The 576,716-nt window shown below is 39.5% G+C and overlaps 3 protein-coding genes, 2 long non-coding RNA genes and 22 other non-coding genes across 40 annotated transcripts; 23 read left to right on the top strand and 4 right to left on the bottom strand.

Annotated features, from left to right (window-relative positions):
* Positions 1 to 1,578: 1,578 nt before the first annotated feature.
* Positions 1,579 to 2,075, bottom strand: LOC115017037 (uncharacterized). Its single transcript, XR_003833209.1, has 2 exons — positions 1,956 to 2,075; positions 1,579 to 1,817 (listed from the first exon to the last, which is right to left on the bottom strand). It is a non-coding gene; the product is annotated as an uncharacterized LOC115017037 (long non-coding RNA).
* An 8,825-nt stretch (positions 2,076 to 10,900) lies between these two features.
* Positions 10,901 to 65,257, top strand: il11ra (interleukin 11 receptor subunit alpha). Of its 2 annotated transcripts, XM_029445030.1 has the most exons (12): positions 10,901 to 11,038; positions 46,594 to 46,690; positions 51,335 to 51,401; positions 52,309 to 52,475; positions 53,203 to 53,317; positions 53,701 to 53,864; positions 54,977 to 55,140; positions 57,991 to 58,135; positions 58,499 to 58,591; positions 60,271 to 60,376; positions 60,595 to 60,674; positions 61,839 to 65,257. In XM_029445030.1, exons 2-11 carry the CDS (start codon positions 46,594 to 46,596, stop codon positions 60,671 to 60,673), a joined length of 1,197 nt encoding a protein of 398 aa, XP_029300890.1. In that variant the 5' UTR covers positions 10,901 to 11,038; the 3' UTR covers position 60,674; positions 61,839 to 65,257. The 2 variants fall into 2 exon arrangements, with proteins under 2 accessions (XP_029300890.1, XP_029300891.1); XM_029445031.1 differs by lacking the exon at positions 46,594 to 46,690.
* A 2,516-nt stretch (positions 65,258 to 67,773) lies between these two features.
* Positions 67,774 to 67,845, top strand: trnae-uuc (transfer RNA glutamic acid (anticodon UUC)). Its single transcript has one exon. It is a non-coding gene; the product is annotated as a tRNA-Glu (tRNA).
* A 452-nt stretch (positions 67,846 to 68,297) lies between these two features.
* trnae-uuc (transfer RNA glutamic acid (anticodon UUC)) lies at positions 68,298 to 68,369 on the top strand. Its single transcript has one exon. It is a non-coding gene; the product is annotated as a tRNA-Glu (tRNA).
* Positions 68,370 to 68,824: 455 nt separating this feature from the next.
* Positions 68,825 to 68,896, top strand: trnae-uuc (transfer RNA glutamic acid (anticodon UUC)). The gene has a single exon. It is a non-coding gene; the product is annotated as a tRNA-Glu (tRNA).
* A 455-nt stretch (positions 68,897 to 69,351) lies between these two features.
* trnae-uuc (transfer RNA glutamic acid (anticodon UUC)) lies at positions 69,352 to 69,423 on the top strand. Its single transcript has one exon. It is a non-coding gene; the product is annotated as a tRNA-Glu (tRNA).
* A 454-nt stretch (positions 69,424 to 69,877) lies between these two features.
* Positions 69,878 to 69,949, top strand: trnae-uuc (transfer RNA glutamic acid (anticodon UUC)). Its single transcript has one exon. It is a non-coding gene; the product is annotated as a tRNA-Glu (tRNA).
* A 455-nt stretch (positions 69,950 to 70,404) lies between these two features.
* Positions 70,405 to 70,476, top strand: trnae-uuc (transfer RNA glutamic acid (anticodon UUC)). Its single transcript has one exon. It is a non-coding gene; the product is annotated as a tRNA-Glu (tRNA).
* Positions 70,477 to 70,928: 452 nt separating this feature from the next.
* On the top strand, positions 70,929 to 71,000 carry trnae-uuc (transfer RNA glutamic acid (anticodon UUC)). The gene has a single exon. It is a non-coding gene; the product is annotated as a tRNA-Glu (tRNA).
* A 455-nt stretch (positions 71,001 to 71,455) lies between these two features.
* trnae-uuc (transfer RNA glutamic acid (anticodon UUC)) lies at positions 71,456 to 71,527 on the top strand. Its single transcript has one exon. It is a non-coding gene; the product is annotated as a tRNA-Glu (tRNA).
* A 456-nt stretch (positions 71,528 to 71,983) lies between these two features.
* Positions 71,984 to 72,055, top strand: trnae-uuc (transfer RNA glutamic acid (anticodon UUC)). The gene has a single exon. It is a non-coding gene; the product is annotated as a tRNA-Glu (tRNA).
* Positions 72,056 to 72,509: 454 nt separating this feature from the next.
* On the top strand, positions 72,510 to 72,581 carry trnae-uuc (transfer RNA glutamic acid (anticodon UUC)). The gene has a single exon. It is a non-coding gene; the product is annotated as a tRNA-Glu (tRNA).
* Positions 72,582 to 73,038: 457 nt separating this feature from the next.
* Positions 73,039 to 73,110, top strand: trnae-uuc (transfer RNA glutamic acid (anticodon UUC)). Its single transcript has one exon. It is a non-coding gene; the product is annotated as a tRNA-Glu (tRNA).
* A 455-nt stretch (positions 73,111 to 73,565) lies between these two features.
* Positions 73,566 to 73,637, top strand: trnae-uuc (transfer RNA glutamic acid (anticodon UUC)). The gene has a single exon. It is a non-coding gene; the product is annotated as a tRNA-Glu (tRNA).
* A 459-nt stretch (positions 73,638 to 74,096) lies between these two features.
* trnae-uuc (transfer RNA glutamic acid (anticodon UUC)) lies at positions 74,097 to 74,168 on the top strand. The gene has a single exon. It is a non-coding gene; the product is annotated as a tRNA-Glu (tRNA).
* A 454-nt stretch (positions 74,169 to 74,622) lies between these two features.
* Positions 74,623 to 74,694, top strand: trnae-uuc (transfer RNA glutamic acid (anticodon UUC)). The gene has a single exon. It is a non-coding gene; the product is annotated as a tRNA-Glu (tRNA).
* Positions 74,695 to 75,132: 438 nt separating this feature from the next.
* trnae-uuc (transfer RNA glutamic acid (anticodon UUC)) lies at positions 75,133 to 75,204 on the top strand. The gene has a single exon. It is a non-coding gene; the product is annotated as a tRNA-Glu (tRNA).
* Positions 75,205 to 75,659: 455 nt separating this feature from the next.
* Positions 75,660 to 75,731, top strand: trnae-uuc (transfer RNA glutamic acid (anticodon UUC)). Its single transcript has one exon. It is a non-coding gene; the product is annotated as a tRNA-Glu (tRNA).
* A 458-nt stretch (positions 75,732 to 76,189) lies between these two features.
* Positions 76,190 to 76,261, top strand: trnae-uuc (transfer RNA glutamic acid (anticodon UUC)). The gene has a single exon. It is a non-coding gene; the product is annotated as a tRNA-Glu (tRNA).
* Positions 76,262 to 76,710: 449 nt separating this feature from the next.
* On the top strand, positions 76,711 to 76,782 carry trnae-uuc (transfer RNA glutamic acid (anticodon UUC)). The gene has a single exon. It is a non-coding gene; the product is annotated as a tRNA-Glu (tRNA).
* A 436-nt stretch (positions 76,783 to 77,218) lies between these two features.
* Positions 77,219 to 77,290, top strand: trnae-uuc (transfer RNA glutamic acid (anticodon UUC)). The gene has a single exon. It is a non-coding gene; the product is annotated as a tRNA-Glu (tRNA).
* Positions 77,291 to 77,731: 441 nt separating this feature from the next.
* Positions 77,732 to 77,803, top strand: trnae-uuc (transfer RNA glutamic acid (anticodon UUC)). Its single transcript has one exon. It is a non-coding gene; the product is annotated as a tRNA-Glu (tRNA).
* A 458-nt stretch (positions 77,804 to 78,261) lies between these two features.
* Positions 78,262 to 78,333, top strand: trnae-uuc (transfer RNA glutamic acid (anticodon UUC)). Its single transcript has one exon. It is a non-coding gene; the product is annotated as a tRNA-Glu (tRNA).
* A 455-nt stretch (positions 78,334 to 78,788) lies between these two features.
* Positions 78,789 to 78,860, top strand: trnae-uuc (transfer RNA glutamic acid (anticodon UUC)). The gene has a single exon. It is a non-coding gene; the product is annotated as a tRNA-Glu (tRNA).
* A 5,871-nt stretch (positions 78,861 to 84,731) lies between these two features.
* On the bottom strand, positions 84,732 to 90,241 carry tmem267 (transmembrane protein 267). 10 transcript variants are annotated; one of them, XR_003833214.1, is made up of 5 exons: positions 90,120 to 90,241; positions 88,166 to 88,618; positions 86,912 to 87,284; positions 86,350 to 86,448; positions 84,732 to 85,742 (listed from the first exon to the last, which is right to left on the bottom strand). XR_003833214.1 is itself a non-coding variant. In XM_029445257.1 (4 exons), exons 2-3 carry the CDS (start codon positions 88,559 to 88,561, stop codon positions 86,949 to 86,951), a joined length of 732 nt encoding a protein of 243 aa, XP_029301117.1. In that variant the 5' UTR covers positions 88,562 to 88,618; positions 90,120 to 90,241; the 3' UTR covers positions 84,732 to 86,448; positions 86,912 to 86,948. The 10 variants fall into 10 exon arrangements, 5 of the variants coding, with proteins under 5 accessions (XP_029301117.1, XP_029301116.1, XP_029301115.1 ...); XR_003833213.1 differs by having other exon boundaries at positions 86,644 to 87,284; XR_003833212.1 differs by having other exon boundaries at positions 84,732 to 86,448; positions 86,644 to 87,284.
* A 6,973-nt stretch (positions 90,242 to 97,214) lies between these two features.
* On the bottom strand, positions 97,215 to 319,778 carry cntfr (ciliary neurotrophic factor receptor). Of its 4 annotated transcripts, none has more exons than XM_029445313.1 (11): positions 319,345 to 319,778; positions 274,974 to 275,014; positions 224,641 to 224,722; positions 189,188 to 189,421; positions 129,990 to 130,107; positions 128,670 to 128,836; positions 121,521 to 121,684; positions 106,784 to 106,852; positions 106,547 to 106,667; positions 100,440 to 100,566; positions 97,215 to 98,790 (listed from the first exon to the last, which is right to left on the bottom strand). In XM_029445313.1, coding segments are annotated over exons 3-11 (1,083 nt in total). In that variant the 5' UTR covers positions 274,974 to 275,014; positions 319,345 to 319,778; the 3' UTR covers positions 97,215 to 98,789. The 4 variants fall into 4 exon arrangements, with proteins under 4 accessions (XP_029301173.1, XP_029301172.1, XP_029301175.1 ...); XM_029445312.1 differs by lacking the exon at positions 319,345 to 319,778 and adding an exon at positions 316,592 to 316,854; XM_029445315.1 differs by lacking the exon at positions 319,345 to 319,778 and adding an exon at positions 313,062 to 313,178.
* A 190,410-nt stretch (positions 319,779 to 510,188) lies between these two features.
* LOC115017098 (uncharacterized) lies at positions 510,189 to 513,154 on the bottom strand. Its single transcript, XR_003833220.1, has 2 exons — positions 513,069 to 513,154; positions 510,189 to 510,735 (listed from the first exon to the last, which is right to left on the bottom strand). It is a non-coding gene; the product is annotated as an uncharacterized LOC115017098 (long non-coding RNA).
* Between the last annotated feature and the right edge of the window lie 63,562 nt (positions 513,155 to 576,716).

Genomic DNA, 576,716 nt, shown 5'->3' on the forward strand with positions numbered 1-576,716 from the left:
GATTTCTCAATTCTTATTTTAGTCATTCTGCATTTATTTTTTTAATGTTTTTCAGCATTTTCATGTAATTGAGTGCTAATTAACAAAGGTTAGCATGCTAACATTCTAAACTTTGTTTGATCCTGTTGAGCATTACAGTAAACACCATGTAGGAATCTGAACTAACCAGAATATTTCTCTGCTCAGAAAAGCACTTTCACTAACAGAAGCCACTGATACTGGACATTTTTTATATATTATATTTATTTTTATATTCATATATTTTATTTTTTTAACTGTTTGATTGTGTTTCTTTTAAATGCACTGTAAGGCTACCTGTGTGTCCTGAAAATAAAATGTATGAATTAATATTAATATTTGGTGAAATGGTGCTGAGTGATCCTGATAGATTATTTTTCATTCCCACACTCTCCCAAACCAAACTCCATTCTGGCAAATTAAATAGCATTCGACCAATGACGACTGTCTGTGACCGCGGGCTAAGCCAAACCTTCTGACTCACTGTACCCGACCAGACAGAGTCACTGTCTGAGTAGATGAATGCACAACTTACTTTGCCATTATGTCATACAGGCACACACATTTTCTGAAATAATTATGGGTTGAATCACTTTATTACTGAACTTGACACTATTAATAGCATAGGCAATCTTGTCATTACCTTGAGTTGTTGCCTACATTATATATGTTGCCTCTATTTTCTGTCTTTTGTATAAATAGTGTACTATCGATTTCTATATTCAATTTTATGGTTTCTCTGTAAAGCGCTGCACACATTGGTTATTTGTGTCATTTCATTGTATTAGAAATGGCATATGAGCACACAAAGTTAAATCAGCAGGGTCTACAGATGTTTTGTTTGGCTGGTTTCTAGATTTTTGCTCATGATTCTGACTCAGATGATGCCCACGCTGCTGTCATTGTTACATGGTTGTATCGTCAACCTATCCTTTGTGTCTTGCAAATTCAGTTTTGTTCCTATTTCCTCATACAAAAAAGTGTGTAAACAGTGCAAAATTCATCTCTGTTGTATTATTATTCTCTAACTGTATTAACTGTCAATGTTATATAACAATACGGCACTATGATAAATATTATAATGTCAATGATACTTGGTTATATTCATGCTTCACTTGATTTGACTAGACGTAAACTATTTTTAATTAACGTAATTTATATAAGACTTATATAGAGAATAGAGGTTTGATTTGTAGTGTTAACCAGGAGCGTAATGATATCACGACAATATTACAAGTACTTGTAACTGGTGGAACTTTAAAGATACCTTCCTTTCAATCTTCAAAGAAACAACATTGTGTGTGTCTGCCCACTCGATTAACCACATACTATTAATGTCTTTGAAGCTTAGAAGAGTCTGCTCCCTGCTGTTGTTTCATGTAATTACTCAATTTTGTTACCACTTTTTGAAAGCGATATCAAGCTACAAAGTCTAACCTCCCAAATAAATAAATCAGATACACAGAGTAGGTCAGTTTATTCTGTATGTTATCATATTCTTTTATCTCTCTGTAACTCCCCATGTCTATACTCATATTTCTTATCCATATCAGTACTTACTTGTTGTGACGACTTCCTCCACAGGCTGATCTCCCAGACACAGCTGGATAGCTGACAGACATATGAGCACTACCAACGGGAGAGACATCTTCACTTAACAGCCACCACCAAACTGTTCTGGGCTCTTCACAAGGCTGGTGGAAGATCCACAAAAAGGCTTCAGATGAGCAGGACACTTTACTTGAGCTGAATCACTTGCCAACTGACTCGCAGACGTCCTACAGGGTCCACAGAGAAAGCTGTAAAACAAAGAAAAAAGGGAGAGACAATGAAGATGGTTATTGAAAAAACATTGCAATAGAGCCAGAAAGTACAAAAAATGAATTCAATGAAAATGAAACAGTAACAAAGAGAGAAACAGCATCAGAACTATTTACCTTTCTGATTTTGAAAAGTAGGACTTCACCTAGTGAATGCTGGAGCAACAGTGAGGGGAAAATAACGGCAACGGCTGTTCAGCATTTAAGCTCTGGTATGTTTAACAAGCCATTGAAAACCACACCCACTCACTGCCTGGCAATGACGTCATGCAGGGATTTAACCACCATCAGCGGCTTTGGTGTGTGTGTGTCAGAAACTGTGTGTGAGACTGGGTATCGGTGTGGATGGGTGTCAGATGTGCGCCATTGTTGTGATTGTTTCTTTGCTCTTTATGTTTTTGCATTCATGTGTGTTATGTGGATGTGTAGCCTGAACACGTGATGTGTCTATATGTGAATGTGAGCATGTACATTTTGTCAGTTCTTTATTGAATGAACAAGGAGATTTCAACTGGTTTCAACCTGTTTGCTGGCAGTGAGTCACCGCACCGCACGCAGCAGAAGCACATTATACATCATTGTAGGTACATCAACATCCTGTCCAGAACATTTGTTATCATGTGATCGAGGGTTTAACTGTTCTAAGAGCAGCGAATAAATGCACAAACATCAGCAAGTGGAACTGAGTAGAATTAATCAACTGGGTGTCCTCATTTATAAAGATGTGGCTGACAGACAGGATCTTTCTCAGCTTTAAAGGTTCAGTGAGTAAGATATGGCAGAATTTAAACTTAAACCATTGAAACAACTAACTAACATTATCAACAGCATATGAAGAGGTAACAGTGTTGAGAATGTGTCAAAGACTTCTATGTGTTGCAGAGATATCTACTAAAGTTAGCACGCTAACTGACTAGTTCCACTCCGTCCAGTCTGTAATACCACTTGTTCCTCTAGAGGTGATAGTGAATCACTGTAGCTGCAGTCTGCCTCAGTACAGAGGGAGAAGATGTACAGCTGCCTGACTCACTCTTAACATTACAGCCATGTTCTGTGTCTGTTTTTATAGTTTGTTTATTGGATTACATTCAAAGTGGCAGAAAGGATAAAAACCACCCACACAGACTACAGTCCCCGGTTAACATCAGTGCCCAGTAAACACAGATGGATCAGCTCCATGTGAAGATTATAAGACAGCAGTGTTGTTTGGTTCTCAGAATTTTAGCAGTTTGGTTGAATTTTGGTATTCTTGCCCACTGACTGACTGAAAGGCATTACACAGGAGTAAATGCAACACACAATACAAAGAATACATTAGAATACAATAAATATGCCAAACTACTACAACTAAAATATGAACATTAGAGATTGTAAATACCCAGTTTGGACGTGAAATACTGCCTAAATAGAGCTACATCAGCATTCATTTGGAGATGTGATTCTGAATGTAAGTCCAATATTCAGTCTTCTTTGTTATGGTGTCCACCAACCACTGAGAAACATATATGGCAGCGTTTCCCTCTCTCCCACTTATTTCCTGTCACATTTCTACTATCGCTATTTAATAGAAAAGGCATAAGACGGACAAAATATATATGATAAAGAGAGATAATTATATTCAGCTCTTTACCTTGATGCTCCACTTTCTTCAACTGGCTAGTTGCTAACTTTGTCTGTCTGCTGTTTGGTGCTTGCAGTGTACATCTTGCTTATTGGAACTACTTTCTGAAAACAGCTTCCTCCCCCTACAGGACATGAAGCGGATGAGAGTGGTGAGACTGAACCAAACCAAGACAATGAGCTAAACAAGGCTGAAAAGCTCCAGAGTTGAGTGGAAATCCTGTGTGGGTCTATTACTGTAAGCAACTCCTTTATCATCACAAGACTCTGATAAATACAGTATAAAATAAGTAATAGAATAAGGCATATAATACCAACAACCTTGTGTGTATCAATTTACACTGTGATTGTGTATGGGCTACATGAGGGGGAAGTAGTCATGCTTACTTTTATAAGGAAAAGTCACAGTACCTTTTTTTGTAAATGGTATTGGTTTTTAATGTTCATGAAACTTTCCACTCTCTCAGCTCTCAGTTTTTAGTTGTGACTGTGTGTATTGTAAGTAGCATGAATAGTTTGTTTGTTGGTCTGTTAGTTGGCAGGGTCAAATAGCTGTCAACAGATTTTTATGAAACACTGTCTAAGGAATAAGTGATTATTCTGTTTAGGCTGTAGTAGGAATTATCTATGAAAATAATAGTTTGGGCTGCTTGTTTATCAGCATAGTATGGAAGCCTATTTCCTTCAGTAAAAAAAAATCTCAATGGAAAGTCATAATTATGAGATAAAAAAGTCAAAATTATGAGATAAGAAGTGCGCATGCGTTACAGTGGCGCTGTCTTCTAAGGTCCCTTCATCACCTCGCTGCTCCCACCATGCAAACGACATGCAGTGCTAAATAAGGTAACTATTACAGGTGACTTTTGTAAACGTTAGATAGTACATATAGCCTAATTGTAACGTTAATCAGCAGTCTTTGCAGCTAAACTACAGTTTGTACAACAATGCAGCTCATGAAGCTCCGAAAATACCTGTTATAAACTATAATATGCCTTTTCTAAAAATAAACAGTTTAGATTAGAATTATTTAAGTTTATATTTAAGCTTTCATTTTGTTCAACAGAGGTACAGAGGATGTTTGAACCGTCACAAGATGGATGAGCTATGTAACTATTTAAGGTCACGACATGTGCCTGAGGAAGACAGACAGCGGATGGAGCAGGAGAAGGTAGTTTATATAGGAAATGCTTCATTTTCACATTTTACAGATAAGCAGATTAAAAAACCCTAAACTTTGGAAGAGCTTTGTAAATAATATCCGATGCTGTATATGCAGGTTTTTCATTGTTGTCATTTTTTCACTTGACCTAAAAATTCTTGAAATATTTCTTAATTTTAGATTGATTCCAGTGTCATACATCTCATGACAGATGACCAGCTGAGAGAGAATCTGCCATCCTATGGTGATCGACTGGCTGTTTTTGGATACTGCAGACGGAAGGAAAGAGAACCCAGCAGTCGCAAGACAAAGTTTTTTGAGCGACTTAGAGGAAGGCTCTCAAGAAACAAACATGATCATGTGTCTGAAAGAGAGCATCAAACTCCTCCAAAGAATAATAGAGGATAATATCACAATCAGGGAACTGTATAAAAATATAAAATTACAACCAAGAAGAGAAACATTGCCTGTGATGACAATAGTGATGCAACTGCTCAAGAAGGTGAAAAGACACATGACGGACCAGACATGTATCACTTCTCTGCAGACACATCTGCAACAGACCATGTGGAGATAAATACTTCAGATGTCATTTTTGTTGGAAACAGCACCATTTCTGCAAATGCAAGCAGTGCCAGTGTTTCCATTTACACCACAGTCAACTCCACTGATGCGTCTAGTTTGCCAGAGCATGAAACATTGCTTCATGTTGGTGCTTTAGAGGATAGTGGCATCGTGACGTTCCACACAGGAAGCATCTCTCAGATGGAGTACTCCAGTCTTAATGACACCTTGCCTCTTTCTCTGGAGCTGTCTTTGGAATTATCCATACCTCGCTCCATGGATGTGTGGCAGGAACACGCCAATCAGAGAGAAAGAGTGAAGAAGATTATTGTTCTTCATTGTGGACTGATTCTGAGAGAACTTATTCAAGTTTTTCGGAAGAAAATATCATGGAGAATGACTTTCACTTCCAAGTTATTCTTCCTGATGGAACGTTTGAAAAGGCTGTGGATGATGGAGGTGTTATGAGAGATATACTGTCAGAATTTTGGAATGACTTTATGAACAGTGCACTATGCTACTGCTTATGCTTACTGCTGATACTGCTTTTGTGATTGAACTGTGGAACAACACACTTGCACCAGTTAGATCAGAGCTCAAAGGGCTTGCAGCAGTCTATGAAGAGCTACAACCAACATCAAGAAAGATCATGAGATCAATAACTTACCCCAGTACACAGAATGCCCAGGAGAAACAAATGGTTAAGTATGTAAGTGCATATCTTAGAGAGTCAGACACCCGGCACCTCTCCTTTTTCCTCAGATTTTGCACAGGATCAGATTTGTTCACAGGAAAGAGCATCACTGTCAGCTTCACACAAGTTCAAGGATTTCAAAGACAACCCGTTGCTCATGCATGTGGCTGTTACTTGGAGTTGCCAGTCAGTTACGACAGCTACCCAGATGTTCGACATGAAATGAACAAGGTGTTAGAAAGCAACGTGTGGGTGATGGATATTGTCTAAGACACAAAGATTTCAGCTGACATGAACCTGACTGCAGTCAGAGGATCACAGCTCGTGAAAGAAGAACTACAGTTACAGTTGTTTGACCTTACGGAGTGTCACAGCAGCAACATCTTGTCAACATGTTTTAATGCTTTTAGCCACTTTAGTTTTTTTGAACATTGTTTTCAGTTTAAGAACATGTTACTTTAAGTTTCGATGCAGAGCACTTTCTGTGAATACCTCTAAATGTTGATGCTGTAGCAAGTTCAATTCAAATGAAGTTAAAATGAGCAGTTTTTTTATGCTGTGATTGTTTAAATGTTTGAATAAATAATTCAGTTAATACATGTGTGGATTTTTCATTTTTACCCAGTGCTTACACATCTAACACATTACTTTGTTTGTGTGTCAATTTATTTAGTTAGACTGGTATCTGAAAATATTTGGTACATATTTGATGTGTCTCAAACAGCCACACTTATATTTTCATTCATCACAGGTTAAAGCATATTATAATTCTGACAATTGCAATCAGTATATATATTTCAATTTGTCCTGGAATTAAACAGGAAACAAATATAATAATATAATATGAAATATAAATTGTGACACTAGCCCAGGAAAGTTAATGATCTAGATCTAGTTCATTGTTCATCAGCTGTCTGAGTTGGATGTACAGGTCAATGGTTTCAAACACATCATTTGTTAATGTCAGGTTATACTCTGACATGAGGTCCACACAGATATGGAACACATCTTCATCACATGGGAAGTCCTTGAACACACACTCGTCAAGGCAGACGTGAACCTTCTCCAGGTCCACAGACTGCAAACGCTCTCTGCCGCCGTACAGATGAGGGACTGCATGTCATATGGAGGGACGTCCATTGGGTGATCGTGAGTTCTGGACTAGACGGTGGTTGTTCCAAGTCAATACAACCTCATTAAGTTCTTCCTAGGAGGCCAATAATATTCAGTCAGTCAGAATGTGTTAAATATTGAGCATTCGTGATTATTGCCTTAGTCAACTCGTTTGTTATATTTGAGAGTTTTATTGTTTAGTTGTAATATGGTAGGTTGGCACAATAATATTAATACCTATAATGTACTGCAGTCATGCAACTAATGTTATATCTTCACAGCTTTAAAGATGTGGTGGATAAACCCCGTAAATAAGAATGGGCGTTTAGATTGTTATGCATGCAAATTATTACACTGGACAATTCTTAAAGCCCTACTTTGTTGACAGAGCTACACTGAATACCCACATTATTGTTTTTGCTAGAAAAATAACGTATTATTCATTCTCTGCACGGGAACACAGGAAATTACTTTTTACACATTCATTTGTGGCTTTAAAAAAATATTCAACACATTCAACAGTTCTTCATTTCATAATGTGTCATCTACCTGTACTGTTTGAAGAAAGCAGAACTGGATCAGGGACTTGTCCAAGAAGTTGTCTGAGAAGTAGCCATCTTCTCTCAGTTTGTCAAATAGGTCTATCCAAAACTGGACACACTCACTTCGCAAGGTCAGCCACCATCTTTCAATACGCTGGTTTCCATTGCTTGGACCAAAGGTGACACTGTCGGTTTGTGCTTGATTCCTAGGAAAATGCAAAAACTGCTGTATTTCAGCCATATGGCTGTTCCTAAATCAAGTCTGATTCTGGCAGGGCACCCACCAGCATTGATAACAGCATCAATGAAGTAGCCAGTGATGATCTATGGGTCATTGTTTGTTTTGTAAGCTTCAAACCATATCATCTTTCTGGAAAACCCATCAATGCATCCACTGATTGCAATTCCAAATGGCTTAAGCTTGTCGTAGCCATCAATGTGCCATACATAGTTTGGACCACAGCTGTGGTAAACGCGCCTTCGCAGTCTGTTTCTTGACCTCAGATCAACACCTTCACCATCCAATAACTGCAGCAGTATTCACACTGTTTCTCTGTCAGTCACAATTCCATGTAACCAACATTTTTGGTGCATCCATCTGTAACCATGACACTGACCAGATGTTTCCAGTTGCTGTTCAATGAAAGTTGCCACCTCAGCTACATCAGTTTTATTTTTTCGACGCCACAGCTGCTTCCTGCTCAAAATTCTTTCAAGGGTACGCTTGCTTAGTTCAACCCCATGTGAATCAACAAGCAAATAGAATATTTCATCTGTTGTAAATCCACGTCCTCAATGTGCTCACAATCCATTTCCGTGTCAAGATAAATAGGAGAACTTACGTCAAAAAGCTGCTAGCTTGTCTGTTGTGTAAAATATCTCATAATTATGACTTAGTATCTCATAATTTCGACTTTTGTATCTCATAATTATGACTTTCCATTGAGATTTTTTTCTTTTACTGGCGGAAATAGGCTTCAATAGCATAGTGCAAAAATAAAAAAAACACACAGGTACAAGAAAATTAGATTGAGGTAATAAGATTCTTCTAGTTAGCAGATGAAAACTAAAATATTTTTCCTGAGGTTTCTGGTGTGCATGTACTGATATGGTGTATGCAAACGCCACTTTTCTGCCGATAGTTTCGACTCCTGTATGTAATGAGTGAGAATTCCCAGTAGAGGGAAGCAACACCGTATCACATAATGCAACAGGTGGTTGAGAGAGAAGCTTGAATAGAAAAGGAACACATTATGAGCAGTCAATTTAAATATAAAAAATAATGTCCTATACAAAGCAACAAGTATGTGCAACATAAATAGAGATAGCTAAATTATATACAAAAAATACCTGACAGCTCTGAGAGAGGAAGCATCGATAAAGTCAGCGGAGACAAAGGACAGGCAGATGGGATCAGACTGACAGTATTGACTCATACAGTGAGGCAGACAAAAAGAAAGATGAAAGAGAAACCATGAAAACAAGGCGCGGATGCAGTTCAGTCTAACAACACCACAAACTCCAGCTTAGAAAAGTGAATTAATGCCACTTTGACACAGCCAAAGAAAGAAAAAGTCTCACTTTAAACTTTAAACTAAATTTCATATGTATTCTAATCCAAAAAAGAAGAAAGAATGTACAACACAAATATGTAAATGACAAATTACAAAATTATTTTATAGGCCTGGTTTGTGATCACTGTTCCTAATGAGACGTACTGTAATTATTCCAAGCTGCAACTTTCAGGTTCGGATCAGTAAGGCGGTGGCTGGATTTGCTCAAATAGAAAATCCCCCTTTTCAACAGAATAATTGATGTCAGTGTTGTTTGCCTGATGAATGGGCTGAACCAGTTTTACTGTACAGCACACCACAGCTGCCAGTTTCATACCGTAGTATTTTTTACAATGTGTGCTATTGTAACTGTTATACAAAAAAATTTTTTAGAGTCATATATGTTGTTAAATGTACAGTTTATAAATAATAATTAGAATATAATATAATTGTATAGCATTTTTCACAGCATCACATTGTACTGTTTATTTGTATGAAAAACAAGTAGGCCTCAGTATTTATTACTGAACCTATAAAGAATATGTCAAATATTGAATGAAATCTGAATTAAATGTGCATTTATCATGCACGACTAAAGACTAAAGTATAGACTGGGTTACCAGTTTATCAGGCACACGTGTACAATTGAATATGACACCACTGCAATACATTTTACCTTTGTTAAACCTAAACGCCTGTCTGTTGATGCTGCATCAGAGAGGTGTGAGGCAGTGTTGTTACATCTGTCTATTACAATGACAGATGTGTTTTTCCAACACATTCAGGAGGGAGGATAAAAGGTCACTGCTTTGGATAATGAGATGTTACCGTCATCCAATTTATTGTCTGCTAAAGCATAGATCACTGAAACCATTAATGGATTTAATGTGTTTCTGTACTCATCTCATAACAGGTAAGCTACATAATAAATAAATAAATAAATCAGGGTCCAGCCACATCAAGTAGGGTTAACAATTTAGCTGGATAAATATAGCTGAGTAAAACCTGTAAAAGCTTTTTTTTTGTGAAAATAGCAAGCTATTTGACAGGCAACCGTGATCTGTTTGATTGTAATGAGCTTGTAGAGGAAAACAGCATTTGTGGACTATAGTTTCATTATTCAGTGCCTTTGGTCACATACAGTATGTATGGACAACACATTTTACACAAACTGTCCCTCGTGTGCTACTTGTTCTTACAAGGAAAAGGCCGACATTAATGTTTTTTCCTCAATTAGCAGTACATATTAACGATATATTTTATCTTTATCTCCATGTATTTGTCTTGGCACTTGTTTTTTACAACTTTTTTACTCTCCTCCCTTTAAACTGAAGCAAAAACTCATCATAAAAACAAGAAGTTACTTTTAGTTGGAGTATTTGAAAATTAGTTGGATCCAAATCAAATAATTCATAATTAAAAAACAATTATTAATGTAATTCAAGATGAAGATCAATAGTCAAGTAATAGTTAAATCAGCAGTAAACCCACTGCCTCCATCGTTTGGTCAGTGTGTTACATTACATTAATGTCACCATAAACTAAAACTGCATTATTGCATTAAGCCTGCAAAACTACCAACCAATACCACCTTGCAAATGTCTGTTTGCTGACAGTTCCCATGAGAAGTGATGCTGCAGGAGACCTGTATCTGTTTTTCCATGCCACATTCCTTAGACCTGAGACCTGGGATCAGTGCTGACAGCTCAGCCTCTATAATCCCTTTACAGTTATGACCCGCCCACTAAAGTGGATGATTGACAGCCTGCTCCTCCAACGAGGCGGCGGCCGACATGTCTGGCCTCCTTCCTCCCCTCCTCCTCCTGCTTGTGCGACTTTGTTGCTCTCGTGCCCCGCTAGTCCGTCCGGGGTAGCCGAAGAACAACTCGACAAAGTCCCAACTATGGAAGGCGACAACATAATAATGCCTGTTTGACTCGGGGAAATTTTCCAAGGTAAGTTTGGTGTTTTTTTAAAGTGTTTAAACCTGGGAGGAGGGAATAAGCGGATCGGAAGCTGCGTGTGTGGGGGGCGAAAAGTTTATCCGCCTCACTACACGGGACAGGAGGGAACAGAGCGACATTTACTCCAATGTTATTCACAGTAGGGATCTGTCAGGCTGCTAGCTTGCATGTCGGTCCCTCTTTAGCCTGTGTGCCACTTGATATATTACATGTTTTTTTAAAGATATTCTTTTTTTTATAATGCCTCCCACGATGTAAAAAAAATTAATAGCATTATTCTATCATGTATTGTAATTCTATGTCTGATTAATTATGATATATGAGTGTGTTTTCTTCGCTGTTGATTGAACAGCTGTGTTTTGGGTTCAAATTGATTTGATAGTGAACATTGTTGGATAAAATGGCAGCACACAAACAAGGTTTTAAATATTATTGATGGAATTTGGCTAGATTTAAAATGTATTATATTGTTAGAATTAAGTATCCTATGTGTTACTTTGTTGGCAAGTATGGTTCGTTAGCTGTATTTTTATGTGCATTCCACTCTGTATATTTGGTAAAGTAAGATAGATAGGTAAATACATCAGAGCACTGTTGCATTGGCTTTCATCCACTTGTTTTGCTTCCAGCTCTCAAACACAAGCACAGAAACACACATGACAGTGTGTAGACCAAGCGTTGAAATTATGAGTCACTCATAAGCACTTGTTGATGTGATAAACAACATTAGTCTTCATCCTGCTCTTTTTTTTTTTTTTGTATATTTATATACACAATTATAGTTCAGGAAAGCAGTAAAGGTTAATGCTTCTAGCCCGAAAGAAATACTACACACGCATAAAGAGAGAGACACACAGAGAGCGAGACAGTGGGACGGGGTCTCACTGCAGATGTGCATTCCTCCAGCCAGTGGAGTGATCAAGCCTTTAAATAGAGCTCAACAGGAATGCAAACAGACCAAGCAGAAAGATGAAGCCTGAGGGCATCTGAAGAGTGGGAGAGGGAAGGTAGTTGGTAGAAGGAAGCAGAGAGACGATGGTTGCAAGCCCCTTTTTCTCCAAATGAGTCCATTTTGTTTCTCTTTCTCAATTGTCTCCAAATTTTAAGCACAATGTGGGTCGAAGTTCATTTTATAAAGAGAGATGCAATCCTTCTAAAGTTTAAAGCCACTAAGAAGGTCAAAGTTAAAGGAATATTTCATCCACTAAATGAGCATTTGTATTTCAATTATTCACCCCGTGTTTCCTTGAATTGAACTTTGTTTTGTTTTTCTCACATGCCCCCACGGTGAACGAACAATCAAAAAACAACAGAAAAAAAATCTTGATGAATTGAAGTAAATGTGTTAGACAACAGCAGCACATGCATTTTCGCTAAAACAGTACTATATAAAACACTTCCGCATAAACAGCCTCACGCTTGCGCAAGTGCGCTACTCGTGTTGTACAGAGCATATGTTGGCACAAAAGGAGATTGTCATTCTCATGCATTGAATCTTGTAATTCTGTTTTGAGTCATCATTTGGTTGGTTTGTTATATTGGTTGGTGGTAGTTTTGTTGTTTTTATAGAGAAATTACGCATTTGATATGAATCTTTTATATGTATTTTATGTCTTATCTGGCTTTGTAAAGTGTGTCCTTGGGTGGCTTGGATTTAGATTAAATGTAAATAATTAATTATTTAAGCATGTACTTAAAATATTTAACATATTTGTCAGGGAATTGTAGCTGTTAAACTCTTGCTTCTTGCTGCTTTAAATGTTCACAACAGAGTGGATTTCTGGATTAATTAGGATTTAAGTATGTGGCATTAAGCTCAGAAGTTGCTCAAGGTGTTATTTGTTTGTTCATTGCAAAGGAGTCTCCCAGTCACATTTGACTGTTTGACTGTGATTGGCCCATTCACAAAAGACTATTGACCAATTTTGACTTTCCCACTTTTGTAGGCAAGTGGCATGCCACTGTCTGTTGTTTGAGAGATAAAAGGGAAGAGTTCACACTCGGAGACTGTAGTTTGTTGACTGTCTGTTAACCAATTGTAGCCAATTTCCCTCCGACACTCCCATGTGGAAGAAAAACAAAGACAGAAGTGCTTTAGCAAGTCTTGCCATGTTAATATGTCCCATGTTTTCAGTGGTCCCCAGTTTGATCACTGTTTATTCCTTTTGTTTTAAAATCCATTCCGCTGATTAAACTTTCTCAGCTGAGTCTAAGCAGAGAGGAGTCAAACACCTGGCCACTCCCTGCAGTATCTTTGTCAATTACAACAGTGTTTCACCGACTGGGTGGCCTGAGCAGGAAGATGCTTCTTAGTATTAATCTCTAGCTTGTCAAGTTCACATTACATTAAAGAACTTGCTTTGAAACGGTGTAGCAGAACATCAGCTCTCCCACTCGTTTGACCACTTTACCACTGTGAAAGGAAATGTACACAGTGAGTAAAACGAGAGACACCAGGCACCTTGTTGTTTCTGGGAAGTTATTCTACCCATGGATTCCCAAGTCTTCTGTTTCTATAAAAGGAAAACTGGAGTGTATTTTTGCTTTATAAACACGGTGACCAAAAAAACCTGTCAAAAGATTATTATACATGCAGTGAACAAATGTGCTCTTTGGACTCCAGGGATATCCAAAAAAGAAAGGGAAATCCAAGGTGTTTAGATTTCTGAGAATATTAGAATACATCAATTGGCTGACATTTACCCATGTTGGAGCATTTGGAGCCTGTCAAGGTGTAAACAAGATTAAATGTATAATGTTGCTTTGTAATTCAAATAAATTCCTTTAAGTATTTAAGGCAACATGTGCTATACATTTGGTTAAGTTTGGCTTTGTGTAGTCAGAGGGAAGACTCATACTTACATCTATGAGATTAGCACTTACTGTAAAGTGACTGTAGAGAGTCAGCTTTTGACTAAAAACATTAATCTGTAGAATGCATTTATTTTACCTGTAGTTCCATTTCAGTGAGGGAGTCATTTTTAACAGTGTCTTTCAAGTAATTACACAATCATTCACACGAATGCTGTGAGAAATAACCAATCAGAGAAGGGGATTTGACCTCTACCAAATCCTTACATTAGTCACTTCTGTAGTGACCCTTTTTTTTATTTGATGAATACAGACCTACAACCATTTACTTGTCTATACTTCAGTTCATTATTTAGTAAGTCTCACTTCAGTCAAACGTGCCTCCTAACACCTCATTCTGATTAGAGAAAGGTACTGTTATTCAGTTTGCCTTCGGCTTTGCCTGATTCCCTGCAGACAGCTCTCACTGGCAGTCCGATCTCTGTACTAGCTCGGGCCAAAAACCACATACACACAAGTATGCACGGGCTCCACTTAGACCTTCACACAGACTCATGCATGCACATATACATGCATACATAGGCACAATTTCAGACGATCCAATATCCTTTTGTGCTGTACACGCTCCCATAATCACATGCACACAGAGCCAAACTCAGGCCAAGCCTCCATACTCTCTACGCCACACTCATATTTCACTAGTCACACACAGAGGGCCCACGGCAATCAACTTTAAATTAGAGAGAAAGCTGCTCCAAGAACTTGAACGCTGCTTGCCAGGTCTGAGGCTATACTGTTCTGTCTGTGTCTGTGTGTGTGTGTGTGTGTGTGTGTGTGTGTGTGTGTGTGTGTGTGTGTGTGTGTGTGTGTGTGTGTGTGTGTGTGTGTGTGTGTGTGTGTGTGTGTGTGTGTGTGTGTGTGTGTGTGTGTGTGTGTGTGTGTGTGTGTGTGTGTGTGTGTGTGTGTGTGTGTGTGTGTGTGTGAGAGAGAGAGAGAGAGCCAGCTCTTGATATTAAACCAACTCTGAGGGGCCAAAATTGGGGTATTTCTTCTCCTCTGTGCTGCTGTTCATGCACTTTATCCCCACTCGTACTTACCAGGAGTTCTTCTGCGAGAAAGAGTTGCAAGTTATATAATCCCAACCTGGTTTGTTAATTTCTTGTTCTATGATTATCTAATTTGCTACAGTTAAAACAGATCCAAGCCACAAGGTCAAGCCACTTAAGTGGGGCTTGACCTTGTTGCTTGGAAATGTGGCTTCTTTTGAGATCAGGTTAGACAGTGATAGTGTAATATATTTGCTGGAAAAAAAGGTTTTTCCATCTAAGGTATGCTCCTTGCCCAGCTAAAACTTATGCCAGTGCTAACTCTGCCTATTGTACAAAAAACTCCCCGTATGATGGGTGAATGATGGTTGAATATAATGGCAGCTCTGCAAAGAAACCCTGTACTCGCTCCTTGATGTATGGGGACTGATGCCAAACATCTGAAGTTTGCTGCATCTGTTTTAAATTGAATAACTCTGTTTGCCAGAAGACTCCATTTTTTTTTACTCTGGAAATAATCGCAACATCATCGTCATTTGGCCTGATAGCTGAGATTATAAAGGATAACCACTTTGTATAAGACGGTTAAAGGACATTGGCTATCTAAGAAATTCAAGATAAATTTAAAAAAAAGTGTGACGTTTTATTTTTAAATACACAAAATGACAACCAAAAGTACAAGCTATGTCACATTAATATTGAAAACAAAACTGTTTCAGAGCATGATCAAGCTCTATTGCGAGCATGTTACTGAACAGAAAACAGCTCAAGATGTATGTATGAATTTGATTTCTATAAGCAGTTGAGTCAACCCCTTTCTCTTTTTATATTACTCTTATAACAGCAATTTTACTACCCATTGGCACTAGATTTTAAGGCCAAAGGAATGCATCGTATTTGTTACTGATTAGCCTAGGTATCATTGTAAGTGATGGTGTATTTGCGTTGCCTTGTTTTACATTTGATTTGTGTAGTGAACTCGAGGGCCCATCGCAGCCGCGCTAAGGGAAGGAGCTGCAGGAGTATGAAGTTTCAAACTGCCCTTACGTAATGGATCCCTTTCTAAACAAGATGAGATCAAAGTTGTCTTTAGTTTACTCTGCCCACTAATAGCCTTCATCCACTTCTTCAGTAGTAGTTTAGTTGAACTTCATATTGGTATTATATCCTACTTTATCCAATATTGGCATTATGTCTTGCACACATCTCAGGTAATAAATGTGGCGTTATAGAAGTTGGCCTTTCATAGCTCCTGCAAGGTTGGTATTAGTTTACATTTACAAGAGAGAAGACATTAGATTAAGGCGATATGGAGAAAATCCAATATTATTACATTATTATTATTACTTAATACAATATCACAATATTTTTGACCAAATACCTCAATATTGCGACGATATTGGAGGGTTGACCTTTGGTGCTTTTACTAAAGATTTACACAATGAGAGTTTTGATAAATAAAAATCAGTAATGTAGATATGATGAGAAAGAGGGTAAATGTAATGCAGCCTTTAAAACAAAGACGACACATGCCGTATTACAACATCTGAAATCTAAGACGTTATAGTATCGTATCACGATATGGATATAATCTCGACATATTGCCCAACCCTACATTAGATACAGTTTAACAGAAGTGAAGAAGAGATGATTAGAAGTCAGACCAGTTCACTAAGTGTATAAATTGTGCTTTAACCTCTTACCGTGTGGACGGTCTGCCGGCGGGCCCAGCAGGAGTTTTATTTTGCCGTGTGTTGTGTACAGTCCATCATGCTGGATGTGGTGCCCGTGCCACATCTTTTTAGAAAGCTTAGAATCCCATCTATTTAGATTTTGAGATCACAATCATAACAGCAGCTCCTCAAAATAGCAATCAAACTCAAAAATCAAAATCATAACATTGAGCCAACTCACCTATGAAGCCTCATAATAATCCTGTAATCAGTAATAATCCAAAAAAAGATGTTGCAATCTTTGAAATCAGCTGATCGATGTGTGAGATATTTTGTTTATACACGGTATACTGGTGTTACTCTTAGAAAACCTGTCTAATATGTTAAGTTTTTATCCCTTTTATCTGACATTTGAAGGTGAACTTTGTAACACTTGGTTCTATGTTTCTATTGTGTTTTCAAGCTCACCACTACCAGCTATACCCATCTTCAGGCATCTGTTTCAACAAAAGAACAGGCAGAGTGTATTTTCTTCAAATTCAGTATATTCAGACCACTATTACTCAATGCCAGAAGCACTTTGAGTGATTATTCACTGTTTTGCAAGAACAATAAGAGAGTTATCTTTTGAATGAGACCAAAAGCATGCATTCTGGTGCAAATGGTTGAAGAGCAGCTTCTAATTTACTTTGGGTCATTTGTAGGTATTTTCGTGTAAATTCTCCCACACTGTAAGAGGTTAAGGCTCATTTACTTGTGTACTTCTACAGTGGCTAATGGCATCTGCAGTAAGCTTATCACTGATTGGTGTGAATAACCGTTGGAATAAAGCTACTCTGAGAAACATCAGATGCATTCTCAGAACACTCCAGGAAAGATACGTAAAATAATGTTCTTCCTTCCCATGCAAATATGCTTTATGATCCTCTGGACCTCTACAGGCTTCCACTGCAAGAAAATATAAAAAAATGTATATTTTGATCACAGAGGAAGGTACTTTTGACATATCGCTGCAATATTGCCAGTGAAAACAACATCTCTTAGGTTAGCTGTATATTCTGTAGCTACTCTGTCCAGTGCAGTATTGACTGTGAAAATACAGCGAACTGGCAAGATTATTAGAGCTTGGCAGAATATTAGTCTGTGCTGGAAAAACACTCTATTGATTGCTTTAGTGTAAAATTCTACCTCCAAATCACGAGTGGGTACCTGCCAAACCATAATGGAGAATACTGTGGATTGATTTACAAGCTGATGGGGCAAAAAAGAAAAAACCCAACATTTTGGCTGCTCGGTGTTGACTCCCACCCTGCAGGTGTTCATAATTACCGTCACTGCCCAATCTGAAACAGTTCTGTTTGTGAACCAGATGTCTGACATGAAATGTAAAGCAGTTCTTCAGCTGAGTACATAGATCCACCTCCATCTTGTTATTTGAAGAGGATCATTAATGCAGCCTCGTTTTACCGTCTCAATGGGGTTTATTTTCGGGTGCAGTGATGAGATCGGTCTGTCTCCCTTACAAGTTATGGTGACGGGGAACTTTGTGACTTGAAATGGAACTGCACTTTGTATCTAGTGTCCGCATTTAGTAGAGAAGTGCTAATCAGTACAAAACATGTACTTCTACAATACTAAAGACGCATTGTGTTGGAAACTACAAGCAGTAATCCCTGAAGTGTGGCTCGTAGGCAGCTGTTGCCAGGTTCCGACAGACTGAATCACGTCTGTCCAGGCTCTAAAGACATTAGCAGTGCTGGCTTTGAGCCAGAAAGACGACAGTATGGTTAAACCTTAGACAGTGTGGATACTTCTGTCACTAAGGCAGAGAAGAGATCGTGCCCCAATTGTGGCACAAGTGGTTGAAAGGGACATTTCCTGGTGTGAATAATGTATGCGTGTCATTGTATATGGCCATCTAAAATTACACTCCTTGGCTGTGTGTGTGTGTGTGTGTGCAAGCGTTTTCCATGATTACAAAAGCCTTTGCCACCACTTTGCACAAGGGAAAGAATCAGTTCTGTATATGCAGGCCTATGCAGACCATATTATTTATTTATTTTCATTATAATTTGCATGGGTTGGAAATTGTAGTGATGCGTGTTTCTTTTGTAGACAAACGTTTGTCCCTACAATAAAGCTCAAACAATTAATTGATTAATTGATCAACATACAATTATTTAGCAACTATTTTGATGATAGATTCATTGTTTTAGAATTTTCAAGCAAACATTTCTAAATTGTACTGGTTCCATTTCATTCTTGTGACAATTTGATACTTTTGTTTGTCGCATATGATAATACATTTTTGAGTTTTGGACAGTCTAGTCGGATGAAAGAACACATTTGAATGTGTGAACTGAGGTTTTAGAAAGTTGTATTGGCCGTTATTTAGTTTTTTGTTTTAGTAGAAAATGATCGCCAGATTAATGAATAATGAAAATAATTGTTAGTTGCAGCCCTTCTGTAGAAGACATGACTTATGGATATTACATTTTATTAATTATTTTTATATTTTAAGATACATTATCAGTGTTTGTAAGAGTTGTCCCCCTCTACTCTAGCTTGTACAAAATTATAATTTTACAGTGTATGGCAAATTTAAAGTCCCCTTCACTCAAAAATGTCTTTTGCTTATTGTTACTTGACTTGGATGTCTGCGCTTCGCTGTGCAGAATGATTTATGTCCAGTGTGTTTGTTTTCACATTCATCTGCTGAAGGAGGAAAGTTTCTCTGTGCTCACCTTAAAGCTTCGTTTAACACCCGACATACCATCACAACTACTTTGGAAGCCAATCACAGTCCATAGCATGCAATTTACACAAGTGTGTGATATGGAAACTTTAATCCCGAGTGCACATGGGCTGAGAATGGACTTCAGTAAAGCAGGAGACGTCTTGTATCCACAAGGGAAACTTTTTAAATGAGGATGATTTGATATTCATAGATTCTGGATCTTTAAATGAGGGAAAACGAGGAGTTGGAATTTTAAGATTTTTTAACTGGTTGATTTAACTTTCTTGTGGGTAAACCATATAAGACACACATTGTTCAAAGCAGAGTATTTATAAATGTCTTAAAGCATGTTTTCTTTTCTTTCCAATTGTGCTGACTGAGTGCTAACACTAAAACGAAAGAATCTAAAGGGGAGGAGAGAGGATTAAAGATGGTTGGCACAAACTAAAAGCGCTCCTATTAACTCTTTTATTTCGTAAAAGTGTTTCAGATAAATAAGTAAAACGTAACGGTGGGTGGTCTAGCTTTTAAAGGCAGCCCTTTGTTTGAAAATGTCATCACTCACCACTTTGGGTAAAACGCACCATCTAAATACCTAAAAGTGTGAGATGCATCAAAGACCGAGAAGTATGTGATGTAGTTTAGTAGATTGAGTGTTTTAGTCGACCTTGTTTTATTTCTGCTGCAATACGGCGACTATTTTTACCAGACTCCTACTTAATTAATAGACTTGTCTGTTTAGATTATGTGTCAGTTATGATGTAGAAAAGTGTGTGTGTGTGTGTGTGTGTGTGTGTGTGTGTGTGTGTGTGTGTGTGTGTGTGTGTGTGTGTGTGTGTGTGTGTGTGTGTGTGTGTGTGTGTGTGTGTGTGTGTGTGTGTGTGATGACATAATTATGTTGGAATGTCTTTGAAAAATAAGTATGAACCTGCTTCTACCTTCCTTTTTAAAAAGTTAGTTTCCCCCTTCTTAACCTTTCCTCCTATTCCTCCTTGTTTCGACCTCTTCATTATTTTATTTGCTGTCTGTCTCACTCTATATGTCTGCCCCCCTTTCCTCCCTCCTCGCGTCTGCCGTGTTTGTTGTCTTCATGGAGTGTTAACAGTCCCAAACGAGGATAAATGGGTGTTATCGAGCATGGTGATCATATCTGATTTGGCAGGCAGGTGACAGAAACAAATGAGAACGAAGCCAAGACTACACTAGCAATGTTTTTTAGATGAGTGCAGCTTAAAGTGTCCAAATTTGGAGGCTGGCGCAAGCTTGAAAGATAATAATATGTGAGGAGCAGACATACATGGTGATCAATTGTTTTGTGAGAGAATGACAAACCTGAAAACATTTAAATGATGAGTGAAAAATGTTTAAATATGAAGGTACAAACTATATGGTTAGACAGTCCATGTACTGTAGACGCATTCATAGATCCACTTTATATAATTCTTCTTAAAAAAAATGTTAAGCTTGTTAGTTCTTTTTTTGTATTCTCCAAACTACTCATAAGAAAATAGTCATTTTCATAGAACTATGTACATTTCAAGTTCATTGTTTGTTGTTGGAAATGGACATATTTGGACTTGTTTGCATGTTTGTAGGCTAAATTAAGTACTTTTGTATTTTTCTAATAAAGTAATGCAGAAAGACATGTCACATGTCTAAATAAGAGTAGATATATTGGTAAAAATGCTGATCACAATTGGTTCTGAGCTATCAAATTAGCTTTGAGTAAATGGTCGATCAGAGTTGGCTAAATATGGCAATGTCTGCCTACAGCAGTTTGTTGGAATTTTTCTGCTAAACTGAATGTTCTTTTGAAGAGAGATTTATTGGCGGTGTTAAGGTTGGTTGCAATGAGTCAAGCAGGCAGTGTTGACATCAGTGCATTTCAAAAACACTGCTCGGTGCTAAGGGAATAGATTGATATATGTGACAAATGATCCTCAGCCTTTGTTTTGTTTTGCCAAATGCATGGTACACATTAGATTTAAATTGTTAGTAGATGTCAGTCAAGATCTATTGCAGCATGAAAATACTCAGCATGCACCTATTCTTAATTTTTTATAGACGCAATTACTTAATTGACCACTGAAGGTAAAATACAAGCAGACTGTTCTTAACCAGTTAACCTTGCAACTTTCAGATGCAGCTGCTACGTGTTAAAACTGAATTTAAAGGACCAATCAATCATCCATGTGCAAACTGTGCTGAAAGAATATAACAATACATTTGATGGAGAAATTGATGAAATACTGTGAATGAGACAAAACATTAAATCAAAGGCCTCATTAGAAAACAGGTGAGGAGAAACAGCCTGTGTGTCCTGTGTTTGATAAGCATATTTGGTGACCATATGATTACCCTGTCATTAGGCCAATATGTTAGATAGCCAAACACTTCAAGGCTAGACGTGCCTGTTGCTATCTCCCTTTGAATATCTGTAAGTGCGTTTTCATCCACCTGTTTTTTATCCACATTTTCAATTTTTGCATAAAAAATCCTCAGTAGAGACTCAGAGGAAACACTTTTTACACTAGACTGAGGTGGAGAAGTTGGTGTATCGATTTAAAAAGAAGACATGACAAAGTGACCTCCACTTCACTGACGGGAGGAAAAATTGCAGCAGATTAACCAGATCTGCGTGGAGCGATAAAGAGACTGTAACCTTCCTCAACCTTCTACCAATTTGGAAATATATTTGTGTTCTTCATGTTATCGTTGATGGCTGATTAGTGAACAAAACTCCACTTTGACTCAAGATGAACTGATTAGAATTTGGTCGACAAAGGTCAAAGTCATTGTGACCTCACAAAACACTATAAACCACCTTGGCCATAACTCAAGAATTCATACACTAATTGTCTTTTTGGAAAGTTTAGTTTTTTGATTACTTGTGGACATTTATTTGTTTGAGTTTCTTTACAATAAGTGCACTGCAGACAGAGTGCAGACCTACTTAAGCAAACAGAGACAAGGCAGACAATAACAATGTTACATAAATGTTCATTTAGTAATCAATTGGCAATTTTGTGTCTCACTTGTTATTATTCAATTGTTGTATTTTATCAGATGCCAAAAAACAACAACAATATATCTACATTTATATATCGCCGATCGGCCGCTCTGATCTCTAAATATCGGCCATTGAAAAACCCTTATCGGTCGTCCACTATTTCATGTCAAACTGTCAAAAGATCAACATCAACACCTAATGCCTAATTAATAATGACTTGATTTTACTGTCCAATAAATCCCTTTTTAAAGGTGAACAGCTACTCATCCTCTCGGTCAACTAAAGTTGCAAAGCATACACAGTGTGTATTCTATCAACACATTGAATGTGTCTGTCATGGAGTAAAACTATTGCTTAAACTGTTGAGAACCTTTACGGCTTTTTCTGGTTTGACAGATTTGAACTCTGAAAAGCCCCCCCCCCCCCCCCCCTCTGATTCTGCCTTTGATCTCAAACCAGCTTTTTAATCCGTTTCCTGCATCACTCAAGCGATACACCAACACACACAAGAAACGTACACAAGAACACATTATCTCAAAGTCAACAAACTTTGAAACCAAATCATGGTGGTGCACTGTAAATCAGCCCCCCTATCTGCCTTACGATATCAAGCAAACTGGTTGGGTAGCCTGCTGCTTGTGAGCCAGGTCTGTGCAGCTGAGCCAGACAGCCTGATGAGGGCTCTCTCTTTTATCTGTCACTCATTTATTCTGAAATAAACTTTGTTATAGTTTGTGTTGCATCCTGCTTCCAGCAAATAATTCCCACAGTAATGAGGTTGTTGATGATTATTTCTTGCGGAGGCCGCCCTTCTGTCGATTTAAAGTCTAACTTGCTGTATTCGTTCACGTGAAATCTGTTTTCTCGGCTGTCTGGTTTTGTCTGAATAGTCACACATGAGCGAGTGTTGGCTTCAGCCTGAGATGTAAAGGGTCTGTTTGCCCCACTGTTTGCCTTGACTGAATAGTCCTACTGTAGATCCTACAGTGTACGCGGCTGCTCCACTCCATGTGTGTGTTTTGCCTAAGCCTGGCGTCAATGTATGCGGGCTGTTTACTTTACTACCTGAGTTTATTGCCTGATCCAGTCCTAGATATAACATAAAAACCAAGCCACTAAAAGTTTTCATTCTTTTCTACCGTTTTTAAGTGCACAGTTCTACATCTGAGTTGCTTTATGATTTGTGTGTGCCGCAAAAATGTTGAAAGCAATGAAAGTAAGGTGTGCACATTACACATTTATAAAGAATACAGAGTAATCCAGATGTTAATTGCTTAATCCAGTTGTGACCCTACTCGTCTGTCCAGTATTTATCCATATTTCAGCCCATTTAAAAGGAGATCTTTCCAAAGGTTTTTCTTTCTTTTTTTCACTTTTTCTTTTTTCACTTTTTCAATTACATTGCTCAATCTGCGATGAATTAAACATACGCAAATCCCAAAAGTCTAGGGTTTAGATAGAACAACTCACTTGGAGCAAATAACTCTCTGAGGTCAAAAGATGCAAGTTCATCATGCTTACAATTTATTTCTACATTTAAACAGTGGAAAAAGTACATGTGACTATCCTAACTATGAACATAACAGCACAAGATGTCCTAAAGGGGGAAATCCATTTCTTCTTTTGCTTGTTCGCTTCGATTTTGTCGGAAGAGCTCATTAGTTGGGTTTTGTCTCTATTGTTGGTGTGGAAGCTCATTGTTATGGTGTTTTTCCAACATACTTACTAGTAAGTGATGGTAGTGAATCTCTGGTGGCATAATGTTTAATTACTCTTCGATCAGATAGCTCTTAATTTAATCACAATTTTAAGGTTTGTTTTGGTAATGGTCTTGTACAGCTGCTTGTGTTTAGAGAAAATTGATAATTTGCAAACTTTGGCTTCTTTTGTTAAATAATAGAAGGTTTAAGAAGGATTTGTTACTATATCTAAGGTATTAATGTTCACTCTGCAGTGGACATATACAATGCATCTCTTCCTGTCTGCCATCTGTCTATGAAAGACCTACCAAGTGTTTAGTTAGAACAACCTAATGTAAATGATTTTATGAACTGTATATACATTCAGGTAATGTGGTAATTTGTGTAAGTGTGTGACTAGCAGGACAGGCATTTAATTATATTAAAATGTGCATTACATTACCATTATTCAGTATCTCTGTTTCTTTCTTTCTTCTTTGTCTTGTATCCAGCTGCATTTTTGAACAAACAGTCACACAGTAGTAATCAAGAAAGCATGGCTTTCCGGTTTTTATGCTCTCATTGGACTGTTTTTCCTCTGGTTTGGAGTGTGCTATGACTGGAAGTTAAACTTACTGTCTTACGCTCCCTTGTGTATAGTTGAAGTACCATTGAGATACATGAAAAACTATATTTTTCACTATGTCTGCGTCACCTTTCTCTCAACATTTCACACACGTTCTCTCACTTTTTTAATTTATTTTTTATCTTAGAGGTCTATTTCAATTTTTTCTCCTTTACCCCTTTCTCTAATCTCCATTTTGTTAACCTACTACCCTCTCTATCTCTCTCGGCATGTTGGGACACTCAGTCAGCCAGTCGGTAGTAATGGGGAAAGCATGGAGTTCCCAGCAGAGTGACTCATCGTTCAAGCGAACAGGGGTCGTGTGTGTGTGGGTGGAATTGGGTGGTAGGGGGGCGGGCTTTCTGTGTGAGTGTGTGTCTGTGTGTGTGTGTGTGTGTGTGTGTAATTTATGTATATATGTTTCCCATGTTTCCCTCCTGCTAAACACATGGGGGAAGCTCTTTGCCAGCTGTGTTAAAGGTCATCTGTCGGTGAAAGTCAAACAAACATAAACATGTGCACAAACAAACACACTCTAATCCAATATGGTGCCCTGAAAAAAAGATTTTGACTTTACTACCACACTGTAATATTACTTGTTTTTTCAATATTTCCCACATCACATGAACGTGATTTGATTTGTATTCCTTTTATTACCAAGTTCATGGCATAGTCACTACGTGTTTTAGCAAGACGTGATTGACAAGGCATTGATACTATACATACTCAAGGACAGTTTTTGTGAAGAAATAGTAGTAATTTGGCTTCTCTGCATGTATGTCTACAAATATATGAATAGATGGGACAATTTCAGTGTTACAGCGATAAGAACGGAGACATGCATTGATGGTAAGGCTGTACCGAATGCCATTTCAATACATACAAGCTTCCTTTGAGGTTTACAAATGAAGCTTCAAATGTCTGTCGTCATATTTTATGACATCCTAAAAAAAAAATGTATAATCCTCAAACAAAATCCTTAATTTGACTCAAGGGATTCATCAAAGTTAAATTAATTAATTTTCTATTATTTCAACTTCCTTTAAAGAAGTATAACCCGTTTGTGCGTGCCTCTCTTTGCGGGAGAGTTTTTTGACCGCGGTGAAAATTATGTTTTTGAAAAGCTAAATGCGAACAAATATGCATTAAAGCAGACATTTTGAATGTTTGACTTGACTTGACGCTCTGGAGTCATTGTGCATGTTTGGATCACACGAGAGGGACACAATGTTACCCAACCACAACTGGAATCTAATTTTACAAATACTATAGTACTTATCTGAAATACCTAGAAATCCAGAGTTTAAACCGAATAGATAAGCAAAAAAAAAGGCTTTTATATGGATATTTATTTGTGTGACATCTGTGTGTTCTAATTTGACTGAGTTATGACTCAATAAAAGTGATTATTTTTTTGTTGCATAAATCAGGGTTCAAAGCATAATATGTTTTGGATTATGTTAGTTTAGTTTGTTGGAGTACAACGAGCCCTCCAGGATGCTTTGTTGGAATTAATATATGTTATTGTAATGACATAGTGTTGATGTAAACAAATGACAATATTCCCAAAGGCAACTCAGTGTATCATATTTGTGTGTGTATATTCATGCACATGCATGTGTGTTTCGCAGTGTTGCATAAAACAGCAATCTTCAACTATCTGCTTCATGTCTTTATAATTGCTCCCAGCAGTAGCGTGGCGCCAGTCAAATGTACATGGACGTGCACACACACACACACACACACACACTCACACACAGATAGAGTAGGTCATCAGAGGAGTATGGCAAAGCAGAACTGTGCGGAGTTGGCTATTGACTTGGACCGAGTTTGTTATTGCTATCATCAGAAGCAATTTTGTGTGTGTGTGTGTGTGTGTGTGTGTGTGTGTGTGTGTGTGTGTGTGTGTGTGTGTGTGTGTGTGTGTGTGTGTGTGTGTGTGTGTGTGTGTGTGTGTGTGTGTGTGTGTGTGTGTGTGTGTTGATGCATTTTCTATACTTTTTTTCCTAGCTCTGACACCAAGCCATCAACTGACATGTGGCTCATCTATGGTGGTTATAATTGAGCTATTTGTTTGGTTAGCACAGAAATCAAATGCAGCTGTTTTAGTAACAAGAAGATCCATATTACTAACCAAGATATCAAGAATTTTATTTTATTTTCACAAAAAACATATTTTCCATGTCTTTCCTCTCCAAATGTCTTTCCAGACTTTTTATTTAGTTTCTCTTTTCTGTTTTTTCATGATTGGTTGGTTGTGCAGAGTTAGTAATTGATCATCAGCAAAGATTTGTGTATGTGTGTCTGTGTGCGCCTGTAGCTGTGTCTGTCTCTGTGTAAGGCCTTGTTGGATAACAGAGAGCAGATGTGGGTGGGTAGGTGGGTGTATGTTTAAAGAGCCTGTCATTGGCTCATACAGAACAGATGTTTGTTGGACCATCATCTTTCTCTGGCTACCAGAAGTACTGGTTCAGACTGTTCTGCTACATTTCAGTTACTGAACCAAACAGTATGAAGGAGACTCACAATATAAGAGCACATACATGCGATCACACACTCTTAGGCTGTGTGATTCGTCAGAGCACAGTGCTAGATGCATTGACAGATGTTTTGGTCAGTATAAAGATGACTGGGAGTCTTAACTAGGACATTATTGCTTTGGAATTTTCCAAACCACAGTTATAAAGTGCTGTGGTTTACGGTAATATTCTGGTCCTGCCAGCTGACTCCAGTTGAATATAGTCCAAACAGTTAAGCGTAGTTAAACACAGCCAAACATGTTGAGAGGTGAGATCACATGTTCCAGTTCATTTTGTTTGTGGAAAAGTTTGCTTTGTCACCTTTTTGTACTTGGTTCATTAAGGTTCACTTAACAAGAAAACCATCTTGTAAACAAATGTCACAAGAACTTTTACTTTCTGTTGCTGGTTTGGTTAACACTCGTATTGCTAATGAACTGCACCTCAGTAAACAACTGCTCCTCATGCTCTTTCGAAAAGACTTCCAGCCAACCCATGCTAGTCAAATGAATGCCATTGTATCGGTAGAATCTTCTGCTTGGTGAATGCCAATGAGAAACCAGAGCTGGAAGAGCCCACCATATCATTTACATCTTCTATTTGGAAACATTATGGCAGGGATACTCCACTTGCTTTGCCCGGGGGCACATTTAGCAAAATGCCAGGGGCCAGTTAATTTAGCCCGGACCGTCGGGGGGGGTCATAGTGCATTCATAGTGTTGCATTCGGTTACATGTGCCATAAAAGTCTAGAAGACGACCTGATACGTAAGCATGTATAGCAATATGGAACAGAGAATATCATTTAAAGCATGAGAGTATGATCCATCCCCATAATGATTGTATTTATTGTTATCGCCTCACAGAACTCCCAAGAATTCCGAGATGCAATACAACACTCTACATTATATTATTATTATAATTATAGCCTGGCTCTACACAATGTTTTGCGTTTGTGTGTTTGGTGTGAAAGGTTGAGGCGTAAGTCATTAATCGCATTGATACCTACAGAACCATATATTTTGCATACTGCTACACCCCTCGACGAGGGTTTGCCATGGCTTAGTTTGGCAGCCAATGAGTTGTCCAGTAAAACATCTGCTTGGCTACTCTGTTTGCGGCACTTAGGCTCTCTTGCAGGAGTGCTTGAGAGCCACCAAGCTGGAACAAAATGTCTCAGCTCATAGAAGTTATTTTAAATGCAGACTTTATGAAGCTGTATACCAAGCAAAAGAAAAGTTGGAAAAAGTCACTGGAAAAAATATAAAACTTCTCTTAAGGTCATAGAAATGACTTCAGTTCTGGAGATCAAACCTTGTTCTACAATCTGTGAAAAAAGACCAATTCAGATCTCTAATACCTTCTATGAAAAACATGTCAACTCTGCTTACTGTGCCTTTTCATATGCCTTACTTTATACTGTATATCTCGTAGACATACCCAAGCCTCTTCAGCTAATTGATGAACTGTATATATACATTTTGAATTGCTAATTAAAAGTGAATTTAAGAAGTCAGTTGAAGGGTTATAGTTCCTTGATCATTTGGATTTGGAGATGTCTGATGAAAATGGTTAGAAATAGGTTTCTTTGGATATAAACGTTCCTTTGTGCTTAGTGTAGCTCAAGCACTTCATTCAGTAGCAATTTTGCTATTTTCTCAGGGGATTTATTTACTGATCCTGTGTGGTTAGCTGTGTCACTTTACCAGTTTGAAACAGTTTTTGAGCCCCCAGAGCTTCTCCATATCTTCCCTTTTCAGTACCACTGTAGTTCTTTATACAAGAGACAGAAGATTACATTCCTGGCTGTGGTTTGCATTAGCTCATGGTGGTGTTTACTATGGCACTGTCTGCCAGCATAGAGGGCTATTTTGTTTTCTTCAAAGATCCCTACTAGGCAGTGTTGTATAAAAACCTGACACCTGCTGCATGCAGGCAATTGAAGGTTGTATGTCTGTGGTTGTGGTCAGGCAGTACAGCTCTCACTTTTTCTTTAACTCTTCCTGCTCATCACATGCACTATATTTTAGTTAGGGATAACTCTTTAATAAGTCACCAGGTTTTCTACAAAGGAAAGAGGAAGTGCCAAATAAATTTGGCTGATGCATGATCATCAAGCTTGGCTTAGAACATTCACCATCAGCTAAAGCTTTGTTGGTCAGTTATTAACGGCCAGTTGGATTTCCGTACTTCCTTGATTCCTTGCCAAAACAGTAACTCGGCCTGGTAAGTTACGGATTCATATATTTTTGAGGGCTTCAATTTATTATTATTATGTAGTAAAATGTTGTAAAAGAGTGAAGCTTTTCCTTAACAATTTCCTTGAGCCCAAAGTCCCATTTTTATTTCTATTATTATTGTGACCAACTGTTTTATTTAAATGTGGTAGATAAAAAGAAAGGAATAGTAAAAGAGTTGGCAGATATAAGATGATTACTAAATGTTTGTGTTTGCTATTGATCTGTGACCAAACTTGAAAAGCCTGTGTGAACCCTGCAGGGTATCCATTTCATAACAGAACTGTCAAAATGGGACAAAATCAGAAATGTGCATGATGTGTGTTGTGTGCCTGTGGCCCTTGTTGCTCTGCGTAGTATGTTTACAGTCTTCACAAGTTCTGTCCAATTTATGCACATGCATTTCTACGATCAAAAACATAAATGAACCCGTACGCATCCATGTGGGTTTAACTTACAGTCCAAAGGACATGTGTGTGAATACGAGTGCAAATGTGTGCTTTTAGTTCAGTCTCCACCCCATTATGCATTTCAGCGTGTTTATATGCGAGGTTGGCTTCAGTATTACAAACTTTGTGTGTGTGTGTGTGTGTGTGTGTGTGTGTGTGTGTGTGTGTGTGTGTGTGTGTGTGTGTGTGTGTGTGTGTGTGTGTGTGTGTGTGTGTGTGTGTGTGTGTGTGTGTGTGTGTGTGAATAGCTGGCATATGCTAGCCATCTTGCCCTGGCGGCAAAGCTGGAGGAAATTCCTTGTAGCCTTGTAGAGCTAAAGGCCAAGATACCTACGCACACGCACACACTTGCATATAGTACAGGTTTTTGAATATTTAATTTTTTGAAAGGTACTAACAAGTTGATGGAAAATGTTGCTTTCGTTAACGTGAAAAGCTGTTTTGCCTTTTCTGATTGCATAACATATAATTACCGAAATAATATTGTCACTCTTTTTCTCTAATTCTCTCACTGTCTCACAAACATGCACGGACACACGCACAAATGTGCACTCTGGACTTGGTCTGTGGATTGGCTGGGTGCTATCTCTGTACACACATGGCAGCCATTACTCCTTGTGTATTTAGGCTTGGGCAAAAGTTGGAAGTAAGCCTAGCAGCTCGATCAGCCGCTCCACCGCTAGATTGTACTGGCAGGGTTTAGATTCTGTCTGTTTCTCTGTTTTCAGTGTTAACCATGGCTTGAGGTATTTATATACGTCTGTCTATCTTCCATTTATCATGGTTGGAACCATTGCAGAGGTCAAACTTAAACAAATGTGTCCAGTTTTAAGGTACAATTTGATCAGACCTTATAATTTTGAAAGCATAATTCTGTATAATGATAACACAATATTACCATATTATTATTATTATTATTATTACTATTATTATTGTAGGAGATTACAAAAAGCTGTTTAACAAAAGTAATTATTGCCAAATTATTGTATATAGAATGTATATGTCCAGGCTACACATAAGCGTGCTGAATTTATTTAAATTTTAAAAAGCCTTCAATTTGGCACACAAAAAAGTACTATTTAGAAATGCTTTACAAAGCTCTGCAAGTATGTATAACGTGTGTCTGATTTGGCTGCTTTGGCTTCCTTGGAAACGGATGTCATTTACTTGTCATCTTTTCTTATCCTCAGGAAAACTGCGTCTCACTTTTCCTAATTCAACTTTCCTTTCCTTATCTCGTGTGCACTCGAGACATGTCCACATTAGATGATTTTGATTTCAGAGCCTTTCTCTGCCTCTGCCGCCTGTGTGCTAATAACATTTATCTTTCTCTCTGTATGCTTCTGTTATCTCTGTCTTATGTGGCTTTCTTCCCACTTTGATTTAAACTCTCATTAGCTGTTGCTAGGATCTCTCTTGGATCCATCTTGGTGAATTTTATGTTGCTGTACACTGCATGTACCTGGCCGACCTGGACCAACCAAATATAAGAATTTGTAAAAGAAACTAAAATCTTATGGGACTTCAATTGGTCCTCTGCGCCAGATACTGCCTTACAAGACTTTCTTCATGTCTGATTCTTCCACTGGGACATATGTAGCTTAGTGGGGAAATATAGATAATGAAAAAAAGAAGTTGATTTTACCCCCCAAAATATTTGACATTAATAAATATTTGACATTGATCAAATAAAATGAAAGGAAATTGATAATGTGAATTCTCCCAGACAAACAGATATTGTGTAATATCTTGTTTTCATGTGTGTGGCCACACACATCTTTCTCAGGTGCTTAGGTTTATTGCTGCAAAGTAAAATATCTCAATAAGACACAAAGAGGGAAAGGGACAAAGGGCAAACAGATTAAAAAAGCAGACTCTAAAAAACGGATATTGGTGTTCAGTATCATCAGGGAAACAGGCTGTGAAAGAGATAGAAAGATAGAGAAAGACAGTAGAAGCAGAAAGAAAGACCATCTACCACCATGTCTGTGGTTTATACTAAAGGCTTATCACTTTAAACACACCCATATTTTTGTGTTCTCATACAGCATGATTCAAGTAATAGAAAGTAAAAATAAGGAGAAAACTAAAGTGAAAGAGCAAAAATCTAATCGGTGTTCCATATTTATATTAAACCTCAATAAATTCCTGAATAGTGAGATGCCATCAGGGGGGTTTGTTATCCTTTTGGGGATGGCATCCAGTTTAATCCTCACACAAACTTGTGACTATACATCATGTGAAAGAAAGCGGATGTATCTGGTTTACACAGACAGGAGATCTCAATACCACTGCCACAACAGTTGTTAGTGAAATTAGAACAATGTATTTAATGGACAAGCACATATTTGTGCCTCGGAATCAAAAGATTCTCTACATATGGAGAAAGACATGCATCTACTATATGTCCACAAACACGCAAGGATCCAAGCTTGTACTGAGGACTTTCACAAATGGAGATACAACACAAACACTGGCACATATGTCAGTCAGCAGTGTTGTTATCGCCTGGAAAGGTCAGACGAACGGTGTGTGCAGTGGTTGCCATAGTGACCTGGCTAAACAACTAGAGCCATTGTAATTTGTACCCACCATCCCGGCTCCCTATGTTGTTGGTTTAGTGCTCATATGCACACACACACACACACACACACACACACACACACACACACACACACGCACTGAGTCAATGCTGTCACACTCACACACATGTACTTGTATCACTTAGGTTAGCTAATCCCTCAACTTGTCATCATTACTTGAGCACCGGTACCCACAACAACGCACACACACACACACACACACACACACACACACACACACACACACACACACGTGCGTGCGCATAACCAAATTGTCCAGGCAGCAGGCAAATTTATAGATCAGTCTTTGTTAATTTTTAATTTATGACATGACTTCTAATGACCTGTCCTCATGAACAGGACATCCTGTAATAATGTCACCGGACAGGAAAATAGTGAGAGTGTGTAAGTGTGTGTGTGCAGAAAACGTTAAAGACACAGACTGAATAGACTTTAAATCTGACTTCAGAGATGTTTTTGTCTATTTTTATTAGTCTGTTTTTCTGCATTTTTTAACTCTAAACTACATTTCTGCCTATTTGTTTTACCCTGTATTTAAGCCCCCTGTCTTCTGCACCCCCCCCCCCCCCCCCCCCCCCCCACATTCCCTTTTTTTATTTTTCCTTTTTCTCCCCTCTCATTGTCTCGCTTCTACTCTAGTAAAGCTGAATGTGCAGTGGCATGCCAGAGTGTGAGTGACTCATGTGGGATTATGCTGCCACAGAGAGGACTGGTTAAAAGGGAGCCTTTTGAATTGAATTACTCAGTGGGCGCACACCTCATTTTACTATGAAGTCCTTTTCAAATCAGCTCTTGCTCATGGAAAAAAATATATCCCTGCTTTTCCTGAGCAGTCCTGTTTCCGGTTGTTCCTTTTCCAGTGCTTCTAGGCACAGCTATTGTTTGACTTTTGTCAGGATACCTTTGCTTTCACCCTTGACCTTGATATTGACTTGAAAGGAGTTTTTAACCCAGGAATTTCAGCTAATTGTGTTTCTGCAATTATTTTTAATCACTCTGCTTGTGGTTCTGGTGCAAAGTCTACAAAAACAAGAGCACATTTATTTTCAAGAACAAATTGTGTATTTGGGTCTTCACTGTTGTTTTGCATCTCCGTGCATGTGGGAACACTTCCATTATGGGTGCATCCTGGTGACAATATCCATGGCTACATTCCCCTGTCTATTCTGGTTCTTGCTGCAAGAGTTGCAGTAGGAAGGTGACTGGTGGGGGTGAGTCACAGAATAGGCTTGGGATTACACACCCTCACTGACACACAACCTATGGAAATAAAGAGTGTTGAAATTTGGGACGTTCATAGTGCTCCTTGACATTGTTAGTCTACTATTGGCAGCATTTATAATGCGTAACATGGCGGCTATTTTGCACTGAGCCTTATTTTTCTAACTGGCAGGCTAAATGAAGATAAGAATTTTGCTCCTAACCACCATACGGGTGCCTTGGTACTTTGGGCATGTTTTCACATTTAGCTTCAGAAAGACCTCCTCCAGCTGCTGAGGAAAGTGGTTTGTGGTAATATCAGGCTCGTACAGATCCCAGTAGCCGTGTGGCTTCCAGAGGGAGTTTCGGTACACATTGATAGGCTGAGTGAGCTCAACTGTTCCTTTACTGCTTTTACTGAATGTTATGGGTTTGTTTCTTTTGCATCAGATGAAAAAACATCACATTTTTGAGTCTGGCTTTCTCTGACCCGATCACTTCATTGAGAAGACGGTTCAGATTCATTCAATGTTGAGTGGAAACGTGACCATCTCTGATACTAGAATTTCATTTTTTAAATTATTATTATTTACCCTCTGTGATTATTACTAAAACAAATGTATTTTTATAGGAGCTTGCAACAGCTTTAAGAGTTTATTCTAAGGAATTGGATAAAATGGGCACAGCAAAAACTTTGTTCTTGTTTGTGATTTTCTTTTTCTCCTCAGTCGTGTCTCAAAAAGTCCAGGTGGTTTAGCCTGATAGCTCAGACCAAAGGAGTAGCCTTCCCACGGCCTGCTGCACAAACCTTTGATTTGTGACCGAGAGTCAGAAAAAATAGCTAATTTTCACCAAAACACAAGGGGGATGAATGCCATATTCTTAAATCACAAGAGTGAAGCATAGAGGTAGTGTTGGGAATTTGTATGAGCAGGACTGTTTTTTTTCTTTAAACAATGAAATTATTTATATTAATACAATTATAAGGGATTGATAATAATGTGGCACCAAACAATGTAGGTGCAGTAACTTTAAAGGCATTACAATGGCTATCACAATTATTAAAAAATAATCTGAGCCATCCGATGTATAGAGCTTGCCGTAGGCAGCAGAGTAAAGAGTTGCGGTGGTCTGCTCCATGATGGTCAGAGATCCACCGGTTGTGTAGATCAAAGCCGTGGCAACGAGAAAAGAGAGCGTGCAGCCGTGTTGCGGTTTTGTTGACCCAGTGACGTCATAGGTCGCAGGCTACAGTAACCAACAGCTATTGTATATTTAGTCCACGAGCAGAGTTGGGGCACTTGTAGGGTTTTGACACCTGTCGGGGATCCTGTGAAATTGAGTCCCATGGCTTAACTGCCATGATGGTGAATATCCCACAATAGCATTTACTGGATCTGACCAAAGATCCCTGTTATGGTCTTTTTTTTGGCTGAGGAAGCACATTTTGGTATAAAATATGATGTTTAGATGATGAAGGTCATCTGCCAGGAATAACTCTATTTGTGTAGAACCTGAGATAGTGAATCTAGACATGCCCATCATACATACTAAGAACTGACCTACCAAACAAACACAGGAAAACTATTATTATAAAAAACACTTATGCAAAAGGACAACTGACACTCGAGTATGAGCAAGAACATGTTGCTTAGTTTTGAAAGGACAGATTAGCACTTTGCTCTCAAGGAACAGCATTGTTCTCAAGTGTTAGGGGAAGCAGAATTGGAAACCTTTTGTGTAAATATGTTTACTGGACCTTGTACTGTGTGGCATTAGTGATGGAAAATAAAGAAGGCTTGTGCAGGAAACCGCAGGGAGGGAGAAAACAGACCTTTAAAGATGGTGAGGGGGCGGTAGAGATAAGACGGAGCAAATGGTAATTGATGGAATGGAAAGATTACATGGGAGTGAAGGACAGGTGCAGTGAGCTGCAGCCTACATTTTCTGATCTCTAGTTATGCTTAGGGGCACCAGGAAAGGGAAGAGGGTAAGCCATTATAAAGGATGACATAAATATGTTGACTGAACCTTGAATGTTCTGGCCTTAGAGGGATGGAAACCGTAGCCAGGGACTGACTGCAAAAAGAGTTTTCTAAAAAGGTAAGTGACACAGACTGAAAGTGGTAGACGGCACAGAAAAGTGTCCTTGGGGTTAACCATGAGGCTAGACTTCACAGACAAGTATGTAAATCAATATTCCCGTAACCCATTTAAAAGCCCATAAACAAATATGTATTGCTTATTCATTTAAGAAATTTCTAGAGGAGGCAAAAAATAACTTTTTTCTTATTTATTTATTTATTTCTATGCACAAGGTCCATTCTCTATCGCAGTAAATACAAAGGTCCCAGCAATCAAGATATAATTGCTGTTGAGGACTTTACATTCCACAGGTCTTTTTCATGCAAATAATTTGCACGTCAATATATTTTTTCTAACTCTTGTTTTTGTCATGAAAACTTTACGTGCGAAAAAGCAGCATCATTTTTTCCCTTAGAACTTTCACGCCATCAACCAATCACATTGTGGAAAAAAACAGCAACAAACAACAACACGTAGGATCCGTAGTCGGAAACCAAGATGACAAAGTTTATTATTTATTTCATCCCTGACAAAGGCAGCCCAATCCAGATCCACTTCTTCCCTTCTGACTTTTCACAATATAAGCCCTAGACATATTCACTGCATAGCTTTTAACCAGTGGAAACTCTTAGAGCCTTACGCTAAAAGGATATTCAATAACATAGGTTACGGTACCTCAAGCTATACAACCATTTACCTCAGACAGATTGCCAGACGCTGATCTGGGTCAATATGAGCCCGGTAGTTGGTCCTCTGCCTGCACAGATCTATTAGCATTTTTTATTGAACTGGCGCAAGTTTTGCATTGCTACCGGTATGAATAATTTTGATACAACAATTCCGCATTCGGGCGGTGTGTAGAGGCCTTTAGACTGCCATTTTAGTTGGACTCACTGAGGTATGTTAATGCAGTTTTTTTACAAGGTAAATTTCCCCATTGTGGGACTAATAAAGGATTTCTGTTTGTTCCTATTAAAGGAATCACCTCCTGTAGGCCTAAAAGCTGACGGGGTGAGTTCTCGACACTCAAAAGATAGCGTACTCCTTAAGTGATGTGCACAATACAGCACAAGGTATGTTTTGCATTTATAGCCTACTGTTACATTAGAGCGTGAGGGATTGTTCAAAGTTCGCGTAAATAAAAAGAAATTGACCAGTGTACCAACCTGAGTTAAAGGTACGGAATGTACTGAATGTGAAGAAGCTTAAGAAAGCATGAAGGGAGGGATGGACAGAGGAAGAGGAATGCAAGTGAAGGAAACAGGAGTCAGTGAGATTTTAATTTGCTGAGTGCGCTGTGTGAAGTTACAGTGCCGTAGTGGTGAATGTAACACGGTCCTGCTACATCATAAGACACTAGTCGAAATAGTGGTCATCTCTGCTCCTCTATAAAGCTCTCAAGATCTTGGTGTAGGCTTCTGGGTTTTGTAAGCGGCCGAATGTCTTAGTCTCAACTGCACAGTTCGCTTCATCTGATTTTTTGGCAGATGCACATGCACCACTTAAATGGATAATGAATTTCATCACTTCTTTTCCATCGATCAATCTGTAGTATTGTGCTACTTGTCCACTTTGCTCTTAAAATGCTAAGATATGTTGTAAAAGCCAGGCCAAGGTGACAAGATTGACAAATGGTGTGTTAATAAATGGGCCATGATACTTTTTCCACAGTTTTTAAGTTGTTAATGGTGTGTTTTATTGAGTGAGATCAAACTTTTTAGCCTTCAACTGAGCTAGTGTGAGAAGTAATAGAAAACATAGCTGAGCAAATAATGTTAGGGCATGAAAAAGAATGAAAATAAATTGGTTTAAGTAATTCGATGGAAATATTTTGCACAAAGGTAGATGGATTTATTAAACTGTGTTTGGCTGTGTTCGATCTGTCATGAATTTTAGAATACCTGTGTCTCTAGTTCAAGTTCATATCTGTATGTTGGGTTTCTTCTAGAACATGTTTAGATGCTTTAATGTTCAAAATACTCTTTATTTTTCAAATCAAATCAAATTTGTTTATATAGCACAATATCAAAAATTATACATTTGTCTCAGTGTGCTTTACAGATTGTACAGCAGGGGTGTCAAACATACGGCCCGCGGGCCTTTCATTTTTCAATGAAAGTAACTGTTATTTCAAATGTGTCCACTGGGGGGTCGCACACAACACTGTCAAGCAAGCAAACTGTTGATGCTGGAGCTGCCGGTAAAGAACTTCTGGAGCTGGCGGGTTCTGTCAACATTACACTTTGTGGCACCATCATTACACAAAATATCTTTGTCAAAAAAGGAGAAAAGTGGACACGGAGTGTAGAGTTTTCCCAGAAAAATGGACCGTTTCCTATTTATTCACAGAGGTGAGTGGGAAAGCTGTGTGCTCGGTGTGTTCGCAGCAGGTTTCAGGGCTCAAAGAATATACTATTCGGCGCCACTATGAGACTCATCATGGAAAAATACAACAGCTTGCAAGGACAACTGAGAAGAGAGAAGATAAATGAATTGTTAGCGGGTCTGAAGAAGCAGCAGTCTGTTATTTACCCGTAGCTGAGATATCGGCGATGCAGCAGTGAAAGCTAGCTACCTTATTGCTAGCGAAATAGCATTAGCGTCAAAGCCAGACTGAGGGTGAGTTCGTGAAAACATGCATGCTGAAGGCTGCAGAACTCGTGTGCCCTGAGAAGCGACAGGGACATGAGACTTTGACCGTAACCGAGGAGTTCCTTGAGTTGGTGCCTATGACGGACACCACAACAGCAAATTACATTTTCAACGCTCTCGTTGGAGCGCTGGACCGGGTCGGAATGGACTGGGCCCGTGCTGTTAGCGTGGCTACAGATGGCGCGCCATCAATGATCGGGGAAAAAGCAGGTGTTGTGACACAATTCAGAGAGAATGTACAGGCTGCAAATGGAGGACATGGTTTTTGGACATTTCACTGTATTTTGCACCAGGAAGCATTGTGTTGCAAGTCGTTAAAAATGGATCACGTCATGGCAGTGGTTGTCCGAACTGTTAATTTCATCCGAGCCAGAGGTCTGAATCACCGTCAGTTTGACAGCCTCCTCAGTGATAAAGACGTTACCTATAGCCTGCCATACTACACTTATTGCAAATGCTGCTTCAGACACTTTTGCACCATGAACAATATATTTCTGTGAAAATGAATACTTACTTTGGAAATATTTTAAGACATTGAACATTGTGACATATAATGTCAGTCAGCAGCTTCAGTACAAAGAGCCAAAACTTTTATGTATTTTTTATGTATACATTTTATACATTTGCAAGGCAGGCGGATAACTTAACCTTCTTTCTTAATAGTTCCCACTTTAGTTTGTGTGGTTTCAGTTCAGGTGATCAGGATTACTACACAGATGTAGAAATGAATGTACATTTAAAAATAATTTCTATAGCTTGACGAGTTGTTTTGATCATAAAATAAAATACTATATTGTTCAGTTCCAGATACCTGTGACTAAATGTGATTTTTTAGACACACTGTGATGTGTATGTTGTACACATGTATAAATGATAAACTCAGGCATAATGTTGTTGAATTTGCACTTATTTTTCTTAAGAATTTTCAGGTTCATAATGTTTTGTAAAAATATAGTAGAATATTTTCAGAATGTACAAAAAAAGTACTAAAACAAAGGGGAACATTTGGAGTTGTCGTTATTTACAGGTTATTATGGTATGATTTTACTGGTCCGGCCCACTTGAGATCAAATTGGGCTGCATGTGGCCCTGAACTAAAATGAGTTTGACACCCCTGCTGTACAGGATATGACACCCTCTGTCCTTAGACCCTCGCATCGCACAAGGAAAAACTTCCACAAAAGAAACTCCACAATTAAAAATGGAAAAAACCTCAGGGAGAGCAACTGAGGAGGGATCCCTCTCCTAGGACGAACAGACGTGCAATAGATGTCGTGTGTACAGGATAAACATAGTACAAATACAACATGTGACAGAAATTATGTTGTGTTGAAAAAATGTATGGATGAATCCAGAAAAATGTCAAAAAGGCTTCCCGGTGTCCAGCAGGACCAGGGCAGCAGGCGCAGCCACGATTCCTGGTCCTGACGTAAACGTTATCAGTGGCAACCTGCCACATGAGAGACAAAGAAACTCCCGGGGCATCATCCGGATGCTGTGATTACATAAATGCATACAGATAGAGAGGGAGAGGAGAGAGGAAGAGAAGGATGAGAGCAGGGAGGTGTCCCCCGGCAGTCTAAGCCTATAGCAGCATAACTAGGGGCTGATGCAAGGCAAACCTGAGCCAGCCCTAACTATAAGCTTTATCAAAAAGGAAAGTCTTTAGCCTGCTCTTAAATGTGGAGAGGGTGTCTGCCTCCCGAAAAAAAACTGGAAGCTGGTTCCACTGGAGAGGAGCTTGATGGCTGAATGCTCTGGCTCCCGTTGTACTCTTAGAGACTCTAGGAACTACAAGTAACCCTGCAGTATGGGAGCGCAATGCTCTAGTTGGTTTATAAGGTACTATGAGATCTTTAAGATATGCTGGAACCTGACCATTAATTGCTTTGTAAGTCAGGAGAAGGATTTTGAATTATATTCTGTATTTTACCGGGAGCCAGTGCAGTGCAGCTAATACAGGAGTAATATGATCCCGTTTCCTAGTTCTTGTCAATACACGTGCTGCTGCATTTTGGATCAACTGAAGAGTCTTAAGTGACTTTTTTGGGGACAACCTGATAACAATGAGTTGCAGTAATCCAGCCTTGAAGTAACAAATGCATGGACTAGTTTTTCTGCATCATTTTGAGACAAGATGTGTCTTATTTTTGCAATGTTATGTAGATGAAAGAAGGCAGTCCTTGAGATTTGTTTTATGTGGGAGTTAAAAGACAGATCCTGATCAAAGATAACGCCAAGATTCCTTACGGTGGTGCTGGAGGCCAAATTGTGTCATCAGAAAATGCGTTTTGGAGGCGTTTAGGGCCAAGCATAATAACTTCAGTTTTGTCTGTATTTAACATCAAAAAGTTGCTAGACATCCAAGTTTTTATGTCCTTAAGGCTTGAAGTTTAGCCAGTTGATTGGTTTCGTCTGGTTTAATTGATAGATATAATTGGGTATCATCCGCATAACAATGAAAGTTTATAGAGTGGTTCCTTATAATATTGCCCAAAGGAAGCATATATAAGGTGAATAGAATCGGTCCAAGTACAGAACCCTGCGGAACTCCAAGACTGACTTTGGCTGTCATGGCGGATTTATCGTTAACAAGTACAAATTGAGATCGCTCAGATAAATAGGACTTGAACCAGCTTAGTGCGGTTCCATTTATGCCAACACAATGTTCCAGTCTCTGTAGTAGAATGTCATGATCAACAGTGTCGAAAGCAGCACTGAGGTCTAACAAGACAAGAACAGAGACAAGTCCTTTGTCTGATGCCAATAGAAGGTCATTGGTAACTTTCACCAGTGCCGTCTCTGTGCTATGATGAACTCTAAATTCAGATTGAAAAACCTCAAATAAACTATTATTATGTAAAAATATCACACATCTGTTTTGCGACTGCTTTCTCAAGGATCTTAGCGAGAAAGGGTAGGTTAGATATCGGCCTATAGTTGGCTAAAACCTCTGGATCAAGACTAGGCTTTTTAAGAAGTGGTTTTATTACAGCTACTTTAAAGGATTTTGGTACGTAGCCAGATAATAGAAACAGGTTGATCATATTTAATAACGAGGTGTTAATTAAGGGTAAAACTTCTTTAAACAGTTTGGTTGGAATCGGGTCTTAAAGAAAGGTCGATGGCTTAGACAATGAGATTGTTGAAGTTAGTTGGTTAAGGTTGATTGGAGTAAAACAGTCTAGATATATTTCAGGAGTTACAGATGTTTTTAAAATTCCGGAGGTTGAAGTTAAGTCATTACCAATTGAGGGCAGGAGGAGATAATATAATTTTATCGTTAAAGAAGCTCATGAAGTCGTCACTACTGAGAGATATTGGAATAGAAGGCTCTGTAGAGCTGTGACTCTCTGTCAGCCTGGCTACAGTGCTGAAAAGAAACCTGGGGTTGTTCTTATTTTCTTCTATTGAGGAACAGTAATAAGCTGCTCTGGCATTACGGAGAGCCTTCTTATACGCTTTAAGATGATCTAACCAGACTAAACGAGATTCTTCCAATTTAGTGGAACGCCATTTACTTTCAAGATTTCTCGACTTTTGTTTAATTTGCAGATTTGTAAATTAAGCCATGGAGCTTTCTTTTTCTGTTTTATGATCTTCTTCTTTAGAGGAGCGACAGAGTCGAGTGTTATTCGCAGTGAGGCTGCAGCGCTATCAACAAAATGATTCATTTGGGAGGGACTAAAGTTAGCATTGGATTCCTCCGTTATATTGATATTGAGTCCTGGTATTGAATTAAGTGCTGATGGAATCACTTCCTTAAATTTAGTCACAGCACTTTCAGATAGACATCGAGCGTAGGATATTTTGCCTACTGGCTTGTAGTCCAGTAATTATTATTATAGTATTAAAACTCACTGTCTGAATATACCTGTATATCTGTTTTAGCGAGTTTCAACGGAAAGCGTTGGTAGGCAACAGCTTGGGTCCATGTTACTTCATGTTAGCTGATGTTATATAAAACTGTGAAATGGTCTAAATATTGTTGTGACATCACAACTTTACAGAAGTCCTGACGGGAAAATCTAAATTTTTACAGTCTGCACATCTTGGTTAATCCACATTTTAAAACTTTGTTGATTTCTCTTAATTCCAATCACAAATCTGTCTCTTTAAGGTACACACACATATTATCAAAGGCAATATTGCAGCTAAATAATACTGTGCTAGAGATTGATAGGTTTGCCTGCGTCACATTGTGCTAATTGGCACAAAGACAGAAGAAGTAGTCAGGGTACAGTTATCAGGATGTGCCGATATGTTGAGTAAATGTGATTAAAATTGCAGCTTCTATGGGGAGTTGACATGTGTTGACACTGATCCTGACACCACCCGTGTGTGAGGTTACATAGAAAACAATAGAAGCACCACTGGTGTGTGTTGCCCATCACTCGGAGTGTGATTTGCTTATGTTTTCCTAACTCTCTTATGTTTGATACATGTTTGATCTGAAGCCAAAAGTTATCATCCTATTCAACTTCCACAACTGTCACATAATCACCCTTATTATTGCAACACTTATTATTAACAACACTGTTAATCAGAATCTGAAATGTACCATCAACACTGTTAATCCGGGTCTATAATTCACCAAACATGTTGACACCATTCTTCAGACATTGGCAGCCTTACATGACTTGTATGAGCCAAATGTAACGCCTTGTTCTCCTGATGAAAAGTTATTATACAGGTTATATTTATTTTACGGTTTAAACAAAGGTGCTCTGTTTGGCAGCAGGACGGTACCTCAAGTGTACAGAGAGGCCAAGAACCAGAGGTTACAGGTTTAATTTCACAGCAACAGACAACGTTTTAAAATGCTTTTTTAGCAAATCTCTGAAGACCAGTTTATTTGTGCAGCCCAGCATCACACACGACTGTCAAGGAAGCAATCTGTCGTGTTTGTCAAAATCTGCCATGGAAACGCAGAACTATGTGCCCCAGTATTCAGGAAGTAAGGTGTTAGACTTCATGTATTTTGTGAGTTATCTGTTTAAAGTAAGTACAATTTAGTAAGCATCTTCACTTAAGAAGCGATCTCACTGTTTATTTGCCCATCATATTGTGGTACAACACCTTGTTTCCAACCTTCTCTTTCTAGCTTTCCTTCACTTTTTATGACGTATCATATTTCTGAGGTCCAGTTGCAGTCTCAGCTAATGATACTCACAGCCAACCTTTCTTTGTGAGCTCCCTGTGACCACCGGAGAAGGTATAAAGCCTCAAAGTGCAGTAAAATGCTGCATGACTTGCTGTCAGTCTTTTGGAATAAACTTTGTTTTCTCTGCTGCTCCATATAGCGCTGGTGATGTAGGATGACTCCAAGAAGTCTCCAAAACTGTCTATTAATGAGTTTCCTGTTAGAGCATGTGCATTTTGCCTACAAATCTTACTTCATCTGTAAAATGTCAATGTGAAGCAACATGGGCTAGAACTTAAATATAAAAGCAGATCTTTTCCTTTTTTGGTCTGGACTAAGACTAAGCTCACATTGCCTGCATCTTTGGCAAAACGTCACATTTGGACACACTGCAAAGACTACAGCCAACAGCAAACTAGCACGCACCTTCTGCACCTGCGTGAGAGGAAACAACTCACTAACAGCAGGCGGCGGTAGTCTGTATTCGTCATTAGAAGAAGTAAACCGGAAGACCTATGACTGTAAATATACAAGGCGGAGTTATGATGCACACATTAAAACAAAGCAGCCAAACTCACTTTATTGCAGGCGACCATGTCGTTGTGAAAATATCTGTGTATATGAATGTAAAGATGAAATGAAGATGAAAAATGAAAAGAGCCTCTTACACTTCAGTCGTTTGTTAGTTTTCCTCACGTCTGTTTCTCTTCTCGTGCACTGATTTGGTCAAACTGAACAGTCTCGATAATGTGCTTGGTGTGTCACGGCTTCTATGTGTTTATGTTTTGTTTGTTGTAAGACTCCACACCACAATCACTCAATATATACAAAGAAGATTATGTAAGTTACTGTCACTATGATTCACAACCTCCAAACTCATCACTAACTCCACATTTTGCTCTTTGTGAAGCAGTTTGACATTGAGAAAGAAATCTTGTTTCAGTACTGAAAGTAGCGAGCACTCACTGCTTTGTGCTGACTTCATCAGACTCTTTGTCCACCCACAGAACATGTCTCTCTTCTACTTTCTGTAGAAACGCAGCATAAAGCAGTTCAACAGGTGAAGCAGGCGGATGAACCGTCTCAGAGAAATGAACACACTTTAAAACTTTTCTTTGACATGCGTAATGGCCTTGCTTTCAGCTTAACCATCACACACGTTCGAATGCAGTATTGAAATGATATAACAAAAAACACTTTCTCATCCCTTATTTTCTTATATTTCTAAGGTATCTTTTTTCCATTCTTTTCTGTCTTTCTGATTTTCACTTTCTATGTTTTACTGTCTTTTTAAAACCCTGATCCACCTTCGCTATACTTATACTTTGTCTTTCTATGAGGTGCGGAGTCTCTGAAGATATTTATATACTTATTTAAACATTTTTAAAGTTCTTTGATATTTGTACCATGTGATTGATATGTTGTCGCACTGCACAATAATGTATGTGGTGTGCAGCAAACAACTTCTTAATTTTTCTTTTGTATTGCTTGTGTCTCTATAGATGAGTCACTGTATTATGACATTACATCCTATTTGAACCGGAAATGTATCTCACTAAAGAGCTAACAAGACCATTTTTATGGGCCTTTAATCTCCCTCCTACTGCGGAGGTACTATTAAAAGAGGTGATGTGTTTATCACTAGCAGCTCTATAAAGAAAAAAGGGCACCAGAGAATAAGATAAGAGTGTTTGTTTGTGTGACTTTGGGCTTATCATCTCCCAGACACACACACTACACACTACACACAGTGTCTAGTTGTAAATGTCCCCTGAGGATGCAAATATCAGCAGCATTGCATCACACTCATAACTTTATGGGACTGTTCACGATAGAGAGTGAAAGTGAAGTTCATTTCTTCTATATTTTTATATGCTGTAATGTTCAGGATAGTGCTTCCATTCAGTGTATTGTATGTGTTTTCTGCTACAGGATACACTCTTATTTACATGTCCTGCACTCAGGATAGTTATATTCTTTTGATTGTTTCATGGCGTCTTCCTGTCTGCGCATACCGTGGAACGGTCAAAATGTCATTGTTTCTCTAAACTGCTTATATATATATAGATATAGAAATACATACAGCCAATCAAATAATTTATTTTTAATGCATTTGCATAAAGCAGTTGTTTGACCTGTTCATGCTGTTTTTAAGAATGTACCGTAAACGTAGTAGATCAGCCTCAGCTGTATGTACTAAATCTAAGCATGCTAATGAGCTAAACAAAGTAAACATATACTTATACCATTAGCATGTTAGCGTTGTCACTGTGATGACATTAGTTTACTGATGTGACCGTTTAGCTCAAAGCACCGCTGTGCACGAAACCGCCTCACAGAGCGTATTCAATCGAACTGAAATGAGATTAAGTCTGTTACATGTATGATGACACATGTCCTGCTTCTGACCATAGTATAATTCTAATTCTAAATACACTTGTATCTATTCTACTGGCATCTACTTTTTCCACTGTGTACATCTTGGTTAAATTATAAAGAAAACGTGCTGAGAGTTGATTTACGATACAAAACTAAAACTAGATCTGTTCTCCAGCACAAGTGGAGCTAAAACTTTACATTTCCCAGAATTTCTGGGTAAAGTAAAGCCAGTGGAAAGAAAAAAATAATCATTTCCAACATAGTTTCTATGGGAAATGTGTTCTTAATTTTGACAAAGTCTTGTACTAACAATTCCAGTAGCGAGAGATAAAGGCGACCAGCTGTCTAGACCAGGGGTCTTTGCATTTGTTGGACTTAATGTGACATAGAATTTGCAATAATAAGGGCAAAGCAGACAGCCTGGTGATGAACTGCAACCTGTTGTTACCAAACAATTTGGTATGTAGTTGCTATAGTGAGGAAAATTGACCAAAGAGAAATGTCTTTCTATTCCCAAACCTTTTTTATTTTCATCCCAATTTACTTGTACAAAATGGACTCTAAATGAGGATAATGCTGTTGCTGATGTTGTTAATGCTTACTGCCAAACCTTTTAGGCTTGAAAAATATCTCCTAATCATTATGCCTCCTCCTTTCCTCCCTCTCTCTCTCGCTCTCTCTCTCTCTCTGTCTTTCTAGATGCCAGGCCTTTTGTCCAGTCCTGTGTGTCTGACAGTCATCTGGTTTTTATCTTGGTCGCTGCGTCCCAGTCATGCTCAGATTCAGACTGATGAAGGTACGCATGCACACGATTTTCCCAAGGACGTATTTAAAACAAACGCATAGAAACACACCGTCTGTATCAGGCACGGATTCCTTTGTGAACTATTTTGGGCACTCTTGACTTATCTTGACTCAAAGTACGTGTGGGATCTAAAGCTGCTGTAGAAGAAAGAAGGGGGGGAAGCACATCCTAAATGTAGGGATGCAGTGCAGTTTACCATAAAACACTGACACATTTTTCCAAGCTGCTTTTTTTGTTTGTTAAAACATATCATTGTTAATTTTCGTGGTTCTCTCTCTGTCTAACTTTCGAAGTGCAACTTTGCATTCTGCAAACAAGAATTCTATTGTAAGTATTTTTTTGTTGCCTCACACAGTGAGGGATCTGTTTGGCATTAAGACATTGGCTCTTATTTCTTTTCTTCTTTAAAAGATTGTGTTCCCACTTTGTATCTGTCTACTTTGACTCTCACTATTACTGCATCTATTTCTAAGATTGGCCAAATGAATCATTCCAACAATAAGAAAACTCACCCTTGGCCCCTCAGGTGAAAGTGTCAACATTTTCCCTTCCCATTAATTTTACCCTACGGCAGTTCCAGAGTCCTTTTTCTTTATTGTTTGGAAAGTACTGAGTTTCCTCCAGCTTGCAATTTCTGTGTCCACCCTGCCATCTGATTTCAATGTCAGAAGAAACTTGCAGCCTTCCTGTGTGAATAAGTGTGTGTGGTTTTGTGCGTGTGTGTGTGTGTGTGTGTGTGTGTGTGTGTGTGTGTGTGTGTGTGTGTGTGTGTGTGTGTGTGTGTGTGTGTGTGTGTGTGTGTGTGTGTGTGTGTGTGTGTGTGTGTGTGTGAGTGAGATAGAGAGTGTGAGTGTATGCATGTGTCTGGGCCCTCTTGCCAGAGGCAGAATCAGATATGAGTGGAACGCTGCGGGTTTGGGGAATAATGTACTTCTCTGCCAATAAAACATGAATACACACATTCAGACCAGCCAACTCTTTGCACTGCACCAAGGCCCCAGGTAACACACACTCACAGAAACAGAGGTTTGTGTGTGTGTGTTATTTTTGGTGGTTAAAGGGAAAAAGAAAATCTGGTTAAAATTGTCGAGAGAGGCATCGATTAAAAAGATTGAGATAGAGTTAAAGATTGACACAGGGAGAAATAATAAGAAAAGAGACAGAGGAAGATTTAAATAGTATGATTAATAATAAATAATCAAATTTAAGGAGTAATTCCTTTTTTACGAACTTTGAGCCTGTTTGTGTGGACACAAGTTAGGTCTCAATGAATTATTGTTTTTATATTGAAGTTTGAAAGAGTCACAATTTTAACTTCTGTTTAACTGTGAATTATATAATTAACAGTGTCTTGTAAACAAACTATAGAAAATGAAAGTTTTGCTAGCAAATGTTGATTCCCCCTGAGGGTAATGACATCTGTTGCTTGTAACATTTACATCATTTTGTGAGTTGGTGAAAAGACCATGCAGTGGAAACGCAGCTTTAAAGAGCAGTCAACAGTTTACATGTAGTCAGATTGATATCTAAACGTTGTCAGATGTGACTCACCAGCAGTTTCTTATTATTGCCATAACTGGCCAACTACTCAGTTGTTATCAGCAGTTATAATGTCACTTTTGAATGCCATGATTATATTTCAATATTACTTATGTTAGACTTTACACTAGAAGTTTACACTAGAGGTTTTCTCCTATTGACCATTTAAAATGGTGATACGGTATACTTGGCACAATCATATCTTGTTAAATACTATTCAAACCACAAATACACGCCTGTCGTGTAATTTGTAGAACAAAATCGTAAAATAAATTCCAATCACAATATTGATCAGAAGAATCTCAATTTGATTTATAACTGAAATCGTTCAACCCTTCTATAACTATTAGTTTCACCTTCAAATAAGTAGTTTGACTAAAGCTGGAGTGTGTGTGAGTCTGTCTTCTCTTATTCTCTCTCCTGTTGCACTATTTCCATGATTTCAAAGCCATTAACTTTCTGGTTAAAATGTCATCATGATTGATAACAACAGTGGGCAGAAATCTGAAAATACTAAATAAAAAGAATTTGCTTTTACATAGAAAACAATCATGAAGAACAAGGTGTTTGTAGATGTGATATCTACAGGTATCTTGTGTATTTCTAATGTCACACAGCGTTGTTAATAGTGGCCCTTATATAACCGCAGTCTTTGTAGCTCAGATTTATTAACCATGCCTTGTGTTGCATACATTGTTTACACACTGCAGCAGAATGAACAGGCTTTTATTTGCTTATTTAAATTAAAAAAAAGAAACTCTCAGTAGGTTTCATTGTCCTCCTTTCTGCGGGTCTCCTCCACTTAAACACATAAATGTAGCCACAAAATCACTGTGGAGCAGTTTGCTGCTCTTTTCTCCAGCTGTTTCATTTTGCTCAGCCACTAAAACAACAGCAGAAAGGCCAGAAAAGCAAGCTGTAGGTGTGAGTGAAAAGTATTGAAAAGGCCCTCAGTAAAGCCTCCAACCTGAGTATGTGTAAAATTGAATTTAAGATTAACTTAGTTGGTCCCTGAAGGGCACATGAGGTTATTGCAGCAGGGAAAGCTAACATACATATACCAATATAGCAAATTAAATGACAACATCCCCGAAAGGCTTCCCCCTCCTTCACCAAGCCATGCAGATGTAAAAGACTTTTTCAACATCCAACTAAATGTTTTAGGTTGTTATTCTTTGGGATTTAATGCCAGTCGAACTTGTGACATATAAAGAGAGGTTTGTATCAAAGAATTAATAAGAAAAACAAAATCTGCAACAAATTGTTTGTTACTACGAGAGGAGAGGCCTGCAGGGAGCGTGCATGCCTGAGTGATTGAGGTTAAGAATTAATGAAGGTGTGTGCGTGGCAGATTGGCAGTCAAAGTGATGTTTTTCCACTTCAGATCTACTGCAAATGCCAGCTTTCATATTATGAAGCCAAGCTAAACATGCGCACACACACACACACACACACACACACACACACACACACACACACACACACACACACACACACACTGCAGATAGAGGATCAACCTGGCAAATTACTACAGTCACCGCAAATATTTGCTCAGGTATACACTGCACTTAGTATTGCTGCAAATCTTCACTCTCTTCCAATTTGCATGTTGGCGAGCAAGTGTTTAGCAGCTTCTATATCATCTTTTATGTCATTTATACTTATGGTCGTTCTATCCTATAAAGCGCTCCCCACAACAAACTGACCATACTTGACCTGTAAACCTTTTAAACATTTGTTGGATACTTATGGACTGATTTGGGTTATGAAATGCTAACAATCTACTTGGCAGTTATGATAAATTGTTAGTTCACCATGCATATAGCTTTGGTTGTATGTGCACAGGTTCAGAGATATCATGTCTGAAACATGTGCATGTGTATGCTTATGGTGTGTAATCAGGACAGTGTTCCTGTTGAGCTGTTCAAATGTTCTATTGTAATGATAAGAACACAACGAACAAAATTCCATTCACCCCTCTTGTGGGGGTTGGATCGATGGATATCTCAAAACCGCAGCAGATAAAACTGAAGCTATTTGCATGGCAGAAATAAATCAAAAAAAGAAACGTGTATGCTGTGTCCAAAAATAGCCACCTCTTTCTAGATCCACATGACAAAGCTGTTAATTTCTAAAATTGTAAGCAAATATTGATACAATATTGTATCGCAAAATTATGTTTTGTGATACTGTATCGATTCTCAAAACAAACTTAGCGATTAATTAATAATTTATACGCAAAGAGTAATTAAGTCAATACTTTATTTAATGTGTTCTTTATTAATATTACCTACAATTAGATTTCAAAGAGTTGCAATATATATCACCTTGCTTACAGTATCACAATACATCGCAATATATTGAATCTTAACTCTTGTATCATGATATGTATCGTAACAATACACAGCCTTATCAATTTCAAAGGTTGCTCCATATGTGGGTGAGAAATGTGTCCCGCTTATGCCTGAATATTGATATTTTGGAACACTGAGGACTGTGTCCGTGTATCTTGTTCAGTCCTCCAAAATCCATAGCACACTAGTCCCTTGTTCAGTTTGGGTCTTTGTGAAGTGAAGGCTGTGAGCACAGGATGATGTTGAATCTTCTGTAGTCACTGAATCCATCTTATGAACCAGCAAATGAAGACAATGAGTAGAAAGCAGCTCAAATGTGTCCCAATCGACAGATTCTGGTGTAGTTTCTCAGTGGGATCAGCACTGGTAACTTTTAGAGCCTGTATCTGTATTTTTGATATTTTCTTAAAATGCTTAAATGTTATCTGTCTATTATTGAAGAGATCCTAAAGTGGATTTGCTGATACACAGTAATATTATTTTAATTGTGATAAAGTAGTAAAATAAAATACTGGAGCAGCTTTATACTGTGTGCCAAAGTCTTCTCGGCCTGCAGAATCCCAAACCTTGTATGGTTATGTTATTGTGCTACTGTGACTTTACTGTAAATGGTGGCTCTTAGTGTAAATCACATTGATACAGTCAATGCGGACACATGGTATGTCAGATTGTGCAATGTGATACTTGCTGTATACCAGACAACAGTGTGCTTTAATATTTTATGTGATGTCTTTGTTTACAGCGTCAGGCGTGCAGTATGCGCACTTGGAGTCAAATGTGACAATGGCATGCGGGAAGTCACAAATAAGGTGAGGAAAGAAAACTATTTCCTGTGCTCATTAAAGTTCAGTTTCTTTGTCTTTTAACGACAAAGTGATATTTCCAGCACACTCATATGGGAGTTTTTTATTATCAAAAAGAAATCAGTATTGCCACGCCTTTCATGATAACTCATTTGTTGGACGATAGCGGCTACATTAATTACATCCAAGAGTCGTAAAGGAATAAATAAATCATAAAAAGTTGCAGTAATATCCATCGGTATACCAATAGAAGCAGACAATGGACTATAATGCATTCATCAGCTATCTTGCTGTATTCATATAATCAATTATGCATATTTATTTTTTAGCTTTGATTTAAAGGTAAATGACAAAATAACAAAAAACCTTCCAGTTAACTGGTGGTCTGACATATTGTGACAGAAAGGGTTAAACAGTGCCTGTATCGCTAAAGCTGAAAGGCTAAATTATCTGATTTGAGAGAGAGCCAATGGATGCAATCTTTTCAAAAGAAAAGAAAAGTCAGTAAACTACAAACCCAAATAAGATGTTATACGTAAACTTGAAGTGTATTTTCAGCAAATCCCGACAGCTAATGGATCCTAACAGGTATTGCCTGTGTAGCCAAAGCCTGATATACCGTATTCCTTTGTGCTGTAGACCTGTGTTGTTGTCCTGAACGTCCTAGATGGACTAATGCACTGCTAGTTGCAGTTGTAGTCTCATCATTGTATTTGTTACGTAGAATAATACCAGCTGTATCGCTTAAATGAAAGCTGTGATATGCAGACGGAGGTATTTCATACGATAATGTCCCTAAAGAGTTTAGTTCTTGTTTGAGTCTTGGCTTGAGCTGAAGGTTTACAGGTTAGTGAGTGAAGTCCTCACAAGCGCAGTAACTAAATCTAAATAACTGTAACGTGTTCCCGCCCAGGACACCGGTAGTGTGGCACCTCAACAGCAGCTCAGTGTTGCCATGGCACAAAGTGACATCAGATGGAACCTTAGTCCTGCTGTACGTCGACCACTCGGCGCAGGGCAACTACAGCTGCCATGACGACCGCGGGCTCCTCCTCCACTCTGTCAAACTCAGACTGGGCCGTAAGTGTTGTTGTGTTGTGACTTGTCCAGGCTCACAGCTCCTCATTTAGAAGTTGTTACACTTTTAATAGCTCTGCCATACTTTTAGTTTCTCACCATGGGACTGCAGCTTTATAAAAACAGAAACTCTTTACACCAGGAATGTTTCTAGGTCCCTCAGGCTTTAGACAGCATCCCAGTCCCTCACAGCTCACTTCAGTCTTTGGCTAATTCAGTATAAAAGCATGAAAATAAGTTTCCGTTTCTCCTGCTCACGCATTCTCATCTCCCTCTTGAGTTTGCCTCAACATATTTTCCTCTAGGTTTCTCTCTCATCTTTCTATTTCTGTTTCTCTCTCTCTCGTTTTTTAATGAATGAGTTTATTTTCGCCGGCCCTCCTATTAATACAAGACATCCTATTACAACAATGATGATCAGAACAGTGCTACTGGTCCTCAGAGGAAACGGCTCTTATCGGCCGTCACATAGACAATGCCTTCCACTTCCTGTAACTGTCTCAAACAGGAAGCGTTTTCCTAAGTGGGCTTCCTTTTTAGGGACAGGGAGTTTTCCATGGTACTGTCAAAGCCTCTCCTGAAATATTTAGGTTCATGATGGGAACACCAGAGCACAGAGCTGTTCATTTAAGACCCGAGGACAAGACAGAAACATTTAAAATATTACATCTGAAAAAACAAACTCCCTCTCTGTCCTGAAATTAAACTCTGTTTGACTCCTGTTTCCCAGACCCCCCTGGGCTGCTGAGCATTTCCTGTCAAGTGCCCAATCATACGCATGTTCGCTGCTCCTGGGTGGAATCAGTAAAGACCTTCCTGCCAGCCAAGTACAGTGCCTCCTTCAGGTAAGAGTGAGTTACTGCAAGTCAAACAGCAACGCCCCAAGGTCATTTGCAGAATGGGCTATGAAGAAACTAAATATAGTGCATGTGCCACAGAGTTACATTTTGAATGAAGTGCGTATGGTGTGAGTCGTGGCACTCAGTGGAAACGTTTAACCACAACACATTACAGCAGTGTTTCTCAAGCTATCTTTTTTTTTTTTATGTGTCAACTGAAGAAACTCGAGCATTCAGCTTCAGCTGTGGTGACTTCTTAGTTATCATTTTTTTCCAGTTTAAAGGAATACTCAACCAAAAAATGACCATTTATATATCAATTGCTAACCCTGTGTTACCTTTTACCCAACAGAATGCAACACACTCACAATTTCTGTTTTGTTTTCTAGGGGGAATGGTAAAGAGTGGAGGCCATGTGTTGTGGATGTCATCCGCAAGCACTGTGATGTAGATCATCCTTTCTTCTGGACAACCATCCATACCCTGAGAGTCACAGAGACCAACGCTCTTGGATCTGAAACAACATCCGTCCGGATAAGGTTAAACGAGCTATGTAAGATCACATAAAACACACACATAGAAAGGGGGTGCTTGAAATTCTTAATTCAACAACACATTTATATGACGATTGTATGTCTATGAAGCACTTAATGGAATTTATTTTCCTTCATGCTTCAACAGGGTTCATGTCTTTATAGAAGATAAAAGAGTCTATAATGTGAATCCCTCGATTTCAAATGCACATCTGCAATTCTCTTTAGTGGTCCCGGTAATACTGGCCTCTACAGTTTACTGAAGTAGAATATCACATGGTTGAGTTGTGTTTTGAGATTGAAAACATAAACTGATATACTAAATATCTTGTAAAACTATTTGATTCTACTGGCAGAATATTATTCATACAAAGCGTAGATCTCCTGTTTTTAAAGCATGTTCTCAGATATATTACAATGAACTAATACCATGTCAAACAGATGCCTTTTTGAACTTTTGTTTAAAGTGGGGGAAAAAAGTGGATTTAGAAAAAGCAGAACTACTTTATTTCCTTACATTTCACGGGTGTAAACAGACGGACACTGGCAGTGCAGTCGCAGTACAAAACGCTATTCAGGCACACGAGTAGAGTAACGTCCATCACGAGCGGGCCATATAAAACATTTATTAAACGCACACACCCTCAGACATGCACACAAAACTGACACTGCACATACTGCTATTGTGACCATACCCTTTTGGCCGTCTTATAATGACCTCAGTTATCTTGTTTTTCCGCTTCTCTGCGTGCATGACATTCTTGTCGCTCTTAAAGCCATTCACAGAGTCCCCAAGTCTTTTTAAAGAGGCTGCTGAACATATTGCCCCCTGCTTTTCACAACCTCTGCACACTTTTTATCAAAGTGGTGTGCATATGCTTTAAAACGTAAATAAAGAAATAAGAGAGTTTATGGATAGCTCTAGTATAAGCAAGGTGATATATTCATAGATAAAAGTGTTTTTCTGGTTAGATTAACTTGATATTCCTCAAAGCTACAAAGATGGATCATTCAGCAGATACCTTTCAGTGCTTTGGTTTGTTACATTCTGCCCTCTTGTGTATGTAAGTTTTTGCTTGATGTCTTTTAAATAACCACAGAGGCCACACTTTCTTTCTGTCTTTCTTTGCAGTGAAACCAGACCCTCCAGAGTCCCTGTTGGTGGAGACGCTAGAAGGCTATCCAAAGAGGCTGGTGGTCTCATGGAACATTCCCTCTTCCTGGCCGCTGCATGATGCGTTCCCTCTGATGTTTCAGATCAGATACAGGCCACAGGGCTCCATATACTGGTCAGAGGTTAGTAAGCAATCATTTCAGTGTTGATCTGGATTTAACTCGTGCAGCCCGTCAAACTGATACACTGCATACAGGTTGTATTGAAGAAAATACAACTAGAGTTTCCCACATTATACCAGCAATTAAAACATAACTCATACACATTTATTTACTTTCTGTGATTAGTCAAAAACAACCTTGTGAAACCCAAGGCAATCACAGATCATACTGATAAAAACAGGAAAGAACATATTGAAATATGGGGTTAAGGTAAAACATCATGTGGCAAAAATTTAATTTAATTAAATTAAAGGCCCTGTCACACATATCCGTATGGCAGAAATGTATGCTGGTGTATATGAAAATTTGTCAAAGTCCAAATACGTCCATCTTTTCATCGGATTGGATCGGAAAAGTGACCATATACAGATACGCATGTCTAACCTATTGATAGAGTATCACTTACTTATACAAAATGTATCAGACGAATAGCCAAATGCATAACGTATACAAAAATATAGCGTATACAAAATATCGGAAATATGCTGGTTTACGTTGATATAAGGTAAGGTATAAGTAGTATTCGTTAAGAGCAGGCGAGTGGTGATAACGAGTGGATAACCTATTCCTACCCTATGTTAAGATTATCCCTGACGACGGAGTAACTTATTAAACGTGTTTCTACAGTACAGCTAGCGTTCAGTATTCTAGCCGTTCTCCAGCATCAGCATGACATGAACCAAATGGCACTTTTCCAGCTCTGTTGGCCAGACGCTCTGATACGTTTTAAATAGGTAAGTGATACGCTATCAATATGTTTCACATACGTATAATAATTTGTTATGTTTTCGTTATGTATACGTCAGCTACAACACCGCTGTGGAAAAGTTAGACGTATTTGCACTCTGACAAATTTTGAGCTACTTTTCATATACTCCGGCATATATTTCTGCCATACGGAACTGTGTGACAGGGCCGTATGTCTGGCGTGTTCGGCAAATCGTCTGCGTCATTCAAACGATCACAACCTACCCTTAATTTATATCAACCTATTGCCGATATTTCGTATGCGCCAGCATACATTTCTGTCATACGGATATGTGTGACAGGGCCTTTATATTGAAGGAGACATATCATGTCTCCATCAGAAAGCAGGACTTTCAAGTAGTAGTTCAGTTTAAAATGTGGTTTCAATTCAATTCTAGATCAATAGATTAAATATGTCCGGTTGATTTTCTTTCTTTTTGTGCCAAAAGACAAAAAGGCAGATAGTAGATTAACTTCCATCCATCCATCGTTTACCGCTTATCCGGGGTCGGGTCGCCCACTCAGGTTCAATGCCCCCAACCTCCACAGGGATGTCTGAAAAGCTCTGCCAGAGGTGAAGATCTCCAGGACAGGGGCTTTCTCCAGGAGAGGGGCTTGCTCCAGACGTTCCCAGTTCCCCCACCCCTTGATCCAACTCACCACCAGATGGTAATCAGTTAACAGCTCCACCCCTCTCTTCACCCGAGTGTCCAAGACATGCGGCCTCAGATCAGATGATACGATCACAAAATCGATCATTGACCTTTGGCCTAGGGTGCTCTGGTACCACGTACCAGATGTTCAAACATGGTGTTTGTTATGGCCATTCCATGACTAGCACAGAAGTCCAACAACAAACAAACATTCAGGTTTAGATCAGGGAGGCCGTTCCTCCCAATCACGCCTCTCCAGCAAGACTACGGAGTCCCCTACTGGAGCTCCCTGCAGGGCTCCATTCAGGGTCTCCAAGAAGGCCGAATAGTCCGAACTTCTGTTTGGGGCACAGGCACAAACAACAGAGTTTTACCCCCCATAACCCTAAGGCGTAGGGAGGCGACCCTCTCGTCTACTGGGGTGAACTCCAACGTAGCGGCGCTCAGCCGGGGACTTGTGAGTATCCCCACACCCGCCCGACGCCTCACACCTTCGGCAACTCCGGAGAAGAATAGAGTCCAACCCCTATCCAGGAGTACGGTTTCAGAGCCAAGACTGTGCGTAGAGGTAAGCCCCAGCAGATCCAACTGGTAGCGCTCCACCTCCCGCACTAGTTCCGGCTCCTTCCCCCACAGAGAGGTGACGTTCCACGTCCCCAGAGTCAGCTTCTGCTGCCCGGGTCTGGTCCGTCTAGGTCCCTGACCATCACTGTCACCCGTGTGACAGCGCACCCGACCCCAACGGTTTTTCCCATGAGTGGTGGGCCCACAGGACGGATGGATTGGAGGCACCACGTAGCTTCTTCGGGCTGTGCCCGACCGGGCTCCGTGGCAAACCCGGCCACCAGGCGCTCGCTTTCGGGCACTCCCTCTGGGCCGGGCTCCAGACGGGGGCCCCGGGCTTCCTCTGGGCAGAGTCTCTCCTTTCCTTTCCCTCTTTTTCATGAAGTCGTTTTGAACCAATCTTAGTCCGGCCCCTCGCCTGAGACCAATTTGCCTTGGGAGACCCTACCAGGAGCACTAGGCTCCAGACAACACAGCTCTCAGGTTCATAGGGATGCACAAACCTCTCCACCACGGTAAGGTGATGGTTCCCGGAGAGGTTACAATTAACGTGTAACAAGATATTTGTAATCATCATATTCAAACCAAAATACTCTTTGTATACATATGTTTTATTATGAAGGGGTCCCTTTTACAACAAAGGAATTAAAAAAATAATTACAAGGTGAAAAAACAAAACAATAATACTTAATTTTTGTATTCAAATGTGGCATGTATCAGTTGAGTGAGAGGTCATCTAATGTCTTCTTTCAACATGTTTTTAGGGACTTCTTGCTTGTCTTGTCACTCAGAACCCACAATAACTCCCAAAACAATTTGCCGTCCTGTCTCTTTCTCCATCAATCAGGTTTACTCCGAGCACAGTCCAGTCGTGATATTTGACGCCCTGGCCGGTCACCTCCACCAATTTCAGATTCGAGTCCGTGACGAGGTGAATTCTGAGAGCCAATGGAGTGACTGGACGCCCGTGTTTCTCATCAGGCCTTGGGAAGGTCAGAAAGAAAATTCTCAAAATGTTAATTTCTAAGTCGTTTTTAGAGCACATTTAAAAGCAACACACGTGGACAAAAGTGTTTGTACAGAAAGATGACATATTACAATCACAACTACTAACATAATAATGTAGCTCAATACATTTGTTAACAACAATTGGATTAATGGTAAATTAACCGTTTTGCTAATTTATTAAAAAACTGATTTATTTATCATGGCTCATGCATGTACTGTGTCTAGTGCTATTGCCTTAGATTAGCAGTAGTTTTTGAACAACAGATTTTGTATTATGTGCATATTCATTGTTAGTCACTAGAATAAATCGTGTGTGTGTGTGTGCGCATATTATGTTTGTACTACAGTCTCATCTACCCCAGAATCTACAGAGGACAGATTTGCTGACTATTTTTTTCCCTTCAACACAAAACCTGAAACCTCCACTGCAAAGTCACACAGTAAGTCATCTCAAATCATAATTGCAATGTAATATCTGTATTCAGGAGAAATACCAATACTGTATGTTGTTCAGGGCTGCACAATATATTGGTGTTTCTTTTTGTCGTCATCGCAATGTCAACTTGTGCGATAAACAAAATAAACTCGCCCATTAAAACTTGTAACAGTATATTAAAAACCAAAAACATCCGTTATCTAATTTTGATGTGAAATTATTAACAGAGTCGAGTTGGTTAAAGGTATGAATGGTTTTGAAACAAGACTGAAAAGTTTATTTTTGTGAATCACAGCTAGTCAAACAGCAGGACGAGTGAATGTTTTTCCCCCTTTTTTGGCACCAATAAGAAGCCGCATCAATCATTAATAAGGCAATGAGGCACTATTTACTGTTATTATACTCTAGATAGAGCAGTACAAGTACATTGTGCCCGGCTTTATCACCAAATTACATATAACCGCAGTAAATTGTACCTGCAGGGTGTTATGTTCCCTTCAGTTTGTGCGCTGGATGAAAAGTTAAGTACATAGCAGCTCACATATACATGAGCAAAAACACACGAGCATGCACATTTGAAATACGCACGTGCAGGGAATACACAGCAAGTATGTACAAGGATGCAAATAGACACAGTTTTGACAGTAGAGGCTGAAAGTTGCTGTGATGCTGGTGTCAGATTTAAGATGGTCTGCTGTGAACCAGATGTCTTCTTCATTTGCAGATGTGCTCATAAATCCTGATGTGTTTTTTTCCACATTTTATTTTGAATGTGTGTGTGTGTGTGTGTGTGTGTGTGTGTGTTGGTGCTGTGTTTTGTTTTTTTTGCTTGTTTGTGTGTGAACGAGAATAGTTTACTCCTCTGAGTACGATAAATGCATGTTTGTGTGAACGCGATAATGGCATATTTTAAAATTAACTTCTCACCAGAGAGTAATTAAATCCAAGATCACACGCATTCCACTTTTTTTTCTGTCTTTATTTTTTTTTCTTAGTGACACACAAACACAGAAGATGAAAAGAAATAAATGAATAAAATCTGTAATTTCACAGGCTTTGTTTTTGATTAATTATGACAAGAAAACAATCCAGCTGTATCTTATTAAATTAGGTATTTTTGTCCATCCTATTCCTTACAGAGTTTGTAGAAAGTCTTAAAACGTTTAGAAAATGCTTAATTTGAACCATTATGTCTTCAAAATTAGGGATATGTTGGACCGGCACTAGATTGACATACATGGGCGCCAAAATAAAAAGTGATCTCTTTTCTGTTCCACTTTGCAGACAATCAAAGTTAATATTAACAGCTGGTAAAATAAACATAGTGACAATATATACATCGAGGTCTATGAGTGTAAAGGGATTCTGTAAACTTTATTTTTCACTTAAGCATTTATAGTGACAGCTTGGATGTGATGATAAAGGCTTCGAGAGTCTGGAAAGTTTTTATTTAGGTCCCTAAAAGTGCTTGAATTTTGCTCTTAAAAAGCTGAACGGACCTTATCCTTAACTATATTTGTTTTCCAACTTTTTCTTGATATGTTTTCCTCTCGATCTTACACCTTTCATCTTTGAGTCAGCTCTGCTCTCTGTTTAACGTTAACTCTCTCTTTCTCTGTATCTCCCACCCTGCTTGTTTGGTTGACCTCCCCTGTGGTTTGTTCCCTCTCTCTTCCCATTCAGACTCTGTACATCCTGAGGATGAAGGTAATTTGGGTTTGGTGATTCTGTTGGTTTTGTTCTCCGTGGTCATCCTCACCACCGTCCTTTCCCTCATCTTTGTCCTGTGGTAAGACACACACACATACACATACACGTATATATACATACACACACACACACACACACACACACACACACACACACACACACACACGTATCCCAAATCCACAGGCCACAGCTGTGTGGTCTGTGTCTCTTCCTCTGTATTTCAGTGAGATTTTGTTATTTTTTTCAAAGCATGGCATTTTTAAGGTTTTCTGTTTACTAGTTGTTTTATATTTGCAGGGTGAGACAGAGGCGGCGCAATCATGTGACCAAACAGGAACTCACCTCTATGGTCAAGATGAAGTCCATGCCAATCTAATGTAAGAAACATACACTCACATTGATCATTAGATTTTTCTTTGTGTCAATGTCTTCTCTTTATCTGTCCGAGTACATTTTCCTCTCACATCTGTGTTGTTGCACATGTGTTGTGAATGAGTTCTCACCGACGGCCACACATGGTGGTTTATGTTCTTAGTTTAGCTTGTTTGGCAGATAGTTTTAGACCTCTGGATGGGGAGCAGCCTCTGTAACGAACCTAATTAAAATCCTAATTAAGTGTCACTTTCAAATGTATAAGAGTGCCACAAGACGCCCTCAAATGGGAGTTACACCAGTGAGAAGAGCAAAGCAAAGCTCTCCCTCAGTAAGAACTGAAAATGGTTCAAAGTGCTGCTATAAACAACATTCAGACAACCCTACAAATATCTAGCCAACATGTGATTATAACCCTCACACACACACACACACACACACACACACACACACACACACACACACACACACACACACACACTCCGATTATAACCCTATATGTATGCCTCCATATCTCTCATTCAGCTCTGTTATTTAAATCTGTACTGTCAAGGCAGTGCTTAATTACATTATGATTTATACATGTTTTTTAAAGTTCCTTTTTTCCCCCTTCTATTTTCCTCCTCCTTCATGTCCTCTCTTCTTTTCTCCAACCTCTCATCCTGCTTTTTCCATTAACTTTTTTCCATTTTTCCTTTCCTCTGTTTTCTTCTCGTCTCTTCTCCTCTACTCTCTTCTCCTCTACTCTCTTCTCTTCTCCTCTACTCTCTTCTCTTCTCCTCTACTCTCTTCTCGTCTCTTCTCCTCTACTCTCTTCTCCTCTACTCTCTTCTCTTCTACTCTCTTCTCTTCTCCTCTACTCTCTTCTCGTCTCTTCTCCTCTTCTCCTCTACTCTCTTCTCTTCTCCTCTACTCTCTTCTCGTCTCTTCTCCTCTACTCTCTTCTCTCTCTTCTCTTCTCTCTCTCTCTCTCTTCTCTTCTCCTCTACTCTCTTCTCTCTACTCTCCTCTACTCTCTTCTCCTCTACTCTCTCTCTTCTCTCTACTCTCTTCTCGTCTCTTCTCCTCTACTCTCTTCTCCTCTACTCTCTTCTTCCTCTACTCTCTTCTCTTCTTCTCGTCTCTTCTCCTCTTCTCCTCTACTCTCTTCTCCTCTCCTCACCTCTCAGGTTAATTTCAAGCATCTTCTCCGTGTCAGCCCGTTCTAGGGCTCCTCTCAAGAGTCAGCCTCTGCCTTTACCACTGTAACAAGCTGGTGTTCCGTATTAAACTACATTAACCAGAATGCATCAGCCAGGGTCCAACCAGGATCCAGGACAGGGATGAACCCATACAAGGAACTTTGCGAAGTGAAAGCTGATTGAAGGGTATGTTTTGCAAGATTTCCATGGACATATTCAGTGGTCACATCTAACTGCACTACCCATAATGCATCAGGAGAATCCACCTACTGTCCATGAGGACAGGGGAAACAGACCCTACTCTGTTTCTTTATGGTCACTGCAGTTCACTCAGGAAAGGACTGTAGGAGCTACACTGTGTCAGGACATTTGAGTTCACTCACACACAATGCTGCTTCAAGTGGACTGACTCCTCACCCGTTTTGGAGAGGAGCGACATTTTTCAATCTTTCAAGCAACAAGTAAGGACAGGAAGTGCAGCTACCAAACAGGAGAACATACACTTTTCTTTTGTGGGAAGGGGAAGATTTCTTTCTCACAGATCTCCTCACGTTCTTACATTTTCTTTGAGATTCATCGTGAGAAGTAACAGATTATTGTGCGTCCGTTATTACATCGACCGACTCAATGCTGTGAAGGAAGCATAACTGCCAGTCTCTGTGTGTGCATCTGATGCCAAAGCATTAACTCCGGGCATTAATGGTCTCAGCTGAGGGTCAGGAGGCTCCTGACCTGAGGGGGGGACATAGAGAATAAGGTCTATTTCATTTATGACAAGTGATTTTATGTTGCATGATATGTTTGTTTTGTTGCCTGATGTCTTTAGCAAGGTGTTCTTTTGTTATACCTGTCTATCCATCCATCCACTGTTACTGAATGTGTGTGAATGAAAGACACACATCTGGGTGAGAGAGATAAGAAAATACATTCTGGCCTTTCACAAAGCACCAGCATTTCTTACAGTGCGTAGATACTTGGTTAGAATTTACAATACAACCCCGTATAACTTCTTTCTCAATGTATGTTACGAAAAGGTTATCGATTTAAAGGTAGAAACACATGATAACAAGCCGGTTCATTTATACGACGGGAAACTAGTATTAAGCACTTTGTTTCGTGTCAAAGTAATTTGAGTAATAATCATCTTACCTAAAAGTCCTTTGGGAAACTGCTGAAGAGGTTGTGAAGATAGTGTGTCTCCTGGAGACTGTAGGTGTACATCAAATGGGAATGAAAATGGAGGCAGAAAGCTTACTAGTGCAAAACTCACAGCTAACTTTTTCTTTCTTTTCTTTTCACATGGTGAGTGGGCTCTCACAGTCACTGCTACCATCTCCACTTAAAATAAATAGTGTGGTCAGTTAATATGAAAACATTGAGTAGCAATTGTTATTGTACACCACATTAAATAACAGAGACACAGTGTGCACCAGTAAGCTTACAGAAGTGAATTAGAATTGCCGGCTTCAACAACTGGTCAGTTGTGTCATGAAAGCTGAGTTTACATAGCCGAGTCAGAGCGTGTTGGTCGGTGGGTGTGAGCATGAGATGATGAACTGACAAGAGCGTCTCTCGCTCACTGTACTCGTGTGTCACGTCCCACCAACTCCAGGTAAATTAAGGATCTCTGGGTGGCCAGCGCTCACCGCATGAAAAGACCCCAATACCTCTAGTACAGTAAACCTGGTTTAATCTTGCATTTGAAATCTACAAGCCTTGTGTTCTGTCTGCAGCAGATGGAGGTGACGGCTTTACCGCTCGCATCCAAAAACATTTTCTTGCATTGTCTTTATGTTGGTCTGGTGGTGATCCAAAGCTGTGCAGTTATTAAACTTTTGATTAATTGACTGACAGAAACACAAGGTGCATCTGAGTCAAACTTTTTCCAGTTTGACAACTGCAAGCTAGCTCCACATATTATGCATGGATCCAGTTGAAGCTTTTCTTTTTGTATATTATTGTATATCACACATTTCATATATGTCATTATAAATGATGTTTATATGTAGAAAAATAAAAAAATATTATCAGGGAATGTTTCACAGACATGGTTTAACTCAGTCTTGTGTTCATTTGTAACAGACTAATTAGCCGTTAATCGACTCTCAGTCAACCGGTTTAAACCCGTTAGTCAAAATAAGCATTTTATTTAATTGGAAAATAATCTAAAATAAAATGATTTTTCTTACAAGAAATATAATCGGAACAAATGGCAATAAATATCTAGTCAATACTCAAATTATATCACTTTTGAGGTTGGAATAGCAAAACATCATGTAAAAATCCCAAAAGTGACTGAAGGGAGATTCCCACAGGAAACTATTACCAGTGAGTGACTGAGGATAGTCCATGTCTGCAGAACCTTCCCAACATTGTGCTTTTGTGTCTTTCTCCCCAGTTATATGAAGCTGTGTTACTGTACGATTACTGTATGGACAATGTGTTTACTCAACTCGTCTTCATCCGACTCGCTTTACTTTCATTAATTTCTTTGCAGTTGGATGAAGAAAATAATTTTCTTTTTGTTCAGACTTTTCCTGTGGCAGCGTTAACAAATAAGGTCAACTGTTTCATTTTTAAATTATTCAAATTGTATTTGACAGAGAACTGATTTTTCACTTTCTGTTTAAATCGGAGTAAGTGTAGATATCAGAGGTGTGCGCTACAAAAGGATAAAGTATATGGACTTTAAGAGCTTGTGAAAACAAAAAAGAAATCTCTTAATGAAATGTGAAATCTAAATTACATCCGTAATTCATTCTTTTCAACTGGATTTGGAAATTGTTCCCTTGCAATGGCAGTGTTAAAAAACAAAAATCATAATGTTACCTCCAAATATTAAGTTGACAATCATTTCCTTCAATTTCTTTTCTCAGTTCTAATACCTGAATATTGAATTCAATGTTAATGTGACCTTAATCAAGACATAATTTCTCGGTTTCATGGATAAAAATAATAATAATTATAATCTGAACAGCAAAATAAAAGTCAGAAATAAAAATGTTCAAAGATTTTTGTATGATACATTTTTCAAAGACACTTTATAAACACTCCATCAGACTGAATTGTATGTGGGCCATGTGCAGTACTCTGTCCATCCTGTAGTTGCGGTTCAAAATGATCTCTGTGGATTGTAACGTTGGATTGCCACCTTTCTGTTTTCTCTGATTTTATGGACACGTTTGTGGTTTTCTCAGTACTTCTATGTTTCTCTGCCGTATGTGATGGCAGATGGAGCCTGTTGGTTTTAGTTATGAAACCTCAATTACACTCAGGCATCCATTCTCAGATGTACAGTCTATTTTTTTTTTTTGCTTTATGTGTTCTACAGATATCACCATAAGCTGTTTATTTTTTTTTCTTCCTGTCCTTGTATATGTCTGTGAAATAAATACTATTTTATCACACTTTTAGCTTGGGGCTATTTTATTTTATTTTGTGTTTTCATCAGAAACAAGTTTGCAAATATGTGAAAACATTTCAAATTTAGTAAAAAAAAAAAAAAAAAAAAAGGATTATAGTGAACAGATGAGCGAGCAGCGGAGAGGATCGGTTGTCACTGTCTCATGTTATTGGTATTGTTTGTTCTTATATTTCTAAACCAAATTTCCCCTGAAGCCTGTTGCTTCTTGTCTATTTTTAGAAAGCTTCCATTATCTGATTGTGACAGTGTCTGATGAATCCCAAATGCTCAAGCAGACATGTGTTGCCTTTTATGAAAGGATCTTTTAAGATGTAGAGCTGGAGGGAGATTTCCTTGGTATTATGGCTTCACTTCACATATCACAAACATGTCATACATTATATATTGTGCCGGTGTGGTTATGGAGAACACATTCAGATTCATGGAAGCACAGTGGATGGGGAAAGCCGTCATTGTATGTAACTTCATGCAGTGGAATGGCAACTCTGACTCAGGCCAAATGTTTCCTTCCTGCTGTATTCAGGATATTCCCAATTAGCAGCAACAGCTCAGCACAATAGCTTGGATAGGAAACACTCAAATCAAATCAAATTTATGTATATAGCCCAATATCACAAATTATACATTTGTCTCAGTGTGATTTACAGACTGTACAGGATACGACACCCTCTGTCCTTAGACCCTCGCATCACACAAGGAAAAACTTCCTAAAAGAAACCCCACAATTAAAGGGGGGGAAATGGAAGAAACCTCAGGGAGAGCAACTGAGGAGGGATCCCTCTCCCAGGACGGACAGACTTGCAATAGATGTCGTGTGTACAGAATAAACAACATAGTACAAATACAACATTTGACAGAAATTATGTTGTGTTGAAAAAAAGAGAAAGTTTGGATGAATCCAGGAAAATGTCAAAAAGGCTTCCAGCAGGACCAGGGCAGCAGGCGCAGCCACGATTCATGATCCTGACGTAAACTTTATCTGTGGCAACCTGCCACATGAGACACAGAAGCTCTGGGGATGATGGCCCGGATGCTGTGTTAGTAACATACATTTACATAATGCATATAGATAGAGAGGGAGAAGAAGAGAGGGAGGGGAGGAGAGAGGAAGAGAAGGAAGAGAGCAAGGAGGTGTCCCCCGGCAGTCTAAGCCTATAGCAGCATAACTAGGGGCTGATCCAAGGCAAACCTGAAGTGCAGCAGCAGAACCTCATACTCGTCTGAAGTCCTGATAATTGACGATATGTAACTTGTACTTGTAGTTATTAAAGGATATATGGTGCATTAATTTTTCTCTCAATTTAAGATGTCATCTTAAGCGACGTGATTGAGAGCACGATGAATGGAAGAAGCAGAAGACCTGTCGGCTAAGATATGTTTCTTTATCTTTTTACTTTTGGAATATTTTAATCAGAATTAGAAATCCTTTACGAGTCCCACAACGGGGAAATTTACATCGTTACAGCAAAATAATATTTGAGGTAAAGTGCCAAGCGCACGATAATTAAATAAAAATAATATAAGTACAAGCGGTTGAATAGTTTATAAAGATGAATATTGCACATGGCAGTGATAATTACACAACATTGGTGGAATTGTCTGTATTGTGCGGTGGTCTACCAGGGGCCTTGGTGATTGTACAGTCTGACCGCTGCAGGAAGAAAGGACCTACGGTATCTCCGTGAGACACCGCAGGTGAAGCAGCCTGTCGCTGAAGGAGCTGCACAGCGCGGACAAAGTGTCCTGGAGGGGGTGGGACATGTTGTCCAATAGAGAGGACAGCTTGGCCGTCATTTTCCTGTCTCCCACCACCTCCACAGTGTCCAGAGGATATCTGACCAGTCCAGTTTATTGTTCAGGTGAACACCCAGGTACTTGTAAGGTTTTACAATCTCAATGTCCGTTCCCAGGACGTTCACTGGTGTTGGGGGAGAATGATGGCGCCTCCTAAAGTACACCACCAGCTCCCTGGTCTTCCCTGCGTTGAGCAGGAGGTGGTTCCTCTGACACCAGAGGGGAAAGTCCTGTGTCAGCTCTCTGTACTCCTCGTCATCCCCATCAGAGAACTTCTGCAGGTGACACTTTGCTGTGTTGTGGGTGAAATCTGGAGTGTAGAGGGTGAAGAGCAACTGCACCAGAACCGTTCCCTGGGGGTCCCCCTGCTGCGTGTCCAAGTGACAATATAGTATGTTGAAAAAATTATTTTAAAATGTGCAAAGCAAAAAAATTAATGGTATGGTATGCCATGAACTTTTCATAAAAGATCTGATAGAATAATATTAAACAAAAGTTTTTTAGTGTATGTAAAACCCATACAAATGTCTAGCGGTAAGGATTCCTGGTTTTCAACCAGGCGGCCAGGCTTCGACTCCCGGTATGGAAATTAACTTTTGGGGCAGCAATACCTTAGTGGAGAAAAACAAATAGAATACATGCTGAGTGTGAGATAGAATAATATAAAACAAAAGTTTTTTAGCGCATATAAAACCCACACAAATGTCCCATATGGTCTAGCAGTTAGGATTCTTGGTTTTCACCCAGGCGGCCCGGGTTCGACTCCCGGTATGGGAACTGAATTTTGGGGCGGCAATACCTTAGTTTGTGGGGAAAACCAAAGGCCTGAAGGGGCACGCCCCCAAATAGAATACATGCTGAGTGTGTACTGGTATTATGGAGGCACTTGATTACAGAAAAGTCATATCATATGTTGAACAAAGTAAATGTGCAGTATGTCATAGTAGAAAATGCCATAAGAAATGTGTTAAAATGTCATCGTTTGTACATCATAAAAGATTCATAGTATATTATGTCATTTTATAGTATGTCTTCGAAAATGGAAAACGTCATAGTAGCCTAGTATGTCATAAGAATAAGGTAAAGAATTCATAGTATATAAAGATAAATGTCATAGTTTAGTATTCACAAAAAATGTAATAGTATGGTATGCCATGAACATTTCATAAAAGTTCTGATAGAATAATATTAAACAAAAGTTTTCAGTGCATATAAAACCCATACAAATGTCCCATATGGTCTAGCGGTTAGGATTCCTGGTTTTCACCCAGGCGGCCCGGGTCCGACTCCCGGTATGGGAACTGACTTTTGGGGCAGCAATATCTTAGTTGGGGGGAAAACCAAAGGCCTGATGGGTCAGGCCCCCAAATAGACTACATACTGAGTGTGTACTGGTATCATGGAGGCACTTGATTACAGAAAAGTCATATCATATGTTGAACAAAGTAAATGTGCAGTATGTCATAGTAGAGAATGCCATAAGAAATGTGTTAAAATGTTATAATTTGTACATCATAAAAGATTCATAGTATAATATGGCATTTTATAGTATGTCTTCGAAAATGGAAAACGTCATAGTAGCCTATAGTATGTCGTAAAAAATAAGGTAAAGAATTCATAGTATATAAAGATAAATGTCATAGTTTAGTATTCGCAAAAAAAGTAATAGCATTGCATTCTATGAACTTTTCATAAAAGATCTGATAGAATAATATAAAACAAACGTTTTTTAGCGCATATAAAACCCACACAAATGTCCCATATGGTCTAGCGGTTAGGATTCCTGATTTTCACCCAGGTGGCCCGTGTTTGACTCCCGGTATGGGAACTGACTTTTGAGGCAGCAATACCTTAGTTTGTGGGGAAAACCAAAGGCCTGAAGGGGCACGCCCCCAAATAGAATACATGCTGAGTGTGTACTGGTATCATGGAGGCACTTGATTACAGAAAAGTCATGTCATATGTTGAACAAAGTAAATGTGCAGTATGTCATAGTAGAGAATGCCATAAGAAATGTGTTAAAATTTCATCATTTGGACATCATAAAAGATTCATAGTATATTATGTCATTTTATAGTATGTCTTCGAAAATGGAAAACGTCATAGTAGCCTATAGTATGTCGTAAAAAATAAAGTAAAGAATTCATAGTATATAAAGATAAATGTCTTAGTTTAGTATTCGCAAAAAATGTAATAGTATGGTATGCCATGAACATTTCAGAAAAGTTCTGATAGAATAATATTAAACAAAAGTTTTCAGTGCATATAAAACCCATACAAATGTCCCATATGGTCTAGCGGTTAGGATTCCTGGTTTTCACCCAGGCGGCCCGGGTCCGACTCCCGGTATGGGAACTGACTTTTGGGGCAGCAATACTTTAGTTGTGGGGAAAACCAAAGGCCTGATGGGTCAGGCCCCCAAATAGACTACATACTGAGTGTGTACTGGTATCATGGAGGCACTTGATTACAGCAAAGTCATATCATATGTTGAAAAAAGTCATTGTGCAGTATGTCATAGTAGAGAATGCCATAAGAAATGTGTAAAAATGTCATCATTTGTACATCATAAAAGATTCATAGTATATTATGTCATTTTATAGTATGTCTTCGAAAATGGAAAACGTCATAGTAGCCTATAGTATGTCGTAAAAAATAAAGTAAAGAATTCATAGTATATAAAGATAAATGTCATAGTTTAGTATTCGCAAAAAATGTAATAGTATGGTATGCCATGAAAATTTCATAAAAGTTCTGATAGAATAATATTAAACAAAAGTTTTCAGTGCATATAAAACCCATACAAATGTCCCATATGGTCTAGCGGTTAGGATTCCTGGTTTTCACCCAGGCGGCCCGGGTCCGACTCCCGGTATGGGAACTGACTTTTGAGGCAGCAATACCTTAGTTGTGGGGAAAACCAAAGGCCTGATGGGTCAGGCTCCCAAATAGAATACATACTGAGTGTGTACTGGTATCATGGAGGCACTTGATTACAGCAAAGTCATATCAAATAGTTGAAAAAAGTCATTGTGCAGTATTTCATAGTAGAGAATGCCATAAGAAATGTGTTAAAATTTCATCATTTGGACATCATAAAAGATTCATAGTATATTATGTCATTTTATAGTATGTCTTCGAAAATGGAAAACGTCATAGTAGCCTATAATATGTCGTAAAAAATAAAGTAAAGAATTCATAGTATATAAAGATAAATGTCATAGTTTAGTATTCGCAAAAAATGTAATAGTATGGTATGCCATGAACATTTCAGAAAAGTTCTGATAGAATAATATTAAACAAAAGTTTTCAGTGCATATAAAACCCATACAAATGTCCCATATGGTCTAGCGGTTAGGATTCCTGGTTTTCACCCAGGCGGCCCGGGTCCGACTCCCGGTATGGGAACTGACTTTTGAGGCAGCAATACCTTAGTTGTGGGGAAAACCAAAGGCCTGATGGGTCAGGCTCCCAAATAGAATACATACTGAGTGTGTACTGGTATCATGGAGGCACTTGATTACAGCAAAGTCATATCAAATAGTTGAAAAAAGTCATTGTGCAGTATTTCATAGTAGAAAATGCCATAAGAAATGTGTTAAAATGTCATCGTTTGTACATCATAAAAGATTCATAGTATATTATGTCATTTTATAGTATGTCTTCGAAAATGGAAAACGTCATAGTAGCCTAGTATGTCATAAGAATAAGGTAAAGAATTCATAGTATATAAAGATAAATGTCATAGTTTAGTATTCACAAAAAATGTAATAGTATGGTATGCCATGAACATTTCATAAAAGTTCTGATAGAATAATATTAAACAAAAGTTTTCAGTGCATATAAAACCCATACAAATGTCCCATATGGTCTAGCGGTTAGGATTCCTGGTTTTCACCCAGGCGGCCCGTGTTCGACTCCCGGTATGGGAACTGACTTTTGAGGCAGCAATACCTTAGTTTGTGGGGAAAACCAAAGGCCTGAAGGGGCACGCCCCCAAATAGAATACATGCTGAGTGTGTACTGGTATCATGGAGGCACTTGATTACAGCAAAGTCATATCATATGTTGAAAAAAGTCATTGTGCAGTATGTCATAGTAGAGAATGCCATAAGAAATGTGTAAAAATTTCATCATTTGTACATCATAAAAGATTCATAGTATATTATGTCATTTTATAGTATGTCTTCGAAAATGGAAAACGTCATAGTAGCCTATAGTATGTCGTAAAAAATAAGGTAAAGAATTCATAGAATATAAAGATAAATGTCATAGTTTAGTATTCGCAAAAAATTTAATAGTATGGTATACCATGAACATTTCATAAAAGTTCTGATAGAATAATATTAAACAAAAGTTTTCAGTGCATATAAAACCCATACAAATGTCCCATATGGTCTAGCGGTTAGGATTCCTGGTTTTCACCCAGGCGGCCCGGGTCCGACTCCCGGTATGGGAACTGACTTTTGAGGCAGCAATACCTTAGTTGTTGGGAAAACCAAAGGCCTGATGGGCCAGGCTCCCAAATAGAATACATACTGAGTGTGTACTGGTATCATGGAGGCACTTGATTACAGCAAAGTCATATCATATGTTGAACAAAGTAAATGTGCAGTATGTCATAGTAGAGAATGCCATAAGAAATGTGTTAAAATGTCATCGTTTGTACATCATAAAAGATTCATAGTATATTATGTCATTTTATAGTATGTCTTCGAAAATGGAAAATGTCATAGTAGCCTATAGTATGTCGTAAAAAATAAGGTAAAGATTTCATAGTATATAAAGATAAATGTCATAGTTTAGTATTCGCAAAAAAAGTAATCAGCATTGCATTCTATGAACTTTTCATAAAAGATCTGATAGAATAATATTAAACAAAAGTTTTTTAGCACATATAAAACCAACACAAATGTCCCATATGTTCTAGCGGTTAGGATTCCTGGTTTTCACCCAGGCGTCCCGGGTTCGACTCCCGGTATGGGAACTGACTTTTGAGGCAGCAATACCTTAGTTGTTGGGAAAACCAAAGGCCTGATGGGTCAGGCTCCCAAATAGAATACATACTGAGTGTGTACTGGTATCATGGAGGCACTTGATTACAGCAAAGTCATATCATATGTTGAACAAAGTAATTGTGCAGTATGTCATAGTAGAGAATGCCATAAGAAATGTGTTAAAATTTCATCATTTGTACATCATAAAAGATTCATAGTATATTATGTCATTTTATAGTATGTCTTCGAAAATGGAAAACGTCATAGTAGCCTATAGTATGTCGTAAAAAATAAGGTAAAGAATTCATAGTATATAAAGATAAATGTCATAGTTTAGTATTCGCAAAAAATGTAATAGTATGGTATGCCATGAACATTTCATAAAAGTTCTGATAGAATAATATTAAACAAAAGTTTTCAGTGCATATAAAACCCATACAAATGTCCCATATGGTCTAGCGGTTAGGATTCCTGGTTTTCACCCAGGCGGCCGGGGTCCGACTCCCGGTATGGGAACTGACTTTTGAGGCAGCAATACCTTAGTTGTTGGGAAAACCAAAGGCCTGATGGGCCAGGCTCCCAAATAGAATACATACTGAGTGTGTACTGGTATCATGGAGGCACTTGATTACAGCAAAGTCATATCATATGTTGAACAAAGTAAATGTGCAGTATGTCATAGTAGAGAATGCCATAAGAAATGTGTTAAAATGTCATCGTTTGTACATCATAAACGAATTAATAGTATATTATGTCATTTTATAGTATGTCTTCGAAAATGGAAAATGTCATAGTAGCCTATAGTATGTCGTAAAAAATAAGGTAAAGAATTCATAGTATATAAAGATAAATGTCATAGTTTAGTATTCGCAAAAAAAGTAATCGCATTGCATTCTATGAACCTTTCATGAAAGATCTGATAGAATAATATTAAACAAAAGTTTTTTAGCACATATAAAACCATACACAAATGTCCCATATGTTCTAGCGGTTAGGATTCCTGGTTTTCACCCAGGCGGCCCGGGTTCGACTCCCGGTATGGGAACTGACTTTTGAGGCAGCAATACCTTAGTTTGTGGGGAAAACCAAAGGCCTGAAGGGGCACGCCCCCAAATAGAATACATACTGAGTGTGTACTGGTATCATGGAGGCACTTGATTACAGCAAAGTCATATCATATGTTGAACAAAGTAAATGTGCAGTATGTCATAGTAGAGAATGCCATAAGAAATGTGTTAAAATTTCATCATTTGTACATCATAAAAGATTCATAGTATATTATGTCATTTTATAGTATGTCTTCGAAAATGGAAAACGTCATAGTAGCCTATAGTATGTCGTAAAAAATAAGGTAAAGAATTCATAGTATATAAAGATAAATGTCATAGTTTAGTATTCGCAAAAAATGTAATAGTATGGTATGCCATGAACATTTCATAAAAGTTCTGATAGAATAATATTAAACAAAAGTTTTCAGTGCATATAAAACCCATACAAATGTCCCATATGGTCTAGCGGTTAGGATTCCTGGTTTTCACCCAGGCGGCCCGGGTTCGACTCCCGGTATGGGAACTGACTTTTGAGGCAGCAATACCTTAGTTGTGGGGAAAACCAAAGGCCTGAATGGGTCACGGCCCCCAAATAGAATACATACTGAGTGTGTACTGGTATCATGGAGGCACTTGATTACAGAAAAGTCATATCATATGTTGAACAAAGTCAAATGTGCAGTATGTCATAGTAGAGAATGCCATAAGAAATGTGTTAAAATTTCATCATTTGTACATCATAAAAGATTCATAGTATATTATGTCATTTTATAGTATGTCTTCGAAAATGGAAAACGTCATAGTAGCCTATAGTATGTCGTAAAAAATAAGGTAAAGAATTCATAGTATATAAAGATAAATGTCATAGTTTAGTATTCGCAAAAAAATGTAATAGCATTGCATTCTATGAACTTTTCATAAAAGATCTGATAGAATAATATTAAACAAAAGTTTTTTAGTGCATATAAAACCCATACAAATGTCCCATATGGTCTAGCGGTTAGGATTCCTGGTTTTCACCCAGGCGGCCCGGGTTCGACTCCCGGTATGGGAACTGACTTTTGAGGGCAGCAATACCTTAGTTGTGGGGAAAACCAAAGGCCTGATGGGTCAGGCCCCCAAATAGAATACATACTGAGTGTGTACTGGTATCATGGAGGCACTTGATTACAGCAAAGTCATATCATATGTTGAACAAAGTAAATGTGCAGTATGTCATAGTAGAGAATGCCATAAGAAATGTGTTAAAATTTCATCATTTGTACATCATAAAAGATTCATAGTATATTATGTCATTTTATAGTATGTCTTCGAAAATGGAAAACGTCATAGTAGCCTATAGTATGTCGTAAAAAATAAGGTAAAGAATTCATAGTATATAAAGATAAATGTCATAGTTTAGTATTCGCAAAAAAAGTAATAGCATTGCATTCTATGAACTTTTCATAAAAGATCTGATAGAATAATATTAAACAAAAGTTTTTAGTGCATATAAAACCCATAAAATGTCCCATATGGTCTAGCGGTTAGGATTCCTGGTTTTCACCCAGGCGGCCCGGGTTCGACTCCCGGTATGGGAACTGGCTTTTGGGTCGGCAGTACCTTAGTATGTGGGGAAAGCCAAAGGCCTGCCGGGTCAGGCCCCCAAATAGAATGCATACTGAGTGTGTACTGGTATCATGTAGGCACTTGAGTACATCAAAGTCATATCACATGTTGAAAAAAGTCATTGTGCACTATGTCATAGTAGAGTACACCATAAGAAATGTGTTAAAATGTCATAGTTTGTACGTCATAAAAGATTCATAGTATACTATGTCATTTGTCTTAAAAAGAACGTCATAGTAGCCTATAGTATGTCATAAAAAATAAGCTAAAGAATGCATAGTATGTCAAAATAAATGTCATAGTATTGTCAAAAAATGTAATAGCTCTGTATGCCATGAACATTTCATAAAAGATCTGATAGAATAATATTAAACAAAAGTTTTTTAGTGCATATAAAACCCATACAAATGTCCCATATGGTCTAGCGGTTAGGATTCCTGGTTTTCACCCAGGCGGCCCGGGTTCGACTCCCGGTATGGGAACTGACTTTTGAGGCAGCAATACCTTAGTTGTGGGGAAAACCAAAGGCCTGAAGGGGCACGCCCCCAAATAGAATACATGCTGAGTGTGTAATGGTATCATGGAGGCACTTGATTACAGAAAAGTCATATCATATGTTGAACAAAGTAAATGTGCAGTATGTCATAGTAGAGAATGCCATAAGAAATGCTGTTAAAATTTCATCATTTGTACATCATAAAAGATTCATAGTATATTATGTCATTTTATAGTATGTCTTCGAAAATGGAAAACGTCATAGTAGCCTATAGTATGTCGTAAAAAATAAGGTAAAGAATTCATAGTATATAAAGATAAATGTCATAGTTTAGTATTCGCAAAAAATGTAATAGTATAGTATACTATGAACTTTTCATAAAAGATCTGATAGAATAATATTAAACAAAAGTTTTTAGTGCATATAAAACCTATACAAATGTCCCATATGGTCTAGCGGTTAGGATTCCTGGTTTTCACCCAGGCGGCCCGGGTCCGACTCCCGGTATGGGAACTGACTTTTGAGGCAGCAATACCTTAGTTTGTGGGGAAAACCAAAGGCCTGAAGGGGCACGCCCCCAAATAGAATACATGCTGAGTGTGTAATGGTATCATGGAGGCACTTGATTACAGAAAAGTCATATCATATGTTGAACAAAGTAAATGTGCAGTATGTCATAGTAGAGAATGCCATAAGAAATGTGTTAAAATTTCATCATTTGTACATCATAAAAGATTCATAGTATATTATGTCATTTTATAGTATGTCTTCGAAAATGGAAAACGTCATAGTAGCCTATAGTATGTCGTAAAAAATAAGGTAAAGAATTCATAGTATATAAAGATAAATGTCATAGTTTAGTATTCGCAAAAAATGTAATAGTATGGTATGCCTATGAACATTTCATAAAAGATTCTGATAGAATAATATTAAACAAAAGTTTTTCAGTGCATATAAAACCCATACAAATGTCCCATATGGTCTAGCGGTTAGGATTCCTGGTTTTCACCCAGGCGGCCCGGGTTCGACTCCCGGTATGGGAACTGACTTTTGAGGCAGCAATACCTTAGTTGTGGGGAAAACCAAAGGCCTGAAGGGGCACGCCCCCAAATAGAATACATGCTGAGTGTGTAATGGTATCATGGAGGCACTTGATTACAGAAAAGTCATATCATATGTTGAACAAAGTAAATGTGCAGTATGTCATAGTAGAGAATGCCATAAGAAATCTGTTAAAATTTCATCATTTGTACATCATAAAAGATTCATAGTATATTATGTCATTTTATAGTATGTCTTCGAAAATGGAAAACGTCATAGTAGCCTATAGTATGTCGTAAAAAATAAGGTAAAGAATTCATAGTATATAAAGATAAATGTCATAGTATTGTCAAAAAATGTAATAGCTCTGTATGCCATGAACATTTCATAAAAGATCTGATAGAATAATATTAAACAAAAGTATTTAGTACATGTAAAACATGTAAAAATGTCCCATATGGTCTAGCGGTTAGGATTCCTGGTTTTCACCCAGGCGGCCCGGGTTCGACTCCCGGTATGGGAACTGGCTTTTGGGTCGGCAGTACCTTAGTATGTGGGGAAAGCCAAAGGCCTGCCGGGTCAGGCCCCCAAATAGAATGCATACTGAGTGTGTACTGGTATCATGTAGGCACTTGAGTACATCAAAGTCATATCACATGTTGAAAAAAGTCATTGTGCACTATGTCATAGTAGAGTACACCATAAGAAATGTGTTAAAATGTCATAGTTTGTACGTCATAAAAGATTCATAGTATACTATGTAATTTGTCTTAAAAAGAACGTCATAGTAGCCTATAGTATGTCATAAAAAATAAGCTAAAGAATTCATAGTATAAATAAATGTCATAGTAGTATTGGCAAAAAATGTAATAGTATTGTATGCCATGAACATTTCATAAAAGATCTGATAGAATAATATTAAACAAAAGTTTTTAGTACATGTAAAACATGTAAAAATGTCCCATATGGTCTAGCGGTTAGGATTCCTGGTTTTCACCCAGGCGGCCCGGGTTCGACTCCCGGTATGGGAACTGGCTTTTGGGTCGGCAGTACCTTAGTATGTGGGGAAAGCCAAAGGCCTGCCGGGTCAGGCCCCCAAATAGAATACATACTGAGTGTGTACTGGTATCATGGAGGCACTTGAGTACATCAAAGTCATATCACATGTTGAAAAAAGTCATTGTGCACTATGTCATAGTAGAGTACACCATAAGAAATGTGTTAAAATGTCATAGTTTGTACGTCATAAAAGATTCATAGTATACTATGTCATTTGTCTTAAAAAGAACGTCATAGTAGCCTATAGTATGTCGTAAAAAATAAGGTAAAGAATTCATAGTATATAAAGATAAATGTCATAGTTTAGTATTCGCAAAAAATGTAATAGTATAGTATACTATGAACTTTCATAAAAGATCTGATAGAATAATATTAAACAAAAGTTTTTAGTGCATATAAAACCTATACAAATGTCCCATATGGTCTAGCGGTTAGGATTCCTGGTTTTCACCCAGGCGGCCCGGGTCCGACTCCCGGTATGGGAACTGACTTTTGAGGCAGCAATACCTTAGTTTGTGGGGAAAACCAAAGGCCTGAAGGGGCACGCCCCCAAATAGAATACATGCTGAGTGTGTAATGGTATCATGGAGGCACTTGATTACAGAAAAGTCATATCATATGTTGAACAAAGTAAATGTGCAGTATGTCATAGTAGAGAATGCCATAAGAAATGTGTTAAAATTTCATCATTTGTACATCATAAAAGATTCATAGTATATTATGTCATTTTATAGTATGTCTTCGAAAATGGAAAACGTCATAGTAGCCTATAGTATGTCGTAAAAAATAAGGTAAAGAATTCATAGTATATAAAGATAAATGTCATAGTTTAGTATTCGCAAAAAATGTAATAGTATGGTATGCCTATGAACATTTCATAAAAGATTCTGATAGAATAATATTAAACAAAAGTTTTTCAGTGCATATAAAACCCATACAAATGTCCCATATGGTCTAGCGGTTAGGATTCCTGGTTTTCACCCAGGCGGCCCGGGTTCGACTCCCGGTATGGGAACTGACTTTTGAGGCAGCAATACCTTAGTTGTGGGGAAAACCAAAGGCCTGAAGGGGCACGCCCCCAAATAGAATACATGCTGAGTGTGTACTGGTATCATGGAGGCACTTGATTACAGCAAAGTCATATCATATGTTGAACAAAGTAAATGTGCAGTATGTCATAGTAGAGAATGCCATAAGAAATGTGTTAAAATTTCATCATTTGTACATCATAAAAGATTCATAGTATATTATGTCATTTTATAGTATGTCTTCGAAAATGGAAAACGTCATAGTAGCCTATAGTATGTCGTAAAAAATAAGGTAAAGAATTCATAGTATATAAAGATAAATGTCATAGTTTAGTATTCGCAAAAAATGTAATAGTATTGTATTCTATGAACTTTTCATAAAAGATCTGATAGAATAATATTAAACAAAAGTTTTTTAGTGCATATAAAACCCATACAAATGTCCCATATGGTCTAGCGGTTAGGATTCCTGGTTTTCACCCAGGCGGCCCGGGTTCGACTCCCGGTATGGGAACTGACTTTTGAGGCAGCAATACCTTAGTTTGTGGGGAAAACCAAAGGCCTGAAGGGGCACGCCCCCAAATAGAATACATGCTGAGTGTGTAATGGTATCATGGAGGCACTTGATTACAGAAAAGTCATATCATATGTTGAACAAAGTAAATGTGCAGTATGTCATAGTAGAGAATGCCATAAGAAATGTGTTAAAATTTCATCATTTGTACATCATAAAAGATTCATAGTATATTATGTCATTTTATAGTATGTCTTCGAAAATGGAAAACGTCATAGTAGCCTATAGTATGTCGTAAAAAATAAGGTAAAGAATTCATAGTATATAAAGATAAATGTCATAGTTTAGTATTCGCAAAAAATGTAATAGTATAGTATTCCATGAACTTTTCATAAAAGATCTGATAGAATAATATTAAACAAAAGTTTTTTAGTGCATATAAAACCTATACAAATGTCCCATATGGTCTAGCGGTTAGGATTCCTGGTTTTAAGTAGTTTTAATAAGTTTTAATAAGGTGAAGAATTCATAGTATATAATAGTATATAAAAATAAATGTCATAGTTTAGTATTCGCAAAAAAAATATTAAAAGAAATGTAATAGTATGGTATGCCATTTCATAAAAGATCTGATAGAATAATATTAAACAAAAGTTTTTTAGTACATATAAAACTCATACAAATGTCCCATTATCTCAAATATAAACGTCAACAAAGAATTGTTAATTCCCCACAAACCTGCTGAACAGAAAGCATCAGAAAGCCAACAGAGAAACAGTTTAAACCATGAACGTAAAGATGATTGCAAGCCAACACCTCCTTGCTGAAATGGAGCTGGCTAAAAGCATAAAAAAAATTGTCCCTGGAGGAGAGAAGAGTGGAGGTCAGAATACAAATGTATGTTGAGCTGAAAGCAATGGAGATGAAGCGCAGACAAGCAGTCACTCTGGAGACCCTGCAGAAGTGCAAGAGGGACAGAGAGGAGAGAAAACAAGTGACAGAAAGGACACTGAAAGAAAACTTGGAGAAGACGAGGAGGCAGGAGTTCCTGGAGGAAAAACAGCAGAGCCAACTGAAAACAGAAAGGCTTCAGTGGCAACAGGTGATGCTCACAAGCCCCACTTGTAGTTTGAGTAAGCCAAGCTCTGCTGAGCTCTGCCCTTTTATGGGAGCCAAAGTCTACCCAGAGAGCCTGTCCTCTGACCCCATGTCAGCTGATATTAAAAAGGAAACTGCACAACAACTGGGTTGGAGAGAAAACAATGGACAGTGTGCCTACCAAAGATAACGACTCCATTTATCTCCTCTGCTGCAAAATCAAGCCCCAAATGTGAAGGTGTGTATCATAATCCTTCCATTCCTTTGCACTGACCTTGTATCTAACTAGTTAGTTTGTATTTAATTGTAAGTAAATTATAAGAAAGTCAAAATAAAGTTAACTTTTATCTTCTTTTGTCTCAAGAAAAACAAAAAAAAGTTCCAGCACCACACAGAGAAGAAGAAGGAAAAGCGCAGGCTCAAAGCAGAGGAGCGATATGCAAACTTGTTTGCCTCAAAGAACAGCCAGGCCAGCCACTATCCCATGCTGTATGACCGTTATGCTGGAGGATTTGCTCCATACTGAAACAGCATCCTGAAAGCCACTTTCTAATTCACTTCATTTTTTTGTTTTATTATTTACTGTGGAACCGTGCTAGTGGTGTCGCCTGTTCGGGAGAGTCAGCAGTGGCTCAGGACACTATATAAGCATGATGGCTACCTGCTTCTGTTCTCTTGCAGTAGACTCAGTCCTGGAGGGCCAATGAGAGAGGCTCACTGTCACACCTCCCTGAAAACACCCGAGCTCCTCCCGTCTGTCATTTTGACCTAGCTATGGACAGGAGTCTTCCACAACCAGCCACTTGTGGAAGACTCCTGTGGCTGTGGACAGGACTCTTGCCACACTTGTGGAAGAGTCCTGTCCACTGCCAGGTAAGCGGAACAGTTTACTACAAAAATGAATAACAATTCTCCACACGGGAGGAGCCCAATTTCTTTTTTTTAAGGATGGTGCGGCTGTGAGCCTCTCTCATCGGCCCTCCAGGACTCCTGCAAGAGAATAGTACCAGGTTACAATCATGCTTGTATTGTGTTGCTGATGACCTGATTCTGTCCAGCTTTCTGAGCCCTTGCTGAGCCACTCCCGACTCTCCCCAGCAGGAGGCGCCATGACCACAGTCCACGCCACACTGCGTTTCTTTGTTTGTGTGATGTATAAGCCATAACAAAAGTGTTGAAGTGAAAACCTCAAGTTGTCCTGATTACTGTCTTACATAAATAGTGGTTAAGATGTGTTGGAATATATTGATACTCAGATCACAAATGTTGGCATTGTGTGGTGAAGGAAAAAAGTAATCCATCAAAAAGTTGTCAAGTTCCTGGCAATGCTGCGAGCCAAGAAACCTAAATTATGTAAAATAACTTTTTGTACGAATTGAGTATAATTAACGGAAAGAGATATTTGTTAATGTGTTGATTTTGTTGGCCAGTTAATATTGTCCTGGTTTAACCTTTACAAATAATAATTAACCAAAGAATTGAAGTTAAAACACACAATTTATTTTGCATGTTTAAAATAACCTGCAGACATTTGAACAGGCTCCGTGGGAGTCATCTTCACTTTTAAAAACTCTTTCGAAAACAAAACGGTAATGACCGACCAACACAAAACTAGAATATAAATAAGACAAATAAAAATAAGCTTGGTAATACTGGTGATGGACGGGACTGATGAAGAAGTGTTAGACAGAAGAAAAGGGGAATAATGTTTATACAAAAGGTTCAGCATGTTACAAGTCCACATGCAACCACGGTAGTGGTAATAATACACAACCCAACACAGCTTCAAACTCGTAGTGTTCTCAGGTCAAATGTTTTGCATGTATAAAAGTTACTCTACATATAAAGGTGTTTATTTAAAGTGCAGTTGTTTTTTATCCATTCCTTGTTTAAGAGGCAGGAATATGTGGCAAACCGAACTCATCCACCAAAACGCCATCCTAAAAACAAAAAGAAGAATGATAATAAAACAGATAAATGACTGCATTACATTTCAAGTGTTATTACTTTCAGATGGCTCATGTTAAACAATACGGATTCAGTCAGAGGGCACACACACACACACACACACACACACACAAGTTGAACCAGAATACATTTTTGGAGAAACACAAACCGGATCACTCTGCGGAGGCCAATCACTTAACCGGTGATCAATGCGCCATTCACTATAAGTCAGTGTTTCTCAAACTTTTTCAGACCAAGGACCACTTAACCAATAAAGAAACACTGACTGACCACCTAACTCCCCAAATATCCAAAAACAATAGGCCTGCTTACCACTCCAACAATATATTACAAATGACAGCCTAATAATGAGCTTTATGTGACCTTCTCTATATCGCCCCTTCACACATTAAATCAACAATACAAATACAACTACGGATTCTACAAGCGTTTCGTTCATATGCGATTTAACTCCAGATAAGAAGACCATCTGTCTCTCCTGCAAACCACCATGTTGTGTAAACAAAAGAGGGACTGACCTGTATTGCTGCTGCTCTTTCTTGCAAGAATAATGATTAAAACTCTTATTTGATTTTTATCCTGACTTCGTGGGTTTATTTAAGTATATTTTACCAACAACGGTAAATGCTGATAGATTGTACACATCAAATGAAACATAGTCTACATTTATTACTGAGTTTATTACTGAGTGTCAGAGTGAATTTACCCTCAGCAAGATACACAAACTGCACCACATTTAGTACGACACAAACTTCCGCTGTGGATTTTCAAAAATAAAATACAGTAACACTATGGTTGCAGGTCCAAGTTTAACAGGGATTTAACAATAAACACAAGTTAATTATTAAATGTAGCATAAATGTACCTTACAAAACACAGCAGATTTGCCTCATTCCCGATATCAGTCGACTCGTCCAGTTGTAGTGTGAAAAACTGGCTTTGGCGTAAACGTGTGATCAGCTGATCGTTCACATGTTCAGCCATGGCTGTTATTCACCGCTGGACAGTGTCATTGGAGAGGGGGACCCTGTTCATTTCGTTGTTTGCTTTCTCCCCAAACAATAAATCAGTCATGATCTTGGCAGCTGGTTTGACTAAATTCTCACCTATCGAATGAGGTTTACCTGTTTTTGCGATGAGAAGGGATACCCTGTATGATGCCTCTGTAGCCTTCGCATTTCCCCCGGTGAAAAAAAACTGTGATGCCACTTCGTCATTTGTTTCTTGAGTTCATCACGTTTTCTCTCAAAAACACTTAAAGGTTTCCCAAAGTAATCTTTGTGTTTGCTCTCAAAATGTCGCTTGAGCTTGGCGGGATTCATAGCCTCGTTCGTCAACGACTCGTAGCACAAAACACAGTGTGGATTGGGATCCTCTTCATCTCCAGTCCAAACAAATCCAAATCGTATGTAGTCGCTGTGATATTTTCTTTTCACTTTAGCGTTGGACTTTCCAAGTTCAAGCTGAGTGTCACAGCTTTCAGCCGGGTGGTGGTTACACTGCAAAGCGCTCTCCTGGGACTCAGTAACGCACAAAATGACTTGTTGCTGCGGCTGAAGCACTTGAAGATGCTGAATCACCTGCATCAGGACGATGCACCTTGCCTGTCGCGTCAGATTGTTCATTTACTTTTCTTTTAACTGACCCTGTCTTTAGCCATCGATCCAACTTGTCAGTGGACCGCTCAAATTGACCGCTCAGATCATTTATGACGTAAGAATGTAAAACAAACTAGGCTACATCTATGCTACACTCTACACTAGTAATTTTTTAACAGTTTGAACTTATAATTAATTTCAAACGTATTGTCAGAAACATCAGTGGACTCCTCTACAGCTAAGCCTCCACATGGTGCCTTATGAAGGGCTTCATCCAGCTGGGCGAGCACATCCTGGGTGAATATTTCACTTTTCTTTGTGGCTGATGATGCTGACATATGTATTTGCTTTATTTTAATCACAAAGTTCTTCTTTTTGTTTTCCCTCAAGTTAAGTTTCAGCTCCTGCACTCATGCACTCCCCGACAGCCCCTCCATCAGTGAATGTTTTTTTGTGTAGACCCAAAATCCAAGCAACTCTGAGGGAACATTCATGAGCACGTTGTTGGGCAGTGAATGAATGGGTCAGGATCCTGCTGGATTGATCATATTGGGCTCTGTGACCTCAGTTCAGACTTGAGTGGGTATGTTTGGTCAAACATTTTGTGCTTTGTCTCCATGGCGTTTCACATTGCCACTTTTAATGGATGGCTTAACTCGCATGCAATTGGTCTGCGAGTTTCCTGAACCTAAGCCAGTGCTGTAAAAACGAGAAAAGCTGCGTATAGTAGTATAGTATGTCGTAAAAAATACCATTAAAAAATTAATAGAAAATTATGTTGTATAAATGTCAGTAGTGTATGCCATGAAAAGTAGTATAGTAAGGATTTCACAATACCAAAATTAATAATAAATCCAATGTATTTCAACCTACACTCCTTTATCACCGTTTCACCTTCAATATTCCCTCTAATATCTCCTTTATATTGCTGTAAAGAAATCTCCTTCAAAACAACTGGATTTATTCAGATTTCTCACCAAAAAAACTACATTTTACAAGAATACATTTGAACACATCATGATAATGTTATAATTTACCCTCGCCCAATAGTCATTTTAACTGAAAAGAGATTGGACACACGATTATGCTACTATATGAAACATTTCACAAAAAGGATAGTTTAGTTATAAAAGTGTGCCATAAAAATTGTCAAAAGAAATTCAAAAATCATAACACAGTATTAAGCATATATTGATGGACAAACACAGAATGTATACATATATATTTTATTGAGATAAAAACACTACATTAAAACGGTCTAAATCTGTCCTTTACTAATATTGAAATCAAAACATGGTCATAGAAACAGTCAACAAATACAAAACATAATTTAAACTTAATGTGCAAAATTCAACGTAATATTGCATAATGAAGATCACGTTGTAAACATAAGCAGCAGTAAAATAGATGTTTTACTCAAAATGACACTGGCAACTAAAAATGTGACGTAACCACTGTGAAACCTCTTTCTGAAATTCATCTACAAACACATTTTTGAATGTAAGTCACATAAAACTGTTTTCAATTCTGTCCCAATTTAAAAAGATAAAAGCAGACTATTAGAAAGCTCGAGGAGTCCACCATCCCTTTTATATTTAAAGTAATTACATTCAAATAACAACATAATAAGTTCCTAAAACCCACTATATTACAACATATAATGCATCATGTATGAGAGTAAACAATGCTGTTCAGGAATGAATATGTGAGTCTACATCTAAAACAGTGTAATGACGTCCTACCTCTAAATGTTCTGTTCATGATTATAATAATAGGAATGTGCGATAAATAGTTTGAACAAACAGTCCATGTCCTTCTACAGGTCATGGGTTCACTCGCTGAAAAGCCAGCTGGGACTTTCAGTTTGTAGTATGTACTGTATTAATCATTTAATTACAGTAGCATAACAACTGCAGCGGAACAATATACAACAAGTAAATGCAATTTTCTTTTTCATTTTATATTTCCTAAATCAACAAGTTATATGAATATATTACTAGCAATGGACACACTAGTGAACAATCCATTCCCTTGAATGTTAACTTCAAATATAATGATCCAGCATCTCTCTTATCCTTTCTGTGATTGATGTACAATAGAGAGGTCGCATGGGACACCACATACACCTATCACACTGACATTAAAGTACAAAATAATAATTTCATCCTTTGCTTTTGCTGCAACAGCTGAGCCAGATCCGTCAAACAATAGTTTGAAACTGTAAAAATAAAATCAGTTTGTCATTGGTGCAGTGGGAAGCCAGAAAACTAGCCAACAATCTGAATTGTACAGCATCTTGAACACAGCATATCTTAAAAGTGGAATACTTCTCATTCCCCAGGTTGATTTATGCACACAGTGTAAGAGCCTTTTCACATTTTAAAAAGTACAGAACTTGGAAGAAGGTGTTTCTTCCCCCCCCCCATGGTAAATCCAACAAAGCCAGAGGCTGCACATCTTTAGCAACACGGGAACTAACACCAGGTAACACAGCCACAACATCCTGATCCATAACCACGGCCGACGTGGTTGGCACTGAAACCTCTGATTTGCAAAAAGTGTCTCCTCTAGGAAAAGTTAGATTTGAGTGGACAATAAGACTCATCCAAGCAGCAAAGGCAGAGCAGTGACAGTAACAGCCAAAGATTAAAGGTGGATTTGTCATTTAAAACTCACTCTACAGATGACCTGACACACAATACATTCAATTTCACTACAATGGGAGATGATTCATTTTAAATGCACAATTGAATAACATACTGTTGTACTGAGGGTGAAAGTGACACTGACAACAACATGTCAGTGTCACACAGCCTGTGGTTTACCTTTGGTTGACTTTTCCTTGAGTGTTTCTTAGGACGATGACGGATGGTGACAGTACAGGTGAAGGTTGGTTACAGAGAAATGAGAGGAAGTCTCGGGTCCTGTGTCGGGGATTAAGTAGATGAACAAAAAGCAGGCACGCCTCTGCAAAACGATATGTCAAAGTTTTAAAGGGTCACTACATAAATATTAAACACAGTTAGAGATAAGCATCAGATAAGTGAACAGGTTTCTGATACATTTCCATAATACCAGAAAAGAAATCTCAAAGTAAGAAAACCATGATTGACACTCACACTGGACGTTTTCCAAAAGCTAATTTATTATTTTACAGATTTCTTCATCCATGGAAACTCAAATGTTTAAGTTTTTTTGTTTTCCGTTATCATAGTGACAGTTTTCTCATCCTTGTGGCTGGAGAAAAAAACAACATTTCTCTTCACCTAAACTGAAAAAAAACATGTTTTCAGTTAATCGGTCACATGTTTTCTCCAGTAATTTCAAGTATCTAAAAGTGGTTTCAAACAGCTAAGGACATTTTGTAGCCCGCAGGCGATCCCGTACCAGATCAGAACTAGGCGTCGTCGTCACTACGGCGACTTTAAACATCGATGGCCACCCCGTGTTTGGTGGAGATCACGTCCCTGGTTCCAGTCAGATACATGAGCACTGAACACAGGTGAGGCAGCGTCGCCGTGGTGCTGACGTACAGCCAGTAAGGGAGCGGTGCCGTGTTCCCAAACGGGCACACCCACAGGCCGTGGCGCACGGCGTCCCGGACGTGATGCGTCGCCATGGAAATTAAAAGCATCCACGGCAAGGAACACCACGAATCTTTGAGGCGTCCGATCCACATGAAGAAGCGGAGGGAGAGACAGAGGACGGGGATGAGAGAGGAACAGTGGAGAGGAGGACGCTGAGGGAGCGAGACAGCAGCCTGGAAGAAAGTGGGAGAGGGAATTACCCCGGAGACTTTTTGTAAGATGTTCCTCAGCTAAATAATCTCCTTCCACAATCTCCAAATGTGTTCAGCAGAATGATTGTTCTTCCAAAAATGTATTCAGTACTTAAAGTTTTGTGCAAAGTTGAAAAACACATTATTGTTGCTCCGTCAAACTTTGAGTTGAAACCTATTGTCTGCACCATGTGCAGGTTTTCTTTGATTTGAAACAAAAGGAGGTCAAAAGGTCAATTCAAATGTTTCAAATGAACCCAGAATGTAAAAGTGTTCCAAACTGCCTTTTGGTGACACTGAAGAGAGCCCAACTGATACCTGACATTTGATTTACAGTTCATCTCCACTCCCTGGTATTGTTTTCTTATCCTGTGGAAGCTGCTTTCAGTAGAAATGATATCTAAAGCAAAGACACACAAGTGCCCTGAACTGGATGAAGGATAAGGATCAGTGTTCGGAACCTTGGTTTAATCATCTCAAAAATAATCTGAATATTGCTACAGACTAAAGATGGCTGGTGCCAAACAAACACATCATTACGCAAACACCTACGAACTCTGACAATTGGCAAACGCTGACAGAATCATGCACTCATTGCATCATGGACTGACGACATTGATCCGCATGACAGAGCAGAAAGTCAGGATTTACTTTGCATTACATTTTTTCTTCTTTGTTTTCATGTTTAATCTGCTTCAGCCTTGCACAAATCTGACCACACAGAAAGAAGAAGAAAAGTAGCCTGACCCATTCACCAAAATCCACATGAATTATTTACGCACTTTTGGAAATTTGTTATGTTTGGTAAATTTTTAGTCTTATCAAATATGCAGAAGAACCCTGAGTAGGGGTGCAGGTCTTACCTTGAGTGACAGGGATCCAGCCATATAGAAGTGGTCCAGGTCTATGATTGATGCCAGGAGACCGGCAAGCAGCACCTCATAGAAATCACTCTTTTTCCTCAGTCCAATAACAACCGCCCATGACCAAAGCCCCACCAATCCATGCGTGGCGTTGTCCAAGGCAGCGCGCAGCCACAGGTGGTTCTGGATGACGGACAGCTGGAGGGCGTGGTCCGCCACCACACAGAACATACCGAGTCCTGCCGACGCCAGCAGAGAGGCGGAGCTGAATGTCTGTAGGAGGGCCTGAGCTTTCTCCGTCTCTACAGCCAGGCTGAGAGGGACGGGAGCACCTTCTCCCCTGAGGCCCACCCCCAGTAACGGGGACGAGTCCAGCTTGGAGTAGAATCCTTGCATGTTGACGGATGGCTGTGGGGGCCAATCGTCACTGAAGGTCAGCAAGAGTCAGCTGGACTGGAGAAGGAAGGAAGGAGAGAGTTTAATGAGGGAAAATGAAAGGAGAATAAAAGTGGAGCATGACTGCTGGAGATAAGTCTGGGTTGGGAAAAATCATAAAAAGGCTCTAGAGAGGGAGGCAACAAATAGAAAAGATTATTGTATGCAGTAGCTGAGACATCATGCATGAGTCACTTGCATGAAGTAATCCGAGCGCTCTCTGGGCCTGTTGTGTTAACACAAAACATGCATATAGTACATTCCATGTAGAAAAAATAAATGGCTGTGAAGATGTGTACCTTTGAGTTTGTACAATATTCTCTTTGGATCTACTAGCGTTCTAGTAAACCTTGAAACACCTCCTCTTTTCAAAAAAAGAAATACGGATTGTTTTGCGATCATTCAATACATGAGGTTTTACAATGTGCCTTTGACACTGTGCATCAAGAAAAGAAAACTATAAAGAAATTAAATATAAATGTTCTTGTTATTCAGCCCAGGTTTGAATCCGACCTCCGAGCTGCATGTCATCCCCTCTCTCTTACCCCCTGTCCTGTCTATCTACGGCTGTTCTATAGAATAAAAGAAAAAGCCCAACAACTAATCTTAAAAAATATAAAGTTGCTGTCAACACACACTGAGATGTGTGCTGTCTTTATTTGTGAGACACTAATACAGATTATATGAATAAAACATCCCAGTAAAATGCTTTTTCTGTGTGCTGCTTCTTCACTGAAGCGTTGCAGCACCGCAATTGGCAAAAGAAGACACTTACACACATTTAAAAACACACTGTCACAGAAGTCTTAGTGTGAAGGTTAGCCCTGTAACTCTACAGCTTCAAGAACAATGAAGGCAAAAAGCCTGAGACAACATTTCCATATTCTAGTTCCGCACTTCCTATCCAAACCCGGCGTGTTCATCTGAGAGACTGCCTTTTAAACCCGGAGGGAACATAAAATAGGTCTCTGTCTCTCATGCAACTGAGTGAAATGTAGGACAGATTCAACTAGCAGTCTATCTGAATGCATCTCATCGTTACCAGATGCTGATGTAACAGCAAACATAATCCTCTAACGTTATGCCCCGAAGTATGAAATTTTAATTAGCTAGCTAGTTATTTTTGTCACCTGCTGTTAGCTCGCCGTGATGTGTTGTAACGTCAGCATGGCTAACTAAGCTACGGTTAACTTCACTTTTATTCGTCTGACATTCACAAGTCAACGGTAGAGCGGTTACAAAGAAAGACATGTTACATAATCTTATCTTACCGAGCTACAATAACATCCTTGACGATAACAGTTGGTCGGAGCTAACTGGCTAACAATGACAGAGAAAGATGCCGTTTTGTGTAGGCGGACAGCAGCTGTCACGATTAGCTCTGCTATAGCTTTAGTGAATTACACAACATGACACGCTTTGCTTGCTATTAAAACGTGTTATTCAATTGTATATTGGCTAATTTAAATGTTGTTCAGGTCATTTTTATCAACCGGTTGATAAATATAGCGACACTCACCCCATGCCCTGCATTGGTTATCAGACCGGTCCGCTAGGCTTGACACTTCTTCTGTTGTCTGTAGTTGTAGGCTACTGATGGTCGGCGGCGCCTTGCTGCCACCCACAGGTCATGGATGGAACAGCAAAGGGGAAAATGATGTGTAGTTTTATTTCTTATTAAGACATTTCATGAAGAATGATGCATTTAACACACATATGAAAGAACACCAACTCTGGTATTTTTTAATTTATCCAACACTTTCTCAGAAGGGATGAGAAAAAAGGACACAAAAAGGTGTAAAAAAGGGTTTTGTATCAGCCTTTTTAGTGTTAACTCTTTAATATGATGCAATTTAAATAGTTGTTCCTCTTTATTATGATGTAATTTAATTTAAAGTAAATGCTATATTGAACACATAACACTATAGGTTATTATGATGTGTTATTATCAAAATAAAATTCAGTAGTGGTCTTTTTAAGCTTCAACCAATTTTAGATTAAATATGAACATTAAATTATAAGGATTTAGTCAAACATGTCAATATTCTTATACATTTTGAAAGAGACTAGCTAATGAAATTAATCATGTATTTCTCCACTGTGGTTGGTATTCAGGTAATCTATGGGATAATGGACTACTGAAGGATTAAACATTATAAACACAAACTAAGACCAAACATTACTGAATGTTCATTATTTAACTCTGGAAGTGTTATTTACTGATCAGTCTTAAATGTTGTAGTTAAGCATGAAGTGATAGCTAAATGAAAGGTCAGTGCAGCGGTGATATAAACCTCCAGTAAAAAGGGATATTGGAAACATTGAAGTGTGTGAATAATCCTCTCTTTCAGAGACTGTACCTTGCACAGGATGGACTACATAGTGACACAAGAGAACTACGACTCTATCCTGCAAAAACATGCCATGATTTCTGGTCAATCATAACCAAAGGTGGAAAAGCGACTACAAAAATTCCTCTACAAAGAAACATTGATCATGGTCGAGGGAAGTAACATTACAAATGTCAGAATTTCTAGAGGGACAGAAAAAAGTAACATAAATACAGTACATATAATTATTAATGAGGTCATTGATAGTCCCCCGTATATGTTATTAAGAGTAATACTTTTTTATTAGAGAACTGTAGCATGTATTAGCTACAGCAGAGTCATTTCATCAAGGCGTTTACAGAACAAAAACATTTAATTTGAGGAGCTGCAGTCTTTCTGGGCACCACTCGAGGGTGATAGAGACCACACAATGAAAACAAATATCTGGGCACTAAACCTTGTAGCTCACTACATACTGTAACCGGAGAAGTCACTTTCTGAGGAAATTGAGGTGAGAATGCTGAATATTAAAAAACAAACATTTTTTAAGGTAAAAACAATTCTCTTACAAAAGTATAAACTGTTTCAGGATCCAAAATGTGCTTGAGACTAATATAATAAAAGTTCAGTATATACAGGTTTTCTTAAAATAGTATTTTTATTGTATGAATATGGCAGACTAATCCCAATATTGCACCTCGACTGTCGGATAATCTTGGCTCCTATATTTAAAATTAGGCAAACCTGCAGAGAGAAGGTTTTGTTAAACAGGTGTGCTAGTTCAAATAATAATTAACACGCAATGAGTTTCAATTTCACCATTCATGTAAAAATCCAAGTTTTATAATGTCTCTATTAAAGATCCAAGATTGTAACTGTTTAATCTCTTTTAATGGGGTGTCTTTCATGAGCCTGGTTGTCTTTATTGTAAATGTAAAGTCATTTAGACATTCAAATACAATTCTGTGGTTTGCTTTCTGTCCATTCAAGCTCCGTCTGTCCTATGACAGTGTATTTAGGGATTTCTTTTGCAAGCTTGCTCCTCATTGTCCCATTGAGCACCACATTTCCTGATTTATTTATTTTTTCTATTTCTGTGTTTTGAATGGTGTCTACAGTTGTTTTGTAATTTGAAAGATGTGTCTGCTTCTGTTTCAGAGAAACCTGGAGATAAAGTGCCTGACGATGTGCTGAAATGTTTTTTTCAGATCCAGAAAAGCAATAACACAACATGACTCACCAAACATATTTGGCATTTTGGTCCGTTCTTTGCGAGAGTGAGAAGATCAATGCAATCATGAGAATGACAATTTGGATAATTAGTCTGCAGTGAGTAACGTCTCAGACACCGATGGTGTAGCATCAATTGTTGTGAATGGCAACAATGACTCACAACATCGACTCTCATTTCGTGGCACTGACTTCAATTTCCAAAGACTGTGTTGTGTTTAATGCTGACAAACAATTGGTGAACCGGTTCTGTGATTGGTTGATTTGAGAGACAAATATCATCAGTATTCTAAGAGCTCACTACAAAATGCCTGCCAAAATGTTTTTTTTGGTTTTTTTTATGAGCAGTCCTTTCAGGTCATAATTTGAATGAGAGGTGATGGAAACAAAGGTTCATATAAATAAAAGAAGAGACCAACATTTTGGGTTTGCCTCTAATATACTTAAACAGTAGCAAATGGTTGCTAATGCAATGTGACATACTGCTATTGTGCTCCACTCCCTTTAGCACAAAGCAAAGGAACTGTGCACCGTCCATCAGGATGGGGGATTTAATTGATTTGCGGGTCACATGAGGACAGAGCAGATATGAAATCAGAGAAGTGGGATATACCATTCGTCTAAATTATTCAGCACCATGGAGACAGGAGCACAGAGAGAGAGACTACGAGTGTGTCAGCACCACAGACAGCGCACAGTGAAGGAGGGTGCCTCTGCAGCCCTCCTGTGGTCAAATGCAGGATCAAAAATCAATCAAAAAATCTATTTATAGTTTTTCCTTTTGTCAGTTTAAAGTTATGAAAAAAGATAACTGTACACACATTCATTTTTCCTTTTCATTTCTTTAAAATTAGTATTTTTTCATACACAAATGAATAAACGTTATTTAACTGTATCTAACATATTAAGATTGCTCTGTAAATTAGGCATAATCTGTTTTTCAATAAAATCTTTACATAAAAGTTATGAAAAACATTGCTATCTTAGACTATGCACCACTGCAAACTACAACCTCAATAATAAACTTAGAGACAAATTAATACCTCTCTGAGTGTCAATCAAAACTAAACATTAACACCTTTGTAAAGGTAGTTTAATAGCACAGCCGTTGTACTGGGTTGCATTACAGGTGCACGTAATAAAGTGGCCGCTGAGTATATTCAAATTCTAACAGAGATATCAGAGTATTGGAAGTATTGGAAGAATTGGAACACTTCCTTATTAGTGTGTACGGCACCAACACAACTATGTTGGAACAGGTTTTGGGAAAACTAAACCACACACTGCTGCCAAAAGCACAAGTGTACATAACGTGCTTTGATGTATTTAATACAGAACTCTTTGACGTTTTTCAGGCCAAGTTCCCCTTAGCTGAAAGAGAGATAACATTGAGTTGCATATTTAACTTGCGAACTGGGCCAACAAATAATGCCATAAACATACTTATTTTATGGAACGTGCAATAATAAGCAATTCAAATAATAAAACCTAGCCGTAGCTAACTAGCTCACCGTTATGGATAGGTGGTGCACAATGATTTAACAAAGCTGCCTCACGTGATTGCACGAGAATTCATGTTGTGTAAATTAAATGACTTGGGTTTTTTTTTTTTAACAAATAGACCGTTTTATCTTTGCTACTAATAAGTTGGATTCATGTTTCTGTAATGTGTTTTTTCAGACATATTGAAGTTTTTGAAATCATTTATATAAAAAAAAGAAACATTATCAAGAGTCCCCCTGCAGTAACTCTGAAGACCTACATACAAACATACCTTTTTATGTTGCATGCAATAATAAGTTATTAATAATTACAGTTACTAAGCAGTAGCTACCTGGCTCGCTGTTATATATATATATATATATATATATATATAGATATGTGCCACACAGGGATGTAGCTCAGGTTAGCTCGCTCACGTGGTTGCACGAGGATTCATGAGTAACAGTCACACGATCATCAATGCTGTGTTAATTAAATCACAAATAGACTGAGTTTATCTTTGCTAATAATATGTTATAATAATGTGTATTTTCAGACATATAAAAAAAAAAATAGTTAAGAGGCCCCGCTGCAGTAACCCCCCCCCCCTAGGGATCAACCCCTGTTAAAAACCCATGACTTAATGTATATGTGGCTTCACAAATGTGTGAAATAATGCCCGGAAGAAGGAAGAATCATAAGAAGATGACGTTTGTAAGAAAGATATGTGCGTTGAGGTAGTGGGAATGGAAGTTCAAACACTGAGAAACAGAGTAAACAGTGATGGAGCAAAGATAGACAGGCGGGCAGAACTGAGAGGGAAGGAGAGATCGTGTCATTCATCCAGTTATCAGTGAAAGGTCAAGCTAGTCATTAGAGCAGAGGAAGGCTGATGGAACTGACAGGCTCAGGATGGCAAATCAACACACACACACACACACACACACACACACACACGCACAAACACACTAATGCGCACACACTCCTGCCTATATAGAGGTTAATGTGGATCACATCCTGGGTGCAGAGGGTTCGGTGGAAATATCAGGTGAAAGGTTCATTGATGCTATTTATTAACTTTAAGAGCAAAAATACATTTTCTCTGACTATTTACAACACAGCTAAGAAGAAGAAGAAGAAGAAGAAGAAGAAGAAGAAGAAGAAGAAGAAGAAGAAGAAGAAGGACGATGTAAGACTTGTCCTCTCCAGTATTACAACGTGTTCTCTTTACCCTCCTTGTTTATGTCATGCCCTGTCATTGTAAATATTAATTTGGTCCTCATTGACACCGGACGGGCCAGTATAAGCAATCATACGTGCACGCACGCCTGCACGCACACACATAGAGGTCTCCAGCTGGCAGCTATTAGATGGTGTATTGATTTGTCCTCGGTCTCCAGGTCGGCCTGCCAGAACTTGTCAGAATATTGAAAGAAAGAGAGCTTGAGAGAGACAGTGAGGCAGATTAAAGAGAGAGGGAGGCACAGAGAGCGAGAGCTAAAGGTCAACAGGAGAATTTTGACCAACCGTACATCTTTTGTTCTCATTTTCTTGTTGAATAGATCAGGCTGAATGTTAATATTGCATTCATTTGAGAAAGTCAACTGTGGAGATTTGATCATTTGAAATAGACGATCATCCAAGTTTTAAAATCAGGATAAAATTATAAATTTTTGTGTGTCTTGTGGCACCGGTCAGATTTCAATGCAGCAATGTGCCAGTGTTCCCAGATACCAGCAATTACTTGTGTGGTAACATGTTATCATAACTAATAGAAATGATGGCCAAAACTACACAAATACGACATAACAAAGTGGAATTATTCTTTGAGGTTAGGGAAAGATCAAAACATTTCCAAGAGGCACACACAGGTGTTTTGCAGGTATTTGACAACAAACATGTACAAGAGTTCTCTCTTGCTGCTTTCAGATCGGCTCCATAAGAATCTCTTGAGCAACTCTGAACAATAAACCAGAACAATGAGGAGAACGTTGCAAAGCTGCAGAATGGGTTGATCTTTGGGAGCGGGAGCATCAGGACTTATAATAACATGTTGGCAATCAAATCCCTTTTTCCTCCGGCAGTAAATGGCCGTTATCAGCGTCCGAGATGTGGGATAAAAGGGGCATGTTACGACTACGAGTAGGTTCAAAATGCTGTAATCATTTATTCACATGGTTGCTCACCGATACGAATACAAGAAGGCGGTGACCTCCAGCGGCAGTGGTCATTAAGTGACGCAGTATAAAGAGTGCTTAGGGTGGAAGGGAGGGGAGGACAGACACTTTCACCCCGGAGACCAGTCAATGTTGACTTATCTTAAGTGACGCAGCTTAGGTAATCAAAGTGATGTAAGATACGGGATTTACGCAATGTTGCATTACGTAACAAACGTAGGCATACTTTTTTTTTTTTTAACACAAACCATAATCTTTTTCCTAAACCTGACCAAGTATTTATTCATTCTAGCGGCACGGCTCTCGGGATGGTAATGTTGGTCTGTTCATCGCTAACACTTTGGTCCGGACTAACTCATCAACTATGACTTTTGTACAGATATTAATGTCCCCCTGATAATAACTGCAGCTCATCCTCTGACTTTTCATCGAGCTGGTTGACATTTTTGGTTTTTAGTGTTTTTTGAAGAGCTCAATTATTCGATGGATTGCCGTGAAATTTGTTACAGAGATTCATGTTCCTTTAGAATAATTACTTCCGTCCCAGGACTTTTCCTTTTGCACTATCATCAGGTCATAAACTTTAAATATGTCAAATACATTGGAATTATGACTATATACCTGCAAAACTAATGACATTCCCATCACAGCCTCAGCTGCACATTCACCTGTGTTAAATGCTAATCATGCTTACATGCTAAACATTATACCTGCTAAACATCAGCATTGTGAGCAGGCTGATGTAAGCATTGAGACTTCATTGAGTGGGATGCATTCTAATACCCATAATAGCATACTATTTACTATGCCAGAAAAAGATTTATGGCAAAAATACCAGAATGTCCTATTGCAAAGTTCAAGGCACAATGTTATGATGAAGTAGTATGTCCCAATTGTTTGCATACTGCGTGTAACAGTACACACTTTGTACGCACTAAAGTAAAAGCATGCGATTCTGAAGGCAGTGTAACCTGTAACATTGCATTTTATAAAAGCACTTCTACTCTACACTACATGAGACATAATTATGCACACAGATCAGTGTTGAGGTTAGAGGTGTAGACAGAACGATGCATCACACCCAAACAGTCCATGCAATGCCAATAGAACTCATCTGAGTCTGTACAAGTGTACATCTGTACGCTTCTCATCGTGCCAAAGTGAGAAAAAGACTCTCTGCAAGGTCACAAGTATTGATTTGAAAAACTTGAAGCAGTGTTTGTCTAAGGCAGCATGTGGGAAGTAAGAAAAGCATCATTCATTGAAAAGATAGTGCCTTTCTGCCCCTCCATTGACAGCTCACCTTCATCCTGCTCTCTCAGGAGAAAACTATGGGATTACCCGGTCAAAGAAGAGCAGCTCTGACATGTTGCGTAAATGATTATGAGGCCAGTGTGTCATCATTCATTGTGAAATGGTCACATTTAATGGTTGATACCTGTCATTGTATATACATCTATAAAAAAGACCCCAGGTACAGGTTACGACATTCTACTGCTAATACATACATTATTATTATTATTATTAAATAATAAACTTTTTGTTCAATGTTAAAGTTACATATCATAGTTTACAAAATAGGATCAAGGAGAATTAAGCCATTATGAATGTCTGAGAAAAAAAAAACTAAAATCCTATATGTGTCTTGGTATTATTTGTCTCTTAAAGATAAAAAAAAAATACAATAAAACACAACAATATTCCTTTGAATAATATAATATTAACTGCTGATATTGGCTACTTAACTGGAAATGTAAACTGCGAAAAGATTCTTTCATGTTTGAAAAGACGTGAAATTTGGAAAGCAAACTGTTTTGTGTTATTGTATTTTACAGCACGGAGCAGAATGGAAAACCAACAAAGCATATCAATGTTTCAACAACCAACTCCGTCGTCGAACCGAAACATATGGGTGGGCAAAGAATTGTTCAGTCTCAAATCCACTTTATTTATTTTTTTTACAATCCAGGTCCTCTTTGCCAGTCGCTGAAAGCAGAGTGTAAAGCTAATCGTCTAAATAAGCCAGACTACCGTTTACTGAATTCTTTAAAGTGTTAGTCCTTGTAATCGAAAAAACGACTCGCTCCGTCAATTGGATTCAGTCTTGGGAGTTGGCAGATTCAGAGTCTGATTGAGTATTTGTGTGTCTTCTTTGTTGAATGGTAGGTTTACACAAACAGGAGCTGCGGGGTTACCTCACACTCGTGTACCACGCGAGTCAGCATCAATCAGGTGTTGTGCACACACGCAGATAACTTGCTCACGACGAAGGCAGACACAGGGCTTCAGGAAGCTCAGTGAATTGTTTGGGAACCATTTTGTCGGGGGGGGGGGGGGGGGGGGGGGGGTGTGAGTGGGGCGGGGGGGGAGAGTCTTTGGCATGATGATTTAGCTGTATGGGGACTGCTACCGGGCTGTACACACAAACACACGCACGAATGCTTTATATATGTGTGTGTTTGTCTGTACGGTGCTGCAATTTTAGAAGAAAGTGGAAATAAATTCATGATCAATAAAAACAAAATAAAAAGAACAAAAAGGTAATGAGAAGATTTTTTTTTTGTTGCCATCTGAGGAGTCGATTTTCTTGCTCTGAAGAGGAGATTCCCAAACAAAGTCTGCTGTGGCCCGTCAAAGCCACCAGGGGGTGATATAAGACTGTTTAGGCTGATGTCACTGCTGCTGTCGTGGTCGTTGCTGCTGCTGCTGCTGCTGTTGATGAAGCCGCTCCTCTGAAGAATTTCTTTGTCACCATTAATCAAAAATGCTGAATTGCATTATCATCGTCTGGTTTCATGTCTAAGTAATCTCGGTGAGTAACTGCGTGATGGACAGAAAATGATCAATGCACTATATCCTTGAAACATGTGCAAAATAGAAAAAAGACCAGCCACCTCCGCCTCCTCCTCCTCCTCCTCTTCTTCCTCCTCCTCTTCTTCCTCCTACTACTCCCGTCAGGAATAAGACACATCTGAAGAAGAGACACAAGATGAAATTAGGCATCACAAAGTAGCACCTTTGCTTTGGTGTATTATGGTGCATACATACACACAGGCAGAGAGGGCAAACTCCCAAAGTGTATCACTTATTATTTAGCACTTATACTGGTTGTATAAGTTTGAGTCTTAGTAGTTTTTACTCAAGTAAAAGTACCGAGCCCTAACCCTAGGGGTCGGACCCTAAAATCAAAAGATGAATCTGAAAAAGAAAAGTTCCAGCTGCACAAATTTGGATACATTTTTTGGAATTCTCTCTAATGTTGGATTATTTTAACGTTTCACCTCTTTGGGCCGAACAGTTTAAAAAATAAAGTGTTTTGCTTTAACTTAACATTATGAAGTGAATGTTGTGATGGCTGTATAACAATGACATCATCGGTGTGTAGATGTGTTCCCTATTAGCGTCACTTTTACTATTTAATTCTGTCTGCTTGTCTTGTTACACCTCTCGGGAAACCGAAGGCTGGATTTACGGCCCAGTTACCAAAGAGTTTCAATATAAGGTCTTTGCAGTTGTTATGCCGAGTCGCGGAAAATGTCGACACCATGGAACAACCGAAATAACTGTAGAAAACAAAATGCAGTGCGTCCTGTGTTGTTGGTGGTTGCTAGGCTCTGAGGAGAATGGAAAGCGACCTGGCTGTTTTTGCGTTGACAGAAATACCACTTGGAAACACTAGAGGGGGAAAAGTTGTCTGGTCCACTTTAAACTAAATCATGTAAGAAGTTTAGCGGACATACAATATGTCTCGTTAATCTTTAACTACACATTGTGTTTCAGAAACTTTATGTTTCATTGTTTTTGTTGCTAAATCTGAATCTGTAAAGCAGATGTTAACTGTCACTGTCGGAAAACTGTAGTGGAGCAGAAACAAGAACATTTCCCTCTGAACTGCAGTAGAAATATAAGCGAGCATTGGCCCGTATTACAGAAACAATAATACTGTGTGTAAACAGCACCTAACACATTCCCAGTTGGACTCTGTAGTAGAGGGTATGCTGGGGAACTTGGCATGAATTATCCTTTAGCATATTCATCCAACTAAACCTGGCTCGCCTCATCCTCCCTGGCTAAAAGGAGCAGCAGGTGTTCAGGTGGAGATGTTAATGTCATTTGGTGAAAGTGTTATTTTAGGGGTGCTGTTTGGCAATAGGGTGAAAAATCCATTTCCTGTTTGCACACCTTTTCCAGCGAGCTTTGTTGTGATGCAGGATATTGAGCTTTTCAGCGTTCATTGTTCAACATCTACATCTTTGACAGCAGACGTACCGTTAGCGAATGATTTAAGGAGTAAAACCTGCAAAATTAATGAAATGGGACAGCTTTGGATTGGAATTTTACCTCAGTCCCTTCAGGGGGTTCTGCAGAGAAATATGAAGAACGACGCCCCGCTGGGTCATAAAACAAACTCACCCAATCGTTGTTGCTCTTGTTCTATTAAACTCTCCGCACTTAACATCAATAGACACGCATCGACTGGCCAATATGTGACTGAATGACTGAGTTCATGATCAATTCAAGGATGAGGGGTTGTAGACATTGCACAAAGTGTGAGTGTGTGTGTGTGTGTGTGTGTGTGTGTGTGTGTGTGTGTGTGTGTGTGTGTGTGTGTTTGCTCACCACATTAAGAGCAGCAGTATTCCTAACAGCAAAGGGGAGAAGTATGTGAGGAGCCTGGCAGCACTGCCCACTGAATTTTCAGCCTTTTGTGGTGCGTTGGAGGACGGTATGGGGGAGGTCTTAGCCCCTGGAAAAAACAATCAGAAAACACAATAAACCTTAGTGAGCATATTTCTTTTTAATGAACTCCTCAAAATCCCTACTTTCATGTTTCCTTTCTCTCCTCGGTACAGTGTTACACGATCATTTCATTCCTAAGGGGTAAAACAGGCCAACCGTCGCTTTGATGAATGGACACAAAAGGCGCTCATCAAACCAGGAAGAACCAAACAGAAAGGAAAATACAGTGCAGACTGGAATCAATTCTAATCTGCAAGCCCAATCAATAAGGGACTTGTCAAGGCAGTTATGAACAAAAAAGAATCTCATTCATACTAAAGCCGTGGGGAAATGGAGAGAGAGAGAGGGACAGAGACAGTGCAACACAGATGAATAGAGCAGGAGGTTAATAAAGTTAAAAAAGAGAGGATGTGCATTGTGGCAGTTAATATAGTACTGATAACAAATGGTCTAATAAAGACTTTGAACATAGAGTCATTTACACACCCGTAATACGCTGTAGAGTTTAATGTTACAGCACATAACCAGAGCTGCAGACCAACTCACTCTCATCTAAGTTACAACATTGAGGACTGGTCACACATTCCAGAACAATAAATCAATTAAAGAAAAGAGAAAGATAGTTACTCGTGTACATTTCTAGCCAATACGGGTTATGTTCAAGAACGTGAGGCCGGTACATAAAAGCTTGTGGCCAACATAAATAAGCTGTTCTTAGTGCTTCAGTTTGGTTTAACATAGCTAGACAAATAAAAATATCACAGAGTTTAATGCTTTATAAAACTACAGCTACAGGCAGCACAGCAGATATTAACTCATGCACACTGTTTGCAGATCAGTCTAGAACCCCTCAGCATTTTTGTTACTGGAGAGAAAATATGATTTCCCTCTCCTTCTAATTAATGACTCTTGTGTTGTACGGTGTTGGGAGTCGAAGGAGAAGCAGCCAGGTGTGAAATAGCCACACAGAGAGAGAGAGAGAGAGAGAGAGAGAGAGAGAGAGAGAGAGAGAGAGAGAGAGAGAGAGAGAGAGAGAGAGAGAGAGAGAGACAGACACATTTAACATGTTCAGCAGATCACTGCAATACTATCCTGCCTGCAGCAAAAACGTTTTGCTCTGGAGTGGATGGAGGAAATAAGAATTATGCAGATATAATGTGATGGCGATGAGGAGAGACAGTGATGGGGTGGACGCTGATGTAACAAGGTAGTTGGGCATAGGGAGACAAGACTGGTGTGAGGAGGAGAGAAGATTGATGAACAACAGTGGGGAAGAAAAACAGGTGAAGGAGGAGAGAAAGAGCGGAGCAGACGGGAGGCAGAGATCTAGGGGAAAAAATAAAGAGGAAAACAAGGAGGATGGGTAAATAATGCACACGGGGAAGTGAAAACCAGCATCTGCGATCATCAATACTGTAGCTTCATGATAAACCAGAGATGCCAAAGGATCAAACATAGTACTCCGAGAGCGAGCGGATTCAACATGCATTTATATTCAGCTTTCTACTAAGTCTAAACTTAACTAAACCCTTAGCGATGCACATAAACGTGAAGATCAGTGATTAAATGTTTTGTATCAAAATGCATCTTGGGAGTTGTAGTTAACTTCAGGCCTAACGTTGTTTATGCACACAGGCTTGCCCCTTTGACTTTTTACAGAAAAACTAAAACTGATATTTACTAGTTCAAATACTAAAGGTTTATACTGCGGGGACATTGTTGTTTCCATCCAAACCTTGGAAGTGCTCCAACTATTATCTCCTAACATTAGCCAGGTTTCCATCTATATTTCAAACAAATTTCGAGAAAAGCTTGCAAAAGAAGATGCTTGTTTCCATCCACTAGCGTTATGAGAGTATTAGGAGTTGGTTCATTGAGGTAATGGCATACTAAGTAGTGGTTATCCTATGAATTGGAGCCAGCATGCAGCAGCAGAGGACCTTAAGGCACCTCAGCATTTGCTTCAACATTTAGTTGTGGCGCTTTGTGCTTATTAAGCAGAAACTAAGCATCTATAAATAGATCTAGACATGAAGGATATAAGAAGTGATATGTAGTGTTGCCTGTTTGGTGCTAGACCGTGTCCAGTTTCTGTCTCACAGAGTGGGCGAGGCAGAACCCTATATCTTAGATGGTTGCAACCTTTTAAAGCCTCAACTGTACTTGGTTGCTAAGCGATGGTCTAATCACTGAGGATGGGATTTCTAAACGTTGTGCGTCTGTCACCGGGCTATCCTTTTGATGTGAAATGAGGCCGTTGATGCCAGGAAACAGAACAGGCCCGTAAGTGCAACTCCCCATGAGGTGTGGGCGACCTGTTCTTTCTGATGCACCAACAGAGAAAAACTGTAACAAACTAAAAGAAAAAGGAGGAAGAGGAAAAGTGGCAAGACGGGAGAGAGACCAAGAGGAAATGAAGAAAGTGTAACCGTGTTAAGACTGTGAGCTACACAACCAATAAGTCACAGGAAGTGCGTTCATTTCCTGTTCGACTGAGCAGTAAAGAGATATTAATCAGTGTGTAGATGTTAACAAGCCGGTCAGCTGCAAAAAAGTTGGAATGAACTTGGTGTTTATCGGACAGGAAATAAGAAAAGGTTTCCCTGTTGATGTGATTCATGTACAATAGTTCCAATTAGAGAGAGCAAACTGAATAATTACTCGATTGATTTTTCTTGCAAAATATGGCCCCTGTCTGGACCTGAACAAATGATGTTGTGGTTAAGTACATCCTTCATTTCATGCACATATTAAAACATTTGCATAAAAACAGGCATTTTAAAGACCAGCGGGACATAATGCCGTAGCCATCAATGGGAACGACGACCAACCCTGAAGTCCCTTCATTGATAATAATAAAGCAGCTGTAACCAGCCGTCCAGCAAGTAACATCTGTACAGAAGGTGGCAGGGGGCCAAGAAAAGAGATGGTATGAAGGGTGAGGTGACAACAAGTAAAGCGTAAGATAAACAGAGAAGTGAGAGGAAAAGAGACATAAAAAGAAAGAGAGACCCAAAAAATAGAGAAGAAGAGAACAGAACAAGGAGAGAGGGAAGAGAAGCAGAGAAGCCCCAGCTAGATCGAGAAGAGGCATGAGGAGAATCCCAATAACCTCCTGTTCTTTCCTGGAAAACGAGAATAATACACTGTGCACTGAGTCAGACGTTTATGTGTGTGAAGTGCATGCTATCAGAGGGAGGTGTGTATGTAGCACGGTTTGTATGTGTGTGTGTGTGAGGGAGTGTGAACAAGCTGCATGTTCTGTGTGTGCTGCTTTGCATGCGTTTGTGTGTTTCTAGGCATGCGTAAACACATTCAGTGTAAATTGTGTGTGATGTCCATGTGCAGTGCTGCTAATGACCAACAGGAGTCACTGTTGGACTGTAAAGCTGCTGAGAAATGTCACTGGATTGGCAGCGAGAGGGAGAGAAAGGCAGGTAGACAGACAGGTTTTTTTTTTCAAAATATTTCAAATTGGGTTCATAATGTCAGCTTTATGAGGTCTCTTCTCTTCTTTCTCATATTAACCTGCCTGATGTAAAAGTCATGTTGCACAGCTGATATATAAACAGCTTACTCGAGTGACTTCATCAATACGTTGACATGCAATGGTGGACGTGTAGGTTTGGTGTGAAGTCAGGTGTTAGTCCACCCAAACGCTTTCCAATGATAACAGAAGGGAATGCTGTGTTAGTGTGTGCAGTGTTATTCATTCACAAAAACACTTTGATAGAGACCTGATATTAGGAGAATACTATAAATACATGTTGCAAAAACATACAGAGGAGGTGGAAGTGGTTTGCTGATCACTGTATATAACCCTTAGTTAGCTCAGCCTGTATGTTTAAGGCAAAATCCAGGTCACAAAAAAGTCAGTTTAGTTTGTAAAGCCTAAAAGTAAGTACCCGTGGAGACGTTAAGTGGTACAATATAGTTAAAGTTGGTGGTTAGATCCGGGTAATAACCTTTTTTTTATAAAAAAGGTTTCTCCTCAGCTTCCAGTGGTTGAAGGCTTTGCTTTGTTGCGATGATGTAGGAGTGTACCTAGGGTGTGGTTAAGTACACTGTGACATCACTATAGGGTGTGGTTACAGGTGCACAAGCACACCTCGCACCGTTTTGTAGTGAAGTTCTGTTATAAATTCTATAATAAAGTGTTTGATAGTCTGCAACTGCCGGTGGTGTAGATAAACACTTTTACTAAATGTGTCTTTCCATTTGTACTTTGCTATTCCACTGTGGTCGGAGAGACGAGTACAATAGACCTGGAATGGATGTCTTGTTGTTCAGGGATCACTGGTGCGATGACACATTTCGATTTGTCAAGAGAGCCATCCTTGATCTCTGCCTCATGCTGAAAAGGTGCCAGCTAGATAATTCCCAGAGATAGTTTCTTGTCCTTGTGTGTACGTGAGCATGTGCGTGCGTCAAGGGACACACAGAATACAATAATCTGGTATTAATTTAACGTTAAATTATCCTTTCTCGTGCACAATTCAAATCTAGAAAGTGTAGCGCTGTGATACTTTGAAAGTGAGCTGTCTGAGGCAGCAGTAGGGACGTGAGTATTTTTTAAAAGATGGCACAGTTTCCCTGAGGCCGTGTACAGGCGCTCAGGTTGATGTGTGTCTGGAGGCTGCTGGATCTTGTAGCTTAAGCTGCGATAAAGGTTCAAGGCGATCATACGCTTATAGTCTACTCAATTTAATGATAAAGAAAGTTATTAACAAAACTTAATTTCATACCTAACTGATTCAGGAAATATACTGCGTGACAGCCGTGGGCACAGAGAAAAATGTTTAAAAACATTATAGGAATTTTAGCATAATTATTTCTTCACCTGATGAACGACAAGAGAACCAAAATCCCAAACAGCATTAGAGGAATAGTGTTGTAATATTTCTACATACATACAGTGTAAGATATCTATCTTTCTCTCTTTGAGCTGGTCAACTTGCAGATTTGGGGAATTATATAGTTAACTATTCATGACAAGACATCTTAATACATCAAACAGTAGCCTACTCCTTAGATACTAATTTGCATTTAGCCTTTTTCTTATCTTAATTATGTCCTTCTAACGTGAACCTTTTAGCCACATTAGCAGTCAGCAGCAGTCCACCACTTTTATCCAGGGCAAAATATCTCAACAACTATTGGATGGGTTGCCACAGACATTTATACAGACGTTGATGTTGCCCAGAGGATGAATCCTACTGACTTTGTTTATTACTTTTCTCACCAGCAGGTCCAAGTTTTCACTTGTCCAGTGAAATATCTTAATATCTGCTAAATGGATCAGAACGCAATTTTGCACAAACATTCGATGGTTCCTGAGACAACGTATCCTAATCATTTTATAATCCTTTGACTTTCTCCTCAAGCGCCACCGTGACATTGACGTTTGTAGTTTTGAGACAAACACACATTCATGTCGCCCACAGGAATTGTAATCACTTTGTGATCCTCTGACTAGCACCATCAGCAGTTCATTTCCCTTTGTCCAATGATTTGGTTAATAACCAAATCCCTGCAAAACTAATGAATCCCCATTAGCCTCAGTTGAACTTTGTGTTTAGCGCTAATTAGCTAAAGAATGCTAACATGCTCAATTACGATGGTGAACGTTATACCTGCTTAGCATCAGCTAACACGTCGTTTCATTATATTTTATGCTATCATGACATTTATTTTAATTTATCTTTTAGGTATTTAAACAGAGCATTTTATACATAAATTGAAATCTTATCTATCGGTGAAGTCAGTCAAAGTGTTTTTTGACTGAGGGAGAGAGGGAAAAGAAAATGGAGAAATGGATATGCTATATGCTCAACACAAGAACTGGATTAGAAATCGTATGTTCAGCTCAGACAGTACAGTGCGAACACTGGCCACTTACCCATGTAGCTGTCTGAAGTCACCAACTCTGAAAGAGACCCATAGGTAAGAATAATATGTAGAGGCTTTAACTGAGGCCTGCAACCTACCGGTAGTTAATTCCACTTCAGTTGTCGAAGTGATGGGCAGAGGATCTTCAATCCAGGGTGTAGCATGGACAGCAACACTCCAGTCGCTCCATGTTCCAATCTCTGTGTCCTTGGCAGCCACCTGTTGAACACGAGGTCATTGATAAATGAGAAGCATTCATCGATAAGCGTGAATAAAATGTGAAAAGTCAGTAGAATGTGTCAGTCAGGTAGAAATGGCAAGACAGGACATGTTACCTGGATGATGTATTCCTTCCCAGCGTAGGCATCGGTGATGGTGTGGGAGGTGCTGTCAGATAGCTCCACCTAAACAGCCAACAGAACACAGCAGCTGTGTCAGTTTGCTTTAGGGAACAGCACACTTGGGTTATGTTCATTGAGTTAAAATAACGTCTATTTTATTCTTGAAATCTAATCGTATACTAGTTTAAAAAACAACCTTTTTACTGTACACCCAATGTCTGAATTGATTCTATGGCCATAGGGATATGAAATGTTCCAACATGGTCTGTAAGTCATACGCTTCTATAGGTCTCCCTATAAATTATGTCCTCAGTATAACAATCCTAGCCTGTGCCTTTAAAGTTTTATGGTGGGTAGATTCAGCTATGCCCTACCGTGTACAATTTTTATTCAGTGCTTATTTATTTACAACACACCTTTCATCATAATTCTGTGCACAGGTCAATTCTGTTGCTTTATCCGTTTATCCTTGCAGTGTTTTACATTTCGCTGTTGAATTGATTGAACCTTTATGCCCCGCAGCCTCCACACTATACGCATACCAACACTCAGACAGGCATGCAAAATACCGGTGGCATAATTGATGATTATCCCAGAAAGCTTTGGCATCAATGTCGCGTCATTTTATAACACAATGTAATGCATGCCAACATTTGAAAGCCTTTTGTGCACACTTTAATTTGCAGAGCGCAACAGTGAATGAACTAAATGTTTGAGTCACGGGAGTGCATGAGAGAATGATTTGCTGCCTCTCTGTAATTTATGGTTGGTTGTGTGTGTGCTTGTTTGCCTTCGGCCTGTGTCTGAAGGAAAAATAGGGAGAATGAGGGTGCTGCTTTCTTTACTCCTGAAGTCGACTTAAATGATTTAGTGACATGCCTGTTGTCTTTTGCAGTCCAACAGTGAAACAAGACACATGTACACACACACACACACACACACCGAGTCTCCAATTGGCGTTTCCCTTTTAGTTCTTCAGGATGTGCAAATCAGCTGATCTGACATATAACCACTTCGTACATCCCTAGCATCCTCTGTCTTCCTGTAATATGTCTCTCATCGCTCACCCACCCTCTCTGTAAAGTTGACCCTTTTGTTTTCAACTTTGCCTGCACAGCCTCTCTCTATCTGCTCTAACTCTTTGTCCCCCCCCTCCCTCCTCCCTCCCTCTGTTTGGCCAGAAGTTCAGACTTTATCAGCCTAACCGACCGCAACATTTATAGGCTTAATTTCATTAGTGGAATGCAATGACAATGTCATCCGAGCATGTGTGTGCGTTACATATTGAGTGCCGTGTGTATGTGTATATACTATGTGTAGTTATGTGCGTTAAAACATGCATGTGCAGCCTTTGAGTCTAAAACTGTTATGTAGCATAGCGTATCCAACCATAGCTTCTATCAGCATTCCTTCCTGACTTTAATGTGTTTGTGTGAGCGCTTGCATACTAATGTCTATGATGTGAAATCTTGTGAAAGTTCAGCCACACACGTACATATATATCGGTGCATGTGCCTTCATATGCATGTGTTTCTGTGTGTGTCCCTGCATTTGAAATAAATGCTAAAAAAGAAAACACACGTACACCAGTGTGGGGAAATATTCCTTGTATGCATACGTTTACACTCATGTCAGTACATGTCTGTTGCATTGTTTATGTTTGCATGGCGAAACCAGAACAGGTACTTGTGCGTGCGTGTGCACATGTATGTGCATATATACGTAATATGTTTATATGTGGAAGAGTATAAAGAGCAAACAGCTTGCAGATAAACACTTCGAGAGAGATGAATGTGTTGCTGCATTGCCAAGTGGCTAAACATGGAAAAGTGTGAGCAGTACTTAATATCACGTACTAGAGGGAGGGGGTAGGGGAGAGGCACTGAGAATGCGGGAGGGAAGAGGGGAGATAGATGGGAGGAGGAGATGCATTTTGGAGAGGCTTTTGCTGCCAAAAAACGCTGTCAGATCATTCACACTGCAAGACCGAGCCTGTGTATTGTGGCAGTGGTGGTGAAGTGATGTATATGTACTTGTTGCTCAGTGTGTGTGTGTGTGTGTGTGTGTTTATGCTTGACATGTGTCCGTAGGCCTTATGTATTGTATACTAAGCAGTTTAGAGCTATAAAGAAAAAAGTGTGTGCAATTTTGAGCATACATTTGTGTGACTCATCAACACACACTGACACAAAGGAATTGGCATACACATACACAAAACACATTGCCACTCCTAACGTCCAAATATTTACCTAACCATAATCATGTCCCATTGACTCAGTATAAATATACTTTATTCATTTTCCCCAAGATATGATATGATAATGATAATAATTAAGATTCTACCCAAATGGAATGACCACAAATTGGACTATTTTGAAAGTAATGAACCCTTAATGTCATCACTCTGGAGAAATGTCTTCATTTCATGAATAAACACCATATGTCTGTTCATTGTAAACAGCATATGTGAGCATGAATGTTTGACGATGAACTGGAGAACACAGAGATGTCGTCCTGGTAGCCTATTATTGCAGGAAATCCACATGAGAGGAGCACACGTAGATTTTCTAACCCTTTGAACATGCATACAAATGCTAATTTATTGTTGCCTCCTCCCTAAGCTAAGTTCAACAGTTTTACAACAAAACAAAAACAAAAAACTAAGAAGCACATAAGCAGAAGTTTTAAGACTCATCTTGAGTGCTGAACAAACATTTTACTTGGCTCAAGACTCAACAACTGCTATCAAATTTAGCCAGCTAGCTCATTTTAGCAAGAGAAACAACATTTCAAAAGTAACCAATCAACCAACTTAATAAACTATAATATACACACAGGGCACCGACACAGAAACCAAAACTCTGCCTTTACTTAGCTTAACAAGGCTGAACATGCTACCGAGCTAGGCAGCTAACTAGCTAGGCTAGGTTGCGAGTTTGGATTTCTTCTCAGATAGTTATTTCAGAGTTATCTCAACAGCATTTAAATTATAAAGAAGTTCCACAGAGAGAGACACACAACTAGAGCAAAAAGTCTCTGAGGTTACTCAAATAACCAACATGAGTGAGCTAACATCGCTAACACTGGCCCTCACTTTGAGTCTGAGAAATAAGCTCACAACGCGCCTAGCTACTGTAGTTAGCCAGCTTGGTAAGTGGTATCAGCAGCCTTGACAGCCAGATAGGTAAATCATTTTGTTTTTACTTTCTGTGTCGGTGCATTATCGATGCATTGTTGATCTCATGCTTTCAAAATATGGCTCTGATAGTTTAAAACATTTATAAGAATGGTGTGATGAATGTAGTTTCAGGAGGGTCGTTAAATACGGCACAGATAGGGAAACTAGGCATGATTTCCAATGTTATTTTATACTATTTTAATTCTGCTATTTTATACTATTTTAATTCTGCAATTCTATCAGCTATTTTATCTGCTATTTTAATTCTGCTATTTTTATAATGGTACTTCAGACTCATTTACATCTACACTGTGATTATTGTACTGTAAATGCTCTTATTCTGTCTAATCTTGTACTAATTGTTATGTTTTTGCTGTGAAGCACTTTGGGCTGCAATTCTTGTATGAAAGGTGCTATACAAATAAAGCTTATTATTATTATGTTTATTTACAACAACAACTACAATTACGACATTGTTGTTACTCTAGCTAACAGGTGCTAGCTGGCTAAATGGATAACAATTGTTGAACTTTCTTGCTTGAGAGGCAGGAAAAGTGACATTATTAAATAAAAAGTGACATTATTAAATAAAATGTGGCATGTAAATAAAAGAGTTAGCCTACTGGGAAAATGTCAAAAACACAGTTTTGAATAGTAAATTTTGGAATTAAAATATTTTTTTAAATGATAATAATTTAAAAAGCATTTAATTTAAATGAGTTTTGTTTGACAAATTTCTTGAATTATTCACACACACACACACACACACACACACACACACACACCTCAAGAGCCTCTACACAAACCCAGACAATAAAGGGGCAGAGAGAAGATGTGAACATTCCTTAGGGTTTGCAGGCATCGCAGCGCCCCGCCAACAGAGCCCCGCCAACAGAGCCCCGCCAACAGAGCCCCGCCAACAGAGCCCCGCGCCCTGCCTGAAATTCAAGGTTTTTTTCTTTTCTCGAATTTAAAAATTATGCTATTGATCTAATTTATATGCACGTTTCAGTGTTTACTGTCTACTTTGCTCATTCACATTCTCTCCTTTGCTCCGTTTTGCGAAGGGCGGGGCTTCGCAGCTGACACACACACACACACACACACACACACACACACACACACACACACCTAAAGAGCGGAAGAAGGGAGAGGGGAGAACTAAATAGAAACCGCGCCGCGCACGCAATCTCCCCGCGTGCACGCAATCCCCCCCCCCCCCCAGTCGCATGGTGAGCGCCCCTCCAAAGCAGTAAACCTAGGGGAAACACTGGTGACCCTTTACTTTTCACACACCCTTTTTATTTCCCTCCTCTCTTCTCCTTTTTTGTGTCATGCCCCCTCATAACTCCTACATTATAACCCTCTTTCTTGTGCCTTCTTTAATTGCTATTCTATCTTGTACTTGTGTTTACTGTTATAAAAACCTCAAATAACTTTTTCCATTTGGATCAATAAAGTTTAATCTCATCTTATCTCCTTCAAATAAACATTTACTGCGGGGTCGTGGGAATAAAAAAAGGAAGGACGGAAGGAACTCCAGCTGGTTATACTAGGGCACCAATAAATCCAATAAAAAGACATGAATTATTTTAACTATAACTTGCATCAAGGGGATTATACTTGCTATCATCTATACCATCTATAGACACATATGCTATTGGATAAAGCACCATACATGTAGGTCAGAGATGGAAAGGACAATGAGATAAGCAGAACATTAGGAAGAAAAGAGAAAAAAACAGAGATGCGAAAAAGAGACAGTTGGAGAAAGCAAAAGAAAGAAGGAAAAGCAGAGAGAAGGAGACATGGAGAGAATTGGCGTCGGTGGTCAGATCTAATCCAGTGAGCATGTCTGTTGTCCTGGAAAGGAAACCCAATTATATGGCACTTCCACGGGCCCGATGGCGCTGTGTGTGTATGTGTGTGCACTGAGAAGGTTGGTCTCATTAAGTTGACTGACAGCTCCCATTTTTCCGCCGCACACTCCTCCCATTTAACCACACACACACACACACACACACACACACACACACACACACACACACACACACACACACACACACACACACACACACACACACACACACACACACACACACACACACACACGTCCAGGGGTAATTTCTTGGACAGTATTTCTCTCTTTGAAGCCCCAATCGCCATAGCAGCAATTACTGTAAAAGGAAGCTAAACCCCCCCCCCTAGCCAATCGAAAATCCCGAACTAGACCTTGCACCCTTAAAAAGCATGTGGCAGTTTCGACAACACGGCGGTGGAAGTGCCTAAACATTAACTCTGGTTTATGCTGTTATGCCATGTCAAACATGTCAAGAATATAACATTTGAATCAGAATTCTTTTCTCGGCTTATAGTTCTTTAAGAGATCTTTTCTGGAGATGGATACATAAACAAATGAATCTTATTGAGTAAATGAGAAAATACAAAATGATATGCACATTTTATTGGCAGACCTGCGCAGCCTGTACCCTGCTTACAGGATACTGCCTACTTAGGATAAGCCTCAATCCCACGTGACCCAGGATAAGGATAAGTTGGTATATATCAGGCGTATTAAAATACAATTCAAAGCGAACCAGTTAGTAAATATCCTTCAAGCTAAGACGTCATAATGTCTAAATAAATAAAAAAATACCGACCTCTACGTCTATCTAATAAAATCAACAACATGCATTTCCATATCATTTCAACAATATGTATTGTCAATTTTCAAAGTAGGATTCTATAAACAACATGTATGGGAGACATATAGCTTTCTTTACCATAAATAAAACGCACATTGAACTTAAGTCCTATATTTCATGTAAAAGAAAAAACAACAACCTTCTGAATGAAATAAATAAAAAGTCTCTCTTGAACCTGGACCTGTACTTGGCTCTAATAATGTTCAGAGCGGAGGAAGCTGACCCTCAGCTGTAAATCTGCCCAAACCCGGTCAAGGTGTGTGGTGCTACTTTGGTTGGAGCAGGGAGGACAGTCTCAGGAGCCGGGTCTCTCACGTCTCTCTGTTGTTCTCTCTAGCGAACTGTACGCACGGTAAACAATTCATTTGATTAGCTCAATTGAATGACGCTATTGCCGTATTAATTGGATTAGCTGCGTCTGCAGTCTATAGCCATTTCCGACGGGGGAAAAAAACAACTCTCTGTGAAGATTAATATTTATTCTTTACAAACTCACACATTCATACACAACCAACTGGAAGCAGACGTGAGGTTCTTTTTATGATAATTTAGTTCTGGCAATTTTGAAATTGAAATGAAGTGTTTACTTGGCCGGCTGTATGATAAATGTATATTATAATACATTATCTGAAATTAGATGGAGAGATCGTCGTCGGATCAATTGATTAGACTTGGACTGGAAGTTGCTTAGATTTGTGATTTTTGCCAACTACTAATGAGCTTTGGCTGTTAAATAAAGGGCTGTGTTGTCAAATAATGAAACCCATGAGACAAATGACAAACGGCATTAATTGTTATATGTGTTGCAGTGTAATAGGTTGTCGAATGTGACAAAGAAAAAGCATAATTAAAGAGAATGAAATGCAATGAAAACAGCTTCAGCTCAGGGAGCATTGCATGATATACTGCTGCTGAGCCAGCGCTCAATGATTACTTCTGCTCAACACTCTCTCAGGCTGCCTTCGTATTTAAATCATTTGTCAGAGAGCCTCAAATTGAATCATCAGTCTCTCACTCAAATCAGCAGATGGACACTCGTGTTGCTGCCCGACGCATCATAAAATCTGAAGCTGAAACTGCTGTACGCAAGCTGAACCGCAGTCCTCCGATGTGAGCGGCGCTGCTCGATGGCAGCTGGCACAGCTCATCACAAGTTGTAGCCTTTGGGCAAAGGAAAAACATTCTACACATTTTTCAAAAATGCCTCATAAAGTGGAACACTTTGAGCATGTTAAAGAGATCCAGTTTTTCCTATGCTGACAATTCTTTAGAATGACCAACAGGCAGCCACTGCTTTCTTTTTGTTCAAGTGCAGCAGTAACTTGTAGATGATTGAAACTTGCTTAAATTCAACACAATAAAAACATGCTACATGCTACATGGTTTAGCTTGCGGGGACTGTTTTAAAATATCTTCCTTGCTGTGTTTCTCTGGGAAAAATCTGATAAAACGGTCAGAACTTAACAAGCTTTGGTGACTTCCATGTTTCATTTGGTGACTGCAGTGTTCATTCTACCCAAACTTTATTGACCATGAGACATGAGCCCTCCAGTGTATATGTGTGCGTCCTGTCCTGAGTGTGTGTATGACAGCCCGAGGATTGACATGGTGATACAGAAATCAATAGAGGCAGAGGAGCGGGCAGAGGCCCCATTCATCTTCATTCACCTTTACAAAGCACATAGATAACACGGAGATATCCCAACTGCAATCTGGGAAACACACACTGGATAAGAGGACTCTTTCTTTGATGGGTGACATGGATGACGTCTCTTTATATAGAAGTGTTTAAATAAAAAATAAAAGCAACTCCATCCACGTTGGTTTTGCTTTCTGTCTCTGTTTTTCGTTTTATATCTTCTTCTGCTATCTTAGCCCCCTACTCATATGAGTTTTTTTTTTGTTTATACCTTTCCTTTCGGCTAATACAATGAGAACAAAAATCTAATTTATATAAATGGATGTACAGTGTATTTTATTATTAGATTCTGTCAAGGCAACAGACTGCACTGCCCATTACAGATCTACAGAATGTATCTGTGTGCACGTAATGTAAAGAATACTAACTTAATGTATTTTGACAGCAGAGCTAAATTATGATAACTTTCACATTTTAGAGGACTGAAACTGAAACTGAAACTGTGTGTGTGTGTGTGTGTGTGTGTGTGTGTGTGTGTGTGTGTGTGATGGCTTGAAGGATGGATGGTTACATAACTGGCTTAATGCATCGAAGGAAGGATGGATGAATGAGTGGGTGGGTGATGGTGAAACTGTGGATTGCTGAGAGAGGTAGTTACTAGCTAGTGGTAGAAAGGAGAAAGGGTGAGAGGCTGTGGGAGAAAAAAGGAACAGGACAGGAAGGAATCAGAGCCGTTGTTTAGCTTTAATGATGTTCAATATGAAAGTTAAAGTGTACAGAAAAGTACACATGCCCAATTACATACATTATAGCTATATGAATCTACTTACAGGCACACACACTCACACACGCACGCAGACCTACCTACCTCGGGGCTCACTATTGATTCATCTAAGTGCTTGCAGGATGAGAGTGACTTTTGGCAAACATACAAAGACCATTATTACATGGATGAGAAAGAAAGTGAGGAGAAGAGTAGCTGGGAAAGTGAAGCAATATTGACAAAGACATCGAGAGAGACGAGAACGAAGGAAAACGGAGAGAAGGAAAATGATAGAGGGAGAAAAAGCGTCAAAAAGTGAGGTGGGAGGGGGAGGAGAGGGGCAATGCAGCATGTCAGACAGAAGGACAAAAGGAGAAAAAATGTGGGATGAATAAATGAATAAACTGTGTTGACCAAGCAGACACCGATTAAAGGAAGATTCCACCTCCCTTCATTTATGGTGCCTCTCTGAAGATTGAGGTATCTTACATTATAAACATTCATATAACAATACACATGTATGTACTTTTCGGCCCTGTGCCTACAGTATGTGTGGGTGCGACCTCTGAACAGACATTGCAGATAAACATTGTAGGTCAAAATCATTTCTAGCCCTTTAAACTCTCTTAAAACAACGGAAAGATCTTCCAGCATAGCAAGATTGTTTCACTACACTTCCAAATGAAATGTCTAAACTTTTCCAGGAATCATAAAAACAAGAGAAATTAAGGTTGACAGCTGCATTACAATTTTAAAAAAAAGGACACTGATTGTACAAAATTCTTGAAACAAGTTCATAGGCATTTGAAATATTGAATTTATCTTCCTGCACAGGCAGACTGTTTCACTTTTTGGCAGACTTTTAGGACTCAGTAATGACTTGCAGTGTGCTATTTGTGCATGTGTTGAATGTCTGTTAACTTAATACGGATAATTTGTGACCGTGTGTGTTCTTTGTTTCCACATGTACACTCATGCGTGTTACAGCGCTTGGATAGCGTTTGCATGCATATTAATCTTTGTAATTAGAAGAACAAGAACATGTGTGTGTGTGTGTGTGCCCATGTGTATTTATCTATATGCAATCCTGGCAGTGTATATTCATCTGTGTGTGCATTTCTGTCTGCATATGGGTGTTCCATGCAGATAGTCTCATGCACAGAAAGGTCTGAGTTTTCAGTGGAGTTCAGCATCATCCCCAAAGGACAATTACATCGCAGCAGATGCAGTTTCTTACCCGGAGAGAATATTGAGCAATCTGAAATGGTTCTTATCAAAGTTACTGGACCATTGCTTTAATTGCACTGAGAGTTTGAGTTCACGTCTCAGTGAAGGGAGCATGAGGGTGGGATGGAAGCAACACGAGGCCATGGGAAACGGAACAATTCACTGAACACTTACAAGCGTACAGATGTATTTTCATGTTGGGATTCTCCGTGTCTCAATTACAGATTATGATACTGACATAATGTGACGTTTTCTTTTTACAGGAGCCAGGCCCGCCGTGTTTTGTTTAAGAGTCTTTGAAGCCGCAGCCTAAAGGAAAGAAATCATCATCTGTATGGAGAAGATGATCAACGTATTCCAACGACCAAATTAGCCTTTTTTGATTACTCACTGCAAAACAGAGGCAGTAGCATGTAGTGCTGCATAATTTGCTTCATTTGAAGCCGGAAGGACACACAGGACTAAAAGACAGAAGTAGTCGGGGTGTAGTAGTTGGGTAGCGATAGCCTAGTTGTCTGGTGGTACGCTTTCCAAACCAGAAGGTTGTGAGTTCAATAGCAGGCCTGCCATCATTGTACCCCTGAGCATGGTACTTAACCCTGAGTTGCTCCAGGGGGACTGTCCCTGTAGTGAGCGTCTGCTAATGACCTGTAATGTAATAGTAATCAAAGTATGGTGGATGGGATGTGCCTATCTGGGAAGCAAATGGGATGGATTTTTGGATGCACGTAAGGAAATGAGACTGTGGCGTATCACGATACGTATGTCGACGAGCAAACTCAACACAAGTTAAAGTAGAGATGCACCGACTTTACTTGTCTGTTTCCGATTTTTTAAGTCTGCCAAGCCGGTTGTTATTTTCTTTCTTTCTAAGAACTTTAATTTACTGTTTTTGTAACTTTTCTTTCACGAAAAATTTCAATTCAATTGTATGTTCATAATAAAACATTGATTAAATCACTTACATTGTCTCCAAAACCGCACCAAGTTACAGGACCCTTCCTCCACAGCTTATTGTGGATTTATAGGTGTTACAATTTGCAAGCTTTAGAAATGATGTGTGTGTCCGTGTGTGGCTTTAATGTTACCGTCTGTGCTGCTGCGTGTGCGATGTAAAACCATCAGGCGGATATATGATGCTCATTGACTTCGACCGGTGGCAGATCGATTGGTTCATCTCTAACGTCAAGATGCCAGAATCATACCTTTATGTCCTGAAACTGAGCTTCTTATTGCACTCCAGCCGCTTTTATGACTATCATAACATTGTTGGTCAATATGTTTGCGTACTAGACTAAGCAGATCATACCAGGGACCAATACAAACAGTAAGAACCAAATGAATATACAGGAAGTGTCAGTAAAAGTCCATAACGTGCTTTTCTTACGGTCGTATATCAGTGAAGTCTGAAGTCTATCTATTCCTCTGTTTTACCTACGATTTTATGGCTTAACATATTCCAGAAGTGTTTGTCATTCCTCTCTCTTTTCTCCCCTTGAACCATTCATCTATCTTCCTTTAACTTGAAACACCTTGAAACTGATAGCTTATAAACTTCACTTTCAAAGTAGCCCTTAGTGCTCCCTTTTTTCTCCTCGTCTCCCATGTTTTCAACCATTGATCGTGCTATTTGAGGCCGACGTCGCTCCAAACTTTAATCATTCTCCTCTCCATATGAGAATTTCTCTTCTTCTCTCCATACCTCATGCACCATCCAATCTTCTTTCAAATTGTATAATCAAATAATGTAGTCTCACGCGTACATGCTTTATTTAACATTACATCTTAGTTTCCTCTTCTCAATCCCATTCTTTGTCACTTATCCGGGGATATGTACGAGTCTACATTTCATCCACCTTTGTCACTCCATAACTTGGGTCTAAATGCTATTTAATAATATCTATCTCACTTATATATACTAACCCTCTTTACTGTGTCTACCACAGTCTACTATCCATTCACGTTTTCTATTATGCACTTCATTCATCTCTCCCTCTTCAAAACATTTCCACACTTTTCCTCCTTCTGTCTGAATCTCCATCACTCTAAGCATCCTGGCCTGTCGTCCCTTCATTCCTCAGGAGGATGGATGGTTTTCTCTGAGGATCAATCTGATCACGCCACCGCTTTCATTTCTGACTCGAAACACATTTTGAAATGTTACACATGAGAGCCATTCTCACCCAGTTCCACTGTCTCACCACATTATAAGGTAAATTCCTAAGCAACGCTAACTACTTCAATTAGTATTCAACCTCCGAGGCTTTAATAATGAAGTTTATATGGCGCCAATAAACAGCGTATCTTATTTTGGCAACCTCATTTAACTTCGCTTAATGATTGATGTCACGGCTCGATGGCTTTAAACTTAAATGTTTTCTAAAAGATTGAGCTAGCTAGCTAGATAGATAGATAGATAGATAGATAGATAGATAGATAGATACTTTATTTATCCCGAGGGAAATTCAGGCATCCAGTAGCTTAACACATGACATACAACAATTTACATTATATATATATTATACATATATATATATTATACATATTATACATATATATATATTATACATATTATACATATTATACATATACATATTATACATATATATATTATACATATATATATTATACATATTATACATATATATATTATACATATTATACATATATATATTATACATATTATACATATATAAATTATACATATTATACATATATAAATTATACATATTATACATATATATTATACATATTATACATATATATATTATACATATTATACATATTATACATATTATACATATTATACATATATATATTATACATATATATATATATATATATATGTATAATATATATAATATATATATATATATATACATATACATATATATATATATATATAAAATATATATATGTAATATATTATATATACATATACAGTATATATATAGATATATTATACATATACAGTATATATGAAAATTGTCATTTTGTTCAAACAGTCTGACATTGTGTTCATGTTAGAAAAGTATTAATCTATAAACAAGATTGCACACTTTCTGTGGGATTGCAAACACCGCCTACACTCTTAACCAACTCTTAGTAAAAGGTGAAGAAGTGCTAGCATAAAATGTTCACAAGTCCAGAGGTGCCTCAGAATCCCCCCCCCCCCCCCCCACGTCTGAAAACCACACTTACTGCAACAAAAATTACAACCATGACCGTTGAGACATTCATCAAAGAACGCTGCAAAAACCCTGCGGTCCTTCAGCTGTCATCAGCTGTATTTATGTAATTTCCAAATGATGTGTTCTTACCCAATCCAAATATTGACTTAAGGTTTCCCTACCTTTCACGTTATGCCCCACTTCACACATTGATTGATTAGCGGCGAGGGCGAGGAGGAGAACTGAGAGTGTGTGTCACGTTTAATCATCAATTCATACCACAAAGATCTGAGGCGTTATTATAAATGTCTTCATTCCCACTGCTGTGTGAGTGTGTGACAGAGAGACATAGGGAGAGAGAGAGAGAGAGAGATTGTGTGTAGATCATAAAAGTAACTAAATGTACTTATATCTAACATGTAGCTGTAGATAACTGTGGTGTATATACATGTTTGTGAGCGATGTTTGGATAACTACATTTAGTTTCATTGTGACGTATTGTTCCATTTCTTTTATGTCCATTAATCATTTAGTCTTTAAAATGTCAGAAATCGAAATAGTATTCAGTTTGAACACTTAAAAACCCTAAAAGCTATTCAGTGGTCAATAATATATAACTGGGCAAATCTTTTTGAGCACATTTGTGAAGCAGGAACGAGCTAAAACCTCTACTTGAAAAAAAATCTTGAAACATAAAAATCAATCCTTTTAATCGCTGTAATTATTATTCTGTTGATCAAACAGTAAAATTCCCAGTTCGTCGCTGTGAAGGGCCTGAAAGCAGCCTAATGAGAGGGAGAACATTAAATCAAGGATAGCTCCAGGGTTTACTCATCTCGGATGGATTCACAACTTTTAGTTTGGGCTGCCAAATAATCACATCATCGGAGGTGTCTGAACAAACAAACTTGTACTGAAACAAATGACACACACAATCATAGAAATACCTCCACATAAACTTCTCTACAATGTCTCAATCCAGAAAAAGTGAGCTTGAGAGTGAAGGGAAAGATTGGAGGGATATAACCAATATGGAAATGTTGACATAGTGGGGTAATGACAGAGACACTTGTTGAAGGACAAATACAGGGATGGAAAAAGTGAGAGAAAGACACAAAGAAAACGTGTATTCATATGTGTGTGTTTCCATGTGAGAGTCCGTAACCCAAGTTCTTGGAACAACACATTCGCGGACCATTGACGGGCATGATAATAACGGTGCAATGTTAGACCTTAGCAGAGGAGCTTTCATCCCAGGAATCCTATAGTGGACACATATGCTTTTACTATAGGAAGCCCTGAGGGAACTGAACCCACAAGAAAGAGTCAGATACAGTAACATACACCAAAGAAGCTGAGCGATTATGTCTGTCTGACTAGGGATCAAACTCAAACGGCTACAGGTTGGAACATTTCACTCCTAACCGTAACTCAAAGGCATCTCTCTGGACAAAGACTTTCTTCATCTCAAATAACATCCCTATAGTTCTATAGTTGACCCAAAAATTAGAGCTTAGAAAAAAAAGATGATCATTGTTAAAAGACAATCAATCCCGCTTTTATAAAATTTGCCATTTCCCTTTGAGAAATATTTTTGCAATGAGGTGAAACTCAATCTGCAAAAGTGGAGGAAGGCCAGACTCTTTCTTCAGAGCTCCACTTCCAGAAAAGAAATAAGACGTGCTCACCAGAGGTTTTCGAAATACCAAATAATGAATCATAATCTAAGGGGTGTTTTACAATGTTGACTTACAGTGTTTGGTAATAGAGCTGTATCTGGACAAACACTCTTGACCCTTTATATTTGGCTGATGGCGTAGTCGTTACATGTGTCGGCCAGATTTCTTTGACAGGACGAGCTATGCTACTCATGAGTGAGGAGTTTGCTTTTAACAATGTGTGATTAATGTCCATGTGTTCAATGTGTTAAATCATGACCTCAAAAAACAACTGTGGGGTTGTGTGAACAGTCCTGTTTCTCACACACACACGCACCCCCCCCACACACACACACACACACACACACACACACACACCAGAGCTACTCACATGCTGCCACTGCTCGCGGATGAGTGGCCGGTATCGAAGGAAGTATTTCAGAGGGAAGTTGTCGATATCAGGCCAGGTGGCTGGGCTGTGCCAGGACACCTCAAGCCTCCGGGCGTTTAAACGGATCGGGGTCGCCGTCACTCGCTCTGGGGGGTCTGGTTTAACTGTGGGGTGGGATAAGAACACTTGGTTAAGAGGGTACCCCAAAGATTTAACACATTTAACAATAAGTTCTGGATTCTTGGAGCAGTGTTGGAATGCGTACTATTCTACAAGGTTAATGCTGCTCACACAGTTTTTTGTAACAAACACGGTGGCTGCAACGGCATGCCGATGCTTTCATTTAGTCTGGTCTCGATATGAGGACAATTTATTATTGTACAGTTCTGGAAACTCGTGTCCATCTTTCAGTTCAAGCTGTGGTTAGTGCGGTTCGGGTCAAAGTTCCAACCACTTAACATTTTTGCCGCACCCCGTCTCTACTCGGTATCCAATTTTTCTGCGATAATGTGAATACGCCTTTAGCCTTGAGAATTAAAATATTTGAGAGAAAACCTGCATTATTAACCGGGGACATGGAGTTTGAAACATGAGGGAAGAGGAGGCCAAATGAAAAACGAAAGACAGGGAAGGTTTGATTAAAGATGCTATTGAGTTACATGATGCAGAGTTGATGAACCTCGACTCACACTAGGAACTGACAGTCAGGATATCCCGACCTCTAAAGCAGTGATTTTGACATTCTTTTTTTAACCTTTACCGGTTAAAAACGGCATATATAAAAAGGGTTATCTCTATTTCCAACTCTAAAGACTAAGGACTACTATTATCATTATTATTATCATTGTAGTATTTTCCTAAGGTCACCATATACTCTCATGGAAGATAGATTGTCAGAGGGAGGATGAGGGTGACGTGTGTTAATTATCAGTGAAAGAAAGCAGTGAGGACAAAGGCAGAAGCTGAGAATGTTTGAAGTGAACTGTTGAAAGTCAGAAGATGAGAAGCCATCAGTCCCTGATGAAAAGGCATGTATAAATATTTCTGAATACCTGTCAACTGAGAAAGACGCACAGACATAGAGATGGAGAGAATTCAATGCAAAGCCTTTCAGAAGATATTGAATGACCCAGTCTTTGTTGGATCACGCTCACTATGGGAACACACTGGCCTGCCTCTTCAGCTACATGAAACCTTTTCTCAGACAGATACACATATGACATTACAATAGTGAATGGAGAGGGGGGAGGGGTTACAACCTGAATGACTGATAACACACATAAAGACACAACACCAGAGGATGAAATCAAGCAGCAAACTCTCGGTATGACCTTCATAGAATGGATGATTAAAAATATGAAAGAGTGATAGAGATGAGACAAATCAAATAAGACAGACAGCCTTCTCCCTTGAGAAAGAGTAGTCAATCTCATTGTGACTTTCTTCGAGCAAATGTGTAAAAAGATGAAATAGGGAAGGGAAGAAAGCAAGAGAAGACAAGTGCATACAGGCGGAGTGAAATCGAAGCGAAGTCAGCAGAGACATCTTTGTCCACATCCGCTTTGTCCAACAGTACATAACGGAAGGAAACATGTGTAAGGACAGAACAAAACTAACAGAAATGTGTACGGGTGGGGAATCCCAAAGGCTTTTAAAGTATTCATCCGACTTGAACCATAGAGTATGAGCTTTGTGTTGCATGAGTAATGAACACCTCCTTCGTTTAATGACCAAGCACTACTGGTAATACCAAACCGAAAGACGGAAAAGGACTTAAGTGACAACTTCTGAGAGTCTGGGACTTCAAAACATATTTCAACAAAATAATCAACATGCACAACTGGCGAGGAATAGGTTAAGGCTGCATTCACATAAAATCAGGCGTTGCGGCGGTGTGGGAGTGTCACTTTAATGGCCCATTTAACGCCGAGCGACTGCACGACGATGAACCACTTTGTACTCCCTCATGCCAGGGTTGTACCGCTCTGAATCGGCGGTTACTTGACTTGCCACTGCAGCGTGACGTCGGGTTGCTTTTCTCCGAAAGTTGATTCAGTTTCAACTTTTCACCGCTGCATTTCTTTCCGGTAAGGCCTGATTTGGTGTGAATGCAGCCTAAGGGGCTCAAAGACTTCCACGGAGTCCACTAAACTTAAAGTAATGTTTACGGTATATAAGCTATCTTTTTCCATTTTGTTGAAAACATTATAGAAAAGAAATAAGGTAGTGTAATGAGGGGACACTAATCAAAAATTATTTAATAATCACCCTGCCATACATACAGTAAATGGCCAGACTTAGTCTAAAGTACACAGAGTAATTACTCTTAATGTGGGGGCAGATGTTACGTAGGATTGGTTCAAACAAAGAAAGAAAAAAGAAAAGGAATAAAGTTGATGTGTGATCATAAGGGTATAATCTCCATCGTTGTGCCTGTCTTTGCTTGGCCTCAAAACGCCTGTCATACCTCCCTCGACTCTGAAATTAGCGCCCACATTACCATTCCTCTTTCTTCCTCTCAGTCTCGTGTTGCAACAGTCACTGCAGATATTCTTTCTCTTTGCTGGTGATGCAAGTGAACAGGTATACGGTACCATTAAAGTCTAAGTCTTGTAACAGCTTCTCGCGGGACCATTATCTTCACTGTGTGCTGAAAATGGAACGTGGGAGCGGGAGGGAGAGTGGCTAATCTTTCATTCTAAAACGAAAAAAATAGTTGCCCAAAGGCTGTCCTGGTGACTTTTGCAGCAATCAGGCAGTACAATTTGCATGTAGATGTACCAATGTATGTCTGAGTACATTCTTAGACCATCTGATTGTCGTCTAAAGTCTATGTGTCATCCAGTTCCTTCACTTAACGCATCCAGGTGTGACTGCACAATCTCCTTCAAATAAATGGGCTTTTCAAAAAGAAACAAGACAAAAAGGAAAAGTGGAATCTATGAATCGTTTTACAACAGAACAGGTGTTAGACGACAGCGTCTAACAGTACACTTGAACAAATGGGAGAAAACTAGTAGTAGAGTGCTTCCATCTGCAGTGAAATATTAGAAAAAGAAGTTAGAAACAGGAAAATACAAAATAATACAAAATGCCTAAAGAGTTAAATCCTTCAAGTGAACACTGAATCTGATGTTGCAGGATTAGTAACAGCTGGTTAGTAGTGGTGAAAGACACATCAAAGTCCAAGATTAAAGCCTCATTGTTGGAAGTAGACTGTATTTTAATTTCAAAGGAGATAAATTCTACATGAAGTGTGTAAAAAGTGCTATTCTGTGTGTACAAGCACATGTGGATGTATAGAAAATGGGATATACACGTTTAGCGCATTCTTACTGATCAATATGTAAAGCATGGCAGTGGTAGAGCACGGACACTCCATGACTGAATTGGATTCCTTATCGTCTCACTAAACCAAAGTATTACACAAAATCTCCCGCACAGATAATTAAAAGACTGCAAGTTGAATGTTCTAAACTCACATGGCTGCTGTCTTATTTGTTCAAAGCTACACAGGCAAAGAGAATACTTATGAATTTTAAAAAGCACATCAGAAAGTTCGGTGTCAGGTTTTCTCTTTCAAAATAAATTATAGATTACAGTCATACTACTGCATGTATTATCATATCTTGAAAAGTCACACTACAGGGAGTCATTCCATTCCTGCAATGAGTATACGTGCCAACCCTTCATCTCCCGAATCCACTACAATGGGGGATACAGCAATCTGATCTCTAGCCTTTGGTGTTTATTAATTAATCATGCATGTCTATTTGTAGGTGTTTTGGTCTTTTTGTAATTATCTCTGTCTGTGGTTGTTTTGCCCCTTTTTGCAGTGATTCTGTGTCTCTTTGTTTTATGTTTCTTTGTAGTCATTTTGTGACTTTTTGTAGTCATTTTGTGTCTCTGAAGTCATTTTGTGTCTTTTTGTAGATGTTTTATGTTTCTTTGTTGTCATTTTGTGTCTTTTTGTAGTAATTTTGTCTCTCTTTGTAGTCATTTGTGTCTTTTCTGTCTCTTGTAGTCATTGTGTCTCTTTGAAGTAATTTTGTGTCTTTTTGTAGATGTATTGTTTTTTTGTAGTCAATTTGTGTGTCTTTGTAGTCATTCGTGTGTCTCTTTGTAGTCATTTTGTGTCTCTTTGAAGTAATTTTGTGTCTTTTGTAGTCATTTTGTGTCTCTTTGAAGTAATTTTGTGTCTTTTGTAGATGTTTTTTGTTTCTTTGTAGTCATTTTGTGTCTCTTTGTAGTCATTTTGTATCTTTTTGTAGTCATTTTTTTACTTTTTGTAGTCATTTTGTGTCTCTTTGAAGTCATTTTGTGTCTTTTGTAGTCATTTTGTGTCTCTTTGTAGTCATTTTGAATTTTTTTCTAGTCATTTTGTGTCTCTTTGTAGATGTTTTATGTTTCTTTGTAGTCATTTTGTGTCTCTTCCTGCTAACTCTCTTTGAGTTACATTTTGCAGGTGAATTGCAGGAGGCCTCATGGCCTGTGCCCAGTTGGCCCGTTCTGCAATCCATCCATATCTGGACTATTCATTTAGTAAATCTCAGAGAAAATACAAATGAGACAGCTACTGTAAATAGCACAAGAGTGTTATTATCAAGTTTCAAAGTATTTTCAATTGGCTGTCAATGAACCTGAACATGAGCATTTAATTTTTAAATTATAAATTGAAAGGATGAAAGTGACAGATGATTTAATGATGATGTTGAAAAGCCACTGCAGCTTCATTCCCTCTTTGAAATTAGGTTAGAGTATATTCATTTTAATCACAATGAATGAATAATGTAGTACTTAATCATGCTTAGGTGGGCTAACGTCAGAGTTGACCAAAAAAAAATCTGTGTAAGAAAGGCTTTAAGAAGCAGTTACACTTAGAGATCATTTATCGTTTGATCATCTTGACACAAGAAAGCTTTAAGTTATCATTTGATGAGTATTGCGCTTCCTTGAGGGTTCTCTTTGTAACTGTAGCCACAGCATGCACATGTAAGAAACACACACACAATCTCATCTCATCTAATTTCGTCCCAGCTTTGGTCGGATGAACAAGGACAGTTGAGAATCGTCTTACTCCCCACTCAGAATTCAGAAGTGCACCAGGAAGCATGAAATTGTTTTATTTATTTACGATCTGCCTCGTTGTCCCTTATAATGAATGTGGCTTACAACTTAGAATGGCGTGAGAAAGACTTTTAACAATGCAGGAACAAGGAGGAGATGAGGGGAGGAGAGAGAGGAGGGGTGAGAGAAGGCAAACAATGTGAGAAAGTTTTGAAAAAAAGAGAAAAGAAAAGGAACACAACAAGGAAGAGGGCAAGAGTACATCCGCACTAATTTCTATTATTTAAAAAAATGTTGCGTTAAGCTTGTTAAGACTAGAGTACATAAAGTCTACCTATATAACGTGGTGGTAATACACCATTTTAATGTTTGCTAGCTGCAGTTTAAAGCTGTTAAATGGAGTCTAAAATGCCCCAAAACGATCAAAACAGAAATGTGATATTTGCACATTTCAGTTTTAGGCTTAAAAGCAAACCTAAAGAAATCATTCAGAAAATAACAGCGTGGACGGAAGACATTTGTCACACAAATGGCATTTTTACATTCATCTGAGAAGCTTTGGCTGATGAGCTAGAGAGAGAGAGAGAGAGAGAGAGAGAGAGAGAGAGAGAGAGAGAGAGAGAGAGAGAGAGAGAGAGGAGGGGGACAGAGGAAAAAGAAGTACAAAGTCACAAAAAGGGCATGCGGGAATAAAAGAGAAAGCAGAGGGAAAGAAAGGAGCAGTGGGGTGTTTTGCTATCACCGATATTTCCTCAGCCAAGGCGCTAATCCGGCTAGCATTAGCATTTTCATGAGTCCTGTGTCCGGGGCTTGGCAGAGCATGTCACTGCCTCATTTGGTTACTTGTGTACACGCACACACACACACACACACACACACACACACACACACACACACACACACACACACACACACACACACACACACACACACACACACACACACACACACACACACACACACTTTCTCAATACCTCACCCTGTCAACCGACACACTCCACACAATTGCTCGAGGCACTGTTGGTGTCTGTGTGTGTTTATGCGCCATGCACACCCATATCGCGCTCTGAGCAATACAACAGAGCTGGGGACTGCTGGCAGCACTTCCCTTTATCTATCAAAGTACTTCTCATTCCTTCTTTAAAATGAATTTCTCCTCTTCACTGCTTTCCAGCCTGAGTCGCTTATGAATTCTAAGTCTTGCTGTTATTATGTAGCCTTCTGCAGCCTAAGTGAACAAAACTTCATAATCCAAACTGTATTTTTTTTTTTTAAACTACTTACCACATGGCTGTGAAGACTGTAATTTAAAAAATAGCCCATGAAGGAACAAACTTTAATGGTTAATTCTTCCATTTAATATGACTAAAATGTGCTTATATGGCAGCTGGTGTATGGGTTATCTGGCACTTTAGGGGAGAAACTAGACCTTTGATTTGTGGCTGTCAAATCCTGTCCAAGCCTCAATTAAATAGTGTTTGCTGCAGAAAAGGTTCAGAGGTAGCGTGTTTATTATCTAGTGCCTTTGGTAATGACAGGGGTGCACAGTCAGTGGGTTTTTTCGCTAATGGACTATGCTGTTCGTTAAAGCAAAAAGCAAAAAAAAAAGGCTGTGCACTCTCCTTTCAGCTGAGTGACATTTATTTGGCTATTGGAATTTCTATTTTCTTTCTGGCACCAAGCACAACTGTGTGTGCAACAAACCTCCTAAGGGAACCAGAAGTCAATGAAATCAGTCATCTGTGGTCAAACGAACGCCAATTACTATTGCTCAAGGGTTGGCATCCTCCGAGAGACGCCTTGACACTCTGGATTTTAGTCCTTATTTTTCGTTGCCAAATATTTGTCAATCTGTGTGAGAAAAGGGTCTCAGATTTGTCCTTGAACTTAGTTCAAAACAAGCATTGTTTGCTAACCTTCATGAAAAGTCTTAATATTCTGCAGCCTGAATAAGTAAAGAGGATATATTTTATTACATTTTCCTAAATGTAAATGGGTCTCTTTTGTTCCGTTCAGGAACAACATTAAAGCATTTACAACCCCGTCAGGAAGCACATGTGCATCACACGACACTTATCTTACCTATACTGGACTCTTCAAAAGAAATGGTGGAGGAGGCTTTCCCTAAGGCGTTGACTGCCGTCACGTTCACTTTGTAGGGGAAGCTGGAGAAGACCTCAGGGAAACGCACACGACAGCGATTCTTGTGGTCCGGATCTTGCTGCACCTCCAGTGAACGCTGGTTGTGTCTGTTGAGGAGATGAACGTCGAGAAGAGGTGAAGAGAAACAAGGACAGATGTGAGAGAGACATGGTTTACTTTTAACTTTTAGAAGCGTGTGCGTTGTGCTTGAAAGAAGCTTCATACACATTGGTGCGAACGTGCAGAAGAAAAGCAGTTTGGGTGTTAAACATCAGAGCTGTGAACATCATTTTATTCTAACACTAAAATATGCTGACTGCTACACAACCCAGGACAGGACTTGGGTTTGGGACATAGCTAGATAATACTCTACTTTTTGTATTTTTTTTAGTTTTGGTTTTTAGGCCTCAATATGCCTAGGTCTGTCCTTGACTAAAGAAATCCTAAGTAGACTATCACTCTCTCCTTTATGTATTTTTTAAGAGCTTTAGACCACTTCATTTTTGAAACAGGGTTACAGCTAAATGGATTGTTTCCTAAAGTTCTCTGTGCTACGTACACGCGACGCACATCACCCGCTGCACTTTTACTGTTAACCTCCCTTTTGTCCTCTTTATCTACACTTCACTCCATCCCACTGCTCATTAATATTCAAACATAATAATATTGGTGTTACAATATTACAGAGTCCACCTGCTGCGGCGTGAGCTGAGGGACTCTGATCTGTGAATTAAAGAGAACCAGAAAGGAGACAGACTCACTGGGCCTCCATCCACACAGTTTCTCTCTGAGGTCTACCTACTGTTATAACTTGCCTGGATGTAGGAGAGAGTTTAACTATAGAGTGAAACCAAAATGATATTCTTTTTATTATAAAACCTTCCATTTTGGTGTTTCCATCAATGGAGTATCTTTCTGTGTGGTTTTGAAAGGAAATGGCTCCAAAGACTTCTCCAAAGAAATATCAGAAATAAAACTGTGTCGCAGTTTTGGCCACCCTTGCTATTGCTAACTATAGGGTCGCATCTTGTCCAGTCAGATTTAGATGCTGTGTTCCTACATCACAGCACTTTGGTGAGTACAACGTTACTGAAACTGCCACAATTACAAAAAATACACACGTTGTAATAAACTGGAATTATCCTTTAAATCAAGTCACTTAAAGTAAGCTAGGTCTTTGCATGTCGTACCAATATATCAAGATGACTTAAACATGTACATTCTCAAGTTGCAGCCAGTCACAAAACCAAAAGCACTTACTGTACGTCCACTTCAAAAGTAGTGGGGATGTACGTCGGGTGCAGCTGGTGCCAGCTGCAGTAGAAGCCTTTCGGGTAGGTGTTGGACCGACAGGTGACTGTGGGTTCCCGAGGGGGAACTGCAGAGAGACAAAACAAGACAGGGAAAGACAGTTAACTAACATGTACAGTGCAGCACATAATTGAGAGCTATGCAGAGCGTGAGAAAGAGACCTATCGGAGTAATACAGATCACATTAATCAAATGCAAAGCAGCTGTGCCTAATTACACATTTCCTTATTGAATAATTCATTCTTGATCAAATGTTTCATCACGAACGTCATTTCAATTCAAAATACTCACTTAAATTAAGTTCTGGTTATTTTTAATCTGTTTATGTTGTGATTGCTTGTGTTTTTTTCTTTTATCTTAATAACACAAATTGAAATTAGATTTAGAGAGGGGGAGTCATTGAGATTGTGTTTATACGTGCAGACTGAAACAACTTCTCTCAGGTTATACAGAATCACTTCTATTACTGAGAAAGCTCAAGCAGTGTAACGCGCTGTGATTGAGGGGAAACATTTTTAAAATGCTCTGGTTTTTACCCCCTAGGCTGTCTTGAGTTTTGGTCAGATAAGAAAAAGTAAACTGAACACGTTGTAGTGGAATATTTGCAACCCAGGGACAAAGTAATCTTTGTAACAATTCAACCTAATTTAAATGATTTGGGAAAATGAATATGAATAAAGCAGAAGGTGATGGATAACAGAGAAAATTGGAGCAACAGAGAAATAAAAAAAAAAGTAAAGAAGCTGGGAGGGAGGGGGAGAAGATGGTGTGTGGAGAAAGGAAGGATATTGGAGTGGTAGAGCAAAAGAAGAATAAAAGACGTTGGCCCGAAAAAGTGATGTTACGCCAACTCTGGCCTCCTCCAAGATTAGGGTCTTTTCTTCATGGCTAGTCAACCGCACAGCCGTCTACCCCTCCCTCTTTCTCCCCACAGCGTCTTACCCTTTTACCCTCGTTATCTCTACTGCATGTAACAGACAGTGAGTGTATGGTGTGGCATCCCAAAAAAACCCCAATTTGTACACGTCATTTTTTTTTTACTTACAAGTCATTGTCAGTTCCCAAATTCAGCTCTTTTTTCTTTATCTTTTCTTAATCTAAATTGCAGCTGTTTCATTTCACACATGGCGCTTCATTGGTTGCTGCAGTATATCGCTTTGATAATATATGAAGGGCTGGCATTGGACTTCCATGATTAAATATTGGATATCAGCCAGTCAGCAATATATACTCCTGATATGATAGGTTGACTGATAACAGCTACATTCACATAATTAAAGTATTCATTTAAAGTCAGTAATGTACACCACAGTTGAATAGGTGGGATGGGTCATCCCGTCTTTAAGAGCCACTAACCCATTCAACGTGGACATGGGAAACACTGCATGAGCTGCTCTGTCGAGCAGGACTTCTCTCCCTGGTGGGAAAAATGATAGCTCCCAATGTTTTTGCAGAACAGAACATCCAGGGTGGCCAGAAAAAATTTGAATAGTAAAATTGTATAAAACAATGTTAAAAAAAAGAGACGTTTTTACGTGCCTTGGGCAGGAATATTTCAAATAACCTTTCCAGCTATTGCTGGGACATTGGGACAATGGAGATTTCTAGAGTGAGGCTGATGAAGTAATGTTTGAACTTGTTTTGTGAATGTACTTTCCACAATGGCCTGAATGTTGAATAATAATTATGTTGGGATGGTGTAACCCCAACTTGAAAGTTGGTCACAAAGAGAAGTCAAAGTACACAAAATGTGTACAGGAAGTTATTGGCCCCAAATTGGAAACAAACTGATAAAGATAAAGGCTAAGAAATACGATGCCGAATAAGGGTCATTGTATGTAAACACTCTTTTATTATTGTTTTTTAAATACAGAGCTGGAGGAGCGGTGTAATATTCAGAGAAAAGTTGTACATTTTTTGAGAAGAAAACATGGATATTTCTGAAGGTGAGTAAAGCTAAGAGAACATCCAAGTTTTTTCTCCTAAATTCAGATTGTAAATATTACCCCGCTAATCTGCCTCCATCATTTCTTTATTTAACCTACAATGGCCCAAGTGCACCATTATAAAGAACTGTACGTCCCTGTAAGTATTTTATTTCCACACGTTAGAGCATGTATTCAGAGTGCATAATGCCTTTCTGAATACTACTTCTACCACTACTATACTATCTATTTGTTGAACAATTAAAGTTCATTCATTTAAAAAGACATCATTTACTTTAAACGTTGGCTAACAAGAGGAGTACCTTTGGTTTCACCATCATTTAGCTTAGAATACACAGTAAGTGAGCTAATGAGTGAACCATTAATGTTGGAAAAAGCACAAGTAATGCTGCTACAATTACCCAGCGTCTTATAAAGGCTCGATCACCATGAGCACCGATTTTGAACAGAGATGTGAAAAGCAAAGTGTCTCAGTGTAGGAACAAATGAACGGTGGAGGACAACAGCACGAATGGAAAAGCAATCCGTCAGAAGGGAGTGAGTTACAAAAAGCAGATGGAGAATGCACTGTTTCATCACATTTAAATGCTGCTATTGCTTCTGCAAGGCTTTATTCTGTAATGTTTAGTAGTTTCAGCACTTAGTAAGTTTGGTTCCTTCTCTTTCTTTTAAATATCTCTGTCAGCTTACTGTTCCCTCTTGGCTCAATAATCCTCTTCTTGATGAAAACATAATTATAAGTACTTTTTTTGTTTACAATGGCCTAAATGAGATTAATTTGCAATAAGAAAACATTGTTTCTCATATTGTCGCAGCATCCTGTCTAATTATTTTGTCACTGTGATATCAAAGCATCTTTTGGAACACCCCTCAAGGTGTGTTTGTCCAAACACACCTTGAGGGGTGTTTGTCCAAACACACACACACACGAGGTAGACTTGATTGGCTGCTATGGGGTCAATTCAGAGTCACACACAATCCAGCTGTGTTTAAGCGGTCACCAAGGCAACTAATTAGCCTGTCAATATCGTCAACGATGAGGTGCCAGGAACGACATCCAATCACACTCAATTAATCAAAGAGACTAATTGGGGCCATCTCAATCAATCGGCTCCTCATCTGAGAGCTTCAGTCAAAGTCACACACTCACACACACACACACACACACACACACACACACACACACACACACACACAGCTGCAGGTATTCCCATCGACTTATAGAATTAGACATAATCAATCAAACCAGCTTATTAAGAAGTTGGAGAAATTCAATGATAACAACTAAAGCTCACGGTTTTAGAGAGAAAAAGACCGTCAAAGACTAAAAAGAGGAAAAAAAAGCAGAATGGTGAGGGAATAGAGACGTGAAGAGGATGAGCACAAGTGTGTGTTCATGACAGCCATGTTTGGAGTGCTTTATTTGCACTCTGGAGTGTCTACTCATTTAACTTAGTTCATTTCGCCAGGTGTGAGCGGTGTCAATCAAACAGCCGCTGAGACACCAAGAAGGGCAGTTCAGTGTAGGGCTGCTCCAAAGGGACGGAGGTGTGTAGCTTGTTAGGAGGGAGAACGTGATCTGAAACGTCAATAGTAAATGACCCCCATAACGTAGGGGTTTATGTGCGCAGGGAGACAGGTGTTGACATCTAAATGCCAGCTGTATATCATGGTTTAAAAGCCAAACATAAAAGATATAAGTTACTAAAGCTTTGCCTAATAAAAGTTACTTGTATGTCCCTGTCATTTAAAAGGCCAAGGACTGCTTGTATTAAGTGAGTATTTGCTGAGTTTTAACCTTGAACGTTTAAACTGTATGTTTAGAGATGTTTTTCTTCTGGAATGTTCTTAGATTTAATGATTTAAATGAAGTGTAACTTGTACATGATTTCCAAAGTTAAGCGCTACTTTGAACCTGAACGGACTCAATAATAAAACACAATACATTTAACATTTTGACAATAGTTTACAGGAAATTATGTTGTTGGTTCAATGACAATGTATGACATGCCAGAGGAAAGAGAGGAGGGAAGGGAAGAGAAGAGATAATATCTGACAAGAGTCAGGGGAATGCATGAAACGAGAGAGAGGAGAGGAGACAGCCTTCATCAAACTAATAATGTGCCCTTGAAGAACTTAGGGACACGTGTGCCGGCACATGCTCGGAGAGCGGCCGCACAGTTGCTTCAATTCAACAATTAAATATCAAAAGAAATTTAATGAATATAGAGGTTGAAACAGGACAAGAGATAATGCACCTGTAGACAAAACAGAGAACAAAGAGCGTATGATTATTAAAGGAGCTGAAACAATAATTCTAATTGAAATGACATTGTGCGTGTTGTTCTTCATTGGTGAACCACCCCACCTGAATCAGCGGTATACTCAGGACACCGCTCATGAATAAATGTCATTTGAATTAGTGTGCTTTCATCGTCTGGTTTGAATTGCTAACCACCGAATGTGATTTTGAAGATGCTCTTTGTTAGCCTCATGAAACACACACCTGCCTGCATGCATGCCCAAGTGGTTAGTAAGGTTACTTTTAAATGTAATAGGTCAGAGACTCGACCTACTGTTGACTGCGGCTCATAAATCATAATGAGGCCGACAAAGAAGAAAAGTTATGTTGAGATTTATTCACATTTTCTCTTCCAGTCTTGCATTTGAAAAAAGACCACAATGGAAAACCAAAGATCCCAAAACCAAATCCATACCAGCGCTGTTCGGTACCTGGCTTTAAAGTAGACATTTTATTAAGTACTGTTTATTTCTTTAAAGTTCCTAGTCATAGATAAAACAAATCGGAATTTCCAAGATTTAAGTGGTACATTTCCGGTAAATAAATGTTTATATTCTCTGAGTTTAAAGTGGTACATTTCGGATTTAATAATCTCAGAGAATATTTAAGTATTTTTTTATCGTACATTTGTGACTGTTTCTTTGCTCGTAAATCATTAAATACTTTCAATTGTGTGTTTAATATGATAGGAAAGATCAGCTTATCTATCACATTTAAATCATACAGAAAGAGAAAATTGACAGATTTTAGTGTAAAGGTTATAATAAAAAGGTTTAGTGTTTTTTTTTTTACATAAAACTAGAACAGAGCCATAAAACAATATATGCTCTCAGTTATAAATCCATTAGATTACATGATAAAAGGCAGGATGTAGTCTTAGAGCGCCGAGTTTTGCTCTAAATTAATCGACATTACTTCTTTCTCTCTCTCATCCCCCCCATAATCCACACTCTCTCTTCTCCTGCCCCACTATTCTAAACCTGTCACACAAATATTCTGGGTCTCGCAGAAGAGGATCTCACACACACACACACACACACACACACACACACACACACACACACACACACACACACACACACACACACACACACACACACGATGAGGGACAATGACATCCAGTGGCCTTGGTTGCTAGGCTGCAGATGCTGTAGTAATTGCTATTTGGTTGTTTTAGCAGCCTCCCTGTTGCTTTGTGTGTGTTTGTCCGTATGCATCCCTGTGTGTGTGCTCACGTTCACGTGTTTGTCGGGGATTCTCTTGCTATGACAACAAGGATGAATTCCTTTTCTTCCTATTTCTCCATTCATTCACTGTCTTTTTTTTTTATATAAATACAAAAAACTTCGGCTTATGATGTTCAAACAGTCTGGAGCGACTTTGGCCTTGAGAAGAAACACACAATTGCAAACGTCCCTGGGTCAGAATCCCTTTTCATGCTGCCATTCATTCTGTACTTTCATGGAATCACTTTGACAAACCACAATCTGTGCTGAACACAGTTAAGTGTCAAAAACAAACCAAGGTACCGACATCAGCCAGCAAACCCATCCATGTATCAGTCTGTCTATCTATTATGCTCATCTCATTTGGTTTAAAAAAAAAAAAAAAAAGGAAAATCACGTTTTTCATATTAGAAATCCTACTGGGAAGATCTGGATCCTCTTGGAGTCTGTGCCGCGCTGAATGGCATAACTCGTTTAGGCAGATGGCTTTGGTCTCTGCTTGACTCAGCCTGCCAATCCTGGGCCCACTGCATTTTAGATTAGCTTAGTCGTGTGTCATGGGAGAAAGAGGAATGTAAATAAAACTGTAGGACAAAGTCAAAGAGAGACAGAGACGGAGACACTGTGGTGCCTTTTTGTCCAGACCAGCTGACGTGGCTAACGGTAATGTAATTGTGGTGTAATATTTTTACCCGCCCCTCTGAAGCTATCCACCAAGCATGAACTCACATGTCAGTGTGTGTGTGTGTGCCACTGTGAATATGCAATTTTATGTATATGTAATTGAATTGTAAAGTGCATACATTTACATCTGCACAGAATGTGCTCATGTAAAAGTATGTGTATGTCTGAGAGCCAAGTTATGATCTGAAGAGTGCCTCTAATCCATTAGCATACACTTTTCTTTCCTTTGAGGTAGTTTAGCTTTGGTTTAACATCATTTTATATACATCTTTGCAAACTTTTAGATCCTTAGATTTGTCTCTGAGACATGACAAACCGGACGCGTGTTTTCTCCCGCAGTCTTAAACACGTGATTAACGTTGTACATTGAAAAACAACTAAATAGAAATTCAACAAAACTAATAGGTTCAGGAAACAACATGACTTATGTTATGTTTAGTAAAAACAAAATTTGAAGTTATGGATGTACAATTGAAAAGACGGACCCCTACACGGACTTCTGTGGATTAGAAACGTATTTGTGATTTGTCAAAAACAAACGTAATCTGGGATAAAATAAGTTTCTCTCGAATTGTGATTGACAACGCAGTTTAGTTAGTTTTTATTTTTTCGAAGACCAGGCTGATTTGTGAGCGGGTGTGCCCTTTATTGCATCGCTATTTGATTAAAGAGAGTTTCTGAGATAAAATGACTCATGGCATAAGAACTGGAACACATGCACATGGAAAGGACTTTCTGTTTTCTGTACCTATCTTCTTCTAAACCCTCCATCCTCTCCCTCTCCTTCTTAAAGTTCAGCATGAGGGAGTGAACGGGGGAGCAGCGAGAGTGCACACACACACACACACACGCACACACACACCAATGATGCCCTGGCATTCCAGGAATGTCTCTGGGCCAATTGGAAACAGCCGTGTGTGAGAGATGAATGAATTAAAGGAGGATGAAGAAGAGCATCAGGAGTTGATAAGTGAGAGTCAGAGACGGAGACAAAGGTGAAGAGAGCCACAAAAAGGAAAAAAAGGTATATTGGTTATACCCGTTAAAAACTATTTCATCATAACCGTAATAAATTATGGCCGAATAAGATTAAAGGTGAAAAGAAGAAGTAACCTTTGAAAAGGACTGCAGAGAGGTACGGAGGGAAGGAGGTGTTGAAAGGGTTGCATTGACTTCCGCAGCTCTGGAGGTCAGACACAGGAAGACGGCCATTATACCTGGACACTTAGATCCCCAGGCCTGTCGTTCACTCTCTCTCATGCACACAGGCTCACTTAGCCACCTGACATCACAGAGCTCGGGACTAACAGCTCATGTTTCACAGGAAATAAACTAAGATTGACCACGCGGCTTCACACCTCTAAACACCATCTCACCTCATGTGTGTGTATAGAAATCTTTTGACGTGATGACAAAACTTTAAAAATGGAAGGTTTTTTAATTCCCAAAAGCTTCTTTGGTACTGTTGCTTAATATCGTATCAAAACACGAGCTGCAAAGTCCAAACTGCAGCATGGGAATCTGAATTTGTTTGTTTTTTTGAGAGACGGCTATTATCTCTTAGCAGGAGAGCAAATTATTTCACTGCCCCAGTGCTCCCTTCCTACTCGTCTCTTTCCTTCCCCCTCTCAATCCCTGCCGTTTAAAAAAAAAACTAAACAAATTCCATTTATTCTCTTTCTCTTTATGTATACTCATTCAATATTCATGGTAATGGCTGTTTCACATCCTAATGCAGGTGGAGAGGTGCTCTAAATGGAATGAGGAGGAACAAAAATCCCATCCCTAAGCCAAAACTCCTTTGACAAAGACGTATGCATTTACTGTATTGTCATATTCTTATTTCATATCCATATTTAATAATGAAACATTTTATTTTATAGGCGCCTTTCATGGCATATTTCTATGCAATCTGGTCGTCCTTGGTGTACTTAACTTGCCCCAGACCTCTGCACAAACTAGTAGCATTGAATCCAGAAGCTTATGAGAGGCCATGCATTCCTTTCATGCTACTTAATTCTTACCATATTTCAGTATTATTTGTGTCGACAGCCCTGGTGAAGATTGCCAGGAAAGTTGAGAAACAGCGCAGTGCCACTCACGAGTGATTCATTCATTTAAAAGTAATCTTCTTAGTGAAACCTTTCTTTACACTTAGTTACAATTCCCTTTTTAGTCGCATGCGTTATGGCCACAAGAGAGATCTGGTGTCATCACGAGGAGAAATAAATGCATAACAATCATGCAAGAGGATTCAGCTTTATGTTGTTCGCATACATAACTGATGGTCACTTTAGGGATCCAATGGTTTTGGCCTTTGTCAGCAGCTCTGCAGCGGGTCAAACACTAGCACCTTGTCACACTGCTCCCTCTGCTCCTCCTGACTTTTTGTGTCAGGTGTCAATTCCTCAAAACTTTCCACGTCGCCCTTTGTTCTACTTAACAGAAGGAACTACGGAAGCCCTGAGAAGCAAAGCAAATCATCCATCCCTTTTCTAATACTGATCTAAATAGTTTTCTCTCCTGTGTATATGAATAAAGAACAGGTGAAAAATATCTTCCGGTGAACTTTTTTTATTTATACGTTTTTTGGCCAGGATTATTTTTTTAAGTGACTTTTTGTTTTCATCTACGGAAAAAGGATCAGCAGGTGAATTTGTATTTTGTCAGGCAGGAAAATGATGTGTATGATAAAGCATTTTTTCTGATACTCATTTTGGCTACATAAAACAATGTAACATGTTCACAGACTTTTTCCTCACCTGTTCTTAAGCCATAAACACAGGAGAGAACTATTTACATCAGATTTAGAAAATGAATCACAAACCTGTCTTTGGACTTTTATTGTCTGCCTCAGTACTACCTCAATAAAAACTTCAGCCACACATTTTACTGAAACAAAGTAAAGGTAAAGTACTGGTACATTACACTGATGTTGGACGAGACACTTGGAGAAAGCTGTCGGTGAAGCGAAGGAGCAAGGAGGAAAGCTATTGAGGCGACCATAAAGCTAGTTCACTAATGACACTAGAAATTGCCATTTTATCAGAGAAACTCCCGTCAGTACTACTGAGCAGTAGGCAGCCTTTTCCCGTGCAAAATTGAAATTTAAGTGTGTTAAAGCTGCTGAGTTGGGAAGCCTCTCGGCTCCCTAAGAGGTAAAGCTCTGTGTCACCTTGGCAATAATAGCTCGAGGCTCACTCAATGCCATGACAATTGCTTCTCAGCTGCGGTGTCCATGATGTTGAAATGAGTGACAGGCTGGGATTGACCAATCAGAGATGTCAGTCTGCCACATGCACCAGCAGCTAACTGCCATCACTCACAGAGAGCGAGCGAGAGATGACACACGCAGGTACCACCCGAATCCCAAACGTCTGAATCCAAACAGCTGACTCCTTTTAAATTTAGCTGTCAGATTCAAAAGCCAGACAGACAGACGGAGAGACAGGAAGACGGAGAGACGGAGAGAAATCAAAAGTGTCTGGCCTGTAAAGCTCGAGGCAGTTATTGTGAATTCAGCCAGCTGCTTTGTGCTGTCTTTTTTACATACACCCTGTCCTCTGCATGGAGTTATGAATGGTGTCACGTTACTGTGGAGGCACAAAGGCTCCTTCTGCACAATCTGAAACCTTCAGATTCACATTTCTACTGATAGAGAAAGGGCACGCTGTCACTGCCTGAAAGCACTCATACAGTACACAACCAAACAAACAAACAAACAAACAACAGAAAGAGAAACAGTATTTTGTGCAGTTCTGTGCATCTTGGGGCTATAATAACAATCATCCCTGGCGATACTGTAATGTTATTTTAGTCCTCCACACAGCAGCTGTGCACTGGGCGATTTAACCCAGGCCTCCCGTCAGCCATGCTGGAAGATCTCAACTCTTTGTGACATGAGACAGCAACATGTAACTCTCACCTCAGCAGTGTCCACAAGAAATGGCTAACACACGTGCTGTTTGTTTAATGAATGCGTTAGCTAGCTTATGATACTGTAGATGTGGAAATAACTCATTATCGTGTTAGGGAAAATGCTGCATGCTTTGAGAGATTAGAGCCGAGTACAAATTCATTTTAGATTTGGCATGCTGGTTCATTTGGACAGACTCAGCGTGGATCTCCAGAGGAAGCTGACATGTGCATCGTAACCCTGTTCAAAGAATGTTACAGCTGTGAACAGGCAATTTCCTAGAAAGGGGGAGGCAGTCAACATCAACTTTTAGTTGCATTGTATCATGGTGCGACAAAACAACACTTGTCCATGACTTCTAAAAGCCTTTTCTGATCATTTACGGAATTTTGTTAACCAAAAATATGTTTGTGACTAACACGATGACGAGATGGCACCGAGGTCATAGAACACTAACTGTAACTATAGCAACATGCAATATTGTGGACAAAAAGAGACGAGACCAAAGTTTTTATATTCTAATTTACACTTTGGTCTCGTCTCTTTTTGTCCACAATATTGCTATATTCGTTGACAAAAAAGAGGAGACTAAATATTATGGACCCTTTTTTTCCCCCAATGGTTTCCTGAATGGCAACTGTCTCCAATTGTAACTCCCTGAACTTCTCTCAAGTCATTTCCGTCTGGTATGTTCCCTTTTTTTTATGGTTTAATTGATTTCTTTGTTTTTTAAACTCGGTGGAGAGGATTTGTTGGATGTATCATAGCGTGCAAGATGAGAAACATCAAGACAAAACTTTTCATTGTTTATCTGTTTCCAGTTTAGTAGTTGGCAGGTCCTAGTGACATCCTTAACAAATGCACCATATCAGGACTACAAAAGGAGCAGTCAGGAGGATTTAGAGCAACAAACTTACTCAAGTTAAAGTTAACAAGGACTACAAGAGGGCTTAGAAACAAGGGGATGTTTTGACAATTTATTCTGATGATTTAAAATGACTAAACTTTCAACAGTTTTCATTGACTAAGACTAAAATAGTTACGGTTTCCTTTGACTAGGAAAAGACTAAAATGTACTTTTAGTCAACTAAAAACTAACAAGGACATTTGACTGAATAAAAAATAGCTGAGAACACGAACAGTGTTTCTGATGGACATTTGTAAGCGGCTTCCAAAGCTGCTCTGTACCTGTACAAACTAAACAACTCCTATATAAAGTTAACTGACCATACTGAATCCCCATTTTCACCGACAGAATCCGTATCTGTTAGCAGTAAAGCGGTCCTCCCTGTTGGCCGTTGTCAGCAACAAAGAAAGAACATGTAATTTACGTCACGTACAAGACGTTTTTGATGCAGGTGCTGAAAACTTTCCCGTCACAGTTGTTATATTCCCCTCAGCTGCAGCAGAATGACCTGGTCACCGTGCATCAAAGATGTGATTTATTTCTCGTCAACAAGGAGCAAAGCTTCACAGCAAGGAAACGACAGCGAGAAAGAATAAAGGATCCTTCGACCTTGAGAGTAAAATGTCCTAAACTTCCCCGTCCTGGAGGCAAGAAGGGGCCGGGAGCAGAGCTAAATTGAAGCAATAAAGCGAGGAGTCAAACGGAGATCTCATTCCCTCAGCAGCAGTTTGGCACGGTAACAACCACAACGGGCTTATCACACCTATCCTCATTTATCCCAGTCCTGTTTGGATTCAACAGCAAAGAGAAGCAAATACACAATCTGATGCCTCAGTTTGGAGATTATCTTTTGAAAATTCCCCCCCGGAAACTTATTTTATTTCACTCTGACTTCAGCCAACTCCAACCCCTGAAGTTGATTTTGTGATATAACAAAATTGGGAAGAGATATAAGCAGAAAAAACAAACATTAGACATTAAACTATGAGCCCTTTTGCTTTCCTTCTCCCCTGAAAGAAAGTTGTTTCTTCTTTGCTGATACATTGTCAGATTGTATTGTTCTCAGTATAAATAAGCAAAGATTAGAAAAAGTATGAACATAATATATTTTCCTGACTTTTTTTTCCAAGTTAGTTGTAACGGCTTGTCTGTGTCTGACTTTATACTTGACAAAAATTGATTAATTTATTTCGATACTGTCGATTCCCTTTGACAAGATATGGCAACAGACTTTCATACAGAGGTTGCAGAATGTATCTGCAGCTCATCGTTGGATGCCAATTTCAACCTCAACCCTCATGACCTATCATTAGTTGAGTACAAACCTCTCTACTGGCGCATGGTGCCTCAACTATATTACAGGGCTTTGAGATGGTAACCTGTCATTATATTTTATCAGCCAAGCTGTTTTTAATAGTGTTGGAATTCATGTGTGATTGTAAATGTGTGTGTTTTATAAATGTGGAAATAGAAAGTGTTTTTGTCGGGAAAATTCTATTCTATTCATTTCTATTTTATGGAGCAAACTCTACTCCGCATGGGAATAAAAACATTAAGCGAGAGGCAGGCAGACGGGGAGGGAGACATGGGGGGGAGTGAGGGGTTAGGGTGGGTCAGAGATTAAAAGCAAGGAACAGAGCTAAAAAAGAAAGTGAGTGGGCAAGAGAGAGAAAAGGAGGATAAATGACACTCATTGTTCCTTCCTCTTGCCGTCAGTTCTCAGTAATGCTAATCATTAGGGCTAATCTGACAGGATGGTACACACACACACACACACACACACACACACACACACACACACACACACACACACACACACACACACACACACACACACACACACACACACACACACACACACACACACACACACACACAATGTCCCCTAGCCCCCCCTGTGTTGCATTCCAGTGCCCAGTGTCAATGAGAGGGAACCGCTACATTACATGGGTGTTTGTTCTCTTTGTACACTCGCCTGCAATGCTATTAGGAGCAGGGGGAGTGTGTGTGTTTGTGTGTGTCTGTGTGTGTGTGTGTGTGTATGTGTGTGTGTGTGTGTGTGTGTGTGTGAACGCGCACATTTGGATTAAGTATTGTCTTTTTCTTTCCTTTTTTTTTTTAAGATTAATTTTAACTAAAAGCAAACTTACGATGAAGTCACATGTTGGTGTTTTTGAAACAGTTTTTTGTGGACTGATATGGACATTTTCCAACTTTACTGAAACTGTGTACTTCTGTTGCCATGCAGAGACAGCAGCTGCATTTACTCCATCATGAGAATTTGATTAAAAGCAGACTGAAAAGAAAAATGTTGCTTTGTTTTAATGAAAGATTCTTAGATTTAAAACATGTTTTTCATTCTGAGAAATGTATTGTCAAACTTATTTATATCTATTCTGACAGTGTGCCATTTGAGGTTTTTCTTTGTGGTTTGTAATAATAAAGTGGACTTTTAATTTGAATTATATTGGCCTATGCTCTTTTTCCTGGAATATCAGCAGATTTGACTCTGGCCTTAAAGGGGCGCTCTTGGTGCACTGAGCAAAGAAGTTAAGGAAGGATTTGGAGCATTTTCTGTGCTGAAATAAATGTTGGGGGGGTCAGTGCATTCTTTACCTTATAATTTAATTAAATGAACAATTGTTCTTCAAGATTTATTCTACAAACAGTAACAGTGCAAATTCATACTATCCAGCCTCCTTAAGGCTAAGCGTCCTCTTTTCTACAAAGAGTAAACAAAACTTCTTAAAAGTCTCCACAGTACCAGATGATTCTCACTTTTAGTAAAAGTTGAGGAGGCCACACAATCTTGGGCTTAAGTGGGATGCAGTACCGTTAAATACGTATGTGCGAGTGTGTGTGTGTCCTGCGGGAAGAGAGGGATCTCGGTTTAGAATAGGTAACAGTGGAATGTAATTGTGCTGAAAATTGAAAAGCGGAGCCGTAGCAAAGCCAAGCTGGTGTGCGCATACTTGTGTGTGTGTGTGTGTATGTAACAGTGTGTGTTGCGCAGGTATGCTTTGGAATGTGTGTCTACGTGTGTGTTACTGTGCGTGTGTGTACCTGTGTTTGTTTGTGTTTTAAAACCAGAGTGGGATGCCAGTGTAATCCTTGCACAGCCGGACCCCCAAGGATAACAGAATTTACGCCTGTGTGGGTGAGCCACACAGGCATGCATACGAGAGTAAACCCACACACACAGGCACACACGCACACACACACACACACACACGCACACACATATATATAGCCCAATGCCAACTACCAGAGAGTGTAGAGGATGAGAGCATGCTGAGTCTCGCTCCCCTTCTCCCAAGAAACAGTCGCTTGGAAAATTGGAAAGAGCTTTTCCGTCTCCTCTGGGCATCACTCATGATGCTTCCTTTTACACAGTAAATACATAAAACACTATTTATAGAAATAGATGATATATGCTGGTACTTTATAGTATAAAGTCAGTCTTTGGTTTTTAACCATGTGTTCAAGCTATTAAACTCTTCTTGAATAAATATGTGGCGTATTTTTAAAAACTACAACCCAGAGTCAACGATTACCTCTAAACAAGGTGTAAACAAGGTGAAGCTTCCCGCAGTGTTGCAGAATTGAGGTCATCGGTGCTTAATGTGTCATCAATTAAAAAGAAAGTGCCATGACGACTACTGGCCACCAGGTGATGAGAGTGAGGTGTGTTACGCAAGAGAGAGTCAATTTGTAAATGAATTGGAGCTCAAGCTCATTTGAATCAAAAGACGACACCTGCTATCTCTCTCTTCAGATAATCTGATCCTAAAAATGCAGGCGCTCGCTTCTTTCAGTACTCTTCCCTGGAAGTACAGAGTAGGTGTAATTGGTGTGCATTGCTGTCTGCACCAGTGTCTTTGATATCGAGGAGTATCTGAAGGCAGAAATGTACCAATCCTACACATGTAGGTGCTTTAAATGATGATACGATTGAATTATTTTTGTGATCAAACATGGCACGGTAGAAATAAAATGGAGCATTGATATGCAACAGCATAGCCTCAAATGTATGCTTTAAGACAAGAAAATAGTTGCGTAAACCGTTTAACTTTAATGACTATTAGAAAAGCACGACACATCCCGGGTAGCCGGCATTCATTTTCCCGTTTGATGATTGGAAACTAACATCTCTTTGTATTAAGATGTTTAATCTACCTGATACACACTATGAAACACCCTGTGCTATAGCAGTACATGACGTGCTATACGAATACAATTTACCTTGCTAATAAGGAAAATGTGCATTCTGTACCGATAAACAGGTGCTACACTAACTGTAAGGTTACATTATACTCAATGAACAAGTAATGACATGACTCAACAGCTAAACTAATTAGTTATATCCCTTTAGGCCTCTTCCATAAGTGATAAATGATGCGTGAATCTGCCCCGTGATTCCGATCCAGCTCCAAAATTGAATGGGTTCTTCCTTGACTCATGCTTCACCCTTCCACCAAGTGTCGTGAAAATCGGGCCAGTCATTTTTCCATAATCCCGCTAACAAACTGACAGACAAACAGACTGAACGGAAAACATAACCTCCTTGGCAGAGATAGGATAACTTTGGTAGCTAGCTAGGAAGTCATGTCCCCGTCCCTGTAGCAAGCTAACACATCTCACCGCAGTCTGTCCTCTTTACACACAGACGAGAAACTGACATCAATCAAATCAATCAAACTCCACCCCCAAATGTTCTCAGTGATGGAGGATTACTGGGATTAGCAACTGTAATGTCATTAACTAAACTCCTGAAAAAGAAATGAAATGACTGTAACGTGTCACTAAGTAAACCCCCGCTATCCTTTAGCGCATCATATTCTGTCTGTGCCTTCGTGCTTTAGCAAATGATGTCACTTTGTTGACAGTAGCAACGCCTGAAACTGATGCGGTTGGTCGGTTTGGTATCAGTGCACATTTCAGTCTAGCAGCCCAGAGCCTTCACCACTTCTGTCATTCTCTTTTTGATCAACATGAAACAGAATCAATGAGGCTGTTTGACAATGGTGGCAGGTGGTCGGCTCAGAAAGTGCTTTTCTCCCCATCTCTCACATTTTCTCCTCTCTCCAGCCTACCAATTTCTTCAACTCTCACCTTCTATTTGTTCTGCTTTTCCCTCCTCTCTGCAAGTGTCTCGGTGTGTGCGTGTATGTGTGTAAGTTCATGCCTGTGTGTGTGTGGTCTACAGAGAGGGGTATTTGACTGCCCGATAAGCGAGACACACAGGCACTGACAGCTTCATCCATCAGCGTGTCTGTCTGACGGACAGGCCTCTGTAGAGAGGTCACACTCCACACGCATAAATGTGTGTGTGGTCAGACATAAAAATTCCTCTATTGGGACACACAAAGTGGCTCTGCCATAGTCGGAATATTAATGTGATTCTCTGCCCTCCCCTGATGTTACATTTTCTTTCTCTTCCTGTTTTTTTTTCTTCGTTGTCTATCCTCTATTTCCTCTCTTTACCTGCCCTCTGGCTCTTCTTTGTTCTCTCATTTGTCACTTCCCATCCTGCCTTTTATCTTCCTCTTTGGAAAGTTTTTCCACCTTGTATCCTTAACTCTTACTTTCTCACCTTGACATCAGCGGAAGTGAGGATTGAGCAAAACATGCAGAAACATTTAAATGTCGCTCACTGGCACCGCTGGCGTGCGTATTCATTTATTTATTCAGCGAACTGACAACCTTGGGAACTTTGCTGTATTCCTTTATTTCCATGCCTTCACAGGAGCACACAAATGACAACATCGGTATGTAAGAACACGCATACCAGCGCGGTGTAGGAAGAAAGACCGCTGTCACTCATTTCCCCGGAGGATCAAAATAGTTCCCAATCAGCCAACGGGAGAAGTGCTCCCTGGCAACAGGAGCAGCTAAAGGAAGTGAAGAGGAAAATGACCCCTAATTTCTGGACAAATTGACCTCCACATTTTTAAAGATCTGTGAATGCATTTTTCTTATTCACGGACAACTTTGTTATGGGGACGTGATGCATTCATGGCAGTTACGTCATTGTCAATGTGAGATAATGCCTTCGAGGAGAGCTGGCAGGTGGCTGTCTGCTCCCATAATAACTCAACTGAGGCCTGAGCGAACTAACAATCACGAATACGTCTTAAGTCATTAACTACGTCAACTACTTCTACCTACATATTTGTATTTGTGCCATGTGGCAACAAATTGCCACTACCCTTGTTTGGTTATGTTTTGGCTCATGTATTGGAGTTATGTTATATAATATCGTTTTTCTTTGGGTGACACTATTCAGGGAAATTAAGTAAGTTAAGGATGCCAGACAGGCTGAGTGAGTACTATCACTTACAAAACCCCACCTTTATCTAACAGTTTAGATGTCTATTTACTTCTTTTATGTGATTTTGTTGAGCTCATTTTATTCTAATTCATATTTTATATTAAATACTTTTCCATTTCCTTGTATTGTGTCATCATGTTCATTCTGTCACCTTGAGGGAAGCGCTCTGCAAGCAGGGTGTTGAAAAGTGATTTGCAAATAGCGGTGATTATTAAATTATATTTAGAATATCTTTGAATCCACGCCGCTGACACTTTTTTTATACGTGTCAGACAAAAAAGTAATTTTGTAGGACTAAGTGTGGATTCTGTTGTTTGATTAGCAATGATTAAAGTGCAGCTGCTGCACTGTTAATAGAAACAAGTCAAAGAAAAGACAGAAGCACAGACAGAAAGAAACCAACTTTAAAGCTCTTATTGATTCTGTTCAATGACAATTTAGATTAGTTATAATTGAAATCAAGCTGTCTGTGGTAATGTGTTATTTTGCACAGTCATTCTGTTACTCCTAAAAAATCATCTGACAATAATGTATTATTCTAAACCAGAGGTATTTAAAGTCTGACACTGTGGCGCCCTGTCCTATATAAGCATTTATTATAACTGATGTTAGGTTTTTAAACTACACTTGGCATGATGCTTTGTTGGACGCAAACAGGAAGTAAAATTGTTGCCATGGAGTCGGTGAGTTAGCCGTGGGCTACAACTTGCGCTACGGTTTTTTTTTTTTTTTTTGGGCAAATTGGTACCATTAGAAGTACGCCGCTATTAGCACTCAAATTTAAAATTGACCAACTTCCCATTGTTTGTGGAACATCACGCACCTGTCCCTTTTCGTCTCCCCCTCCGCACCTCCCTCCTGCAACTTCCTCGCCCCTTTTGAAAACCTCTGTTCGAAACAATGTGCAGAAACAGATATTTATAGAATTCATTTTCTCCTCTTCATGAAACCAAAGACGACAAAACTTTCTGACATAAATTCTGTCCGTCTCATGTGATTCACATTTTCATCTTTTTTACTTTTTCTCACCCATTCTCTGCTTCTCCCTCCCCCCCTTCTCCTCCCCTCACCGTCTCACTCTCTCAGTCAGTCTCACATTCCAGGCAAGCTTGGCTTCTTTGTCCTGAATGACATCACAGACATAAGGCCGTGACAGGCAAGACAGGAGGAATGCGGGCTGAGAGAGGGATAGAAACTATAAGAGAGAGGGAGAGAGAGAGAGGGGGAAAGAGAGAGAGAGAGAGAGAGACAGAGAGAATAACCAGATGATGGAGAGAGAGTCTGTGAGGGAATGAGAAAATGTGAAAGAAAAAGAGAAAACCAGAGAGAGCGGGAGAAAGAATTCCATTGATTCAGCAGGGCATGAATGGACTTCACAGAGGAGTCCCCGACCAACACACACACACGCACACGCACACACACACACACACACACCTCCCACCAGTCCAATGCCCTCCCTCGCGGCCTCTCTCTCATCCCTCCGTCTGTCCCCTTCTTCTCTGTTTGTACTCTTTTCATTAATCTCCTTTAGAGGAATCAGACAACAGCACACCCCCCCCTCCCCCCTTCACAAACCCAGAGGGGAGAAAGTTTTCATACAGCGGTTTAGGACAAGTCTCACTTTGTCACACAGTTTAGGAGAACAACATTTCACCTTTGTAAGCCTAATACTAAGGGATTTAATAACAAATACACCCGTGTTATAGATCCTAATCATATAGTTGGACTGCAACCAAACATCCAGCCGTTGTAAGTCAAACATGAAGACTGAGGAGCGCAATTCAGCTCGTCCTGAATTGATGAGTAGCTCACTAACATGACATTACATATGATGTGCAGCCAAAGCTATCAGAATGTGATCATTTGTAACTTTTCTTTTGTTTTTTTATCATTGTTAAGTAAAATACCTTTGGGTTTTGGACAATAATAAAAAAATAGAAAATAATTATAAGGGCACTCGTAGTGCGTAGACCTCACAAGGCCATTTCCATAATAATAATAATAATAATAATAATAATAAGCTTTATTTGTATAGCACCTTTCATACAAGAATTGCAGCTTCACAACAAAAACAACCAAATGATGTGTTAAAGTGAAAAATAATGTGTGTATCCACAGATTCAGATCCTCTCCAAAAATGTAAATGGCTTGTAAATGTAAATTCCTTGACCCATGCTTCACCCTTCCACCAAGCTTCATGAAAATGGGAGCAGCAGTTTTTCTGTAATACTGCTGACAGAACAGAATAACGAACCAACAAGCCGTACTGAAGACATAACCTCCTTGGTGGAGGTAATGATAATCAGCAAAGTAATTGATAGTAAAAAATAATAATAGCTGTAGCCCTAAATGCAACCTGTTAATAATAAAAACCAAGCTTCTTGTCAAGATAAATAAACTATTTTTGTAAAAACGTGTCACATGTATTCCAGTCATCTCTGGCCTTCCACACAAAACAGATTTGGTTGGTTGGACATCAGATTATACTTCATGTGTTGTATAAAGTAAAGAAAATAATTTTGTCTCAAATAGTTGCTCTTAGTGTGCAGGGATGCTGTAGAACTCACACAATGCTGCTCAAGTATTTATAGTTTACTACAATGCTGTCGACGTGACGCTGAGCTACTGCGGCTTTTACAAGAGACGATGTGTGAAAACATTAGCATGAATCATAGCAAACCTAATAAATACTTCATACACAAAAAAAGGTGCAAGTCCAAGGTGGGTACTTGCATTCAAAAGGTCACATCCACTTATTTATGTAGTGCTTTCGACATGCACAACTTTGTTAGAAAGCACTTCAAGTTATTAAAAGAAAAGATACAAGGTGATACGATCACACATACAAGAAAACGCACATAAAAAAAAAAAATGCAGAAAGCCAACAAAGTGAAATGATTTAAGCGAATCTTAAAATGGGAATTGCCTTAATTTTATCAAAGTGTTTCATTTTAATGCAATCCCGCTACCTCCTTTCTTCGCCGTCATGAGGAATCATTTGGAAACAGCTGCGGTTATCATGGAGGATAGCTGCAGGATAGGGTGGCCTTCCACAGCGGTTACATGGCGGGGAGCAGAAAAGTGGGATAGACGCAGGATGTGGGGACTTCTACAATGGCTAACGCTGTATGAAACTTTAACTTCTGACCACAAAATCACACAAGACAGATTGCTTTCCCTCGGATATCACAGCACAGCCACATCAAGGCGAAGTCTGTCATTCGGACGGAGGGAAAGAGAGGGAGAATTACAGAGAGAGAGAAAGGCAGTCAGAGGAATGACAAGTGAAACCGGAGCCTGGAGGAGCGGCAGAGAGTTAAGAGTTAGGTGAAGTGAACGAAAGAAAGAAACGCATCACGCACTAAACATCAGGCAGACTTCTATGGTGACAAATTAATTTGCCGTCAGATCAATAAGTCATTATCATGTTCAAAACAGAAGTGCACACACACACACACACACACACACACACAAAGTTTGGAGTTTGAGATATCGAGTGGCTGGATGAACTTTTCCAAACCTCTGTGCTGATGCGGTGAAATCATTTCACCCCATTAAAAACAGCAGAGCAGCCTTGGCCAAACTAATTATGGAGAATTCTGTCAAATGCAAGTGAAGGGGAGAGTGGTAAATAAGAGTGTGTGTGTGTGTAACCACAGATGAGGTCGAGGTACACAAACCCATAGCTGGTGCACCATCTGCGCATGAAATTAAGAGCCAATACCGTCCATTAAATACAGAATCAGCTGGAATAATCTAAACCAGACCCCCTTCATTTTCCAATCAATAGCACTTCCAGTCCATAATAATCTCAATGAAGGGCCTTGGGTGACAGAAAACAATAGACCTGCAGGCGCAGCTGTCAGATGGCGTATCGATGACTGTTAATGTAATGCATAAAGACGACAATAATCACGTAGGAAACAAGAATGACAATAGCAATCTGTCAATCTGTTATTACATTAGACGTGCTAAACATACCCATTGAATCAATGTTAACCATATAGCGTCATGGACAGCAGCCTCAGGAGTATTTTAGAAGGTTAATATGAGCATTTATAAATAAATTAACATTGTAAAATATTCTGGGTTTCGGGCGGATGAAGCGCAAAAATTTGTCCAGATATACTATGAGCGATGTTGCAGGAGGGGATGAGATTAGTTTTTTGTTGTTATTTATTCAGAAATAATGTCATTTCCTATCATTTCCTCAGCTACTTGTTTCTCAGCTCAGCAACAGCTGACTGGAGGAAAACGAAAAACACGTCAAGGACACTCGGGTTAGGGTTAGAAGATGGAGTTGCGGTTGAAAATAAGATGGAGTTGCACCAAGAGCACGAAACATTGCAGAAATAGAGCCACAAGGAGAAAGTTAGGACATCCTCATTTGGAAAAACTGAAACAATCTGATGTTCGTATCATGTCTAGTTCGGAAGACATGTAACACACGCTGCCACGAACACAGGGCCTGGAAATGTGATCTATCTTTTATTAATAATAATAATCATATTTATAAAGCACTTTTCAAAGTTAAGCACACAATCTTAATGTACAGAATACATTTTTGTTTTTATCAGAACCCCATGTGAGCCCCCCTGTATTGTTTTTTTCCTCGATGAAACTGATACATTTCTACCAAATGTTGGGCTTTCTAAGTAGAAACACACACACACACACACACACACACACACACACACACACACACACACACACACACACACACACACACACACGGTGGATGCAATAACAGCAACAAGAACTGATCACCTCGACAATCACGAACAGCCTCTTTTATTTCCGCTTGGCTGCCGGGTCTCTATATATATATATACAAAAAAAAGATTCAGCAGTTTCTCTGCTTTTCTATCATTCCTTCCAAAATGCCATATGCACGTATTATTTCTGACTCACTTATTGCCTCTCTATTTGTTAATTGCTTTGCTGCTCCCTCTCCGTCCCTGTGCTTTATAAATGGTTTGAACAGACTCGCTCTCGCTCTCATCCTCTCTCTGCAATCTGCCGTCCTCTCCTTTTCTCCTACATTCTCTTTCTGCCTCGTTCCCTTGTCTCGGACTCTCTCATTCTCTTTTCCCGTTTTGTCTTCACCGTAGACGGACAGCTGTTCCCTTTTCAAATTTGATTAATTTGAAAACCCAAAACACTCCACTAAAAAAATGCACAAACACATACTGTACACAAATGATCCATGGAAGACGACACAAAGTGGGGGAAGAAGAAGAGTAAAGAAAGAGAGGAGAGGATGGATGGCACTCTGGCCGGACAAAGAGCTTGTCTGTTTGTTTTAGTTTATGGTTTGAAATATTAAATATTTGGTTTACAATAACGTTAAGTGGCCTGGGCCTGAGTTATGGTGCCGTGGTGGCTTCTCTGTTTGTTCTGATGTTTATGGTTTTGAAATATTAATCTTTTCTTGTAGACTAATAAGACTAAGTGGTCTGGGTGAATGAATTAGGGTCTGTGCATCAGCTGGTTTTCAAAGCTTTGAGAGCATGTACATGCTTACAAGCTCATGTCCTACTCGAGGTCATATGTGGGATGTGCTGACTGTGTGTGTTGTCATGTGTCAATCCGTGCAAAGATAGGAAGAGATAATAACAATGTTTAAAAAGTGACACCCAATCCTATGGCCTCAATTATACTGAGCAAGGTTGTTTAATACAGTACCTCGTTAGACACAAAGAAATGGATGCAGCTACATTGTGTAGTGTGTTTCTTTTATCATTTGAAGTGTTAAATAAATCGCTTTTTACTTAATTACCCACTCCGCAGAGATATTTACGAGGCGTTTACAACTTTACTTCCCTCCTCCTGTGATAATTTAGAGAACGGCTTCCATAGTGAGCAGAAGGCTACCACTGATATTATTCCACCGGTTGAACATGCAACCAAAAAACCACCTCGGGGAAGGAAATGCTGAAGAAAAACTGCAGGGTGTCAAATGGTCAGAAACTGCTTGTGTGCTTTGACATTTGAGCAAAGAGCATCTTCAGTTTCAACAAGAACTCAGTGTGAAACGGTCCAAACATGTCTAAAAGATCACACTTTACGAACATAAATTAATACAAAAGCCAGATTTTCTGCCAGAATATTAAAAAGGTAGTCCATTTTTTATTATTTTATTATTTTATTATTTGTTGACGCTTCAGCATTTCTATGTGAATCAATATGAATTTTGTTTAAATTTGCTTTCATAATTACGTTTGTGACGGCCTGCATTGGTTCCTGTCTCTGTGTGTGTGTGTGTGTGTGTGTGTGTGTGTGTGTGTGTGTGTGTGTGTGTGTGTGTGTGTGGAGGTCTCTGGGGGGGATTATGACTGGGTAGAATAATGGCTGTGTGCTAATTAATGGGATTAATAGATTAGACAGGAGATTACGCCATGGCTGTCTCCATCACTGCTCCATGTTGAGACAGAGAGATGAAAAAGAGCAGAAAGAAAAGATGACATCGAATGAGTAAAACAACTGAATAAAAGACAAATGTCTTGAACTAAGACGAAAGGTTCAAATTATACACACTTTGAATGTATTTTGGTCGATTGCAAAAGTGTTTCATTACCAGCCATAGCACGGATAGTGAACGCTGTCGAGCACATTTGTCTCATCAATTCAGAGTCTTATTCACATTTTCTTCGATCAGATAGTTCCCAATTTTGGAAACTATTAGTGTGTTAACGATAATACTTCTTGGGCGAAATCTTTGGTGTTCCGGTGTAGCCAGCAGATATCTGGATAATGGTCTCCCTCTTCCGTGCACTGGTCATTGTTTGTGTTGAGAGACGACGTCTACGACCGGATTGTTTCACAAGTAGCCAGTTAACACAACAGTCAACGGTTTATTTTTTTAGCTAACAAATAGCAAAATTGTCCTCAGATAATAGATAAAGGATTGCGAGACTGCATTACGTCAAATAAGTACCAACATCTTGTGTTGTTGCCTCGAGATTCTGCATTCATGTGTGCAGATATCTGTTTATAGAGATTAGCTCCTGATTTGATGCATTATTTTGCCAGTTTTACACTATTTTGAAAGGGTGAAGTTATTGTTATGGCTGCTTGTTCTTAGACAACATCTAACACTTTGGCTTCTTCTGTTAAATAAAACCCAAAAAACATGATCGTAATTAGAAGGTAAGGCATGAAATACAGCCTTGTAACGATGAACGATTGGAACGCTCACTATGGGCCTTTTTTCTTCTTAACCATTCAAATTGTGCAACTGTATACATCCATGATACAAGCCAGTTTGGTAAATGACAGAATACATAATGGTTCTGCATCACCTTCCTGCTGTCACATTGTAAAAAGTGATGGACAGATCTACTGTAACACCTTCACTTAGCTTCAAACATGTGCAGTTAGTTTCACATCTGGTGTGAACCCCGGGGACTTCATTGCAGTTATGATTGAAGTGAAGCCCAGATCAGTGTTTGGACGTGGACATGAGACAGCTTTTCTGCACTGCACCTGGATTTAACAACACCTGTCACACTCCACCAAATGTACCGAACCCTCAACGAAAACAGCAAAGGTCTGTGGAAAGAAAAATCTACCTTCCCAGTGGAGAAGAAGAAGAAGAAGTGTGGGTCTTTGTGTAACATATTCAATCCTGTATTTAAAATTCTCCTAATCTGTATCTCCTCCCTTGCCGGCATGCTTGTTTATAACGGCAAATATTATGTTGACGCAATAACATCCTGCAGGAAATGTCCTTGCGTGTATTTTAATCACGCTAACCCTTCATTAGATTTGAAGTGGAAACAACAATATAAAAACAGCGTCCTAAAGTCTGCACTGGATTTGGAATACATTGAGGTTTCTGGTTTCTGTGCCCCTGTGGCTAAACACTACCTGCTACCATTAACTACCACTGGACGTGCACACACATACTATATGTTCAATCATTTACCCACACAGTGGCAGGCTGGACAAGGCCATGGGCAGACCCAGCCAAGGCCACAGGTCTGCAGAGATTGCTTGTCATAATAACACAACCTCCCTCTCTGGCTTCACACAGGATATCTTTGGTCAGAAGTTTTATTCCTGACAAAACAAATGATAGGCTGTGGTCGAGAAAAAACATTTATTCCCTTTCCACTTAACCCCAAGTTCCTAAGAGCATCTCAGCAAATGCAGAGAATCCAGTCTTTGGTGGTTATATATATAAAATAAATGACATTAGTGGCTTCAAATAGATTTTTCTTTTACATAAACACACTACACCATTCACACAGTGTTCAGTTATTCCGCCTTTAGTTTCTTTTTTTTGGAGCAGAATTAAAACTTTGAGATGGGATAAAATGACGGAGCCCTCATTCTAGGTGAAATGTTTCATACACTTCATTATAAAGGCTGCTTTGCAAAATGTCGTACATGGGAGCAAAAGAAAAACAGTGCATTAAGAGCGCCGACACATGGAATGTTCCCTTTGAAATCATTGGTTGTGACATTAGTCATAATGCACTTGTTCCTCATTACAAACACATTAGTGTTCGTCTGGCAGGTAGAGAGCAGGTCTGTGTCTGCTCTCCATTACACTCAAACTACTGAGAAGAGAAAAGCTCATTGTTCCCAAGTCCACTAAAATACAGAGAGAGAATATTCTCAGAGGTTTTGATGCTTGCAATGCACTTTTGCAAAGCTTTAATCTGACAGTGAAAAAATACGTTTTCAAAAAGGAAACTTTGACAGGAAAGCTACAGGGACAGCAGACGGAAAAGAGAAAGTATGGAAGCAATTTTCTACATATTTTTGTTACCGGCATTATCTAATTCCATGTTTATATTGTCCTCACATTTTGCTGCCACTTCGCTGCATTAGGGTAACCTGTTGAGTGCCGCCACCAGTAGATTAGTGGAACATCATGCCTCGCACACACTCAGTGGATAGAGATGTGTACTACCTGCTTGTGTGTTGTACATGTGCATCCTTGTACGTGGGCTGCTCGAGCAAAGCCTCCTGAACATGACCGCATTGTTTCCTCGTCTCTCGTGAAATGACACGTTATTTTACAAGGTTTAGTGTTGTCTAACATGTCCTTCACTGCCTCGTGTGTTACAGGGTCCTGAGTTTTTTAATGCGTACGTGCAATCAAATTCAAGACCATCTTTAAACCACATCACTTACTTAGGGAGACGGCAATTTTGCATGCTGACGGCAAACGAAAAACCAATGTGTTGTTGGTTTCAACATCGTAATCTGTGAGACGTGAGAGGAATTCGGTAAATTATTAAAGAAATAGATACCAATTGTTTTGAGTTTTTAAAGTCAGAAAAAAAACGAATACATCTCAATACAGGACAGTTGAAAGATAAGGTAGCTAAATGATATAAAGGGTTAATGGGCTTCAAAGACAAATTACATTACATAATAACAACAATTCCATACAAATTTATCTTCTTTTTATGTCTCCTGAAAGAGGTGAAAAAAGTGACCAAGTCAAGCCGTTTAAATCCAGCAAACTTTCTTACCATCTATGTGTACCATGTGTGTGTGTGTGTGTTTCAGCGTATCAAAGGGCAGGCTACGGTGTTAGCTGGATGTGGATGGAATGTGACACGACTAACCGCTGCGTGCTGTGGCACACAAATACCACCAACGTCACCAGCGAAAGGACCTTTTCTCTCCAGTCGGCAGACCCACACTGAAAACACACACACACACACACACACACACACACACACACACACACACCGCAATAAGATCACGCAGGAACAATCTGAGAAGCTGTGGAGAGCCCTCGTCAGAACTGTGCAGCTGTTGATTGTGCGGTTACTTTGAAGGGCAATTTCATCTGGCAGTCGGAAGCGCGTGTGTGTATGCGTGTGTGAGCAGGTGAGGGGAGCGTGTATTTTTTCAACACCAGGGGGTCAGTCACCTGGTGTGTCAGGGAATTCTCTATCAAAATATGCCTGTGTAATAGTAGAACTCTGCACACAGAGCTGTCCGTGTGTATGTGTGCGCATTCTTTATATCTGCATATCCTGCAAGTGCTAGTCTGTAAGGCTGTCTGGGTTCAGTGTGAGTGTGCATGTGTGTGTGTGTGTGATTATATGTGTGTCGCAGGTTGGCATGAGGCCAAAGTGAACAGAGGCCTTGTTAGTATTTTAAATGCCTTCTTGGATCTGACGGGACATGTGCAGGCATATAGGCATGCCAATGAGATGTGTGTGAGAGAGTGTTTGCATTTACTGCAGAGAGATGAAGGAAGACAGTCCATCATCTACAAGTCCTATTGTCCTCTCTCTGTGTGGGTGTGGGTGTGGGTGTGTGTGTGTGTGTGTGTGTGTGTGTGTGTGTGTGTGTGTGTGAGATATACATTTCCAAGAAGACATTTAATGTTTCAGTTCAGAGAAACAAGCTTTATATATTTCCATATTCTTTACCAAAGTAGCGAACTATAACAAAGTGAACAAAATGATGTTCTTTGACGTGCCGCTCACAAATATGTGAGGTAATAGACATCACGAAACTCCGAGAGAGAGACGACTGTACACCTTTAAAAAAAATTAATTACATTTCAACCAGGTAAATGCCTTTCAAGATTCCTCTCCGACCAGAGAGTTAAATGAATTCTATAAAACTTGCAAGACTCATTCATTTTCTCCTTTGTTTAATGTTTTAATAGTTTCCGTCAGGATTGAATTATATTTCAGTTTGAATAGTCGGGGTTCTGAAGGGAGTTTTGTGATGTAGATGAAGAAAGAAAACGTGGCCGTAAAAAGAGTATTTCAGTCAGTGCAAATAAAAAGATAGGGAATTGTATTATCGGAAAAACATTTTTAACTCCGCCTGCTCAGAGTCAGATTCATTTTATATAATCTTGGCACAGATGCAGGTGTCTACTAGAATTACCGTGTCTCCTAATCACATAGTGTTTCAATTTAATATGAATTCTTCAACCACAGGAAATGTTTGCATGCAACGGCGGGAACGCAATTTAATTGGAAATAAGGTAATAAATTGAGTACGACACAGTCTGTAGTCACGGAGGTTAAGAGGGTAATGTTTCCAATATCCGTCATCCAAAACTAGTTGTGGAATATGTAAAAGCTTTCCCTTTTCCTTGATTGCATCCCCGTGGTCGTGCGACTGCAGCAGAAATGGTACCCTCCATCTGCAACATGTAATTTAATAGATGGGGTCCATACACTCCTGCACATGGCTCGTTCAGTGTTTGTTCCTCGGTTAAACTCTGTGCAACTAGCACTCGGATTTTGCAAAATAGGTACGGGAGTCGGTGTTATTTATGCACTGCAAACTGGTTAGCCATTAAATAAGGTATTCCATGAAGTTCACCAGCTGAAATACACCAAATCATAAGAAGTAGTTCCTTCATTATGAAACAGGCTCAGGTTACCGCTTCATTTGATTGGCCGTGCTTAAAATGCAATCTCAGTTATAAATGGGCTGCACTGACCCTTTTGGTCACTAACTTAAAGATAATGATAATTCAATGGTCATACTCAAGTGAGCCACTAAATGCTGTCCACCATTTGACCCGTGATTAGTTCCAGCAGGGTCTTGGTATCACAGCATGGTCTAAGATAGTAAAGCTAAAAAATAATATTATATATATATATATATATATATATATATATATATATATATATATATTGACATTCTGTACTGTTTTTTCACTGTGTAATAAATAAGTTACAATAACACTTTCATCCTTCACCAACAGCGTGTGCTTGTGCGTGCTTGCGAGTACGGATACATGGGTGAGTGCGTGGCTGTGTGTGTTTATTTCCGCACATCTATATATGGATGACACGGTGGTTTTAAATTTTTCTATTAAAAGGTTCGATTCATGCCTCTGCATCACTTTACAGAAAGAGAGACGGAGAGAGAAAAAGGGACGGAGATCGAAAAGAAAAAAACCAAAGCATTTGGACACAGGAGTCGAGAGCAAGAGGAAAAAGTTGGAGAACGGATAAAAGAAAGAAATCCAGGAGGAGATAAGGGCAAAAGTGGAGTAAATCCACAGATGAGAGAAGGAAGAACGAGGGAGAGAGCATTGAGGACCGGAGAATTGCAAAATAGCAGCGAGGGCAGAGAAAATGCAGTGTGAAGAAAGCTGCAGGAAAGACGTGAAAAAAGAAAGGGAGCATGGGAAAGAAGCAAAGAGGGGTCGAGAGAAAAGGAGGAGTGTTTGAGAGAGCTGTATGTAGTGCTTGGGTGATGAAATCATGAATGACCCCCTGCCGTGGACTGCTCTTTGAGGGTGCGTCGCCACTCGCACGCAAAACACACTCACTCACACACACGAAAAAAGATTTACAGACAAATAAATACAAAGACTCAAAAGTAAGCTCAAACACACAGCATTCACACACTGCATGCATTTCATCTTTGTGTGCGTATTGTCCAGAAACAGACACACACACAAAACTTTAAATACCAAATCCCATCTCAACCGCCATGCCGAGCTCCCATACTGTTCTCATGTTTTTTTTTTCCCTCCCCACATGCTTAGCTTCCTCCTCTGCCCTGCTTCCCCTTCACTTTTCTCTCCATCGCTCTTCACACTAAACACAAGGTGACAGTCCGTGGCCAGAGAGGGCTGGATCCCCACAGAAGGAAAGAAAGAGGGTGACAGAAAGAGCAGAGGGTAAGCAACCTCTCGACAAGAGGAGAGGGAATGGGATAAAGATTAAATAGGTTTTAGTTGGAGAAACACGGCGACCAATGTGGGAGACTCTTGCAAAGCTCTAGCTATATTTCTTGTCTCAGAATTTCAATTGTTTATAAATATTCCCTTTTGGCATTTAGTTTATTTATACTCTGATAAATAAATGGAATGACAAATGTCCAAATGCTTCTGCAGATACAATACATGTCCAAAAATATGTCGACGCCCAAAACCATGTAAGAAGGCTAACCACAGGATTTTTGGAACCTGTTTACAGGGATTTTCTCCCATTCAGCCACACTAGTGATGTTGGCGGACAAGGCCTGGGTTACAATCAGTGTTTCAGTTCACTCTAAAAGGTGTTGGGATGGGGTTCAGGTCCAGGCTGTGAGCAGGCCAGTCAAGTTGTTGTACAATAAACTGGAAAAAAGCATTTCTCCATGGACATGGAAGCATTGTCAATTTGAAATCAGGCGGCAACCTCTTGTTCCAAAAGGGGAAGACAATGCAGACTGCATTAAACCGGCATTCGCATGTACGGCCAGCAGGGGGAGACTAACTCTGGTTGCAAATAGAATTCCGATTGTATAGAAGTCTATGAGAAAATGACCCCACTTCTCACTTGATTCATTACCTCTTTAAACATTTTCCTGACAAGTTCATGGTCTTAATCGCTAGTTTCAAGTCTTCAATACAGCATAATGTTAATTTTGTAAATAATGGTCCAATTTAGAGTAAAATAGACAATAAAGCAGGGTATGCTTTAGGTCGAGGCTACCTTCTGGTCGCTATACCACGATGTTGTCAAGTCTGGGTGCAGTCCGTGTTTTTGTTTTAGAACTTTAACCCTTTAACAGTGTGTTTTCAGTTCATGAAAAATTATTGTAAAATCATATTTGCCAAAAAAAAATATTTTCAGCGTTTGTTGTGCTCCACCCTCTCGTGTCACTGCTGGTTCCAAAAAAACATGATGCCAATGGCCAACAACCAAGATGGCGACAGTCAAAAGGGTTTTCCCCAAACTGTTACCAAAAAGTTAGAAGCTCACTACTGTCTAAAATATCTTTCTACAATGTAGCATTAGGATATCCCTTAATTGGAACCTATAGCAAACAGCAAGGACGAGACTAGGGCTGGGTATGCGTACACGATACCTTTAAGATACCGATGGAAATAACCCAGTACACTGTAGTATCGAAACTCCTCCAATCAAACGATACCTGCATTCAATCCTTTTTGCACCCAGAAAAAAATAATTCTTGGATTTATTGCGACTTGTGAGTGGCCCACACCCACAGCAGCTACAACAAGAGAATAAGCAGAAGCAACCAACTGCAGATGAGGTGACATCAAGATAAATCCACAGAAGCAATGATGGAGTTTATAATTTTACACTGACTTTCAACAAAAATACAGAGAGAAATCCATCATCACAGAGAAAGAGAAACCAATTTCTCCACTGACAATGCAGCTTCTGCCACATCTCACTTTTTGAATAAGAGACTCGCTTTTTTCTCTGTAGTGGGAAAACAGTTTTATTGCTCGCCCTGCTTAAATTTCAAATCCTCAGCGGAATGGAATAAATGTGCACCTTTTCAGTGGGTTGTGGAGAGGCATTCTGGGAAACGTAGGAAAGCAGTAAACTAAAAGTATATGGAGCATGTTGAGGACGAGTGTGTGTGCAGAAAAGTCTTCCCCTTTCTGATAATGGGCCAGAACATTACCTCACTGCCACGTGGATTTGGGTCCATGTAACATATGGTATAATAAAGTACAGACTGAATCAGGGGGTAAAATTAGAGAGGAGCGAGGGAGGAGAAGGAGGAGCAGGAGAGTGATGCGCTGTCAGAGGACGAAGAGAGAGAGAGAAATGTCTGATGCATCGTGGGAGACCACATGCAAAAGCCAATAAATACAGTGTTTTCTCAGACAGCAGCGTCTGACTTCAAGTTATATTTTCCAGCGTGGATATTAGGATATGTGATTACTTGACGGGCGCTATCATCTATGAAAGCTTTCTGCAGCTGTGTGATGTTAACACAGGGACCCTTTTGATGTTGCGGAAATTGACAGTTTTGAGGGTTTTTAAAAGAGACTTGACATAAATCAAAACACTATCCGTTAATCTTGTATGAGCTCGGGGGCTGACATGTTGACAGCAACGTGTTTACTGTTAAATTAAGAAGTATACATCCAACATTTCGGGCTTTTAACAGTAAGTTAAGTTCAGTTAAACATGCATGGAGGATCGGGATGACTGGAGGCACCGATGGAGGGCCCGTCTGAGGACGACCTAGTAGTAGTAAGTAGGTAATGAATATTTACAAGTGAAAAAGTTCATAGTTTTGTCATCCCTAAACATCTAAGTTTCCATTTTTAAGCACTCAATATTATTTTTATGTTTAATATGTAGCCATAATGTGTCTCCTGTTGGTGGAACAGCTATTTCACTTAATAAAAAACCAAACCAATTGAAAGCAGCAGATATATGACATTGCACTATAAAAACAATACCTGAACCACGTTTTATGCTCTATCTTCCACTTGCACAGTTGTTTTATGAAAAACAACAACAGTGTTTGTCTAATTTAAATCCAGCTAATTATTTCTGTGTAACAGAGGGGAAGTAAATGAATGAATAAATGAAAAGTGACAAGTCAAACTGGGATGAAGGTAAAAAAAGAAAAGAAAAAGTGAACATTAAATGTGGGGCTTATAGTATGTACAAAGTATTGTTGCCTTAAACCTCTCAAATCCTCTTATCAGACACACGCAGAGGACAAAACGGCTCTTTATGATGCATAAACAGTCCGGCAGGTTAAAAAACTGCTATAATACACTGTCGTCGCTGTGAAGTTTAGTGAGCGTTTTTATCTTGTTCTCAGGCTTACTTGAGATATTTCAGTGTATTTATACTCAGCTTAGTTTCCTGTGGGGTCAAATGTCTAAGAGACTCTAAGAATCTGAAGATTTGATCTAAAAAAGTGTTCATAGAACAAATTAAACTAAGCATCCAGTGTAGAGAGGCAGCCAACGTCAACTCCCCAAGAATACACTATTACTTACTTAATTAACTTAATTATAAAGGTCAAGGAAATCCACCTTGTCTAAATGTCTGCTGGAAAATTTAATGGCAGTTCAGGTGAGAAATTTCTTACCGTCAATACGAAAGGAAACCTAAATAAAGTCAGCCACCATTAAACACATTTAACACAACTGCCAGGTTTCCTTTATTGTGCCGTTATTGCTTGTCTGCCATTAAACGGAAACAAGTGGATAATTCCGTTGTCGTAAGTGTATTTGAGGCCATGTTATTTCAGGAATTCAAAGGATATGTTTTGTGCTTTGCTCATTATTTGTAGATCATGACGGTAAACAAATTACTGTGCTGCCATTTCAAGGTGTCTGAACCTTAATTACATTTTTAATAAACTCCCTGACATGCATGCGTATATCCGTATGTGTGTGTGTGGGTTTATGTGCACAAATTACCCACTAGGAAATACATTTTTTGCGTGCTTCTCTGCTTCCGCTAAAGGGTAATTTGTGGACACAAACCCACAGCAACACAGATGCAGTACGCGCACATACACACAAACGGATGGCCAGATGCTACATGGGCCGTATCTGGTGAACTCTAAGACACGTTGATATTGAAGCTTCTAATGGCCATCATTAATCACATGGTACTAAATCACTTTAGAGATAGAGTGGGTGGGGGAGAGGGAAATAAAATGGGGGGAAATATGATAGAAGACCATAGAGAGAGAAAATGAATCTAAGAAAAAAGCAAATTCAAAGTAAGAGACACGAGAGGTAATAGATAAATAGATTAGGAGATCAATACCTGACTATAATAACATTGATTTTACAGATCACGCACACATCTACACACACATCACCCCTTTATTTATTTACTGTTCCTCAGCTTGTGTACCAACATGTCTGTGACACCAGCTCACAGCAGCACCGGTGGTGATAACCGAGTGTGTGGTCCCCATGTGTTGTTACCTTCTTCTTAACATAGTGTGTTGTACAGCTCCACTGCTCTACACTACCGAGGTTGCTATTTGAAGCTAACTCGTCCACAGCGGAGACTGCTACATGGTCGGCTTTGCTGTCAGTCATGCTTGTTGCTGCGTTACATAATCATGATGTAAACAACCCAATAAGACACAATATTGTAAATATCTCATTAACAATTTTACTGCTATTGAGATGACCTACAGTGTGTGATATTACACACTCCTCACTAACATAATGAAATACAACAGACTTGGGAAGAATAGAATAGAACAAAATAGAACAGAACAGAACAAAATAGTATAGAACAGAATAGAAGAGACAAATAACAGTATAGAACAGAACAGTATAGAATAGAACAGTATAGAGGAGAACAGAACAGTATAGAACAGAACAGTATAGAACAGAACAGTATAGAGGAGAACAGAACAGTATAGAACAGAACAGTATAGAACAGAACAGTATAGAGGAGAACAGAACAGTATAGAGAACATAACAGTATAGAAGAGAACAGTATAGAAGAGAACAGAACAGTATAGAAGAGAACAGAACAGTATAGAACAGAATAGAACAGAACAGTATAGAACAGAACAGTATAGAGAACAGAACAGTATAGAAGAGAACAGTATAGAACAGAACAGTATAGAGAACAGAACAGTATAGAAGATAACAGTATAGAAGAGAACAGAACAGTATAGAACATAACAGAACAGTATAGAACAGAACAGTATAGAACAGAACAGTATAGAGAACAGAACAGTATAGAAGATAACAGTATAGAAGAGAACAGAACAGTATAGAACATAACAGAACAGTATAGAACAGAACAGTATAGAGAACAGAACAGTATAGAACAGAACAGTATAGAACAGAACAGTATAGAGAACAGAACAGTATAGAAGAGAACAGTATAGAACAGAACAGTATAGAGAACAGAACAGTATAGAAGATAACAGTATAGAAGAGAACAGAACAGTATAGAACATAACAGAACAGTATAGAACAGAACAGTATAGAACAGAACAGTATAGAGAACAGAACAGTATAGAAGATAACAGTATAGAAGAGAACAGAACAGTATAGAACATAACAGAACAGTATAGAACAGAACAGTATAGAGAACAGAACAGTATAGAACAGAACAGTATAGAACAGAACAGTATAGAATAGAACAGTATAGAAAACAGTATAGAAGAGAACAGTATAGAACATAACAGTATAGAAGAGAACAGAACAGTATAGAAGAGAACAGAACAGTATAGAACAGAACAGTATAGAGGAGAACATAACAGTATAGAGAACATAACAGTATAGAAGAGAACAGTATAGAGGAGAACAGAACAAAATAGTATAGAACAGAATAGAAGAGAACAAAATAGAACAGAACAGTATAGAACAGAACAGAACAAAATAGTATAGAACAGAATAGAAGAGAACAAAATAGAACAGAACAGTATAGAACAGAACAGAACAAAATAGTATAGAACAGAATAGAAGAGAACAAAATAGAACAGAACAGTATAGAACAGAACAGAACAAAATAGTATAGAACAGAATAGAAGAGAACAAAATAGAACAGAACAGTATAGAACAGAACAGAACAGTATATAATAGAACAGTATAGAGGAGAACAGAACAGTATAGAACAGAACAGAACAGTATAGAACAGAACAGTATAGAGGAGAACAGAACAGTATAGAACAGAACAGAACAGTATAGAAGAGAACAGTATAGAAGAGAACAGAACAGTATAGAAGAGAACATAACAGTATAGAATAGAACAACATATAACAGAACAGTATAGAAGAGAACAGAACAGTATAGAACAGAACAGTATATAACAGAACAGTATAGAATAGAACAAAATAGAACAGAACAGTATAGAACAGTATAGAAGAGAACAGTATAGAAGAGAACATAAAAGTATAGAAGAGAACAGAACAGTATAGAACAGAACAGTATAGAAGAGAAGTGAATAGCACATAATATGAAAAAAAAAAAGAAGAGAAGTGAACAAAATAGATTAGAACAAAACAGTATATAATGGAAGAAATTTGAATAGAATAGAAGAAAATAGAATGGAAAGGAACATAAAAATATAGAATAAAGCAGTATAGAACAGAACAGAACAGAATAGAACAGATAAACAAGTGTGAGACTCGCCGTCTTTCCTTCCTCTGGCTTGTGGTTGGCCGTTTGTGTGGCAAGACCCATATCATTAGTTGTGCGGATGTACGAACACATCCCGTTTATAAACGGTCAACAACATCGAGGCAAAACACTTCAGCCTTGAACGTGACCCAAAAACCAAAAAGCACACTTCAGCGACGCTACCATCAGAATGATTGTGTGTGTGTACGTGTGTGTGAGCACATCACATAACCACTGTGTGAAGGGTAAATGACTGGCTTTGATACTGCCAAGGGAAATTCCCCAGTCAGATTATACACAGATCAATTTTCATGTGGGTTTAGGGGTATTCAGACGTTGCTATGCATTTATCATTGCTTGTGCCTAGGAACACACACAAGTATGCACATAACCACTTATACAACACCCCGAATATGAACACAGACACCGATACACACAACAAATTAAATGGATTACTTTCACCATGACAGTCCCTGCACGTTATTTTGTTGTGTCGTTGAAAACTCTTATCTATTTAACCTCTTTTTCTAAAGGAAGTCAATAAGCTAGCTAAACATGATTATCAAAAACACACCCTGTATCTGCGATGGCTTAAAGACGTACAGAGATGCTTGCATATGGTACACAGGAGATACTGTATAACATTTGTTAAGTGCAAGTAAAGATTATTCCTTTGAGTTGGCAGTCACCTGCTTTACATTTTGCATTAGCATTTCCCACATTAAGCAGGCGCTCATACACACAGTGAACTACACTGAGTGTGCTGTAACTTAATGGCCAGGTAGGGAAAACAAAGTTTGTTCTTCTAAAGAGAAAAGCAAGGTCAGGCGCAGTGAGAAGTAGATGGTATGGGAGAAGAACGTGAAGTGATTCTTCAAGAGCTGCGATTCACTTTCATGAGCGAGGACAGGGAGTGTCTGTTAGTCTGACTGGAGCAGGAGGGCCGTTCCCCCACTGGAGAGCAGAAGATGAGAAGACGTGGAGCAATGACACAATCACGACAAGGACTGGCGCGACACAAGTGTTCACGGTACAGCTTTGAAACACTACACTGGTGCAACTCAGAAAGCTTGCATGCCTCAACCAGGGCTTTCAGTTTGACACTAGAGGGCCAGAAGCAGCTATTGTGGGGAGGTTAAAACAAGGCAGCATTTGGAAAAGTTAAAGAAAAGGTAGGGTACAAACATGGTGTCATCATGAGATGAAATTTAACTTAATTTGGACACTTCATCAGGCATTCAAGCATTACATTCAAACTATTTCTTTAAGGTCCTGTGTTGTTGTGCTCAATGCGATTGTTTTAAATCAATGACGTGCCGAGTTTAGACAAAACGATTGTGGCCCTGATCTTCCACTAGCCGCCATTTTTTGGTGGTCACTGAAACCCCCCCCCGATCAGCTGGAAATCGCCGCTTGTTCCTGGAAGCGATCATTGCCATGTGTGAATTTTCTTAAGATGCGATCTGAGAGATTTTCCGTTGCTTTGCAGACGGCACGAAAAATACCTAGCAGGTTAAATATTCGGACCTGTGTACGAGTCAACGATCCTATAGTTTTAACAGGCAATGACAGCAGCGCAAGCTAAATTGTAAATGTGCAAAGCACAACAACTTTAGGATACCCCATTATAAGACAGACAGTCGTGTAATGTGATCATTCCAGCAATCTGACGGATTTGAAAGTCGTATATTGTAGTGTGTAGGTGCAATTATGCAATTACGTGATGCCTACCTTAGGCTGCCATTTTGGCCAGGTCTCCTTTGTAATATATCTATTTCAAGAGACTACCTGGTTAAATGGAAGTTGAATAAATAAAGGGTTTTACTGTAAGAGAGCTGGATGTATTGTGGCAAATTTGTCACAGTGTCCAACTGCTTTACTGTACCAAAAATATCCCTTGGGGCCCAAAAGCATTTTTCAAATAGCTCATTTTATTTAAACTGCATCTGTGAAAGGGTTGAAAGGAAACCTCAAGAGGCAGACAAGGTCAACTGTTCATCCGTATTGGGAATTTCTTTTTAAAGATTTAATATTTGGGGGCCAAGGGCTACCTGTAGTGGGCTGCACAGCGACGAAGGAGTTCACCCTGGGGGAGCAAGCTTCTTGAGAAGTATAGGAATTTGCAATATTGGAAAATAGAATGCAGTTCTCAAAATGTATCCATGGAAGCAGCAAAGAAAAGGCTCGTCTGTCTTACAAACATGTTTTTTCCCCACAAAAGGTGAAAAGTAAACAAATCCACGTTCTTGGTTCAACTAAGCACCCCCAAAATGAAGAGTTGGTCTAAACATCACCACTAAAGTAAAATACATCTGCGGCTCAGTTAATGCAAAGCTGTTTTGATAATGCCTTAGCTAATGAAAGCTACGTTCAAAGTAAAATACAATGAGACTGAACAATCGCTATGATCCATAAAAGTCTGAATAACCATTAAACCAGAGATCAAATGAATGATGACATCCTGCACCACATTACGCTGGTGCCTTCAGTCTATGACACCAGTATGTAATCGAATGAATTGTGTTCCATTTACCCACAAGGCCATTAATCCCAATTTATCTCTGCATCTGAATGCCCTTTCAATAGCCTGTAATACCTTCCACCTCTAAGGACAGAAGGGTAAGTGATGTTCTACGAAAGCTTGATCCTCACATGTGTTTCAGGAGCCGTACACATTGCCCTTGACGTTGTTACAGCCTGCATTATGAATTTTATAATAGTCAAGTGCTTCCTATATCCAAAAGGATTTTTGAAGATATGAAAAATTGTTGTCATGTAGAAAGCAAGAATGAATAATTCATCTTTTTCAAAACTGCAATGGACAGCAGACGTTGTCTCCCAGGAAATGTGTCTCGAGTCTGGAAACGAGTTAGACGGTCGAGATTGAATTCTGTAATGACACTAAAGGCAAGATCTTATAAGCTGCTCTAATACCTTTTCTAAAAGGGTGTTTGGCGCTAAAGGTGTTTGACGTTAACAGCGCAATTAACCTGGAGGTCACAGGATCGAGACAGTGAGGACAAAGTAGGAATTTTCTGCACACGGCAGGCCTTTAGTTAACATGTTCTAGAGACGAGAGATTTTCATCCCCACTGTATAGTCACTATATCAGTTTCCAGATTACAATTTGACACACACACACACACACACACACACACACACACACACACACACACACACACACACACACACACACATTCTCAAAACGACTTTTAGGACTATCTGAGGTGTATCTATCTTCAAAAGAAGGATAACATTTCAAAGTCAAATATTAAGATCCTTTCATTTAGTTTCAAATGACACCTATAATTAGCTTTGATATCATAACTGCTATGGAGAGCTGCGATAACACACGCGGCTGAATGCTTGAGTGTGTACACAGGGATCTTGGCTTTGAATGGATTAATTCAAACATGAGTGCCTACATATGCCTAAAACAATCCTTATAACTCTTTGCAAAAAGTGTGTACCTTGTGTTCATGTATTTTACATACTGTCTGTGACAATCCTCTGTGTGTGTGTGTGTGTGTGTGTGTGTGTGTGTGTGTGTGTGTATAAGAGTGCGGGAGTGTATGCCTCCCTGTGAGTGTTATGTATCTAATTGCTGTATGCTTTAATAATTTACATTCCCTACTCTCTGATGCCCATCATTAAGAAATGAGGGAATTACCCTCAGCTGCATGTGCACGACGCGGGCGGGCGGGTGCGTGTGTGTGTCTGCTTCTGTGTACTCACACGTCCTTGAGAAAGTGTGTGCGTATTGTTTGCATTTGTGTACCTTTTTGATATGTGTAAATGTCTGAGCACTGCATGCCTCTGTGTGTGCACGCTCATCAATGTGTGGGTGCACATATGGCCCTTGTGTGTGCATGTGTGTGTGTTCTCTGAACCTCTTTCGACCATTACGGTAAGTGTACATTATTCATTGTGGCCTGCCAAGATCATTATCAACAGAGAGCAAAGATGGACAGAAGGAAATGAAAGGCTGGTTGGAGGAAGCAGCGGGAGCACGTTTTGTGCCATTAGATAAATTATACAACATTTCACCTTTAGTCACCAACTCCAGCTTAATCCTAATCTATTTTATATCATTTCTTTTTTTATTTTATTTTTTAATCTACCCACTTGACACTATGACCTTGTGTGTACTGTGCATTGTGTATTGTTTTACAGATTAAATAAAGCCAAACTATATCATTCTCAAAAGAAATTTCATTAAAAACTAAAAAAAAAACGAATCGCTAGAATTTTGCATTTTTCATGCAAAACTTGTGAAGCAAAATTATTTTTTCAGCCTCTCAAATATGAAGATGTCCTGCTTTTCTCTGTTTTATATCATATTAAACTGAATATATTTTGGACTGACAAGACAAGACCTTAAAGACGTCACCTCGGACTTTAAGAAACTGGGAAAAACCTTTTGTATAATGTGTGATTGTGATGCTGCATCTGGACCTTGTGACGGTGGAAGAGGCTAATCCAGGTGTTCATGAAAGGCAAGCATGTTCTAATCTATTGTCTTCTTGTATATGAAGACTTACACTATTATTATTGTTATTAGTACAGTAACAAGCCAACAGAGAAATGGGTAGTACTGTATCAATAATCGTGGAATCACTTTCCTGGAAAGAACTCTGTAATTTGGTACTTTTTCTAGGCAAGTGCAGATAGTGTTCAATAGATACACGTCCATAATAACTCCTTGTGTAACCATGACCCGTAAAATAAAGTGTTGCAATAGCGGGAAATGTAGCAAGTCAGTTAACACGGAACTGTTATCGACTAGTCATGGTTAGCAATGGTTAGCTGTCAACAACAGAATGTTTATTGCATGTGGATGATACTGCAGAACTCACAGCCCCTGCTGTCCAAAACCAAAGGAGCTACAAGGTCAAAGGTTGTGTTGAGTCAAATATACAGTTTATATTGCTCACATTATTTTTCACACTAAATAAACTGAAGGTTATATAAAAGTGTACACGCCTGTTCTTTGGCTACCCATTTCATTTGTTCCTTTCAGTTAAGCAATATTCTTGAATCATGCCATAGTAATGGCTTGCGTTGCCCAGTGCAACAGTGCAATGTTATTAATAATTCCGTCTTCATTTCCCAAAAGCACTTCCACGCCGTCAACCATCTCTCTTTTCAGTGTAAGTCAGTACTATAAAATACCAGTGGGATACTCTGCCTAAAGCAAAAGTGAATTAGGTTAATTATTTCTTAATAAGCTTTACGCAGATAACGCAACAGGACCGCAGAGGCAGGACAGCGGTTTTCAATTTAATGCTTCAGCTAAAAATGAAAAAGAAAACATACAATATGATTGTAATTATGGGACGGAGAAGACGGAGTGAGATAAAGATGCTGTTAGTTAGGTAAGAGGGGACCCATATAGAGAGGTACATAAAGAGCTTAAGGGCCAACAAAGCCAATGTGTGTTTCCAACCAAATCTTAGACGATGAGTCCACATTGTATTTGGGAAATGAACATTGGATTTGTGTGATTACACAGAGTAAACATCAGCTGCCATTATGATAGAACAGAAATAGCTCCGGCGTGAACATGCTGAGTAAGGGCACGTTTCCTACCCAGCAGCACCTGGTTAGCATGGACGTTCAATACCATGTGCGTTTTATTTTCTCCTCCTGCCTTTTTTTTTTTTCTGTAGCATCTAGCAGCAGGAATACAACAACAATGTCAACAACACACTAAACTATTTATTTGTCTAGACTGTGTTGTTCTCTGGTTGGCCGCATCTTCATAAATTATGAAATGTAGAAGTCTGATCTGAAACTGATTTTAGTTTCGCCGCTCTACAGAGGACTTTACACTCGGAGAATGAGTGCGTAAAAGACTTGAGGCTTGAAGAAAGAAGAAGAAAATGGGAGTTAACAGAAGGAGGGAGAAGACCGAGAGAAAGCAGAGGGAGGGTGAAACAGAAATGAGAAAGCAGAGGGAGGGTGAAACAGAAATGAGAAAGCAGAGGGAGTGCGGAGATGCAGGCGGACTCAGTAGACTGTAATATTGCTTTGATGATTTCATCTTTCTCTCTGATTAGCACACAATAACTTTTCCCCTCCAGAGATGCTGAAAGAACTCTCAAATTATTTATTTTTCTGATAGTTAATCTCGCCTTATCGGACAAATGCATGTGTGTATACACATACACACATGCTCGAGTGTTGTTCGCCTCTTAACGTTTTCATGACTTATTTTTTTAATTGTCTTTTTTAACAAGGGAATTGAAGCAATGGTTGTTTATTCTAACATTATGCCTGACTTTTAGCAGATTTACCAAGTAACCAAGTACATTTACTCAAGTACCGTACTTATGTACAATTTTGAGGTACGTGTACTCTACTTGAGTATTTCCATGTTATGCTACTTTATACTTCTGTTCCAGTACAATGTGGATTTATTTGACACCATTAGTTACTAGTTATCTTGCAGGTTCATCATTTTGATGCAGAGCATAAATCAACTAATGACTTATGATGCACTATTATTGATTAAGATAACTGGCAGTATAACAATATATTAAAGTTATCTCCACCTTCACCAGCTGCAAAAATAAAATGATGTACACAGTAATGAACCACTAATTATAATCCAGTGATATAATATACAATATTCCGAAGAAATTAGTATTTACTACTATTTTAATGCAAATACTTTTGTACTTTTAAGTAAAAAGAAAAGAATGCAGGAATTTGACTTGTAAGAGTATTTCTGTATTACTACTTTTACTTAAGTAAAAGACTTGAGTACTTCTTCCACCTCTGAGGTTAAGTAACACACGTCACTTGCCTCTGACGAGAATTCAGAATTAGCCATGTTATGGAAGATCATTTCACGGTGGATGGAGGCAAACTAAAATAACATCAGAACTAGAAAGCACTTTCAGGACTGTACGGTCTGCGGAGCCCGCACAGTTCTCTAAATGTATTATTTTGAATATGGAGCATTATAGTGATGGACAATTGCCGCTAGAAGTATTGAGGCATTGTACAAGGATGAATAAAAGCATAATGTAAAGTGATTCCGGTAGAAGGCCATGACATTTTGTCGAGTTGATGTGTGTATGTGTTATCCAAGTGTGTTCAGGAATAATGGCGGCGGTAGTTTCCCATTAGTTAACATCACTCATGTGTTGTCGAGTGTGAATGTTTTTTCCTCCTGAACTGAACAATGAGATGCAGGCACTTATTCTAACAGACACAAGGAGAAAGTTTCACACCTTTGAATAGTGACAAAGTCTTTGAGAGAGAGAGAGAGAAAGGATGCTCTCCAAATTCAAGCTGAAAAGCGTACTTGTAATTATTGAGTATGCTTCATCGTAAAACAACGTGCTGTTTCTTGACACATATTGTTCATAATTAACGTATGATTCCACACAATGTGAAAAATCACTTGAATGTCAAGTACTCTTCGTTTGAGTTCAATTTTCACATTCTTTATTTGAATCTGTGTTCAGGATGAAGAATGCATCTGTATCTACAACTTAAATCTCTATTGATGGTAACAGAAACTGCACCTGAGAGCTTATATAACCCACACTGAACGATAACCAATTCAAGGGTAACTGAATGCTTTTCACATTCAAATCAAAAGACAAAAAGAAAAATGGCTGATTGTTTTCACAGTTCCTGAAGGGTTGAGTCAGTCAAAGCTACAAAGATGTCACCTCACAGCAGCGCTGCATTTGATCGGATTCTGTGTGATTTGCCCTCCATAAAAGTTGAAAGCTAACGAGGCAAATTTGGGCGGATGAGATGAACAGGTACGCTACGTAATGTGTGAATAAAACACTAAGGGGATGAATGACATTGGCTGCTGATGCCTGGATGATATAAAAAAGATAAAAAATAGTGTCTGAAGTTGAAAGAGAGAGAAACGCAGTGTGAGAAGGAGCAGAGTGAAGGGGATGAGGGAAAGAGGAAGTAAGCGGCTATGCACACACGCACACACACACCCTTAGATGTACAACTCAAAATGTGCCAAAAACAGCCGGGTTCACACTTTCCCAAACTGTAAAATAGATAATTAGATTTGTTATGAGCGTGTTTAACGTGAATGTGTGTTTTTCTGTGGATGTCTGTGTGTGTGCGTGCGTGCTGACAGTTTGAAGCAAAAGCCTGAAAAAAAATCTCAAGCTTCAGCAATCATTGTTGTATCACACACACACACACACACACACACACACACACACACACACACACACACACACACACACACACACACGTTGTTGGTCCGGCCAAGACCAACATCTCTGTGTTTTTCCACAATAAGAGCGGCTCATTCGACACAGGAGCTATGTTTGTGCGAGACTCCTTTCATCCGCCCACCGCAACATGTGTGTGTTCGGGTGTGTGTCCGTGTGTGTGCGTGAGCATGCGTGTTTCTGCACATCCAGAAGGCAGTGTTTGTTTATCCTAAAATGCAAGCAGAGTTTGTACTTCCCATATCCCCCCATCTTTCACATCAAGCCTCTCAGGCCTTTTTTCTTTTTTCATTAAAAAAATGAACCATTTGTAGTAGGGTTATTTCTATAGAGCTTCAAAAAGTAATTGTTTTCATTGAAATGTCAGTGCCAACCCATTATTATAATTGTTTTAAACCTCATGGGCTTGTAAACATATCTATACATTGCAGCTGTCACATTCTCTCCTACTGTATCTTTTCTTTTCTCTTCTCTTCTCTCCTCCCCCCCCCCCCCATCTCTGTATCCCAGTCCTGGCTTTTCTTTTCCCATGCTGTGGTGTTCTGTGGGTATATCAGTCCTTTGGGACCGTCATATTTAGCCACAGTCCAGGCTCACAGCTGCCTGGTCCCCAGAGAGTGGACCAACAAGCTGCTGAAATTGAGACATCTCCAGGAGGACAGCAGTGCCGCAGCTATGTCCTAGTGCTTGGGTTCTTAAAAAACACAATAATCCTATATTAATCGGAGACTACTACTGCTGGTACAGCTACTGTACCAGGGAAACTACTTCAGATGCCACTAATACTTCTACTTCTATCGCAACAATTACCGTAACGACAGCTTCCAGTTTTACTTGCCCACTTATAGCAGTGAGATATATACGACTATAGAGCTGCTATACATTTACTACAGCGTCTATTGATTCTGTTACTTCTATTATGCTTCATTCTGGGGCTGCACAATATATCGTTTCAGCATCAACATCGTGATTTGGTTGCAAAAACAAATGTGGAAATATTTCGTCTGCAGAAAGGACGAGACTGGTAATTCGTCGCCTTCTGATGAAAGTTCCTTTATTTATTCATATTGAAATATCGCAATGTCATTTTTTTCCAATATCATGTAGCCTTACTTAATTCATACGCTAATAATAAGTAAAGTACACTGTGCATGAAGAAAGGACAGTGTGCATTGGGTACATTCACTCATTAGGTGCTCCTAGCTTAAACTAATGCATTCTAATAAAACAGCCCTGCAATAAATCCTGCCTTCGTGAAAATAGTCTTGGACTTAAAAATGTCAACATAGATGTCTTTCTTTAGAGGCCAGGAGCAGCAGAATACATTTCTGGAAGCAAAACTTAAGGGGCTAGCAGTCTGCCTGCATATTATCATCAGTTTAATAAATCAGTGAGTGAGTGAAAAACAATCTCTTTTAGTTTGCAGCATCAAATGGAAAAGCATGAAAAGACTAAGTGGAGAAGTCACTTTTATCCTGAAGCGTGAAATTATGTTAGGGCTTAGTCCATTACACACACATGTAACGATATACAGGGGGGTAAAAAATATAGTGGGCATACACACACTTATGGAAGATGTATGTCTACAAATACACCCACACATGCACAGTAATTTCTCTGCTCTCTAACAAACAACAATACGTTTCATTTACTTCATCTCGCTCTCATTTTGCTTCTCTTCATTTCTTTTTATACATACACACACATTGCCTCTCTTTGTCGCGCACACGCGCACACACACACACACAGACACGCACACGCGCGCACACCACAGGTTTGTTACACTCCCTCTATCTGAGCTGCTTCTTAGTTGAGAGGAAAGAGATGCTCACAGATTTGCTGTAAAGCAGTGATCTAAAGAATACAGATAACTTTAATTCAAATGTACAGTGCTTCTGAGACTGTCATTTATGAAATACAGGGAAAAAAAACTACGATTTTGTATATCTTTGTAAAATAAAAACCTCTCTGTATGAGTATGAGACTTTATATTTTATGTAATACTTGCCAAAGGGCTGCGGCGGAATTTAAATACGTGACATCTATTTTTGATGAGTTCCCCTGCAAAGTGACACGTTCATATCGGAGACATTTCAGGAGACGAGGTCATTAAAAGTCGTACTTCCACCGTGTCAGGCATGAACCCCATTTCCACTTTATTTGACATAATACTGATGGACTTTAATGCCTTAACACTGAGTTATTTGTTTACTTTGTATATAGCTTTACTCAAGTCAGTGTCTCCTGCATGTCTCAGCAGCTGTGTGTATAATGTTTTATGGGATGATAAATGCAACATGTTCAAGCAGGTGGCTGTAGAAGATTATAAAGAAGTTGAAGCAAAGGAAGTGGAACATATAATATTATTATTTAAACAAATGAATCAGGTAAGAAACTGTATTGTTGACATGTCTGCTGAACTAGTACTGGAATATGATCAGGGACACATCTTCCTTTTGATTACTGGTCATTACAAATATTTCCATTTTTCATATATTGGGAGGGAAGTGAATCCATGTCCCCATTAGTGATTAGTGTGTGTGGCCTTACAGTACAGTAGAAGTTGAGTTACAGTATTCTCCATCCCCTCGTTTAGACTGCAAAAGTGTCAGATGCGTTTTTTACTCGCACATAAATGCAATGTTGATGCCCTACTTTTCTACTTTAAAACAATTAACTACATATTTAAGGGTTTTATTATTATTGTCATTATTAAACTTTTACCTTCTTATAATCTGACCTTGTTCTTCTTTGTCTCTGATGGTGTATTTATTAAACCCATGTGTTCTTAAAAGCCAGAAAGATGAGGATAATGTTTCCACGTCTTTGCTTTTGTAGAGATTTGGTTTGTAGTTTGACATTAAACTGAATGGATGTGACAGGGCTGGCTGAGAGGGTCAGCAAGAGTGGACAGTTTTAACCTCTTAAAGCATTTGACATTTGAATCTTTTTGCTGGCACATACACAAATATGTGCACACAAATGTCTGATGAACGAGTTTTCATGGATATCTGACCGGTCTGTGGTTGTTGACGTCAATGGAGCAAACTGCTCAACCTCACTGCTGGACACTGAGCCAGGGGAATACTTTCTGGTCAAAGTCCCCATTTCCCCCCGTCTCTCCCTTTGTCTTTGTCTCTCTCACACACACTCACACTCACTCACACACACACACACACACACACACACACACACCCACACCAGAAATGTCTATTTCACTGGACACTAATCAAGAGGGAACAGGCCTTTACCTTCTTGGCACAAAAACAAAACACACAGTGACAGGCAGCCACTGACACACAAAGACATACACTCGCACACATAAACACACACAAAAATGCCGCTGCAAATCTTGGCATAAACAAAGATGCTTGACAAATTAATATGCAGCATACCAGTAGAAAAGGCACCCACAAGCAGCAGCACCTACACACACACAACCCATACACACACAGACACACACACAACCCATACACACACACAACCCATACACACCCATACACACACAGAGCACAGACATTTCTGCTTTGCTGCATATCAACTGTAGGAAAGCGGAGACACGATAATAATACAGTCAGTTTATTCCACGACCTCTGGATGGGTACTTAGAGTGAGAAAGAGAGACACGGGGAAAACGAAGGCAGAGAGAGAGAAAAACCTCACAATGAATCTTGGCTCACTTCAATTTACACATAATCCTTTTTTATTAATTTTTTTTTTTTTTAATCAAGAGTTTGATCAAAATGCACTTTTTGAATCAAAGACAACCAACATCATTTATTGACCCAAAGGACCGATTTGAACCTTTCACTCGACAACAAACAAGACAGAGGAGAGCAACATGATGGGGCTCTGATGCTGGCAGAGAGGGGAGAGGATAATAATGTAAAGGGAGAATAAGGAAGGTTTAAGGGACGGGTCAACTGTGATTGGATAGAGGGGGAGGAGGAAGAGGGGGAGGAGGAAGAGGGGGAGGAAGAGGAGGAAAAGGAAAAGGTGTTGGATTAGTAAAAGCAAAGAAGGTTTAGGACAGCAAAAGCACACCCATCTTATACTGCCAATTACCAGATATGCTTCCCTGGTTTTGTTTCATGCAGAGCATTTGAGTGGAACGGAGCTGGAGCATTGCAAATTTAATTGGGGCAGGGAGCAGCATTTTAGAAGACTAGAAGTGATGCTCCAGCTGCTCAAGTTCAGCAACTAAAGTTTGCTCCAATTGGCTTTGAAGCCACCGAAAAAACAAAACCTTAAGCCTCATGTTTTTGACACGGATGTGTGCCCTTCCCAGAATGCTCCAGTTTGATCAAGTCTCAACTTCGGTGCTGTGCGGCAAACACTTTAGCACAGATTACTCCATTTTACCATTTCTATTTAACCCGGGTGCCAATTAACTGTGTTGGCGTTGTCTCGTCTTCTTTTGGTTGCAACTAAAGCCATCGCTTCTCCATGGTCATATTTTCAAAAATATAATAGGGGTTCATATATTTATAACACAGGAAGTACGGCACCTATTTTATCTTTTCTCATCTCTGCATGCACAATTTCATTTTTTTGCTAAATCCTCTCAAAGATCCTGAATCCTGCTTTCTACCTGCACTATTTCCTGTGTTAGGCTCCCGTTGCTTAAGCTAAGCTCCTCTGTCTCTAGCTGTGCTTTATGTAACTTAGTCTCTCTCCACTTCAGCTTTCTTCTAGGGGAGACTTCCACTACACCTAGCCAACTGTGGGAAGTGTTATGAACTTTAGCTTCACACTTTTTTGCATTTGAAACATTCTCTTTCTTCTCTAACCTCCCCGTGTTTTTACACAGAAGCTTAAACTCGCTCTGTTTTAACTCTATAATCAATCAACAGCCAGTCTTTACTGCGACATTAAGTGCTTCTGTTAAATGAAACACACTTTTCTTTTTGATTGTTATTGTGCTTTTGGTGCATTCACATGCTACTCGGTTGCATTTCAGTCTTCAGACTTTGATGTGTTCATGAGCTTTGAGTGGTGATGTGGAAACAACATGGACGCTATAACAAAAAAAGAGTTGTTGTTGTTACCACTTGAGGAGGCGCTCACATGAATATTCCCAGATTATTTCGAAACCACGGGAACGCAGCACAAATATCGCAATGTTAAGAAAAGTGAAAAACAATGCGTGTATCCGCTCCGTGTGTCAGATCTGCTGTAAAGAAATGTGGGTTTTTCCTTGGCCGATGCTACAACCTTCCACCAAGTTTCATAAAAAAAAGGGGGAACGTAATTTTACGTAATCCTGTTGATAAACAAATAAACCAAACCCATATCATAATGACAACAGCTTTCTATACTCTAGCATCATAGCTTTTCTTGTACAATAAAATGTGCTGAGATGTGCCTCTGAGCAATTCCTTCATCCTCCCTGAACAGAAGGGAACACAGCCATAAGACAACACAGGTTGATTAGTATTGAGCAGGTTGTGTTTATCTGCACTGTCGATTCAAGCCACACAATGCATACTAATGTACATGATATCCAGCGAGGACAGCAGTACACTACAGTGCAACATCACAATGGGAGACTTTCAATAGAAGCATATACACTTAAGTAAAGAGGGAAAGACAACAACGATACATGGACGAGGGAGGTGGGGGAGAGTGATGGATGAACAAAGTTCTTGAGGGATAGAATGAAAGAAAAGAAAAGAAGATAAGAAAGAAAGAAAATACTGGACCCAAGACTCCCTCGGCTGAGCTTCAAAGCCTTTGCAATTCTACTTTGGACTGACGTTAATGTGTGTGTGTGTGTACAGGTGCTCCTTGCTCCTTTACACTGAATCCACAGATATTTTTGGAGGCCTTAACGCTGCTAAGGATTTTTGCCACACCATCTCCTCTTTGACACAGAGAGGAAAAGGGAAAACAATCTGTCTTGCCAGATTACTCCTGATACCCCACGGATACAAAGAGGCCAAAGCACACAATGACTCTTTTTATAATATATATATATATATATATATATATATATATATATATTTATATTGTGTGTGTGTGTGTGTGTGTGTGTGTGTGTGTGTGTGTTAGAGTTTCCCACATGGCTTCCCATTGACTTCTTAAAGCGGGCCCATTTTCTCATTTGTTATGGTTGTCTGCTACAATAAAGTGATGGGAGTTGCTGTTGTCTGGCAAATAGAGCAAAAAATGGAGAGGGAAGAAATTGGACGATATGGAGCGGAAAAGAGCAAAAAGAGAGAAATGCAGTGACAATGATGCTAAGGATGAATATTCAGATTCAGAGGACAGTGCAGACACACGGAGGTGGAAATTCAATTGACATTTCATTTTTACTGGACTGAGCTGTAAATGAACATAAAACTGGACCAACAAGATGTATTGCGGCTCAATTCTCATCCGGTCTTCCAGGCGATTTATGTTTCATTGATTCCTGAAGGACAGTCTCTATTTTCTCTTGAGGAGTCAGGGGTCAATGACGGTACGATTTCACTGAAGCGGTAGAAAGTCCAGGTCTTGCTAAAGGACACTGAGAACAGTTTTGGCAGGCCTTGCCTTCCTCTTGAGTCAAGATATGAGTTCATTTTCCCTCAATTCTTTTATAAATCAGAAATGTGGCAAAAGCAAAACATTGAGACATCATTTCTACCAGGTTGTCATTAAAATGAACTTTCATGACTCCATTACATTTCAGATTAAAACTGTTTGCGTGTGTCAGCCCTCCCAGTCTTACCTTCCAAACATGCATTAGAGTTTGTGAGACTTTAAAATACTAATGTCCCAATGTTTCAGCAGACCAGGCTGCTTCTCTTTCTGACAGCAAGAAAACCCGAGAGAACAGCTGAGGTTGGCAAACTGTTGACTTAAAATTCTAAGGCCGTATAAATCCTCCATACAGGTATTTTCTATTTATCATGATTGACCGAGTACTGGGACTAGCAAGGAGAGTAATTAAAATGGAAGCTGAGTAGTTTTAGCGGTGCCCTTACATATGGGGGCCAAATAGTTCCTGGTTTAAACAGGAAGTCCCAGAGGAGATGGTGCTCTACGTGTTCACCCTCCTCCATAGCGTTCTGTCTGCAAGGAGACAAGACAATTCCATTACCCAGCAATGTAGCACGGGTCCCCTGAGTGTGTGTGTGTGGGGATACACACAAAAACAAGCTGCCCACGGAAAGGAAATAGATACCAATTTGTGAGTGTGTGTGAGTGTGAGTGTCTGTGTGTGTGTGTGAGTGGAAATAAGTTGCCTGAGGGTAAGAGCTGCACATCAATCTAACAAGAGAACTCACTCCACCTTCAACTCATCCTGTCGAGGCTGAAGGCGGTCATTCAGTGCGTGTGGTCTTTATAGGCTACATTTGGGGTAAACATTCGATTTAACCAACTGAACAGAGCATTGATTATCTAACTTTTGTGTGCCCACTTTAATTTGACTTACATTTTACCCTCGGATTAAGATAAGGGTGAGGGCTAGAGCTCCAGAGAGTGAACTGCAATTTCCCCAAACGGACAATATCCTAATGCCTTTGTGTTTCCATCTTTCAGTTGACGCATAGGGCAAATTTCTTTTTGATACTAGTGCCAATGCAATACCTGATTTTGGGAACAATCATAGATTTTACTTTAAATCATGGACATGGTCTCCATCATGTCACCAATAGGTTTCTGAAGAGCCAAAGGGAAGCTCAATGTGGGTGGCTTTGGCCGTCGCCATCTTGGCAGTGCAGACTCTGTGTTCCAGGCTAATCCAAAAATGGGTAAAGAGATGGAGCATCGGTGGAGGCCCGGTTGACGCAGACCCCATCAGTCAAATTGCCAAACCCTTAATTATGCATAATTTTAAGCTCCGTGTACAGTTGTCATGAACGGGGAAATTAGCTATAGAGACCAAAACCAATTATTTTGTACGAGACTGTCTTCATGTTTATTTCTGCTGTAAAGTTTGGCGTTACATGGGGGTCATTGATGAGTGTCAAATGGCCATTCGAGGAACTGCAGTTTATGGCACTTCCACGCTGGTTTTATTTTTCAGCTGCTTCGTACTAAAACCTAAAGGGTATTTAAAACAAAAAGTCTTTACCTTACTTTGAGAAGTTAACATTTGGTTTCTATAAATCCTGAGAAGTAAAATATCTAAAATGTTGTCTTTACACTTACACAAACACAAACTAGTCTAAAACATTTGGATTTAAATCCATAACTATCTGCTTAAAGATTAAGTTACTAAAATAACAAAGCTTTAGGTACTAAACATCAAATGTTTCCAATAAACCTGTTGATTTGAAAATGTTGCCAACTTGGCACCGAGATACTAATCGACACATCTCTGAGGGTAGAACAATGTATGTCCTCTCATGCTGTATACGGTGTCTCTATGCTGGTCATTAATAATGTATTCTGCAGTTCCAACACTTGGCCTTCCTTATTTGTTAGGTTGAGAGAGAAATACAGAGAATGAAAGATTGAAGAATTCTTTAGGAGAAAGAAAAGTAGATTGTGTTGCATTTGTGACCTTCTGAGTGAGCGTTCTCTTTTTCTAAGGCTTGTCAGTGCGAACCACATGCATGCAAACACCTTAACAAAAGCCAAATGGACTTGGACTCATAGCCAAGGCCACAACACTGGTGATTAAAACTTCTGTTATCATTTGTAGCGTTAAGAAAAAAAGTCTACGCACAGCTGTGATCTGAGAGCAGCTCAGACTGGCTTTGTTTACAAGAATGAATTGATGCCAAACCTAGAGGAAGAAGCCCTCTCTTGTGTGATGATTTATGGTATAAATTCATTACTCAGCAGACGCCACTATTGCTTACAATATAAATGTTTTTCTTCATTATAGATGTTGAAAATCTTGTCATTACAGTGATGGGAGTGCTCTGTGTAGAGTGCCCTATTTATCCCATCAGTTATCTGTCAAGAATTGTGGGGGGAAAAACAGGGTATTCTTCTTGACTAGTGTCAGCTTGCAGGCTTAGTGACCGGTTTATGGGCAATTAGGATTGAGAGTGTATGAATATCATTTAAATAGAGAAAGTCATTTATGCTATCCCATGCAAACTAGATACCATATGATCAAACTTCAAATGTGATGACAAAGAATAAGAAATTACTTTTGTGAAGGTGTGAATTGTGAAAGGAATAACTGCAATTTTTTAATTTTTTTATAAATGACTCACCTTGTGTTACCTTGAATTCTTAAAGAGAAAGAATAAAACAAAGAATCCATAAAATCGGACAAAAGGTCTCGATGAATTGAAGTAAATGGGGTCTGGGGGAGCAGCAAAACTTTATCAAAGCACAAAAAGCGTGCGGAAGTGTTCTAAATTAAGTTTAGTTTTTATGGCTTAAAAAGAAGGCTTAATGTGTTAAATAAATAAATAAAATATGGTTTATATAGCCCTTTTCCAATCTTTGCAACCACACAAAGTGCTTTACAACTCATGTCATTCACCAATTCACACATTCACACAGGCAGAGGATACCATACGATGTGCCACATGCTCATCAGGAGTGAAAAACATTCACACGACAATTTGGGGTTGAGTATCTCGCTCAAGACCACTTCAACATGGTGACGGCAGGGGGGCCACAGCCGCCGCAAAATGGGACTTGGATTATACTGCACGAATTGTGTGAGAGTTTGTAAACAAATGTTTTGTTTTGTCGTTGAATTCTTCAAGAATATTCCACATTTATGGATTTTTCTGTTCATCTTGGCATGCGAGAAACCTTCCAGGTAACACGGGTTGAGTAATTCATATACAAATGGTCATTTCGCGGGTAAAGTGTTCCCTAAATGATGTCCTAACTCCGTGTTTACACTATCTTGTACTTGTACTGGTGCAACAGCTTCAGGTCTGACTGTGTGTCTTGCAGACTGACTGTGTGACAGGTCAACAGGGTGACTGGCTGGATATATGACCCGCTACAAGTTGCTGTTGTGTTAGCTGGGAGGCTGAATAACTGGCCGGGCGCAGTCCATGTTGTGATGCTATAAATTGTTTCGCTGACGGCCATTGAAGACAGCAATACACAGAAGACTGGACAAAGCAAGAAAAAGGGCAGGGCAGCAATAAATTCCCCGTTTGTGACAGGAAAGGAAAAGGATGTTATATTTCACCCACCGAAGAGCTTTTTCAGTTTTATGACTTCTCACCTACTACATTATAATACACTTTTACTGTCCGTGCTATTTCATTTTTCTGTATCAGTCTGTCACTTTCTATCTCTCTATCGTTGTACATCACTTCTGCTTTAGAAGATAGTGTCGAAAGATGCCATCCAGTGTTCTGGTGCTGGTGTGTGTCTGTGTTTAATGTGCGTGTCCCCGAGTGTTTGCTTACAGATGAGAATTGACCTTCTTTGAAACACCATAGGGCAATAACATCCTGCCATGTGTGCATCAGCAGATGCAAGTTGTTGCTTCTATGCATCAGCAAATACACAATTCGATATTGCATGCAGATTTATTTTCCTTCTTATTTAAGTAATTGTAGCTTTGCATGTATCCAAAGTGAAAGACAGAATATAAACACCCTACATCTATGGTGAAGTTAAAAAAAAAGCTAAACCGTCACATAGAAATACAAGTCAACGCGCAGGCGACTGTGGACATTATGTTGACAGACGCCTGGAAAAAGATCACAAAGGGTCCATAAAACTGGTGTGAAGGTGGAGCGAGCGCACATGCACACATTCGGGTTTGGGGGTCATAGCATGACGTCCTCGGCCCTAATGCAAACCAGTGTAAACACACAGCTAACAGATGCCGCCACAAATTACAAGCCAAAACACACAGAGACGCAGAGAGAGGTGGAGGGGGAGAGGACGTAAGGGAGGATCTGGAGGACGACTTTGAGGGAGTGAGACGGAGAGATGATAGAGACAGACAAGTAAAGGGAGGGAAAGAAATAATGGATGTAGGGAAGAATTAGAAATAGGCTTTATATAGAGGCAGCAAAGAGCAAGAAAGATGAAAGGTTCACAAAGTTTGAGGTAAAAAGACAAAAGGCGTGGACAGATGGCTCTTTGCTGTTCTCCTGATAACACTTCTATCCGTGTAAAACATAACAAGCCCCCGGTGTACGTAATAAATACTGCATAAAATCAAACTATCATCATGATGGTAATCACAACAAGTGTAGCCTGTCATAATGTCATTATCACTGTATCTGCACGACACTTTAACGTTTTGTGGGTGACAGTTAACATAATAAGGAAGCAGATAAAAATAGAGAGAGAAGACAAAAGAACAAAATAGAACAGTACAGCAAACAGTGGGAAGCAGTGGAGAAGTGATGACGGATAAAAAGAAAAGCAGATTGTAAAAAAAGAGGGAGAGACAAAGAGGGAGACATGTGTAGTTTAAATGCAGAATTAAAGTCGATGTTGCCCAAGTGTGTGCTGTGGACATGTCATAAAATCATCAAGACAATTATATGCAATGTCAGGCAAGACCACTAAGGTGTCGTTCTCACAAACGTGTGATTGACCCCTGATGAATGGTCACACAGTGCAGCTATCTGTCTCACACACACACACACACACACACACACACACACACACACACACACACACACACACACACACACACACACACACACACACACACACACAGAGAGAGAGAGAGAGAGAGAGACACACACACACATACAGAGACAGACACAGACACACACACACACACACACACACACACACACACACACACACACACACACACAGACACAGACAGAGAGAGAGAGACACACACACACACACACACACACACACAGAGACAGACACACACACACAGAGACAGACAGACATACGGACAGACACACACACACAGACAGACACACACACACACACACACACAACACACACACACACAGAGAGAGAGAGACACACACACACACAGAGACAGACATACACACACACACACACACACACACATACAGACAGACAGACAGACACACACAGACAGACACACACACACAGCAGCCTGGTCTCCTAAAAGTGATATTCCCATAAAATTAAACTGCATTGTCAATTATGTTACGTACACTTCCGATCAAATCTGAAAAAAGATTAACATAATAACGTCACACATACTCATTTTTGAGCCAAACCATGATCTTTTTTCTAAACATAACCAATTAGTTTTGTCACGTTTTGTTTTCCGTTTCAATTTCAAACCACGTGTTTAAAACTGCGACCGCGATGCTGAGAAAATACGTTTCCCCTCAAAATGTGTAATTGAGATGCAATTTAGTTGAATGGGAACGTTATTTTGTAGGAGACGGGGTCGGTTTGATGCAGAAAATGACCATCTCTCCACACACACACACACACACACACACACACACACACTACACACACACACACACACACACACACACACACACACACACACCTCTGTTTATGCATTGCATCATTCACCCTGCTGACATAATCTAGCATAACATAAAACTCTCATTAATTCAGTATTATTTCAGCATTCAGTAATTCATCATTGCCGATTTATGATTAACCAAACTGTCACACTCCCATACAGTCTCATTCATCAAACATTTGCATGAGAACGTTACGTTTAACTTGGGCCTGGAAGAAAACCTTGATGGGTGGTGTGTGCTTGGCTTTAAATCTTTTCTGTTGACAAGTGGATGGAGTCATACAGGCGTGACTTCCTGTTTAGTGGATGGGAACCTTTTCACTTTGTCCTTACACTGCTATGTTTTATTTCCTACATTGAATTGGCTTTCCATTTAACATTTTGACTCATGTCAGGCAGCATTGCCAGTCCACCTTTCTTTCGGTACACCTTCCTCTGATTTAGACCTGAGGTGGATGTTATAGTACAACAGTGTCAAAAATAAAATATCTGATATGGGCTCTGGTTTTCCAATGCCATGAGAGGGAAGTGTCACTTTTGGCAGCGTTCTGAAGTGGCCTGCCATGACTGATGCCAGAGATCTAATTCCACCTGCTAGTCTGCTAGCAGCTGCAGCATGATTGCCTTGGAAATGGAATTTAAAAATGTTATCTATTCCTTATATTAGCGACAGACAGAAATGGAGGGAGATGGAGAGTGAACACTTATATGTAAGGAAACGCTGGCAGGCAGAGATAATAGTGGAGTGCACTCCAGGTTTTTCTCTGCTACAATAAGGGAACATTAATTCACTGTTGACGAGAATATGTTTTTCAAATCCGTTATTTAAGAATAGACAGGCAAACATCAATGATGGAGCATTAGTGCAGTGACAAATGTCTTCAAACAGACAAACTGAAGAAGAAAGGAGGAGGGAGTTGTCACAATAAATCTGAGGTATTAATGGATGTAATATGAATATACAGGCGGGCTTTGTCTTTGATAAAGATATACGGTTTAATCATTTTAAGAACAAGTCGTACATCTAAGTATTATTCATGATATTGATAATATACAGTGATGTGGCATTCCCCTATGTTACAAATAGCCATTCATAATCAAGTGTTAACTTAATAACATCCGAGAGAAAAGGGATTGTACTCCCCGTTAAAAGTGTGCAGTTTAAAATAAATAAATCCCTCCATGAATAAAGGTTTAAATCTAAATACTATACTTAACAAAAGTGTTTTCATTCCAATTATGCTCAGGGCTGCTCGTCATATGCAACTCTATTGTATCTTAACACAATTATTATGCACAGGCCAAGTGTTTAAAACCTTCACCATCAGAATAATGGATTTCGAAGGAGGCCATTGCCAACTAACACAACCCACCGTGACATGCCGTTAAATTGACACTCATTTAGCTTTTGTTTGATTATTAACCATAACCGCAAAATGACCAAACGCCATCTTAACAATTAATCATTAGAGGCTGGCAGCGGCTCGTACTGTAAGGACTGCCATCATCACAAGTCGAGTTTTACATTCAGCCATTCAAATATTCTAAAATACTATTCAAATTGTCATTTAGCAAAAGGGTTTTTATTTTCAAAAATATGTAAACTTATATGGATTTATATGAAATCTCCAAAAGAGTTCAATATTACATAAATAAATAAATAATCATGAATCAATTGTGAAAAATATATAATGGAAAATGAATTTGTGAAATAATTTAGAAATGATTGGAACTCAAATCATCATCATAAAATGTTATTTCATCCTTCCTATTGTCATGAATATTTTATAGGGCTTTATAACTATATGACATTATATATAAATCATATTTTATTTCAAAAGTCACTTTTTATTTAATAAAAGGAATTTATTCCCAATAACAATTTTTATATCATAATGTCACTTTTTTATTTCATAATGTCACTTTACATGGCAGTGAAAAAGTCATCTTCCTTTCAACTTTCAGCCAATCACAAGCCCCCTGCCTCTTAAGCAAGCAAGCTCAACAACTAGGACCAGATTTAACCAGTTAGCACCGGTTTGATTGACACAAAGACATTCTCGAACCACAGTTCAGTGAGCAGCAGCCTGATGCTCGACAGCTTTGATCGGAAGAGAGCAGCCACAACATAATCATGGACATCACATTTCCATGGGGCAGTTAAATACAGCTGCAAGTTGAGTTTTCTATTTTTGTATATTATTTTTGTTTTTTCTTCTGCACATACACACAAGATAACATTTCTAAACATTTTCTTATTATTAATTCACATATTTCTTCTGAAGTAACTGCATCGTGGTCACTTGCACCACGTTTGTTTTTTTCTTTCCCATTTATATTCTGCTGCAATAACCCAGTTTGCCCTTTGGGATGATTAAAGATTCATCTCGCCTTATTTGAAATGATATTTGTCAGACGATTGTCTGGCTACTTACTGCCGATGTGGAGGTAGATGGTGTCACGTCTCTCTCCGTGCGGGTTCTGAAAGCAGCTGTAGAGTCCGTTGTGGCCCAGGTCCACTTCGTTCAGCATCAGTCTGGGACCCTCTAGGTGGTGCTGGGCCTTCACATCTGTCCCGTTCACCTTCCATGACACTGACGCGTCGTTGTCCAGGGAGCCGCACTGCATGGTGACATCACTGCCCATTCGCTCATACTGGTTCCTCGCAACTGGAAACAGACAGAGGCGGTGTTGTAGTGTTAGTAATATCAACAGAAGAATCAGAGCCTATATCATAATATATTTATATACAAGAAAGATATTCTGTGTGGTCATACTAGTCCCTAGCAACAAGAAACAGACAAAAGCAAAAGGTAGAAAGTATTATTAACAGATTCCAACTGATAGAACACACTGAGAATGGATCAATTCAATTATTAGTATTACACATATGAATTCAATTTGGCAATTCAACCAAATTTGGTTTGGTAATTTGTTTACTATCCACCTGTGTGTATTGCTTAGCTGACTGATTTGAAGGACAGGAGAGGATTTTATTTGACCATTTTTGTCCAATTCATAAAACAATGCATCTTTATACAACGGTTACGAAACATTCATTCTCATTTTTAGTACTACAAATATCCACCAACGTGTGTTAATGTAGGCTGGTTACATGCATACAGTCTTTTCTCAATAAACTTCCATCTTCACAGGAAGCAACTCATTCAGGTTTAGGCAACAAAACTACTTGGTTAAGTTTGGGAAAAGTTTGTGGTTTGGGTTCATTAAAAAAACTACGTAAATCCATTCTAGTTTCGCACGGGACACGGCCGTCGGTCTGCAGGTTCACAAATACATGGAATATATACAAATTCATTATATGGGATCAACACGTATTACAAGTGCGTTACTCTTCATCACAAGAGTTTTTGCAAAAGTCTCTCTTCTTCTCTGACTTGTGTTACCCCCGTGTTGCTTTTATCTTTCTATGAGCGACCTCGCTGGCGACACAGACACCGCTTTTGTCCACGGGGTCAGAAACGTTTGTAGGGACCGTGACCCCGGGGGTTAAGGGATATATGCGAGCCTGATGGGAGTTTTAGCCAGAACACTGGGGTTAGTAGCCCTGCTCTGTTTACAAGTCCCAAGGGCCCTGTCGTGAACACACAAAGTGAAGACCACGGATTAACACTTAAACACTGAGGATCAACAGCACAACAAGAAACAACAATAACGTATCGATCCCCATCTTAGGAAAAGCCCTCGTCAATGAAGAAAGTCCCCCCCCCCCCACTGGCCTGGCATCAGATGCTTGTCAAGATCCTTGTCTTACTATGATGTCTCTCTCCCCGTCTTTCCCTTTGTCCCTCCTCCTTTCTGTCTCACTCCAATGTTTTTCACTTGAGCTGGCTTCTTTCTCTGGATCTAACGCAGCTGGTACAGATGTCAAACGTAGTGTTTCATGTATATTTCATGTCCCATAACAGAGCCATCTATTATTAATAGGACAAGATCCCTGTCCCCATTAACATTAACATGACACTGTTTGTTCTCTCTCGGTCTTCCTCTCTATCTGTCGTTCATGCAGCCCCTTCCCCAGCCCTTACTCTCCGTCTCTAATTCATGCCATCTCTCTCTTTCTTTCTGTCATCACTCATTCTTTTCTTCCGTCCATCCCAGTTTTCTCCACGCTTGCCGTCCCCATTTTCCCCGGGTCAAAATAATGTGCATGCATATGCATGGTAGTGGCAACAAATGCCAATTTCCTTTGATCTCCTCTTCTGTCAAGTCACTTTGAACGGATGTGTGACTTTATTTACATAAAAAGTTATTTGCATCTCAGTTAAAAAAGAAAAAAGAAAACAGCATAAAGTTTCTACTTTGATGTTAGCTTTGATGATGATGCTGGTGCCCTTGCTTTATGTGACAAGTAAGAAGAGATGAGAAGAGAAACTTTTCCGCATTACACTCTGAGAAAATCTTTATTCTACAGGGCATGCTGTAGTTATTAAATCTACTATATTGTCAAAGTGAGAGACCATATTATTAAAAACTTTATCGACTAAGAAGAGGTCCCTGACTAAACATTCTTTTGACGGCATAAAGGTGTCATTGAGCTGTTTCAGGAGAGTGAAACCATAATCCTCTTCCAAAAGGAAGGAGTACGTACTGTAGCTTCTTTGACGATTACAATACTTTGCTGAAATGACCCTTTTTGCAGCTTTTTTCCCCCCGTGAATGTCTTTGAGAGTCTCAACACAGTGCTGAGTCTTTGACCTCCTCTCTTGCCCAACCTCCACTGTCACACCCCATCCTCCTTATCTTCTCAGGTTGCATCCCTCTTCCTGCACCCCTGTCCTTTCCAATATCCATTCTTCTCTCTAGACTTTGCTCCTTCTCCCACTCTCTGTTTCAATTCTGTCCTCTATCTTTAACTTCTTCTTCTTCTTCTTGTCTTTCTCCCGTTAAAGTTCACCCTCCCCGTCTCCATCTTTATCTCTCGTCCTCCGACCCACTCCCCTCACCCATACCCTGCTTTCAATTGTAAGTTGTTTTTGTCGCACTATTTCTCTTATTTAGTACAGTCTGCCTCTTTGTGCTTATTTTTATTGTGCCTGGCAGGTGTCCATTAAAAATAATCAATGCATTATAAACTGCTGGTTACCACAGCAACACTATTGCTGCGAGATGGACCCAAACTAGGCTACAAACAAACAAAAATGAAATTTGAACACAGCTATTTGTTTATTATTTTGCACCCATAGCATATGCATTATGATACGGAAACATCCATCTGCATGTTTTATCACCGACTTTAATTATTTATTTTCTTATTGTAAACCGATCCCATGAAAAGCCAAGAAACAACCAACGCATTAGTTCATCTCTCTGTACTTTCTGACTTCCCTGCTCTGTCAGAACCACCTACCTCATCCCAAAAACCAAAAAATATGGTGTGGATTGATTCAATGCGACTCATTAGCACATATGCATGAGCTTTATCAGCCAATACCAGACAGTGGGATCCATCCAATATTTCCAACCTTGTCTTTTACACGCTTTGGTTTGGTTCATGTGTGACTGCACACTCAGCTGTTACCGTCTCTGCTGTAGCGATCACTTGACGATACCTTCCATCTTTGCCTTGGTCTATCCTGCTGCAAGTTATTCTCACTGCCAGTTTCCCTCATCTAGTTCTCCATCTCTCCGCTCACCTTTCCCTCTCACTTCCCTTGCCTCTCGCCACACTCCTCCCTCTGAAACTTCAGCATTCATCTGTGGTTTATCGCAGATCATGAGTATTCTGCGCACGCATGCAATAATACACCTTAAAGCAACAGTAGACAACACAAGCAGATATGGTTATGAGGACACTTGTGTACTCACTCACACGTATGCACAGGCTCTCGCACCAGCCTGCATAATGTCCTCATGCCTCATCACCATACAGACGAGCAGGCCTAATAACCATAATGACATTCAGCTCAAGTGCTATCGATCTCTTGGTAATAGACAGGGCATTTTAAGCAGCGCACAAACACTGTTATTCACTACCAAATGAGAATGAAAATCATCTATGTCCTTCACAAAGCTTACATTTTACTAGTTGTACCTATTATTCTACTTATTTATGTTGATGCCAACTGACGGGGGCCTCTCATGATGAAACCGGCTCTAACCCTGCTAGAGGCAAAGCAGATCAGATATCCAAAGTTATTTTCATAAAGAAGTCAAGTGAGTTAAACCAGTGGTAAAATAACGATTAAATACAAAAGATGAAAACTAAAACGGAGAACTGAATAGAGGACAGCACATACCGCTACCACTAAAATAACACTGTTGTGTTTCTCTTTTTTCAACACAACATAATTTCTGTCAAATGTTGTATTTGTACTATGTTGTTTATCCTGTACACACGGCATCTATTGCACGTCTGTCCGTCCTGGGAGAGGGATCCCTCCTCAGTTGCTCTCCCTGAGGTTTCCTCTATTTCCCCCCCTTTAATTGTGGGGTTTCTTTTAGGAGGTTTTTCCTTGTGCGATGCGAGGGTCTAAGGACAGAGGGTGTCGTAACCTGTACAGTCTGTAAAGCACACTGAGACAAATGTATAATTTGTGATATTGGGCTGTATAAATAAATTTGAAATCCAATATTTCACGGTTTTGGAGAAATATCTCTATGTTGTGTATGAAAATCACAAGCCCCGTTTATGTTATTTAGGTTTTTGAGGCAGTTATTTTTAAAGCATTTTCAGCATCCTCTATCGGACAAGTTTTCACAACAGGTGCATCCCTTGTCCTGAGTGAAAACAAAGCATTTAGATTGAAGGCCTACACAAAGGTAGCCTAAATAAAACAAAGCAAATGATTTAAACTTGTGCACGCCAGCAGAGCCAGTAGTAAATCCATCAGGCAAATGTGTGTTGCACAAGCTGTTCATACACACCATACTTGTATTTAAATTCAAGTCTGTTATCAGGTTTAGAAAAATATCAAATATATCATATAAATGTTAAGATGTTGGCGACTAAATGTCTTGGTTGGGAAATATTTTTATAGTTGTTTAATGGTGTAGAAAAATAATAGGGAACAATGTGGCTTAAGGGTTTACCAGGAAGACGGGACAAGTTTATTTTTTGCTATGACAGGGAGGTTGAACGTTTTATTCATAGTAGGATTCTGCAGGGCACTGAGGGTGTTGTAGTTCTCATGCAGCCCTGTGGTGTTTTCCCAGAGCAGAACATTAGCATAAAGAGCCAACATAATGTCATGTTGTGAGGTCACTGGTGTTATGACCTGCAGTGCATTACAAGCACAATTCACATATTCACACACACCCACGGGGCAGTTAGCTGCATGTACGGGTCCGTGGGCTGCTTACTAAACTGACACAAGTGATAAACATGCAACACACAGGTGCCTCTGCACATACATGTCAAAGCCTAGCATTACAAATGTGCACATTAACACACAAATGAACACACACACGGACCAACTCGTGGGGATAAACGAACTTCATTATATATATATATATATATATATATATATATATATATGAAGTTCATGCATGTATCAGGAAGTCGAGGGAGATGGAGACAGAGGAGAGTCAGTGCGTTGTTCGCTTTAAGTGACAAAAGTACACACGTTAATGTACATCCTTATTCTTTGCGCCTTAACCTTAATTCAACCGGAAAAGGTCAATTAAGGTCAAATTATCATGAGTCAAATGTGAGAGAAGATATTTGTGAGAACAAGTGTCTCCACCGTTTGATCACCTGATTAAACACAGCTGGAAGCACTTGTTCAAACATCGATTGCCATGACACCGTTACACCTTTCCACTGCAGCAGCATCAAACGCCGACTCTTGAAGTGCGGACATTGACTTGGAGATGTTAGTTTTGGCTTACGCGAAAATTGAAGTATTGAAATACAAATTTTACAGCATAATTGATCGAAGTCAGGACAGACTTATCTGCCATTAACCTGAGACCATTGAGAACATATTGACAGTGTGCAATTGGCAGATTAGCAGCTAAGACACTTGTGAGGAAATGCTTGAGGCAATTTGACAGAGCACCTAGATATAGGGTCAACAAGCTAAACAGCATCAACGTAAGCATGAGGACACAGAAGAGAACGTTTAACATCCTATGTGATCTTTTTTGTATGTTTGCCTTTAATCGGTGGTGATTCAGGGACACCCAGTCATCTTTGCGCTCTCGACATCAATGACTGCAATGTAAAAAAGACCTTGGAATTGTTAGTCATCCCTGACATGTTTGAAGTTTGGTGTGATTAAATGTCCTCCTCCTCAAAATGTCAAATAAGCCAAAGAAAACAATAGCTTAAACTCCAGAGATAGCAGTTTAGAAAACTGACATGGTAAATCGTTTATGTAATGGCCATGTGGATTGTTTTGTAAGGCACTAACAAATGATATTGTCAAGCTAATAGGGGTGTTCAGAAAACACGCATATGGAGACTTTTGGGAATCAATAGCAAATGGCTTTTTTAGTTGTAGATATGAGGACTTGACATCAAAAAAGTTCATAGTGGCAGACTGATTAATGACATTTTGAGATTATCATCATCGACCGATGCTCGAGAGAATGATTATTTTTTTCATTACAGTATTTCACTGAGCCAACACTACACTAAGATCGAGTTTACTTTTATTTATGTGAGAAACAGAAACATGCCAGAAACAAAGAGATGCTGCTGATAGATGATGAAACTATTTATTTTTTATTCATTAGTTGTTTTTTATTTTATTTCAAGCTCTCTAGATATCGGCTATTGAAAAAGAAACACAGCCTGACGCTATTTTAGTGTATACAGATTTTCAGACCAATATCCCCTGTACGAATAAAAGTTGTTAAATAACATTTACAATCACATGTGCTCCCTGCAGAGACCGGGACTTTAAACTGTTAACATCAGTGCCCACAAAACTCAAACACAGTCTCCCACTGCTGAACAGGATGACATTCACACAGTCTCAGGTATATGCAGAGACATATCTAACAACCACACAATCCATCAAGCACACACGCACAAAGGCCATCTCGACTACGTCTGAAAACTGATGAATTTTGATTAGGGCCAACCACCTGTGTGAGCCTGTGTGTGAGCCTGTGTGTGTGTGCATGTGTTCATTTTCAAGAAGATCTGCCCTCTCACATGTACGAGTGAGTGGGGCTCTATCATTCTGCATCTATGACTTCACTTGTCTGTGTGTGTTTAAAGTGTGTGCTTGTGCGAGTAACCAGCTGTAAGTCACGATCCCGACTCCACAACCGTGCCGTGAAATGAAATTGAAGTTCAACGTGGGAATCCTGATTTACCATCTCCAAAGTGTTATAGTCCCTGTGTGTCTGTGACAGTGCACGCTTGCATGTGTGTTTGCGTCTGTACGTTTGTCTGTCACAATGTGTAGTTCTCCTGTGTCTGTGTGTGTGTGTGTGTGTGCGTGTGTGTGTCTCCCCTATTGGATTCATTGGCATGTGCATATCAGACCGTGTCGCTTTCCAGCCGGGCTGTAGCTCACTCGCACACTTATCAGCGAATGGCATTTGTATGCCTAAGGGGAGCCGTACCTTTTGAAAGTCCAACAGCAAAATATTGGATTGGCTGACACACAGAGATAGAGCCTAGGATAATTATAAGTTTAGCTTCAGAAGATCACATTTCTTTCTCTTTGGTGGCTGCACATGCCGATTCTGGCCGGGCCACCTATACTGGCAAAGCGAAATAAAATGCACACAGCTGAACAGTGATTGGCAGAACAGTGGTTATCAATCTTATTTTCTTCAGAGAGATACTTTTCTTTTCTTTTCTTCACTTTAATTAAAATTAGAAAGCTCAATTTAAGGGATTATTCTTATCATAAAATACTGAAACTCTCCGTATGTTAATGAACTTAAAGAGACAGTTTGGATTTCTTTTAAATGGAGTTAAATGAGATACTTATCCATAGTGAATACCTACACTAGGTGGCAGTCGGCATGCCCCGAGTTAGAAAGGACAGGAGTACGGGCACAGGAGCAAAGCTTATATTAGCCATCTACCGCTGCGGTTACTTTGTTTGTGTTATTGTTTTATTTAGTTGATTGCAAACTAGGTGTCACTTTAAACACAAATCTGTCCATATTTAGTTCCTAACCCTAACATAGTCCAAACACAAACTGCTGTTTTTGTTGTAAATATTGTATTAGTAACATTACCACAATTAGTAAACAAAAACGTAAAATACATAATCAAATCAGTTAATACATTAGCAAGTTTATAGGACAATAAATAATGCATTATTGTATTGAGTCAGGATAGGTCGAGTAAGCAGAGTGAACCAATTATTTATGGGATCACATATGGGTTATTCACGCCTGATTGTTGCTCAGGGCCTCTGATCCACCACCTCTCATCCAGCTTCGGCCTTCACTCGTCTTTTCATTGCCTCGCGAGCGCTGACACTCGGCTACCGAGATCATTCCACAATCATTCCAAATCATTATGCAGCCTCAAGCCACACATATTTATTATTTCTATATATATATATATATATATATATATATATATTCTACATTATAAATAATGTAATATAATAATGGCAAAAGTTAGAAGGTTACGCTTTAATGATGGGAGTATAAAATGCTGACGAGAGAAAGTCAATACGATCGTTGCATAAAGAACGTTAACTTATATACTAATTTCCTACGAGTCAGCAGATTTCTTTTTATGACAGACTGCTTTGTGAATGAAAAATATTTTTTCACTGAGGGCAAGGCACATGAAAGGTTAATACAACTCAATAGTGGAAGCGGTTCTGCAGTCATGTGGGCTTTATATATGGTGTTGCAAGATGCAAACAAGTCGTATTTAAGTGTTTTCTATGGATAGCATCAAAGAAATGTGTACGTAGATATAAAGGGCCTTACAGTGACCTGGTGACTGTGTCATATTAAGATGTGCATGTGTGGGCTGGGGAAAAATCAACAGGTGTTTTGAGTTATTCTGCTGATTAGATGTCTGCTCAGGTTGGAGTTGGGCGATGCTATGTTGGGAATAGACCATTTTCACAGGAAGGTATGTTGACAGTAGAAAAAGCACAGGCACAAATGATGAAATGATCGGCGGCTGAATTGCATTTAGCTGGTTCAGGTTTTAAGTTCCTGATAATGTGCATTTTGGCTCACCATCCCACTTACATCCCCTACTGGGAACTGAACCGGAGCCATGACGACGAGAACCCTCGTTACTGTTATTAGAAACACCTGTGACTCCTGTGACCTGTGTGTTTTAAAGGAAAAAACACCAAAACAAACTAAGTAGTTTCAACTCTGCTTTTATCTCTTTGATATCACTGGAAGTTGTTTAGCTTATTGACTGTTTGGTGCCACAAAGTTACAAATATGATATTGGTCTAATAATTACTCGTCATTAGTTGCTCACCTACACCAGAATTCTGCACACACGCCCACGGTCTAAATCTAATGAAGAGTGCAGAATATTTGCTGCTTTTCTCAGTTTTGTATCACTGTAATATATATTTGAATTAATAGTAGGCTATTGGTCGGTCTCTCTGTGAAAGGGCAATGGCCATTTTTCACTAAAAGTATTGAGAGCTTAATAGGGCTGGAGCAAATGTCATTTTATAACATTCAAAGCTTCTATCGAGGTTTTCTAATGATGCTTTGAATGTGTGTTGGCACATTTGATGGTCATTAACCTAAAAAAGAAAGATCCTCGAACAAAATCTCCAATTTGAACACAGTATAGGATTATGAGTTATGCGTTCCTCCCTTTGTGTGAAAGAGAGCAAACAGTGACCGCAGCAAAAATGCCAACAAATATGGATTAAAGCAGAATGTCTCATTATGTGAAAACATGTTGCGAATTTTGGAAATGATTTTCTTTCTTTTTTTTTTAACTATATTCTTTACTTTTGGACTCTACCGCTACCAAATATTATAATATTAGTGTTGCCTAATTTTTAACTGCAATTTTGCAGAAAAACCAGCTTTTAACAGAATGAATAAACGTGCAAAAGAAAAAAGAAGCTGAGAGATTAATGCCAATAGTCATGACATGCAGTATGAATGTTCACCTCATTTGCATTTCTGTGCACTGAAAAGTAAAGATTGAAATGTGTGCATATTCTTTTTTTTTTCCCCGCCCTGTTTTCTAATCATTTTTAACAGTCATAGACGTTTTTTTGCCTTGGTCAGCATGCGGCAGAGCTGGTTAGGCAGGTTCCTCATATTTTTCCGTGCAGTATGACACAGCAAAATGCTAACCCCCCCTGATTTACAAGAGAGATCAGATTAACTGCTGTATGACATAATAAGCGTTGCAATAAACTGCTTTTGACACTTTCACGGCCGTGCACACATTAATACACTGATACAGATGCTCTGTATATCTAGGTCCACATGTAGTACTCACTCACACGCAGAGGCCACACAGGCGCCAAAAAACAAACACGCTTGGGATAGAAGTATGTACAAACATACACACTTCTGCACCCACCCACACACACACACACACACACACACACTTCCTCTGCAAAGATCTTGGAATTAACTTATCACTTTATCCTCTCCTGTCTCTTTCCCACAGAGAGATTAACATTCACTCTCTCTCTCTGCATTCGCCTCTCCTTTCATGTGAGCACTGAGGCAGCTGCAGCTGTGTAAGTGTTTCGATGTGTGTGAATGTGTGTTTTCTGTGCATGAGTCAGGGCACCAACGCTCAAATAAATCCACTTCCTGTTTCCTGCCATCTTATCCCGGCCCCACCGCGCATGTAGACGTACAGTGTGCGGTGTGCGTTAGTCTGATCATCGCACTCATCATCTGGCTTGCGGAAGCCACTGGAGAAGACAGAAAGATTTGCAGGCGACGGGGTTAATAGATACTTCACATTTTAGATGTCTATTTTCTGGGAGCATGGAAGCAGGAAAGATAAGAGGGAGGGAGTGGAGAGAAAGATGATGAGGAGAGAGCAGTTAGAGGGAAAAAAGGGGGACAGCACAGGAGGGAGGAAGAATAGTTGAGAGCGAGTAGGCCAGTTAATATTTTACAAGCCTGGATTAGAGTGGTCATGAAATGAGGAATGGGAGGAGGATTCCTGAGAGTCAGCTACATGGAGACGGAGAGAAAAGGAGCGGGACAGCTGGAGAACACTGCTTTGATCAGAAACATCTGCAGGCTTCCGCGGTGCACAGAGAGAGAGAGAGAGAGAGAGAGAGTGAGAGTGAGAGTGAGAGTGAGAGTGAGAGAGAGAGAGAGAGAGAGAGAGAGAGAGAGAGAGAGAGAGATTAGTGTATCCTGCTATATTTGTTTGTCTGGACAAGTTTCAGCCAGACTCGTTATCTTTCTTTTTCTTAAATCAGTACAAGTTTGTTCTAAAAGGACGGTACTTTATCTACAATTCACACACATATATATATATATATATATATTTGTGTTTTAAAGGAGCAGATTGGTTTTAAAATGTATTCCAACAACATTTGACTACTAGCCAAACTGATGTTGCATGGTGCAGGAGGACACTGATGACCACAGATAACAATAAAGAACATTTGAGCTGCAATGATTCGTCCACTAATCAATTAGTCGATGGACGGAAAAATAATCGGCCATTGTTTTGATAATTGATTCATCGTTTAAGTATTTTGTCTTGATAGAAAATACTGTTTCCAGGTTGTCAATATATTTTTTTAAATATTGTATAATGTTTTGGACTGACAAAACAAGACATTTAAAGACATCACTTTGGACTTTGAGAAACTGGATTGGAAATGTTTCACTATTCTCTGACATTTTATAGACCAAACAATTAATCAAATAATCTAGAAAATAATCGTTAGTTGTAGTCCATCTATCAGATTCAAAACCGAGTACAGTGTGTCCTACATACATATTCAGTATGTTGCACAGAACTTAGTGTATTACCGATGACCTTTTCCCAAATTACTCCGTAGGTTTTTAAATTGATTTCCCATCCAGGCTGGTTTTCATTCCTTCCACTATGTTAAGAGAGACAACTGGCAGAGACTCAACGGTCGTTCTTAACGTAGGTTATCCATCATAGTGAGCATTACACCCCCATTATTTTCTGTCACATCAGCAAAGAACCAAATCTAAACTTCTAAATTTACATTTTGTTGACCCACCGTGACGTTAGTGAAGTCGTCTCCAACCAGACTGGCCGTCTCAGCTCACAGCAGACTGTAATCAGTCGTTTTTTGGAACAGAATTAAGAGCCAAGGCCTCCTCAGTACGGAGATATGAATGAATATTCCAACCTATAATTATGCTGGTGCATTTCCAAAGTGTAATAGATATGGAAATATGATTTTTAGAAGAAAAAAACACAAATGTTATGAAGTGCACTATCATTGGCAGCATCATAGCCCTCGAAAGGGGATATTAGATTGTTATTATCTGCTTTTATAATGATGCGTGTATCTAATAAATACGTTTTCTGACTCCCCTTTGGCGAGACTGTATAATAATGATAATCACACATAAGCCTGCAGAAACCTCCCTCGCAGTCCTAATCTTATTGTTTAATAACAGGGCTAACATCACCCTAAGCCTTCCCAGAGAGCCAAACTCTGAAGGTCAGTGCTAATGCTAGGCCACTCATTTATTAAACCAAAGGAGGGGTGGGGGGGAAACAGAGAGAGTAAAAAGATAAAGAGAAGAAGGAAGTGTAAGGAGATAGAGACAATTAAAGTGGGTAGAGAGGAAAGTAAGGAGAGCAACGAAGGGTAAGAGGGAAGAGTAAAGGGCATATGAGAGGGGTCATGGAGGAAGTTAACAAGGGGATGAAGCAAAGTATGAAATGATAAGTGGGTGAAATGGGAGATAAAGGAGGGAAGGGTTTCAGAGGGAGAGATGAGAAGAGAGGGACGCAGGGAGAAATGACCGCCTTAATTAATGGACTGTAAAATACGACAATATTCCTGGCTTCCAAGATAATATCAGCAAAAAGTTACAGCCTTCATCACGGGAACACTGTGCAAATATACGATGACCTTGACTGAGGCCCTGAAGTGGCAGGGAAATAAAAAAAAATAAAAAAAGCTTGACAGGATCTAAACGCGTCTTGACCGCAATAAAAAGTTATGATAGGTCCAATTATGAAAGAGGCTGATGAAAAACGTTATTTCTTTTTCTCCTTAAAATCTCCTGCCATCAATCAGGTGCAGAATCCAGGCCAGCTAAATGCTTTGTGTAATTTGTAATTTGGCTTGCCAAGTCCAATTTAACACACTGTTGACAGGTATTTGCATTTATTTGTAACTAAAGAAAATACTTCATGTCAATTTTATAGGGAAGAAGTATTTGATAGTGTTTTACCTACATAATGGATTAAGGGAGTGTCCCATCTGTCAAACATGAACTAGTTCTATCCTTATCCTTAAATGTCTGCTGAAGTGTTCCTGAGCAAGAACCCCAACTTGGCCTACTGCAAAATATGTTAATAAACTAATCTACATCCTCAATTCTGTTTAAAGCAACATTACGCTGCTGCTACAGTGCCAAACAGGAAGTAGTTTTACCTCATGTAGTGCAGGCAAAAATAATGAATTTGGGATGTTGAATCGGTTGTCAAACTCCAAAAGCAGACCATAATTAAATGTTTCTACATGTTTTTCAGACGGAAATAATTTCTTTGTAACACAGTTCAAGAATTCACAGGACTCTGTTTATTAATTGGCTGCTGGTATTCTCTGGCCGCAATTCACCGGCAAAAGATAAAACTATCCCCAATTTGTAGTTTGGCCGCACTTAGCCGGAGCTTTTCTTAGACATTGCCTGGCAGCTCTCCGCAGGCAGCACTTTGCCACTGCTTGGTGTGTTTCTGGTGAAAGTGGTTGTCCTGCCATTCACACAGAGTTTGTGTGAAAATGTTCCCGTTTAAGCACAAATCTGGAACATCTGCTAATCTGCTAATAACCGGCTCTGAGATTTCTATTCTATATCCGACAATGACGTTGGACTCCATTTATTCCACAAAGAAGTCCAATAAATAAAGTACATTTCTTTGTAGTGTGAAATTCTATACTGATCACTATGTGGGATGAATAAGGATTAAGAGAGTGACTCCATGACAGCTACATATTGATGTTCAATTTGTGCAGAAGGTCCATGTCAAACGGGTATGAATAAAACGTGAAATGCGGGGAAACAACACATCTTTGCATGTGGAAAGCATATAAGTTATTTGTGTCCCGCTGCTGAACTGCAGTGTGCAGAAGCTGCCAGGGAGCTATCAATCAGCCAACACTTGGAACGGCAATCAGCCTGGTTCGTCAAGCTAAATGGAGCAACTCCACCGCACAACAGTGGAGCTTCCAGCATCATTTCCATTGTTACTTGAGTTGGCGATCAAATGACCACCATTCCATGCGGGACATAGGGCTATTTCCCTGTCGGTTCCCGAAAAACACAAGGATGATTTTTCCACGGCTGTGTGCTTTCCAGTGTCGGCCGTGTGACTGTTTTCCAAGTACTGGGACCGAGGGACCCTCACATGAGTAGGTCTGAAGCTGCAATCAATCATGTGTGACTGTGTAACAATGCACCGACGCGCACCGAATCACAAAGGTATAAACACACACACACGCACCTACATGCGTGCATGTCCACCTGCTCTCTTTGTCTCTTGATCCTGCACTCTGATACACAACAAGCGAGGTGTGATGGGAAAAGAAGCGCCGCCAGGTTCAGTGGCTGCAAAGCACACCGTCGCATCTGTAGTCCAAGCAGCCGAGAAAGAGCACAGATTATTACTCCCTCTCCCGAGCTTCGGCTGGCATGCTATGAAGGACTGAGGGGGGAAAAATAAGGTGTAAAACAAATAACTTTTTGAGGAGCTCGGTGTACTGAGATTTATTTGAACTGGAGCACAGCCCGCGGTGTTGTTGCTCCGTCCTTGATGCTGAAGTTTACTTTCAGTTTCACGCTCGTCATTTGTCAGAGGAAGACTAATGATGCCGAGCACAACGTTTGCTGCGATGAAAATCATTATCAAGGAATAATTTGCCCTGACAACCCGCACTCTTTCCAGTAGCCCTCGTGAATACTCTCGACTTCAAAGACGCGGAGTGGAGAGCACTCTTTCCAACTGCGCACGGTTGTTATGAGTTCAAAGGAATGTAGGTTAATCGATGCTGTAGGTTATAATGTTGATTAGGAATAATGACGATGACCGTAGGGATCAAAGATTAGTCAGACTAACAATATATTTTGTTCCCTTAATCACATCACTTATTGAGAGAAGTAGAATGTTTGTTTGTTTATGGGTGAGCATGTGTGTATTTTAGCAAGCACCTGCAGTGCCTCTCGCACACGCACCAGCAGAAATGAAAGCAGCATTAAGCCATAAGCACACACAGCCCACAAGCACAGTATGGAGAAAGGGACGTCACGACACAGAATGTGCACTTTGTAGCTGCGGGCATATCTGTCAGATGTATTGCAGTGTGTGCATTAATTCATGTAATGAGCTCAGAGACTCGTACAGAGTGCGCATATCTGAATTTTTTTTGTTAGGATGCACACAAACAAAAGCATCCTTCTGTCTAAAGTAACTTGCAGTAACACACACACACACACACACTTTCAGGAAAAAGGCCATTTCTCTGCTTTTACCTCCGTCCAGGTGGGTTTTAATCAATATGAATGATCTCCTTATTGGCCGGGGGAATGGGAGTCCTTCAAAACCTGAACTCGCTTCCTCTTTACTGCAAAACATTTGCATTTCTTTCATTTTTAATCAAGATATATATGGGAATTCATTAATATATGCTCCCTGATGCACTAAATATAAACTGTACAGCACATAGGCAGCAGCTTATGTCAAGTCAATAACAAGCGGAAAGAACCGGCCAGAGCAGACGGCCAGAATCAATAGACTTCTGCTTTAGTGTACCCAAAAGTCACCCGTTTCTTATGCTTTCTTTATTCCTTTCTGCCACGCAGGCGGTGAGATACTGAACATGGGTCACAGCCAGTGCAGGTCTGTGCTGCCGTCTCTTTTTTTTTGGCTGAATAGAAATGAAACAGCAGGGACAGATTAGCACCAACATCATCGTTGTAATCATCACGATTTCTGACTCAGAACAACAAATATATACTTGCATGTTAAGATCTCTTTGCAAATAAACTTTCATTGGTATCCTCCGTACACACACACACACACACACACACTAAAGATTATTTTCATTATCGTTTTTTTGTTCTGTAAAATGTCAGAAAATAGAGCAAAATGTCCATCCAAGTTTCTCAAAGTTGATTAAATGTGATGTCAGTCCCAAAACCCAAAGATATCCACTCTAATATGATATAAAACTGAAAATGGCATTTTGTAGCATGTTTGCATGAGAAATTACTCTCATGCTTAATCGATTATAAAGAAATTCTTGGCAACTGATCGCTGCAGCTCTAACCCAACCACGCACGTACGTAGGCCCGTTGTGACAACAGGACGACCGAATGTCTGAGGGCGTTATCATTATGGATTCACACATAATGGAAAAACATGCTATATAGACTGATAACACATTCCTAGGAACACCAGCACACATACTGTATGTGCAAAGACACATTCTGTATGTGTGGATACATGTACAAATAAAACACACACACACACACACACACACACACACACACACACACACAATAAGTTGTAGGCCCCTCAGCTTCAGCAATAGGCCGTTCTGAAGTCTAGCTATAATGACATCCAGGTATGTTTGCTCTTCATTTTACACGGCTCATTGCAGCTCCAAACAGGGTATCAGCACAGGGGGAGTCTGAGTTTGTGCATCTACAAATGTGTGCGTGTGTGTTTCACTGGCATTTCTGTATACACACAGATCACTGTGTCCTTGTGCACATCTGTATGGCAGTGTTGTCCGAGTGTGTACTGCTGCTGTATGTGTGTGTTAGTTCCAATGTCTAAGAGCTCATTTAACCAAATGTGCATTAGTGTGTCCTTGCATGCGTGTGTATGTATGTGTGTGTGTATGTGTGTGTGTGTTTGTGAGCGGGATTTTGCCCACATGCGTAGACATAGCCCTCTCCCCGGCTTGTTGACATTCCAGTAGCTTGGCCTCTCAGTCTGCTCCAAACTCTCCTCTCATTCAAAACAGACCTACCCTCTCTCTTACACACACACACACACACACACACACACACACACACACACACACACACACTTATACCTTATTCTCCCTGCCATCTTCTTATTGAAAGCACAAGTAAGGACGTGAGTGTACACGTTCACCCTGTCCTCCATCAGCACAGTAATGTTTGTCGAGTTCATCCTCGAAGTCAACGGGAGCAGAGTACGTACTGTATTGTTAATGACGCAGGTGACGAGATGTTTATTATAACTGTGGCATTTTGACTGCTGCTTATTAATATCAAAACCGTCTTTCCAGAGGAGATAACAAAGTGTTACAGTCACACACACACAAGTATGTTGCGCTCTGTCTCTCTTTCCCTCTCACCTGGGATTTTTCCTCAAACCTCTGTAGTGTCTGTCCGGTTTCGGTGATGTTTCCTCTGTCCTCCTCACCCAGACTCGCAAGCTAGCAGCTTTACCTCCATTAACATCCCTTCTAAAGTCCTCCCTCTCCTCCTCCTGTTGCTAGTTAACATGGACATCCAGATTCATGAATTCATGTGGTTTAAGCTAGTGATCTTTTTGTTTCTAGCTCAAAGCTAAGGGTGTCGTCACGACACGATATTATATAGATTCTTTGGACAACATTACGTTATTTACGGATTATAAATTCTGCCACGATGCGACTCCGATTCGATTCAGACTGCATCATATGACCATTTAACACAATCAGTTAAAAATATGATTTAAATATTATTACTGGGCTCTACAGATGTTAAAATTAAAAACAATCTATTCTTTGAATAAAACAAATAAAAATACTCACTATAAATTGCCACATATCTTATGTTAAAGCACTGTTTGAATGTTTAGGAAGGAGGTATGCTTGGACGGAAAAGTTGACACAGAAGTGCCATGGGAATTTCAAAATAAAGGTGCATCTTAAAGATGATGTTTTCCCTTTCCTTCGATGATATTGGATCATTGAATGGTTCATCGATTCAAATCAACGCATCATTACAGCCCTACTCAGAGCTCTTTAGTTAAGCATCAATGTTACCGTTACTATTCTGGACCATTCTTTTAAAACTGCACAACTGTCATACATGTCGAGTTACTAAAAGTTACTGCGAACCAATCAGAATCAGGATTCTCAGTGGCCATGGTATACATGTCTGTTTATGACTAATCCAGGTCCAAGAAGATGAAGGCCCTATCATTAGAAACAATAAAGATACAAATGTTACAATACTGTTCACAACAGGTGACCTTTGGGAAATATACACCACATAAAACCATTTTTTTCATTTGCCTATTTGAGGTGTTCATAAGTCTGTGGAAAGGCATTTTCTCACTGTATCTCAATATTCAAGGCATGAGCGTACATGTCTTAAAGCCATAGGTGAAGACAGGAGCATTCATGTCTCCTGTGCTTGTTGAAGGAAGGTGTATTCAACATTTCCATCCTCTTGAGCACACATGAGCCCGCATATGTTACCTTTATACTATAGGCAGGACTGCGCTTGATGAAAGTCTGACTGTGAGTAATGAGGTTTTCTTCCAAAAATGGAGGAAAAAAACCACCATTTCAAAATACATTACAATCACAAGTAGTGAAAGAAAGTGAAAAGAATGATATATGAGCAGTCTCGAGTAGAAATGAGAATACTTACAAATTATAATACAAATTGTATTTTAAGACATTGTCAAATCATAACAGACTTCTTTTCGGAACACCTGCATTACACTGTGACATTAAGTAATGCTGGTTTAATTGAATTTTTGGTCGCACTGAAACTTTTATAAAATCCAATAAATGAAAACTGTCAAATACTTGTTGAGAAATAGATTTTGGAATCACCATTTTTAAAATATAACTTCTCATACTTGATGAGGTGACAGACCTTGATCTAAGCTAGGGTTGTCTATAGAGAACAAGCGGCAACCTCCGGCTCTGAAAAGTGAAGCCAATGCGGAAGTGCCTTAAACTTGCATTCTCTCTAATATCCAGCAGGGGGCGGCTCTACAGGTTGCACAAAAAGTCCAATTTTATAGAAGCCTATGAGAAAATGACCCTACTTCTCACTTGATTTATTACCTCAGGAAACCATTTCCTGACAGGTTTATGGTCTCAATAGATAATTTTAAGTCTGTTTAAATACAGTGTGATGTTCATTTTGGAAATGGACACATTTAGAGTAAAACAGACGATTAAGCAGAGTATGCTTTGGGGGGGGGCTACAACTTTAACCCTTTCAAAATGTGTTTTCAGTTCATGAAAGTACATTTTGGTCGCCTAAAAATAATAGTTTTTCAGACGACCGGTTGTACTTAGCTTCATCCTCCCGTGTCACTTCTCGTTGCAACTAAACCAAGATGGCAACGGCCAAAACGTCAAACTCGAGGGTTTCAAAACCGTAGTTTTGAAACAAACTAATGGGTGACGTCACTGTGACTACGTCTACTTCTTATACTATGTCTATGTGTAGTCTATGGTAGCTTAAAAAAAACTAACAAAAACAGACAGGTGACACATGTAGAGTAGTATGTGATAGTACCCTGGCAGCATCTTTGGTCATTTTAAGATGGCTGATTGTTCGGCTTTTAACGATTTGACAGAAACTGTCGGGAGAAACAATAGGAGTCCTGTCCGCTCCTTTGTATGCATTAATTGCTTCAATTTCACTCTAAAGAGCTAAAAGCTCTTACCTGGTGAGCAAATTGTACCTGTTCTGTTTCTATAATTGACAGTCATTGACAGTTATGTAGGGCAGTTAGCACTGAGGCAGTGATGCTTCAGAGGAGTCCCACAAAAACCATGCTGCTCAGTGTCAAGAAATTACACATCAGAACTGTTGCTTCTAAATGTCAACATGTCCGCAAGAAAGTGAATGCTGAGCTCCACTACCACGGCTGCTTTTGTGTCTTTTCTATTATTGTATCTCAGGCGGATGTGAGTACGTGTAAAAGTTAGGGAAGGACCTCATGACCCTCTCAGAGAGATGAATATAATGTAATGTATGAGATGGAAAGAAAAAGGATAATAGGAAGTGGAAAAAGGTGGAAGTCTGCTGAAAAGATCCCCGCTGAGGATTGTATTGGACTGGATGAATTTGAACAACTGCTAATGTTATATTTAATATGGAGTTAATAAATCTCTGTAGAAACACGTGCTAGTGAGACATTGATTAATGTTAAAATCATGTTTCAATATTCAATTGTTGACCTCTTTCAGCATGGCTACAAAAAGAAATTGGCAGGGTTGATGTTCTATTATGTTCTGATGACTTCACAGCTCTGACCTACAGCTTATTAGTTGCAGCTGTTTAATAAACTTGTTTGGAGTTATGACATGATGTTTACTCAAACTTTGTATAAAATAAAAAAAATAAAAACCCCATGCTGTTATGAAAGATAATGCACTCTACACTTCACACGTTAAAGTTTGGACTTGAACTACATTTTTTCACATTTGGTTACTAATGAAACTTTTCATTTATAATGACAATTACCATTAGTTCTAGTCCTACATCCGCCCTCACAAATGCAAACATCATTTGACCTTGTTCACTTTCTTTCCCTCTCACACATGTACGACAACAATATATATGTGCCATCTTCAAACACACCTGTCGAGTGTACACTCACACAAACACACACAGGCGTCTTCAGGGGCAAAAGCACTGATGTTCAGTCCAAATTAATATCATGCTATATGCTCTCTTTATCACCATGAACATATTGGGCTCTTGTGCACGTGTGTGTGCAATTGTGTGTGTGTGTGTGTGTGTGTGTGTGTGTGTGTGTGTGTGTGTGTGTGTGTGTGTGTGTGTGTGTGTGTGTGTGTGCAAGACACAGGGATAGGGTGGATTTCAGCTATGCTGGCGAGCGGTGATAAGTCTGAATCCCCTACACATTCTCACATGGATAACCAAGGGTATAGGCTTCATCTACAGAAAAGGCAGCTTCCATCGAAGGACACTGGTAGGGCATGTGGAAAGGAACAACAAGAGTGAAGGAGATGCTTTTTTGTTTTGTTTTTTCAGACCTAAAATCAAATTTTAGAAGTGACACAATTCTAATTCACATTTCTGCTAAATCCTATTCTACAAACATGCTTCACCAAATGCGTGTGAATTGGGTTTGTGTGTTCCCTCATACTACACGTGTACACAAAATCAATTCTGTGCTCTGAATTTGTCTGGTTATTAGTTTAGGATTAGAGTTAACCTTTCGGAATAAATGCTGAGCGGAGTGAGAAACGGGAGCGAAACAATTGCGGAGAGTGAGATATAGGGTGTACAAATGTAGACACAAACACGCACTCTTACGAGATTAGGAAAAAACACCTTTGCAGTGTGTGTGTGTGTGGGTGAGTAATGGAACAGCCTTGCCTCAATTCATCACTGTCCTTGTACCATAAGACTTGACGTATAGGTTTTTCTATTGTGTGTGTGTTGTGTAGGAAAGAGGTTCAGAGAACTTCTGCCAGAAGGTTAATGCTACCTCTACTAGATTACCTCATCTGTGTGTGTTTGTGTGTATGTGTATATGTGTGTGTGTGTGTGTGTGTGTGTGTGTGTGTGTGTGTGTGTGTGTGTGTGTGTGTGTACTGCTGTGATAAATATGGTATGTTATGGACTTGACAGATCAGATTTTATATTATCCTCCTAAAGAAATATGCCACACATGTTCACTGTACAGGCAAGATTGTGTGTGCGAGTAAAACATTTGATGTTACATGTTTTTCTTCTTAATGCTTTTGTTCTCTAATACTTTCATTTTAAATCATAAATATAGTTTATTTTTCTTGGTTTTTAAATGCCACAGATGCTCACAGTATCTGGGGTTGTGTATTGTTTAGAGATGTGATGAGTGCCAATACATGACTTATTTTTTATTCTTAAAACCCCCATTTTTATTAAATATATATCCAAAATGCAAGCAACCGGAAAACAACTTTGACTAAATAAAACGATACAATTGCCAAAGTTGTGTTTAAAATCAGGAACTATTCAATTTAAGAATAAGTAAAGAAGATCAAAAATCTGACCTGGCGTTGAATGAACCGTTGGTGCTATGAAAGCTGCTGTTCACAACAACATGATTCCACCTGCTGCTCACCATCTACCCAAAGTGGCTGGAGATGAAGTGTGTGCATGGGGACATCCACAATTATTCTATGATGATTGACAGTTTTCTCTCTTTCCGCTCTTTTGTTTGTTTGTTTTTAAATTATTATTATTAAAAAGTGTGGTATTTTAGTAAGTGCTCAGTAACCGATGGTGAGCAGCAGGTGCTTCCTGTCCACACACTTTGCTTTGCTGAGAAATTCCCGGCATTCCATCTGGAGATATTACGCAGTTGCTTGTGTCTAAATGAGATACCTCATCATAATCCCATGGCTGGTCACCTAGACTATGACAGGACATTACACTGCGTAATGGCCTGTTAGTCCTGGTGGATTATGCAGTGCAGTATCCCAAGGCAGCGCCTTAGCTGCATGTCTGACAATGATGGAGCAGGCTGGGCTTCAGTGTCTTGCTTAAGGGCACGCGGTTATTGTACAGAGCCAGCCTGTTTTCTATTAACAATGGACCAATCTCTCAAAGCCTGGGCCAATTGCAAAAAAACCTGAAGCAAAAAACACTCAGTGAAAACTCTCGCTTTCATGTTCAAAATCTCATGATGTGTTTGAGGTACAAAAATATGATGCTGTGTTTGGGTCACTGTAGTTAAAGAAAAAATAACTATCTATTTGTTGCTCATACAAAACATTCCAAGTGCACTAAAGGAGAACAACTAAAAAGGTTTCTGGTTTAACTTCTGGACTGACCTTCAAAGTTTACAAATTCACTAGCACATTCTTACACAAGGTGACACATCCAGAAAGCTGCTCTACACCGCTAACACTCCTCATCCAGCGACTCAAAGGCTCCTCAATGCTCTTTATCCAATGCACATTTCCGTAAAGCACTTGGTTCTAGAAAACAAAATGACTATGCATGTGTCTACGATGGTGTGGTTTTTATGTACATGCATATTTTCACCCATGGGAGGAGTTTCTTGTCACCGACACAATTCACAGCCCCTGTGTACTTTCAATATCTCTGAGCTATAGACAATGTTTTGTTAGCATGATGGACAAGCTTTGTGAATTTGAATTTTGAAAAGGAGTACAGGGAAGCTATTGTCCCCAGACAATAAAGTATGAGGGTTTGGGGAGCTAATGACTTTCTGTATGTATCCATTCCTCCACAGGAAATCACAAGAGATAGGACTGTCCTTGCACAATGTCACAGGCAATAACTACACAAACACACATGCATGCACACAGACATAAAGACGGACACACACAACTGTATGGACATCCTTATCCTCTGCTTTATTCTTTTTTTTGTTGCCTCTCCTCTACAAGGACAACCCACTCTTTCAGAAGTGTTTTTTTGTTTAAGTTCAGTCAGTGTGGCTGTCTTTCTTTGCCACACAGGCATTGGCTTACTGCAATGTCATATATCTAAGAAACTTATCTTTTCAAAAAGTTTTCTAAGGAAATATAAAAGTGACAGAGACACAGGCACAAAGTGACAGCACACGAGAAACCTCTACATTTTCAGATTTCACCCGAAGAAAGAGAAAGAGAAAAGAAAGTTCTGACAGAAATCAACCACTCAAAGTTAGAATCCACTCCAGGTAATATTTCGAAGACACGTTTTATATTCATTGTATTTTATTTAATCAAGACATGCTCTTACTATAAGAGGTTTAACTTCCTTGCTGGAAGTCATGTGTCCTACCTCAAAAGGACATAACTTAACCATCTGGCTTGCGTGGGACATTTTGGTTGGTCTTAAAACTGCGTAAGAGGTTAAACCAATGTTGTTCTTTTTAAAATGACTTTAATGTCAAAAAGGTTTCTCAGGCTTTAAGACAATATACACACTGCTTGGTTTTAAATATTCCCATCTGAAAACACTGTCATCAGTTTGTAATGCGAGCCTTATTTTGATTAATTCTTTTACCTTGTTTTTTGAAAAGTATTGTTTGGTTTTAATGCAACTTGTATATTCTGTCCACCGTCTTGATAGCTGCATCCTATATGTGGTACTGCCGTTATTATAACATCCTATGCACCAGTCACTTTCACGCTACTGTTGATATTAGCCGACATTGGTTCGTCTTATTTTCTAGTTTCTGTCTTGGCGTTTATTGTTTCGTTTTCATTCCACTCTCACTTGCATCGTCACACTCACATCGTTTCTCTTGTTTCTCTGTGCACTTGAGTAAAGAGGAATGGCTTAAGTTGAGAGGAATGACAATAAAGTCGAGCTGAATTAAATTAAACTGAATTTCAATGTGATGAATTGCAATCGTTTCCCCCTGCCACTCTTGTACTTTCCGCCCACAATGCGTCACACTGAGGTCTTTCTGTTCACAATAGATCAAATTAAATGTGTATATTTAGAAGTGTTGCACCATTGAGGGGTCCGAGACCCCTTTTAAGCCTCTGGTGATTCAGTTCCAATGTCTTGGAACAAAGTTTTATTGCAAAGCAACATTAGCCAAAAAACTCTGCTCATACTGGCTGGAATTATATTAAGTTCCTGGCAACATCAACTTATTGAACAGTCTATCAGGAGGAATTGGGGGGACTAGTGGGGGCTCAGTGATTTTTAATGGCACGAGAAAACACAACTTGAGATTTAATGGGTTGGATTCAACAAAATGGCTCTGGAAACAGAAAATCCATCTTGCAAATGGTCACTCAATTGAGTAGAGGGGACATTCTGTTCATCTACAAATGAAATGTCTTTTTTAATGACTAAAATAAATTGATTTGTTAAGTTGATTTCTTTGAAAGTGCAGGTGGCTCTTTTGTCTCCGACTTTGCCTTATGCCGCATTTCAACTGTACGGCACGGCACTGCTCTAAATCAACTGGACTCGCTCTTTTTTTGGTTTTCCATTGGTAAGTTGTGGATACTTGCTGGTACTTTTTTTATTTTCAATCTAAAAAAGGAATATTTTGGACCCTTTAAAACCATCTTGTTACACACCCTACTGCAAACACAAAGGTTATACTCAAGTGGTTTTACAGCAGGATGCATAAATAACCAAGATAACTCTACTTTAACATTTGGGGAGAAAGAATAAAGCTATATTTCGTTTCCAAATAATAAAAGATTTCATCTCATAAGCAGTGACTTTACACAAAAAATAAATTTGAGCTATCACATGACATTGAAGATTAACTCCACTGTGAAAGTGAAAGAGCAACACAATAAATTAAGTAGGCTATAAAGAAAGCGTCCAAAAGCATCTCTATTCAGGAGGCCTTTTTTTTTTTACAGTATGTGAAGCAAAAGGTTTCTATTTGTATGGCACAGTAATTGGAAATACATTGAACGTGTAAGAGCCAAACACAGTATGTTTGAGGTGCCGCCTCCTCCAAAGTAAGGCTAATAATACACACACATTGGCTGCACAACAGGGAAGTGGAAAGTTAATCAGGGCATTACGACAGCCACATGGAAAAGGTCGCTGATCCACACACTCGCACACTTACACGCGCACGCAACAATGAGAAATAGAAACTCGAGTGCACACTCACATATACAACATGGAGACAGGACAGTAAAGCAGTGGTTGAAAGATTATACTTAATGTATACTAATATATCAAAATAGGTAAACAGGCACAAGTATGTCATCTCCTATATGTATATATAGCATACAATAGTAGCACTGCTGTATGATTAAGGTGCTGCACACACGTGTGATGTATTGTTCTATTTAAAAAGAATGCTAAATGCTGTGTGACCCTAAAGCCACCGCCGTACTCTGTTCACTATTTATTTGTCATTAAACACTGGCTGGCTCTGACCTGCTGTAAGCCTCATTAGAATACACTTCCAATAATGACTCACATTAGGCAACACACACACACACACACACATTATTTCGCTCTTTTAATGAATTTTCGCTCGCCATTGTAAGAGAGTGTACGCCGGCTGATGCAGCACAACCCTGCCAAGGAACAGTTTCACCTGCTCGTCCTCCTCGTCCTACGTGCGCTTTCATCTCCAGAGTACAGAGAGACGGACGCAGAGAAAAAAGAAGAAAACAACTTTCACGTGGTGAATGTCAAAGATCAAGGGAGTTGCTTTTGTTAAATGTTGTTAATGGGAGTGATTCGAAGAGACGTGGGGAGGTAAGAGGACAGGGAGATGATGTATACAGGCAGTAGCCTAGAGAGATATGGCAAGGCAGTAGGAAAACCTATTGTTCATTCACTTGTGTTCCCATATCGTGCTCGTTTCCAATTTTGGAGAGCCATATCGCAAGGATGCAGATACAATGAGAGCGGGGGTGATTTGCGGGGGATCTGCATTCTGCATTCTCTTGGCCTTTGAGGCGTGTGTGAGTAATGCAACTGCAGAGGTCAGGGTCAGCCATACCCAGCTGTTGCTGTTGGTCCATTGCCCCCTTTTGATAAGAAATTCAGCCTTTAAGTTGTATATTTTAGTGCTGACGCAAATAATCAGTCACTCCAAAGTTGTTATTATTATTCAGCTTCTACACTGGAGCCATCAGAGAGAGAGAAACTTAACTTGGAATACCGTTGAATAAATGTGTGAGCGGGACAGGACATACAGTACACACACATGTACACACTCCGGCTCAGACAGTGAGATTCTGAGATTCTATATCTTAGCTTGGTTGGAAATGGTCCATTACCAGACAGATGTTTATCAGACAGTCGGGAACCCTTCGTCTATGCTGGACCAATTACAGACCATTCACTAGTAAAACAATAATGGATTCTATGGATATTTGGTTCCTTATATCTCACATTTTGTCTTTGGTCTCTCTCACTCAGATTCACGACATATGGCACACATTTAGGAGAGAAGATGCAGGCTGGTTTGACAAAGAGGATCATTATGTTTCTGTGCATCTTTATTAAAGATAACCGCTTCCTTCTTGGACCCAGTTTCAGGTTGATAAAATCTCCACATTTGCTTGATGTGGCTCCGAATGAACATTAACTCCATGAGTAACTCGATGAGGATGGAGATAATAGCCACCACTGATGAATAGCAGAACATTTCAAGCAACTTGGCTTTTTCACGTCTTAATGGAGTCCCCGGTGCCAGAAGTCATGGTGATCAATGTAGACTCGCAAACTGTGTTATACATCTTCAACTAAAAGCGTTCTGATACAGTGTCCCTTTCTATTGTCTTTCAAAAGCTCCACGTATCTCTCTATTACCCCCCCCCCCCCCCTCCTTCTCCACATGCCACTTACAGTGTATTGCATTAGCACTCACAGAGATAAACAATTTTTTTCTAAATACTTCAGTCCAAATCCAACAACTTATCAGTTAAACATCCAGTAGTGCAATCGAAGCAGCCAAATCAAAAGGCAACAACATAACCTCATATCAGTGTCAATCAGCTACTCTATCAGTTGCTGTATCTGCTCAGTGCCTCTGGAATCAGACAGGCACTCAGTCGGCCAACTAGTCACTCAGTCTTCAATCTTCCCGACAGGAGGCCGTCCAGAAGGGACGCGATACTGTTACGTTGTACAAACCAACACGAATTTGTCAGCCAATCAGCTGACTAAACACTTTGTCAACCATCAAGCCAGCAAACCGCTTAATCAGCTGGTGACTCAACTAGCTCGGGGTCGGGGCTGCGTCGGTTTCTATTGTGGTAATATTTGGCTTGATCACACTTGGAACAGCATATTTAATTACAGTTACTCATCCCAGAGTCTCAAACCAACTCCATAATCACATTATATGTGAGTTACTTATGGCTTAAAAGTACTATACAAATAATACAAGTATACAAAGCTCAGGATATTTACATCGTCACGTGTGCATGGAAACACAATTTTATTCTGTAATAAGTATTATAAATCTGATATTTCAAAAGGAGTTTGGTAATTGTTTAGTAAGAGAAATGACATTTAAAAAAAAAGCAAATATTGTTAAAAGCAAGAGACATAAATATAGAATAAACTACCATTATACATATATATATATATATATATATATATATATATATATATATATATATATATATATATATATATATATATAAATAGGAAAATGCTTCCTTTTGGTTTTTGCTTCTTCTTTTTGGCAAAAGAAAAGACGCGTTTTCCTTTTTCTTCCCCCCTTGCATTGCAAAGCCGTGACTGAATGGGATTAGTATTGCTTCACTTCGCCTCCCTGCCAGTCATCCAGTCAGACGGACTGTAATCCATCTGCCAATCCAGTCAGTCAATCAATTGGTTGAGCTCCATCTTGAATTTAATACAAACAGCGTGCCAAACAGGGAACACTGATTACACTGAGTGCTACTCAGGATAATGAGTGCGATCAAGGTTCCCTGCCGTCACGTACATGGCTTACACATGCAAGACACACAGGCAGACACACTACACACACATAGATCAAGATTTGTGCTCATTTACTTATTTAACAGCAGCTGTCTGATAGTGGTTACTTTTCATGAATAATTGATTACATTTAGTTGTCTTGTTTTTTTTTTTTTTACTTCTAAACATGCAGAGATGTACGAACGACACACTTCAGCTGATATCTCTTCTCATGAGAACTTTTAGTTTGCATGAATTCTGTCTGGGGAACATTTAGAGTCCAACATCTCTAATTGTGATGTCATTAAAACCCACGTCTTGGTCTTACTCATCTTGTGATACTTCTTTGTGTCTCTTTTGTTCCATTTCTTCTGTGTTATTATGAAAATCACTGGAACAAAACAAGCTAAATGTAGAATCCTGCAGACTTGGTGAAATTAGCAGAATTGGAGGCCACTTTGCAATTGTGACGCTTAAAAACTCGGCTTCGGTAAAAAGTACATGAAAAGGCAACATAATTACAATACCTGCAATTACAGTAGTTATTTTTTTTTTTTTTATCCCTGCATGATATTCTACACTTACTTTCAGACTATGAGCTTCAGTAAAGAAAAATACTCTCATAACTGACATGTATGCACCGGGTTTAATGAGTGAACAAATAAATGATTACTTAAAAAGACACTATTATACAACAGTATATCCAATTATAGAGCCCTACTAAATACTGTGTATTTTCCGTCTTGCCTTTGTAATGATGTAGCTCGTGCTGCTTAATGAATCCACGTACATGAGCATCTGCACGTGAATTAGATTACGCGTGGCCGTGAAGCATGACGGGGGAGTTAAAAAACAACTATTAATTTAATTTTGGATAATTTTGGATACATAAGGCTACAGTGTAGCAAAGCGCACGCCCAGGCATGTATGGTAAGTCATAGCAGCATGTGTTGAATGCTCAAGAAATAAATACAGCTTTGACAGCTGTAATACCATGGAATTAGTGTGAGAGTTAACCTCCTACTCTCTCGCTGTCTCACATTCGCTCCCTTTCCCTCTGCCGTTCTGTTTCCTGATCTCTGTCTCTCTTCCCCTCTCGCTCCTCTAGCCATACTAATTAGATGGAATCAGTGTGGGGTAAAGAAGCTCTGCACAGCGCAGAAGAGAAACAAACAAAAACATTTGGTGACGGTGGCGTTAGCTTCAGCGGCAGGATGATGTCATGGGCAATAAATTGGCTGTTGACCACTTGGGTGATGGATTGAGAGACGGGAGGAGGATGTTATGGAGTGAAGGGGGGGGGGAAGATCCAGAGACAGGAAGTAATATAAAGAAATTAGAGGAAGGAGGATGGCAGATATGAAGTAAAAAGGGAGAGGGTGACAAGTGTGGATGATGTGGACAGTGAAGTGGAGGAAGAGAGAGGCGAGACAGGAGGAGGGAGGGGAAATAGAAAGGCATATAAAGACATAGAGGGAGAGAGAGAGAGAGAGAGAGAGAGAGAGAGAGATGGAGGGAATGATTATGAGTGGAAACGTTTGTCTCTCAATCAGGATATGGACTCCCATAAATAACATGCTCTCTCAGTCAACAGCATGATGTCACCACATTCACTCACACACACACACACACACACACACACACACACACACACACACACACACACACACACACACTGCAAGGAGAGACGGTAGTGGGGGGCAGACGTAGCTGCACTGTTGCATTCATGAAAATAACTAAATGGAAAATGTACTCGAACAAAAAAAAACAACAATCAATTGCGCCAGATCTCCGTCATCCTGTGTCTAATTTCCTTTTGTTTTTCTCCTTTCCGATTGCTCATTGGTATTCATGTTGTGCTTGTTCTTAGTATTTACTGTGTAAGGCACCCTGTTAATGACATTGTATTGCATTGGCTAGGACGTTCTGGTATGTCTCAGGATTCAAATGAGATAGAGAGAAACGCACAGAGACAGACGAAGAAGGAATCAGGGGAAACAGAGAGACTATAAAAGATGCAAAGAGAGACAAAGAGAGATTAAGACAAAAAGGGGAAGAGAAAAAAAAGGCTAATTTTGGCCATGTGTGTGATCAATCTGTTCTCGAAGCACGAGAGGATTCACTTCGTATGTATTGTGAGTGATTGAATATAATACTGTGGAAGAAACAGAGACATCCAGAGCAGCCATGAGAAATGTGTTTTGTTTAGTTTGAAAATCTAGTTTTTGTGTCCGACTAGTGTTTCTGTGTGAAGATGGACCACACGCAGGGAAGGTTTTCTACAGTAAATATCATTCTGACAGGTTCCTGGTTGAGTCTTGGTTTCTAAACAAGTGGACCCTTTAGAAAATGTCTGCCATTTGTCTACATGTGTTGTATCTGCAATTAAGGGGTATAGAGCACCGTTTACCCAATGCATGCTGGGATAGGAAAATGGATGGATGGATGAGGGATGGTTTGCTTTACAGCAACATATGTGGAATTAATAATCTACCCTTAGGGGGATATGTTTGACATGTTGGCTACCTCCTATATTGTGTCTATTAGTGATTTTACATAATTGCTTTGAGGAGAGCTATACTGATGTGTAATTACTCAGGCTATGCATTTAACCTTTAATTTATGTTCATAAATTAATCTCTTTATCACAGTTTAAACAAGCTATAAAAGCAGAGTTGTTGCCGGCCATAGTCATGGGACTACACTGCCTATGGGCTTGCATTGAAAACATGTTGTATTCCTCTGCTTTCTATCCAATACTAATGGATGAAAATGATGCTATTGATCCTTGAAGGGATGTTTTTGTCCTTGTCGTCATCGTCATCGTTCTCTTCCTCCTCCTCCTCCTCCTCTATAAACCACAGTGTGGTTCAGAGGTCAGAGTCAGCAGAGCAACAGCGTGGCTGCTACTAGTTGACGTTCAGCATCTTGCTGAAGAACAGTTGATCTTTGCTTTTGATGTGTACTGGTTAGCATTGAAGTGTACCCTGAAACTAAAGCAAAGCTTTACGTTGTCATATGGATAACAGGGAGTGTGTGTGTGTGTGTATAAGTAAAATACCAGAAAAGATCCCGTCCCGAAAAGCTGACAGTTATCAACATCGCCTCTCTCCCTCTCTCCCTCCGTCACATATTGTCTCATGTCTTTCCCAGATAGGTCTCGTGTCTTCTCCACCCATCCAATATCTTCCCCCGTCGCCCCTTCTAACCACCTCATAGTCTGTTATTCACCGGCAATCAAAAATCAAATTCATATTCAAGAAAGCATAATTGGCACGACCTCTGAGTCTCACCCCCTTTTCTCTCTGCGGGTCTATAGCTTTCAATTATTTTCTTTTTCCTCTGTTGTTTAAAGCGATGTTTCATTAAGGGATTGTCGTTTCCACTGCTAGGGCTTCTCAGAGTCTTTTTTCATGCCAGTCAACATGAATCACATTACAAAAGCTGAAGGAAAATGGCACATTCAATGAACTTTCCGCAGTAGGAGGAAAAAAATTTCTCTAATTGGGTGTGTGTGTGTGTGTGTGTGGGCGGCAGGGCAGCGGGGGGGGGGGGAGTCGTGTTGCTAAAGGAGTGATGCAAAACTGGTGTAAGAATGCTTTAAATTACATAAAGTGACATTTGTCAATTACATATCTGGCTGATTACATGTCCCAGAAGTAACGTTTGTAGTAACCCGGCCAAGGAGGTTAGGCTTTCGGTTCGGTTTGTCAGTTGTGATTACAGAAAAACTACTGGCCTGATTTTCATGAAACTTGGTGAGAGGGTGTCACATGAGTCAAGGAGGAACCCGTTACATGTTGGAGCAGATCCGCATCACAGGGGCGGATACACACACTATTTTTCACTTGTGAAAAAAGCTTTGATTTCCTAGTCACGATGCTTTTTCTGTATTTAAATGACTATTTGAGTGAAAGCATGGAATACAAAGGAATAAAAAGGGCTTCAAATCAATTTTCAAAAGCGTATTTCTTCTTCATCTAATTTGTTTTCTACCTTTCGAATGAGTTCTCGCCATGTTTGCTCCTCCATCTCTCTCCGCCCCATCTTGTTCCACCCCGTCTCTCTCCCTGTCCGTCTTTCTCTCACTTGTCTGACTCTCTTTCACCTTCCATCTTCTCCTCCTCCCAGACAACATTGACTTCTCTATACACGGTGCTTGTATTCATCTGTTTGCCTCCGTCTGTGGATGTTTTCTACCGGTGTTTCTCATCATCTTTGTTCGGCTATGCACTGCTATCATTAATTATGAAGTCTCAAGAGGATTTCCTATAGACTCCGTGTCACACGCATAAGTACAAAGATGGTATATGCATTCCTCTGTATGCACATTTTGTACAAATTGAGTCAGAACCTAACAAGAGAGTTCATCCCCCTTCTAACCCTCTGTATTGAAAATGTATGTGTGTGTGCACGTGCATTACTGTGTGTGAGTGTCTGCACTCCTTTTTGCCAAGTGAGACATACCCCAGGGAAACCTGTCAATCAAACTGGCTAGCAATTTGTCAGAGAAACAAGATACTTTTCCAAGACAGGCAGATGTATATGTGTGTATGTCTCTGTGTGAGTTTAATGGTGTGTGTGTGTGTGTGTGTGTATATATGCGTGTTCATAACAATTTGGTTGCACATGTACATAACTATTGCTGTTATGTGCTTATGCATGTGTGGTATGATATTTCATGACAGTTAAAGGCATTTGTGTTGAGTGTGTGCATGTGGCAGCTGATTCTATGGAGCACGCACACACGCGCACACACACACACACACGCGCACACACACACACACACACACACACACACACACACACACACGCGCACACACTACTTCCCAAAGACAGAACTGACAGCTCTCTTTCTTCCATCCGTATTATTTATTCCTTCTTCTATCCATATATGTTATTCCCCTAAGTGTTGCCCTTTCACGGTTTTCTCTCTTTACTTTGAATGCTTTCGTCCCTTCGGCTTTTTTAGCACGGCACAAAATATAAAAATAGATAAGGAGTGATCAGTACTACTAGCACACTATACACACAGTGAAGTAAGTCTGTTGAAACAAGTTTAACTTCATTTTCAATCAGTCCTAAGACCAGGAAATGAGTTAGCATGTGTGCACTTCCAGTTCCCTCGTGTCCAAGTCTATAGGTTCGTGGTTGGATGTCTGAAATAAGGTCTGTGGCTGATGCCACCTTGAAAGATTTTAACGGTTTGTTCAACGGCATTAGATACGTCAGTAAATACCCCACTCGCACATTTAGAAGCTTTTACGCGTATTTAAGAAGACGGTTGCTAACAAGTGGCTAAAGAGACACTAGTCCGCTTCCAGCTCTGTGGTGACGGCGTGAAGTCATTCGACCATGGATTCAATTCGTTCACATCCTAACGTCAGCTTTTTACTTCCGCCGAGGGAATTCTCGCATTAAAAATCATAAAAGTGGTGTTCATCTGAGAGGATTATCTTGCTGAGAAAACCTGTAAGTATCATAAACAAGCTTATTTTCTGCAATAATCCAAAAGCCAATGGGATCTTTCCATCCTTTTTGTCGAGGGAAATATATGTCATCCCTGCAGCACTCTAATATTTGTTTTGTTTTTAAGAAATGAAATGAGTTGTATTAAAATAAAATGATGGATATCAAATCTTGTAATTGCTTCTAAATGAAAGCATATTACTTTCCACAATTATTTGAGGACACTGTTTAAAGATAAGGGTTCTCACTTTGCCAGTGCTTTACCCTGCACTCTTTCAAGAAAGAATCAATTGTTATTCCTTCTCGACTTTCATTCTCAATCCGTCTGTTTCCGTTTGCCTTCCGTCATCTCTCTATTTTCTCAATTTCTTCCAGTGTTCATTAATTTCTCCCTCTTTCACTTACCTTCTATGCTGCTTCCATTTCTGCTCTGTTTATGCGTGTGTGTGTGTGTGTGTGTGTGTATGTGTGTGTGTGTGTGTATGACCCTCGTGACATAGTGATGTGCGTCACTGGGGACTCTTTCTTTAAGTCAGCTGACTTAAACACACCGACCTCATTGGCTAATAAGCCATGGTCACTAAAAGTCAAGCAACAAATTAACTCCCCTGTTAAAACACACACACGCCGCACACACGCACACACACACGCACACACACACAGTCTACTTTATGGTCATGCATCTTGAGTGAACTCTGAGAACAGCAGTCACTACATTATGTCTTTTTTCAGCTTCTGTTTTCTCTCTCAAAACCTCCGAACACAAATGGTTTGAAACACGCTCATGATCATGCGTTGACCTGACTGGCTTCTTTGTTGAACTCCTCGGTAATGTGGCCAAAATACTCGCACCATGCAGCCAGGGACGACGAGCTCATTTGTTCAGCTAGTGTTACGTTGTTTGCGAGTGTGACACAAGTGAATTCCACCTACGCTTTCTCACAGGTACATTTTCCACTTCTCTGCTGCACCTTTGACCTCACAGCAAGTAACCAGCTACTGGCACAATTACACACGGCAAAATCACAGCTAACACACGGAAAATCTTACCCTAACTCCACAAGTGGGCAAAGTAAATCACCAGCAAAATAAAAACAACCGTAGGATTTTTTAGAACATCTCAAGCAGTGTAAAATCAAGTTTATGCAAAAAAAAAAAAAGTCAGAACCTAACAAGAGAGTTCATCCCCCTTCTAACCCTCTGTATTGAAAATGTATGTGTGTGTGCACGTGCATTACTGTGTGTGAGTGTCTGCACTCCTTTTTGCCAAGTGAGACATACCCCAGGGAAACCTGTCAATCAAACTGGCTAGAGATTTGTCAGAGAAACAAGATACTTTTCCAAGACAGGCAGATGTATATGTGTGTGTCTCTGTGTGAGTTTAATGGTGTGTGTGTGTGTGTGTGTGTATATATGCGTGTTCATAACAATTTGGTTGCACATGTACATAACTATTGATGTTATGTGCTTATGCATGTGTGGTATGATATTTCATGACAGTTAAAGGCATTTGTGTTGAGTGTGTGCATGTGGCAGCTGATTCTATGGAGCACGCACACACGCGCACACACGCGCACACACACACACACACACACACACACACACACACACACGCGCACACACACGCAAAGTAAATCACCAGCAAAATAAAAACAACCGTAGGATTTTTTAGAACATCTCAAGCAGTGTAAAATCAAGTTTATGCAAAAAAAAAAAACCATCCAATTACAGCAGAGAGAAGACAATCCGAGCAAAGGAAAAGTGGAATTATTTAAGTGGAGTAGGACAGAGTTGTGAGAGGAAGTGCAGGAAAGTACAAGAACAACAAATTAAAGTCACTTTTTGAGAATTGGGAAGAGCACAGTGACCACACAAGATACACTAAGAATAAGCAGAGTAGGCCACAGCAGAGGAAAAGGTACAGTATAATAAAGAAGAAGATACTCACCAAGCTGACTGCGTCTCTGAGCGTAGGCTACCACCACCGCGGCCAGAACTACACAGCACAACGATGTCACAAGGTTTGCCATCTGTAGACACACACACAGCAAAGTCATCAGGGTGAGCGCATGTGAGAGACAGAGAGCCGGCGAGTGAGTGTGTCCGCCTGTCGTCCTGATTGACTGACAGACCCATAGACGCCTACAACACCATGTAAGAGATGGAGAGATAGCTGCTTCCTGTCCTCTCTCTGTATCTCTATGATCCCTTCAGTGGCCTCTTCTCTATCCTCTCCAGTTTCCTGCCTACTCGTCAAAGCTCCCTTATTTCTTTTACTTCTTTACTTCACTGTTGTTCTCCTTTTCACTGTATAACCTCTCTCTGTGTGTTTATGTGTCTCCCTCCTTCTCTCTTTCTCTGTCTTTCTTTCTGTTCATCAGCCTAATGGGTCCATCCTCTCTGGGATGGGCTTTGGCCAGCAGCTCTTAAAGGTATAGCACACCATAAACAAACACACAGCTCTCATGTAAAAACAACATGCGCATGCCTTTGCCTCCTATAATAAAAAATGTTAGAACCTGAAGATTTACATTTAAGTAGGTGTTGTTTAATAAAGATGGAGCAGGAGGAAGACACTCTCATCTTCTGCTTTCTCATACTTTCATCAAGTTGTTGTTCCCCATCTCAGTCCTTCTTTAAACTTTCAACATTTTGGCAAAGCAAGTCATTTGCTTTTTATTTTCTGAGAGTGAAATGAGAAGAAACAGTAAATCTAAGTGCTCTGTCAAAACTCAAAAAATGTTTTAAGCGTAAAAATGACACATTTCTGTGTTTTTGGTCCGCAGGAGCTCGACAATTTCTTGGTCCAATTTCCCGACAACCAGCATTAAGCTTCATATTTAGCATATAGACATGAGGTGTATCAACTTTCTTTTTTACTTGGTTAGTTAGTACATCTGTGTCTCAGGCTGGACGACAGGTTGCCAGATACAGTTTGTGAGCACAGGTTTTTCTTTTAGTCTCTTCGCCAACATTGCACAAGACGTTCACATTATTGAGCTTTAGAGACTATTGAAAAACTGCCTCTTTGCTTCCTCGCTTCCACTAGGAGGTGAAAGGTCAGAGGTCAGGGTCAGCTACAACATGACTACACCATGGGAGCTCGTAGTGATTCACTATCGTGTCCAAGGACACTTGAGCGGCGCTGATGCCTGCCAACAAAAGGGGGCTTGAACCCAGATCCTCCCATTAAAGTGTGGCCTCTCTCTTGTCTCTCTGGGCTCTTCCTCCGTCTCCTCCACTCTGTCTGTAAGAGAGCCAACTATCTCTGCTCGCCGAACAAAGGCTGTCTAAGGGTGTGCTTGCTGCTGAGTAAGGTGTGTGTGTCTGCATGTGGAGAACAGAGTGAGCGCTTCCAAATAGAGGCAAATAAAGGAAAGTGAATGTCCTTGTTCTTTAGATGCAATACTCCAGCTGTTTCAAACCACTGTCATCTCCCATTACCTCTTGGTCTTTGTTTAGCTTCACCATTCTTTTTTCTCGCGCTACTTCTACTCTATTCCACTTCTTTTCTTCTCCCATAATCACGCTCTTCCTCGCTCTCTTCAGTACAGCCCGCATGCATCTCTCCTTTTCCCTTTCCTAATATTATGCCGCTGACTTATTCTGTCGGCTAAGGTTGAACACAAACGCCACGACATCATGTTTAAGCATGTCGGAGAGAAAGAAACATATCTGCAAAGTATTGCTGTGCAATATTCAAGAACATGAAAAAGCTTTTACGGTTCCACTAACATGTCAGAAGGCAATAAAACATGCAGAGACATCTAAGAACGAGAAAATGTTTTAACGAACGACAAATCTAAATCGTGTTTGAAAAAGAGAAGAAAACGACTCAAACTGTCTAATTTTCTTAAACTTTCAGCTTTCACATCTAAAATATTCATTTAATAAAGAATTCAGGGGTTTTCAAATAACTTAAATTGTGTTTTTGTTTATCAAACGGTTCTGAAACCGCTCAATAGTGTCTTTAATTATCAACAGCCTTACGATGGAGCGTTACATTTACCTTACAGATATGTGGTATTTATGTGTGTTCATTGTTTTGTTCCAGTGTCGCTCCGCAAGAAAGCATGAAAGAGTGGACGGGGGTATAAATATAAACCGGTCACCATGGATACCGATACAGTTTATGCATCCCTCACTCAGCTGTTATATTACAGCATGTTCTGTTTCCCTGCAGCGTCCCGAAAACAATAAATGTACATGTTTTATACATTAATGGTAGCATGCCTGCATAATTATAAGATAATTGTTTTGTTTTGTTCTAATTTAACATATTCAGCAGTTTTCCTGCGCTTTGAACATTTTGGGGAGATTTCTCACCATGAATTAAGTTTTTTTTTTATATTTGAAGATCAGACCAGCGGATAATTAAATATAAAGTTGTTTTTTATTGTGATTTACTGATGTTGCTTCTTTCATGTACACTAGATTATGTGGATGTATTTTTAACAGATCAACAATTCAAGCAAACTACATAATAATTTTTACTCATTTTCAGCATCCCACATTCATGCATGTGATTTAGAGATAGATTGTGCGTGTGTGTGTCTGTGTGCTCGTGTGTCTATTTGTGTGAGTGATTGGCAGCTCATATGTATTTTATCTGAGCAGATATTGAAGAGAGTGACAGGGGGTGAAATTAAAATTGCATCCCTTGTCAGAGCATCACAATCCTCATCTCTGCTCTTCAAGTGCTGGCTTCAAAATCCAGATGGTGTGTGTGTGTGTGTGTGTGTGTGTGTGTGTGTGTGCGTGTGTGTGTATTGCATGCATTTCGGATTATTTGGGAGCAAACGCTCTTGTGTGTGTGTGTGAGTGTGTGCGCTTGAAACTGTGGCAGTATTTAGCACGTCTATCAGCAAACAATACCGTTTTGAAATGTGTCAGCTTCAGATCGCTCATATAATGACAGCCAACGGGCGGTTAGCTGCAATCACACAAACTCAATACAAACCCTCCTCCCTTTATCCTCCACCCCTCCCGACCCTCCCATTTGTTCCCTTCTTCTTCTTCTTCTTCCCTTCTTCCATATTTATTTATTCATTTCTTCTTGGATGAGGAAAGGGCTGAATAGGCGTGATTCTTTTGGCTGCTTAATTAAAATATATAATTCATCGCTGCGTCAAATGATTTTTGCCTCTGCGTCTTTTGTGGAGTCCGATTTGGGAACATTTGCATTTAAATTGGAAAGCCAGGAGGGAAATACACTAGGCGGGCCGGGGTGTGTGTGCGTGTGTGACGGAAAATAGAAGGCATCCTTCCTTCTCTTAAATAAATGTAAACTTTCTTTCTTTGGATTTCTTTCTCTCACAATGGGGAAACGTCCAAAATCACGCGGGAACATCGGTTGGCCAAATGGCACAAGAGAACTACTTTAATGGAAGTTGTAGTGGATGTTTGTCCCTTGAAATAACAACTCGTGTCCACTAACAGTCATATGATCAATCGGCAAGTTTCTTCCCGAGTCTCTTCCTCTCAAAAACTAAACGGCCAACCTCCCCCTATGACAGCAAGCTGCCTTAAATAGAACTGTATAGAAAATAAAGAGAAGCGTCCTCCTGGGTGATAAATGAGTCCTCTGATTTACAGAGTAGAGTTTTTACAGCACTCAGGAACATCAAGCGTGGCTATCAAATGTACAGGAGAAGCTCACAACAGATGACTTGAATTGCTGTTCACAATGCTAACAGCAGGAAACTGTGTGAAGAGCTTTGTTTCTAAGTGAGATATCCATTATGTAAGAAAAATATCACCTGACGGCTGAATACATAAACACATTCCTAAACTTTTAAAAGGTTAGGAAACTATCTTATTCAGTAACTCCTTATGGGTATGTGCTGAATAGAGATGTATGGATCGTGCAGGCCATTATACAATGCTGAGACAGTGGTGCATTATCCTGCTGGGTACGTAATTGGAGGTCGCCTGTTTTTATGATACTGAAAGCAGTGTGTCTGGCACCGTAGAGCATGTTAAAAGTCTGTAAAATCACACCTTTCTCGGCATGCATGCTCTACATACTGACTCACAGCAGCACTACTCACCATCTGGAGGAATGGGCCGCACATATAAACAGGAAAGAGTGCCTAATATAGCAGGCAGGGAGAGTGCAACACAGTCAGCCAGACAACACAATCCTAAAAGGGGTAGTCCCTGTAAATCCAAAAGTTTTTAAAAGATACACAAATGATGGAGAATGGAGAAGGACAAGGAGAAAGGGTGAAGCACTCCAAATACTTTCGGGGAAGATTTCTAATTTCATCATCATGAAAAGTGAAAAACCTTGAAACTCTAAAGAAAACCATCCTGTCCAGGGGGTGTTCTGACATCAAAAGGATCCTCACTGCAGATATAAGACCCCTGTTCTGTGCACTCAATGAACAGACTCACTTTTGACACGTTCGTCCTACCTCGGGGCAATGATACACAAGCAACTCTTCTTTCCAAGGCAACGTCGACAAGCAATGTTGTCAGGAGAGTTTCAGTTCACTGTGAGATCTCCACCAAACTGCTGAACATGTGTTTTATATAAAAAATTAAAAAGGATATTTAGAAATATATACAGTATACACACACACAATTATGCATAGAATAGTCATATTTATAGACATGGTCCTTACAGGAGGGGTAGAAAATAAGAATAAGAGCCCATTAAGTTCAAGTACTAGATACATTAATTGACAGCAGTAGAAGAAAAGCAAAACCAAAAACTGTATGTAACTTTTAACACCAATAAATATAATGTGGATCTTCAGTTTCTTCCTAAAGTTGGTAAAGCTTTAAAGAAAAACAAAGATAGCAAAGAAATAGTGATGGTCTCTAGTTTTCGTTTCTTGCTAATGACAAAAAGTGACCAAGAGAAATAAAAAACTTAAATAGAAATCTCTGCACAAATAAGTGTATGGCAGGTGTGTCAAAGGGAAGCACAAACAATGTTGAACTAAATGTTGTACATAAATATACCAGCATTAAAGTGAGACGTATCCGGGTGCTTCTTCAGTTTTGTAATGATGGAAGTTAAATATCTTATTTAGCTATTTCTTTAAAGATATCTCTGGTTTTACTCTGAAAGTTCAGAGCCTTCTCAAGGAGATCGTTAACATTTACCTCAGACTCAACAGTGACTGTAAAGTAAATGTTAATGAGTTTACTGTGCTGTGACCCAGACAACCATAATAAGAGGAAAAATGAGTTCCAGGCACCTCATCCATCAACAACTGTCCTGCAGATGATCCTTCTCGACTAAACACACAGCGCTTTACGCACGTACGCAAACACAATTACAGATAACTGTTGCCACTGCAACCTTTAATGTCTCGTCCCCTATCCGATGATACGACTTCCTCGTTCCCATAATGCTTCTATTTTGGTTGGCAACACTAATTCTCTCATCAATCACGCAGGATTGCTACAGATTACTCACAAGCGCTGAGGTGGTGGCGATGGGGGTCGAGTCCTGATAGTGTGGCCGCTGGCATTTTAGGTACAGCGCACGCACACACACGTTTTATAACCACTGACACACACACACTGAAGTGCACAGTCGCAAAAGCCAGATGGCTGTGACCTTTTTCTACAGCCGTTCTGGCTGTAATTGCTCGCTAAAGACAATGTCGATCGTGGCTCGAGAGGTCGCAAACACACACACACACACACCCACAGGCACACATGTGGATGACAGCACTTGGCTTTGAGTGATAAATTCAGCCATTGATCACATGTGACTCCTCTCAGCAGGCTGCGATGTAGAGGACCTGAACACGTCAGCTACTATGCATCATATATCCTTCAGCACGGCTGCTGCGGTGCTGGTGGAAGTCGCACATCACACAGCTGCAGCTATCTAGCCTGTGATAGTTTTACACAATTAGCCAAACTGCACCCAGAAAAGTGGTTTGAGCTCATTCCGGGCGAATACTTTGTCTCGCAATCTATGGGTAGCGTTTGTTCACCGACTTGAATTAGTATTAAAGCCTAATTTAATTAAACATGTCAGACTGGGTCAGTGACTCGGCTCAATGCAGAGGCTGTGTGTATATAAACAGTCTAAACACAAGATAGATCATTGGGCCTCATCACGCTTATGAGTGCTGATCGTGTGTTTTTTGTTATTTTATTGCGTTCGAGCATGCCCGTATGTGTGTATATGTGTGTGTGAGAGTGTTTTTGTCTCCACTCAGCCATCTGGACCTCCTTGTGTGTGTGTAGAAGCAGATATAGGTGGTTAGAAAGCTCTTGAAAAACACGGTGTTACCACCAGCCCTCTCACCTCTGAACTCTATAAGTGTATCAAAGCTAAGAAAACAGAGCACTTTGTGTGTCTATGTGTGTGTGTGTCTATGTGTGAGCGTGTGTGTGTGTCAGCATTCTTAAGGCCTATAAGGCTTTGAATGATGGGTGTAGACTCCCCTTTTGTGAACAGCGAGCCTCCAGGAGCTGTGCAGCGTGTGTGTGTGTGTGTGTGTGTGTGTGTGTGTGTGTGTGTGTGTGTGCATGTATGATGGAGAGTGTGATGTACGGACTGTGATGTTCCAAACAGAGGTGTTTTTACAGGGAGTTAATCAGAACCAGAGCTGAGACCTTGCCCATAGTAGATGAAACACACACACGCACACATACTCTCTCTTTCTCACACACACACACACACACACACACACACACACACACATACTCTCTCTCTCACACACACACACTCTCTCTCTCTCTCACACACACACACACTCACACTCACACACACACACACACACACACCTTTCCCTAATTCAATGCGATCAACCTTCACTTTGAAGTAACAATTTAAAAAGGTACATGTTGCCACATATTACTGAAATGGAAGAACAAGAACATTTGGTTAGGGCATAAACCTCTGAAAATGTTCATTGCAAATCAATCTATTGCTTATTAATGTATTAATAATGTTCTAAATAAATGTAAAAGATTTCAGGCCATCACTTCAACCCAACGAAGCAGCAACTTCTGATTCAAATGAAACATATTTAAGCATTAAAGTTTCACACTTAAAAATAGCTTCCCACTGAGAGTCCATGTGACATATTAGCTGTTGGTGGCTTCTGTTCTTTTGTCAGTCAGTGTGCATTACATCACACTTTTATATTCTAGTGGAGTGCTTGCTAAAAGAAATTAAAAAATAGTCATGTTAACAGTGTTTCCCACAGGTGGTTGTAATCTATAGATATGAATGGCGATGATGACGCAGCAAAAAAAGTCCCACCCACCGCCTGGTTGACAGCAGCGCCAGGAGCCCCGTCCCGTTCTAATAAGTAAAAAAAAAAAAAGAAACCTGATTCGGGTACAGCCACTTCCAATGTTATAACCAGCGAATGTTTATCATTTTTCATTACATAAATTTACCAATTTTTCTAAATTCTTCTTGGTTAATTTTCTGTTGGTTGATTAATCGCCCATTACTGATCAAATAATGAGAGATTCCAGTGTTATGAAGGTAGTGTAGCTTTGACACGCTGTAGCGTCTAGCAGAGAAAAGGAGCAGAGTACAGAGGTCTGTAACTTCTTTCACACCCCCACATGTATTTTTTTTCATTTTCAAACTAGTACACTTAAGCCCCGACCGACACAGACTCAAGTGACATCCCTCTGCAGACTTCACACAGCCCCCTCTGGAGTCACAAAGAGCTTTATTTCAGCTGTGTTTTCCCGTATGCAGTAGTACTCCCGAAGACTTGCAAACAGACTCCGTGTGTAAAATCAATGGAGTTCCCCTTTCAGTGGGAGCCAAGACTGACAAGTTAGTATCTCATAGAAAAATAAAGATCATACATTAAATGTCCACACTACAGAGAACAATGGCTCTATTATGCAATTAATTCACAGTCACAATAAAGCTAAAGTACATCTCTATCAATTCAGCTCCCGCCCTAAGGCTCCGTTGCCATGGAATAACAAGTCATTCACCGACGCAGAATCAGGATTTGACTCCGTGAACGCTGAGATCTCACATCTACAAAGACTTCTGTGAGCTGAATAATGAGCTGAGATGAAGGCTGTTGTATAGGGACTGATTGCCTATTCGTCTGACCGCTGTGCAGACATGACTGAAAATACTGAAGCATTTCTTCCTTCAATAAATAAATTAATGTCAAGTATCCAGCAGGTTCCAGCAGGTTCCTGGCTTTCACCCAGGCAGGTTCAACCCTTAGTCTGGGAAAATGTTTTTGCATCACTGTAGTGCAAATATACCATGTGTTGACGCTGGAAAAGATTCAGCTGGTAAAACGGAGTGTTTTATATGCACTACCAAATACACTGCATTGTTATGTTTGTGCTGCCCACGTGTGATTATCTTCTCTCCTAAGGTTTTTTACAGAAACATAGCATTCAGGTCTCGGGTCGTGGACTGAGGAAAAGCCACGAAAAGATAATGTAACCTTGACAACGATTAACCCCTTTTTCGAAGTTTAAAAGAATAGTTTTGAGTAAAGAGTTATTCAAGTGTCAAGAGTGAACTGAGATCGTGTCCCGCTGTGTGTCTCCAATATATTAGCACAGAAACATCTTTTCAAAATGGAATATCTGCGTTTGCTGTTTTTGTCCTAAACCAGAGGTGACTGGTCGCTCAGACGTGAGCTGCAGCTGTGATCAAGGCCGGAAGTTGGACAGAGACAGCCAGGACTGATGGAAAGTGGAAAGATGCACGAAGAGCAAGAAACCAAGAAAGACAAACACAAATTGTCCTTCTGTCTTATTGCACTGGTGTGTATGTGTCCGTGTTGAGAAAGACACTTTGTGTGTGAAGGCAAGTCTGAGTGTTTTCCTGTGTTGGAAACTAAAAACAGTATGTTTACTCAACCTGTTTGCCAAGCCTCTTTAGTAAACATAGAGAATACAGTAGCAGCATAGACCGGGCATACGCACACTCAGACACACACAATCATGCACACACGCAAATACTGTCCACTGGTCCTCACCACAAAGGGCTATTTGTAGAGTTGACTCCTATCGCCTTCATGTAGGTCTGTCTATTAGTTAGGTGGCCTAGCATGCACATGCAGACATGTATTGTACACACACACACACACACACACACACACACACACACACACACACACACACACACACACAAACAACTGCCAGACACACACAAAAAATACATATATATAAGTTGTGGATAAAATGCACACAACTATGCAACCTTGAACACACTGTTATACATGTTCACTATGTATGCACAAACTCACACACACACTTTAGGTATGCACAAAGCCCACCTGCACTGTAAGTTGGGTGGCCGAGAACCTCAGTAACCAGATAAACACTCTAACTATATTGGAGCATTCACTAAAGTACACTTAAGTGTCTGTTGCTATACATGACAGAAATAGTCGTGTGTGTGCGTGTGCGTGTGCGTGTGCGTGTGCGTGTGCGTATCATCTACATCTGTGCTTCTCTAGCTTGATCATGAAGAGAGTACGGTAATGAATATTGTGTTTGTATCGAGCAATTCTTATTTTCTACTTCTCCTGTAAGGACCATGTCTATTCTATGCATAATTTATACTAAACATCTATTGAAATATAACTTATTTACTGAGCTGACAGAAGGCTAGAGAGAACTATAATTACAGTAGCATTATATATGTTAGAAATATAAGTTTAAGGGATCAACACATGCTTTTTTTCAAGGTTGACAATTATTAGTAATCAAGACCGATAAACGATATTTGCAATCAATGTCGAAATTTTCAAATAGTGCCGTGGGCGGGACATTCAATGAGTATACAGAGTGGTGAATAGTGACAGAGCGAGGCTTATGTATCTTCAATTACATAAAAAAACAAAAAATAAAAAAAATGATTTCTGTAATCGCAAAAGAATTGAAAAGAGTGAGTAAAACTCACACTATGTGGTGTCAAACCAAGCTTGAAATTAGAGCCCTAACGTTTGTGAAGCAGTGTGTTTTGTGGGGTAATATTTGCAGGCAGAAATGCACTTACAAAATTAGAAATGTGTTATTCTTTGCCATTTGGTGGGCGATTCAATACATGTGATTGTAAATGTACAAACACTATTACTTTCTCTTATCTAAAGCAACATCCCATCATGTGTACTTGTGTAAAGAAGCATATCACAGTGTCTTGTTTAAGGACACTTCATCAAGGTGGCACTCCTACCTAAAGAGAAAAGCATGACACATTTAAAGTCATACGCTAGGTTTGCACCCCGGAATTAAATGAGTGTACTGCGTGCATCGAAACCTGCTGAGCACCCAGGACGTCATTTTACATCACACTTGTGTGCTCATGTAGTAGCCCCGGGTAGAGTCATGTAATGCTGAACAGCACTATTCTGGAGGACACTTAGTCATCGCTGACTTAACGCTGATGTCATTATCTAAACTCACCCTGTGTCTGTGCATGTGTGTGTGTGTGTGTCATGGAGAGCAAGAGAGTCATTCATTATCTCAGTCAACTCTCTCAGTTCACCACATGCCCTATAGGCACACACTGTGTCTGTCTCCGCCTTCTCTTATTTTCCATCTCTCCCAGCGGCGCTATAATTCAACATTTTAACTCGAGCTGTCTGTGTCCGTCTCTTGTTTCCACCGTTGTCTCTCCACCCTACTGCTCTCTTATCTGTCATCCTCTCCACATGTTCTCTATTCACCTCATATGCTGTCACCTCTGTCATTCACTATCTTCCAGTCCAGTCCAGTGCCTCCCTCTCTCCCATCTCTCCCTCCCTCTCTCTCTCTCTCGTGTCCTCCAGTAAGCGCTGATGACAGCGTTTCCCTTTTTCACGCAGCACAGAGCCCTGAACTTCCCGGAGGAATCGCTATGACGATGATATGCCAATGAGTAAGCAGGCGCGGGTGACAACCTCTGAATGTAAATCAGTTTCAGTGTATAATGCCAACGTTAATTTGTCTTCATATAGACTGGCTTAGCTGGAGAAAAGTACTGTTTAGAAATAGATAATATGGATTATTACTTGATTTAAAAATTTAGAGCATATCCGATTTTTTTTAAAACGGAGCTTGTATAAAAAGGAAATTTGTGGGAGGAAAACACAAACGAGTAACAGCTCCCACCTCCCACAGCAAACGACTTGTAAGGTGCCCCCTTGAGCAAGGCATTGAACCTCCGTCTGCTCCAGTGGAGCTGTATTTACGTGGCAGTTCCCCGTTGTTAATATGCACAGCAGCAAGAATGTGAATCAGAGCTTTGTTAGAAGAGAAATATACAGGCTCAGTCGACATTAGCCGAATAAATGAAAGGTTAAAATATATATTTTAATTTCCCTCAGCCTGAGGCGGTTTCTGAGTAATCATCAGAATTCTTATTATGCTGTTGAAATTGGCTCGACCCCTCGCAGCACATGATTGTGCAAAGTAACAAATGTATTTATTTGTTGTGAGAGCTAGGTAAGTGGCTGTGTAATTTCAAATAAGGGGGGTGTTTTCATCGCTCATGCAAAGAGCGGAGATTAGAATTCAATGAAAAAGTAAATTATGGAAACGAACACAAAGCGGTAGAGTAAGTCTCAAAGTGTAAAGAAAATCATCTAACGTCCATGAGGTGCGGATGTGAACGTGTGTGTATGCACGCGCAAGTGAGCGAGTGCGTGTGTGCTACTTTAAGTAAACGCTTGACTCATCAAGGTCTTGACAGAGTTCTAAGCATTTTCTTCCCACCCACCCACCCACACCCACACACACACACACACACACACACACACACACACACACTTGCTCGTGCTCTTTCATTGTTTATTAGCGATGCAATCCGTTACAAAGGTTTGGACCCTACGCGCACATTGCGTCCACCCGGCAGCATCTGAGTGACCTGCTTTGGGGAAATATCGTATCAACGGCCTTTAAAAGAAAAGGTAGCGGCCACGCTCGTCAGAACAAAATAAATGCCAAAACACAAGAGCAGAAAGAGAGGGAGGGGGAAACAAAAAAAGGTGGTACTATTAAAGGAAAAATGAAGACAGAGATGAAGTTGGACAAAAAGAAGATGAGGAAAAAAACAAGGTGAAGAATGAGGAGGAGTGAAGAATTGTTAAGACAACAAGAGCAAGTAGACTGAATGAAAGAAAAACGGCACGATGGAAAGTAAAGTGAAAGAATCCCTAACTCAGAACTCTCCCCGTGCAGCTGCGAGTACGTAGACACACGCAAAGAGACACAGATGGATGTCTGTGTGCAGTTGATGTAACTGTGTTTGTCTACCGATTATCATGAACTCGTTTAAGACCGTTATGTAACATCACTTAGATATTCAACATTCAAAATCTTTTCTCACACGGGATTTGGAAACTCTGGTCTCCTGCGATGCTCAGCCAAATATCTAACTACCCAAAGCTGAAAGAAGTCCCAAACAACCCACACTGAAAGAATAAACTTTAAAAGTAAGAGAATGAAATGTATTAGCATGCTGAACAGTGATCATAGAAGTGCTATTGTATATTTTCAGAGCAGAGTTTTAACATCTGTGGGTGGATATTATTCACATGATATTCAATATTCAAAACAAAGACATGAAATATACATATATATATATATATACATTGTTGGGATCCTGGGAGGTTATTCTGTTTGCATATCTCATTTCAACCCAACTGATAACTGTCACCCACCAGTGGGAGACATTTAATGACTCTAGAGCGCAGCCAAAATGATGTTATGCACTGTTGACTAACAGAAAAACATGGGTGTGACTCGAGAAATCAACCCCTTTTCAGATGATTCTGCCATTAATCAGCTCACACGAGGTTATGCATATTTGAAGGTTCGAGTGCACGTGGTGATTTATTTACCCACTGATAATGATCTGAACCCAGTGCTAAACATTGTATCTTTGCATTACTTACATGTATGTGCTTCTCAAAAGTTGCAGTCAAGATTTATGATAGATTATATACATGTAGAAATGTAGTTTCACCGGTTACAGTGTGTAGAATTCTGAATGTGTGACGTGTATCAAGCCATTAAAAGAATCATAATCCAACTAATTGGAGAAATATGTGTGATTTGCAGTGTAACTGTCAACAACTGTGGGCTTACAACATGACGGATGATTAACACCAGCAAAAACAGATAAAGTACAACAACAAGGAGGACAGAAATACATTTGTTACATTCAAAAAAGAAAAGAAAAAGAAATTCAGAAAAGTTGTTTTCCAACAAGTTCCAGCAGATACTACCTCCGCCAAGGAGATTCTGTTTTCGGCTTTTTTGTCACAATTGTGAAATAGGACAAATGTTCTGCATTCACGTGGTGTCGCAATATTCTTAAAGATTAGTTCCAGTCTGTGAAAATTCCTGTGAACGCCCCCCTCAAGTCAGAACAACAAAAAGATATAAAAAGCAATAAACTACAACACATCTTCTCTGTAGCGTCCATGTTGTTTTCACATTACGACTTAAAGCTCATCAACACACCGAAGTCAGAAGAACAAATTCCCAACTCGGGAAACAGGCCTATTCAAGGAGCATGTGAATGCACCATCGCTCTCCGAGTGCCATCCCGGTTGTGTATATAAACAGTGGCTGGAGAACCAGCGTTCTTCTGGAATCAATACGTTCGTATCAGCTGACTTTAGGTTGCCCTTTTCATTTAATACCCCTCGCTGGTGTTTGCAAGCAGTTAGCTTTAAACATTGCTTCAATGGGGCTTGTTTATCTTTCTCGAAACAAACCAGTTGGTGTCATTTTTCCTGTAAATGATAAAAACAACTTTCACTGACTGGAAAATTACCCAAACTTGGTGATCCATCACAGAAAACAATAATATTGGCCCCTTGTCTAATTTGTTAGTTTCATGCTTTTCCAGGTTGAGTGATTCAGTGATTGTGTACACAGTCAGACATCTCACTGGCTCCACAAAAGGATTCTGGCTCTCTGATCGGGTGAACAAAGCCACAGGGCGGGCATGTCAAAGCACATTGCAAATAATACAAGTTTTCTCTTAAGTATGAAACCTTTAATTGCCATAATTGCAATACACTCTCCTTACTGTCAATCATCTAACACCCAGGAACATCTCTAACAGCAAATAATCCATCCAAAAATGCACTGCTTCACCAATCTACTCAGTATTTGCCTCTTAAGGTCTGCCGTTAGTTGTGACAGGCAGTTAATTACAACCTGGGCATGGGACACGGCAATGTTTATATTTAATCAAAAAAAGATGAAATATATGCATACAGCCAAATTCCTGAGCCACTGTAGTACAGGTATAGGCGCCAGTAAATAAGATAAATCTCTAAAATGACACCAGTGCTCGAGTTAACGTCCCGCTCAACTCAGTAAACCACATGACAACATGGACACATGGAAAAAAAACAGTTCATGAAAGACGGCTTACAAGGTAATTCTTTGGAAAGAATGGAAACATTAAAAAAGGATGAATAATGGTTGAACAAAAGTAATCTTGCAGTGTTGTTCTCCAGCACAATGGGATGAATAACGTTCACTGGTGTACAGCAAAGTGGCTGTAATGGTTTTTATTTTATGGAAGTGGCTCTGAAAAGAGGCGACGCGAAGATGGATGTTAATCAAACGCTCTCCAGCTCTCATACACATTCATACGAAACGAGTGGAGGCATATGCTCGGCTTTTTGGAGCTCCAATTTAGATTCTATTTTGCAGCGGAGTGAGATGACTGACAATCGCTGTCAGATTCCACTCCATTACTTGTGCGCACTCACACTCTCTCTCTCTCTCACACACACACACACACACACACACACACACACACACACATATATATATATATATATCGATTACTAAACTCCGCAGCCTGTGGAGTGGAGCCAATGTGAAGTGGGCGAGTGAGCGACGAGGTGTATGCACACTACGAACGCACACATTGACGAATGGAGGGGCTATGCAAGGATACATTTTAAACACGTGTTTCTCACTGACGCAGAAACGTGCACAGAAACCGAAGATTAAACCGAAAGCAATTCCACCTGCTTGTTGTTGTTCTCACTTTATTTGTCACTTGAGATGAGCGGCAAGGAGAAGAGTGGAGGGAGAGGCCTTACTTGATTACATTTCCCTCCAAGATGATTATTAGGGAAGGATTGCTGGAAGAGCACTAACACGACTTTTGTGTTTTTTTTTGTTGTTTTCTTGGAGTCGGTGTATTGCTGGTGATGTACAGTAAGACTCAAACTTAATATTCTGTTGCACTTATTGTAAACTGCAGATGGATAATACTAGAGTTATTGTCAAAAATATGCAATATGGGGAGGAGGAGAAAAAAATACAGAAGAGGCATTGCATATCTCTCTCTCGCTCTCTCTCTCTCTCTCTCTCTCTCTCTCTCTCTCTCTCTCTCTCTCTCCTCTCTCTCTCTCTCTCTCTCTCCTCTCTCTCTCTCTCTCTCTCTCTCTCTCTCTCTCTCCTCTCTCTCTCTCTCTCTCTCTCTCTCTCTCTCTCTCTCTCTCTCTCTCTCTCTCTCTCTCTCTATATATCTGTTATATGTCTGTGTTTCGCTGCCTCGGCATTGGAGAACTCTGGTGCACAAGGTGTGAAATGAGACCGTATTGATCTGTCTGCCTGTGTTGGAGTGAGGTGGTGTGTGTTTGTCTGTGCATGAGTTATGAGTGTGTGTTTGAGAGAGTCGCTCTCCATGTCATCTTCAGGTAAGTCGTTTTTTTCCTCAAAAACCAAAGTGAGTAAGATAATTACAGCATTGGAAACCTCACAAAACTCACAGCTCACGTTTACTCCCCAATCACCGATATGCTGTTAGAGCATGTAAATGTACAGAACAGCGTGTTTATGTAATTGAAATTGTGGAGGCATGAGTAGTTTTTTTTGTCATAGCTATGTGATTAATCCTAATCGTATTATTGGAATATAATTAACTTAACCTCTTAACAAATGAATTAATAGAATGCCACTGCCTTGGAAATGTGTTGCGAGGCAAAGCACTTGAAAACACAATCTACAGGGAGAAATGGCAGTGAAGAGTTGGTAAAGCAGGAATGTGTCCCACTTATCTTTCCTGAGGCCGTGACATTTGCAACACAGTTACCAACTACACATTTCACCGTCTGGTATCCCCCAAATCATCATCGTCGCAACTTTTCACATTCCTGTCATTTCTGCCTGCTCGTCTGCCACCTCTCAGTGAACTACTTCAAAAACGTTCCGCCTGTACGTCTACCTTTAGCTCCCAACTCCTGTTGCTACCATTACTGAACTGTGACAAATCCCTGTACAGTCCACTGCCTTGAATGTTGCCGTTTTACTTCCATATACAGTCACTGTAACACCTATTCTCCTTAAAGGCCGTATTAAACCTTCAAGATTCCATTTTTCTTTGGAGGCATAAGAGGATCAGTTGCAGCAAAACGTGGTGTAAACAGCCCGGTCCGTTTTGAAATATAACTTCACAAGTTTGTGATTATTCTCATGTAGAATTTGATTGCACATTTCAATGCATTTTGTGACCAGTTTTTGTTGCCATCGTACTCATCTCAGCTCACATCCAGCTGCTTCCTGCCTCTCTTTTTATCTTATTCTTACAATCGTTCACATGTACTTGATATTTGTTTAACACCCCACCTTCTCATTTGATTTTCTTTTCCATAATTCTCTTTTTTGGCCACCCGTAATGGCTACCTGGTAATGTTTTTCCTTTGCCCTCACTCCCCACGCCTCATTTTTCTACAATTTCATCACTCCCTTGTGAGATCCATCTAGCGTCCACCAGCTCTCTCACCCTATTTACCCCTTATCCTTCACTTCCTCCACCCTCCCTTCATCTTTCCCTCCACTCTCCAGCACCCTCCCTCCATCATCTTCACCTCCTCTCCTTCCACTTCCCTTCTCCATCCATTCCTCCCCGTCTTCATCCCTCCCCCCTTCCGTTGTAAGATAATACATTTGCAGCCTGAGTGATCTATTGATTCCCTGAACTCCAGCGCCCTTCAGAAAGGTAATTTTTTTTTAAGGAAGGAAAGCAGATTAGACAGAAACGCAGCACATTTCAAGGTGAAAGGGGCTCTCCCCGCTTTACTCATTGATGGAAACATCTCTCATTTTCCAGAGAGGGAGATGTGTGATGGGCATGGATTCTCCATACTATCTCCTTTCCCCCTTCTTTCCTTAGTATCTGTGAAGGGTTCGAATGAAGAAATGGAAGCCAAACAAAGTGGCTGATGGAAGAAATTGCCCCAAAAGAATTGGTACAGAACTTAATGTAACGCAACCTGTTTAAGGTATTGTATTGATAATTTGTTAATGGTTCTTTTAAAACACCTACACCTGATGATACATTTGCTGATGCCGTGATAAACTGAAAATATCGATCACCCAAGACAAAGTGAGGATGCATTACCTGTTTTAGCAAGTTCTTTTTATGGAAACCAGTAGCTGACATAAAAGTGGGAGATCACGAAGAAATGTGAAATATACATATACTATGTACGTATGTTATGCTTCAGTAAATTGTTTTCCAGTGAAGTAGATCATCTGTATTTAATGAGTTTACAGTCCTCTTTTATGGTCCTGTTTGGGATTATTGGAATACCACTTAATTCCTGTCTTGACGGAAGAAATTCTTAGTTTTGTTTCAAAAGTAATGAGCACAGATTTTGTTGAGGTGAACACAGTTTCATTCTATATTTGCCCAACACGGTCTTGCTACAACTTGGATGTTTGATAATTCCCCACAGGGATTTATTTAGTATTCAGATTTTGTGACAGCAAAAATGTCACAGCAAACTGGTCTGGCAGCTTTTCACTTGAAAGGAAACAGTTACCAGTGAGCTTTTATTACTGGATGGATTTATATTAAGGACCATATGATGAATAGCACCATCATTTGATGAGAAAACTTTCCATCATCATTCTCATTTCCAATATGACCTTATGATGGATGGTGAGTCCATGACAGCCTTCATGTCCTCCCAAAGAAGTCTGTCTAACGCTAATCCAGAGGGCTGGTTGTAAGGGGTTTGATTTAAATGGGATGTCCCAAAGGAAAAAAGGCCATTCTAGTGGAAACAAGTGGCTCAGTGACCGGAGACTAATGCAGGTTATCATCTATGATAAGTGGCCATTGTGTTGCTTTTACATAATGACTCAGCTAGATGAAGGTGCATTATTCTCTACCATCAACTAGGGATTCATTTTATTCATTAATTATTTACAGGAATGTGTTAGACCTCCTATTATTCAATACATGAAACAAATGATGATCATTCCGCTGATTTGCGTTCACTGTGTGATGTTGTCTACTTTAAGAGATTACATATTATTTTGAATTGGAAAGATCAGACGATGGACTGAATCTCTACATTCGCTAAAAGTGATTTTACTGTATGACTTGTAAGTGTTTAACTTCTAAATTAAAAACTACCTACAAAAGACAGGGTTTTTTTTATGTGTCCTTAGGAGTTTAAAATTGTACTCAACATTACATTTCCTAGCATAGCTACACCTTTGCATGGTCACAAAAGGTTTGTAGAAATTCCACCACAAAACTCAGCTTCGGTATGTAAAGAAAGTCACGTGTCGTTGAAGCGGGTAGTTCTCAGCTTTAGGAAATCCAAAAGTCTCATTATCCAGACATTTTGACGAGATGTTCCTCCATTTTTCAGTAAGCTTGACGAGAAAGAGGCCTGACTGCGCAAGATTAACTTTGGGCAAATGGGTCGACTGTAAAGTGAGGATTGGAAACTTTGTTGCAGCCCAACTATTAGGCTGATAAATGTGATTTTTTTTTTTACATTTGCATGGGCAGCTTTAGTCCAGCTCTGAATGAGATTGGATTTTGTCTGGGTCCATATCATCTTTGAAAACCAGGTATGTAGGTAACTCTTGGGAGTTAGGTAGTTACAGAAGAAGAATGTGATAGTAAGTGCAGCAAAAATGTACACCATGAACATGTCATCAGTTTTAAGGTTGGTAGCTGCCTCTACTCCTGCCAGAAGTCTAAAACAGTTTTGAGTTAGAGAAGCCTAGAAGAATGGGGGAAAGAAAGTGAAAAGGGGGTGATAGAGAAAAACAGGGTCAGTGGGGAAGGAAAGTATGAAAAAAAAAGAGAAGATAAAATATCTAAGAAATATGTTGGGAGAGGGAATACGAGCTACAGTAGACGCAAGAGACGGGGAATAATTTAGCATTCGCATCAACAGATCTAATTCCAAAGAGAGTCTATCCGTCATCCCCTCCATTCTTTCTCTGTCTATTTTTTGTTCTCACTCAGCCTCTTTTTACCTCTCTCTTGGGGAGGGGGATAAGTCTTTATCAAAACAAATGGGTCTTTGTAAAAAATACTGCACTTATCTGTAATCGCAGGCAATCAAAGAAACTCTGATGTTTTCTGTCAAGGGCCCGATCACGACCATGTTGGCTGACTGTTTATCTGCTCTCTGGTGAGCGCAGCTGAATTAAACTCTTTGGTCCTATTTTCTTTCGTTTTCTCCACTTCTACATACGTTTGACTTCTACTTTAGCTGACCTTGTCCGACACTCTTCCTAAATGACATGTCACTTTCCCCTGTATCTCCTCATATCCCTAATTCTTCATTGCCGTTTCGTTTCCATCTCCTTTAACAATCTCCTCACTGCATCACCCCAACCTCCAAAAGAACCTCTCTGTGATGGAAATAACTGCTTAGCTGCTCCATAAAAGGTGGCATAATGGAATGTCATAGCTCACAGATATTGTTGTTAAACGTCACTTCAACCATGTTTTTCTACCCGGTGAATGGAGCCATTTAAGCATGCGTGTATAGTGTTTGCCTATTTATGTGGAAAGGAAAGCACTATGCGGGGAACATTTCATACCCGAGCAAATGAGAAAATAGGCATGACATCAAGTCTGACAGAGAGTTATGTTTCGCTACAATACGGAGAGAAAGTAAAAGTGTTGATTGAGAAGGAAAAAAACATTATTTTGTCTTACTGCTACTGGTATGTATGCAGATACCTCTGATTGTATGTGAATGCTCAGGTTTTAGATGTCTGAGATTTCTGCCCCCAATACAATGGAGGTGCTTAGAATGTGCCTTGGATAAACCAAATACCTCATTATGAACACTTCACTGAGGCAAAATCTAAAAGGAAAAAGTATAGAATATAAAGCAGAGACATGGAGGCAATTGATGGACAGAAAGAAAGAAAGAAACAGTTGCAAGAAAGACAAACTGTGAAAAATAGTGAAAAATATAGAGAGAAACAAAAACAGACAGGAGGGTGGAAAAAAAAGCCCAAATACAGAAAGAGACAATGTCAAAACATAACAATATGGCTGGTGGCGGAGCGAATGGATTTAGCAGATGGCTGATAATAATTAGCTACGGAATGAGATCTACAGTGCACCACTGGTTTCGGCTAATTCACAATATGCTGGATTCAATGCACATACTTGCACATCACTTCTGCAAGGTCAATTAGCTTGGCTTACGGAGTAGCATAGTTCATACAAAACAGCATAGAAACTAAACTAGAGTTCACACTACATGAAGAAAAAATATTGAATAAGATAGTTTATATTAGTGTATCACTAAGATTCATCTTTTTGCTTTGCATGGTGATCTATTACCCTGTTCTCAATATTAACAACTACTGCTGCTGCTTCTTCCCTACTCAGTCAAGTTTGGTCGCTTTTTTTCGATTGACAATATTACTCTGGGTCAAAGTGACAAGTCCAATCTCTTCTGGGTGAGCAGAACGCCCCGCCTTAACAGCTTCGATCTCAGGCTACAACTTTTAGACAGAGAGGGCACGCTGGTGTGGTTTTCCCTATGCATGAAGATAGGTCAGTGATGGTCTAATTTCACACCTATCTACTTTAGAAAACTCACAGGGACTAGTTTTTTCTAACATTTCTCCATTACATCTTCCCTTTAAAAATCGGGAGGAATCTTCTTCCCAGCTTGCATTTACCCTAAGCAGCCAATGCCTAATCAGCGTGCTCTTCATTAATCCAATCAGCTGCTTCTGTAACACTCTGCCTTTCAGCACCTTATACTGATGCCAACATCTAAGTACACACCACCACTACTGCCAACATCAAGACACTATGTAAAATCAGTGGCAAGATGGCCAAACTGGGATTTATGTGCTGAGCAATTATATGGTCCATCCCAATAATCTAGCATTGACTCCAGATGGAGTTTCCCAAAAGCCTGGTCCATGTAGTCAGTGATTTTGATATATCATATACATGCACTGGGAAAGAGCAAGGTTACAAACACATATTCCTGCCATTGTAGAGTTCCTAGTTCACCTTACATGAATTTTGGATGAAACCAATGTGTATAGAAGCATGTTATCTGCATAATATTTAACCTTGGATTGATTAAGTGGGGAAAAGGTTTCTTTTGTTGTATATTCTTTGAGTCAAATTAACATACTATACGCAAAACCGTTGCTTTGACAGAGTAGTTCATCAGTTTGGGTTTGTATGGATTTAAAATGTTTTGACATCATGTGTTAATTTGTAAGCTTTAGGAGGTGCTGGTAGGTTTATTTTGTTACCTTTGAACAGACTAGCCGTTTCCCCCAGCTTCCGGTATTAATGCTAAGCTAAATTTGCTGGCTGATGTCAGTGGCTTCATAATTAGTCATGAGCTGCCAAATATTTCCCAAAACTGCCAACTTTTGTTTAACAAACAAGTTACAGTTTAATTTTGAATTGCTCTTTCATGTTTCCCCTCGGGAATTAGAAAATCCTGCATAAGCAACAGGGCATCCTAAACTTTGTATGTATGTTGCAGCTGTGTTTAGCAGCTTTGTGGGTTTTACAGTCCAGTGGTCTGGGTCAAAATTGCTGTAATTGCTTGGTTGCCTCAAGTCGATCCGAGGACCAGTCTTGCATGTTATCAACACTCTCCTTGAGCAGACTATCTAATAAAAACAGACGTTACTGAAAATTAGAAATTAATTAATTTTATTAGAGCACTAAATACATGAATATCTGAGCAATAAATCCCTTATCTCTTATGAAACTCCCGCCTATGGGTAGGATGCTAACTGCCACATCTGCATAACTCTTTGGGATGTCTTTCTTTGTGAATTGGCAGCAGTAGCGAAGTTCACAGATTTGCTGGGGGAAGCTAAATTGGCTCACAGTGTGGTTAGAGATAGAGGGGTATTAACAAAGCTTGCTGAGAAAGATGGAGAGGAAGAGATGAGGAGACAGTGTATACAAAAAGGCTGAAAAAGATGAAGAAAGACAGAGGAGGAACAGAGTTGGTAAAGAGAGAATGGGTTTGCATAGATTGAGTGTGTGAGCATCAGAGAGATATTATAATAGCGTGAGACAGAGAAGGCAAGAGCAATGTCTTAACTGACAGAAACGAGGCGAGCGATGCGATGCACGGGGAGAACATAGCCATTTCTTTGGCCCCCTACTCGTACTCCTCCTCCTCCTCCTCCTCTTTCACGGTAAGTGATAGGAGTTAGTCTCAAATCCCCGGGCATGCGGACCGACTGGTGGATTAGCGCCCCTGCTCTTCCGTCATTCTCTCTGCTTGATTCTACTGTGGTTTTTACACCCAAGGCAGGAGGCAAGGAGCAGGGGAGCTGATTTCATGGCAGCTTCTGTCAGATTAGACAGGAAGCTGGAGAGGGGTGCCAAGAAAGGTGGGGACACCTTTCACCCTTTACCGTCCCCAGTGTTTACGCTCTCCATGTCTGTGGCTGTTCTTCAGCTTGTCTGTTGCAGCCTTTTTATCTCAGCTGACTTCACTTGTCTCTGTACATCCCTCTCTTCTTCTCTCTTTCCCTTATGCTCATCGTCTTTCTGACATAATAACACCGATTCTAAGGTGCTCAAATCTTTACGTTTTTATAGACGTTTCAGCCACGCATGAAGCTAAATTGTATCTTTCAAAATGGTCTAACGTCGGGAAAACAGAAAGATCTTTAGATGCCTCAATTGATAAGACAGTTTGAAGCCTTATCTCTTAAGGGATCACACAAACAGTCTCTCACACACACTTGCAGACATGTATTCGCTCCCTCTACGCACCCTTTATGAATCAGAGGAGTCTTGCCTGAGACCTTGTAAGCTGAAAATCTCCACTGGCAGGGCTGGATTTCACCTTTGGCTGACTTGCACATGTTTAACTTCCCACATGAGAGAATTGGGTTTTAAATATAGTCTTCTGCATTCACTGGGAGCTCAAAGAAGAGTTAATATGATAGAAAAGTTTGAAACAGAAGAGCTGATGTGAAATTGTGGTACATCAAATGAATAGTGCATAAATACTGAAAGACATGTTTAGCTACGGGCTTAATCGCTGGATGTTTTATATTCATTCTTGGAAAGGAAACCATTACCTAAAGTGGATAATTTAGCATAGCTAGTGGATGGGCACGGCTGTAAACATTATTGATGTTGACAAGAGACTTCAATTGCCGCTGTTATTTAAAATGTGCCGTGTATAATTTATTTTCTGTCAGTGCTTTCAAAAGTGAGTGGGTGTCATTTTTTTTCAAATAATATCTAATGTTTTTAAGAAAAAGCATTCAGGAAATAACTTCTTCTGTTGTAACTGCATGTTAGCGCCTGGGGACATATTATCAGATCTACAGTACGTGTCTGTACTGTAATTTCTCTGATATAAACTTGATGCGTGTCTGCAAAATGTCACAAGAAAGAAGGAACTGTACATTTCTGTCACTTGTGAATTTCCAAACAACAACTAAGTAAGACGATATCAAGAATACACCATGTGGAGGTTGTTTTTGTATAACCATCTCGTCTCATCCCAGTTCAGCCTGTAATTACAAATCCTTTATCCGTCTGTAAATGTGCGGCTGTTAATTAACCTGGTCAAATTGTCTGTGTGCCCATTGTACTTCCAGATTTAGATTCTGATTGTCATCTTTACATTTTCAAAATACAATGTGGGTCCAAAAGGAATAAGCCACAAGTGAGCAAATTAGCCTGATAGAACCAGATATATATCAGAGATAGATGATTATTTATAATGTTCCTTTTATAAAGTGTATTTTATCATATTGTAGTAAGAAGCCTCCCTGTTCTGATCTGCTACCATTTACACGTGCTGTTGATGCTTTTTACAGTTAATCAATACTTCTTAAATGTTTATCTTGATGAGTTACAGGGAAATGTATATTCCACAGCAGAGCTGCAACAAATCCTCCATCGACAAAAATATTATATCCAAGTATTTGGTAATCAATTAATTGTTAAAGTAATTTTTCATAAAACAATTGCAGAAAATGCTGTTTTTGACCTTGGGTTATGGACTGAAAACATTTTTTTATTTATAGAATAATATCAATCGATGGAGAAAATAGTCGTAAGATTATTATAAATTACTTTATTATATTTATCGATGAATTGTTATTTTCAGTCATATTCTACAGCACTAATGCTGTCAGGACAACACCAAAGTAATACCATACTACCACTAGTTTCTCTGTTTAATGGAAAAACTGTCGGTCAAGGAAAACACTACACTGTCTGCACAGATGTCTGACGTAAGAACATTGACCCGAGGAGCTTTTATGGCGACACATCTGCACTATGTGTTGATGTGTCAATGGCAGTATCCTAACAATGTTCGTCATAACGGCAAAGAAGCTGTATTTCTGTAAAAAATAAATAATGAGTATGACATGACTCTATTGTTGTACTGATTGATTTAGTGCTGTGGAAATACAGTATTCTGAATTATGCCTGTGAGCAGTGGCGGGCCGTGCATTTCACACCTAGGCCTTCAGTGATGTCCTACACAGTCCTACCTGAATTATTCCACCTCTTAATACCATCATTATGACGCCATGGCTCTAGAAACTATACATTTAGACAGAAACGCAGTATAACCGGGCATTGCATCACCTTAACATAGTCAAGTAGAACAGAGTGATATTAATATTTCCGAAGCATTTATAATCAATAAATCCGCATTTACAATTAAGAGTGTTAAACTACCAGCTTTAAGATCACTTGGATACTGTCAACACTTAAAAATAAAAGGCGCTTTTAAGGGGTTAGTCTACAAAGTTTTATTAAGTCCACCAAAAGTATGTGAGCTTTAACAAGTTTGTTCACTAAACAGCGCCAAAGCAGTTTCATTTAAGAAACGTGACGATAGAGAATCAGTCTTTTCAATATTTCCCTATTTTTGTTCACCCTTTCGTTGTGGAGCTCCGTTTTCCTGCAAACTTGTTCGTTGAGCTGTAGTTCCACTCCGGTGTCCCCAAAGGTTTTCAAAAGCACCGTTGCTTGCAAGTGCCCAGCCGTGCTTTGGTGTTTCGTTGCTGCCTTGGTTAGACAACTCAAGTTTGCAAACCCTGTGTGGCTCCAAACAACAAATCGATCAGTTGTAAACAGCAGGCATTCCCAGCAGTACAATGTGCAGTGCCTCTCAGAGGCTGTGAGCTGGGGGTACCGCTCGTAGTTAGTGATTTGAAAGTGGCGGACAAACCCTTTTCCCGGCTGTGATAGGCTCGCTAGCGTCGGGGTTGGCCGTTCTCTTCTCACGATGTCTATCTTTTCTTGAAAAGTTTGTCTTGAAAATGGCGTTGTACTTATATCTGCGACCAAATCGATCTCTTCTCCTTCTTCAGCCATTGTGGGTTGAAAAAAAACTGCTTGTATTATTTATAATAATCTACACAAATTAGCTCGTTCAAATTCAGTTTTCTAGCTCTGCCTCTCAATAGTGTGTATCCAATCAAAAGACGTGCACGTGCTGACGTTATCATACGCCTGCTAGCTGGACCCAGTGTCTCGAAACTCGAAATCTGATTGGTTAACGCCACAGTTTTGTCTCTGTTCACTTTAAGCGACAGGCGCCCGCACTGTTGATTCTGAAGGCCTCAGGGAAGATTTTGTGGACCCTGGCAACACATGATGGCTGAAATATGATTGGATAAAAGCTCTAACATAAAGGCCAGCCCTCCAAATCTCCATCTGAGGCTGAAAGCAGCACAACCAAGAGGAAAGCTATGAAATGAAGAGAATAGACTATGGGGAATAATTTAATACATATTTGTGGAAAACATATATCAAAATTAAATGTATATTCTGATGATGTTTAGACCAGCAGAGAAGGCCTTGCTGGCCCTGACGGCCCACCACTGCCTGTGAGCCATTATAATACAGATGAAATGTTTGTTTTTTTACCTGCCATTAATTAGTGACCAGTCTTTATTTGTTCATACCAGGAGCTATGTTTTATATCAAATGATTTGGAGATGTATACATCTTGCTGCTCCCCATGATCTCCGACACTGTTTGCCTGCCAAAGAAATTGGATTTGTTGAGGGCTACAAATCCAATTACTTTGTTTCCCAAAACCTAACTTAATACATACATTTCTTTAACAATATGACCTCATGGCCATAGAACAGGCTGGAACTCAATTTCAATGCAGTTTCGACACGACTCAAACTATTTAACCTCGGTGTCACATTCACAGCCGAAAATGTGCAAGGCCTGAAACAGCTTTGCCTTGTTGATAAACACACACTTGTGTTTGGTTACGCTTTGTCATGATTTATTGCACAGTCTCCATAAACAGGCAATCGAATGACGGCGAAATATTGCAAACACTGTCAGAATTGTGTAAGACCGAACTCTCCAACACACACGAGGGGCAAGCGCACACCCAAACGCATGCTCACATGTGCATATTGCTATTTCACATACACATGCATACTCCTTACAGAAACTCATCATGAGCCAAAGTCAATGATGCTATGCCGGCAGCAAGCTAAGGAAGAAGGTAGAAAAAAAAAAAAATCAATATAGGAAACATAATGCAGCACATACTGTATTTATCATTTGCACGTATTTCTGACAGGCCTCTACACATTACCGAGGAACATTGACTAAAACATTTGCATGTGTTTTAGAGTATCTGTACGTCAATATAAGCCATTAACATCGCAGAGGATGACTAGGGGGTACATGAGGTCACCGTCTGCAGTCATTTGGGGGTCAATCTGCTCGCTGCCTGAACAAAGTTATAGCTATGACTGATGAAGGGGGGGATTGAAAATTATCTGCTTTGGCCTTAGCGTAGGTGTCAGGGTCAGTTTGCTGCCAAGGTGCAGTGTTGCTACAACGTAGGTGAGCTAAGGTCAAATCAATGCTGACAAAGCAGTTCATGGATGCAAAGATTTACTGTTTGGCCTCGTAGTGAAGCTGAAGGTGTAAACCAAACATTTACGGTGCCCACACAGCGACATCCTGCTTTCCGGGAATAAATGGCCACGACAGGCTTTTTTTTTTTGGATAGTGTAAGAGCCACTTAAGCACATATGTATGTTTGAGAAAAAAGTCAAACAAATACGTTGAATATTATGATAATTAATTCCACCATTTTTGTATAGTTGTTGTATATAGTGATATAGTTGGAATTCTAGTAAGATGCTGGAAAGTCTGCAAGTTTGTATCGCAACAAGTTATTTACTACATAGTTAAAGCATTTTATAGCCTGTAATATTGAAACATCAAGTCGGTAGCGGACTGGGCGAGATGTAATGTGGATAGAAATCACCTGCCATGAGGCTGTAATTAATTTTCAATAAATCCTTGTTCAAGATTTACCTGTCTCGCGTGAGTACATTGGGTCTCCACAAAAGGCTTGGAATTGTTATGAACCCGAGTCAGAACTGAGAAACCTTGCCGACTAAGTGGCCCAGGAACTTGGAGCATTGTTAAAACAGCCACTACAGATACTGTAGGTCTTCATTTACATGGCAAATTACCTTTCATTCCAAGCTCGAAACAAAGAAGCTGATTTCACTCTTCACACCTTTAAAGCTACGATATGCAACTTTTTTTTAAAAGCTTGAACCACAAACTATTATGTTACCTTCCGGCAGCTGAGAGTATATTAGAATACTTGTAACTACTACGGCTGCCTTTGCACTTTAATAATGCAAGTGGTTTGTTATAGTGCTCCTCTTTTTCTTGATGGTTGTTATTTTCCTACCTAAAGAGCAGCATGCTGTAGTTTTTATCAAAGTGTCTTTGTAGTCACATGTTTGAAGAAGAAGCATTCAAAGTATGAAGTTAGTGATGGTGATACTGCTTCCCATGAATAGTGTTATTGTTGGTGGTGGTGGTATGACTGTCCTGTGTTCTGCCCACGAGCTTCACCTTAAAAATACTCACCTTGAACTCAAATAGCTCGCTGCTAGTCATGCTTTTACATCATGCAACAATGGCAAATGAAAAATGCAAAAAATGAATAAAACAGCACAGCACTGTGTTTTTTCTCAAGGTTTAGTATACAAACAGAAACACTGTTTCAGCAAGAACAATGTGCAGAGAAACATCAGAGGGCAGGTGATACGGGGGTGCCATTGTGTGTGTGTGTGTGTGTGTGTGTGTGTGTACCCAAACTCATGCACCGTCACTTCTCTTAGAGTCTGACACATACATTTTCAGCAAAATCATAGTATTTCCCAGGGTGTGTGTGTGTGTGTGTGTGTCCATGAGGGCTGAGGTAAGAGGCTCCTATGCTGTGGAGTGAGACGGAGGGCATTAGTCAGATTTGACCAACAAAGAGGCAGTGAGCACACAGCCAGGGGATTAGACCAACACCACAGACTTTCATTAGTCTACAGAGAGGAAGAAGAAAAGAAAGAGCAGCAGAAAGGTGGAGGGGAAAGAGACACTGGATTACAAAGATAGCGGGGGGGACTTCCATTAGTCGGGGGTGACGGAGAAATGTAAAGATGGAGGATGAGAGGGGAGATACAGAGACATGAAGCGAGGGAGACACTGAGAACACTCTGCTACTATATTAGTCCAATACCAGGGGCTTGAATTAAATAAGGGAGAAAGAGATGGATGGATGGAGAGACAGAGTGAGAAGTATGCGGGGAATAAAACAAAAATAAATAAATATGCAGGGGAGGAAGAAAAGACATGGTAGGGGTTGGAGAGGAAGTGAAAGAGGATTAATGAGATGAAATGAAGGGGGACAAAAAGGGATACTGGGCAGTGTGGGGGACAAAACACGTACATGGGAAAAGACAAAAAGTGGAGAAAAGGACAGAGGAGACGGAAAGAATCAGACTGGAAAGCCATGGCCAAGAAGAGGAAGGGAAACAGAAAGGGAGGGAAGACAGGCAGAACGTTGAAGAGGTTGGTGGTGGTGGTGGTGGGGGAGCAGTGGTGTAGAACAACAAGTAGAGAGGATTAGCCCCTCCACTACACCCCCAACACACACACGCACACACAGGGCCTGGGAAGAACGCTGCTGTGCCAAACTAATTAGCTACTAACTCAACTACAGCTCACACAGATGAACTGCAGCATTTACAATGGAGACCCAGACCAGGACTCAGAGGTATGTATGTGCTCCTCTCTGTGTGTGTGTGTGTGTGTGTGTGTGTGTGTGTGTGTGTGTGTGTGTGTGTGTGTGTGTGTATGTGTAAATCCATATGATTATGTTTTTATGGACGTGACTGCGTGTGGTTGTGTATGTGTGTGCTTACACTTCAATGGGACCATGACAAATTAAATGTCTCCACTCGGCGAGACAAACAATCTACTCTGGGCAATTGCTTTCCTTTCCTTTTCTTCTGGATTCCCCCCTCCCCCCTCCCCAAGTTATTCGATTTGCATATCCCTATGCCCTTTATCTCAAAGCTGATTGGAAACATTCATTACGTGCTTTATATTACTTTCTTAGCCTTATTTTCAAAAGCTGCAACTCTCTCATAAAAGACACAATTATATTACTATTGTCTAGTCAATCAAATGTCAGAAAAATTTGTTTTTAATCAAGATTGAAATCCTCCATGAGTCCTAAACCACAATATATTCAATTTACAAATGATTTAAAATGGCATATTGTACTAAATTGTTCAGAGGCAGCTACTTTTACTTTTTTCTTTATCAAATAAAGTCCACGATATTTCCCTAAGCTTAACAAAGTGCTGCGAATGCCTAAACACATAACCATAAAAAGTTTCGTAATCCGGTGTATATACTATTGCAAAATTAAACGTTTTGGATAAAAGAATTACGTCAATGAACATTTTACTGATACATTAAAAAGGGACAACGTGTAGGATTTTGCGGCTTCTTGATTGGCAGCTGCGGAGCTCAACCACCTGAATACCGAGGCCCACCCCTCCTGCGGTAACGAGACGCCGGGTACAAAACCGTGGCATCTTTCAGGACCTTCACCTTTACCGTAACACTACTTTGGGAGCAACGAAATTCAGGCGACAGCTGGCGTTTTCACAGTTTAAAGAAGCGTGCCAAAGCTGCGTAAGTAAAACCTTTCACAGAAATATGAACTGACAGTAGTGCCGCATTTAGTTTCTTTACTTTTTTCAGACATTTGTTATACTTCTAAAACATTTAACTACAGTATCTCATCCATTTTATGTTTTTTTTTTGTTTTTTTGACAGAATGCATCTGCATTTGATCTGAGCTAGTGACTAACATCCCTGGAAATCTCAAGCTATAATCTTTCGATATTATCTGGACAGTGTTGTTTGAGTAAAATGTCTTAATGGATAATGTGAATAAGTGATAACGCTCAATTAGAACACAGCCGCACAGACACAAGAGACTCGATAGGAGATGTTTTTGACATTCACTATAATTTCCGCATGTTTGTCTTCTGACTGGAGTATAACATTTAATCTGAACTATGTATTCCTTTTAAGACATTAACCTCTTACCGTGTGGACAGAAGATTTTATTGTGCCATGTGTTGTGTACATTCCATCATGCTGGATGTGTTTTCTTTCTTTTTTATATTTTTGGAAAGCTTACAATCTCGTCTATTTAGATTTTGAGATGAAAATCACAACAGCAGGTACAATCAGCTCCTCAAACTAGCAAGCAAACTCAAAATCAAAATCAGAACTTTGAGCCCACTTACCTATGATGCCTCATAAATATCCTCTTTTCAGCAATATTTTTGAAAAAAGAAATTGGGTAAATTCGCCCACACTTTGAGGAAGGGGTTGGAACTTCTCCCTGCATATTGTTTCATAGTCTGACACATTTGAATATCTCAAAATTGGACCTCAACACGACGGCCAAAGTGTGGGAATCACTGAGGTTAAGATCTGTAGGATTCTCACTGGCTTTGCACTGCATTTAGAGAAAATATGATGAGGTGTCAAAATAACCCATTTTAATTAAACTCAGTGGGGAGTGACAGTCTTCCACTGAGAAGTCACACGATTTCAAGCTTTAAAGGACAGAAATGTCACTCCTTACTACCTCCTCTTGTTTAAGTTGCAATGACATAACTGTCAGTGTATTTCTCAAAGGGCTTAGACACATTGTCGCTCAACAAAATAAACCCCATTACACTCATTTCATTTAAAACTACTGTTTTTGGCACATTTGACTATTGCTCTTCATACCATTTTCATATGTAATGTTATGGCGTTTTTTGATAAAGTTAATATTAGTTCAGAGTCTTCTTCTTCATGGGCCTCATGGTTTGCGGATTAGACATTAAGATTGAAAGTAAATGCATGTATGTTGTCCATATCTTTCTATATGTTCTCTATATCTTTGCAATGTTATCTCCTTTCTGTCTCTGGCAGTAGTTACAAATGGAATCTTCACACAACCTTTGATGTTCCTGGTTTGATATCAAACTCATTATCACCGTAGGTGTGAAGTTGAAAAACATCAAGAAATAGCACGGGAGCAGGATGAAAAGTTTTTTAACTACACACTTTCATGCATAGAATATAGACTAACTAGTGCACGCAGAGAATATGGCTATGATGTGAAAACTTCTAGTTATTGACGACATAAAAAGAGAAAGCTTTAAAATCATCAAGCTTTAAATTCTGCTGCAGTGAAACTTACAATTTGTCCATCAGAGCATATCAACAAAATGATATTGGCACAGAAAAGTACCAAGGCCAGTGATAGTGGCCTTTAGTTGTTACTGGTAGGCAATTTATTTTATCTCAAAGGTTGTAAAAACCCATTAAAACAAGGAGTGTTTTCGACCCGTGTCACGAGTGTAAATCAGCAAACGCACCAGCTTTAGATTGTTGTCCTCTCATGAACACTCACAGAACATATAAAACAGAAGCTACAGGTTAATGTACAGAATCTGAGAGAATACAACAGAAAACGCAATGTTTCACGTCAAGAAGGGATGAAGATCAGAGTAACTGTATGTTATGTATGTCATGACATCGTGATCCATCCTGTAATGTCGATGACCTTGACAAAAAGTCATCTGATGCAGAGTAAAACTCATCCTAACAATCATCCATGCATGCTCTGCCAGCATGTCGCACTGAGCTAACAGCTCAACAGTATCAGAGCCAGAACAGATGCTGTCCTTTGTGGCGTGCCATCAAGGAAAATTGTTCCCATTTGTCTTTTTTTTTTTTTTTATGTAACAGATAGGTGACAAACTTTGCCTTGGGAACCAAGTCAACCACAGCGAAGATTATTCTATTCCATGAACATCAATGGGAAGAAAAATCATGTTTGCCAAGTTGGAGATTCCTATATATATATATATATATATATATATATATATATATATATATATATATATATATATATATATATATATATATATATATATATATATATATAGGATATTCCTATAGATTCCTATGTTGACGTATGGCAGGTATGATATCATAACCTTTGACTCGGTTGCATTGGAAATCAGAAACAAAACTACACAAAGTTTAAAAATTACATTGAACTCGGAGCTAATTTTCCATAATGCCATGACAATTATGGAACTAATTACTTGCTGATTGTTGTCTGTTTGCTCAAAGCATCATCAAGCAGTGAAAAATGGGATTTTAATTCAAACATTTTATTTTTTCCCCACTGTAGGGAATAGAGTTCGGAGTTTAACGGTGCACCTCTCATCTTCTGTGCATGTTCTGCCAGGGTAATGTAGCACCACACTACTGTTCGACTGACGCTTTGAATGCACCACCAGATGTTGTCTTTGTCATAATGTGTTTTTAATCACCATTTCTGAAGTCAGATGCCAGCAGGCAGCTTCCAATCCGATTTGCATCACTTGTTTCCCCTCATCTCTCCTTAACAGCTGAGAGGGCTGCGGGCATCAATCACTCTTAACTAGCCACGCTGTCTAACATTTCACTACACCAACTTCTGGGACCCCACAGCCACTTGTGTGCGACGGGGGCCAAGCGGGACTTAACTTTACCTGGGTTCGATACCCTTGTTTTCTACACAAATCATCTATATTCATCAAAAACATCAAGAGAAACAACACTCTGGACATGTGTTCACAGCGCGTCCTAGTACAAAATATTCAGAATATTGACACACCAAAGACATGAGGTTTACGTGGTTTCATTGCAAAATCTGTTGCCCCCAAGCTCAAGCAATGTTTGGAAACCAATTGCATGCCTGAGAAGTTTGGAAAGCCACATTCATTGAGGATGAACATTATGCAATACGTTGGAAAATAGTGAGCTTTAATGTAACATATGATTTGAAATAAAATGGTTTCCCTTCACTTTGTTTACTGATCATTAGTTAACCTTGTAACCAGCTCTTTGTCCCCACAAGGCAGATGACTTCCCACAATGAGTGATGAATAAGTGTACACTTAAACATACCGCCAGTACCCGTACACACACTTGTTTTCTCCCTTACAGATCATGTTATATATGCTGTTAGTCCGGCCTTGATCAGAGTTGGTGTGTGTGTGTGTGTGTGTATTTCAGTGGATCTCTGCACGCTCTACAGACTATTGTATTATAGTTGACAAGCCGTCTCTTATGTTTTTCTTTTCTTTCATCTGTCAATGCTATAGTGCTTCAATCACAGAGCTTCCTCAGACCAATCTCTTGAAAATATACAATCACAAAAAAATGAAAATGTTCCGGACGCCAACTGTATTGTCTTTGTCCAACAGACGGCGGCTTCAGTCAAAAAGCTATACCTGATGTGTTGAGAAGGAAAAAGGCAACACATAGACACTAGAACTGTCAATGTCATACTGTACCTACTGTGGGATACGGACTTTAAAGCACGTTTGTAGGCGTTTTTATTACTTCCATGCAATACTTTAATTGGAAGTATTAACATAATGGCGCCGGTGTGTGTTGCCCTTGATTGTAGTCTGGTAAAATGGCAGATGTTGATCATTGACAAACATATGGGAGGAATCCATAATAAATTAAAACACTGAGTCTTACAAATACCAGCAACCTCGGAGGAAATCAAAGAGCCTCACATGTACAAGTAACAAACCAATGACAGGTGAATACAAAGACGGAACTTGCCACTGTGCCTCTCCTCGTTCCTCTACTCGACACACATCCAATGATTTTTGCATTCTTGTCGAAATCCATTCAATGCAGTCCTTCATGGACTTTTTCTCTTAGTGTCTCTTATTTACTCTGAGCTTTTTCTACAAGGTATCATCTGAAGTAAGAGCGCTATTGATTACAAATTAAATCTTGACGTTTCTTTCCTCGGTCAAATTACAAACTGGGGTTTTGAGCTTTGGTACATCTCTCATTCTTTCAACAAATGAGTTAGTATGATATCAAATATTATACAGCTCGTCTCGACTGTTTACTATTAGCAGCTTTTCACACTTCTGCTACATGTGAAGAGTCACTAATTGGGGTGCCAGGAAGAAATCCTTAAATTATTATTATTATTATTTTTACTCATAATTTCCTAAAAGATGAAGCGTCAACATTCTACCGGAGCTGGATCCAAGTGAGAAAATGCAGCATGAGTCACTTTCCAGGAGTACATTCATCTACGGCCAGATGGTAGGTGCTTTTCGGTGAAGGAGAGTCCTTAGGAAACACTTAAAAGCCCTAGTGCTCTTTAAAACCTGTCATCTTCCAAGAAGGCTCATTTCACTGTGACAGAACCCCACCCCCCCCCCTCTCTAACCCTCTCTAACCCTCTCTGTGCCTCTCTTGTCTCAGTGTCCGCTTTAAAAAGGTTGAAATATGTTATCTCCGGCACCTTGTGCATGCCATGCCACCCTCGACTCCTCCCCTTCCTTCCTTCCCTACTCACTCTCTTTCCTTTGCTCTCCCATATCCTTTCTGTGTGCAATGTAGTATCCATTTACAACAGAGGTGTGTGTGTGTCCTTTAATTAATTGTTATAACGCTATTACCAGAATACTAATCCACCAATGAGACTATACTTCACCTCCCACCCCTTCTCTCCTCTCACCTTTTCCCCTCCCTCCTTTCTTCTGTGTCTCTCTTTTTTTGACCACTTCTCTCCTCTCCTCCCTTCTCTTCACAGGCCTCTTCAAAGGTAAGAGGCTGTCGGCACGACTTCAGTAGGAGAAGCACACGACGATCAGACATGTCAGCACCTCAATCACACGCGCGTCAGCACTTCAAGTACACACACGCGCGCACAGACACACATGTCGGCACCTTCAACACGCGCACGGACGCGTACACACACACAGGTTCGCATGTCATTAGGGAGGTCCACATGGCTCATATAAAAGCCTGTCCAGCAGGAAGGGAGTTGGGGGCACAGAGGAAGGAGGGAGGGAGAAAGAAGAAAGTGTCAAAGCAAGGACGAAGAAGAAGGTGAAGGAGGGAGGTGAAGCGGCGAGGGAGGGAAGGACGGACAGGAGTGAGTGAGTGAGATGAGGAGGGATGTACAAAGAGGGAGAGTTCTGAGGATTCACCAGAGGGTTGTTTCGTCCATCACTGACACTGTGTTGCGTGTGTGTGTGTGTGTGTGTGTGTGCGTGTGTGTTCACTAAATCACTTCCTGCTTTCAGCTCTATGACTGTTTTTACTAGCAACACCTTTCAAAATACAGACTACCTGTCATTGCTCTGTGTGTTTCCTTCCTTCAGTCATTTGGTCTACTTGTCATACCTTAATTATTTCCATTTTTCTCACTACCTTCCTTCTCTTCTACTTTTTTTCTTCAATTTTCCCTCTGTTCATCTTTTCAGCCCTGTTTCCTTGTTTGTAAATTCTTCTTATACTCTTCCTTTTATTGTTGTACCTAATGGCACTCATCTTAAAATGACTTTAATATTTCAGTTTGAAACATTTCTGCTCCGGAAGTAGCAGGAACGGTGGGAGGAAGGGAGAAAAATAAAGTAATTTGAGAGAATGAAAGGAAACTGAAGTGAAGTTAAGGGAATAGGAAAGGATCTTTGCTAGATAAGAGATAATAAAGAGAGATGTGGTACCAGAAATGAAGACAGGAGAGGCCTGGTTTCCAGATACAGAGCAGACAGGCAGGGAGAGAGGGAGCGACACAGAGACAGAGAGAATTGGGAGCCTTGAGAGAGAAAGTGATGATATAGAGAAAGAGGGGGTGGTAGATCACAGGGAGACAATAACTATATGTAGGAGAGTGGAGTGCAGATAACACGAAGAGCAGAGAAAGCGAAGGGGTTGAGATCGAGAGAAAGAAATAAAAAAAAAAGAGGCAGGGACAGTGTGGGGTGGCATCAAGAGAGAAAGGAGAAGAGAGGCTGAGAAGGAGAGGAGTCTATACTCGGATCAATGGCTGGCCTGTCCTCTGCTGTGTCTGCATATCCTCTGGCTCACACAGTAAGGCCCTCTCAGTACACCGGGGAGAGTGTGTGTGTGTGTGTGTGTGTGTGTGTGTGTGTGTGTGTGTGTGTGTGTGTGTGTGAGAGAGTGTGTATATAAGTGCATGTTTGTGCATGTGTGTAAAAGGAGGGAATGTCAATCAGAGAGAAAATGACCTCTTTGCACTCTACTCTTTTCTTAATATTAGAGGTCAATGGTCGCTCTTCCGATGGAATTTTCAATCGGTAGTTTTCCTGCAGGGTCCAGTGGAAGTGCATCTAATCTGTACAGCGAGGCCTTTATCTCTATCAGTGTGAATGCCCATAGTTTTTTATCTGCTGAGTGCGACTGTGAAAGTGTTTGTCTGTGTGTTAGCGCTGCGATATAAACTACAGACTGCGATTCTTTGCCTTTCCCCTGCTGCTCTCACAGGACACTGAACGGGAATAAGCGAGTAAATAAAATCTGGATGATGGCATCGAATGATATGTCAATTATCTTTCACATTAGAAATCGGTTAAATATTTTGCTTCAGAATGTCAAGAAATAGTGAAATATACCCATAACGGGGTTCATACAACTGTTTAAGAGTGTCATTCAAGCACTTTCAAAATAAACAAAGATGATCAGACTATGACAGAAGAATGTTCTTTTTTTTTTTTTATCAATTTTTACAATCTCATTGAGGGTTTAGGGTCCACTCTGCGTCTAAATTGAGACGCTAGGTGACAACAAACCCCAGTGTTTCCCCTAGGTTTACTGCTTTGGCGGCGGGGGGGGGGGGGGGGATTGCGTGCACGTGCATGGCGTGGTTTCTATTTAGCTCTCCCCTCTCCTTTCTTCCGCTCTGTAGGTGTGTGCGCACGTATGTGTGTGTGTGTGTGTGTGTGTCAGTTGCGAAGCCCCGCCCTTCGCAAAAAGGAGCGAAGGAGAGAATGTGAATGCGCAAAGTAGACAGTGCACACTGAAACGTGCACATAAATTAGATCAATAGCATAAGCGTTTAGTTTATTTAATAAAAGAACACCTGTCAATGTTAAAACTGAGTTTTAATTCGAGAAAGAAAAAAACAAAACTTGAATTTCAGGCTCCGTTAATATTAAACATGTTTTGGTTGACATGACTTTGATGTATAGTTGAAACAGCAAAACAATCAAGCATTTTTCAAGAAGAATTATCCGACTTCAAGCGTTCGTAACCTTGAAAACATTGCGATTAAAATTAAGCATTTCTTTAAACTTTCTACGAACCCTGTTCCCGCAGACTTCAGGGATGTCTTCATATTACTCGTTTAGTCCGACCAACGGTCCAAAATGCAAAGTATTTAATCAATAATTGAGTTAATTGACCAACCATTTCCGTACTAATGGATAGCTAAATGGATGGCTGATGGACGCACAGATGGAGATTAAGTCGTCTGCTTTTTTCAGATTCTGGGTGTGTGAACACAATTGCAATTTGGACGTCATGATGAGCAACTGCAATCTCTGCACATTGTGACAAACGCTGGAGAAAAAAAAAAAAAGAGGACGGAGCGGGGTGAAGTCATTATTAGCAGGAGGGGAATGCAGCATCAGCAGGTAGAATTGGGGTGGGCCCTCGATAATGACACATCAGCTCCTCTCGTCCACATTAACTGGTAATTGATTTGTGAGTGATGCTCAGTCTTTCGTTCATTACTTCCTAATGTTGCAATTAGACCCAAGAAGTTCAATACAATCATACAATACCGGCGTTGTTGTGACGTGACCGGCCGGTCGGAAAATAAATAGACAACATTTCTGATAATCAATTTAACAATCGGACGTCTTTCTTTTCGATAATTGAATGTCTTGGTGGGTGTTTTTCACAAGAGAAATCATTGAGAGAGAAAATGTATAGTTTCGGCACCATCATTATAATTGGTCAACGCAGGGATTAAATGTGTACGGATGGATTTTTGACACGGTAAAAAGTTTAATTTTTGCAGTCAACAAAATCTTGTGTAAGTCAATACAAGTTTTCAGGGTTATGTTTTATTTAAAAAAATAAACGGGCGAGGTGCAGGGAAAGTAAAAGAAAAACTGCAATATCATGGAATATTATATAATATCAAATTCCCCAAATTAACTTTCCTGTTACCAATCAATTTTGTCACAGTTTAATGTCGGATATCTCATAACACAGAGCTTAAATTGAAATTTACCGCCGTGCCACTGTTTAACCTCAGCCAGGCCTTTAGCGATGGTTTCAGTTTATTTTTAGAGACAAGCGTTTTGCCCAGCAGGCAGACAGCAGACTGCTTCGCAGGTTGCAAGGGCACAATAACACGAGGCCCCGGCTCTGCTTCAGACCTGTACAAGGGTATCAGCTCACAAGGGTGTGAGTGAGAGAGAAAGAGAAAGAGAGATAGGGTGAGACAGCGGGTGACGAGGCATGTGCATGCGTGTCCTCCAGCAGCCATGATGCATTAGTGTAACCTGATCCCTCTCCTCCCCTGTGAGCCCTAACCTTGAGACAGACAGAGAGATGCAGGTTGCAAAGCCGTACTCTGTTGTAAATGAGGCTGTTGGTCTTCATCACTGAATGTGTCTAATATTAGACAACCTAACCTGTAAAAGTGATATTGTTAGGCATGGCTCGGCTTGTTGCAGTTTACTGTCATTAGTCATTTTCTGAGAATGCACAAACTTACAATAATGTTTATTTTTTCCAGGTGTGGTTCAGGATTCAGAATGAATCAAGTGGCTGATTATCTAATTCCACTCTTGTGTTAATATTTTGTTAATGATCATTTAAAAATGGAATACCAAGCTTCTTTAGTTCTGGGTGTTGCCTACATTTCCATTTTTACTTTAGTGCTAATATGATACCCGAGTACCTTTACCAAAATGACTGCTTACTCTAAGAAATATAAACAAAAAGGTTTTTATTTATTTATCAAAAGAGAGCCAAAGTCCTCAAATGTTGTCTAAACACAAACGGCTGTAAAATGAACTTAGGCGAAATAAAATAGTCCAAAGTTGACAACATTTGGATCTACATGAGGAACTATCTAATCAAAGAATAAGAAAACTGGATTGCAGATGTGAACAGATATTTGCTTCAGGTATTTGATAGTTTCTGATATTGAAACTAATTAATAAAGGTTATGAATAATCCTAAAAAAAAGGTAAAAGAAAAATTCTTATGAACACGCAAATGTACCTCATGTCATGTGGCATATTCTGTTCTCCACTTACAGCACGTGAACTTTCATGATTTCTTCAAACATATCATATTATCTGCATTGACGGCAGTATTATTTACAGTACGTGTTTAAACAAAGATTACCAGTGCGGTACAATTTAATAACTTTCTGTTTTACTCTAATCCCCTGCACTGTTATTTACTATTGGACACACCGATTAGCATCCGAAAATCATTTAGTGAAATTCTGTATTCTTCTTTTCCTATCACGCCACAAAGCAGACAGAACATGAGTGGGGAAGAGACGTTTCATTACACCCTTTTGGCTTCTTTGTGAAAAACTGTGTTATGCCTCAAGAGTCATTTCTTTCATTAGGAAACCTGGATCATTATTGGCCCAAGTATAACGAAACTCACAAGTGAAATTCTTCATCTCGAATACATTTAATAATAATGGGGTATTATTCCCCATCTTATTCCCCTACATTAAATAATACTATTCCCAGGGCCCATTAAGAAAGTTAATCATCGGGGGCTGAAATACATTGCGGAAAGATAATTACAGCTGATGATATTCACAGATAAGTCAAAGATGATCACATGATTTATTTCTCTTCCCCCTACTTTCTTTCTTTCTTTTAGTTTTACTTTCTGCAGCTATCAGCCTCACGACTCACTATCTATCTTGGTTAAGGATTTTAAAGTACTGGGAAGCCAGGAATTGAAGGGGGAAAAAAAAAGAAAGAAAAGAAGATAAAAAAGAGGTGAAACTGGGAAAAGACAAAAGGTATAAAAATAGACGAGTGGGAGGCAGAACAGTAAATCATTTACAGACGTACGCATGGTAAGGTCATCAGGGTTTAAATATTCATTATGGTGTCAAGTCGAAGCTTTTAGATCTTGTGGGATACAGTTTCGTTTTCCTCCTCATTTGATGTTTACGATTGCTGAATTATGCATCAAAACCAATGTTATAAATACTCTTAGTGTCTGTTGTTTGTATAGGGAGAAGCTCCTGCGTGACACAAACACTGCCAGAGATCGAGGTTTAAATCCCACTGGAGTCTCCCATATGGGAAAAGTGCATGGATTTAGGGCACAGTGAGCCCTGGGAGAAAACATGCATACATTGAGAACAGCAGATATTCATACTGTATTAGACAGACAGGAAATGCAAAGAAGTGAAGGTTGGCATTTACGACTGGCGACATGACACTTTAACAGGACTCCTGACATTTTGATGGACACGGTCCATTTTAGGGATCTAATTTGTGGGCTTTTGGTAATGGGAAGATTTCTCTCTTTAATTTAACGTTTTCGTCCACAGAGCTCAGCAAGTAGATGTTTATTGCGCTGCTCAATGACGCGTGATTCAGAGATCATACTACCAGTTTGGAGAAGTTTTGGAATATTGGAAAGGTTTGGCTATGTCATGTGGTCAAAACTGAAAATGTTTTATGGTTAATTTTCAGAGAGCAAAACAACTGGTTGAGGATAAACATCTAACATTGTCTAACTAAATGTTAAGTTTATGTCACGTAGGTGAAGGTTAGACATGTTTTAACTGTTTGCTTTGCTTACCATTTGCAACAAATATCCAACTCTGTGCTTCAGTGGGGGGGGGGGGGGGGGGGGGGTATCATGCGTTTGGTCGTGTGTCTGTCTGTCCGCAGCTAATCTCACATACTATTGGACCCATCAGGCTAATATTTGTTGTGCACATTTCTGACTGTATTCTCGAGGACCTCTTGGGATTGTGGTTATTCACAATTCTCAAAAAAAAAGTATTTTATTGAAAGTCTGACACAATCTGCCAGGCTAAAGACAAGCTTTACCTCGTCTGTTGCAGGACACACTTGGCTGAAAAACTGACTTCCATAGAAAAGCCGGGTCTCATTTTGAACCTGCAGATAAATCAAATATTTTCCCTTCTGAAAGGGTCAAAACCTAAGTTCCTTTGTAAGTTTAACATCACATTATAATGTAAAGTAGTGCTTTTTTGTTGCATTTCCACCTGTTACGATTACCACATTTTCACTCCTCTCGCCGTAGCGTTGCACTTTCCCTTTTCCTCACCTCTTCTTTCACTTTCTAGTTCTGCTTTCCGCCTGCATTCCCTTTCCCTTCCTGTCCCTTGTATCTGTTCATTTATCACCGACCTCATCTACTTTCGCTTCCCATCTCCATCGAAATTTATATTTTTTCTACAGTCCATCCATCTCCTCCCCTCTCTTTTCCTTTGTCTCTTCCTTATCATCTTCCTCTTCACTCTTTGTTCTCTCTTTATCTCTCTCTATTACTTTCTCCCTCTCCACTCTCTGCTGGGTGTCCTGTTCCCTCTCTCTCTGGGAGTAGCAGACCTCCTGACGGCTTAGTATTGATCCTTCCATCTCCCTCTCTTTCTGTCTTGCACACACACACGTTGCACACACACACACGTTGCACACACACACACACACACACACACACACACACATGCATTAGGGTGACAAGATAAAAGGGTTTGTATGCCCCAAGGCAAAGCCAAACATGAGGCCAGAGGCTCTCAGGCTCTCGTACATGTATCAAAAACAGAGACACTTAACAAACCCAAGGCTGTGAACACATTCCCATATCTGTGAACGGAACCGTCCGAACATGACCGTTAGATTTATTTACAACAACCTTATTTTTATTTGCAAGTCGAGCTCAGCGTTAAACAACATGAATCTTGTAGAAACGCGGTGTTCGAAACATTTGTCAGCAGTTGCCTCAGAGAGCTTAAGGCAGCCAGCATGCTCTAGTCTCAGTGAAGAAATATTTCCGGATAATAATGCTATTTATAATCTTCGCCTTGGGGGGGGTGGGGTTAGAAGTTCCTTGTTTTTCTGTAAAACACTGTTCAAGCAAAGCTGTCTTGGAGGGGTCGGTGATACATATGTAAATAAATAGAAAAGGGGCAGAGTTGAGAATCCGGTCTCTATTTAATCAGCTGTCTTTGTGCCCATTATATTCACTTTAGTTATGGGGGGCTTAAGCTGCAAAAAGACAGAAAGCCATCACAGCGTAGTGAGAATCTAACTCAACAAGGACACAAAGTATCATTGTTGAAGAGCACCCGACTGCTGTGAGAGTTTGTCAGCCGGAGTATATTTTCTGCTAATCTCTATAAACAGATTCTGCATTGATATGAAGAATCTCTAGTCAACTGGACAAGATTGTGGCATTGGAAGCGTTCTGGTTTTGGGTTGTAAACAGGCATTAGTTGTATGCAGGTAAACGGTCCGCGTGGAGAGCAAAAGAGAAGGAACGCACTGGCCATGATGCAAGTCTCGGAAGCCAATGGCAACGGATGATGACTTACTTTTAAATGAGCTTAAAATGAGCTTGTTAACTGGCTACTTCTAAACAAATCTATTCGTAGACGTCGTCTCTCAACTCCAACTTCAGTCTTGTGACTCGCGTTGCTAATTAGTCTGTAAATAATAAGCAGCGCATAGAAAAGGAAACCTTGTCCCAGATATCCGCCAGCTTCACCGGATCCCCAAAAACACAGCCGCTTGCCCACAGAGGCTATTCGACGGCAGACTGATAGCCGATGGATTCCGAGATGGATTTTCTTCTGAGCGCAATAACTATTTTTACTTCCTATATATATTATATAATATATATACTGCCTTTTTGCATCCCTTTCTTCGTCTTTAAAAAAAAAAATCTTTGTTTATTTTATTCTGATTGTAACAGACTTTGTCGTCTTGTTTAAAAGAAGTGCTATACAAATCAAGTTTATGGTTTTCATTACAATTATCATTACCATGTTGGTGTCCTCCATCTTCCAGGACTGTCCTCCAGGTTACTTTCCAGATTAAATTACGGCTGTTTTATCTAGATTTTAATGCATCCAAAAGGCTAAAAACTAAAAGGTAGTTGATGCAGGGGCCAAAAGAAAAGAAACATGCCGAATAAGCACAAACTAAATAAATAAAAAATAGAAAATTCGATATATAAAATCAGTTTGCAAGCCTGTCTCTTTTTCCAGCTGTTATGCTCAGAATTTAGAGTATGATGCTTTTGTTCAAAGCACCTTTCAGCAGTGTAACAACATTTCAGATGGGAATACAACTCCTCAACATGGCGATATTAGTGCCATGCCCTATCCACTGCGTCCCCAAAGCTAACAAGAGGTTGTCAGGAATCGATACCTGGCATGAAAAACGAGGTGACTTGCAGCTGCTGTGGCCACATCAATCACGCTATTACCATTAGCTCATCTCTCGACACCGACGTGGGCTTCTCTCTGCTGCCCCTCCCATCCTCTCGCCACTCCTATGTCACCGTTTTCCCTATCCTCTCTCTCTCTCTCTCTCTCTCTCTCTCTCTTCCTTTTTCTCCCTCTCTCCCTGCCAGCTCAGCGGATGCCCCTTGTCACAGCTCCTATTTCAGCCTTCTGAAGTTTCCTAATTGATCGCAATTAGAGCCGCTATAGAGCAAAAGGGGTGGGGGGGGGGGAGGCAGACAAACAGAGATGGGGAGAGAAGGTGTGTATGCATGTGTGTGTGTGTGTGTGTGTGTGTGTGTGTGTGTGTGTGTGTGTGTGTGTGTGTGTGTGTGTGACAGAGATAGACAGAGAGAGAGAGAGAGAGAGAGAGAGAGAGAGAGAGAGAGAGAGAGAGAGATTAAAATCAATGAGCATGTTTTGAAAGTGGTTATATTAGCAACTGGACTACATTTGACCACAGACTGCTGAGGTAATAACACAGGAGACGGAGGGGAGGGACAGAGAGACAGACACGGAGAGACACGGCGAGACAACGAGTCACAGGAAGATGGAAAAACAAAACAGACTTCTGATGGGAGAGAGTTAAGTGACACTGAAGAAACGATATCCCCAAACGAAAGGGGAACCTATCTAACATGTTTGACTCGAGATGCAGCATTAGAAATGTAACAGAAATGATATGTTTTAACTTCGTCCACTGTGAATGAATACACCTTTATCGCAACAACTTTAAAGCAGTCTTATTATCTGTTTATAATTTATATATATATATATATATATATTGTGCACAGTTATGACTGTATGCTCAACGACCTCTTGTTGCTGCAATCTTTGAAAAAACTATTTTATTGGCTGTTTTATACCGTCAATGACTGCTGACTTCTCACTCCTCTTTATCGGCTGGTAGGGTTGCAAGCGACTAACTGCTCCAGTAACAAAAGACAATCTGCTAGACTAAAAACAAGCCTTAGTCTGTTGCGGCATTCTGGCCTTTTGCTGGAGAAGAATTCCATTCCCAATATGTTATGATCCACCAAAGTTTTGCACGATACGAGATTAATAAACCAATTTCCGTTATCTTCGCCACCATCTTGACTGTAAGGAACCATTGAGTGAGATTCAACTCTCTGTTTGGGAAGAGAGAGGGAGAGGGAGACACATCTGGCAGAGATCTAGTTTATGTAAACTATTTTGTTTGTTGAAAGCTCATGTTGTCTCCATGCGGTCACAGTGGTACCAAACCTGGCAACCCAAAATGAAGACAAGTCTTCGGGATGTTGAGCACAGCTACACTACAGCTGGTTGTTTAGTAATAGTTACTGCATGTAACTAATAGCTCAATATGTATTCTAGTGTCACTACCTAGCCGTTTCCACTAAGATATAAATAGTTAGCGGTGGCCACGGTTATGAAAGAATTTAGAATATTAAGTATCTGGTGAAACCCTGGCAAATTATCAGTGTTCTACAACCTGAATAAGGAAAAACAAAACTTGTTCAGGACTTCCAGCAGAGAGCAAGAAAGGAGAAGAAGAAAAAATAAATAAAGTAACGAGATGGGAAGGACACACAGGGAGAAAATAGAGATCAGGGTTGGCTGGGATAAAATCAAGAGAGACGCGAGTGATTTGAGTGACAAATGTAGCAGCCAAGACAGAGACACAGAGAGTGAAGGATTTGTAATAGAGAGATAGAGGCAGAATGACAAAGAGGAAGAATAACAATGGTGCCAAAGCCTCTTCCATCCTCCTTGCAAACGTCCCTGATCCCCCTTTTTTCACTCATTTAAATTCCTCTCCATTGTCATTGCAATCCTGGCCTAACCCCCCACCGACTGGCAAGCGCGTGCGCACACACACACACACACACACACACACAGACATTAGAGTGCACATGCATTGACCTCCAGCAGCAACCGGGGCCATCCCAGGGAGTCGGGCTCACACATCTTTGCTAATCCCTATCAATGGGCACACATGCACACCCTCACAATGTTTGCTGGAAAGATAGGCTCAAGTTTCCCCAGACTGCAGATGTCAATGTGACCCTAGCCATGCTAACAAGGGTGCGGAATAGCAAGCAGCTTGTCACCAAGCATCCAGCGTGTCGTCAGAAACACGAGGCCGGGGAAGGCCAGCGCAACGCTCACTCGTGCCTTGTCAACATGTATCGTCGATATCGCCAGCCTTAATTCTATTCCTTCTCTTACTATTCCCTGGTAATGGTATCTTACAGAGCAGACTAGAGAGTCTAAATGTCTTCAGAGCTGTCGGACGGCAGCAACAGAAAAGAATGTCTTGTCAGGATGATCTGGACACAGCTGGGTTAATACAATTCCTTGGGTTATCACTTGACAGCAATTCTAGGTCACAGAAACGGCAACTGGCGCTGATCCTAATATTGCCTTGTCAATGTACATAGCTACACATGGACTGTCAACATAGACTGGAGTCCTGCAGCGAGAGAGGATAAAATGATGCCTTGTGTGCACAGTCAGAAAAACACTGGTGTTGAATTTTCCCTTTTCTTATCGCTGCCATGTCAGCAATGCCAGGTCAGAGATAGTGACAGTGATACTCAAACTGTTGCCTTAGTCCGGAATATCATGGGTAAAAACATGTCCACCCTGCCTATGGAACAATGCAGACTATTGTCTTTCAGAAATATAAAGCTGGTAAAGCGATTGGCAAAAATGTGAGTTATATCCAAGATAATGGACAAACATCCTCACTAATTAAAACAATACATAAATGTACTCGTACTGAAACACTATATTGAGATAATTTAACTTAAAAATCACTCTGAGGTAAATATCTATGCACTGAAGCCTCCTTTCATTTCATTCCCATTCTAGAGTGGGTTATGTTAAAATCTCAGCGGCATCTGCCTGTGTCTGTTAATAACTAATAGATTCTATTAAGAGCTGTTGTGGGGAAAATGGAAGAATATGAGATATTGCAAAAAGGAACAAAAACATGTTTGATGTAACGAGTGAATGTAGAATAGCTCTCAGGTAATATTAGGGCATAACAGGCTCTTAGGTGACACACACACACACACACACACACACACAAAACTACTTGTCATGTTTGTAAAAACTGAAAGTCAATTTCAAAGTCAATTTGCGACAAACTGCATTTGCAAAATAAATCAGGCACCGGTAGAGGGTACATTGTGGATAAATCAATGTCGATATGATCTAGTATAACCAAGAGTGTGTGTGTGTGTGCTGTGGGAGAGAGACAGAAAGTAAAGAAGACTGACTTGTTTAAAGGTGATTCTGGCGACAAGGCAACTCTGCAGGATCAAAAGACTCACATTACTGACGACCCCACACACACACACACACACACACACACACACACACACACACACACACACACACACACACACACACACACACACACACACACACACACACACACACACACACACACACACACACACACACACACACACACACAGGCAGGAGATGCATGCACTTTTACGTGTTGATGACATGGTGGTGTCTACTAAGCAATTTGCAGACCGGCATGCCAATGGGACCAATTGCAGTAGTCAGAGCGAGAGAAAGATGAAAGAAAGGTTGTCATCTTCATGTCATCCTTACAGACCATCTTACAAGCACATTACTTGACAGAGGCTTCTTTGAATGCACCATAGAGTTGGGTTTAAATCTGTGTACAGTAGAATACATTAGCGTGCGCTGGTAGCTCACCTGGGTAAGTGGGCTGCCCATGTATTAAAGGCTGAGTCCTTAATGCAGCGGTCTGGGTTCGAATGTGACTAGCGTTCCCTCTGTCTCCCCCTTTCACTCTACGGCTGTTAAATCCATTAAAAGGCAATAAAAGCCCAAAAATAAATCAGCAAGAAGTGGGAGGCTTTTATTTGTTGGTGTTGATTTTAGAGCTGCAAAACCACTTAGCAATGTGGCCAAGTTAAAAATCGAATCAAATTTAGGGATGTTAATAATCAAGCATTACACGGCAGTAAGAGTTTTGACAGATTAATGATATCAGTTAAACAGTTAAAAAAAAAGAAAAGCTGAGCAAAAACTCTGAGAAGCGGCTCGTCACTCACATGAGAATAGCTGGTCCACCTTAAAAGGTTATCCCACCTTAAGTGAGCCTGAGCTGATGGTAACTTTGGGGCTAACCCCATCCACTTCACAGCAAGTCGCAGGCAAGACAGATGCGGTAGAGTCTTAACTTTACTAGGGAAAGTGGCTTCATGTGTGCACGACAATGCACGCAACATCAACGATCTTGGACTTGTAAACTGGGGACTCTGTTTTGTGCACACGTACACCCTACACCCGACATTTGAAAGGTTCAATATAATTGTGTTTCTATGGCAAACGGTGTCGTCAACAACTCAAGCAAAATTATGAAAGAATAAAAATGTGGAGGAAGATGTGATAACTGACTTTCATTGCAGCTGTGAGCCAGCAAATTCTTCTCACTTTGCTTACACAGAAGCGCTTGACAACTTAACGTCATACAAAAATGATATCTAATATATTATCTATATCTAATATCCAACATTGTTCAAGCATATGGTAAAGTACCAAACACGGACGAACTATGCAAGAAGACTTAAAGAGCAATGCAAACACAAGGTCAAAGTTCCTTCCTTGATGTTCTCAAAAATCAACACAACCCTGTTTGAAGCAACATTAAATAATTATCCTCAAGGGGAACAGTTATCTCTAATCCCATCAACATCCAGCTACGATACTATGTTCACAGTGCGAGAGGCAAAGCAACAGGCGACAAGTCATTTTCAACAGAAGCCGGTGACATGAAGGTGCAAAATGGACGGCAGACACTCGACGATGTCGCTGCCGATGTTTGTCCGTCTCGTCATGTGAACACAGCAACAGAGAGACATCCTCTCCCGAGTCTTCCCTCTTACCAATTCATTTAATGTGTCTTGTGTTTCTCACTTCTTTGTTTACCGTGATTATGCGACATGACATATGCCTCGCTGCGAGCCAAACGTCCCGACGGGGGAGTTTACATTTTTGAACTTAAAACTCAATTACAGTTCTGGCGAAAAAAGGGGAGTAATCAACAGAATCACGGAGTAATTACGGCGCATTACACCTGGTTGTCAGCAGTAACCCTGAGGCGTCTGCAGGCTTGCGTCCTCGGTTCAAATACCCGAGCTGGCATGAGGGGAAATCTGGCTGTGTGGAAAGCAAATGAGAAATGCCCTCCCCTCTTTCATCGACTAAAAGGGAAGCAAGGCCCTTAACCCCCCAATGTCGGTGGTGCAGGTGCTGAGTAAGCAACAATTTGCATTTGCTGATTCTGGTGTGCAAATATCATCAGTCATTTATGTGTCAAGATCGGATGCAGACATATTGTATTTGTATTTATTTTTTCTTAAATGGCATTAAAGTTAAGCTTCAGGTCTCTGTGAGTTAATAAAAGTGTGTATACATACCATGAGTGTTCAAAGCATTGCGGCAGGCATGGACTTCCCTGTATGTAACCTTATAGTCCAGAGCTGTCAGCATGAACGCATGGCCGTGGCCTTCATGGAATCTGGAAATCTGTCTACGTGTGTGTCCACTCCGTCTGTGTATTTCCTGTACGAGAGTGTGTGTATGTGCGGGTGTGACGTGTGTATCTCCTGCGCGCCCGCATTTCAGAAGTCTCCCTATCTGACCGCCATGTCGCTGGCATTTCTGGACAGAGGAATTCTATCTGCCTCCACGGAGTCCTTTCAACGCCCGCCGCCACACACACACACACACACACACACACACACACACACACACACACACATCCTACTGCTGACACGCGCATGTCACTACAGCAACTAGATATAGCCAAAGACATATTGCTGACAGACGCAGAGACCACCATAATGGCAGGCCAGAGGTTTGGAACAGCTGCTGAGGTCGCTTGTTGAAGTATAACATGTGAATTTTCCAACAACAATCTTTGAAATCAAACACATCGACTAAAAGCAGTTCATTGGGAATCTTCGCGCTTCTTCACATATGCCAAACAGATTTATAGTAATGCTGAGGCTCCTCGCACATGTGGCTCCCATTGTTGATTTGATCTCATACAGAGTGCTCAGTACTGAATACATCATCTTCAAAGTGGTTCACGTGATGGTAGAACACATTTACACGAGGATGCCGATTCACTGCTTATATGATTGAGCAGGGATACGAGAAATTAAATGAGTTTCACGCACCTCCGGCTTGTGAAACTTACTCAGCACAAAATAACAAAAGCAGCAGATGAAGCCTAAATGCAACTTGATAGAAATTCAAAAGAAAAAAACAAATGAGTAGCAATGTGTTCCAAGTGGATAAAAGACATTACAGTTTCTCATCAACTTACTTTGGACAGGACGAAACGTCAGCACGATCCTCCTCTTCACCCTGTCAAAAGAAACAAAACAGAGTTAGTCAAGGCATCAACAGAAAATGTGCAGGAAAAGGATTTGTGTAAGTCATTCTGATCTGGGAACAGAATCAGCAGTCAGTCATCAGCTCATCTGTGTTGATAGAGAATCTTAGAAACCCCCATTCCAATAGAAATACTGTAAAGAGATCTTCTCGTGAAGTTCTCCCCATACCAGCTTCTCCAGGCTATCAATCTCCCAGCGATATTCCTTCAATTATCTCTAATCAGGAAAGTCGAAATCTAAACATATGCACCCCATAGGCAGTGCAGCCTTATCTTCTCCGTGCATTCGTTTCTCCCCTTCCTCCAAAGCTGCGTCTTTCCATCTGGTTTCCATTCTCCCCACCTGCCCATCAGTGTGCAGGCAGGTGAGCCTATTACATGCTTCTCACACCGTCTACTACACACACACACAAATAAATGGCTCTACTTCACGGTAACTTAGCGTGCCACGCACATCAGCCAAATCTGCTGTGCTGAAAAAACGGCTGTTACCACAGCTGCGTCACGCTGCTGATGAAGTGGTCTGGTGTCGCACGTAAAAGCTGCAAAGAACTTCACAATAGTGGAGAATAGAAGAGAACGGGTACAAGTGAATAACATAGGTTGGGCTCTGAAATTGGACTGTTCAATACGCAGTGTCCAGTGTAATTGAGTTAACCTTTACAATGAGTTGATGACTTCAAATGCACCTGGAGAACCAGCGTGATGCTCTATACAGCAGTAGTAATATATCTGTGGTCAGTCAGTCAGTTATTACAACAAAAACATAAATATACTGCAGTTAACATTCCCAAAGCTTAAGTTCAGACAAGATGATATCTTCTTAACGGACTCAAACTGTTGTTTAGTGTAACTTATGATTCTGTTTTTTTAACATAGAGAAAGACATTTGACAAATTTATTTTGAAGAGAAAATGATTTGCTGGCCGTTTAAAGTTTCCGGTTGAGAGGCAACGAGATAACGATTATGTGCTCTGGGCTTAAAGTGATGATCAGCAGACAACTTTGCCTGCATTAACTACAGCAAGACTTTTATCAATAGTTTTCAGAAAGCGTATAAATAGTTGACCTTTATATACACACACACATGTTGGAGCCTTACTGTGTAAACCCCGTTATAATCGCAGCAATCCGTTGCTTAGAAATCCTGCTTTGGCCGAGATTCCCTTGTGAACTTGCTTGAACTACATAGAAAAGTAAAAATAGTTTTCGGATATCATATCTCCTAACAATTACTACCACAGATAAATCTGATCTCAGTTTCACAGTTACAGATTTAGCTTGTTTTCTATTTTGTAGCTTTTTTCTTATTTTTTTATAGAATCAAGGCAGCCCCTCAGTTTCTCTAGAGGCATCAGTGGCTGAAAGGCTATTTATTTCCAAAAATCCCTGCCTGCTTGGCTGGAGGACAGAGAGAGAGAGAGAGAGAGAGAGAGAGAGAAAGAGGAAGAGGAAGAAAAGAGAAAAGAAAAGCTGAAGGTGGAGAGATGTGCTGATGCTGCCGTGCAGCAACATTGCAGAACGTGCTATCATGTGAAACATCAGTTGTTGGACAGCTCTCGCTCTCCCTGTTCTTGTTTGTTCCTTCTCTATCTGCCTCTCTTCTTGTCTCCCTTAATCTTTGCTCTTTTTTGTCTCTTCGGTTTACTTTCTCTGCGCCTCTCTCCACACACATGCACACACACACACACACACACACACACACACACACACACACGTGCGCGCACACACACACACGCCATTTCTCTTGTTTTCTCTTTCTTCCAGACTTTGACACCAGCTGTACTTTCCCAAATACAGCACTTCTTGAGCTCTCTAGATGACACGATGGGATTTCACACCAGCTAAGAACACACAAACACTATAGACACTAAACAAAAAAAAAGAAGAACCCAAAACAAAAGCGAGCGAATCAGCAAAAACAAATCCCATCAGCCTGTGTGCAGTTCCAGATAAGGAGCTTGCCAGTATTAGTAGGCCAGGCAAAAAATTATTTACGTGGGGAGTGAAAGAAAGAGAGACCATAAAGTGAATAAGAGGAGAGCGCTAATTATACAGCAGCTACTACAGAGAGAAGGATTCAATTAAATGAGATGTGAACGCGAACAGTGAGAGAAGAGATAACCACACACACTCAGCATGTGTCTTTTTAAACACCTGATAACGGCAGATCACCCCGAACCCGTAGCCGGCAAACTCCAAAATCCATATTTATCACTCATTTTAATAACAATATTCAATCATAACACTATAAACAGCCCAGCATGGGTTCACTTCAGTGAACAGTCGATCCTGGTAAAAAAAAAACAACGTATAAAGTAATGGCTGTGCATCCTGATTCAGGGGAGGCGCAGCTAAAACAAGAGAAGCTTAAACATGGAAACATTGGAGTCAGGATTACAAATTCATTGCCAAAGCCAGTGAAGTGTAACATTTTCTTGGAGCCCAGTAAGGTTGTTTCTGTCGACGTTCCTTCAGAGTTTGCTCGGGCGATATGACGAGATTATCGCTCAACACGATATTGGCTTGCCACGATAACAGAACAATATTCAGTCATACAACGCCTGTATTGAATTTCTTGCTATATTTCAGTCTTTTTTTTCTTCTTCTCTTGCTTTCTCTAGGCTTCACCTAGCGTTGCCCACACTTAAGACTTAATCTTGTGAGCCTGCTTTACTTTTAGGGCTTACATACATACAAAAAAAAAAGTAGAGATAAGGAGACAAGTGTAAAATAACATGACGCAAGTGTATTTCATTGTAGGGCGACGGGTTTGCTCAGCCCCTCCTTGCCTGGGTTTTGCAAAATATGCGCCTTCAGTCCATAGATATTTATATCCCCTCTTCAGCTTTTTATTTTATGGACAGTCATTTTGTATGTTGTTGTTTTTCTTAAAGCAATTTCGTCAGTAGGAGGATTTCAATTTAAGAGACTCAAAACGTTGTCCAAATGATTTACATGTTTGGCTGAATTGTTAAACTACGTCATGCCATCTTTGACTCAGAGCCCTCATTTCCACCTTTTTCATCCTGGACCAACTTATGCTGAAACAAAAACAACCTAAAGAGCCAGTCATTTGAAATGCAAAACAAGAAAAGCTGTTAATGTGTCCTTTTGTCCACCGTTGGATTACTCTGGTAACTGGATTACTACGCTCCGATTACTCCGACACTAAATGCTAATCACGCTATGCTTTATTAGCCTATATCCAACTGTTTTTGCACATTAAGCTTGCTCCATAAGTAACAGACGTGGCAGTTTTCCGTAGCCATGCTTAATGCACTTTACAAACAGATGTGTTAGCGGCATTGTGATTTCTTTGCAGGGATGAAGGATTTACAGCAAAAGGATTCATTCACCGCAGCCAACAGCCAAAATCTGGGATTGCATTTTTTTTAATTTGTCTGTTTCTGTTAGTCCGTCACTTCAGCACCAATTCACTTTCAAAGATAATGTCTGTTTTCTTTTGCTTTCACTTTCCTATAACATGATATATATATAGCACATCGTATCTTCCTTACATTTGAGGTACAACCTTTATTTTTGGTCTGACAGAATTGTTTCCGTACAGAAATATACCTGCAATGTGATTTGTTTCTCAAACATTTACATTTAGCTTCTTACTTGCCCTTCTAACTTGTACACTTGGTGTATACAAACCAAAAATAAAAAGACAGAAAATTAAAAAGGTTACCCTTAGCAGAGTTACCGCTATAAATCAATGGGCTAAAAGGAGTCCTAGGAGCCACTGAACTGCACATTGCACAAAATCCAATGAGAATCCAGCACAGAGTCCCCCACAGAGTCTGCTCTGTTTCCCTGCCTGTACTGTTAAAGCAGGGGATATTATTAGCAAGCAAGGGGATCAGGTTGAGAAGATGAAGGCTAAAAGAGCATGGAGACACAGATAATTTAACTAACGGCATAGTGAGGGGTGAACCCACTGACAGCAGGTTGACCCGATTAGTTTACCAGCAGAGAACAAACAATAAAATGAATAAACTACATTGCATCCCAGCACAGCATGAATCTAATGGAAGCGAGGAAGTCCTAAATGAATAATTGACGATTTATTATTTTAACTTAAAAGAAAAGTGCAGTTTTGTCTGCATATCTCATTTCTGTCTAATTAGATGAAAGAGAATAGTGTGGCGTGATGAGGACAAAGCAGAGAGACGCTAAGAAGGAGCAGGGAGGAAAATGTTGGCAAACATGAAAGACATAAGTGGCAACGCTTCAATAAAGTAGCTGCTTTGGCTAAAGATAGTAAAAATACAGTGTATCATCGGTCCCATCCTCGCCACTATTGGTTGTTCAAGTGGAACCAGCATCTGTAGAGTAACAACAGCAGCTGAAGATGCTCACAGCAGATCTCCAGTTTAAGATGAATAAATACAAATATAATGAAATGGAGAGAGAGAAAAATGACGCAAGGAAATGTAACAGTGAGATCAAAACACATGAGGATTAGATGTTAGTACATCAGAGGTTAAGAGAGCATACTGGAGTTCAGACGATAAGCCTCATAATCTGCTTCATAACTGCCATCTGACATCACTGCAGCAGATGCTTTATCTTGGATCCTGTTCTCTGTTTATTATAATGTGCTGGGTGGGGGTCTCTGTCATCCTCTAATGCAATGCAAACACAGAGGACAAATAGACAATAGACAGAGACGCTTTAGTACGGCCATATTTCACACCATGAAGAGGGGCAGAGCATGAGAAAAGTGCTCAGCTATGCACAATCATGAACACAGAAAGGAATAGATAAGACAGGAGAGAGAAGCGTGTAAAAGTGTGTGTGTGTGTGTGTGTGTGTGTGTCTATGTGCGAGTGTGTGCTGCTAGTATGCAGCCAGAAAATCAGATTGTAAACAGCTTTTAAAAGTGACACTACTTAGTTTTTGTATGCAATAAAAAGGACCATAAAGTGATATATATATATATAATGTGTTGATTTTGTTTGAGGCCACATGTGCCCTGGCTTCCAGTGTTACAACCTGTGCAATGACGGACCTGCCTCTTATTACCTCGTCAAAGCGGGAATGAGCTGGCTGAGAGGTAACATGAAACATGTTCATGCGTTTACAAAATCTGCACAGGCAGTTGGTATAGGATAGTTATTCTGGAGGACACACAGAAATATGATGATTTAAAAACAACAAACATACAGTTTTAAATGGATTTGCCAGAGGAATTGACAGTCGTGGTTCGATCATGCATACCCTGCAAGTCTTGAATGCAAAATACAGTCATTTCCAAACAGCCCATTATCTAACAAGTTAACACAGACACTGAATTACATTTTAACGAGGCTTTGCAATCTTTCCCTAAACCAACTGTATAAATAATGGCATGTTATGTATAACCTTGTTTAGTGTGTGTGTGTGTGTGTGAGTATGTGACAGAATTGTGAAAGCCTCATTACAGGGCAGGGGTGGCGTAAAGGGAAAAGAAGAAATATTTCTGGCTTCCTTAATTTCGGTCTCGTCTGGTTACCTGTGTCCTCAAGTGGCATCCCTTCAGCAAAAGAGAGACCCCAGGCGTTGACTTACCTATATAGGTGGGGTAATTGGTTAGAACCAACTCATCAGGATTCAAAGAGGAGCTCAAGACTTAATCCCTAGCTTAATGTTTGTTATTCAGCAAGATTTAATACACGGCAAAGTTATATTTAAGATTAAAATGAGAAACTGTCTACGGCAAATGTCTATTTTTATCTTTATTTTGTTATTAATTGAGGTATTGTATGTTCTTCATCAGCCAGTTTTGTGTTATTTTCTGGCCCAATCTGTTTCAATGTTTCCCTTTTTTGGTTTCTTTGCATCAGTCGGTGACGTGTCGTCACTGTTGCTCAGTTTCTGCTGTGGCTACCTTAGGTTTATAGATTAATTTTACAGATCCTGTCCAGAATGACCCTCGAGGAGGGGGGGTGGGGGCAGGGTGATCACGTATCAGTGCGCGATGACTCTATATTCTATATATATGAAAGTAAGTCAAAGATGTCACCATGAGCCGCCAGTATTTGATCGCCAGGAGGAAAAATGTGTTGAGAAAAATCTGCCTGAGTAAAGCAAAACTTAAAATATGCCAACCAAACTTCATCCCCAAATCTGAAAGAGTTCATTTAATGTCAGATGATTCGACAGATGAGAAGTAACAAGGAAGCTGCCGTTTCTTGTTGCTTGGAAATATTCATTGTATACTTAAGCAATAGCTCACGACAGGCCGTGGTATATGGTCATTATATCACAGTTAAGGGGCGTGGTTCGTTAATAATTTTATTATTAAATAATGATGTTTAAAATAAAATAGTCCCTCCGTTGCCTTCTGCACAAAACATAGTGCGAGGTGGTTGCTATGCAACAACACTAACAGCTAGCGAACATATTAGCTCTGCATGTCGTCTTTTAGGGGCTTTTTTCTCTGGACATAGGCACTGATCGATCCACTCCTCCAGAGTGAAGCTTTGTACGTTTGTTTCTTAACGGATGTAATTTAACAGCTGTAACGGTTGTAGCTATTTCTCAGACGCGGAGGGATACTGACTTGTTGTGAAAAGTAACTATAATTCTACCCGTGATATACGCTCACTATACCACGGCTAAGAACCAATCAGATTGCTTGATTTGACATGTCCGTTTTATACATTTCATTTTACCCTGCAACACCATGTTTCTGTCAGAATCCTGAACCATGCGGAGATAAAATATACTATACTCTTATACACTTTTTCTCAGACATTTAAATGAATCATATTATTGACTGGTATTGAGAACTATTTGTTCTCATATGTGATGATTATATGGAACCTTTTTTTTGCAATGGACTGCTATATTCTGATGAGGGATTTCCATTAGCCACTTTTTTGTGACAACAATGTGGCAAGTCTGAAAGCTTTTTTTCTTGCAGAAAATATCGAAAGAAATAAATTCCTTTTAAAAGCCAATAGAGAGAAACACAGAATAACAAACAGAGAAATAATAATAGACCCTTAAGCCAGAGAGAAGGACAAAGAGTGAGAGTGAAAGCCCAGAGGGATGCTCAGGAGATACTCACTCCTCTCATCATTGCATGCGTCCAACTCTGCACCGCGAGATGTAAATGCAGCGAAAGCAGAGGGGAGGAAAGAATGGAGAGGGAAAGAATGGAGGCAGAGAAAAAGAGAATATGTAGATAGTGTTCTCTCCTCTGGCAGACTGACAACTGTCTGATTTGGTTTGAGATGGGAATGCAAGGGCAGCAGGAGGAAAGGGAGGAGTGATAGAAGGTGAAATGAATTGAAAGGCTTTATTTAATAGTTAAAAGAGGCAGGGTAGCTGACAGTTTGACAAAGATGGTCATATTTGGTGGGAAGTGAAGATAGAGAAGGGAGAGGTACTGGGAGAGCGCCGAAGGGCTAAATGTGGTTTTGTCTTGAGAGTGAGAGATGAAACACGGTGGGAGACTGAGACCCTTGGACGAAGACGGTTGGGCTTGAAATGGAAGTTAATGGTAAGAAATGAGAAAGGGAGTTCACACTGCCAGCGATTTACAGAAGAAATCGGAAATTTAAAAATAACTAAACGCCATAAACCGGGGCTGAAAAGTTGAAGAACTATTTTATATTAAACTTACCAGTAACAAAAAAATGAAAAATGAATGAAAAAGCTAAAAACCTGGCAAAAAAAAGGAAAGACAATGAGAAAGGTAGTTTTGAAATGCAAGCCAACACATTTCACTTTGCTCATTGTAGTCTGGCAAGTAGCCAGACATTTGCTTGGGTCAGGGGTATCGGTAATGAGCCTATAAATGCAGGTGATTAGATCAGCCTTAATGTCCATTGTGAATTGGGCTGTGGTCCAATAGTCAAAACAATTACGCCTTATGTCTTTTCCTAACCTTTTTTCTTTGACCTCGATGGAGAACTCCGTGGGGTAACGGAAAGATGTGAAGGAGAATTCTTGAGCGCTGAGAGAATCCAACTGCCCTAAAACAAGGCTGCAGAATTTTGCGGTGGTGGAAGTTATTGATGTTGCTGCCGTAAGGAATTGTTGGACGACATTATCTCCTTTCTTTGGTAAAAGGATGGTTCAGTGTACACTATGCTCGATGAGATACGAAAGAAAAGCATTGAAATACCTTTCCTTCGCATTTAAAAAATTCAACCAGCTCTTATCATGGCTGCCACTTAAGATACTTCTGCGTCATTCCACTCAATTAGGAAGCTTCCTGAGGAAAAACCTTTCAACCGCAGCTTTAGTCTCCTTTGCTAAGTCATCAAAACGATCCCTTCTTGTATCTGATTCTAGGATAATGCGGCACTGGCTGGGTTGTTCGTAGGTTTTGCTTCTTGTTTTCAATTTGTAAAAACATGGCGATTTGTTATTGAGGTGACACAAATGCCCTGTTGCATCAATACAATTTTAAAACTAGGATGCACAGTTCAAGAACTTGCTCTTAAAAGTTGGCAGTTGAGAGACATAAATCAACACCAAATATGGCGCCGCTTGGTGTCGTCACCATCTAAACCACTGCCAACAGCTCACCGATTGGCTCAGATTTCAGCCGTCTGCCTCAGGGGATCGTCAGTGAATCATTTTTGAGACCATCTCCTTCCAAAGACTGAGCTCATATGATTTAAGGTGGTCTTACAAGGCTAAGGGGAAGGACTGAGGGTGAGCTTGGCAGGCTAAAGAGTGACCGATAAAATAACTGGCAGGATGATAAAAGAAGAAGGCTGTCATCTCCACTATGCTGTGAATAAATAACTGGATGAAGGTGTGGTTAGAAAGGATTAGAAAGAGGAATAGAGGAAGTGGGAACGACATTGAGAATTAGTGAGGTGGTCTGGCAACGTCAAAGTGAATTGTCACCCACTGTGGACTATGTGGGACTGAGAGAGAGGTCAGCGATAAGACGAAAACAAGAAATGGAGATAAGAAAAGATGTGTCAGATGTGGGCTAAGAGGGAATGAGCAGGATAGCAAATGCTTTCAAAGTTGGCAAAAGATGGGAGAGATTGATGGCAAGGCCAGTGGATGAATACCAAGAAAGATCTAAAGAGCAAGAAAGGAGAAAATGGGAGGGATGAAGGGAGGAAAGAGGAGCAAAACTGGGCCTAAAATGGGCTTAACTGCCTATCAAAAGGCGAGAGGGAGCAAATCGGGGGATAGAGATAGAGAGGAGGGAGGGCAGAGACGGAGAGACAGGGAAATGGTGTGAAATTGACATGAAAATGAGGAGATGCTTGGGGACAAGCCAGCGGGCTGTGACACCTGAGGTTTGTGAGGTTTTAGGGTAGAGTTGGCTCAGCACGATAAGATAACTGCCACCTTATCTGTGGCCGTCAGACTGCTAACACACACACACACACACACACACACACACACACGCAAACTGACAAATCAACACACATGGCGGCCACACACACACAGTTTATTTTGGTCAGGGGAAAGCAGACATGGACAAAACACTACTAGAGATTGGCAGACAGGTGTTTGTGGCTGTGATTGGAACTCATTTAAATGTCTGTGTATGTGGTTTTTGCTCATATTTGTGTATACTGTATATGTGACATGGGAAGTAACTTTAATCGAAACAGAGCTAGAATCCAGGAAGTTAAAACCAAAATATGTTGTGTTTGTGTGTTACAAGATGTGTCTTTATCTTTAAATAAGTATAAAGGTGTCATGATGTCCTGTCAATCAATCAAGTTGTTTGTTTGGTACCTGTTGCAAAGATTTAACCGTGTAGTTAGTCACCCACTGTCTCTCACCATGGATTGTATGTAATCAATTTTTCAATAGAGGGAGGCAGGCAGGGCTGTAGTGGGGAGCAGAAGTATATACTTTGACATTGTGGGATAAAACTGGATGAAAAGAAGTTGGGAAATGAAAGGGACATGAGGCAGAGAAAAAGAGCGAGAACATTATGACAGAATCAAAGATATGACAAAAGGCTGGTGACAGATCATTTTGTATTGTATGACAAAATTGATTAATTACATACTGTATTTAGAAAAAGGATGGACATAAAAAAAGAAATGTAGCAACTTAGAGTTCTGAGAGCAGATTTAGCCAACTTTGCTGTCAGAACACAATCAACAAATACTGTACCCCCAAAGGGGATCAGTGTCGTTTAGACCACTATTATAACCCAAATTAACATCATGATCCACCATCATTAATTTGGCAGGGAGTCAGGGACAGAGATTGCATTTTTATACCCCGGTTGCTTTGACATGAAGGCTGTGAGAGCCAATCTAACGATTCAACGGTCATCTCTCCAGCCATAAATGTTAATTAACAGCCTCAGCTGCTGGACATTCATTTCCTGCTATAGCCGAAAGGGAGGGCTCATAAAAAATAGGGTGCATGTGGGTGTGTCACATGCGTGTGAGAGAATATGACTGCGTACGTGTGTGGATGTGAGAGTGAGTGAGTGTGTGTGCAGCTTCATGTGTGACAACGTGTGAACGTCCAAGGACGCGCGGTGATAAAAACTGTCCCAAAGGCTCCTCTGTCCTTTTCTAATAAGCAGTCAGCACAAACCATAACTAGCTAGTCACAGTATGACAACATAATAAAGCTATACAGGGTCAAAGTCAGGTATAAGTCACACCATAGCAACATATTAGGAGGTGGACAGCGCACACACTAAGTCAGGAGAAAGGTACATTGTGACACCACAAAGAGCAGTAGAGGACGCCCGGATAGTAAAAAAGACTCTATGGAATCACATAGCAGCTCCATGCGGCCATTGTAAGATATAGGCCTCGCTATGACACTGTAATGCTATACATGACCACAGGAAGCCAAGGCATTGTGAAGTCACAATACACGGTAAAGAATAAAAAAAGCTCAAGGGAATTGTAGTCATCCTGCATAATCACAACACAGCTGTGTGAGTGGATAATTCAACAAATCAAAATCAGAAATGCTTTGTTCGTCCCACAGCGGGGAAATGTACAGTGTTACAACAGCAAGGGGACTGTGCAGATGAAAATAAGTAGGCTAACATATTTAATTCAGGAGGCAAACACACGGGTAATAAAATACAAATACGTAAACAACCATGGTAAAAAATAAGTAAATAGCATAAAGATGGTTTCACAATTGAGCTGTTTAAAAAAGGTAAAAGTGACACTGAAGTTATAGTGATAGTCCATTGACAGAAAGTGAATCAATGAGACAATTTGATAATAGTGTCATTTAGTTATGAAGCCAAAATATTAAATGTTCCCTTGGTTACAGTGCTTACATTACATTACATTTTTTATAGTCAGAAAAATTTTCTAAACTATTGCTATAATTATTAAATCGATTAATCGCAAAAGAATTATGAAAATTTTAATCAACAATGAAAATAATTGTTGCAGTCTTACCTAGAAATATTTATTTTTATTTTGCAAGACTTTGTAACATGTCCGTGTTGCATATTCATTCTCATATTGCGTATCAGTTTTATTTCAGTCTCCATCTGGCTAATGGCAGAATTATCATTTCACAAGGAGCCAAAGCGGCCCACAACTGGCTCCACGTTGTAACGCAGAAAAATGAAAGCATTATTTTTAATGGTTGTACTGCTCGTGTTACCACCTGCTAGGGTCATTTTTATTTGGCTGTAGTCTCACTAATCCTGTTGTTTTAAAACTCAAGTGTTATTCGGTGAAGCTGGCTAATTAATGGCGATGGAAACCAAACAATGATCCGTGCCAGTGTTCGCTCTGGCCGTGGAAAACAGACCTAATGGAGACGAGCCATAACTCTTGGTTTCAATCTCACTGTCGACGCCTCCCATCCTCCTCTCCCTTCTCCCCCGATGCGTCACCTATCAATCCATTTATCCATCCTGCCGCTACTCTCTCTCTCTCTCTCTCCCCCCCTCACCTCTTATCTATCTTAATGTATTGTAGGACACCACTATTTCAGACCAGTGTAGTATTCTGACCATGAAGATGTTTCACAGGCTACCCCCCACCCCCACCTCACCCTTCTCCCCCTCCTCCTCTTCAAGCCCCCTTTCACCAAACAGATAGGAGAAAAGCCCCCATGTTGGAGTCACGGTTCAGTGGTTTCCAATTATGTGTTCACTGTAGGAGCCTGGACAGAATATTTCATATAGACTAGATGGAGAGATACGAGACAGGTGGGAATGAAGGGGTGAGGGAATTATTCATTTATTGGTCTATATTGTCCAGGAATTACATTCGACGACAGTAAGACAGTAGAGTATTATGTTGAGCTGTGGAATGTAAACTATATTTTATTGTGAAAATCTTGAACAATACTTCTGTATCTTCAGAATTTACAAACATTTTCATTTTAAAAAGACAGGGTACCATGTAACCAGCATGTACTTTGTGGGGGGGATGTCTACTTTTCAGTGTATGAGTATTCTTTTGTCACAAAACAAATCTAAAATGACATATTTACATTGTTCACAAAACATATGTTTTCCATTCAGTTATTCCTGTCCATGATTTTACCTGAGGTAACCGTTTGACTTTGAGGTTGGATGTATGACTAACCCGTACGCTTTCAAAGAGGCCTTTAATGTTATGCACTGCTCATAAATATTTTCCTGCTTATGCAAACATCTCCTTTCTAGCGTGGCTCAAGTCCCACATGGAAACAAACTCACAGAGCACACATATTCCCGGTGTTAGCTTAATGCTAGCTGGAACTAATAGTGTACGGGTGCGTTCAGTTTCAATCCTCTAAAACCTTGCTTTGTGTTCAGACTGAAAACACCTTTGAAGGCCCAATAACACGACAGCTTGGTGGCTGGTGAGCCTGCATTTACATTTACAGTCTCATAACTGTCTGCAAACCCTTCCTCTTTGGTGGAACCCAACGACAGAGAAGGCTTTATGAAAAGTGGATGGTGCAACACAGATAATACACTACGATAGCTTCATCTCTGGCTTTCTGTTCCCTCAAAAAGGTCAGCAGTGTCAAGGCAGTGGCACGAATTGGCAAGTCAACGTTGACCTAAATTGCGCACACAGCCTTGCCCAAAGCCTAACCCACAGCTTTCTCACCACACAAAGTAAGGTTCAATGTCGCCAGACTTTGCCTTTTGGTAATTATACGATAATTAGGAGGACTTCTCGACCTTGACAGGATAGTCAAATGTGCAACACGCATACGCCCTCAGGAAGACGTGCACAGTGGCTCTTCTCAGGGCTCTTAAAATGACTGGTGTCATTAAAGTTGGTGTGTGCTTGCCAGCTGTAATATTTCCTGTGGTCATTAGACCATCTGGTGGCCTGACTCCTGTCATATCTGTCTCTCTCTCTTCTATCTCTGCCTGTCTGCCTCTCTATTTCTCTGCATATTTGTCTCCGTTTCTCCCTCTTTACCTTTCTCCGTACGTCTCTTTGTGTCCCTTTCATATACACTGTTTTATCGATGCCATACCGTCTTCTTTTTTCATTCACTCTCATCCTCTTGCAGTCCCTCACAGTCAGTTGCCCCTGGCTACTTCATCCATCTCTCCGTAATGGAAACCCATTGATGTATGCAGCCATTTTGGTGCTCCAATACGTTAATTGGAGAGATCTGGAGCCTCGTTTATGGAGGGGTCATCATCCCTTAAATTAAAGCTTCATCACTGCTGTAATTACAGCAGCGAATGTAACAAAACACAAATGGGTTTCATCCAAATACTCTGCATTTCACAAAGGCTGCTAAGATGCCCTTACATTTAAATCTTTTTTTTATCTGGTCCATCTGTCTTTGTAAATTAGGCTGGAGGAAAGAAAAATGTCTAAAAAGTCTAATTGCTTCTGCTTTTCAGACTTTAGAAACATGTGCAAGTGTTATGATGCACATGGCAGCTTTGAGTTTGCTTGTAAATTGTCAGATTGAAGTTTACTTTACAATGCAATCAGAAACAAATACATCATCATTTAATATATGTAACAAAGTGGTTAGCAAATAGGGGAAATATAAATAAAGTAAGAACCGAAGAATAGCAGAATTAACATTCTCCTCATGACTCTACTGACAACTATTTGCCTGATGAAGTGACTTCTGTTACATATGCATTTGCCTTAGAGCTACAGCAAGCCATCCCAATAACGGTGCATGTAATGATGCCATCAATTTAATCATCCCAGGTAGATGTAGTAATGGGATCCAGTCCCGTTTAATGGGCAGTTCTGTGATTAACTGAGGTCTAAATTCACTCGTGTGAAAACTCCTATGGATAGACAAATCAGCCAATATTGAAGTGCAGTCCATGCACAATGCAAAACGTACGAATATACACACAATCGCACAGACATAGCCTGTACTAGCTCCCTCTCCATGCATGTCATGTCTTTGTTGACCTCTCAATACGTTTCATTCTCATCCAGTAACTTGTAATCCAGTCTGTGCATGCAATGTAAAAGCTCAATTTGCCAAACGCCATTTGTACAAGCAACAATACACATATTCCTTGTAAAACCCCAATGGAAAGGTTCATTTTACTATGTTTTTACAGTTAAAACATACTTTTTATACTTACATAGAGCTAAATGCGGCATATGAGCAGTGGGTACAATGTAACAAGCCTGCCTGGCTCGTCATTAAAAAGAAAAGTCTTTCTCTCCATTTCGATTCATATTCTTTGAATCTGCTCTTTTCTGCAGAAAATACCAAAAAATACCTCCCTTAATGGCTCCATCTCCATCTTTCTCTGCTAACCTGTCTACCTGCGTCCCACCGCATGCGTGAAGCCAAAAAAACGTTTCCCTAAGTTTTATCCTGCTGAGCTGATGTCTGCTTGCCTCCTCCGCTCCTTAAATTTTTAATGACTTGAATATCTTTGAAGTGCACGTGTAGCAATGTAATAATCTACACAATTCCACATAGCATATCCTTTCCTTTGTATAATTATTATATTATATAATATATATATATTATATTATATTTTATTATTGTAAAATAATGTGTTAGATGAATAATTTCTTTGATGCGAGGTCTTTGTCACATTATATTTTTTTCCTCCAGGGTTACAGCATGATCTGTTTTTATCTGTCTGCTAAACCTTATAGCCCATTCAGCTGTGATAAATCTTTTAAAAGAAATGAAGCTTTTAGTGTAGTCAATTTGCTTCCAAGTTGGAATTTGCCCACTTTCAATTTCTATATATCGCATCATAATCAATCCCAAGAGCCGTTAGGACTACTTTTACTGTGTGAAAAGTGGACTACGCTAAGTCAAAAGAGCCAAAAATAACTATAATAAAACAGTGTTCCAAGAGAGAGTGCTTCCACAGTTGAGACACTTCACTATCGCAGTTCTTCTCCAAGGAGACAGCCGATTGCTCACTTTCTCAACTATAGTAATGTCGATCCAAAAAAGAAAAAAAAAATAGATTGCTCCATTACCATAGAAAGACCCTATATGTGTGAGTGTTTGCAACACTAGCATCGACAGGGAGGGCAATTTGTTCAGACTGTGGGCAGGAAAATTGTTCTTCCCTTTTTGCTTTAAACATTTCTATAGAAGAGAAAAGGAGCGTAATCTCCATCCACAGTCCATTCACCACTGAGACAGCAGCCAGGACCGTGTCTGTCCACTTGTGTCAGGTCTAAAAGGTAGTCGAAACAGAAAGTATTGATAAGGCAACAAGCAGTAGATGTGCTTCGTCTTCATCAAAAAGCTGACCTAAGCACCATTTTTTTTGTTGTTGTGGCGAATATGCAACATTGTATTTTTTCATTGCAGTGCACAGTCAATCTTAACAGCCAAGCAACCACAAAAGGCCGTGTATGCTGTAGTATAATGGGTTATGGAACACAAGAGACATTTCTGCTCAATAATCATAATCGATGGGTTTGTGATGACACACTTGTTTTTTTTTAAATTGAATAATCCAGGAGAAAGTCAACTGAGGATAAAGGCTTCTGTTTGGCAGCATCCTATAGCGTGTTGACGGGTTTCAATGCATTGACACAAGGGAACTCCACTGGGGACAGTCAGGGCTAACTGCCTTACAGCCACCTCTGTGGTAAGAGAGCGAGGATGTACGATTATGAGAATGGCCGTCCCATTCAAACGAAGGCTAATAGAAATATGTTTAACCTTTATCCGAACTCAGATCGTTTATGTCGCAATTGAATATTTCCTGTGTGACGCCTTGTGTTAATTTAAGGTTTAATTCTGAATCAGAAGCATCACCAACATGTCAGCCCTTCATAACAAGGGAAAACAAAGAAAAGGAATACAGCTTTAATTTGATCTTAATGACGTTTTATGTGCTAAACTGTGTTTTGAATGGATTTCATAAAAAGGACATGAGGGGCTGGTGTAATTCTTCACTTAGTGTGGATACAATAATACTACATATCAACATTACATTGGTTTTCAAATGACGTAAGCTCAATGCTACTGACATGGTGACTCAATGTTCTCAATATTTACAGAATCATCTCACACTAAAAGAGACACATCCTCTGCCAGTGGCGACATATTTACAGCAGCCTACATTCATATTTAGGGTACTCCACATTTGTGCCTTGCAACACGAGAAGAGTACCCAGCCCTCTATTCCTAGAAGAAGACGGTCTGGACTCTCCATAATAAAACTGTCAGTGCCTCGTGGCAGGGAGTGCACTGCTTTTAAAAGGGAATTAAAGAAGCTGATTTCATTCGCCATGATTGATGGCAGCCTCTCACACACCCACTGATAATGTATTCCTCCTAAGCGCACTGTAGACATATTTCCAGATGTGCTACAGGTGTGTCGTGCTCCTTAAATAATGAAAACAGTTGCCTAAATCTCACATGCAGGCCTTGCTTTTGTCTAATGAGGATAAGATTATAGCTGGGAGTGAAGAGAAACATGAGAGTATATGAGAGTACAGTCCATTATATCCTTGAAAATCCATTTTTAAACCAACTTTACATTTTTGCAGCATAGCACTGGAAGCTCCAAAACTGTACAGACACGCAACTGTCCCAATCCGTGTTAATTTGGGCACGCCGAAAGCAGGTTTCAAGTACTGGCATTTGCAATTAAAATGAGAAAGACTTATAGCGGTTTCCTCGACGGCTAAATCACCACAAGTTGGGTTTTCTACCTCGAGAAGCCGTGACGCTAAATCCAGTTTAAGAAGTTCATACTACACAAACGATTCTGAGTCAGAGCTCCACAACATGTTGGGGTACAATGTAAGCACATTCTGTCTGTGCTGCTGCAGGCGGGGACTACAGAGCCTGCCGTTTGTTTCCAAGTTAATATGTGTGCTGTATTATGGGAATTGTATTCCTAATGGGAGTGTCACAGCCCCGTGAGAATCCCTTACGCCTGTCTTTTCAACATAAAGCTTTCTAAAAAGTCTCTTGCTGAAAAACGATTGGAAGAGTTAAGTCAAGCAAAGCCCCGAGCGCAAAGTGGGAATCATTGTCAGAAAAAAATGTGTGTTTTTATTCCAATAATAATAATAATCCTCCCTGACTGAGGTTATCTGTAGTGTGAGTGTGTGTGTGTGTGTGTGTGTACACGTACATTATATTTAAACAACGCTATCGTGTACTGTACATCAAAAAGAAATAGCTGAAGCCTTGGGTGCATTAGCAGTTTAATATAAACAATGTCAACCAAGTGAAAACATATTGTGCTTAACATTTCACTTTTCTAATTTTTTTTAATGCAATTTCAACCCATTTTTCATTTTTCTATTCTGTTTTGCCATTGCTCTTTGCACAAATGACCTAAAACATAGCAGTGCTGGTACAAAACTGGCTTGTCTGAATAGTGAGGCTAATTAAGTCATGTGTTGTGACCAGGGATATTGTTCCACTCGTAACACATTTCAAGGAAATTTACATTTTTGTCAGATGAGGGACGATGTGGTGGCAATTTAGCCATAAGCTTCACTTGCAGCCATATATCAGTGAAATTAAGTCACAGCTACAGCCACTCATGAACTCTGACTCAGCAAAATTCAGTGATGTGTTCATATAGTTATATATACACTTTCATATTCAGACTGCAGCACTGAAGATTTGGGATTATTTCAAACTAATTAACAACCCTGCAGCCAGTCAGGATGGAGAGCACGCTGAGGCCAGAGTGGATATTGTTCTCTGTGAATGTGGTAGTAATGCAAGGAGGTGCAGTCATGTACAAATCTGCATCATCAAAGTATATGATGTATACACATACACAACAATCAACTGTTTTCAAATGTGAATTAGATCAATTAGAGAGTGAGCATGTGTAATAGAAGACAGCTGGGTTCTCATTCTCAATATTTCAAATGTTAAGTGGAATCATTTGAGACCAAAATCCACCATGTAACCATAGCTTTACACACACACACACACACACACACACACACACACACACACACACACACACACACACACACACACACACACACACACACACACACACACACACACACACACACAGTGTAACTACCATCTTAAAAAGAGGCTTTCCGGTCTTGACAACTCAATTTTCTGATTATTATAACATAATCGTGGCAGTTAATAGGCATTCTCATATTTCATTTAGGTTTTTATGAGAAAAAAATGCTAGTTTGAGGCCATATTACTTCTAAGTAGGCAATTAAAACCAATTGCTTCTAGTAATGGAGAAATATTGCCGCTTATGATAAGTACCATATGGACTTTTTTTTTCTCTACATTTTGGTCTTTTGGAGCTACCAGTCAATGGATTTAAGCCAAAGTGGAGGGTCATGACTATACCACAGACACACACATTTAAATAGAAATACCAGTGTGATACACTCATACCAACGAAGAGAGCCATGCATTCTATACAACACACACACACTCACGGAAGTACGCACACACACACACACACACACACACACACACACACAGATGTAAACGCACACCCACACATGCACACGTTCACACGCAACCCGTCAAGTCGAGCATAACTGAAGGGCTTCAATATGGATTTTACACTTGAGCTAAACCTCCTTAACTTTCCTCAACAATATGGACGCCTCTAGCCATGTCAGTCCCCACTGCCACTACAAACATTAATTTAGTATTCACAGACAACGCTCTCCCTCTGGTTTAAAAGCTCATTTTTAGCACATTGTTTAATGGCGGAAGGTCTGGAGAATATTTTAATGTCATTATGTGGTATTGTGTATCTGCTTTAATGGATTTAGACAGGATATTTCCAACCCACAATGTTGAAAAGTATAGACTGAGAGTCGACTGATCTTTTGTTTGTCGGAACATTTTCCTTATCTTATTTTAACAGTAGTAGCACAAAACTTGACTCTGCGTAATAGAAAAAAAGCAAACTACACAAAATGGGTCTTATATATACTTAAAGGACTCAATAAAAAAAAAGAGTCTAAATTGAGATACTGTAGCAGGACTACATCACAAACTGGTTCCAGCTCTCCATACAGACAATGAAGAGGCCATTACATTTCAAATAAAGCCAGACAGAATTCCTACTTCTTTGAAAACTCCATAAACATGACACTAAATCTTCTCAAACCAGGAGATTAAACATTGTTGGCTTATATGTTGCTCCGTCTTTCACTCGCTCTCTCTGTCTTTTTACCCGCTCACATAAAAAACGCACAAGCAACTCGATACTTCCCAGACTCCGAGAGACAGAATATGTCAGACCATATAATGTCCGTGACCAATAATGCATCAGGAATGTGTTGTGAGGAAATCGAGGAATTTGTCATGGGGAGGGAAAACTGAACGTGTGGCAGGAAATTGACCGACTGTTCAACATGCCTGCACAGTGAAATCCAATCCACTTCTTACACACACGCGCACACACACACACACACACACACACACACACACACACACACACACACACACGCTGTCAGACGTATGCAATGTCTCGATGCCATATGTTCGTTTAACACAACACTTGTCCTCCTAATGATGAATTTACTATGAATTTTCAATTATCGTGTACAGCTCTCAGTCAGTTGATGGTGTCGCAGCCAGAGTTTAAAATCACAATAAAAAAAAGAAAAAAAAACAGTGTTACAGCTAGCCAACATGCTGAACTCTTTCACACATACACAGACTGAGGCGTGTCATTAACAAAAATTTGGGGTGGATTAAATTCTGGTTACGCCCGTCAGCGATGTCACTGCAGGTGGCTGTTGAGAGCGATCACAGAGCCACAGATGGAGAATGTAAAAGGTTGCATCTAGAGGGAGAGGTGGCAGAAGGCTAGTATGACTGCTGCCTCTGGGCTCTCTGCTGATGGGTCCATTGGTTTTCAAATGCGGCTTCGCCAGAAAAACATAATGAACACAGCAGTGGCAGAAATCACCGGAAGGTTGTTGGGATACAATTCTGCATTTAGTTTGTAGAGACATTTGTGAAAACGTGGTTAAAATGGAGGTATTGCATAACTGTTTGTCGGGCGCTAATTTCCTCAAACTTAGAGCATTAAAAGCTCATTTGACTTATTAAAAATAAAAAGGATAAAATGCTCTGCTGGGGGGGGGGGGGGGGGGGAAGCAGAGGAAATGCAATCAATGAAAAAAGCAGTAGGGGTTTTATAAAAAAAAAAAAAAGTCTCACTTCAAAATAAGCAACAACACGATGGTACACTGATAAAGCTGCAACCAATTACAGAAATGAAATGACAATTGGAACAAGACGGCAGGAAATGGTAGGATGATAGCACTGGCCATGAAATGACAAGGGAAATAAAAATACGTATCCCTAATGAGTGGGATCGCAGAGAAACAGATGGTGTGTTCAGCTGGTGTTTGGACCGGGGTTTTTATCCACCAGGCATCAATTTGTTGGCCGAAGAACTGTGGCGCTTCATGCAGCCAGTTTACATGCTCTGTCCACTTTTGTTTTTGCCAGGGTTGCTTCCATATTGACAATATTGCTGGAGGACATTGATGTTAGGAAACCTGCTCCTCCAAGGTGACCTTTAAAAAAAGGTCATATTTTTTGGACGCTATGAAATCATTCCAATTTGCTAATAGTGAAGCTGTATTTGATTTAAGCTTTGAAGGTTAATTAAAGGCTACTATCACACATGTACAAATCAGGTTAAAACACTTGCAACAACTTACAGATTGAACAGACATTGGCCCCACTAGGGTTGGGCGACATGTTAAAAATGTCCAACCGGCCACTGTCAGCCCAACATGCGGCGATGAGTGAAGTGAAGTGTGTGTGTGTGTGTGTGTGTGTGTGTGTGTGTGTGTGTGTGTGTGTGTGTGTGTGTTGAGAAAAGACAGAGAGTGTGGCTTGTACGTCTAACCAAAGTAGTCTTTCCACGGTTCCAACTATCACCAACTCTGTTTGAAATAAAGCATTAATTCCACAAGTTAGATGTGAACATTTTACTCGGACTCTCTCTCTGTCCAATAAGCAGCGCATCTCACTCACTTTTTGGAGGCAGACCATTCATTTAGCAAAATACAATTACAAAAACCAGCCCAAAAAAAACCAAGCAATGGCCGACGTATTTGTCCAATCGCCCAACCCTAGGCCACGCACCATATGTACCAAACATGGTGGATGCAATTTAAAACATCAAGATAAAGACATGCATACACACACACACACACACACACACACACACACACACAACACCGATGGAAGCTGAAGTCATTTAAAGCATGTGAGGATATTTTACTTTTCAATCCTTACCGATATGGGACTATTTTGAACCCTTCCACAAAGTCAAAGATAAGTCAGTGTTCTCACACACACACACACACGATCGTGTAACAGTGAAGATGACACAATTGTGTCACTGCGACCCCCCTGGTATTCACTTCTCTACAAGTACCATATGTGACGAAGTGCATGTGCTTACCAATTATTGCAAACTGAGGATGTATAGGGTTATTTATTTATGTTGGCGCTGTATTTAGTTCATGCCTGTGCATGCATTTGTGTTTGCGTGTGTGATACAGTGTGTGTGTTTGTTAGACTGTGTGCGTTTGATATGTCTCCTTAGCCACAGGTGCAGAGAGATGCTGACACTGCTTCCAGAGAGATGCAGTGCAAGAGAATGAGTTTATTTATCGGTCTTTGTCTAGTTCTCACACGCACACAAAACACAGACACACACACAGAAACTCAGACTGACAAACAAAAATGCCACATAGCTGACACACACTCCAACAGAGACCAACATGCCCGTAAACAGACAAATAAACATGCCTGCACACACACACAATCACTCACACACACACACACACACACACACACACATCTGGGAGGAGTATGGGACCTTAGGCACCTTGCCAAGGTAAACAGGAAATTGCCAGCACTGACATTTTTTGGTGTGGAGCGAGGCTTCTCAAGGTGACAGCTTTCACTGGGTGTTTGTGGGAGATGTGGATTGGTGCTGCTTAACAATCAACACGCTGTCTGTGTGTGAGTGTTTGTCCGTGAGGTGGAACGAGCATGTGTGACAGCTCTGCATGTGTTTATGCGAGTGTTGGTGGTTGTGCTAGACAGAGTAGAACATTGTCTTTTGATTGCATCTGTTGACATATGCCGTTTCATGCACGGTTTTCGGCGAAAACTGTGCCGTTGCTAAAAAGGGACGACGGGTGAAACACAGAAGTTTGTTCAAGACAAAGACCCAAATTGTTCTTCCCTCCAAAACGTCATGTCTTCAATGACTTCAAAAAGAAAAGTGTGGCAGCATCGAAAGTCTGTAAATCAAGATTTGCAGAAACTGATTTGTACGAGCTAAACAAGCTTCAACATTCAAGCAAGGACAGAATTATGAACACAATTGATGCGTCGAAGATGCAAAACAAAGGTCTCTAAATTTGAGAGAGCAGTAAGGCTTCGCCCACTAACTTTAAAGCTGTACGTTCTCTGTTTTGTAGACTCTTGCATCTAAACTGAAAGTGGAGTAAAAATCCATTTCATTTGACCTTAAGGTATTATCCTGTGAGACTCATGTTACCTCTCAAATATGACCCTGTGCGCGTCTTTATGGGGAAAGTTATCCAAGACATCTCAAGTGCTCCGAATCTGGAGGAAATGTAAACTCTTGTGAATGTGTTCCTGCTCGCTCTCACATCTTGATCTGCAGACTGATTATAGCTCAATTCTGTTTTGTGCTCGTTCAGTAGTTTGGTCATTAAAACTTCCACACGGTAATAATGTGCATTTCTCTGTAAGTGTATGTGGGTGTTTTCCACTCTCTCCACCACACAATGCCAGTTTATAGAAGATAACTTAATCTCATGTTGTGTCTGTTGATTTCTTTCAACAACACAAAGGCACATAAACCGGTTATGTAAATAATCCCTCTGCATCCACTCCACTTCTTTTGGGGCTAGACAATAGATCTAGCGTGTACATGTGTGAATGTGTGTTTGGGAAGTAACACCACAGACCCGGTGCCTCTGTTTTCATCTGTTGTGTGAAGTTGAAGGAGTAACAGAATATTATTTCTGCATGTGTGTTTGTGAGCAAATACACAGATATGGCAACAATAACTAAAGTACAGAACAGACATAATTGATTACTGTAAACAATACTAAGACAGTACAAATTATACTTAAATTAAAAGCGGAATTGTTACATTGACGTAAACAAACAAATAGTCTTGATTCTCCCCCCCCCCCCCCCCGATTGATTCGTTGCAGATCTTAAATTGGACATACCATGTTTGTTTTTCAGATCACGGCACGTAAACATACAAACCCAATACACAAGTATGAACTGGACAATGAGCATAACATGTCCCCTTTATTGTTAAAACCCACAGCTCTCATTGGAAAACAAACAAAATTCCAGCCATAGTTGCTCATCTTTTCAGATTCAGTTGTCAGCGTCTATCTGCCATTACTTTCCGGCATCCCAAGTGTGCCATTCTCCTGAAAACTAGATTAGAAAAGGCATTTCCCTTCGAGGGCTCTCCTACATGTTTTGAAAGAGGTTGTGACACTCACAAACTTCATTTAAATCAGCATCACAGCAGTCTTTTTCTGAGGTATCCCTGTTTGTTCTGCCGGGCTGTTAAGACACTTGGCCATTATTTACACAGGGCTAATCCCCCCCGCCCCCCAGTGGACCTCCGTGATGAAGCCAGACAGGGTTGCTTGGCGATTTGTGATATGACTGCAAAGTTTCTATTAGAGGGGAACTTAGTAAAATATATTCCAGGGGAGTGGGAATATCTGCAGTCATAGTATGAAGTCACTTGTGTAGAGATAATCCCTCCCTCATAATTCAGTTCTGTTTATTTTCTCTCGACCTCCAGTCTATAGACCCTTTCCTTATTTTCTTCTGGCTAAATCCCCTAACAAAGTAACCCCCCCTGCCCTCCACACACTGTCTCTTTGATTCACTAAAAAAAAAAAAAAAAAAAAATTCTCTCCCCCATTTCCCTTTTTCTTTCTAACTCCCCACTCTTTCACTCTATTCTCCCTCCTTTCTCTTTACTCCTCTCCCTCCCTCTCGCTGCAGTAGCCACCCAATAAAGGATGTTGTTAATATCATTAGGCAGACTTCCTCCGGCCCAGCGCCCGGCCCACTCCCTTTCAGCCATAATCAAGCGTGCACACTAACTATCAAAGGAGACATCGCTAATAAACTACCACAGTGGAGCGGAAAAACACACACGTACACTCCAGTGAAGGAAATACTGTTGGCCAAGTGAGGTGAAATAGATGTGTGTGTGTGTGTTTGAGGTGATGGGTGGGGTTGCAGGGGGGGGGGGGGGGGGGGGGGGGGTTGTTGGTGCGGGTTACCCAGACAACACTAATAAAGTATACTCCAAGGGCTAGCACAGCCTAATGCAAATCTGCCACTTAAGCACACTAAATTAATTGGGGTTGAGGGACATGTACATAAGCAGACATAGCTAATAAAGTGTGCTCTGAGAAGAGGCAAATACTGTCAGTTTAGTGGGTTTAAATGGGAACGGGCCGGGGGGTGGGGGGTGGGGGACAACTGTGGCTTCCTGTTGCACTGCAGTCATTTGCTGTAAATCATCCCTAAAATGGGAGAGCATATCATCGGCTGCATAGCTTGAAAGTGTTCTCTCCTGACAGTTGAATGCTACAGTGCATATATCACCAGTTTAAACATGGTCTGAAGGGAATACATGATGCAATACTGCGAGGAAGGAGCACTACATTAAAAGAAGAAGAAAGAGTGGTGGGAGGACAAAGACATGATGCTGCTAATAGAGCACGTTGCACAAAAAGCACAGATTCTCACGCAAACACAGGCAAGGGGGAAGGTGTCAAGTATACACATTCATCATCCTTTTAATTGTAGAGACACAGATCACAGTGGGAGAGTTGTAGCGCTTTGGCTGCATTCTTTGAGCTTTCTGATTTAAAAGATAATAGAGGGCATTTGTTTCTTATCAAACAAATGCTAATCATTCTGTTTACTAGTTGGCTCCATAGAATAGGAGTGTTAAATTATAATTGTGGTTTATTAAATGTTGGCTCTTATTTCCAAAGAATTGGCCATCGTTTCTATTGGGCAGGATATTATCGTACACACCAAATTAACTTATCAGAGAGTTGACGTAATATAATAATAGTTCCAAAGTAAAAATGGATTTAAAACTTCCTTTTCCTGTGCAATGAGGGTCTTTTTAAATACTACAGATACTAATCTAGTATCATTTAAAATTTAAATTTACCACAACAGCACTGGAACCTGTTTTTCACACAAACTAAGTCAAGCCTCTTCCTGTGCACTTGAACAATCATTGGGACTTTTAAATGTTATTTGGCCACTATTGAGCTCCCCTGTCATGCTTTATTTATTCATTTCCCTCTGCACTGTAATGGAAATATAAAAAGGGTGCATTGATTAGTGTTTAAAGATCAGGCTTTAATAGATTAAAAGCTCCCAGCTCTAAGAGAAGCACTCACACTCTCTCACACACACACACGTAAAGTCAAGCATATATACACATCACCAAGCAAATATATGGACTGATATGGAAAGAGATGGACGCAAGCAGTAACACACATGTACAGACAGCAGCTTCACGCACTTGGGCAAAGACATTTTATCGACATAAAGCTACATATATACACACACACACACACATATATATATATATATACATATATATATATATATATATATATATATATACATATATATATATATATATATACATATTATATACATATATATATATATATATATATTATATATATATATACATACTAGATAATATACCATATATATATATATAATACCATATACATATACTAATATATACATTATTCATCTACATTAATTATATTATCTCTTCTCTCTCTCTCTCTACTCTCTTCATCTCCTCTCTCTCTCTATCTCTCCCATCGCTCTCTCTCCCTCCCTCTTCCCCCCCCACATCTCTCTTCTCTCCCCTCCCTCGCCCTCTCTCTCCCCCTTCTACTTTCTCTCCTCTATCGCCTCCCTCTCTCCCTCTCTATTCCCCCCCCCCGTACTATCTCTTCCTCTCTCCTCTCTCTCCTCTCTATCCATCTCCCATACCTCTCCTCACTATCTATCTCCCTCTTTCCATATACATACCTATACTATACATATATCATTACATATATAATATATATATATAATATATATCTATACATACATATACATATACATATATACATATATATACATAGATATCTACATATACATATATATATATAATATACATACTATATACAATATATATACATATATATACATATATACTATATATCATATATATACATATATACATCTATAATCACATATAGATACATATCCATATAAATAATACATCCATATACTATACATATACATATATACATATACATATATATACATATCATACATATACATATATATATATATATATATATATATATACATATATACATATATATAACATTACATATACATATACACATATATTATCACACATATACATATGACATATATAGATATATACCCATATACACATATATATACAACAATACATATACATATATATTAATTATATATATACAATACATACATATATACATACATATATAATATACCATATATATATCTATAACATATACATATAATACACCACAATATATATATATACATATACATATATACACACTATATTACATATATATATATATATATATATATACAATACATACATACATACATACACACATATCTATCACATATATATGTACACATACCTGTACATATATATATATATATAGTATAATATAATATATGATATAATATATACTACATATATATATATATATATTATAAACCTCTACATATAATATATATATATATATATACTATATAATATAATAACACCCAATTTATATATATATATATTATATCTATATATATATATATATATACACACCCACATTCACATATATATAGTACATAATATATATATATAATATCATATAGTACATAATATATATATATATAATCTACATACATAATATATATATATATATATATATAATATATATATATAGACATATACATATATATACACACCTATATTATACACTATCGTATATATCACACAGATATATATCATGATATATTATCATACATATATATATCATATACATACATACATACATACTAGCATATATTACACATAATAATACACATATAGATAGACATATACAATATATATACATATCTCATGTAGCTATATATTATATATATATATATATATAACATCTAAGTATATATATATATCATATCATATATATAATATATTATCTCTCTAATATATATATCACAAACACCTATACCATATATATATATTATACACATATACATATATTATAACATGTATATATATATACATAATCCTATATATATATACCACATGCTATATAATATATATACATATATATATATATATATATACAATATATATCTATAATTACATATATATATACATATATATATATATATAAACACATATATATATATATCCACATATATATATAACATATACGATATATATATCTATATAATATACACATATATATATATATATATACACAATATATATATATATATATACACCTAAACTATTATATTATAATAATTATATATATATATATATAATATCACGAGAGTATTATTAATAGACACCTATTGATATCATACACTATTTAATATATACTATCTTATCAATATCTACCACACACACTTACATACATCATATACACCATACATCATACCACATATTATATAATAACTATATAACATAGCACAATATATAATACACATATACTAATATATATATGACCATATATATATATACACACATATATATCTAATATTATATATATATAATTAACACATATATATTATATATATTATATACCACACACCTAATATATATATATATATTACACCACCTATATATATATATATATATATAACACATAGATATATATATATTCCACAAGTACATATATATATCGAATACACAAATATAAGTACATAACATATATATATAATAATGGATATATAACTATATATATATTGTATATAATATATGATGTATATAGATATATGGATATCATATATAAGTTAATATATACTACTACACTCTACCACTCCCTATGTCATATATATATACCATATATATATCACACCACTATACCCCCCCCTCTATCCTTCTCATCCTCCCCCCTATCTATTTTACTACTACACGCCTATATCTCTATTTATTACATATATATATATATTAATCATAAATACACATACCCCACACCATACCTCTCTAATTATAATATAAATAGTACTACACACTTATAATATATTTACTCATAGTATATATATATATATAATATATATTATAAAATATATTATATATATCTATTAACAGCACACATATCATATACTATAATATATATATATAATATACACCCTATAATCATATATATATATATATATATAGACATATACATACATATATATATATATCTATAATATTATATAATATATTATATCTATATACCCCACATACCACCATCCTCTATTTTATTGCTCTATATATATTATCGGCTTGTATCCCCCCCATCCATCTTTATCTCTCTCCCACACCATATATATATATATCTATATATATATATATATCTATTACACCCACACACACCTAGTATCTTATATATTACATATGATATATACCAGCCACACACATCTGATATAATCTATATATATATCCACCACACCTAATCTATCTATCTATATCATATAATATATATAATTCATAGTATATATAATATCGAAGCACAACACCATCATATATGATATGAGATTTATTATAATAATCACACACACATATATATATATGAATATACGATATTATACACATATTAATATATACATCATATATAATAATATATACACATATATTAATCTAACTATATATTTAACACTATAATATATATAACATATATATATAGATATAGACATATATATATAATATATTGATATAAACTATATAATATATATATATATATACACACACATAAGTATATTATATATATACACATATATATATATCAATAATATCACATATATTACACATATACATATATACATATATATATATACTATATATACTTATATATATATATATATATATATATATATATATATATATTATACTATATATATATACACACATATATATTATACCATATATATATAACACACATATATATAAATACACCTATATATATATCTATATATATATACACACATACACATATATTATACACATATAGATATCATATACACACATATATATAATACACATGATTAGACACATATATATCACATCTCTCTACCTCATATTATATACTATTATTATATATTATATCATATATCTATATATATTATATATTCATCTATATATCTCTCTCTCTCTCTCCATATCTCTCTCTCTCTTCTCATCCAACCCCTATAATCCTATATATCACACCCCTCTATATCCACATCTATCTCTACCCCTCTATCTCTATCGATTCTATACCCACATCTCTATCTACACATTATATATCTAATTCTCATACACACATATATATACACATAATATATATAGACACACATATATTATACACATATATATATTAACTAATATCCACACATACACATATATATATACAACAGCTATATATCTATATACCACATATATATATACAACATATATATCACACACATATATATGATATATCTATATAAATATAATATAAATATATAATATATCTATTATATCTTATATATCTATATATCACATATCTATATTATATATATAGATATATCTATATCTATATATATATAATAATAATATATACACACCTATAATCTATATTCCACACATATATATACACATATATATATATACACATATATAGATATATCATATACAACACCATATATATAACATCATATATATATATATATATAATATACACACATTATATATTACACCATATATATATATATAACACATATATATATATCCACACACACATATATATATATATCTATACACACCGCACATAGATATATGTATTATATAGATACACATATATATATATATATACACACTCTTATTATATTACACACATATATTATATCCACATCTATATATATATATATAATATACACCTACACATATATAACAACACATATATATATTATACACACATAATAATAAACACATATAATATATATATATATATAATATATAATATATATATATCTATATATATTATACACACACAGATATATATATATAACACAACAGATATATACACATAATATATACCATATATATATCTAATATATACCCACTATTATATATACAACATATATATATATTATATATATACACCATATATATATATACACACATATATATATATATACAAACATTATATATATATATATAGACCTACACACATATATATATATATAAAGAGATATATATATATAATACACACACATATATATATATATATATATATATATATATATATATATTATATAAATTTTTAAAAAGGTTCTATCCACACACACAGCATATATACTATATAAATGATAGGAGTAAAGTAGATAATACAGAAAAGCATGAGGGTAGTATATACACAGGGTAGGATGAGAGTATATAGGAATGAGTATGAGTATGGCAGAAGGGTAGGGGTGAAGGTACCAGGTATATATATAGTGAGAACGGGAAAGAAAAAGCTCGAGGCAGGCGGAAGAAAAACTGAAAGGAAGGGGGGGATAACGACGGGGGAACAGAGTGGGGTGAAGAAAGATAGGTGTTCAGACACACGAGAATCATTATTAGAACAGTGTATATAATATCCTGTCGTCTCATATATTATACTTATCTAATATTCGGAGGAGGGGGGGGGGAAGAGACTAGAAAGATACGCTAGAGCCAACGAACGATATCAGTAGGACGTAAATATTGGGGGGAGATGAGACTTACAGGGTGTATATATAATAGAGAAAGAAACGCGACAATAGTATATAAGATATCGCAGGGAGAATAGTAAAGAGACAAAGATGGGGGACCGCAAAGAGCGAAAAACAGGAGATGAGAAGCGAAAGGAACATAGTAGTGGGAGTAGGTTAGTGCGGGTACAAGAATCGAATAAGGAAAAAGGGAAAGACAGCGATATATGCTGAGAGAGAAGAAAAAATATAGATACAAGAGTAAGGACTACACATTCGTGGATATATTAGACAGACGTGATACTCGAAAAGAAATAGTAGGAACAAACACAGGGAAAAACGAAAAAAACACAAAAAGAGCAGACAATAGATAGATATGAAAATAGGTCTCTGGTGCGTCTCCTGCGTCTCTGCCGGGCATGATCGATGCCATCGAATCCAGGCCGTCTCAGTCGGGAATCACACCCTCTGCAATGCAGTCAGATGGAGGCGTAGGGGGGTCATGCGAGAAGAGCATGGGGGGGCTGGAGAGGAGAGAGAACGTCGACGAGGAGGGGGAAGAGAGAGAGGGGGTGGGGGAGTATAGACCAGCACATGTAGACGGAGGAGGGGAGAGATAGAACGGCGGAGAGAAGAGAGGGGGGCGCGGGAACAAGATAGATGAAATAATATGTGTCATGGAGGCGTAAGCGTAGGGGGGAGTTAAATCACGAAACATACCACATAAAGATAGAACATCTTAATTCTAGCATATTAATACAACAGAGAGGAGCGAAGAAGAAGGCACAGGCACTATCAATGCTAATCTCTAGTACGACGAGGGACGGAAAGAATGATTGCGGGTAGGAGTACGACATAGTAAAATATCTTAAGATCACATGTGGGAGATATTACGTAAATCTTACAAAATGGCAGAGAGGGTACAAGCGAAAAAAAGCAAGAATAGTACGTAATCAGATAATAAGAATAGATATCTATTCATTGCAGCACCTATGTATGGTGTGTATAATAATTAAGACAGAGAGGGGGAAAAGAGAAGAGGACCATAGATCAGTACATGCATCCAGCGTATAAGATAGTGAACAATGCAGCATGAACATGAATAGTACATAAAACGACAATATAGTAAATATATAGTATCTATATGTGGAATGTGATGAGGGAAATAATAATATAGAATTAAGTAATATCAATTGAGAATACAGTAGCGACGGGATATATATGGCTAAGAGAATATATAGATCGACAAGGAGGTAGAGAGATAATAGAAGCAGAGCAGACGAAGGGGATATATAACTATAAGAACTGTGGGTATAATATAACACTGAATATAATTATAAATGATCAAATAGCGCTCGTATCATAGATATGTGTCATGCCTCTGTGATGTTACTTACTACCCCCTAATCATCTCCCTTCTCATGAGTGTGAAAGAGAGTAGAGTTGGGAGCGAGCCGCGGAATGATGTAAGTACAATACACAAGTAGAATATAAGTATAGATATACAGATGGGGGGGGGAGAGGAGAGAGCAGGGACCCATCTAAGAGATATGAGACACAGGCATATGAATAGTAGTATAGAATATATGAGATAATTATATATATGATAAGTAAAGTCAGAAGACGAAAGAAATATATAACAGAGACACGAGCAACGAAACATATAGTAGTATAGACAGAGCGAAAGTAATATGGATATGATGAATAGAATACGAGTGATTTAATAATACTAGTATACTCTTTACTATCTATCGATATCTCGATCGTCGAGTACTCGTATCTCTCTCGATATATTCAAGATAGTGCGTCAGGGGGTCGACAGGATCGGTGGATTATCTAATACATCTCGTAGAATTAGATATATACGATCCGATTTATAGACCTCGGTAGGGGGATGATGACAAGGTATAGAGGGTGTCGGTAATCGATGTCGATATAGTCTCAGTGATGGAGGGGCCGTCTCTCGATATCGAGATAGACATTACTATATCTAATACTCGATATCTCTCTCGTCGGGTTGCGTCTAATATCTCGTACTCGAGGGCGGTGGCGATACATATTTCATTCATCGATCTCAGAGGGGCTCTCGACGTACTCTCTACTCTCTATCTCTTATATAAGGTATAATACAATATAATATATTAGCTAGGTGTGAATGAAAATAAGTAAATATACATATACCATGATACATAATAATATATAGAATATCTATATATGTTATATAGTAGTAATATATTAAGGGAGATAAATATGATACGTGAGTAGTAGGGTGAAAGATGAATAAGATTATAAGCGAAATATTAACACTAATACGCGGTGAGGAAAGACGTACAACACAAGGGCACACACTGTATGATATACACGAAAGAGTATAGTAGGCTGGCGGCGAGGCACAGAACATAATGTGAGAAAGGGGGGGGCAAAACTGTTGACGGAAGTAGATTTAGAAAAAGTAAAAGAACAATAGGAAAACAACGAGAAACACCTACACGCCAGCATGAGATAAAGAAGTCGCATTACTACTATGCACAGATAGTACAAGATATAGACAATGATTGAATATAAATCGATTAAACAGAAAGAGCAATAGACGATATATAAGCATAAGGCATACTCATACATACATAATATAGGTGTTACATATACTATGTACGGATATCTAACTACTATGTCGTTATATGATACACATACTCCCTATACACTAACCATATAGGTGCATGATGTAGGGGGGATGTGAACCGTACCGAGTGAGTAAAATGAAAATCTGGTGAACCGGCCGAGCCCAAAAAAAAGGATATAGATATTTGCATGTCATTATCATAAAGTGGGAGCCCAAATGTTGATTTTTCCGATTGATGGAATATTCATTAATTTTTAACGCATTGCATTATTAATAACGTGGCTCGATCCCAGAACATTCTCTACACACCCAGAACGTGTAAACGTGAAATAAATGAGGTTTTTTGTGTTACAGCATCCCACTAGTGACTGCAGACCTGCATATCATATACAGCAACTGTGAGGGCATAAACAAAAATCCAATGCACTAATGTGTTCATGTTATTTTTGGTACATTTCAATCTTTACCAGCAACTGCATTTTACACACTCGTATCCCGAGAAGTTGATGAGTCATTTGCAAAGATGTTGCATAACACCGTCTTTGGCTGGAAACCTGCCATTTCAACTGCTTAAAAACACCAAATTAAATTCAATTTTGAACATCTGCTGTGACACAGACGGGCAAACTTGCCTGCCTCTCCTTCCATTTATATTCAGTGCAATAACCATTGTCACGTCTCCAAGCATCGCCTTGACTCCAAACCTGTCCAACACGTCCCCTTTCATTTTCTCTAATCTTTGCACCACTTCCTCTTCTCTGACCTCAATCACGCAAGTGGCCATAATGGTTTTAGGCTCCCATGTGTTCATCATTCTCTTTGTGTTGTGCCCATCCATTCCTGCTGTCTTTTCTTACTGCTCTCTAATCAGTTGTGTCTGTTCAAAGTCTTTCGTAACCACTAATTTCCTCCCCTCACCTCCACAACCTTCTAGTCTTCCTCTCACATATTGAACACAATCATGTTTGCTGTCAGCCTTCTATCAACTCCTCTCATTGCCTCCTCTCTTCTGGCACCTTCATTTTAGTCCCAATCAGGCCAGATGGTGTCCTTCAGTAAAACCGCCTTCTGCTCCATAATTGAATCTCCCGTGTTCTTATACTTTCTTCGCTCCTCTCCTCTGACCACAATCACTTTTGTTGTTAGCCTCCTCCTAACCTCTCGAGTCATCTTTCCAGTGTCTCCTTTAATCCTTCCCTCAACAAGTCACACATGTTGTTAGCTCAGCCGAGCCTCTCCTTTGTCCTGTCAGGGGTTCCGTGCTTGTTGTATTCTTTTCGGCCTCAGGTGAAAGCGTTCTCGCCTGTTCGAATCAACTTTTACTGTCACTTCTCCTGACCTCCGTGTCCCTCCTCTCGCTCAAGAATGACCTCGGTCTTGTCTGCTATTAGCGACACCTCTCCTCTCCTTGTCGCCAGCTTTTCTCTGAAGTCCTGTAACTTTGCCTGACGGTCACACATCTATTCACTCATCACATTTAACACCTCGTCTTAGATACATAAAACGGGCAACATTTCAAAGCATGCACATATATTTAAAACGGTAAAGTAAATGTCACTTTTTAGAATACCTTTTCCCTTCCCTGAACATATTTAAAAGAATGCATCCTCTTCTACACTGGAAGTGATATATTTCTTGTGACAATCAATAGATGCCTTGGATGATATATATTCATTAACAAAATACCAGAGAAAAACTCAACTGTCCTAAAAATAGCATCTCAAGGATCAAAGCATATCACTCTATTAAATGATTAATGTACAGATCAAACTATAAACGTCTCTTCATGGCAGTCATACTGTGCAGCCATGCATTTCTTGCAAAGAGAAGGTGATCGGGGGAATAATGGATTTCAGTTCAGGCTAATGCCACATTCACATCCTTTCATACAGAAGAAGCAGGTGGGTGAGGAAAAGTCTCAATCTCTCACCACTACAATAACTGCTACTTGGCGAAAGTAACTACAGAAACCCAACAACTGGCAGTTACATCTAAATACAAATCAGATATTAACACTGATTCAGACAATGTAAAAGGTCCTGTACACTTTGTACGAGTTGTCAACAACCGCTACAACAATGTAACGTGATAAAACAGGCTGATGTGGGCTTCATTTCCATTTTTCTGGTGTGACCTCATACTAGCCACAGGGGTATAATAGAAAAGTGTAAATGTCCCAAAGTCGAAAATAGTAGGACAACTACGCATAGTGACCTAATTTGCTTGTGCTCAACATGTAGAGAGCAAGCAATGAGTCTTGCATGTTTCTCAAGTAAGTAAAGACACAGAGCAAGTTAGTCTATAATACTGTGTAGCAAACAAACTCATAATAGATGGATTGATTGGCTGGTGGGAACATCAGACATCTATTTCCCCACCAAATGATTCTCTAACAAGTTTCATCCTGTTGTACATACATACTGTACTGTAGCCTGGAGGCACATTACTACTCACTCCGCACTTTAACATACTGCGTGAGGCGTGTGTCTAAGGAAATTATTTATGTTATAGAAATTATTATGTATATATTGAATGCAAGCACTTTATGAGACAGAATGCAAAAAATAAGTGTGTACGCGTTTCTAGCACATATTACATTTAGATGAAGTGTGCCGCTGCTGTCAGGTAGCATGTTGGTCCATCAGTATGTTACCCAAATGTAAATGTCCTTCAGATGGCCATTAGCTGCGCTTCGCCCCCTACTGGAGGAGGCAGCTTGTGTGTGTGTTTGTGTGTAGAGGAGTGGGGGGGGTGATCATTTCCCTCTTTTCATCCCTCGTTTGCTTTGATCAGAAAAATCGAGGAGTCAAAATCAAGAATGCCACGGGGGCTGAACGGAGAGCTGTCTAAGGATGAAAATGCAGATATGCACGCAAGTTGACATGCAAACTGACCCACTAGCAAACACACAAGTTGACAGACATGAAGGCAGACGGACTGAGAGTGGCTCACAAGCAGAGAAAACAGACACAGTAGAACAAAAAAATGAGCAAAACGGCTCACAGCTGCAGAAACATTTCACAGCTTTCCATAATTGAAGGTCCTGATGCAAAGTAAGAGGATGTGTCATGAGTTATGTGATTAGAGAGTGTTTTAATATCTGCATGTCCTCTAAATATTAATTTTTTTACAAAAAAAGCACAAGAGTTCTTTCGGATTACAGAAATAATTACACACCGAGTCCCCCTCCGAGTCAGATCTTCCAGCTCAGGGTGCAGAGAGGAAGACGTTGTAAAATCTCTGAAATGCATGAGAGGCTGCTTAATTGGAGCCACATCTCAACAAAATCTTGTCATGTTTTCACAGCCTTAGGTGCATTTAGATAAAAGCACACGGCAAGTGGCATATATAACTAACGAGAGAGAGACAGAGAGACCAAGAGACAGACAGACAGAGACAGCAAGAGGAAAGAGAGAGAGAGAGACAGCGAGAGGAGAGACAGTGAGAGAAGAGAGAGACGGATAGAGGGACACAGAGAGAGAGAGAGAGACAGACAGAGACAGCAAGAGGAGATCTCTCTCTCTCTCTCTCTCTCTCTCTCTCTCTCTCTCTCTCTCTCTCTCTCTCTCTCTCTCTCTCTCTCTCTCTCTCTCTCTCTCTCTCTCTCTCTCTCTCTCTCTCTCTCTCTCTCTCTCTCTCTCTCTCTCTCTCTCTCTCTCTCTCTCTCTCTCTCTCTCTCTCGGGAAACAAAAGTATTGTGTCAAATGCAAATTCAGTGAATCATCTTAGTCCGAATCCTTTTGAATTCCTTATTAAATCTAATTAGGTTCAGCATTGAACTTTTACAAGAAACTAATGCAATAATCATCTATGGAGTTGAGACCTGTAATCATCTTTTGTTGATCGAGAAGGCAACGACACAAGAGTTTTTGGTGCCAGCTAAATTAAACGGTTGCTACAGACTGAAATGTAGATGAGCAGCATAAGACACGAAATACTGATTAAATATGTCTGACACAGTGAATACAGGTGTAGCCTACCTTCACACCTCACAGTATAGAGCTACTTGCTGGAGATTCCAATTAAGAGCTGATGAGCGTAAATCACTGTTGAATGAATGAAAGTCGCCGACTGCTGAAACTGACATGATGTGATCAGTTAGTTGTTCCCTAGAGGAGAGCCAGCTCTCTGTTGGTCTTGCTGAACTGCAAAAGCACGCCGTGCATTTACGATAGAGTTGTGGTTCTTTTGCTAACAAGCAATCTCTGGCCAAGTGCAGACACCTGCTTGAAGACAGCACAGACCAATTGTTAATTAGGTGAAGTGATGTGTGTTCATTCCAAAAACCCTGCCTGTGCCCTTCAGAAATAGTCTAATTTTCAAGGCGAAGTCTCTCCCCCTCCCTCTCCACACCGGCTTCCAATTTGTAGCTCTTGTGTACGTTACAGCAGTGAGATTCGTGGCCCCCTCCTGCCCTCCTCTGATCAGGCCCGCACTCGGACATCTGTCCGAGGATGTTTACCCAGGCGGTAAGTATGTTAGGGGAAATATTATCCTAGTTTTACCTTACCTTTCTTCTGTCTGAAGCATAAACACCAGCATTGCGAGGTGGGGATGGGAGAGGAGAGGCAAGGAGAATACATTTTAAAAAGAAGAGTGTAGAGAAGGTAAGGCAGAGTGGACCTGAGACGGTAAAAGAGAAGGATGATGGGTGGGAAAGGGTGAGGAGTCAGCAGGAGGGTGATTGGAGAAGATACATGTGGGGATAAAAAGGGGAAACTTGAGGGGGAAAAAATTGGATGGGTGTTGAGAGAAGAGCTCAGTAAAGAATTGGAGAGTGCGGAAGAAAGGCAGAAATAGGAGGAAAAGGATGACAGGAGAGAGAAGAAGAGAAGCTCAGAGTTTCAGTTGAAGCAGAAATACTTTTATAACTATCTTTAAGTGACAGTTAATCAACCCTGACCTCACTTCTCAAATCATTCTCTACATCTCTTGAGAATTACTTTAAAATGTCACCACCATCTTTTTCTCAATCATCACAGGCCCCTTAATAAGATATAAGCACCATTCTCAAATTTAAGGACTCTTCATTTCTCAAGGTTAAAATACTCACATTTTTCACTTAGAAATTACATTTCTTTCCTTTTCCAAAAATGTCTTTAGAAGAAGACATAAAACTTTGAATTTCACGGTCATTGTGAAAGAAGTCTATACGGCTTTTTATAGTCTGCTAAAAATCAATACACAGTTTTACATGAATGCCCGTCTGGTGCTTGGCATATAGGAGTACACAGAGGATGACACGGATGACACGGATGACACACACACGCACACCACACTAAAACCAAACCATCGGTGGGAGCTATCCTGTGCTAAACTGTATGTCTAGTTGGTGCAAGGTCTCTCGACCTGAAAAGGGCTGGAAAGACATTTACTGCCCGTCTCTCTGCCTGTCTTCCTGTCTCTTTATGTGCTTTTGACAGCAAATGTCTTTGCTCCTGCTTTTCCACTAGTTGCCTATTTTGCCTGTCTGCCCTCTTCTGCTTGCCTGTGCCGTTCTTATTTGTACCCCTTACTCAGGGGTCTGTCTAGTTGTCTTTCCCTCCCTTGAACTCTTTCTGTCAGTCTCTCTATCTCCCCCCCCCCTACACCCACACACACATCTCCCCCTCCCGCTCCACCACCAACTAAGCATGAAAACGGTGCTCCATTAGGAGTGCCTGGGCTAAGCCCAGTCTGACACACACTGCTTTGATCAGCCGTGAGCTGGGCTAAGCACCCCGCTAAACTCCCAGTCTGAGGAGGAGGAGAAAGGGGGGGTGGGGGTTAAGGGAGAGCAAAAAGTAGCGAGAGTTAGCGAGAGATGGGACCGGGAAGATCAAAACAGAGAAATGAGATAATAAAAAAGGGAAACACACAGACTGAAGACAGGAGCTCAATTTCCCAAGCTGTCCCACAGTATATGTTCCCCACCACTCTCGTCTTTTATCACATTTCCCTTCACATATCTTTTTCGTCGCATAGTTTTCTCTCTTTTATTTCTTCACAACCTCCAGGTAGCCTCTAAAGTGCATCACTAACAAGCTCTGCAGGTGCATAACTCATAAAAGCTCACAGAATGATGAGTGAAAGAACTAATGTGAAATCACAATATGAGCAGATGTCTGAATATGTCTGAATAAATATCGTACCCACTCCAACCCACACACATGTTGTCTAAGAGAAAAAAACGTAAGAGAGAAAAAGACAAATGCAGAGGGAGAAGATATATAGACACCAGACCTCTATAACTGAAACAGTACTTTTTTTTTTAAAAAGCCAGAGCTTTCCACATTCAGGCAGGCAGATATTAAACCAGCAGCAGCTAAAGGACAAAAAGCTCCCGTCTTTTTCTCCCAAGGAGTGAAGAGAAAAGGGATTTCCGCTCAGTGCTAATCAATCAGGCCGCGATAATGGCTCCCATGCCTAGCTGTCGACTGGAGGGGTCAAGGCATCCCGTGACCCAGCGCCCAGGGCCCAGGGGCCAAAGCCCCTCTCAGAATAGCACCCCAGGACAGACTCCCCGGGCTAATTGTCCAAGCCAGTGTCAGCCTTTTCAATCCCCCCCCCCCCTTTACCCTCCCCTCCTTCCACTTTCTCCTTCATTCCTCTCTTTCTTCTCCCTTTCCCTCCCCTCCGTCCTTCCTCACAACTCTGCGATCCTCTCTCTTTCTATGCAACTGAGGAATCTACTATGTATACCGGCATGTACCAGTGTGGGGGAGAAAATGAGAGAGAGCGAGGAGTTGGTTGAAAACAAAGCATGTAGTGCTCGGGAGACAGAGAGAAAGAGGGGGAGAAAAGTTAATTAAAAGACAGAGACAGGAAAGGATAGTGAGAAGTGGGAGAGCGGGTGAGAGAAAGTGATCAGTGGCGGCAACAAGAGCGAGCAGGGAGGGAAGTGAGAAGGGAGGATGAAAGAGACAGCGAGTCAGTGAGTCAGTAGGACAGACTGATAGAGAGACACTTGGACACAAGAGATAAGGAGGAGGAGAGGCAGCGAGACTGTGTCCCCCCCCGACACATCACTCATATCCCTGGAACGGAGTGCTGTGGTCTATAACCTCCTATCTGCATATCAATGAGTTTCTATTTATCACCGGCAGAGCAACATGCGTCTCTCAGGGAAACTGCTCAACATCAGTACGGCTGACCACCACAATGCAGCCGGCATGCAAAACACAAAAAGACAGAGAGGACACGCACACAGGAACGCTCAAGAGTCCGAAGCAAACCCCACTCCAGCTCCGCTGCAATGGCATTCCTCTCATTCCAAGCGCACGCTGCTAATTAACAGCATTAGATCCCGCAGACAGAGGGACAGATTGATGGAGAGGTATCCCGATGTTGCACTACAGCACCACATCTCGGCTCTCTTCTGTCACCTTTGCTCATTTTTTCCCAACCTCACAGTCCCATCCATCCAACTCCCTTTCTCTCTCTCAGTGCCTGTCAGATCCCGGTCAGACGGCGCTGAAGAAGAGTTCAGTCCAAAAAACACAATAAGAAAAATATGAAAATCACTACTCACTGGTAACCTCCTGTTTTTTGCTGTATTTCTTTTTTTTCTTTTTCTGATCTGTCACTCCTTATCCTCTTCTCCACTGTAGCGAGGGGAGTGTGTCTATCCCGGCGTGTGTGTTAGTGTCAGTCCGATAGAGGAAAGTTGCCGTCTGCGTGCATGTGCGTGTGTATGCGTGCGTGCGTGAAAGAGAGAGGGTGAGAGAGAACGTGTGCGTCTGTCTCTGTGTCTCGCACTGCTCTGAGTGAGCGAGCTGAGGCTGTTTTAAACAGGCTGCTCTCCCCATGTGACCAGCTCAGCCACAGGCAGGAATACATTACTGAGACACACACTCTCTCTCTCTCTGTCTCTCTCTCTCTCTCTCTCTCTCTCCCTCTCTCTCTCTCTCTTGCCCATACACACACCGTGTCCACAGTGCACCCCCTAGCCACCACTCAGGGTAGTGGAGAGAACAGCCCACACACACACACACACACACACACACACACACAAGTTTGCATTATTTATGTGATACCTTTTGCCTTCAAAAAAGATAAAGAGTATCCCAGTGAACACGACGACAAAGAAATAAATACATCTTAACACAATTAGAGACAATTCGTCCAATTAAATAGTTTTTCAATGTTTTTGACTTGTCCATCTCTGCTGTGGCAGTGCTTCACACCTGGTAGCGCTGACCTTTTCAGTAATGAAAACCTTTTAAAAGTTGACCTTCTGCTGCCAGGCTGATACAATTGCATTACAGCTATTACACCTTGAAGAACAACAATAGAAAACGCCACAGATGAAGGGTTTCAAGAGGGAGCTTCAACCAAATACAATTTCTAAAAGCAGTGTGTATTCCCAAAGTATTTATAACCAGTGCACAACATGACAGTGTAAATACAGAAGATGATGGATCGTCTCTTGAGGAAAATATTCTAGGGAGATGCATCGGGAGATCGCCAAGGCTACGAAACAGCACAGACGTGTCATTTTTCTTTCTAACAAATGCGGCCAGAACAGCATTCAGACTGCATGTGCAATGGATAGTTGATCAGCTCCTGACACATTTATCATTTAATGTCCAGGAACTTTCAACACCATATTGCTCTTGAGAACCTTGAACTGGAATGAATGGCTACTGAAAGTCATTTATTATCACAATAATACCCAAGAGGGCTTTCCTGTGATTACGAGCACCATTCGCAACACCAGTTTAACACGGCACCTCCTAATGTCGACACATCCAGGCCTGAGGCGTGCGTGTGCCGGAGCCCGTTCAAAGCTATTTGACTCAGTGGTTTAATCGGAATTGGCTATGTGAGCTGCATGGCTAACTGCAGCCTTTTCCCCCCCTGTAATCTCTCTTTTTTATTTTATCACTCCACAACCTGGTATGTCTACCTGGTGTAGGGATATCTCAAGAGAAATAGTCTTATTTTTTGTACTTTCGGCCCTCATTTCTATCATTAATAACAACATGTCTTACAAATCTGGGAATGAGGCAACATTACTAAAAAATAAGCAGGAGCAGTTAGATAAACAAACTGGTTTTAAACAAACCTAAAAGTTTAGCCAAACTAGAACAGGAGGGGAAAGTTACTACCAAACTGTCTGGTGTAATCATCCATCACAGTTCCCGACTTTGATGCTTCAGGTTCAGAGATGCAAACACCCTAAAGACCACCAGGACGAATCACCGGACCTGGGGTGACAGGGCCTTCTCAGTTGCTGCACCCTCCCTCTGGAATACCCTCTTCAGCCATATGAGACAGTCAAACACCCTACCATCCTTCTAACAAGCCCTAAAACCCACCTCTTCAAGCTTCAAGCTTGCTTTCTCCTGTTAAGCTCCCCACCACACCCCACCCCATGACTCCGCTAGTTTTAACTGCTCTCTGTTCTAGTTTATTGTTTTGCATTTTGTGTGTATTTTCTTCTGTATGCTTGTATGAAATGTCTTTATATAAGCACTATATAAATGAAATGTAATATTATTATTATTATTATTATTATTATTATTATTATTATTATTATCAAATAATAATATTCGGTATGTTAATGTTTTTCTTTTTATTATTTAAATAAATGATGTGGCCAATTATCTCACCGCTGGCTGTGTTTCCAAATCTCTGCAATTACTTTGGTGATTTGGTGATTAGCTCCTTATGTATCATAATTGATATTAGGGCCAAAACTATGACTGACACATGAAATACACATACAATGCTAAATCAACCAGTGACACGATCGGGAATGACAGAGTTCAGAAATATTTTTTTTACCAATAAACAAATCTCTATCTTCTCATCAACCAGCCCAGCTAGCAACTCCTCGTATGTCTCCATATCTTAAGAAGGCACTTGAGTGTGTGCCATGTACAACGTGTACCCCTGTCAGAAGCTATCTGTCTACTGATGCTCACCCTCTAGTAGTAAAAGTCTGTATGAATTAAGAAGCATGGAGGATGGCCATGCTTTTCAATGTCACAAAACAAGACTGCATCACAACAAAAAGCTGACAAGCGGGCCTCAATTTAGGGAGAAGCATAACAAGTAGATATATATAGTCGTAAAGACTAACGAACAAGGAGGAATAACCAGACAGCAAGGCGTTGAAACCAAACCAGAACTAATATTAGTACAGTGTACACCATGCGCGAGTCAACACCATAAACAGTAACAATGACATAAGCACGTGCGCGCGATGTACAAGTTCATGTAACGAGAATATGGCACAACAAAAACACAATATTGCCACAAGGCGTAACTGTTACTCACCATTTGAATAACCGAAGTTTCCGAATAATATCCTTCCAGAAAGAAAAAAAAGTCAGGGAATGTGTGAAGGTTGAGTGCACTAAATTGATGCTAACAAGCAAAAAAGTAATTAAACTAAATATAGCGTCTGTCTTCATGCTGCATTTCCAAGAACTAAGAACTAAGCATTATTATGTTGTAATTTCTGTGACGTTATTAACAATCCAGATATTGTTACAGGGCAGTGTTGGCAGGCAGTCCCAGCAGAGCAGCAGAAGCAACCTGTGGAGGTGGAGGGCTGCACCCGCTTAACCAACGTTAGCTAGTAGCAGCTACGACGTTAGCTAGCTTATGTCTGCACTGATGCAGGGGTATGTCTGTCGAATTGGAATGGTTTTCCGCACTTTCTGTAGTACGTAAAAACAACCCGACATGTTTCTTTTGCCAGCTGCTGCGTCATAGCTCGTCTGGCGTAGACTTCCGGTCACGAGGAAAAAACCGTGATCTCACGGTTTTCAAAGTTTGGAAGTGGTTTAGCTGACTATTTCAAAATAAACCTTAGTGGACAAAATCATATTACAATTTAAAAGTTACATTTTGGCCTGACCCTCCACAAATATCAAATACAAATATTTAATTATATAAATTATTATTCGAGCGTAGGCCTATAAAGTGTGCTATATCAATACAAAGGAAGAAATAAAAGACCCTTTATTGAGCAATAATTTAGTATTAAAAAATAGCAACAATACCTTACTTACTCTATGGCCCCTGCGCATTGCATGGGTTGTTACAGAGTAGGCCTACCAGAGTTGAAGAGCACTGCTTGCTGCTGCTATATCCAGAATGTGAATTAGGGAAAACAAAAATCAGCGTATTGCAGGAAAGATTTACTACATTTGCTGAGCTTGAGGCTACAGTTTTGTAGATTACAATTTACAGTTGTTGTGAGAACAACCCATAATCCTGTCAGAGAGAGCTGAGTGACAGTAAATATAGTTCAGCAGCACACCAAGGTGAGAGTGTTGCTCCTTTGATCCCAGACATGCAACTACAGCTCTGCCTCCAGGCCAAGCCAAAATGGATTGACTGATTTAAAATGCCCTCTTAGGTGAACATCAACAAATTATCATGTCAAGTCCCACCTGACAGACAAACCTATTCACTCAATTTCCAAAGTATCTGTAGCTCAGTCAGCACTGCAATTCAAAGATTGATGGAAGGTATCAAATAAAATGTGCTAATGTCCATTTAGAACAAGTAGGTCAGATAGTCTCTACAGAACCATGTGTAAATACCAGGCAGGCACACATGCATCATATTTGAGGACTTTAAAGCAGGCTAAATGTAAGTTAACTTCCCCTTGTGAATTTTTTTTATAATAATTTGGTTAAAGTGGAGATGAGTCATGCATTTCAGGCATTACATTTTGCACTTCAGCATTTTGATTTATTGCAGGTGCCAATCTGGCTACTGGGATGCATAAAGAGCTTCTGGAAAACCGCTGTCTAAACCCTTACTGTATGCCAGCATCGTATCTGCCAGACGGAGTGTCCTTGAGGTTGGAACCATCTCCCTAACATTTTCAGCAGGCTGTTTTTCTGTAGCTGACCCTGTGACCTCCCTTAAGCCCAGCAAAAATACATGTTTTAGTATCACACCATCATTAGCATCATAGTATCACAGCCTGCTCTCCTGTGCACACGTTTTTAAATTTCAAGGGTGCATGTCCTGTGCACCAAAAAAAATGTGGTACATGTCCCCAGGGATTGCATGGGGGATAAGGCAGTCGTTTTAGACTGAAATTACATTGTGGAAAGTGAAAGCATCGAGGCTGAGCTGCATACTCTTGGCTGTCGCCTGACTCATACTGGGTTGAAGGACCCAAATGGAAGATTGGCCTCTTAAACCACTGAATGTCTAGTTTGAAGTCTCAAACTAGATATCAAATAAATCGAAATACTATTTTAAAGCTCTGCGAAATCTAGTTTTTGTTTTTATGTGGACCCCAGCGAGAGTAGTTGTTACCAAGGCAACATGTAATGGAGATTCAAATGAAGAATAAATAAAAGTCAAAACAATACTACAGTTAGGTCCACCACTATAAATGCCATAGACAATAGTTATCCTTGACATTCAACCTATGTACATAGTGAATGTAAATAGTGAATATAGCAGTCGGGGAAATGGAAATTATTGCATTTGTATAAAAGTATAAGGTGCGTGTCATAATTAGAATATTACTATTACTATTATATTACAGTTTTTACAGACTATGGAAAAGTATGAGAAAAGCTTTGATGAACTGCTTAATATGACACTAGAAGGTCTTGCCGCAGACTCTGCAGGACTGCAGAGAATGTGTGTATTTGCATACGGTCAATTGTGGCAGGATTAGCTACCAATTGTTGGGCAATGGCTGTTGAACTTCAGCTATTAGGTGAAGGATAAATGTAACTGTACTGCCAGTTGCTCTAGTTTTCATTTTGTATACATGAGGGTGTGAGCTGATGAGTAGTTTAGGCTAAATGAAGCTGTCCAACTACTATTCAAGACTTGTTGATGCCACAGGAATCCCCTCTAAAATCAGAAAGTGGTGGTATAATGTTGTGGTAACAATTTATAATTGCATTATCTCACATCCTCTGAGGCCAAGAGAGTTAAAAGAAGTCTCATTTATCAGATTCAACATTTTTATCTCCTAGCTGATTCTGCTTGTGTCTTTCTGGAGTGTGGATGTTCATTAACACTATGTATGCAAAGAGAATTCATCAAATGTAAATAACTTATTAAGCGAGGATTGTGATGCCCCTAGCAGATAAAGATAGAGTCATCAAAAGTCAACCAAAACAGAATTGCTCACTCGACCACAACAGACCTGATCTCCACAGTGGTTGTGGAATAGGGCTTTGATGGATTAGTCTCTTCATCCACTTTTAGGCAGGGTTGAGTAGGAGGCAAGAGATCCGATGGGAGATGTTCTTTTTTTTTCCTCCCATTGATCTATGAAAATAACCCATGATTTACTGTGAAATATTGACCGTCTGCAAGAAGAAGGTCCTCTGATAGGCATTATTGATTGATTCATTGTTGATTCTGGAGATGTTCTCCTCTGTTTTGAGGTATTTGTGATGGTAGTACACAGGAACCTGACTGAGTCAACTGCTTTTCTAATTGAGCCTGTGAAAGCCTGTTGAGAAGCCATCAAAGTACTGCGGGTAGTTGAGGTGTTGCAGCACATTTAGATGTTTTAAAAAAATATATAAGATTTATAACTGCATCTTTCACTGAGAGACTCAACCTTGTGGTATGTCTTACATGTGGCAAGTTGGGACAAAGTGAGATAGCAACAGGCATTCCTATCCTTAATGGTGTCTTATAAAGTCAATGAGGAATGTTACTTCTTGGCAACCCAATACAGATTGCTAAATAAAGACCTTAGGGTTGTGTTTGTCATCCTTATTTCTCATTCTTTCATCCCTGACTAAGGGCAAGCAGTGTGATATTTGAGGTGTACTTGAAAATAGAGGCTGGGAATGTACCTGTATTGGGCATTTGCTTTTTGTGAGGAGATAGTAGAAGAGGAGAAGTGGTACATGTTTGTTGGACTTTGTAAATTTAAAGCTTAATTGACCAATTTGTTGACCTGCTGCCTACTGATAAACACCGTTGACAGAGTTTTCAACATTCCAGCAGTAACTAGTCTCTTTAATCCCTGCCTCATTGTCTTGCAATGATAAGGACAAATGAATTCTAAACAATATTAGCTACAATGAAGTGTACACGTTCCTTCTGTGGACGATGATGAAAGCTGAATTTCAGCAGAATGCTAATTTTGCTATTAGTCCCAAAATGTCCCACTAATAGGTTTATACTAAAATTAAGTGGATAATTCACATTCACAGAGAGTGCTGAACAAAGTCCCCGGGACTATTGTGAAGAAATCTTGAGTTTTAAATTCAATAATGTGAATTACAGGTCATGAGCGTATTCTCTGCCATGCACTAATCCTACCCGGAGATAAGAGAGTAAAATTAATGTTTGAGCAAAACTGATTCCGTCGTTCCATGTAAGGTTTTAATTCTCAGCAGATGCCAAACTCTGCCTCGGGCTTTGTATCTCATTGAATATAATCACCTTAATGAAAGCATTGTGGATATGTGTTAAAACACATGGAAATTAGTTCCTAAAAATAGGCTTATTAATTAAGGGTAATAACATAACCAAGTTCCACAATAAATTAAGCTGACAAAATAACTACCGGCATGAAAGTAAGGGTACACTGATATTCATAATATGCCACCATGCAAACATATAACATTATCAAAATGAAAATCTATACTTACACATTACAGCCAATTACAGAGGTGCAAAGAAATCTGGAGCTATGTATTAAAAATACATTATTTCCTAGGCCTAAATGATCAAGTATGGCACATCAGCGGTTCCTACTTATACACTTGCAGTTGTTTGAAAAGCCACGAGAATCCCAGAGCAAGGTAGCACTGAAAGCTTGAACACAACAATTGACCTGGGCACAAAGCTTTTTTAACTCAACAAAGAGCCACACTACTTAATTAACCCATCACCTTGTGGGGAGAACCATTGGACAATATACAACTATACAGACTTGGACAGAAAAGTCTGTGTGAACTTGGTATTGATTATGTGGACTGAAATCATTATTCTTACTGCACTATATGTACACACAGTGAAAAGGGACTGGAGTCCAGGGTATTCCTTGTGGAGGTATCCAAAGAAAACAGTGTACAAAGAAGAAGAAGAAGAAGAAGAAGAAGAAGAAGAAGAAGAAGTCATCAATAATAATAATATAATGATACTATTGATGTAATAGATATCCTTCTTGTTTTCCAGCATGTTATAGAACACTGCGTACACATAGAGTGAATAAATAATCCATCAGTACAGTTCAGTAACCCCCGACAAAGTTCTGAGAAAGTGCTATGATGAAAACCACAGAGTAAATGTGCCAGCACACACAGTTGTACAATTCTGAAAGGACACTAAATAATTTAACAAACAATTCATAATACAATGGCCAATCTATTCACTACCTGTTCCCTGCATGGAGTATGTGCTACAGTCTGGATGAGCTACACTACATTGCTTCATGAACAACACATGCACTTTAGACACGTTTCCTAAAAGCATAGCTTACTAAAATTGGGAAATTTGTACATAAAGCCTTAAATTCCATCCATTCATTCATCCTTTTCTGCCGTTTACATTAGTGTGGCAGAGGGCTAAGAATCAAGGTAGTCCAGAAGTCTCTCGCCCCATCAACATTCTCCAGCTCCTCCTGCAGGATCCTGAGGTGTTCCAGAGGCAGATGAGATATATAATCTCTCTAGTGTGTACTGGGTCTACCCTACCAGGTGGACATGTCCGGAAAACCTCCCAAAGGATGACCGAACAATCTTAACTGACTCCTTTGGATGTGAACGAGCGGCGGCTCTACTCCGAGCTTCCTCTATGTCTGAGTTTTACCCAATCTCTAAGGGTTAGCCCATCCACCCTTTGGAGGAAACTCATTCCTGCCATACGTATCCGCAATCTTATTCTTTGGACACTACCCAAAGCTCATGACCATAAGAGAGGATTGGAACAAAGGTCCACGGGTAAATTGAAAGCTTTTCTTTTCGGCTAGTACAACGGCCGCATTACTGCTGACCCCGCACCAAACTGCCTGTCAATCTCCATTTTACCGTCACTCATGAACAAGCCCCCGGAGATACTTGAACTCCTTCACCTCGGGCCAGCAACTCACTCCCAACCCAGAGGTAGCAATCCAACTTTTTCCAGTAGAGGACCATGGCATCAGACTTTGAAGTGCTGATTCTCAAGCCTTCAATTTCAGTGCAAAATTATGAGATTTAAAGAACATGAAAAACAGCCCTCTCTAGTTTTTGCTCACCCTCAGGAATATTCAGAGCAAAGTTTTAAATTACATGAAAGCCTTTTGACTGATTGGAGCTTGGAACTGTTTGCTAATTGGTCTCTAATTGGCTCCGAGTAGTGAGCTGCTGCTTGTCATTCTGGAAAACAGCATTTGAGAAGAATTACAAAAATGTAAAAGTTTTAACGAGACTCAATACATGTGAATGGCCTTTTAGGAGATGTTTTGAGTTGATGAAGATGAGTGCGGTCCAATACTCATGATCTACAATTGATTTGCTCTGTATTCCCACTTGTCATGGCTGGTAGTCACCTTAACAATTCAACTCACTGTGTGATCAGCTGATATCATCTGTCAATTTTCATCAACGTACAGCAGAAGAAAATATTCACCCACAATGTCCATCCTTTGTTGCAGTCCTTGGAAGTTACAACACAATTGCATCACTTTTTGCAAAATATTCCATTTCCCTGGTGTGTGTGTGTGTGTTTGTTTCAGTGAAAGAGCATATGTGTTCATGAGGAACATTGTTTATGTATCTTTCTCTGACAATATGTGTTAGAGACAAAGAGTGTGTGTGAGGGTGAGATTGACCATGCATGTGTATTTGGTTTTTTTTTCTTGGGAGAGGGAGACAGTGTATGATAAATATTCAGTGTTTATCAGCATGTCTTGGGGTGTTAGCTGAGGTCAATGAGATAGATTCCTCCTCATTGGGAGACTGAGGATGGAGAGCAACAACACGCCTTTGGGCCCCACGGCACTCGATTCACAGAATCACAAACAGCATCCGGCCCCCAAGCCTCCATCAGCGCTGAGCCAATATTTATTTGCTCTGATAAAACGAACACAGAATATCATTGTTCGCCATGCAGGGTTTGTTTGCCGGATAGATTGTTTGCCTTCCGAAAATTGGAACTCTTTAGCAATGTTATCACCGCAGGCTGTGCTGGTGTCATTATGTCAAACGTCAAACAAGTTAACTCACAGGGGCAATGTCGGAAAGTGATCATACAATAGTTATTTATTTTCTTTTCAGAAAACAAACGGGTTGATTTAAATGTCCAGGGTCCTTGTGAGTCTAAGCTCTATTCATTATCCCATTGGATGAATGGAATTGGATTTAAACACACAATGATCAATCACCTAACTCAGACCTTCTTTTTCATTAAGTCAGGTGTTCACGGTCAGTGTACCTATCATATTTCTGAGTATGGTTTTAAAACAATGTCATTTCTTTTCTTTTATTATTGAGTAGGGCACTGGATTGCAATTTGAAATGAGTGATTACATTACAGTTACTAATGCTCCATTACTTGTGGTGTAGTGCTTGTTTGCTGTCCTTCCAGGCAAGCTGTTCTCATACACCGTTCGTAGCTATACCTACGAAAAGTAAAGTTATTCCCGTATATTGTATGAAAATACGTTTTTATGTATTCCACATGATTGTGAACCAGGAAGGATAAAGAGCAATGAAGTCTGTGTAGGGAGGAAGTTGGGGTAGATGGGGGAGTCCAAAAACACAGGAATTTCGACCAGGAGACCGCCGTTTTTGTCCCATGTGAAACCAGAATTGATTTATTTGTCACGTAAATTCCGTACTTCCGTATTAGCACTTCCGTATTTATTTTAATCCAAACGCCAATTTATTTGTCACGTAACCTTGCCACTTAACTCTAGTTATTTGAACCCAAACCACGATCTTTTCGTCAACCTAACCGAATAGTTGTGTTGCCTTAACCTAGGGGTCGGCAACCTGTGGCTCAGGAGCCTCATGCGGCTCTTTAACCCCTCTGCAGTGGCTCCCTGAAGCTTTGACAATGTATTTTTTTGTTGCACAGTGGACAATCTTTCAAACGGAACACCTCTTATACTATATTATATATTATACCTCTTTTACTGCCAACGATGCTGGTTTACCTGTCTGCTTGATATGTGGCGAGAAATTAGCTAACAACAAAACATTTAATGTCGAAAGACATTTCAAGAACAGACACACAGCATTTGCCGAAAAGTACAGAGATGGAGGTGCGCGAAAAAAAGCGAACAAGAAGAGCAAATATTCTTTCAAGAAATGGATGAAATCTTCAAACTCATCTACTGCTGCTAGTTTTGTGGCCGCTCAGGAGATAGTACGGCGTGGAAAGCCGTTCACAGATGGAGAATACATGAAAGAAGCTTTCTTAAAAATATCAGAGCATCTATTTTCGGACTTCAAAAACAAAGATGAAATTGTTCAGAAGATTTGAGATATGTCTCTCTCTGCAAAGACCATCAAGGACAGAGCCATTAAAATGGCAACAAACATCACCAAACAGCAAATTGAGGACATCAATTCAACTGAAGCATATTCAATCGCCTGTGATGAGTCAAGTGATGTTGAACAGACAGCGCTGTTATGCAGGTATGTGAACTGTGATGTGGTGCAGGAAGAAATCATTGAGTTGATACCGCTAAAAGAGTTTGGTGTTGTCCTAATAACAATATAATCTCAACAGTTTCCTTTGTATTTCTGTAATTTCATAAACGCAACAAATATAGTATAACTATATACAGTATATACAACTTAAGCTGTGTTATGAAATATGTGTTTCGGCTCCAGACACATTTTACTTGGTGGAAGAGGTGGCAAAATGGCTCTTTTGATAGTAAAGGTTGCCGACCCCTGCCTTAACCAAACCAAGTTGTTTCCTGCGATGATGGAAGTTCATTTAGAAAAATACTGTATGCATGTAACAAGCGGAAATTTACACATGTTGCTGAACATCGTAGGGAGAAAGATCATTTAAACCATTCTATGAGGATACGTTGTTCTCAGACTTCACCGGAGTTATTTTGACTTTCAATTAAAACTTCCTCCACAAAAAACATTATACAACTGCTCTCATAAGAGGAGCACTGCAGTACTCCTACTGTAAAATGGTTTCCATGTACGAAATTGGTGCAGTGCAGTTTTAAATATAGCAGTCCCACACATGGAAGCTTTACATTGTTGGAATGAACCTTTGATGGAGTAATGGAAGGTAATGGGACCAAATATTGCACTTCTGCTGTTGAGTAATTCACTATAAGGTAATAACTTCAATAAGTAATACGTAATGAGTAGTTGATTACTTGTCAGTAACTGTTCCCAGATCACCTATTAAAAACGACAACAACAACGCAACCAACCACAAGATTATGTGATGCTGTAAATAACATTTGAGTGAAATTCACTTCCATCATTCTTGGCGGTGATCTATTATCTCCAAGTGAAACTGTGCAACATACATTTGTCATTCAGACGTTGTAATAAAACATTGTTTTTCCTTTTACAAAAAGATGTTATTCTCACAATGTGGCATTCTTGACATTTCCCTTGTCTAATAAATATATTGAACGCAGCACTTGACTATCACTGATTCAGTGAGAAATAATACTTTGTAGTTCAGTCTGTCTCCCACTCTTTTTGTCTGTCCCCATGCTGGCTCCCTTCTCTTTTGCAGCCTCTTCATTTCCCCCTCCTCCCTGCCTCCCGCCGCATTATTATTTCCTTCCCTTTCTCTTTCACTCTCATTTTCTTTTCCTCTTGGTCTGTCTTATTCGCTCTCTATTGGTCTCACTTTTGCTCACTGCTGACAATAGCAGCATGATGATTTTCTCTGAAAGATTTCATGTCTTATCTGATAAAGATATTGTCAAAACATAAAAATGTAAAAACGCGTCAGAGACTAATCTGCCTTTCTAATTGTTTTTGTGTTGCCATATTCTAATTGTAAATATCTGCCAGGCCCAGGGCTCACTGTAGCTCCAGGGAGAAGAGGAGGAAAACAATTGGGCTGGCAGGTACACAAAGTGATCAAAAAAAGACCTTACAATGAAAATGTCTCATCATCTTGGCTTCACATCAAATTCAGGCTCTAATTCAAGATTCCAGTGATCACTTTTAAAGCTGTGTATGGCCAGGAAACTACCAGCATTAAGGAATGTTGGTTGTACCTTGCTTCAGGCTCAACACTAAAGGAGACTGTGGCTTTAAAATGTTGGCTTTTAAACCTTGGAACTCAATGCCTTTGGATTTGAGATCTGTAGACACTGTGGACACCCTTAAAAGGTAGCTCTAGATCAATATCTTTAGACCTTCCTTTTTCCTCGACACCCTTATATTGTATCCATTTATCTCTCTTGCTTTGGTCTTGTGGTATGAAGCACTTTGTGACATCTACTTTAGAAAAGTTGCCATACAAATAAACTTGACTTACTTACCTACCTACTTACAGTTCAACATGCCTATACCACAAATTTAACCAAGAGTTAAATTACCAATTTGCTGACACAATCTGAAGAAAACATTTGAAGCTGCAGAAAGGTTATATTTATTGCAAATCTGTCTGAACAGTTCTTCCTGTTATAGTCAACCCCAAATTGATAGTTAGATAGAAATACATACAGAGACACAAACACACACACACACACACACACACACACACACACACACACACACACACACACACACACACACACATACGTGCACACACTAACAGGCATGTATACAGATATATACCTGTGAACATGCAGGTATTCATACATGTTTTTCTATATTTGTGAGGACCGCCATATTTATCAAGATTGTTCCGGTGCGAGTTGCTGAGTGTTAGAGATATTGGCCGTAGTTTATTCCATGAGTGGAAGCACGCTTGAGCACAACAAGCTGAGTGCCATCTAGTTGAATTATATTCAAGAGAAGGCAGACATCTCTACGGCCGATATCTCCAATGCTCGGCAGCTCACACCAAAACAATCTAGATTGATAAATAGCACTACAGTACACTACATATATATTTTACGATTTGGGGTCCCTGTCCCTTTAAAGTTGTCATGACTATCTTTAATGTGTCCAGATGTGAGGTAAGTCCCCATAATGTGAATGTGTGAACAGGTTTCTGTCTTTAATTCATACTATGTGTTAGGGTAGGATACCTCACACTTGCCCCAAATCCAGTATGTCAGTTCCTATATTTTAACTTGTAAGGGCTTTCATTAAAGGAGACTGTGAGCCTAACCTTTACCCTTAGAGTGAAACCTAATTCTAACGTGGTCTTAACCCTCAAACAGCCCTTTGAAGATTGACCAAGGGTCCTCCTCACTTTCAAATAATGCCCTGACGCCAAAGCTCTAAATTCCAAACTGGTCCTTACAAAGATAGCAGAACAAGAGCACACACACACACACACACACACACACACACACACACACACACACCTAAGTGATTTTCCACAATGAAGGATGAAAGCAGCCTTCTTTCAGTCATGTATAGACATGTGTTGATGATAGAAGTGATGTAACATGTTTTCTAGTTGTTGGTTTTCTGCCTATTCATCTCCTGCGGTGGCTAGTCATTTTGCCGTGATGAGCGTCATGTTGCTTCTGATGGCCACATGCAGTGATGTTCCTAATATGACACCAGTCTAATCAGTCTCTTAAATGATAACCGGATTAGGGAGTTTTTGATTGCTTTCACCCAATACATATTCAAATTCATGATTTGATTCCAATCCAAATACCATCAGTCAGGTCCATTAACAAGAGGATTTACATGCAATCAAGCTGTCTCTCCTCTGACAACTCTACATCACAACAGAAAGTTTTACGTCTGCCAGTAATTCAACACTGGTGATAGGCTCATCAGCAAGCTGAAAACCTCATGTCAGACATGAAACAAATCACCTGATATGACACTTCTGTGCACTTTGGCAGTGTATCAGGCACCCTGCTGAGTGTCTGTTAAATTAGGAAGGCGCACTAACAAGGCAGATAGCTTTGACTTAAGTACAAACGTCTTTTTGAAAACTTGATTTGAGTGACAGAAACGCTGAAGCTGTGGTAAATTGCGCCTCAAACTGACAAATTTTTCTGACAGAAGATTTTCTCTACTCTAATCCTTTTGATAACTGAGATGATTACTGCCAATCAAAGAGAAGGCAGACACAGGTGCCCAGTCGGGCTTTTTTCTCCAGAGATATGCAGTTATAAAAACCTGAGAGACGTATCAGAGCTGCAGCGATTACTAATTAATAGAATGACGCATATCAAGATTAAAAGTAATAATTAGTCATGTCACAGTGTGACAACAAGACCGAACTTGGGACATTTACAAAATTGGATTTCCAGTGATCTTTCTGCAATGTCATCAAATACACTTGAAGATAAGTTAAAGCAGTACTAGTTCAAATTGTTGCTCTGTTGGTTTTCCTTTTCACTGAGTCATTTTTATTACACAGGAAATCTATTTATTCAACCAAAAAGCAACAGCTCAATCATGATCATCCTGACCACCTGTGCAGCAGCACGAAAAGCTCCGGAAGAACAGATGATGTGACACCATTTAATCGGATGCCAGTTGGCTGCAGAATGTTTTCTTTGTGTTTGTTTATGTGATATTATGCTTATTCTCTGAGTTTAAAAAAACAAAACATGTGGGTTGGCAGCATTTAACAGTGGCTCTGTGACGTCATCTCATCTGAGCTTTCAAAACGCTCAATACAACGACCATTACAGCGTAAATACAGCCCTTTCACGGCCACTTATAGCAAACGGTTTTACACTTAGATCCGGTGGGAAAAAGGTCAGCTCTTTGAGAGGGTTCTCAAAGAGTCCGAGCAGCAAGGAGGATTCTGCGGGGAGTCAACAATACCAAAAGATGAACAAGTAAAGAGAAAGGACAAATGGCACTCGCACGAAGGTGTCGGTATGAAGTGTCAGGTTATAATGGCTGCTGTGTACAAGATTATGAATATGATTGGATGTCAGCTGGTAGCCAAGCAGCAGATGAGCGAGCGCTCTGCCTGAACTCACTCAATCACAAAAAATCCTTTGCAGAGCTTTCATATTTGACTATTTTTGCAACCTCTCTTATCCAGTATAGAGAACACACTGTTCATCTAATTGTGCAATTATAGACAAAAACTACACTTGGAAAAAAAGTTGGATTATTGTTTCACTGCAGCTGAATTTAATATTTTCACGTAAATGCATCATCGCTCTTGCCTCTCTGTCACTCACCCTGAAACCAAAAGAGGAAATACTGTAGAATTCTTTGCCAGCAGATCAGCACTGTGATGAAAGCTGAAGTGAATCTAAATGATCAAGGCAAATGTAAAGTAGAGAGGCAGTTATAAATCACCTTTTACACAGATCACAGCCGCTGTCGTCATCCAAACATGTTAGATTATTAGTATGTATCGTGTTGGCTGAGTATTCCTTTAAAGTCCTTTTGGTAACCTTAAGTCACAGGTATCACTGGATGATGCAAGTGTTGAAGGAATACAGTAATAGGAACACATTCTCCAATAAGAGAAAGAAAGCATGACATAAGGTATTAGTGATGCCAAATGAGTCGTAAGATTTTTCTCCTCAACAAAAATCCAGATTTGCAGAAAGCCTAACTATGAGTGTTTGAAACGAAACCCTCTTTGACATTGAAGTTGTGTGACTCTGTTTGATTGATTTTTTATTCCATTTCTCCACAATATCCCCCTCACTTCTAATTATTCCTGTTTCAGTACAGTCATATTTTGAACCAGCAATCTAACGAGGAGCCTCTCCACAAACGCCACCCTTATTGCCACCAAACCACTAAAGATTAAAACCTCTCATTAGCCCTAAATACTGAATATGTCTCCATAAAGGAGGCCCATTGAAGTTGAAGCAAAACAGTGAACAAGATTAGTCCAGTGTGTGTTGCCTGCAGCGTGCTCTGTTTGTCAGCTTCAATTATCCATAACACTCAGCCTTAATCCTCATTGCAATTAAAATTCCAATTAGAATTTGGAAAGAAAACATATCCAGACGCACAGAGAAGGAAGAGGGGCTCGGTAAATATTGGTCTACCACAGGAGGACGTACAGTAAAATGTTGTGTACAATAGATGGGGGAATCATCTCTGAATATAAAATGCTCAATGCATATGCAATAGCCATTAGTGGCATAATGTTGGATAAATAAGGGTACATTGATTTCCTAAATGAAGTAATTGGATAAGGATGATAGCATTAGCATATTTTAGATAGCGAGGCAATCACTGCAAAATTCATTTTCATCTCATTGATAACTAATCTGATAAAGAAAGTGAATACTTGCATGTTTCTTATAATCTGTTTTTTCAACGCTCAGTGAACTGTATGAAGCTGGTGTTTTGTTGGAATATGGACACTGCTTGCATACAAGTGCATATAGTCATATACAGAGTGAATGTATAAAAGGCTACAAAATAATATAGTGTCACTTACCTCAAGTAGTATCTGGCTAAGCCAATAGTTTGGGTTTTATTGGCCCACATTTTAAAATATATCCATCTATAAGATATCTGCCTCTGATAGGAACGTGTGTCTTTCCTAAGACTGTGCCTGATTTAATCTACATGAGCTGCTTAGTTTATTTTTGATGTTGGATGGAGCTAAGTGGATATACTTTAGATTTTGCCTGTTAAACAATGTTGATTTGTCTTTGACATCCCATAAACTCAAAATATTGACAATATTGTTATCTCAACGAAGGTGGTTATGGTCTCCATAGCTAATCACCCTATTCATAACAACTTTACAGGGATTGACATTTTATATTCCTTACCCCTTTAAATTATATCAAGGCTTAAAGTTACGCATTATTAGGGGCGTGGTTGCTTTTGATTGACAGGTGGATTACATCTCAGGTTGCTAGCCGCTTGCTGTCTGCTCTGCAACTCCACCGATGATGCTTACTTTTTAGATTAGTTTGGGATTAGTTGGTGGCGTCAATGCCAAGATGGCGACGTCCGAGCCACCCACTTTGAGTTTCACAACGGCTCTTCAGAAACCTATGGCTTTCTAAGTCCATATTTTATATACATTCTATGGAAAACTCACGGAAACAGTTGTCAACATGTTGTTTAAACGCACAATATATGTTCTTTGTAGCATCCGTGTTGTTTCCACATTATGACTTAAAGCTCATGAAAACACTAAAGTCAGAAGAACGACTTCTCATTTTGGGGAAACTGGACTATCCAAGGAGCACAGGAATGCAGCGTTGGCCTTGGTGGAGGTCTGCGCTCTATGAGTGACATTCTAGTTCAATGTTATGTTTTCTGACTGTAACTTGAGAGCACAAATTATATGAAGACATTTGTTCAGTTTTTTCCCCCCATGACAGCATTCTTGGTAATGTAAGATTCTACTAGGACTGCGTTTAAAAAAATATAATTTGGATGAACTGACCCTTTAAGACAAGGGTGGGGAACCTTTTTCCTATCAAGGGCCATTTTTTTTTTTTACAACATCCTTCGATGGCCATACTAATTATTGAACTCATAACCTCTGCAAACATTTTTAAGACACAGCCCATTCATTTTTCATCACCGCAAGCTAACTAGACACACAAACTAGTCTACAACTACAACTACAACTACGCACAAACTAGGCACACTGGCCTTTTACTTCCACAAAGAAATAATCGTTCATCCATTTCTCCTGGAAAGTGCGACATTCCGCATCCAGCTTTCTCTGTTTTACACTCGCCATGCTGCATTCACTGATGTCAATGACCGTCTCGTTTAATATTTAAGTTTTTTGACATGACGTGACCACGTGATGACACGTTCCGCTCGTGTTGTGTTCAAGGACCCTGACTGTGGCCAGGAAAAACGCCCAATTAATTCTATTAATGCGTCTATTTTTTTTTCTAGTGGATTTTTTTGCGCGCATTTATGAATTACGTCGAGGGCCGGATCAAATGGTCTCGCGGGCCGTATACGGCCCAGAGGCCGGAGGTTCCCCACCCCTGCTTTATGACCTGTTAACACTGGAGGCCATTGTTTGTTTTCAAGAGACAGATTAACAGACCAAACACTGTATGCATGAAATGACTTATACTATACTTATATCAGCAAATTGCAAAAGGCAAATAAAAAAGAACCCACATTATTAAGATGTGAACAAAACACAACAACACAGTGCTTTCAGAGATTCAAAGCCCATCTGCTTCAAAGCCCTGTTGCTCTTATAAACTTTCGTAGTTTGGGGCCTAAGAAAGTGTCTGTTTTCTATATTTATCCCAGATGATTATCATTTAGCTCTCTAAGCCAGCACCGCAGTTCAATATCCTGCTGTGTGTTAAGGGACGAGTGAGAGACTAAGAGAACACAAAAGAACAATGAGAGAGATACATGTTAGACGTACATTGCTCGCATAAGGAGACTCACGAGCGCACACACATATTCAGACGCACGCATACAGCCCCTTGAAAACACACATAAAGACGCACAATGAGATACACCAGAGACACGCAGATGAAACGCTTCAAGACAAAAAGAGCCCTTTTATTAAAGAAAATGGATGTGAAAAAAACTAAATAAAATGCAGAGAAAGCTCAGACTCAACCGCAACTTCAGAGCTTCACACATGCCAGGGATAGAGCCTGGCTGCTGGGGGAATGTGTCAAAGCGAGGCCCCTGTCTGAGGAGATTTAGGCCTCAGCCAGAGATGAAACGAAGCCTAACCTCAACACAGAGCCTTGCGGTCTTCTGCCTCACTCTGTCTGTGTGAACGTATGTGTGTGTGTGTGTGTTAACACATTTGTCCCTGCATGTCTCCGGGAGTCTATCCTAATGTGTGCATTCATGTGTGAGTCCATGTGCATCTACCAATCCTTTTGTTTTGATATATGAACGAGTCCTTAAGCATGTGTGTTCGTGTATGTATTCTTTCATGTACATGTGTGTGTGTGAACCGCCCTGCATGAGCGCTATGTGTGTCTGTGTGTGTGTGTGTCTCTCACCACACTTCCCTCCCTCAGATCCCTCAGCTTGGTTCTGCGGTCCAGATTTCATTAGCAACCCCTCTGGCTTCCCATCCACCATCTGAATCTAATCCTTTGGCTTCCTTTGACATGCATCTGACTAATGAATGTCAATATTTTGGTTACAGCGACCAGGATGTAAAGACAGAGAGCCTTGGTTAGGGTGAGAAGAGCAAAAAATAATAAAAGGAGTGTGTATGAGTGCGTATGTGTGAGCTTGCGTTTGTATTTGTGTCTATAATGAAAAAGGGGTTGGTTATCGTAGAAGAAAATGGGAAGATCATTTTCAGTCTCACAAACCCAAAATTCAAGGCGAGTTTAACCAACTGCTGCCTTTATTGGTGAGGGCTTTCATTTGAAATTCCAGCAAAGGTTTTGCAAAACAATGTCAAAAGAATGCGTGCAAATTTAAGGTGGTTAAACTGCAGAACTGCTCTTCAAAGCACAGTTAAAATACTGCAGAATGTGGTCTTGATATCAGCACAGGATATAAGGAAACCTCATTACAAATAGGTGGCATTTGAAGGACTTTTGTATTCCTGTTGAACAATTTCTTTTGTTGAAAAAGGAGAGGATTGTGGGCAAAGCCTTGCTAAGTATGGAGGTACACTATCATAAGACAAGAACATCAATATTGGACAACTGCACAGCCCTAGATTATGTTCACTTGTTACACCTAAGGCACGCAACTGTTTGCATTGGAACGCAAGGTGCAAAGTCGGCCGATATGGATGGAGTTCCTTGGGGAACTACACTGTACACGGCTATTGTTACAGTAAGTATGATTGTGTGGTTGGGCGGCAGTTGTTCTCTGGTAGTTTCCATGGCCTCGATAGATTCATCTCATTGTGTTTGGTAGTGATGTTTCAGGTGGTTGTATACCTTGTTACCCTACGAGAGGTTTTCACTCTCGTTGTGTTTGGATTCGAACACATTTTATGTAATTCTTATTTTCTTTTGACAGGGACCGTGCTCACTGATCAACAGAGGAAAAAAACACCTGCCTTAAAGGCAAATCAAATCAAATCAAATCAAATTTATTTGTATAGCCCAATATCACAAATGATACATTTGTCTCAGTGTGCTTTACAGACTGTACAGGTTACGACACCCTCTGTCCTTAGACCCTGGCATCGCACAATGAAAAACTTCCTAAAAGAAACCCCAAAATTAAAGGGGGAAAAATGGAAGAAACCTCAGGGAGGCACCCCTTGTCCATCAGCAGGCTCATTTTCTTCATATTCTTGTTCCTAAACATTCACTTTCACCATGTTACTCTTCTCTCTCACATCAGATTTGTGTTTTTGTTTTTGTTTCTGCCACTTCTGCCAGCACGGCTCATCCTTTGGTGTACTGAAGCCTTGTCATTTGATGATGCAACCTGGAGCGAAATTAGGAGCACTTGGTTTGGTTCCCTTCTAATCCAAAGATGTCAGCATCATTGTCATGGAAGAATGAAATAATAAATTATGTGAGTTGAAGGAGTCCAGCAACTACACAAGCAGTTGGTGTAGTCAGACTGAACAAAGGAAACAATGTGTGTGTGGATGTGTTTCAGCAAAGAGAGCAGGTTTCAGTTAAAGTGAGACGAGACTGGGAAGTGTGTACATGTCCTACCTTTTATTTTTTCTTCTCTTCACCTAGAGAAGATGAGCTGAGTTCATATGCTCCTTTTCAGCACCTCCTTCAAAATCACCCAGTTACACACTTTTCACACCTGGGAGCTGCCAAGTACAACCACAGTATTATACTATTGGCTCTGAATGGTTCCACTCGGAGCAGTTAGGGATTAAGCACTTCCCTCAAGAGCAGCTCACTGGTAAAGTGAAGGAAGAAAGCTCTTTCTCTCCCCTTATTCCCAGATTCACCTGAGGGATTAGAAACAGTGACCATCTTTTCATAAACCTTTTTCACACCAGTCCTTTCCCCTCAATATATATGGCCACCCTAGAGAGACTGACACGTTATGAAATGTTATCCTGGAAGGGCAGCTTCCAATGCAAAATAACATATTCAGGGGCGAATTCACAAAAGGATTGGGCAGCTTTTGTGGCCGCTAGACCTGCACAAATTAGGCAAAAAGAAAGTGACAGACAGCAAACAGCCCTGACAGACTGGGATATTAAATCCCAAATAAGGTCTGCTCACAGTCGGAAAATCTCAATTCTCTTTTTCTCTTTATCATTATTCTGTCCTCTGTGTTCTTGGCACTTAGGCAACATTTATACTTTGCCACATGAATACTTGCAATCAGATGCAATAAAAAGGGTAAATTGAACCCAAATGCAAAACTACATGTGTGTGTTAAGCGCAATCCAGTCTTTGTGAGTTTGCACGTCAGTGTGTAGTTCGACAGGTGTTATCATTGGGAAGAAAGATCCTACAATTACAAATGTTGTCATTTACCAAATTTTGCAATTGTTTTACAAACCTAGGATATAGCCTAATCGTTACATCGTTACAACCTGGGCATATTTTTAAATATGTGTAAATTACACTTTTAAATGTTAGAATATTGGCCAATGTTATAATATAATATAAATATAAATATTGGCCGTTCACACTCAAATCTGAGACATGCTGTACTGCACAAGGCTTTCTGAAAAGTATAATACCTTTAACAGGTAGAAATTGCCCTTTGAAATGATGAACATACGGCGCAGCCTTCACTCTGAAACAGGCAGGTTGATCCCTAATTTTGTCCGATTGGTACGAACATGAGCCAAACTTTCAGTGGCTATACGGTTCTGATGTTATATATGTGCTTTAACATCCTGGGGCACACATCCACCATCTTACTTTTACCCTTACAAAGCCAGCCCACAAGTGCTCATTGTGGTCTGGCGAGGCTCAACAGGCATTCTAGAGACAGGTCTAATTTCAAACAGACTATAGAATAAATGATTGACATGTGCTCTCCTTTGCTGGGACATAATGTAAACCTGCACCTGACTGGAAGAACATGCTATGCCCTGGATTGTCACGGATCTTTAATTATCGTCTTCAATGGAAATGATTAATGATTGTTTTGGAATTAATAAATCACATATCAGACACGGGTCCTAAATACATTTTGGGCAAACGATAGGTCATGCAGAATGTTGATTAATTTTGTATGTACTGTTGTTCATTAGAATTTAATATTTTGAGAGGCTGGGAGTTATGTCATCATCTAAAACTTAATCATTATCTCTTTCTTTTCCAATTGGCTGTTGACACTATCAGACCTTAGTCATGTTGATGGATGACTTAGACTTCATGGTACATCAGGCCTGGCCTAAAATCTTAAAAACAAGCTCATTAGAGTCTCTTTTGGGAGTGTTGATGTTGACAAATACAAAATAATCCACCCCATACCTATCCTGAAATGACAGGACACATTGTTGGTCTTCTATTCTTCTATGGACTTCTATACAGAGACAGTGTAAAGAAAAAATAAAGAAAGAGGTAGAGTGAGATGTATTAATGGGGGATACAGGAGGTTAAAAGACACATCTGCATCAGAGAGGAGTGACTATAGAAGCAGAACGGACAGTAGCACATAGAAGATATGAAATAAACAATAAACATCAGGAGGAAAAATACAGAATATGAATGGACAGAGAAATAGGTGTTTAAGTGCAGACGTGTGCGTGCGTCACATCCCATTCTTAGCAAGCCTTCAATCAAGATGTGATTTACAAGCCTGGGTTTCTGTTACCACATTTTAATGCCTACAGGCCTGTGAGCAGGGGCTTTTATTTGGCAGGAGCTTAAACTCTAAGAGTAACAAGTTGAGGGTTTTTTATTTGGCAGCGGTTTTCAACTGCAATGGTTTTCTCCAGGTTTCCTGACCGCAGAGTAGAGGGAGAGGACGGGGGAGGGAGGGGGGTTAGAGGAGAAGGCTAGGAAGAGGAGGGGGAAAAGCAGGCAGCAGGAGGAGGAAGAGTGAAAAGGAAAAAGGCTGTGTGATAATGTGATAGGAAGGAGTGAAAGAGGGCAAAGGAGATGGACCAAGGATTGCTGTTAGGCAGAGTGATTATGGATAAAGTTTGGGTAGACTTTGAGGAAATTAATGTAAGTCAGCGTAATGTCCTCGAAAGTGATAGAAGCAAGTTTGTGTGTGTGTGTGTGTGTGTGTGTGTGTGTGTGTGTGTGTGTGTGTGTGTGTGTGTGTGTGTGTGAGAGAGAGAGAGCAGAATGCAAGTGGGAGTGTTTGAAGAGGCATCCTTGAGTTATTCTGACAGCCTCCCATGCATCTGCCTTAGTACCAAATCCAGACAGGTAACGAGTTATTTTATTCACTGGACTGAAATTTAACTATCGAGTGAAATTCCAACCAATAAATTACATTCCAGAGTGAAACTCTTAAGTGCATTAGCTTAACAGTTTAAAAGTCTATAACTTGAAGAAAGAGGGCCTTTTGTATTTAGTCTTATGTTGTTCGCTGGGTGAAGCAACTCCAACTCCACCCACCAACTGCGATCACCCAGCACAAGAGAAGGCATGATGCAATACACTATTTCTTCTATAAATGGCAGAGATGATTAGAGCACAGCTCATCTTTTTTTATGTGGACTGTGAAAACTCACTGTAACCTATGGATGGTTTTAACATTACATTATCTGTCCAGGTATCACCATGGTATACTACCTTCACAGCTAGGGACAAAAATATGAAAACATTATATATATATATATATATATATATATATATATATTATATACGTGTATGTATATATATTACATCTAATGCCTTCATTTTTTTAATCAAAGATAACTGCACGACAATTAAAGTGTGATTAAAGTTGGAGAAAGGTCATTGTTTGGGCAAATAATCGTGGTTACAGTTAATAAAAAGATGAACATTGATGGCAGGTAGATGCTAACTCCAGTCTCCTCGTCGAACCAGCAACCTTCTGGGCACAAGTTGGTGAAAAGCCTAGTACTCTATACAGAAAGCTAAAGTTGTGGAAAGTATAACACACAAACTGCAAAATGACCACGATTATTTCCACTTTGAAAGCAAAATCAATGTCTGGTCGCCTGTGTCCCGGTTGTCACTTTAGCTTTTGCCAAGATAATGTCATCCCAAACTCCTTTTTTTCCTATACCTTTCCACCCCAAAATATCTAAGTGAAACATAAAATTTAACATCTGTGGGGTGTTCAGATTGGATACATATTGTACCATTAGTGAGATATGAGGAGGAGGAGGAGTATGAGGAGGGGAAGTGGGAAGAACAAGAGCAGAAGGAGGAGGTGTTGTAGAGGGCGAGGCAACAGAATGAAGACGTTAAGGAGAGGGAGGATGTAGTAGAGGATGAATGGATAAACCTGGAAAAGCAGGTGAAAACAAGTAGTGTAAATAATGGGGGAGAAAAAAAGGGTAGGAGAGAAAATGACAGGGAGGACGTGAAGCAGCAAAAATGGTGCTCGATAAAGCAAAGTTGGGCACCTAAAGGAAATGAGAAAAAACGGAGACAGTTGGCTCCATCTCTTTAAACTTTCATTGACGAATAGTTGTTCTTCCCCGTTGAAAATGTAATCCTACTGAGACCTCGGCATACCCCCTCAAAAGACAGAATGCAGGATTGTCGGTCACACTGATCCGACCAAACGTCTGATATGTAAATAAAGAAACTCAACATGAACCACAAGGGGGTACACACTCTCCCCTTGTTGCTTTCCTTCCTACCCCCCTTTCATCTTTGCTTCCTGGATCTTCTTGCTCTCTGTATTGCTTGGATTCCCTCTTGACTTTCTCCCCCCCCTCTTCCTCGCAAATAGATGGATTTTAAACTTGAGTCACGTTGCGACGGTACTAACTTGATTATTTGTCTTTCTCTGCTCTGTGCTGTCAGGATAACCGATCAAACACCGCCTGTGTTTGCTTTGTAACAAAATGTTTTCATTGGTTTCTAATAGGCTTGCAACTCCCGGGGCTCCACATTACGCCCCCATATTTTTGTACAAAAAAAACTTCTAGATACTTCTTCCCTGAAGTGCTTATAACATAATACAGAGTATAAAGAAGGGGGCAGCTTGAGCGGCATTTAGAAGGGATGAGCTTGTTAGAACATATTTGCAGCAGTAATCCACCAGTGTTACATAAAATACATAAGGAATAGCCTTCCAGACAAATAAAAACACATTCTTTGTTGTGTAAGTAAATGTAATGACAGTCATATAGTTAATCTCTGATTTGTGAAAGTGTGATTCGTATTAACCACCCTGTCTGAATGTTCATATTACTCAAACCTTTGAAAACGTCTTCCCAAAGGATTCAGTTTACCTCTTATGAAAATGTCTATTTTCTTTCGAAATGACAACTCCTGCAGAGGCAGCAAAACTGTCTGTCTGAATAAAGCGCTCCCGTCTTTGCTGGATCCTTTTCACGGAACACTTTCATCATTTGACAGGAAAGCTGATCCTGTCATGATGAAAAATGTGTTTGAATGTGCTGGAGGTACACATAATTTATCTTGCAAGACACTAAGAAGCCTAAAGAAATGTAGCAAAACCATTGAAAGGGAAGTAAGTTTGCAATGCACATTTTATTCTCTCTCTCACTCCATTAAATATTGATCTGAATACTTCTTTGCCCTGTCTAGTTGACACAGCAGTTGCCCCATTTTATATTTCATGAAGGCATTAAGGCAGCTTGTTGTTAGTGATGTTTGAGTCTCTGAATTAACTCTTCTGTCCTCTCTCCTGAATCTTTTCACACCAGCAGGAAGCCAAGAAATAGGCCAAGGGCTGGTGCATAGTACGTATTTTCTTTCTCTCTGACTCATGATTTGCAGTTTATATATTTTGAAAGGTGTGACTGAGACGAGAAATGTGGCTTTTTGAAATCCTCCTTAAAGTTGTACCTCTCCTTTGACCCAAATAGAAGAAAGACACATTTAAATTATCTCCTGAATCTAATTAGTAAGTGGAAAAGCAAGAAATACCTGCCACTGTGTAAACCCAAACTTTTAAAGAAATTAGAAAGTTGTTTTCTTCAGCCTATCATTTTTGAGGTTGGTTATGAATCTTAAAACCACAAACTTTAGAGAGTGGTTGAGCTCAGCTCGGCTCTCTTCTTCACTTCGGTTTCCTGCTGAGCACCAACTGTCTCGGTAGATCGTAGTAACTCATTTGGCTGCCGAGCGCAGAAAAAAAAGTTTATACTCTTTCCCAAAAACATTTAATTCACTGGAGATTGAATATAAGTTTTAAGCTTGATTTAATTTCCAGTCATGTATTCTGTGCTGCTGTTTTTCCCCCATAGATAACTTTGCAAACTTGTGGAAACAGACAGACTGAACAAATTCTGCAAACTAAATAGTAACAAAAGGTTGTGTGGGTTCTGAAGCTTTAGTACGGCAAAACATTTTTTTACATTGCCGTTTTTTTGATGTGCCAGGTATATAAAAGGTTTGGTCAAGTTTACAAAACTAAACTTCAAAAAGTTAGGTTCGTAAACGATTGTGGTTGCAATTACAATAAACCAATATTGACTAATGTTGGGAGTGGTCCACAGAGGAAACAGTCCCTAACCAGTGCTGTGATTACTAGCCGTGATAGTGGCTTGGCTCAAGGGATGGCAATATCGGTCAGTCCACCGCTTTGGTTCAAAATGACTACTACAGGATGGGTTGCCATGAAATTTGGTTGACATTCATGTTCCTCAGAGGATGGTTGATGACATTTCCTCCAGCACCCCCAATGAGCTGACATCGGTGGATGGGTTAGACCACACAATACGGTGCAAAACAATCTTTGTGAACTTTGGGGATCTCTTTCATCAGGTAAACATTTAAATCAGTCCAGTACTTTGGTATATTTTAGTTTTATTACCAATGAGCGTTTTCGCCTCAAAGTGCCGTAAATGTGGCCTTGGAGTCTTGTTTGAGGAAAATCCACTCGTTTATCGTCAGGATGATTGTTTTGATGTTTTGCTATAAAAAATGTCTTTGGGGAAATCAAATATGTTTCTTTTCATCTCAGCCGGCTGGAGGTGCGTGTCGTTGTGTGTGTGTTTGATTGACAGCAGTAGGCAGGCTGACTGTTACACCGTAGGGAATGACAGACAGGGTAAAAATGACATAACTCCACAAGACTTGTGCATGTGTGCAAGTTAGATACGAAGGAGACGTTAGAAGGAAAAGCGAATGTGGTTGTTGTTCAGAGACTTGTGAGTTTGTGTTGTGTAGGAGGCCGCAGTCTGGCCCAGTGTGACTGTCTGCCTCTGATAGAATGCTGACGTTACATTTTTATGCAATATTTGTTAGGCTTAATTGAAATAAGATCTCCATCTACATAGATGAAGTAACTTACAGTATTCTGTCAAATTAAAGAAAAACTAGGGGGCGCCATCATGAAACCAAAAAATATAAATACAGTATATGTTTTGGTTTCTTATGTTTTCAAAAACAATTTAATTTCAGTTATTATCATATGTATCTTATATGTGTGGCTGTATGATGTAGCACCTCTCAATGCAGAACATAAGCAACTATTTGATTCTACCAATAATAACTCCTATTGAAAAGCCGTTCTTGAAGCCTGGAATCAGGACAGGGAGGCTATTGATTGGCTAAATTACCATTTGCCTTACAGTACTAGAGTACTTACTGGTGCCCTGTAATATAATCTACCTTAACATTGATTGATTATTCATTCGTTGAAATTTACATTAATCAATTACAGGGACTATGTAAAATGTGCTTTCCCTCTGTGTCTTAGGTTAGCTGAGTATTTCAAACAGCAGCAGCGAGTTTCATTCAGGGGAAAAAAAGGAAAGACAAATAAACTGCCTATTGTAATAGGAAAGACCCAGCACTGCCTCCAGTGAGAGGAGAGATTGTGAAGCACAATGAAATATAAAGACAAAGACAAAGAGATTTTACTTGGGTACAAAGAGGGCAACCAATAAAACAAATGGACAGAAGAGAGGGAGAGTGTAATGAGGTGAGAAAGTGAAAATTAGAGAGAGATGCTGACACATGTAGACAGAAAGAATGCTAGCCAGATGGAGCAGATTGTCAGATAAACATGAACATGAGCTCAGAGGAGGAGGAAGATATGGAGGTGGACTGACTATTTAAGGACTTGCTTTAGTGTTTTGTCATAATAAAGAGGAATGGAGAGGAGAAAAAGCATCATTTTCTCACTGCCTACACTGTACACAATCTAAAAGTAACAGACCAGTCATAGGTGTTTATATAATATAGATAAAAGAACTCAAAATGAATGTAAGGACATGAATCTGCACACTGGAATATTGCTCCAAGTAATGAGTTTTAATCAACATTACACACATTTTGATCAACATTACAAACCCATAAGTTATGTAACATGATAAATTGAAGTTTTAGATGTTCTAGGGATCACAAGTACAAAGTATGAACAAAAATCTGTTTTACTGGCAGCTGTGGTTGCTTGAATTTCATCGTAATAAATACCATATAATTTTTTCTATTATTACGATAAAAGGATATTTGTAGTGTTGATTTCATAGGTGAGTTTAAAGTTTAATTCCATATTTCACTGTACAAATGCAAGTTTTTATCATAGAGAGAAACACTGTTTTGCTCTTTTTTTTTAACATGTTGTCTTTCAACCCCAGTGAAGTAGTTTTAAAACAAAAGCAATCATTAAAAAACTAGAATGGCACTCGGTGAGCGCAGACCTCCCCAAGCCCAATGGTGCATTCACATGCTCCTCAAATGGGGGAGTCATTCTTCCTACTTCGTTTTGTTCATGAGCTTTATGTTGTAATGTTAAAAACAACATGGACGCTGTTTCCAAGTTGTTTTTCTGACTTGAGGGGGCGTTCATGTGAATTTACTCAGATGGGAACAAATTTTTCAGATTACTCTGACATCACATGAATGCAGCAATGCCCTATCTCGGAATGTTATCGAAAGTGAAACATCATTTGTGTATCCGCCACTTAATTTCTATCAGCTCCAAAATGTAATGGGTTCTTCCTTGGCACATGGTACACCCTTCCACCAAGTTTCATGAAAATCATTAGTCATTAGTTGTGTATTTTCAGCAGCTTCTGGTAGCCATACAGCAAGGTAGATGAAAGTGAAGACACATACTTATACACACGAATGCGTAACAAGATGAACAGGAACAGGATACTTAACTGAAAGTAAAGGTTATATGTTCATCAATAGCATTACAAAATCCTGAAGCTTAGTGTTCTTTGGGTATCACATCAATGAATTCCAAAGAGATGCATCTTCTGTTTTCACACATTTATGTTTTTTTAAGTAAATGTTTTTTACTCACAAATGTTTTTCCACATGGGCACATCATCATGTAGACCAGGTTTATTGAATTAGAGAAGATGACCCCTTTGATCTTGGCCAGGTTCATTTAGTTGCAAAAACTACACTGAATACAATGTGCACATTTGTTTGATATCTTGGGGGAAATTGTGTTGTGTGAAAATTCTTGGAAGGCACAGGCAATGAATCGTTTGGAGAACACACATGGCAGTATTTTGAATTCATCAGGGAGAGTAGTGGGTTGTAATTCAATGATTCCAAGATGTGTTTTGAACAATTTTTGCAAATTGTGTGAAACATTGTAAAATTGTGTTTCTCTGTCATCATTTGTTTTGCCTTGATCGTTGATTCTGTTGATATTTGTGGTTGCCTCCATCTGAACCACTGGTATTTGACATACCCTTTTCATAATAGCAGTTGTACATGCTATCCTTCACGTACACTGGACCTAAAGTAAGGTTTTACTAGAAGGGATTTCTTTTTAGCTTTTCCATCAATTACCATATTAGCACCTACATCGAATGTTATCAGTTTAAATAGATTAAATGGGCCTTATCAGTGGTTATCATTACCATTGTAATGCATCAGATGGGCCAAACTGCCCTACTATGTTGTAAAAGTGAAAGTGAAACTGGAAAACAACACGCAACATGTAAAACTGAATAAAACGTAACAACACAAGCAACACAACTTCTCTTGTTTTAGTCAACACAATTACAACTTTTCTAGGTATAGGCAACAGTTGGTTTTGACTCAACTAACTGGTTAGGCTTAGGAAAGGATCATAGTTTTGGCTAACATAACTATGTTTGTTAAGTATAAGTTAGATAGATGATAAAACCTACTAGTTGGTGTAGCAGGCCCCATCTGAACCACATAAATGAGGCTGATAACCACTGATGATGGCCATTTTTCGTCAATAACATTACAATACCATAATGCATAGGTTTCAGACAATAGATTATGGATAGTTTGATGTGATTAATGTGCTTTAGCAAGGGTCTCACCTTCTGTCAATTTGAGATACATAAAACCTGATTTTCGAAATATCAATCAACAACACTCCTGAAAACCTAATCATGTGAATTATCCTTTGAAGTCGAAAAAGCTGGATAGAATAGACAAAGAGAGGAGGCAAAGGCGAAGAGAAGAGAATGATCATGCTTTTGTATTGATGAGTAGATCTCCCACTGTGTTAAACTCCCACAAGTGCTCTTAATAACTCTCTTTAACTTGATATTACTCCCACTCTGTGTGATAAACAAAACCTTTCTCACACCCTTTTCGTGCCTTCTCTTGGCACTTCTCTCTTCCCCTGTCCAGATATCTGTCTTTCTTGAATCTTTTTCTTTCTTGTCTCCTGCTACTTATCTTGCAGACAATTCTGGGAAAAGGAAAGATCTATTTTGTTTGTTTCATTTCAGGTGAAAGAACGAGACCATTATGAAATTGTTGAGTCATCCTCTGTCTGTCTCCCCCTCTATCTCCATGCCAGTACAGCTAAAATATACTCTAAACTACTCAACTGCACCATATTTTCTTGTTCCATCTTGTTGTGGTTTGTGAGACCGTCTAGCTTTCAAATTTTCAATTGACTTGTATCAGACAGGAACATAACAAAAGACACACAAAGATACATTCACACACAGAACTTCACACACATCACAACAGGGACACCTTGAGTGTGATCATGTTATTGTGTCGTAGTGGGAACAGACTGAACCCTGAAGCAATCTCCACAGTCACTTCTAACTGAAATTCAAGGAAACACCTAAAGTAATACAAGATGCTTTATGTTTTAATTGTATTTAGAGATTTAATAATCAGAACATTTCTTTACATATTATTCAATGAACACAGATTATAGAGGAGCCAGATAAAGTATGTGGAAATAGAGGTGGTGGTGTGATCTGTAAATGTTTGATTTTAGCTATCCATTTCAGTCACATAGACTTATTGACCTTCATCATCTAACTCATGGTGAAACTGTATTTCTATGCCTTGAAATAACCCTGTTAAAACTAACTGAAATATATATATGTGAAAGCTGACACAGACTTTTACTCCTACTACTAATTACACGTGTGAAGTCCTCAGAGTTCAGCAGGACTCAAAAAGCCAGAGGCAACTGTTCCTGTCACGAGCAGATGGCAGAACTTTACTTTTCAATTGGAAATGTGTCATTTTGGGAAAACAAAAAAAACGTTACCTGATACTGTTACTCAACATAAATGAATGTATCAAAAGGTCACATACAATAGGTTAGAAAATGTTAATTAAATGAAATGACTGGCTATATTTACTTCTAATTCCAGCAACCATTTGGTAGAACAAAAGTGACTGTCACCTGGTTGGTGGGATTAATAGCCTCTTTCCTGCCCTTGCTAGATCACAAAGCACAGGCAGATGAGATGATGGATTTTACTGCAAGTGTTTGTGGATGCAGTGCGCGCCCATGTTAAGAAAACAATTGTCCTACAGTCACATTAATATATCAACAGCATGATAAATCAAGAGTTGATAATTGATCTGGGCCAGGAAAGACACATGCTGTTGAGTGTTTTCAAATGTATTGTTTTGTAATTTAATTAAACTCTTTACTCTATAATTTACTAAATGAACATCATGCTGTTAAAGACTTAAATCTAGCGATTGAGACCGCAAACCCATTTGGAAAATGTTTACTGAGGTAGTAAATTAACTGAGAATTCTCATAGACTCCAACCGTACACAATCTGATATCCATCCCTTCATCCAATGGTTTACAGTCACTTCACCAATTGCTAACAGTCATTAATAGCTCCCAACTCACACATTGAGTCAACTAATCCATTGATAAATCAGTTAATTAACCAGTCATTTAGTTTGCTGCTTTTCCATAAACTCAACTCATGCATTACACTTATTAGACCGTTTGTCTGTCAATCCATTCAATAATCCATCCATCCACTGATCAATCCATCCACCCACTCAACCTCTGACTTGTCAGTTAATGTCTCCCACAGTGAAGAAGTCTACCTAGTGTATGATGGGTCTTTCCATCCCTGCATTGGTACACATGTCATGTGATCCATTAGCCTTAACATCCTTTCAGCCTATATTGGAATTCAACCATCTATCATCAATGTTGATGTGGTTTTTAAATATTGGTTTTAAAAGTGGAAATGCAAGCAGATTTTTTTTTAATAGAGATGGGATATTATAAAATGTATATCTAACATTCAAATATTTGTTATTACGGACTTCAAACAACAGAATGGCTAATGGCCAACAGAAGAAAACTGGTCAGCTCCTAAGTTTCAATGAGAGTGTTAAGTGATGAAGTGCTTAGAAAGAGCACGTGTGTTCAAACAACTTCCCTTGAGTAAATAAAAGCTTAAAAGGACAGTTTTTCATTTTGAGAGTGATTTCTGTAAATGACAGGAGGTATAGCGGTTTGCACTGTGAAGCCCTTCATTAGAGGTGGCTCCCTCACACCAGCCTTTGGTTTAGTTCAAAGGTCAAGCCACCTAAAGCTTGCTCGTTTAGCTCCCCATGGTTAGATTTGCCCTTTCACACATGTGTGTCATTACACATAGCTTGGCCCCAAAACACATTCCTGGCCACATGTTAGCTGGATTAGATTTAGCGCTGTGAAGTGGCCTTTTTCTAAGAAAAAAAAGTTTTTAAATGTTGGTGGTGTCACACTTGGAAACCAGTGCCATATGTTTATGGCTCTACTTTTAGCTTTTAATACTCAGTTGTGTTGCTAGGAGGAGTTGGGTGGAACCAAAATAAAATCAACAAACAACAACAAAGCTGACATTTAGACGTTTATTTGATTTAGTGTGAGAATGCTAAAAACACAAAAAAGGACATTGAAATTCTTTTAGGAAAGATATAATCCAGACCTACACATTAAATTCATCTATATATTATCAGATCGTTATAAAAATGTAGGGATTTATTTGCATAATTACAGTATAAAGTAGAAGAAAATCCACAGTTTAATTTTCATGGGACATTTAAGATACACAATAAATAATGGTTGTGTAAATAATACTGTGAGTTTTCTCTTAAACTTTGTGACAGCTAGAACCAAACAGTCCCAATCTCTTAAAGGGGAAGTCCATCAAGTGTACACATCAATGTGTTCACAATTGGGGAGTTTTACTGAATATGTGAAAATAATTTTTTTGTGGCTCTAGAGGCGGCTGGCTCCAAGTCTGATAAATTGCCTCAAGTGATGTCACAACAATGTTGATTTGGGCTGAAGACTAGAAGTTTGAACATTTTAAAACTGTGGTTGTGGAGTTAGAAAGATGCGAGCTAACAGACCTCTGTAGCCCGCTCCTCATCCCAGTTTGGGGCTCAAAGCTACATTAGCTACCATTAGCTTAAAACACATGTCATTCTGCTGCATCGATTTTTATCCATAAGAATAAATGTTTTTAACTGTCCATCGTGAGTCCAACTATGTTATGGGAATGCATTAGTAAATCAGTGAAGTACTCTTTTAAGGCACAAATGTGATGTGGTAACATTGTAGCCTGTTAGCAGCTAACTAGCGGCAAGTTCTTCTGTTCGGTTCTTCTGTGCTATGCACCACCGGTGATTCAGTTTAACAAGTTTTAACTGGTGTCTCTTGGTCGTGGTTTCTCATAGAAAAGTGTATGATTAAACTGTGCTTCATTCAGGCAAGTAGGCCTATGGCCTATTTTGGTTAACGTATGCGTTTCAGAAGCTATGCCAGGCTAGGCTCACCTGATTTGCTCTGTACCCACACACATTCAGATTTTTAAATCTAAACATAGCATGCTGTTTTATTTCCGAGGCTCCCATTAGTCTCTGATTATTGGTACAAGGTGTTTTATGAACTGCTGAGTGGGGCATTTTGAGCCTGCAGGGTCATCTGTCATAAGCATACTGTAGTTCAGATTGATGCTGAGTCACACATTTACATTTTGCATTTTCTTAAAAGGTCCAAGGGACACAGGTGCTGGAGCATGTAGTTTTAGGTGAGATAAATCTAATCCTGCCTTGCCAATAGAAAATGCTTTGATTGGCCATGCGACAAGCATCTTTGAATTTTGTCTTAAACATTTCCCAATGTTGCTGGAAAGAGGGACATCAGGACTACCTTGTTTACCCGGTTGCCTTCACGACATGGCCCCAGAAAAACGGAAAACAAATGGATGGATTGAAATTCTCCTTACATTCTGTAGCTATTATAAAGTCAAATCATATAATGGTTTTCTTCAACATCATGATCATTTAGTCCCATTTAGAATCAAATACCCTCAAAGTTGATCCTATCTTTAAAAAAAGATTCACAAAATCACGGCTATTACAGACATTTAAAAATTGTAAGACTTATAAAATCTAAAGAATTGTTGGGCCCAAAAGGAGCTGTCAGAAACAGATTATCTAATGTTAAAGCAACATTTCACATATGTTTGTGTCTCAATCCAAGAGAACGTATTCCAAAATGATAAATAAAGCTTAAAAATTTCCCTTTACAAACATAACATACCCTGTGGGCTCAGGCCTTATCAAGAGAAGGAAATTGGAAGGTCTGAAAATATGATATCCGGATTAGGTTTTTGATAAATTGCTGTCCTCAGGGTGTGCCTTGTGTCAAGATTACCGCGATCAAAGAAAGAAAAGCAAAGTTTAATTATTTAAAATATCATGTATCACTAGCATTAATCATATTGAATAAACTAGTGTGTACATCAGCTGTGAGTGCACTACAAATACACATCATCAAAAGGCAAAAAAAACTACAACAGCAAAGATTTAACGCAGACATAATTCTGCAGTTAGAAATCATCAATTCGATCATCAGAAAAATGACTGATCCTGACAATCAAAATTTGTATCCGCCATGGACTACATTCTTTATTTATAGCTTTTGAAATACGAATTGGAGAAACCCTGCATGCTGTCACTTGACTTTCACTATATGGCAACCTTCAGTGAGTTTCCAGTCTTACTTAAAGGGACAAAAACAGCGGAGAACAGTCTCCACTAATAACTGACTGGTGCCGGCCAAGGTTCCCTCATTTCCTTATTTATTTCAAAAGTTGACCAAAGTTTTAGCTGATGCTGCGTTTGTGGCCTTTTTTTTTTTTTTTACATTGCACTACAGTAATCACTATGTTCAACCGGACAATTGGAAAAGCTTTGGCTGCTGTTTCCTGAGTGAATGCAGAACGTACAGGTTTTTCTTTTTTTATTAAAATCTTCCAAAGTGTGAAAACATGTCAAAGGATTCCTGTCTATAATATGTCTCAGCAGTGACTAAACCTTTCCACTGGCACAGTTTCTAATCAGAGTGGCCCAAATATGTCGCTTTATGTATAACTGTTGCAAGGGATAAGAGCCCAAAGTCAGTGCACTGCTGTGAGCCCAAAGGAAGATTGGATGGGTGTTTGTGCTGTGAAAGAAGCTGATTGGAAGTTAATGAGGCACAGTGACATTATAATCTGTAAATTAAAGAAGTGGCACTAGATTAGCTTCTCAGGACACCTTTTAGATAGTTGAGATGGGCAAAGGGTGGGGTTCTAAAGTGGAAGAAATAAATGGCAAAAGCTGTGGATGTTAAAGTTTGTACAGTTTGTTTATGAAATAATAATTGGCTGTATATGCTCTTGTTCTGTTCTTACATTAAATTATGTTTTATGGTTTCCAACAGGTCAGCATTGACTAAATATCTTGTAAACAAGCATAGTAATAGTGTTTGATTTCGATTCAAACCGGATTTCTTTTTAGTTAATAGGGTAGTATTTAAATATCTACCCAAGATCTTCTTCATTGTCAGTGTTTTGGTTTATTTTGTAAAAAGAAAAGAAAAAATAAGTTTAATGAAATCTTAAGTAAAGAGGTAAAAATGAAACACCAAAGTATGGTTTACATTTTTTACTAACTTGATATTTGCAAGTTCCTTCATTATTCCACGGTTAATAAAAGGTAAGTCTTAAACATATGACTTAATTCATTTCTTAATTTTCTTCTCCTCAATTCCAGATAAAGTTATTAGTGTTATTAGCCCAACATTGCAAATCTAATCCTATTTATTTTGATTATATTTATTTTATTTTTCAGTTTATGATTTCCCTCACTACTCAGACAAAATAACTCAAGTGTTTCCTCCCTAAATTGGATTTGACTCCTGATATGGTTCATTTAAAATATTATGCTAAAAGAAAATATTTTTCTCAAAACAAGTTATTATGCTCCCGCACTAGTGTCACTGATATCAAAACTGTTTTCGAAAAAGGCGACACAAGTATTCCGATCTTTGCATAAAGTTACTATGCTAATGCTTTAGTCACCCTGTTGCACAGAATTATTTTAATGATGTGGTTCGCTTTCTTATCTTATTTTTTCCTGCTTTCTCACTGCCTCAAAAGTCGACATGTCCCCAAACAAGATAAAACCTGTTCTGAAATCTAAACCCAACATTAGCCAGGGTGCCAAGAGAGAGAAAATGAGGGAGAAGGAAACTCATTGAATTTTCGTTTGCTAGGCGCTGCAGCCAAAACTCTCATTTACTGTATAAACTCCGGGCTGCCAAAAGCTTGTGTCCAAATCAAATAGCCCGGCCCAGCAGACACTAAAAACACTGCCACTGGTGGACTCTTTGGCCAATTCATATTTAGTCTAAAATGAGCACAGATGGAGGGAAGGATTTTCTTTTGCTTTCCGTGCTGGTGTTGTTGCTCTGCTCTGACTTTTCTCATCATAAACATGCCTTGAATAGGAGGATAGAGGGTTTGCATTTGAAAAGGACACACAGTGATTAAAATGCAATTGTAATTGTTCTCATAGAGTCATGAATATGATTGGAGAAAGAGCGGAAGCAGAAGAGACACAGTCGTGTTTGTGAAAGTGAGAGATAAGAGTGGTGAGCGTGGTGTTGTGTGTTTGCTGATAGAATATTTAAGATTGTGTGTGTGTGTGTGTGTGTGTGTGTGTGTGTGTGTGTGTGTGTGTGTTAGAGAAAGGGAGTCTGCATATGTTCAGCGTGACGTCGACAGAGAGAGTGACTCCGGGGCTACGTTATACATTTCATATGCGTCTCATCACACTCAATTTCTTGCCGAATTCAGGAATGAAAATAGTGTAATTTTCACAAAATGCAATCTGCCATACAACATCATTTTAAAACATATTATCCTGTCAAAATTATGTTTCCAAACTAATAGTTCCTGTGGGATGGATAACAGCGAGGCACACTATGTTACGACCGTGGCCGTCCCTCCAGAAGATTCCCTGGTGTTTCCTCTTCCCTGTGTTCCTCGTGTTCCCTTGTCTGTGGGCCCTTCTTTTCCAGTTCGTACACCCTCGATTCCTTTCCTCGCCTCCTCTCCTCTTCTCACGAGGAGAGGAATCGAGGAATTGATGCAACAGGCATTTAACAAGATGAGACACCCTTGCCTCGGAGCCATAATTAAAAGTATGATATATGACGTAATGCACAGCTGCATCATCTGTCCATTGTTTTGTTATAGCTTACCTCTGTATTTTATTAATTCTGTCAGATGAGCATAACAGTGTTCATCACAATTTATAGATGTCATTTTAATTCCATTTACAATGTGGCATAATGTGACAGGACTGTATGTATGTCATACTTAAACAAAATCCACAATCACCTAGCCTTTAGTTATTGTGTGAAGCACTACAAATGTTTGTATGAAAAGTACTACACAAACACACTCCTGTATATCTTGTAAGGATGTGTAGCCTGCAGTCAATGATAACAATATATTTAATATCAATGTGAAATATCCTTTAAAGTCCTAGTGAAAAGGAAGTTAAAGGGTCTTTAGCTTGTGAACTGTGACGTATCCTTCGCATTTGATTGGACCTCTAAAAAGTGAGCGGGCTTAGAATGCAGCTTGATTTAGAGCGAAAGAGAACCGTTAACACACGTCAGATTTTGTTTTGGATTTCGATTCTTTTTTAAACATATCATTGTTATATAGGTGCACAATATGAGTTTGAGATTATTCCAACTGTGTGTCACGCCTCTTTTTATAAGTCAAGGGTGCCGAAAAGGATACATCGGTGAATCCTCGCTCAAAGCTCCTCCAGGCGAGCCTCCTCGTTCCTCGGGATAGACTTCCTTCAAGCTTTAGTGCTGAGATTGATTTCCGGGTCACAAGCCAGAAGGACTAGGAGGCACAAGATGGAAAACCAAGAAGAGCCCCGTCTCTCTCTCTGTTTGTTCGTGTGTTGGCGCGGTCCCTCTTCTTTGTTCTCCTCGCTCCCAGCTGTGCTCGTCATGCACACCTGTATGCCATCGGCTCATCAGCTTCCAGTATCGTTACCATTCTTTGCCAGATTGTTGTTTCAACCACAGTGGTAGTTACGCTTCCAGGCCAACATCTCTCGTGATTCGTTATCTTTGTGTTCCGTGTAACTAACCTGCGTCTCTCGTGTCCCAGGATCATCACTGCATGTCTTCCTGCCTTCCCCCCATTCCAGGCTCACGCCATAGACGGTGTTGGGAACACAATTGGCTGCAGTGGTTGTAATAATAAAGCAGTTTGCAGAAGAAGGCTGGCACCTTCTCGTATTATTCGCTGAAACATATCTATAATAACTTGAAATTATTGAGGTTAATCTAATGTTTGCCAAAAGCAGAGTGAGCGGGGAAATCATGAAAATGAAAAAATGCAGAGGAGATTGCGACTGACCCAATGTGGCCGTATCCCAAGTCTGCTATCAGACCGGGTGTCTGGGTGTGCTCGACTTGCAAGACTCTCACAAAGCTTCCCCATTATGGTTCGCACACAAAATGTAATTTTAATTCCATCTCTATCCAGCTGGAGTTGCCCCATGAGATAAAATGTCTATTTTTCAATAGAGATCTGCAGCAGTCAGCAGCCAGGGGAAAAAAAGTACATACAGAGTACATGACATTTCTTGTCATGATGGTGGAACACAATGTTTAAGTGATTATCATTAGCAGCACCTTCTAAAAAGAATTAGCTGCCTACTGAAATATTTATGTATTTTATTACTCTGTGGTATAAACGTTATCAATGAAAACGAAGAAAGGCTGATTTAAGGACTGGAAATGGAACAATGACTCTGAATTATAAAATAATAAAAAGTTAACTGTCTAAAAGATGTATGACTTAATAAAGGTTACTGAGATTGTAACACCATGCTTTGAAATAATATGCAAAAACTACAACCAGCTAGACATTCATTTATTGTAGCATATTGCTTAACTTTACGCTGATATTCTTATACATGTAATAAACCAGCTCCCCAAGATGAATCCTAGTAGTTTTATAGCATGGGATATTGTATTTGTAGCTCAGAGCAAGAAAGAAAACTGCTCAATTCTGTGGGATTTACAGATGTTGAGTTAAACATTTAGGTTCGGCTCAGTTTATCTGTTAGCAGGATTACAGAGTAACTACTGTCCCTATTTGTATAGATCTTTGTGGAAGGGTGAAGCATGGAGCAAGGAAGAGCCCAAACAATTGTGGAACCGATCCAAATCACAGGGCGGATACACAGACGGAACAACAACTCAGAAACAATTATTAACATGTTCTTTAAACGCTCTGAGGAATAAAATAAGACACATCTTCTTTGTTTTGTTCTCACATAATGACTTAAAGCTCATGAACACACCGAAGAACGACTTCCCAAGTCGGGAAATGACACCATCCGAGGAGCACGTTAATGCACTGTTGGACATCTGCGTCTGCGACGGACATTTCTAGTTCGACATGTTTCTGGAGCGTTGTATATTTCTGTCTATCTTAGAGAATAGATATGGTTCTATTTATACAAATGTATCAATCCACATAGAGATCTCTATTCCAGCTCAGAGTCAATTTTCTCTCCGCCTGTGTGCAGGAACCACAGCCAGACAGATGCTCTCCTTGCTACCTGTCGACACCTTGTGAACAAGATCAAACCCAATCATTTAAACCCCCTAATTTATTTCTATTTATACTGCGATCAGGAAAAGGAAATACATTTAAGATTAATAACACGTTAAATGTGCTAATTTAACTGAGGTCTTAGTGGTAATTGGATGCTATCAGACAGCAGCCACAGCAGGACGCAGAGAGCATGGGTTGATCAAAGCTGCATGGCAACAAGTATATTGTAGCATCTTTTTGGCCAAAGGTTTCACCTGTAGACCTATTGGATACATATGAGGGTGTTAATTATACATAACATTTGTCTGACGGGAGGTTGTTTTATGCTAATTCACTGAAAGGTAGGCCTGTATCAGTGGTGGTACATATTCAGCGATCTAAACCCTGCTGTTCAGGTGAAAACAACAATTCAGAAATGAACACAGCCCAAGGGTGCGGTAGGGAATAATATTGAGAAGACAAACATGATATTTTCAGCTTCAGGGTCGTAGAGTATCCTTTCCTAAAGTGTCGTGCACATTGTTTGTTTTGTATTTTCCGATTAACCTCCACTTGGAATTTATTAACTGCTGCTTTCATAACTATGCTTCATTATGTAGCTACTCAGCAAGAAAGAGAAAAAAACATTACTTTAATTATCAACTGTCACCGTGGAAGTTATGTAATTTGCAAAAGGCTGACAGCAGGATTTCAAAACATGTCAGGGCCATAATGGGCAAATACATATGGAAGAGAGAAGGTATTGATCGCCTGTGATTCCTGGTTACTTTTTTGGGAGAATATTAGAACTGCAATATGCAATTTTGCAAAAGAAGTAATATATATGACTTAAATCATAATGTGTAATTAGTGTATGTCTGCCCTTCTCTGTGCAACTCCCTATTTTTTCCCATCATTGGTTAATCAATCATGTTTAGGTTAGATATTTGACCATACAATACAATTACCTGTAGAGCTGGTGGTGAACTCTCGGGAGGTGAAAGCAACAGCAGTGCAAGAAGGGACTCATAAATCACACGGCGAGGCTAAATGTGTAGCTAAAAGACCCCATTACAAAACACAAATGAATATGCATGGGGATTCAACAACCCATAAACTTTTTCCATCAATGATTTTTCTTTTTCATGCCAGTGAAAGGCAAAATAGCAAATTTCAATTTTATATCGTTTTTTATTGTTGAAAATACAAGAAGAGGACATGCAAATAGCAAGTAACTGTTCTCCATAATACAATAATAATAATGATAATTTTTCACTCCCAGAGCTCCAAGAACTAAACTTTTAGTCCTACATTAAAAAAGGCAAAAAACATTGTATCATATTTTATAAGCTCTTTTTATGTTTTGTATGTAAACTCCTTATCAGCAAAGAAACTAATAATTATAGATTTGTACTTAAGAACTTTACTTGACTAATGACAATCTCCTGATTGTTTTCTGTTAACCGCAATGAAATTATTAACAAGTGAAGAGTCGGCCACATTGTTTAAACATCATTAAAAGTAGAAGAAATGTCCACCCTGCATCCTAATCTAGATGTTGGTACTAGCAATAAGTAGTTGACAGTCAAATGCTGTAGACGTACAGTCTACAGTCCCAATACTTGTGTTTGAGCAGTTTGAACATTAGAGGCCTGATACCCTGAAGACTTGCTGAAGACGGTCGGACGTTCGATCCCCGGCCCCTGCGCTCAACATGATGAAGTGTCCTTGGGCAAGATACTGAACCCCAAATTGCTCCCAATGGCATAGCCAACGTTGTGTGAGTGTGTGTGAATGCTATAATTTACTGATGAGCAGGTGGCATGTTGATGAGCAGCTGACACCTTGACTCTTTATGAATGTGTGTGTGAATTCCTGTGTTGTAAAAGTGCTATGAGTGGTCGCAAAGACTTGAAAAGCGCTACATAAATACGGCCCATTTACCAGAGCATTATCCATCTACAGTAGTTGCTTTTGGCAGAGATTGTCAACACATTCTCACTCCCAACTCTGCCAAAAATGGCAGTTTGGTTAGTTTCAAACTATGAAGCTCTTGGTACCCCTCGAGCATCAGTTTTGGAGAGTCAGGGACAGCGTGTCATTTCCACTCATTGCATGCAAGGCATCATCATTTTAAACTTAACTTCCGTATTCACAGGAAGTTTAGGCTTCGGCAACAAAGCTGCTTGGTTATGGTTAGGAAAAGATCGAGGTTGACATTAACTTGAGTGAGGAAGTTTAGGTTTAGGCAACAAAACTACTTTTGTTAAGGATATGAAAAAATCATATCATGTGAGTAGCGAGCGACAAACGAGTCGTGTGACTACCGAGTGACAGATGACTGAAGTGTAATATTAACATTGACTTTTAGTTTCACACCAATACCGGTCTCCTGGATGAAAATCCTGTGTTTGTGTGTCTAATAATAGCACGGGTGTGTTTATATTGGTGTAAGCTGGAAGCCCGGTGCGTCTTGTACAGATGCCGAGGGGCACTGACCAATCTTCACGATTTGACGCATTAGAAGTGAGAACGGATTGATATTGTAAAAAAGCAGAAATTTGTTAAATGTTGGCATACGGTTGGATATTTTTATTGATAGAGGAGTAAAACTCTGCAAAGGTTTTAGGCAACAACTGGTAATTGTTTTTCCTGTTTTATCCTCGATTTACCCATTTAGTCCTCAAAGCACACATTTGAATTCTTTGGCACTTTCAGACTTAATAAGGCAGAGAATAGCATTATTTCTGTGAAGGTGATACTAATGTGCAAGCGTAGTTCCCCGCCTGCATATGCACACAGACCCACTGACACATAGCTTCCCTCCTTCATCTCCCTGTCACACCCTGCATCCCACCATCCTCCAGCTCCCTCCTCCCCTCTCCATCCAGCAGACCCAGCAAATGTTTAAATTACACGACCAAGTAAGCAAGATTAATTAAAATGATAATCCACAGGCTGAATATATTTCACAGTTAGCTAGACGGCAGTTTAAAATTGCTGTACAGAGTTTTAAAGTCAAAGTGGAGTGTTGACCTATTCATCTGCTTTAGTGAAACAGTCATTAGCACAATTAAGAACATCCCCATTATATGCAAAACACTCAACGTTATTATATACTTCATTATCGTAATGTATGGTAATGAGGAAAAGAAAAGTAATGTTTGATTCATGTGAGCTGTGAATGTTAAATAATGTATATTTCTTTTTTAAGAGCTAACATCTGTGCAAATATGGCTGTTAGGATATAAACGATTCCCTTAAAGGCTTTAGAGGAGAGTAAACAGTTATCATTTTTTAATCCTGCAGTCTTTACAGGCACATTATACCATCTTAAAAATGTCCCTAAGTCATTATGATTACTAATTTTATATTGTATTCCACTCTGCTCTACATTCTCGCTTGATTATTTCATTTTCCACATTTTCCATAGTTATGTTTGCTTGTCTCTCATCCTTTATTTTTTTTTTATTGTTCTTGTACTCTGTTCAGAAATAGCTGCTGATCAGGTTTGAGGATGCTGCAACAATGCCTGCTGTTTCTCAGCTGTTCTCACTCCCCGTACGAGCTTAATCAAAACACGGGTTGGATTCCCTTTTCCCTGGATGTCGGATAATCCTCTTATGAAGTAACTCTCATCAGCCTCCCATTCACACATACACAAGCGGCACACTGTGTGCAGATGAGCCTCTCACCCGTGAAAAAAAGATTTTTAAGAAGATGGTGCTCAATCAAAGTCAATAAGTTGCTAAGAGAGTGTGATTTCTGAGTGTGTGTGTTTATACTTGCAAGTATATACTGCATGTGCATGCTCGTGCATTAAAGTGCGTGTGTGTGTGTGTGTGTGTGTGTGTGTGTGTGTGTGTGTGTGTGTGCGCGTGTGTGTGTGTGTGTATGTGTGTGTGTGTGTGTGTGTGTGTGTGTGTGTGTGTGTGTAAAGCTAGCCTCCTCATCTCCATGCTTCATTTATCTGTCATTAGCAGAATTAATGGCTGTGGGTTTGGGCCAGGGAGAGAATATGGCGCCTTTCCAAAAAAAGGGCGAACAACTCAAGCTGGAAGGGTGGTGGTGAAGGATGGGGATGTGAATATAGATCAGAACAAGGGAATATAAGAAGAAACTATGACAGAGAGATAGAAAGGATGCAGAAAGAGGAGAGAAAGTATTTTTTTTAAAGATTCTTGCAAGGGAGGAGAGGTAATTGGTATCACTCGCTACGGGACATATGGGTTGAGGGAAGAGCCTGGAGGTGGAGAGAGTGAAGAGATAGATGGTGATCATTTTAATTAACAAAAAATAAAGAGAGAGAACTATGAATAGAGAATGGCCCAACGGCTTATTGGTCTGTTATTTCAGGCCTTGTCCATACTTAGGCATACTTTCTTTTTGCTGAAAATAGATGTTTTTAAACAACCTGATGTCAATTGGAGCATATTGAAAAAGCGAGTGTCCCAATTGTGTGAATGCAGGTAATAAAAGGCTTTTCAAAAGGCCTGATAATTGTCAACTTTCACAGACATGGACAAATACTTCCCCACATAGCAACAAGTTACAAGGTTGTGGCCTCCAACTTGTTCTGTAGTTATAGCTGATAAAAGTGTTGTCGATGACATATCATTATGTCTTTGCTGTCAAATGACTGCCTCAGTTTTAAATGATGTCATTTTGATCAGGAATTGGTTAGAGCACTGGTCTTACATTGAGACTCTAGAGATGACTTTGTCTGTCAGTCAGTCCAGCACCTTGGTCTAGAGTGAAATATCTCAACTAATTCATAGATTGCAAATATTTTAATTTAAATTTGGTACAGACATTCACGTCCTATCCGATCCGATGACTTTTCATTGGATGCGGCAAAGTGAAAATTGTACTTTGGGCAGACCTCTGCCAAGGCAAAATCTCCCAATGTATGTCTCAAATTGAAAAATAATGCATTGCATTGCAATATAGTGCATATCTGCCCGATGATTGAGATTTCCTTCAAAAATTAACGTGTTCTTTCGTGGCGCATGCTTCACCCCTCCACCAAGTTTTTTCCGTAAACCAGCTGACAAACAGACAAACCTTGTCGGAGGACTCTTCTTCTTAGCTGCAATGTGTTTTTTCCAGTTTCTTTTCATGCTAAAAGGGCAGTTCAGCTATGTGGAAAAAGTATCTTTTTGAATAAGTGTGAAACAAGCACTGGGTAAAATCTGTACAGAAAGCTCTGCAGGCAGTTCAACAAGGGTCTTCACACAGAGACAGGCATAAGGGAGTCCTGATGATGAACATCCAAAAGCAATGTTCTTAAGATCAGTCAAAAACCCACCACAATGGCTGCATGTGACTTTTCTTCCGTGTCACTGACCTCAGGTCCACACTGCAGAGCCGGTCGGACATACTCATTATACAACTTGAACGTATTAAAACTGCTGTAAAAAACCTGATCAAATGATTCCGTACGGTTGATGTTGTGTTTCTTTCAAACTCAGAACGAGAGAGGTGGTATATCTGAATAGGATATCATTGACAAATGCAATGCAGATTCTGAATATGCATACATACAATACAATTATAACAGAATGCACGGAGTCCTTGCGAAGTTGATGTAGCGAGAAGAAAAATAATGGTGTCCTATTTAATCCGAACACAATGTGGAGGCTTAGTTGCAAGGTGAACGTACTGACCGTACTGTTTGGCACTGCTGTACAAAATGTATCCCACTTGGACACACTGAGCAGAAAATGAAATGCTCTGACCTTGCGGAGGTCCGTGCTTGTCTATGATACTTAACACAAAAGGGAAGTGGATGCAGGTGGAAAGGGTGAAAAAACGGATAACTAGAAACGAGATGAGATTGAATAGGAGTTCATTGTGGTGAGGAGGAATGGATGAAAAGATGAGAGGGGGGATGATTAGCATGTGACATTATGCAATCTCCCTCATTAGGCATCCTTTCTTTTTTTATAGAAGAAAGTGTGGATGTGGATATTTTTACTAAGATGTATAATTAATTGGTTAGCTAATTCTTATTTATACCCTGTGGCTATTACAATAAACTACGATAGTTTGAAATAGTCTCTAATGTTGAATAATTTCAATTTACCAGATGATATCCAGCACATTGCAGCATGAGTTTAGAGCTGAATCTTTCTCAAAACACTTTTCACGAACTCAGGAAGGACATAATGCCTCCGCACCGTTGCCTTGACAAGATTAAAAGCCGAGTTGACTGAGCGATGACATTTCTTTTGTTTTCTGAAACCTGTCACAAGACAAAGAAAGAAGATAAAAGTAGGATGAAGGTTTCAGGAGGAGGCTGTTTTTATTTTATTTTGTTTAATGGTGGTACAACACGGGCTTCAGTGAAGCAAAGACGGCTGTAATCACACCTTGTTTGATGTAGATATAGTGAGGAAGAAAATCTAATATGACTTTCCATAATTACACAAAGTGTTCAAAGTGCAAACTGAGAGATTTCCCTGTAGAAGCAGAGAAGAGGCTTTCACTGCCATAGTAATAACCAGCGCGAGATGTTTGGCTGACTGCTACAGTGGCAAGAAGGAGGAATTGATTGGCAACATTGCCTCTCAGGCTTAATGTGACTGGAATATCAACACAAACACACACACACACACACACACACACACACACACACACACACAAGCTTTGTATGTAATTTGTGTCATGATCATCATCATCAGGCCGTATGAGGCTCATTAGGTTGACAGGCTACCAGCATGCATCTGTGTGTGTCAAGGTAGACTGCACAAGTCTATTATATTATTTGTACGTCTGCTTTCCTACATATGTGTGTGTGTGTGTGGGTTTGCTTGTTGCGTGGGGTCAAGCAGACATGCCTGTTGAGGCAGGCATAATTGAGGCCGCGGTAATTAAAGCGATTTTAATTGTTTTAATTGGTGTCATTAACGTTCTGAGGGTCAAACTGTTGACACACGCAGACATGCACATTCACACACATTTAGCTCAGACGTGATCACCTACACTCACACAATTTATTTGGCAGTGGGATATATTTCCAGTTACTGTGAGAGTGATGGAGGACACAACGCTGTCGCTACATAACAACATATTGTCGTATAATCACAGATTAATTAATAATAATTAAAGGAACAGTGTTATTCAAAAACGAAATAAAAAAACATAAATGTAATTATTTGTAATACACTGAAAATATTGTGATTAATTGAGAGTTAGTGATCACATTTTGATGATGACACAATGTTATTCAGACGTCATTATCAATATGTATATGCTTTAACACTGTTTGTGTTTTCACCAAAATATAACTGATTATAAGCATTGTTACTATTATTAGACTGCAAATCCACATGTTATAAATAATGGTAAACGGTTTGAGACAGTCATGATTCGGCGCTTATTACTGTGGGATCACCCACACTTTCAAATGGACTCAATGAACTGACAAAGTACACCATGGTAACTGAGTGATGATTGCATAAATATGCGATATACAGTACATGACCTTAAACAGATCAATCATAAGATCGCTCCGTGAACAGATTTCACGATCAGCAGATGGATTTATTTGTAGTTTAGCTTTCGAAATCATGCAAAAATCACATGTCTGCACTCATAAAATCCTCACAATCCTTCAGGGAGTCTCGGTTCGGTTTTCTGTTTTGCACCAGCGTACGATCGAGAGCGTTCACAGCAGCCCAAATCAACCAAACAGGTTGGACGTGAAAGCGCCCTCAATGAGAAGCTGTCTCTTAGCCCTGTACTTTTCCTGTTACGTACTCCTGTCATTTCGTGTTACATTAAAACTCAGCCTGCTCAGACAAGGTAAGTTCATACTGCCCTGGTTTCAAATATTTATCTAGAAAGTCATTTAAAAATAATGGAATAATCAAGGACCACTTATTACTTTGATGAATTGATCCAAATGAGTTCATTAGTATATTTTCTTAACTATTATCTTACATTTTATTGCCAGAAATCTCAATGAACCATATTTGCGGCTCATTGAGGAATGTTGCAGTTTTACTTTTGGCAGCAATATGATGCATAGTTGTTGCAAAATTAGTAAAAAAAAAGCCCATTTTTGTTTTCCCATAGAGAATATTGATTAAAGATGTTTTATGATTTCATCTTTTAGTGAGTTTGAACATTCTTTCCAACCCATAATAATCCTACTTCCTTAGAACTCGAAATGAAGGGGTCAACACATGCTTTTTAATGCCCTTTGTGGTATTTGACAGTTGAAGGTTTTATACTTTATTCAGTGTAACAGCTGCTTCTTATATCTTATCAACTGTCCCTTTTGTATTCTTACTATAATGTTTTATGAAGTTACTTTTGGCACTATTAACCCTGGAAATTATATACTTTCTGTTTCTAACATGCAATACGCAAGCTCATCAAATGATTTACCACAGTTGCAGACCTATTTCATAATTACATACTATGATGCTCATCCTCACTCAAAATGTATTTATTTATTATTTATTTATCAACAAGGGTGGCATCATGGTGTATATTGTATATGATCATCACGACATAATTTCAAATTAATTAGAAAATGTTTTGCACACCAACTCTGTGGTTGGATGTGTATAAAAAGGTTTTTCTGCATTAGCATATTAGCTGTGTAATTGCTGGATAAAAAATAGTTTTTGATTGCCACTTCAGGAGAAAGATAAGACAGCGAAGGGAGTTATGCCGGGAGAATAATGTGGTACATGCACATTCCCATAATTCATTGCTCATTCACAAGCCCCTGTCAGCCAACATTGTTTCATCATCCCCTCTGTCTCTGTGTTTAAACTATTTTTTGTTTGCCAACCTCACTGAAATAATGCAAATGGAAATCATGTAAAGAGGGATTTTTTTCTTCTTTGGATTCTCAAATTTAATCTAATTTTCTCACCAAACATGGGCTTGTTGTAGGGTCTGGAGATAGGATACAATGCATAATGACAGGAAAAGCATCCATACATTCTGATATGCAATATTGTCACAGGACAATATGAACAAGGTCATTGAAACAATAAAAGCTCACTCTCTGTATCAAAACGATGGCAAGGAAAAAACATCCTATTATGGTTATTCTTTAAACTCCTATCCCCTTTCCATGTTATAGCTCATAGAGTGAGTGCGTGCGTGCTAATTATATCGGAAATATTGCCAAAGTGAGCCGTTAATCAATCCATTTCAATGGCCCAGCACCACAACATCTTCCGTCCGCCACCACCCGCTTTGCACTCCGCAGCTTTAACATTCCCTTTTCCAATATGCCACGCTGCATTCATTGATTCTATGTGAAGGACGGGGAGAGGTCGTGATAATTACAAACGGTGGACCACTAAGCTGCAAATAACATCAGCATCATTAGTGCATGTTTGAGCAATTAGAAAAGCATCTGTCTTTAATCACAGTTTGAGAATTATGCCAGCCGCACCTCACCTCAAAGCATTTTGTTGTCTGCCATGTATTCTCAATGTCCTGCTTTGAAATGTACGTGATTTACATAATTCAGCAATAAAGTCTTGTCAAAATGTAAATAAAAAGGTCTACAACGCCTCATGTATGTAAATGGGGTGAAGGAAACAGTAGAAACACCTCTCAGTATAATGCTGTCCAGTACAATATAGCTACATTAGGGTAGAACTCTTGCATTGGGTTGCATGAGACAGGTAGACAGGTGCACCTAATAAAGTGACAACCGGCTGTACCAATTTTAGTCTTACTGGAAGGGGAAATATGCATGACACATTGCACCACCACTCCAACACGCACTCAAGTACACACACGTACTGCATATAGCTCTGCTCAAACATCTCTTCAGCTATTTTCAGCTGAACCATCCTCACATCTGTGATTTAGAGAGCTACTCTCGTGGCATTGCCTGGTGTTTTCTGCCTGTCACAAAGCGGAGATCCACCACCGGAGAGATACTTGTACTATTAGCTGAGTGAGTGTGTCAGAGCTCCTAAAAATCATCTACAGGCTGTGGAGGCTGGGGCCTCTGCGTGGTTGGTGCACTGCAGGGGGTCCAGCTGAGGGGATTTTGAGACAGGCCAAACCGAGTCTTTCAAAGAATCTTATCTTTCTTTCTTATTTTATTGCAGACAGTGAGGGGGCAGTGTAGTAACAGATTCAACATCTTTACATTGACATTAGAAATCTGAGCACTAAGGGACATGAGGTTATACTGGATAATCAAACGCGTTTATATCCGCTGATTACTGTAAAACTCTACGTATAGATGCAACAAGTAAGAAATCTGATTTATTTTCTATCCCGGCTATATTCTGACCGGGGCTTACTGTAGAGCTTTGATTCTCTGCCCGAACTCGATTGAGCCTCTTACTTATAGTCCAGAGCTTCAAATCTTTATTCACGTTGACATCCGGATTACAGTTTTATTATTAATAACTTACTTAAATATTGAGTATTGCACTCAATATTGTACTTTTCACCTTAATTTTCTCATCACACACACACACACACACACACACACACACACACACACACACACACACACACACACACACACACACACACACAGTGAGCTACCCAGCAGTCATTCCTGGTCTCTGTAAATACCTTGTTCAAAAATCTAAATTGGTAGACATTTTTGAAACGTGTTTCATTTTTGAACAAAATATTTTGCTTCAATCCATATTTGTTTGCTTTTAAACGGACATTTTCAGTGCCATCAAAGCACTGCTTGCTCTCCCGCTTGCCGCACACAGAGCAGCACAGACATTCCATGTAAAAAAACCAAAAACACAATCAGTACAGCTGTAATTCAGCTTGTAATAACTTGTTTTTCTTAAATTGCAAAAATCGGGCACAAAACTGCTTCTGTAGTTTGGGCTTGAATAGACTCTAACTGTGTCACTTTCTCTGTCACTTTCTCTGTCAATTTGAAGCCTGGGGTTACTTCAGCAGAAATGTCGGCGTGCTAATCAGGTTTCTATTTAATCTTTTACTTCAAGTTTTTGTGGTAGAGTTTTTGTTGCTGTGACATTTTACAAATCAGGTTATGGCTACAAGCTAGCAGTAGCCTGCTGTACATTCAAGTTAACAGAAGGAGGATACGTGTGTTGGGGATAGGCAGGCGCAATGAGGCCTTCCTGTAGTTAAATCTCCTGTATATCCGGCATCTCTCTGACAGATCGAGACGGTGGGGGTGGGCAGATGGTTGGAGGTGAGGTGTGAAGTGGTCAGTTGAGAGGTGGGGTTAGCCAGGAGCGGATACAGCCTGCAGAGCCGCAGCTCAATCAAGTTGTTGTTCAGTTGGTGGTCTGCCCACCTGGTGGTTGGTCCTCTTGTAGTTGGTGATTTCCCACAGCCTTAGCAATATAGGACCGTTTTACATCATACCTGGTGACCCACATATCCCTGTGTTTGAACATAAGGGTGCGCAATACACCATGGACCATGTGAACAAACAGTGATCTGCTTTTCCTGCATCATTTGTTTTTGTCAATGCATGAGTCTGACCCGGATCTTAAGGATAGGTGGCTTTGAATGTTGGCGAACGAAGGACAATTCATTGACACTGATGCTGTGTGTGTGAAGGGATTAGTAGCCTGCATTGAGATCTTTATCCCACGTCTCTGTGGGCTTCCAGTTTAGCCCAATGAGGTTGATTTTAGCTGTAAATCTGAGTTTGTCAGTCTTGTAAATGATTTGGATTACTAAGAATAAAAATATATCGTGGACTCCCTCTTTCATAGTGCTAATAATTTAACATCTCCAGGTCACATCCTCCATTAATAGCAATATAACACTGAATTGATTTTTCTCTCTCATCCTGCACTAAACTGTACATTTCATTCATTTTAAATCAGTTATATTGTACTTTTTATAGGATTATGATTTTTCTTGACTTTTGCAGTACTTTGCTTTAATTTTCCAAATGTATGCCCTCTTATTATGTTTGTCGTATGCACGACTCTGATTCTGACGTGGCTGTTAGTCATCAAATGATGCAACATGTCAAAAATGCAATATGTAATAGTATCTATCTCAGCAGAAAATATTCTCCTGCCGTTTCAAACTGTTAAACTAAGGCGCTGAGCTCATACCCTTACATTGACATTTTCTTTTTCTGGCAGGATCACCTTGACATGACTCATTGAACAGTGAACCTCTGGCAGCGCCTGATGGAGAAATGTGTGCTTTCTGTTTCTGGGACTCTTTACTGTATATCTAGGTAGACAGATCAGGGAACACTGGCAGCTGGGTGTACGTGAGCGCATACAGCATAAGGCTTGTCAAAAAGTAAAAACTCTGTAGCAGAGCGGAGTAAAATAATTGCTTTAAGGGGTTTCAATTTCCCAAAGTAAGAATGATATGCTGAATTATGACATTTAATAGAAGACAGAGAAACAGAAAAAAAAAAAGTCAGCACAGAATTATTATGTGTGTAGGGGGCTAATTAACAACCACTGAGACTTTCAAGTGTCATTATGGAATAATGAAAATATCACTCAAAACACTATTACAGAAATATTAAATTTTCATTAGACACCCCTAGAGCGTCTCTACTCCACTACTTTATCACTTTTTAAAGCTTGGGACACTCATTTCATTCTGTTAATATTTAATGACTGATGGAATTATTAGTTGATCCACTAAGCATTCAGCTTTTGGGACGTGACTGAATCCAAAAGCGGACTTCCATGAAGTAGGCATATATACTGAAAGGAAGACTGGAGCGAGGGTAAGTGGGAAGAACTAAAAAGGAGAAACAAGTCAATTGAAATTGACAAGCAAGAAAGATATGAAAAAAAGAGTCAAATATTAGGCGTGAAGCCAGAGGAGACAGACTGAAAAAAAACAGAATGAAAAATAAATAGATAGAATAAAATGACGGCCTCCAGCAGAGAAATGTGGGACTGTAGAAGCCCCATTGTGAAGTGCATTTTACATGCGCATACTGTGAAAAATAAAACTCATTGATTGAAAGGGAAGTCAGATCCCTACTGTTTTCTGAAATGATTTTTTTCTGTTTTGCTGGTGCAGTGCAATTAGCAGTTTTCACACGCTTTTATCTTTATGCGTTCATATCAATGAAGTCGAGTTTTGAAATGGCTGATTAAAATCCCAGTATGCTCCAAACCAACAACTATTCTTTGTTCAAACATAATTTTAATGACCTGTGGAAAGTTATCGATTTCAGCTTTTGATAATCCTCTAAGGTTTCTGATTCTGTAGATGACAAAATCATGGTGTTTGACATTAATAAAGATTTGCTATGGCTTGATGTGAGTTAGTTGTGCCTACGGACAGTAATATCAGGACAACTGTGCTGCTATTTCCCCTGAGAATAGTTCATGTTTAATACTTCTATCAATTTTAGATATTTTATTGTAACTCCACAAGCTTTACCACAAACACTTATATCGACATTGGTCCCATGTCTAAAAGCCAAGAGCTTAGGCCTAACTAGGGAATATGAAAACATTCTTATTGTAGTTTAATTAAATGAATACAATGTCATAAAATGGCTTACATTTCTCTTACCCATGAACATCACTGCTTTCCTGCTCTGGCACTGAGCACCTGCAACACAATGTAAATGAAGAAAAGCGACATATGGAATATATAAAGCAGAGCCGGTTGAACGAGGAGAGCTAACAATGAGTGTGTTGTGACTGTGAGGAGCATAAGAAGATGAACACAGTGCAATTTGTGCTTTCTTTGACTCATTGTGTAGTCATTACTGTCCTCTCCAGCACTTCACATCTATTAACCCTTATCCAGAGTCAGCACAGTATACATTCTCAACTCTGTGTGTGTGTGTGTGTGTGTGTGTGTGTGTGTGGGTGTGTGTGTGTGTGTGTGTGTGTGTGTGTGTGTGTTTCCTGACTCAGGTGATGAGTGTAAAAGAGGTTGTGTCTCTGGCTCCTGGCAGCCCTCCAAGTCGATCTCAGGGATTAAACCTTCGCAGGTGTGCACATATGTGCATGCTTCACAATGTTTGAGTCACTTTACGTTCAGCACTAATTAAGAGCTGAGAGGAGGAAGCAGAGCCAGACTACTCTCCGTCAGACCGACATATAAGATAAAGCATGTGCACACTCTCACTGAGTTCATGGTGAATGGAATATAATTGGTCTAGGCATTCGGAATACATTTGCATCTTGATCGATACTTCAGCCTGTGTAATGTGAGAATATTAACACTAAACCGTCGACTTTTAATTTACAGCTCAACTATTCACGTATAATTCGGATTTCTGTTATTGAATGATGACGATGGTTTATAGCTATTTATAGTTGCACCATTAATATTTTTTACAGAGGATTTTGTATTTTATTACTCTCATCAACCCTAATCAAAAAAGACAGATCAGATAAACTGAAAATGCATAAGTTTGCAACTAGCTAAATAGCTTTGTTAAGGGTTGTATTTTGGATATTTTTGGTAGTGATGATATATACATTTTGTATTTATGGCTTGTTCTGCTGCCCTGAACATTTTTTCAAACTACACTACTGTTTACGTGCACTTTGTTTATTACATGGCTTAGTGGAGTACTAGATTCTGTCAATTTCGACATTCTACGGCCTGTTATTTCTGTATAACAGACCGCTGCTAAGGACGCTCTGATCATAGGACCACATCCAATCATATCAATCTGCAGAAAGAAGTCCGGTAAATTTAACAACGTCAGCTATGGCCAAGAAAAACGATTTGTTTTCTGTTACTCCATCAGAAGACACCATGGAATATTCTTTTTATATTCATTTTTAAATATGTGGACAGCAGGAAACTTTGAATCCATGATGGCTGAAATGTTCCCCTTTAAAGAAAAGAAAAAGAGAACAAGCAAGGGAGGTTAAAAGACACAAAGAGCTGGACGACAGAGAAAGCGGCAGAATTGAAGAAGACAGACATGAAGTAAAACACTAAAGGGAGCACGGTATGGGCTATGGCAGTGGTTAAAGACTTGTTAATGGAAAAGATAATGTGAATAGGCTTTGACAGTTACAGGGCAGAAAAGCTCAATCAGCTCATGTTATTCATCTGTTCAGAATCCCTACTTAGGGAAAAACTGTCTTTCCTCGAATGCCAGTTAAACAGCAATTAGGGCTGAGTGGACACTTCTCAAAATGTTTGACATAATAATAATTGCTAATCTTAAAAAGGCGACGGAGTTACGTAGGCATTGCCGCAGTTTCAACCGTTGAAACGCAGGAGAATCTAACAGACTACTTTTCTTAGCGGAAGCAATACAATCATTATTAACTCAATAAAGTAATTTTTTTAATCAATACTTTGTGTCACATTAATGACTAATTTAGTAAGTAACCATGTAATAAGCGTGATAATGTGCAGTGAGCCGGTTATAATTGCTAAATTAACCCCTTCAGGGTGATTTAAGACCTGTTCACCCTGTGGGTTTCATTATCCCATACATAACACTTCTGTTCTTAAAGGAATAGTTCAACTTGCTGAGATTTACATAACAAGATAACAAGGTCAGTGCATAGCCAGCTTAGCATATAGCTTGGATACAAAGAGACAATAACAGTTTTCCTCATTGGTTTTTAAACAGAATAAGTTGATATTCTTACTTCCATGCGTGATTTGGTGAAATTTGCCGATCCAATTAACAGTTATTAAAAACTTAACAGGCTTTCTTTTTCAACATGTCTAACCACTGTTCCACACAACCAATAAGGACTCTTTCAACGTGTGATTTAAAGCATTATTTATCCCAACCCAAGAAACACACAGCATTGCTGGAAATTAACTTTCCATTGGCCATCAAGCTAATTGGCCGGTTGATGTGACAGCTTACGAAGCAAGGGTGTAAGACTGCTAGAAGACATTCTCTGCTTCACATTCCCCCTCTTTTACTCTCACTCACACACGTACACACACACACACACACACACACACACACACACACACACACACACACACACACACACACACACGTATACACACACAACCACAATAACTCACACCTACCTCATCCCTGTGACAGCTAAATTGGGATTAACGAGCTTTTATGGAAAAGCTGCAACAGCAGCTCCTTTTCTCTTTGTTTTTCTTCCATTGACACCCCCATGCCTGTTTGGCAGCCTGACTCTCTGACTGGCTTGTGCTTGATCTTGCATCAAATAGAAAGGTTTCCTTTTTTAACTTGGTACACACCTGCTTGGTATATACAGCCTGCTGGCTTTTTTCCGCTGCCACACTGGTCAACAAACTGAGCTTTGAGATCACGATGGATATAGAAGACAAAGATGCATTGATATACATTTGAGGATAAACCAAAGCCTCATGATGAATGTGAAAGAAAACAAACACTCATACACACACAGGACAGAACAAAAGCAACAAAAGTTAATGGGCTCTCACATTAATGTGACTGAATATGGCAGATGGCGGGGCTTTGAGTTGGCGAAGTGAGACTAAATTGTACTCAGCATGATCTGGTAGTGCCAGTTTCACACCACGGCATATTTTATGGTGAACCGAAGCAGCACAGCATGCGTAAATATTGTGGGAAATATTGGTCTTTAGTACTTTCACACTTAATCCTCACAGAAATAGTTTTATAAAAAACGCCAAGTAATGGTACACTATCCTTTTTGGTGTAAGTATACTGATATGCTATGGTCTACAAGCATAGTAGACATGTGTATGCAATTTTACCATCATTGCCAAGACTTTTGCTTTCTCTTGCAAACCATGTCTAAAGCAAAGGTATCATACATGCTGTTTCATTTCAGTGGATTAACTGACTCTTGTGCACATGCACAGATCTAATTCAAAAGCCTTCCAAGCCTTTTATTGCAGAATATGTTTGCCAGTTTGATTTGGATGAAATTCCACCTATTGAGTGATGCCTAATGAATGATTTCCATTGCCTTTTATTTGTCAGCCACTGCTAGTCTGAGCTACTGCTAATTAGCTATCAAATGCTCATTTAGTAGCTGTCTGATGATTTTTATGGTTCAACGAGTGTTTCATACACTAGTGGGTTTCAGGTCCGTTCCAAATACTTGAGCAGGTGACACATGACCATCAGAGCAGCAAAGACAGAGAAAGAAGCAACAAGAGAAACAGTTAGTAAACTCTTCTAATTGGCCATTACATTACCATGTGGTTTTATAACTAGCATTCTCAGTCTATCTTGATAGAGGGTCCTTTGACTTGGCTTTTTGTTTACCAACTTTTGCTTACTGTTCGTCTCAAGCCGTTTTTTTCATATGAAATATATAGACATATAGGTCCGCACACTCAACCGGTGATTGTCCTTGTCAGGAGCGCTCTCACTTACCGGAAATCCTCCGATTGCTTTAGGCGAGGGGTGGCACCTCTGTAAAGCGTGCAGGAGGCATGACATCACATGGATTACACCATGGTCACGTAGCTAGTTATACATTTTTTCAGAAACAACTGTGTCTCTACCTTTCCCTCACGATTTTGTCATCAATCTAGTTGGACATTTTTCTTGGCGGCTTTGTGTAAATTACCCTTTTTCTTCACCGTCGGATGTTTATTTTCTTCCCATTTCACGCTAGACACGATATAAATGTCATCAAAACGCCTACTCGCCAGCCGTGAATGAACCAGTCAATGAGCGGCACTATTCACACTTGGCTTTTATCAGACATTACATAAACTTTGTACTAAGGAGCTGGGAGGGTAAAGTCCGTTTTTATGTCTGGTGCAAATAATTCAGACATTTCAGTTCTCACATACAGCTCCTCTAGTGAATGTCTAGATAATTTCAGGGTTGCAGTGCTTGTGTGAAAAGGGAATTCAGTAATCTTTTAAACACCTATTGTCTTTACCTCTTATGTAACAAAGATTTTGGATTTGAGGCTGTGGGCTCTATGGCATTACTACTTTTATTGGTACTGGCGCATCATTCTCCTCATGGACCACAAGGCTCTGAACATGCTCTGGCACTTTGGCACAAGCCCCCTCCATCTGTAAAGAAGAGGGGGATGCCTGAGTAAGAATAACCTGCATGCTCAAACTCACCTCAGGGAGGACAGAGTTCATTAAGATACTCTTCACAATCTCAGCAGGACACATGTACCATCAACCCCCTGCACCTGCCGTATGTCCGCGAGGGGTCGTCCGCCAAGGATGCCAGAGAAGCTTCTCCTGCCTGGTTGTGGGCCATAACAGCTCTCCTGTAGAAGTGGTATGTGTGGTCCAAAACATGTGCCCACTTTAGAGCATGTGAGCCAAGCGCAAGTCTGACATTTATGAAAATCATACTGAAGCACTAGTCAAATGCTGGGAAGCCTGTATCACCAATGAGAAAATGATGCCACAATTCCAACCCTCTTTGCATTCTTGTTGATGACCACCAAGCCCCTGTGAGAATGTATTTTTCTGTTAGTTATTTGTCAGGGAATATACCCAATGATCTACAGTAAAACTGTGAATGAGCCAGAGTTAGCCAAGAAGTGTAATTTTCATTTGTAGTCCCTCGGGCAGATGTTAAAATCCAGCCTTAAAATTCAGTTAACACATGGCATTTTTCTTTGTTATGTGTACAAAGAAACATTGCAACAAACAACATGCACAGAACAGTACAAATTCACTCTAACCACACTGAAAGATTTATACTGTAGTCTCAGTTCTTAATGGAGCATGCGATGCCGGATGAGGATAAAACAATCATGCACAACTGAATATGGTATGTGTTCAGATCAATTGCCACACTGTTCCTCAGCATCAGCGCTTCCTCGGGGTGGCCGTTTGATCCATGCACATAAACAGATGTTTCGCAGAGAGACATACTTGCCACTGAACAATAACACTCATAAAAGTACATTTAATTTGATGCAGGAATTGTACACAAGCCAGTGTTGAAGAGGTTCCAACAGACTACCAATTGGACCTATCAGAGACTCAGAAGCGTTGAATCTGCACTTCATATTTGCAAGACTTTTGAGCAATATCCCACAACTACATCTACCTTTAAATTCAGTTTGTTGTGCCAATCTAGCTTGCTCATAACCAGTGCATCTCTTGGTATGGATGTGTGTTTACTTGTGTTTACATAAGTGGGCAGTTTAAAAGCTTTGTTGGATGTCAAAAGATCCTCCTCGTTGATGTTGTGGTATTCCATTAAGATTGGACCACTTCCACCTACTGAGTTAAACAGTAAATCAGCTGCCTTAATGTATTTTTTTCCACCTAGGAGCAGAACTCGTTATTAGCTAAATGTAACTTGTTTGTGTTCCTCTCATTGAGGGTTGAACCTGCATCTAAACATAGACCAAAGCCTTTTAGAAACAGAAGTAGTTTCAAGCTAATTGCAGCTGTTATGTAATGTCTACAGTGCTGAAAGAAAAAGAGAAATGCATAATTGCAGGTTAACATCAAGGTGAGCTAAGAACACTAAGTGTGGATTAAAACAATAAATTAAGGGAAAGTGCTACTGATAATGAGTGAGTCAAGGTCATTAAGAGGGAATTATTTTTCTGGGTGTTAAAATAAGTTTACGTCTGGTTTGTGTGACAGTATGTGCAGCATGTGTGTTTAGAGTTCTTTCTTTAAATCATTGCCAGATAGATAAATCACAATTTCTCCCATCTGTTAGCCAGGCTCAGGGAAAAAAAGTTAAGAGAAAATGGGGAGCAAATAAAAAGATGAATAGGAGATATTGAGAAGAGAGAGATAAAAGAGGGAGAGAGAAAAGATACATTCATGTAGAAAAAAAGTCTTCTGGGTAATGATACGTTTTCAGTAAGAACCCCAAAACACTACTTATTTAAAACTTTACAGCAGGTACTGTTTCACTTTCAAAACCCACTTTTCTTTCTTCCTTTTTTTTATTTTTTAGAACTCATATTGCAGAAAAAAGGGACACATAAACATTCAAAAGGTCAGAATTCATTAGCTGGGAAAATAGCTTGCGAAAACAAAATGTACTCTTTTCTCGCTCTCCCCTCTCATATTCAGTCTTTCTCCATTTCTTCAAAGCTCAACAGAAATAATGAGCTGATAACAGTGTGTCTGCTTGAAACCTGCTGAAACTCTGAAGAAAAACCGCCTGTTTCACTGATACTTTTAAAGGTTTTGTAAAAAAGAAAAACACTTGCCACATTTGAGTTTCACTGTGTCGACAGCAGCAATGGATGTGAAGTCTTTTATTCAGTTTTATAGTGTTGAAATTGATGCAGTCATCATGTTGCATTTGTCCGATATATATATTGAGTGTAAGTATAGTGAGTACACACACAGACGTACACAGAAAAGCACAAACACACACCGTAAGATCTTGTGTGGTCCGTGGTTTTTCTACCTAGCAATCATTGTTGAATCCAGTATGTGGCCTACAAAGTAAGATCACCACAGGCTGGACACACACACACACACACACACACACACACACACACACACACACACACACACACACACACAACACACACACACACACACACACACACACACACACTAGCATACACATATACACACACACACACACACACTAGCATACACACACTAGCATACACGCGTGACTGCCAAGGACTGCCAAGGACTGCCACTGTCATTATGGAGTAACATCTGTTTGTAAATAAACCACCTCCTCTCTAAACTCCCCCACTGTGTGTGTCAAGATATTTACTTCATGCTTCTTCCATAAACCTAAATTGAAATATAGAAATATGAGCGATCATGAAAACCTCCATTATTTTTCCATAGCCTTGGACCGAAAAAAAAAAAGTAAAGTTTCATTTTATCACTATATTTGCATTTCGCATAGATAAAATATGTTTTTATTTTATATTCTGTAATCAATAAAGTCCAGCAGTATTATATTTGACATTAGAGAAGTAAACCTAAATGTATTGTCACCGTAGTCAGAGGCCAAAACTGTATGTAAAGCCTTTATTAGGTAAACAATATGTTAGAATAAAGTTTGAGGCTATGGTGTGCACTGCTTTTTTGTTGAAACAGGGCTAACCCTAACCTTAACCCTAAGAGAAAAATAAATCTTTGGTTTAGGCAATTTATTAAAACATTTTCTGTACAATAAACAGCATAGAAATATGTATGAATGTGTTGATGTATAAAAAGTGTGGCAGTAGTACATTACATACAGAACAATCACATTTAAACCTAAATCATGGTGAGGCAGAGCTGGAGGTATTTAAAGCTTTGTTTTGCTCCCCATCATCTCCAATATCTGGGTCTGAAGCAGCTAAATGTGCTACGACTGTATGCGCACTAGCTAGTCGCATCAGCGGATATGTTACTCGGGTGACCCATTTACATGCTTCTACTGTTAATATTAACAGTATTGATATAATTCAGCTTGAAAACCGGGATTTTACCTGATGTGTGAATAAACTGCATTGCAACAGAATACATTTCCTATACAACGTATTTAAGTTAAACTCATGTTAACAGTTTGTTGATGGGGTCAACTTTACCCAATATCTAAACACTAAACATAGTGAAAATGTTTTGTAGTTTGACATTTTTGGAAACACTTGCTTACTTAGAAGAAGAGAAGAAGGTTACCACTCTAATGTCTGTTGGTTAATTACGAAGCTAGAAAAAGGGGTAAACACAAGCCAAGTAAAAAGGACAAGTTGTGGCCTTACGGGGGTTATGAGCTTCAGTATTTCTTGGCCAGGCACAGTGACTTCCTTGAATCTTGAGAGGACGCCAGGCAACCAGTGGAGAAACCAAAATGTCAAACTATTGCTTTAACCTCAACTCCCTATAAGGTGCAGCTGTCTCTTTTACTGTTTTTCTTTTAGATTTTCCATATCTCATTTATTTTTCGTGTAAAACAATTCTTAACAGATTTTGCCTTTTAATGCCTATGTTGCTTCTAAATTCTTCTGCTGCACTATCATAAATATATATTTTTATATATATGGCGCATTACACAGTGAAATATGTTTTACAGATACAATGCATATTTCCCTGTGCGGTAATTCCATAGCTTCTGTTATTATGAGAAAATCCTCTCTGATTACCCATATCACTGTGAAGGTAATCCCACTTTTTGGCAGCTTTCTGTATCATGCTGCTGGCCATATGTCCAAGCGATGGCTGTGTCCAAGCCCTTCTGTCTAGGTGATAGACTCGGCCCAATTAACACTAACGAGATTGTGACCGGGGAAAGCTATATGGCTACTCTTCAGCAGACTCGTCGTATATTACTCTTTAGTTATTCTGTTTGGAGGTTCTTCTTGTCCGTCCTAGCTTCTACTGTTGTTCTTAATCTTGGTTCTATTTCGCCTTTTTCATTCTTAGTCACTTTATCCTGTCTCATTCCTTCTTCTTGCATCATTTTTTCCTTGTCCCTCTTCTTCTTCCTAATTACACTTTCCTCATTCCTTCTTTCCTCCCCCTCCCCCCCCCCCCCCCAGTTCATTTTAATTTTTGCCACTTTTACAACAGCTTGCACCTCCATGAATATTGCCCGCTTTAAATCACCTTTTACTCTTGCTCTCTTTTACTCCCTTTTTGCACCTCCCTCACGCTTTCATATTCTTTTTTATATTTTCATTCAGTCACTGTCTTCCTTTATCCTTTTTTGCTCACTTAGTGTTTGTATCTCTCAACGTTAAATGATATTACATGGATAGATTGAAAGTATTAATGGTGAAAGTGACAAAATTAAAACAGGAGATGGCTGAGACAGTGTTGACAAAATACATAAATGCACACTATATGCACACACACACACACACACACACACACACACACACACACACACACACACACACACACACACACACAATATTGAGTGTCTGACACCCCCTAATGTTCTGTAGCACCCTTTTGTGAGGGAATATTGTGTGCACCAGACGCCATGTCAAAGTCCTGGTACATGCAATTACAGTCGATGAATAAATTTAAATACATTTGGTTCATATTCACCTGTATTCATTTGTTAATTGATGGGTGCCCTTTGGGTTGATTGGAGTCTTTAGTTTTACATTTAATCTGCTCCCTTTTCATTCCTGACAGTGACAGTAGGCTGTGTCGCTCATTTATTATTCTCCCATCTATGCCCTCACTGGAAACAAAAGGTAAAATAACTTTTAAAGCATGTCATTAGCATGAGTCATTTAAAAACCACCATCACACCTTCAGCTTTAGCAACAGCCAACATGTTAGCTATGTGTTCTGGCATCAGTGGCATATTGCCATGGTTAGTCATGTAGTACCACAGTAGCTAAATGCCTAAAATTCTAGGAACGCATAAGATAGATGTGATAAAAGTTATTAAGGCATTTGAAAATGTTAAGATGAACTATTTTGATGATATACAATGGAAAAACTAGAATTACGGCCTTAATGTTGTATTCTTACGCCAATTAGTCTAGTTACAGTTCACATACAAGTCTGTCCAAAATGTCATCACTTCATCATTTTATGCTATTACACATTTGTTTGAAATTGTCATAATTAGCATATGAATTCTTAAGTTATGTCCAAAAACGTGTTCTGTGACGTCACAGTGATTTTGACCTTTGACATTTTTGCCAAATTTGAAGAAATTCCCTCTAGGCATTCTTGAGATATCACGGGACATACGGACATACGGACAAACTGAAAACATAAACTTAGCTATAAACCACCATAAAAATGTGTAGCTAAGTTTTTTCCCTCCGACTTCATCTGTAAGAGCTGTACCTTTAGGCAAAACAATTAATCATGGAGTCTATTAGTTTGAATATCATGATACATTTTTATCAAGCTATGATAATTCTACAGATATGTAAATGAATGTGGAGATGAAATATGAATGACCCCTTCAAAATATTGTATGTTTGTGTGTTGAGGAAATGTAACCACTGAGAAAGCAGCTACCAAGTGGCTAACGAAACGAGCAATTTTCACTTGGTTTCAATATTGTACATCACTTACCAGTTTTTTTCTTCTTTTTAGGCTGTAGCCCTAAGCAGTGCTCTCATCATTCACTGTGACTAACGAGTTGTCTTTGCTGATGTAATTTACCTCATTTTGTGTCAGCTCATATGAAATTTAACCATTGCCATGAAAAACAGTTACGTTATAGCCCTTAATTATGTGCATATCTTTGCCAGTCAGACACGGTTGAAACCATCAGTCTGTTTGAACCTCGGCTCTCATTTGGGATCGTTTGTGAGTCAAATGTATGTGGAGATTACCCAGAAGCTCAATGATGTCAATGTACTCTATGTACTCAGCTGGGAATATTTGTTGAAGTGGCACATTTAACGGCAGTGCAATAATCATCTGGGTCAAGTGAAGGCTTTCAGGGATGCTAATCACAATATTGTTCTTGTTAAAATGAGCAGCACATACTTTTCTTGTTTTACCATAGTAAAATAGTCAATTCCAACTGAAATATAGTGGTAGGGAGCCTGTTATCTATGCATTGCACATAGACAGCATTTTGTATTTCTTTGCTTCCGCTCTCCTGTTTGCTCTCAGTCGAAAACATTTGTTACAGCAGTTTTATGATGTATTTTCAGTACATCAACACCTGCCCACACACATACATTTTTGCACAAGAAATGCCTTTCTAAAGAACCGTATGCCTTTCAAATGATAGGAATCAAGGGTCCCATGCTTCCCAACACAACGTTTCAGAAAGACACTTCAGAAAGACAAACAGAGGTCGACTGAACAGGTTACTCACCCTATTATCAATTATTTGGATTGAATTCATATTATTGCCAACTTCAAGTCAGACATTTCCAATGATAACACCTTAACCTGATGAGAGAGATAGAGGGAGAGCATTAGGAATGACATTCACAATTAATCATCATTGTGACTACATCAAGCAGCTGAAAAGAGCATTTTAATTAACAATAGCTCAAATTCAACTCTTAATCTCACAACAATCTGCATGAAATGCCAGCTGTGGCGATACAAGGTAAAATTGCATCAATACAGATATAAAGGTTTCAAAACAATGCAATGGTCAGAATGTCACAGAAAATGTACTAAACTAACACATTTTTGTACGAGGCAAGCATTGACTTTGCAAGGTCTTTCTAGGGACAAGCTCTTTTTGTGTATCATTTCAGTCAAATGTGTCATGGCACAGATGTCATATGCAAGGGCTAAAATGTGACTGTGTACTGTTTGATGATGGAGCGTTCAACAGGCAGCTAGTTTCAAAGGCACACTGCCCCAGAGCTAAATGAGGCCTGCTGCTTGAAGTTTCAGTTTTGTTCGCCTTGACTGGTGAGAAGGCACATACTATACTTTAGTGGACACAAATGTACCTTTAAGTCGTCCATAAATGTGGAAAGACTAAGGTCTCTTCATCCCCATAACCAAAAGAGGTATTAAGATGATCCTTTGAGTTTGAACAGACTTTACTGCCACAATCCAAAATGTTGGTATACTTTCAAAAGGTTTATTTTTTTTAGTTTGGATGAGTAATTTGCCGACTTTGCAGCTCAGAAATTAAAATTGAACTGCTCAGCAATCTGAATCTCAATATCTTTTTGCACTTTATCCAATATGTGTATCCTGTTCAATAAATGTGGACCATGTTTGGCCCTCGACGTAGTCCCAGACACCTCTGGCTGCTTGCTTTGCGCAGTTTCTCCTCTGCTCGGTTCCGCGAAGGGAGGGGCTTCGCCGACACACACATGTGCAAACACACCCACAGCCAGAGACAGGGCGGAGAAAAGGAGAGGGGAGAACTAAAAAATTAAAATCCGCTGCTAAAAGTTTTACTTTAAAATGACACAGTATAATTATTTATTACTTGATTACTAAAAATGTCAGCTCAAAATTGTCTGCGAGCCATATTGTGTCATCGAAAGAGCAATATATGGCTTGAGAGCCATAGGTTCCTGACCCCTGCCCTACCTGATACTACAAACAAAGATGATTCTTAACATCACCTGTTGAGGAGAATGCTTACATTCATTGAAATAGATTTTTATTCATTGATCATATAAAATAAAGGTCTGTGCCTTTATTAACTATCTTTATTAAGTATGCGGGTCAGGATGTCAGTATTAAATTGTAAATAATTATTTTTATTTTTTATTATTATTATTATTATTATTATTTATTATTATTATTATTATTATTTATTATTTATTATTTTTATATATGCAGTTTGCCTCCTGGGTAGTGTGGAGGTGCCCTTGAGCAGGGTAGCGGACTCCCACACTGCTCCCAGGGTGCTGCATATATGGTGGTTTAAATGCAGAGTCTAAATTTCACTGTGTGTAGATTGCTGTGTACATGTGTGATGATAAACACAGGATTTAAAATACTCAATGTCCATTCCATCTGCAGTAACAAATGGTAAATAGAAGAAAAGAAAAGGGGGTGAAGGGAATAGTTCTCAGGCACATTGCTGTGTTTTCATCTGGTTACAAAAATGGCCAAAAATAATATATTTTAATGTTATCTTGCTCAGAACTATGCAACCATCTGCTTACAAAAATATCCAAAAATTAGCAATGCTGGACAAAATCTTCCCTCATCCTCTCACTGATAGCTGGCCTGCAGTCCCTTTAGGCGTTTTATCAGAATCATTATCAGATTACTTGCATCCAAAAAAGCTAAAGCATACTGCTTTGTATTATCATTAAAATGACAGTTGACTGTTGTCATTCTCAAAACGTGTTTTATCAAAGAGCTTGGGGAAGTGTTAGAAGTAGTGTAACTGCGTGAAATTGTGATAAAATCTTGGCTGTAGAGAGGTGTTTCTAATATTTTGTCCACCCCCTTTATTTGGCCTTCAGTCTGGTTTTCAGCAATAACTTAGCCAATAATAATATTTGTCTGTATGGCCAAAAATATATATATTTTTGTTGCTTTATCTTTGTGTTTAGTAGCATTACCGTACAATTGGGGAACTACAATGTCTATACTGTTCACCCAATATGGATGTGAATACCCTGAAACACCCTCAAAGCTGAAGTCAGCACTAAAGTCAGCCGTTTAACCTGAGTCACTGTTTCATAGCAAATCCTGTGTCCAGAGCCAAAACAATGACAAATGTGTTGCTGTCGTACTAATTACTGACTGCACTGTACAAGACACAAAGATATGACCTAGTGCCTTCCCCATAGTGGGACCTCATATTTTATACATTTTGGCTGAGACAGACACTCAAAAAACCAATAACTTGTGTCTCGTCCTTTAAATATGAACTCATCCATCTCGGTCACAGCTTTTAATCTCAACTGTATAAAAAGCTTCCTATAAATTACATGAAAAGTAGCCCTACAAATAATGGGAGAAAAACCTTTAACCATCTTTAATTATAAAAGGTGGTGTGGGAGAAGATAAAGTTTCTTGAAAAGCTGACATCAACTGTCAGATTTTGTATAAAGAGTTAAAGAAAAGGGACGGATGAGACAAGCGTTCACATCCTACGCTGTGGTTACATTTAGGCAACAGAAGTATTTTAGTTAAGGCTGGGGACAGATCACGGATTCTGTTAATGGTTATCGTGCTTCAATTCAATGCAGACTTTTTCTGTATAAAACAGCCTTTTGTTATCATAAGACTTAATCTAGGCGGCACTATGTTTCTTAGTTTCTTTCAAAACCCTTTAGCTATTTCACATTGGTTGTATATTCTGTAAATGTCATTTCTAGGTGACATGGTTGGGAAATGGATGGATGGATGTATAATACTAAGGTAAGTAATTGGTTACTGGTCACTGGTGTATTTGCTTTCCATTGATGTGTTTGTTCATCAGAAAGAAACCCAATATGATGATTAAAAATAAGATGATCTTCATGTTAGTGAAAGTCAGATGCTGTGCTGGAGAGCTTTTTGCAAATTTCTGGCAAAATGATTGAGAAACGAAATCCTCAAGACAGTGTTAAACCAATTTAGAAACCTTTGTCTCTTGGTCTGACGACGATAAGCCTCTCAGTGGCTACATTTCTGGAGTGCAGGTGCAGCCAGCAGATATACGGGCCAAAAGTTAATTTTCCGTGCGCTGCTCATTGTTTACAGTCCAATCAGCAACATCAGAGGTGAGACTGGAGTTGCGAGATGATGTCTTTGAACGGATTGTTTCACAAGTAGCCAGTTTACAAGCTAATTTTAAGATTAGAAAAGTTGAATCAGCATCAGACAATAATATGATATACCATATATATATGGTATAATGTTTTTAACGATACCTAACCCTACTAAATTATCAGGATTGTAAATTACAAAGTTACATTTTGTTCTGCATACATAAATCATGAAATACATTGATTACAGAGGGTGACATGTTGCATTTGGTATTTCTGTTAACTTTTTAGTCTGTTGAACTACTTTAACATGCACAGCCACATTCACAGTCTCAGCACAGTCAGCTACGCAGCTATTCAACATCCCCATTGTGACATATCCATGAATATTTACAGCTCTCACAACAAGTTCAGCAAAAAGCGAAGATTTTATTCAGTGGTTGGACCTGGCGGCTTTGTTACTCTGGGAAGTGCAAGTTCTCAAATACTGAATTGCATCCTGGCTGGTCCTAATGTCTGAAGACACATGATAAGACACAAAGTGGCTTCCTGGCCAGGCCCACACTGAAGCTGAAAATCAAATGCATTTTCAGTACAAATTATTCATGTTTTTATCTTTGTGCCGCATGTTCTTCCTGCTCTTTAAAAGTCAGCCTCACTTTTCACCCTGAAGTTCTGCATGTTATGCAACTATTGGCTGAAATGAAATACAGGGATTTGCCAGAAAATATAAAATAGGGTTTAAATTATATTGAGTCCTGAGACTGGCTCAGATTTTCTTTATATTTACTATGTATATACTGTAGATTCAAGAGAAATTAGTACTGGAATGACACTTACTGTACCATGAACTTGCATTATGTGATCTAAAATATTGTGTAAATGCATTACAGGATCACATTTTATTTGTCCTCTTGGTCGTTACTGTCATTGCTGACTGTATCCTTTTCAAAATAATAGGATTCAAATAAAAAAAGCACAGTGTTGCATATAATCCTTCTCACAGAACTGAATGATGTTGCATGTGTCACATCTGATATTCGTGTGAATATGTAAATGTATGTGTTTCTGTTTGTGTGCTTGAGCACACAGCATTTTACCGACTGCCATCTTTAAGTCTCACTTTTCCATCATTCCGTTCACACTCTTCCCTCCTCTCAGTTATCCTCTTCTCGAACATATTGCCTGTCTTGCTTTTAACTATCTCCTCTCTGAATATCAGTCACAAGATTTATGTATCACATTTAAACACATGGATATTTCTTTTATGTTCCTCTCTGTTCTCGATTGAATATTTGTTCATTTGTTCTGGATGTGTTTGTGTGTGGTCAGTTCCACAACCACGTCTTTGAAAGCTTCAGCCAGGGATGTCTAACCTGCCAAAGACCGTCTCCTGTTGTGGTCCACCTGTTTCCATTCTTCTTGGGTTGGCTTTTGTCTTCCTGTCAATTCTTCTTCATAATCACATAAATTAATTGAAACTCGTGGCCAAAATCAGTTTCTGTTATGAACTATGAATCATTCTGCTTGTTTTTCATTGATCAGTAAATATGAGAGCCATCAGGACACAGGTTGTCCTATTGGTAGGTAATAACAAGTATTGTTAAATATTCGAGTTAGCTAAGAAGCTGCTGTAGAAACTGGCTGGTTCTGGTGTTAAGATTTCTGTACAATGGGAGATTCTAATTGACTGTAGTGATATAATGTATTATAATCCCCCCATGTTTTGGGATGCGTTTATGTTGGAACAACAAAAGGGACACTGATTTTCGGATTCATCAATAAGTTAAGTCACACTCTTATATTCTCCATCAGACACTACAAGCTGCATTTCTTTTTGAGATGTTGGGCTATTTTGCTTCCATAACGTGTCTTCTTTCAGACTAGTGCAAAGAAAACATCCAAAATACACATTACGATGTTTATTTTACTAACTTTGTTTATTAAATTCATTGAAATGTTAGCATTAGAAAATGCCTAATTTGCATATTCAAACATAGAATTTCAGAAAACTTGTATTACAAAGAATATTATCTTAATGTAAGTGATCAACTGTGGAAGTTTCTGGGTGATATATGTTAGTTATATTTGACCCTTTTCACCTTAGGTGTCTCTGCTTAATTTACCTAGAAATTGTGAAATAGAATTTAATCATATTTCAACCTTTTTCTGCATAATCCAATAATGTCAACAACTATTAGTTAACCTCAGTGAGCTAAACAAAATTAACTGTAACTGATAAAATTAGGTGATAAAAATGGACTCCATATTAATTGAAAGTGCAGGTTTGTGTGTGATTGCTTGTTATGATGAGCTTCCTCAGTGAAAGATGTCTATCTCCAACAATTAAAAAAGGAGAATGAGAGAAAATTGCGATATTATCATTTCCATGGGAGTAAAGGAGATACAATTGAAATGAAAAAATACAAATAATTCAATAATTCCAAGACAATCTGTCAGCATTGTGTGATACAAAGTATAGTTACTCGACATATATAAGGAGAAACACAGCACCGCTTTCTTTCAGTGGCAACACAGGAGTTTTGAAAGCACTTTTTTTTCTTGCTTTGTTCCCATTCTGCTCATGATAATGTGATATTTCCAAACACAAAGACTGCAGACATTTCAAGAGAGCCAAAACACAACCTGCCAGACAACATGGGATTTATTCTGATGCATGACATTCTGGGGGTCGAACACCAAAATCCCTTGCATCCCCTCACACTTTGCATTTCTTTATGGAAGGTAAACACACTTTATTCTAGGTCCCCTCTTTGGAGGTGGTTCATCTTTGTCACACACATTTTTTTTAGGTTGTTGTCAGTTTTGATCTATCTGTCCAAAATCTGTGTATTCCTCACTCCTTTCCTTAGCCTGTGACTTTCTGTACCTGACGATTGATTGCTGTTCAAAAGCGATAAACAATTCAGTATCATGTTTGCTTCTGAAGGGGGACTTGACTATTAGAAAACCTGATAAAGAAGCTGTGTAGCTGCACTGTAACATGGTTTAAATACGGTGCTGCAGGAATTAGTCCTTATACTAGCAAATGAGTTAGCATTGTAGCACTTCCGGTTTCCTTGTATTGAAGTCGATGTTTTTTTAATGGGTTTTTGTTTAGATGCCTAAAATAAGTTATTTGGTTAACACAAGTTTAACATATTTTCACGACATGAACGTCTGTAAATACCCCGATCGTGAATTTTTAAGCTTTTAAATGTCTTAAAAAAGGCAGTTGGTAACAAGTGGCTCAATGAGACAACTAAACATCTTCACGCTGAACACTAGTCCACCTTCAGATTAGTGGTTACGTGATTGTGGAGTACTTCATTTGTATCCCTTTACAAAAATCATAAAAGTGGTGTTCATTGTATTTTAAGTATCCCAAACGTTTGTTTGTAACAGAGTTTATTTTCTGCAATAATCCAAAATCCAATGGAAAAATCCTGTTTGCTTTTTGTCAGAACCAGTGCAATGCTGTCTTCCCGGGGTTGGCCTAAAGAAACACATCATCCCTGCAGCACTCTAATTTAAAATTGCATCTGCATGTGTAATATATATATACAGTATGTGGGTAAAATGCATATCAGCCACCAAGTGTCCTGCTGCCAAGTGTGTGCCAAAATAATTTCTTAGTCTGCCGATATTTCTTTTTGTTGCAGATTTGGAAATATGCGCACTAACAGGAACTGTTTGCTTCGCTCAGTCACCCCGTCTCATTCTGCAGCCAGAATATAGAAAATAATGATACAGCTGGCAGAGGTTTGTTGGTTTCTACTTAATAATAAAGTATGGTTCAGGCAAAAGGAAAGACAAGGGAAGAAAGGAAGTGTAATGGAAACAAAAACAGAGGGTGGGCAAGAGAAAGAAATGATGAAGAGTGTGGGGTGGGCAAGAGAAAGAAATGATGAAGAGTGTGTAGAGTAATAGTGTTATGTTTAATGCAATCCCCCTAAAGACAAAACACACAAACATTATAGTGTTATATAGACTGCAGATATTTGCAGTACAAGAAAAAATAGTAAAAATGCAAAAAACTCTTTTAACACTCCTATTATGTTGCAGGTCAATTTTTCTTTTTGGTGTCTGAATTGCTGGTTAGCCTCTCTTTTCCTCAGTGAAATTACTTTTCCTCATTAAGGGACATGACCTAGGTGATTATTTGTGACTATACAAACAGGTCAGTTTGACCCATAACATAATGGATGTCATTTTTTTTTGTCAGCATAATAAGCGAGTTAAATTGAGCATAACACTAAATGTAAATTATCAGACCAATGAGTCAGGCTAATTATTGGCCATTAGTTCCTGACAGTGCTGCGAGTTTTACTTACTGGCCCGAATGACAACCAATTGATGGGACATCACCAGGATCAGTGTTCAAAAGAGTCGGAACAAAAGGAAACTTAGTAAAAACTACTATCACAAAATATATAAATACATCAAGAAAATATGTTGTTCGTCATTGCCTTCAAGTAATAATTGTTACAAAAATGATTCAAAAGGGAGTTTTTCTAATGGACCACTGCTATGGTTAAAGTTTGGTTAGATTTAGGAAACAAATATTAGATGGTTAAGTTAGAGAAAAATCATGGCCATTGTTTAAAAGACACCAAACTTGACTTTTAGGAGAAGGGGAATTTGAGAGTTGTAGGGGCAGGTAAAAAAGGTGGCAGGACATGAAAAAGTAACAGAAAGAGCAAGAAGGCAAAAGAGCAGACCTCTCAGTCCGTTTATGTCACGGCCACGTTTTCTGTCATTCCTTGTGTTTTCCCTGTGTCGCCTGCTTGTTTCTCTCTCTGTGTATGTGTCTGTGTTGTGGGCGTATCGCCCCCCTCACTCTCCCTTGATTTCAGTTCAGTCAACTCACCTGCTCCAAGCCTCACTCCTGCCATCCATTAACTCATCAACCCAGCAGTATATATATGGCCCTCAGAAGTGACCCCCTCACCACATACACCCACAGCTCCTCCCACAGTATCACCCGGGGGACCCGGTCATACGCCTTCTCCAGATCCACAAAACACATGTAGACTGGATGGGCGTACTCCCACGCCCCCTCCAGGATCCTTGCGAGAGTGAAGAGTTGGTCCGTTGTTCCACGACCAGGACGGAATCCGCATTGTTCCTCTTCAATCAGAGGTTCGACTACCGGCCGAACCCTCCTTTCCAGTACCTTGGAGTACACTTTACCAGAGAGGCTGAGAAGTGTGATACCCCTGTAGTTGGCACACACTCTCTGATCCCCCTTTTTAAATAGGGGAACCACCACCCCGGTCTGCCACCCCCTAGGCACTGTCCCAGACTTCCACAGAATGTTGACGAGGCGTGTCAACCAAGACAGCCCCTCAACATCCAGCAACATCAGCTTCAGCATTTCTGGACGGATCTCATCAACCCCGGCTTTGCCACTGTGAAGTTGTTTGACTACCTCAGTGACTTCCGTCAGGGAAATTGACGATGATCCCTCATCAGCTTCCAGCTCTGCCTCTACCATAGAGGCGTGTTAGTCGGATTCAGGAGTTCCTCAAAGTGCTCTTTCCACCACCTGATAACCTTCTCAGTCAAAGTCAGCAGGGTCCCACCCTTGCTGTACACAGCTTGGATGGTTCCCCGCTTCCCCCTCCTGAGGTGCCGGATGGTTTTCCAGAAGCACCTTGGAGCCGACCGAAAGTCCTTCTCCATAGCTTCTCCGAACTTCTCCCACACCCGCTGCTTTGCCTCTGATACGGCAGAGGCTGCCACCTTTCTAGTCCTTCGGTACCCTGCAACTGTTTCCGGAGTCCTCCCGGATAACATAACCCAGAAGGACTAGTTCTTCCTTCTTCTTACAAAATCGATCATTGACCTTTGGCCTAGGGTGCTCTGGTACCACGTACACTTATGAGCATCCTTATGTTCGAACATGGTGTTTGTTATGGCCATTCCATGACTAGCACAGAAGTCCAACAACAAACAACCGTTCGGGTTTAGATCAGGGAGGCCGTTCCTCCCAGAGAGGTGACGTCCCACGTCCCCAGAGCCAGCCTCTGCTGCCCGGGTCTGGTCCGTCGAGGTCCCTGACCATCACTGCCACCCGTGTGACAGCGCACTCGACCCCAGCGGTTTTTCCCATGAGTGGTGGGCCCACAGGATGGATGGATGGGAGGCACCACGTAGCTTCTTCGGGCTGTACCCGACCGGGCTCCATGGCAAACCCGGCCACCAGGTGCTCGCTGTAGGGCCCTCTCTCTGGGCCTGGCTCCAGACGGGGGCCCCGGGCTTCCTCCGGGCAGGGTCTCTCCTTTCCTTTTCCTTTTTTTCATGAAGTTGTTTTGAACCATTCTTATCCTGTCTTATCTAAATCAAATATATTTTTGAATATCATGGCCAAAGAATTCCATTAAAATGCAATGTATCTTTGACCTTTGGAGTTTTCCTAAAGGCACATGCTAGTTGGATCCCACGCATGATTCTAACTGCAGCCTTATACATCAACAGATACGTAGTTTTGTGCATTTTGTGCAGCCTTCTTTTTCATTACTGTATATGTGCTATATTTTCAGTGTTAGTAGATAACACTGCACTCTATCTACTTTTAAGTATGTTTTTCTTACCACTTTTCAGCATGTACGCAGACTAATCAGATGTGGAGTGACTATATACTTTACCTTTATTCCCTCTCATATATTTAATTTCATGTCTGCTTCAGCCTTGTCTTCCTCATCACTCTTCCACAATTCTCCTTGTCAGAACAATTACCGTTTCAAGAGCTGTCATTATTTTTGCATCATCTCCGAGCCTCTCCTCTCATAACGGCAAGGTCAAAAATTGTAAAAAGCCCTTCACAAAAGCTGCATTCACGGTTAGATGGTAGATAGCAGGTAGCAATCTTGGACAATGTTCATCTTCGGTGAGTGACTATGATTAAATCTGACACTGCTGACTTTGGGCTAAATCCTCTCAGTTCCAGTGCTGCCCCAGTGCTTTACATTTGGTATTGATGTGTCATTGAGATCATACTATACACAGTCCAAAAACAGAAGTAATGAAGCATCTGCCTAAAGGCGTGTGCAGACCTATTGAACAAAAGGTTCCCAACCGAAAACCAACGGGGAAAAAAACAATTCAAAGGAAGAAAAGACTTGATGATGCTAATTTCTCCTCCCTGAGCACTTACAAACAAACTTAACCCCGTACTGCTCCAACACCATCTGTGCAACAATGTGGCTTGCTGATCTAACTGTCTGGAGAACTTCATATCTATCAACACAATAAAACCAAAAAAAATTGAGGTAAATAAATACATAAAAAAACAACAATTCAATGTTAAGGAAGTTAAAAAAGCCACAATGAAAATTCAAGTAAAAAAACAAACAAAAAATGAACAAACAACTCACGGTCAAAGACTAAAACCACAAACATTTTTATGTTTTTTTCTGTATTTCAATCCATAGGTTTATTTTTCAATTTATATCCTTCTTTAAGGTAATCCAGTCGCTGTTGAGAAGATGCAAACTCACTCAGCCAACATCCAATTATGCATTTCCTTGTCACAATCAAAATAATGTTCAGCAAAGAGAGTAGATAATGAGTCTAAAACAATGTTTGAATCAACCATAGAAAATGAATCATGAGTAAGTTGTTCCTAACTGTAGAATGTAGACTCCTTATCTTGGGTTCATTAAACCCCAATTTCCCAAAACAATACAGAGTCGGAGTCCTCAATGGTAGCTGCACCACCGTCAGGTGACGTAGTATAAAGAGCATAGAGAGGAGTGTGGAATGTTGTGTATTTCCCCTGCTAAAACCAAAAGTCAATGTTAACTTATGTAACGCACTTAACTTACAACATGGGTATAACACACTTAACTTACGTATGTACTTAATTTAAGCAATAAATTGTACTTATTTTGACAAAACCTTTTCCTAGACCTAACCAAGTAGTTCTGAATTCACCACATGTTGAGGTCTATCGGACTCCCTGCACGTTTAAAAAGTGACGCCAAGGGGTCCTGACAAAGCGTCTGTATGACGAGTTGGGAATGAGAATGTGTTGCACCCTGACCTCAAGTATAATAAAATAAATAAAGTAAAACTGCTAAAAAATATATTTTATAGGTAGATTTAAAAGGAATGAAAACACAAAAATGTGTTTTACACGTGTTCAAGGAGGGTATTTGATGACGAACTGTAATTCACCTTTTTGATCGTTAGTTATTTTAATCATCTCTACATCTCCATGAGTCATACTGTACCTGTCAACCTAACTGAAATAGAACCAGACAGAGGTGTGATTAAAAACATGAAGGAAACTGTGTAACTCATATGCAGAACACTCGTGAGTTCAGGCAGACCAATGGTGAGTTGCAGCAGACAACAGAAATGAGTGTGTTAGCCACCTCTCCTAACAGCGCTGTCAGGAGCAAGGCAACTGTTGTGCATCAGCATTTCATCACGGAATGAGGATTAAAATGCAATACTTTATTTTCTTTGATGGAGTGGAAATCCTTCAGATTTTCATTTCAAGGCTGCGCCACACCAGCAAAGACACTAAAATGTGACACTCGGGGGTATAAAGTGAGACATGACAGGCATGCAGAGTGACTGGGAATATGAAGACAGATGCTCAAGGACCACGGTGATGCAGAGAAGAAGAAGGCTGGGGGCTGTTGAAGTTGTAGGATAGAAAGGGCCATAGTGCAACTCCAGTTCAAGTCTTGCTTGCAATTATCGTAAAGATCTTTTTTGCATTCAGTTACATTCCTAACTGGATTGTAACCACTGGAGTGTTACTGTGATTACAGCCACACATTACTCAATAGATAAAGTGGTTTTGGCTGCTTATATCTTATGATCTGCTATGTTTAAATCCTTGTATTAAAGTTGGTGGGAAATGGTGAGTCAGGAAAGGAGCATTTGCTTTTCTTTTAAATGTCTTGGAATGGAAGCAGAATTCTCAGCGGTGGATAAGTTTAAACTTCAGCAAATAAAAACTAAACAGTCTGTGTGGTTAGTGCATCTGAGAAGATTTGGGTGAACTGACCTTTTAAAGGCAGTGGTGTATAAATAAAAGATGTATAGCGGAACAAATCTATTGTTCGTTGAATTATACTACAGTATATAAGTGTACTTTTTAGGTGACAAATGTATTACTGTACTGACAATACAGAGTTTTATCAGAGGAGCATCAGACTGTGAATGTTTTTGGATATACTGTATTGTACGACGGAGAATAAGGAACTCTGAGGACCAAAAAGTAAATTACAGCATCAGGGGAGGGGGTTAAAAAAAAAAATGGAGATTTCGAGATTAAAGTTATACATTTACGAAAAAACATATAGAAAATTCTCCTATACAAATTAGTATGCTTATATTTCACTCACAAAAAACGTTAAGTCAAAAGTTAACATTTTGCAGATACACGGTTTCCACTGGACAGCAACAATTGGCTTATGTGTAATAGTTGGAAGGGATGGTTCAATGTGCCCAAGAGAAAGTGTGATGTTGGGCTACAAAATATTTACGATAAATCTAGAACTTTCTATCTTCGTCCCAGAAAGGAGATAGAAAGTTCTAGATTTATCTTATTTCATCTTTTTTGTTGTTGTTGCTGATGTTACATTACTAAAGCAGGATGAAATAGTGGCTGTTTTGTGTGTATATGAAACAGAGAGAGAGAGACAAGAGAAATACATATTAGTGTCTTTGCTCACTAAGTGACGAGCTTCATATGTGGCACAGTTTTTCCATTTTATTGTCAAGACCTTATCTTGACCACAAAAAGATTAATTTAGCCACGCTTCTATTTGATGAGTTAGTAAGGCAGTAACAGCGGTGAATGAGGGTCATTTGGTTATTTTTGTTTATTCCACAATTCCCCAGTATTGTTTGGTACCAGTCCCAAATTTGGTTTGTAAAGACTTATTTTATATCAATCAGTGGTGACATTTAAATTGCTGTGGTGGCTCATTACTTTTGACGAGTCTTGGGCTAAAAAGAAAACTGGTGACCATCAACTGACCATCTGACGCTGCAGTGAAATCTCTGTGGGAGGTCTGGCAAGGCCTCAACCTTCATTTTTACTGGTTTGGTTTCTTTCATCTCTTTACAGATAGGCTCACTAAACCAGATCCTGTCATTTGTTCCCATGTGAACTGAAGCTCTTTTCAGCCTCTGACCACACCACACACAGACAAGTTCAGACACACACAGGCGCAAAAGAGAGCTGCTTTCCGTCTGCAACCACACCACACACAGAACTCCCAGAACACAGGCGACCCTCACACATTTGTAAAGTGAGTGGCTCCCATCCTGTGACCATATAACACATGTTCATATGAACGTATTGAATGACTGGCAGCACACTCACAAACATACGTACAAAGGCTTGAAAATGATCCACAAGAAACAGGTCACATAGAAGCATAAAAGCACACATAAATGCCTGAGGATTGCAGGAACACACACACACACACACACACACACACACACACACACACACACACACACACACACACACACACACACACACACACTGCTGAGCCATTTTAATGACATGAAAAGAAACACTTAAACGCAGCAAGAGTGGGTGGGAAACACCTACTGAGATCTCATCAAGCCATTGCTCTTACAGTCTTTATCAATGAGAGCAGCATTTTCTCAATTAGATTCTACTCACTCCAAACAATATCGTATGTTGTGCTCAATATTTTCAATTAAAATTGAAGAATCTGGAATTTATTAGTGCAAAACTTGGTTTTTGAATTTGAACATTTTTTTTGCAGTTTTCTTTTCTTTACATTTACGTGCATAAAATACAGATAATGAGAAAATATACCAAATACGACGGGAGAGAGGTCAAGAAGGCATCGGCAAATACGACATCATCATACAGCGCTTGATAACGTTTACTTTGGCATTGTATATCTTTACATCAGGATATCTAAAGGGTGTATATATATGAACACACATATCTAATGAATATTTATGTCATATAGCTCTTTTGCATTTTCTTTCTGATTCCAGAAGCATTTCCTCAACCGAGTCAATGTTATAAAGAGGATCTTCTCTACTGCAAACTGTGGGGACGTTGGGGTTCATGAGGATCATCTTGTTGATAGCGCTGCAGCCTCACTGCGAATAACACTCAACTCTGTCGCTCCTCTAAAGAAGAAGATCATAAAACAGAAAAAGAAAGCTCCATGGCTTAATTTACAAATCTGCAAACTAAAACAAAAGTCGAGAAATCTTGAAAGTAAATGGCGTTCCACTAAATTGGAAGAATCTCGTTTAGTCTGGTTAGATCATCTTAAAACGTATAAGAAGGCTCTCCGTAATGCCAGAGCAGCTTATTACTCTTCCTTAATAGAAGAAAATAAGAGCAACCCCAGGTTTCTTTTCAGCACTGTAGCCAGGCTGACAGAGAGTCACAGCTCTACAGAGCCTTCTATTCCAATATCTCTCAGTAGTGACGACTTCATGAGTTTCTTTAACGATAAAATTATAATTATTAGAGACAAAATTAATCTCCTCCTGACCTCAATTGGTAATGACTTAACTTCAACTGTTGGAATTTTAAAAACATCTGTAACTCCTGAAATATATCTAGACTGTTTTACTCCAATCAACCTTAACCAACTAACTTCAACAATCTCATTGTCTAAGCCATCAACCTGTCTTTTGGACCCGATTCCAACTAAACTGTTTAAAGAAGTTTTACCCTTAATTAACACTTCGTTATTAAATATGATCAACCTGTCTCTATTATCTGGCTACGTACCAAAATCCTTTAAAGTAGCTGTAATAAAACCACTTCTTAAAAAGCCTAGTCTTGATCCAGAGGTTTTAGCCAACTATAGGCCGATATCTAACCTTCCCTTTCTCGCTAAAATCCTTGAGAAAGCAGTCGCAAAACAGTTGTGTGACTTTTTACATAATAATAGTTTATTTGAGGTTTTTCAATCTGGATTTAGAGTTCATTATAGCACAGAGACGGCACTGGTGAAAGTTACCAATGACCTTCTATTGGCATCAGACAAAGGACTTGTCTCTGTTCTTGTCTTGTTAGACCTCAGTGCTGCTTTCGACACTGTTGATCATGACATTCTACTACAGAGACTGGAACATTGTGTTGGCATAAAAGGAACCGCACTAAGCTGGTTCAAGTCCTATTTATCTGAGCGATCTCAATTTGTACTTGTTAACGATAAATCCTCCATGACAGCCAAAGTCAGTCTTGGAGTTCCGCAGGGTTCTGTACTTGGACCGATTCTATTCACCTTATATATGCTTCCTTTGGGCAATATTATAAGGAACCACTCTATAAACTTTCATTGTTATGCGGATGATACCCAATTATATCTATCAATTAAACCAGATGAAACCAATCAATTGGCTAAACTTCAAGCATGCCTTAAGGACATAAAAACTTGGATGTCTAGCAACTTTTTGATGTTAAACACAGACAAAACTGAAGTTATTATACTTGGCCCTAAACGCCTCCGAAACGCATTTTCTAATGACATAGAAGCTCTGGATGGCATTAACTTGGCCTCCAGCACCACTGTAAGGAATCTTGGCGTCATCTTTGATCAAGATCTGTCGTTTAACTCCCACATAAAACAAATCTCAAGGACTGCCTTCTTTCATCTACGTAACATTGCAAAAATAAGACACATCCTGTCTCAAAATGATGCAGAAAAACTAGTCCATGCATTTGTTACTTCAAGGCTGGATTACTGCAACTCATTGTTATCAGGTTGTCCCAAAAAGTCGCTTAAGACTCTTCAGTTGATCCAAAATGCAGCGGCACGTGGATTGACTAGAACAAGGAAACAGGATCATATTACTCCTGTTTTAGCTGCTCTGCACTGGCTCCCGGTAAAATACAGAATAGAATTCAAAATCCTTCTCCTGACTTACAAGGTCAGGCTCCAGCATATCTTAAAGATCTCATAGTACCTTATAAACCAACTAGAGCATTACGCTCCCAGACTGCAGGGTTACTTGTGGTTCCTAGAGTCTCTAAGAGTACAATGGGAGCCAGAGCCTTCAGCTATCAAGCTCCTCTCCAGTGGAACCAGCTTCCAGTTTGTGTTCGGGAGTCAGACACACTCTCCACATTTAAGAGTAGGCTAAAGACTTTCCTTTTTGATAAAGCTTATAGTTAGGGCTTGCTCAGGTTTGCCCTGGATCAGCCCCTAGTTATGCTGCTATAGGCTTAGACTGCCGGGGGACACCTCCCTGCTCTCTTCCTTCTCTTCCTCTCTCCTCCCCTCCCTCTCTTCTTCTCCCTCTCTATCTGTATGCATTTATGTAAATGTATGTTACTAACTCACCATCCGGGGTATCATCCCCGGAGTGTCTGTCTCTCATGTGGCAGGTTGCCTCTGATAAAGTTTACGTCAGGATCATGAAATCGTGACAGCGCCTGCTGACCTGGTCCTGCTGGACACCGGGAAGCCTTATTGACATTTTCCTGGATTCATCCAAACTTTCTATTTCTTTTTTTTCTAACACAACATAATTTCTGTCAAATGTTGTATTTGTACTATGTTGTTTATCCTGTACACACGACATCTATTGCACGTCTGTCCGTCCTGGGAGAGGGATCCCTCCTCAGTTGCTCTCCCTGAGGTTTCTTCCATTTTTTCCCCTTTAATTTTGGGGTTTCTTTTAGGAAGTTTTTCCTTGTGCGATGCGAGGGTCTAAGGACAGAGGATGTCGTAACCTGTACAGTCTGTAAAGCACACTGAGACAAATGTATAATTTGTGATATTGGGTTATACAAATAAATTTGATTTGATTTGATTTGATTTGACATCAAATAGGCGTACAATTATTTTCTACCCTATTTACTCCTTTTAAATAGATGGACTCAGCTACTCTGCATGTAATTAAATGTCTTTTTGTACAACAAACCAGCTAAACTGCTCCACTCAGACAATATTAGATAAGAAGTTATTTTCAGAACATAAGCAGAGTCATAAAGTTCAGCATTAAGTCTGAATCACTCACCCTTTTTGTTTTTTATTCTACTGTACATATGGGCATCTCTGTAAACTGTCTGTGAAGGATTATCTTAATCGTTGAGGTGGTATTATGTCTAGTGAAAGTTAAACCCAACTCTCTGCACTGAAACAGAGATAAAACACAGACAGAATTCAACACTTAAATGAGAATAAAAAAAAGAGAGAATTAAAAAAAGAAACACTCTCGAAAGGTATCTACCTTTCTTTTTTTGTGTGATGGTTGAACAATGTAGCTTCATAAACTCTTCATATCAACTCTGTATTTCCACTGTTCTCTCCAACTGACTTTAAAGCTTCAGTTGGTAACTTGCTGAAACTGTCACCACATCCTGACAGTAAGAGCATAAAACAGATAATCTATGAAATGATCTTGTTCCTCTGCCTCCCCCCAGTGTTCCCAATGGCATTTGCAAGATTTCACTGCGCCCGAATGAAAACAACCAATCAGCCGAGGAGTCTCCAACGCATTTTCAATCACTGCTCATGAACTTCGATCAAACTGTCAAACTAGGCAGCACTGATCAAATATGAATGTAGATTCTGTTTTACACCTTGACAATTCTACCTGCAGCAAGGCTGTTAGCACATATCACTTATTGTGATCCCCTATTCTGTAACCGTAGCTTCCATTGTGGTCAGGTACTTGTAACGATGTTAGGTGGACCCAAACGCAGGACACTCACAAAAGGTAAGAAGGTTTAGTAGGATCAAAAGGGGATTGAGGGGATGAAGATAATGGCTGGCTGAGATAGAGGGCAGAGAGACGATGGTTGACAGGGTTGGCACGAAGGGGGGGGGGGGGTGGTGGCGGGGGTCGAGGGTTAGTGGCGTGGGCTGTCTGGCGTGGCACGAGGGTTTACTGGTAGGAAGAAGACAGGAGAAAATGTAATAAATTTCAGTCTTGAAAACACGAATAAAGGCCAACAACGTATGACTTGCTGAGACAATGATCTGGCGAATGACGGGAGAAAAGCCGGAGTTGATATGCAGGAGAAGTGAAGAGCAGATTGTTGCCAGTTGTGCTGGTAGGCAAGGTCCATGTAAGGAGCAAGACACAAGAGGAAACACAAGGGAGAAACAGAGGCGTGGACGTGGACGTGACAGTACTATTGATTGCACAGGGATGCATTAGCAAAGTAATGTTTTTTATCGCATTAAAATGTTCCTAATGCAGTCATATATCTACTACATTTATCAATCCATACTGGTGATCAGTAGAAATGGCACCTGATGTCCTCTCAAATAAGTCTATACCACAATATCAATCCCAGTGTTCCCTTTCCTATATGGGATGCTGCCCTTTAACTGATCCAACCAGTAAAAGCTTCTTTTTTTTAGACCGAATGCTTTTAATTATAGCAAAGATCAAAATAAATGACTGAAATAAATCAAAAGATAATTACAGCACTTTTTAAAGCAATAATATGGAGTGAATTGGTGTGTTGCCTGTTTGTACTGTAATACCAATTTCCATTATTGAGTCTTATTTTCATAGTTATAGCCGCAATAGTTACTCTGTAGTCAACAAGATCATTACTGAGAATAAGAAGTTGTATAGGGCTCAATATCACATTACATATTGTGATCAATATCATGATTAGGTATGACATTTAATTCTGCAACAATAAATGAGACCATATCGTTTTAACTACAGATGCGTACAAGATTCATCCTTCCTCACATTTATCGATTTAACACGCAAAATCCTGAATCTGTTAACCAATCTTGGAGCACATCGGCTATCAATCTGATGACAATAAGCCTCTCGGAGCGAGGGGCAATATTTCTGGGGTTCCAGTGTAGCCAGCTAATTTTTCCGGGCCAGGACTTATTTTTCAGTGTGGCAGTCAATAATTCACAGTCCGATTAGCGACTTCATACACTACTGGAGTTGTAGTTGACAACGTCTACGACGGGATTGTTTCACAGTTTACGAGTTCATTTCAAACTAACAATAAGCGAAATCATTATCAAATGATAGTCGACGGTTTATGAGATTGCAATCTGGCCAATACGTTTCAGCCTCTTTTGCTGTCCGCAAAGACTGTTTACCTGCATACAACCAAAGCTTGATCGAAGGTCATTGGTCCATACTGTTCGAACTACAAACTTCTGATACCAAAATCTTGACTCGTTGCATGCATATACATTTTGGATATGTTTCAAGAGATAAACTGTTAACATACTCAACTATAAACACACTGAAATTAAAAAACAAAGTAAAATAAGCCTTTATTATTAAAAATAAATGTACAAAACATATTTGTGGCTCCTCTTTAATTAAGGTTTACTGACATTTCAGGCAAATCCAGGTCTCACCAATTACTTTGGAGAGTACAATGTTATTATTGTAAATAGGACCCAAGCTGTAACGAGCTGTAATAACCATTTAGCAGTTTGTTGTCTGCAAAATCAAATAACCAAATTTATCTGATGAACATTGACAACCCCCAAAAGTTTCCAATTACAAAATCCCAGGGGGCACGCTGTGTAATTCATTATTTCGGAAAGCAGCATCCAAATGGCAGAACCAGCAGAGCTGCACTGCAAATTCAAATAACTTCCCTGCCATATACATTCTTTAATCTGAATAAATCTTCTTTTCATTTTTCAGTTTCTACTCCCTGTATGTAAATTATTCATGCACGCACAACTTCACATTCCACGTCAGAAAGAAGAGAAAGCCTTATTGTTGTAGCAGCGACAGAGTTACTCTTCAATCTGATGATTGCTCGAGCATTTCTCTTTGTCTCCCTTTGTCACACACACAAACACCCTCGCACATACAGGCTTGGCTGTAGCACTGACATTTAACAAATGCCCATCTAGGAACTTCAACAAACTCACTTTGCTTTCGACACTCTTTTCAGAAGGTTTCAGCCACCTGTGTTTTTTTGTCTTTGTGCAACATCAAAACAGAGAAAGAGACTCTGAGCCAAGCTCATGTTGAGAAACAAGTGCAGAGAGAACCAGCCGTGAGTGGCGCTTTCTGTGGGGACTTCAGGCTGTTGACCTTCACTGACCTTCACCTTCACTGACTGACTGAGCGAAGAAGAATCCCACTCTTTCTATCTTGTTCCGTCTCAGGCACTTATGCTTCGTCTGCTTCCCCACTCTGTCTCTTTCACCTTCTGTTCCACATCTAATCTTTCTTCCTGCTTCTCTCCTCTTCTTATCCTCCTCTCCCACGTTACCTTTACCTGCGCTGCTATGGATGTTAGATATTGTGTGTTCCGCTTTCACCAAAGAAATGTGATGTTTTTATAGCTAATGGGGACAGATATGACCTTAAAGACATGAAGTAGTTTTAAACCCAATTAAATGGCATGATGACATATGGTTTGTGTTTTGCAGATTCCCTGCTCTTAGGGCTGCAGCTTGTGACAGTTTTCATTATCCACTACAATTACTTTTGTCAGATCTGAAATGCCAGGAAAATGTTGGGAAAAAGGCAGACCAAGGTGACATTTCTAAATTGTTTCGTTGTCATTGTCAAAGAGAAAACAAATTCCATATTCAGTTTACAGTGATTTATAATAGAGAAAAGCAGAATATTCTAGTAAGTGTTTGACTAATTGTTTCAGCAGTACTACTGAGGACTCTCAATGCTGTATGACATTCACTTAAAAGTTCGTCGCACAGCCCCACAGCCCCACAGATACTCAGAGAGTTGTACGGCGGTGCCTGGAATATGTTGGTTTCCTCATTGAATGAATGACTCCAGCAGTTTGCAGTAATGGGGAGGGAGAGGGAGAACACAGACAGAGAGGAACAGAGGGAGAATCCATCATTTGATGCAAGACTGATAGAGAAACATGGAAAAGCTGCTCTGCTTGTTAGCAAAAGTAAACATGGAAGGAACATCACCACCACCACCACCACCCTTGAAGAGATTATTATCAGAGAAGGTTTCTCCTACTTGTCTTCTCATGGTGCTGCTCCCTGGCAGGGTGTTGTTGCATTGGCACAAAAAAACAAAACAAAAACATATGCGAAGACTCAGCCTCAAATGTAAATCAAAAAATGGGATAATGATATTATAAAAGTTTAAAGGTCTTTGATGCATTAAAAAAACAGAGACACTAGCTCCTGCATGCTTAAGAATCAATCTTTCAAATCATCAAAATGCAAACATCGTCAGGTACACATGTATCTGTAATTACTAATATGATGACAACTAAATGACAACTGAGTCAATTTTTTTCAAGACTAGGACGTTTTGTTTGTAGGTTTAATGTAGATGAAAAAAGTGGAGAATATACCGGGTTTCCCAATGCTGTAGCTGTTGCCGTTCCGGTTGTAGATATGGAGGGTTTGCGGTTCTATGGATGTCTGTTTGTGCCTGTTTCATTCCTGTTTGTCTGTTCGTGCTTGTTTCGTTTGTCTGGTCGATTCTGTTCTGTTGGGTGAGTCTGTTCGGGTCTACCGTATGCTCCCTCTACCTGTGTCCTATCACCCATTTCTTGTCACCTGTGCCCCCTTACATACAGACAGCCTCGTGCATTTTATCACCGCCACCAAGTGTCCAAAATAATATTGCAGGGCTTAAACCAAATAATAATAAATACCAACAATAACGCAAAATGGCTCCGTTTAGGTAACAAAACTACTTGGTTAGGTTTAGTAAAAGATCATGGTTTGGCTAAGTATAAATAAGTATAAATAAGTATGTTTGTTACGTTATTGAACTGACGTAAATAAAATAAGTGAACATGGATTTTTGGTTTCAACACCAAAAAGCGGTCTCCTGGGTAAATGTCCCTTTGTATTGTTTACCCATCAATCCACCCTGGCATCCTTGCTACACGGACTTACGCTTAGTTTCATTAAAAACATATTTATGATCAGTGGCGGGCCGTGCATTTCCCACCTAAGCCTTCAGTGATGTCCTACACAGTCCTACCTGAATTATTCCACCGCTTAATAACATCATTTTTGACGGCATGGCTCTAGAAACTATACATTTAGACAGAAACGCAGTATAACCGGGCGTTGCATCACCTTAACATAGTAAAGTACAACAGAGTTATATTAATATTTCTGAAACATTTAGTTGTAAATAGCAGGCATTCCCAGCAGTACAATGTGCAGTGCTTCTCAGAGGCTGTGAGCCGGGGGTACCGCTCGTAGTTAGTGATTTGAAAGTGGCGGACAAACCCTTTTCCCGGCTGTGATAGGCTCGCTAGCGTCGGGGTTGGCCGTTCTCTTCTCACGATGTCTAGCTTTTTTTGAAAAGGTCGTCTTGAAAATGGCGTTTTAATTATATCTGCGACCAAATCGATCTCTTCTCCTCCTTCAGCCATTGTGGGTTGAAAAAAAACAGCTTATAGAAATCTACATAAATTAGCTTGTTCAAGTCAAAAGACGTGCACGTGCTGACATTATCGTACGTCTGCTAGCTGGCCCCGGTGTCGCCAACTCGAAATCTGATTAGTTAACGCCACAGTTTTGTTTCCGTTCACTTTAAGCTACAGGCGCCCGCACTGTTGATTCTGAAGGCCTAAGGGCAGATTTCGTGGACCCTGGCAACACATTATGGCTGAAATATGATTGGATAAAAGCTCTAACATAAAGGCCAACCCTTCAAATCTCGATCTGAGGCTGGAAGCAGCGCAACCAAGAGGAAAGCTATGAAATGAAGAGAATAGACTATGGGGAATAATTTAATACATATTTGTGAAAAAAAAAAATCAAAATGAAATTTATATTCTGATGATATTTAGGCCAGCAGAGAAGGCCTTGCTGGCCCTGACGGCCCACCACTGTTTATGATAAGTCAAAAACAAACGTAATCCGCGACAACTCATAGGCGCATGCACACACTTATTATGCTTTTCATTGATTGGCTCGACTAGATGAGCGGGATTCGGTTTGTGAAGTGAAAAGAAAATGGCTTGAATGTCAACTGATCTGACTCATTTTGACGTTTCCTATCTCCCCCGGGTATCAATTTGGTTTTGTGGTTTTGTTTTTGGTTTCATTTACTTTGAAGAAAATTATTTTACTCATAAACCTTGAACACTGAACCAGACTAGCAAAGCAGTTTCCCCGCTTGGACCCGTCTTAGAAACAGTATATTGAAACAGCAGGGGGCCCCGGGCCCAGTGTTGCTAGGATAAACCTGCTGAAGCCACATCTCTGCTCCTCCCTTTGGTCCAGCCAAATACATGCATACTGCTTTCCACCTCAATCTCATCTGTGTAGGTCAGTTCTTAGGATGTAACGCTGGTAAGAGGACTTTTGGTTATTTTATCAAAGTATTGAATTAACCTTCACGCCCAAATCTGAAATACACTTTTAGATGCAATCCACATTAACATGTATATGCAAAATGTAATGTTTCCAACCTGTTTAAAGTGAACAAATAGAGAAGCATTGTTTATACTTTTTCTCTTTCATTCCGTCTTCAGTGGCACACTGTGCATTCTGACTGTTCCTCTTCCTTAGCCTGCAACCTCTAAATAAAATACTTACCTTCTTACTAAATGTTACTGTAAATAAATCATACAAGCTTTACAATAGACAACCTTTCCAAACACCATAAATATTACAATAACAACTGACCCTTAAATGGCGCAACAATGAACAATAGGAAACTGCTGGCTCATTCACGAACATATTGTGTGTTTAACAAGGACACACAAGTTTTCCTGTAACACTATCTAAGCCTGTATATCCCTTCTTTTTTTTTTAAAGATAAAAATGAAGGTTCTTTAAAAGCTTTTATGTTTGAAGAATAACAACTGCTTCAATGTTGAGCTTTTTAAGACTTGTTTACATCTGTGCAGCTTTCCAAATACTTTATTTTGCCCTTGGAGGGTGATGTGTTGAAGGACACTATCAAGAAGCTTTAGAACTAATAAGGACTCCACTCCCTGGGACAAGAAACTCTTTGTGTTCGACTTTACAGACTAAATTGTTTGGGAGCACGTTGTGAATCTGATGTGCAGACTTGATGTTTTAAATAACAATCTGTTGTGTGTGAAAGATGAGGGTCAACATGTAAAATCCATTCAAAAAGGTGTGTGGTAGAAGTTGAAGGTGTAGACAATATTGGCTGCTGTCAAGACGCCATCTCTTAGATGTACCGTTTCCTTATCGTCCTCTGGAACAAAAGGTCATTTCAGCCATGTCAGCCTTTGTGCAGGTGTCTTTCTGCTGCGCTGTCTAATAAGTATTATGTCAGTAGGTGTACGCATGCTGTCAATCCCCTCCGTGCCTCTTTTCTTTTAAGTGCCTGGACTACTCAGTATTGTTTGGTCTGCGTAACGTCAAAATTCATACAACACAGTGCAGTTGTAGCTGTGAAACACAAACTAAAGAGTCGTTCACAGTTGTGAGGTTGAAGACATGAGACGTTGCAGTCATTTTAGAGAAAGCCGCTCAGTTCTATCTTTGCAAAGACCTTCTTGTGTCAGTAAAACATAAAATATGTCTTTAATGAATGTTGTAAAAATGTAACAAATAATCAAAACAAAGAAACACACAAAGAGAGATTAACTTGGTCTGAAATCAATCATAATAATCTTAATCAACTATTTAAAGTATTTATTTCAGTCATTCAGAAGTAGTGAGTCTGTTTGATCTTTTGATGCCGACTAAGCGAGTCAATGTACAAAATGTTAGACTTGTTTGAAGGAGGATTTGGTTTAATAGCAAAACAAATTATTCTCAAGCCATGTAGTTTAAGATTCTCGTCCCCTTTAGGCTCATTAAGGTGGCTGTTAAAGATTAGGAGTTTCACAGAGAACTGTGGTTTGTGGTCAGGTTGAATTCATGATGGTAACATTATGGAGTGAGTCACCTTTTAATGGCAATTTTCTTGGTGGCTCGATAAAAAAGGGAGTGAATTACCACATTCATTACACCTCATCCTGATTGGGGAATGAATGTCAATATATCCTATAGTTGTCGTGATATAACTACGACTCACAACCTCATGGTGTTTTTTTTTAGGAAAAAATCAGGGGATCACCAAAACCCTTATGAATATACAATATTTTGTGCCAATCTATCAAGTAGATTTTGAGATTTTTCATGGGATAAGTGAAAACTTTGACCTGCTGGTAGTCAAGATATGTCAAGCTATTGGTGGATCGACCAGCTGACAAAACCAAAGCAACATTGTCCACTGTAAAACCACACTACTAGCATGACTGAAAATCAATACATTAGGCCTGTTATGATTGTTTTTCTTGCATCTGAACTGAACGGTTGCTAATGATTGAGACAAACATCTTCCATCCAACACCTCACTTATCTGGGTTTTAAGAACATATCCAACGTTACATAACAGCTTTCTCTCAGTCTCTGTTTGTCTGAAGACAGCCTGTTGTTCAGTGTTTGTGATCCAGAAGCAGAGCTATGGAGAGTATGTTAAAAAGATTGGACAACTACCCCAAAGGGCAAAATATAGAGAAATGTGTTGTTTTTTTCCAATTCCGAAACAGAGACACATAGACTCAATTGTTTTGGCTCATCAAACTGCTGTTGCTACTGTAGAAAGACATGATGTATAACCTCAACCTGGCTTCTGCACAAAGCTGTTTTTATTTGATATTCTGAGTTAAAGTGCAAACACGTTACACTAATAACTTCTTATTTCATCCTTTTCCTGCAGCAACAGTTCATTAATAGCCTTATGAAGGAAACTAATATGTTCACACAATGAGCAACAAAAGCAAAAAAACGACCAAGTGTGCTCTCTTACATTATCACAGAGACTCTGTTGAAGTGTTACCCAAGTGCCCTTTGACGTAGTTATGCCATTAAATAGCACTGGCAGCTGGTTTACGGCAAGAATACATTTTTCTTCCATTTTATAGATGGAACGGAACAGTGGAGAGATAGAAGGGGAACGGGAATAGTGAAGCAAAAACACATGATTGGTTGAGGCACCACCATGTCATTGGAGTGGTGACAAAAGTGTGAACATAGTATTTTATCTGTTATTAGCAGAACTAGCAAACTGTCTTAAAAATCACAAAGAAATGTTGAAATAAGAACATGAAAATATGTCCGTCCTTCAACAATTTTTTTTATCTAAACTGTATTCTGTTAGGCCCATGTAAAATATATATATAATATATATATAGTAATATAATAGACAAAGAAAAAATAATTTTATATGAGGTGAGGTTCATGAAGTTCTTCTTTCTATTGTTAAAGGTTCCAACAAAGCACTACTCCAGAATAGCAATTTTGTGGTGAAAGGAAAAAAGAATATCAGTGTGAATGTAATGTATTTGTGTGAAGCAGCGCATTACTGAAGACTCTCTGAAAACCTCTCATGGATGAATAATACTTGACAAGATGGAGTTGTTAATTAAAAAGCAGATGCTAAGTAGTATGTGCCAAAAAATGGAACTATAAATTTGACGTTAGAGTTTAAACATTAGCATGACCTTGAAAGTTGGAGTTGCTTAACTGCCTTATCTGTGTTTTTGCTGGATTGAGTAATGGCTGTGTTTGTGTCGATCTGAATTTACACAGATTAATTTCAGTCAGACATTTGAAAAATTATTGTTATTATTTTGCATGGTCGTTGCATTGGCCTTATTTGACCGCCTAATGGACTATTTTCTGTATATTAAAACTGCAACCCTATCTCCTACAAAGTACATTTCCCTACTAATTTGCTTTGTCTAATATAGGGGTCTTCAACGTTCTTCAGTCCCCAAACTGGTGGAGAGATGGAGCAGGGACCCACTACTATATATATTGTATAAAATTGTGTTTTATATTATATATTATTATATTATATTTAACTGGGCCTCATGCCATGTATAGACATAGCTACCCTGTTATTGTGCATTCAATACTAAGCTATTCAATTAATACTTAATGTGTGCATTGACTGAACGATAACATTTTCTGCCTCCATATATCCGTTCACTACAATATGTTGGATTCATGTTAATGTGTATTTAAATACATTTCAATTTTTGAAAAACAATTGGTTGAAAAAAAACACAATGTATCATCATTTCCTGTTGCTAAACATTAAGAAAAGTCACCATGACTTTGTGTGATCGGTTAACACCTAATCATCAATTATTTACTGTTAACTCACAGTTTATACATTATTTCACAATCATGTTTTTGATCAGCCTCTCTGAAAAAATAAATAGTTCCTATTCCCCCATAGATAAGATTCAAATATCTTCATTGCTGCATGAACCAACGGAGACGAGGTGGCACGTGAGTTTATTTAGCGTCAGCTAATGTAATGTAATGTAATGTAATCTCTTTGTTGTTGTTGCTAACAGAAGAAGAGTGTAGCACCAGTGTCAGTTAACAAATCAAGGGAGAGTGTGAAGAACATGCACTACTGGAATGATGTGAGATAGAAAAACTGGGTATTAATACTGTCTCAGGTTTATGAACCTGAAGCAACACGAAGCCTAAAAGTTTCCATCTGATAAGTCGTGCATAGTTATGCATCGCTTAAGCATGGGTTTTGTAACCTTAGCTGGGGGCTGATTGGGGGTCTTGTGCTGGTTGCAAGTGGGGCAAGCTCTAACAAACTCCTGGATATCTTTCCTCATCAACGGCCACCAGAAACGTTGGGAGAGCAGATGGAGGGTGCGTGTGATTCCGGGGTGACAGGCCAGGCGAGAGTCGTGCCCCCATTGAATCACCTGAGACCTCAGATCTGCTGGGACAAAGAGATGGTTAGAGGGGCATGCACTGGGGCTCGGCTGGTTCCGGATGGCTTCTCTGACCTGCTCCTCAATGTCCCAGGTCAAGGCAGCAACAACACAGGGGCTTGGGAGGATGGTTGTCGGCTCCTCATTGGATGCCTCATCCTTCTGAAACATCCTGGAGAGTGCGTCGGGCTTGATATTGCGGGAGCCAGGACGGTAGGAGAACGTGAAGTTAAAACGGGTGAAGAATAATGACCACCGACGCTGGCGGGAGTTCAGCCTCCTGGCTGTCTGGATATACTCCAGGTTTTTATGGTCTGTCCAGACCACAAACGGAACTTTAGACCCCTCCAACCAGTGGCGCCACTCCTCGAGGGCGAGCTTGACGGCCAGTAGCTCGCGGTTGCCGATGTCGTAGTTGCATTCTGCTGGAGTCACTCTACGGGAGTAAAAGGCACAGGGGTGCATCTTGCCATCCTCTGCTGCTCGTTGGGAAAGCACCGCTCCAACTCCTACATCCAAAGCATCCACCTCCACCACAAACTGCCGTCCAGCGTCAGGCATTTGGAGAATAGGGCCTGAGGTGAAACGAGCTTTGAGGGTCTTGAAGGCTTTGTCAGCGGCTGCTGTCCACTGAAACGGCTGTTTCACGCTGGTCAGCGCAGTGAGTGGTGCTGCCACTGTGCTGTAACCCCGGATGAATCTCCTATAAAAGTTGGCGAACCCCAGGAACTGCTGCAGTTTTTTACGGGTCTCTGGAACCGGCCACGACATCACAGCAGACACCTTTGCAGGATCCATTTGAACGCTGCCTTCGGTCACCACATAACCCAGGAATGAGACAGACTTGGCGTGGAACTCGCACTTCTCTGCCTTCACGAAGAGAGAGTTCTCCAGCAACCGGCGTAGAACCAACTGGACATGGTGAGTGTGTTCTGTCTGAGTCTTTGAAAAGATCAAAATGTCATCAAGGTAAACGAAAACAAACTTATTGAGCATGTCTCTGAGGATGTCGTTTACCAGCGCCTGGAACACTCCTGGGGCATTGGTGAGACCGAACGGTATGACGAGATATTCGTAGTGTCCTGTTGGAGTGTTGAACGCAGTCTTCCACTCGTCACCCTCTCTCATCCGCACCAGATGGTAGGCATTCCGCAGGTCTAGCTTGGTAAACACTGTGGCCCCTTGCAGCAGTTCAAAGGCAGAGGAGAGTAGGGGTAGAGGATAACGATTCTTGACTGTAATGTCGTTCAAGCCCCGGTAATCGATGCACGGACGGAGAGAGCCATCCTTTTTTCCGACAAAGAAGAATCCCGCTCCCGCGGGGGAAGATGATGTACGGATTATGCCGGTGGCCAGTGAGTTGTTTATGTAGTCCTCCATGGCTTTTCTTTCTGGGGCTGACAGCGAGTAGAGACGGCCCTTCGGGGGTGTGGTGCCAGGCAGAAGGTCGATGGCGCAGTCATATGGTCTGTGTGGTGGCAGAGACGTGGCCTTGGATTTGTTGAACACCTCTCTCAAGTTGTGATAACAGGCAGGAACATTGGATATGTCGGGGGCGGTGCTGGAAGCTCCCCGGTCGATTGGCAAACTGGCTCCCTTTAAGCAGGTCCGATGGCAGCCCCTCCCCCACTCGCGTATTGTGCCTGTTTCCCAGTCAAGTTGGGGGTTATGAAGACGGAGCCATGGAAATCCAAGGATGAGTGGTTGGCCGGGTGAGGGTAGGAGGTGGAACTGGATGGACTCCTGGTGGTTTCCTGACAGCAGAATTGTCACAGGGGCCGTGATGTGAGTGACGGTGCCGAGACGGTGTCCATCCAGGGCTCGTGCAGGAACGGGTAGAGTGAGTTGTTGACGGTTCATGCCCAGTTGCCGCGCGAGCTCTGTGTCCATTATGTTTGTTTCGACTCCGGAATCCACTAGGGCGGCCAGGGTGTGAGTTGTGTCGGAGGCGGAGCTGAAGCAGGGGTTTTCGGATGGGGGGAGACTGAAGATGTATTGAGCTCACCCGGATCTCCCCTACACCTGGTGAGCTTGCGGCTTTTGACGGGCAGGTGGTGACACGATGACCCTCGCCACCGCAGTAGAGACAAAGGTTTGAGGCTAGACGGCGCCGTCGCTCCTCGGGGGCGAGGGAGACGCGACCAATCTCCATGGGCTCAGGTTGATTGAGTTGGCTTTGGGGCTTGACAGGCGGGGGGTGGAACGTGGAGGACTCCCCCCCGAATGCGGATGGCTGGTTGACTCAGGCGCCCTCTCTCTCTTCTGCGGGTCTGGATACGCCGATCAATGCGAACGGCAAGGGCAATGGCGTCATCAAGTGTCTTGGGCTGCTCATGAGAGACGAGTTCATCTTTAATGTAGTCCGCCAGGCTGTGGAGGAAGGCGTGCACCAGTGCCTTGGAGTCCCACGAGCTGCGACTTGCCAGGGTACGAAAGTCTATGGAGAAGTCTGCCACTGTCTGATTGCCCTGGCGGGTGGTCAGCAGTGCTAGTGATGCTTCGGTTGTTGTTGAACCTAAGTCAAAGACCTTTAACATCTCCTCTTCGAAGGAACTGAAGGAGGCACAGGCTGGGGTCTGCCGGTCGAACTCTGCCGCTCCCCACAACCGAGCTCGGCCGGTGAGATGGGTAATGACGTAACCCACCCTGGCTCCCTCCGTCGAGAAGGTTCTGGGCTGTAATGCGAACTGCACTCGGCAGCTGGTCAGGAAGGCTCGGATCTGCTTCGGGTCACCGTCAAAGCGTTCCGGATGGCCAATCTTCGGTTCTGGAGGCGGTGCTGCCGGAACTGCAGCGCTGGACCCTGAAGCAGCTGGAGAAGACACAACAGCGGGATGGAGTAGGGCAGACGGTACTGGAACAGACGAAGCAGGAGTGGCCGCATTGGTGAGTAGCAGCAGGGCTTGGGCTAGTAGTTGTTGCTGCTGTTGGAGCTGTTGCTGCTGTTGTTGAATGTGTTGTTGCTGCTGGTTAAATTGTTGTTGTTGTTGGTGGCTGAGTTGGAGCAGGGAAGCGATATCGCCGGTCATCCGATTGATGTCTCCCTCAGTGCGTTCCAGTCGCTGTAGGGCAGACATCTCAGTCTCTACCAGCATGCTGGTCTGGGCGTGCGCTGGGTCCATGATGGTCAGATCGTTCTGTCAGGACAGACAGACGAGGACCCAGGAGCGCAATTTCGAGATCAAGGACTTATTGAAACACACACACACACACACAACAGGACCGAATGAGGCACGGCAGTAGTACAGTTCAGGGACATTCAAAACTCGATCAGAGTAGTAGTAACAGGTCCGAGATCACAGATCAGAAGTCAGAGTTGAAGGCAGGCAGGCAGGCAGGCAGGCAGGGCATGATGAGTGGTAAATGCAGTGCAGCTGGTAGGTTAACGAGGGTGGAGCAGAGCAGAGCAGAGCAGAGACAGGTGGAGGTAATCAGACAGAGTAGAGAGAGCAGGGAGGCACATCATTGAAAACAATTAGTGGTGTTACCAGGCAGGGAGAGGGCTCATGACACTTATAGTGTTATAGTGTTTCCAATTGCGACCCATATCCCACATCAAGTCAGTTTACACTTTTTCCAACAATTAACCAAGACCACCATCTTTTTCTAACTTTATCCAAGTATTTTAAGCTGAGTAGACATCACCATCAAACTTTTAATTAATCATGCTTTATTTGACAGGAGACAGGGTTGAACATTGAACAATTGAACAATTAGAAAAAAACAATAAGGGGGAACTTGCCTCAACACTGCTAAAAGCATGCCTGCTCATGCATACAGCTCATATTCATTTATCTGTTAGAAAAATGACCAGACAATGTGCAAATTAGCCGCACTGCAAGAGCCTCCTTCACAGTGACATAAAGTAGACAGAATGAGAAGTGACAGAATGTGTTTGCCTTCGCAGACAAAAGAGGAAAACAATCAATTGCTAAATGGATCCTCTACATCAAAAGGGGGAAAAAATAGTGAGAGTCATATCAAACAATACTGCTTCTAGGCCTCTTTCATTTTGTCAATATCAAAGTGGTGCATTTTCCCCTCAGAATTATTCTGGCATTTTAGCAGCATGGTAAGCAAACAGGATATTTGTTTCACGGCCAATGTCCAAGTTGTTTGTCCCTGAATCTGGACATCACTTGTTTCACTGGAATTGCCCTATATAATAACAGTTATTTTCAATTGTTTACAGACATTTTCTAAAAGTATATCTCATATTCTCAGGACAAATCCAAAAACACACATGCACACACAAAATTAATTGCATTCAACACAATGCAATGTCTTCTCTAAATTATATTTTTTTCTCAAATGATTCACACTTCATATGAAAAAACATTTCTAAGAACCATTTAAACATTGATGTGCTCAACGTAAAACACAAGTATGAATGAAGCGGCAACCTCTGAAAACTGAGGCCAATGAGGAAGTTTCTTAAATTTGCATTATTCTCCACTGGTTGCAAAAAGAAGTCTGACTGTATAGAGGTCTATGAGAAAATTACCTTACTTCTGACTTGATTTATTATCTCAGTAAACATTTTCCTCACACATTTCAAGTCTTCTTCAATACAGCCTGATATTAATTTGTAAGTGATGGTCCCATTTAGAAGTAAAATATACAATAAAGCACCATATGCATTAGGGCGTGGCTACCTTGTGATTGACAGGTCGCTACCACAGTGTTGTCCGGTTTGGGTTTTGTCCGCCTTTTTGTCTTACAGCTTTAACCCTCTTACAGTGTGTTTTCAGTTCATGAAAGTTAATTGTTACATTTTTAGTCGCCTAAATATATGTATTTTTCAGTGTTTGGTTGTACTGAGTTCCACCCTCTTGTGTCACTTCATAAGATGGCAACGACCAAAAAACGAGCTGTTGACGGCCAAACTGCCGAACTCGAGGGTTCAAAACATTCCATTTCAGTCCACAAACTTAATGCATGATAATACAGTGAATAAGTGCATTTCTTATATATAATCTATGACATGATGTAAAACATGAGCATGAAGGCCTTATCAGGAGACATGTGTCTTTTGCATGACCAGCGTTACTGTAGTCTGTAACAAAACAATTTTGTACAATGTGTCTATACTCAAATATACATTAAAAAATTCCAAAATACTCTTTACATCCTAACAAACACAAAGATGGACGTTTAAGGTATTCTACAAAGACAAAAATGTCTTGTAAATGTTAAAACAAATAAAATAAAAGAGGCTTTTAAATGCTAACACTCTGATTGCTAATTAAAAAATTGTGCAACATGTGTTTGCCCATGATAGGAATCAAAGTGAATGGTAGGACATTTACGTTTAACATTTTGAAGGGCAGTGTGTTCCGTGAAGATTAAGTAACATTTATAGAAATTGTGAATTGTGTCTCAAGCAACAATGTTAGTGTGTAAACACTTGAGCAAACCTGTAATACATTCATATTCTTTTTGGGCGTACCACATTTACATGTTGTTTACTTCAGGTAACGCTTTTGTGGTTATTTCATCTGGTGAATTTTAATCACTTTATTAAAAAGGCTTTTTTTTTTAAGTTGTTCCTTAGTAAGAGTTAATTAGGAAGTAGAGAAGTAGATCACTGGCCAAGGGTAAGGTTAGATTTTTCCAGGGTCATATTAAAGGGAAAAGCAATAAACAACCGAAGTAGTAGTAGTGTCAGAATGAATGTTTTTCTGTGCAAAGTGCTTTTGTTGCCTTAACCTAACAACACGCAGGACTCACAACCTTTGTGTGAGGTACAAAAACATAGCACTCCTTTCACAAAAAATAGTTTTGCCACTGAACATAATCTAGGCAGCAAATACATTTTCCATCAAAAAGAAACTGACAATTTATTTTTATAGAATATAACATTGATTCTCAAGGTGACATGTCTGTGCACCCAAAGTGTACATGCACTGGCATGTAATGTCTCCTGCTATCCCTGCTATGGCTACTTTAGAATTGTGTTGTGCAACAGTTATGGTACGTTTACTCTATAAGGTTGGAGACACACTTCAGCCAGGTAAAATCATATTTGACCATCTTGACAGTTGCAGGACAAATCCTGATTGTTGGCAAATTTTATCAGGTGGTGTGAAGGATTTACAGGCCTAATCTTAACCACTCTCAGTGGTTCAGGGACGAACGTAAGCTCATGTCTGATAATATCGAACATATTTACAACTCTTGATGAGTCCTGAAATTGGATTGGAGATTGCCAAAAATCCAAAGAAAAACAACTTCACGGGGATGTAAGTGCCAAATATAATTTTCTGTCTGGACATTAGTGACAATATTTAGGGTCAGAAAGATGTTTCATTTGGTGTTGAAAACCCTGTACTTTCTAAGTCGCCTTGTTATCAGTTTAGTGTCAAATTAAAATCCGAAAAATAATATGTTTGTTTGTAGGGCACTGAGTAATTAACAAAAATAAGAAAATGCTATTCATGTCACTGTAACTTTTAATCCGCCTGAAGTAATAAGCATAATTTGCACAGTACGCAATAGATAAAGAATAGCTAACAACATTGAAATTCTAATGGGGCACAAAGGTAGAGAGGCGAGAGAAGGGAAGAGTTCATTAAAAGTCAAAATGCTGCGGTCGGCACGACGAGGGCAAATCAGTGGGGGAGGAAAACATGTGAAGCGGCTGTAGTTTTGTTTTGGTTCATCGTACCTCCTACCAGTCACAAAGTCATACATAATGATGTGATATGCATCCAAGAAGAAGAATTAAACTGCACCTCTGAGATGAATAAGAGAATAGTGTTCAGAGTTTCGTCTGACAAAACCATGAAGGAGAGGTGCTGTAGAGAGAGCGAGCGAGTAGGTGGAAGTAAAGTATTTATGCTGTGTAGACTGCACACACACACACACTGAACTGCTCTATCAACCTTTCCCATCACCACTGTTCTAGGCACATTGCAGACTTATTTTGAAGATATCATCCTTTTTCTTGCCTCATAAAGTAGTATCACGTGTGAGAAAGAAAATACTGTGCAACATGCATGCATTATTTTAGACCACTCAGTCATTACTGGCTTTCATTAATCTGTTTCATTATTCCGTATTTAGCTTTGTGTGTATAGAGATTGCATGTTATTAAGATATCACACAACAGGTACTCGTGGCTTTAAGGTTAGGATGCTGACCATGAACCATCTATTTTCCCAATGAAATTGAAATAAAGAAAAAAATAAGGTGTCCTCATACAACGGTTTGTACGATATCCAATAAATTGTGTTGTTTTTTGTGTGTTTTCCTAAGAATGTCCAGCAAAAGGATGATTAACTTTTGTAAGTGTAGCTATGAATAGTGTATGAGAACAGGCTAAACAAACACACATGTGTGTATAAGCCCCAATCCAATCACCAACAATAATTCCACAAAACCACAAATTCAATGCCAACATTTTTATTTTTAAATTTTTTTTTTACAGTATCTGCACAATGCAACAATGGAATGGTTAAAGTAAGGGAAAGATTGTGGTCACGTACGAACACTCACATGAAAGTTGGATGCATCCATTACCCAACCTCCACGACCTTACTCTCTATCCCTCTACATCAGGGGTGTCAAACTCAATTACAGAGGGACAGAATTAAAAACTGGGACTACGTCGAGGGCTATACAGGTTCAACATTTATTGAACAGGATAGACATGTTGGAAAATATTCATATTATCTCGGGCCAAATATAATTGTACCGCGGGCCACTGGCTTGAGTTTGACATGTCTGCTCTACATTTAGGGAACACAGCGTTGGCATTGAATGTAAATTGTGAAGTGCAGAATTGTCCAATATGAATATAAATAAACCCACATTCATTCCGACTCCTTGAGTATCAAATATATAAATATGCTATTGATTGCATATGCAGGAGACATGCATTATTTCAGTTCCGCTTGTAATATTCTTATTGACAATGTTCCTAAATCTCTACACTCCTAATAACACGTTAGTACGCTCCTTATTACTTATTTAGTAAACACATATTACAGCATTACTATGAAGTTTGATGAATGATTCCACAGAATGAATGAATTATGCTGTTTAACACCCTAATGGAACCGTCAGTACACCTGTGCAGGTTTCAGTATCTAGTGGAAGTCATTAGCCTGACATTAAGACCCCCTGTCTAGTTGCCACATTGAACATATGGTCGGTGATGACTGCGGGAGTTACATCAGATACATTCACACTATCCAATTCATATTTATCTAAACTACGGAAGGTGGCATAAAAATGCATCCACACTGATACACCCACACCCGAAAACACTCCTAAAACAGAAGCTCACTCATTTAGAGGCGGGGAGACATACACTTCCACAGCCCAGCTGTCAGTGTGAAGGATGGCTGGTGAGAGGTGGGTACACTCACTAAAGGGTCTAATCAGTCAGCCACAGCTACCTCCACACACTGCAATGAGTGGCATACACGCAAACTCACTGACTCTCTTGCTCTTTCACACACAAAACACATCCACACATTCTCATCCGTGCAGAAAAAAACACCATCGACGCTGAGATATCTCCCTGCTATTATAAACGGTGAGGTCTTGCCGTTAGCTGCATGCCATCACGGAAATACTACAATCAATAAAATCACTCACAGGAGAGGTAGATGACAGGGATAGGAAGTATAGGTGGGAGAGAAACAGAGTGGAGTGTATAGTGTAGCAAAGGAGGGCGGAGACGGGATGGAAATACAAGTAGGTAGAGCAAGAGGACACCAGAGAATGATGATGTGTGAACGTTTTTGAGTCAAGAAATGTAAATATAAAATGAGCAGCCCTGTCCTGGAATTACATTCCCATACAACTAACATTTTCATACTGCGTTTTGAGGGAAACGTATTTTCTCAAGGGTTACGGTCGCAATTATAAACACGTGGTCAACATTGTAAATAGAAACAAAAACTGCAACAAAACTACTTGGTTATGTTGGGAAAAAAAGATAATGGTTTGCCTTAAAATAAGTATATTTGTTACGTTACTGAAGTTGAAGATGAGACTAGATGACTTTGTTTCACACAGGACATGAGCACCAGTTTGTTGTCAATCAACCACAACCTCGTCTACATTCGGTCTTCTGCGGAGTTTGAATAGAAACATATTTGAGATAAATCCAAAACTAATTAATCCGGGAAAAAAATTGTAATAACGTAACGTAATTGAAAATGCAGTTTTGTTGTATGGGAAAGTGATTTTTAGGAGACTGACGCATGCATAAAGCCAGGAAAGGTAAACAGCAAAACTTTTTTTACGTTGTTGTTTCCCTGAAATTCATCATCCATCAAAACAGGTTATATTGTCTAGATTTATTGCTCAAAATGTAAAGCTGCTGGTGGGGATTAAAATTCTGGTGATTATCAAGTCACCTAGGACTATATGTAGCATAGCATAGCATTTGTATCATGTATTTTTAACTTAACCTTGTAACTTTTCACTTTCTTGTTTTGAAAGTCAAATTCCTGTGTACATTGTACATTTTGCGAATAAAGCACTTATGATTATGAAGTCATCAGGATTCACAGAATGTCATGGCAATCCATTCACAAGTTGTTAAACCAAACAGATCAAGAATAAAGTGCACAGAGGAGGATGCAGAGAGAGAGTCCGGACTGCTTCTAGGAGACTGGCAAGAGCAAACTGTTGCATTAATTCATTCTCCACCTTCTATGACTCAAGGGAAGGGAGAGACAACCAGTAAGGGACACCAGACAACACACAGTCAAGACTACATTCGCAGAACCAGAAGGCCAGTCAGAAGAGGTAGTCAACACTTTCGCTTTCGTTTTTCTGCCATGGTGTACTCAAAACAGCCCCAAAGTTGCAAGCTTGCTCAAGTAAACAAGTCTAAATGACAGACCTTTGAGTCCTGTATCAAGTGTTGTTGCTGAATCCTGTAAGGTTAGCAGTTTTAACCATTCCCAGTTAGAGTTTTATTTATCAGATGCCTTTTGTCAGTGAACCTTACAATGAAGTTACAGGGACGATTACCAAAACACCTTCTTTCCTCTTCCAACGGTGCTCTAGTGGAGGTGTCTTTCAAATACTGAGCACACTTTTGAATAGCTTCATAGATAAGGAAAAGCAACTTTATCTCTATGTTGTCAACAAGTGTATATCTCCGGCTCCATAAAAAAAACCAGTTGAGCCTCTTGCAATGCTTATCGGAATGTATATATCAGATAATAAGGTAAATTTGACAGTGCATTTTCTTCAAACAGTAACCTTGCTTTGCCACTGAAGGAACACAGAGGAGAAACACAGCAGAATCAATCACCTACTGTGGCCTGTGGCATTTTGCCAAGTCAATTCTTTTTTTAAATTGCATTGCTTACTGCGCTGTAGAGCTTTATGTACTTTCAGTGCACAGTCAATGCTTTTCTCCAATAAACACATAATATCCAATAACTGATACCAGAAATAATTTGTAAGTATAGCTTCACAACACAACATCACTCAAACTGCAATGAGCACTGCCATTGCAAGAGTATAGATTAATAATTTCCCAAAGCTTGTGTTTATTCTGGTATAGTGATATTTGTATCAGCAAGGTATGTGATGAACTGATATCTTCTCCCCAAACAGGGATCATGGTTTTGATGGAGACATAATGCTGATTGGGCTTATTTTAAGGTATTAAGCATACAACAGGATTAGTTATAATCTCATTTAAGTAATACAATCAACCATGACAAATACCATTCATTTGTTAATGGTCAAAGTCTACACTGGGGGGAACTACCTTTCTTATTTTATTCTATCCGACATTGCCCAAACTGCTATTAGACTTGATAGTATTCGTTTATATTATCTCCGCCAGGAGTAAGCCTGGAGGGGATCATGTGTTTGGTCGTGTGTGTGTGTGTGTGTGTGTGTGTGTGTGTGTGTGTGTGTGTGCGTGTGTGTGTGTGTGTGTGTGTGTGTGTGTGTGTGTGTCTGTCTGTCTGTCTACTGGCTAATCTAGCATACTACTGGACCCATCAGCCTAATATTTTATGCGAACATTTATAACTGTAAGCTCAAGGACCTCTTGAGGTTGCAATGATTCAAAAGTTATTTTATGGATTGTTTTATACTTTGACTGCTGACTCCACACTCCTCTTAACCTGCTGCTAGGGGCAGCAAATGATCAACATCTGATTTAGTTTAGAACATTGTTTCTGCTCGGGATTAGGAATTGTTCCTGTCCAGACTTGCACGCCGAGGTTAACCAGTAGTATTCCTAATCTATTGTTCCATCAACACTGATGCATATGATTGTGGCAGGGCGTAGTGTGTGTGTGTGTGTGTGTGTGTGTGTGTGTGTGTGTGTGTGTGTGTGTGTGTGTGTGTGTGTGTGTGTGTGTGCGTAGCAAGTGTGTAGTTTACAGTTAGGTGTAGGTTACATGTTAGAAACTCCATCTCCTCAATAACCAAGAAGTTCCTTTGTCTTTCTTCCCAGTTGCTGGAAAAAAAGTGAATGGAGCGTCCAAACCGAGTCCGGATACAACACACTCTGCTCCGCTTAGTTTGCGAAATGTACATAAATATATTCATTCAGTGCCTTTTTATTTGGCATTAATCTTGCATTTACGTGCGTAATGTTGAAAAAATGATGGTTACAGCCGTAAGACACGAGGCTGAAAGGAACTGGTGCAGATAGCTGCATACATTAAAATGAGAGTGTATAAGTAATGTTGTGTGAGACGTGCGAGTGAACAACACGTCTGATACGCTCGCGGTATACACTGGGCAATTGTAGTTTGTATTCATTCAATTAAACATTGCAGCAGTGTTCGTTGCAGACACACCTGCCGGAGATCTGCACTCTGCGCTGAGTGCACTTTTTTAGCTGTGGCTGTAACTAGTTGAAGAAGTTGATATGATTGAAAGTTTAGGGCCAGACTTTTTACTGACAGTTAGATGAGTTATGTTTTGCTTGCACGTCACACACTGTACTTGGGAGCGGGCTGGAGCACTTGTCCCAGAACAAACCCCAGACCCCGCGTAGCTGTGGTTTCCATTGTAGCGGTGCTTATATCATTGTGTTTTATAACTGCTTGTGCTGCTTGTCGGCTGACAATAGGCTTTTGTTAAACTGGGCAAGTGCAGGAAGTTTTATTGCAAGCTGTGTCATACTTTTCCTTCAACATGCACACAGTTTTCTTTGTTTGTATGTTTTTAACCTTACATATTGCACCATCTCCATTATTCAACCGGAAAATAAAGAGACCATGAATAGAAACTACATTCCAAAAATATAAACGGTTTTGGATGGTGGGCTTCTAGTGATTAAAATAGGTTTGGACACTGAACCCTTAAATGTAGCATAAAATCGGCAAGTGAGGTAAAAAGGAAGCAAAAGTGTTGTCCTGCAACTCATGTATTGGAAAGCAACGCTTCTGCCGAACGTCTAAGGTGAAGGTAGTGAAACCTTGATTATACAGACACAACATAACACTCTAGTAAGGACTGGATTAACCATTTCCTGGAATTATCCTATATTGTTTTATGTATTTGAGTTCTTACCGGTAAGGAGATGCTACAGACATTTCTGAGCGTCCAAAATTATGTACATCAAGTTGTTTCTACCGTTTGTGTAGTGGTTATGCCTCTATCTCCTAACTATATTGTGCACCTGACCCGATCTGTATTATGTGATTGTTTTTTTTAAAGACATCTACTGTATGTCTTTGAAAGTCATCTTCCTGATGCCCGTCCTCAATTTTGTTTTATTTCTGCTTTTCCCCCTGCCATATACTAACTCTTCTGTTGTTTCAGTTCCTGTCCCTCCCACCTGCCCTGCAGTAACCCCTATTTCCCAGCTACTCCCCATCACCTAACCTCCCCTGCCCATCTGCCCATCTGCACACCTGTTGCCCTTACCCAAGCTGCCTTAACGCTAATCATCATGTGCACACATGAAAACAAGGAAAACACACACAACTCATGTAATTACCCCCTAATTACAAATGTAATAAGATCTATAAATAAGCAAATATGCAATTAATATCCCGTAAAAAAATCATCACCATTTACATATATTTTATAAACTGATTTTAAAATGTGTCCTTTTAAAAACCCAATGCTCAGAATAGCTAATGCTGCAAAAAACTGGCATTTCTTTTAACACCCCCTGTATTAATTGCCTGCTGCTTTTGTTTTTCCATCTCTTTTCTGCTCTACCTGCCGGCTCCTGACGGCGCACACCTCGCCTGTCCTCCTTCCTGCTGCCTCATTACTTCTGAGGCTGCAGTTCTTGGGATCTTGTAAAATGCGCTTTGGTGCTAGAAGTGATGGGAGCGCCGTGCTCTCTGCCGTTCTTAGCATCAGTCATTAGAACACTTCGCCCCAGGAAGGAAATCGATCTCCTGCCAAGCTCAAGAGAGAGCTAGAAGAGCGAGAGATAGGGAGAAAGAGAGGGAAACACGTCCCCACACCTACAGCTCTTCCCAGGCAGAAAACTGTGACAGATCTTCTGTCAAAGCTAAGAGAGTGTTAGTTAAACATTATAACAGATGGGGGGTTCTAATAGCGTAAAACAGACAGTGTTTCATGATGCCTAATCAGCTAAAAGCCTAAAAGGAAGTACCTGATTATGAACAACAATTCCAGCCCTAATTGAAGACTGTATGACCACTGGACTGTTGCTTCATCACAACATGAAGCTCTTCTTCACTTTTTCTGTATAATAACAACTTAATTTTCATGGAAACGAACAAAAGTATTTTGTTATCCAATACATCCTTTGCAAATAAACATGAAAGTGAAGGATTTACATCAAAGAATAACCTACAGATGGGCAGTGGTTTGTAACTTATTTTTGCTTGTGACCCCTTAATACAAAGCAACTATTTGCAGTCCTCACCACAGGTTGAATAACCAAACACCAGCCAAGTAAATCTTCCTTTTGATTTATTTGAATAATTTGTAAAGGCCTGTGGAGGTAATTATTCAGTAATCCACAGGAAAAAGATATAACAAGCACAATCATTTGTTGTAGAATATATATTATACATTCTTATTCTGTTCTTCATTTCACAATCCCTAAGGTTTTATCTTTAAACCCTTTGGTCTTACCCCCAGTTTAAAACCACTGACCTAGTGCAAGTTTAATGATTTTTATTTATTTATTTTTTAGCAGTGATGCTCTGCTGTTACAACACAATGTTACCACCACAAATGCAGAAATCACAGTGGAATTAATTTGATAATTTTCTGCCCATACCATTGTTTCATTAAATCTTCAAGGCAGTAAAAAGGAATCAATGCCAAGTACCATGCTTCTGCATAACTCCTTTGATGTTATATCTTAGTGAGCATATGAAACTCTGTGTCAGGCAAAAGCTAAATCCAGCTCTCCCATTACTGTTGCCCTTAACTGTTACGCCTATCTGGCCACCAACACAATCCACTATGCCATGCTTCCAACTGAGCCAATAGTTGCCCTACTTTATGTTTGCTATTTGCATTTCTTTCCCCTTTTGCTTCAAATCCTGTCCCTGAAACTCTTTTCCTTTTTTTTCCGTTAGGACTGCACTTGATGATTTGGATGTGCATGTTTTTCACACTGAATGCTGTGTGTGTGTGTGTGTGTGTGAGTGTGTGAGTGTGTGTGTGTGAGAAGCGGCAATTCTGAAAGCTGAAATGAAATAATACATATGTAAATACATTGCCATCACTCGCTGGCTTTCCAAAGCGATACGCTAGTTGCCATCCAGCCGTGCCTCCATTCCAAAATTCATGCGACACAGCGTGTGCTGCAGTTATGAGTTTTGTACTGTGTGCCTATGTGTGTGCACGATATTGAGTAATTTGTGTATTTGTGCACGTTTATACACAAATGTGTGCATATGTTTGTGAGTGAGTATGATTACTAATGAGAGAGTGTGGGAGAGATAATGTGTGTGTATGTGAGAGCATGAGGGGAGATGTACACTCTGGGCTGTAACCTCCATTGTCAATTTGTGCAGCCTAAGATCCGCATGTTAAGTGGAGTAGAAAAGGCATCTCCGTGTGTGACAGTAATAGTGCTTCTCTGCCTTTTATTGCTCAGCTAGAGATACACACACAGACACACACAAAGGATTTGACAAAGAAACTACAGCCTGCCATCCAACTAAACTGTACTAAGAGAAAAATAAACATCTTGAGACATTTGGAACTCCGACATAGACTAAAAGGAAATATGAATTTTCAGACATGCTCGTTGTAGGAACAGAAGATGACAAGACAGATTTATTTTCTTTTTTTCGCAGAATGCTACTTTCCAAACCCTTTCCAAATGGGAAACAGAGGTAACTTAAATATCTGGAAACAGTAGATAATCTTATTAAACTCTAGGCCTAGTATTTAGGAACTGGGTACATTTTTTTCTTCTGTTTTCCTTAATAAAATGGAGAGAACAATAAAAACAATAAATATAATAATGTAATAATAAATGATACACTTCATTGCATGCTTGGCCTTCACACGTTCACAGTTTTCAGACAGCATGAATTTAATTATATTCCAGTGGCTTAGAACATTTGATATGTGCATCACAAATTAAAATCATCTGGCCTTAAGTCTGACAAGAAAAGATTGACTAAAGTTACGGGAGGCGGAGGGGCCGGGGCTTTTTGGCAGTGCTGCTGGTTTCTGCACTGGAGCGCTTGCCTCTATCAGAATACAGCTTCTATTATTAACATAACCTTATTTGCCCATCAGATTCAACTATGTGTTTCTTTCTTGCTGACTTTTTTTGTAGGTCTGAAACTAATTCAGTCCATTTTATCGATATTACGGAATAACCAAACCTCAGTGGTCTTAACCGCATTTATCATCCACATACTTCTTGGATTCCAGTGACAAAAATTAAACCTTTGTTTTGCCGCTTTATACGAAAAGTCAAGCTCTTATTTTATAAAAATGTTCACCAGCCATCTATGCCATTTCATTGAGTTGCACATAGTGAATTACTTAAATAATTGAAGTTAAGAACGGCGTATCACTTACAATTAATAAACCGAGAAATTTGGATATGGATTCAGCTTTCTGGCTTTTTCGCTTTAATAGCCTACAGCAATAAACAGCCTCAACCAAAGCCATGGTCATTCACTGTGTCATTTATTACTTTACAACATTCTATCAATTACCTTCATTTCACACTAGGATTTATCAAATCATACCAGGAAGAAGCAGAGGAAATGAAAATTAAATATTTGCTGGGTGTCTGTCGTAATCTCCCCAAACGTGCGTTGGGAGGTGAAGTTGATGTGTGGGATGTGTCAAAATCAGTGAGAGAAAATTATATTGGAAATATGAAATTGCATGCTGCACATTTGCTGAAACAGGGCCCCAGCTGCGTTCCTACATGGCCAGTCTACGCTTTCACAAATGAATTATTCTGGCAGGATAAGGCACTTTGTCACAAAACACTCATCTTCAAAATTGTTCCAGGAACATGGCACCGACTTTAAATTACTCCAATGGCCTGCACAGTCCCCAGATAACAACCTAGAAGACCACCTTTGGGATCAAGTGGAGCAGCAGTTTTAAAGAGTGGAGACGTAGCTGAAAAATCTGCGGGAAGTAAATGATGAAATTTCCATGAATCCGTTGCAGAGTGGGGCCTTACTGGGTTATTAGCAGTTGTAACTAATGAAGTAGGCTACAAGTGTGCGTCCCAAGAAACCGCCTTACCCAAAAACTAAATTATATTACTGTATCATGTAACAAAACTTTATTTGAAATACTCAACTTTCTCTGCACAGTCGTATGTTAAATATGACTACAATCCCAGAGTCATAGAAAACATTTGATCTCCAAATCTTTTCTCTCTCTCAAATAAAAGCTTAACAATGCAAAGAAAACATATCGTAGTCTGTGATGTAAGAAAATAGGTTTCCATCCTTGGGATGCCAGCTCCTTTTCAGTCTGGCTCTGCTCATGTTTAAACTAACTGTTGTGCTACTGATTTTTATAAGATATAGCCTAAGCTGTTTTTCCAAATGGTCTATTTTGAGTATGATTATTATAATGCCAATTTTTTCCATTTTACTCTTCAAATATTGTGGTTGACTGTACCGCAGTCACAGCTGAGTTTAAGTCAAAGCTTTCCTCTATACCCAACAATGAAGTCTCTGTCAGTGGTCTTTTATAAGTGCCAGAAATTAAAATTACATTTTCAGTCTGAACTTTCAGCAATATTTTCTAACTCCATTTATTTACTTTCTGAAATGATGGCCATTTGTCACATGTGACGAGATTATAATCTTTCTTTTGTGAGTAAAGGGCACTGCGTCTTGAGTAACGCCCAGCTATTCTTTTGCTTTCATATTTCCCCACACTTTTGCTCATACTTTTTCTATTTCTAAAAGAAAGCCTATATAGTCCTCCTTGTGAAGCTATAGTTCTGCAAGTGAAAAGAGTTTCTCTAAAAACCTTAAAGTACATATACCATAGGTCTTCAACAGGGGACCCCCGTCCACGGAGGTACGAGGTACGCTTTGCGCATTCTCATTCCCTCCTCCGCTGTGTTTCACGAAGAGGCGGGACTTTGCTCCCGACTCACACACCTACAGTCAGAGACAGAGCGGAGGAAAAGAGAGGGGTGAACTAAAATAAATTTGCGCTACGCACCCCCCCCCCACGTACCTCATCCAGACCAAACAGCACCCCCCCCCATCACACGGACCTCTTCAAGCCTCTTCAATACAATATATACAGTAGGGGGTCCCTGCTCCACGCTACACCAGTTTGGGGGTCCTTAGCCTGAAAAACGTTGAAGACCCCTGACATATATCGGCTGGCTGTGTGCAGCAGGGGGGCACCTGTATCCCTCGCCCTCATGTTACAAGAGGAGGTTAAAATACTCCCATGGAAACTATATTTAGTGCGAGAGGACAGCTTTGCCACTTTGTAAGAGAGTTTGCCAGTTTCCTCTCTGAGTGGCCGATTCTCTACAGATGATTAGATTGCCTTTGGCCTGGTATATTACTCGGTTAAAGGGTTTGTGCATTATACACTTGGTGTCGCAGACTTTGTGGAAGCAGGGGCAGTGGACTGTGCTTTGCCAGCATTCCATTTCTGGCCAGCCATTTTCAGTTTTTATTTCCATGCAATTTGTGCTGTGAAGGGGTACTTGGCGCTCTGGGTTTCCCTGTCATACACATGGAAGTTAAAGGCAAAATCAGGAGTGGCTGACATGATATATAGATAGATACTTTATTTATCCCGAGGGAAATTGAGGCATCCAGTAGCTTAAAACATGACATACAACAATTATCCATCTACCCCCCCCTCCCGCCATTACAAATGTACATTTCAAATAAGAATTAAAATAAAATAAAAAGTCAAATTAAGTGATAAAGTGATAAATGTTAGAAATTCAATAAAATTGTTAGAAATACAAAGTGAAAGTAAAAGTACAGGCTGTTGTGATTTGAAATTGAATTGAATCTGAATCCCCCTGCCATCACCAAGAGGAGTTGTGACATGATGACCGGTAGACTGTTGTGGATGGATTGGAATATTTGCCAAGGCCCTGCATTGTATTCAATGATAACTATACCTTCACATGTTCCCTTCCAATACTAAGTCCAATACCTCCACTGAGTGTATCTCAATGACATTGAAGAAGAAATTGTAAATTACAGTTAAGTGGATCGCATCTGGCCAATACACTATTTGCTTTATAATGTCAGGCAAGGTAAGGTATTGAAAACGTTTGGTCTAGGTTAGGGGAAAAGCATGGTTATGGTTAAAAACGGGTCTTCTATATAAAAGTCCAACCTACAACATGTCCATCCACTACCGGCTCGCTCAACTTTTTTACACATGTAAGAATAATGGAAGCTTTAATGATCCCACTGCAACCAGTTAAACACAGCATGTCAGGCTGTAATTCTTACAACTCCCAATCCCGTTTTGGATAATATTTAATTCCACATCAGAGTGAATGAGAAACTAGAGACTCGTTTCATTCTTTCACTCCCTCACCGTTTACCCCTCTGTAATTATTTTCTTGTTTCACATCTCAATTATTCCACCATGTACCACCATGTGCTTTGTTTCTCAGTTTACTTTGTGTCTAATGTTTAACCTCACTTTCTTTCGCCTGCAGCACTAGGTAGGTGTTAATAAACACCTCCGGAGCTTTAGGGCTCTCCTGGGCCAGACAGATTGACCCACGGAGAAGCATTAGAGTGATTTAAATTCCACATAATGGCGACATAATATTAGCAGGAGTGTAATGCTGCGCATTTACTGAAAATGACCTGGACATAACTGAATTGCAATAATGATTAGAACTGTCAGAAGCTGAAGGATGGGATCTTGGCTTTGCTTCCACTGTTTAATGAAACACTGTCATCCCAGAAGTTAGTAGCTGTACAACAAGAATTTTAGAAATTCTGAAGACAGATTAGGTTAAATAGAACATCCGTTTGACAGTTGACGGTGGTTATCGTAATTTACACTTACCCTTTTGTGCATAGGCCCACAATTGTAAGTTAACAGGCTCATTTATGAGGTTTTAATTGGCAAAATATGACATTCAGAGCATATCTATGATTCACAGTCTGTGTTGGTATTGCCTGCACATGGCTCTCAACATGGAGGTGACTGAGCCGGGGGCTAGCAGCTATCAGTGCTAACACCAACAACAGTGCTGACAGAGCTAACAGTGTTAGGCTGGGGGGTTTGGGGGTACAGGAAGGTGGCCTTACGTTTCCTATGCAGTAACCGCCCAATGAGAGCAGTGCAGAGCGGTGGCGTTTAGCTAACTAGCTACACACACAGGGACTCAGATGTACTCACATGTACGCACAGCCAGCCCGGTTACCAAAACAAAGAACACAAAAACTCAGATTACAACACACGCAGAGGAAAAGTGACTTTATTCTCTGTTCAGGACAACATAACACCATTGTATCTACTTATCTTACCTGCTATATGAATGCTCTGAATGTCGTTATTAGAACCTTTAACTTTAATTTTGATGTTGTTAGGGTTAGAAAACGAGGAAGAAGCAGAAGGATACAGTTTTTTGTTCCGTCACTGCAGCGATATACTCACAGTGACACCGCAATACAGAAAATATACACATGTTCACTTTTCCAATCTAAACACCATCTGGTCCCTCACTGGGGCTAATATAATATGGACATTTTCACAGACGTACAATCTTACTCCATTGATCAACACATAGTACATGCAGCTTTTATAGATCCTGAACAACATTAAAACAGACACAAAAGGAATTGTTTGAGGTAGAATTATCCCTGTCTCATAAATGAAAATCATTCACAATAAGGTGTTCTAATGGATATATATTGTTCAGAAGGGCGGTGAGCAAATGTCCCATCTTGAAGAAAGCTACAATTGTTTTTACCTCCCTTTGCTTACCTTTCAAAAAGCAATCATAGAGTGACCACGTTGTTAAACATCAGCATGCTGTGTGCAGTTTTCAGGTGATGTGCCACACGATTTCTGGGGTTTGAACATCAGTGTTTTCAACCACCGACCCCTCACTGTTGTTTTGAGCAATACAAACATAAGGTTGCCTAGTGCCAAAGATATTGCTTTTCTTCAGTATAAAAGAGCTTAATACAGTAGTACAGTAGGGTGGTGGAGGTATGAAGCAGTGCACTAATTGAAGTGACAGGAAGGAGACATCTCAGGTAGGCAAGTTTGAATCCATTCTGGCATGCAAGATCAGTCACTGACATCCAGAACAAATAACTTACAGTTGTCATCCAGGGACCTGAGGCTAGATGCATAAATGTGCATATTTACACCAAGCTATCTATAGTCCTTGCCCCAAATGCTGTGGATGTATTGTTCCATGCTTAAAATTCACATCTTAGGCATTGTGGAAATGTGCATAAATGCACAAGCCTTCTGCTGACTCTCACAATTAGACATCCCCTGACCGTGCCAAAGCCCCCATGGTGTGTCATTACACAAATCTATTATGCACTGATATATAAGGAGAGTAGCATTGTAACAGACTGCTGACTTATTCTGCCTGCTTTACGATCCACATAATCCATTTTAATGTCATATTTGTATTACATACATTTGTTTGATCATCAAGACTGCAATCTTTTAGTTGACATCATTTGACGTCTCGGCTCTGTTGTGAAGAGAGTGAAAAAAGGAGAAAGGGGTTGTCACTGATTGTTCATTTTAATCGCAGAAGTAACAAAAGACAATGCTAAAGAACAAGTGCTTATTAAAATGCTTTGGCTTCGATCCTTTTTCAGGAATAATCTTTTGAGGATCATAGCCTATAAATACATTTTTAAATAACATGAACATATGATGATTTATTCAAAATAATTCATTTTCTTATGAGCATATGCCATTTCAATTACCAAACTCAGAGATATAACAACAATGTTGGAACAGTCTGGTCATGCATTATTGAACTGATCATGGATTATAAATATATTTAAGACCAACTAGTTCATAATGCAACATTTACATCTTTTAATAAAATAAATAAATCATAGCCACATCCTAAGCCATTCCATGTAAGCAACTCAACCACGTTGTCCCACCTGTAAACACCGCAGTCGACCACATGGCCGAGCCGGAGGTACCGCTGCTGGGACTTACAGTTTATAGTAACATTTAATTTTGTTAATATTTATGTAATGCATTAAATTAATAGTACCTTCTTCCTTTAACAAGTCCCTTGCTTGAGAGAGAAGTATTTTGAGAATAGGAGAAGGTGCAGGCCTCACACATTTTGTGCTGTGATGGGAAGACTTGCAGGGTTTGGTACTAATTAATTCAAGATATAAATCAATTTGATTAAAAAAGAAAAATATTTTTTTGTCTTGACAACTAGGATGGCAAATGAGGTAACCCCCTGGTGGTGTGGAAGCAGCTACGTCTCAGCTGGTGTAGCTGGTGTGTGGTAGTTAAATTTAAAAGTGATGAGCCTTGAAGGGAAAGCAAGAGCGCTGAAGTTCATACTGTACATATTTTTATAAACATAGTTCTACTGGCTTCTCTCCCATTCAAGCTAATATTTCTGAACTTACACAAGTTGCATTCTCGGAACACTAAAAAACTAAGGCCATAAGATCCAATTGCGCTTTTGATGTTTTTATATTGCATGAATTACTCTTAAATGTATCACTGTTGTTGAAGAGTTTGGTCTTCTATGTGAAGGTTGCGGTAAAATGAAAGTCATTGCCAACAAATGTGCACCGGGGCTGTTAGCATGAAGTGATAAGCACGTTATATACTATCCTGCCTAAAAAAATGTTTTTCATGCATTTTCATTGTGACATTGTAATTATAATGTACTATAAACCCTTAAATACTGGTGATTTTCTTGAATACATTTGGATCTGCGTAGTTTGTAAAGTGCTGACATTGACTCTAAAAGGGTATTTAAGAGGCGGCTGTCTTTGACGGTGTTGTTGCCTCGACAGGGACAGACAGGTAATGATCGGTAAATGATAGACCAGGGAATGTGAGGAAAGGAAAGAGAAAGGGAGGCTATATTAGCAAGGGATATACAGACAGATGGACTAAAAAGACAGGCAGAGAGTTTAGACTAAAGTTGACCAATTAGAGTGAGCCGTAAAAGCGAGCTATGACAGACAGGTGGATGAACATTGACAGGTTGAATAGAATGAGGGAGACAGATTTATCGCATTATTAGAGAGATGACTGGCTTATAATAATCATCACTCCTAACTGGAAATCATTCTTGGTCCTTACCAAGCTGTTTATAGTCACATCGCACACTATACATGCAATTCATTCCTCACATAGCTGTAAAAAGTCATGTCACACACTCTGACAGAAACACACACACACACACACACACACACACACACACACACACACACACAGACTCTGACAGAAACACACACACACACACACACACACACACACACACACACACACACACATACACACACACACCTGTTCCAGAGCAATTGACAATTGAGGACCAACCACACTGGCAGGATGCCGAGATAATCAGCCTATACGGGAAAGGAAGCTAATTAACAGCCACTGCAAGCAGATAGTTTGAGCAGATTAGCAGCTTTCTGGGGAGTTGAAAGGACAAAGGTATGCCTGTCAGGATCCATCCATTTGAGAAGGTACGTGTGTGAGTGTGTGGTTGCGTATACAGTATCACACATGCATAAGTCTATTTTTCTGTGTCTTTTTGTGTCTCTCGCTCAACGTAAAGGCAGAAAAACATATTTCATTGCGTTTTCTTTACAGCACAGAGGTAAAAACTCATTGTTTTTCACAGATTCTTTTTTTTTTTCAAGGAACAAATAAGTTTGGACCAATTTCCAGCTTTAATCATCCCTAATTACCTGAAACCTCTTGCGGCAAGCACAGCTCAGAATGTGCATCTGATAATACAAATCAACAAATAATAGGGAGGAAATGCAAATGACTAAATTGTTAAACTAATGTGTTTGCATGTGTTTGAGTTTCTCCTGGTTATCGATGTTTATTGATATTTACTTATTTTCTAAATTTAAACACTACATTTCCTGAATTTAAGGGGTAAACAAAACAAATATCAAAACAGACCTACACAGTGAAAATATATATCATATTAATAATTTAGATTGTTCTTTTTAGACCTATATCAATTAAATGTAAATGTACTGCAAGTGTTGAGTACCAGTTATGGCCAATCCCTCCCCCAATATTTGTTTTATTTTTGTGCTTTTTTCTCTTCACAAGAAAAGTTTAAAAGCAAGAAGCAACATTGAATACTAAAAGCGAAAAGACAGCCACAAAAGAAGAATCTACTGCCTGCACTCTGCGGTGCATGTGAAGCCTTCAGTATCCTGCCAAATTGTTTTGGCCTTGTTTGTTTAACATGTTCAAGGATTTACAGTGGAGGAAGAGGAGGAGGAGGTAATAAGCAATATGCAAGCCGATTAAAAACATGAAAATAAAGCCGCTTTATTTCTGCCTAACTGGCTTTATTTAAATGTTTACTCTCATTACATAACAACACACAAATTGCATATTCTGTAAATAAAGCGTCAACGTTACATGGATAGCCGTTGCAACATATTAAAGTTAAAATACAGAAGATAAAATATGTAGGTAAATTAAGGCTAAAATTAGATTCATACAAATGTGGGTGATGAACGAGGGCCGAAAGAGCCCACTATGTCACATAGATGTCGTTTTAGTTTCCCAATAAGTAACAGTGTCACTAAACAAAAGGTAGTTGATCGGATGGAAACTATGTGCACACATTGTTCAATTGAAGTTGGTTAATGCCATGTCTAATAAATAATCAAACGTTCTAATCCATTTGCAACGGCGTCAATGTATCTACTGCAGTGTTCAATTCCCACTGTATCAGCCAGCCTGTTGTTTCTACTTTGCATAAATGACTATAAACCAGGAATTATTAACAACACTAGCAGTTGCTTTAACCACCAAGGGTGGACATCCAAGGCTACAGAGTGCTACTCAACTGTGTGACACAATGATGAGACGAGATGACTGTTAGCACTCTCATGTCTGTTTAATAAAAATGAAGCTAGAGCAAGCAGCTGATAAGCTTAATCGTAGTATGAAAACTATGCTAACCGTTATGGTAAAATCATATGCTTCCTTGCACCTCTAAGCCTCACAAATTAGTAACACAATATGTTAAGTACAAAAACTGATGCAGAAATAGCTCGTTGTCATTTGAAAAAATATACTACACATGACTATTTTTATTCTATATACTTTTTCTTTTTGAGAATAACTAGGACAGTGAGCATTACTGTCATATTGACATTGCAGTTGCCAGTGCAAATGTGGAATTTGATTTAATTTGATGCTGCCAGACAAAACCTGGGCATAGATTTAGGTTTGATCAATAATTGTTAATAACAAAGTATTTTGTAATATGGTGCTCTATTCTTCTTTTTTCTATTCTATTCTAGCCTAATCTGTTCAATCCATTCAGCTCGGAAACATATGGATTTCTCTTCTTTACCATTCACAGCTTCACCATTCAAACAGCGTCCTTTCCATCCCTATAACAAAATCAATTCAGCCTGAATGCTGATGAAGAGAAAAACAACAGCACCACATAAAACAGGGTTTCCCTCAACCTCCTCCACTTTTACTACCATACTGTCTTTTCAACAGGCAGCTTTATTAACTTAAAATCAATTCAAGGGCCAGGCGTTCCCTTGAGGACAAGAGGAATGTGGGGAAGGATTTTACTGTACTGGCCGCAGAAATAGAAAGTACTCCAAATGAGAGAGGGCACTTAAAATAGATTCAGATTACAGGCCAACGTTTGGCCAGAATGGCTGTGAGACCAAACTCTGGAGAGTAAAATCCCGATTTAGCAGAGGTGATGTTGACGTTAGGCTGGGACTGTTGGCAGGTGAAGGACTTCTAATCCACAGTGTTATCCAATTTAGAATGTCCAGATGCTACAATAATGACTGAGTAATCAGAAACAATCTGTCATGAAATGCCTTGAGAATGGATGTGTTTTTATAATATACATGATGCTTGAATATTACATTAAAGTTATAATTTCAGTGAAGGTCATTCTGTCCAAGGAACTTATTTTTATGAAGGCAGCCAATGGATATTTTTTATAGTTCTGTTCTCTCTGTAGAAATATTGTCCATGCTCCAATGAACAATTTTGGGAAGTACAGGCCGTTTTTCTCTTTTGATTGTCACACTCCATTGGTTCTATATTCTGTTGGAGAGTGAGCGCAGCTGATTTTTTAGTCAGAGCAGAAAACAGAAAAGAAGTGACCATAAAGGACACAACCCAGACCAATAGAGTTTAACTTAACACACACTTTTCCAATGATAGTCTCATGCATCATCATACATCATTTTATTTTGAGACCACGAGCGAAGGGCCCTCATGTCCAATCCAAGTATTCTTTATTTATGTATCGATAAGCAGTTTTCTACATAAAAATAGCCTTTATTTACTAGAATTAACCAGAAAATAAGATAGTTTGCTATGTAGGCTACTATAGGTTTCCATAGTGACAGACCTCAGGCGGTCAGGGTGGGTACGACTACATCCCCCATTATTATCGTCAACAGTGGCGCCCCCCAAGGATATGTTTTGGGTCCCTTTCTATGGACATTCTACACCAGTGACTCTCTTAGCCCCTATTCCATGACAACAAACTTTAAATATTCTGATGACACAGCCATACTTGCCTTCCTCACAGACAGGGACTCAGTCACAACTTACCAACAATCCATTCCCCTCTTCACCCGGTGGTACACACCTCCTCCTTAATGTCACCAAGACGAAGGAGCTCATCTTTGACACATGCAATACACTCACCACCCCTCAATTGTCACACTTCCATCAACTGCCAGCAAGTGGAAAGCTTTAAGTACCTCTGCATCATCCTTGACAATAAACTGTGCTTTGATCACCATAGCACAGACATCCATAAACGCTGCCAACAAAGTCTCTCCATCTGTCAGTCAAATCCCACGTTCTACTTCTTCTATACCAAAGTATTAATGAACCCATCCTCCTGTACTATGCCACCTGCTATTTCACCATGCTCACCCTCATGAATAGACACAAACTCTTGAAAATCATATCTTCTAAAATAATTGGTCTTCCCATTACCAATCTGCCAGCCCTCACTGATACTGCCACCACTCGCAGAGCACTGAATAGCACATGACCCCTTGCACCCCCTCAATCCTTGCCTCCCCTCTGGCCGCAGATACAGACAACCAATCTGCAAAAAACGCTTTAGGAGGAGTTTTGTGCCATCAGGCATAGCTGCTTTAAATAGCCTGGGCACACTATGAGAGACGTGTGTTGTTGTTATGTTCTTGTTTTGTTTTAAATGTTATTTCTCTGTACAGACTATGAAAACAAAGTTCCTCTATAGAGGACAATAAAAAATGAATCTGAATGTAAACAACTGGCATTAAAATACCTCTGGAGATTAACAATAACTACTCTCATTAGAAACACACATCAGGGGGCATTTTTTGTGTTCTGACGAAACCATATGAGAGATATTCATCTTTACATTTTGTGTTTTGACGTGACAAAAATGACCCTTCTTTTGGGACCTGGAGAAAAACAAAATAAAAACAAACAAATAAATCACATCCAATACAAACAATATAAGCAGATGCCAGGAGGCGCAGGCAGTGCTGATAAAGGCTAGATCATAATTACACTGGAAAGAAAAGTCATCAAGGAATTTGTGCATTAAGCCAACAACACAATTCTACCCCGCAGCAATTTAAGGCATTAAAAACAGTGTTTTAAACTGCCTTTTTACAAAACAATTATGTAACGTTGACCAAATTAATAAAAACAGTACTGTACTGAATGTTCGCTTTGATGGATTACAGACTTGCAGCAAGTTTAAAGTCTCTGCAGGAACATTTCATATCATACTGACATGACCTAAAAGCAGTCGCTGCCTGGCAGGTTGGAAAAACGACTTCATCAAACTCTAAAACAGCATGGGATGCTATGGAAAATGTTCAGTCATATTGTAAAGTATGGGTGACTTGTAGCAAATGGGCTAAAACATTCAAAACATCGGCATGATGCTTTTGAAGTCTGGAGCTAGAGCTCAGTAGGCCGGGGCCTAACCACACCACTTGTTCTCTACTTCCCGCAGTCTGACCTCAAGTACCATCATGAGTGAGTATGGGTGAGTGCATATGCTCATGTGCGTGTGTGTGTGTGTGTGTGTGTGTGTGTGTGTGTGTGTGTGTGTGTGTGTGTGTGTGAGGTAGGGAGAGAGATTACGCCTCCCTTTGGTACATTTTTTATGTCCTGGTGCTGGATGCCAGATGCCAGCTCCCCGCACACACTCACAGTCTAGAGCCGGAGCCTGTAAGTGTGTTTATTACCTTGGACAGTAAAGAACAGGAAATGTTTTTCCTCCTCCTCTTACCTTCACGCACAAACACACACACTCATATACACAAAAACATACACACACACGCAGGCTACCTCAGTCACTCCCTTCCCCTTTCTGCTTGTGGACGCCCACATCCTCTCTGGGCACAAAACAAGGCTTAAGGAATTTATAAGAGTTTGTTTTATTTTGGTTTCTTAATATATTGGAACACAGTATTATTGCCTTTGTGTAAAAGCGTGGGAGTCAAAGCATGAGAAATACTGGAACCCCTTTTTTTCAGCATACTACTGGAGTTTCATCATCTGATGTCAGGAGAGACTGTTGATAGACATTGTTAAGGTAGTTGAAGGAAGAATCTTCTCTTTTTCAGCAACTAATATCTAGAAAAGTCATCTCTACAAAACTTCTCACCGCTGATCGCTAATCTTTATGAATGAACATAAACACTGCGATTGGGTGGGTGTATTCTTGTATTCAGTAATGCGACAAGTTGAAATAGAAGTTACCTACTTTAGTTGTATAAGTACGTGCATAGCCCACCAATGCTCTATATCACAATATGAATGAACGACCTGAAGGCTATTCCACTACCCAGGCTACTCCTGGCTGATGTCTGATCGCAGGAAAATAAGATGGAAGAAAATATGGCTCAGGCTAACCCAGCAACACCGAAGACAGTTGCGCCGACATATTTACAGAGATCTGGCTCCATCGTGGCATTATGAATCCAGCTATTGCACTTTACGGGACAAGATAAGGCGGACTCTGTGTTTACATCGATGATGCTTGGTGGTAAAACGTCAACATTTATGGACAATGTTTCCATGACGTAGAATTGTTTATGTTAAAGATGCCGGCCATATTATCCGCCCAGAGCATTCACCATTGTTGTCTTTGCTGTTTACGTTCCTCCCGATGCAAATTAAAAAAAAATTGTTTTGTTTAAGTCATGTTTTTCTCGTGTCGGGACAATGGACTAAGCTACAATTGCATTTCATAAGTTAAACCCTGTGTTGCAGAATGACATTACATGATCATTGAATAAAAGAAGCATGTTACCCCTGAAACTCAGTAGGAAATGTTTTTATTAACAGTGTTAAGGAATCAAAGTTCTTCAGTGTATGTGTATTGCCAGATGTGTTTAACATTAAAGAGAAATATAGTTTGCTATATTTATGTGATTTCTGAACTGATTTCAGTGTGTTACCAAGAAAATATGTAGTGCACACTGTATGCTAATGAGCACTTCTTTGTACTTTTATGTTTCTTATACTTTTGTAGAGATGCCAATGCAGTATTTTAAATTTATTTACAATGTATTGGAACATATATTTGTCATTGCCACATTTGACCTATTTTAGGTGAATAATTTTGGATTCGAATGGACTACATTTTTGCACACTTTTATTCCACTTTTGTTTTCACAAAACATTGTCAAACCTACAGAGTAAAACTGAAGAAGCAATCCTGGCTTAGCAAGAAATAAAGACTAATATTTGAATCTTGTGTGTCAATTCCTGGTTTCAAATATAACACACAAAATAACACAAATACATTTTATAAACTATGACCAAACAAGACCTTCGTCTCCTTTAGATTTCAGTGGGTATACTGTGTGATTCCTTCTTTCCAGTCTAGTATTGTTCAGGCCTGTGGCAACAGCTTCCCCACAATGATTAAACTGCCATTTCCAACAAAAAACCTTTTACCTCGCCTCTGTGTTAAGTTCCATTTCTTCTATGGACTGTTGGCTGCTGGCATGGTCATAAACAGACTATTATCACGGAATCTGGGTAGTCTCTGATGTGTCTGAATCTCAGTAAGTAATGAGGAAATGTGCAGCTCTGATCAAGGCATGCAGGTTTTCAAGCCATTACGAGGGGGGGTTTTCCTTGACATAGTTCATCTGTGGCCTCTACCTCCCAGCTGAGTGCTAAATGGATTGGAAACCAGATATCACCATTTGCATTCAAATTGCGCATTTCCCTTGCAAGAGACCACACCACAACAGAGCACAACCCTTGTGTTACTGAGAGTTTAATTGCTTGCAATAATAAATTATTGTTAAATGGAAGATTAAGGAAGATGAAAGCAATGCATAATAATTCCCGCTGGTTGCTCAACAGATAGAGCAAGAAACTGACACTGTTGGGGTTAGAGGATCAAATCCAACGGGATGTGTGATGGATACACATTTAACTATCCAAGTTCACAGGTTTTTAACTGTTTTCTGATCCCGACTGAGAGGTACAATCTTACATTACTGTGAGATCTGAGTACAGTGTGGCTGTACACAGTTAATGTAGTGGTGAGAAGGCAAATACATCTTGAAATAGTATGGTTTTCAATGTATTCTTCATGCTATGGTCGCTAAAAGGCAAAATACATTTTATCATTACCTCTGCCAAGGAGGTTATGTTTCCGGATTGGTTTGTTTGTTAGTCTGTTGGTCAGCAGGATTAATGGTGTTGCATGGGCCAACGAAGAATCTATTCCATTCAGGAGCAGATCCGAATAACTCATTATTTTTCACTTAATGAAACGGCCTTGGTGAAGGTATGTGCTCTTTGAATGCGCTTCTAGTTACCTTTTGTAGTTGAGGTGAACAAGCCATCTCACCTCTGAGTGATACAGGAGCGAGGTGTGTTTACATCTTAAGCAAACACAATATAAACAGTCTGCTTACAATCTCTATTACTTAAACACAATGCACGGGACACATACTTAGATGCCAATGAATATTATTGACTTTGAGAAAGCAGTTATTACCTTCTCATTAAATTAAGGTGTCAAATTAACATACACACACACACACACACAGTGTTGAAGAGCATCTTTTATCACTTACCTCTGGTGTTATCCAGCTAATGCAGATAGTTTTCGTTTTACAAATTAAAAAAGCTCAACAGAAACATTTCTTGCCAGAAATAGTGTCCTGATAATCTACTGACTGTAAACTGTTCTCTGACTATTTCTTAATAGAAAGCAAATGTATGTATTATCTTTGACTTCGCTGTTGATTTCATAAACTGCACAAGGCAGCACAATCTTCTCAAAACCTTGGCACGGTTAGATACTGCAAGTGGTAACGGATTTTGATTTTGTTTATTTGTGATTTGTATAAACCAGAACTTTAAATTTATTTTTGCTCACTTACATTCACATCCATTTTCTTGATTTGTTTTGCTATTTGACAGAAAATACCCTTTGGTTACATATTAAAATTGATATTATTTAACATGTCCATACTTATATACTATGCGTATAATATGTACTTTGTGATGGTGCTCTATCAGGACTCAGTACACATATTCCAACACTGATGTTGCTGCACAGATTATGTGCACAAAGTCACAGTCACAATCAGTTACATCATGTCTACTGAAATGTGGCATAGAGGTGATAATTATGAGCTGGAGACTGTGAAAGACAGAGAAAAGATTAAAATACAGAGAAATATGGAAGATGGAGAATTTATTTTCTTTTTTTCTATGTTAAAGTGGCCAGGGGCATACACAATGTCTCTTGACATACTCACCATTGGAAATGAAGATTATGTCCCTTCTGCCTGCTTTTGCTTGCTTAAACCAGTGCACTGCGTCCTGTAGCAAAGGCCTTTGTCCAATCATTGTTGGGTGGCAGAGACACTTAAAACCCCTGGGAGATACAGCAGAAGTGTGAGCTGGCTGCTGTCTGGAAAACATGTCTTTTAGTAAAGCATTAGTAGGACTGACAACTAACCCTAACCTTATCCAAACAGCTGGAAGCCATGCAAAGCATAACATTGTGTTTCACAAAAAAGTCCTTTAAATTGGTGTCTGTAATCTGATTCATGTTTTGTAACACATCCATGCCATGGTCCATTATGTAAATGATGGCAAGGAAACAAGTAGAAAAAGACCCTTGTACTGCTATATGACATTTAAATGTTCTCTCTTTTTCTACTGTTGCTGAAATAAAAAATATGGCTGGTGGCTGAAACATTGAGGACTCCTATTCATTAAATAGAATAGAAATAGAAGCGACATGTCAGAAATATGAGGTAGCAAGGACTGGTGTTGAGAAACATCTGATTCAAAAAGTCATGACAACCTGGCAAAAATGTTCCCGAGCTGTGATGTAGTGATAACATCGTCTCGCTGAAGTATGGAGACTAGACACATTTACAGTTGAGGGTACTTTAAAAAAATATATATAGATTATACATCATGTTGATTTAAAGTAGGGCAATAAAAGCTACCTTTATGTTAACACTATATGTAGAAACCACATGTCATAATTAAATCAGGCTATGATTGATATCATGAAGTGACATTTTTGGGGAAATGAAGCCAGTTTATGATTTATTTTACTCTGTTGTGCAAATAGAAAAGAAACCTGTTCTAATGTATGTCCAGGCAAGTCTGTTTACCAGCAGTCTCTAATTATATAATCCTATCTTTAAAACATAAGTGAGGAAGCATTGTGAGATAATCTGAAAAATGAAATGTCAGTTTAGATGAAAATGTCCAAAATTCAAATTTGCAACCCTCCTAATTTGTACGGACTAATTTGTGAAAGAGACAAAGGAGCTCGGTGCAAAACCAACTTAGTTTATATTTGCAGAGCTACTCAATCCATCTGCTGCCATTCTTTCTGAAACAGTGCTGTGTGCAAAAATGGCAACATTGTTTTACTCCTGCTGTTTTTGGACTGCAGAAATAACAAGAAGAAAAGCAACAACAAAAAACACATAGTTTTGCTATCTTGCTATGTATAAGTGGCAGTGAGCTCGTCTGTTTCAGTATACACCTAGTGGCCACTTTATTAGGTACACGTGTACAATCTAAAACCACTGTTCTGTAATAAAGCCTATTTTTATGATGCCTATAAAATCCAGTTTTTTGACACCGTCATAAAGGTGTTAATTCAATTATATGTTTAGCATTGAGGTCATAGCGGTTGTGCTGGTTTGGACTATATTTTATTCAGAGGTGTAATATTCTGCTACACTCGGATAGTTAAGACAAAAAATAAGAGCCACCAACATTATAAACTGTCTAAAGGTAGATTTTAAGGCTGAGCTGTTGTATTAACTTGCAGTAGATGTCTGTTTTCTCACTCAATAGGTGGAATGCTGCTCTGTGTCTCAGTCGAGACGTTACAGTTTAACAAAGCCGTCCCTAATCATTTTTGCACTCTTCTCCTCAACTGCCTTTGCCATATCTCATCTCCCATAAACTCCCCAATGCATACTAAAGCCAAACTGTCAAAAATAATTCAACAAAACAATGCTGTGTTGGGAGGGAGCAGCCCAAGAGAGAGTCTGCCAAACTGACAAATGCTCCAACACACGATGGCAACAAGAATTCTTCTGGGCAGACTGTGGGGGAAGACAATCTCTTGCAAACCAACCAGTTCAATATTCATCTCCATCAAGTGGCTGGATCATCAACCTGCTGTCACTTCCTCCTCTCACAACCCATATGCTGCTTTACAAGGAGCATGCACATGTTTCATGAGTTTTATAGGTGGAATCAAACTTGGTGTCATTGTTTCATGTTTCCCCCTATTTATCTCTGCCAGACAATCCAGTAAAGCAGAAAGAATCTACTGATTTTTAAGTACTGGAGCAAGAACTCTATAATAATTTAATATGGCAGGCTGATTTTCTGCAGTATGTCAGAAGTTGCATATATTTCCCTCTGCCGTGCATCGTCAACTGAAGCAGAAATAATTGAATACTGTATTAGAAAGGGCTGATTGTCCAAAATCAAAATTCAGCTTGCCAAATTGACAAAATGACAAATGTTCTTGTTTTGTAATGTCCTGGCCAAACACTTTAGGAGCGGAACTGAATATTAGAAAGAGTTTTTATAGCACACCAAGTGTGTGCTCATTTGCATCAAGCAGCAGAGCTATTCCTCTGCCAGCTCACCAACTTGCTGTCGGTTTCTCTCATGGAATGAATCCTGTGGTCAGTCTCAAATTTCAGTTTGTCATAATTAGCATCTAGCCACAGTAGCGGAATGGCTCTACGGTTGGCAATGTCCATCAGTCCCGACGGAAATATGTCAAGTACTTGATGGATTGCCATAAAATGTGGTACTCATGTTCCCCACAGGATGAATTATAATAACATTGGTGAACGTTTAGCATTTCATCGGGGTCATTTTTATGTTCCCAGGCTTCCTATTGTAAGAGATTTGTAAGGGCTGTCAATGCAGATCAAAATTAAAAAGAACAAAGGGAGAAGAAATGCAGTTTAAATGGTTAAAAATCCATTCAGCCACAATGTCGAATATGAATTGTTACCATCAAATTGGAGACATATGGTCACAGGATTTAATAAGGTTAGAGTGAAGCACTCCCTTGTGCAACAGTCAATCCCCAAATTAAATACAGAATTTAATCCCAGATCAAATGTGAATTGAAGGGTCTTGAACATATTGTCTTCAGTGATTATAATTTTATGTTAAATGTGTGTTTCCTTGTTTCTTGTCCTTAATATTTGTCTTTGATGATGTTGTATAGGGAGCTTCTGTGACGCAAGAACAATTTCAGACTTGATCTGACAATAAAGTATCATCATGTCGTATGTCTAAAGTCAAGAAAAATGTAACATCAGTAGGATACAAGGTGTATGTGGGTGATTTCAGCACATTGACCCAGGGACAAATTTAATATTTAACCTAGAGGATAAATATTGTAGAGTAGGCCTACATAACATCTTTGAAAGGTCTCCTTAATGTGTCATATAGATACTATTGTGATGGGGAACATAGAACCCTGGGGACATAGATATGCTCCAATTTCATCTGGTACTTTGAGTTTAAACTACTTAGCAAATGTTAGCATGCTAACACGCTGAACTAAGACGGTGATCATGGTAAACATGATGCCTGCTAAACACCAACATTGCATATATATATATATACCTGTGTGTCCCGTTGTTCCTTGTCAGTTTGTCGTCTATATTTCCTGATGTGTTTATCCCTGCGTTGATCCTGGTGCTTCCTCGTGCCATCCTGGCTTGTTCTGTTTTCTGTTGTATTGGCTTGCTCCCTCAGTTTTGTATTATACCTTTGTGTTAAATACAGCTTTATTTATTATTTTTGTTTGCAACCTGCCTGTTGTGTGTACTGTGCTTGGGTCCTTTTTTTTACCACACTGTGACATACTTAATGGTTAGAAACCGTTTATTAAATGTATATGATAACAACAAAGTCCTGTTACCATAATTATTACAAAGGTCATTTAGTCATGATGTCTGGGAAAGAAGGAACTACCCACGTTCATCAACCAAATGTCAGTTTCTCCTTTGAGAGGGATCTAGTGCAAACGGGCTCCAGAGCAAAATCAATAACTAGGGAACAAAAGGAGGCTTTTTATTTAACATGTTTATTTTCACACCAGTTGTTGAAATGCTTGTCTGGGAGCCAGAAATAAACAAACAGTATTGTGCAAAAACAGAAAGCAAATTATTTTTGTCTGTTTCAGTTTTTATTTTTCAAAATCTCCTGTGAAGTTGGAATGGAAATTATTCAAAATGATTGGCTCATATGAAAATCATTCATTCATTTAACTGTCAATCTGCCTTTTATTTTTGTCTCCCTCCATCCATCTCCATTCCCCCATCCCTACACCCCACCATTCATTGCTCTATCCCTTCATTCATCCGTCAATCAGCACACTTATCGGCTCATATATTTTTACTCTGAAGACTTTACATTTTTTTACATTCTACCATTCTCAGGACACATTTATACATCCTACTTTAAAAACCCAAACCATGAATCTCTTTTCATGCACCCTTTATTCTATACATTCGTGTCCTTCCACTCCAAGGACAGATTCTCGAATAGCATCACTGATTTCTTCTTCCCTCCAGCTACTAGAGTGACTCTGCAGTGATTGAAAGCTGCCCAATCAAACTGCATCGTCCTCGCTACTTGTGTATCGGCAATCCAAAAGCAACACTTTCCATCATCAGCCTGATTCATAGCCAGGAAATGTCTTCTGGTCGTTCTCTCAATCAATCTCTTCTTTCATGTTTTTAAAAAGAAAAACATTTGAGAGTGAGAGAGATTCATAGCTGATCTACATGTTATACACTGTAAACTCTTTTCACAGACCGAGACTCTTGCTCCACTGTGACTGCATATCACACGCTTCCATATGCATGCACACACAGAGACACACACACTTAAAGGATATTACTCGCAGGTGCAGAATCCTTCCGAGAGAGGAGCCATCGTAAATCAGGCACGATTGAGATGTAAAACCGATGTTCTCCCTCTTTTACAACCCCGAGTAATTGAAATGCAACACGGCTGAGTTTGTATGTTTTTCTAAGAGACTCAGGAAGTGTAAAACAAGCCTCATGCGGAGAATCAGTAAATCCTGTTTCTTGAGTTTACTCAAAGAGTTTCACGATCATCCATGTGCTGAGGAAGTTTTATTTCAGTTTCAATGATGTACAGCTGACGAGAGGCGTTTAACATTGAAACACTTGTTTATTTTACACCAAGGAAAAGCTCATTTAAAATGTGCTGGGTGTGAGATCATTGTCTTGCAAAGGCTAAGGTCATGCTGTGTGCATTTACATTTAATCTATTAAAGTTTCAGTGGGTGTAAAACATTTTTATTTGTATTATTTTACAGAGTTGTAATGAATATCTTATTAATACCTGTGTAAACTGGATGTACACTAGTCCTGAAAAGTTCACTCATACGAGTTGCCCTCACACAACTTATCACACAATGTATTTATCAATTAAATTAAAGTTATTGCAACAGTATGTGGAGGATTTGTCTTCACAAAGTGATACATTTGTCTTAAATGAGCAGTAGGTTGTTTTATACGCTGATGAAAGCATGCCATTCTGGTAGAATCACCCTTACCTCATTGTGATAAAATTCATCATGTGTTTGTGTTTAAAAAATAAAAAAGTGGCTGGACTTTCTTTTAAATTTGATCACCTTTTCAGTAATCTCTACTTTTGAAATTATAAGTATTGCGGCGTTGTTGTAGCTTTTACTTTTCTTTTAAATGTACAGTCAACACAATTATTCAGTGTGTGAGTTGAATGAACATAATATGTTATAGTTAATGGATGAGTGAATACCATGCTGGTGAAAACATCATTGCATCAACTCTGAGACAAGAGAGGATACATCAGCATGTGTGTGTGGCTCTGTTTTGTTGGGACCAAAATAAGTTTGTACTCTTGCATTGTGGGGACCCAATTCTCATCTAAGTGCCCTCAAGGTTTTTGATTTATTTTAGAATAAACGTTGGTGGGTTTTAAGTTTAGGCATTTAGAAAGTATGATTAAATTATAAATAACCTCACAAGTACTTTAGCTTGTCTGTTGACTACATGCGCACATATATGTGTTTGTTCACATGTCTTTTCACATGTGACAGAGCCATGTCCATGTGTGCTTCCAGGTGTTTTAGTGTGTACATAAGTCATCGCAGCACAGGAGATATGGATGAATGCTTTCTGTCTTCACAGGGCCTTGCCTCTTCCAAGCATATAATACTTATTATCTGACTTATGTTACTCTTACAGGAGTTGATAGCTGTGAGAAAATTGCCTCTTTCACAGTTCAATAAAGAGGAACTGGTAAGTAAGATATTCTCTTCTCTCCCTCAAGATCTGCTGCTTAAGTCCCTTAAGACAGGTACATACTCTGTGTCTTATCTAATTACCTCAACCAAGGAGCTTTTGTTTTCGGCTCTGTTTGTCTGTCAGCCGGATTACGGAAAAACTACTTGTCTGATTTTCATTAAACTTGGTGATGTATCATTGGCCAGGAAAGAGCCCATTACATTTTGGACCAGATCCGAATCAACGGGTGGATGCACAAATTGTGTTTTCACTTGCATTAACATTGCGCCCTTGGCGGGGGTCTGCACTCTCCACGTGCCATTCTAGTTTAAGTGATTTACAGTTGTGGATTCTTGTACTGAGTTTAGCCATTTAGCTATTTTTAAAACCAATTTCTTTTTTTAACACTAATCATCTTCACTAGCCTATTGGCTCTATCATATTGCCACAGTCAATACAGCATTGTTTTTTTTTTCTAGCTGCCACTTGCTACCCACAAATGTAACAGACCATATAGCAGGAGTTGAGATATTGCCGATACAAGAATCCATGTTACCCTCTATCAGAAGATCAAAGAGACGGAGGACAGAAAATCCAGAATGTACCAGACACAGGATGACAAAAGCTCCCGGTGGCCCTGCATGTCTTTTGTCCCTGCAACGGCAGCTGCTGCTGGGGAGATGCACTCTTCTGTCCTGTACACAAATACTGCCAAAACACATTCCTTGGATCCAGCTAGGAGAGAATCCACTTGAGCTGAACTTGTAACAAATTACTTTTTGCTAATTAATTTTCACATATTGCTTTTATTTTTATCCAGTTGCACTTATTATATCACGTCTTACCTCAAATAAAAGTTACTTTGATTATTTCTTCAGCCCCAGCAATAGAGTCCATATTGCTGATTTAATGTGTACAACGCAAGCAGCAACATCAGAGCTCTGAAAAGTGAAGCAAAAGTGCCCTAAACTTGAATTATGTCTTAACTGCCAGCAGGGGCATCTCTATTGGTTGCAAAAAGAACTCTGATTGTATAGAAGTCAATGAGAAAATTACTTTAATTCTCACTTCATGTATTACCTCAGTAAACATTTTCCTCCAAGTGTATTGTGTCAATTGATAGTTTAAAGTCTTCTTTTATACAGAGTGATGTTTATTTTGCGAATGGTGGTCCTTTTAGGGGTTACATAGACGATAGAGCAGGGTATGCTTTAGGGGGTGTCTACCTTGTGAATGAAAGGTCACTACTACGGTGTGGTCCGGTTTGGGTGTTTTCCGTGCATTTGTTTTAGAACTCGAACCAAAATGTTTTTTTCAGTTCATGAAAGTTAATTGAAATGTTTTGGTGGAATAAAAATGTCTTGTTCAGCATTTGGTTGTACTTAGCTCCACCCTCTCGTGTCACTTCTGGTTCCAAAAAAAAATGGTGACGACCAAAAACCGAGATGGCGATGGCCAAAACGCCAAACTCAAGGTTTCAAAACCATGGTGTTAAAACCTGGAAATCAGGCTGAACTTCTGCCCTCTATCCCCTCGATGTCTGTCTTCCCACACCCTTTCCCTCCCATCTCCCTTGTATTCCCACCTCCTCATCCATCCTCTGCCTTGATCCTGCCTCTTTTTTGTCCTCCTCCGTGATCTGTTGCTCCTCAGGGTGAAGTTTTGAGGCAGATTGATAGTGTTCAAGCCTGACTCTGGTCAGTGAGGCTCTGTTCCTACATACATCTCTTCCCTTCTCCCCCTCTTCCTCTGCGCATTAATTCCTACTACATACCTCCTTTCCTTCATCATTCATACTTGCCGACTGTCCTGCACTTCATCAGTGGTTCCCGCCTCCTTGTTCTCAATGGAGGGACCTTCCATCTCTTCTTCCCCTTATCCCTGCATTCTTCTTACTCCCTCTCGCTCTGTTCAGCCATTTCTCCCTCCTCCCTTCCTCTGCTTAGACAGATTAATAGTCTTCCTGTCCTACGGAGATCCTTATAAAGACCTGTTTTTCCCTTGACAACACTAAACTAACCCTCTCTCACTTTCCTTATCCCTCACTCTTCTCTCTTGCTCACACCCAGTGGCCTGTGCTTCCTCTGGGCAAACTATACTAGACCTCCCTTTTGCTCTCATTTCCTTGTGTTAAGATATCTTGCTGTTTCCATTCTCTTGTTTTCTTTATAATCTCTATTTCCATCATACAGATTTATGAAAACGTGATTAAATGTGGCCAATCAGACTGACAAAAAACTGAACTTGTATTACTTATGTGAGTCCCTAAAGTGCTCTGTGTACAGAAGTCATGAGTAAAATGTATTTCTACCACCGTCCATGATGTGACAGCCACAGGGTATATTACATAATGAAACAGCACACAAAGTATAATATGCTATGAAAAATATGAATACTGCAGTCGTATTGGGACTTTTTTATTTTACATTTTATTAAATTGCTCCAAAGGTTAAAAAAAAGATATTTTTAAGAATATATAATTATTTATATAAAGTGAAATAAGATCATGCTCTGGTTTTTTAATGACTATAATAAACGTATCCTTATACAATGTTTCATATGATATCTTACCAGAAGTTATTCCTCATTTTTAGTGCCTTCTCCTAAGAATAGCAAACAGCAAAAAACTGGGTTACGTTTAGGAAAAGATTACAGTTTGAGTTAAAAGGAAGTGACGTTACTAAAGTACAGAAGTTACATGACAATTAAATAAATTCTGGTTTCACACGGCACACAAATAGCGGTCCCCTGGGTGAAAGTGGTGCTTTTGGATCTATTCATCCACCACGACCTCCATGGACTTTCTTGGTCTTTATACTATCTACTAATACTACAGTTATTTGTTTTTGTAGGTACAGCTACGAACAGTATCGTGAAAATGTTGCATCTTGTTTGTCTGCAATTTGAGGTGAAGATATGCCAGAGCCCTTGGGGGGAAACTGTAGAAGTAACAGTCTTAACCTATTGTTTTTAGGATGGACCTATACTGTTTTCTTTTAAGAGTGTGTACAGACAGAACAGAAAGTAAAGTTAACATCAGTCTCATTGTATACATAGGAGACAAGTGAGCGTGAGTTACCGTGCCTTATGTAAAGCACTTTGGATTGCCTTGTTGTTGAAAGGTGCTATATAAATAAATGTGCCTTGCTTTGCCTTGGGCATGAAATTATTTGTCCTTTTGTTTTTTTTAACTGTCCACCCATTTATGCAATATACAGTATACTCTGTGCAAGGTCTACGCCTTTACGTTGTATACCGGAGTTAGAAATTTTGTGCACAAATGTTCCCTTTACATCTGCTGCTAAGCACTGTTAATATTATATTCATGCATGTACATATTATTAACAATATTATTAACAACACCACATCTGTGCTGCTGATGAATTTTGTAGCTTTTATTGAATTAAGTCTAGTTTTAAGAGCAAAGTCTGTTGAAGGTTGTTCCCAAACGAGCTCTATGGAAGTACACTGCTTGTGTCCCCTTTCATGATTGGATTCAGGAAGCACTCACAGACTTCCCAGGAATACCCTTGTAAGTCCTCAAGTATGCAAGTTTGGGAAGGTCCGGACCTTTGGACTCAGCCTGTGTATCTGTGCCTCTGTCGCTGTTCGAAACCCATTCATGACCTTTGCTGCATGTCCTTACTGTCACCGTCCTTTTCCTGACCTTCTTATCTCATTCTCGTTCTCATAAACACTGAAGTATAACAAGTAGAACGTTGAAGAGGAGAAGGAGGTGACCGTAGAGAGAGCAAAGAGAAGGGAAGGGGAGGTTGAGACTAATACCACATGTCGAGGAGACAAAGTGAAAAAGAAAAATTGGAAGGGACGGCTGGAGGAAGAGCAGGGTTGCTGCTGGGTCAAGTCTGTCTCCTGTCCCCAAAGGCTTACGTGACTTACTAGCACTGCAAGTTAAGCAAAGTTCAAGGTTGGATTGGCTTGTATTTTGAGATAAAAGTAAAACTCAGTGAAAATGGTGCTCTTTGGCAGAACATGGGTTTTTTCAAAGGCCATGGGAACAATAAACAAGACAATAATCACTGTTATTATAACATAAAACAAAAATATATATATCATTCTTTTATCCCATTGAATGGTGGTGAATGCAAAATCTGAAATCTGGCATATTTACAGTGCTTGACAATACATTTTTATAGTGAGATGACATGAGGGTGATCTTGGATTCTTCATAGTCATTGCTAAAGTTCGAAGAGCGAGAAATGTTTGAAAGATAGGAATTTCAATCAATAGGTATGTTTCTAATGCTATGTACTGTAGGTGCCTTTAACCAAATAATTAAAGTGCCAATAGAGTTTTATAAATATTTATAAATATAAACGTAGCATGAGAGATTTTAAATGTAAAAAGAGACAAATATGTGTGTTTTTATCAAGTACTATATGTTGGTTAAATGGCTGTTTGCTAAATTCTAATTGGTAGCATTTATAAAACATAAAGAAAATAAAGAAAAATAAGTCAACTTTCTTGAAGAATAATTCATCATTGTTTTCCATTTGTAGTGTAAAAACAATCTCTGTAAACTGGTTCAGGTTTTATAGCTGGACTTACGGGACTTGTCATTTCATAAGCCTAAAGGTTTAGCTATCATACTCTACCTGCAGTGAGAATATCAAATTAGTGCATCCTTACTTTTTGGTTGCTTAAGGGGTAAACTACTATATTGTTTATTCTGATTCCCTGAGATGAATTCACCATAAATATTTGTGTGTGTACTAAACTGTGGAAATAAATGCAGACATGTAATATGAATAGCTGCTGAAGGCTAATGCTGCCTTTTTGCCTGCAAATAACATTTGTATGTTTGTATTTTTGTGTGGGAAAACATGCCTGTGTTAACAGCTGAATAATGAAGCAGTTGACTGCGTTCTAATACGCAGTAGCTGTTAAGAATAAATACATGTCAACAATTTTGTGAATGTGGCTAATACGATAATAGAGACTGCATGGTTATCAGAATAAATATGCAGAATTCATGCGTTATTCATAAATCAATTTGTGTGTGTATGTGTGTGTGTGTGTGTGTGTGTATGTGTATGAACAGATGTGAACTGGTCATCGTGTTGACAATAAAATTACCAGAATCCAGAACAAAAGAGAAAATTATGTTTGCATAATTTTGCATTCAGATTCACATTTTTGTAATTAACAAGGCGCCTGTGACAACAAAGATTAACAATAGCAGTTAATTATCTTGGCAGGCACTCTGAGCCATTGCAGCCTCATTGCATTAGAGTGTTGGGTATGGTCACTGAAGTTAGCACAACAACAAAAAATATTTACATCGCACCACAGTGAATAGTGTGGCGTACATTTCCGAGTTTGATTAAACAACTGTCTCTCAGCCTTTACACACTCTTTTCTCCCAAATGACTATTTCTGTCTAACGATTACCCACAATTATCTTGCCAACAGAGTATCATAGGGAGTAAGTGAACGTCTTGTGTTAATGTCGTCGAGTGAATAGTGAATTTCCACCAGCTCCAGGATTACTGCAGAGGATCTTAACCTCTGTGAAGGAGGCCACTAGCTGAGGTTCTTAAAGACTCACAAAGTTTCTCACAAAGCCCAGAACTGTCACATAGAGCAGCAGAGAGCTTATGTACTTTAGTGTCCACACTTGTCGAATCAAGAAAAATGGTATTGGCAGTGAGTCCACTTAGCTATCATTCAACTCTTTTATTTTTGGTATTTTAATTTGCTAAACAATAGCAACTTTTGCTGATAAATTATGTCAGAGTTCTGATGTGTGAACACGTTGGGAAAGATTTGAGCTTTAGGAGACAACAATTGACATGTCCATATCAACGGATACAACTCCCTAAGCATAAAAAAGCACCACAATTGGTGGCAAGCTGATAAAATACAATATTTATGTAACAAATACTTTTGTAATGTTTTGATTTGCTGGCACAGATAAGAAGATAAATGTTTTGAAGATTATTTAGTTTGCTCTCTTACCAGTAGCTACGAAAGTAGTAAGTAATAGTATTAGCAGTAGTAATTCATTTTATTCCTTATTGACAATTTTCCAAAAGAATGCACATAATAACAGGACAGCATAAAATTTAAAGAATAAATAAAATTAATAAAATATTGACCAAAAAGGTGAAGGCTGAAGTTTAAGCTCTATATCTCAATTTATTAACGGCAGATGATAGTAGCTCTGTTTAGCCTAGCCTAGCAAAAACACTGATTACTGACTTGATTGATGTACAATTATAGCTCAAATATAACTAAGGCAGAGAGGGTGAAGGGGTTTATTTCAACCGTGATTAGTGGCTGCCACCTTCCTCTCAAAGCTTCACAAAGCCACAACAATCTTTTGATAACAAGATAAGGCAGACAGTATGTTGCCTGAGAGGCAAAACCCAGGGTAGTGGTGCAGCAGAGCATCTGCTGCTGCTCGTTAGGCTTATTGCTCTGAGTGCACAGTAATAACTGAGGGCGACTCAGACGAGTATATCAACATGTTGATCAGCTCCTCTCAGCTGGTAAGACATATATTCGAGAGATTTTCTTGAGGAAATCAACCTGCAAGTATAAAAGTGAGGGAGACAAAAATATTTTGAAAAGTGAAGGGGGCAAGTTCCTCCTATCCCCAGTGGAAATTACTCTTAAAAGAATGGCCAAGCAACCAGCCAACAGGGAAACACAAGTTTCTTTTTAAGAAGTCCTCCTCAGTTCATAGATCAATAGATTTAAAACACAACATGTGGAATGGTTGCTGCAGCAGTCATGCACAATCGATGCAGGGCTTATGGATAAGATACATCAACAATATTTACCAGTGTAAAGTAATACCAGAAAGTGTGTGATGGCCTCTGTGGAACAGTTAGAATTTTTACAGGTGTACTTTTTTGGCATTTAGTATGGACTTATTGTTGGGTATCCAGTCATGAAATAGCCTTGGCAGTACAGCTGCTTTACTCATCTGCTTCACTGGGCCTTGATAAAACACACACACACACACACACACACACACACACACACACACACACACAGGTATTCAATAAATATACTGTATATGAATTCTTCAAAGTTATTGCTCTCAATGTCAATGATGCTTTGGACATTTATTGAGCTCAAAGTAATCTTGCATGTTTCATATCTTCTTATCTTTATTACACATGCGCACGCACAACAAAACAACAATGTGATCTCATGGGAAGGCATATAAGGCACTCCACTTTTAAGGATATTTTGCTTGTCATGTCTACGCATTTCAAGTTTTTTGCTTGTCAATAAAACACCCCGTTCTCATTCCCAACTTGTTACATACGGATGCACGGTTGCAGATTTAAACACTTTGTTAACATTGTCATTAAAAAAAAATACTACTTTGTATTGTTTGGGCAACAAAATTACTTGAAAGAAAGATCATAGTTTGGGTTAAAATAAGTTCCTTTGTTACATAAATTAAGTTACATACGTGAGCTAAGAAGACAATATAAATAATTCAACAGTTGACTTTTGGTTTCACACAGCTCTCATGGGTGAAGGTCGTGTTTGTTTGACCTTTCCCATCCACCCCATCCTCCCCTATGGGAACTTTCTTGCTCGTTCTACTACGTCACCTTACTTCTCTGCCATCTCACTGCTGCACGCTACTTGCAGAATGTCAACATGAGTGCACACCACAGACTTTTACCGGCTGAGCCTGCTACTTCCAGTTTAGCCCTATGCTAACTTGGATTTGAATAAAATAAGTCAATTGTGCAGCTCTTCATAACTTTCATAATGTTATCTGACCAAACTGATTAAATGCATATAGTGAAAGAAAGCATTTTGTGGGAGTTGTGACCAGAAAGAAAATGATTTACCCACTGTTTTACAGCTGCAACAGTAGCGCCGGAGTAAGCACCTATGATGTAAGAACGAGTTAGTGAGGCCATGCATGCAGCTGGTAAAGAGACAAAGTATTGTTGAAACTTGCAATTGAGGAAGAGAAGCACTGATGCTCTGTGTGGTGTTCTCTAGTAATTAAACAGTGTTAGGGGAGGGGTTATGTTATTAAGAATGGCTTCAGTGGGTCATCCAGCCATGATTTCACACCGGTCCAAAAAGTCCTGAACACAGACATGGTGAAAAACAGTCTAACTCCACAATTCAGAACTATACAATATACTAGATACTTTATATATCCATGTTTTTAGCATCTATTTTCTAACATGTATAATGTCTTTAGAATAAAATCTCTGATTTTACTTTAACCGGACTTTCAAAATGCACATGTTATTAATACGCCATGTAGTGATACCATGCTGAGCACACAAACATACAAAGACCCTAAACTTAGACCTTCTCTTAAATAGCCTCAGGGACCTGAAATTGTGTGTGTGTATGTGTTTGTGTGTTTTACTACGCACATGTCAAGTAGTTTATGTTTGAAAGTGCAGCCAGGTAAAGAATTGACACAACAAATCAAAGACTGATCATGCGGTAAGACACACTCATGCACGCACAAGATAAATCACAACTTCTTACATACACATACGTGCAACCATACATTACTCACACCTACACACAAACTCATCTAAAAAATCTCACACTGCAATCAAATTGTGTAAATGTCAGACCCAAGGCCTTACACACACACACTCTCTCACACACACACACACACACACACACACACACACACACACACACACATACCATACCACAAACCATAAATACTGTATAAACTATTATTTTTTCTCACTTTGAGTTATATCTCCCAGCGCATTGGCATCAACACAAACAACTTCATGACAAATTATTAAATTATAAGCAGATGGAGCGTGTGACCTCAGTTACAGCGGGTGCTGAAAAGATCATTTAATATTTTTGAATGTCTTCTACATCTATTTCTCTCTCAACACTTGCTCCTCCCTCTCTCTGTCCTCCTCCACCTTTCTCATTTCTCTCTCTCTCATAAGTATCGATCTGTCCTGCGACCCCTTTCTCTTAGTCTCATTCTCTCCTGATCCAATCACTAGTACTGGCAGCATGATGATAGCTTTGTTTACAACATGACTTGTCAATCAGGGGGGGAAAGTGTGTGTGTGTGTGTGTGTGTGTGTGTGTGTGTGTGTGTGTGTGTGTGTGTGTGTGTGTGTGTGTGTGTGTGTGTGTGTTTGTGTACGCGTGTGTGTAATGAGACATGCCCCGGAGCCTCTGCTTTTTTTAAATGACAATTTCTCTGAATATTACACCTGCCTTTTGTTCACTCTCTTTCTGCTACGTATATTTCCCTACCTGTATATTTCCCCCCAGAGAGTCTTTCTCCGTCTTTTGTCTCAATTTCACTTGGCTCTATGTGGCGCAAATAACAACACATCATTGCCAAAGCAGAACAATGAGTGTCTCTTGCTTTTTCTCCCCCCCTTCCCTTTCTTCCTCACAACTCAATTTAAATTAAAATTTTCAATTATGCTTTACATGTATTGCTGGTAGCCATTGTTGTCCAAGCAATTAGATGATGAACAATAACAATTATTGTTTAACCTTTAACAAGGACAGACTCATTGAACCATGGCAGTGAATGGATGGATGGATGGACGAATGGGCAGATGTGCCGTGTCCCATGTCCACACTACAATCTATTAAGCACTGAATGTACTGTTCAATATAAGCTTAATTCAAAACGAGGCAGTTGGTATATGATTTTTGTGTACTCTTTGATTTTTTTCACTAACTGGAAATGAAAACAACTGTTTTGTTTTTTTAATAAAATAATGGAACCTTGAGAAAGTTTTATCAAAGATTTCGTAAAAAATATTTTAGAAAATGTTTGTTTTCCAATTTGTTCTTGGACTTTTGGCATTGTTAAATTGGTCCTTAACATTTTTGCTGTGCATGTCATTGTAGGACAAAGTTGTCCATCTAGAACTCACTCAAAAATTAATTAAACTAGGTGCTCTGGTAGAGACCTGGTAGAGCAGTCGGCCCATGTACTGAGATTCCAACCCATGGGTCTTTGCCTTTGTCTGTACTATCAATAAATGCACAAAAAACCCACCCTCAATAAATAATCTTTTATAGAAGAATATAAAAAAATGTGAGCAATATATGCAAACAGACATTATTGATTAGACTCAATTCAACAATATCTCAATATGCAGTCTGCAACTAGAAGAAAGCTTAGGTCTCTTTTTCGTGGAGTATTGGCTGAAAAGTCAGTTGTAATGTATTGCATTACAACATAATGAAAGATGAGAACATACTATGATTAAGCAAGTCATATGAGATGTGATGGTGCAAGTCAAATTACTTTAGAGAATTCATTCCCTCGCTCTTCTTCTCTCAGCCCTGTTGGTCGTGTTGTGAATTAAATCACCTCTCGCATGACTAACCACTGTTTTAATCCTTCATTTAAATGTTTTATTTGAACATTAAAGCTGACACAAACCATGCGCAGACATACTTGAACATGTGTTTCTGCTTCCTTGCTCCCATACAAAGAGACCTACATATGCACACTCAAGCATGAATTTTCATACTCCCTGATACATCTCTTATGTGTACACTGATATCATCACACAAAACATATGAGGATATTACCTCCAGGTCTCCTGCGCAATTAAACACTGTGAATGTACCAACACATATTTCCTCATGGTTACACACTGAAGGTTTTGCCTTTCACTTCAGCAGACGAGATACTTAACACTTCAGGCTGGATCCGAGGGTGTTTGTCTGCAGGACAGACTCCCCCACATTGCCATCTTGCCACCCCAGGTTGTGTTTCTCTCGTGTCATATTCAATGTATTTGGCTGCCTTCTCCTTCTGAAGCCTCTAAACCCTTTTCAAGCAGTGCTGCCAGTGGGTGTTACAGTCAACAATTGTGTCTATAAAATCCTTAAATTCTGCATTTTATTTTCTTCAGCTGGCCTTTGAAATGTTTCCTCTGTACTCATGATGACGGCGGACATTATGTAAATGGCTAGACGGGATCCAAAAAGGCAGCCAATCCTGTGGCATGCTAATGGCATGCCTGAGTCAGCGCAGCTGGTGCTGGTGATTTTTATACGTATCAGACAAAAATCAAGCCAGTTAACTCCAAAGACACAATGTGGACATCTGTAGGGAATCATGTGTGTTGTTTTGGAGGCTTCATGTCTGCACCTGGGACTTTGCAAAGACAAGTGGGTGAAGAAGAATGCCAATCCTGTACTTTTGGATTGTATCTATGCCAGAATATAAAAAGCACTCCATTACAAGCCCTGTACAGGTCTAAGTGAAAGTATATCAGTGTTAGGAGAAAAATGGCATTTATGTAAATGAACAAAACAAAAGTACACATTACGCAGGATGGTCTTCTCATACTGTTATATCATTAATGTCTAAGCTGCAGCTGGTTAGCATGGTGGAGCTAGTTTAACTACTTTACATACTGTTGCTTCATCGTGTAGTAGAGAAACAATAGGTCTGTACACGAATCAGATTAATTATTTGGCTGTTTAATATGATGATTCGACTATTCATTCCTTTTTTATGCAGGTCAGGCACAGCCACTCGGTGTGGCAGGATCCCCTTGTGGGACCTCTTCCTGCTCGTGTCCTCCGAAGCGGGGCGCTGCGACCGGCTGTAGGTTTGCTCGGAAAGGTCCGGGGCGAAGGTGGCTTGCGGCTCTGGTGAAACTGTCAACTATCATCTATTCATCTTTACCCACTTACTCACATTGTGTTGATGTACGTAGTTACTGAAGGCAACATCAACATCATGCCCGCATCACAGTCATCATCCATATGATGAGGGAATATTCAAGTCTAAGAAAGGTTATGGGAGTCATTAAGCAACAAACTGCAAAGAAATCTTGGTATGATGGTGTCAGTGTATTTGAATGACTGCTGGGAGATGTTTTAATTTCTCGGTAAAGGCAGGCATGGTAAGTGGAGACAACAGCATTAACACTTTTTCTGGATCCTGGTGAGGGACAGTCCCAGGACACAAGGACAGATCGAGGCTCCTCTTTGTAATGTGCCAGTGATCAAGAGTCCTAGAAAGTTTGTCTGCAGTATCAGGGTGGCATAGTAAGTAGTCCATCCCTCAACTGAAGAACTAAGGTTCAAGCCCTTATTGGCAAATATCTACCCTGTTAAAGTGTCGTTGCGCAAGACACTTATTCCCCACCAGTGCTATAGGTGCAGTTCCTGTCACTGCTGCAACCTTTCATTTCAGTCTAAAGTCCTCTGCAGTGGTGCGACCCAGCTGAGTGTCCTTGGCTAGTGTATTGATCCTTGCCTGCCAATTGTAAATCATACAGAGTAGAAATTGTGCCCTCTGCTTCCATTTCAACCAGCCTCTGTTTTTCTGACCCTCAGTGTGTTTCCCTGCCCTGCACACCTGTGGCTCATCCCCTCATCAGCCCCTGGGACCTCTTTCCTGTCTCCCCAGCTGCACCTTATATCCTAATTAGTGTTTGTGGACTTATAGAGCCCTGTTTTCTTCAGTCATTGTTTCCTTTAAATTGCCCTTGTGGTCTTGAAACCTACCCATCCCCCGTTTTGCTTTCATATTTATTTTGTCATTGTTTACTTGCATGAATCTACAAATAAAATCTCCCTAACCTTTACTCTCTTGGTGTCTGCATTTGTGTCCAAGTACGTGCACTCTTTATTTTTGGGCCATTGTTGGAGTATGTTAAAAAATTAACCACAAACTGAACCACTGGGCACACTGTTGTCATTGCTGTGGAGGACAGGGCTGTTTTTCTTGGATCAGGTCGATGCTGCAGCCAGTCAACTAAACTGCATTCTCAATAACCTTTCGAGGGAAATGCATTTTCTTCCGGATTAAGGTTGCAGTAATCAACACGTGGTTAAAGTAAATAAAAAAAATAAAAACAAAAACAGCAAAGAAATGACTAGGTTATGTTTAGAAAAAAGATCATGGTTTGGCTTGAAATAAGTTTGTGACATTGAGCTCTGGTCCCCTGAGTAAGAGCCCTTGAAACGTGATTGAGAATACAGTTTAGTTGTATTAGAACGTGATTTTTAGGAAACCAAGCTGAGCAAGAAGGCCCAACGCCAGGTAGCCTAACACCATGTGCATTTAGAACTAAAATACTCAAGAAAGCTAGGACCTGAAGGATCTTCATTGTGACTGTCATATTATGTCCATAAGTCTCTTCTCTAGCACCAAACACTCCTGCTTTCACACACAAAGCTAAACGCATGCTTTTGAAACAATAATGTGAATTAATGTTTAAGGATGAGAGAATATAAGGACTGCAATTAAAGAATGGCTTGCATGATAACAGATATAGGGAAAGTTCATTGCTTAACATAAAAACTTGTTTTTGTTGACATCATGGTACCTTTTGGGCATTATGGCTTAGCAATTTAAGAACAGGGGTCTCTGTTTTATCTCTTCAACGGCAACCACAGTGGATGTCATTTTTCATCACAATAAAAGACATTTCCGACTCTGATTTTAGCTTTAGCTCTCATTCCACCTCCCTTTCATCATTAATTTGCTGCCGTGCCATCTTTCTACTGATCTCTCTGCCCATCTGCCTTCTTCCCTCCCTCCCTCCATGTCCCACCACCTCACTTTACCACAAAAGTGTTTCATTGTCTCTGTCCTGCTGTTTTTGTTGTTTTCCGTTTTATAGCTGTTTTGTTGTTGTTGTTGTTGTTGTTGGTCTCTCTCCGTTGGTCTCAGCCTGACACCTCTAAGGCTCTGTCACTATTGCATCTCAAGACTGTTAAACAAAGTTTCATAACACAAATAATTCCAAGCTCTCTTCTTTTTTGAAGTCCAACAGATGGCTTTCAGGACTCCTTCAATGCGGAAAAAATGCAAATCAGAGACATCTTTTATTTCGCACTTAAATAGACCAAGAAGATAGGAGATAGCACTCTTGAGGCTTTGTCTGGCACCAACATACACAGAAGTATACACAGTATCAGGTTTATCTAAATCTTAATTTCATCCCTTTCATCCCTCTATCCATCCTTCCAGTCAATCCCCAGTGAATGGGTTCATCAAGTCTCTCTGACGCCCTTTCATTTGTCTACTAACCTTTTCATGCATCCTCCCCAATTTTCTACAAAATCCTCCCTCCATCCCATTTATTTATTAATCCTTACTTCCAGGTTTCAAGGCATTCTTTCGTATACCATCACATTACTGGTTTTGCTTCAACAGAATCTGCAGCGGCGTGTTAAAACTAAATGATTTTACCAATAAAAAGCACCCTCAACAAACCACATCTGTCTGGAAAATGTTATTCATCCTTGACTTTACAAGGTCGAAATATGGGCTCAATTACTATATCATCTGTTGGGGATGTTTTCTTGCTTCTCCGTATGTTTCTTTGTTTATGTGCTTGTTAGTGTACCGCGTGTGTCCGTTACTGCTGATTTCATCGGCTCTGATCTTGTGTTTTATTGCAGCAGAAGGAGTACAACATGTCCATGTTGACGCTGCTGCTGCTCTGTGTACGCGCACACATTTTGGCATGTCCGGGTTGCCAGGTCAGTCTAACCATGTTAATGAGATCAAAGTTTAACTGCTCGAGCCGCTCTCAAAAACACATATGCTGGGGACTCGTTTGTTAGAGGAAAAAAGCCAAGAATGAGGCGTGTTGCCATCATCTCAACACTATATAACTCCATCCTCCCACCTCTCCATCCATCACACAGGTCCATCTGTCTCTCATCACCCCTGTAATTTTCATCACTCTTTCCCTTCCCTGTTCTGTCTCTCCATTCTTCCCCTTCACTCCATCTGTCTCTTATTATTTGCTACTTTTGTCGCTCTTGTCCTCTCAATCCAACACCTCCTCTTGTTCTCCTAAGTTTTCCTTGCCCCTGGTGTTTTCTCACTTTCTTCCCCTCTCCCCTCTTCTTCATTGTGTCTTTACCCACTCTTTCACCTCCCCACCTCCTCTCTCCTCCTAACTTCTGTCATTCTCTTCTCATCACTCACCTCCACGCCCTCCACTTTCCCTCCACTCTTTTCTTCTTTTATCACCGACCTTTACTCCTTTGTCCTTCACTCCCTCCATACCCTTCAGTCTCATCCCTCATTTTTCACCCTTGCCCTCTCATTAGCTTCTATGACTCACCTCTCTTTTATTTGCTGCAGCCCCTTTTATATCCTTGGACTTCTTGTCGATACATTTCACCTTTTTGACATGCATCATTCAACTACAGTCCTTTGCAGAGGGCAAAACAAGTGTTGGCCTATGTCACACCCTAGTACTTGAACATTAGTGCAGAATTATGATAAAGACATGTCATTTCTGTAAACTTCTTTATAAGGTTGTCCACTCAGGTCAAAGTGCTGGTTAATTATGTAGCTCAGGCTCGGGTAAAGTGCATTGTCAACAGAAACATGTTCAGTGTAGGTAGGTGATCACTTTTCTATTTCTAAAACGTTTTATAGTTCTTACTTTGACAGCATATCATATATCGTTTCTGTTTTTGATGACGATCACACCAGTATTGAGTATATTCAAGCCCATCATTGCCTTCATTGATAAGACTTTAAAACACATTAATCTGTTACTTCAGCTGGACGTCCTGGACAATATTTTATGTATTTACCTGTGTATGGTGCAACACGCCCCCACCAACCTGCTGACTCTCCACTAATGCTGGCTTGATGGACACCTGGATATGTTCTGCTCATTTCTTTAACATCTACTGTCTTCAGCACCTGTGCAATGCCAGCATTGCATGTGATGCTTTTAATTCGGGCCAGCTGCCAGGTAGCCTATTGGTTGCATTAAATAAAAACAATATTTCTGCTGAACTTGGTTAACAGGGTACAACCCATTCTGTTGCAGAGCATATTTCCAAACAAAGGCCGCCTCCTGCTGACAAATTAAAGTGGCCATAAAAAGTCAGGTAGGAGGCAAAATAGTTAGACATAGTTAAGGCATTTCAATATATCTCTAAGAATGAGCAACTTAGAATGACAGAGAGTGAGAGAGGGTGCGTTTTTCCACATAAAATGAGAGAGAGAGAGAGAGAGAGAGAGAGAGAGAGAGAGAGAGAGAGAGAGAGAGAGAGAGAGAGAGAGAGAGAGAGAGAGAGAGAGAGAGAGAGAGAGAGGAAGAGAGAGTGAGAAGAAGAAAGATGGATAGAGAAATAGGTAACAAATGCTGAGGAAGAGAAGACAAAAGCGACAGACAGACACATGCATATAGAACAATATAGAGAGCCGCTTTTTTCCTTACTGTATTACTCCCTGAGATCTCCTTAAAATATATCAGGGTGGTTTATCTTGCCAACAATGCACTTACTGCTCTGTTCATAAACAATGCTTTTATGGCTTCTCACCATATTAACTTACTTAGCTGGAGAACCTGATGGAGTGATGCATACTTGTAAGAATGTTTAGTGGGGATAGATGGAGTGGAGAAAAAGATAAAGACACAGACAAAAGGGGAGAGGAAAGCAAGAGACGAAGAGGGAAAGGCAGGCAGGGATGGAGGAGGAAGCAAAATGCTTGAAAGCAAATGTGGAAAGAGATTGGAATAGTCATTGTGCAATTCTAATTATATAACTTTGGTAATAAAAGCAACTGCTATGGAGGCACGTTACACTTAAATGAAGGCAGTCAAAGACCACATTTAAAGGCAAAGAGGGCTGTGCAAACTATGACATTTAGTCATTTAAATATCACAGCTTCTTGCATTCATGATATCAGGACTCTTCAAGAACATAAAGCAATAATTTAATATTTATTAATTAATTGGTACATTAACGTAATGTCTCTAATGGCTATTTTATGCAGTCTGAAAGTGAATTAATTTAAAATGAGAAGACATTAGGTTGTGACTGATATTTAATTAAATAAAATAAAAATACATTTTATTTTTAAAGAGTATTTGTATTTGGTATTCAGGATTATTGTACTTCAGCTATCTGACTACTTGGTTCTTAAAGATCCACCCGGCTAAAAAGTCACAGACTTAAAATATCAATTATACCAACCATACGACGACATGGCATGCATGTTATAGTTGAAAGCCGGGCGTGCTTCCTCCATGAGTTCACAGGTTTAGGTTTTGGTAGCCCCATACATAACTGCTTCATTGCCTGTCAGAAATCTTTGGAAGTAGGAGGAAAAAAAACCTGATGGAGAAGAAAAAATGTCTTTTAACCAGAAACAGGTTTCCCATAAAATCGTGTTTTCACCTTAGCCCGACAGCCACAGCCATATCCCTGACTCCTACAGTGAAATTAAGTCTCTCTCTCTGGTCCACATGCACATAGTCACTGTAAAACTTGAGGGCTGCACGGTCGCAGGGCAGGGAAATGGTGGGAAACATGTGACTTTTGACCCCCTGGTGAGGGTCGCAGCCAGGTCAGCGGAGACCTCAGAGAGAAGGTACGTCATGAAAATGATCACATCTGACAGCCCACTTCCTCCACAGATAGGAAGTCAGGTGGATAACTTCCCCAAACGGCCAACGGTTGTTAGACCCACATTATCACCTGCGGTTAAAACATACAGGAGCTTGACAAGATCAGGGAGCTTCACAGGAGCTATTAAGGGATCAGATTCCACATTAAAAGAAAATAAGTACCTGTGTTTGGTTGTGTTTAGATGTCTGAGTTTTTGGTTTAAAAGCTTTATATGACCGTATATGCTCTTTATATACATCTTTATTACGTTTGTAGATGGTATTTTAGTTAGAAAGAAGCCTCTTTCTTTTGTTGATGAACGGCTGAGCTTTAAAGGATGGGTCAGATGCATCAAAGCCTGTGAGGCATTTATTTAATGTTTTAAATTGTTCTTCAAGGATGAATGGCCATCGCAGTGATTGATGTACATTTTTCATTTTATTTACATTTTAAGAAAATAAATGTGGTTGTTTTTTGCCTTTATCGGATAGTACAGCTGAAGATAGACAGGAAAAGGGGAGAGAGAAGGAACAAGATGCAGCAAAGGGCCGTGGCTTAGTTTCACCCGGGCCACTGCGGGTAGAGAGGCCCGCTCTACCAGATGAGGTACCGGGGTGCCCGACGTACGATGTTTTTCTTTCTGACTATGCCTTTATTATTCAGGTAAATACAGAGTACTGGCTAAGGTTTAATTGATTTTTATTTACATGCATTTTGGTGTAATAGGTGTGTATAAATGTATTTATTATTTAGTGCAAAATGTTTATTTATTAATTTGTATATCCCAAACATGACAGCATTGGTTTGATTAGTTGTAAAGTAAAGTTTTTTTTAAAGTTGTAAAGCTGGAAAATAGGACAGTGTGTGTGTATACGTATATGTATGTGTGTGTATATGTATATATTGTATATCTATATACACATGTATAAAGGTTTGTTACAGTAGCTTCATGGTATAATAGACACCTAAATCTGCTTTACTCCTTTTACTTTTCGGACTATATTTGCTTGGCAAGTCACAGTAAAAAGTCTGCAACCTCTAAGTCCATTAAGCCATTATTGCAGTAGCAATACCATTGATAATGGATGTATATCTGGCCTAAGGCTAAATCGACTTTGCCAATATACTGCTATCTGCTGTAGCAGACTGTGTAGAAAGTCTGCAGTACATATTAGTGATTTACTAGGCTATTTACAATGCTCCCCCATCCCTCACATTGTAACTCAAAACTACATTACAGGTTCAGCCGCCTGCTTATCTGAAGTCATAATGAAAGTTTGGGTTCCTTCTATTTAGATGGACTATCATTTCTCTCAAGGAAAAACAACTTTAGTTTGCTCTAGGGGATGTTTTTATTTTATTTTTTTATTTTAAGAACGATGATATGGAGTTAAGCCGTATGATGAATGAGACAGCTTGCTTCCAACTGAACGTGGACATACACATAAGAGAGCATAAAATCATTATGTTAGATGTGTAAGGACATGTTATCTGTGCGCAGTAACTCAAAGTACGTGCTTAACCTTAGCCCTGACCTTAAAAACACAATCTGTAAACCAAATATAAGCTCATCGAGCCACTACAACAGATTAAAGACAGGATGGTATATTTCGTGATCTATTCTGTATCTTATCAAAGTAGCTCCAAAATGAGTCTGTTTTATGACAGAGGCAGAACATAATTAGAAAGAGAAGTGGAATAGCATGCTAAAAAGCTTGGATAAATCTAAGATAGAACTGTTATTATGAATGGAACTGAAATGTTGCCTGATACATTACATTTACAAACATCCCAGCACATGACAGAAGTAGGCAACTGTGAAACGATTAAAACTGAGCTTGACACTAAAGTGTGGAAAACATTCAGACTGCCACAAGCTAGCCACTATAGCCACCCAGATTAGTCAATGTGAAAAACAAATGCATTTTTAAAAGTATTTGTATTTAACAATAATGCCTTAATCCCTTATCTGTTATCTTGATTACCAGTTTTCACTTTGTGAGTCAGTGTGTGTCATCATGGGAACGTGTGCTCCTGGAGACACCTACTGTAACTTGAACTACTAGGTGTAACTAGGTGTTAATATATATGTCTGTCTGTAGACACATTTTATAACCGCGATTGTGTCTCAACCAAGATGTGGTCACGAAACATAACCTGTTTAGTTGAGACCAAAATCAAGGTTGAGTTTGAAATGAGTGTGGACTGAGAAAAGGTGCCTTCCCCAGGAGTGGGGAAGGGGCCATTGCCCCCCCCCCCCCCCCATTTTACGCCCCTGGCCTGATTTGGTTTCACAAAAGTTTACAGGTGTGTAGCTGAGATCAAAATAAAGGTTGAGTGTGAATATGGCCATCATTTGAGCGAGGGTGCCTAAAGTATGGGGGGAGGAATCGGGGAAAGGACCTTTGGTTGTAGAAATTGTCTCTTAACTTCAACTTCATTCTTGCATCTCAATTTGCAAAGTGCACTGCAAACAATGACGTACAGAAGAGGAAGTCCTGGCTGTTATTCAGATATCCGCTAGCTATACCGGAACGGCCATCATTTTGGCAGTTGTCCCCAGATGTCAGACTAAGAGCCAATGGGTTCTGAGATTGGCCTAGGCCCAACCTTATTCCAAACTAACTCTAAAACCAAGTCCTAACCCTCACACATCCATTGAAGAGGTAAGGACCGGCTAATATGTCTTCATACTCAACATTCAAAACAGAAATTGGTTCTCACAAAGACAAAAGTACAAAAGCATACACAATCTTTTCAGACAGGTTGGGGAGCCTCTCATCCTGTACTGTGTGTTTATCTCCTCTAAGACGCCATTCATGCTTTACTAGCCTCAGGGGAGTTGATTTTGGAGTTAGAACACATTATCATACAAACATACGCCCACAGACACAAACAAATGCCACTCAGACATTTACAAAATGTTTTTAAAATACACACATAAACACAAAAAACACATACAATGCCCACAGTAAAAAAAACAAATATGTATGCATGCACACAGAAGCACACACTCAGAAACACACAGTGACAGTCAAAACAACCTAAAGAGAGAACCTCTCACACTAGCTTCCAGGTAGATGGGTATGCAGCACGCTGTGCCAAATGGCCTCTTTGATATGGTTTGACAGTGTGGAATAAAATGTGACATACACTCAATTTACGTCTCACTATACTGAAAAAAGTTCAATACCAAATAATTCAAGCAATGTCAAGGCAAGTCAAATGGACCTCTGTGTTGCCTGTTTGATACTTTTAGAGTTCAACAAATCACAGGAACTATCTTAATTGTTTCAAAGTTGCAGCAATCAGTTTGTTCAGTCTGCATTTTTGTTGTTGGAAATGTTAAAAGTGTTCTTTGCCTTCAAAGTTTTCTCTGTGGTATTTCTATCATGGCAACAATGGGGATTTAAACGGAGAAATCATTCAACATTTTTTCTTTTTTCAAACCATCAGACTGTGTAAAAAAGTGTTGTATGTGTGAGAACAATGTATGCGCGACAATGCAATTATAGTGCATTTATGCTCAATGAGCTGTTGCTGTTCAGAGTTACATTATGTTATCATCAAATACATGGATGGTTTGTCTGCTGGGACAATGGAGGATGTCAGATGCAGAATATATGTTTTTTGGGACTTTCTAGTACCCTTTTTATAATAACTCCCTTAATAACTTAACGCTCAGAAAGAGCACACAGAAGGTATGCTGAAAAGCTACAATTACAAAACGTTATATCATTCTCTCTATAGCGGTGGCTTTATGTGCAAGCAACTGGAATTTATTTTCAAAAGTATTTCTTATCAAACTATAGTTAGTCATGGGACTACTGTTTTTTCTATGTACAAAGACCTAATATAATATGATAAGAAAATGGCGGTGTCTCAGAAACTACAAGGTGCACAATTTAATATTTGGTATCTAAACAATCATACATAAAAAAGATGCACAGTGCTCACATATGCAGTGTAAAACCATATTTAACATGGGAGACATTTAAAAAACACAATGTAGGCATTTTTCCTCAAAATCCTGACTTTGAATATTGATAAAAATTTGATTTCAAGGTAATCGAAAAAGAAAATTGTAGTTAGATACTTGCCCAAAGTATGTCTGTAAAATATTTCCAGTTATTAGACCAGTCAGAGCAAATGCTGTGGCATTTTTCCTTATCACACTAAATATATTAGTTGGGCACAAATGGGTTAAATCTTTTCCTTTCAGTTAGATTTCTTTAGAGAAAAAAAAGGCTCTGTAATTTGGTATTTTAATCACATTATGTTTCCTTGCAGAACTTCTATATTGCTCAGCCAAAAGGGTTTACTAACTAACCCCCAACACTAAACAAAATCTGAAACATCAAAGAATCATTTGGAGCGACTTCCTGAGTTTGTGGCTAGTGAAGGAGACAGAGAGGAAGCAGGTAGATTTACACAACTGGGTTTACTGGTGCAGACACAGGTGCATGTGATTCAGTATAAAGCATTCCCGCCGAAGGCATACGCCTCTGCACACGCATACACACGTGCATGTGTTTAAAGCAGCATGGAACCAAAAAAGAGCACAAACATACGTGTGTGAATGTAGGTGCATGTGCACACACACCGGCAAGACATACCAAGATGCATTCGTAGGGACGAACGCTTAGACACTCACACATGCTCACGCAGTGTCACCACTGCAGACGTGCATGCCAAACAGCCAGCTCATTGCTTCATGCTTCTGAGAGAGTAAAACCAGTCTAAGATCCGTATCATGGCGTTTAAATAAGAAACAGGTGCAGGCATGCCGTCTGTCTCCACCTCTGAGACACACACACACACACACACACACACACACACACACACACACACACACACACACACACACACACACACAAATACATTTTCAGTGTGACATTATCCTGCAAATATGTTAATTGTATTTAAGGATAATTAGATAATCTCTGAACTCTGACCTCTACATAGATGTCCTTGTTGGTCAGACAGGAAATTGCTCTATAACCATTACATGGCCTTCAAGTCAGGCCAGGGTTAAGTGAGATACAGTGTTTGAAATTAGTCTCACTTATCTTTCTTTTTAAATAAATTTCAACCTTGTAAAGGGTTCTGCTCAAAATGTCCTACATCGTTTCAGGGATGTAAAATGTCTTGAAATGATTATGAAAACATAGAGATAATAAGTACAGAGATAATAAGCTTCATACCACAAGTCAGTCAGTTGTACAGCAGAGTCGGAGAGAGAAAGGAAGAATGGAGGAAAAGAGTTACTGCGTGTGTTGAGGGAATCACCTCAGTCATGAAGTCAGGCTGAGGCCGTAACTTTGAGCAGACATGGGCCAGAGATGAGTTACTGCTCCAGGCTTAGCCCCATCCCAGAGGGAGATGCTCACATCTGAAACAAACATACCCTCGGACCTGAGAGAGCCATGAAGCTGGCTGGAAGAAAATGGTCATTTTCTTTCTTTCCATTTACTCCTTCAATCCCTTTTTCACATCTGTCGGAGCAGGGGAACTTAATTTCCAAACTATTGAATTCACTGTAGTTTGTCATGTTAGACAGTTACTCCTCAGTCTAATTCATTACCATTAAGTTAGGACTAGGACACAGGAAAAAAAATGCTAAAGGTATGTTTATGTGGTTCAGTAAGAAGGAGAAAAAAAAATGAGTTTGAAACAGTGAGAGTTGTGGCTGCTTTTATATTTTTCCAGGTACTTTGTTACTGTACATGGTGGGAAAGTACTGACAGCACATACTGCCCACTGTTGGCCTGGGGAGGGATAGGAGAGCCACATACGTCCTCCGCAGGCCAACCACCGACAAATATGTAGTTACTATACATGGCAGCTTTATTATTTTCACAGACATCAATAACTACTTTCGGAACGATTTTTTGATAAATCCATTATGTTAATTAATTCATGTTTTTTATGTAATTATTTTTACATGCCAAAAGTATTTCCCTGTTTCCAGTTTACCAACTGTGAATATTTGCTACTTTTATTGGTTTCCCATGATGGTAAAATCAATGTTATTGGGTTTTGGACTCTTCATCAGTCAAAACAAGTGATCTGATATGTTGGAGACATTTCTGACATTTTTATATCTAAAATCTAAAAGTTTAATGAAATTCATGGAGCGCTTTTGCACCACCCAGGTGCCCCTGGACATAAATGATAACCCGGTAACACTTACACACAATGTAATATATGTAGCCGACATTGATGACTGCAACTATTCATTATTATAGAATATTCTGATTTCTGTAATAGGACAGACCAGCACAAACGGAAGGAAGAATATTAAGCTACACACTTTATACGACAGTGTGTTTACGACCCCAACCCCCTTTAATGGCCACCACACATTCCTGACCAGAGATAAGGAGCAGACAGACAGACCCACTGGGAAACAAAGAAACTGATGTTGAATGTAAAATAAAATGTACTTTAATTCATATGTTATGCTGAGCCAACATGTTTTAATAAAAGCAAGTGTTGTTTTAACATGATGACTTTAATATAGGACATTAGGGTTTGTCAAGGTGTCGACTCTCCTACCTCTACTTTCTCCTGTTGGACCGCTGGAGCTCATCCGTACTGACCTGCACTGATTTTATTATTTCATTCATTTCCTTTGCATAAAAATATACATATGCATATATAGACATATAAAGTAAAGTAAAAGTAAAAGTAAAAGTATAAAGTGTTTTGCCATAGGAACAAAGGTTAGTTTGTTTAATTAATTTTTACTTAAATTGATCTGGTTTTCTTCAGTGGCTGATATCAAGTGTTTGGTACCGTTCTGCCCCTGAGATAGCCCAACCTTCAAATATGAAAGAATTAAATATGTGAAGTAAGCATTACATATATATATATATATATATATATATATATATATATATATATATATAGAGAGAGAGAGAGAGAGAGAGAGAGAGAGAGAGAGAGAGAGAGAGAGAGACTGCTATCACTCCCATCTGCACAACTTCAAGATGAAACAATATACTTTTATGTGATTTCATGAGTTGATGTTAGCTCAATGATTAAATGCTTGATGCTATAACTAATGAGGAAATTAGGAATTAATTAAGCACTCTCTGGGTTAATACCCAAAGATCTCCCTAAAATTAGAAATGGATATTTGAGTTGCTTCACAGTCTCCCCTGGTGCTTCTTAAACTCTCAACTGTTGAACGGTGCATGAATCTATTAACATTCAGTTTTATTGGTAAACCTCTAACAAAGATATGAGTCACTGATTCTACCTGGTCACACCTGGTTCGCTTTCATTCATTGTTCATCGTTGCTTTCATTGTAATCATTTACCTTTCTGTTTTAATAGTTTAGTTTTGTAGTTATTAGTTCAATAAACATTTAATTTATAAAGAAGTTGATCCTGTGATTTGTGTGTATGAAATGTCAGATCCGTGTACACCGGGCCAGAACTCCGTAGCAGCCTTCAAGTTATGAGACTACATTAATTATGGCTATCAATTGTTCCTTTAATAGGTGGTGCTCCGAGGTATTCAATTATGTTACTCAAGATAAAATTAGTTTCTGATAGTTGAAGTTATATCATATTATCATATACATATGTTCATATATTAAGTCATATCTCTCCTTCGCCTTTTCCACCAATTCAGATTTATTTATATTACATAATCTTATTTTTATAAATTAGTTATAAATGTATATTTGGTATTAGTTATAAAATCAGCTACAAACAATTCACGTTACATATATTTCCTATAGTTTTAACACATTATAATCATTGTATAATGCCATACTGCATTATAATCATATACTATAGGCAGTATAATCATATAACACACAAGTATGTTTCTGTTGCATTATAGACATAAAAATGTCAGTAAATGACCAACAATTGTGACGTATGCCGATACTTGACTTTATAAGTCATTATAAAATACTTTAAAATGTGGTATGATTGTTAAAAAAGCACGAGTACTTACTGTATAAATATGATTATACAGTGCTATACGCAGATTATAATGCAGTATAAGTATGTTTATAATCAATTAAAGACATGGACATCATAGAGCGTGTTACAGATAAGTCTTATAAGATTTGATTCTGTCATAGAACAATATAAACAAGAGAAATTAACAATAAGATGAAATAACAATCAAATGACAAAAATAAAATTGAACAAACTAAATATAGCATTTAACCCAAACAAGGTGTTTTGTATGAGCACGACACAGATTAAAGGGATCTGCTGATTTGGTGCAGGAAAATAAAAGTAAAGAAATGTAAGTTTGAGAATGTCCCTAATTAATGAAGGTGATAAGTCACTTGTTAACTTACTGGAATACACTAATGCATTATCACTGCATTCTTCAATATCTTTTCCATTACTACACTGTTTGTAAAGTGTTGTCAGGTCATTTTAAAGCACATAAGATGAAATTTGTCTCCAGGGGAAGCACCTTGCATTGAATGCAGAGCATACTTGAGCTATAGAACATATTCCATCTGAATTGTTTCCTTTCTTTCCGTCTCCCTACTTCAACTAATTTCCTTTTTAGTGATGAAATAAGAGGATGAGAGTGAAGAAGATGAGAAAGCAGAAGTCTCTCTTCTCCCCATCTGCCTATCAGACTCTCTTTTCCACTCATCCATATAGATCTCTCCACTTCTCTCCTTAAATCACACTTTCTCACTCACTCTTATTTTTCAAATAGTTTTCTCCCACAGTATATTGCTTGAAAAACAAGTTTTGCCACAGCTCTATATTGCCGCTCCTGCCGTGTCTCCCTGCACTGTTCTCCTTCTCTTCACCGCTCGAAAATCTTTCCACCTCATGCCGAAAACCTCATACCAGTTCAAATCTAAATGCTAATGACAGTTAAAGTCCTTGACCCTTTCTTTCCGTGATCTTCCTCACTGCTGAATTTTGTATGATGGCAAAAAAAGGAAGTATAGAGGATAACGGAGTTTATTGAGGAGAGGTTAAAGGCTACTGGCCCTCATTATAAAGATCTGACAGAGGGAGAATTGGAGAATGAGACAAGTGACAGACAAATGGAAGAAAAAAAGAGGCAATCTTTGAGATTAAAAATGCATATATAGTGCTTTTAAATCCGAGGCCTGGGGTCATGCAGGCAAAGGAGTTTATGTGTGGGTGCTTGAATCTATGGACTTTCATTTGTTTGTGGACCCTTTTCATATCATATATCAAGTGTTAACCTCATGCATGATAAGGCAGTAGGTTAAATTAACTTTCTTTATATTTAGGTTTGCCAATAATAAAATCTTATTAAGGGCTAAAGATAGAAAAGGAAGGTGATTGACAGTAGACATTTAGAAATTATTGAAGTGTGTTAGTGTCTGTGTGTTCATGAGAAAGTGTATGCATAAGTGTGTAATAATGGGCGTAATAATGTGTGTGTCTGTGTGTATTTGTCAGTTATTGAGCGGAATACTCTTTAAGCTGCTGACCTTCAAAGGCAGCTAAATGACAGGTAGGATCACAGACCTTTGGTTTAATAATTAACCAGCTGACATTTGAAGATCAGATCAGTATCTGAATCAGGACTGAAGAGTAACAGATTAATTTCACATTTCTGGTTTAGACCCAAGGCTCTCACTTTTATCGACAGCTATCTATGAGAGCAGAGGGTTGAAGACAAGTAGCAACTTAGAAAATGTCTGTGCTGCTAATGGATGCTAAAGTTTGCTTCAGTATTGATTTGCAGATTTGACACTTTAAAATATAAGTCATTATGAAAAAACAAACAAATGGCATCTCCAGTGCTAAGCTGTACACATTAGTCTAAAAACTAGTTTCTATTGAAGCCATTTGGAGCTCCTAATGAAATCAACCAAAGGATTAAATGTTTGTCAATTTAATCGAATGCATTAGTTAACTCAGTCAAATAATTACAGATACGTTTGGGGGTATATAAAAATGGTCTTGTGATCAAATTTCATCTTTAGTAAAAACATCCAATTTCTGTAACCACGCCCATCCAAGCTAACATTGGGGGAGAGGGGCTGACAGATACAGACAGGACATCATTTACACTCACATTCAAAGAGGTGCGATTTAGAGTCCAATTAACCTAACAAGCGTGTCTTTGGACTGCGAAAGGAAGCCAGAAAATTCAGAAAAGAACCCACGCTAATACGGCAAGAACGTGAAAACTTCACACAGAATGGCACAATGGCCGGCCAGTGCGTTCCAACCCGAAACACTGAGCAAGGGCACAGGGGTATGACACAAATGCAATGTAACAGGAGGTGCAATGTTGCTGGGTTGCAGCAGACGCCACTTGAAGATAAAGGGATGGTTTCAGCTCGGTTGCTCTTCGGGTGCGATCATCCTAACTGAAACGTTTTGAAGGGATGATGGCCAATATACAATAGAACGTTTTCAAATAGAGAGCATTTGTTTGTGGTCTTTTATTAAATATATTTTCAATAATTGCAGGATTGTTATTGTCACCAATAAAGTAGGCTACTATTGACACCCTCTCAGCGGACGTCTCAGTGAAACGAATCAATTTTTTTAGCCTTTCAGCAACTGCAGGCCAGAATTTACCGCGCATGTGTTGTACCCCAATGATATGACGCTGCGATATCTCCTCTTTTTACCTCCTTGGCGACAGTATAAGTTGCTCATAAAAGTTAAGCAATTATCACTGCCATGTGCAATATTCATCTTTGTAAACTACTCCATGTGCAATATTCATCTTTAGAAACTACTCCATGTGCAACATTCATCCTTATAAACCAGGGGTCGGGAACCTTTTTGGCTGGGAGAGCCATAAAAACTAAATATTTTTTTATGTATTTCCTTGAGAGCCATATATAAAAATATATAAATTTGAATGCAACTTTATGTGTGCATTTTTTAAGAATAACACGTCTCCGATTACTAATAGCAGTATCAGTGTTTCATTGAACATGTGCTCTTTTATTAAATAAACTAAACGCTTACGTTATTTATCTCATTTATGTGCACGTTTCAGTGTTTACTGCACGGGTGTCAAACTCAAGGCAATTATATCCGTCTCGCGAGAAAATATCCTATGTCTGTCATAACTGGCCCGCCGGTTTTGGTAATTACATCAATGCATGGCACAACCACGGGAAAAGACATTTGAGGAAGTATCTAAATGTGTGAATGAAATCAAAGTTTTTGGAAAGCAAAGGGAAAGACACCACAGATCTCTGGGACGAAAGTGGCGTTGTGAGCTGGACTGTTTGTGCGACATAACGAAGCATCTCACTGCTTCATTGCCGTGTGATCACGGACATGTATGATGCAGTGAGAGCTTTCTAAACCGAGCTTTCTGTGGGAGACTCTGATGCAGAAGGAAACTTTGGTCACTGCGTGTTTCCAAACACTGACAAACCATCTCCTACCGCGCATTCTGCTCATAAACTTTGCAGCTCAGAAATTTAAATTGAACTGCTCAGCAATCCGTTTGCAGTTGACTTAAATATGTTCCATATCTTTTTGCACTTTATCCAATATGTGTATCCTGTTCAATAAATGTGGACCGTGTTTGGCCCTCCCTGTGATTGAGTTTGACACCCCCGGTCTATTGCTTGCTTTGTGCAGTTTCTCCTCTGCTCGGTTTCGCTTAGGGCGGGGCTCCGCCCCCTACGCACACACGTGTGAACACACCTTCACTTACAGCCAGAGACAGAGAGGAGGAAAGGAGAGGGGAAGAACTAAAAACAAATCCGCTGCTAAATGTTTTTACTTTAAAATGTCACAATATAATTATTTATTACTTGTTAATCATGTTAAAAAATGTTAAACGAGCCATATTGCATTATCGAAAGAGCCATATATGGCTCGCGAGCCATAGGTTCCCGACCCCTGTTGTAAACTAATCAGCCGCTTGTATTATTTTTATTTAATTATCGTGCACTTGGCACTTTACTTCATATGTTATTTTGCTCATATGTTCTTTGTTGTAACAACTTTACAAATAATTGTATGTCATAGTTCATTACCACTCACAGGCAAGACAAATTAACAATTCCAATGTGTTTTTTATTAAAAACAATATGAGATCTGCTGTTAATTGTGTGCTAGATTTGAAAACAGTAACTCCGCCATAGCTGCTCTTTACTTATTTTATATACTTTGTCAGTTGTGCCTTTAGAAATAATTGGGACCTGACAAACTGAGTGAAGAGAAGCGGCTTCTAAGCTGCTTCATCCTCTAGGAAATATTTTGTTGGAATTATGATTTGCCTACTTATGAAGGACTGCAGATACATACTGTAGCTTTAACTATATCTGCCAAAATACTCCCAGCTGATTCATATGTATCAGGTACTTAAGATATCCTGCACTTAAGTTTTTTAGAAAGAGCTTATACTTTATTTTTTTATGAATCAAACTGTGATGTGAGTAATGAGCTTATGAATAAGACTGTCATATATGAGGCTTATGCAATCATGTGTCTTGATCTGGTGGATACAAAGGCGCCTCTTAATCAGTGCTCTTTGATAAAAAGCAGCATTGTGAAACCTGTCATTTTTTCCCTCTTTTTGTTTTGGCTGTTTAAATAACCTTCTATTAACTTTCAACATTCACTTCCACTTCATGCCGTTATTGACGAGCTGTGTGGAGTTAAGAAAGGAGACCGGGTTTGAATTCCTCTCTCTCTCTTTAGCTCTCTTTCTTCATTCTTTACGTAACTATTTCTGTCCGTTTTCATGTAAATAACCAAGTGCAACTCTATGAATGCCTTCCAGGAGAGACTGCCTGAAATAATTTGTCGTTATCTCCATATTCAAAATATATAGCATCTTGCCCCTGCTTTTCATCTCACCTATGAGTGTGGCCCATGAGTTTTCGCACACAAAGAAGATGGTATGATTAGGAGAGGAGGACAAAAGAAAAAATATCATTCAATGCTATCATGAACTCTGGTATGTCTAGGCGTGAAAACCCCTTTAAATGCACTTCAGTTTCTGTCAACTCTCTGAAGACGGTTACAATTGAACTGTAACTGCATGTGGCTATTAGCGCTTATCTTAAATAAAAAATAAAATAAAATAACCTAATTTAAATAGGTGCAAAAAGCTCAGGCGCACAGACATGCATGACAGCTTACTTAGGGGTGCTTTTCACCCTTTATGGGTGCTTTGAAAATTACAGTTTCTTTTTGTCTTATTTGTGCAGGTTGAGCGGTCCTAAAAGCAATGCAATCCTTTTGCAAATTCGCCCCAGTGTATACTGTTTGCATGTCTAGAGCATAATGTCTGCAATTCAAAACCATTCCTTTTAGAAAATAAGTGAAATCATTGCTGTGAAGCAAATAAATATAATGCAAACATAAATATAAGTAAATCCAACCATAGTTCTCACTCTCTGACAGCTGAATTGTGATAAATAGATTAATGTACGTGAGGTAATAAGTTGTTCCATATCCATCAATGTGGTATGTACTTAAAAAGTAGTTTTTTTGTTTTTAAATAGGTTCCTACCTTGTCACCATGATGAATTCCCTTCATTGAACTGTGTGAATTGAATTACTAAAATCCGCCAATATTAAATTTTGTGCCAATTAAGTGATTTTCTCCTCTATAAATGACATGATTGAGTGTTCATTTTCTGTACAGATGGTGACTATTTTTCATTGCATTTTGATGGTGTCATGAAAAGAAAATGTATTATTATTGTATGGTTATGACTTTTCTGGTATTCTAATACAAGATGATTTATAACATGAATTAAGTATAATATATAATGGGACACAACATTGACAGTCAGAAACAATAATTTTAAGCTGATCTCTTAATTTTCTTTCTGGTATCTTATTGATTAAAACATGTAGTCAGAGGACTCCAGGCTCTTGTCAGCAATAATTAAGAACAATGATATTTTCCAGAGCATGAAATGGTTCTATAATAACATTTGCCAGTTCACTACTTCATCTTACATTAATACATCGTCTATTATAAAGTGCAATAAATTGTATTTAGGAGATCAACAATATTAATGCTATTACAACAGCCTCCCCAATGATATCCTACACTCCAGGCAGAGGTATAATTACACAGTCATTCCCCTCCATCTGCCTGAAATATTAACAACTACTTTTATTAAGCAAATATTCTGAGATCATGATGTGTAATGAATGTCATTGATTGATATTGAAATCAATTTGACTTAATCGCTTCTTGGCACTTACAGCATGCCGCCAGCTACAGCTTCCATCTCCATGTTATGTAATCAAGGAAAGATTATGCAAATTGTTATGGTAATCAGAAAGACGGAGGGTTGTGATAGCAAAGTCTTGAAGACACTAACCTAATTATGTGGCTGTTGTTCTGTCAACAAAGTGTTTGCTAATGGATGGGCGGCACAACGATAAATATACAACTGACAAACATCAATACTCTATAGGTTAATATATTAATTTTCTTATACGTTATGTATGATATGTGTTGGTCTCAGTATGGGGTGGATTTCTATAGTGAATTGGTTTCGAAGAGAGGTGTGTGTGTGTGTGTGTGTGTGCGCGTGCGCACTTGTTTAGCAAAGATGTATATTTTGGCAATTACAGTGTGTGTGGGGGAGGGCTATGGAAAGTAAGGGGAAATCCAGTGAGACAGCAAAATGACTAGAGGAGGAAGTGTGAACTGCAATTAATCTTGATTTATTTTCCATGATGGGTTTCACTAGAGTTCGTTGCAAATTATATAATTGCATCTACTAGCCATTTGCCAAAGAAAACGTTCATATTGGATATAGATCCTGCGAAACTAAAAATTACATTTAGTTACGATTCTGTGCATTTAATGGCAAACTTCTTCGTTAAGTATTGCAATAGTCTAGATATAGTATATAATTCTAAAACTATGTAATTAAGATAAGCAAAGTCCAACATGTCACACACCTATTCATCACCCTGCTCCACACCTTTCTGCTGTGCTATATGAAACACACACTTCCTGTCATGGATTTAAATCATGTGCTGCAGAATATTTCAACTTGGACGTACTGTAATTCCAAGGAAGACGGATTATTTTCTGTGACTGTGTGTCTGTATTGATCGTAGATTGTATTTACAAAAACATTGTTTGAGAATGTGTAAAAAGAAGCATAAGTCTTTATTAGTTTGTACTAATCACAAAAAAAAGAGACAAGTTCTACTGGTATTAATCATTTAATGTCACACATGGACATTATGGGGACTCAACGATCATCTTGGGCCAAAAGTGGGTCCCCACAAGGTTAACCAAATTTTTTAGGAAAACCTAAAATGCTGCATGGTGTGTCCAGAGTCTGTGCATTACAGCACCTTACCAAACTATCACTGTTATCACAAGTACAACATCCCACGCCTAGCTGCAAGGATAGGAACAAGTGCAACAGACGTGAACCTTTCGACCAGTAAAGGTCAGAACAGCAGTGCGTCGCCTTTATACAAGATTTAATATGTCAGGCTGTATTATTTTTGTTTTATAAACTTTTGTTGTGTGTGAGTTATGTATTTTTGCTTCTGTTTTCTCTGGCTATGTTTTTTTTCTCTCTCAAGTCTCTATTCTAAAAGAGATATTGATCTCAATCAGACGTAACGTCTAGGGTTAGAGTTCATCTAAAGTTAGTAACTAGGATGACTACATCATGGTGCATGAGCAGAATCCTCAAAAGATAAAAAAAATAAATGAAAAAATAAATGAATATTAAAATAAATATTTAAAGGTTGCTGGTTAGGCCTTGGGGAAATAATAGAATGATCTCAGCCTCTCATCCTTCATGAATTATTCATGCAGTCCCCCCTCCAGGCTATTAACAGGTTGACCCCTGCTTACCTTTGCTTGTGAGCTACTGGTCCCATGGGATGGGAAACATGTTGGAGTCAGATTTAGGGATTAGGGTGAAGTTGGAGTCAGGTATGTAGGTTGATGTATGTGAATGCTGTATGGACCAATATATAATTTAGATTGTTGTTTCTGCTCCCTAGGTGAACACCTGTAAAGCCAGCTTGGTGAGAATGTTGGTGTGCAGCGAATGAATCGATATCTATTTAAAAAACAGACTCTTGGTTAAAATTAAAGGATGGTGTTAAGCATGGAGTGATGGTAAAATACTCCTGATGATTTACCTTGCACATGAGTCAATGCAATGGGGCCAAATGTGTGTTCTAAACATAGTAAAACCATAAGTAAAATGTTTTTGATTAAAGTTAAACCTAGCCTTTTTTCTGTGAATTTGTAAATCAATGCTACTCTTATGATGTGTGTGCCAACTTGGACATACTGCATCACGCTGCATGGAGCTAACCAAAGCCTCTCACGTGCTCCCAATACAAACATTACGATGTCATAAATCCTCCTTTGCATCAGTTTAAATGCACCATTAATTTACACTGAGATCTACAGTGGCTGCAGATGTTTTTTTTACTATGCTTTGGTCTATTATAAACATTTTTCTAGGGGAATTGGAACTCAATGACTTGGCCTGTGTTTCTTTCTTTCACTCTTGAACTCATTCTCAGCATGTTTGTCCGCACCAGTTGTAAATTACACGGATAATTATCTGCTATCAGGAAACTCCCTCATAGAGTTAGACCATGGCGTTGATGAGTGTATCCATCTGTTTTTTGTGTGGTTACTTGAGTGTGTGTGATGCTCTGTCAGTGGGGAACTACCCAGTATAATCCCTGCTGTCAGATTAAAGATAGATTGAGGTAAACCAGAGATAGTCTGGTATTACACCATCATGACATCATAGGGGGTTCTTAAATGCCATAGGGAAGAGAAGAGAAACAACGGAGGAAATGATTAAGAAGAAGCGTTGGAAGAAGATAATCATTTAATCGTTGCGGTGTGATTGTTCGCTTGTCGTTAAATCACTTTTATGACATACCGTTCGTCAAAGGTACTTTATAAATAACTATAAATTGACAGATATTGCTTTTGTATCCCACAATGTCATACTTTCCACAAAGTGAGTTAACTACTTCACTTCACAAATCTTAGACAGTATGACTTGACGACATATCACGTTAGACCTTAAAACTTCTATTATCTCCAAGGTGTGACGTTATTGAGTTTTGGGGGAATTATTACTCAGTTATAGGGTGTTTTAACTTGAATGGAGCTCAAAGTGTGTTTTATTGCTATGCGACTCATTACCAGAAACGAGGTTTGAGGTTACGTCCAGCCATAATGGGTTCCATTTGCAATTTTAACAGATTTTCTAATCAGGTTTTTTCAAGAATGGAGTGATGAAGTAGAGTTTAACACATATGGTAATGTGTTGCAAGAGTATTGCCATGCTGCCGCCAGACTACTGCCGGATACACAAATGAAGATATACTTCATATCGTAGGTCTCTCACACACACGCACGTGCACACACACACAAAACATTTCCTATGATAATGACACACATAATTTGTTACGAGTGTTTATTAATTACTATTAAGAAATGTATAAAACTAGAAATGAAACAGGTTTAGCTATCTTAATTTAATCAGTTAGTGCTGCGTTCACCAGTTAAATATCAGTTTACCAGTTAATGTCAGACTGTGTGGGAATTTCTAGCACGATTCTAAATTGGTTGACATCATATTTATAATACATAACGGTATCTTTTTTTGTCCACTAATAATGATTATTGCCCTGTCAGACATCTTTTTAGCGCTTACTTACTTACTTTCAGCCATTAGCTTGGCAAGTAAAATCCTGTTATAACTGAGAAAAATGTTGTCATTTTCACAGAAGACATTCAGACATGTCACAGTAGGAAAAAAGCCCAGGTGTAAATAATGAAATTAACGATAACTAAATTCCATTTAGTTGCTTTGATTTCAGGTTCCTAGTGTTGTGCGTGCTTGGTTACTGTCAATAGAACAGAGCCATCGTTAGTGTTATTAGTAACACCTGTGCTTGTCCTACTATGACCAGTCAAAATGTCTGCTGTAAAGCCCTTAGGAAGTTTGCCCCCCTCTTCACCAGGCTCTGCACACCTGATTGTCGTTCTCTCGTCAGACCTTTGAATTGCTGCTTCCCTCATCAACTGCACCTCGTTACCTAGTTAGTCCCTGTAGGATGTCGTTGTCCTGTCAGATTCAATTGCTTTGTGTTCTCTCTTTATTTTCTGTTTTATACCGGAGGAAATTAAGAAAATATCCAAGGAGAAAAATATATACAGAGTGAAAAAGAGATAAAGGGATGGTGAGACAATTTAAAGGCAAAGTACAACGCCAGAGGAAGAAACAAGAATAATATGTAGACAAAGGGCTCCATTGGGGCTAACCAGGCAATTATAGAGTCCTAACTTTCTTCTTGTCAAAACTTAATTTGCATTTTCATTTTTTCTCCCAATGGACAGCACACACAGAAACACACAAACCAGATTCATGTCATCATCAAGTGGTCAAAAGCATTTAATCAGACATGTCTCTCTCTCTTGTCTGCAGTCTCCATTGTCTCTTTGTCTATCATTTCATTCACTTGCTAAATACATTACTTAGGCGTTGGAAAATATAATTATTCTTCTCTAGAAAAACTGAGGGGGTTCTCTCTGGGTCATTTCTCTTCTTTTAAGTCCATCTGACTGTTGATGACATGAGATAATTGGTTGAGAAATCTGAAATTGGATCAAACATTTTATCTCCTTCATCACATTCATGTCCACACACATTTTATGCATGCATGAAAGACACACGGAGATGCAAATGTGTATATACAGATGGGCTTCAAATTAAAAAGGGGAAAATCTAAATAATTCACCGGAAACATAACAAATGCAGATGCTTACACAGGACAATGGGCCTCACTGAATAATGTGAGTATAAACATGATGGGAAGCATATACTATGGCCTTCACTGTCAACAGATCTCAAACCAATTATTCACCAGTTGGAGCAACGTGTTTGACAGCCATCACCATCATTAAAACAAGAAATGAGTTGTCATTATTAATAGTAACTTTAATGATGATCTACAAAATTATTGCCACGGCAACTATGCACATTTCTGAGACCCTTTTCATTGCTTTGTCAGAAAAGCAGCTTGACTGAGCTAGTGTTACCAACTACAGAGAGAAAGTGGGACAGCTGACTGGATTGGTATTTGTGGAGACGCCTGTATTCAGTCAAACTCAAAAGCCACAACTGAAAGTGGAAGATATTCAGGAAAATAAATAAATAAAAAATGGACGTGATCACTGTGCATGCAAGCCTTTTTGACATCGCTGCCATTTCAAATTGATGTCAGATATGGGTGACATCCTTGAATAAGTATGAGCGGTTATCCCATAAAATCAGTTATGAGGGCAATTCGGAAACTCAGCATGAAGGCCTGCAGTGTTGTTGTAAGCCAGGGACAGAGAGAGAAAGGACATCCGAGGCTACGGTGAATAAATGATGGGAGTGGAGAGACAGAGGTCGTGTGACACAGACAGACACTTAAATGAGTGATTGTGGGTGTGCATGAGAGACAGCAATTGACCAAGGAAAAGAAAAAGCAGAGTGAGAGTACACCAAACTCAATTAACAGTCAGAGCTATAAATCACTGCCAGCTTAATGACCTTAGGAAAAAATAAACCAAGACAGCATCCGCAAGGCCATTACAAGAAAATGACTGATTTCATAATATCTCAGGCTGAATAAACTTAAGAGGGAGACAGTGGTTCAGAAGTGACAGACACAAAGTCTAGAGAAAAGAAGTCTGTGTGCATAAACTTTACGGCAGCAGACCTTAATTGAGGCAATTGTTTGACAAAAGGGAATCCCAGAGGTTATAATGACATCAAGGAGTTCACACCTGTGCTTTGTTATACTGGCACACATGGGAAATGCAGATATGTGCCACGAGGGGGGGGGGGGGGGGGGGGAAGAACAAAGACGCAAGACTAAGTGTCTACAGCCATGCTAGCAACACTGTGTGACTGCTCTTAAGCGCACTTTGGGCTAAATACTAACGGCACGCTAACATGCTAACAGTCACAATGACAATGCTAGCATGCTGATGTTTAGCAGGTAGACAGATTACGATATTTACCATTTTAAGCTTACACTGTAGGATGTTAGAAATGTTGTTTGATTCTTACTCATACTGAACGAGTAAATTGTCTGTGATATAAAGCCAAATCTCATGAGTTTTGTGCTCTCACTGTACAGGACGATCGTCAAGCCACGACTTGAGTGCTCACACTGTACTTGTAAAATACAAAATAAAACAGCTCATCAGCCCCTGTTTCTGGCTATTGATAACGATTTGTTTGAAAACTCAGAGGCTGGCAGAAATGTGTTTGCTAGCAGAGGTCTGTAATATTACCACCAAATGCTTTGGCTTTTTTGTTTTTATTTTAACCAATCATAATCGTCTTGGGGCGCTTACTGTATATCGTACATTGTTAACTATTTGGGAATATTGGAAACTTGGGAAACAACTTGTGGATCTGCTTCAACAATGGTCTAACAACCTAACTATTGTCTCACATGTCAGAAATGTATCGAATAACATCACGTGCCATTCCATCCAGTAGATGTTCAGATATTGCACTTGGTAAGTGAACATAGTCAGGAAAACACTAAGGTCACTAGGAGTCATCCTCTGGGGACTTTGAATGTCTGGTCCAGAATGAATCTAATATCCAGACAACTATTGCAAGGATTGGATGGCAAATACAAACTTTCAGCTGCAATGTAAACATGGTTCTGTTTGTTTCTTGTCAGGTGTTTGACAGTGTCCTGTATACGAACCAAAGCAATCTGAGAAAACATAGAATACAGTGGCAGTGGACTGAATGACATATGATGATGGTTTGATGTTAGACAACCAGGCAGATTATAACACAATTTTGCTCACATACACACACATGCAGACACACATAAACCGAGTGGCACAACATTAAGGTAGAAGACAGGGCAAAAGTAAAGGAGATGGGAAAAGACTGACCAACTAAATGTCATTTTGTGTCTGAATGGACTGAGACATTGAACACAATTGATGTCATCAGACAGACATTTCTTGTCTGATCTAAGGCAGCTGCACTGAGGGGCCGAGTTTGCAAATTGGATAAGTTACAAAATGGCCCCGGGAATGAAACTGAGACAGATATTTTAGATCAGACGTGAGCTTGTTGCACATAGGGACATGCCCTCTAAGTATACTGCAATGAAACTGTCCATTAGGGAAAAAAACACCATAGTGGGTCTGACTCTATGGGGACCTATACACTTTAAAAGGCATGATTCTGAATAGGATAGCTAGAAAATATTAAGACATTAAACCAAGTGCTTTTGGCTCTCGCAGATTCTAGTTCCATTAAGTGACATGTGTTTTTCTGATGAAACTGTCAACCAAGGTGATTTTGGGTGAAAGAAGTCTTGGTCTTCAATGGGACCTGCTGAGAAACTAATTTAAGGAATGGAACATAGATAGAAATTGAGGGTATTTTATGAGCTTGTTTCACTCTGGGACACATTTTTTTGAATGGGCCAGTAGTGAAATGTAGAGATCCCATTGTAGAGAACTTAAGAACAGATATAATTGAAAAGGCGTCAGTAAGCACAATGAGGTATGCTTTTGGGAAGCATAGAAACAGTTTTATGGCATGTCTGAAAGCAATCACCAGCGTTTTATGGTACTCTAAAATATATATATATACCACTACAGTTTTATGTTATTCTAATATATATATATATATATATATATATATATATATATAAATATTGTGGTGATTGTTTTTAGACATGCCATTAAACTGTTTCTATGCTTCCCAAAAGCATACCTCATTGTGCTTACTGATGCCTTTTCAATTATATCTGTTCTTAAGTTCATATGTATACATATACTGTATATATTTGCAATAATTGTTTTGAAACTATACGCCAAAATGTCTTTACAAGAGCCAGTGATTTATTCATGCAGAACGAGCCCTTGTGGGTGTCCGATTAAAACACATTTTTCTTCAAAGAATACAAGGGTAAGAAGTTTTAGGCCGACAACAAGAGAGTTGCCGAACCAAACTACAACTACAAGTGTTTTTTTAAGAACAACATAGATGCCAATTGTCACTTTGAAATGTGCAATTACCGTACACCAATCTGAACTTTCACCAAGTATTTACAGTATTGAAAGGCACTGGAGGAGCTTTGAGGTTTAAGGGAGATTAAAACATTATTGTTTTGAATCCGTTGAATCGTAAAATACAATACTGGCCGAATGTAAGGGAAGCTTCATTATCTTTTTTCGCAGGGACGACATGTTTCAAACCTATTAATAACGTCCTGATATAATGTATTTTAGATGGAAATAAGGACATCCAGCATGACGCTATGTGACACACATTAAAGTGAATATATAATAAATAAAAACCAACAAGGATTTGGACAATTATAATTTGCTCTCCTCAAATCCACCAGACTCCAGTCGTAAAACACACTTCATTCAAACATTCAAAATAAAACTCATCAAAACTGTCTTTGTTAGACTTTGAAATGTTCCAACAATCAGTAACTCGGGTTTGAGAGTTTGAAATAGAGACTGAATAACTAACAGATAAAAACAATGAAACCACCGTCACTTCTTCTGTCTACTGGCAATGGTAAAGGAGTCTTATCGGCTTATCGGGTTGTACCATGTTTAAAAACACGTATATACGTGCTAATTTTGGAGGATAAAGGGTATTAGCAACAATTTCTACCAAAATACTAATAACTCTCCGCCTCTCCTCCCACCTGTGCACCTTGTGCTTGGCACCAAAATATAACACTAGAATTTCAAAGTCAGGAAAATACCAAACTATCTGAAGTGCTGCTAGCACTGGTCATTGCACAACTATGAAAATAGGGCCCTTATTGTAGATCTTTCGCTGTTTGTTTCTTACTATGGAGCACAATGTAATTGATTTGAATGTGAATCTGTACTTTTGTGAAGCCATGTTCCTTGTTACTGAAAATGTACTTGTTACCTTCTTTGACATATCAGAACGATGAAACAAATGGGCAGCAAAAACTAAAGGAAATTAATATAAATAGCAATAACTTATGAAGAAATAATTACTTGCAGCTAGCGGAGAATAGCTCAGTTACAGATAATCAGTAAGGAACACTTTTGATGGCTGTCGCTGCGAGTGTTTTACTTTCAATCCAATGTCCTCATATGCTAGAGCATAAAGTACTGTATATTATGCCTTTTATTTTTGTATTTAAAGGGGAGGACAACACTGCACACTGTGGTAATGATGATGCTGCTGCTGCTTTTGTGTTTTGCTGCTTTTGGTGCTTCTGTAATCATGTCAGATATTTCTTGATGCACCAAAGGGCATGTTATGAATAATACTGTTATGAATTTAATTTGATACTCAGACAGAGATTTAAAGTTTAATGTCAACTTATTGTGATAACGACGAATATAGTGAATAGAGGTGCAGTGAGACTATTTTATACAATAACATCACAGAGTCTGATAGGAATCACTTTGATAGCAATGTTTTGAATGGACCTGGTGTGACTTGGCAGTCTGGCAAAGAGAGACAGAGAGAACATATATTTATTTACGAGGTGGAGCCATACAGAGAGACAGACATTTGTCAGAGAAATTTACCTGTCAGACAGTAGACACCCAAACAATCTGTGGTTTTGTAAATGGAGTGAACAGAACAACTTATCAACATTGCTGCAGCACTTTTGACAGAAGGTTAAGTGAGACAAGGTATGGGAAGTGTGAAGAAAAAGCAAGAAACTATTAAGTTATCGTAAGCACTTTTTCTTCAAAGTAAAACTAGTGATGGTTGACATCCTTATATATATATATATATACATATATATATATATATATATATATATATATATATATATATATATATATATATATATATATATATATGTATATATATATGTATATATATATGTATATATATGTATATATACATACTATATAATTATTATTATTATATAGTCTATATAGTATGTCTTTCATAGCTGTGCCATAGTAAATGTTCATGCTAATTGTTGTAATTGGGGCACTTTTTCCCCCAAACCTCTCTATTGTTGTTGATAGCAAGCTCAAAGTTGACTTTAATCACACTGTACCTTTAGCTTTAAAACGTCTGAGACATCACTAATTATTCTTAACAATCATCACACTATGCCTTTCCTTTACCTGATCTCACCATGCTTCTTAATATCAGATGCTGAACGGTATGAATGCATATGAGTGTTTCTGTCTCAGAAACAAAGTATTTTACTTTCTACCATTCCTCTAAGCTAATATCTCTTTGGCGGGGATAATTTGATGAACAACTAAATTGCAGCAAGGCAAAGTCATTAAATTCTGCCCTCTTCTTTTATGTTAACAGAGCATAACTCTGAGTGCATACCAACATATCTCCAGGTCATCAAGAGTGAGGCGCAGCAGTGCGGATGAGAAGGGAAGAGATGGGTTGAAGAATTGCACAAGAGTCTGCGAGCAGAATGCATCCAGAGACGAGCTGAGACGGACAATAAGTCAGTGACTGTGGGATGTGAGGAGGAGACAGAGAGTAAATTGGGGGGAAGTGAAAGGTTGGCTACTGGAAGGAGCTTTGGACATTGTCAGGCTTTTTTCTCAAAGTGGGTGCCAAACTGTTTGGCAGAAAGTGAGGTGAGAGGAATAGGGTGGTTCAGATGCGCAGGATTGGATTTACAGAAAATGCGAGTGTTAAAATGTCGATTACAGAGGTAACTTTCGCCTTGACATCAACTGCGATGTCTTAAGCGGCATAGACGGAAGCAGAGAAGGACAAGGGAGATTGAAAGTGGACGAGGTTATCTGTCAAACCGTCTTGTCTCAACCACCTTCGATCCTGAGCGGAGGTGGCAACAGGGGGATGTGTAGAGGAGAGGGAATGGAAAAGGTGAAGGTGAGGACAGGGGAGACTGAGATTTGAAGGGACGGGTGTCTGTAGGGAGAGTGAGAGTTGGGTGTTCATCAGTACTATCTCAGCACCTCTAACAGTGTATAAGAATGCTCGACTAAAGAGACAGTTGCATCTTGATGTTAATTAAATTAAATTAAATGTCTGCAGGAGAATAGGGTGTTCCTGCAGGATTACTGGGTCTTGAGAATCAATGACAGTATAATATAGAGACGTGGAACGGAGTGAACAAAGGTTAAATGGGAAAAAAAGAACTAAATGTAAAACACAATGAAAAAAGTAGAAACTGGAGTGGCACTCGGAGAGTGCAGACATCCGCCAAGGCAAATGGTGCATTCACATGCTCTTGGATGGTCCCATTTCCCGAGTTGGGAAGGCGTTCATCAGACTTTGGTTTGTTCACCAGCAAAGATGATGTTTTTAGAGCGTTGATAGCTGTTTCTGTGAAGTTTTTTTGTCTTTTAAGATTTTTTTCCCATTATTCCGACACCACGTGAATGCAGCAGAGCATATGTTAACAAAAGTCAAACTAAATGTGTGTATCCGCCCCGTGATTCAGATCCGCTCCACACTTTAACTTGTTCTTACTTGGCCCTCGTTTCGCCCTTCCACCAATTAATATGAAAACCGGACCAGTAGTTTTTCAGTAATCCTGCTGACAGACAAAAAAAAACCATGCCAAAAAACATAACCTGTTGGTGAAGGTAATGAAGTCATTTGTGGCACCACCATGGATAAGCTAGCAGCTGCAAACTGTGTGCATCAGAGAAGGCCTCAGGTGTTTCTGTGCACTCTGTCTGGGTGATGAGTAACTCTGAGACAGTAGGGAAGTGTAAACAGCAGGGAGGCATGAAGTGAGACGAGCCAGGAGTAGCTTTCAGACTGAACAGCTGACTGACAATTTCTCAAACACAGTTTGAGGTCATTTAGATTTCTTCTTCAGCAGATGATTTTGCAACCAAATAACCCAAGGAAATAAGGAACATCATACATAAACCTAAAATCCATTTCAACCATTGCTCATTGCTGTTAGCCTGCACTGCATCAGAAGTGATTATGAAACACATCAATATCAGATGAAAAAACAAAAGTGTTTTTTTTTGTGCAACACCACAGAGTTGCCGTGTAATTATATGTACTTCACTGTTGTTTTACACTGATGTATGAATGGATGTTGCAAAGGGGACATGCAGAGGTGAAAATGGGTACTAAAACACTCCATAGATAGAAATAATGTGTCCTGGAATTTTTTTAAAGATGTTTACTCATGTCATTTTTATAGTAAAGGTTTTACAGCCATGGAATGTTTTGACTGATTGGTATATATATATACACCAAATTATGGCAATGTACATTGGGCCGGATTCATTAACTTAATCTTCCGTACATTATAATATATTCTATTCAGTGACCCTATAATGATGTTGCATTTTTGGATGATATTATTATATTTTAAATGATCAAAAAGGATAAGGTCAAAAGAGAAGTGCACTGCAATAAAATAAAATGTAGCCTCATTAATCCTATGTCATGTAGAGCCCACAGAAGGGGGATGTAGCCTTTTAGCAGGTTTATTGTATCTCCCATATTTTCTATATGTTCCACTCCCACGTCTTTTCCCACACCCATACAGTACATGCACATACTGTAGATTCTTACAGCATGAGCTCCTGTATTCACAATGCACTGTACATTTTTATAATTTAGTGAATAGCAACCTGTTGCCATTCAGCCAATGCTAAAGCAAAGAAAATATCACTAACTTTCTCCATAGGGATCAATTATGTTTTCCTATTCAACATAAATTACACAAAGAAGTTTGATGAATACTAGATTTATTATAGATTTTTGTATTTCTCTTTTAAAAGAACATAATATAAACCTAAACCTAATATTAAAATATTACTATATCCAGTACATCATCAAATCGAACAGTTTGCAAAACAATTCAACTTTAAATGATGAAAAACTGATTTCATTATTAACTTCATCCTCTAACATTAGACCTATGTAATAAATCTTCCATCCCACATTCAATGTGAGTCAGTAAGTCTGACAAGTTGAACTTTCTCTTGAACTCCATCATTGACGTGGGTCACTGAGGTCTGTGGAGCTATTAAGAAGGGGCGGAAGGATTTTGAATGATTTTAACACCGCTCGTGTCTTTATGAATGATGGCCACTTTCTTTCTCCAGCACACACTTTTTTCTCATTTGGTTACTTACACGCATGCATGCACTTTAACACACACTCCTTCACAATCTCTCAGTTTCTGTCACACACTTTTCATCACCTTCTTTCCCTTCGTTCCCATACTTGAATTTAACTGGCATGAGAACTGTTGTGGTAAAAGTGGAGGAGTTGGGTCTAACTGACTGTATTAAACCACAAGCCGCACTGATTAGGACCATATGATAGGCGTGGCCCTTGAATATCTCTTCGGAAAACCCATGAAATAAGGAGGAAACCCAGTGTACTAAATCAGTTCTATGCGACTACCAGTCATCCGTCTTTATGTGGGAGGAAGTTAAAGATCACCACTGATCTTGTGTTGAACTGCAATAAAATCCTTGCTAATAAATCACATTCCCAGACTGGATGTGACTAAAGTCACTTGTGTGATTGGTGGTTTGGCCTTCACAAAACATCAAGTTCAAATCAACCATTGATCTTCCATTGATGGGAGATGTAATCTGTGTTGATAAATTGCCTCTCTTTTATCTTGTTTGGGGACATAAAACAGCCCACTCCCATGAATATTGGCAGGATGCTTCGGTAGTTGCTTCGCTCTATAAATTCAGTGTTGGCTTTTGGATTGAAGGACCACGATTGTCGTCCGTATATTGTTAATTGGTCTTTTTTTATTGTTCTTACCTTGACGAGGATTTTATTGCAACACTCGACAGCTGAAACTAATATTCAACCTACTGTATCAAACTGATTAAAAACCATTTCATGAATCATATCTTAAAACAAGTTGTAGTGTTTTTCCACTAGGTGACAAGAGTTATTATGATGTGACTAGCTTGAACCGCAACACACACGAGGTGACATATCACTGGAAAATCTATATACATGAACACAACCCAGTGCAATAGTTCTGCAAACAACAACTACAATACGCTGAAGCTTTACATTTCTATAGTTATGATTGTGTCACAGAGGTGTTGAGACACCTCTTTGCTAAATTATGATGTATTGAATTGTATTTTATCTTTGGACACAGTCGCCAAAGGAAACTCATCTTTTAATATTTTTGAGTTCCTCAAGGTTTAAACTGAGGCCATATGCTGCCTACCACTTGTCACTTGTAAAAAGCAAAGTTTTCTCTATAACAGTGTTTCTCAAACTATTAAAAAAAATATGAGTGCCCACTGACCAGGACAAAACACTTTCATAGGGGAAAAAGTGTATATAAAGAGGTACAACACAGCGCTGAGCTATCTCTGTCTGATTGACTAAACAACAACCTTGTTACTGAAAAACACTTAAATGCTAAATTTTTACATTCATGGCAAACCCATTGTTTGTCATCATTCAACAACATTAAGGAGGCATTGTAGTTACATTGCATTTTTCTTCACTTACAATTTAGTGTGAAACATTTTCTTAATTTCCGTCCGACTGACCAAACGTAAGACTGAGCGTGACTGCGTTTGTTGCGGCATTGGACAGTTTTAAGGGCAGTTACAGACTGAATTGAAAATAGGAATTTTCAATAGGAAATGTGATTTATTCGGATTTACATTTACGTGTTTGAATTGAACTTATTATATTATATTTATTTTAGGAACTATGCATAACTGATATTTTTTAAACTAACATATAAAAGAAAAATCCAATGTGCCCCTAGGAGTGCTAGTAGTGAAACTAGCTCTACTACAAACAACATGACCCTTTAAGGAATGTCTCAGTAATACCAGAACATATTTGGCTACTAAATGACAGTGAATCAAATTAAATATTTTCGTTGCTCACCAATTCCTGATGAATCCTTTTATAATTGATGGCTGACGAGGGTAAGAGGAAACAGTTGAGCAGGTGAAGGGACTGGTGGAAAAATCTGAGGGCATCTGGTGGATTGATGTGGAAAGGCAAGTCATGAGAGTTTCCTAGACAATGCATGAACCTGGGGGCTGGAGACGGGGATGGACGGGCAGATTGAGTAACATTTAAACAGCTGAGACAGACATTGTGAAAATACATGTTGTTATTATTGTAACCCTAACAACAAAGGTCCACTATCTTTAAAGAAGTAGTCATTTAAATCTAAATGTAATCATTTAATATCTTTTTTCCATAACAAAATTGTTATTGTGTCCAAATCAATAGCTTTTTTTACATCATAAAACTTGATTTATTTTTTCCAATAACGATCTGTAACGTTTTTTCAGAAACAGAAAACAATATCTTCCTGTCAATAGAGATGTCAAATCAGACATATGTATCGTTCCAGTGGGCATGTGCAAAGAACATAATATATACTTTATTTTGGAAATAAAGTAAATGTTATACACATCAAACCATTTTAGTTATCCCTCATGTCCCAAGTAAATTGTCATCACTCATTTAGTATGTAGTTAAACAATATGTATTGAATGTGTAAGTCAAGAAGAATATTATTTCACTGTGGCTTGTATAACATTTTAGTATTACCGTCTTCCCATAAGCAACTGTGGGTTTGAGAAGAACTGATCTGAACTATCACAAAGGCCTTTTCCCTCAAGTTCCTCCCACCATTTCTGTTTGAGACTATTTGAAGCAAGCCAGGAATTCCTAAGGGATTTGTCTGTCTATGGAGGGAGGACATGAGTCTGAGATCACACAGAATTTCCTGACTTGCATAGAATCTGCAAAGCCTCTTTACACATGCCTTTCCTGACTGCTTCTCTTTTCATTTGCCCAGGCGTTCTTAGTATTTCTTGACTCCTTCGTTAACTTCCGTACAGCTTGTATGGTACAGAAGCAGGTTGCCAGTCATCAATACTCTGTCTGAATATTTTGATTGAGTAAAATATTTGATTGACTACAGTATGAACATCATTCTGATGTTCATACTGTAGTCCTGACCCTGGTGCCATTGCAGGTGAATGAAACCATTTTTTTGTCAGCTATTCCTCACATGTTTCAAACATTTCAAAGCATTTATATTTTAGTGTTGTCTAGATTCTAAAATGTTGGTACATAAGTAAATCTGTGACTATCCCTGCTGACCAGTTCCAACAAGAGTTTGAGCTATGTCATGTGCTTTGGACAGCTGGTGTGTTCTAATTTTATTGCAGGACTATTTCTCTGTTGACATCTGGTGACTGGTCTAAAATCTGAAAGCAAAGGCACTCATTGGATGGCAACAGATGTCTTCTATCAGCATCCACGTAGGATTTGTTAATGCGCCAATAATACAAATACATTGGAACAATTTTAACTGAACACATGAGTTTAATATGGTCTTAGATGTTAGGATTTGTTTTGCAGTAAAGAACTGGAGCTGGGTTAGGGCCTAATGAATTTGGAAAATGTTGAACACCAACAAAACATTTATTGAATAATTTATGTTGATACCAAAGCAGCAATGACCGGCATGTAAAAACTATTAAGTGGAATAGTCATGATAGCACCGTTCAAGACTGGATTGTAAAAATATTTTTTTCTTGAATGAGCAGGCAATATAAAAGGTCCAATAGGAGCATTTAAAATTACGATTAATTCTATTCTCCCTTTTTTTGCTCAAGAAAACTTTTTGAAATGATACACTATCTAGGCCTACAGGAATTTGCTGATGTCAGCTGAATATGGAGCACATCTTTTTTATTGTCCAGAGACAAATTACACAGCTTAAAACTTTTAATGTCTCTACTGTGTTTTAATTAAACATTTCAATTTTCTTTCTCATTAATAAGACTATGTAATGAATTGAGTCAGGTCTGGGCCATAGATTGCTACATTAATCACTCTAGTCATAATCAAGTAGAATGAATGATAATGACGCCCTGAAATGTCTTTCCACTTAATTACAAATCACCTCTGACACAATCTGCATCCATCACTGGAAATGCAAAAACACTTGTGATGCAATACATGTATCACATTGTTGAAGTCCAACATAAACTTTTTGACTGGAGTTCTGTCACAACCTCTGTGGATACGTGGGAGTAGAAGTCAGGATTGTCACCAAAACTATAACACGAAGACTAAATATCAATACTTAATACATCTCTGGCACAAGATATTGACGGATTTACTTACAATTTAATGCTTCAGAATGGGCAAACTACAGCCACCAGTAGGCACAAAGGTGCATATCCAACGTTTTGAAAGGGTTCAGTTACGTAAGGTTTAAGCGCCAAAACAACGTGGTTAGGTTAAGGAAAAATATCATGGTTTGGGTTAAAACATGTATGCGTTTGTTTGTTATGTAATTCTACGTAGCTAACATAGGCTATGTGATTTAAAATACCTCAATGTGGAATTTTGGTTTCACACGGAACACAAAGTCCCGTTACGGCCACTAGAGGTGCCTTCTTGTATTTGTATCTGTGAGCAACCACAACAATAGATTGTAATGGCACCTTCTGACCCATATCTAGGACGCTGATAACCACTAACAGTGGACATTTAGTTGCCCGTCCAGACCCCACTCCACCCTAGAATTCATAGATTTTGTTTTTGTCCTCATTTAACTCCTCACCACGAAACACGTCGTATATATCAGACATCCTGTCCATAACTTTATTGATCTTTTTTCCTTATTTCTGCCTCAGGGTACGTCTGGCGCAGGTAAAGGTTCATCGTCAAAGCGTGGATGCTTTCACTGGGGTCACTGTTATTCCTTCCCGCTGCCTCGTGACTTTATTTAAAACAAAAGGTTATTCCAGTACTGATTCCAGTAAACTGAGTCATTATTCATATCGACCACATTTCACAATAAAGATGATTAATACCGGTGACCAGATGTAAATCCATCTTGAGCTTGTGCATAGTGAGTTTCTGTTTGCATGTACTCTATGTGTGCATATATTTGTGTGTCCATTGATGGATTTAGCTCTGCTATTGTTTATGACAACTCACTAGTACGTGAATGATAGTTTGAGATATGACCTTGGGACACACACTATCAATCACTGAGCACCACATCCATCTATGAAGGGAAAAGTCTGCCATACACACACGCACAAACATTTACTCTGCACATGCACTCTTATAATGAATATCCATGTGTGTCTAGTTTGGAGTTTTTTTTATAGTTTGAAAATAAATTAAAGATTCAGTTTACTAACTACAAACAGACAAATGGACGCTCCTTGCTTGCAAAAAGTAAAATTATCTATCAAAGCTTCTGAGTTGCATACATAAACAGAAACGCACAAAGAGCTGAACAGAAAGATGAACATCAGAGTGGCTGAACCAAAGCATGCCAGGAGAGAGGGTACTGCTTTTTGAACTCTACTCTACAGAGTGGTTATTACTTTTATGCAGGTGCAGAACATATGTGCATAATGGCTGTCAGCTGGTCATCAGCTGTAGCTTTTGCGGTGTTTTTAAGTAAAAACATGTAACAGAAGACATGAGGTAATGTCGGGCATGCATCAGTCAGTCTTTCTCTAATGGTTCTTTGAGGTTGGCATGTGTGTGTCAGGGTCCTTACAAATCTTCATACCTTGAGGGAGCTTTAGTGGAGCAGCTAGGGTTGAAGAATAAATCTGGTTTATTAAAACCGGGGTCTTATTTTCAGCCATTGTTTCCCTCAGTTATGTTAATATTGTACTTACCAAATACATTTCTGAGATAAGGGAACACAGCAATATCACTACAATAAAGTGGTGTTACAAGATCAGACAATCATATACATTGTAATCTAAACTAATTTAAAAACCAACCCCATCTCCTGCAAAATAAATATTTTCTCCTGAATCATGATGTGATGTGGTTATTTGAAATGTTTTTGATTGAAACAAAACAAAAAATGCTACATAACTACTTTGCAAATTTAGTAAAACATCATGGTTTGGCTTAAAAAAGGAAGGTTTGTTATGTTAATTAATGTCCGAAATTTAAATAGTGAACTTTGACTTTTGCATTAACACTGGACACACTTTGACAATGCAGTTTCATTGTATAGCAAAGTCACTTTTAGGAAACCAGGCTGCAAAAAGCGTATACACACAACTCCAGCTCCAATTTACAGTCTGGGTAAAAAATGTGACATTTTTCCGCCAAATAAGTCTGCATCACCATTGTAAGAGTAAAGAACTGTAAAAGTATTTACACATTTTTCTTGTTCTAGCTGATTAGAAAACATCTTAGGTATCACATGATGGAAAAATCAGATGTGAACAAGCAATTGTGTGTAAAACATATACACATTTAGAACATGCTTTCCCCATGTCATAGTTTATTGAAGCACTGACACATACGCTTTGTTTCTTTCTGTCACTCCCTGTCTCGTCCTCCGTCAAACACAAACACAAACACACACACACACCACACGCACACGCACACACACAAACCGGCAGACCCATCTCTCTTCATCTGCACATCCCCATGTCACCATGCAAGATTTATTGGATTTCATATCTCCACACTTTGACCACAAGAGGAAGGGTTCAAAAATGCATGAGTGTGCATGAGTGTATGAGTGAGAATGAACGGTCGTGAAAATAAGGTGCTTGCATACAAACACATGAAATCACGACTTCTCCCTGTCAAGCAAGCAAATAGTGAGACGGATAATAAATAATTCTTCTTAATGTGTGTGATTTATGCAACACATAAAAAGAACAAAAATGTCAATTATTTATTTTCTCAACATGTGTGTCGAGTGTAAATGTAACTCATTCATGTGTTTGTCTTCATTTACTTGTGTTTAAATATTTGGCATTGTAAGCATAAGAGGAAAAATAAGGTCAATATGTATAAAATATTTATGCTCAGGTGTACACACACAGCTGTGCGTAGGTACATTATCTGGATTTGATCAGGCAGGATTTAAACTGAGCGAGCAACATTTAATATGTTCACTTTTGGTGATCTAAATAGATCCAAGAACATCTTATGAAATATGGATATGGAACCCTGGATTCGGACACTGATAATGGGTAGATATTATGAGGTGTTTCAGTCCATTTAAATTACAAAGAGAAGATTAATGAAGTAACTACTTATGGAATTCATCACCTTGTACCTTCTCATCATGAGCCAAATTAGCTGCGAGTTCTAACAGAGTATCCCACAACTGAATGAACATATATGTGGATGACACCAGACTATAAAAAAAACTTCAATTCGAGGGCTGGATTAAAAATGGCATCAAGAGGTACCTTTTTGCATTTTCAAATACCCTGGAAGTCCTAGGTGAGATTGCTAAAGCGATCACATTGGAGCAGATACCATACTAACATGAAACTTTAATGTGGGCTTTTGTGTTGCATCTCCAATGGACTACGGAGAGAACAGATGCATTAGCAAATGTGGAAAAAAGGCTTCTGTATTGTGTTTCATCGTGCTGCTGCTGTTGTTCTAAAAGCTGTTATATTGCACATTTCAAAAGGAAGTTCGAGTTGTTGTCTAAGTTGCTGTTGATCATATTTATCTAGTAATTGTGTAGTTGTGCAGCTTTTGTTATAATTAGGGTATATTTATTTATGCTAAATATGCTTAATTTGTAGCTTGACTTTGAACATTTAATGAAATTATTACTTACTAAAATGTATGCCTTGTGTGAACATACTGGACATACATCTGCGCACTTACTTTTCCCAAAACTTTGTTTCAAAAGACATACATTGTTTTCACCCCACTGTTGTTTTATTTTGAGGAAAGTATTCAGTTTATTAACTTTGTTTTAAAATAATTGTCTTTAATCATGTAAAATGACTCCTGCTATGATAACATTTTTGGAAAAGCAGCAGTATGCAATTTATTCTGTAATCCAACTTTAATTAATTTTCTTTTTTCATTAAGTATATTATGTTTACAGCAACAGGCAATAAAACAGAGCACAGTCCATGCCATTTAATTAATTTACCAAATCACTTCACATAAGCTCTAGATAGCCTGTTATTTATAGGTTATAAATAAGCCAGTGTTACGAGCAAATACAAAACATCTGCAACCTTTAAAATTTCTAGCTAAAGAACACTTGAAAATGAGCTCACAGGTGTGTCTGAGTTACCTTTCCCACATTATTTTCCTGGCAAGTTTGAAAAGGGCTATGCTTTTCTTACACCCATTTATGCAGCATCATAGTACATTTACTGTAGCATGTGTACATACAGAGAAACAAAAACTCTTGTAGTCATGAGCCTTTATTCTACAGTCAGGTCTGCTTTAGACCTCAATCTTAGCGCACAGTTTATTTTTCACACTGTGTTACTCTGCTTCCCTTATATTCTCCTTACATAAACAAACCTTACTTACTTAAATTATATGAATTCAATGAACAGGTATACACACTATTTACTCTAGTTTCCAGAATGCACACTAAGGAAAACTACACTTGTTCTGTATGCAGACACACACTTGGCGTAGGCCTATTTACGTCTAACAGATTGGATACTATTTTTTCTTGATTGTATGGTTTTTTGAATTCCAACTCAGTGGGTCTATTTACATTAAAGAAATTGTGCTGACACTCTCATCCGCATGACAGTGTGAGGGAGCTGGTAGGGCGTTGATGGGGAACAAAAGGGATGGAGTGGATGGAATAAGTGAGAGAAATGAGTGACAATACTGGTTAAAGGATAAAGTTAGTGCTGTCTCAGCTTACCTGTAAATGTTTTTTTTATATGTCAAATATTTTTGACAGAATCAGAAATCCTTTATTAGTCCCACAACAGGGAAATTTACTTTGTTACAGCAAAATAACATATGAAGTAATGACTGAGTTAATGTTAATGTGTGAACGATCATGTTCAAATTTTCCGTACAAAATTATATTATTGTTGCTGTTACATGGACCTATTTAATCAAAATATATTAATCAAATTTATTGGGATATTGATAGAAAGATTGATATTTTGCTTACGTTAGATGCAAAAAAACAATAATTAGATAAATGTTTGTTACCTTGTTTGATATATCACAATACTTTTCCTCCAAAAAAGTTGACAATATTACTTCACTTTCACCTTGTGGTAGCTCTTTGTCATAAAAGCTGGCTTGAGTTAAGAAGACTGTTCTGTGACTTTCACGGGAGCCAGTTCTTTCTCAGGGTTAGGATATTAAATATCAAGGCCTCCGTCTAAGATTGGATTTATTGGCAGGGCAGAAATAAGCTGAATAGAGCAGGGCAGGCTGACACACACACACACACTCGACTGCGATTGTGGGTCCAATCTTGGCATCTTTCTGCTTCCTAATGAAGTAGTAAGTCCCTCTGCTCTTCCTCGTAGGCCAGCCAATTAGGACACTGGCCGCTGGGTATTGACCAATCAAGTCACTGGCCTTGGGCATTTAGCACATGGCCTTGACGTTAATATAGCTAATCAGTTAGCGTAGAATAACTTTGCACTGTGTGCGTGTAAAGTGTCTCGAAGCTGCCGTAGGGTAAAACTATGTTAACAAGTATCGATTCACAGCTTCTGAATTGACAGAGGTTGGAGGAGCAGAGAAGGACATAAATGTAAAATAAGTGGGGAGAGGGTGACAAAAAATAAAATAAAATAAAGATTAGTTAGAGACATTGTGAAGTGATGAAGACACAAAAAGAACTAGAGAGTTAGATGAAAAGAAGAAGTACCTGTGAGGGAAAGATAGAGTCAGGCAAAGCATAGACACAGATTCCTCAATCTAATCACCAGTTAGTACACTGGGAAGACACTTTGCTTTTGAGATATTTAATCGACTCTTTATAAATGAGAATTGTTGGCTGCAGTGCATGAGGAGTAGCCTCTTTTCTCCCCTGAGACTGATTATAATTTTCTTTTCAGGGCCTGTTATCTGCACACAGATGGATCCTTGTCTTTGTGCTCCAAAACATAACATGCTTTGCGTAAAGTTTCCCACTTTATTCAGACTAATCCAATTTCCAGAGTTGCCTTACCATCAAATGAAAATGTTTGATAGCTCTGTGTATCAATACATTTTACTATGTGTCTTTTCCATTTCTTGAAGAGAATGAATAGGAGCTTGACTAGGCCTGCAACTTGTAATGATATTTTATTACATTTTTAAGTAAAGCCACACCCTTCCATGGTGTTTTACTCTTCATCCCTCCATTGTGTCCTGGCTCTGTCTCTGTGTCTTATTAGTTGGTTGTGCAAGGTACTTCTCCAGAGGTAGGCGAGCAAGGGACACACATCAAAACTACCTCAGCTGATTCCTTTCAATCCAAAGTAACATGGGCCATTGTATCACTGAGCAGCTCTTTCAGATAAAGTGAGGAGTCATCTGCAAGGTGTTGGTTAAGGCTCAGGTACTTGTTCAAAGTTTAAAATGGATTTAGATGAAAATAAATCGCCTCTTGTAGCGTACATTGTATGTTTTTTATTGTATTACATTACATGTATTTTTATCTGACACTTTAAGTGACTTTACAATAAGTGCATTCAACTATATGGGTACAACCCCACAAAGTACAAGAATTGTGCAAGCACATTAACTTCATCAAATATACTGATCTACTATAAGTGTTACGTTTGGATTTATTATCATTATTTATTTATTTTTATTTATGGGTCAAGGTGGAGTCTGAACAGATGAGTTGACAGTCGGTGAAGGAAGATGTGTAGCAAATAGTAATTGAGGCTTTGTAGAGTGGTAGCCAGGCTTCATATTGATGAAGTAGCAAACAAATTGGCAATAGCAGAACGTAATGGATGAGCTGGGGTATATATGGTTTGGCCATGTCCTGGGTATTTTTTTAACCAATGCTCTTCACAGTTCTATACTATGACTATGTTCTGCTGCAGAAAAGTAAGAACCCCACAAAAATCATAAGCTCTTTATCATCTTAGGGGTAGTAGTCAACTGGTTACCATCTCAAGATCTTGTCCAATGAAAGGAATTGTAGCATTAAAATAAACTACTTGTCATTAGTTGAGCTTCAACAGTCCAGGCAGAGCGCTGATACATATCTGTCATCTGATCAGCTTAAGCCGACTCTTACAATAACAGTCAGTCTCACATCAACAAGGTCAGTGAGGAAGTCTTTACTGCACAAAAGGTAAAGCTCACCTGCTCACTCACTGCTGCTTTTTCCCACCTTAGTTTCTGTTGCTGCTGCTTAACGCTGCTATCAATACTTATCCACCGTTTCCATCTGCTTTATTTTTATTATTCATTCTTTAAATGGCTTACCCTGCTTGTACATTTTATGCATTTCCATATCATATTGATACAGTGTGTCTGCTTTTTTCTAATCTTTCATCGGGGGCTCAGACTGAAAACAGCCTTGCAGCACAGCACAGGGGAGCTGTTGGTTGGGGCGTGTTGTTTAAGGTACCGGTGAGACAATAAAATCTGATACAGGAATTCCAGTTGGAGTAACAGATTGTGTTTAAAGACTTATCAGCCTCCCAAACACTGCACAACAGTTTGAGTACAGTTCTTAACAGCGTCTCCAACCATGTGAACATTTGCTGCAATACAATTATTAAATCTCTCTTGATGTAAGTCTCACTGCCTGAATTCTAGTTGAGTCAACATAAATCCTGTTATAGGGACTGAATAGTGTGAGTATTTAAATACTTTTGTAATTAAACTCTTCCATGCTACGCATCTTTAACGCAGTGTGCTTGAAAGGAGGACATACACATCCATGGTTCTCCCAACCAAACTTGAAGATTAGTTAGAAAATATGACATCCTTCTTCCAAGTATGGGATTTGTCATCAGCATTAGTGTCAGAAAGTTCAGCCTGTGCACCTTCCCAATGCATATTTTTTTTTGATGACTAAGACCGTCAGTGTGCTGAACAGAGATGACAGTTTTGCTGTCAAGCACTTAATTCCAGGTGAGAGGTAGTGTGTGTGTGTGTGTGTGTGTGTGTGTGTGTGTGTGTGTGTGTGTGTGTGTGTGTGTGTGTGTGTGTGTGTGTGTGTGTGTGTGTGTGTGTGTGTCACCCACTGGTATTGTATAAGAAATGACATGATACTATTGTGCACTGGTACCAATGTTATGTCAAAGGGTTCCTATTGATATCAAACCAGTCTGCAAATGGACAAAGAGCAGTATTTTATTACCACTTCTTTATCGCTAGTATATGCATGCACACATGTAACTTTATCAGGTAATTTATATGTATTATAATTTCAATAATAGGGACAAAAGTTATTGCATAACTTGTGCAGGGGTTGTTTTGTTGTACGTAACACCTGTGTGATATTTGTGTCAAACATCCATCCAGAAAGTGATGGATTACCAAGAAGAGTAAATTCAACTGTGGTCCGGGTGTAAATCTGGTGTTATGTGAGCATATGATAGTGGTTTAGAAAATCATTGGTGAAACACTTGTTTGATCACAGTTTCCAGAGTTAATGATAGGAGTGAGCGTGACTCAATAATGGTTCTGCGGTATGTGTGTGTGTGTGTGTGTGTGTGTGTGTGTATGTATGTGTGTGTGTGTGTGTGTGTGTGTGTGTGTGTGTGTGTGTGTGCGTGCATGTCTTTATGTCTTTGTGAGGACTATTGAGTTAAGAACTCGTGCAGTAGAGTATATTTTTGGAAAGTCGGGACATTTTGGCTGGGAATCATTTCTTTAAAAGGCTGTTTGAGGGTTACGACTTTTAAATTAATAAATGATACATATTCTACAGTTTCTATCAGTTATTATAATATTGTACTCATTAAGTGAATTTCTTCGATCTGAGAACAATGTGACATCATGAGCAATAAGACAATCATACATGTTTTTTTGTTTTTGTTTCTTTAAACTAACTAGCCAAATTTAATTTGAAAATAAGTCCAGGAGATTGTGAGGATTTTGTCCAAACTGTCCATTGTAAACGTTCATCAAAGTGTACAGACCAATTTCCTGGTTCAGCCAACGTTTGACCAACGTCCTCTTGTTGTGAACATATACGGTTTTTCAGAGCAATATGGGATCATTTAACCACATTTTGGGTTCACTTGCTTTTGGTTCTACCTCATACAAAGTAGTTTACAAAACGTACCTCTTGTCTGATTTTCTTGGATTTCAATTATATTGGTGAGTAAAATAACTGATACAAGAGATGTGCAAAACTTAAAAAACAAGACCGTAGAGTATGTTTGTATGAAAAAATAGGGATAGAAAGATAGTGTTTTCATGAGATTAACAGGGATCGTAAAACGTTGGTTGTACTGAAGAAAGACAGATGCACAGTGACAAAGCGAGGGAAAAGAGAAAGTAAATTAAATCAGTACTTTTTAGCTAAGCTAGTTATCAAGAGAAGGTGCCAGTTATTGGCTAATTCTGGGCATTAGATGAGAGGCTCTTCACAGACCTGGCACAAATACCAAACCACAAAAATACACACAACCATACACACACACACACACTTTGCACTTTGACAAAACCACATTGACATGTATAAAGGCCCACACACGTATTAAGCCCTTCCAACACACATGTTCAAAACCCGCACCTCCACACATACACATACATTCCTCCCTTGTAATTATGCAGCCGTTTTATCCCTTCTCTTTACCCTATGCGATATAGCAACTCTGCCAGATCCGTCTTCACAGAGCTGTTTTATTAGCATACTGCTATAATCACAAGTCAGTGCTTTATAGTGTGTATAAATGGCATTGCTGCATTGTTGTACTGACACATGGTTAGTCTTCTGCTGACGCCGCAGTCATATTTGCTCATTGAATGTCACCGGGAGAGAAGATCGTCCCGTTTTCTGCTGGAGAGGAGAGGAGAAAACAAGTGCCTGAGATGAGAACAGCAGGGAGAACAGGAGAATAAAGGGATGTCATTTGAAGAGGGAGGATAATACATGAAAAAAGGGGAGGAGAGGGGAGATTAGATATGACAGATGAGCGGGGGAGTTGAGACGTGGGTAAAGGATGAGGGGAGAAGAAGAGATGAATGTCATCTGGGTTAAGAATATTAGAGACAGAAGAAGAGAGGGCATGTAAGGATAGATAACCCTCACTTTTAAAATTAGTAAAACTAAGATTTGAAAGGTTTAAAGTTCACTCCTCTCCTATCCTTCGCTCTGTCTCTGACTGTAGGTGTGTGCACATGGGTGTTTGTGTCGGGAGCCAAGCCCCACCCTTCGCGAAACAGAGCTCAAAATTGTCTGCGAGCCATATGGCGTCATCGAAAGAGCCATATATGGCCATAGGTTCCTTAGCCCTGCTCTAAGTCATATATACGTAACAGTTCATAGCGCAAAATTTCAAATAGCAGTCAACAGGCTCAGTCAATGTGACATACCTTGCGGTGCACAGAGAATTGTGGATCGGAATAATCTGAGAAGTACTGTATGTTGGCTTGTGTTACGACCCGGCTCGACAAGGGAAAAGGGAGTAACATACAACCAGATGTTTTATGGTAAATAAAGTGTATTTATTAATATAATATGGGCAATTGGCAATCAATTGCTTAAAGCGACAAATGGAACAAAAGGAGGGCTCTTCACACAATAGCAGCGAGGCGTCAAAGTCTTACTAACAAAATAAACCCCAACCTGAACAATTCTAAAACAAAACCCGGGGTGAAAACTGGATAAATACAAAATAAGAAGAAAGCACAACTAGCACCGGAACACCTAGCGTGCTTAACAAAGCTCTACAAACAGCTTGTTCCACAGGCTGACTATCAAACTGTCCCAACTAAACAAAAACGGACAGTTTGCACGGAACCCAGAACAAGAAATGACATGTACAATATATTCGTATATTGTACAATATATTATATTACAATATATTATTATACAATATATACGTTCAATACCCTATATCCAAGCGCGACAATCACCGACCCAAGCAGAAATACATATGGCTGTCAACACCAGCAGTTCCGACTGTCGAGCTGGCCAGGCACTTGTAGCTTCTGGTCTCTCCAGCGTCCCTTGGATTGGTGGACCGGAACAGGTACACGGCAATCACCACTCAGTCCTCATCAGGTGGGTGGAGGAGGTGTCGCCGCAGCCAATCAAGGGGCGGCGGTCACACATCCAAATCTGCATACTTAAATAGGGAAAACAAGGTGCATGCATCCACAAAGTAATCCCCGCAGATAAATAAGGCCATGGCCGTAACAGCTTGCATACTGCAACATGTGACAGGATGCAGTAGGACATCCTCGTTTTTGGCATATTTGCCATACTATGTATTGGGACAAACAAAATATTTTTCTGGCATACTAAATAGTATGTTAGTATTTGTGACACAGCAAAGGTATTGCAAAAATACGTATGCTAGTTCAAACTAGCGTTTAACCTTATCTTTTGCAATAAGATATTATTGCTGACATCGAGTAAGGTCACTTCGAGTAAGGTCACTTCTGGTTTAACCTCCGGATTAAGTGATTTAGTTGCCTGGGTCCAGACCTTTGAATCTGCCAGGTCAACAGAATTCACTGCTTTACTGCTTTCTCTGACATCATGGCATGATAGCAGCGGTTTCTTGATTGAAAAAGCAATCTTTCCAATGAACGCCGCTGGGGGACTAACCCCATTAGTTAGACTGCATGTCTTCTAAATATGGCTATGCATCGGTGTCGACTTAAAATGAGGTTAAATTCAAGTGGATACGTTATAGGTGCTCTATATTGTGAAAAGAAAATTCAATCCCCAACGAACACGGTTAGAGTGGAGGCAATGTCAGAGTAAAGATGGAAACATTACTTGTTCTAATGTGTGATATCAGGCAATTGATTTAGATAATCTGGCTAAAGTTGTGGCTTGTTTACAAAAGTGCTTGTGGTTTTTTTTGCTCCCTTGGTCTTTCTTGTCATTATTTTTACGTTGTTCCTGAATGTTTTGAGGGTAAATACGATGTTGTCATAACTAATAGAATTCAGGGACAAAAATACAGAAATAAGCCCCATATTGTAATAAACTGAAAATAATCCATAACCCATATGCAGGGTTCTTAACTGTGAGTGTGAGATGCAGAGTCTCTGTGGCCACACCATCACCTGGGGTATTATTTATTTTAACGTATCATCATACAATGGTTCGTATGTTATCTTAAAAAAAAGCATTCCTCACTTCCTGCTCGTTACATGCATACAGTCTTTTCAAAATAAACTTCCAGCTTTACAGCAAACAACTTGGTTGGGTTTAGGAAACAAAACTTTGGCTTAAAATAATAGAGACGTGGCAAAGTTACATGACAAATAACTTAACGTTTGGGTTAAAATAACTACGGAAGTGGCGTGACACATAAATCAATTATGGTCTCCCAGTAGTTTTGGTCCTACCAATCCACCCCACCCTCCTCCCTACAATGAATTATTTGCTCTTACTACTGCCTGGTTCACAATTACGGTGAATACATGGAAATTACTTATCAGAGGAATTGCTACAAACCGTGTCTGAAACAGCCTGCTTACTTACATCATACAACCTGGGACAAGCACTTAACAAACAGAAGCTGACAATGATAGGGAGAAAAATGTGGTGCTCCAACAGTAAGTACACTACGCGGGGATGAAAGGATCAGTGACCAGGAGTACTGCAATCATACTGGATCATAATGGCCCATACTGTAGAGTAGTGCAGATCATTTAGACAAGCTGCTATCCTATTACAGCCGCTAATGAAAAAAACATTACATCATGCTGGATTTTTGTCTTACCGATGGCACTGAACTGAACTGAACAAAAAAGAATGACACTTCAATTATTGTAAAGTATTTACATTTTTCTAATTAGGAAATACGATCAATCGTTAAACCCAAACAAGGGTTAAATGCACACATAGACACTTATGCATGTGCGTACTATATTGCACTTCTGAGCCTGCACAGACACATAAGATAAAGATAATGACATTTCCAGTGTCTAAAACTTTACTGCCTTTACTCCTATCCAGGGAATGTGATTTATGGAAGGTGTGTGTGCTTGTGAGTGTGTTGGGCACGCAGGTGGCCCAGGACTGCATAGTGAGAATGAATACATTCCTCAGCTTCTTTTCCTCCTGTTCTGTTTGTCTGCTCTCTGGACTTTACTGCACTCTAGTCTAGTTCTACAGTTTTTTGGTAAGAGGTAACAAATGTTCTCTATAGTGAGTTCACTTTTTCAAAAATGTTCAAACATTTAACTTTACCGTCATGCAGCTCAGCGCAATAATTAACAGAATGTAGAAAATGGCGTTTGTTGGAGTAAGTTTGGGGTATGAAGGTTTTGAACGTAAACTTTAAAGTTTTGACAATAGTATGTAAACATGCACAACATGGTCTGCAATTACAAAGAGATTGGATGGTGGTTGAGTTGGATTGAAAAAAATGACTTTTGAAAATTGTGGTCATTGAAAGCATTTTATTTCAAAGCAATGAAAGGTGATCCACAGTTTCATCATTACATTACATCATAGTTAATTTAGCTGACGCTTTTGTCCAAAGCCACTTACAAAAAGTCCAAAACAATCATGAGGATACCACTCCGAACAGCAAGAATCTTGCAAGTACATTGGCTTCAAATAGGTACGATCCTTTAAGTGCAGAACAATAGCTTCAAATAAACCAAACCAAGTGCAACATACAGAAACAATAGAATATGAATTCAACTATTAGCTACAAATAAGCCAAACCAGTATAAGTGCAACATACAAAGAACTGTTTTTTTCATTCGCCGAGGTGCAGTCGAAGCAGGTGAGTTCATCTGTGTAGCTGTGGTAGCAGAAGCCATGAGAGTGAATGACAGAGCCAATTGAGTTGTTGTACAGCGAAAAGAGGAGAGGACACAGGACAGAACGCGGTGGTGAGTTGATAGGGGTCCGACATAGACCCTCTTCTAGTTACCCTGTAGGGGCGGTCCTTTAGGTAGGATTCAAACAGGGAGAGAGCAGAGCCTGAGACTCCCAGTAATCAACATTTATCCCAGTTATCAACATTGACTTCTGTTGTGCTGACTGTGTGAAGAGTTTTTAGTATAGAGTAATGTGAGTTAGCAATTGTAAAAGAAACTGTAATGGATTTCAAACTTTTTGATTTCAAATTGTTGTCTTCCCTCAGTCTCCTCTTCTTCTCTCATCTTATCTTCATCTCTTTTTACCAGATTGTTTTCTCTATCTGTTTGTTTTATTCCCCAAATATGATTTCCTTTGAACTTGTTTTCTAATATGATCATCTCTCTCTACTCCTTATTTTTTCCTCATATCAGTCGTTATCGTAACGTTGCTTTTAGTGAGACTGTGTATGCACATTATCAAGTTTGTGTGTGGAGGAAAGAAAGAGACAATCAATATAAAAGATAAGGAAGATGAGAAAATGGGGAGAGGCATAAGATGATTGTGATGATAATATGCATCACGGGTAAATACGTTCTCTCTATGTGACCCATATAACCCCCATAAAATATGTTTCTATACTACGACTTTGCTCTGCTAAATACATAATGAAGAAAACATACATGCTGGCTGGATTTATTTTTGTAGCTGGTATGTTAAAGAGAGCAGAGCACATACCTGAGCTGCAGTATATCAAACTGAAATATAATTTTCAGTTGAAAAGTAAATGGTGAATACAAAAAAGCTATTAGTTCTATTATAGTACAAAATGTTGTGATCTCGTAACACTGAAGGCTTTATTGAAAATATGCAGTATTAAAAAACACAGAATCCAAGGCGTTGACTTCTTTTTAATAGAGGATTCCATTGACAATATCACAGCTGCAAATGTATCCATTCAACACACTTGTACGCACTCACACACAGATTCCTTTCTGTTGTAGATGGGAACAACTCAGATGAACAGCTGCTGATGGAAGTATTACACAAGCAGAAATGGTACTCAAGCAGCAATACATTATACTGAGACAAAGGTACCTCCACAGCTACTTAAGCAGCAATACATTATACTGAGACGAAGGTACTTCCACAGATAAACACCACACGAGCAGGCTATGAAAGGCTGCAGGTATTTACATTGACAACATGATGGATACACTCAAGTATACAGTAGGTAGCAGCGGCAGTACCCAGCAGCCTCACATTGTCCTGTCAAGCTTAAACAAAAGATTCTTGACATTTTGTGTTAGAAAAGCCTTAGTCTAGTTTTCAGTTTAAATGGCGTGTCTTCTTAGAAGAAATAATAAAAATAAAGCCTTGGTCACGGGTCGGGTTCAGGTCTCAAATTCGGCACCAGGCAGGTGCAGTCAAGTCGAGTCTAAAAGGAGCAGGTACAGGCTTGTAACACCACATTATGTATTAAGACCGTATTATGTAATACCTAGACAAAATGTAATACATTTCAACACACGCATTTTGTAAAAAACGCCTGAATGCAATGTTTAATACATTTCCACGTATTTCAAATTAAATATTTACATATTCTAGTGGTTATTCTAAAATGTGGGAGTTGCACAATTTTGTGTGTTAAAGCATAAATCATACTGGCTTAAAATTAATTTAAAAAAGATACAATATGCACTGCAATATGTAAGAAAATATTTCAAAATGTTGGGGAAAGTATTACCTTTTGCGATCAAAATGTTTTTACAAAATGCGGATGTTATTTCATAAAGTGAAAATATATAGTTATTACATAATGAGCTGTTCCAAGGCTGGATCAGGTCTCAGTTTTAGTGTGAACTCTATATTGAGGGACTGGGGCTGCGTGTGTACCCTTTACTGGCCAGTGTGTACATCCCAATGCCTGACTGGTTACTTTTTGTATTTAGTTTCCTTGCTGTGTGTGTCTAGCTCAATGTCCCTAGCCCAATATGTGTGTGTCTGTGCATGAGTATGTGTGTGTCAGTACGTCCACACTTGGCTTCCTTCTCTCTCCCCAAAGTGCCGTTAAAAGGAGCCACTCTGCAGAAAGTAATTCATATTCAATTTCACCACGAGTCCAACTATAATCCCTTGCTTCCATTTTATGCTCACTTGTATAAAGGAAAAAAAGGAAAATATCATAATAAACTGTTCTTTGAATATTATCTTCGCAGAAAAAAGGGTTTTCATCAGCTGTTAAATTATTCATTTATATGGGAGAATAGCTACTGTGGTCAGTGTAAAGTTGAAGCAAAATGGGAAACCATCAGGGATGATGTTAGTCTGTGTTTGTATGGTGTTTTTTTATGGTTCTATTTCCCATTTTATTAAATTTGGGTTCATTGTTGTTGTGGTGCATTGAGTATAAATAGAAAAAGATAAGAATAGAAGGAGTGGGGAAGAAATGTGCGACAATCAGAGAGCAGCGCCTGGCCGCATCATCAGTCTGTTAACCAGCCTGCCAACCAATCCCCCAGCCATTTATCCGAGTGTCGAAAAGCCATTCAATCAAGAAAATCAACCAATGGCTCATTTGTTCCATCAGTGAGTTGGCTAGGTCTAGACAGCCACCTGAAGTAATCATTCAGTCAAAGACAGCAACATCTAGCCAAAAAGCTAGTGTTCAGTCAGCGTATTATTCAGCTGCCAGCCTGCAAATCAGCCCACAATCCTGTCACTCAGCCAGTCAGACTGTACAGTAAGTTAGTCAACCAGTCAGTTATTCAGTCTATTAAGTCAGACTGGAGCCGTCTAGTTAAATAGCTCTCTTCACACCTCATTTATCCCCTCACTCGCTTTTCTCTCATTTAGAGGCAACAGGGAGACAGAAAAGTGGAATTGGGTTAGAAGATATTCTTCTGTAATTTCTGTATCTCATTCCGCCTCATTTTTTTATCCCCTTCCTTCGTTGCTCTAATTAGTTCTTGTGCTTTTATTTGTTTTTTCTAGCCTTCGTTATTTAGTCTTCTCACCGATTTATTCTCTGGTCACAAATGTATTTTTTTCTACTGCCTCGACATGTCTTTTGGAGGTTTCAGACAGCAAATTAGCATTTTGATTTATTGGCAAATCAGAGTTGGTTTAAAACAGAGCAATTCTAAAATTGGAAATAGGCGTGGCTAATCTAGAAATTGTCTTTGCATATATTGTTCCAGCAGCTCTCCACCTAAGACAACGGAGGTTTGTGCGATGGGGGGGGGGAGCCTAGAAAAAAACGAAAAACTTGAATTTCACAGGGCGCGGGGAAATATATATATATTTTCTTTAACTTTGAAGGCAATCTACCTGCACTACCCTCAACCTTTTGGGCACTCCTGATCTAGTACTACTACTACTACTACTACTACTACTACTACTAAGCTACTGAATCCCTACCAGCTCCAAATTTGTAACTAGTGAACTTTCGTCTTCTCTATAGTGAAGGTATAAGACACTACCTATTAGCGTGTCCTGTCCCACTCCAACTCATTTCATCTTGATGCTTGGTCAGTGCCCCTCTGCGCCTGACACCGAGGCACCCTGAAGCTCAAACACAGGACCTTCACCCAGGAAACCCAGTTGTTCGTGTCCCACATTAACCTAAAAGTCAATGTTGACTTATTTTACTTTACTTGTTACATAACTTATGTACTTAACTGATGCCAATTAGTTAACAAACACACCTATTTTACGTAACAAACATCCTTTTTCTAGCCGAAGCCACAATCTTTTCCTAAGTTAACCTACTGTTACGGCCAGAGCTGTACCCCAGTACATGTTTTGATGTGCTTCTTCTCCTTCTGTGCCCACTGCTGGTTTCTCTGTTTGTGTCTGTTGCATGGGCGTGTCTGCCTCCCTCTCCAGCTCCACCTGCACACCTGTTCCTTGTTGCCATCAGCCCACCTGCCTCCTATCAAGTCATCTAATCAGCAGTATATCTCCTCCGGTTTCTCCTCTACTCACCGTCAGATTGTTGTTTCCACTCCAAGTGGTAGGTGACGTCAGACCGCTCTAAATGAAATCTTTGTAGTTCTGTGTTTTTTTTGATAGTTCTAATTTGTGTCTTCTTGTGCTTAGAACCAGCCTTCTACCTGCCTGCTTATCCACACCATTCACCAGCAACTCTCACCTCCCTGTCCTTACTGCAAATAAATCCTCGTATACCTTATAGAATTCCCTTTGTCTGCGTTCTGCACCTGGGTCCGCTCCGTACGATCGTGACACCTACAGTACCAGTCAAAAGTTTGGACACTCATTCACATTGGATGAGAATGAGAAACTTTTGACTGGTACTGTAGGTTGTTAGTTTATTTTGAAAAGACACTATGCGTGTAACGAGCGAAAATTGACATGCTGCCCCTGACAGGTCGAAACAGACACTAGAGGGTTTACGTTGAGCATCATAGTTTGAAGCGTAGAGCCACTGACCAAACTGTATTTGACGTGTTGGGAGTGAGAATGTGTTGGATAAAATGGATTCAAAGACACTGTTGGCATCACCCACACATAGACGCACTGATGAGCTGCAGTTTCAACATTTTACAAGTAATTCCCAAGCCACTATGAAGTATAATAATTCTATAGTGAACCTATGAAAGTGCATTGTATAATATATGCCACAATTACACAGCTTGCAAAATCTCAAGTTGCCGAATACAATAAAAGCTTTATTAAGAAAGCTTTTGATGAAAACATGAGCTTTGTTGTTATATCCCTCAAAGGGATATTTCAGTTCTCATTTTAGTGGCTTGTTACATATGTTAATTAATTTGAGTTCAGGTATTTTTTTTATCACCCAAACAATGATGTTTTACTCTCTATAAAATTGTATGTGCAACTAAATTTGGCCGAAGCTAAAAACAGGGAATAGTAAGATCCAAATGTAGCTCTCCCCACAGTATATGATAACAAAATGATTTATATAGAATACTAACTTTATTTAAATAGCAACATTCAAGACAAAGTGCTTCATAATAAAGGGTTGAGGGTGAGTTTTCAGAAGAGCTAAAAAAAAGAAGTAACAGAGTTGCCTGAGATCCTATATATGTCCTGAAAAATCTAATGTTTTTTATTTTTTTGTATCATTATTGCAACATTTAGCTTAGGATTTCTTCCTCTACCCTCTATGGTTTGATGTTTTCCATAGGGGACACATCAGTATTCACTAATACCTTCTCTACTAAGAAATGTGTGTGCATTAATTTCTGTGTGTTTCTGTGTGTACGTGCATCCTGGCAGTACATCTTTACTGTCTAAGTTAAACGAGACAGACACAAAGGAAGGAAATATAAATCTTCATCAGTATTCCCTATGCAGCTGTAGTATACACACATGCTTATATCACATGCATGCATGTAATCATTTCTCCACTCACGCATGCTGCTCACATCCACACAACAATGGGCATTTACTCTTCTTCTCAGTATAACTATGATTATCCCTTCATCAATCGACTGCATCTCAACCTCTCCTGTCGCCTTCAAATTGGCTCCCTGACTTAATGATCTTTTAAAAAACATTGCACACTCCACAAATATCCCATGATGCCACTGTCAATCTACTTTTTCCCTCCTGTCTGTAATCTTCATTTTCTCTGCCTTGTTTCTGATCACATTCCTCAGCGGCCCTCTACAGAGAATATGGCACATGCAAATGCCTTCACCTTGTCACAGCGCAGTATGTATGATTGTCTCCTTGAGCATATAGAGAATGCGTGTGTGTGCTGTAATTTATTTTCCTCTATTTCTTTCTTAACAGTCTCTCCAGACTTCCATCCTTCCTATGTCCTCCAGTCACTCTTTCCTTGCCTTCTTTTATATCCTTCAAAAGATTCTTCCTCCTACTATACAATGAAATTCTGCAACCTTCTAACGAAATTTTTCTTAGTTTGAAAATATCCCTGAATTATCCTTTAAACTGCACTGGCCAACAAACGACAGCAAAGAGATGAACAGTTTGAAATATTTTAATTTGAACGCCTATAAATCAAGTACTCTTACCTCTCAATGGATCCGGAACGTATACAGAGTCGTATGTCTAAAGGATTGATACGCATACATAACAAATCCCATACTTGCACAAAACGTATTCGACTAATATATAACGTAATGGTTCTGCCCCACAGGTCCGTATGGCGGAAACGAATGCCGGCGCATATGAAATACACGGCATTACACTGGTGTGTGACGATATAAATTCAGGGTATGTTGGACATAAGAAGTATCCGTGAGGAACACACCGTGTTACGCTGGGGTATGGTGTTGAACGCTGAAGCCATAAACATTTTGAGCATGTTCAAAACATTCTGACGTACCCAACGTGTGGGTCATAGTTTCATGCATACGGAAAGTTACGTAAGACATACATGATGACGTCAGAGGTACGGCAGTCGTGTGTATATATATATATATATACATATACGTTGATATACGTGACGGTGAACCCAACAGCCAATTTATTGATAACGAGTGGATAACCCATTTGTGACGACGGAGTGACAACGAAACGAGTTTCTACAGTAGAGCTAGCATTTCTGGAGCGTATTGGGGTTGGAGTATAAATGGGGTCCCCGTGAGTAGCTCATCCTCACTTCTTCACAGCACGTCTTGCTGAATACATCAACCCAGCAGCGGAGAGGCTGCTTCAGGGGTATATGTACTACAACTACAAAGGATTCTACTCGATTGTTCTGATGGCGCTTGTAGATGCGGACTACAAGTTCATCTGGGCAGATGTCGGTGGTGGGTATTTGCAATATGAATCACACAACTTATGATTGATGAATATGTGGTGTGAGCCTATAGTTATCTACTGTTTGAGGTAACACTTTTGTTATCCTGTATTTGCAGGTATTGGGTCAGCGTCAGACGCTCAGATCTACAACCACTGTGAGCTGAAGGAAGGCGCCGAGAATGGTACAATAGGTTTCCCTGACCCGGAACCTATGCCCAACGGCACCCAGGATGTGCCCTACTTCTGGATCGGTGACGATGCCTTCGCCCTACGCCACTACATGATGAAGCTGTACGGGCAGCGGGGTTTGACAAAGGAGGAAAGGATCTTTAACTACAGGCTTTCCCGTGCCAGGAGAGTAGTAGAGAATGCATTCGGCATCCTGTCAAACCGCTTCCAGGTCCTGCTGAGTACCATGCAGCATCACCCGTCCACTGTGAAGCTCATCGTCACTACATGTGTCATCCTGCACAACATGATGAGGATGCGGCACCCACGGCTCCAGAACCAGCAGCTTGACCATGCAGAGAACACTAACCAAAATTATGTCCCAGGTGCATGGAGACTAGGCCAGAACCTAGAGGACACACAGACAGTGTCTGGACCACCCAACACCGCCTCCATGGACGGAAAGACACAGAGGGAGCTCATCAGACACTGGGTGAACTCACCAGGCGGTGCAGTTCCGTGGCAATACAGGATGATCTAGGATATGAACATTCCCACCTTCCAAACCCAGGGAAATGTGCGTTATGCCTGATATTGCCGACAGGTTTGGCAAACTGCTGCTGGGGTACGTAGGCTGAAGAGGAGGTGGAGGAAGCATGCACCGCTGATATTGCATAGGTTGAGACGGCTGATTAAAGTGCTGCTGCTGCTGCATTTGCTGCTGCTGCTGCATATACTGCAGAGCATACTCCGGTGTCTGGGAGGTGCATGCTGACGCTGGTTGGGGCTGGTGTCTCCACATGCATAGAGGGGCACAGGTTGGTCCAGGCTCTGTGTTACAGGGGCACTGGCCCCTGTTGGTACCTATCCAGAACTGGATTCTTTACGTTCTCTCCTCTACTTTCCTCCGCTGTGTCTGACTGTAGGTGTGTGTGTGCGGAGTTCTGCCCTTTGCGATGCAGCGCAGAGGAGTGAATGTAAATATGCAAAGCAGACACCGAAACGTGCACATATGTTAATTAGTTAAATAACATAAACGTTTAGTGTATGCAATAACATAAGCACCTGTTCAATGTGACAAGTGAGTTGTGAATATAAAACAGAGGGCACAGGGAAACACTGTACATTCGGTATTTTGTCCTACACACTTATTTCACGGTAACAATAGGCCTTATATGCTTCGGCCTACATATAACGACAACAATCATTAAAGAAATGTGTAATAGTGCCTTGAGATCCCGGCTTGGTCTTTGGTGTACCTTGGCACAGAAAGTTTGAAGACCACTGGTCTAATGAACATGTTTATATGTTAATGATAAACGTCAACACAACAATATTATCTTACCGGTTCTGCCCATGAGTGCAGCCTGGTCTTCCCACAGCTTTCCCTTCTTGTCCGCCCTCCTGTAGTCACTCCTCTTGCAGTCCCAGATGATGGGATTCTCCCTGAGAAACTCCAGCATCAACGGACAAGGAGAAGTCCGACTTCTTGGCCCTCTTCCTCTTTGTCGCCTCCTGGGGCTGCACAGAGGAGTTGGAGGCGACAGAAGACTCACAGGAAGGAGACGGTGACTCTTTGCGGCCTCTGGAGGAGGATGTTGATGCAGAGGACGGTGGAGATGGTGGCTTGGTCCTCTTGCCCTTCTTGCCCTTTCCTCTACCTCGGCCCCTGGGTGCTTTCTCGGCCACCTTTCCCATTTTCACGGCCCTCTTGGGTCGCATATTGACTGCTTGATTAATGTTGTTTCTGTGACGGGATCGGCGCCATATTTATAGGCATGGGTCACGTGATCATTCGAAGGCCGCAGACGAAACACCAAACAAGCCAGACATATGGCCGTTTCATACGTCTAAATATGTTGCAGATACGACAGAGACGTCAGACATAATCTATGCATAGCTAACAAATAGGTTGTCCACCCGGTATCAATAAATTGGCTGTAGGGTTTATGTCACGTATATCGATTTACGACTGACGTACCTCGAACGTCTTTGACATGCTCGACACATGTTTACGGCTTCAGCGTTCAACACAGTACCCCAGCGTAAAAACGCTGTGTTCCTCACGAATACTACTTATGTCCAACATACCCCTAATTTATATCGACGCACACCAGCGTATTGCCGATATTTCGTATTCGCCGGCATAGGTTTCCGCCATACAGACATGTGTGACAGGGCCTTTACATGCTAGTTTGCACCATTAACCAATAACAAACCACCTTGACAGCACTGACCTGTGAGAAAAGAGGAATTTATCATTTTAGCTGTGTTGTACCATTCAATCTGACATTACCCGGTTTTGCGGGTGTAAATTGAATCAATAAAAGAGAGATTCAGCATAGTCTGCCATTAGTCTTGAGACAGCAGTAAATGGTACACACGTGTTTTCCTTGATTTAACTGTTTGATATCTGGTTAGCAGCCCTTTTGAAGAAGTAAATAACATCACATTCCAGTGCCTATTTCACAAGGACCCCATAGATATACATTCGGCCACTTTCTGATCTGGTGCTTGGATGTTCTCATTTAGGCCAATAAGACGGTTGCTCTTCTATAAGCAAGCCATCCTCACTGAAGAAACTGCTGTATAGGTTGTATGTGCAAGCAGCATATCATATACCGATATTTATGTTTGTGGCTGTAGTTGTAGGATTATGCACGGAAGGAGGAAGTCAGGTGTAGTATAAAGAGCAACAAAGTCTGCATAGAGAGGAGGTTGTGAAACATAAAGTCAACACATTGAGTCATTATAAGTTACGTACATAGCAATGTTACTAAAGTGCGTAACCACGTCACGTACATAATGTCGCTAATACATCAGGTACTTAAGTACGTAACAAAGACTCCATTTAACCAAAATCATAAAACTATTATCTTTTCCTATAACAATCCAAGCAGTTCTGTGTCCCAAATACACAACGTGTTTAAATCTAAAACTGTTTCACAACGTTAAATATAACAGTCACGTGTTTAACGGCCATGTGTTGAGAACAGCTGCCCTGCGACCTTTTAATAGAGTGGTCATATATGTCGTTTTGGGAGTAATTGGGAAATAACTTAGTCTGTTGTTTAAGTATTTGGAGGTGCTGTCTATAAGTACAGTCTTTTATTTAGTAGGCCTATACCTCATAAACATGTATTCGGTTATTTTCCAAAAAAGGCACTCTCATTTTGTTTTGACCTCTTCTTTCTCTTTCCATTAGCTGTCACTCCTTTATTTTATCCCTTTTTCTCTAGACATTTCTCCACAACCATAACAATTTATCATGTGCCCTTCTGTTTCTCTGCCCATCTAGTCCCTCTATACTTCTTTTCAATTCTTCCCCACAGATGTCCCTCCATAACTATAACAATGTATCTTTCTGTCCATTCCCTCACTATCATAGGTCCCTGCTGGACCTTCTCTAACACCTCACTACCCTTCTGTCCCTCCCTCTATCCAGTCTGTCCCTTTATCTCACTTTAATATCCTTTATTTCCAAAGGGCCCCATCCATCTCTGATAAAGGAAAGAGAGGGGTGGCACTCTCATCAGAATAGTTTTCAGCCACAGCAGGTCAACAATCCTCATACAGCGGTTGCTATGATATCTTATGAAAAGTTATTCCTCATTTTTCCTTTATTCTCCTACAAATGTCCAGCTACACTTGTCAAGTTTACAGGAAACATCTTGGTATGGTTCAGGAAAAGATTGTGACTTGGGTTATTATAACTACAGAACTGGCGTTGCTTACGTACGGAAACTACGCGACAAATAAATAAATTCTGGTTTCAGACGGAACTCAAACAGTGGTCCCCTTGGGGACATTTCTGTGTTTTTGAACTTACCCTGTCTAGCCTGACCGCCTTACGTGGATTTTGTGGCTCTTTATACTTCCTGGTTCACAATTAATTTTTGAAATATACACGAGTTACAGCGCATTAAAGTTCTGTGTCACTGTGGGTACCCCGTGCACATGCTTTTGTTTTTTGGCCTAGGGCTGTTTTTCATGGTTTGAGCTTGGCCCTGTAGTTCCAAACAATGGCAATCATACACTATAGTAGGTCATGACAAGCCTGTGATTAAATGTTTAATCCCTAAACTATGTACTATCCCAAAATTGGCTGCTGCTTGCCCAAATAACATGCCTAGCTCCCTTTTTATAGAGTTTCTCCAAGCTGGAGATGTGATGGGAGTTCTCTGAGTTCCATGTCTTTAATAGCCACACGGTCAGTGAGGAGGGACACTTGAACTGTTGCTGTTAAAGAGACGCTGACCTGTGAGCTATTGATTCCCTATCCGCAGAAGGGTTGTTCTCTAGTTAAACCATACTGTTGTGGGGGCCAGAGAAGAATACAATGTGAAAGAGAGCAAATATTTTTTTACCACCTCACTCTTTGTTTTTCCCCTTTTCCCTCTTTGTTCCACATTTTCTCTTCCTCTATCTCAGCCTGTTTCTTATATTTTATTACTACCTATGTATATTATATTTAGCTATAATGCCCAACAAAGCAGAAATGCAATAAAAATAATATAAAAAAATGGCTGTGGAGTGAGAAAGGGAATGAACACAAGGAAGGAGAAAGGAAGAAGTATTTTATCTTTGTGCTCTGGGGAGAGATGGCCATACACACACACACACACACACACACACACACACACACACTCTGCGCTAGAGTCATTTACGGAAACAAAAATATTTCTCAACATGGGAAATGAGTTGATGTACACTTTGTCTTCTTTTTGTGCCTGTCTGCTTCTTTCTCTTCCTCCCCAGAAACACTTGACAGGGCTGTATTTTATCTTAATTGTTTTTTCCTTTTTTCAATGGGGTCTCACACCCACACACTGCTGCACATACAACCTTACATACACAAACAACATTAAATATGTCCCAAGTGTAGCAGTACTCAAAATACTTGAATATGGGGAAATCATTGTTCTGAGAATTTATTTTTGCAAAGATATCTATAATAATATTATTATTGTATTGTTAATAATATTAACTGTTACCACACGTACTGTATCTCCCAACTAAAATTGTTACACAGAAGCTTTATAGCTATTTGAATTATTTACATTTGAAGTTTGTGAATGACATAATTTGCAATTTGCTCCTTTGATGTAGTGAAGTGTGTCTACAGTGCTTCTTTTCTTTAAGTTACTTCCCGGTTAGTGTGATTAATTTAGATAAATAGCCTACTGTTGTTTCCACATCAGTGTTCATCACTATGTGAGAGAGATTACAAAAAGATGTAAGGAAAGCAATGACAAAGACATGTGAGGTTAGTTAATATACGTCTGTGTGCAGTGTGAACATCAAGCATGACTGTGCAGGAACATCGTTTGATTTCATGCTCCATTTGACCTTTAATAGCACTGAAATAATGGACATCATAAAACTATAGCACCATTTAAAAAAAGCCTGAAGGCTAAAGATGAGATATACTGTGCGTTACATATTTCATGACATATGAGACTGTGTTGATCCCTGATGACAGGAAAAGTAAAACCATCAGCACATGAAATACAAAGTGATATTAGAAAGACTAACTGTTCAATATAACTGTGATTGTTTTCTTTATTATCTTGATTTAAAAAATGCAAAATGCGTGGCAGTAAAATGAATTTCCTGATGGAAATTACTGATTGTTATAATGTAATTTACAGGATAAATAGTTGCAGTACTCATACCCTAAGATATTATGGTATGGTGTTTTACCTTTGGGCAATGAGCATTCATTGAGTGAAGGAAATTAATCACGAAAAAAGAGGAAACTCCAGCATGAAAAACAATCCAGATAAAGAAAGGGAAGAAGGCAGGCAGAAAGAGGAATGAGCAAAGGATTAAATGAATTGCACAGCTCTAATGAGACTTTTATTTAACTGATTGTTAATCTATTTTTATGCTCTGGTCAATATTATTTACTCCATTCCCAGTAAAGCATGGTGTAAATGGATTGAGACAGAGTCAGAGTACAAATGCAAGAGGTGGCGCTTGTACAGTACAATCTGTTAATTTATCACCCTTACTTTTAAGTCCCAAATGTCACATTGTTACCCTTGAGTTTTGCCTTTCCCACTTCTGTGATGTATGGTGAAAATAAAGAGGAAAATGCCAAAGGACCATTTTCTGCCGTAGGCGTGAATAGTTTCTAGTGGAAATAGAAAGGGCATTAAGTGGATTTATGCTGGGCATAATGTTGAGGGAGTCTAAGACGGAAAAGCGAGATCGATATTAAACCAATTATCTATCACATAGCTGAATCAGCGTTTTTATTTTATGTTTTTAACCGTGACCTTTATGTAAAGTGAAATGCATTTGCATGATTAAGGCATTAATTGAGACCTTGGCTATTGTTACACTCATTATTGGTACCTTTATTGTTCATTATCATTCAATTAATTAATTTGCTCTCTGTTCACAGCTTTCAGATTGGTATTAACTTACAATATATTAACTAACAACTAAAAATAAAAAAGACTCAATCTTCCTTTTTGAATCAAAAACGACTCGATCATTTACAGCTCCAATAAACATCCACTTCCGCTCATTTAAGATTCACCGTAGACCTTATTCTGCCATCAACTCAAAATATGACTTTCGTCCCACTCCAATTAAACCATTTTCAGCCTCCATCTTCAACACAGTTCCAACACTTAATCACGCCATCTCAAAAACACATGTAAATGTCCTCACTCCCACACCACTTTCACCATAGTTTAGATGATGGATGGAACTCAGTCAGCCTTTTTCTCCTCTTCACATTTGAACTCTAATCGCTTCATCGCCAATGCCTGTTCAAGATAAAAGCGTCTACCACTGAGTTCTCCAAAAGTGGCATCACTTTTGTTTGGTGTAATTTGCTGCTCTGCCCCAGACAAATGAACTTTGCACACCTTTGAACTTAAGATTCACATGTTGTATTTAAACCCTTCGCACCGGAGACACGGACACACACCTAAACATCCAGAACATCTGTTTTATTGGGTCTGTAACACCAACATGTCCCTGCGTTATATGAAAACATTCACCGCAGATATATATTCATAATGTCAGATTTCATTAGTTATGTGCGTGTGCTGCAAAGTGATAAACTGTAGCTGAGGTGAAAGCACACACTTCCCCTTTGTGTTAATTTTGCTTTTAAAAACATTCCCACATGCATATATAAAGCAACAGAAACTGCACAGTACCAACTAGGGATTCACTACGTAATAAGCCTATATATCAAAGTCTCCCCTTGAGCGGATAACAGGGATAATTGATACAACAAAGGATCACACTGCCTGAGCCGTGGGAATCACTGGGAGGGACTCCTAAATCACAAGAAGCCAACATGACACATTAAAACTCACTTTGGATCGCTGTGTGACATTTTAAATAATTTGGAAGAGAGTCTGAATTACCAAGTTTGCCATAAACTGTTATCTCGGTTAACAAAAACGGTTTATTCACAACACTGTTTCTATCAGACCTACTTGAGAATGCATGTGGGTGTTAAGACGTGGCACAACACATATTACCACATATTATGACAGCGTTTAGATTGTTCAGAGATACATGGGAGTGATTGTAAAGAAGGCTCTAAACGATAAAGTGTGCAAGGACGTTCAAAAAGTTATCAACAGCAACTTTGCAAGTGTTGAAACGGTCAACATATCAAGAACTACGAGTCTTTTGATAAGCCTATAAATCAGAAGATTGCCAATAATAAATATCTGAAAACTTGCACAGACAATTAATTATAAACATACAGTGTCCAATGGTAAAAAGAGTATGTTGACGTCATCTTTAACTAGCACAGTTTTATTCCTTTTCTTTGGTTTTGGAAATGTTAATTTACTTAGAATTTAGATTGTGTACCAACTTTTTCCAGTTGTCCCAATACATGTGTTTTGACAGCATCCTGAGTTTTTATGTCAAGTTTTATAGTGTTCCTCTACAAAATATTTGTTTCAATAAATCATTTTGTATAGACCTTCATGGTCCACAGAGGATGAATCTGTCATGATCGTGATTTTTGTATATCCTGTTTTATTTTGACGTGTTCACTCCCCCTCATGTCATGTCTAGTTGTACTTCCTGCCTATGAGTTTACACTCTGTGATTGTTGATTTGTTCCTCCTGTGTCCATTCACCTTGCCCTTGTGTTTTAGCTTCTCTCCCCAGCTGTGTCTCGTTCCCCTCGTTTAGTGTCTGTGTGTATATATCCCTGTTTTTTCCCAGTATTCCTTGACAGATCGTCATCCATGTGTTACCCTTGTTTGTTGATGGTTCCTTGTGCCTCCTCGCGCTCCCCGTGTCATCCTGGTTTGTCTTTTCAGTTTACTTTTTACCTTTTTGTATTTTTGTTATTTTGTAAGCGTTTTGAATAAAGCCCTCTTTTTGTTAACTTCCTCGTCTGCCATCTTGCATTTGAGTCCTCACCTTTTCCCCACCGTGACAGAATCCTTATGATGATCCCCTGACTTTTTCTCTAGCACCACTAATACGTTGCCTTTGGGTTTCATAGTGAAATCTCTCAATACTATTAGATTGACAGCCATGAAATGTAATTTGTAGAGATATGTACGTCCACCTCTGGATCATTTGATATACTTTTTTTGTTTTATTGATAAACTGACCATAGTGAACACTGTTTCTACCAAAAGTACCTTATTGTCTTTTTAATGGTTGACATCATTTAAAAAAAGGATTTGTATTTAGGTCATGTTTTCCCCTTTGCATGCAGAATTACAAATAATTTATTCCAAAATAAAATGCAACGTTTTGAAGTCTTATCTTTTTATCCTTAACTGAGCGAGATGAAAAGTGCAAAAATGTATCTGATAAAACTAGAAAAGAAGCTTTAGGGTTCAAAACTTTCCTGATATTATTTTGACAACCACACCAGAGCACCATTTTTACACCATCTCTGTCTTTATAGAACCTCGGGAGCAGTGGGAAAGTGATTAATATTTTGAAGATGCAAGAAACCACTATTTTCAGAAGTATTGAAAGTGATGGATGGATGAGAGGGAAATAGAGTGAAGGACAGAGTTTAGTGTTGTGAGGTCAAAATGCTTCACTGCAGATTTTTGATCTGTGGAATTATGCAATTAAATAATCTTTAATTAATTTCTCTCCAGGAACAATTACCTTGCCGTGGTGGAGAGGTTTGTGTGTCCCTATGAACCTCAAAGCTGTGTTGTCTGGAGCCTTGTGCTCATGGTAGGGTCTCCCAAGGCAAATACTCACAAGCCCCCGGCTGAGCGCCGCTAGGTTGGAGTTCATCCCCCAACGCCTTCGGGTTATGGGGGCCTACTGCCGTGGCTGAGCCACAGCAGCGGGTGTGGGAGAAGTTCGGAGAAGCTATGGAGAAGGACTTTCGGTCGACACCAAGGTGCTTCTGGAACACCGTCCGGGACCTCAGGAGGGGGAAGAGGGGAACCATCCAAGCTGTGTACAGCAAGGGTGGGACCCTGCTGACTTCGACTGAGAAGGTTATCGGGCGGTGGAAGGAGCACTTTGAGGAACTCCTGAATCCGACTAACGCACCCTCTATGGTAGAGGCAGAGCCAGAAGCTGATTGGGATCATCGTCAATTTCCCTGATGGCAGTCACTGGAGGTAGTCAAACAACTCCACAGTGACAAAGCCGCAGGGATTGATGAGATCCATACAGAAATGCTGAAGGCTTTGGGTGTTGAGGGGCTGTCTTGGTTGACACGCCTCGTCAACATTGCGTGGAAGTCTGGGACGGTGCCTAGGGGGTGGCAGACCGGGGTGGTGGTTCCCCTATTCAAAAAGGGGGACCAGAGAGTGTGTGCCAACTACAGGGGTATCCCACTTCTCAGGCTCCACAGTAAAGTCTACTCCAAGGTGCTGGAAAGGAGGGTTCGGCCGATAGTCGAACCTCTGATTGAAGAGGAACAATGCGGATTGGTCGTGGAACAACGGACCAACTCTTCACTCTCGCAAGGATCCTTGAGGTGGCCTGGGAGTACGCCCAACCGCTCTACATGTGTTTTGTGGATCTGGAGAAGGCGTATGACCGGGTCCCCCGGGTGATACTGTGGGAGGTGCTGCGGGAGTATGGGGGTCATTTCTGAGGGCCATCCAATCTCTGTACGCCCAAAGCGAGAGTTGTGTCTGGATACTCGACAATAAGTCGGACTCGTTCCCAGTGAATGTTGGCCTCCGCCAGGGCTGCACTTTATCACCAATCGTGTTTGTAATTTTCATGGACAGGATATCGAGGCGTAGTCGTGGAGGAGAGGGGTTGCAGTTTGGTGGCCCGAGGATCTCATCGCTGCTCTTTGCAGATGATGTGGTCCTGATTGCGTTATCGGTCTGTGACTTTCAGCAGTCACTGGATCGGTTCGCAGCCGAGTGTGAAGCGGTTGGGATGAGGATCAGCGCCTCAAAATCTGAGGCCATGGCTCTTGGCAGGAAACCGGTGGATTGCCTACTCCGGGTAGGGAATGAGCCCTTACCCCAAGTGAAGGAGTTCAAATACCTAGGGGTCTTGTTCGCGAGTGAGGGCACGATGGAGCGAGAGATTGGCCGGAGAATCGGAGCAGCGGGGGCGGTATTGGATAATTTCTTTCCACAGACTGTGTTCAGTAATAAAGGACTGGCAAACCCTATGTTATAAATCATGTTTTATTCTAAAGAATCAATAGAGATTGTTATTTTATTTAAGGTCACTAGTAGTGTATGGGGGTTAAAAGACTAAGATCTGTTTTCAGGTACAGTGCTTGTATGCGCTTTACATATAAACTGCTCACTATAACAAAGTAAACACATTCCAGTGTGTGGGTTTCATTTTCTCTCTCACACACAGGTCATTGGGTCATGCATACAAGTAGGTGATGTATTTTGAGTCCTGATTGATAAGAGTGTTAGGAGTTGATTTTATTGGCCACCAGGGGGCAGTGCAAAAAGCTGTAAAACAACATCGACATATTATCACCAGTTACCTGTTTACACATCCAACAGACAGCAGGCAGATTTTTCATAACTCGGTCACCCAACTTGGTGTTACTGGCCTTTACTACTTGTTCACCACAGAGTAACTAGAGGCACAACATTATCAGTGAATAAATCCAACAGCAAATATATTTGCCAATTCAAATTGTTTCGATAATGACATTTGTAGGAGGCCGGGTCATTGCACTGGCTGATGGGTCTTTTGGACTACAATAACAATAAAATAAAAAAGAGTCAAACCTTCTTTTTTTTTTTATATGCAAGTCATATTGTCTCAGCACGTTTCATTTTCAATGTAATTAAGTCTTTGACACCTGAATGGAGGATCTTATAAATCGATGAGATGAGTTGACATTTTGGAGATTATAATTGCTTTTTGAGAGGAAATTCTGATTAAGTTTTAAATTAACTAAAGGTATGGAAATGAAGTGCAGAAAGCGACTAAACTAATAAGCAACATATTTTAGAACTTCCACTTAAAAGTGTGAATAGATGCCTGTGCCATGTCCGGTGTTTGTGTCACCTCCCGACCTTTTTTTTCCGTCCTGGCAGATTGACACCATCTGCTTCCACCTAGATGTGGGACAATTATCAGCTGAAACACTTGGCTGAAAATGCATCATTCTGAGCAAACTGCTGACCTGAGCAAACTGCTGACCAACTGCTGAGCACCCTCTCTGTTTCCCTGTCTGCTCTCTCTCTCCCTCCCCCCACACTCTCTCCTTCACACATCGCCTGTCTCCACTCTCTGAGTCATCCGTCTCAACAATTAATACAGCCTACCACACGTAGAACAGACAAGCAAGGTTCAGGTACAGTACAGCAGGGCTTAGCGAATCCCAATCATACAGAAATGAAGGCTAGTCTAACCAATAAAACATTCAGATGACTGAATTATGATCAGGGAAATGCTCTGACTCAGTTTAATTATTTTTATATGAAGAAGGAAAAAATATGCAGGAGAGAGACATGGAAATATACATTGCAGGGATGAGCTTTGGTGCAAATTGTGTGAAATATATCCGAAGTAACTGTACGGATATAAAATGTTGATATTTTTTTTTGTGTGAGGTCATTGTGGCTTACTGTGACTTATAGTCATCAAACCTGGCAGTATTGATGATATTAACAAATGTTTTTATATTTTGAATAGTTACCATGTAAGTCTGTTGCATCCTAAAAAAAAATTTCTTTCCTAAATAAGCCTCCATGTCCATCCATAACAACTTATTATTACATATTCTTTCCCAGAAAATACAACAGCATTTGTTCAAAAACTCAAATGTTTATGTTTTCTTGACTGTGCCAAGAGCATCAGTTAGAGTAGATGATTTAGATGTGTGTCCATTATGGTTTCTGTTACACTGTAAGCAGTTGAATTAATTACCTAAGAGTAAATAACATTTTTTGAAAATATTTAGTCAATAAATATAAGATATTATACATATTATCGTGCTCTAGTAAGGTAAATTCAATGGCAAATATTGCATCCTATGAGTCTATGTTTAAGAGATGAAGGGGTCATTTAGAAGATGTAATTTTTTTGGGCCTACTGTATATAAGTGCTTGTTTTGATTTCAAGCATTGCCATAATTGTTTTGTTACGAATGTCCATCGAGCGATGAGTGCGACTGCGCAAGCCCCTGCATTGCAGTTCTGTTCAGGCAAAAAACAACTTGGTAAGGTTTTAGGAAAAAGATCATGGTTTGGGTTAAATTTAGTACACAATAGTGGCTACTTCAGCAAGAAAGTTGTGTAAAAAAATAAGTCAACGTTGACTTCTAGTTTCACAAGGGAAATGAACAGCCACCCTACACAGACTTTGTCTCTCTTTATACTATGTCACCTATCCTGCTTCAGGTTATATGAATTATAGAGCATTACTTTTCTCCTCATTACCAACAGTGTATGAGAATTGACTGACTTCTATTAGAATGAAATTATATGGAGGTTTTATTGCTGCTATGTACCAACCGTGTCTCCAAAAGAACCAATAATTCAAAATAATCTCCTAACCATTACCTGACCAAACCCCATCACTTAATTAAGGATTTGGATTTGTTCATTCGAGTAGTTGGACTTGTTTAACAAACACACCCCTTACCTCAATTTGGAAGGCAAAGATAAACCATATTTTTGTATGGTTTAGGTATCAATATCTATTATATCTGGTAAATAAAAAAGCAGAGAAATACTCTATAATACAAACATTTTCATTCCCTTTAAATATTGCAGCACACCGGCCAGTGTCTGTGACAGATGGACTCAAGTGATATATATTATCAATTTCCTCCATTTCATTGTGGCTGTAAAATAGGGTAACATGAAACAAGTAGGCGTTTTATTTTAATCCTCCCACCTCATAATTTGTGTCGAAGACCTACTGTTGCCACAGCAATAGACTCAGCATTGTGTTTGGTTAATGAGTACATGGCCATTTTGACCCCTAAAGTGTTCAGCATAAATACACACATAAAAACAGGCACACACATACGGGGACATTTTTTTCATTGATGATAAGTGTTCAATGAAGTGCCTAGGGTGTGTTACAGCAGCAGACCTATTAATCAGTGTAAATATAACAACACACACACACACCAGAATTTGACCAAAGAGCAGGCTGCTGTGTTATGCCCTGGAGTAAATTATGGTCGGAGCCATATTAATCAATACATAAACACAGTCAACCACTGGCAGAGGAGGACAACAGCAGGTGTTGAATCAGTGCTGCGGTGTGTGTGTGTGTGTGTGTGTGTACAGCAGCGCAGAGATTTGATGCATTGGCTTTATATTGAGACTGCAGTATAATACTTTAATGTGAAGTTTTAATAATGATTTATATTTGACCGTTTTACATATTTGCAAGCTATGCCAGTTTTTCTTCTTACAGTACACAGCTCTTCGTTATGATTCAACTGCCTTTAACTGTATCCGCTTGCCGCGGTGTCAGAGTCTGTATTTCAAGTGGATTAAATTTGGTGGGTTTTATTACTTATCCGCACATGGTAGCTCATAATGTATTGACTTTAATTTTTTCTCTCTTTTGAATACAGTATAATCAAAGATACAAAAAGGGTCACGTAAGTACAGAAACTCTTTATAAACATTGAATCAATGCCTCTTCATATAGCTAAAAAACAGAAAAGGTTGTTTGCAAATGACTCCCAAAATGACAAAAAGAACGAAGATTATGAACACTCTATGGTTAGGTTTAGGCAACAAAGGGAAAGATCATGGTTTGGGTTCAAAAAAGTACTTTGTGATGCAAATTAGTAAGTTAACTTACGTAACGTAGGTACATAAGTTAAAATAAGTCAATGTTTAGTTTTAGTTTCACAGAGTCCCGTGTTTGTTTGGCACAATCACTTTCTACTTTGCTCTTGTCTACTTGGGATAAAAAAAAAACAACTAGACACACAACTAAAATGTTACTGTCTTTTGACCCAAGCCAAATGTTTGGCATACAATGACTAATACTGATAATGTACCATATATTATACATAATTCCAGATGACAAAATGGCAGGAATTCTGTCATCAGCAGTAGCTCATGGTAGTTAGATTATTTCAGTGTTGTCAAACTTCTTCTTATTAAAAAGACACGGAACACCTGTTTCTTGCTCACAAACCAATTTTTTAATTGTCTGCATTATATTAGGGGCCCAACAAATTTTTTTAAAGTGTTTTTAAATGAACAGGTATGTAATCTTCTCTTTACTGTATATATTGTGGGTTATTCCCTCAAGTAAAGTCTGCAGGATTCTAAACCTCTGGAGAGTGTTCACAAAGGGTTTAAAACATTTTTGGGGGAGCCCTCGAGCACTTAGTCCTCAGGCATGTATCAAAGTGAGTCTATGAGGGCAGACATGAGGTGTGGACATGTTATAATAAACTGACAGTTTAGCTGTGATGTGTGTGTTTTTCAGACTAGGCCAGTCTTCACACTTTAAACCAACCTTATAAAATCTTTCACTTATCAGTGCATAGTCTGCCATATAGTGTTCGCCATATTTGTAATGTTGTGTGAACGTCTAGTTAAAATCGTTATCCATCTTATTTTGCAGTCCGACACTATTTAGTCACCTCCATATATATGTCTACAGGACTGTCTCAGAAAATTAGAATATTGTGATAAAGTTCTTTATTTTCTGTAATGCAATTAAAAAAACAAAAATGTCATACATTCTGGATTCATTACAAATCAACTGAAATATTGCAAGCCTTTTATTATTTTAATATTGCTGATTATGGCATACAGCTTAAGAAAACTCAAATATCCTATCTCTAAATATTAGAATATCATGAAAAAGTATACTAGTAGGGTGTTCAACGAATCACTTGAATCGTCTAATTAACTCGAAACACCTGCAAGGGTTTCCTGAGCCTTGAAAAACACTCAGCTTGGTTCAGTAAACTAAATCACAAGTATGGGGAAGACTGCTGATCTGACTGCTGTCCAGAGGACCATCATTGACACCCTCCATCAGGAGGGTAAGACACAAAAAGAAATGTCTCAAAGAGCAAGCTGTTCACAGAGTGCAGTTTCAAAGCACATCCACAAAAAGTCTGTTGGAAGGGGGAAATGTGGCAGGAAACGCTGCACAACCAAGAGAGATGACCGCAGCCTTAACAGCATTGTGAAGAAGAGTTTGTATTTCATTTGGAAGTCAAGGCGCCAGAGTCTGGAGAAAGGCTGGAGAGGAGCAAAATCCAAGTTGCTTGAAATCCAGTGTGAAGTTCCCACAGTCAGCGATGGTTTGGGGAGCAATGTCAGCTGCTGGTGTTGGTCCACTGTGTTTCATCAAGCCCAGAGTAAATGCAGCTGTGTACCAAGAGATTTTAGAGCACTACATGCTTCCGTCTGCTGAAAAGCTCTATGGAGATGAGGAATTCATTTTCCAGCATGATCTGGCACCTGCCCACAGTGCCAAAACCACCAGTAACTGGTGTACTGACCATGGCATTACTGTCCTCGATTGGCCTGCCAATTCCCCTGACCTGAACCCCATAGAGAATATGTGGGGTATTGTGAAGAAGAAGCTGAAAGACACCAGACCCAACAATGCTAATGAGCTAAAGGCCGCTATTGAAGCATCCTGGGCATCCATAACACCTCAGCAATGCCACAGGCTGATTGCCTCCATGCCACGCCGCATTGATGCAGTAATCCGTGCAAAAGTGTTCCCAACCAAGTACTGAGTGCATTAATGGACATTTTCAAATGTTTGATTTTGTTTTGCTGTTATAAATCTTTTTTTTTACTTGGTCTGAGGAACTATTCTAATTTTTTGAGATAGGATTTTTGAGTTTTCTTAAGCTGTAAGCCATAATCAGCAATATTAAAATAATAAAAGGCTTGCAATATTTCAGTTGATTTATAATGAATCCAGAATGCATGACATTTTGTTTTTTTAATTGCATTACAGAAAATAAAGAACTTTATCACAATATTCTAATTTTCTGAGACAGTCCTGTATATAGTGAGTAGTTAATACGAATCTCTCACTGTGTTAGTATGTTCCCCTGTGCACCTGTGGCTCGTACCCTCATCAGACCAGCTGCATCTCATCACTAATTAGTGTCAGTCAATATCAAGGTGCCTGTGCTGCTTTTGCCAGTGTGCCATAACGTGTCTCTTTGGGATTCTTTTTTCTTCGAATAGCAAACATCACAAACAGTCACTTTAGAGTAAATTATAGAATATGGAGTATAGAAATGCATTTTATGTGAATATGAATCAACACTAGTTTAACACTACCTGTACAGTTACTTAAATTAAAACAATAGGAGTGGGACAGAATACTTGAAAGTGTGGCAATTAATGATTGACATAGAAAGCCACCAGCTTCTTTTCTTCCCACCACTGCCTATGCGTGTGTTCTCCTGATCACTTATCTTTGCACTCCCCCTCTTGTTTCTTTGCTTTTTCCATCCTCTTGCTCGCCCCTTTGCTCCCCCTCTTGAACTTGTACATTAAGAAACATGATGCATACTTGACAATTCAATGTGTATCTCTCAGGGGAATTTCAGGGTCAAAATAAAATGTATCTGCAATAAGCTAGCAAAATGGCCGGTAATATATTAGTATGCATTAGCATGTTATCCCATGGCTTTGTCTGGGAGAATTACTGATACTGAGCCCTCTTTGATTTTCTGTCCGCATTGCCTTTAAAGGTCAGGAAACCCAGGTGCTTTTTTGTTGTTGCTTTTAGAGTTTCAAAGGACTGTATGTGTAATTTTCTTTTGTAGAGTAATACTTCAATAATATAATCTTCTGTGCTGCCATGCCTAACAACTCTATAAAGGTCAGGGGTTTGATTACTTCTTAATCCATATTCCTGTTCGAAAACACATGATAAAAGGCTGAAAGTAGATAAAAAGTGCTTCTCCACTTGAATGTTGTTGGTGTGAATACATTATCTGGAAAAAATGAGGGCCCTTTTATCAAAAAAAATATTTACGCCTATAGTAAGATGATCCATAGACTGAACAATTGGACTCAATATACCTTAAAAAGTCATTTTCAGGTATATATCTTTTTTTAGTTAAAAGGGTACCAGATTGTTAAATGAATTAACATATAAAGTACCATCATTCACTCTTGGGTTTTGCTAAATATATTTTTTTACATTCATTGACACATTCAACTGTGAAACACCAATCACTGTGGGAACTAGCGTATGTTCACTCAAGATACATGACGTCATCCATAGCTGCATCAACCCCATTCCTTCTCGTAGCTTGGGAGTTGTCTATGGCTGCTGTCGAATATTTTCTTTTCTTAGGAAGGTTCCTATTAATACTTCCTACCTGGAAGTATCTAAGTGGCCATTATAAGAGCTGGTCGAATTCTCTAAATGCTAAAGAAAAGTCCTGGAATTTTTCCTTTCTTATCTCATTTAGCATAGGGTACACTGGACCATCCTTTAGCAAATGAAAGGAGATAATACGCTGTTGCATAATACAGTAGCATAGTGTAGGATGCGGTCAGATTATCTAAGCAAAGAAAACAGGTAGTGGAATAATGATTGTACATTTAAAACACCTGTCACAACCAGGGAAAGAGAGGATCTATCACGTCTGTCCTTTTAACACAATTTATTCACTCCTCTTAGCTCCATCACAGCCGTATAGTAGCTTTCAGGCTAAAAGCACTGGATTTATTTATCATGAAACTAGGCTAATTGTCAGCATCAAAAACAGTGAAAAGTATAAAGGATGTTTACTTAGGTACTTTAAGTACATTGATGCAAAATGCAAAAATATTCTACACGACCCCATATTATGCAAAAGCCACTTAATTTACTTTATAACATGTTGCGATACAAAAGCAACAGTTGGCAATATAATCTCTGTTTGTATACATAAACTGGGGTGAACTCCAGACTTTTTACCCTGACAGACAAGCATTAGGTTGGATAATATGTAAAAACTACAGATTGAATGTAATTAAACATTCATATGCAACACATAATGTTACAAATGTGTACTTACACATCTGACAGTAGCTGTATTTTAAAAGAATTCAACATTTTGATACCATCTTTAAAAACTGCATTCCAAACTACCAGGGAATACAAGAGATACTGTGGCTTTATATATTTTATTCCATCTGTCTGATCCTGACATCATACAAAGTTAAAACATGCCGCAGAGACATAACACTTTCTGACAACAGAATGAATGCCATATGGCTGCTTTTTTTTAAGGTGTAAGTATTTGTAGCTGTAAATGTTTTGTGTGAGTGCAGGTTTAAGAAATAGCTGTCTGCAAATTACAAACAGCTTCAAATTCCAGCCTGGATTCATGCTTTGAGGTTTTTTAAAACACTTTTAGATGTTTAGCTTAACTTTACTGTAGTCCAGATTTCCCCTCTGGGGAGTCCAAGATAAGACCTGAATCACGTCACACATAGGGGATTTGATGTTGATGTCAGTCTGTGTTCAGTCCATTGTTTGTTCTTGCCCCCACACGTTGTTCATTATATATGTATAATATACACTGTTACTCTCATTTACACAGACCATGACACCCTATGAAAGTTAGATGGGGACACTTAACCATTAACCTGCTACTCTAGAGGTGGCAAATCAGAAAAATGCTAATTTGAGCGTTTTTTGTAATATTTTGTTTTGGAAGGCTACCTGCATTGAGGTACGGTATGAGGACTTGTTGAATTGGTCTTTCTAAACTCACAACAGACTACTCTTTCTTTTTGTCTGTTGTTAGTATACATCTCACAAGGATAGCCCGTCCAACTGTTTTCATTTCCTTTGGCCCAACAAGTTTTAGAGGAAGATATCAGGTTTTTTGACAAACAAGACATTTGTTTTACCCTAGGCCTTGACTGGGTGAAGGATGAGACATAATTATGAATGTTCAATGGGACACCCAAAAATTGGAGTGATAAAATATTCATTAATCTAGAACAGGGGTTTTCAAAGACACTGTGGAGCCACCCTCAGACAAAATCAAGAATCCTTTCTATCTAAGCAAAACTGGTGGATTCTCTGTCTGTATGTATGTCTGTTCTTTTATTTTCTACACAACCGTTCATCCGATCGACTTCACACTTTGCAGGTGTATTGCTGAGGACCCACGTGTGATCAACTGGACATATTTATTAATCATGTGTTAGGTACACACTGTGTGCTGTATTGAAAGAGGACCCCTAATGGTTACACGGCCGATCAACATGCTGGGTACAGCTCGCTCTCCATCGATGTTTGTGTTAGCTTTTGCCCCCAAATCACGCCTATACCCTAGCATTACTAGGGGATGCAACTATGTAATGGCAGGTGTATTGCTCAGGACCCAAGAAAGTACAGTGTGAAATTATTTGGATGAGCAGCTTTCAGCTATACTGGAAGCCAAACAATCGGCCTGAACAAGCACGGTTTGAACGGGCACTCCACTGGTTCTTGCAAAGAGCAATTCCTTGGTGCAACCTGGACACACATTGGCTGCTACGAGAGCTTTGTGTGTTTTCATGTTGTTTATGGACTTTATATGGGCTACCAAAATAAGTCTGTTTACCTGATAAGGTCAGCTGTGTATGAGCTGTCAAGAATAGGACTTCCAAGATGTGTTTTTCTCCTGAAAGTTGACCTTTTAAATTAAAGGTTCAATGTGTAAGATCTACCAGAATTTAAACTTAAACCATTAAAACATCTAACTAACATATCAACAGCATATGAAGAGGTAACAGTGTTGAGAATGTGTCAAACACTTCTATGTGTTGCAGAGATATCTACTGAAGTTAGCATGCTAACTGAATAGTTCCGCTCCGTCCAGTCTGTAATACCACTTGTTCCTCTAGAGGTGATAGTGAGCCACTGTAGCTCCAGTCTGCCTCAGACCAGAGGGAGAAGAAGTACAGCTGCCTGACTCACTCTTAAATACTACAGCCATGTTCCTTGTCTGTTTGTTTATTAGATTACATTCAAAGTGGCAGAAACGAGAAAACACCCCCCACCACCTCGCTTCTTCCTCACAGCTGCCATTAGGCTGTTTCTGAGTGTATATCTGTCGGCAGCCCCGGGAAACGGGCTAGCCTCAGTTAGCTTGAGTTCAGCCACAGCACCGGTGAACTGCAAACTCCCTGTTGCTGCCGTTACACAGGTCCAGCAGCCCGCTGACCTCAAGTCTCTTTGGCCTCTAACTTTCATGCTTTGATATGCAGATTTATTTGAGCTATACCTATGTGACACACACTGACAACAACACTGAGAAGGAGGCTAAAAAAACACAAGAGCACAGCCACACATAGAAACGGTGTCACAAGAACTCTAGCAACCTACTGTAAAGTTTCAGCATTGTCGGTTTTTCTGTGTGTGTTTGTGTGTAAGTGGAAGGTTTATGGTGCTACCAAGTCTCCTTTACTTTCATAACTGGTAGGTATCATACTGTAGCTTTGTAGTTTGTAGAGACTGATTATGCCAAAACATCCTGAGGGTTAAAAACAATTCTATTGAGAGCCTATACTTAATTTTGGTCACATGCTGAAAATAATATAAATTAATTTTGTGGTAGGCTATATGTTTACCAAGCCAAGGGGCAACTGTTATATTAACCAAAGTACACACCCACATTCCAATGAAGTTGGGACAGTTGTGTAAATGACTTGCAAATCCTTTTTGACCTATATTCAATTAAATACACTACAAAGACAAGATATTTAATGTTCTAATTTTGTTTTTTTGCAAATATTCACTTGAATTTGATGCCTGCAACACGTTCCAAAAAAGCTGGGAAGCATGTCTACCACTGTGTTACATCACCTTTCCTTTTAACAACACTCAATAAGCGTTTGGGAACTGAGGACACTAATTGTTGAAGATTTGTAGGTGGAATTAATTCCCATTCTTGCTTGATGTACAACTTCAGTTGCTCAACAGTCCGGGGTCTCCATTGTTGTATTTTGCGCTTCATAATGCGCCACAGGTCTGGACTGCAGGCAGGCCAGTCTAGTAGCCGCACTCTTTTACTACGAATCCAACGCTGTTGTAACGCATGCAGAATGTGGCTTGCTGAAATAAGCACGGACGTCCCAGAAAAAGACATTACTTGGATGGCAGCATATGTTGCTCCAAAACCTATATGTACCTTTCAGCATTAATGGTGCCTTCACAGATGTGCAAATTACCCATGCCATGGGCACTAACTCACCCTTATAGAATCACAGATGCTGGTTTTTGAACATCGCGCTGATAACAATCTGGATTGTCCTTTTCCTCTTTAGCCCGGAGGACATGACGTCCATGATTTCCAAAAACAATTTGAGATGTGGACTCATCAGAACACAGCACACTTTTCCACTTTGCGTCAGTCCAACTCAGATGAGCTGGGGCCCAGAGAAGCCGGCGGCATTTCTGGGTGTTGTTGATATATGGTTTTCACTTTGCATGGTAGAGTTTTAACTTGCACTTGTAGATGTAGCGACGAACTGTGTTAACTGACAATGGTGTTCCTGAGCCCACATGGTAATATCCTTTACAGAATGATGTCAGTTTTTAATGCAGTGCCGCCTGATGGATCGAAGGTCACAGGCATTCAATGTTGGTTTTCGGCGTTGCCGCTTATGTGCAGATTTCTCCAGATTCTTTGAATCTTTTGATAACATTATGGACTGTAGATGATGAAATCCCTAAATTACTTGCAATTGTACGTTGAGAAATGTTATTCTTAAACTGTTGGACTATTTGCTCACGCAGTTGTTCACAAAGTGGTGAACCTCGCCCCATCCTTTTGGGGATGCTCCTTTTATACCTAATCATGACACTCACCTGTTTCCAATTAAGCTGTTCACCTGTGGAATCTTCCAAACTGGTGTTTTTTGAACATTCCTCAACTTTCCCAGTCTTTTGTTGCCTCTGTCCCAGCTTTTTTGGAAAGTGTTGCAGGCATCAAAATCAAACTGAGTGAATACTTGAAAAAAAACCCAAAGTTTATCAGTTTGAACATTAAATATATTGTCTTTGTAGTGTATTCAATTGAATATAGGTCGAAAAGGATTTGCAAATCATTGTATTCCGCTTTATATTTATGTTTTACACAACGTCACAACTTCATTGGAATTGGGGTTTGTAGTAAGCTGGTGTTTGGCTTAATTGAATGAGAGCTGAAATGAGAGTTTGCCTTGTTCCTACTGATGCAGACTCCAGAAAGCACAGCCGCAGTTAAAGGACAGTTTACCCCTAAATCAAAAATATTTAATTTTCCTCTTTACCTGTAGGGTCATTTATCAGTCTAGATTGTTTTGGAGTAAGTTGTGATGTGTTGGAGATGTGTAGGTGAGCTCAGGAGAGTCTCTCGTCCATGAGTAAATGCAAGCTTCCTTCTGTGCGGTGATACGGTTGGTGGGTGTAGTTCGGAAGAAAGAAAATAGTTCCCACATGAAACTGCTCACATGAAGGTCTATGGATTCCATTATATTGGAGAGAATGCAGACATCTCTACGGCCGATATCTCCAACACTCGGCAACTCACACCAAAACAATTTAGATTGATAAATACCACTACAGGTAAGAGGAAAAATATGCTGTGGCAGTGGGGTGTGGTTAGGGCGCCGGCTGCTGGGGAGAGATGGGAGTATCTCAGCTGGAGGCCAGACAGCTGAACGGAATCAGGTAATCAGTCACACAATAAAAGCATGGTGATGGCCTGGTTCTGTTCTCTTGCAGTAGGCTGGCTCCAGGTTGACGTGGAGCCAACGGTGAGCTGAGCCAGACCGGAGACGAGAGTCAGGGTGAGAGGGGAACCTCAACGAACTGACTTGTTTTTGTTGTAGCCTGAAAAGGAAAATTAAGTGAATAAACTATTTGGGGCTCACACACACTCGAACATTTCTTTTCATCTTTGTCATTTTTACCTGGCCGTGGACAGGAGAGCTCCACATATGCATTTGGGATGAACTGTCCCTCAAGCAGACAAGCAACAGTATAGTTTAATAAAGTAAACATACCACCAAGTTGCTTGCAGTACGCCCCAACCAAGTTCATGCCTTTTTATAGCACCATAATAAGTCCATGATAAATACTTATCAGCTAATTCATTATCTATCTCACTCGCTCGCTCTCTCACTCTCTCACACACACACACACACAGTTATCCATGCTTGTCTGGCTTGAAATAGTTTCACACTGGTTCAATTAATCAGGTTGGTCAATTGTTTTTAATCACTGGATGTATGACATTAGAATAACAATAATTTGTTAAAGTTTTCATTTAATGTTCAACAAAGAAATGTCAAAACTGAAAAAGAAGTATGGTGGAGAGGAGCCTGGGAAAGCTCAAGTGCATGTAGCCAGAGAAATAGATGGATTATGAGGGGAGAGAAGAGAGAAAGAAGCACCAAAGGGGAAAGATCAGTGACAGAGCATCGGAGATGGTGAGAAAAATGGAGGTCATAAGGAAATTTAAAGTGGAGGAAGGGAAGAGAGAGAGAGAGAGAGAGAGAGAGAGAGAGAGAGAGAGAGAGAGAGAGAGAGACTGTTTGAAAGCAACTAAGCTTGTAATAGAAGGTACTCTCTATCTCACTCTTTTTCCCCCTCCTAACGAACCTCTTTATTTCTTTCTCTTTTCCCTCCAATACTCTGCTGCATTGACCAGTGAACAACCCTGCTGAGGAGTGTTTCATCGTCAATAATAATGAGGGAGGGAGGAGGGTAGTATGAGCAAGGTGGAGAAAGAGATATTGCTCTCCCCTGGCCTAGGGGAGTACAGCACAGCGTTAGGTACTTCAGTGGATGCGTGTAAACGCACATAGATACATAGAAGATTTGATGTAAGCCTATTTAAAGTGCATGTCAGGTATCTTCATCAATACAAATAACTGTTGGGAAGAATCTCTTAACACAAATGAGATTTGCTTTGGAACAAAGGGAATTACCTGGAGAAATTATAATATAGGAGCACAGTACGGAATAAGGAAATAAGAGAAATAGTGGGAGTGTTGGCGGGTATTGTAGCCAGCGCGGTCAGGCAATGACAATGACAATGAAAATGAGATAAGAGATAATTATCAAAACTATGTGCTGGCTCGTCTTGCAACCACAAAAAAATATAAACTAGAAATTATACATTTGCTGCTGCGGTATCTATAGAATTGGATCCACCTCATAGAAAGACTATTTTGGGGCAAGGCATGGGTTCCATCAGTTTAAACGGAAAGCACCTAATTGATCTAAGAGAGTTCAGTGTGTAAAATCTGGCAGAATTTAAACTTAACCCTTTGATGCACACCATGGGTCCAAATAGACCCGAGTGAGTTTTAATTGTAAATATCTTTGAAATAAATTACTTTAATCATTCAGAATTCCACAAATTCCTCAATTAACTTGTTTTTGATCATCACACATTTTTATTTTAATATTTACTTCCTTACTTTTTGAATAAAAATCACTTTTGTATCACTACCATTCTAATGCGCAACATGGGTCCAAATGGACCCGTATTCGTTTCCTATGTTATTTAATAACATATTCATAACATATTTCATATGTGTTTCTTTGCTATTATTTTGAAAGTTAATTCATTTAATCATTTAATATTCCAAGTATTCATTAAATATCCATCCATCCATCCATCGTCTACCGCTTATCCGGGATCGGGTCGCAGGGGCAGCAGCTCCAGTAAGGAACCCCAATCTTCCCTTCTCCGGGCCACATCCTCCAGCTCTGACTGGGGGATCCTGAGGCGTTCCCAGGCCAGAGAGGAGATATAATCTCTCCACCGAGTCCTGGGTCTTCCCCAGGGTCTCCTCCCAGCTGGACGTGCGTGGAACACCTCCCTAGGGAGGCGCCCAGGTGGCATCCTTACTAGATGCCCGAACCACCTCAACTGGCTCCTTTCAACGTAAAGGAGCAGCGGCTCTACTCCGAGTCTCTCACGGATGGCTGAGCTTCTCACCCTATCTCTAAGGGAGACGCCAGCCATCCGTCTGAGAAAACCCATTTCGGCCGCTTGTACCCGTGATCTCGTTCTTTCGGTCATGACCCAGCCTTCATGACCATAGGTGAGGGTAGGAACGAAGATCGACCGGTAGATTGAAAGCTTTGCCTTCTGGCTCAGCTCTCTTTTCGTCACAACGGTGCGGTAAAGTGACTGTAATACCGCCCCCGCTGCTCCGATTCTCCGGCCAATCTCTCGCTCCATTGTCCCCTCACTCGCGAACAAGACCCCGAGGTACTTGAACTCCTTCACTTGGGGTAATGGCTCATTCCCTACCCGGAGTAGGCAATCCACCGGTTTCCTGCTGAGAGCCATGGCCTCAGATTTGGAGGTGCTGATCCTCATCCCAACCGCTTCACACTCGGCTGCGAACCGATCCAGTGACTGTTGAAGGTCACAGACCGATGATGCCATAAGGACCACATCATCTGCAAAGAGCAGCGATGAGATCCTCAGGTCACCGAACTGCAACCCCTCTCCTCCACGACTACGCCTCGATATCCTATCCATGAAAATCACGAACAGGATTGGTGATAAAGCGCAGCCCTGGTGGAGGCCAACATTCACGGGAAACGAGTCCGACTTACTGCCGAGTATCCGGACACAACTCTCGCTTTGGGCGTACAGGGATTGGATGGCCCTCAAAAGTGACCCCCTCACCCCATACTCCCGCAGCACCTCCCACAGTATCACCCGGGGGACCCGGTCATACGCCTTCTCCAGATCCACAAAACACATGTAGACCGGATGGGCGTACTCCCAGGCCCCCTCCAGGATCCTTGCGAGAGTGAAGAGTTGGTCCGTTGTTCCACGACCAGGACGGAATCCGCATTGTTCCTCTTCAATCAGAGGTTCGACTACCGGCCGAACCCTCCTTTCCAGTACCTTGGAGTAGACTTTACCAGGGAGGCTGAGAAGTGTGATACCCCTGTAGTTGTCACACACTCTCTGGTCCCCCTTTTTAAATAGGGGAACCACCACCCCGGTCTGCCAACCCCTAGGCACTGTCCCAGACTTCCATGCAATGTTGACGAGGCGTGTCAACCAAGACATCCCCTCAACACCCAAAGCCTTCAGCATTTCTGGACGGATCTCATCAACCCCTGCGGCTTTGCCACTGTGAAGTTGTTTGACTACCTCAGTGACTTCCATCAGGGAAATTGACGATGATCCCCCATCAGCTTCCAGCTCTGCCTCAGCCATAGAGGGCGTGTTAGTCGGATTCAGGAGTTCCTCAAAGTGCTCCTTCCACCGGCCGATAACCTTCTCAGTTGAAGTCAGCAGGGTCCCACCCTTGCTGTACACAGCTTGGATGGTTCCTCGCTTCCCTCTCCTGAGGTGCCGGATGGTTTTCCAGAAGCACCTTGGTGCCGACCGAAAGTCCTTCTCCATAGCTTCTCCGAACTTCTCCCACACCCGCTGCTTTGCCTCTGACACGGCAGAAGCTGCCGCCCTTCTAGTCCTTCGATACCCTGCATCTGTTTCCGGAGTCCTCCCGGATAACATAACCCGGAAGGACTCCTTCTTCAGTCGGACGGCTTCCCTGACCACCGGGGTTCCACCACGGTGTTCGAGGGTTTCCGCCCCTTGAGGCACCTAAGACCTTGAGACCACAGCTCATCACCGCAGCTTCAGCAATAGAGGTTTTGAACATCGCCCACTCAGGTTCAATGCCCCCAACCTCCACAGGGATGGCTGAAAAGCTCCGCCGGAGGTGTGAGTTAAAGATCCCCAGGACAGGGGCTTCCTCCAGACGTTCCCAGTTCACCCGCACTACCCGTTTGGGTTTACCAGGTCTGTCCAGAGTCTTCCCCCTTCCCTTGATCCAACTCACCACCAGATGGTGATCAGTCGACAGCTCCGCCCCTCTCTTCACCCGAGTGTCCAAAACATGCGAACTCAGGTCAGATGATACGATTACAAAATCGATCATTGACCTTTGGCCTAGGGTGCTCTGGTACCACGAGCACTTATGAGCATTCTTATGTTCGAACATGGTGTTTGTTATGGCCATTCCATGGCTAGCACAGAAGTCCAACAACAAACGACCGTTCGGGTTTAGATCAGGAGAGGCCCTTCCTCCCAATCACGCCTCTCCAGGTGTCTCCATCGTTTCCCACATGTGCGTTGAAGTCTCCCAGCAAGACTACGGAGTCCCCTACTGGAGCCCCCTGCAGGGCTCCATTCAGGGTCTCCAAGAAGGCCGAATACTCAGAACTGCGGTTTGGGGCATAGGCACAAACAACAGTCAGAGTTTTCCCCCCCATAACCCGAAGTTGTAGGGAGGCGACCCACTCGTCCACCGGGATAAACTCCAACGTAGCGGCGCTCAGCCGGGGGCTAGTGAGTATCCCCACCCCGGCCCGACGCCTCACACCTTGGGCAACTCCGGAGAAGAATAGAGTCCAACCCCTATCCAGGAGTACGGTTCCAGAGCCAAGACTGTGCGTGGCGGTAAGCCCCACCAGATCCAACTGGTAGTGATCCACCTCCCGCACTAGTTCCGGCTCCTTCCCCCACAGAGAGGTGACGTTCTACGTCCCCAGAGCCAGCCTCTGCTGCCCGGGTCTGGTCCGTCGAGGTCCCTGACCATCACTGCCACCCATGTGACAGCGCACCCGACCCCAGCGGTTTTTCCCATGAGTGGTGGGCCCACAGGATGGATGGATGGGAGGCACCACGTAGCTTCTTCGGGCTGTGCCCGACCGGGCTCCGTGGCAAACCCGGCCACCAGGCGCTCGCTGTCGGGCCCTCCCTCTGGGCCTGGCTCCAGACGGGGGCCCCGGGCTTCCTCCGGGCAGGGTCTCTCCTTTCCTTTCCCTTTCTTTCATGAAGTCGTTTTTGAACCATTCTTAGTCTGGCCCCTCACCTGAGACCAATTTGCCTTGGGAGACCCTACCAGGAGCACTAGGCTCCAGACAACACAGCTCTCATTAAATATCGTGTTTTTGATTACCACAAATCATTATTTGAATTTTTTCTTTCTTAATTTATGAACTAAAATAGTTTTTGTATCACTACATCAGGTTTACACACCTGGGTCTAAAATGACCCGTGTGTGTAAAGCAGGGCTCGCGAACCATATATGGCTCTTTCGATGACGCGATATGGCCCGCAGACACTTTTGAGCTGACATTTTTAACAACATGATTAACAAGTAATATATAATTATACTGTGTCATTTTAAAGTAAAACATTTAGCAGCGGATTTGTTTTAGTTCTCCCCTCTCCTTTCCTCCACTCTGTCTCTGACTGTAACTGTGTGAGCACGTGTGTGCACGGCTCTGAAGCTGGAGGTTTAACAGTGAGATGCTTCGTTATGTCGCACAAACAGGCCAGCTCACATTGCCACTTTTCGTCCCAGAGATCTGTGGTGTGTTTCCCTTTGCTTCCAAAAACGGCCAGATTTCCTCACGCACCTCGAAAAATCTATTCAGCACTTTCCCTCGACTGAGCCATCGCACCGCCATGTTCAGAATGTATCTCCTCAGGAAAAGACTTACATTGACTCTTATAAAGTTTCCTGTCTGTGTTACGGTGCTTATTCCATGTTCCATCTCCAGAGTTTTACGACACAGCGCTTCCTGGTGTGTGATGCGGTGATACACCGTCAGCTCACCTGCACAGTTCTCCCGCTGCATCTTCTCCCGCATCCTGCACTAACCCGCTCTTTTCATCACATCGCAGGCTCCGTCTGTTGTCAGTCTGTCATTTCATTCACACATTTAGATACTTCCTCAAATATGTATTTTCCCGTGGTTGTGCCATGCATTGATTTAATTACCAAAACCGGCGGGTCAGTTATGTTTTTTTTTTATTATATTTTCTCGCTAGCCGGAGAAGTGGTCTTTAGTTGTCACTTTGTCACACTCACACATAACATACATCATACAGCCGATAACACTGTGAGATATTGAACTGTTAGTGTGTCTGTAGTTTAACTGTAGTGTAACTGTGATGAATGTATAACATGAATGAAGAAAATAAAAGAAAACTGATTAAATAAAAACATATGGGTAGAGCGCAAACTGCCATCTCAGTGCATACATGCCTCACAGGTGACAGTCACATGTTTGTGCTCTTTGCACACAGGGCTGTTGCACCTTTTGGGTCTTTGTCAGCTGTGTAGATCTTCCTCTTCACTTGGCCCTCCTGTCAGGTGTCCTCCTGTAGCTGGGTTGTGGCTGGGTTTGTTCTTTTTAGCACACATCTTTCCTTTGCCCCTGTAATGTGCTTTTGGAGGTGGGGCGTGCCCTCCATGCGCATACATGCCTTACAAATGACACAATGGACAACTTCTTCACCAGTATCCCTCTGGCTGAGATCTCCTGGAGAAGAACCTGATCATTGTGGGGACTCTTCGGCAGACATACCGCCTGTCATTATTATTACATTATTATTATTACCACAGGTCATTTAGCAGATGCTCTCATCCAGAGCAACTTACAGTTAACTAACTACAGGGACAGTCCTCCTGGAGCAACTCAGGGTTACCTTGCTTAAGGGCACAATGGTGGCAGCCCTGGTATTCAACTCTCAGCCTTCTCAGCCTGTTTGGAAGGCGTACCACTAGACCACTAGGCCATCATCACCACGAAGCCATCCAAATCAAGGGAGAAGCATAGCTCAGCATTTGCATCCAGTGGCAACATGACCTATGTGCCGAAGAAGGGGGAAGGCTGTTGTCCTTCTGAACACCATGCATGATGACAGAGCAGTGGATGACAACAGTGTGAAGAATAAACGAAGAAGTGATCCATAACAAAACAAAATCAGGAGTGGACACAATGGATCAGATGGTTCGCACCTACACATGTAAGCGGAGAACACGGAGGTGGCCCATGGTGCTCTGGCACAATGTGCTGGATGTTGCCACCCTCAATACCTACACCAACTTCACTGCACAACACCCTGATTACATGGGTGGTGTGACCAATGCACAGCGGCTATTCATCAAGGAGCTGGGCAAAGAGCTTATCATGCCACATATGAAGAGCCGCATGGAAAAAGCACATTACAGGGGCAATGGAATGTGCCACCCAGCTACAGGACTACCTGACAGGAGGGCCAAGTAAACAGGAAGATCTGCACAGCTGCCAAAGACCCAAAAGGTGCAACAGCCCCTTGTGCAAGGAGCACAAACATGTGACTGTCATCTGTGAGGCATGTATGCACTGAGATGGCAGTTTGCGCTCTACCCATATGTTTTTATTTAATCAGTTTTATTTTATATTCTTCATTCATGTTATACATTCACCACAGTTACACTACAGACAGTTCAATATATCACAGTGTTATCGGCTGTATTATGTATGTTATGTGTGAGCATGACAAAGTGACAACTAAAGATTTCAAATTATTGGTCCAAACCACTGCTATAATAATTATTCTTAACAACATTATTATTATAGTATGTCTTTTTTTCATTGTTATCACACTTTGCAATGACCCGTGTGTGTAAACCTGATGTAGTGATACAAAAACTATTTTAGTTCATAAATTAATAATGATTTGTGGTCATCAAAAACAAGATATTTAATGAATACTTGAAATATTAAATGATTAAATAAATTGATTTCCAAAATTATAGCAAAGAAACACTCAGCCATGCATGAAATAACATAGGAAACGGATACGGGTCCATTTGGATCCATTTTGCGCATTAGAAGGGGTTTGCGTAGCTTGTGTGTCAAAGAGTTAAACCATTAAAAAATCCAACTAACATTATCAACAGAATGTGAAGAGGTAACAGTGTTGACGTTATGTCAAAGACGTCGATGTATTGTGTTGCAGAGATATCTACTGAGCATTATCATGGTAACTGACTAGTTCCACTCTGTCCAGTCTTGTAACACCAGTTGTTGATCTAGAGGCGATAGTTCGACCGACCTCTCTCCTCCCCCGGCTGGCTGCTCTCCTGGCTGCGCCGCCACCTGGAAGTTGAGACGAATATGTGGGTCGTTTTCTAGTTTCTGCCACTTTTTGTTTTAGTGCAATAAACAAGCGTAACATTACAAGGTCTATAGCCCTGGTTAACATTAGTGTCCCAGTAAACACAGATGGATAAGCCCCACATTATAATTATATTATAATAATAATATATTATTATAATATTCTTTTTTCATCGATTTTTTTCATCGATTTCAGCAGTTTGGTCGTATTTCTTAGGAGCAGGTCACTCAGAATTACACATTGAACAGAGTTGATCCTACCAAAGGGAATTGTCTTTCCAAAACCAGAAACTGTTTAGCCTATTGCTCTGAGAATTATACCTACATTGTTCTCCAAAACATTTATAAATACATAAATTAGCTACATTGTTGTACTACGCGACTGATTTCTTCATTAGGATGAACATGGGGAGTGTCATTTTTCTTTCATTTTTACAGAAAATCACACTAGCCTGATGCTATAAATACTCATTACACCTGTAGCTGAAATAGTTGCCAAAAAATGCACAATTTACTCGTGTTTGAGTAATATTTGCTAAAAACTGCAGTGCCCATCTTTTTTATAAACAAAACATAGTTTCACCAGAAGAAATGAATGGGCTTAGGGCTGAGTGCCACAGAGAAAGAGGTCGGTAAGTACTGTGAGATAGAATTACACATTTTTGGTTTTTGCATTTCTTAGGATGTGTTGACAATAACAAAAATATTGAATATCTCCAGCTTTATCCTTTGAAACTGCTTGTTGTAGAATAAAAAAAACAATTAAATTGTGGTACCCCCTGGTGGCAGTGTCGAAGAAGACTCTATGGTCAACACCATTGTGCACACCATTTCTTGATAACATTTAGCAGAAAAGGAAGTTAAAGCAAGCAGAACATCTGCTTTTGCCATTTCACACCTTAAGCCAGGCACTTTCAAGTCCACAGATGATTTCAATTCATCCATTTAATCATTCAAAGTACCAGTAGATCTTTAAGTTTTTAATAGTGCCTATAATGCATATTGAATCTCAATCTCTATTGAGTCAGGGTCCATTAGAGGACATTCCCTCTGTCTCCCTTGTGTGAATAATATCATAACCTCAGCAAACCATGTTATAAATAATTACCAAGACTCAAAGCGCAGAAGGTCTCCTTCGTTTACAGTAAGATAACGTCCCCCTTATGATACTTTTTAACAGTAGCATCGTTTGGAAATTGATTTCAGATTGTCATACCTAGAATGAGTCCATTAGGTTTCTTGCTTTACATCGGCACGTTTATTTTCATAACGGCAAATTAATTTTGTTGCCAAATAGAAACAGATGCAGTCTGTGTGATGAAGCGCTCGTTTGAGACTAGATGTTTAGTGTGTGTGTGTAGACTAAATGTTTAATGTGCATCCACCGCTCTCCATTTTTTACATTATTAATCAGCCAATAAGATGACTTGCTCTCTAATCTCACTGGGAATTATTTTTCTTTGCCATGTTACACCACACACAAACACACACACATATACATTCTATACATAGTTGTACATAGGTAAATACTTGTAAACATGATAATATAAAGGTATTTGGGCGTAAGAATACATGCACACATAATGAAAAGTCTGATTTATGACAAACTGCAGCAGTAAACCTCATTTAATTTGGAGCATAATTTGGATGTCACTGAGATATTGACATAATTGTGTTGAGAATTGTGTTGGCTGTTTCAACATGCGCTACACGCTTTGGAGAAGTAGACCTTAGTTTATTAGCTTAAATTACAAATTCTGGCTGCAATTAAGAGGAAGGCAGCCATTTCCACAAAGTGAGACTGTATATTCATCTAATTTAAATGATTAAATTTAATTATGGTTTATCCTTTACACGCAAGTCAAATCTAAAGTGTAAAATCTGCTTCCTAAAAAACTTGTCTTATTTGGTGTAAATATTGAGATCAACAATATTTATTAAGGTTAGCAGCACAGAAGGACTTTGGCGATCCATGTTAAGCCTCTTTATTGATATCGAAGACACATATTGATATTGAAGACACAATCCCTTTAGTCTAATCGCTGGTGGTGGTGGTGGAGTAAAGTCAACAGGTGGTTGATGGAAATGTATTTGTCAGTTGATAGAGATTGAAAGGAAACAGCTGGGGACTGACAAAAGACAAAGGTCCCCAACTCTAAATGAACCAGGGATGTTGCGATTACGTGCATCTTACTTAACTGTTCAGTAAAATACATTTTATGGGCAAAAAATATACTGAGAAAAATTAACTAAAAATCCAACCCATACCTGGTCCAATACTCCAGCTTTTTATGCTTGTATTAGAAAGATGATCTTTTAAGTCATGCCCTCTGCTTCCCAACCTCTCACTCAGAGAGCAGTTTTCTTACAGTTCTTGTCAATTGTCTTATTCTCAGGTCTTGTTAGAGTATTAGAGTGCTAAACATTGCAAGTGCAGTTCCTCCATGACTAGTTTTCATTGACAAAGAAAACAACACAACTGCTGTCAAATATCACTATGTTCTGTATCTTCAGGCCTACAAGAGAAAATCTACAGATGTATCACCACTAAAAAGTGCAGCCAAGCTTGCATCCATCAAAGCTTTTCTCCAGGACAAACCAAAGCCTTAATATAACCCTCAGTCTGAAGAGTTCCCTCTACTTTACCTTCAGCTACGCATTGATTGCGTTTATTAAAGCTTTAGCAGCAGCCCTACATAACATGGTGTCTTACCTGAATTTCTTACCAGGGATGATTTCGTTGGATTCGGGAGCATGTTGAGCTTCTCCAGACACCCTGCAATGTGTGCCTGGACCCTGGGAGGCACCGCAAAATGGTGTTTTCTGAGTTAAAGTTCCATATACTTACCGCACAAGGTAATCTGCCATATACCGGACAAAAAAACAGGCTCCTTCCCTTAATGTATGTAAGAGTTTGGGAGAGAAGGGAGCTATGATACAAGATACATGATTAACACTAAACAAAAGATAAGTTGCCACCATTAATAACTGAATTGTATTCATGGTCTGCTATGGTTAAAAAACATGGGTTCAAGCTAATAAAATCAAACTAAAACTATAGCTTAGTAAATTGCTCTGAAATGTAACCATACTTGTATGTTGAAACAAATAATGGTCAAAAGAAATGCCCGTTTATAATATGTATGTATAGCATGTGTCAGTGTACCTACAGACATGTATGTTAGCAGCTCTGTCGCGCTGTACTAAGGCCTCAAACCTTTGTTTTGCAAGTATTTGGTCATAAATCAAGTATTGGACAAATTCCATTTTGACCACATCATGGCACTTGATGAAATGTTAAAGAGGATCACCAAATGTATGTATTTGTTTACCATGTTTAATGGCGACCATCCAAACTTCATGGCAATCCATATATTGATTACTGAGATATTTGACCAGGCTGGTGACGTGAGAGGAAAACTTAGGAGATCACCAACGTCATAAGGATTCATCCCCGGGGGCTATGGATATCTGTACACATTTTCATGGCAATCCATTAAATAGTTGTTGAGATATTTCAGTCTGGACCAAAGTGGTGGACTGTACTAATGGGCAGACTGTGCTCTCTGTTTATTGTATGTACTTTAATAAACCTAGGGTAAAACATGAGCTTTTTTCAATACCTGTCCTCGAACTTCCACCAAGTATGGAGTGTGGACTGGTACTTTGAGAGGTAGCTGTTCAACCTCCTGTTCACTGCCGAGGTGTCCTTAAGCAAGGCACTTGAACCCCCACACTGCTCCCCGGGCGCTGATAATATAATAGCTGCCCTCTGCTCCTAATCCTATGATGTGTTAAACGCAGAGTCAAAATGTTACTGTGTGTTCTGTGCTGTGTACATGTGTGTACAAGTGGATTCAAAATCCTTCATTTCTATTTCCAAGAAGTATTCACTGAAAAATGGTCTTGATGGCATCAATTAATAACATTTTGACAGTGTTGTATTGTACAGTCTTCATTCAAGAGGCACTTCAATTAATTTAATATCCCATCATAATCAACATGATACATTTAACACAGCGTGCTACATTAAAATGGCCACTAATCCAGCCACTGGATAATATTTATGTCAATACACTTCCACCAACACATGGGTACTGTAACTCTCCAACATATAAGCAGATGCTTTATGTGGATAATCTTACTGCAGGTGTCACTATAAAGTTATATCATACTACTCTTGAGCTATTACAATATCCATGTATGTTAATTGGGTCATTAATAAAGCTAACATGGTTCTTAATGAGGTAATTTATTAAGGAAATAAATGCATTGAGGACATTAATTCAGGCAATAAATATTTTTACATGAGCAATTTTCTGTCATACAGTACATGACCAATCGATGGTATTAACAACTCCCAGGAAACCCATTATGTAACTGTGGTAATGTATTGATCTTGTATTACTGTGTTGATAATAATGAATCTACAGACATTTTATTGTTGTGAACAATATCAACATATTATAAATGTCATATGTCAGCCATGAATAGCCAGGAGATGGGTTGCTGGATGAGTAATGGAAAAGAGAAAGTATCAAATTAGAATCATTTTGCAGCAAGATAATTGAGAGTACAGTCATGGCATAAAAAGTACATTATACAATAGGAAGTTTTAGAGATTTTCAAATACAAAATAAGTCTTAATTTATAGCGGATGTGATGTGTCGTACATGTTTTATTTAACTTTCATCTTTATGTCAGCATTTGTTTGAAAAATGGTTACATTGGATAATGGGGCCTAACTGAGCATGTCAGAGCACTGTTGGTGAAATAGGACAGAAAAACAGACTATTTGGTGCTAAAATACACAGTTCTCCAATTTAGGTAAGAATGCCAATTAAGGTACAACATTTCCCCCAGTTTTAGCTCAATTCAGAATAAATGCAGCTATATACAGATATAGACATTAAGCCCTGTGCATCAATTTAACACCGACGAACGGTTACCTATTCTGGCGCTTAAGGTTTAAATAAAATCCCACTGAAGCTCCGCTGGAGGCTGGGGTTATTTTGAATTTGAGGCATTGCTTTGACTATTGCTCATCCAAGGGTGAAGTGGAAAATTGTACAAAGATGCTCACAGGGATGTTTATCCCTGGCCCTGTGGCCTTGACAACATACCCTTCATTCCCTCCAACATCACTACATTGAAAATCACATTTGTTTTTTTCCTTTTCACCTGATGCAGTCCACTGATTCACAAGAAAATCAATAAAACACTAAATATACATTACTCACACTGCTACTCAGAAATTCTGAGACATAACATTTCATGTCCAAGCTGAAATTGGGACCTTGGAGGACCTTGCATGTGGACCTGTATAAAAAACCAATGGCCGAAGATATGAAATTACATGCAGTAGATGTCTTATAATTAAAGCTATAATGAATATTCCACATAGATGTATTTGAGTCATTAAATGTTTATTTAATTTTCCCTGTTCTCTACTCATGTCAGACTTTCCAGCGATTACCCCCGGACTGATTTCCTGTTACTGACCCTGCCTGTCTCCGAACTACCCACCTCGTCAATTCGCCGGAATACCCACCAGCCTTCTGTGCCAGACCTCGAGCTCGGTTTCCTCATCTCTGAACATGGGTTACTTATGTCTGAGTAAGACCCTCTGCTGTGTGAAATTATCATTTTGCATTAGGTCTCTGCATGTGTGCTGGGATTTCCTGTACCTGCCTGTTCCGGTAAATAAACCTGTGTATCTACAATTCCTGGTTTCCTGTGTGTTGCATTTGGGTCCTTACACTCCCTGTGACAGGGAATACAGGCGACCCAGCACACACAGCGCCACCTCTGAACCGGATGGATCAGGTGGAGGACGCCATCCAGCATCATGAGGCGAGGTTTGCCTCGATGAAGAACGAGCTACGGCAGTCGGCCGTTAACCAGGAGCAAGTGATGGCTACCTTAGTTGCCCAGGTTCAGCAGCTAACGCTAGCTATGAGAACTGCAACTAGTCCTGGGCCTCCTCCAGCTCCCTTGCTGCCAGTTTCAGCTCCAGGACCAGAACCGGAGCCTCAGGTGGGGACCCCGGAGCGCTATACCAGTGATACTGAGGGCTGCAACCCGTTCATTACAAACTATTCTCTCCTGTTCGCTTTGAAGCCAAACACCTTCAATTCGGAGGGGCGTAAGGTGGCTTTTGTCACCCACCTGACGGGGAGAGTTCGGCTGTGGGGAACAGCAGAGTGGGAGCGACAGACGACAGCTTGCTCCTCTTTTGCTGCTTTTTCGGTCCATACAACTGTGTGATTGAGCTACACCCCGGCATGCCCCCTCCTCGTGGTCGCCTGTATTCCCTGTCAGCACCCGAGAGGCAGGCCATGGAAAGTTACATTAATGAGCTCGCTGCCGGTATTATCCGTCCCTCATCCTCACCGGCAGGGGTGGGATTCTTCTTTGTGGAAAAGAAGAACAAGACTCTGAGGCCTTTAAGCTGGCGTTGGAGGAATGGCGTCACTGGCTCGAGGGGACCAAGCTGCCTTTTCTGGTTTGGACTGACTACAAGAATTTGGCGTACGTCCAAGAGACTGAACTCCCGGCAGGCCAGGTGGTCCCTATTCTTCACCAGGTTCAACCTTTCTCTGTCTTACCCGCCTGGTTCCCACAACATTAAACCAGACGCTCTGTCTCGTCTGTCTGTGGGAGGGGAGAACTCCGTCACCAAGCCGGATCCCATCCTTCCAGTACCCCGCTTGATTGCCTCTCTCACTTGGGAGGTGGAGGAGATGGTCAAAGCCACCTTGAAAGATCAGCCCGGTCCTAGTGTCTACCTGCCGGACCGCCTGTTTGTTCCCCTGGATCTTAGATCTGACGTCCTTCAATGGGCCCACAGTTCCCGGCTCACCTGCCACCCTGGGATCCAACGGACTAAGGAGGTCCTGCTACGGAGATTCTGGTGGGCCACCCTGGAGGACACTCGTGGGTTCGTCAATGCGTGTCCCATTTGTAGTCAGCACAAGCCGTGTCACCAAGCTGCTGCCGGCCTTCTGCTACCTCTACCAGTGCCCCATCGTCCCTGGTCCCACATCTCTCTAGACTTTGTAACCGGCCTGTCTATGTCCAACGGTCATACTACCATCTTGACTATAGTTGACCGGTTCAGCAAGATGGCGAAATATTGGAGAAAGAGGTCTCCTGTCCTTCTGTCCAGGCTTTCATTAACCACTGCCGCCAAACCTAGACCCAGGCTAGTGCTACTCTCCTCCACTCGACGGACCGGTACGTCACGGCTGCCAACCGCCGTCGCACCATCGCCCCCAAATACCTAGTGAGCCAGAAAGTGTGGCTGACTACTCGGGACATCCCGTTATGGGTAGAGTCTAAAAAATTGGTGCCTCGGTTCATCGGCCCGTTTGAGATCCAGGAAGTTATCAACCTCGTGGCAGTCAAACTAAAGTTGCCCTGTTCCATTCGGATACATCCGACCTTCAACGTTTCCAGGGTTAAACCTGTGTGGGAGAGCCCACTGGTCCCTGCTGCTCCGCCTCACCAGCCGCCTCGCTTCATCGATAGCGGTCCTGTATACACCTTTCGCCGCCTCCTTCATTCCCGCCACCGGGGAAGGGGTCTGCAGTACCTGGTGTACTGGGAAGGTTATGGTCCTGAGGAAAGGTGTTGGATTCCTGCGCGACACGTCCTGGATGCCCGGTTGATCAGGGAGTTTCACCGTCGGTAGCCTGACCAGCCAGCTAAGACCACCCCACCATTAGGGGTCCCATCTCGACTGGCTTGCCCCCCGTCTTCGTCCGAGGCATCTGACGAGGAGGAGACACCCCCGGAGGCTGGGGAAGAATGGATGGACGTTTCCTGGGAATATTAAATGGATTAGGTCTCTGCACGTGTCCTGGGATTTCCTGTACCTGCCTGTTCCGGTAAATAAACCTCCATTTGGGTCCTTACACTCCCCGTGACAATTGTAAACAATTGCAAACTTCAGCCTATTATCGTACATGTGACGTAAAGCTCGATTCAGGCGGAGCCCCTAAATTGATCTATGGGAGCCTAACAGCAACAACTGTTATTGGATTGTATTCAACATTGTTGGTCTGTTTCTTCTCCAAGGATGCTTCCAGTGACTATGTCCATTGACTTTTGTCCTGAAAACCGTCCTACATAATCTATGTTTCAGGCATTAAGATGTTCAAACTTAATTAGGTTTGTTTTTCCTTCATCTTCCTAGTTTGGTCAAGTTGGCCACAAAATGAGAATCTCTCCTTCAGACCATTTTTCTTTGTCTTTGTGAGAGTCATAAAATTGACATTACCTTAAACTAGAGAGCCATTAGACTTTATTACTCTATTATGAGTTCCAATCCCCTTGCTCTCATCATTCACAGAAAGTCAAACTACAAACACATTCACACCCGGGCGAAGCGCAGAGAAATAAGGCTGGAGAAATAGCACAAAGGAGGATAGCTCCCAGTGCAGTTATTTAGATAAAACACACAAACCCACACATGCACACACACATAATGCAGATGCTAGATGACTAAAGAATGACCCTTTAACAATAGTGAAACAAGCATGCACAAACGTCTGTACATAAACATATGCAGATTTCATGCAATACGTGATGCAATGTTTATCCGACATCTGTTGTGAGTAAGTGAGTGTTGAGGTGCTGGAATGACGATATAATGATATAATAACGATATCAAGCATGATTGATCCAAAAAAACAAAGCCATCAGGGTCAGGAGTATTTTTAAAATTTTATTTCTAAAGACTTAGATACAAATAGATTTGTAAATCATAATTTGAAAATGCTTAATTTTTGCACACTAGTTAGCAGTTTGTCCTGACAGAAGGATCTAAAGCAGGGGTCACTAACGGGTGGACCGCGGTCCGAGTCCGGACCCAGACATCGAGCTATCCGGACCCGGACCTATAATCAATAAATTATTAAGGGATTTTCAATTTTGTCGGGGTGCTTCTATTTTAACCGGCGCAGCTTTTCTCGTTTTTAAGGCACTGGTTTAGCGGTTTCGGGAAACTCACAGACCAATTACATGCGAGTTAAGCCATCCCACGTGATGCTACGCAGCCAATCAAATATGTGCATTCCAACCGGCAAACATTGCGACTCTGAATACAGACAGAACACAGACGAAGAGACGAGTGAGTGGCAGACAGGGAGAGAATAATAACTACTCATGGCGCTCTCCAAGAAGAGAAATGTCAACAGAGCTTTCAACCCAGAATGGTCTCATTCGTTCATCCATCCCACTGGGAGCACAACACAAGTGTCTCATATACTCAGAGACCGTGGTGCTCATTAAAAGTGGTGATGTGAAATGCCACTATGAGACAAAGCACAACGTTTTTGACAAAACATACCCACTCAAGTCTGAACTGAGGGCACAGAAAATAAGCACTCAGAGCTCAATATGATTTTGAGTTGTGACAAAATAAAGCAAATAGGCCACCTGTCGTCGTCGTCGTCATCATCATCAGCCACAGAGAACAGTTTAACCCATGATGTGCTAGCCTGGGTTAAACTGTTCAATTGTTAAGATGTGTTGAGACTGATTTATTCTAACATTGGTTGAGACTTAAATCAAGATGCTACACTTTATTTTATTTTTCTAAGATTAAGCACTTTATTTTAAGATGCACAATTGTTCAAAAGCTATTTTATTTATTTTCTAAATTTTATTTTTAAATGCAGCCTGAGAAGAACATTACATACATATCTACAGTATTATATATATCTGTATAGTTCAATGTTAAGTGACAATAAATATTGTTGAAATGTTTTTAAATTGTACTTTCTTTATTAGATTTGACAGTCAGTTGTTGATGACGTGCAGACGTTGATACAGCTACTAGGCTACTTCAATATATATCACACTAATTCATAATGCAAGTTAGACATTATGATGCTCCGGACATTTGCTTGCGGAAATTTTCTCTAACTGGACCTCTTAGAATTTTAGTTGAATACCCCTGATCTAAAGCATCCAGACTGTTAGCAGCAGGCTAACAGCAAATAGTGAAAGTTGTTGAGTCTAAACAAACTGCTTGGGGTTTAATAGTTTTTGTTTTGTTTGTTTTGACAGCGCTACAGGCCTCATGGAAAAACTCATCATCATTCTCACTTTTTTCTGTGAGGTTTGCGTGAACAAGTGTTCCACAAACTTGTCCTAAATTGCTTGTTTCTGCCTGATGAATGTCAGCCGTTAGTGAGGAGGTGCAGGTTTGTAGGATTTCATCATTAACAAGATTGATGCCCCTTAAACTGCAACATAAGGCTACCTGTTCTGTTCATCTGTGGACAAGTATACAAGAGTAATAAATAGACTTTCAAACTTTGTAGCTTCAAGTCATGCTGTCAGACCGTTTAAACGGTGGTATTAGAGGACCCGGATCAATTATAAAACATAGTAGAGCTGCCATCAGAACAGCACTATATTGTGAAAGGAAAGAAGTCTGACAGTTAGATGCTAAAATGTTTTTCTAAAGCAAAATGGGCCATGACCAATAGGAGATGCGGTCAAGGGAATATCTCATGGAAATATTGATGGAAGAATATTATAGTTATATATTTTCTTTCAGTTATATAGAATAACACATTATGATTGGAGGTACGAATTGGTGTTTTTTGCCACTTGACTATCTGTACATGACTTATACGACAGGTATACATCACCACTCATGTATTTTGTACCTTTGAAAATGTTAAGTTTGAAACGATTGGTTTTCTCATAAATCATTCGTAAATGGCACTTAAGAATTAATCTGTTTGTACGAGTGGTTGTTGCATGAGGAATGATGGTATTTTAGAATTACCTTAAACCTAGGATATCTTATTTTAGTTAAAATAGTAGAGCTGTCAACCTGAAATATCATTCACGTTTTTGAATTAATAGAGCATAACGTTAAATTACCAATCAATGCAGAGACATTATTATTGTTTTTTTTTGTTTTTTACTTCCTGGTTGTAATAATAATAGTGCTCTAAAATTGCATATTTCAATTCAAATCAATTCCAATGCTTTATTTGTCATCTTTAAGGCCCTGTCACACATATTTGTATGACAGAAACGTATGCAAAAATTTGTCCAAATTCGTCCAACTTTTCATCGGATCGGAAAAGTGAACATATACAGATACCCATGTCTAACCTATTGATAGAGTATCACTTACTAATATAAAATGTATCAAACAAATGCCCAACGAATGCATAAGGTATACAAAAATATGGCGTATACAAAATATCGGCAACACGCTGGTTTACAACGCTGATGTTTTGAGCATGTTCAAAATTACCGGACGTACCCGACGTGTGCTTCATAAGATATGCAGACGTTCCGTGACATTAGACATACATGAATACGGAATATCTAGGTGAATATTTACCTACGTAAAAACAGTACGTGAATACTTACCTACGTAAATACAGTACGTGAATACTTACCTACGTAAATATAGTACGTGAATACCTACGTGACTACATTAGAGGTACGTTAGATATAGGCTACGTTGGCTGACGGTGAATCCTACAACCACTTTATTGATAACGAGTGGATACCCTATTCCTACCCTATGTTAAGATTATGCCTGACGACGGAATAATTTATCAAACGTGTTTCTATAGTACAGCTAATGTTCAGCATTCTAGCCGTTCTCCAGCATCAGCATGACGTGAACCAGGTGGCACTTTTCCAGCTCCGTTGGCCAGAGGCTCTGATACGTTTTAAATTCGTAAGTGATAAGCTGTTTGATGTTTGACATACGTATAATAATTTGTTATGTATACGTCAGCTACAACACACATTTTGAGCTAATTTTCATATATGCCGGCATATGTTTCTGCCATATGGAACTGTGTATGTCTGGCGTGTTCGGCATGTCGTCTGCGTCCTTCAAACAATCACAACTTACCCTTAATTTATATCAACCTATTGACGATATTTCGTATGCGCCGGCATACGTTTCTGTCATACGGATATGTAGTTACAGGGCCTTTACAGAGTAACAGTGGGTCAAACTGGATGATGAAATTCTCAGGACTATACTACTTCGGCGAACTACAAATAAACCCACGTTTGGATTAGACAGGCTTTTTATTTTTAAAATGACTCTTTACTCAAACTACCGTGCACAACAGTAGAAACATTTAATGTATTATCAGCCCTCGTACTGGCACAATGTTAGTATCTACTCTAATACTGTAATAAGATGTGGTTTGTGTCTTAAATTAGTTTTGAAATATGATAACTCATTCATTTACGCTATAACTAACTAAATCTATGCTTTAAACTGCTTTCACCGAAGAATCCTCCATTTGCAGCATTTTATAGCCTTGCAGATCTTTTTCATTCTTGCTGTCAATCTGTCGAGGTAATCTTCGAAAATGTCACCCCAAGCTTCCTGAAGTACCTCCCATAAATTGGTTTGGCTTGATGGGCACTTATACCATACTGTCAAGCTGCTCCCACAACAGCTCGATAGGGTGTGGGAATGTGCTGGCCAATCCATAACAGAGAGAATACCAGCTGACTGCATCTTTCCTAAATAGCTTTTACCTCATTTGGAGCAATTTTTGTGGGTTGTAGGATAGAATTGGCTCCAATCAAGCACTATCTACATAGTGTTGCAAAATGGAGAAATAGCCTCCATTTACTTTGTGCAATATTCCCACTTCCCAGCACCAAATCACCCCCAGATAATTAAATTGACTCTGTGTTTGACAGATGGCATCAAGGCCTCATCTAGCATCTTGTAATGGGTCCTGCGCCTCACAAAACTGAAAGTACTTCTCTGTGATCTGAACACTTTTTTTCTCCAGGCATTCTCTGTCCAATTTTCTTTCCTTGTATAAGCCAGTCTGATGACACTGTTGTTTGTGGGTACTGTTCAATAAACCTGCCGGCTTAGGACCTGTGAGGCTCCTGTTTCTTGAACTGGAGACATATCTATCCTCCTGGACAGTCTTGCAGTGGGGCCTCCCACTTCTCTTGCTCTCCTGGTTAGAGCCAGTTTGTGCTGTGTAGGCACACCCTTATCTTTAGTTTCTTGGCAATTTCTCTCATGGAGCCTTCCTTTCTCAAAACAACTGCTTATGGAGTTTTGAAAGAACGTTTTTAGTTTCTGGTGATTTTGAGACCATAAACAGACTTACAGGATCTCAAAGAAACATCTATGGTTTCTTTAAACACCAACTGTACTAACTTGATTGTGTAAGGTTTTTCTCAGGATGAATTAGTCTTTAAACAAGATGATTTAGAATCATCTCACAGATTGTGTCATTAGAACACAGGAATGATGGCTGCATAAAATCAGCCTTTTCAAACAATAATAGTAATTTGCCACATTGACAATGTCAAGACTGTATTTAATAATATTATTCCCACTAAAAACTCCCTTCAAAAACAAGTAAATTCTTCCACCAATAGGTATGCTAAAGCAGAGATGAGCAACATTTTCCTTTTACAAGTAACACTTTTATGTTTAATTGCTTTACAACATTGAATCTGCAAATATGAGGATTTTGTGACATAGGAGAAGAGAAAAAGACTAATGTCAAAGTAAAAAGTGCTGATTGACCTAAACTGGATACAATTACAGAGAGCATGCATATCTGAAATGGTTTCCTGGACCAGGTTATTACATTCAGTAGCTGAGAACTTGCACTTTCTGTTGTGCTTCACTGCTGATATGTCTCAAATGTTCCAGTGTCAGACAGCAGTGCATTTAAATTCAATTTACTGCATCTGTGCTTATTTATATCACCGGTGTTAGTAAAACACAGTAAACATTTAGTTTCGTAAAGAAGCCCCATAGTCACATTTAGAAAAACACTCTTACACTCTTAACATCTAGGATTCATTATTATGAGCGCGTAGTCATAATCAAGATTTGGTCAGCACCTGGCCTGCTTTAAATGGCTTTTAAAATACTATCCCTTGTAAATGCAAAAAGTTATAATATCTGTCATTATGCTCACTGTTTTCCATAAAAGCTTTCTGATATGCAGCATAGGCCTACATCATGAAGCATTTTTTTCAGCCCTAAAATATTTTCTCATGATTGAAAATGGGAAGGTGCTGTCTTTGGAGGTGAGTAATTCAGATGAAAGTAAGCAAACTGTTCTGCTGTGGAGTGCTGTACCAGAATATTATTTTTTTCATTTGAATCAGATTTGCTTTTCAGTACGATGATTTGACTTTTGGTTCCTTTTTTTCCCATTAGGTTATAGACTCTCTGGCAATCAGAAAATCCATTGGCATGAGTTTTAGTGATGATTTCTACCACATTACTTAGTCTAATATGGTTAAATACGGCCCGCCACAGTTTCCTAATGAACTGAAAACATTTTTACACTTTACGCCGGAGCGGTCCCCGCTGTCCGCCCAGGGGATTCAACACAGCAGCTCGGTGTGGGAGGTTCATTTCAGTGCTAGTTGGCTACGCTCAGTGCATATCCTCTATGGCGTGCGCTGCGGCCAGCTCTAGGTTGGCTTGGAAAGGCCCGGAGTGAAGGTAGCTCGTAGCCCAGGCTGTGAGCATTACAGCAACCCTCACCTTGACCCTGGCTCGTTTACCATGCTTTGTGGGGGCGACGTTTTTTTCTATAGACTACAAGCGATATTCTTTAAGAATAAAATGGTTATGAACGTGACACAAAAGGTTAGACTCAAAAGCAACGACTCTAGACAATGTTTCAAAAGTAAAAAGGTCTTTACTCAAGAACATACAAGTACAACAAAAAATCACTCATATGAGGAAAAAACGTAGAACAAAGGTAATGCAAAAAACATGAACTAAACTAAACTTGACTAAAGGCAAAATTCTATGACGGCTACTTGGTACAAAACATTGGCTCTCTTGGTGGCAAAAACACAAGACGACCTGGCACAGGACAAAGGGAAACAAGGACTATACAGGACTGTCTCAGAAAATTAGAATATTGTGATAAAGTTCTTTATTTTCTGTAATGCAATTAAAAAAACAAATGTCATGCATTCTGGATTCATTACAAATCAACTGAAATATTGCAAGCCTTTTGTTATTTTAATATTGCTGATTATGGCTTACAGCTTAAGAAAACTCAAAAATCCTATCTCAAAAAATTAGAATAGTTCCTCAGACCAAGTAAAAAAAAAGATTTATAACAGCAAAACAAAATCAAACATTTGAAAATGTCCATTAATGCACTCAGTACTTGGTTGGGAATCCTTTTGCACGGATTACTGCATCAATGCTGCGTGGCATGGAGGCAATCAGCCTGTGGCATTGCTGAGGTGTTATGGATGCCCAGGATGCTTCAATAGCGGCCTTTAGCTCATTAGCATTGTTGGGTCTGGTGTCTTTCAGCTTCTTCTTCACAATACCCCACATATTCTCTATGGGGTTCAGGTCTGGGGAATTGGCAGGCCAATCGAGGACAGTAATGCCATGGTCAGTACACCAGTTACTGGTGGTTTTGGCACTGTGGGCAAATGCCAGATCATGCTGGAAAATGAATTCCTCATCTCCATAGAGCTTTTCAGCAGACTGGAAGCATGTAGTGCTCTAAAATCTCTTGGTACACAGCTGCATTTACTCTGGGCTTGATGAAACACAGTGGACCAACACCAGCAGCTGACTGTGGGAACTTCACACTGGATTTCAAGCAACTTGGATTTTGCTCCTCTCCAGCCTTTCTCCAGACTCTGGCGCCTTGACTTCCAAATGAAATACAAAACTTGCTTTCGTCTGAAAAGAGGACTTTGGACCACTCTGCAAATGTCCAGTGCTTCTTTTCCATAGCCCAAGTCAGACGCTTCTTCCGTTGTCTTGAGTTCAGAAGTGGCTTGACCATGGGAATACGGCTATTGTAGCCCATTTCCTGGACACGTCTGTGAACAGTGGCTTTTGATACCTGGACTCCAGCTTCAGTCCACTGTCTTTGAAGCTCCCCCAAATTCTGGAAGCGACTCTTCTTCACAATGCTGTTAAGGCTGCGGTCATCTCTCTTGGTTGTGCAGCGTTTCCTGCCACATTTCCCCCTTCCAACAGACTTTTTGTGGATGTGCTTTGAAACTGCACTCTGTGAACAGCTTGCTCTTTGAGAAATTTCTTTTTGTGTCTTACCCTCCTGATGGAGGGTGTCAATGATGGTCCTCTGGACAGCAGTCAGATCAGCAGTCTTCCCCATACTTGTGATTTAGTTTACTGAACCAAGCTGAGTGTTTTTCAAGGCTCAGGAAACCCTTGCAGGTGTTTCCAGTTAATTAGACGATTCAAGTGATTCGTTGAACACCCTACTAGTATACTTTTTCATGATATTCTAATATTTAGAGATAGGATATTTGAGTTTTCTTAAGCTGTATGCCATAATCAGCAATATTAAAATAATAAAAGGCTTGCAATATTTCAGTTGATTTGTAATGAATCCAGAATGTATGACATTTTTGTTTTTTTAATTGCATTACAGAAAATAAAGAACTTTATCACAATATTCTAATTTTCTGAGACAGTCCTGTATATACACACACGAGGTAATGGGAGACAGGTGGCAACAATCAAACAAGCAGGAAACCTCAAAGACAGGAAGTGCTCTGAAACGAGAGGGAAAGGTAATTACAAAATAAAACAGGAAGTGCAACAACAGGCAGTGCATGACGAGACGAGACATGAGTGACTGTAACTTAACAAGTGAACAATGAGACAAGACTAAACATGAAACATAACATAAATACATTAACACACATGAATGGACGTAACAAACATGCTTACTAGATCACAGTTCTTCATAAATCTAGTCTCTTTTTCTCAGATTGATGCATTTAACTTTAAAGTCCACTCATGGACTTTCAGAGGGCAGCCCTTCTAGTTGTTGAGCACTCTAGAGAACTTCACTTTTTCCATTAAATTTGATCTATGCCAGTCTATTGAAGAGAGACATCCTGGTCAGATATCAAAAATGCGGCTTTAAACTTTTCAAGATGATGAAACTGGAGTGGGGAGTAATGCAGGGTGGAAAATTGTGATTAGAATTGACATGGTTTGATATATTTGTAAATATTTAGACATTTAGAAGCTGCTGTTGCATCCACTCATGTATCTCAAATTGATTCTACATTAACCTTTCATACAATTCAGTATTGCATTTGTATGTTTCTACTTGTTAACAGGAAAAATAACTGCATGCAACAGTATGAAGTGCATCTTCAAATAAAAAGTGCTCGGATTTTTGTCTTGACACACTGCAGCTCTCTCAATCTGTGTTAGTTTTACAAATACAAACACAAGCTGAATCATCTCATGTATTGGATTGTTCAGGCCGTTTCCAGGACACTGACTTTAATCTCACATGAATTTGTGCAATCTAATCCACAACCAAGGACACACACATTAAAAAGTTTGACTCCGCTCCAGATGTGCTGTTCCAGGCGTTTGTTTCGGCCAAATGTTGTTTTGTTTGTTGAACTGCGCAGTACAGAGAGAAAAAAAATATAAATGACTTCTTAATTTGTATTTCTCATTTACTATTTATATTCTGTAGCTATTTACAGAATTTTATTTTTCTGCACGTGTATATGTGTGACAAACAAGATACTTTTGTTTGTGTAAATACTGAAAATCCTACATGATTTTGTTCTGGTATCTATTAAATATGTATACAAAACAGGTCCAAGCAGACATCTGACGGTGTTCCCTGTAAACCATGCGTTTGAAATGAACAAAAAAAAGCCAAATTCCAATGTGTTTCCTATATGATCAAGGCCTACAGGCTTTACTGTCTAAACATCTATAGGTATAACTTGCTCAGCAATACAGAACATTTTGCTGACATAAAGGATTGTCATACTGCGTGTGTGTGTGTGTGTGTTAAACTGTTTGAAAGCAACTAAGCTTGTAATAGAAGGTACTCTCACTCTTTTTCCTCCTCCTAACGAACCTCCATCTGTGTGTTGGCAGTTTTCTAAAATAAATCTTTTGATCTCAACTTTGTTTTATGTTTAAATTCTTGTTTTTCAATCCATCTCTTCCCTCTGAATTATCTTTTTTTAATCGAGCATTAAAAAAGGAACATTTGCCAAATGTCTTTTTGAGACATATGACATTACATTTTTGAAATATAACTTCAGAAAAGTACTTAGTAGATTTTCCAATTTCACAAAGTATGCATTATAGAAGGGACATGTACAGACCCGGACAACACATAAGGCCAGGTCTAAATTATATTCTATGCAGAATTAGGCAATTTTGTTTAGCTAAAATTAAAAGACCGATTTAAAAAAAGATCAAAATGCCCAAAGAATGTTCAAGATCTAAAAACGTAGAGAAGTCTTTAAGTGAACAGAAATTAATATGTAGGAACATTTAAAAAAAAAAACTCTTCTTTGATTTTATCTGCCAGTAATGCCAGTCAGGTGTTCCGTAGGCCACTACTGTTACCAGTCTTCCCTTGATAGTGGTCTTAAAATCCAAAATATGACTCACTTGCTGTATACCCGACTTATACACACTGTGTGAATCCATCAGCAGCACAACAGGACAGATACTTGCCAACACATGGGTTTGATGCGAGTTATCAGCTTGAAAAATGGTCTTTCTAACCACAAAGGTGGGCCGCCCGGATATCTCAGCCAGGAGCAGTTATTCAGAGACTGAAAATTCTGCTGCTGAAGATTTTAAAGAACTATAGCATTACATAACAAATGGTACAGTACGATATCAGATTTTCACTACAGGATTATTGTGGCTAAAAGAAATCACGATAACGACATCATCGCCAAAGCTAAAGAAAATTGGAAAAAAGATAATAACAATGCTATCAATCAAATGTATCTTGTTGTTTTGTCCCCTTTTTTGGTAAATAAATTACCCTAGAAATATGAATCTAGGGAGTTGGAAAGAAAGTCTCCAACCATAACTGTACAAGCGTGTACAATAAGAACAATTACACAATTGGATTGTAATAAGCAACCAAAAAATCTGCCAACACGATATTGTATTTGAATTATTAACATGGTATCAATGTTAATAACATTATCGCCAATTCAGGTAAATTGTGAACACCCCTAGTACAGTATAACATGAGATGGTGGTTTCAACTATAAACCTGTAACAGAAACATTTACATTAAAAGATGCAGGGAAGGTCTTTTAACCATTGCATTTTTCTATTTCTTGTCATTATTTTTAAATGGCATGTATGAGCATGATACAGATTTCCACAACAGCTTTTTGTGGAAATCAACCCGACTCGTTCTGTCCTCAGTCCCGTTGTTGTTGTTATGCTGTGAGACATAAAAAAACAAAAGTATTTAGGGTCAGATTTTAAGATTAAATGTTTGATGTTCTTACTCTACTGCTATTTTATTGATAATACATATTTATTTACTGAACATCATTTTTCAATAAACAACATGTTGTTGTCACATACATGTTTAGAGTGAGCTCATGCTCTTTTTTTTGGTCCTCTTCTTTTCTGGAGAAATGTAAAAGTTGAATAGGAGAAGAGAACGTGAAAGAAGGGAAGAGAGTAATATTTGATGAAGATCATATGAGAAGAGATTTAATCAGAGGTGGAGACTGTTCGAACTTAAACAAGAACTCTAAGCAAGAAGTTAGTTGGATTGGGCAAACTTCAAAAATGTTCTCTGGTTTGTTCATGACGCTTAGGAACAGGAAATAAATAGATAAAGGCAGAAGTTAGGCAGGGAGAAGATGAGAAAGTATAGTGTCCTGTGTTCTCTGTTCCGTTTTGTCTCTACAGTCCATCACTGGTCAGGGAAGGAGCTACAGACAAACTGAAATTTAAAATTTAATTTTCACGTCGCTCATATCCTCTCCTTTACGATATTGCACCATGAACTCCAAGTAGTTTAAAGAGTGAGGTCCCCTGTCAATAAGTATCAAATCAGTGTTTTGAACAAGTTCATATGTATTACTTCAAGTTAACTTAACAATTTTCTACAGTTATTGATGCAATTATTAAAAGAACAGAAGTTTGCAAGGCGTTTTTCCCTAGTATCAGTTTGGAATTAGTATGCGTTGTTTGCAGTGTGGCGAGTTTTGAATTCTTGCCTCAGCTCTGTGAGTACACTACGTGGTAGTGTGGTGCTAATTTTTACACAGATAAATTAACAATTGGACAGATGAATGGTGGGTAGGCTAGTCGACCATCTGACATACTTTCTTTGTCTGTGTCCCTGCCTGTGGTATTTAGTGATGATGATGACACATTCTCTGACAGAAAGAGAACACAAATGAAAATGTAATTATATAAATGAAGGAGACCGATGTTCCGCCACAAAGCCCCTTTTGCTGAGAATCATTGGCACAACATATTCTACAGTATAATGGATAGTTTCATTTGGATGAATGAACTAAAGCAAGGCTTATTAACATTTTCTTTTGTACATTTTATGAATATTAAAATGACTAAGATGCTACAGCCATGCTAGGGGCTCGGTGAGACTGTACTGAGGTAGTTTGAGCTAAATGCTAACATCCTCAAAATGACAATGCTAAAATGCTGATGGTAAGCAGGTATAATGTTTGCCATGTTAGCGATTTTAGTCACCTTATGTTGGCGCTAGATGCAATGTTAAGGGATCATTAAAGTGATTACAATAATTCCTGATTTGAGAATTCATGTGTGTGTCAACTTCCATTGCAATCAATCCGTAGCTGTTGAGACATAACTAAAAGCCAAACATTTACAATGTACTGATTGAGACATGCATAGAAACCTCTCAAACCACTGATGCAACATAATCCACTTCTCCACTTTCCATCTTTATGATCAGTGTATTCCAAACAGCCATTTGTTCCCCCAAATATGATTTAACTCCAGTATTTTGTTCATTGAGTAACTGCTGATACGCTCAACAGAATAGTCAGTGCCCTCGTAAATGAGTCCCATGAGTAATGCAAGAATGACTTTCTAATCTGCTGCCTATATGGTTACGGTCTGGTTCAAATTTAGGAAGCTAAAACTACGACTTGAGGTTTGGGAAAGATTGCCTTCATGGTTCAAAGAAACCAACGTTGATTGTTGACAGGAGATAGAAAGCAGACTGTGGTCTCTTTTCACACCTTACCATCTGCCCTGACTTTCCCCCCCAATATATTTTGCAGTCAAAGCTACTTACAGAGGGTAGTCATTACTCACATGACCACAAGAGGTTGTTTGCTTGTAAGGAAAAGTAAACAAAAGCCATATTAAACATTGGAACTCACAAGCCCAATAAGGTCATGTCTGAGAATTGAGTAGGGACGAGATTGCGCTGTACTTTAAAAATGAACACTGTTACATGAAAAATGGCAAATCATTAAACACTTGTCATGTGGAAGAATGTAGGGATTTTAGTCTTGTAATAATTCAGCTCAAGTAGGATTCTACCTAGAATGCTTGTGTTTTACAAAGTCTGACCTCCCTTCTCCATCCTCTGCTGTCTTTAATGGCATATCTGCCACTGCCTGATTGAACTCAGTGTGAGGTCCTGTTGTCCCTAAATGATGCGAGGATCTGTATACATGACAAATTTCTTGTTGAGTGATCCCAGCACCAGTGTGAGAAAGATTTGCAACTCTTGGCAGCTTACCTGATTCAGATGTTTGTTTTGTCTTTGTTTTTTTCATTCTCAGCAGTCATATTATCCTGCAAATGCATTGAACTGGTCATCTGTCATTTAGCTAAGTCATGCTTTCTCCAGAAATTAAAAAAGGCTTGTTGACGCGCAGGGTTAGGGAAAGGGAAAAAACTGACAGTTATATAACTGTACAGGGTATTACTCTGCGGCACATTGAAAAACAGTTTCCATGTGTAACCCCACATTTCTCCTCCAGTTGTGGTCTCTCTCTACTGGTATCTGTGTCTCCGCCCTTTCAGTCAGAGAAGCGTGTGATGAGGCAGCAGTGACGATCATTAGCATAATGCCGTGGCATCCATCTTCAACTTTCATGAAGCTGAGGTAAACCTACCGTGTGTGTGTGTGTGTGTGTGTGTGTGTCTGTGTTGAGCTTCAGCAGCAATAACTATTACAGACAGGGTCGACCACAGTGAACACATTAGGCATGTTGGCAAATGTCTCATTAGCAAAGAGACACTTGGTGTAGACTTCATGAAGTGCATTCACTTCCTTCTTCACTTTCCTGGCTGTCTGGTTGCTGCTGTGTTGTAGGTCATATTGGTAGCTGTTCTACTCATCTTTTAACGTAATTTTGTTTCAACAGCAGAGGGGCACAGGCCAACCACACATGCACAGACACGTTTTAAATAACAGCCCTGTCAAGCAGATTATTTGAATAGATTTAAATACAGAAGAATTATTACCTAAATTGGCCATTAATATTGCCCATTGCCTTACACAGATCTGCTTTCTACTTTAGTTGTGTGCAAGCTGTTTTAATAATAAGAGAATTCAGCAGCAAGCATTGTGCGTTTTATGAGGATGCCAGGAAAACACCATTAAAGTTGTCAGTGCTTCTTAAAAAAAAGCAGGTATGACTTTTTTCCCAAGTCAATATACAAAATATTTCTTGCTTGTTTGTTATATTATTATGAAAAAAAAGCCGATCTGAAATATTCAACTTGATTTGCAGACTTTGTAGTAAAATAATCAACGTGTGCCTTAACCCCTAGGCCACCAGGGCAGTTACCTTGCACGGCATCTTGTCAGCCTTCAAATAATGTGTTTGTGTCCAAACCTCAGGGCTTCGGACACATCGGCGGTTTTAGGATATGGAAGATTGACTCTAAACAACAATGTGTCAGGACAGACAGACGAGGACCCAGGAGCGCAATTTCGAGATCAAGGTTTTATTGAAAACACACACACAACAGGGCCGAATGAGGCACGGCAGTAGTACAGTTCAGGGATATTCTAAACTCGTAGTCGGAAGGCGGAAGGCAAGTCGGGTTTACCGGTGCTGGAGATCAGAGTGGGTGGATGGAAGGAAGGAAGGAAGGAAGGAAGGCAAGGTTTTATTGAAAACACACACACAACAGGGCCGAATGAGGCACGGCAGTAGTACAGTTCAGGGATATTCTAAACTCGTAGTCGGAAGGCAAGTCGGGTTTACCGGTGCTGGAGATCAGAGTGGGTGGATGGATGGAAGGAAGGAAGGAAGGCAAGGTTTTATTGAAAACACACACACACAACAGGGCCGAATGAGGCACGGCAGTAGTACAGTTCAGGGATATTCTAAACTCGTAGTCGGAAGGCAAGTCGGGTTTACCGGTGCTGGAGATCAGAGTGGGTGGATGGATGGATGGAAGGAAGGAAGGAAGGCAAGGTTTTATTGAAAACACACACACACAACAGGGCCGAATGAGGCACGGCAGTAGTACAGTTCAGGGATATTCTAAACTCGTAGTCGGAAGGCAAGTCGGGTTTACCGGTGCTGGAGATCAGAGTGGGTGGATGGATGGAAGGAAGGCAAGGTTTTATTGAAAACACACACACAACAGGGCCGAATGAGGCACGGCAGTAGTACAGTTCAGGGATATTCTAAACTCGTAGTCGGAAGGCAAGTCGGGTTTACCGGGGCTGGAGATCGGAGATCAGAGTGGCAGGCAGGCAGGCAGGCAGGCAGGCAGGCAGGCAGGCAGGCAGGCAGGCAGGCAGGCAGGCAGGCAGGCAGGCAGGCAGGCAGGCAGGCAGGCAGGCAGGCAGGCAGGCAGGCAGGCAGGCAGGCAGGCAGGCAGGCAGGCAGGCAGGCAGGCAGGCAGGCAGGCAGGCAGGCAGGCAGGCAGGCAGGCAGGCAGGCAGGCAGGCAGGCAGGCAGGCAGGCAGGCAGGCAGGCAGGCAGGCAAATGTGGACTGAAAAACAGGGCTTTCTATACAGGGCATGATGAGTAGTAAATGCAGTGCAGCTGGTAAGTTAACGAGGGTGGAGCAGAGACAGGTGGAGGTAATTGAAAACAATTAGTGGTGTTACCAGGCAGGGAGAGGGTTCATGACACAATGGTGGCTCCTAATGAGGTTAGCGTAGATGCAGCAATAGCATCGGTTGTATCAGAACTGGAGTGTATGTCTTTTTTAAAAGAACAGCACAAAAGACTTTTCGCCATGGAATATATGTTTTTTGCACTTTTTCTGATTGGTTTAGGCAATATTTTAATATACCATCTGGTTCCTCTGGCATATAAAAGAAAATGGGAAGGATCTGATAGGTTGAAGTTAGCCAATAATAGATGTTGACGGACAGATTTTTGATCTAATTCCCTCCCAAGTATTTTTTGAAAGTGTCTGCCCTATTCCAAACAGTTTCCAATGACGGCTTCCAATGGGTCTGTGTATGGCTGAATTCCATTCATCCATACAGTTTTGATAACTGGGACAGCTGAATAGAACAGAGCCATTGTTAACAGTATCAGTAACGTAAGTGCTTTTCCTACTGGGTGACAAGTCAAAACAACTGTTTGGAGAAAGGCCTATAGCAGAACTGTCACACCTAGATGGAATACAATCACAACTAATCTGATTGAATACACTTGTGCTTCACACCTAAAAACATATATAAATTGTACTATTCCTTATCGACATTGAGCTGATCTCTCAGCATTTACTTTGTGCCCAACAGTGAGTGCAGCACATACTGCTTATCATACGCAGACGCCGTGTTTTCTGTGATTTACGTTCGACACTCACCCAAGGTCAAAGGTCCTATTTTAAACATCCCTCTCGCTCACCTGAACACCAGGGAAGTAAATGAGCAATCTGTTCTGACTTCTCAATGTCTCAAGAGTGACTAAATGGATGGCAACAACAGACTAAAGTGGTGAAGTGACTCATCACAGTCAAGACTTAATGTGTATTGTTTTTCACACTAAAGGAAAAGTCACCCCTTGTTTTTCAGGTTTGTATCTTGGGAGGTTGAAGATGTTTGGTTTAATGAATTTTGTGGGTATATAATATGTTGTGCAGCAGACATGTGTTGGAGTTTTTTAAACCAACATACTTAGACTGACTACAATCACACATACTGTAATAGCTTATTCCCAAAAACTAAACAAATGGACAGTTCTAGGTCACAGCCGCTGAAAATGAACTTCTTATACTTCCGACTGCATTTCTTGTCACGACGCTGGATTTGCGTTTCCTGTTTTATTTCGAAATGTTCTCTTCTCCTTGTGTCATGTCTTGTATTATTTCCTGCCTTTGTGCTACCCTCATTTGTGTTTTTTGTTTTACTTGTGACTTTGTTTTGTATTTGATTAGCTTTGTTAAATAAAGCTCTCCTTTTGTTAAAACCTCATCTGACGTTCTGCATTTGGGTCCACCTCTTCACCCAGTCGTAACATTTCTAGATGCTATTTATCATTCAGCAGTCACTTTGTCCTTTGTCTTTTAACTTAATACCCTCGGTACTTTCTCCATGATAACATTTCCATTCCACATAAAGACAGAAAAGTTAAAGAGTTGCGAGATGAGTTTGTGAAGAATACAATATAAAAAATATGACTTGAGATCTTCAGGGTGCTCAGAGGTCTTACAAAACTTTCAAAACCTGTCATCAGATAGCTCAACAAGTTTTTGAATTTCACTTTGAAAAGTTGTCCATACCCTGTAGACAAGTAAGCTGGCAATAACTGGAAAAAAGTATTACGGTCCGCAAGACTAGCAGAGACTGACAGAAACACGGGGAGAAGGGGACAGAAAGATGGGTTGCCAGATAGAACTGACAAGGAAAAGAAAAGGGAAGGAAGGAAAAGACCACCAGACAAACACTGCAGGGCCTTGAAAGAAGGCAAAAGAAGATAACCAAACACAAACAGGATGCTAAACAAGGTAGAAAACTCATCATAATGTGAAAGTGTGCAGGCAGGCATTGTGGCCCACCAACAACCAACCAGCCCCACTGGTATCTCTGAAATGAAAGTATCTCATCACATCATTCACAATGTATTGAAAACATCATCACTGAGAGTGTTGTTTGGTACTATGACCATGGCGGCTGGGTGTAATTTTCTACCACATCATAGGGAGCAATCGGCATGATGGTCACTTACCGGCAGAGCATTGCGGCACTTGCAAGACTGAAAAAATCTGTGATGCTGCATGAGATCCAACAGAACAACAGATTCTCAAAGAATTTTGCGAAAGAAGTGCAAACCCTAAGTTTGTAGCAGCTTCGGGAGGAAGATAATATTAAGACTATGATCATTCATCAAAGTATTATTAAATTGCAAAAACAGATTTCAAACGCAAATTATAAAAGTTTTCTTATTAAAAGGATACACATTCCATGAAAGAACAAATAAAAACAAACTGCGGAATAGGATTAAGAATATGATTTGAATAATATTAAAATAAAGAATGAAAACTGCAAAACATCAGATCAACTCAAAATTTCACACAGGCAAGCAGATTTAGGCTACGTTTTGTTCAATTCAGTAATACTTGCCTAAAGTACATCATTATTAAAAACCTAACATACTGCCAGCATATTTGTGTGTAACTTCTTACTGAGGTACTTACCCTTTCCCCCAACTTGCTACTTTTGTTTGTGATGAAACCATAGCGCAAATCATTAAAAATACAACATTTTAGGTTTTGTCCAGGCACACAGATGTTTCATACATTCCTAATGATGCAATTGCCCTCAACTGTACACAGAGTCTGAGCCAAATGCACAGTACAGACTGTGACAGTGATGGCTCTGAAGATGAAGTGTCATGTGATTTGAAATGATTATGCGTAAAGACTGCTGCAGGAAGAGACATTTCTCAAATGATGATTATCAAGTTATCATAATAAAACATTCTAGTGGAGGAAGCTACTTACTATTTGTGCAAATTGTTCAAGAATAAGAACAAATATAGGTCACAAGTAGTTTAATGATGCACATATATCTTTCACTGAAAAGAAAAAAAGACGAGTGAGACAGGAAGGCAGAAAGGCCAGGAGACAGACAAAACCATTTTAAAAAGATTATTTGAGTTTCATTATTAGTAAAACTCAAGCTAAACTATAAAATCCTGCCTTGAAACAAAAGAGCAAAGGAGTTTTTTAGTGTGTGTGTGTGTGTGTGTGTGTGTGTGTGTGTGTGTGTGTGTGTGTGTGTTTGTGTGTCTGAGAAAGACAGAGAGAGAATGGCTCAATTCCAATCTGGCTCCTTCACCCTCTCCATACCCACTTCCACTCCGTTTGCACGTTCGCGTGGAAGGTCCGCCATATTAAGTGCCGTTCCAAACCAAATAGCGGGGAGTGAAGTGGGTTATAAAACCCTCCAACAGCGAGTCTGCATCGATCCTGACTTAACCAGCTGCCCTTACTGACCACGTGCAACACTGTTCATGTCTGTCATGGAACACGTTGTGTAAAAAAAAAGGTTATGTGCGAACATTTAACAGTAAACTGCGCAAACTAAGATACACATTTAATATTGTCATACAGACGTTAACAACGTAAGGGTTACATCGTATTTTTATCTTTTACTTAGGATTAACTATCCTTGTGTTTAGTCTATAAAACGATAAACGTGTTCATTGATTATTCCGTTCTATATATTTACAGGGACTGTTGCAAACCAAGACGTTCATAAACATCAGAGTTAAAAAAACGAGAAGAGGTTTACGACGTGGCAGAAATGCCACTAAATAATTTGGAGTTTTATTACTATTGTTATTTATTATTTTTCCTCCGGGAAATGCTGATATGTAACTATGGTTACGAAAACTTACGACAGTTCCTGTGTGCTGTATCTGATTGACAGATGCATGCGCACTTCTTTACTTGTGAGGACCCACATTGACGCAATGCATTTCCTAATCTTGACCATCACAACTCATTACCCAACCCTAACCTAAATCTTGCTCTAACCTTAATATAAACTTTATTCTAATCATATAACCAAGTCTTAACCCTAGCCAAAATGATCTCACTTGCCAAAGATGTCCCTATTCTAAAGGTCTAAAATCAGTCCTCACAAAGATAGTACAAGAATACGCACACACGCACATGCGCACGCACGCACACACGCACGCACACACATACACACTCCCTCTTCCTGAATCTTGTCAGCTCTGCCAATTACAGCCAGAATATCCTCCTTAATGGAAATGTTTCCAGTCAGATTCACTGTGCTCTCACTTAGGAATATCTTTTTCCCATTGTTGCCTGGTTTCAGTGTCTGACTTATCCCAAAAGTTGACGAAGTCAAGCTTTTGGCAATTGGGGTTTCCTGGCAGTAAGGACACATACTGCATGCTGTAATTGCAACGTCCCCAGTTTGATTGCCTCCGGTTCCTGGACTGATTATTATTGATTCCAAATTAATAAACATTGCACATCTTACTAAGTTATGGTTGTATTATTGTAAAAAAATAAATGTTAAATGTCATCAAAACAGTTGTGGAATGAAACACTTTTATATAAATGTATAAATATGATATTTCACCCTAATTCAAATTTCCTACAAAAGTATTATATCCATTATGGTGCTTAAAAAATGACAGACTTATTGCCTGGTTGCATGTCTACCCCTGATTAATAGACTAGACTTAAACTGCTTCTATTTACATTCATATTGTTTATGTGGCAGTTAGTCATGAAGCTCAAGCTGGGCGCAAATATGATTGGATGAAGTGATTGATAGTATTTCTCCACACAGGGACGGGCTGTGAGGGAGCTCTCATTTGCTATTGAATCATTGCTCTCATAAGAAAACTTTTCATTTTCCTCAGACATAAAGTTCACTCTGTGCTTTAAGTGTATAAGGATTGTTACCATAGTTCAAATTGAAGTTTTCCATTCCAAAAAACCCATTATGACAACGACTAAATGTTTGGCAATATGATAATAAAGTAATTTTTTAGCTATACAACTAGTAAAAAGGAAAAAAGGAGAATGGAAAAATTAACTTTTAAAGACTGAGGTTTGCTCTTATTTAAAGTGAACAGTGTTTGAAGTTGGATGTTCATTGTTGACTCCAACTTGCTCTCTGGACCGGGGTTCGAAGAAAAGAAACAAAAGAAAGAATAAAAAGAAAACCGTTGAATGAATGGAGAAAAATGACAAACTAAAAAAAGATGGCTGCTAAAAGAATAGATTGCAAGATATATGAAAGAAAAGAAACAGGGCATTTACTATACGGTAAAAAAGAAACAGGAAGTCAGGAAGAGGGTCATTACCTCGTAATATTTCTTTTGAAGCTCTTTGTTTTTCTTAAATCTTG

Source organism: Cottoperca gobio, chromosome 12 (genome assembly GCF_900634415.1).
Source record: "Cottoperca gobio chromosome 12, fCotGob3.1, whole genome shotgun sequence".
NCBI classification, from domain to species: Eukaryota; Metazoa; Chordata; class Actinopteri; order Perciformes; family Bovichtidae; genus Cottoperca; species Cottoperca gobio.

Excerpts from the sequence above, each read along its gene's own strand:
- cntfr (XM_029445311.1), bottom strand. The coding sequence starts at position 224,749 with ATGACTTTGCTGTGTGTGTGTCTACAGATGGCAAACCTTGTGACATCG. Across the intron at positions 106,853-121,520 it reads TCCGCGAGCAGTGGCAGCAT|GTGGAGCTATCTGACAGCAC; the intron begins GTGAGTAGCTCT and ends TTGGCTGTTTAG. Across the intron at positions 106,668-106,783 it reads GGAAGGAATACATCATCCAG|GTGGCTGCCAAGGACACAGA; the intron begins GTAACATGTCCT and ends CGTGTTCAACAG.
- tmem267 (XM_029445257.1), bottom strand. The coding sequence starts at position 88,561 with ATGCAAGGATTCTACTCCAAGCTGGACTCGTCCCCGTTACTGGGGGTG. Across the intron at positions 87,285-88,165 it reads CTGGATCCCTGTCACTCAAG|GCTGCTGTCTCGCTCCCTCA; the intron begins GTAAGACCTGCA and ends ACTTTCTTCCAG.
- il11ra (XM_029445030.1), top strand. The coding sequence starts at position 46,594 with ATGCCAGGCCTTTTGTCCAGTCCTGTGTGTCTGACAGTCATCTGGTTT. Across the intron at positions 58,136-58,498 it reads TCTCATCAGGCCTTGGGAAG|TCTCATCTACCCCAGAATCT; the intron begins GTCAGAAAGAAA and ends TTTGTACTACAG. Across the intron at positions 58,592-60,270 it reads CTCCACTGCAAAGTCACACA|ACTCTGTACATCCTGAGGAT; the intron begins GTAAGTCATCTC and ends CTTCCCATTCAG.